Source organism: Mobula birostris, chromosome 4, assembly GCF_030028105.1.
Source record: "Mobula birostris isolate sMobBir1 chromosome 4, sMobBir1.hap1, whole genome shotgun sequence".
Taxonomy (NCBI): domain Eukaryota; kingdom Metazoa; phylum Chordata; class Chondrichthyes; order Myliobatiformes; family Myliobatidae; genus Mobula; species Mobula birostris.
In genome coordinates, this window is record NC_092373.1 from 207496772 (window position 1) to 208073487 (window position 576716).

Here is a 576716-nt window from a genome sequence, read left to right on the forward strand (position 1 = left end):
AAGAGTGACATGGGTAGATATAGGACCAACTGAAAATGATGCTGGAGAAATTATAATGCATAACAAAGAGATGGCAGAGGAATTAAATGAGTATTTTGCATCAGTCTTCACAGTGGAAGACATTAGCAACATACCTGATAGCCAGAGGTCTCGGGGAATAGAATTGGGTACAGTCAAGATTACTGGAGAGAAAGTGCTTGGGAAGCTAAATGGACTAAGGATAGATACGTTTCCCGGACCGGATGAGGTGCACCCATGGGTTCTGAAGGAGGTGGCTTTGGAGATTGTGGAGGCATTGGAAATGATCTTCCAGGAATCAATAGACTCTGGCATGGTTCCAGAGGACTGGAAGGTCGCAAATGTAGTTCCGCTGTTTAAGAAAGGAGGGAGGCAGCAAAAAGAAAATTACAGACCTATTAGTCTGACATCGGTAGTTGGAAAGTTATTGAAGTCAATCCTCAAGGACGAGGTTATGAAATACCGCAAGGTGCATGACAACATAGGCCCAAGCCAGCATGGTTTCATGAAGGGAAGATCCTGCCTCACCAACCTATTGGAATTTTTTGAGTAATCTCAAATAAGATTGACAGGGGAGACTCTATGGATGTTATGTATTTGGATTTTCAAAAGGCCTTCAATAAGGTGCCACATAAGAGGCTGCTTAATAAGATGAGAGCCCATGGAATTACAGGAAGGATATTGGAATGGGTGGAGCATTGGCTGATAGGCAGAAGGCAAAGGGTGGGAATAAAGGGATCCTATTCTGATTGGTTGCCGGTTGCTAGTGGTGTTCCATAGGGGTCGGTGTTGGGGCCGCTTCTTTTTACAATGTATATCAATGATTTAGTTTATGGATTAAGTGGTTTTGTGGCTAAGTTTGCGGATGATACCAAGATAGGTGGAGGAGCAGGAAGTGTTGAAGAAATGGAAAGGTTGCAGAGAGACTTAGTCAGTTTAGGAGAGTGGGCAAAGAAATGGTAGATGAAATACAATGTTGAAAATGTACGGTTGTACATTTTGGCAGAAGAAATAATCGGGTAGATTATTATTTAGATGGGGAGAAAATTCAAAAATTGGAAGTGCAAAGGGACTTGGGGGTCCTCGTGCAGGATACCCTAAAGGTTAACCACCAGGTTGGATCGGTAGTAAGGAAAGCGAATGCTATGTTGGCATTCATTTCAAGAGGAATAGTGTATAAGAGTAAGGAGGTGTTGATGAGGCTCTATGGGGCACTGGTGAGACCTCATTTGGAATACTGTGTGCAGTTTTGGGCCCCCTACCTTAGAAGGTTGTACTGATGTTGGAGAGAGTTCAGAGAAGATTTACGAGGATGATTCCTGGAATGCAGGGGCTAACATATGATGAGCGTTTGTCCGGTCTTGGACTGTATTCATTAGAGTGTAGAAGAATGAGAGGGGATCTCATAGAAACATTTTGAATGTTGAAAGGGTTGGACAGAGTAGATGTAGAAAGGCTGTTTCCCTTGGTGGGTGAGTTCAGGACAAGAGGCCACAGTCTTAGAATTAGAGGTTACCCATTTAAAACAGAGATGAGGAAAATTTTTTTAGCCAGAGGGTCGTGGATTTATGGAATTCATTGCCACATACAGCTGTGGAGGACCGATCATTGAGAGTGTTGAAGGAGGAGATTGATAGGTATGTAATTAGTCAGGGTATCAAGGGATATGGGGAAAAAGCCGGAAATTGGAACTAGATGGGAGAATGGTTTAGCTCATGGTGGAGTGGCGGAGCAGACTCAATAGGCCGAATAAAATACTCCTGCACCTTTGTCTTGTGATCTTATGAATGAATGTTCCAGCTATGTCAGGCTCCGCCTGGTTTTTGGGATAAAGGGGCGGAGCGGATTTCTCAGTTGTTAGATGAGTGGCAGTGCTCGGTTGAGGAAGAGCGACGGGGATTGGTTGAAAGTTTGAGTAGGCGGGCTGTTGACGTTGTCAGAGCTGTCAGGTCCAATCACCCCATAGTGACAACTGCAAGTTATCTGAAAGCGGGGGAAAATGCGTTTGGTTCGACTGGAAGTAAAATGCAGCACCGGGGGGGGGGGGGGACTTTCCATACCTGTGTCAGGAGATTGGGGAAAAGCTTTCAGTGCGTCTTCTCCGGCCAGGAGGGCAGCTGAACTGCTTGCGGTGCCAGGGGGATCATTTCAGGAGATCAGTCCCTCCCTCAGTTGTTCAGCTGATCAGAGAGGAGTCGGGAATCTAGGTGGAGGCCCAGTGGGTGAACGGCTTGGGGTCTCTAGGGGAGCATGTTCCCAGCAATGTACCAAGGAACTCCCGAAAGGAAAAGACCCTATTCCTGAAGGCTTAGTGGGACCACGCTCCCGTGTGTCGTTGCGGATAGATGGAAGCCATGCTAAGGCCATCCTCGACACCGGGGCGCAGGTCAAGTTGCTGTACAGTTCGTTTTACAACCGGTGTCTGAAGCATTTGCCCTTGACAACATTCAGGGCACTGGAGATTCGGGGTACCAGTGCCGGTGATTATCCAGACAATGGTTATTGGTCAGTGAAACTGGAGTTCTTGGAGGCCAATGTGTGGGGGTCAGAGGGTCGTGAATCATTAATGCTGATGTGTCCGGACCCTGGTGCGACAGGCAGCGTTTCGATCCTGGAGGGGACCAACACCCCGCTGGTGAGGAGGTGCATGGGGGCCTGCCAGGAGGAGGCGGGTAAGAGCTGTTTCGGGGCATCGTCTGTGCACACAGTGTTTCGAGCTGCTTGTGAGGACATGTGTAGCAGCACTGGGGCGGTACGGAATTTAAACAAGAGTCGATGGTGGTATGGCCTGGGGGAAGTACCTGAGGGTGAGACCCTCTTCGTAGACGCTCTGAAATACCACGAGGGAGGGGAGTTGACCGCTGAAGACACCTCGGTGAGAGAGAGGTCGCGGCAACTAGCCCCTGTAGCCGTGGAAGACATAGGCAGCGTGTGTGCGGATTATGGGACTCTGAACAGGCGCACTGTCATTGACCAGAATACGGTCCCGAGGGCTGAAGACGCGATGGTCTGTCTGAGTGGTGCGACGTGGTTTAATGTGCGGGATCTGAGGAGTGACTGTTGACAGATCCTGATGAGTAAGGCTGACGAGGAGAAGACGGCCGTTATAGGTCCCCTCGGATTTTTCCGGTCCGAAAAGATGCCACAGGGCATAGCCGATCCCCTGCAGCCTTCTCCATGGGAAGACCATGGGGGATGTGGACTTGTGTGGAGTTTTGGTGTGTTTGGATGATGTCCTAGCATTGGGATTCGCCTTGGAAGACTATGAAGCGAGACGAGTGAGGAATCCCGGGCGACTAGGGGTTAACGAAGTAAAACTTCCTTTGGACAAGTGCCAGGTCTGGAGAACGGCGCAGCTCCTGCGTGTGTGGTTGAGAGAGGAGATTTGCACCGCTGAACTGAACGCTCAGAAATGCAGGCTGGAGATGGAGTGCTGCAATTTTGGGACAACCATTGAAGAATTGGAGTCCACGCTCGTGAAAGTGGAGACGGAGAAATGGAATTCCGAGCCGAAACTGCGGTCACGTACTGATGAATTAATCCAGAGAGACGAAACAATGACCAACCTTCGAAAGGATCAGCAGAAACTCAAGACATCGATCCAGAACAGATTGGAAGAAGCTGGTGGTGTAATTGCGTCCCGGGTGGAGATGGACATGAAGCGTGGGTCAGAACTGCTGAGACTGGGGCGAGAGTTGGAAGAGTCAGAGAGGAAGCTGACGTCTTGACTGCAGGAGGCTGAAGAGGCTGCAGAGGCAGCCCAGGCTAAGTACTTCCATTTGGAGAAAATCAAACAGCAGCTACCGATTGAGGGAATGAGGAAGAATACGGATTAGAAGGATGATGTGCTGGATGTGTGGTACATGCTGCCTTTCGCTAACTTCCCCTTCATTGAGGAAGAGACTTTTGGCCCTTCACCCACTGAGTCAGGGGTAGTGGGAAGGGCTAGCTGTGGGCAGCCTCGGTTACAGCAGGATCAGGAAGGAAAAGAAGCGGGGCCCTGGATACGGGACAGGGGGCTTCGAGTTGCAGTGGGAGCATGAGTGAGAGATTGAGAGAGGAGTTTGCAAGCAGACCCAAGGTATCTCCAGTAGTGTCTGAGCCTTAAGGGTTTAGGTGAGGGGATACGGAGATCTCAGAGGATTGGGAAACTCCCAGACAGGTTGGCCTGTGTAGCGCCTGAGGAACAGGGCGTAAGGTCTACTGTTTGGGGAGCAATGTCACTGTTTGTACCTGGATTGGGGTTTTTGTGTCTGCAGGAAGGGTTGGCGTGTTATTTAGAAGTCATGAGGACAGGACTAAATTTGGTGGGGGGAGAGTGTAAGGGGTTTCTTCTTTTATGTTACTGCTAAGGCTAATAAAATGGCTTCTCTGTAATGTTAACTGCTGAGTTAACGGTAACAGCTTATTTGGGTTATAATTACTGATAATGGGAATTGTGTTCATTTGCTAACCAATTGGGATAAATGTTATTCTTTCTTGTGTGTCTGTAAGCTATTGTCTTCGCGGGCTTTGGTCAGAAGGCGTGATGGGGACAGAGGGAGGAGACGTGATGAAAGAGATGCTGTAAACTGGGTGAGGATCGGACCCAAGAGGGAGTCCGAGTCCCAGGGCTTTTCAGGAGAACCAAAGAGGAATGGTGAAAAGAAGACCCCATTCATTGAGTTCCAACGGTTGTGCACGAAGTGGTTGAACTCTGATAAGTTTGGCGCCTTTTACTTTCCTTTTATATTGTATCTTAGTTCCGGTAAGATCTATAAAGTGTAATCTGTAAATCGTACATTGTGTATTGTCTGTTATTTGGCGTGGTGGGGTACATCACACAGCATCCACACAAACTTGATTACCCAGTTTGGCGAGGCCGAAGGCTGCTCCCCCTAGACGAAAGCGAGCTGAGTGAGCCTGAGGCTGACCAGGGGGCTACACACTATTACCCAGAAGTGACAGAGGACAGTGGTTACACTATTACCCATAGATGACAAAGGACAGTGGTTACACTATTACCCACGGACGACAGAGGACAGTGGTTCCACTATTACCCACGGACGACAGAGGACAGTGGTTCCACTATTACCCACGGACGACAGAGGACAGTGGTTACACTATTACCCACGGACGACAGAGGACAGTGGTTACACCATTACCCACGGACGACAGAGGACAGTGGTTACACTATTACCCACGGACGACAGAGGACAGTGGTTACACTATTACCCACGGACGACAGAGGACAGTGGTTACACTATTACCCACGGACGACAGAGGACAGTGGTTACACCATTACCCACGGACGACAGAGGACAGTGGTTACACTATTACCCACGGACGACAGAGGACAGTGGTTACACAATTACCCATAGATGACAAAGGACAGTGGTTACACTATTACCCACGGATGACAGAGGACAGTGGTTACACTATTACCCACGGACGACAGAGGACAGTGGTTACACCATTACCCACGGACGACAGAGGACAGTGGTTACACCATTACCCACGGACGACAGAGGACAGTGGTTACACTATTACCCACGGACGACAGAGGACAGTGGTTCCACCATTACCCACGGACGACAGAGGACAGTGGTTCCACCATTACCCATAGATGACAGAGGACAGTGGCTACACTATTACCCATAGATGACAGAGGACAGTGGTTAAACTATTACCCATAGACAACAGAGGACAGTGGTTACACTATTATCCGTAAACGACAGAGGACAGTGGTTACACCATTACCCACGGATGACAGAGGACAGTGGTTACACTATTACCCACGGACAACAGAGGACAGTGGTTACACTATTACCCACGGACGACAGAGGACAGTGGTTACACAATTACCCACGGACGACAGAGGACAGTGGTTACACAATTACCCATAGATGACAAAGGACAGTGGTTACACTATTACCCACGGATGACAGAGGACAGTGGTTACACTATTACCCACGGACGACAGAGGACAGTGGTTACACCATTACCCACGGACGACAGAGGACAGTGGTTACACCATTACCCACGGACGACAGAGGACAGTGGTTACACTATTACCCACGGACGACAGAGGACAGTGGTTCCACCATTACCCACGGACGACAGAGGACAGTGGTTCCACCATTACCCATAGATGACAGAGGACAGTGGCTACACTATTACCCATAGATGACAGAGGACAGTGGTTAAACTATTACCCATAGACAACAGAGGACAGTGGTTACACTATTATCCGTAAACGACAGAGGACAGTGGTTACACCATTACCCACGGATGACAGAGGACAGTGGTTACACTATTACCCACGGACAACAGAGGACAGTGGTTACACTATTACCCATAGACGACAGAGAACAGCGGTTACACTATTACCAACAGACTACAGAAGGCAGTGTAACCTATAGACGGCAGAGGACAGTGCTTGAAGTGTTGGAGAGCATGGAAACAAGAGGAAGGTGATGTGCAACACACAAAAGTGCTGGAGGAACTCAGCAGACCTTTCGGAAACGTCGACTGTAGATGCTGCCTGGCCTGCTGAGTTCCTCCAGCATTTTGTGTGCGCTGCTTGGATTTCCAGCATCTGCACATTTTCTCTTGTGAAGGTGATGGGCAGGTGGGGGAGGGAGGATGAAGTAAGAAGATAGGAGGTGAGAGGAGGAAGAGGTGAAAGGCTAGAGAGGAGGGGAACCAGACAGAGGAGATGGGTAGGTGAGGAAAGAAGGTGGGATATGAACAAGACTGGGGATTGGAAAAAGAGGGGGGGGGAGTAGAAATTACTAGAAGTTGGAGAAATCGACGCTCATGCCTTCTGGTTAGAGGCTACCTAGTCGGTGTTACTTCTCCATCCCAAGTTTGGCTCCATTGTGGTAGAAGAGTGGCCATGGACAGCTATGTCAGAATTGGAATGGGAAGCTGAATTGAAATGGCTGGCCGTTGGGAAATCCTGGTTGTCGCAGAAATCGAATACTTCCTTTTGGAGTCGTATGAAGAACACGGGCTTTTCTCAGCGTGAGAGGAGTTCACGATGATCAGAGGCAAAGATTGAGGATGGGTGGAGACTGCCTCCCAGGGTGAAAATGGCTAATATGAGGGGGGCATCATTTTGAATTTGGAGGGATGTATGGGGGTGGGATGTCAGAGGTGTTTGCTTTACACAAGGAGTGGCAGATGCGTAGAGGCAGATACATTTGGGACAATTATAAGTCTCTTAGGCACATGGATGGCAGAAAAATGTAGGACAATGTAGGAGAGGTTAGATTGATCTTAGAGTAGGTTAAAAAGTTGCCATAACATTGTGCATGCCATCAGGTTGGAGGGTACCGAGACGGAATATGAGGTGTTGCTCCTCCACCCCGAGTGTGGCAGAAGAGGAGGCCATGGACTGACGTGTCGGAACAGGAATGGGGATAGGAGTAAAATGATTGGTCATTTCTGTCACTTGCAGGGATAAGTGCCAGGAGGGAGATCAGCTGTTACAGTGAGTGAAGGAAGCAACCCAAGTGCAGGACACAGGCACGGAGATACAGTTTGGATGCTTACACGGGCGTAAACGCCGAACAGCAAACAGGAGGGATCTTGACACGCAGCCCTGATATAGAGCCTTGACTCAGAGAGACGGAGTCTCATAGGTAAACCTTGAAACTGGGGCTAAACTTAGAACAAACGGTTCTAAGCGGTTGGGAAATGTAGCTATCTCACAGGAAAAAGACCAACGAACTGGTGACTAGTGGTTGTGACACCGGGGTTCTTATCCTGCAGGTGTGCTGTCATCAAAGCGAATTAGAAATAATTGGGAAATAAACAGTCGGAACTGTGGCACAATCAACGGAAGTTAGGAGCAAGGTAGGGAATAAACGATTGGGTAAACAGTAACTCCCCCACGTGGGAGCCTCCAGGTGAACCACCAGGCTTGTCAATAGACAATAGGTGCAGGAGTAGGCCATTTGGCCCTTCAAGCCAGCACCTCCATTCACTGTGATCATGGCTGATCATCCACAATCAGTATCCAATTCCTGCCTTATCCCCATAACCTTTGATTCCGCTATCTTTAAGAGCTCTATCCGACTCTTTCTTGAAAGCATCCAGAGACTTGGCCTCCACAGCCTTCTGGGACAGAGCATTCCACAGATCCACAACTCTCTGGCTGAAAAAGGATTTCCTCAACTCCCTTCTAAATGGCCTACCCCTTATTCTTAAACTGTGGCCTCTGGTTCTGGACTCACCCATCAGCGGGAACATGCTTCCTGCCTCTAGCGTGTCCAATCCTTTAATAATCTTATGTTTCAATCAGATCCCCTCTCATTCTTCTAAATTCCAGTGTATACAAGCCCAGTCGCTCCAATCTTTCAACATATGACAGTCCCGCCATCCCTGGAATTAACCTTGTGAACCTACACTGCACTCCCTCAATAGCAAGAATGTCCTTCCTCAAATTTGGAGACCAAAACTGCACACAATACTCCAGTAGTAGTCTCACCAGGGCCCTGTACAGCTGCAGAAGGATCTCTTTGCTCCTATACTCAACTCCCCTTGTTATGAAGGCCAGCATGCCATTAGCTTTCTTCACTGTCTGCTGTACTTGCATGTTTACTTTCAGTGATTGATGTACAAGAACACCTAGATCTCATTGTACTTCCCTTTTTCCTAACTAAAATGACCTCATATAGCGCTCTTTAGAGCAGCACAGTTCTTAGCCTATTCAGCCAAGAGGGTGAGAAACCTTTACCAGAATTGCCAGGATTTTATGGAGGGTCCAAAGAGAGCATGCTCTGGGTGGTGCCGGTCGCTGATGATGGATGCTACTTTCCTGTGACAGTGCTTCATCTAGACGTGCTCAATGTCAGGGAGGGCTTTACCTGTGATGGACTGGGCTCTATCCACTACTTTTGGTACAAGTTTCCATTCAAGGGCACTGGTGTTTCCATACCTGGCTCTGATGCAGCCAGTCAATATACTCTCCACTGCACATCTATAGAAGTGTGTCAAAGTTTTAAATGTCATGCCAAATCTTCACAAACCTCTAAGGAAGTAGAGACACTGACACACTCATGCACACAATAACACTGATAAAGACACTGAGACACTCACAGTGAGACAGACACACACACAGTGAGGCAGACTGACACACAATAACACTGATAAAGACACTGAGACACTCACAGTGAGACAGACACTGACACAGTGAGGCAGACTGACACACTCATGCACACAATAACACTGATAAAGACACTGAGACACTCACAGTGAGACAGACACTGACACAGTGAGGCAGACTGACACACTCATGCACACAATAACACTGATAAAGACACTGAGACACTCACAGTGAGACAGACACTGACACAGTGAGGCAGACTGACACACAATAACACTGATAAAGACACTGAGACACTCACAGTGAGACAGACACTGACACAGTGAGGCAGACTGACACACTCATGCACACAATAACACTGATAAAGACACTGAGACACTCACAGTGAGACAGACACTGACACAGTGAGGCAGACTGACACACTCATGCACACAATAACACTGATAAAGACACTGAGACACTCACAGTGAGACAGACACTGACACAGTGAGGCAGACTGACACACAATAACACTGATAAAGACACTGAGACACTCACAGTGAGACAGACACACACACAGTGAGGCAGACTGACACACAATAACACTGATAAAGACACTGAGACACTCACAGTGAGACAGACACTGACACAGTGAGGCAGACTGACACACTCATGCACACAATAACACTGATAAAGACACTGAGACACTCACAGTGAGACAGACACTGACACAGTGAGGCAGACTGACACACAATAACACTGATAAAGACACTGAGACACTCACAGTGAGACAGACACACACACAGTGAGGCAGACTGACACACAATAACACTGATAAAGACACTGAGACACTCACAGTGAGACCGACACTGACACAGTGAGGCAGACTGACACACTCATGCACACAATAACACTGATAAAGACACTCACAGTGAGCCAGACACTATCACGCTCATACAGACACACAGTCACAGAGACACACACTGACACATATAAACACACACGCACCAGTCAGCGAGGCGCGGCCACGTAGCGCCGGAAGTCGAGCGCGGAGCGACCCGGAAGTGTTCACCCGGAGCCGGGCGAAGTTCAGTCGGAGCGGCCGCAGTTGAGGTGAGGTCCTGGAGTGAGGGGGAGGAGGTACCGGCTGACCGCAGCAGTCAGAGGCAGAAGGAGGAGGAGGGGTAGGAGGGGTAGGAGGTAGGCAGGGGAGGGAGGAGTTTGGGGAAGGGGAAGGATGGGCAGCGTTGCGGATTGGGGGAGGGGAGGAGGGTAGGTGAGCGAGCGGGGAGGTTGGGGTGAGGGAGGGGAGGGACTGGGGGTATCTGGCAGCGGTAGGGTGGGGAGATTGAGGAGTGGGGCTGGGAGGGTGACTGAGGGGTGGAGGGCAGGGAAAGGAAGGATTGAGAGCGGGGAGGAGAGGTGATTGAGAGGGGCAGGAGGGGCCATTGACCGACCGATGGAGGGAGGGAGAAGAGAATAAGGGTGGCCTGGATTACGGGGAGTATAAAGCAGTGATGGAGCTGAGGATGGAGAGGACAAGGTGACAGAGGAAACCAGGCCCATGGCAACCTCCCTGTTAATCCACGGCCCTCCCAGAGCCTCAGATTTGGCAATCGTATCAGCTCCTCATTACCCTCCGTGTAAAGAAGTTACCTGTCTGGTATATCTTAATGTATTTGTTTCTTGTAGCTTTGGACTCTCCAAGACTATGGTCTCCATAGACACATAAGACATGAGAGCAGAATAAGGCCATTCAGCCCATCGAGTCTGCTCCACCATTCCATCAGAGCTGATTCCAGATCCCACTCAACCCCATACACCTGCCTTTCGTCATGTCCTTTGATGCCCTGACCGATCAGGAAACTATCAACTTCTACCTTGAATACACACAGACTTGGTCTCAATGCAGTCTCTGGCAGAGCGTTCCATAGATTTACCAGCGCCCAGACCGGACACTCCCCACTCGTACACTCCCACCGCCCAGACCGGACACTCCCCACCGCCCAGACCGGACACACCCACCACCCAGACCGGACACACCCACCGCCCAGACCGGACACTCCCCACCGCCCAGACCGGACACACCCACCGCCCAGACCGGACACACCCACCGCCCAGACCGGACACTCCCCACCGCCCAGACCGGACACTCCCCACCGCCCAGACCGGACACTCCCCACCGCCCAGACCGGACACACCCACTGCCCAGACCGGACACACCCACCACCCAGACCGGACACACCCACCGCCCAGACCAGACAGTCCCACCGCACAGACCAGACAGTCCCACCGCACAGACCGGGCACACCCCAGCACCCAGACCGGACACACCCACCGCCCAGACCGGACACTCTCCACCGCCCAGACCGGACACACCCACCGCCCAGACCGGACACACCCACCGCCCAGACCGGACACTCCCCACCGCCCAGACCGGACACACCCACCGCCCAGACCGGACACTCCCCACCGCCCAGACCGGACACACCCACCGCCCAGACCGGACACACCCACCACCCAGACCGGACACACCCACCGCCCAGACCAGACAGTCCCACCGCACAGACCGGGCACACCCCAGCACCCAGACCGGACACACCCACTGCCCAGACCGTACACTCCCCACTGCCCAGACCGGACACACCCACCGCCCAGACCGGACACTCCCCACCGCCCAGACCGGACACACCCACCGCCCAGACCGGACACACCCACCGCCCAGACCGGACACACCCACCGCCCAGACCGGACACACCCACCGCCCAGACCGGACACACCCACCGCCCAGACCGGACACTCCCCACCGCCCAGACCGGACACACCCACCGCCCAGACCGGACACACCCACCGCCCAGACCGGACACACCCACCGCCCAGACCGGACACACCCACCGCCCAGACCGGACACTCCCCACCGCCCAGACCGGACACTCCCCACCGCCCAGACCGGACACTCCCCACCGCCCAGACCGGACACACCCACCGCTCAGACCGGACACTCCCCACCGCCCAGACCGGACACTCCCCACCGCCCAGACCGGACACACCCACTGCCCAGACCGGACACACCCACCACCCAGACCGGACACACCCACCGCCCAGACCGGACACTCCCCACCGCCCAGACCAGACACACCCACCGCCCAGACCGGACACTCCCCACCGCCCAGACCGGACACACCCACTGCCCAGACCGGACACACCCACCACCCAGACTGGACACACCCACCGCCCAGACCAGACAGTCCCACCGCACAGACCGGGCACACCCCAGCACCCAGACCGGACACACCCACCGCCCAGACCGTACACTCCCCACTGCCCAGACCGGACACACCCATCGCCCAGACCGGACACACCCACTGCCGAGACCGGACACACCCACCGCCCAGACCGTACACTCCCCACCGCCCATACCAGACACCCAGACCAGACACCCAGACCAGACAGTCCCACCACCCAGACCGGACACACCCACTGCCCAGACCGGACACACCCAGCGCCCAGACCAGACACACCCACCACCCAGACCGGACACACCCACCGCCCAGACCGGACACACCCACTGCCCAGACCGGACACACCCACCACCCAGACCGGACACACCCACCGCCCAGACCAGACAGTCCCACCGCACAGACCGGGCACACCCCAGCACCCAGACCGGACACACCCACCGCCCAGACCGTACACTCCCCACTGCCCAGACCGGACACTCCCCACCGCCCAGACCGGACACACCCACCGCCCAGACCGGACACACCCACCGCCCAGACCGTACACTCCCCACCGCCCATACCAGACACCCAGACCAGACAGTCCCACCACCCAGACCGGACACACCCACTGCCCAGACCGGACACGCCCAGCGCCCAGACCAGACAGTCCCACCGCACAGACCGGACACACCGTACCGCCCAGACCGGACACTCCCCACCGCCCAGACCGGACACTCCCCACCGCCCAGACCGGACAGTCCCACCGCCCAGACCGGACACTCCCCACCGCCCAGACCGGACACTCCCCACCGCCCGGACCGGACAGGTCCCACCGCCCGGACCGGACACACCCCAGCACCCGGACCGGACACTCCCCACCGCCCGGACCGGACACTCCCCACCGCCCGGACCGGACACCCCTACCGCCCGGACTGCACAGTCCCAGCGCCCAGACTGGAAACTCCCACTGCCCAGATTGGACACCCCCACCACCCAGACCGGACACTCCCACCACCCAGACCGGACACCCCCACCGCCCAGACCGGACACTCCCACCGCCCGGACCGGACACCCAGACCGGACACTCCCACCGCCCGGACCGGACACTCCCCACCGCCCAGACCGGACAGTCCCACCGCCCGGACCGGACACCCAGACCGGACACCCGCACCGCCCAGACCGGACACCCCCAGCGCATGGACCGTACACCCAGACTGGACACCCCCACCGCCCGGACTGGACACCCCCACCGCCCAGACCGGACACCGCCACCGCACGGACCGGACACCCCCACCGCCCGGACCGTACACCCAGACCGGACACACCCACCGCCCAGACCAGACAGTCCCACCGCACAGACCGGGCACACCCCAGCACCCAGACCGGACACACCCACCGCCCAGACCAGACAGTCCCACCGCACAGACCGGGCACACCCCAGCACCCAGACCGGACACACCCCAGCACCCAGACCGGACACACCCACCGCCCAGACTGTACACTCCCCACCGCCCAGACCGGACACTCCCCACCGCCCAGACCGGACACACCCACCGCCCAGACCGTACACTCCCCACCGCCCAGACCGTACACTCCCCACCGCCCATACCGGACACCCAGACCAGACAGTCCCACCACCCAGACCGGACACACCCAGCGCCCAGACCAGACAGTCCCACCGCACAGACCGGACACACCGTACCGCCCGGACCGGACACTCCCCACCGCCCGGACCGGACACTCCCCACCGCCCGGACCGGACACCCCCACCGCCCGGACCGCACAGTCCCAGCGCCCAGACTGGAAACTCCCACTGCCCAGATTGGACACTCCCACCACCCAGACCGGACACCCCCACCGCCCAGACCGGACACCCCCACCACCCGGACCGGACACTCCCACCACCCGGACCGGACACCCAGACCGGACACTCCCACCGCCCGGACCGGACACTCCCCACCGCCCAGACCGGACAGTCCCACTGCCCGGACTGGTCACCCAGACCGGACACCCGCACCGCCCAGACCGGACACCCCCAGCGCCCGGACCGTACACCCAGACCGGACACCGCCACCGCACGGACCGGACACCCCCACCGCCCGGACCGTACACCCAGACCGGACACTCCCACCGCCCGGACCGGACACTCCCACCGCCCGGACCGGACACCCCCACCGCCCGGACCGTACACCTAGACCGGACCCTCCCACCGCCCGGACTGGACACTCCCACTGCCCGGACCAGACACTCCCACTGCACGGACCGGACACCCCCACCGCCCGGACCGTACACCCAGACCGGACACCCCTACCGCACGGACTGGACACCCCCACCACCCAGACCGGACACCCAGACTGGACACCCCCACCGCCCGGACTGTACACTCAGACCGGACACACCAGCACCCAGACCGGGCACCCCCACCGCCCGGACTGGACACCCCCACCGCCCGGACCGTACAGCCAGACCGGACGCTCGCACGGCCCAGACCGGACACTTCCACTGCCCAGACCGCACGATCACACCACGCAGACTGTGCACCCAGACCGCACCCTCCCATGGCCCGGACCGGAGGCTCCCACCGCCCAGACCGGACGCTCCCCACCCGGACCAGACACACGCACCACCCAGACCGGACAATCCCACCACCTGGAACTCCCACTCAGACAGCATACTCACACTACTCAGATGTCCGCACACTTAACAACAGCCAGACACACTATCTCAGTGAACATGACACTCATTTTGATTGGATTCCACCCCAATCAGCTGAGTTACAACTTCTCCCACCGACCATCGCTTTCCCTCCTCCCCGTAACCATCTCTGTCTCTCCCACTGCCATATTTCTGACATCAGTCTCTACCTACCTCCCCGACACCCAACATCCATAACCCTCCCGTCCCATCCCTCCGACATCAGTCTCTATCAGACCCTCCCAAACCCGTCACCTCAATCCCTCCCTCACCATCCTTCCGACATCAGTCTCTATCAAACCCTCCCAAACCCGTCAGCTCAAACCCTCCCTCACCATCCTTCCGACATCAGTCTCTATCACACCCTCCCAAACCCGTCACCTCAATCCCTCCCTCACCATCCTTCCGACATCAGTCTCTATCAAACCCTCCCAAATCCATCAGCTCAATCCCTCCCACCCCATCCGTCCGACATCAGTCTCTATCAAACACTCGCAAACCCGTCACCTCAATCCCTCCCTCACCATCCTTCCGACATCAGTCTCTATCAAACCCTCCCAAACCCGTCACCTCAATCCCTCCCTCACCATCCTTCCGACATCAGTCTCTATCAAACCCTCCCAAACCCGTCACCTCAATCCCTCACATCCCATCCTCCCAACATCAGTCTCTATCAAACCGTCCCAAACCCGTCACCTCAATCCGTCCTTCCCCATCCTTCTGACATCAGATCTATCAAACCCTAGCAAACCCGTCACCTCAATCCCTCCCTCACCATCCACCCGACATCCGTCTCTATCAAACCCTCCCAAACCCATCACCTCAATGCCTCCCTCACCATCCTTCCGACATCAGTGTCAGTCAAACCCTCCTAAACCCGTCACCTCAATCCCTTCTTCACCATGCTTACCACATCAGTCTCTATCAAACCCTCCCAAACCCGTCACCCCAATCCCTCCCACCCCATCCTTCCGACATCAGTCTCCATCAAGCCCTACCAAACCCGTCACCTCAATCCCTCACCATCCTTCCGACATCAGTCTCTATCAAACTGTCCCAAACCCGTCACCTCAATCCCTTCCTCACCATCCTTCCGACATCAGTCTCTATCAAACCCTCCCAAACCCGTCACCTCAATCCCTCCCACCCCATTCTTCCAACATCAGTCTCTATCAAACCTTCCCAAACCCGTCACCTCAATCCCTCACCATCCTTCCGACATCAGTCTCTCTCAAACCCTCCCAAACCCGTCACCTCAATCCCTCACACCCCATCCTTCCGACATCAGTCTCTATCAAACCCTACCAAGCCCGTCACCTCAATCCCTCCCTCACCATCCTTCCGACATCAGTCTCTATCAAACCCTCCCAAACCCGTCACCTCAATCCCTCACATCCCATCCTCCCAACATCAGTCTCTATCAAACCGTCCCAAACCCGTCACCTCAATCCGTCCTTCCCCATCCTTCTGACATCAGATCTATCAAACCCTAGCAAACCCGTCACCTCAATCCCTCCCTCACCATCCACCCGACATCCGTCTCTATCAAACCCTCCCAAACCCATCACCTCAATGCCTCCCTCACCATCCTTCCGACATCAGTGTCAGTCAAACCCTCCTAAACCCGTCACCTCAATCCCTTCTTCACCATGCTTACCACATCAGTCTCTATCAAACCCTCCCAAACCCGTCACCCCAATCCCTCCCACCCCATCCTTCCGACATCAGTCTCCATCAAGCCCTACCAAACCCGTCACCTCAATCCCTTCCTCACCATCCTTCCGACATCAGTCTCTATCAAACCCTCCCAAACCCGTCACCTCAATCCCTCCCACCCCATTCTTCCAACATCAGTCTCTATCAAACCTTCCCAAACCCGTCACCTCAATCCCTCACCATCCTTCCAACATCAGTCTCTCTCAAACCCTCCCAAACCCGTCATCTCAATCCCTCACACCCCATCCTTCCGACATCAGTCTCTCTCAAACCCTCCCAAACCCGTCACCTCAATCCCTCACACCCCATCCTCCCAACATCAGTCTCTATCAAACCGTCCCAAACCCATCACCTCAATCCCTTCCTCACCATCCTTCCGATATCAGTCTCTATCATACCCTCCCAAACCCGTCACCTCAATCCATCCCTCACCATCCTTCCGACATCAGTCTCTATCAAACCCATGCAAACCTGTCACCTCAATCCCACCCGCACCATCCTTCCGACATCAGTCTATGTCAAACCCTCCCAAACCCGTCACCTCAATCCCTTCTTTACCATGCTTACGACATCAGTCTCTATCAAACCCTCCCAAACCCGTCACCTCAATCCCTCCTTCCTCATCCTTCTGACATCAGATCTATCAAACCCTAGCAAATCCGTCACCTCAATCCCTCCCTCACCATCCACCCGACATCCGTCTCTATCAAACCCTCCCAAACCCTTCACCTCAATGCCTCCCTCACCATCCTTCCGACATCTGTCTCTGTCAAACCCTCCCAATCCAGTCACCCCAATCCCCTCCCACCCCATCCTTCCGACTTCATTCTCTATCAAATCCTCCCAAACCCGTCGCCTCAATCCCTCCCAACCCATCCTTCCGACATCAGTCTCTATGAAACCCACCCAAACCCGTCACCTCAATCGCTCCCTCACCATCCTTCCGACATCAGTCTCTATCAAACCCTGCCAAACCCGTCACCTCAATCTCTCCCTCATCATCCTTCTGACATCAGTCTCTATCAAACCCTCCCAAACCCGTCACCTCAATCCGTCCTTCCCCATCCTTCTGACATCAGATCTATCAAACCCTAGCAAACCCGTCACCTCAATCCCTCCCTAACCATCCACCCGACATCTGTCTCTATCAAACCCTCCCAAACCCGTCACCTCAATGCCTCCCTCACCATCCTTCCGACATCAGTCTCTGTCAAACCCTCCCAAACCCGTCACCTCAAACCCTTCTTCACCATGCTTACGACATCAGTCTCTATCAAGCTCTTCCAAACCCGTCACCTCAATCCCTCACACCCCATCCTTCCGACATCAGTCTCTATCAAACCCAAGCAAACCCGTCACCTCAATCCCTCCCTCACCATCCACCCGACATCCGTCTCTATCAAACCCTCCCAAACCCGTCACCTCAATCCCTTCTTCACCATGCTTACCACATCAGTCTCTATCAAACCCTCCCAAACCCGTCACCCCAATCCCTCCCACCCCATCCTTCCGACATCAGTCTCCATCAAGCCCTACCAAACCCGTCACCTCAATCCCTCACCATCCTTCCGACATCAGTCTCTCTCAAACCCTCCCAAACCCGTCATCTCAATCCCTCACACCCCATCCTTCCGACATCAGTCTCTCTCAAACCCTCCCAAACCCGTCACCTCAATCCCTCACACCCCATCCTCCCAACATCAGTCTCTATCAAACCGTCCCAAACCCATCACCTCAATCCCTTCCTCACCATCCTTCCGACATCAGTCTCTATCAAACCCTCCAAAACCCGTCACCTCAATCCCTCCCACCCCATCTTTCCGACATCAGTCTCTATCATTCCCTCCCAAACCCGTCACCTCAATCCATCCCTCACCATCCTTCCGACATCAGTCTCTATCAAACCCATGCAAACCTGTCACCTCAATCCCACCCTCACCATCCTTCCGACATCAGTCTATGTCAAACCCTCCCAAACCCGTCACCTCAATCCCTTCTTTACCATGCTTACGACATCAGTCTCTATCAAACCCTCCCAAACCCGTCACCTCAATCCCTCCTTCCTCATCCTTCTGACATCAGATCTATCAAACCCTAGCAAACCCGTCGCCTCAATCCCTCCCTAACCATCCACCCGACATCTGTCTCTATCAAACCCTCCCAAACCCGTCACCTCAATGCCTCCCTCACCATCCTTCCGACATCAGTCTCTGTCAAACCCTCCCAAACCCGTCACCTCAAACCCTTCTTCACCATGCTTACGACATCAGTCTCTATCAAGCTCTTCCAAACCCGTCACCTCAATCCCTCACACCCCATCCTTCCGACATCAGTCTCTATCAAACCCAAGCAAACCCGTCACCTCAATCCCTCCCTCACCATCCACCCGACATCCGTCTCTATCAAACCCTCCCAAACCCGTCACCTCAATCCCTTCTTCACCATGCTTAGCACATCAGTCTCTATCAAACCCTCCCAAACCTGTCACCCCAATCCCTCCCACCCCATCCTTCCGACATCAGTCTCTATCAAGCCCTACCAAACCCGTCACTTCAATCCCTCACCATCCTTCCGACGTCATACTCTGTCAAAACTTCCCAAACCCGTCACCTCAATCCCTTCACCATCCTTACGACATCAGTCTCTATCAAACCGTCCCAAATCCGTCACCCCAATCCCTCCCACCCCATCCTTCCGACATCAGTCTGTATCAAACCCTCCCAAACCCGTTAACTCAATCCCTCCCTTACCATCGTTCCGACATCAGTCACTATCAAACCCGCCCAAACATGTCACCTCAATCCCTGCCTCACCATCCTTCCGACATTAGTCTCTATCAAACCCACCCAATCCCATCACCCCAAACCCTCAGAACCCATCCTTCCGACATCAGTCTCTATCAAACCCACCCGAACCCGTCACCCCAATCCCTCACACCCCGTCCTTCCGACATCAGTCTCTATCAAACCCTCCCAAACCCGTTACCTCAATCCCTCCCTTACCATCGTTCCGAGATCAGTCACTATCAAACCCGCCCAAACACGTCACCTCAATCCCTCCCTCACCATCCTTCCGACATTAGTCTCTATCAAACCCACCCAATCCCATCACCCCAAACCCTCAGAACCCATCCTTCCGACAGCAGTCTCTATCAAACCCTCCCAAATCCATCAGCTCAATCCCTCCCTCATCATCCTTCCGACATCAGTCTCCATCACACCCTCTCAAACCCGTCACCTCAATCCCTCCCTCACCATCCTTCTGACATCAGTCTCCATCAAACCCTCCCAAACCCGTCACCTCAATCCCTTCCTCACCATCCACCCGACATCAGTTTCTATCAAACCCTCCGAAACCCGTCACCTCAATCCCTCCCAACCCATCCTTCCGACATCAGTCTCTATCAAACCCACCCAAACCCGTCACCCCAATCCCTCACACCCCATCCTTCCGACATCAGTCTCTATCAAACCCACCCAACCCGTCACCCCAATCCCTCCCGCACTATCCTTCCGACATCATTCTCTATCAAACCCTCCCAAACCCTTCACCTCGAACCCTCACCCCCCACCATTCCGACATCAGTCTCTATGAAACCCACCCAAACCCGTCACCTCAATCGCTCCCTCACCATCCTTCCGACATCAGTCTCTATCAAACCCTGCCAAACCCGTCACCTCAATCTCTCCCCCATCATCCTTCTGACATCAGTCTCTATCAAACCCTCCCAAACCCGTCACCTCAATCCGTCCTTCCCCATCCTTATGACATCAGATCTATCAAACCCTAGGAAACCCGTCACCTCAATCCCTCCCTAACCATCCACCCGACATCTGTCTCTATCAAACCCTCCCAAACCCGTCACCTCAATGCCTCCCTCACCATCCTTCCGACATCAGTCTCTGTCAACCCCTCTCAAACCCGTCACCTCAAACCCTTCTTCACCATGCTTACGACATCAGTCTCTATCAAGCTCTTCCAAACCCGTCACCTCAATCCCTCACACCCCATCCTTCCGACATCCGTCTCTATCAAACCCTCCCAAACCCGTCACCTCAATCCCTTCTTCACCATGCTTAGCACATCAGTCTCTATCAAACCCTCCCAAACCTGTCACCCCAATCCCTCCCACCCCATCCTTCCGACATCAGTCTCTATCAAGCCCTACCAAACCCGTCACCTCAATCCCTCACCATCCTTCCGACGTCATACTCTGTCAAAACTTCCCAAACCCGTCACCTCAATCCCTTCACCATCCTTACGACATCAGTCTCTATCAAACCGTCCCAAATCCGTCACCCCAATCCCTCCCACCCCATCCTTCCGACATCAGTCTCTATCAAACCCACCCGAACCCGTCACCCCAATCCCTCACACCCCGTCCTTCCGACATCAGTCTCTATCAAACCCTCCCAAACCCGTTACCTCAATCCCTCCCTTACCATCGTTCCGACATCAGTCACTGTCAAACCCGCCCAAACACTTCAACTCAATCCCTCCCTCACCATCCTTCCGACATTAGTCTCTATCAAACCCACCCAATCCCATCACCCCAAACCCTCAGAACCCATCCTTCCAACATCAGTCTCTATCAAACCCTCCCAAACCCGTTACCTCAATCCCTCCCTTACCATCGTTCCGACATCAGTCACTATCAAACCCGCCCAAACACGTCACCTCAATCCCTCCCTCACCATCCTTCCGACATTAGTCTCTATCAAACCCACCCAATCCCATCACCCCAAACCCTCAGAACCCATCCTTCCGACAGCAGTCTCTATCAAACCCTCCCAAATCCATCAGCTCAATCCCTCCCTCATCATCCTTCCGACATCAGTCTCTATCACACCCTCTCAAACCCGTCACCTCAATCCCTCCCTCACCATCCTTCCGACATCAGTCTCCATCAAACCCTCCCAAACCCGTCACCTCAATCCCTTCCTCACCATCCACCCGACATCAGTTTCTATCAAACCCTCCGAAACCCGTCATCTCAATCTCTCCCTCATCATCCTTCCGACATCAGTCTCTGTTAAACCCTCCCAAACCCGTCACCTCAATCCCTCCCTCCCCATCCTTCCGACATCAGTCTGTATCAAACTCTCCCAAACCCGTCACATCAATCGCTCCCTCACCATCCTTCCGACATCCGTTTCTATGAAACCCTCCCAAACCCGTCACCTCAATCCCTCACACCCCATCCTCCCGACATCAGTCTCTATCAAACCCTCCCAAACCCGTCACCTCAATCCCTCACACCCCATCCTCCCGACATCAGTCTCTATCAAACCCTCCCAAACCCGTCACCTCAATGACTCCCTCACCATCCTTCTGACATCAGTCTTTATCAAACCCACCCAAGCCCGTCACCTCAATCCATCCCACCCCATCCTTCCGACATCAGTCTCTGTTAAACACTCCCAAACCCGTCACCCGAATCCCTGACACCCCATCCTTCCAACATCAGTCTCTATCAAACCCTCCCAAGCCCGTCACCTCAATCCCTCACCATCCTTCCGACATCAGTCTCTAGCAAACCCACCCAAACCCGTCACCTCAATACCTCCCATCCTATCCTTCCGATATCAGTCACTATGAAACACACCCATACCCGTCACCTCACTCCCTCCTGTCACCTTCCTTCTGACATCAGTCTCTATCAAACCCTCCCAAACCCGTCACCTGAATCCCTCCCTCACCATCGTTCCGACATCTGTCTCTATCAAACCCACGCAGACCCGTCACCTCAAGCCTTCCCTCCCCATCCTTCCGACATCAGTCTGTATCAAACTCTCCCAAACCCGTTACAGCAATCGCTCCCTCACCATCCTTCCGACATCCGTTTCTATGAAACCCTCCCAAACCCGTCCCCTCAATCCCTCACACCCCATCCTCCCGACATCAGTCTCTATCAAACCCTCCCAAACCCGTCACTTCAATGACTCCCTCACCATCCTTCCGACATCAGTCTCTATCAAACTCACCCAAACCCGTCACCTCAATCCATCCCACCCCATCCTTCCGACATCAGTCTCTGTTAAACACTCCCAAACCCGTCACCCGAATCCCTGACACCCCATCCTTCCAACATTAGTCTCTATCAAACCCTCGCAAGCCTGTCACCTCAATCCCTCACCATCCTTCCGACATCAGTCTCCAGCAAACCCGCCCAAACCTGTCACCTCAATCCCTCCCATCCCATCCCATCCTTCGGATATCAGTCACTATCAAACACACCCATACCCGTCACCTCACTCCCTCCTGTCCCCTTCCTTCCGACATCAGTCTCTATCAAACCCTCCCAAACCCGTCACCTCAATCCCTCCCTCACCGTCCTCCGACATCAGTCTCTATCAAACCCTTCCAAATCCATCACCTCAATCCCTCCCTCATCATCCTTCCGACATCAGTCTCTACCAAACCCTACCAAACCCGTCACCTCAATCCCTCCCTCACCATCCTTCCGACATCAGTCTCTATCAAACCCTCCCAAACCCGTCACCTCAATCCCTCACATCCCATCCTCCCAACATCAGTCTCTATCAAACCGTCCCAAACCCGTCACCTCAATCCGTCCTTCCCCATCCTTCTGACATCAGACCTATCAAACCCTAGCAAACCCGTCACCTCAATCCCTCCCTCACCATCCACCCGACATCCGTCTCTATCAAACCCTCCCAAACCCATCACCTCAATGCCTCCCTCACCATCCTTCCGACATCAGTGTCAGTCAAACCCTCCTAAACCCGTCACCTCAATCCCTTCTTCACCATGCTTACCACATCAGTCTCTATCAAACCCTCCCAAACCCGTCACCCCAATCCCTCCCACCCCATCCTTCCGACATCAGTTTCCATCAAGCCCTACCAAACCCGTCACCTCAATCCCTCCCACCCCATTCTTCCAACATCAGTCTCTATCAAACCTTCCCAAACCCGTCGCCTCAATCCCTCACCATCCTTCCGACATCAGTCTCTCTCAAACCCTCCCAAACCCGTCATCTCAATCCCTCACACCCCATCCTTCCGACATCAGTCTCTCTCAAACCCTCACAAACCCGTCACCTCAATCCCTCACACCCCATCCTCCCAACAGCAGTCTCTATCAAACCGTCCCAAACCCATCACCTCAATCCCTTCCTCACCATCCTTCCGACATCAGTCTCTATCAAACCCTCCAAAACCCGTCACCTCAATCCCTCCCACCCCATCCTTCCGACATCAGTCTCTATCAAACCCTCCCATACCCGTCACCTCACTCCCTCCTGTCCCATCCTTCCGACATCAGTCTCTATCATACCCTCCCAAACCCGTCACCTCAACGACTCCCTCACCATCCTTCCGACATCAGTCTCTATCAAACCCACCCAAGCCCGTCACCTCAATCCATCCCACCCCATCCTTCCGACATCAGTCTCTGTTAAACACTCCCAAACCCGTCACCCGAATCCCTGACACCCCATCCTTCCAACATCAGTCTCTATCAAACCCTCCCAAGCCCGTCACCTCAATCCCTCACCATCCTTCCAACATCAGTCTCTAGCAAACCCACCCAAACCCGTCACCTCAATCCCTCCCATCCTATCCTTCCGATATCAGTCACTATCAAACACACCCATACCCGTCACCTCACTCCCTCCTGTCCCCTTCCTTCTGACATCAGTCTCTATCAAACCCTCTCAAACCCGTCACCTGAATCCCTCCTTCACCATTGTTCCGACATCTGTCTCTATCAAACCCACGCAAACCCGTCACCTCAAGCCTTCCCTCCCCATTCTTCTGACATCAGTCTCTATCAAACCCTCCCAAACCCGTCACCTCAATCCCTCCTTCCCTATTCTTCTGACATCAGATCTATCAAACCCTCCCAAACCAGTCAACTCAATCCCTTCCTCACCATCCTTCCGACATCAGTCTGTATCAAACCCACCCAAACCCGTCACCTCAATCCCTCCTCCCCAATCCTTCTGACATCATATCTATCAAACCCTACCAAAACCGTGACCTCAATCCCTCCCTGACCATCCTCCCGACACCAGTCTCTATCAAACCCTCCCAAACCCGTCACCTCAATGCCTCCCTCACCATCCTTCCGACATCAGTCTCTGTCAAACCTTTCCAACCCCATCACCTCAATCCCTTCACCATCCATATGACATTAGTCTCTATCAAACCCTCCCAAACCCGTCACCCCAATCCCTCCCACCCCATCCTTCCGACATCAGTCTCTATCAAACCCACCCGAACCCGTCACCCCAATCCCTCACACCCCGTCCTTCCGACATCAGTCTGTATCAAACCCTCCCAAACCCGTCACCTCAATCCCTCCCTCACCATCCTTCCGACATCAGTCTCTATCAAACCCTCCCAAACCCGTCACCTCAATCCCTCCCTCACCGTCCTCCGACATCAGTCTCTATCAAACCCTTCCAAATCCATCACCTCAATCCCTCCCTCATCATCCTTCCGATATCAGTCTCTACCAAACCCTCCCAAACCCATCAACTCAATCCCTCCCTCACCATCCTTCCGACATCAGTCTCTATGAAACCCTCCTAAGCCCATCAACTCAATCCCTCCCACCCCATCCTTCCGACATCAGTCTCTATCAAACCCTCCCAAACCCGTCACCTCAATCCCTCCTTCCCTATTCTTCTGACATCAGATCTATCAAACCTTCCCAAACCCGTCAACTCAATCCCTTCCTCACCATCCTTCCGACATCAGTCTGTATCAAACCCACCCAAACCCGTCACCTCAATCCCTCCCTCACCATCCTCCCGACATCAGTCTCTATCAAACCCTCCCAAACCCGTCACCTCAATCCCTCTTCCCCAAACCCTGTGACATCAGATCTATCAAACCCTACCAAACCCGTGACCTCAATCCCTCCCTCACCATCCTCCCGACACCAGTCTCTATCAAACCCTCCCAAACCCATCAACTGAATCCCTCCCACCCTATCCTTCCGACATCAGTCTCTATCAAACCCTCCCAATACCGTCACCTCAATCCCTCCCACCCCATCTTTCCGATATCAGTCTCTGTCAAACCCTCCCAAACCTGTCACCTCAATCCCTCCCACCCTATCCCTCTGACATCAGTCTCTATCAAACACTCGCAAACCCGTCACCTGAATCCCTCCCTCCCCATCCTTCCGACATCAGTCTCTATCAACCCTCCCAAACCCGTTACCTCAATCCCTCCCTCACCATCGTTCCGACATCAGTCACTATGAAACCCGCCCAAACCCGTCACCTCAATCCCTCCCTCACCATCCTTCCGACATTAGTCTCTATCAAACCCACCCAAACCCATCACCCCAATCCCTCACAACCCATCCTTCCGATATCAGTCTCTATCAAACCCTCCCAAATCCATCAGCTCAATCCCTCCCACCCCATCCTTCCGACATCAGTCTCTATCACACCCTCTCAAACCCGTCACCTCAATCCCTCCCTCACCATCCTTCCGACATGAGTCTCCATCAAACCCTCCCAAACCCGTCACCTCAATCTCTCCCTCATCATCCTTCCGACATCAGTCTCTGTTAAACCCTCCCAAGCCCGTCACCTCAATCCCTCCCTCCCCATCCTTCCGACATCAGTCTGTATCAAACTCTCCGAAACATCAATCGCTCCCTCACCATCCTTGCGACATCCGTTTCTATGAAACCCTCCCAAACCCGTCACCTCAATCCCTCATACCCCATCCTCCCGACATCAGTCTCTATCAAACCCTCCCAAACCCGTCACCTCAATGACTCCCTCACCATCCTTCCGACATCAGTCTTTATCAAACCCACCCAAACCCGTCACCTCAATCCATCCCACCCCATCCTTCCGACATCAGTCTCTATGAAACCCTCCCAAACCCGTCACCTCAATGACTCCCTCACCATCCTTCCGACATCAGTCTCTATCAAACCCACCCAAACCCGTCACCTCAATCCATCCCATCCCATCCTTCCGACATCAGTCTCTGTTAAACACTCCCAAACCCGTCACCCGCATCCCTGACACCCATCCTTCCAACATCAGTCTCTATCAAACCCTCCCAAACCCGTCACCTGAATCCCTCCCTCACCATCGTTCCGACATCTGTCTCTATCAAACCCTCCCAAACCCGTCACCTCAATCCCTCCTTCCCTATTCTTCTGACATCAGATCTATCAAACCCTCCCAAGCCCGTCAACTCAATCCCTTCCTCACCATCCTTCCGACATCAGTCTGTATCAAACCCACCCAAACCCGTCACCTCAATCCCTCCTCCCCAATCCTTCTGACATCAGATCTATCAAACCCTACCAAACCCGTGACCTCAATCCCTCCCTCACCATCCTCCCGACACCAGTCTCTATCAAACCCTCCCAAACCCGTCACGTCAATGCCTCCCTCACCATCCTTCCGACATCAGTCTCTGTCAAACCTTCCCAACCCCGTCACCTCAATCCCTTCACCATCCTTATGACATTAGTCTCTATCATACCCGCCCAAACCCGTCACCCCAATCCCTCCCACCCCATCCTTCTGGCATCAGTCTCTATCAAACCCTACCAAACCCGTCACCCCAATCCCTCACACGCATCCTTCCGACATCAGTCTCTATCAAACCCACCCGAACCCGTCACCCCAATCCCTCACACCCCGTCCTTCCGACATCAGTCTGTATCAAACCCTCCCAAACCCGTCACCTCAATCCCTCCCTTACCATCGTTCAGACATCAGTCACTATCAAACCCGCCCAAACCCGTCACCTCAATCCCTCCCTCAACATCCTTCCGACATTAGTCTCTATCAAACCCACCCAACCCGTCACCCCAATTCCTCACACCCCATCCTCCCGACACCAGTCTCTATCAAACCCTCCCAAACCCATCAACTCAATCCCTCCCACCCTATCCTTCCGACATCAGTCTCTATCAAACCCTCCCAAACCCGTCACCTCAATCCCTCCTCCCCAATCCTTCTGACATCAGATCTATCAAACCCTACCAAACCCGTGACCTCAATCCCTCCCTCACCATCCTCCCGACACCAGTCTCTATCAAACCCTCCCAAACCCGTCACGTCAATGCCTCCCTCACCATCCTTCCGACATCAGTCTCTGTCAAACCTTCCCAACCCCGTCACCTCAATCCCTTCACCATCCTTATGACATTAGTCTCTATCAAACCCGCCCAAACCCGTCACCCCAATCCCTCCCACCCCATGCTTCCGACATCAGTCTCTATCAAACCCACCCGAACCCGTCACCCCAATCCCTCACACCCCGTCCTTCCGACATCAGTCTGTATCAAACCCTCCCAAACCCGTCACCTCAATCCCTCCCTCACCATCCTTCCGACATCAGTCTCTATCAAACCCTCCCAAACCCGTCACCTCAATCCCTCCCTCACTGTCGTCCGACATCAGTCTCTATCAAACCCTTCCAAATCCATCACCTCAATCCCTCCCTCATCATCCTTCCGACATCAGTCTCTACCAAACCCTCCCAAACCCATCAACTCAATCCCTCCCTCACCATCCTTCCGACATCAGTCTCTATGAAACCCTCCTAAGCCCATCAACTCAATCCCTCCCACCCCATCCTTCCGACATCAGTCTCTATCAAACCCTCCCAAACCCGTCACCTCAATCCCTCCTTCCCTATTCTTCTGACATCAGATCTATCAAACCTTCCCAAACCCGTCAACTCAATCCCTTCCTCACCATCCTTCCGACATCAGTCTGTATCAAACCCACCCAAACCCGTCACCTCAATCCCTCCCTCACCATCCTCCCGACATCAGTCTCTATCAAACCCTCCCAAACCCGTCACCTCAATCCCTCTTCCCCAAACCCTGTGACATCAGATCTATCAAACCCTACCAAACCCGTGACCTCAATCCCTCCCTCACCATCCTCCCGACACCAGTCTCTATCAAACCCTCCCAAACCCATCAACTGAATCCCTCCCACCCTATCCTTCCGACATCAGTCTCTATCAAACCCTCCCAATACCGTCACCTCAACCCTCCCACCCCATCTTTCCGATATCAGTGTCTGTCAAACCCTCCCAAACCTGTCACCTCAATCCCTCCCACCCTATCCCTCTGACATCAGTCTCTATCAAACACTCGCAAACCCGTCACCTGAATCCCTCCCTCCCCATCCTTCCGACATCAGTCTCTATCAACCCTCCCAAACCCGTTACCTCAATCCCTCCCTCACCATCGTTCCGACATCAGTCACTATGAAACCCGCCCAAACCCGTCACCTCAATCCCTCCCTCACCATCCTTCCGACATTAGTCTCTATCAAACCCACCCAAACCCATCACCCCAATCCCTCACAACCCATCCTTCCGATATCAGTCTCTATCAAACCCTCCCAAATCCATAAGCTCAATCCCTCCCACCCCATCCTTCCGACATCAGTCTCTATCACACCCTCTCAAACCCGTCACCTCAATCCCTCCCTCACCATCCTTCCGACATGAGTCTCCATCAAACCCTCCCAAACCCGTCACCTCAATCTCTCCCTCATCATCCTTCCGACATCAGTCTCTGTTAAACCCTCCCAAGCCCGTCACCTCAATCCCTCCCTCCCCATCCTTCCGACATCAGTCTGTATCAAACTCTCCGAAACATCAATCGCTCCCTCACCATCCTTGCGACATCCGTTTCTATGAAACCCTCCCAAACCCGTCACCTCAATCCCTCATACCCCATCCTCCCGACATCAGTCTCTATCAAACCCTCCCAAACCCGTCACCTCAATGACTCCCTCACCATCCTTCCGACATCAGTCTTTATCAAACCCACCCAAACCCGTCACCTCAATCCATCCCACCCCATCCTTCCGACATCTGTCTCTATGAAACCCTCCCAAACCCGTCACCTCAATGACTCCCTCACCATCCTTCCGACATCAGTCTCTATCAAACCCACCCAAACCCGTCACCTCAATCCATCCCATCCCATCCTTCCGACATCAGTCTCTGTTAAACACTCCCAAACCCGTCACCCGCATCCCTGACACCCATCCTTCCAACATCAGTCTCTATCAAACCCTCCCAAGCCCGTCACCTCAATCCCTCACCATCCTTCTGACATCAGTCTCTAGCAAACCCACCCAAACCCGTCACCTGAATCCCTCCCATCCCATCCTTCCGATATCAGTCACTATCAAAGACACCCATACCCGTCACCTCACTCCCTCCTGTCCCCTTCCTTCTGACATCAGTCTCTATCAAACCCTCCCAAACCCGTCACCTGAATCCCTCCCTCACCATCGTTCCGACATCTGTCTCTATCAAACCCTCCCAAACCCATCACCTCAATCCCTCCTTCCCTATTCTTCTGACATCAGATCTATCAAACCCTCCCAAACCCGTCAACTCAATCCCTTCCTCACCATCCTTCCGACATCAGTCTGTATCAAACCCACCCAAACCCGTCACCTCAATCCCTCCTCCCCAATCCTTCTGACATCAGATCTATCAAACCCTACCAAACCCGTGACCTCAATCCCTCCCTCACCATCCTCCCGACACCAGTCTCTATCAAACCCTCCCAAACCCGTCACGTCAATGCCTCCCTCACCATCCTTCCGACATCAGTCTCTGTCAAACCTTCCCAACCCCGTCACCTCAATCCCTTCACCATCCTTATGACATTAGTCTCTATCATACCCGCCCAAACCCGTCACCCCAATCCCTCCCACCCCATCCTTCTGGCATCAGTCTCTATCAAACCCTACCAAACCCGTCACCCCAATCCCTCACACGCATCCTTCCGACATCAGTCTCTATCAAACCCACCCGAACCCGTCACCCCAATCCCTCACACCCCGTCCTTCCGACATCAGTCTGTATCAAACCCTCCCAAACCCGTCACCTCAATCCCTCCCTTACCATCGTTCAGACATCAGTCACTATCAAACCCGCCCAAACCCGTCACCTCAATCCCTCCCTCAACATCCTTCCGACATTAGTCTCTATCAAACCCACCCAACCCGTCACCCCAATTCCTCACACCCCATCCTCCCGACACCAGTCTCTATCAAACCCTCCCAAACCCATCAACTCAATCCCTCCCACCCTATCCTTCCGACATCAGTCTCTATCAAACCCTCCCAAACCCGTCACCTCAATCCCTCCTCCCCAATCCTTCTGACATCAGATCTATCAAACCCTCCCAAACCCGTCACCCCAATCCCTCCCACCCCATCCATCCGACATCAGTCTCTATCAAACCCTACCAAACCCGTCACCCCAATCCCTCACACCCCATCCTTCCGACATCAGTCTGTATCAAACCCTCCCAAACCCGTCACCTCAATCCCTCCCTTACCATCGTTCCGACACCAGTCTCTATCAAACCCTCCCAAACCCATCAACTCAATCCCTCCCACCCTATCCTTCCGACATCAGTCTCTATCAAACCCTCCCAAACCCGTCACCTCAATCCCTCCTCCCCAATCCTTCTGACATCAGATCTATCAAACCCTACCAAACCCGTGACCTCAATCCCTCCCTCACCATCCTCCCGACACCAGTCTCTATCAAACCCTCCCAAACCCGTCACGTCAATGCCTCCCTCACCATCCTTCCGACATCAGTCTCTGTCAAACCTTCCCAACCCCGTCACCTCAATCCCTTCACCATCCTTATGACATTAGTCTCTATCAAACCCGCCCAAACCCGTCACCCCAATCCCTCCCACCCCATCCTTCCGACATCAGTCTCTATCAAACCCACCCGAACCCGTCACCCCAATCCCTCACACCCCGTCCTTCCGACATCAGTCTGTATCAAACCCTCCCAAACCCGTCACCTCAATCCCTCCCTCACCATCCTTCCGACATCAGTCTCTATCAAACCCTCCCAAACCCGTCACCTCAATCCCTCCCTCACTGTCCTCCGACATCAGTCTCTATCAAACCCTTCCAAATCCATCACCTCAATCCCTCCCTCATCATCCTTCCGACATCAGTCTCTACCAAACCCTCCCAAACCCATCAACTCAATCCCTCCCTCACCATCCTTCCGACATCAGTCTCTATGAAACCCTCCTAAGCCCATCAACTCAATCCCTCCCACCCCATCCTTCCGACATCAGTCTCTATCAAACCCTCCCAAACCCGTCACCTCAATCCCTCCTTCCCTATTCTTCTGACATCAGATCTATCAAACCTTCCCAAACCCGTCAACTCAATCCCTTCCTCACCATCCTTCCGACATCAGTCTGTATCAAACCCACCCAAAGCCGTCACCTCAATCCCTCCCTCACCATCCTCCCGACATCAGTCTCTATCAAACCCTCCCAAACCCGTCACCTCAATCCCTCTTCCCCAAACCCTGTGACATCAGATCTATCAAACCCTACCAAACCCGTGACCTCAATCCCTCCCTCACCATCCTCCCGACACCAGTCTCTATCAAACCCTCCCAAACCCATCAACTGAATCCCTCCCACCCTATCCTTCCGACATCAGTCTCTATCAAACCCTCCCAATACCGTCACCTCAATCCCTCCCACCCCATCTTTCCGATATCAGTCTCTGTCAAACCCTCCCAAACCTGTCACCTCAATCCCTCCCACCCTATCCCTCTGACATCAGTCTCTATCAAACACTCGCAAACCCGTCACCTGAATCCCTCCCTCCCCATCCTTCCGACATCAGTCTCTATCAACCCTCCCAAACCCGTTACCTCAATCCCTCCCTCACCATCGTTCCGACATCAGTCACTATGAAACCCGCCCAAACCCGTCACCTCAATCCTTCCCTCACCATCCTTCCGACATTAGTCTCTATCAAACCCACCCAAACCCATCACCCCAATCCCTCACAACCCATCCTTCCGATATCAGTCTCTATCAAACCCTCCCAAATCCATCAGCTCAATCCCTCCCACCCCATCCTTCCAACATCAGTCTCTATCACACCCTCTCAAACCCGTCACCTCAATCCCTCCCTCACCATCCTTCCGACATGAGTCTCCATCAAACCCTCCCAAACCCGTCACCTCAATCTCTCCCTCATCATCCTTCCGACATCAGTCTCTGTTAAACCCTCCCAAGCCCGTCACCTCAATCCCTCCCTCCCCATCCTTCCGACATCAGTCTGTATCAAACTCTCCGAAACATCAATCGCTCCCTCACCATCCTTGCGACATCCGTTTCTATGAAACCCTCCCAAACCCGTCACCTCAATCCCTCATACCCCATCCTCCCGACATCAGTCTCTATCAAACCCTCCCAAACCCGTCACCTCAATGACTCCCTCACCATCCTTCCGACATCAGTCTTTATCAAACCCACCCAAACCCGTCACCTCAATCCATCCCACCCCATCCTTCCGACATCAGTCTCTATGAAACCCTCCCAAACCCGTCACCTCAATGACTCCCTCACCATCCTTCCGACATCAGTCTCTATCAAACCCACCCAAACCCGTCACCTCAATCCATCCCATCCCATCCTTCCGACATCAGTCTCTGTTAAACACTCCCAAACCCGTCACCCGCATCCCTGACACCCATCCTTCCAACATCAGTCTCTATCAAACCCTCCCAAGCCCGTCACCTCAATCCCTCACCATCCTTCTGACATCAGTCTCTAGCAAACCCACCCAAACCCGTCACCTGAATCCCTCCCATCCCATCCTTCCGATATCAGTCACTATCAAAGACACCCATACCCGTCACCTCACTCCCTCCTGTCCCCTTCCTTCTGACATCAGTCTCTATCAAACCCTCCCAAACCCGTCACCTGAATCCCTCCCTCACCATCGTTCCGACATCTGTCTCTATCAAACCCTCCCAAACCCGTCACCTCAATCCCTCCTTCCCTATTCTTCTGACATCAGATCTATCAAACCCTCCCAAACCCGTCAACTCAATCCCTTCCTCACCATCCTTCCGACATCAGTCTGTATCAAACCCACCCAAACCCGTCACCTCAATCCCTCCTCCCCAATCCTTCTGACATCAGATCTATCAAACCCTACCAAACCCGTGAACTCAATCCCTCCCTCACCATCCTCCCGACACCAGTCTCTATCAAACCCTCCCAAACCCGTCACGTCAATGCCTCCCTCACCATCCTTCCGACATCAGTCTCTGTCAAACCTTCCCAACCCCGTCACCTCAATCCCTTCACCATCCTTATGACATTAGTCTCTATCATACCCGCCCAAACCCGTCACCCCAATCCCTCCCACCCCATCCTTCTGGCATCAGTCTCTATCAAACCCTACCAAACCCGTCACCCCAATCCCTCACACGCATCCTTCCGACATCAGTCTCTATCAAACCCACCCGAACCCGTCACCCCAATCCCTCACACCCCGTCCTTCCGACATCAGTCTGTATCAAACCCTCCCAAACCCGTCACCTCAATCCCTCCCTTACCATCGTTCAGACATCAGTCACTATCAAACCCGCCCAAACCCGTCACCTCAATCCCTCCCTCAACATCCTTCCGACATTAGTCTCTATCAAACCCACCCAACCGGTCACCCCAATTCCTCACACCCCATCCTCCCGACACCAGTCTCTATCAAACCCTCCCAAACCCATCAACTCAATCCCTCCCACCCTATCCTTCCGACATCAGTCTCTATCAAACCCTCCCAAACCCGTCACCTCAATCCCTCCTCCCCAATCCTTCTGACATCAGATCTATCAAACCCTACCAAACCCGTGACCTCAATCCCTCCCTCACCATCCTCCCGACACCAGTCTCTATCAAACCCTCCCAAACCCGTCACGTCAATGCCTCCCTCACCATCCTTCCGACATCAGTCTCTGTCAAACCTTCCCAACCCCGTCACCTCAATCCCTTCACCATCCTTATGACATTAGTCTGTATCAAACCCGCCCAAACCCGTCACCCCAATCCCTCCCACCCCATCCTTCTGGCATCAGTCTCTATCAAACCCTACCAAACCCGTCACCCCAATCCCTCACACGCATCCTTCCGACATCAGTCTCTATCAAACCCACCCGAACCCGTCACCCCAATCCCTCACACCCCGTCCTTCCGACATCAGTCTGTATCAAACCCTCCCAAACCCGTCACCTCAATCCCTCCCTTACCATCGTTCAGACATCAGTCACTATCAAACCCGCCCAAACCCGTCACCTCAATCCCTCCCTCAACATCCTTCCGACATTAGTCTCTATCAAACCCACCCAACCCGTCACCCCAATTCCTCACACCCCATCCTCCCGACACCAGTCTCTATCAAACCCTCCCAAACCCATCAACTCAATCCCTCCCACCCTATCCTTCCGACATCAGTCTCTATCAAACCCTCCCAAACCCGTCACCTCAATCCCTCCATCACCATCGTCCTGAGCTCAGTCTGCATCAAACCCTCCCAAACCCGTCACCTCAATCCCTCCCACCCCATCCTTCCGATATCAGTTCCTGTCAAACCGTCCCAAACCTGTCACCTCAATCCCTCCCACCCTATCCCTCTGACATCAGTCTCTGTCAAACACTCGCAAACCCGTCACCTGAATCCCTCCCTCCCCATCCTTCCGACATCAGTCTCTATCAACCCTCCCAAACCCGTTACCTCAATCCCTCCCACCCCATCCTTCCGATATCAGTTCCTGTCAAACCGTCCCAAACCTGTCACCTCAATCCCTCCCACCCTATCCCTCTGACATCAGTCACTATCAAACCCGCCCAAACCCGTCACCTCAATCCCTCCCTCACCATCCTTCCGACATTAGTCTCTATCAAACCCACCCAAACCCATCACCCCAATCCCTCACAACCCATCCTTCCGATATCAGTCTCTATCAAACCCTCCCAAATCCATCAGCTCAATCCCTCCCTCACCATCCTTCCGACATCAGTCTCTATCAAACCCTCCCAAACCCGTCACCTCAATCCCTCACACCCCATCCTCCCGACATCAGTCTCTATCAAACCGTCCCAAACCCGTTACCTCAATCCTTCCTTCCCCATCGTTCTGACATCAGATCTATCAAACCCTAGCAAACCCGTCACCTCAATCCCTCCCTCAACATCCACCCGACATCCGTCTCTATCAAACCCTCCCAAATCCGTCACCTCAATGCCTCCCTCACCATCCTTCCAACATCAGTCTCTGTCAAACTCTCCCAAACCCGTCACCTCAATCCCTTCTTCACCATCCTTCCGACATCAGTCTCTGTCAAACCCTCCCAAACCCGTCACCCCAATCCCTCCCACCCCATCATTCCGACATCAGTCTCTATCAAACCTTCCCAAACCCGTCACCTCAATCCCTCACACCCCATCCTCCCGACATCAGTCTCTATCAAATCGTCCCAAACCCGTCACCTCAATCCCTCCCTCACCATCCTTCCGACATCAGTCTCTATCAAACCTTCCCAAACCCATCACCTCAATCCCTTCTTCACCATGCTTACCACATCAGTCTCTATCAAACCCTCCCAAACCCATCACCTCAATGCCTCCCTCACCATCCTTCCGACATCCGTCTCTATCAAACCCTCCCAAACCCATCACCTCAATGCCTCCCTCACCATCCTTCCGACATCAGTGTCAGTCAAACCCTCCTAAACCCGTCACCTCAATCCCTTCTTCACCATGCTTACCACATCAGTCTCTATCAAACCCTCCCAAACCCGTCACCCCAATCCCTCCCACCCCATCCTTCCGACATCAGTCTCCATCAAGCCCTACCAAACCCGTCACCTCAATCCCTCACCATCCTTCCGACATCAGTCTCTATCAAACTGTCCCAAACCCGTCACCTCAATCCCTTCCTCACCATCCTTCCGACATCAGTCTCTATCAAACCCTCCCAAACCCGTCACCTCAATCCCTCCCACCCCATTCTTCCAACATCAGTCTCTATCAAACCTTCCCAAACCCGTCACCTCAATCCCTCACCATCCTTCCGACATCAGTCTCTCTCAAACCCTCCCAAACCCGTCATCTCAATCCCTCACACCCCATCCTTCTGACATCAGTCTCTCTCAAACCCTCCCAAACCCGTCACCTCAATCCCTCACACCCCATCCTCCCAACATCAGTCTCTATCAAACCGTCCCAAACCCATCACCTCAATCCCTTCCTCACCATCCTTCCGACATCAGTCTCTATCAAACCCTCCAAAACCCGTCACCTCAATCCCTCCCACCCCATCCTTCCGACATCAGTCTCTATCAAACCCTCCCATACCCGTCACCTCACTCCCTCCTGTCCCATCCTTCCGACATCAGTCTCCATCATACCCTCCCAAACCCGTCACCTCAATCCATCCCTCACCATCCTTCCGACATCAGTCTCTATCAAACCCATGCAAACCCGTCACCTCAATCCCACCCTCACCATCCTTCCGACATCAGTCTATGTCAAACCCTCCCAAACCCGTCACCTCAATCCCTTCTTTACCATGCTTACGACATCAGTCTCTATCAAACTCTCCCAAACCCGTCACCTCAATCCCTCACCATCCTTCCGACATCAGTCTCTATCAAACCCTCCCAAACCCGTCACCTCAATCCCTCCTTCCTCATCCTTCTGACATCAGATCTATCAAACCCTAGCAAATCCGTCACCTCAATCCCTCCCTCACCATCCACCCGACATCCGTCTCTATCAAACCCTCCCAAACCCTTCACCTCAATGCCTCCCTCACCATCCTTCCGACATCTGTCTCTGTCAAACCCTCCCAATCCAGTCACCCCAATCCCCTCCCACCCCATCCTTCCGACATCAGTCTCTATCAACCCCACCCAACCCGTCACCCCAATCCCTCCCTCACTATCCTTCCGACATCATTCTCTATCAAACCCTCCCAAACCCTTCACCTCGAACCCTCACCCCCCACCATTCCGACATCAGTCTCTATGAAACCCACCCAAAACCGTCACCTCAATCGCTCCCTCACCATCCTTCCGACATCAGTCTCTATCAAACCCTGCCAAACCCGTCACCTCAATCTCTCCCTCATCATCCTTCTGACATCAGTCTCTATCAAACCCTCCCAAACCCGTCACCTCAATCCGTCCTTCCCCATCCTTCTGACATCAGATCTATCAAACCCTAGCAAACCCGTCACCTCAATCCCTCCCTAACCATCCACCCGACATCTGTCTCTATCAAACCCTCCCAAACCCGTCACCTCAATGCCTCCCTCACCATCCTTCCGACATCAGTCTCTGTCAAACCCTCCCAAACCCGTCACCTCAAACCCTTCTTCACCATGCTTACGACATCAGTCTCTATCAAGCTCTTCCAAACCCGTCACCTCAATCCCTCACACCCCATCCTTCCGACATCAGTCTCTATCAAACCCAAGCAAACCCGTCACCTCAATCCTTCCCTCACCATCCACCCGACATCCGTCTCTATCAAACCCTCCCAAACCCGTCACCTCAATCCCTTCTTCACCATGCTTAGCACATCAGTCTCTATCAAACCCTCCCAAACCTGTCACCCCAATCCCTCCCACCCCATCCTTCCGACATCAGTCTCTATCAAGCCCTACCAAACCCGTCACCTCAATCCCTCACCATCCTTCCGACGTCAGTCTCTGTCAAAACTTCCCAAACCCGTCACCTCAATCCCTTCACCATCCTTACGACATCAGTCTCTATCAAACCGTCCCAAATCCGTCACCCCAATCCCTCCCACCCCATCCTTCCGACATCAGTCTCTATCAAACCCACCCGAACCCGTCACCCCAATCCCTCACACCCCGTCCTTCCGACATCAGTCTGTATCAAACCCTCCCAAACCCGTCACCTCAATCCCTCCCTTACCATCGTTCAGACATCAGTCACTATCAAACCCGCCCAAACCCGTCACCTCAATCCCTCCCTCAACATCCTTCCGACATTAGTCTCTATCAAACCCACCCAACCCGTCACCCCAATTCCTCACACCCCATCCTCCCGACACCAGTCTCTATCAAACCCTCCCAAACCCATCAACTCAATCCCTCCCACCCTATCCTTCCGACATCAGTCTCTATCAAACCCTCCCAAACCCGTCACCTCAATCCCTCCTCCCCAATCCTTCTGACATCAGATCTATCAAACCCTACCAAACCCGTGACCTCAATCCCTCCCTCACCATCCTCCCGACACCAGTCTCTATCAAACCCTCCCAAACCCGTCACGTCAATGCCTCCCTCACCATCCTTCCGACATCAGTCTCTGTCAAACCTTCCCAACCCCGTCACCTCAATCCCTTCACCATCCTTATGACATTAGTCTCTATCAAACCCGCCCAAACCCGTCACCCCAATCCCTGCCACCCCATCCTTCTCGCATCAGTCTCTATCGAACCCTACCAAACCCGTCACCACAATCCCTCACACGCATCCTTCCGACATCAGTCTCTATCAAACCCACCCGAACCCGTCACCCCAATCCCTCACACCCCGTCCTTCCGACATCAGTCTGTATCAAACCCTCCCAAACCCGTCACCTCAATCCCTCCCTTACCATCGTTCAGACATCAGTCACTATCAAACCCGCCCAAACCCGTCACCTCAATCCCTCCCTCAACATCCTTCCGACATTAGTCTCTATCAAACCCACCCAACCCGTCACCCCAATTCCTCACACCCCATCCTCCCGACACCAGTCTCTATCAAACCCTCCCAAACCCATCAACTCAATCCCTCCCACCCTATCCTTCCGACATCAGTCTCTATCAAACCCTCCCAAACCCGTCACCTCAATCCCTCCATCACCATCGTCCTGAGCTCAGTCTGCATCAAACCCTCCCAAACCCGTCACCTCAATCCCTCCCACCCCATCCTTCCGATATCAGTTCCTGTCAAACCGTCCCAAACCTGTCACCTCAATCCCTCCCACCCTATCCCTCTGACATCAGTCTCTGTCAAACCTTCCCAACCCCGTCACCTCAATCCCTTCACCATCCTTATGACATTAGTCTCTATCAAACCCGCCCAAACCCGTCACCCCAATCCCTCCCACCCCATCCTTCTCGCATCAGTCTCTATCAAACCCTACCAAACCCGTCACCACAATCCCTCACACGCATCCTTCCGACATCAGTCTCTATCAAACCCACCCGAACCCGTCACCCCAATCCCTCACACCCCGTCCTTCCGACATCAGTCTGTATCAAACCCTCCCAAACCCGTCACCTCAATCCCTCCCTTACCATCGTTCAGACATCAGTCACTATCAAACCCGCCCAAACCCGTCACCTCAATCCCTCCCTCAACATCCTTCCGACATTAGTCTCTATCAAACCCACCCAACCCGTCACCCCAATTCCTCACACCCCATCCTCCCGACACCAGTCTCTATCAAACCCTCCCAAACCCATCAACTCAATCCCTCCCACCCTATCCTTCCGACACCAGTCTCTATCAAACCCTCCCAAACCCATCAACTCAATCCCTCCCACCCTATCCTTCCGACACCAGTCTCTATCAACCCCACCCAATCCCATCACCCCAAACCCTCAGAACCCATCCTTCCGACAGCAGTCTCTATCAAACCCTCCCAAATCCATCAGCTCAATCCCTCCCTCATCATCCTTCCGACATCAGTCTCTATCACACCCTCTCAAACCCGTCACCTCAATCCCTCCCTCACCATCCTTCCGACATCAGTCTCCATCAAACCCTCCCAAACCCGTCACCTCAATCCCTTCCTCACCATCCACCCGACATCAGTTTCTATCAAACCCTCCGAAACCCGTCACCTCAATCCCTCCCTCCCCATCCTTCCGACATCAGTCTGTATCAAACTCTCCCAAACCCGTCACATCAATCGCTCCCTCACCATCCTTCCGACATCCGTTTCTATGAAACCCTCCCAAACCCGTCACCTCAATCCCTCACACCCCATCCTCCTGACATCAGTCTCTATCAAACCCTCCCAAACCCGTCACCTCAATCCCTCACACCCCATCCTCCCGACATCAGTCTTTATCAAACCCACCCAAACGCGTCACCTCAATCCATCCCACCCCATCCTTCCGACATCAGTCTCTATGAAACCCTCCCAAACCCATCACCTCAATGACTCCCTCACCATCCTTCCGACATCAGTCTCTATCAAACCCACCCAAGCCCGTCACCTCAATCCATCCCACCCCATCCTTCCGACATCAGTCTCTGTTAAACACTCCCAAACCCGTCACCCGAATCCCTGACACCCCATCCTTCCAACATCAGTCTCTATCAAACCCTCCCAAGCCCGTCACCTCAATCCCTCACCATCCTTCCGACATCAGTCTCTAGCAAACCCACCCAAACCCATCACCTCAATCCCTCCCATCCTATCCTTCCGATATCAGTCACTATCAAACACACCCATACCCGTCAGCTCACTCCCTCCTGTCCCCTTCCTTCTGACATCAGTCTCTATCAAACCCTCCCAAACCCGTCACCTGAATCCCTCCCTCACCATCGTTCCGACATCTGTCTCTATCAAACCCACGCAAACCCGTCACCTCAAGCCTTCCCTCCCCATCCTTCCGACATCAGTCTGTATCAAACTCTCCCAAACCCGTTACAGCAATCGCTCCCTCACCATCCTTCCGACATCCGTTTCTATGAAACCCTCCCAAACCCGTCACCTCAATCCCTCACACCCCATCCTCCCGACATCAGTCTCTATCAAACCCTCCCAAACCCGTCACTTCAATGACTCCCTCACCATCCTTCCGACATCAGTCTCTATCAAACTCACCCAAACCCGTCACCTCAATCCATCCCACCCCATCCTTCCGACATCAGTCTCTGTTAAACACTCCCAAACCCGTCACCCGAATCCCTGACACCCCATCCTTCCAACATTAGTCTCTATCAAACCCTCGCAAGCCTGTCACCTCAATCCCTCACCATCCTTCCGACATCACTCTCCAGCAAACCCGCCCAAACCTGTCACCTCAATCCCTCCCATCCCATCCCATCCTTCGGATATCAGTCACTATCAAACACACCCATACCCGTCACCTCACTCCCTCCTGTCCCCTTCCTTCCGACATCAGTCTCTATCAAACCCTCCCAAACCCGTCACCTGAATCCCTCCGTCCCCATCCTTCCGACATCAGTCTCTATCAACCCTCCCAAACCCGTCACCTCAATCCCTCCCTCACCATCGTTCCGACATCTGTCTCTATCAAACCCACGCAAACCCGTCACCTCAAGCCCTCCCTCCCATCCTTCCGACATCAGTCTCTATCAAACCCTCCCAAACCCGTCACCTCAATCCCTCCTTCCCTATTCTTCTGACATCAGATCTATCAAACCCTCCCAAACCCGTCAACTCAATCCCTTCCTCACTATCCTTCCGACATCAGTCTGTATCAAACCCACCCAAACCCGTCACCTCAATCCCTCCTCCCCAATCCTTCTGACATCAGATCTATCAAACCCTCCCAAACCCGTCACCCCAATCCCTCCCACCCCATCCATCCGACATCAGTCTCTATCAAACCCTACCAAACCCGTCACCCCAATTCCTCACACCCTGTCCTTCCGACATCAGTCTGTATGAAACCCTCCCAAACCCGTCACCTCAATCCCTCCCTTACCATCGTTCCGACATCAGTCACTATCAAACCCGCCCAAACCCGTCACCTCAATCCCTCCCTCACCATCCTTCCGACATTAGTCTCTATCAAACCCACCCAACCCGTCACCCCAATCCCTGACACCCCATCCTTCCGACATCAGTCTCTATCAAACCCGCCCGAACCCGTCACCTCAATGCCTCCCTCACCACCCTTCTGACATCAGTGTCTATCAAACCCTCCCAAACCCGTCAGCTCAATCCCTCCGTCACCGTCCTCCGACATCAGTCTCTATCAAACCGTCCCAAACCCGTCACCTCAATCCCTCCTTCCCCATCGTTCTGACATCAGATCTATCAAACCCTAGCAAACCCGTCACCTCAATCCCTCCCTCACCACCCACCCGATATCCGTCTCTATCAAACCCTCCCAAACCCGTCACCTCAACGCCTCCCTCACCATTCTTCCGACATCAGTCTCTGTCAAACCCTCCCAAACCCGTCACCTCAATCCGTTCTTCACCATCCTTCCGACATCAGTCTCTGTCAAACCCTCCCAAACGCGTCATCTCAATCTCTCCCTCATCATCGTTCCGACATCAGTCTCTGTTAAACCATCCCAAACCCGTCACCTCAATCCCTCACTGACCATCCTTCCGACATCAGTCTCTATCAAACCCTCCTAAACCAATCACCTCAATCCCTCCCACCGCATCCTTCTGACATCAGTCTCTCTCAATCCCTCCCAAACCCGTCACCTCAATCCCTCCTCCCCAATCCTTCTGACATCAGATCTATCAAACCCTCCCAAACCCGTCACCCCAATCCCTCCCACCCCATCCATCCGACATCAGTCTCTATCAAACCCTACCAAACCCGTCACCCCAATCCCTCACACCCCATCCTTCCGACATCAGTCTGTATCAAACCCTCCCAAACCCGTCACCTCAATGCCTCCCTCACCACCCTTCTGACATCGGTGTCTATCAAACCCTCCCAAACCCGTCAGCTCAATCCCTCCCTCACCGTCCTCCGACATCAGTCTCTATCAAACCGTCCCAAACCCGTCACCTCAATCCCTCCTTCCCCATCGTTCTGACATCAGATCTATCAAACCCTAGCAAACCTGTCACCTCAATCCCTCCCTCACCATCCACCCGATATCCGTCTCTATCAAACCCTCCCAAACCCGTCACCTCAACGCCTCCCTCACCATTCTTCCGACATCAGTCTCTGTCAAACCCTCCCAAACCCGTCACCTCAATCTCTCCCTCATCATCGTTCCGACATCAGTCTCTGTTAAACCATCCCAAACCCGTCACCTCAATCCCTCACTGACCATCCTTCCGACATCAGTCTCTATCAAACCCTCCTAAACCAATCACCTCAATCCCTCCCACCGCATCCTTCTGACATCAGTCTCTATCAATCCCTCCCAAACCCGTCACCTCAATCCCTGCATCACCATCCTCCTGAACTCGGTCTGTATCAAACACTCGCAAACCTGTCACCTCAATCCCTCCCTGACCATCCTTCCGACATCAGTCTCTATCAAACCCACCCAAACCCATCACCTGAATCCATCCCACCCCATCCTTCCAACATCAGTCTCTATCAAACCCTCCCAAACCCGTCACCTCAATCCCTCCTTCACCATCCTTCCGACATCAGTCTCTGTCAAACACTCCCAAACCGGTCACCCGAATCCCTGACACCCCATCCTTCCGACAAAAGTCTCAATCAAACCCTCCCAACCCATCACCTCAATCCCTCACCAACCTTCCGACATCAGTCTCCATCAAACCCACCGAAACCCCTCACCTCAATCCCTCCCATCCCATCCTTCCGATTTCAGTCACTATCAAACCCACCCATACCAGTCACCTCACTCCCTCCTGTCCCATCCTTCCGACATCAGTCTCTATCAAACCCTCCCAAACCCGTCACCTCAATCCCTCCCTCATCATCCTTCCGACATCAGTCTCTACCAAACCCACGCAAACCCGTCACCTCAATCCCTCCCTCCCCATCCTTCTGACATCAGTCTATGTCAAACCCTCCCAAACCCGTCACCTCAATCCCTCACCATCCTTCCGACATCAGTCTCTATCAAACCCTACCAAACCCGTCACCTCAATCCCTCCTTCCCCATCCTTCTGACATCAGATCTATCAAACCCTAGGAAATCCGTCACCTCAATCCCTCACACCCCATCCTTCCGACATCAGTCTCTATCAAACCCTACCAAACCCGTCACCTCTATCCTCCCTCACCATCCTTCCGACATCAGTCTCTATCAAACCCTCCCAAACCTGTCAACTCAATCCCTCACACCCCATTCTCCCGACATCAGTCTCTATCAAACCGTCCCAAACCCCTCACCTCAATCCCTCCTTCCCCATCCTTCTGACATCAGATCTATCATACCCAGGCAAACCCGTCACCTCAATCCCTCCCTCACCATCCACCGACATCAGTCTCTATCAAACCCACCCAAACCCGTCACCTCAATGCCTCCCTCACCATCCTTCCGACATCAGTCTCTATCAAACCCTCCCAAACCCGTCACCTCAATCCCTTCTTCACCATGCTTACCACATCAGTCTCTATCAAACCCTCCCAAACCCGTCACCCCAATCCCTCCCACCCCATTCTTCCGACATCAGTCTCTATCAAACCTTCCCAAACCCGTCACCTCAATCCCTCACCATCCTTCCGACATCAGTCTCTCTCAAACCCTCCCAAACCCGTCATCTCAATCCCTTCCTCACCATCCTTCCGACATCAGTCCCTATCAAACCCTCCAAAACCCGTCACCTCAATCCCTCACACCCCATCATTCCGACATCAGTCTCTGTCAAATCCTCCCAAACCTGTCACCTCAATCCCTCCCCCCCTATCCCTCCAACATCAGTCTCTATCAAACACTCGCAAACCCGTCATCTCAATCCCTCCCTCACCGTCCTCCGACATCAGTCTCTATCAAACCGTCCCAAACCCGTCACCTCAATCCCTCCTTCCCCATCGTTCTGACATCAGATCTATCAAACCCTAGCAAACCCGTCACCTCAATCCCTCCCTCACCATCCACCCGATATCCGTCTCTATCAAACCCTCCCAAACCCGTCACCTCAACGCCTCCCTCACCATTCTTCCGACATCAGTCTCTGTCAAACCCTCCCAAACCCGTCACCTCAATCCGTTCTTCACCATCCTTCCGACATCAGTCTCTGTCAAACCCTCCCAAACGCGTCATCTCAATCTCTCCCTCATCATCGTTCCGACATCAGTCTCTGTTAAACCATCCCAAACCCGTCACCTCAATCCCTCACTGACCATCCTTCCGACATCAGTCTCTATCAAACCCTCCTAAACCAATCACCTCAATCCCTCCCACCGCATCCTTCTGACATCAGTCTCTATCAATCCCTCCCAAACCCGTCACCTCAATCCCTCCTCCCCAATCCTTCTGACATCAGATCTATCAAACCCTCCCAAACCCGTCACCCCAATCCCTCCCACCCCATCCATCCGACATCAGTCTCTATCAAACCCTACCAAACCCGTCACCCCAATCCCTCACACCCCATCCTTCCGACATCAGTCTGTATCAAACCCTCCCAAACCCGTCACATCAATCCCTCCCTTACCATCGTTCCGACATCAGTCACTATCAAACCCGCGCAAACCCGTCACCTCAATCCCTCCCTCACCATCCTTCCGACATTAGTCTCTATCAAACCCACCCAACCCGTCACCCCAATCCCTGACACCCCATCCTTCCGACATCAGTCTCTATCAAACCCGCCCGAACCCGTCACCTCAATGCCTCCCTCACCACCCTTCTGACATCAGTGTCTATCAAACCCTCCCAAACCCGTCAGCTCAATCCCTCCCTCACCGTCCTCCGACATCAGTCTCTATCAAACCGTCCCAAACCCGTCACCTCAATCCCTCCTTCCCCATCATTCTGACATCAGATCTATCAAACCCTAGCAAACCTGTCACCTCAATCCCTCCCTCACCATCCACCCGATATCCGTCTCTATCAAACCCTCCCAAACCCGTCACCTCAACGCCTCCCTCACCATTCTTCCGACATCAGTCTCTGTCAAACCCTCCCAAACCCGTCACCTCAATCCGTTCTTCACCATCCTTCCGACATCAGTCTCTGTCAAACCCTCCCAAACCCGTCATCTCAATCTCTCCCTCATCATCGTTCCGACATCAGTCTCTGTTAAACCATCCCAAACCCGTCACCTCAATCCCTCACTGACCATCCTTCCGACATCAGTCTCTATCAAACCCTCCTAAACCAATCACCTCAATCCCTCCCACCGCATCCTTCTGACATCAGTCTCTATCAATCCCTCCCAAACCCGTCACCTCAATCCCTGCATCACCATCCTCCTGAACTCGGTCTGTATCAAACACTCGCAAACCTGTCACCTCAATCCCTCCCTGACCATCCTTCCGACATCAGTCTCTATCAAACCCACCCAAACCCATCACCTGAATCCATCCCACCCCATCCTTCCAACATCAGTCTCTATCAAACCCTCCCAAACCCGTCACCTCAATCCCTCCTTCACCATCCTTCCGACATCAGTCTCTGTCAAACACTCCCAAACCGGTCACCCGAATCCCTGACACCCCATCCTTCCGACAAAAGTCTCAATCAAACCCTCCCAACCCATCACCTCAATCCCTCACCAACCTTCCGACATCAGTCTCTATCAAACCCACCGAAACCCCTCACCTCAATCCCTCCCATCCCATCCTTCCGATTTCAGTCACTATCAAACCCACCCATACCAGTCACCTCACTCCCTCCTGTCCCATACTTCCGACATCAGTCTCTATCAAACCCTCCCAAACCCGTCACCTCAATCCCTCCCTCATCATCCTTCCGACATCAGTCTCTACCAAACCCACGCAAACCCGTCACCTCAATCCCTCCCTCCCCATCCTTCTGACATCAGTCTATGTCAAACCCTCCCAAACCCGTCACCTCAATCCCTTCTTTACCATGCTTACGACATCAGTCTCTATCAAACCCTCCCAAACCCGTCACCTCAATCCCTCACCATCCTTCCGACATCAGTCTCTATCAAACCCTACCAAACCCGTCACCTCAATCCCTCCTTCCCCATCCTTCTGACATCAGATCTATCAAACCCTAGGAAATCCGTCACCTCAATCCCTCACACCCCATCCTTCCGACATCAGTCTCTATCAAACCCTACCAAACCCGTCACCTCTATCCTCCCTCACCATCCTTCCGACATCAGTCTCTATTAAACCCTCCCAAACCTGTCAACTCAATCCCTCACACCCCATTCTCCCGACATCAGTCTCTATCAAACCGTCCCAAACCCCTCACCTCAATCCCTCCTTCCCCATCCTTCTGACATCAGATCTATCATACCCAGGCAAACCCGTCACCTCAATCCCTCCCTCACCATCCACCGACATCAGTCTCTATCAAACCCACCCAAACCCGTCACCTCAATGCCTCCCTCACCATCCTTCCGACATCAGTCTCTATCAAACCCTCCCAAACCCGTCACCTCAATCCCTTCTTCACCATGCTTACCACATCAGTCTCTATCAAACCCTCCCAAACCCGTCACCCCAATCCCTCCCACCCCATTCTTCCGACATCAGTCTCTATCAAACCTTCCCAAACCCGTCACCTCAATCCCTCACCATCCTTCCGACATCAGTCTCTCTCAAACCCTCCCAAACCCGTCATCTCAATCCCTTCCTCACCATCCTTCCGACATCAGTCCCTATCAAACCCTCCAAAACCCGTCACCTCAATCCCTCACACCCCATCATTCCGACATCAGTCTCTGTCAAACCCTCCCAAACCTGTCACCTCAATCCCTCCCCCCCTATCCCTCCAACATCAGTCTCTATCAAACACTCGCAAACCCGTAACCTCAATCCCACCCTCACCATCCTTCCGACATCAGTCTCTATCAAACCCTCCCAAACCCGTCACTTCAATGACTCCCTCACCATCCTTCCGACATCAGTCTCTATCAAACTCACCCAAACCCGTCACCTCAATCCATCCCACCCCATCCTTCCGACATCAGTCGCTGTTAAACACTCCCAAACCCGTCACCCGAATCCCTGACACCCCATCCTTCCAACATTAGTCTCTATCAAACCCTCGCAAGCCTGTCACCTCAATCCCTCACCATCCTTCCGACATCACTCTCCAGCAAACCCGCCCAAACCTGTCACCTCAATCCCTCCCATCCCATCCCATCCTTCGGATATCAGTCACTATCAAACACACCCATACCCGTCACCTCACTCCCTCCTGTCCCCTTCCTTCCGACATCAGTCTCTATCAAACCCTCCCAAACCCGTCACCTGAATCCCTCCGTCCCCATCCTTCCGACATCAGTCTCCATCAACCCTCCCAAACCCGTCACCTCAATCCCTCCCTCACCATCGTTCCGACATCTGTCTCTATCAAACCCACGCAAACCCGTCACCTCAAGCCCTCCCTCCCATCCTTCCGACATCAGTCTCTATCAAACCCTCCCAAACCCGTCACCTCAATCCCTCCTTCCCTATTCTTCTGACATCAGATCTATCAAACCCTCCCAAACCCGTCAACTCAATCCCTTCCTCACTATCCTTCCGACATCAGTCTGTATCAAACCCACCCAAACCCGTCACCTCAATCCCTCCTCCCCAATCCTTCTGACATCAGATCTATCAAACCCTCCCAAACCCGTCACCCCAATCCCTCCCACCCCATCCATCCGACATCAGTCTCTATCAAACCCTACCAAACCCGTCACCCCAATCCCTCACACCCCGTCCTTCCGACATCAGTCTGTATCAAACCCTCCCAAACCCGTCACCTCAATCCCTCCCTTACCATCGTTCCGACATCAGTCACTATCAAACCCGCCCAAACCCGTCACCTCAATCCCTCCCACACCATCCTTCCGACATTAGTCTCTATCAAACCCACCCAACCCGTCACCCCAATCCCTGACACCCCATCCTTCCGACATTAGTCTCTATCAAACCCGCCCGAACCCGTCACCTCAATGCCTCCCTCACCACCCTTCTGACATCAGTGTCTATCAAACCCTCCCAAACCCGTCAGCTCAATCCCTCCCTCACCGTCCTCCGACATCAGTCTCTATCAAACCGTCCCAAACCCGTCACCTCAATCCCTCCTACCCCATCGTTCTGACATCAGATCTATCAAACCCTAGCAAACCCGTCACCTCAATCCCTCCCTCACCAGCCACCCGATATCCGTCTCTATCAAACCCTCCCAAACCCGTCACCTCAACGCCTCCCTCACCATTCTTCCGACATCAGTCTCTGTCAAACCCTCCCAAACCCGTCACCTCAATCCGTTCTTCACCATCCTTCCGATATCAGTCTCTGTCAAACCCTCCCAAACCCGTCATCTCAATCTCTCCCTCATCATCGTTCCGACATCAGTCTCTGTTAAACCATCCCAAACCCGTCACCTCAATCGCTCACTGACCATCCTTCCGACATCAGTCTCTATCAAACCCTCCTAAACCAATCACCTCAATCCCTCCCACCGCATCCTTCTGACATCAGTCTCTATCAATCCCTCCCAAACCCGTCACCTCAATCCCTCCTCCCCAATCCTTCTGACATCAGATCTATCAAACCCTCCCAAACCCGTCACCCCAATCCCTGACACCCCATCCTTCCGACATCAGTCTCTATCAAACCCGCCCGAACCCGTCACTTCAATGCCTCCCTCACCACCCTTCTGACATCAGTGTCTATCAAACCCTCCCAAACCCGTCAGCTCAATCCCTCCCTCACCGTCCTCCGACATCAGTCTCTATCAAACCGTCCCAAACCCGTCACCTCAATCCCTCCTTCCCCATCGTTCTGACATCAGATCTATCAAACCCTAGCAAACCCGTCACCTCAATCCCTCCCTCACCATCCACCCGATATCCGTCTCTATCAAACCCTCCCAAACCCGTCACCTCAACGCCTCCCTCACCATTCTTCTGACATCAGTCTCTGTCAAACCCTCCCAAACCCGTCATCTCAATCCGTTCTTCACCATCCTTCCGACATCAGTCTCTGTCAAACCCTCCCAAACCCGTCATCTCAATCTCTCCCTCACCATCCTTCCGACATCAGTCTCTATCAAACCCTACCAAACCCGTCACCTCAATCCCTCCTTCCCCATCCTTCTGACATCAGATCTATCATACCCAGGCAAACCCGTCACCTCAATCCCTCCCTCACCATCCACCGACATCAGTCTCTATCAAACCCACCCAAACCCGTCACCTCAATGCCTCCCTCACCATCCTTCCGACATCAGTCTCTATCAAACCCTCCCAAACCCGTCACCTCAATCCCTTCTTCACCATGCTTACCACATCAGTCTCTATCAAACCCTCCCAAACCCGTCACCCCAATCCCTCCCACCCCATTCTTCCGACATCAGTCTCTATCAAACCTTCCCAAACCCGTCACCTCAATCCCTCACCATCCTTCCGACATCAGTCTCTCTCAAACCCTCCCAAACCCGTCATCTCAATCCCTTCCTCACCATCCTTCCGACATCAGTCCCTATCAAACCCTCCAAAACCCGTCACCTCAATCCCTCACACCCCATCATTCCGACATCAGTCTCTGTCAAACCCTCCCAAACCTGTCACCTCAATCTCTCCCCCCCTATCCCTCCGACATCAGTCTCTATCAAACACTCGCAAACCCGTCACCTCAATCCCTCCCTGACCATCCTTCCGACATCAGTCTCTATCAAACCCTCCCAAACCCGTCACCTCAATCCTTCCCTCACCATCCTTCCGACATCAGTCTCTATCAAACCCACCCATACCCGTCACCTCAATCCCTCACACCCCATCCTCCCGACATCAGTCTCTATCAAACTGTCCCAAACCCATCACCTCAATCCCTTCCTCACCATCCTTCCGACATCAGTCCCTATCAAACCCTCCCAAACCCGTCACCTCAATCCCTCACACCCCATCCTCCCGACATCAGTCTCTATCAAACCCTCCCAAACCCGTCACCTCAATGACTCCCTCACCATCCTTCTGACATCAGTTTTTATCAAACCCACCCAAACCCGTCACCTCAATCCATCCCACCCCATCCTTCCGACATCAGTCTCTATGAAACCCTCCCAAACCCGTCACCTCAATGACTCCCTCACCATCCTTCCGACATCAGTCTCTATCAAACCCACCCAAGCCCGTCACCTGAATCCATCCCACCCCATCCTTCCGACATCAGTCTCTGTTAAACACTCCCAAACCCGTCACCCGAATCCCTGACACCCCATCCTTCCAACATCAGTCTCTATCAAACCCTCCCAAGCCCGTCACCTCAATCCCTCACCATCCTTCCGACATCAGTCTCTAGCAAACCCACCCAAACCCGTCACCTCAATCCCTCCCATCCTATCCTTCCGATATCAGTCACTATCAAACACACCCATACCCGTCACCTCACTCCCTCCTGTCCCGTTCCTTCTGACATCAGTCTCTATCAAACCCTCAGAAACCCGTCATCTGAATCCCTCCCTCACCATCGTTCCGACATCTGTCTCTATCAAACCCACGCAAACCCGTCACCTCAAGCCTTCCCTCCCCATCCTTCCGACATCAGTCTGTATCAAACTCTCCCAAACCCGTTACAGCAATCGCTCCCTCACCATCCTTCCGACATCCGTTTCTATGAAACCCTCCCAAACCCGTCACCTCAATCCCTCACACCCCATCCTCCCGACATCAGTCTCTATCAAACCCTCCCAAACCCATCACTTCAATGACTCCCTCACCATCCTTCCGACATCAGTCTCTATCAAACTCACCCAAACCCGTCACCTCAATCCATCCCACCCCATCCTTCCGACATCAGTCTCTGTTAAACACTCCCAAACCCGTCACCCGAATCCCTGACACCCCATCCTTCCAACATTAGTCTCTATCAAACCCTCGCAAGCCTGTCACCTCAATCCCTCACCATCCTTCCGACATCAGTCTCCAGCAAACCCGCCCAAACCTGTCACCTCAATCCCTCCCATCCCATCCCATCCTTCGGATATCAGTCACTATCAAACACACCCATACCCGTCACCTCACTCCCTCCTGTCCCCATCCTTCCGACATCAGTCTCTATCAACCCTCCCAAACCTGTCACCTCAATCCCTCCCTCACCATCGTTCCGACATCTGTCTCTATCAAACCCACGCAAACCCGTCACCTCAAGCCCTCCCTCCCATCCTTCCGACATCAGTCTCTATCAAACCCTCCCAAACCCGTCACCTCAATCCCTCCTTCCCTATTCTTCTGACATCAGATCTATCAAACCCTCCCAAACCCGTCAACTCAATCCTTTCCTCACCATCCTTCCGACATCAGTCTGTATCAAACCCACCCAAACCCGTCACCTCAATCCCTCCTCCCCAATCCTTCTGACATCAGATCTATCAAACCCTCCCAAACCCGTCACCCCAATCCCTCCCACCCCATCCATCCGACATCAGTCTCTATCAAACCCTACCAAACCCGTCACCCCAATCCCTCACACCCCGTCCTTCCGACATCAGTCTGTATCAAACCCTCCCAAACCCGTCACCTCAATCCCTTCCTCACCATCCCTCCGACATCAGTCTCTATCAAACACTCGCAAACCCGTCACCTCAATCCCTCCCTGACCATCCTTCCGACATCAGTCTCTATCAAACCCTCCCAAACCCGTCACCTCAATCCTTCCCTCACCATCCTTCCGACATCAGTCTCTATCAAACCCACCCAAACCCATCACCTCAATCCATCCCACCCCATCCTTCCAACATCAGTCTCTATCAAACCCTCCCAAACCCGTCACCTCAATCCCTCCTTCACCATCCTTCTGACATCAGTCTCTGTCAAACACTCCCAAACCGGTCACCCGAATCCCTGACACCCCATCCTTCCGACATCAGTCTCTATCAAACCCTCCTAAACCCATCACCTCAATCCCTCCCACCCCATCCTTCTGACATCAGTCTCTATCAAACCCTCCCAAACCCGTCACCTCAATCTCTCCATCACCATCGTCCTGAGCTCAGTCTGTATCAAACCCTCCCAAACCCGTCACCTCAATCCCTCCCACCACATCCGTCCGACATCAGTATCTATGAAACACTCGCAATCCCGTCACCTCAATCCCTCCCTCACCATCCTTACGACATCAGTTTCTATCAAACCCTCCCAAACCCGTCATCTCAATCTCTCCCTCATCATCCTTCCAACATCAGTCTCTGTTAAACCCTCCCAAACCCGTCACCTCAATCCCTCCCTCCCCATCCTTCCGACATCAGTCTCTATCAAACTCTCCCAAACCCGTCACCCAAATCCCTCACCCCCCATCATTCCGACATTAGTCTCTATCAAACCCTCCCAAACCCTTCACCTCAATCCCTCACCCCCCCACCATTCCGACATCAGTCTCTATCACACCCTCTCAAACCCGTCACCTCAATCCCTCCCTCACCATCCTTCCGACATCAGTCTCCATCAAACCCTCCCAAACCCGTCACCTCAACCCCTTCCTCACCATCCACCCGACATCAGTTTCTATCAAACCCTCCCAAACCCGTCATCTCAATCTCTCCCTCATCATCCTTCCGACATCTGTTTCTATGAAACCCTCCCAAACCCGTCACCTCAATCCCTCACACCCCATCCTCCCGACATCAGTCTCTATCAAACCCTCCCAAACCCGTCACTTCAATGACTCCCTCACCATCCTTCCGACATCAGTCTTTATCAAACCCACCCAAACCCGTCACCTCAATCCATCCCACCCCATCCTTCCGACATCAGTCTCTGTTAAACACTCCCAAACCCGTCACCCAAATCCCTGACACCCCATCCTTCCAACATCAGTCTCCAGCAAACCCACCCAAACCCGTCACCTCAATCCCTCCCATCCCATCCCATCCTTCCGATATCAGTCACTATCAAACACACCCATACCCGTCACCTCACTCTCTCCCTCACCATCATTCTGACATCTGTCTCTATCAAACCCACGCAAACCCGTCACCTCAAGCCCTCCCTCCCATCCTTCCGACATCAGTCTCTATCAAACCCTCCCAAACCCGTCACCTCAATCCCTCCTTCCCTATTCTTCTGACATCAGATCTATCAAACCCTCCCAAACCCGTCAACTCAATCCCTTCCTTACCATCCTTCCGACATCAGTCTGTATCAAACCCACCCAAACCCGTCACCTCAATCCCTCCTCCCCAATCCTTCTGACATCAGATCTATTAAACCCTCCCAAACCCGTCACCCCAATCCCTCCCTTACCATCGTTCCGACATCAGTCACTATCAAACCCGCCCAAACCCGTCACCTCAATCCCTCCTCCCCAATCCTTCTGACATCAGATCTATTAAACCCTCCCAAACCCGTCACCTCAATCCCTCCCTTACCATCGTTCCGACATCAGTCACTATCAAACCCGCCCAAACCCGTCACCTCAATCCCTCCCTCACCATCCTTCTGACATTAGTCTCTATCAAACCCACCCAACCCGTCACCCCAATCCCTCACACCCCATCCTTCCGACATCAGTCTCTATCAAACCCGCCCGAACCCGTCACCTCAATGCCTCCCTCACCACCGTTCTGACATCAGTGTTGATCAAACCCTCCCCAACCCGTCACCTCAATCCCTCCCTCACCATCCTTCCGACATAAGTGTCTATCAAACCCTGCCAAACCCGTCACCTCAATCCCTCCCTCACCGTCCTCCGACATCAGTCTCTATCAAACCATCCCAAACCCGTCACCTCAATCCCTCCTTCCCCATCGTTCTGACATCAGATCTATCAAACCCTAGCAAACCCGACACCTCAATCCCTCCCTCACCATCCACCCGATATCCGTCTCTCTCAAACCCTCCCAAACCCGTCACCTCAACGCCTCCGTCACCATTCTTCCGACATCAGTCTCTGTCTAACCCTCCCAAACCCGTCACCTCAATCCGTTCTTCACCATCCTTCCGACATCAGTCTCTGTCAAACCCTCCCAAACCCGTCACCTCAATCCCTTCTTCACCATGCTTACCACATCAGTCTCTATGAAACCCTCCCAAACCCGTCACCCCAATCCCTCCCACCCCATCCTTCCGACATCAGTCTCTGTCAAACCCTCCCAAACCTGTCACCTCAATCCCTCCCACCCTATCCCTCCGACATCAGTCTCTATCAAACACTCGCAAACCCGTCACCTCAATCCCTCCCTCACCATCCTTCCGACATGAGTCTCTATCAAACCCTCCCAAACCCGTCATCGCCATCTCTCCCTCATCATCCTTCCGACGTCAGTCTCTATCAAACCCTCCCAAACCCGTAACCTCAATCCCACCCTCACCATCCTTCCGACATCAGTCTATGTGAAACCCTCCCAAACTCGTCACCTCAATCCCTTCTTTACCATGCTTACGACATCAGTCTCTCTCAAACCCACCCATACCTGTCACCTCAATCCCTCACACCCCATCCTCCCGACATCAGTCTCTATCAAACTGTCCCAAACCCATCACCTCAATCCCTTCCTCACCATCCTTCCGACATCAGTCCCTATCAAACCCTCCCAAACTCGTCACCTCAATCCCTCACACCCCATCCTCCCGACATCAGTCTCTATCAAACCCTCCCAAAGCCGTCACCTCAATGACTCCCTCACCATCCTTCTGACATCAGTCTTTATCAAACCGACCCAAACCCGTCACCTCAATCCATCCCACCCCATCCTTCCGACATCAGTCTCTATGAAACCCTCCCAAACCCGTCACCTCAATGTCTCCCTCACCATCCTTCCGACATCAGTCTCTATCAAACCCACCCAAGCCCGTCACCTCAATCCATCCCACCCCATCCTTCCGACATCAGTCTCTGTTAAACACTCCCAAACCCGTCACCCGAATCCCTGACACCCCATCCTTCCAACATCAGTCTCTATCAAACCCTCCCAAGCCCGTCACCTCAATCCCTCACCATCCTTCCGACATCAGTGTCTAGCAAACCCACCCAAACCCGTCACCTCAATCCCTCCCATCCTATCCTTCCGATATCAGTCACTATCAAACACACCCATACCCATCACCTCACTCCCTCCTGTCCCCTTCCTTCTGACATCAGTCTCTATCAAACCCTCCCAAACCCGTCACCTGAATCCCTCCCTCACCATCGTTCCGACATCTGTCTCTATCAAACCCACGCAAACCCGTCACCTCAAGCCTTCCCTCCCCATCCTTCCGACATCAGTCTGTATCAAACTCTCCCAAACCCGTTACAGCATTCGCTCCCTCACCATCCTTCCGACATCCGTTTCTATGAAACCCTCCCAAACCCGTCACCTCAATCCCTCACACCCCATCCTCCCGACATCAGTCTCTATCAAACCCTCCCAAACCCATCACTTCAATGACTCCCTCACCATCCTTCCGACATCAGTCTCTATCAAACTCACCCAAACCCGTCACCTCAATCCATCCCACCCCATCCTTCCGACATCAGTCTCTGTTAAACACTCCCAAACCCGTCACCCGAATCCCTGACACCCCATCCTTCCAACATTAGTCTCTATCAAACCCTCGCAAGCCTGTCACCTCAATCCCTCACCATCCTTCCGACATCAGTCTCCAGCAAACCCGCCCAAACCTGTAACCTCAATCCCTCCCATCCCATCCCATCCTTCGGATATCAGTCACTATCAAACACACCCATACCCGTCACCTCACTCCCTCCTGTCCCCTTCCTTCCGACATCAGTCTCTATCAAACCCACGCAAACCCGTCACCTCAAGCCCTCCCTCCCATTCTTCCGACATCAGTCTCTATCAAACCCTCCCAAACCCGTCACCTCATTCCCTCCTTCCCTATTCTTCTGACATCAGATCTATCAAACCCTCCCAAACCCGTCAACTCAATCCCTTCCTCACCATCCTTCCGACATCAGTCTGTATCAAACCCACCCAAACCCGTCACCTCAATCCCTCCTCCCCAATCCTTCTGACATCAGATCTATCAAACCCTCCCAAACCCGTCACCCCAATCCCTCCCACCCCATCCATCCGACATCAGTCTCTATCAAACCCTACCAAACCCGTCACTCCAATCCTTCACACCCCGTCCTTCCGACATCAGTCTGTATCAAACCCTCCCAAACCCGTCACCTCAATCCCTCCCTTACCATCGTTCCGACATCAGTCACTATCAAACCCGCCCAAACCCGTCACCTCAATCCCTCCCTCACCATCCTTCTGACATTCGTCTCTATCAAACCCAGCCAACCCGTCACCCCAATCCCTGACACCCCATCCTTCTGACATCAGTCTCTATCAAACCCGCCCGAACCCGTCACCTCAATGCCTCCCTCACCACCCTTCTGACATCAGTGTCTATCAAACCCTCCCAAACCCGTCAGCTCAATCCCTCCCTCACCGTCCTCCGACATCAGTCTCTATCAAACCGTCCCAAACCCGTCACCTCAATCCCTCCTTCCACATCGTTCTGACATCAGATCTATCAAACCCTAGCAAACCCGTCACCTCAATCCCTCCCTCACCATCCACCCGATATCCGTCTCTATCAAACCCTCCCAAACCCGTCACCTCAACGCCTCCCTCACCATTCTTCCGACATCAGTCTCTGTCAAATCCTCCCAAACCCGTCACCTCAATCCGTTCTTCACCATCCTTCCGACATCAGTCTCTGTCAAACCCTCCCAAACCCGTCATCTCAATCTCTCCCTCATCATCGTTCCGACATCAGTCTCTGTTAAACCATCCCAAACCCGTCACCTCAATCCCTCACTGACCATCCTTCCGACATCAGTCTCTATCAAACCCTCCTAAACCAATCACCTCAATCCCTCCCACCGCATCCTTCTGACATCAGTCTCTATCAATCCCTCCCAAACCCGTCACCACAATCCCTGCATCACCATCCTCCTGAACTCAGTCTGTATCAAACACTCGCAAACCTGTCACCTCAATCCCTCCCTGACCATCCTTCCGACATCAGTCTCTATCAAACCCACCCAAACCCATCACCTGAATCCATCCCACCCCATCCTTCCAACATCAGTCTCTATCAAACCCTCCCAAACCCGTCACCTCAATCCCTCCTTCACCATCCTTCCGACATCAGTCTCTGTCAAACACTCCCAAACCTGTCAACTCAATCCCTCACACCCCATTCTCCCGACATCAGTCTCTATCAAACCGTCCCAAACCCCTCACCTCAATCCCTCCTTCCCCATCCTTCTGACATCAGATCTATCATACCCAGGCAAACCCGTCACCTCAATCCCTCCCTCACCATCCACCGACATCAGTCTCTATCAAACCCACCCAAACCCATCACCTCAATGCCTCCCTCACCATCCTTCCGACATCAGTCTCTATCAAACCCTCCCAAACCCGTCACCTCAATCCCTTCTTCACCATGCTTACCACATCAGTCTCTATCAAACCCTCCCAAACCCGTCACCCCAATCCCTCCCACCCCATTCTTCCAACATCAGTCTCTATCAAACCTTCCCAAACCCGTCACCTCAATCCCTCACCATCCTTCCGACATCAGTCTCTCTCAAACCCTCCCAAACCCGTCATCTCAATCCCTTCCTCACCATCCCTCCGACATCAGTCTCTATCAAACACTCGCAAACCCGTCACCTCAATCCCTCCCTGACCATCCTTCCGACATCAGTCTCTATCAAACCCTCCCAAACCCGTCACCTCAATCCTTCCCTCACCATCCTTCCGACATCAGTCTCTATCAAACCCACCCAAACCCATCACCTCAATCCATCCCACCCCATCCTTCCAACATCAGTCTCTATCAAACCCTCCCAAACCCGTCACCTCAATCCCTCCTTCACCATCCTTCTGACATCAGTCTCTGTCAAACACTCCCAAACCGGTCACCCGAATCCCTGACACCCCATCCTTCCGACATCAGTCTCTATCAAACCCTCCTAAACCCATCACCTCAATCCCTCCCACCCCATCCTTCTGACATCAGTCTCTATCAAACCCTCCCAAACCCGTCACCTCAATCTCTCCATCACCATCGTCCTGAGCTCAGTCTGTATCAAACCCTCCCAAACCCGTCACCTCAATCCCTCCCACCACATCCGTCCGACATCAGTATCTATGAAACACTCGCAATCCCGTCACCTCAATCCCTCCCTCACCATCCTTACGACATCAGTCTCTATCAAACCCTCCCAAACCCGTCATCTCAATCTCTCCCTCATCATCCTTCCAACATCAGTCTCTGTTAAACCCTCCCAAACCCGTCACCTCAATCCCTCCCTCCCCATCCTTCCGACATCAGTCTCTATCAAACTCTCCCAAACCCGTCACCCAAATCCCTCACCCCCCATCATTCCGACATTAGTCTCTATCAAACCCTCCCAAACCCTTCACCTCAATCCCTCACCCCCCCACCATTCCGACATCAGTCTCTATCACACCCTCTCAAACCCGTCACCTCAATCCCTCCCTCACCATCCTTCCGACATCAGTCTCCATCAAACCCTCCCAAACCCGTCACCTCAACCCCTTCCTCACCATCCACCCGACATCAGTTTCTATCAAACCCTCCCAAACCCGTCATCTCAATCTCTCCCTCATCATCCTTCCGACATCTGTTTCTATGAAACCCTCCCAAACCCGTCACCTCAATCCCTCACACCCCATCCTCCCGACATCAGTCTCTATCAAACCCTCCCAAACCCGTCACTTCAATGACTCCCTCACCATCCTTCCGACATCAGTCTTTATCAAACCCACCCAAACCCGTCACCTCAATCCATCCCACCCCATCCTTCCGACATCAGTCTCTGTTAAACACTCCCAAACCCGTCACCCAAATCCCTGACACCCCATCCTTCCAACATCAGCCTCCAGCAAACCCACCCAAACCCGTCACCTCAATCCCTCCCATCCCATCCCATCCTTCCGATATCAGTCACTATCAAACACACCCATACCCGTCACCTCACTCTCTCCCTCACCATCATTCTGACATCTGTCTCTATCAAACCCACGCAAACCCGTCACCTCAAGCCCTCCCTCCCATCCTTCCGACATCAGTCTGTATCAAACCCACCCAAACCCGTCACCTCAATCCCTCCTCCCCAATCCTTCTGACATCAGATCTATTAAACCCTCCCAAACCCGTCACCCCAATCCCTCCCTTACCATCGTTCCGACATCAGTCACTATCAAACCCGCCCAAACCCGTCACCTCAATCCCTCCTCCCCAATCCTTCTGACATCAGATCTATTAAACCCTCCCAAACCCGTCACCTCAATCCCTCCCTTACCATCGTTCCGACATCAGTCACTATCAAACCCGCCCAAACCCGTCACCTCAATCCCTCCCTCACCATCCTTCTGACATTAGTCTCTATCAAACCCACCCAACCCGTCACCCCAATCCCTCACACCCCATCCTTCCGACATCAGTCTCTATCAAACCCGCCCGAACCCGTCACCTCAATGCCTCCCTCACCACCGTTCTGACATCAGTGTTGATCAAACCCTCCCCAACCCGTCACCTCAATCCCTCCCTCACCATCCTTCCGACATAAGTGTCTATCAAACCCTGCCAAACCCGTCACCTCAATCCCTCCCTCACCGTCCTCCGACATCAGTCTCTATCAAACCATCCCAAACCCGTCACCTCAATCCCTCCTTCCCCATCGTTCTGACATCAGATCTATCAAACCCTAGCAAACCCGACACCTCAATCCCTCCCTCACCATCCACCCGATATCCGTCTCTCTCAAACCCTCCCAAACCCGTCACCTCAACGCCTCCGTCACCATTCTTCCGACATCAGTCTCTGTCTAACCCTCCCAAACCCGTCACCTAAATCCGTTCTTCACCATCCTTCCGACATCAGTCTCTGTCAAACCCTCCCAAACCCGTCACCTCAATCCCTTCTTCACCATGCTTACCACATCAGTCTCTATGAAACCCTCCCAAACCCGTCACCCCAATCCCTCCCACCCCATCCTTCCGACATCAGTCTCTGTCAAACCCTCCCAAACCTGTCACCTCAATCCCTCCCACCCTATCCCTCCGACATCAGTCTCTATCAAACACTCGCAAACCCGTCACCTCAATCCCTCCCTCACCATCCTTCCGACATGAGTCTCTATCAAACCCTCCCAAACCCGTCATCGCCATCTCTCCCTCATCATCCTTCCGACGTCAGTCTCCATCAAACCCTCCCAAACCCGTAACCTCAATCCCACCCTCACCATCCTTCCGACATCAGTCTATGTGAAACCCTCCCAAACTCGTCACCTCAATCCCTTCTTTACCATGCTTACGACATCAGTCTCTCTCAAACCCACCCATACCTGTCACCTCAATCCCTCACACCCCATCCTCCCGACATCAGTCTCTATCAAACTGTCCCAAACCCATCACCTCAATCCCTTCCTCACCATCCTTCCGACATCAGTCCCTATCAAACCCTCCAAAACCCGTCACCTCAATCCCTCCCACCCCATCCTTCCGACATCAGTCTCTATCAAACCCTCCCATACCCGTCACCTCACTCCCTCCTGTCCCATCCTTCCGACATCAGTCTCCATCATACCCTCCCAAACCCGTCACCTCAATCCCTTCCTCACCATCCTTCCGACATCAGTCCCTATCAAACCCTCCCAAACTCGTCACCTCAATCCCTCACACCCCATCCTCCCGACATCAGTCTCTATCAAACCCTCCCAAAGCCGTCACCTCAATGACTCCCTCACCATCCTTCTGACATCAGTCTTTATCAAACCGACCCAAACCCGTCACCTCAATCCATCCCACCCCATCCTTCCGACATCAGTCTCTATGAAACCCTCCCAAACCCGTCACCTCAATGTCTCCCTCACCATCCTTCCGACATCAGTCTCTATCAAACCCACCCAAGCCCGTCACCTCAATCCATCCCACCCCATCCTTCCGACATCAGTCTCTGTTAAACACTCCCAAACCCGTCACCCGAATCCCTGACACCCCATCCTTCCAACATCAGTCTCTATCAAACCCTCCCAAGCCCGTCACCTCAATCCCTCACCATCCTTCCGACATCAGTGTCTAGCAAACCCACCCAAACCCGTCACCTCAATCCCTCCCATCCTATCCTTCCGATATCAGTCACTATCAAACACACCCATACCCATCACCTCACTCCCTCCTGTCCCCTTCCTTCTGACATCAGTCTCTATCAAACCCTCCCAAACCCGTCACCTGAATCCCTCCCTCACCATCGTTCCGACATCTGTCTCTATCAAACCCACGCAAACCCGTCACCTCAAGCCTTCCCTCCCCATCCTTCCGACATCAGTCTGTATCAAACTCTCCCAAACCCGTTACAGCATTCGCTCCCTCACCATCCTTCCGACATCCGTTTCTGTGAAACCCTCCCAAACCCGTCACCTCAATCCCTCACACCCCATCCTCCCGACATCAGTCTCTATCAAACCCTCCCAAACCCATCACTTCAATGACTCCCTCACCATCCTTCCGACATCAGTCTCTATCAAACTCACCCAAACCCGTCACCTCAATCCATCCCACCCCATCCTTCCGACATCAGTCTCTGTTAAACACTCCCAAACCCGTCACCCGAATCCCTGACACCCCATCCTTCCAACATTAGTCTCTATCAAACCCTCGCAAGCCTGTCACCTCAATCCCTCACCATCCTTCCGACATCAGTCTCCAGCAAACCCGCCCAAACCTGTAACCTCAATCCCTCCCATCCCATCCCATCCTTCGGATATCAGTCACTATCAAACACACCCATACCCGTCACCTCACTCCCTCCTGTCCCCTTCCTTCTGACATCAGTCTCTATCAAACCCACGCAAACCCGTCACCTCAAGCCCTCCCTCCCATTCTTCCGACATCAGTCTCTATCAAACCCTCCCAAACCCGTCACCTCATTCCCTCCTTCCCTATTCTTCTGACATCAGATCTATCAAACCCTCCCAAACCCGTCAACTCAATCCCTTCCTCACCATCCTTCCGACATCAGTCTGTATCAAACCCACCCAAACCCGTCACCTCAATCCCTCCTCCCCAATCCTTCTGACATCAGATCTATCAAACCCTCCCAAACCCGTCACCCCAATCCCTCCCACCCCATCCATCCGACATCAGTCTCTATCAAACCCTACCAAACCCGTCACTCCAATCCTTCACACCCCGTCCTTCCGACATCAGTCTGTATCAAACCCTCCCAAACCCGTCACCTCAATCCCTCCCTTACCATCGTTCCGACATCAGTCACTATCAAACCCGCCCAAACCCGTCACCTCAATCCCTCCCTCACCATCCTTCTGACATTAGTCTCTATCAAACCCAGCCAACCCGTCACCCCAATCCCTGACACCCCATCCTTCTGACATCAGTCTCTATCAAACCCGCCCGAACCCGTCACCTCAATGCCTCCCTCACCACCCTTCTGACATCAGTGTCTATCAAACCCTCCCAAACCCGTCAGCTCAATCCCTCCCTCACCGTCCTCCGACATCAGTCTCCATCAAACCGTCCCAAACCCGTCACCTCAATCCCTCCTTCCACATCGTTCTGACATCAGATCTATCAAACCCTAGCAAACCCGTCACCTCAATCCCTCCCTCACCATCCACCCGATATCCGTCTCTATCAAACCCTCCCAAACCCGTCACCTCAACGCCTCCCTCACCATTCTTCCGACATCAGTCTCTGTCAAACCCTCCCAAACCCGTCACCTCAATCTGTTCTTCACCATCCTTCCGACATCAGTCTCTGTCAAACCCTCCCAAACCCGTCATCTCAATCTCTCCCTCATCATCGTTCCGACATCAGTCTCTGTTAAACCATCCCAAACCCGTCACCTCAATCCCTCACTGACCATCCTTCCGACATCAGTCTCTATCAAACCCTCCTAAACCAATCACCTCAATCCCTCCCACCGCATCCTTCTGACATCAGTCTCTATCAATCCCTCCCAAACCCGTCACCACAATCCCTGCATCACCATCCTCCTGAACTCAGTCTGTATCAAACACTCGGAAACCTGTCACCTCAATCCCTCCCTGACCATCCTTCCGACATCAGTCTCTATCAAACCCACCCAAACCCATCACCTGAATCCATCCCACCCCATCCTTCCAACATCAGTCTCTATCAAACCCTCCCAAACCCGTCACCTCAATCCCTCCTTCACCATCCTTCCAACATCAGTCTCTGTCAAACACTCCCAAACCGGTCACCCGAATCCCTGACACCCCATCCTTCCGACAAAAGTCTCAATCAAACCCTCCCAACCCATCACCTCAATCCCTCACCATCCTTCCGACATCAGTCTCTATCAAACCCACCGAAACCCCTCACCTCAATCCCTCCCATCCCATCCTTCCGATTTCAGTCACTATCAAACCCACCCATACCAGTCACCTCACTCCCTCCTGTCCCATCCTTCCGACATCAGTCTCTATCAAACCCTCCCAAACCCGTCACCTCAATCCCTCCCTCATCATCCTTCCGACATCAGTCTCTACCAAACCCACGCAAACCCGTCACCTCAATCCCTCCCTCCCCATCCTTCCGACATCAGTCTATGTCAAACCCTCCCAACCCGTCACCTCAATCCCTTCTTTACCATGCTTACGACATCAGTCTCTATCAAACCCTCTCAAACCCGTCACCTCAATCCCTCACCATCCTTCCGACATCAGTCTCTATCAAACCCTACCAAACCCGTCACCTCAATCCCTCCTTCCCCATCCTTCTGACATCAGATCTATCAAACCCTAGGAAATCCGTTACCTCAATCCCTCACACCCCATCCTTCCGATATCAGTCTCTATCAAACCCTACCAAACCCGTCACCTCTATCCTCCCTCACCATCCTTCCGACATCAGTCTCTATCAAACCCTCCCAAACCTGTCACCTCAATCCTTCACACCCCATTCTCCCGACATCAGTCTCTATCAAACCGTCCCAAACCCCTCACCTCAATCCCTCCTTCCCCATCCTTCTGACATCAGATCTATCATACCCAGGCAAACCCGTCACCTCAATCCCTCCCTCACCATCCACCGACATCAGTCTCTATCAAACCCACCCAAACCCGTCACCTCAATGCCTCCCTCACCATCCTTCCGACATCAGTCTCTATCAAACCCTCCCAAACCCGTCACCTCAATCCCTTCTTCACCATGCTTACCACATCAGTCTCTATCAAACCCTCCCAAACCCGTCACCTCAATCCCTTCTTCACCATGCTTACCACATCAGTCTCTATCAAACCTTCCCAAACCCGTCACCTCAATCCCTCACCATCCTTCCGACATCAGTCTCTCTCAAACCCTCCCAAACCCGTCATCTCAATCCCTTCCTCACCATCCTTCCGACATCAGTCCCTATCAAACCCTCCAAAACCCGTCACCTCAATCCCTCACTCCCCATCATTCCGACATCAGTCTCTGTCAAACCCTCCCAAACCTGTCACCTCAATCCCTCCCCCCCTATCCCTCCGACATCAGTCTCTATCAAACACTCGCAAACCCGTCACCTCAATCCCTCCCTGACCATCCTTCCGAAATCAGTCTCTATCAAACCCTCCCAAACCCGTCATCTCAATCCTTCCCTCACCATCCTTCCGACATCAGTCTCTATCAAACCCTCCCAAACCCGTCACCTCAATCCTTCCCTCACCATCCTTCCGACACCAGTCTCTATCAAACCCACCCAAACCCATCACCTCAATCCATCCCACCCCATCCTTCCAACATCAGTCTCTATCAAACCCTCCCAAACCCGTCACCTCAATCCCTCCTTCACCATCCTTCTGACATCAGTCTCTGTCAAACACTCCCAAACCGGTCACCCGAATCCCTGACACCCCATCCTTCCGACAAAAGTCTCTATCAAACCCTCCCAACCCATCACCTCAATCCCTCACCATCCTTCCGACATCAGTCTCTATCAAACCCACCGAAACCCCTCACCTCAATCCCTCCCATCCCATCCTTCCGATTTCAGTCACTATCAAACCCACCCATACCCGTCACCTCACTCCCTCCTGTCCCATCATTCCGACATCAGTCTCTATCAAACCCTCCCAAACCCGTCACCTCAATCCCTCCCTCACCATCCACCGACATCAGTCTGTATCAAACCCACCCAAACCCGTCACCTTAATGCCTCCCTCACCATCCTTCCGATATCAGTCTCTATCAAACCCTCCCATACCCGTCACCTCAATCCCTTCTTCACCATGCTTACCACATCAGTCTCTATCAAACCCTCCCAAACCCGTCACCCCAATCCCTCCCACCCCATTCTTCCGACACCAGTCTCTATCAAACCTTCCCAAACCCGTCACCTCAATCCCTCACCATCCTTCCGACATCAGTCTCTCTCAAACTCTCCCAAACCCGTCATCTCAATCCCTGACACCCCATCCTTCCGACATCAGTCTCTCTCAAACCCACCCATACCCGTCACCTCAATCCCTCACACGCCATCCTCCCGACATCAGTCCCTATCAAACTGTCCCAAACCCGTCACCTCAATCCCTTCCTCACCATCCTTCCGACATCAGTCCCTATCAAACCCTCCAAAACCCGTCACCTCAATCCCTCACACCGCATCCTTCCGACATCAGTCTCTATCAAACCCTCCCAAACCCGTCACATCAATCCCTCCCTGACCATCCTTCCGACATCAGTCTCTATCAAACCCTCCCAAACCCGTCACCTCAATGACTCCCTCACCATCCTTCCGACATCAGTCTCTATCAAACCCACCCAAACCCGTCACCTCAATCCATCCCGCCCCATCCTTCCGACATCAGTCTCTGTTAAACACTCCCAAACCCGTCACCCGAATCCCTGACACCCCATCCTTCCAACATCAGTCTCCAGCAAACCCACCCAAACCCGTCACCTCAATCCCTCCCATCCCATCCCATCCTTCCGATATCAGTCACTATCAAACACACCCATACCCGTCACCTCACTCCCTCCCTCACCATCGTTCCGACATCTGTCTCTATCAAACCCACGCAAACCCGTCACCTCAAGCCCTCCCTCCCGCCCTTCCGACATCAGTCTCTATCAAACCCTCCCAAACCCGTCACCTCAATCCCTCCTTCCCTATTCTTCTGACATCAGATCTATCAAACCCTCCCAAACCCGTCAACTCAATCCCTTCCTTACCATCATTCCGACATCAGTCTGTATCAAACCCACCCAAACCCGTCACCTCAATCCCTCCTCCCCAATCCTTCTGACATCAGATCTATTAAACCCTCCCAAACCCGTCACCCCAATCCCTCCCTTACCATCGTTCCGACATCAGTCACTATCAAACCCGCCCAAACCCGTCACCTCAATCCCTCCTCCCCAATCCTTCTGACATCAGATCTATTAAACCCTCCCAAACCCGTCACCTCAATCCCTCCCTCACCGTCCTCCGACATCAGTCTCTATCAAACCATCCCAAACCCGTCACCTCAATCCCTCCTTCCCCATCGTTCTGACATCAGATCTATCAAACCCTAGCAAACCCGACACCTCAATCCCTCCCTCACCATCCACCCGATATCCGTCTCTCTCAAACCCTCCCAAACCCGTCACCTCAACGCCTCCGTCAACATTCTTCCGACATCAGTCTCTGTCTAACCCTCCCAAACCTGTCACCTCACTCCCTCCCTCACGATCGTTCCGACATCTGTCTCTATCAAACCCACGCAAACCCGTCACCTCAAGCCCTCCCTCCCATCCTTCCGACATCAGTCTCTATCTAATCCTCCCAAACCCGTCACCTCAATCCCTCCTTCCCTATTCTTCTGACATCAGATCTATTAAACCCTCCCAAACCCGTCAACTGAATCCCTTCCTCACCATCCTTCCGACATCAGTCTGTATCAAACCCACCCAAACCCGTCACCTCAATCCCTCCTCCCCAATCCTTCTGACATCAGATCTATTAAACCCTCCCAAACCCGTCACCCCAATCCCTCCCACCCCATCCATCCGACATCAGTCTCTATCAAACCCTACCAAACCCGTCACCCCAATCCCTCACACCCCGTCCTTCCGACATCAGTCTCTATCAAACCCTCCCAAACCCGTCACCTCAATCCCTCCCTTACCATCGTTCCGACATCAGTCACTATCAAACCCTCCCAAACCCGTCACCTCAATCCCTCCGTCACCATCCTTCCGACATCAGTCTCTATCAAACCCTCCCAAACCCGTCACCTCAATCCCTCCTTCCCTATTCTTCTGACATCAGATCTATCAAACCCTCCCAAACCCGTCAACTCAATCCCTTCCTTACCATCCTTCCGACATCAGTCTGTATCAAACCCACCCAAAACCGTCACCTCAATCCCTCCTCCCCAATCCTTCTGACATCAGATCTATTAAACCCTCCCAAACCCGTCACCCCAATCCCTCCCTTACCATCGTTCCGACATCAGTCACTATCAAACCTGCCCAAACCCGTCACCTCAATCCCTCCTCCCCAAACCTTCTGACATCAGATCTATTAAACCCTCCCAAACCCGTCACCTCAATCCCTCCCTTACCATCGTTCCGACATCAGTCTCCAGCAAACCCACCCAAACCCGTCACCTCAATCCCTCCCATCCCATCCCATCCTTCCGATATCAGTCACTATCAAACACACCCATACCCGTCACCTCACTCCCTGTCTCACCATCGTTCCGACATCTGTCTCTATCAAACCCACGCAAACCCGTCACCTCAAGCCCTCCCTCCCATCCTTCCGACATCAGTCTGTATCAAACCCACCCAAACCCGTCACCTCAATCCCTCCTCCCCAATCCTTCTGACATCAGATCTATTAAACCCTCCCAAACCCGTCACCCCAATCCCTCCCACCCCATCCATCCGACATCAGTCTCTATCAAACCCTACCAAACCCGTCACCCCAATCCCTCACACCTGGTCCTTCCGACATCAGTCTCTATCAAACCCTCCCAAACCCGTCACCTCAATCCCTCCCTTACCATCGTTCCGACATCAGTCACTATCAAACCCTCCCAAACCCGTCACCTCAATCCCTCCGTCACCATCCTTCCGACATCAGTCTCTGTCAAACCTTCCCAAACCTGTCACCTCAATCCCTCCCACCCTATCCCTCCGACATCAGTCTCTATCAAACACTCGCAAACCCGTCACCTCAATCCCTCCCTCACCATCCTTCCGACATCAGTCTCTATCAAACCCTCCCAAACCCGTCATCTCAATCTCTCCCTCATCATCCTTCCGACATCAGTCTCTGTTAAACCCTCCCAAACCCGTCACCTGAATCCCTCCCTGACCTTCCTTCCGACATCAGTCTCTATCAAACCCTCCCAAACCCGTAACTTCAATCCCACCCTCACCATCCTTCCGACATCAGTCTATGTCAAACCCTCCCAAACCCGTCACCTCAATCTCTTCTTTACCATGCTTACGACATCAGTCTCTATCAAACCCTCCCAAACCCGTCACCTCAATTCCTCACCATCCTTCCGACATCAGTCTCTATCAAACCCTCCCAAACCTGTCACCTCAATCCCGCACACCCCATCCTCCCGACATCAGTCTCTATCAAACCGTCCCAAACCCGTCACCTCAATCCCTCCTTCCCCATCCTTCTGACATCAGATCTATCAAACCCTAGCAAACCCGTCACCTCAATCGCTCCCTCACCATCCACCGACATCAGTCTCTATCAAACCCTCCCAAACCCGTCACCTCAATGCCTCCCTCACCATCCTTCCGACATCAGTCTCTATCAAACCCTCCCAAACCCGTCACCTCAATCCCTTCTTCACCATGCTTACCACAACAGTCTCTATCAAACCCTCCCAAACCCGTCACCTCAATCCCTCCATCACCATCGTCCTGAGCTCAGTCTGTATCAAACCCTCCCAAACCCGTCACCTCAATCCCTCCCACCACATCCGTCCGACATCAGTATCTATCAAACACTCGCAATCCCGTCACCTCAATCCCTCCCTCACCATCCTTACGACATCAGTCTCTATCAAACCCTCCCAAACCCGTCATCTCAATCTCTCCCTCATCATCCTTCCAACATCAGTCTCTGTTAAACCCTCCCAAACCCGTCACCTCAATCCCTCCCTCCCCATCCTTCCGACATCAGTCTCTATCAAACTCTCCCAAACCCGTCACCCAAATCCCTCACCCCCCATCATTCCGACATTAGTCTCTATCAAACCCTCCCAAGCCCGTCACCTCAATCCCTCACCATCCTTCCGACATCAGTCTCCAGCAAACCCACCCAAACCCGTCACCTCACTCCCTCCCTCACCATCGTTCCGACATCTGTCTCTATCAAACCCACGCAAACCCGTCACCTCAAGCCCTCCCTCCCATCCTTCCGACATCAGTCTCTATCAAACCCTCCCAAACCTGTCACCTCAATCCCTCCTTCCCTATTCTTCTGACATCAGATCTATCAAACCCTCCCAAACCCGTCAACTCAATCCCTTCCTTACCATCCTTCCGACATCAGTCTGTATCAAACCCACCTAAAACCGTCACCTCAATCCCTCCTCCCCAATCCTTCTGACATCAGATCTATTAAACCCTCCCAAACCCGTCACCCCAATCCCTCCCTTACCATCGTTCCGACATCAGTCACTATCAAACCTGCCCAAACCCGTCACCTCAATCCCTCCTCCCCAAACCTTCTGACATCAGATCTATTAAACCCTCCCAAACCCGTCACCTCAATCCCTCCCTTACCATCGTTCCGACATCAGTCACTATCAAACCCGCCCAAACCCGTCACCTCAATCCCTCCCTCACCATCCTTCCGACATTAGTCTCTATCAAACCCACCCAACCCGTCACCCCAATCCCTCACACCCCATCCTTCCGACATCAGTCTCTATCAAACCCGCCCGAACCCGTCACCTCAATCCCTCCCTCACCATCCTTCCGACATCAGTGTCTATCAAACCCTCCCAAACCCGTCACCTCAATCCCTCCTTCCCCATTGTTCTGACATCAGATCTATCAAACCCTAGCAAACCCGACACCTCAATCCCTCCCTCACCATCCACCCGCTATCCGTCTCTATCAAACCCTCCCAAACCCGTCACCTCAACGCCTCCCTCACCATTCTTCCGACATCAGTCTCTGTCAAACCCTCCCAAACCCGTCACCTCAATCCCTTCTTCACCATGCTTACCACATCAGTCTCTATGAAACCCTCCCAAACCTGTCACCCCAATCCCTCCCACCCCATCCTTCCGACATCAGTCTCTGTCAAACCCTCCCAAACCTGTCACCTCAATCCCTCCCACCCTATCCCTCCCACCCTATCCCTCCGACATCAGTCTCTATCAAACACTTGCAAACCCGTCACCTCAATCCCTCCCTCACCATCCTTCCGACATCAGTCTCTGTTAAACCCTCCCAAACCCGTCACCTCAATCCCTCCCTGACCATCCTTCCGACATCAGTCTCTATCAAACCCTCCCAAACCCGTAACCTCAATCCCACCCTCACCTTCCTTCCGACATCAGTCTATGTCAAACCCTCCCAAACCCGTCACCTCAATCCCTTCTTTACCATGCTTACAACATCAGTCTCTCTCAAACCCACCCATGCCCGTCACCTCAATCCCTCACACCCCATCCTCCCGACTGTCCCAAACTGTCTATCAAACTGTCCCAAACCCGTCACCTCAATCCCTTCCTCACCATCCTTCCGACATCAGTCCCTATCAAACCCTCCAAAACCCGTCACCTCAATCCCTCACACCGCATCCTTCCGACATCAGTCTCTATCAAACCCTCCCAAACCCGTCACATCAATCCCTCCCTGACCATCCTTCCGACATCAGTCTCTATCAAACCCTCCTAAACCCATCACCTCAATCCCTCCCACCCCATCCTTCCGACATCAGTCTCTATCAAACCCTCCCAAACCCGTCACCTCAATCCCTCCATCACCATCGTCCTGAGCTCAGTCTGTATCAAACCCTCCCAAACCCGTCACCTCAATCCCTCCCACCACATCCGTCCGACATCAGTATCTATCAAACACTCGCAATCCTGTCACCTCAATCCCTCCCTCACCATCCTTACGACATCAGTCTCTATCAAACCCTCCCAAACCCGTCATCCCAATCTCTCCCTCATCATCCTTCCAACATCAGTCTCAGTTAAACCCTCCCAAACCCGTCACCTCAATCCCTCCCTCCCCATCCTTCCGACATCAGTCTCTATCAAACTCTCCCAAACCCGTCACCCAAATCCCTCACCCCCCATCATTCCGACATTAGTCTCTATCAAACCCTCCCAAACCCTTCACCTCAATCCCTCACCCCCCCACCATTCCGACATCAGTCTCTATCACACCCTCTCAAACCCGTCACCTCAATCCCTCCCTCACCATCCTTCCGACATCAGTCTCCATCAAACCCTCCCAAACCCGTCACTTCAATGACTCCCTCACCATCCTTCCGACATCAGTCTCTATCAAACCCACCCAAACCCGTCACCTCAATCCATCCCACCCCATCCTTCCTACATCAGTCTCTATCAAACCCACCCAAACCCGTCACCTCAATCCATCCCACCCCATCCTTCCGACATCAGTCTCTATGAAACCCTCCCAAACCCGTCACCTCAATGACTCCCTCACCATCCTTCCGACATCAGTCTCTATCAAACCCCACCCAAACCCGTCACCTCAATCCATCCCACCCCATCCTTCCGACATCAGTCTCTGTTAAACACTCCCAAACCCGTCACCCGAATCCCTGACACCCCATCCTTCCAACATCAGTCTCTATCAAACCCTCCCAAGCCCGTCACCTCAATCCCTCACCATCCTGCCGACATCAGTCTCCAGCAAACCCACCCAAACCCGTCACCTCAATCCCTCCCATCTCATCCCATCCTTCCGATATCAGTCACTATCAAACACACCCATACCCGTCACCTTACTCCCTCCCTCACCATCGTTCCGACATCTGTCTCTATCAAACCCACGCAAACCCGTCACCTCAAGCCCTCCCACCCATCCTTCCGACATCAGTCTCTATCAAACCCTCCCAAACCCGTCACCTCAATCCCTCCTCCCCAATCCTTCTGACATCTGATCTATTAAACCCTCCCAAACCCGTCACCCCAATCCCTCCCACCCCATCCATCCGACATCAGTCTCTATCAAACCCTACCAAACCCGTCACCCCAATCCCTCACACCCCGTCCTTCCGACATCAGTCTGTATCAAACCCTCCCAAACCCGTCATCTCAATCTCTCCCTCATCATCCTTCCGACATCAGTCTCTATCAAACCCTCCCAAACCCGTCATCTCAATCTCTCCCTCATCATCCTTCCGACATCAGTCTCTGTTAAACCCTCCCAAACCCGTCACCTCAATTCCTCACCATCCTTCCAACATCAGTCTCTATCAAACCCTACCTAACCCGTCACCTCAATCCCTCCTTCCCCATCCTTCTGACATCTGATCTATCAAACCCTAGGAAATCCGTCACCTCAATCCCTCACACCCCATCCTTCCGACATCAGTCTCTATCAAACCCTACCAAACCCGTCACCTCTATCCCTCCCTCACCATCGTTCCGACATCTGTCTCTATCAAACCCACGCAAACCCGTCACCTCAAGCCCTCCCACCCATCCTTCCGACATCAGTCTCTATCAAACCCTCCCAAACCCGTCACCTCAATCCCTCCTCCCCAATCCTTCTGACATCAGATCTATTAAACCCTCCCAAACCCGTCACCCCAATCCCTCCCACCTCATCCATCCGACATCAGTCTCTATCAAACCCTACCAAACCCGTCACCCCAATCCCTCACACCCCGTCCTTCCGACATCAGTCTGTATCAAACCCTCCCAAACCCGTCACCTCAATCCCTCCCTTACCATCGTTCCGACATCAGTCACTATCAAACCCGCCCAAACCCGTCACCTCAATCCCTCCGTCACCATCCTTCCGACATTAGTCTCTATCAAACCCACCCAACTCGTCACCCCAATCCCTCACACCCCATCCTTCCGACATCAGTCTCTATCAAACCTGCCCGAACCCGTCACCACAATGCCTCCCTCACCACCGTTCTGACATCAGTGTTTATCAAACCCTGCCCAACCCGTCACCTCAATCCCTCCCTCACCATCCTTCCGACATCAGTGTCTATCAAACCCTCCCAAACCCGTCACCTCAATCCCTCCCTCACCGTCCTCCGACATCAGTCTCTATCAAACCGTCCCAAACCCGTCTCCTCAATCCCTCCTTCCCCATCGTTCTGACATCAGATCTATCAAACCCTAGCAAACCCGACACCTCAATCCCTCCCTCACCATCCACCCGATATCCGTCTCTATCAAACCCTCCCAAACCCGTCACCTCAACGCCTCCCTCACCATTCTTCCGACATCAGTCTCTGTCAAACCGTCCCAAACCCGTCACCTCAATCCGTTCTTCACCATCCTTCCGACATCAGTCTCTGTCAAACCCTCCCAAACCCGTCACCTCAATCCCTTCTTCACCATGCTTACCACATCAGTCTCTATGAAACCCTCCCAAACCCGTCACCCCAATCCCTCCCACCCCATCCTTCCAACATCAGTCTCTGTCAAACCCTCCCAAACCTGTCACCTCAATCCCTCCCACCCTATCCCTCCGACATCAGTCTCTGTCAAACACTCGCAAACCCGTCACCTCAATCCCTCCCTCACCATCCTTCCGACATCAGTCTCTATCAAACCCTCCCAAACCCGTCATCTCAATCTCTCCCTCATCATCCTTCCGACATCAGTCTCTGTTAAACCCTCCCAAACCCGTCACCTCAATCCCTCCCTGACCATCCTTCCGACATCAGTCTCTATCAAACCCTCCCAAACCCGTAACCTCAATCCCACCCTCACCATCCTTCCGACATGAGTCTACGTCAAACCCTCCCAAACCCGTCACCTCAATTCCTCACCATCCTTCCAACATCAGTCTCTATCAAACCCTACCTAACCTGTCACCTCAATCCCTCCTTCCCCATCCTTCTGACATCTGATCTATCAAACCCTAGGAAATCCGTCACCTCAATCCCTCACACCCCATCCTTCCGACATCAGTCTCTATCAAACCCTACCAAACCCGTCACCTCTATCCCTCCCTCACCATCCTTCCGACATCAGTCTCTATCAAACCCTCCCAAACCTGTCACCTCAATCCCTCACACCCCATCCTCCCGACATCAGTCTCTATCAAACCGTCCCAAACCTGTCACCCCAATCCCTCCCACCCCATTCTTCCGACATCAGTCTCTATCAAACCCTCCCAAACCCGTCACATCAGTCCCTCCCTGACCATCCTTCCGACATCAGTCTCTATCAAACCCTCCTAAACCCATCACCTCAATCCCTCCCACCCCATCCTACTGACATCAGTCTCTATCAAACCTGTCACCTCAATCCCTCCCTCAGCATCCTTCCGACACCAGTCTCTATCAAACCCTGCCAAACCCGTCACCTCAATCTCTCCCTCATCATCCTTCCGACATCTGTCTCTATCAAACCCTCCCAAACCCGTCACCTCTATCCCTCCCTCACCATTCTTCCGACATCAGTCTCTATCAAACCCTCCCAAACCTGTCACCTCAATCCCTCACACCCCATCCTCCCGACATCAGTCTCCATCAAACCGTCCCAAACCCGTCACCTCAATCCCTCCTTCTCCATCCTTCTGACATCAGATCTATCAAACCCTAGCAAACCCGTCACCTCAATCCCTCCCTCACTATCCACCGACATCCGTCTCTATCAAACCCTCCCAAACCCGTCACCTCAATGCCTCCCTCACCATCCTTCCGACATCAGTCTCTATCAAACCCTCCCAAACCCGTCACCTCAATCCCTTCTTCACCATGCTTACCACATCAGTATCTATCAAACCCTCCCAAACCCGTCACCCCAATCCCTCCCACCCCATTCTTCCGACATTAGTCTCTATGAAACCCTCCCAAACCCGTCACCCCAATCCCTCCCACCCCATCCTTCCAACATCAGTCTCTGTCAAACCCTCCCAAAGCTGTCACCTCAATCCCTCCCACCCTATCCCTCCGACATCAGTCTCTGTCAAACACTCGCAAACCCGTCACCTCAATCCCTCCCTCACCATCCTTCCGACATCAGTCTCTATCAAACCCTCCCAAACCCGTCATCTCAATCTCTCCCTCATCATCCTTCCGACATCAGTCTCTGTTAAACCCTCCCAAACCCGTCACCTCAATCCCTCCCTGACCATCCTTCCGACATCAGTCTCTATCAAACCCTCCCAAACCCGTAACCTCAATCCCACCCTCACCATCCTTCCGACATGAGTCTATGTCAAACCCTCCCAAACCCGTCACCTCAATTCCTCACCATCCTTCCAACATCAGTCTCTATCAAACCCTACCTAACCCGTCACCTCAATCCCTCCTTCCCCATCCTTCTGACATCTGATCTATCAAACCCTAGGAAATCCGTCACCTCAATCCCTCACACCCCATCCTTCCGACATCAGTCTCTATCAAACCCTACCAAACCCGTCACCTCTATCCCTCCCTCACCATCCTTCCGACATCAGTCTCTATCAAACCCTCCCAAACCTGTCACCTCAATCCCTCACACCCCATCCTCCCGACATCAGTCTCTATCAAACCGTCCCAAACCCGTCACCTCAATCCCTCCTTCCGCATCCTTCTGACATCAGATCTATCAAACCCTAGCAAACCCGTCACCTCAATCCCTCCCTCACCATCCACCGACATCAGTCTCTATCAAACCCTCCCAAACCCGTCACCTCAATGCCTCCCTCACCATCCTTCCGACATCAGTCTCTATCAAACCCTCCCAAGCCCGTCACCTCCATCCCTTCTTCACCATGCTTACCACAACAGTCTCTAGCAAACCCTCGCAAACCCGTCACCCCAATCCCTCCCACCCCATTCTTCCGACATCAGTCTCTATCAAACCCTCCCAAACCCGTCACATCAGTCCCTCCCTGACCATCCTTCCGACATCAGTCTCTATCAAACCCTCCTAAACCCATCACCTCAATCCCTCCCACCCCATCCTTCTGACATCAGTCTCTATCAAACCTGTCACCTCAATCCCTCCCTCAGCATCCTTCCGACACCAGTCTCTATCAAACCCTGCCAAACCCGTCACCTCAATCTCTCCCTCATCATCCTTCCGACATCTGTCTCTATCAAACCCTCCCAAACCCGTCACCTCTATCCCTCCCTCACCATTCTTCCGACATCAGTCTCTATCAAACCCTCCCAAACCTGTCACCTCAATCCCTCACACCCCATCCTCCCGACATCAGTCTCCATCAAACCGTCCCAAACCCGTCACCTCAATCCCTCCTTCTCCATCCTTCTGACATCAGATCTATCAAACCCTAGCAAACCCGTCACCTCAATCCCTCCCTCACTATCCACCGACATCCCTCTATCAAACCCTCCCAAACCCGTCACCTCAATGCCTCCCTCACCATCCTTCCGACATCAGTCTCTATCAAACCCTCCCAAACCCGTCACCTCAATCCCTTCTTCACCATGCTTACCACATCAGTATCTATCAAACCCTCCCAAACCCGTCACCCCAATCCCTCCCACCCCATTCTTCCGACATTAGTCTCTATGAAACCCTCCCAAACCCGTCACCTCAATCCCTCCCTCACTATCCACCGACATCCGTCTCTATCAAACCCTCCCAAACCCGTCACCTCAATGCCTCCCTCACCATCCTTCCGACATCAGTCTCTATCAAACCCTCCCAAACCCGTCACCTCAATCCCTTCTTCACCATGCTTACCACATCAGTATCTATCAAACCCTCCCAAACCCGTCACCCCAATCCCTCACACTCCGTCCTTCCGACATCAGTCTGTATCAAACCCTCCCAAACCCGTCACCTCAATCCCTCCGTCACCATCCTTCCGACATCAGTCTCTGTCAAACCCTCCCAAACCTGTCACCTCAATCCCTCCCACCCTATCCCTCCCACATCAGTCTCTATCAAACACTCGCAAACCCGTCACCTCAATCCCTCCCTCACCATCCTTCCGACATCAGTCTCCAGCAAACCCACCCAAACCCGTCACCTCAATCCCTCCCATCCCATCCCATCCTTCCGATATCAGTCACTATCAAACACACCCATACCCGTCACCTCACTCCCTCCCTCACCATCGTTCCGACATCTGTCTCTATCAAACCCACGCAAACCCGTCACCTCAAGCCCTCCCTCCCATCCTTCCGACATCAGTCTCTATCAAATCCTCCCAAACCCGTCACCTCAATCCCTCCCTCACCATCCTTCCGACATCAGTCTCTATCAAACCCTCCCAAACCCGTCACCTCAATCCCTCCCTCACCATCCTTCCGACATCAGTCTCTATCAAACCCTCCCAAACCCGTCATCTCAATCTCTCCCTCATCATCCTTCCGACATCAGTCTCTGTTAAACCCTCCCAAACCCGTCACCTCAATCCCTCCCTGACCATCCTTCCGACATCAGTCTCTATCAAACCCTCCCAAACCCGTAACCTCAATCCCACCCTCACCATCCTTCCGACATGAGTCTATGTCAAACCCTCCCAAACCCGTCACCTCAATTCCTCACCATCCTTCCAACATCAGTCTCTATCAAACCCTACCTAACCCGTCACCTCAATCCCTCCTTCCCCATCCTTCTGACATCTGATCTATCAAACCCTAGGAAATCCGTCACCTCAATCCCTCACACCCCATCCTTCCGACATCAGTCTCTATCAAACCCTACCAAACCCGTCACCTCTATCCCTCCCTCACCATCCTTCCGACATCAGTCTCTATCAAACCCTCCCAAACCTGTCACCTCAATCCCTCACACCCCATCCTCCCGACATCAGTCTCTATCAAACCGTCCCAAACCCGTCACCTCAATCCCTCCTTCCGCATCCTTCTGACATCAGATCTATCAAACCCTAGCAAACCCGTCACCTCAATCCCTCCCTCACCATCCACCGACATCAGTCTCTATCAAACCCTCCCAAACCCGTCACCTCAATGCCTCCCTCACCATCCTTCCGACATCAGTCTCTATCAAACCCTCCCAAGCCCGTCACCTCCATCCCTTCTTCACCATGCTTACCACAACAGTCTCTAGCAAACCCTCGCAAACCCGTCACCCCAATCCCTCCCACCCCATTCTTCCGACATCAGTCTCTATCAAACCCTCCCAAACCCGTCACATCAGTCCCTCCCTGACCATCCTTCCGACATCAGTCTCTATCAAACCCTCCTAAACCCATCACCTCAATCCCTCCCACCCCATCCTTCTGACATCAGTCTCTATCAAACCTGTCACCTCAATCCCTCCCTCAGCATCCTTCCGACACCAGTCTCTATCAAACCCTGCCAAACCCGTCACCTCAATCTCTCCCTCATCATCCTTCCGACATCTGTCTCTATCAAACCCTCCCAAACCCGTCACCTCTATCCCTCCCTCACCATTCTTCCGACATCAGTCTCTATCAAACCCTCCCAAACCTGTCACCTCAATCCCTCACACCCCATCCTCCCGACATCAGTCTCCATCAAACCGTCCCAAACCCGTCACCTCAATCCCTCCTTCTCCATCCTTCTGACATCAGATCTATCAAACCCTAGCAAACCCGTCACCTCAATCCCTCCCTCACTATCCACCGACATCCCTCTATCAAACCCTCCCAAACCCGTCACCTCAATGCCTCCCTCACCATCCTTCCGACATCAGTCTCTATCAAACCCTCCCAAACCCGTCACCTCAATCCCTTCTTCACCATGCTTACCACATCAGTATCTATCAAACCCTCCCAAACCCGTCACCCCAATCCCTCCCACCCCATTCTTCCGACATTAGTCTCTATGAAACCCTCCCAAACCCGTCACCTCAATCCCTCCCTCACTATCCACCGACATCCGTCTCTATCAAACCCTCCCAAACCCGTCACCTCAATGCCTCCCTCACCATCCTTCCGACATCAGTCTCTATCAAACCCTCCCAAACCCGTCACCTCAATCCCTTCTTCACCATGCTTACCACATCAGTATCTATCAAACCCTCCCAAACCCGTCACCCCAATCCCTCACACTCCGTCCTTCCGACATCAGTCTGTATCAAACCCTCCCAAACCCGTCACCTCAATCCCTCCGTCACCATCCTTCCGACATCAGTCTCTGTCAAACCCTCCCAAACCTGTCACCTCAATCCCTCCCACCCTATCCCTCCCACATCAGTCTCTATCAAACACTCGCAAACCCGTCACCTCAATCCCTCCCTCACCATCCTTCCGACATCAGTCTCCAGCAAACCCACCCAAACCCGTCACCTCAATCCCTCCCATCCCATCCCATCCTTCCGATATCAGTCACTATCAAACACACCCATACCCGTCACCTCACTCCCTCCCTCACCATCGTTCCGACATCTGTCTCTATCAAACCCACGCAAACCCGTCACCTCAAGCCCTCCCTCCCATCCTTCCGACATCAGTCTCTATCAAATCCTCCCAAACCCGTCACCTCAATCCCTCCTTCCCTATTCTTCTGACATCAGATCTATCAAACCCTCCCAAACCCGTCAACTGAATCCCTTCCTCACCATCCTTCCGACATCAGTCTGTATCAAACCCACCCAAACCTGTCACCTCAATCCCTCCGTCACCATCCTTCCGACATCAGTCTCTGTCAAACCCTCCCAAACCTGTCACCTCAATCCCTCCCACCCTATCCCTCCGACATCAGTCTCTATCAAACACTCGCAAACCCGTCACCTCAATCCCTCCCTCACCATCCTTCCGACATCAGTCTCTATCAAACCCTCCCAAACCCGTCATCTCAATCTCTCCCTCATCATCCTTCCGCATCAGTCTCTGTTAAACCCTCCCAAACCCGTCACCTGAATCCCTCCCTGACCATCCTTCCGACATCAGTCTCTATCAAACCCTCCCAAACCCGTAACCTCAATCCCACCCTCACCATCCTTCCGACATCAGTCTATGTCAAACCCTCCCAAACCCATCACCTGAATCTCTTCTTTACCATGCTTACGACATCAGTCTCTATCAAACCCTCCCAAACCCGTCACCTCAATTCCTTACCATTCTTCCGACATCAGTCTCTATCAAACCCTACCAAACCCGTCACCTCTATCCCTCCCTCACCATCCTTCCGACATCAGTCTCTATCAAACCCTCCGAAACCTGTCACCTCAATCCCTCACACCCCATCCACCCGACATCAGTCTCTATCAAACCCTCCCAAACCCGTCACCTCAATCCCTCCATCACCACCGTCCTGAGCTCAGTCTGTATCAAACCCTCCCAAACCCGTCACCTCAATCCCTCCCACCACATCCGTCCGACATCAGTATCTATCAAACACTCGCAATCCCGTCACCTCAATCCCTTCCTCACCATCCTTACGACATCAGTCTCTATCAAACCCTCCCAAAACGTCATCTCAATCTCTCCCTCATCATCCTTCCAACATCAGTCTCTGTTAAACCCTCGCAAACCCGTCACCTCAATCCCTCCCTCCCCATCCTTCCGACATCAGTCTCTATCAAACTCTCCCAAACCCGTCACCCAAATCCCTCACCCCCCATCATTCCGACATTAGTCTCTATCAAACCCTCCCAAACCCTTCACCTCAATCCCTCACCCCGCCACCATTCCGACATCAGTCTCTATCAAACCCGCCCGAACCCGTCACCTCAATGCCTCCCTCACCACCGTTCTGACATCAGTGTTGATCAAACCCTCCCCAACCCGTCACCTCAATCCCTCCCTCACCATCCTTCCGACATAAGTGTCTATCAAACCCTGCCAAACCCATCACCTCAATCCCTCCCTCACCGTCCTCCGACATCAGTCTCTATCAAACCATCCCAAACCCGTCACCTCAATCCCTCCTTCCCCATCGTTCTGACATCAGATCTATCAAACCCTAGCAAACCCGACACCTCAATCCCTCCCTCACCATCCACCCGATATCCGTCTCTCTCAAACCCTCCCAAACCCGTCACCTCAACGCCTCCGTCACCATTCTTCCGACATCAGTCTCTGTCTAACCCTCCCAAACCCGTCACCTCAATCCGTTCTTCACCATCCTTCCGACATCAGTCTCTGTCAAACCCTCCCAAACCCGTCACCTCAATCCCTTCTTCACCATGCTTACCACATCAGTCTCTATGAAACCCTCCCAAACCCGTCACCCCAATCCCTCCCACCCCATCCTTCCGACATCAGTCTCTGTCAAACCCTCCCAAACCTGTCACCTCAATCCCTCCCACCCTATCCCTCCGACATCAGTCTCTATCAAACCCTCCCAAACCTGTCACCTCAATCCCTCACACCCCATCCTCCCGACATCAGTCTCTATCAAACCCTCCCAAACCCGTCACCTCAATCCCTCCTTCCCCATCGTTCTGACATCAGATCTATCAAACCCTAGCAAACCCGACACCTCAATCCCTCCTTCACCATCCACCCGATATCCGTCTCTCTCAAACCCTCCCAAACCCGTCACCTCAACGCCTCCGTCACCATTCTTCCGACATCAGTCTCTGTCTAACCCTCCCAAACCCGTCACCTCAATCCGTTCTTCACCATCCTTCCGACATCAGTCTCTGTCAAACCCTCCCAAACCCGTCACCTCAATCCCTTCTTCACCATGCTTACCACATCAGTCTCTATGAAACCCTCCCAAACCCGTCACCCCAATCCCTCCCACCCCATCCTTCCGACATCAGTCTCTGTCAAACCCTCCCAAACCTGTCACCTCAATCCCTCCCACCCTATCCCTCCGACATCAGTCTCTATCAAACCCTCCCAAACCTGTCACCTCAATCCCTCACACCCCATCCTCCCGACATCAGTCTCTATCAAACACTCGCAATCCCGTCACCTCAATCCCTTCCTCACCATCCTTACGACATCAGTCTCTATCAAACCCTCCCAAACCCGTCATCTCAATCTCTCCCTCATCATCCTTCCAACATCAGTCTCTGTTAAACCCTCCCAAACCCGTCACCTCAATCCCTCCCTCCCCATCCTTCCGACATCAGTCTCTATCAAACTCTCCCAAACCCGTCACCCAAATCCCTCACCCCCCATCATTCCGACATTAGTCTCTATCAAACCCTCCCAAACCCGTCATCGCAATCTCTCCCTCATCATCCTTCCGACATCAGTCTCTATCAAACCCTCCCAAACCCGTAACCTCAATCCCACCCTCACCATCCTTCCGACATCAGTCTATGTCAAACCCTCCCAAACCCGTCACCTCAATCCCTTCTTTACCATGCTTACGACATCAGTCTCTCTCAAACCCACCCATACCCGTCACCTCAATCCCTCACACCCCATCCTCCCGACATCAGTCCCTAGCAAACTGTCCCAAACCCATCACCTCAATCCCTTCCTCACCATCCTTCCGACATCAGTCCCTATCAAACCCTCCAAAACCCGTCACCTCAATCCCTCACACCGCATTCTTCCGACATCAGTCTCTATCAAACCCTCCCAAACCCGTCACATCAATCCCTCCCTGACCATCCTTCCGACATCAGTCTCTATCAAACCCTCCTAAACCCATCACCTCAATCCCTCCCACCCCATCCTTCCGACATCAGTCTCTATCAAACCCTCCCAAACCCGTCACCTCAATCCCTCCATCACCATCGTCCTGAGCTCAGTCTGTATCAAACCCTCCCAAACCCGTCACCTCAATCCCTCCCACCACATCCGTCCGACATCAGTATCTATCAAACACTCGCAATCCTGTCACCTCAATCCCTCCCTCACCATCCTTACGACATCAGTCTCTATCAAACCCTCCCAAACCCGTCATCTCAATCTCTCCCTCATCATCCTTCCAACATCAGTCTCTGTTAAACCCTCCCAAACCCGTCACCTCAATCCCTCCCTCCCCATCCTTCCGACATCAGTCTCTGTTAAACACTCCCAAACCCGTTACCCGAATCCCTGACACCCCATCCTTCCAACATCAGTCTCTATCAAACCCTCCCAAGCCCGTCACCTCAATCCCTCACCATCCTTCCGACATCAGTCTCCAGCAAACCCACCCAAACCCGTCACCTCAATCCCTCCCATCCCATCCCATCCTTCCGATATCAGTCACTATCAAACACACCCATACCCGTCACCTCACTCCCTCCCTCACCATCGTTCCGACATCTGTCTCTATCAAACCCACACAAACCCGTCACCTCAAGCCCTCCCTCCCATCCTTCCGACATCAGTCTCTATCAAATCCTCCCAAACCCGTCACCTCAATCCCTCCTTCCCTATTCTTCTGACATCAGATCTATTAAACCCTCCCAAACCCGTCAACTGAATCCCTTCCTCACCATCCTTCCGACATCAGTCTGTATCAAACCCACCCAAACCCGTCACCTCAATCCCTCCTCCCCAATCCTTCTGACATCAGATCTATTAAACCCTCCCAAACCTGTCACCCCAATCCCTCCCACCCCATCCATCCGACATCAGTCTCTATCAAACCCTACCAAACCCGTCACCCCAATCCCTCACACCCCGTCCTTCCGACATCAGTCTCTATCAAACCCTCCCAAACCCGTCACCTCAATCCCTCCCTTACCATCGTTCCGACATCAGTCACTATCAAACCCTCCCAAACCCGTCACCTCAATCCCTCCGTCACCATCCTTCCGACATCAGTCTCTGTCAAACCCTCCCAAACCTGTCACCTCAATCCCTCCCACCCTATCCCTCCGACATCAGTCTCTATCAAACACTCGCAAACCCGTCACCTCAATCCCTCCCTCACCTTCCTTCCGACATCAGTCTCTATCAAACCCTCCCAAACCCGTAACTTCAATCCCACCCTCACCATCCTTCCGACATCAGTCTATGTCAAACCCTCCCAAACCCGTCACCTCAATCTCTTCTTTACCATGCTTACGACATCAGTCTCTATCAAACCCTCCCAAACCCGTCACCTCAATTCCTCACCATCCTTCCGACATCAGTCTCTATCAAACCCTCCCAAACCTGTCACCTCAATCCCGCACACTCCATCCTCCCGACATCAGTCTCTATCAAACCGTCCCAAACCCGTCACCTCAATCCCTCCTTCCCCATCCTTCTGACATCAGATCTATCAAACCCTAGCAAACCCGTCACCTCAATCCCTCCCTCACCATCCACCGACATCAGTCTCTATCAAACCCTCCCAAACCCGTCACCTCAATCCCTTCTTCACCATGCTTACCACAACAGTCTCTATCAAACCCTCCCAAACCCGTCACCTCAATCCCTCCATCACCATCGTCCTGAGCTCAGTCTGTATCAAACCCTCCCAAACCCGTCACCTCAATCCCTCCCACCACATCCGTCCGACATCAGTATCTATCAAACACTCGCAATCCCGTCACCTCAATCCCTCCCTCACCATCCTTACGACATCAGTCTCTATCAAACCCTCCCAAACCCGTCATCTCAATCTCTCCCTCATCATCCTTCCAACATCAATCTCTGTTAAACCCTCCCAAACCCGTCACCTCAATCCCTCCCTCCCCATCCTTCCGACATCAGTCTCTATCAAACTCTCCCAAACCCGTCACCCAAATCCCTCACCCCCCATCATTCCGACATTAGTCTCTATCAAACCCTCCCAAGCCCGTCACCTCAATCCCTCACCATCCTTCCGACATCAGTCTCCAGCAAACCCACCCAAACCCGTCACCTCACTCCCTCCCTCACCATCGTTCCGACATCTGTCTCTATCAAACCCACGCAAACCCGTCACCTCAAGCCCTCCCTCCCATCCTTCCGACATCAGTCTCTATCAAACCCTCCCAAACCCGTCACCTCAATCCCTCCTTCCCTATTCTTCTGACATCAGATCTATCAAACCCTCCCAAACCCGTCAACTCAATCCCTTCCTTACCATCCTTCCGACATCAGTCTGTATCAAACCCACCCAAAACCGTCACCTCAATCCCTCCTCCCCAATCCTTCTGACATCAGATCTATTAAACCCTCCCAAACCCGTCACCCCAATCCCTCCCTTACCATCGTTCCGACATCAGTCACTATCAAACCTGCCCAAACCCGTCACCTCAATCCCTCCTCCCCAAACCTTCTGACATCAGATCTATTAAACCCTCCCAAACCCGTCACCTCAATCCCTCCCTTACCATCGTTCCGACATCAGTCACTATCAAACCCTCCCAAACCCGTCACCTCAATGCCTCCCTCACCACCGTTCTGACATCAGTGTTTATCAAACCCTCCCCAACCCGTCACCTCAATCCCTCCCTCACCATCCTTCCGACATCAGTGTCTATCAAACCCTCCCAAACCCGTCACCTCAATCCCTCCTTCCCCATTGTTCTGACATCAGATCTATCAAACCCTAGCAAACCCGACACCTCAATCCCTCCCTCACCATCCACCCGCTATCCGTCTCTATCAAACCCTCCCAAACCCGTCACCTCAACGCCTCCCTCACCATTCTTCCGACATCAGTCTCTGTCAAACCCTCCCAAACCCGTCACCTCAATCCCTTCTTCACCATGCTTACCACATCAGTCTCTATGAAACCCTCCCAAACCTGTCACCCCAATCCCTCCCACCCCATCCTTCCGACATCAGTCTCTGTCAAACCCTCCCAAACCTGTCACCTCAATCCCTCCCACCCTATCCCTCCGACATCAGTCTCTATCAAACACTTGCAAACCCGTCACCTCAATCCCTCCCTCACCATCCTTCCGACATCAGTCTCCATCAAACCCTCCCAAACCCGTCATCTCAATCTCTCCCTCATCATCCTTCCGACATCAGTCTCTGTTAAACCCTCCCAAACCCGTCACCTCAATCCCTCCCTGACCATCCTTCCGACATCAGTCTCTATCAAACCCTCCCAAACCCGTAACCTCAATCCCACCCTCACCTTCCTTCCGACATCAGTCTATGTCAAACCCTCCCAAACCCGTCACCTCAATCCCTTCTTTACCATGCTTACAACATCAGTCTCTCTCAAACCCACCCATGCCCGTCACCTCAATCCCTCACACCCCATCCTCCCGACTGTCCCAAACTGTCTATCAAACTGTCCCAAACCCATCACCTCAATCCCTTCCTCACCATCCTTCCGACATCAGTCCCTATCAAACCCTCCAAAACCCGTCACCTCAATCCCTCACACCGCATCCTTCCGACATCAGTCTCTATCAAACCCTCCCAAACCCGTCACATCAATCCCTCCCTGACCATCCTTCCGACATCAGTCTCTATCAAACCCTCCTAAACCCATCACCTCAATCCCTCCCACCCCATCCTTCTGACATCAGTCTCTATCAAACCCTCCCAAACCCGTCACCTCAATCCCTCCATCACCATCGTCCTGAGCTCAGTCTGTATCAAACCCTCCCAAACCCGTCACCTCAATCCCTCCCACCACATCCGTCCGACATCAGTATCTATCAAACACTCGCAATCCTGTCACCTCAATCCCTCCCTCACCATCCTTACGACATCAGTCTCTATCAAACCCTCCCAAACCCGTCATCCCAATCTCTCCCTCATCATCCTTCCAACATCAGTCTCAGTTAAACTCTCCCAAACCCGTCACCCAAATCCCTCACCCCCAATCATTCCGACATTTGTCTCTATCAAACCCTCCCAAACCCTTCACCTCAATCCCTCACCCCCCCACCATTCCGACATCAGTCTCTATCACACCCTCTCAAACCCGTCACCTCAATCCCTCCCTCACCATCCTTCCGACATCAGTCTCCATCAAACCCTCCCAAACCCGTCACCTCAATCCCTTCCTCACCATCCACCCGACATCAGTTTCTATCATCCCTCCCAAACCCGCCATCTCAATCTCGCCCTCATCATCCTTCCGACATCCGTTTCTATGAAACCCTCCCAAACCCGTCACCTCAATCCCTCACACCCCATCCTCCCGACATGAGTCTCTATCAAACCCTCCCAAACCCGTCACTTCAATGACTCCCTCACCATCCTTCCGACATCAGTCTTTATCAAACCCACCCAAACCCGTCACCTCAATCCATCCCACCCCATCCTTCCGACATCAGTCTCTATCAAACCCACCCAAACCCGTCACTTCAATGACTCCCTCACCATCCTTCCGACATCAGTCTCTATCAAACTCACCCAAACCTGTCACCTCAATCCATCCCACCCCATCCTTCCGACATCAGTCTCTGTTAAACACTCCCAAACCCGTCACCCGAATCCCTGACACCCCATCCTTCCAACATCAGTCTCTATCAAACCCTCCCAAGCCCGTCACCTCAATCCCTCACCATCCTTCCGACATCAGTCTCCAGCAAACCCACCCAAACCCGTCACCTCAATCCCTCCCATCCCATCCCATCCTTCCGATATCAGTCACTATCAAACACACCCATACCCGTCACCTTACTCCCTCCCTCACCATCGTTCCGACATCTGTCTCTATCAAACCCACGCAAACCCGTCACCTCAAGCCCTCCCACCCATCCTTCCGACATCAGTCTCTATCAAACCCTCCCAAACCCGTCACCTCAATCCCTCCTCCCCAATCCTTCTGACATCAGATCTATTAAACCCTCCCAAACCCGTCACCCCAATCCCTCCCACCCCATCCATCCGACATCAGTCTCTATCAAACCCTACCAAACCCGTCACCCCAATCCCTCACACCCCGTCCTTCCGACATCAGTCTGTATCAAACCCTCCCAAACCCGTCACCTCAATCCCTCCCTTACCATCGTTCCGACATCAGTCACTATCAAACCCGCCCAAACCCGTCACCTCAATCCCTCCGTCACCATCCTTCTGACATTAGTCTCTATCAAACCCACCCAACTCGTCACCCCAATCCCTCACACCCCATCCTTCCGACATCAGTCTCTATCAAACCTGCCCGAACCCGTCACCTCAATGCCTCCCTCACCACCGTTCTGACATCAGTGTTTATCAAACCCTGCCCAACCCGTCACCTCAATCCCTCCCTCACCATCCTTCCGACATCAGTGTCTATCAAACCCTCCCAAACCCGTCACCTCAATCCCTCCCTCACCGTCCTCCGACATCAGTCTCTATCAAACCGTCCCAAACCTGTCTCCTCAATCCCTCCTTCCCCATCGTTCTGACATCAGATCTATCAAACCCTAGCAAACCCGACACCTCAATCCCTCCCTCACCATCCACCCGATATCCGTCTCTATCAAACCCTCCCAAACCCGTCACCTCAACGCCTCCCTCACCATTCTTCCGACATCAGTCTCTGTCAAACCGTCCCAAACCCGTCACCTCAATCCGTTCTTCACCATCCTTCCGACATCAGTCTCTGTCAAACCCTCCCAAACCCGTCACCTCAATCCCTTCTTCACCATGCTTACCACATCAGTCTCTATGAAACCCTCCCAAACCCGTCACCCCAATCCCTCCCACCCCATCCTTCCAACATCAGTCTCTGTCAAACCCTCCCAAACCTGTCACCTCAATCCCTCCCACCCTATCCTTCCGACATCAGTCTCTATCAAACCCTCCCAAACCCGTCACATCAATCCCTCCCTGACCATCCTTCCGACATCAGTCTCTATCAAATCCTCCCAAACCCGTCACCTCAATCCCTCCTTCCCTATTCTTCTGACATCAGATCTATTAAACCCTCCCAAACCCGTCAACTGAATCCCTTCCTCACCATCCTTCCGACATCAGTCTGTATCAAACCCACCCAAACCCGTCACCTCAATCCCTCCTCCCCAATCCTTCTGACATCAGATCTATTAAACCCTCCCAAACCCGTCACCCCAATCCCTCCCACCCCATCCATCCGACATCAGTCTCTATCAAACCCTACCAAACCCGTCACCCCAATCCCTCACACCCCGTCCTTCCGACATCAGTCTCTATCAAACCCTCCCAAACCCGTCACCTCAATCCCTCCCTTACCATCGTTCCGACATCAGTCACTATCAAACCCTCCCAAACCCGTCACCTCAATCCCTCCGTCACCATCCTTCCGACATCAGTCTCTGTCAAACCCTCCCAAACCTGTCACCTCAATCCCTCCCACCCTATCCCTCCGACATCAGTCTCTATCAAACACTCGCAAACCCGTCACCTCAATCCCTCCCTCACCTTCCTTCCGACATCAGTCTCTATCAAACCCTCCCAAACCCGTAACTTCAATCCCACCCTCACCATCCTTCCGACATCAGTCTATGTCAAACCCTCCCAAACCCGTCACCTCAATCTCTTCTTTACCATGCTTACGACATCAGTCTCTATCAAACCCTCCCAAACCCGTCACCTCAATTCCTCACCATCCTTCCGACATCAGTCTCTATCAAACCCTCCCAAACCTGTCACCTCAATCCCGCACACTCCATCCTCCCGACATCAGTCTCTATCAAACCGTCCCAAACCCGTCACCTCAATCCCTCCTTCCCCATCCTTCTGACATCAGATCTATCAAACCCTAGCAAACCCGTCACCTCAATCCCTCCCTCACCATCCACCGACATCAGTCTCTATCAAACCCTCCCAAACCCGTCACCTCAATCCCTTCTTCACCATGCTTACCACAACAGTCTCTATCAAACCCTCCCAAACCCGTCACCTCAATCCCTCCATCACCATCGTCCTGAGCTCAGTCTGTATCAAACCCTCCCAAACCCGTCACCTCAATCCCTCCCACCACATCCGTCCGACATCAGTATCTATCAAACACTCGCAATCCCGTCACCTCAATCCCTCCCTCACCATCCTTACGACATCAGTCTCTATCAAACCCTCCCAAACCCGTCATCTCAATCTCTCCCTCATCATCCTTCCAACATCAATCTCTGTTAAACCCTCCCAAACCCGTCACCTCAATCCCTCCCTCCCCATCCTTCCGACATCAGTCTCTATCAAACTCTCCCAAACCCGTCACCCAAATCCCTCACCCCCCATCATTCCGACATTAGTCTCTATCAAACCCTCCCAAGCCCGTCACCTCAATCCCTCACCATCCTTCCGACATCAGTCTCCATCAAACCCACCCAAACCCGTCACCTCACTCCCTCCCTCACCATCGTTCCGACATCTGTCTCTATCAAACCCACGCAAACCCGTCACCTCAAGCCCTCCCTCCCATCCTTCCGACATCAGTCTCTATCAAACCCTCCCAAACCCGTCACCTCAATCCCTCCTTCCCTATTCTTCTGACATCAGATCTATCAAACCCTCCCAAACCCGTCAACTCAATCCCTTCCTTACCATCCTTCCGACATCAGTCTGTATCAAACCCACCCAAAACCGTCACCTCAATCCCTCCTCCCCAATCCTTCTGACATCAGATCTATTAAACCCTCCCAAACCCGTCACCCCAATCCCTCCCTTACCATCGTTCCGACATCAGTCACTATCAAACCTGCCCAAACCCGTCACCTCAATCCCTCCTCCCCAAACCTTCTGACATCAGATCTATTAAACCCTCCCAAACCCGTCACCTCAATCCCTCCCTTACCATCGTTCCGACATCAGTCACTATCAAACCCTCCCAAACCCGTCACCTCAATGCCTCCCTCACCACCGTTCTGACATCAGTGTTTATCAAACCCTCCCCAACCCGTCACCTCAATCCCTCCCTCACCATCCTTCCGACATCAGTGTCTATCAAACCCTCCCAAACCCGTCACCTCAATCCCTCCTTCCCCATTGTTCTGACATCAGATCTATCAAACCCTAGCAAACCCGACACCTCAATCCCTCCCTCACCATCCACCCGCTATCCGTCTCTATCAAACCCTCCCAAACCCGTCACCTCAACGCCTCCCTCACCATTCTTCCGACATCAGTCTCTGTCAAACCCTCCCAAACCCGTCACCTCAATCCCTTCTTCACCATGCTTACCACATCAGTCTCTATGAAACCCTCCCAAACCTGTCACCCCAATCCCTCCCACCCCATCCTTCCGACATCAGTCTCTGTCAAACCCTCCCAAACCTGTCACCTCAATCCCTCCCACCCTATCCCTCCGACATCAGTCTCTATCAAACACTTGCAAACCCGTCACCTCAATCCCTCCCTCACCATCCTTCCGACATCAGTCTCCATCAAACCCTCCCAAACCCGTCATCTCAATCTCTCCCTCATCATCCTTCCGACATCAGTCTCTGTTAAACCCTCCCAAACCCGTCACCTCAATCCCTCCCTGACCATCCTTCCGACATCAGTCTCTATCAAACCCTCCCAAACCCGTAACCTCAATCCCACCCTCACCTTCCTTCCGACATCAGTCTATGTCAAACCCTCCCAAACCCGTCACCTCAATCCCTTCTTTACCATGCTTACAACATCAGTCTCTCTCAAACCCACCCATGCCCGTCACCTCAATCCCTCACACCCCATCCTCCCGACTGTCCCAAACTGTCTATCAAACTGTCCCAAACCCATCACCTCAATCCCTTCCTCACCATCCTTCCGACATCAGTCCCTATCAAACCCTCCAAAACCCGTCACCTCAATCCCTCACACCGCATCCTTCCGACATCAGTCTCTATCAAACCCTCCCAAACCCGTCACATCAATCCCTCCCTGACCATCCTTCCGACATCAGTCTCTATCAAACCCTCCTAAACCCATCACCTCAATCCCTCCCACCCCATCCTTCTGACATCAGTCTCTATCAAACCCTCCCAAACCCGTCACCTCAATCCCTCCATCACCATCGTCCTGAGCTCAGTCTGTATCAAACCCTCCCAAACCCGTCACCTCAATCCCTCCCACCACATCCGTCCGACATCAGTATCTATCAAACACTCGCAATCCTGTCACCTCAATCCCTCCCTCACCATCCTTACGACATCAGTCTCTATCAAACCCTCCCAAACCCGTCATCCCAATCTCTCCCTCATCATCCTTCCAACATCAGTCTCAGTTAAACTCTCCCAAACCCGTCACCCAAATCCCTCACCCCCAATCATTCCGACATTTGTCTCTATCAAACCCTCCCAAACCCTTCACCTCAATCCCTCACCCCCCCACCATTCCGACATCAGTCTCTATCACACCCTCTCAAACCCGTCACCTCAATCCCTCCCTCACCATCCTTCCGACATCAGTCTCCATCAAACCCTCCCAAACCCGTCACCTCAATCCCTTCCTCACCATCCACCCGACATCAGTTTCTATCATCCCTCCCAAACCCGCCATCTCAATCTCGCCCTCATCATCCTTCCGACATCCGTTTCTATGAAACCCTCCCAAACCCGTCACCTCAATCCCTCACACCCCATCCTCCCGACATGAGTCTCTATCAAACCCTCCCAAACCCGTCACTTCAATGACTCCCTCACCATCCTTCCGACATCAGTCTTTATCAAACCCACCCAAACCCGTCACCTCAATCCATCCCACCCCATCCTTCCGACATCAGTCTCTATCAAACCCACCCAAACCCGTCACTTCAATGACTCCCTCACCATCCTTCCGACATCAGTCTCTATCAAACTCACCCAAACCTGTCACCTCAATCCATCCCACCCCATCCTTCCGACATCAGTCTCTGTTAAACACTCCCAAACCCGTCACCCGAATCCCTGACACCCCATCCTTCCAACATCAGTCTCTATCAAACCCTCCCAAGCCCGTCACCTCAATCCCTCACCATCCTTCCGACATCAGTCTCCAGCAAACCCACCCAAACCCGTCACCTCAATCCCTCCCATCCCATCCCATCCTTCCGATATCAGTCACTATCAAACACACCCATACCCGTCACCTTACTCCCTCCCTCACCATCGTTCCGACATCTGTCTCTATCAAACCCACGCAAACCCGTCACCTCAAGCCCTCCCACCCATCCTTCCGACATCAGTCTCTATCAAACCCTCCCAAACCCGTCACCTCAATCCCTCCTCCCCAATCCTTCTGACATCAGATCTATTAAACCCTCCCAAACCCGTCACCCCAATCCCTCCCACCCCATCCATCCGACATCAGTCTCTATCAAACCCTACCAAACCCGTCACCCCAATCCCTCACACCCCGTCCTTCCGACATCAGTCTGTATCAAACCCTCCCAAACCCGTCACCTCAATCCCTCCCTTACCATCGTTCCGACATCAGTCACTATCAAACCCGCCCAAACCCGTCACCTCAATCCCTCCGTCACCATCCTTCTGACATTAGTCTCTATCAAACCCACCCAACTCGTCACCCCAATCCCTCACACCCCATCCTTCCGACATCAGTCTCTATCAAACCTGCCCGAACCCGTCACCTCAATGCCTCCCTCACCACCGTTCTGACATCAGTGTTTATCAAACCCTGCCCAACCCGTCACCTCAATCCCTCCCTCACCATCCTTCCGACATCAGTGTCTATCAAACCCTCCCAAACCCGTCACCTCAATCCCTCCCTCACCGTCCTCCGACATCAGTCTCTATCAAACCGTCCCAAACCTGTCTCCTCAATCCCTCCTTCCCCATCGTTCTGACATCAGATCTATCAAACCCTAGCAAACCCGACACCTCAATCCCTCCCTCACCATCCACCCGATATCCGTCTCTATCAAACCCTCCCAAACCCGTCACCTCAACGCCTCCCTCACCATTCTTCCGACATCAGTCTCTGTCAAACCGTCCCAAACCCGTCACCTCAATCCGTTCTTCACCATCCTTCCGACATCAGTCTCTGTCAAACCCTCCCAAACCCGTCACCTCAATCCCTTCTTCACCATGCTTACCACATCAGTCTCTATGAAACCCTCCCAAACCCGTCACCCCAATCCCTCCCACCCCATCCTTCCAACATCAGTCTCTGTCAAACCCTCCCAAACCTGTCACCTCAATCCCTCCCACCCTATCCTTCCGACATCAGTCTCTATCAAACCCTCCCAAACCCGTCATCTCAATCTCTCCCTCATCATCCTTCCGACATCAGTCTCTGTTAAACCCTCCCAAACCCGTCACCTCAATCCCTCCCTGACCATCCTTCCGACATCAGTCTCTATCAAACCCTCCCAAACCCGTAACCTCAATCCCACCCTCACCATCCTTCCGACATGAGTCTATGTCAAACCCTCCCAAACCCGTCACCTCAATTCCTCACCATCCTTCCAACATCAGTCTCTATCAAACCCTACCTAACCCGTCACCTCAATCCCTCCTTCCCCATCCTTCTGACATCTGATCTATCAAACCCTAGGAAATCCGTAACCTCAATCCCTCACACCCCATCCTTCCGACATCAGTCTCTATCAAACCCTACCAAACCCGTCACCTCTATCCCTACCTCACCATCCTTCCGACATCAGTCTCTATCAAACCCTCCCAAACCTGTCACCTCAATCCCTCACACCCCATCCTCCCGACATCAGTCTCTATCAAACCGTCCCAAACCCGTCACCTCAATCCCTCCTTCCCCATCCTTCTGACATCAGATCTATCAAACCCTAGCAAACCCGTCACCTCAATCCCTCCCTCACCATCCACCGACATCAGTCTCTATCAAACCCTCCCAAACCCGTCACCTCAATGCCTCCCTCACCATCCTTCCGACATCAGTCTCTATCAAACCCTCCCAAGCCCGTCACCTCCATCCCTTCTTCACCATGCTTACCACAACAGTCTCTAGCAAACCCTCGCAAACCCGTCACCCCAATCCCTCCCACCCCATTCTTCCGACATCAGTCTCTATCAAACCCTCCCAAACCCGTCACATCAGTCCCTCCCTGACCATCCTTCCGACATCAGTCTCTATCAAACCCTCCTAAACCCATCACCTCAATCCCTCCCACCCCATCCTTCTGACATCAGTCTCTATCAAACCTGTCACCTCAATCCCTCCCTCAGCATCCTTCCGACACCAGTCTCTATCAAACCCTGCCAAACCCGTCACCTCAATCTCTCCCTCATCATCCTTCCGACATCTGTCTCTATCAAACCCTCCCAAACCCGTCACCTCTATCCCTCCCTCACCATTCTTCCGACATCAGTCTCTATCAAACCCTCCCAAACCTGTCACCTCAATCCCTCACACCCCATCCTCCCGACATCAGTCTCCATCAAACCGTCCCAAACCCGTCACCTCAATCCCTCCTTCTCCATCCTTCTGACATCAGATCTATCAAACCCTAGCAAACCCGTCACCTCAATCCCTCCTTCACTATCCACCGACATCCGTCTCTATCAAACCCTCCCAAACCCGTCACCTCAATGCCTCCCTCACCATCCTTCCGACATCAGTCTCTATCAAACCCTCCCAAACCCGTCACCTCAATCCCTTCTTCACCATGTTTACCACATCAGTATCTATGAAACCCTCCCAAACCCGTCACCCCAATCCCTCCCACCCCATTCTTCCGACATTAGTCTCTATCAAACCTTCCCAAACCCGTCACCTCAATCCCTCACCATGCTTCCGACATCAGTCTCTCTCAAACCCTCCGAAACACGTCATCTCAATCCCTCACAGCCCATCCTTCCGACATCAGTCTCTCTCAAACCCACCCATACACGTCACCTCAATCCCTCACACCCCATCCTCCCGACATCAGTCTCTATCAAACCGTCCCAAACCCGTCAGCTCAATCCCTTCCTCACCATCCTTCTGACATCAGTCCCTATCAAACCCTCCCAAACCCGTCACCTTAATCCTTCCCTCACCATCCTTCCGACATCAGTCTCTATCAAACCCACCCAAACCCATCACCTCAATCCATCCCACCCCATCCTTCCGACATCAGTCTCTATCAAACCCTCCCAAACCCGTCACATCAATCCCTCCTTCACCATCCTTCCGACATCAGTCTCTGTCAAACACTCCCAAACCCGTCACCCGAATCCCTGACACCCCATCCTTCTGACATTAGTCTCTATCAAACCCACCGAACCCATCACCCCAATCCCTCACACCCCATCCTTCCGACATCAGTCTCTATCAAACCCGCCCGAACCCGTCACCTCAATGCCTCCCTCACCACCGTTCTGACATTAGTGTTCATCAAACCCTCCCCAACCCGTCACCTCAATCCCTCCCTCACCATCCTTCCGACATCAGTGTCTATCAAACCCTCCCAAACCCGTCACCTCAATCCCTCCCTCACCGTCCTCCGACATCAGTCTCTATCAAACCGTCCCAAACCCGTCACCTCAATCCCTCCTTCCCCATCGTTCTGACATCAGATCTATCAAACGCTAGCAAACCCGACACCTCAATCCCTCCCTCACCATCCACCCGATATCCGTCTCTATCAAATCCTCCCAAACCCGTCACCTCAATCCGTTCTTCACCATCCTTCCGACATCAGTCTCTATCAAACCCTCCCAAACCTGTCACCTCAATCCCTCCCACCCTATCCCTCCGACATCAGTCTCTATCAAACACTCGCAAACCCGTCACCTCAATCCCTCCCTCACCATCCTTCCGACATCAGTCTCTATCAAACCCTCCCAAACCTGTCATCGCATTCTCTCCCTCATCATCCTTCCGACATCAGTCTCTGTTAAACCCTCCCAAACCTGTCACCTCAATCCCTCACACCCCATCCTCCCGACATCAGTCTCCATCAAACCGTCCCAAACCCGTCACCTCAATCGCTCCTTCCCCATCCTTCTGACATCAGATCTATCAAACCCTAGCAAACCCGTCACCTCAATCTCTCCCTCACCATTCTTCCGACATCAGTCTCTATCAAACCCTCCCAAACCTGTCACCTCAATCCCTCACACCCCATCCTCCCGACATCAGTCTCTATCAAACCGTCCCAAACCCGTCACCTCAATCCCTCCTTCCCCATCCTTCTGACATCCGTCTCTATCAAACCCTCCCAAACCCGTCACCTCAATGCCTCCCTCACCATCCTTCCGACATCAGTCTCTATCAAACCCTCCCAAACCCGTCACCTCAATCCCTTCTTCACCATGCTTACCACATCAGTGTCTATCAAACCCTCCCAAACCCGTCACCCCAATCCCTCCCACCCCATTCTTCCGACATTAGTCTCTATCAAACCCACCGAACCCATCACCCCAATCCCTCACACCCCATCCTTCTGACATCAGTCTCTATCAAACCCGCCCGAACCCGTCACCTCAATGCCTCCCTCACCACCGTTCTGACATCAGTGTTTATCAAACCCTCCCCAACCCGTCACCTCAATCCCTCCCTCACCATCCTTCCGACATCAGTGCCTATCAAACCCTCCCAAACCCGTCACCTCAATCCCTCCCTCACCGTCCTCCGACATCAGTCTCTATCAAACCGTCCCAAACCCGTCACCTCAATCCCTCCTTCCCCATCGTTCTGACATCAGATCTATCAAACGCTAGCAAACCCGACACCTCAATCCCTCCCTCACCATCCACCCGATATCCGTCTCTATCAAACCCTCCCAAACCTGTCACCTCAACGCCTCCCTCACCATTCTTCCGACATCAGTCTCTGTCAAACCCTCCCAAACCCGTCACCTCAATCCGTTCTTCACCATCCTTCCGACATCAGTCTCTGTCAAACCCTCCCAAACCTGTCACCTCAATCCCTCCCACCCTATCCCTCCGACATCAGTCTCTATCAAACACTCGCAAACCCGTCACCTCAATCCCTCCCTCACCATCCTTCCGACATCAGTCTCTATCAAACCCTCCCAAACCCGTCATCGCATTCTCTCCCTCATCATCCTTCCGACATCAGTCTATGTCAAACCCTCCCAAACCCGTCACCTCAATCCCTTCTTTACCATGCTTACGACATCAGTCTCTATCAAACCCTCCCAAACCCGTCACCTCAATCCCTCACCATCCTTCCGACATCAGTCTCTATCAAACCCTACCTAACCCGTCACCTCAATCCCTCCTTCCCCATCCTTCTGACATCAGATCTATCAAACCCTAGGAAATCCGTCACCTCAATCCCTCACACCCCATCCTTCCGACATCAGTCTCTATCAAACCCTACCAAACCCGTCACCTCTATCCCTCCCTCACCATCCTTCCGACATCAGTCTCTATCAAACCCTCCCAAACCTGTCACCTCAATCCCTCACACCCCATCCTCCCGACATCAGTCTCTATCAAACCGTCCCAAACCCGTCACCTCAATCGCTCCTTCCCCATCCTTCTGCCATCCGTCTCTATCAAACCCTAGCAAACCCGTCACCTCAACCTGTCCCTCATCATCCTTCCGACATCTGTCTCTATCAAACCCTCCCAAACCCGTCACCTCTATCCCTCCCTCACCATTCTTCCGACATCAGTCTCTGTCAAACCCTCCCAAACCTGTCACCTCAATCCCTCACACCCCATCCTCCCGACATCAGTCTCTATCAAACCGTCCCAAACCCGTCACCTTAATCCCTCCTTCCCCATCCTTCTGACATCCGTCTCTATCAAACCCTCCCAAACCCGTCACCTCAATGCCTCCCTCACCATCCTTCCGACGTCAGTCTCTATCAAACCCTCCCAAACCCGTCACCTCAATCCCTTCTTCACCATGCTTACCACATCAGTCTCTATCAAACCCTCCCAAACCCGTCACCCCAATCCCTCCCACCCCATTCTTCCGACATTAGTCTCTATCAAACCTTCCCAAACCCGTCACCTCAATCCCTCACCATCCTTCCGACAGCAGTCTCTCTCAAACCCTCCCAAACCCGTCATCTCAATCCCTCACAGCCCATCCTTCCGACATCAGTCTCTCTCAAACCCACCCATACCCGGCACCTCAATCCCTCACACCCCATCCTCCCGACATCAGTCTCTATCAAACCGTCCCAAACCCGTCACCTCAATCCATCCCACCCCATCCTTCCGACATCAGTCTCTATCAAACCCTCCCAAACCCGTCACATCAATCCCTCCTTCACCATCCTTCCGACATCAGTCTCTGTCAAACACTCCCAAATCCGTCACCCGAATCCCTGACACCCCATCCTTCCGACATTAGTCTCTATCAAACCCACCGAACCCATCACCCCAATCCCTCACACCCAATCCTTCCGACATCAGTCTCTATCAAACCCGCCCGAACCCGTCACCTCAATGCCTCCCTCACCACCGTTCTGACATCAGTGTTTATCAAACCCTCCCCAACCCGTCACCTCAATCCCTCCCTCACCATCCTTCCGACATCAGTGTCTATCAAACCCTCCCAAACCCGTCACCTCAATCCCTCCCTCACCGTCCTGCGACATCAGTCTCTATCAAACCGTCCCAAACCCGTCACCTCAATCCCTCCTTCCCCATCGTTCTGACATCAGATCTATCAAACCCTAGCAAACCCGACACCTCAATCCCTCCCTCACCATCCACCCGATATCCGTCTCTATCAAACCCTCCCAAACCCGTCACCTCAATCCGTTCTTCACCATCCTTCCGACATCAGTCTCTGTCAAACCCTCCCAAACCTGTCACCTCAATCCCTCCCACCCTATCCCTCCGACATCAGTCTCTATCAAACACTCGCAAACCCGTCACCTCAATCCCTCCTTCCCCATCATTCTGACATCAGATCTATCAAACCTTAGCAAACCCGACACCTCAATCCCTCCCTCACCATCCACCCGATATCCGTCTCTATCAAACCTTCCCAAACCCGTCACCTCAACGCCTCCCTCACCATTCTTCCGACATCAGTCTCTGTCAAGCCCTCCCAAACCTGTCACCTCAATCCCTCCCACCCTATCCCTCCGACATCAGTCTCTATCAAACACTCGCAAACCCGTCACCTCAATCCCTCCCTCACCATCCTTCCGACATCAGTCTCTATCAAACCCTCCCAAACCCGTCAGCTCATTCTCTCCCTCATCATCCTTCCGACATCAGTCTCTGTTAAACCCTCCCAAACCCGTCACCTCAATCCCTCCCTGACCATCCTTCCGACATCAGTCTCTATCAAACCCTCCCAAACCCGTAACCTCAATCCCACCCTCACCATCCTTCCGACATCAGTCTATGTCAAACCCTCCCAAACCCGTCACCTCAATCCCTTCCTTACCATGCTTACGACATCAGTCTCTATCAAACCCTCCCAAACCCGTCACCTCAATCCCTCACACCCCATCCTCCCGACATCAGTCTCTATCAAACCGTCCCAAACCCGTCACCTCAATCGCTCCTTCCCCATCCTTCTGACATCAGATCTATCAAACCCTAGCAAACCCGTCACCTCAATCCCTCCCTCACCATCCACCGACATCAGTCTCTATCAAACCCTCCCAAACCCATCACCTCAATGCCTCCCTCACCATCCTTCCGACATCAGTCTCTATCAAACCCACCCAAACCCATCACCTCAATCCATCCCACCCCATCCTTCTGACATCAGTCTCTATCAAACCCTCCCAAACCCGTCACCTCAATTCCTCCTTCACCATCCTTCCGACATCAGTCTCTGTCAAACACTCCCAAACCCGTCACCCGAATGCCGGACACCCCATCCTTCCGACATCAGTCTCTATCAAACCCACCGAAACCCGTCACCTCAATCCCTCCCATCCCATCCGTCCGATATCAGTCACTATCAAACCCACCCATACCCGTCACCTCACTCCCTCCTATCCCATCCTTCCGACATCAGTCTCTATCAAACCCTCCCAAACCCGTCACCTCAATCCATCCCTCACCATCCTTCCGACATCAGTCTCTATCAAACCCACGCAAACCCGTCACCTCAATCCCTCCCTCCCCATCCTTCCGAAATCAGTCTCTATCAAACTGTCCCAAACCCGTAACCTCAATCCCACCCTCACCATCCTTCCGACATCAGTCTATGTCAAACCCTCCCAAACCCGTCACCTCAATCCCTTCTTTACCATGGTTACGACATCAGTCTCTATCAAACTCTCCCAAACCCGTCACCTCAATCCCTCACCATCCTTCCGACATCAGTCTCTATCAAACCCTCCCAAACCCGTCACCTCAATCCCTCCTTCCTCATCCTTCTGACATCAGATCTATCAAACCCTAGCAAATCCGTCACCTCAATCCCTCCTTCACCATCCTTCCGACATCAGTCTCTGTCAAACACTCCCAAACCGGTCACCCGAATCCCTGACACCCCATCCTTCCAACATCAGTCTCTATCAAACCCTCCCAACCCATCACCTCAATCCCTCACCATCCTTCCGACATCAGTCTCTATCAAACCCACCGAAACCCCTCACCTCAATCCCTCCCATCCCATCCTTCCGATTTCAGTCACTATCAAACCCACCCATACCCGTCACCTCACTCCCTCCCTCATCATCCTTCCGACATCAGTCTATGTCAAACCCTCCCAAACCCGTCACCTCAATCCCTTCGTTACCATGCTTACGACATCAGTCTCTATCAAACCCTCCCAAACCCGTCACCTCAATCCCTCACACCCCATCCTTCCGACATCAGTCTCGATCAAACCCTACCAAACCCGTTGCCTCTATCCCTCACACCCCATCCTCCCGACATCAGTCTCTATCAAACCGTCCCAAACCCGTCACCTCAATCCCTCCTTCCCCATCCTTCTGATATCAGATTTATCAAACCCAGGCAAACCCGTCACCTCAATCCCTCCCTCACCATCCACCGACATCAGTCTGTATCAAACCCACCCAAACCCGTCACCTTAATGCCTCCCTCACCATCCTTCCGACATCAGTCTCTATCAAACCCTCCCAAACCCGTCACCTCAATCCCTTCTTCACCATGCTTACCACATCAGTCTCTATCAAACCCTCCCTAACCCGTCACCCCAATCCCTCCCACCCCATTCTTCCGACATCAGTCTCTATCAAACACTCGCAAACCCGTCACCTCAATCCCTCCCTCATCATCCTTCCGACATCAGTCTCTGTTAAACCCTCCCAAACCCGTCACCTGAATCCCTCCCACCCTATCCCTCCGACATCAGTCTCTATCAAACACTCGCAAACCCGTCACCTCAATCCCTCCCTCACCATCCTTCCGACATCAGTCTCTATCAAACCCTCCCAAACCCGTCATCTCAATCTCTCCCTCATCATCCTTCCGACATCAGTCTCTGTTAAACCCTCCCAAACCCGTCACCTCAATCCCTCCCTGACCATCCTTCCTACATCAGTCTCTATCAAACCCTCCCAAACCCGTAACCTCAATCCCACCCTCACCATCCTTCCGACATCAGTCTATGTCAAACCCTCCGAAACCCGTCACCTCAATTCCTCACCATCCTTCCAACATCAGTCTCTATCAAACCCTACCTAACCCGTCACCTCAATCCCTCCTTCCCCATCCTTCTGACATCAGATCTATCAAACCCTAGGATATCCGTCACCTCAATCCCTCACACCCCATCCTTCTGACATCAGTCTCTATCAAACCCTACCAAACCCGTCACCTCTATCCCTCCCTCACCATCCTTCCGACATCAGTCTATATCAAACCCTCCCAAACCTGTCACCTCAATCCCTCACACCCCATCCTCCCGACATCAGTCTCTATCAAACCGTCCCAAACCCGTCACCTCAATCCCTCCTTCCCCATCCTTCTGACATCAGATCTATCAAACCCTAGCAAACCCGTCACCTCAATCCCTCCCTCACCATCCACCGACATCAGTCTCTATCAAACCCTCCCAAACCCGTCACCTCAATACCTCCCTCACCATCCTTCCGACATCAGTCTCTATTAAACCCTCCCAAACCCGTCACCTCAATCCCTTCTTCACCATGCTTACCACAACAGTCTCTATCAAACCCTCGCAAACCCGTCACCCCAATCCCTCCCACCCCATTCTTCCGACATCAGTCTCTTTCAAACCTTCCCAAACCCGTCACCTTAATCCCTCACCATCCTTCCGATATCAGTCTCTCTCAAACCCTCCCAAACCCGTCATCTCAATCCCTCACACCCCATCCTTCCGACATCAGTCTCTCTCAAACCCACCCATACCCGTCACCTCAATCCCTCACACCCCATCCTCCCGACATCAGTCTCTATCAAACTGTCCCAAACCCGTCACCTCAATCCCTTCCTCACCATCCTTCCGACATCAGTCCCTATCAAACCCTCCCAAATCTGTCACCTCAATCCCTACGTCACCATACTTCCGACATCAGTCTCTATCAAACCCACCCTATGCCTCCCCATGCCACTGACATTCCCCGTCTCGCTCCCTATCCCACTGACGTTCCCCGTCTCCCTCCCCATCCCGCCCACCTTCCCAGTCTCCCTCCCCATCCTACCCACGTTCCCCGTCTCCCTCCCTATCCCACCGGCATTCCCCTTCTCCCTCCCCATCCCACCGGCAGTCCCCGTCTCCCTCCCCATCCTACCGACATTCCCTGTCTCCCTCCCTACCCCACCGACATTCCCCCTCACCCTTCCCATCCCACTGACATCCCTCCCTCTCCATCCCACTTTCGTTCCCTGTCTCCCCCATCCCACTGTCATTCCCCATCTTCCCCCATCCCACTGACATTCCCCATCTCACATCTCACTGACATTCCCTGTCTCCCTCCCCATCCCACTGACATTCCCTGTCTCCCATCTCACTGACATTCCCTGTCTCCCTCCCCATCCCACTGTCATTCCGTCTCCCCATCCCACTGTCATTCCGTCTCCCCATCCCACTGACATTCCCTGTCTCCCATCTGACTGACATTCCCCGTCACCCTCCCCACCCACTGACCTTCCCTGTCTCCTCCAATCCCACTGACATTCCCTGTCGCCCACCCCTCCATTCATTGACCTTCCCTGTCTCCCCATCCCACTGACATTCCCTGTCATCTCCATCCCAGTGACATTCCCAGTCTCCCCCATCCCACTGACATTCCCTGTCTCCCCATCCCACTGACATTGCCCATCTCCTTCCCCATCCCACTGACCTTCCCTGTCATATCCATCCCACTGACATTCCCTGTCTCCCCCATCCCACTGACATTCCGTCTCCCCCATCTCACTGACATTCCCCGTCACCCTCCCCATCCCACTGACCTTCCCTGTCTCCTCCAATCCCACTGACATTCCCTGTCGCCCACCCTCCATTCACCGACCTTCCCTGTCTCCCCATCCCACTGACATTCCCTGTCATCTCCATCCCACTGACATTCCCTGTCATCTCCATCCCACTGACATTGTCCGTCTCCTTTCCCATCCCACTGACCTTCCCTGTCATCTCCATCCCACTGACATTCCCTGTCTCCCCCATCCCACTGACATTCCCTGTCATCTCCATCCCACCTGCATTCCCTGTTGCCCACCCCCCATCCTACAGATATTCCCTGTCCTCCCCCATCCCATTGACATTTCCGTCTCTCCCCCCATCCCATTGACATTTCCGTCTCTCCCCCCATCCCACTGACATTCCCTGTCTCCCCCATCCCACTGACATTCCCTGCCTCCCCCAGCCTTTCGGCAGCTCACTGTCCCGGTGCTCCGTCCGCCTGACGAGTCCGGTTGGTACCAGTGATCCGGGTTTTCCGTTGGCATGGAGACTGTGTCTGCTCCTGCGGTTGCTGCAGGATTGGGTTGTCTGTGTCGGTGTGCAGCTTCACCGCAGGGTCCTAATGCCCACGGCTGATTAATGCAGTGTTTCACTCTTTGTGTATCATGGTTACTCCCACCCAGCTCACTCAGAGATCGTCAGGAGCAACGTAACAATTCCAGTCCACAAAGCCACACAACTTCCCACCCAGCTTCCTCTGAATGCTGCATTCCACGCTTGAATTGTGCACTCCTGTTTCCAGTGCCCAGTGCTGTCTGTTTGCTCCTGTTTCCAGTGACTGATGTTGATTAGTTTGCTCTGGATCCTGTGTGTTGTACACTTGGATTTCTTGTGTGTGTTGCATACACCAACCACGCCCTGCGTGGGAACAGTCTTTCCCTTCATTTGCCTGCTCTGACTCTGGTTTGGTTCCCTCCGCCACTTCTCTATTTCCCATTCCTTCCCTCCATGACGAAGAGGTCACTGGGGAAGTGATAATTAGACATGTTTTTTTTAAATATGGCCTTGAATAATGCTTTGGACAGGGTCCCACAGTGTGGGTGGTCCGTGAGAGGGTCCCGCAGTGTGGGTGGTCCGTGAGAGGGCCCCGCAGTGTGGGTGGTCCGTGAGAGGGTCCCGCAGTGTGGGTGGTCCGTGAGAGGGTCCCGCAGTGTGGGTGGTCCGTGAGAGGGCCCCGCAGTGTGGGTGGTCCGTGAGAGGGTCCCGCAGTGTGGGTGGTCCGTGAGAGGGTCCCGCAGTGTGGGTGGTCCATGAGAGAGTCCCACAGTGTAGGTGGTCTGTGAGGGGGTCCCACAGACAGTGTGGGTGGTCCGTGAGGGGGTCCCGCAGTGTGGGTGGTCCATGAGGGGGTCCCGCAGTGTGGGTGGTCCATGAGAGAGTCCCACAGTGTGGGTGGTCCGTGAGGGGGTCCCACAGTGTGGGTGGTCCGTGAGAGAGTCCCACAGTGTGGGGGGTTGGGTGGTCCGTGAAAGGGTCCCGCAGTGTGCGTGGTCCTTGAGAGAGTCCCGCGGTGTGCGTGGCCCTTGAGAGAGTCCCGCAGTGTGGGTGGTCCGTGAGGGGGCCCCGCAGTGTGGGTGGTCCTTGAGAGGGCCCCGCAGTGTGGGTGGTCCGTGAGGGGGTCCCACAGTGTGGGTGGTCCGTGAGGGGGTCCCGCAGTGTGGGTGGTCCGTGAGGGGGCCCCGCAGTGTGGGTGGTCCGTGAGGGGGTCCCGCAGTGTGGGTGGTCCATGAGAGAGTCCCACAGTGTGGGTGGTCCGTGAGGGGGTCCCGCAGTGTGGGTGGTCCGTGAGATAAAACTACATTGATTCAGAGTTGTGTTGACGAACTGGCTTGGTAGTGGGAGCTGGGATTAGTTGTGGGATGCCATGCTTTTCTGACTCTGGTCTGCCGGGAATGGAGCTGTGCATGAGAATGTGAGTAGTCTGATAAGTAACAACGTAACAGTGAAGATGGGGGCTGTGGGACGTACCTTAGCAGAAGTTGAACAATGGCAGATGCAATTCAGTCCAGACAAGTGTCAAAGTTCAAAGTAAATGTATTATCAAAGTACATATATGTCAATAGACAATAGGTGCAGGAGTAGGCCATTCAGCCCTTCGAGCCAGCACCACCATTCACTGTGATCATGGCTGATCATCCGCAATCAGTATCCAGTTCCTGCTTTCTCCCCATATCCCTTCACTCTGCTATCTTTAAGAGCTCTATCTAACTCTTTCTTGAAAGAATCCAGAGAACTGGCCTCCACTGCCTTCTGAGGCAGAGCATTCCACAGATCCACAACCCTCTGTGTGAAAAAGTTTTTCCTCAACTCCGTTCTAAATTGTCTACCTCTTATTATTAAACTGTGGCCTCTGGTTCTGGACTCCCCCAACATCGGAAACATGTTTCCTGCCTCTAGCGTGTCCAATCCATTAATAATCTTATATGTTTCAATCAGATCCCCTCTCATCCTTCTAAATTCCAGTGTATACAAGCCCAGTCGCTCCAATCTTTCAACATATGACATTCCTGCCATCCCTGGAATTAACCCAGTGAACCTGCGCTGCACTCCCTCAATAGCAAGAATGTCCTTCCTCAAATTTGGAGACCGAAACTGCACACAATACTCCAGGTGTAGTCTCACCAGGGCCCTGTACAACTGCAGAAGGACCTCTTTGCTTCTATACTCAATTCCCCTTGTTATGAAGGCCAGCATGCCATTAGCTTTCTTCACTGCCTGCTGTACCTGCATGCTTATTTTCAGTGACTGATGTACAAGAACACCTAGATCTCGTTGTACTTCCCCTTTTCCTCACTTGACACCATTCAGGTAGTAATCTACCTTCCTGTTCTTGCCACCAAAGTGGATAACCTCACATTTATCCACATTAAACTGCATCTGCCATGCATCTGCCCACTCACCCAACCTGTCCAAGTCACCCTGTATTCTCATAACATCCTCCTCACATTTCACACTGCCACCCAGCTTTGTGTCATCTGCAAATTTGCTAATGTTACTTTTAATCCCTTTATCTAAATCAGTAATGTATATTGTAAACAGCTCCGGTCCCAGCACCGAGCCTTGCGGTATCCTATACTGTCCTGTTTCACTTTCCTGCAGGCAATCAGAGTGAATACAAAGAAAACCAAAATAATAATAATATATAAGTAATAGACCACCAGTGAGTCTTATTTCAGTGGTTGGTAAGTTGATGGAGAAGATCCCTAGAGGCAGGATTTATGAACATTTGGAGAGGTATAGTATGATTAGGAATAGTCAGCATGGCTTTGTCAAGGGCAGGTTGTGCCTTACGAGTCTGATTGAATTTTTTGAGGATGTGACTAAACACATTGATGAAGGAAGAGCAGTAGATGTAGTGTATATGGATTTCAGCAAGGCATTTGACAAGGTACCCCATGCAAGGCTTATTGAGACAGTAAGGAGGCATGGGATCCAAGTGGACCTTGCTTTGTGGATCCAGAACTGGCTTCCCACAGAAGGCAAAGAGTGGTTGTAGACGGGTCATATTCTGCATGGAGGTCGGTCACCAGTGGTGTGCCTCAGGGATCTGTTCTGGGACCCTTACTCTTCGTGATTTTTATAAATGACCTGGATGAGGAAGTGGAGGGATGGGTTAGTAAATTTGCTGATGACACAAAGGTTGGAGGTATTGTGGATAGTGTGGAGGGCTGTCAGATGTTACAGCGGGACATTGATAGGATGCAAAACTGGGCTGAGAAGTGACAGAGGGAGTTCAACCCAGATAAGTGAAGTGTTTCATTTTGGTAGGTCAAATATGATGGCAGAATATAGTATTAATGGTAAGACTCTTGGCAGTGTGGAGGATCAGAGGGATCTTGGGGTCAGAGTCCATAGGACACTCAAAGCTGCTGTGCAGATTGATTCTGTGGTTAAGGAGGCGTACGGTGTATTGGCCTTCATCAATCATGGGATTGAGTTTAGGAGCTGAGAGGTAATGTTGCAGTTATATAGGACCCTGGTCAGACCCCACTTGGAGTACTGTGCTCAGTTCTGTTCACCTCACTACAGGAAGGATGTGGAAGCCATAGAAAGGGTGCAGAGGAGATTTACAAGGATGTTGCCTGGATTGGGGAGCATGCCTAATGAAAACAGGTTGTGTGAACTCAGCTTTTTCTCCTTGGAGTGATGGAGGATGAGAGGTGACCTGATAGAGGTGTATAAGATGATGAGAGGCATTGATCAAGTGGATAGTCAGAGGCTTTTTCCCAGGGCTGAAATGGCTGCCACAAGAGGGCACAGTTTTAAGGTGCTTGGAAGTAGGTACAGAGGAGATGTCAGGGGTAAGTTTTTTACACAGAGAGTGGTGAGTGTGTGGAATGGGTTGTTGGCAGCGGTGGTGGAGGCGGAAACGATAGGGTCTTTTAAGAGACTCCTGGATGGCTACATGGAGCTTAGAAAAATATAGGGCTGTGGGTAACCCTATGTAATTTCTAAGGTAGGGACATGTTCGGCACAGCTTTGTGGGCGGAAGGGCCTGTATTGTGCTGTAGGTTTTCTGTGTTTCTATAAATGTGGAGAACATGAGATGATGTGTTGTTGGGAGTGAGATTTGGGAACATTTCAGAGATAGGGGTGAGTCACGTTATCCCCACTGGTTTAGGAGCCTGATGGTCGAGGGGTAATTGTTCCTGAACCTGGTGGTGTGGATCCCGAGTACCTCCTTGCTAATGGCAGGGGCGAGAAAAGAGCATGGCCTGGATAGTGGGCGGGCTCTGATGCTGGAATCTGTTTTCCTGTGACAGCATTCCCTGCAAATGTGCTCCATGGCGGGGCGGACTTTACCTGTGATGGACTGGCGTGTGTGCACCACTCTCTGTAGGCTTTTCATTGGTGTTTCCGTATCAGCTAGTCAGGTACATTCTACTGCACATCTATAGAGTCTGTCAGAGTTTTACATCCATGCTGAATCTTCGCAAAATCCCAGTCAAGTAGAGGCACTCCTGTGCTTTCTTCATAATTGCACATATCCTGGACCCGGGAGAGACCCTCTGAAAGAATAACCCCGAGGAATTTGACGGAATCCACCTCTGATCCTCCAATGAGGACTGGCTCATGGACCTCTGCTTCCTTCCTCTTGAAGTCAGTAATGAACTCCTTGTTTTTGCTGACATTGTGAGAGGTTGTTGTTATGACATCACTCAGCCAGGTTTTCAGTATTCCTCCTATATGGATCAGGTATTGCATCCCTTCATGCCCTGATCAATCAGGATAGGGAGGGGAAGGCAGGAGATTGGGGCTGAGAGGAAAATTGGATCAGCCATGATGAAATGGCGGAGCAGACTCAATGGGCCAAATGCCCTAATTGTTCTCCTCAAACAACAGGAATTCTGCAGATGCTGGAAATTCAAGCAACACACATCAAAGTTGCTGGTGAACGCAGCAGGCCAGGCAGCATCTCTAGGAAGAGGTCGACGTTTCAGGCCGAGACCCTTCGTCAGGACTAACTGAAGGAAGAGTGAGTAAGGGATTTGAAAGTTGGAGGGGGAGGGGGGGATCCAAAATGATAGGAGAAGACAGGAGGGGGAGGGATAGAGCCAAGAGCTGGACAGGTGATAAGCAAAAGGGGATACGAGAGGATCATGGGACAGGAGGTCCGGGAAGAAAGACGGGGGGGGGGGGGTTACCCAGAGGAATGGGCAAGAGGACAGAGCGTAGACGTAGGTGCTCCCGATGTGGCCTTTTATATAGTGGTGAGACCCGACGCAGACTGGGAGACCGCTTTGCTGAACATCTACGCTCTGTCTGCCAGAGAAAGCAGGATCTCCCAGTGGCCACACATTTTAATTCCACATCCCATTCCCATTCTGACATGTCCATCCACGGCCTCCTCTACTGTAAAGATGACGCCACACTCAGGTTGGAGGAACAACACCTTATATTCCGTCTGGGTAGCCTCCAACCTGATGGCATGAACATCGACTTCTCTAACTTCCGCTAAGGCCCCACCTCCCCCTCGTACCCCATCTGTTACTCATTTTTATGCACACATTCTTTCTCTCACTCTCCTTTTTCTCCCTCTGTCCCTCTGAATATACCTCTTGCCCATCCTCTGGGTCCCCCCCCCCCCCCCCTTGTCTTTCTTCCCGGACCTCCTGTCCCATGATCCTCTCGTATCCCCTTTTGCCTATCACCTGTCCAGCTCTTGGCTCTATCCCTCCCCCTCCTGTCTTCTCCTATCATTTTGGATCTCCCCCTCCCCCTTCAACTTTCAAATCCCTTACTCACTCTTCCTTCAGTTAGTCCTGACGAAGGACCTCGGCCTGAAACGTCGACTGCACCTCTTCCTACAGATGCTGCCTGGCCTGCTGCGTTCACCAGCAACTTTGATGTGTGTTAATTGTTCTCCTCTTTCTTTTGGTCGTATGGTTTATCAGGACCTGTCTTTCTCTCATTGTAAAGATTGGATCCTGTATGCTGTTGCACCTCTAGAACGGGAACGAGCTCTGCTACCTCCCCTCTGTCTGTCTCCGATGATTTTATGTGCCTCGATATCATGTCACATTTGGGCCTCCTTCACGGCAGTGAAAACACTCCCTGCTTCTTTGCTTGACTCAAGTGCATATTCTAGAGAATCTGTCTTGTATCCTCTAGCTTTGTCAAATCCTTCCCAAGTTGTGACCAGAAGTGAACACAGTACTCCACGTGTGGCCTCACGAGCTCTCAACTCCTCTACTCAGTGTCCTGGCTAATGAAGGCCAGCGTGCCGTTTAGACTACAAGGCCAAGTTCAATTTCAAGTTTATTTTCGTCTGACTGTACATAAATACAACCAAATGAAACAACTTTCTTGCAGACAGCACACAGCATGTGAACTTGACGGAATAATGTACTGTACCCCAGGTCTCTCTGTTGTACAGTAGTCCTATGGGCTCTGCCATTCACTGCACTAGTGATGGTTTGACTTCTCAAAGAACCTCGGTTTGTGTTAGAAGTTCAAGTTCATTGCCATCTGATTCTGCATATATACAACCAAACGAAACAAAGTTCCTCTGGACCACAGTGCACCACAATACATATATCCCACATGACACACAAACCAAAATATTACCGCAGACAAGTTAATAAAATCAAATTCAAACCGCAGGTAGTAGAGTGCAGCACAAGTTAACAGTACTCTGTACACAGCTTGTCTTCCTGGTGACGAGATCTCGGTGGTGGCAGAGTATTCATTAGTCTCACAGACTGGGGGAAGATGATGTTACCCAGGCTGACAGTCATAGTCCTGATGCTCTTCCACCTCCTTCCTGATGGTAGTGGGTCAGGGACCGACTTCATCTGCCACCTGCCATTCCTTGGGAAATTTGCCATTTGATTAGAGCCTATGTTTGTGTTCTCTGGGATGCAGGAGAGTGAGGTAACTAAATAAATGGAGGGAATAGTTAGGGTGGATGGTTAGAATAGTTTTCCCAAAGGGTGGAGATATGAGGTAGATTACAGTCATAGTGCACTACAGCACAGAAACAGGCCCTTTGGCTCATCTAGTTTGTGCCAAACCAGTAATGTGCCCAGTTCCATCAGCCTGCACTGGATCCATAGCCCGTTCAAACCCCTTGCATCAGTGTAACTGTCCAAATTTTCCTTCAATGTTGAAATCGAACCACTTCTGTGGGCAGCTCATTCCACACTCTCACCACCCCCTTAAACATTATACCTTTCACCCTTAGCCCATGACCTCTCGTAATCCCATCCAACCCAGCTTGCATGTACCCTGTCTATACCTCTCATAATTTTGTATATCTTTATCAAATCTCAACTCAATCTTCTATTTCCTAGGGAATAAAGTTCTAACATATTCAATCTTTCCCTATAACTCAGGTTCTGAAGTCCTGGCAACATCCTTGTAAATTTTCACGGATCAATACTTCACAAGGGGAGCAGGAAACTTCTACAAGGTAGGAATGCCTTGAAGATACTGACGATGTCGTCCCTCTTTCATTGCAGTCCAAATGAACGGTCTTCATTTATGTGCTCTTCTGGTAATGACCCCCCCCCCCACCATTCCCGTTTCTGGTGCTCTACGCTTTTCTTTCTTCCATGGCCTTCTGTTGTCTCTCCTTTCTCCAGACCTGTATCTCTTTCATCAATCAACTTCCCAGCACTTTACTTCACCCCTCCCGGTTTCACCTATCACCTTGTGGTTCTTCCTCCCATACCTCACTTTCTTACACTCACTCCTCATCATTTCCCAGTCCTGATGAAGGGTCTCGGCCCAAAAGGTCGACTGTACTCTTCGCCATGGATGCTGCGTGTCCTGCTCAGATCCTTCAGCATTTTGTGTGTGTTGCTCGGATTTCCAGCATCTGCAGATTCTCTCTTGTTAGCAATTTAACATCACTTACTGTTACAACTTTATTGGCTGATCAATATTGAAACACCAGTGAATGTGGTCATAGTTTTCTCATTACTCAGTTTTGTCTATACAGCCTCAGGAAATGAGCCCTGCTGTCTGTCCTGATGGAACGCTACCTGTCCGTTTCCCTCTGTGACCCCTGCCTGTCCGTTTCCCTCTGTGACCCCTGCCTGTCCGTTTTCCTCTGTGACCCTGTCTGTCCGTTTCCCTCTGTGACCCCTGTCTGTCCGTTTCCCTCTGTGACCCCTGCCTGTCCGTTTCCCTCTGTGACCCTGTCTGTCCGTTTCCCTCTGTGGACGCTGCCTGTCCGTTTCCCTCTGTGACCCCTGCCTGTCCGTTTCCCTCTGTGACCCCTGTCTGTCCGTTTCCCTCTGTGACCCTGTCTGTCCGTTTCCCTCTGTGACCCCTGCCTGTCCGTTTCCCTCTGTGACCCTGCCTGTTTGTTTTCCTCTGTGACCCCTGTCTGTCCGTTTCCCTCTGTGGATGCTGTCTGTCCTCAGGCAGGAAAGATACTGGCATGGATAGTGGACTGGCTGACAGGCAGGAGGCAGCGAGTGGGAATAAAAGTGTCCATTTCTGGTTGGCTGCCAGTGACTAGTGCTGTTCCTCAGGGGTCGGTATTGGGGCTAATACTTGTTACATTGTTTGTCAGTGATTTGGATAATGGAGTTGATGGCTTTGTGGCAAAGTTTGTAGATGATATGGAGATAGGTGGAGGGGTAGGTAGATCTAAGGAAGCGATTCGATTGGAGGACTTAGACAAATTGGGAGAATGGGCAAAAAAGTGGCAGATGGAATACAGTATTTTATGTAGTGTGTGAGAGTGGGGTGATTGCTGTGTGCAAGTGAGTGGTAATTCTGCAGTGTATGAGCGTGGTGTGATTGTCCAGTGTGTGAGTGTGGGCTGATTGATTGTACGGTGTGCGAGTGTGGTGATGGATTGTGCAGTATTTGAGTGTAGTGTGCAAGAGCAGGGTGATTGTGCGCAAGAGCAGGGTGATTGTGCAGTGAGAGTCTGGTTAGTTTGTGTAGTGTGTGAGTGTGATGTGTTTGATTGTGTCCTGTGCGAGTATGGTGTGATTGTGCAGTGTTGAGTGTGGTGTGATTGTGTAGTGTGCGAGTGTGGTATGATTGTGCAGTTTGAGAGTGTGGTGTGACTGTGTAGTGTGTGAGTGTGATGTGATTGATTGTACCATGTGTGAGCATGGGTGATTGTGCAGAGTGTGAGTGTGCTGTGATTGATTGAGTGTGGGGTGATTGTGAGGTGTGCAAGTGTGGGCTGATAGTGCAGTGTGTAAGTGTAGGTGATTGTGCAGTGTGCAAGTGTGGTGTGATAAATTGTGCAATATGTGAGTGTGGTGTGACAGTGTAGTGTGCAAGTGGGGTGATTGTGCAGTGAATGTCTGGTTTGATTGTGTAGTGTGTGAGTGTGATGTGTATGATTGTGCTCTGCTAGTATAGTGCGATTGTGCAGTATGTGAGTGTGGTGCGATTGTGCAATGATTGTTAATGCAGTATCGAGTTGTGGGGTGATTGTGCAGTGTGCGAATGTGGTGTGATCATCCAGTGTGCGTGTGTGGTGTGGATGTGCGAGTGTGGGGTTATTGTGCAGTGCAAGTGTGGGGTGATCTTGCAGTGTGCGAGAGTGCTAGGTGATTGTGCATTGTGCAAGTCTGAGGGTGGTGTGATTGATTATGCACTGTACGAATGTGCTGTGATTGATTGTGTGAGTGAGGTGATTGTACAGTGTGCGAGTGTGGTATTAATAACTGCCTTGTGAGAATGTGCTGTGATTGATTGTGTGAGTGAGGTGATTGTACAGTGTGCGAGTGTGGTATTAATAACTGTGCCTTGTGAGAATGTGCTGTGATTGATTGTGTGAGTGAGGTGATTGTACAGTGTGCGAGTGTGGTATTAATAACTGTGCCTTGTGAGAATGTGCGGTGATTGATTGTGCGGTGTGCAAGTGTGGGGTGATTGATTGTGCAGTGTGAGTATGGTGTGACTGTGCAGTCGTGATTGGTGTGATTGATTGTACAGTGTGGAAGTGTGTGGTGATTGTACGGTGTGCGAGTGCGGTGATGGATTGTGCGGTGTGCGAGTTTGATGTGATTCTACAGTGTGTGAGTGTGGGGGTTGATGGATTGTGTGGTGTGAGTGTGGGGTGATGGATTGTGGTGTGTGAGTGGGGTGATGGATTGTGGTGTGTGAGTGTGGGGTGATGGATTGTGTGGTGTGTGTGAGTGTGGGGTGATGGATTGTGGTGTGTGTGAGTGTGAGGTGATGGATTGTGTGGTGTGTGTGAGTGTGGGGTGTTGGATTGTGGTGTGTGTGAGTGTGGGGTGATGGATTGTGTGGTGTGTGAGTGGGGTGATGGATTGTGGTGTGTGAGTGTGGGGTGATGGATTGTGGTGTGTGAGTGTGGGGTGATGGATGGTGGTGTGCGGGTGTGTGGTGATGGATTGTGGTGTGTGTGAGTGTGGGGTGATGGACTATTTGGTGTGTGTGACTGTGGGGTGATGGATTGTGGTGTGTGTGAGTGTGGGGTGATGGATTGTGGTGTGTGTGAGTGTGGGGTGATGGATTGTGGTGTGTGAGTGTGGGGTGATTGATTCTGGTGTGTGGGTGTGGGGTGATGGATTGTGGTGTGTGTGAGTGTTGGGTGACGCATTGTGGTATGTATGAGTGTGGGGTGATGGATTGTGGCGTGTCAGTGTGGGGTGATGGATTGTGTGGTGTGTATGAGTGTGTGGTGATGGATTGTGTGGTGTGTATGAGTGTGGGGTGATGGATTGTGGTGTGTCAGTGTGGGGTGATGGATTGTGTGGTGTGTGTGAGTGTGGGGTGATGGATTGTGGTGTGTATGAGTGTAGGGTGATGGATTGTGGTGTTTGTGAGTGTGGGGTGATGGATTGTGTGGTGTACATGAGTGTGGGGTGATGGATTGTGGTGTGTGTGAGTGTGGGGTGATGGATTGTAGTGTGTGTGACTGTGGGGTGATGGATTGTGGTGTGTGTGAGTGTGGGGTGATGGATTGTGGTGTGTGAGTGTGGGGTGATGGATTGTGGTGTGTGTGAGTGTGGGGTGATGGATTGTGGGGTGTGTGAGTGTGGAGTGATGGATTGTGTGGTGTGTGTGAGTGTGGGCTGATGGATTGTGTGGTGTGTGTCAGTGTGGGGTGATGGATTGTGTGGTGTGTGCAGGTGTGGGCTGATGGATTGTGTGGTGTGTGCAGGTGTGGGCTGATGGATTGTGGTGTGAGTGTGGGGTGATGGGTTGTGGTGTGTGCGGGTGTGGGGTGATGGATTGTGTGGTGTGTGAGTGTCGGGTGATGGATTGTCGTGTGTGTGAGTACGGGTGATGGATTGTGGTGTGTGTGAGTACGGGTGATGGATTGTGGTGTGTGAGTGTGGGGTGATGGATTGTGGTGAGTGAGTGTGGGGTGATGGATTGTGTGGTGTCTGAGTGTGGGGTGTTGGATTGTGGTGTGTGCGGGTGTGGGGTGATGGATTGTGTGTGAGTGTTAGGTGATGGATTGTGTGTGAGTGTTAGGGAATGGATTATGTGTGTGGGTGTGGCGTGATGCATTGTGTGGTGTGTGCGAGTGTGGGGTGATGGATTGTGTGGCGTGTGAGTGTGGGGTGATGGATTGTGGTGTGTGTGAGTGTGGGTTGTTGGATTGTGTGGTGTGTGCGGGTGTGAGGTGATGGATTGTGGTGTTTGTGAGTGTGGGGTGATGAATTGTGGTGTGTGAGTGTGGGGTGATGGATTGTGTGGTGTGTGAGTGTGGAGAGATGGACTGTGTGGTGTGAAAGTGTGGGGTGATGGATTGTGTGGTGGGTGTGGGGTGATGGATTGTGGTGTGTGTGAGTGTGGGGTGATGGGTTGTGGTGTGTGTGAGTGTGGGGTGATGGGTTGTGTGTGCGGGTGTGGGGTGATGGATTGTATGGTGTGTGAGTGTGGGGTGATGGATTGTGGTGTGTGTGAGTGTGGGGTGATGGATTGTGTGGTGTTTGTGAGTGTGGGGTGATGGATTGTGGTGTGTGAGTGTGGGGTGATGGATTGTGTGGTGTGTGTGAGTGTGGGGTGATGGATTGTGGTATGTGAGTGTGGGGTGGTGGATTGTGTGGTGTGTGTGAGTGTGGGGTGATGGATTGTGTGGTGTGTGTGAGTGTGGGGTGATGAATTGTGGTGTGTGCGAGTGTGAGGTGATGGATTGTGTGGTGTGTGTGAGTGTGGGGTGTTGGATTGTGGTGTGTGTGAGTGTGGGGTGATGGATTGTGTGGTGTGTGAGTGTGGGGTGATGGATTGTGGTGTGTGAGTGTGGGGTGATGGATTGTGGTGTGCGGGTGTGTGGTGATGGATTGTGGTGTGTGTGAGTGTGGGGTGATGGACTATTTGGTGTGTGTGACTGTGGGGTGATGGATTGTGTGGTGTGTGAGTGTGGGGTGATGGATTGTGGTGTGTGAGAGTGTGGGGTGATGGATTGTGTGGTGTTTGTGAGTGTGGGGTGATGGATTGTGTGGTGTGTGTGAGTGTGGGGTGATGGATTGTGGTGTGTGCGAGTGTGAGGTGATGGATTGTGTGGTGTGTGTGAGTGTGGGGTGTTGGATTGTGGTGTGTGTGAGTGTGGGGTGATGGATTGTGGTGTGTGTGAGTGTGGGGTGATGGATTGTGGTGTGTGAGTGTGGGGTGATGGATTGTGGTGTTTGTGAGTGTGGGGTGATGGATTGTGGTGTGTGTGAGTGTGGGGTGATGGATTGTGTGGTGTTTGTGAGTGTGGGGTGATGGATTGTGGTGTGTGAGTGTGGGGTGATGGATTGTGTGGTGTGTGTGAGTGTGGGGTGATGGATTGTGGTGAGTGTGAGTGTGTGGTGATGGATTGTGGTGTGTGTGAGTGTGGGATGATGGATTGTGGTGTTTGTGAGTGTGGGGTGATGGATTGTGTGGTGTGTGTGAGTGTGGGGTGATGGATTGTGGTGTGTGTGAGTGTGGGGTGATGGATTGTGGTGTGTGTGAGTGTGGGATGATGGATTGTGGTGTTTGTGAGTGTGGGGTGATGGATTGTGTTGTGTGTGCGGGCGTGGGGTGATGGATTGTGGTGTGTGTGTATGGGGGGGTGATGGATTGTGGTGTGTGTGCGGGTGTCGGGTGCTGGATTGTGGTGTGTGAGTGTGGGGTGATGGATTGTGGTGTGTGTGGGTGTGGGGTGATGGATTGTGGTGTGTGTGGGTGTGGGGTGATGGATTGTTGTCTGTGTGGGTGTGGGGTGATGGATTGTGTGGTGTGTGCGGGTGTAGGGTGATGCATTGTGGTGTGTGTGACTGTTGGGTGATGGATTGTGGTGTGTGTGAGTGTGGGGTGATGGATTGTGTGTGTGAGTGTGGGGTGATGGATTGTGTGGGGTGATGGATTGTGTGGTGTGTGAGTGGGGTGCTTGATTGTGGTGTGTGGGTGAGGGGTGCTGGATTGTGGTGTGTGGGTGTGGGGTGATGGATTGTGGTGTGTGAGTGTGGGGTGCTAGATTGTGGTGTGTGAGTGTTGGGTGATGGATTGTGGTGTGTATGAGTGTGGGGTGATGGATTGTGGTGTGTGAGTGTTGAGTGATGGATTGTGGGGTGTGTGAGTGTGGGGTGATGGATTGTGTGGTGTGTGAGTGTGGGGTGATGGATTGTGGTGTGTGGGTGTGGGGTGATGGATTGTGGTGTGTGTGAGTGTGGGGTGTAGGATTGTGTGGTGTGTGAGTTTGTGGTGATGGATTGTGGGGTGTGTGAGTGTGGGGTGATGGATTGTGGTGTGTGGGTGTGGGGTGATGGATTGTGGTGTGTGCGAGTGTGGGGTGATAGATTGTGTGGTGTGTGAGTGTGAGGTGATGGATTGTGGTGTGTGTGTGGGTGTGGGGTGATGGAGTGTGGTGTGATGGATTGTGGTGTGTGTGAGTGTGGTGTGATGGATTGTGGTGTGTGTGAGTGTGGGGTGATGGATTGTCGTGTGTGTGAGTGTGGGGTGATGGATTGTCGTGTGTGTGAGTGTGGGGTGATGGATTGTGTGGTGTGTTTGGGTGTGTGGTGATGGATTGTGGTGTGTGTGAGTGTGGAGTGATGGATTGTGTGATGTGTGTGAGTGTGGGGTGATGGATTATGTGGTGTGTTTTGAGTGTGGGGTGATGGATTGTGTGTGTGAGTGTGGGGTGTTGGACTGTGTGGTGTGTGCGGGTGTGGGGTGATGGATTGTGGTGTGTGAGTGTGGGGTGATGGATTGTGTGTGTGAGTGTGAGGTGATGGGCTGTTTGCTGTCTGTGAGTGTGGGGTGATGGATTGTTGTGTCTGTGAGTGTGGGGTGATGGATTGTGTGGTGTGTTTGAGTGTGGGGTGATTGATTGTGGTGAGTGTGGGGTGATGGATTGTGTGGTGTGTGTGAGTGTGGGGTGATGGATTGTTGTGTCTGTGAGTGTGGGATGATGGATTGTGTGGTGTGTTTGAGTGTGGGATGATTGATTGTGGTGAGTGTGGGGTGATGGATTGTGTGGTGTGTGAGTGTGGGGTGATGGATTGTTGTGTCTGTGAGTGTGGGGTGATGGATTGCGTGGTGTGTTTGAGTGTGGGGTGATGGATTGTGGTGAGTGTGGGGTGATGGATTGTTGTGTGTGTGAGTGTGGGATAATGGATTGTGTGGTGTGTGTGAGTGTGGGGTGATGGATTGTGGTGTGTATGAGTGTGGGGTGATGGATTGTGGTGTGTATGAGTGTGGGGTGATGGATTGTGTTTGTGAGTGTGGGGTGATGGATTGTGTGTGTGAGTGTGGGGTGATGGATTGTGTGGTGTGTGTGATTGTGGGGTGATGGATTGTGGTGTGTGTCAGTGTGGGGTGATGGATTACGGTGTTTGTGAGTGTGGGCTGATGGATTGTGTGGGGTGATGGATTGTGTGGTGTGTGAGTGTGGGGTGCTGGATTGTGGTGTGTGGGTGTGGGGTGATGGATTGTGGTGTGTGTGAGTGTGGGGTGATGGATTGTGGTGTGTGAGTGTGGGGTGCTAGATTGTGGTGTGTGGGTGTGGGGTGATGGATTGTGGTATGTGTGAGTGTGGGGTGATGGATTGTGGTGTGTGAGTGTGGGGTGATGGATTGTGTGGTGTGTGTGAGTGTGGGGTGATGGATTGTGTGGTGTGTGTGAGTGTGGGGTGATGGATTGTGGTGTTTGTGACTGTGGGGTGATGGATTGTGGGGTGTGTGAGTGTGTGGTGTAGGATTGTGTGGTGTGTGAGTTTGTGGTGATGGATTGTGGGGTGTGTGAGTGTGGGGTGATGGATTGTGTGGTGTGTGAGTGTGGGGTGATGGATTGTGGTGTGTGGGTGTGGGGTGATGGATTGTGTGGTGTGTGAGTGTGGGGTGATGGATTGTGGGGTGTGTGAATGTGGGGTGCTGGATTGTGTGGTGTGCGAGTGTGAGGTGATGGATTGTGGTGTGTGTGGGTGTGGGGTGATGGAGTGTGTGATGGATTGTGGTGTGTGTGAGTGTGGGGTGATGGATTGTGGTGTGTGTGAGTGTGGGGTGATGGATTGTGGTGTGTGTGAGTGTGGAGTGATGGATTGTGTGGTGTGTGTGAGTGTGGGATGATGGATTGTGTGGTGTGTGAGTGTGGGGTGATGGATTGTGTGTGTGAGTGTGGGGTGATGGGTTGTTTGCTGTCTGTGAGTGTGGGGTGATGGATTGTGGTGTGTGTGAGTGTGGGGTGATGGATTGTGTGTGTGAGTGTGGGGTGAGATATTGTGTGTTGTGTGTCAGTGTGGGGTGATGGATTGTTGTGTCTGTGAGTGTGGGGTGATGGATTGTGTGTGTGAGTGTGGGGTGTTGGATTGTGTGGTGTTTGCGGGTGTGGGGTGATGGATTGTGGTGTGTGAGTGTGGGGTGATGGACTGTGTGATGTGTGTGAGTGTGGGGTGATGGACTGTGTGGTGTGTGTGAGTGTGCGGTGATGGACTGTGGTGTGTGTTTGGGGTGATGGATTGCGGTGTTTATGAGTGTGGGGTGATGGATTGCGGTGTTAGTGTGGGGTGATGGATTGTGGTGTGTGTGGGAGTGTGGTGATGGATTGTGGTGTGTGTGAGTGTGTGGTGTTTGTGAGTATGGGGTGACGGATTATGGTGTTTGTGAGTGTGGGGTGATGGATTGTCGTGTGTGTGAGTGTGGGGTGCTGGATTGTGTGGTGTGTTTGGGTGTGTGGTGATGGATTGTGTGTGTGAGTGTGGAGTGATGGATTGTGTGATGTGTGTGAGTGTGGGGTGATGGATTGTGTGGTGTGTTTTGAGTGTAGGGTGATGGATTGTGTGTGTGAGTGTGGGGTGTTGGACTGTGTGGTGTGTGCGGGTGTGGGGTGATGGATAGTGGTTTGTGAGTGTGGGGTGATGGATTGTGTGTGTGAGTGTGAGGTGATGGGCTGTTTGCTGTCTGTGAGTGTGGGGTGATGGATTGTGTGTGTGAGTGTGGGGTCAGATATTGTGTGGTGTGTGTCAGTGTGGGGTGATGGATTGTTGTGTCTGTGAGTGTGGGGTGATGGATTGCGTAGTGTGTTTGAGTGTGGGGTGATGGATTGTGGTGAGTGGAGTGATGGATTGTGTGGTGTGTGTGAGTGTGGGGTGATGGATTGTGTGTGTGAGTGTGGGGTGTTGGATTGTGTGGTGTTTGCGGGTGTGGGATGATGGATTGTGGTGTGTGAGTGTGGGGTGATGGACTGTGTGATGTGTGTGAGTGTGGGGTGATGGACTGTGTGGTGTGTGTGAGTGTGCGGTGATGGACTGTGGTGTGTGTTTGGGGTGATGGATTGCGGTGTTTATGAGTGTGGGGTGATGGATTGCGGTGTTTGTGAGTGTGGGGTGATGGATTGTGGTGTGTGTGGGAGTGTGGTGATGGATTGTGGTGTGTGTGAGTGTGTGGTGTGTTTGAGTGTGTGGTGATGGATTGTGGTGTGTGTGAGTGTGTGGAGTGTTTGAGTGTGGGGTGATGGATTGTGTGGCGTTTGTGAGTGTGGCGTGATGAATTGTGTGGTGTTTGTGAGTATGGGGTGACGGATTATGGTGTGTGTGAGTGTGGGGTGATGGATTGTGTGGTGTGTGAGTGGGTTGATGGATTGTGGTGTGTGAGTGGGGTGATGGATTGTGTGTGTGTGTATGAGTGTGGGGTGATGGATTGTGGTGTGTGTGAGTGTGGGGTGATGGATTGTGGTGTGTGAGTGTGGGGTGATGGATTGTGGTGTGTGAGTGTGGGGTGATGGATTGTTGTGTGTGTGAGTGTGGGATAATGGATTGTGTGGTGTGTGTGAGTGTGGGGTGATGGATTGTGTGTGTGAGTGTGGGGTGATGGATTGTGTGGTGTGTGTGATTGTGGGGTGATGGATTGTGGTGTGTGTGAGTGTGGGGTGATGGATTGTGTGGGGTGATGGATTGTGTGGTGTGTGATTGTGGGGTGCTGGATTGTGGTGTGTGGGTGTGGGGTGATGGATTGTGGTGTGTGTGAGTGTGGGGTGATGGATTGTGGTGTGTGAGTGTGGGGTGCTAGATTGTGGTGTGTGGGTGTGGGGTGATGGATTGTGGTATGTGTGAGTGTGGGGTGATGGATTGTGGTGTGTGAGTGTGGGGTGATGGATTGTGTGGTGTGTATGAGTGTGGGGTGATGGATTGTGTGTGTGAGTGTGGGGTGATGGATTGTGGTGTGTATGAGTGTGGGGTGATGGATTGTGGTGTGTATGAGTGTGGGGTGATGGATTGTGTTTGTGAGTGTGGGGTGATGGATTGTGTGTGTGAGTGTGGGGTGATGGATTGTGTGGTGTGTGTGATTGTGGGGTGATGGATTGTGGTGTGTGTCAGTGTGGGGTGATGGATTACGGTGTTTGTGAGTGTGGGCTGATGGATTGTGTGGGGTGATGGATTGTGTGGTGTGTGAGTGTGGGGTGCTGGATTGTGGTGTGTGGGTGTGGGGTGATGGATTGTGGTGTGTGTGAGTGTGGGGTGATGGATTGTGGTGTGTGAGTGTGGGGTGCTAGATTGTGGTGTGTGGGTGTGGGGTGATGGATTGTGGTATGTGTGAGTGTGGGGTGATGGATTGTGGTGTGTGAGTGTGGGGTGATGGATTGTGTGGTGTGTGTGAGTGTGGGGTGATGGATTGTGTGGTGTGTGTGAGTGTGGGGTGATGGATTGTGGTGTTTGTGACTGTGGGGTGATGGATTGTGGGGTGTGTGAGTGTGTGGTGTAGGATTGTGTGGTGTGTGAGTTTGTGGTGATGGATTGTGGGGTGTGTGAGTGTGGGGTGATGGATTGTGTGGTGTGTGAGTGTGGGGTGATGGATTGTGGTGTGTGGGTGTGGGGTGATGGATTGTGTGGTGTGTGAGTGTGGGGTGATGGATTGTGGGGTGTGTGAATGTGGGGTGCTGGATTGTGTGGTGTGCGAGTGTGAGGTGATGGATTGTGGTGTGTGTGGGTGTGGGGTGATGGAGTGTGTGATGGATTGTGGTGTGTGTGAGTGTGGGGTGATGGATTGTGGTGTGTGTGAGTGTGGGGTGATGGATTGTGGTGTGTGTGAGTGTGGAGTGATGGATTGTGTGGTGTGTGTGAGTGTGGGATGATGGATTGTGTGGTGTGTGAGTGTGGGGTGATGGATTGTGTGTGTGAGTGTGGGGTGATGGGTTGTTTGCTGTCTGTGAGTGTGGGGTGATGGATTGTGGTGTGTGTGAGTGTGGGGTGATGGATTGTGTGTGTGAGTGTGGGGTGAGATATTGTGTGTTGTGTGTCAGTGTGGGGTGATGGATTGTTGTGTCTGTGAGTGTGGGGTGATGGATTGTGTGTGTGAGTGTGGGGTGTTGGATTGTGTGGTGTTTGCGGGTGTGGGGTGATGGATTGTGGTGTGTGAGTGTGGGGTGATGGACTGTGTGATGTGTGTGAGTGTGGGGTGATGGACTGTGTGGTGTGTGTGAGTGTGCGGTGATGGACTGTGGTGTGTGTTTGGGGTGATGGATTGCGGTGTTTATGAGTGTGGGGTGATGGATTGCGGTGTTAGTGTGGGGTGATGGATTGTGGTGTGTGTGGGAGTGTGGTGATGGATTGTGGTGTGTGTGAGTGTGTGGTGTTTGTGAGTATGGGGTGACGGATTATGGTGTTTGTGAGTGTGGGGTGATGGATTGTCGTGTGTGTGAGTGTGGGGTGCTGGATTGTGTGGTGTGTTTGGGTGTGTGGTGATGGATTGTGTGTGTGAGTGTGGAGTGATGGATTGTGTGATGTGTGTGAGTGTGGGGTGATGGATTGTGTGGTGTGTTTTGAGTGTAGGGTGATGGATTGTGTGTGTGAGTGTGGGGTGTTGGACTGTGTGGTGTGTGCGGGTGTGGGGTGATGGATAGTGGTTTGTGAGTGTGGGGTGATGGATTGTGTGTGTGAGTGTGAGGTGATGGGCTGTTTGCTGTCTGTGAGTGTGGGGTGATGGATTGTGTGTGTGAGTGTGGGGTCAGATATTGTGTGGTGTGTGTCAGTGTGGGGTGATGGATTGTTGTGTCTGTGAGTGTGGGGTGATGGATTGCGTAGTGTGTTTGAGTGTGGGGTGATGGATTGTGGTGAGTGGAGTGATGGATTGTGTGGTGTGTGTGAGTGTGGGGTGATGGATTGTGTGTGTGAGTGTGGGGTGTTGGATTGTGTGGTGTTTGCGGGTGTGGGATGATGGATTGTGGTGTGTGAGTGTGGGGTGATGGACTGTGTGATGTGTGTGAGTGTGGGGTGATGGACTGTGTGGTGTGTGTGAGTGTGCGGTGATGGACTGTGGTGTGTGTTTGGGGTGATGGATTGCGGTGTTTATGAGTGTGGGGTGATGGATTGCGGTGTTTGTGAGTGTGGGGTGATGGATTGTGGTGTGTGTGGGAGTGTGGTGATGGATTGTGGTGTGTGTGAGTGTGTGGTGTGTTTGAGTGTGTGGTGATGGATTGTGGTGTGTGTGAGTGTGTGGAGTGTTTGAGTGTGGGGTGATGGATTGTGTGGCGTTTGTGAGTGTGGCGTGATGAATTGTGTGGTGTTTGTGAGTATGGGGTGACGGATTATGGTGTGTGTGAGTGTGGGGTGATGGATTGTGTGGTGTGTGAGTGGGTTGATGGATTGTGGTGTGTGAGTGGGGTGATGGATTGTGTGTGTGTGTATGAGTGTGGGGTGATGGATTGTGGTGTGTGTGAGTGTGGGGTGATGGATTGTGGTGTGTGAGTGTGGGGTGATGGATTGTGGTGTGTGAGTGTGGGGTGATGGATTGTTGTGTGTGTGAGTGTGGGATAATGGATTGTGTGGTGTGTGTGAGTGTGGGGTGATGGATTGTGTGTGTGAGTGTGGGGTGATGGATTGTGTGGTGTGTGTGATTGTGGGGTGATGGATTGTGGTGTGTGTGAGTGTGGGGTGATGGATTGTGTGGGGTGATGGATTGTGTGGTGTGTGATTGTGGGGTGCTGGATTGTGGTGTGTGGGTGTGGGGTGATGGATTGTGGTGTGTGTGAGTGTGGGGTGATGGATTGTGGTGTGTGAGTGTGGGGTGCTAGATTGTGGTGTGTGGGTGTGGGGTGATGGATTGTGGTATGTGTGAGTGTGGGGTGATGGATTGTGGTGTGTGAGTGTGGGGTGATGGATTGTGTGGTGTGTATGAGTGTGGGGTGATGGATTGTGTGTGTGAGTGTGGGGTGATGGATTGTGTGGTGTGTGTGAGTGTGGGGTGATGGATTGTGGTGTTTGTGACTGTGGGGTGATGGATTGTGGGGTGTGTGAGTGTGTGGTGTAGGATTGTGGGGTGTGTGAGTTTGTGGTGATGGATTGTGGGGTGTGTGAGTGTGGGGTGATGGATTGTGTGGTGTGTGAGTGTGGGGTGATGGATTGTGGTGTGTGGGTGTGGGGTGATGGATTGTGTGGTGTGTGAGTGTGGGGTGATGGATTGTGGGGTGTGTGAGTGTGGGGTGCTGGATTGTGTGGTGTGTGAGTTTGTGGTGATGGATTGTGGTGTGTGCGGGTGTGGTGTGATAGATTGTGTGGTGTGCGAGTGTGAGGTGATGGATTGTGGTCTGTGTGTGTGGTGTGTGCGGGTGTGGGGTGATGGAGTGTGCGATGGATTGTGGTGTGTGTGAGTGTGGGGTGATAGATTGTGGTGTGTGTGAGTGTGGGGTGATGGATTGTGTGGTGTGTGAGTGTGGGGTGATGGATTGTGTGTGTGAGTGTGGGGTGATGGGTTGTTTGCTGTCTGTGAGTGTGGGGTGATGGATTGTGGTGTGTTGTGAGTGTGGGGTGATGGATTGTGTGTGTGAGTGTGGGGTGAGATATTGTGTGGTGTGTGTCAGTGTGGGGTGATGGATTGTTGTGTCTGTGAGTGTGGGGTGATGGATTGTGTGTGTGAGTGTGGGGTGTTGGATTGTGTGGTGTTTGCGGGTGTGGGGTGATGGATTGTGGTGTGTGAGTGTGGGGTGATGGACTGTGTGATGTGTGTGAGTGTGGGGTGATGGACTGTGTGGTGTGTGTGAGTGTGCGGTGATGGACTGTGGTGTGTGTGTGGGGTGATGGATTGCGGTGTTTATGAGTGTGGGGTGATGGATTGCGGTGTTTGTGAGTGTGGGGTGATGGATTGTGGTGTGTGTGGGAGTGTGGTGATGGATTGTGGTGTGTGTGAGTGTGTGGTGTGTTTGAGTGTGGGGTGATGGATTGTGTGGCGTTTGTGAGTGTGGCGTGATGGATTGTGTGGTTTTTGTGAGTATGGGGTGACGGATTATGGTGTGTGTGAGTGTGGGGTGATGGATTGTGGTGTGCGAGGGTGTGGGGTGATGGATTGTGGTGTGTGTGAGTGTGGTTGATGGATAGTGTTGTGTGTGCGGGCGTGGGGTGATGGATTGTGGTGTGTGTGTTTGGAGGTGGTGATGGCTTGTGGTGTGTGTGCGGGTGTCGAGTGATGGATTGTGTGGTGTGTGTGAGTGTGGGGTGATGGATTGTGTGTGTGTGTATGAGTGTTGGCTGATGGATTGTGGTGTGTGTGAGTGTGGCGTGATGGATTGTGGTGTGTGAGTGTGGGTTGATGGATTGTGGTGTGTGTGAGTGTGGGGTGATGGATTGTGTGGTGTATGAGTGTGGTGTGATGGATTGTGGTGCGTGAGTGTGGGGTGATGGATTGTGGTGTGTGAGTGTGGGGTGATGGATTGTGGTGTGTGTGGGTGTGGGGTGATGGATTGTTGTGTGTGTGGGTGTGGGGTGATGAATTGTGTGGTGTGTGCGGGTGTAGGGTGATGGATTGTGTGGTGTGTGTGAGTGTGGGGTGATGGATTGTGTGTGTGTGTATATGAGTGTGGGGTGATGGATTGTGGTGTGTGTGAGTGTGGCGTGATGGATTGTGGTGTGTGAGTGTGGGTTGATGGATTGTGGTGTGTGTGAGTGTGGGGTGATGGATTGTGTGGTGTATGAGTGTGGTGTGATGGATTGTGGTGTGTGGGTGTGGAGTGATGGATTGTGGTGTGTGTGAGTGTGGGGTGATGGATTGTGGTGTGTGAGTGTGGGGTGCTAGATTGTGGTGTGTGGGTGTGGGGTGATGGATTGTGGTATGTGTGAGTGTGGGGTGATGGATTGTGGTGTGTGAGTGTGGGGTGATGGATTGTGGTGTGTGAGTGTGGGGTGATGGATTGTGTGGTGTGTGTCAGTGTGGGGTGATGGATTGTTGTGTCTGTGAGTGTGGGGTGATGGATTGTGTGTGTGAGTGTGGGGTGTTGGATTGTGTGGTGTTTGCGGGTGTGGGGTGATGGATTGTGGTGTGTGAGTGTGGGGTGATGGACTGTGTGATGTGTGTGAGTGTGGGGTGATGGACTGTGTGGTGTGTGTGAGTGTGCGGTGATGGACTGTGGTGTGTGTGTGGGGTGATGGATTGCGGTGTTTATGAGTGTGGGGTGATGGATTGCGGTGTTTGTGAGTGTGGGGTGATGGATTGTGGTGTGTGTGGGAGTGTGGTGATGGATTGTGGTGTGTGTGAGTGTGTGGTGTGTTTGAGTGTGGGGTGATGGATTGTGTGGCGTTTGTGAGTGTGGCGTGATGGATTGTGTGGTTTTTGTGAGTATGGGGTGACGGATTATGGTGTGTGTGAGTGTGGGGTGATGGATTGTGGTGTGCGAGGGTGTGGGGTGATGGATTGTGGTGTGTGTGAGTGTGGTTGATGGATAGTGTTGTGTGTGCGGGCGTGGGGTGATGGATTGTGGTGTGTGTGTTTGGAGGTGGTGATGGCTTGTGGTGTGTGTGCGGGTGTCGAGTGATGGATTGTGTGGTGTGTGTGAGTGTGGGGTGATGGATTGTGTGTGTGTGTATGAGTGTGGGCTGATGGATTGTGGTGTGTGTGAGTGTGGCGTGATGGATTGTGGTGTGTGAGTGTGGGTTGATGGATTGTGGTGTGTGTGAGTGTGGGGTGATGGATTGTGTGGTGTATGAGTGTGGTGTGATGGATTGTGGTGCGTGAGTGTGGGGTGATGGATTGTGGTGTGTGAGTGTGGGGTGATGGATTGTGGTGTGTGTGGGTGTGGGGTGATGGATTGTTGTGTGTGTGGGTGTGGGGTGATGAATTGTGTGGTGTGTGCGGGTGTAGGGTGATGGATTGTGTGGTGTGTGTGAGTGTGGGGTGATGGATTGTGTGTGTGTGTATATGAGTGTGGGGTGATGGATTGTGGTGTGTGTGAGTGTGGCGTGATGGATTGTGGTGTGTGAGTGTGGGTTGATGGATTGTGGTGTGTGTGAGTGTGGGGTGATGGATTGTGTGGTGTATGAGTGTGGTGTGATGGATTGTGGTGTGTGGGTGTGGAGTGATGGATTGTGGTGTGTGTGAGTGTGGGGTGATGGATTGTGGTGTGTGAGTGTGGGGTGCTAGATTGTGGTGTGTGGGTGTGGGGTGATGGATTGTGGTATGTGTGAGTGTGGGGTGATGGATTGTGGTGTGTGAGTGTGGGGTGATGGATTGTGGTGTGTGAGTGTGGGGTGATGGATTGTGTGGTGTGTGTGAGTGTGGGGTGATGGATTGTGTGGTGTGTGTGAGTGTGGGGTGATGGATTGTGGTGTTTGTGACTGTGGGGTGATGGATTGTGGGGTGTGTGAGTGTGGGGTGTAGGATTGTGTGGTGTGTGAGTTTGTGGTGATGGATTGTGGGGTGTGTGAGTGTGGGGTGATGGATTGTGTGGTGTGTGAGTGTGGGGTGATGGATTGTGGTGTGTGGGTGTGGGGTGATGGATTGTGTGGTGTGTGAGTGTGGGGTGATGGATTGTGGGGTGTGTGGGTGTGGGGTGCTGGATTGTGTGGTGTGTGAGTTTGTGGTGATGGATTGTGGTGTGTGCGGGTGTGGGGTGATAGATTGTGTGGTGTGCGAATGTGAGGTGATGGATTGTGGTGTGTGTGTGTGGTGTGTGCGGGTGTGGGGTGATGGAGTGTGGTGTGATGGATTGTGGTGTGTGTGAGTGTGGGGTGATGGATTGTGGTGTGTGTGAGTGTGGGGTGATGGATTGTCGTGTGTGTGAGTGTGGGGTGATGGATTGTCGTGTGTGTGAGTGTGGGGTGATGGATTGTGTGGTGTGTGTGAGTGTGGGATGATGGATTGTGTGGTGTGTGAGTGTGGGGTGATGGATTGTGTGTGTGAATGTGGGGTGATGGGCTGTTTGCTGTCTGTGAGTGTGGGGTGATGGATTGTGTGTGTGAGTGTGGGGTGAGATATTGTGTGGTGTGTGTCAGTGTGGGGTGATGGATTGTTGTGTCTGTGAGTGTGGGGTGATGGATTGCGTGGTGTGTTTGAGTGTGGGGTGATGGATTGTGGTGAGTGTGGAGTGATAGATTGTGTGGTGTGTGTGAGTGTGGGGTGATGGATTGTGTGTGTGAGTGTGGGGTGATGGATTGTGTGTGTGAGTGTGGGGTGTTGGATTGTGTGGTATTTGCGGGTGTGGGGTGATGGATTGTGGTGTGTGAGTGTGGGGTGATGGACTGTGTGTTGTGTGTGAGTGTGGGGTGATGGACTGTGGTGTGTGTGTGGGGTGATGGATTGCTGTGTTTATGAGTGTGGGGTGATGGATTGCGGTGTTTGTGAGTGTGGGGTGATGGATTGTGGTGTGTGTGGGAGTGTGGTGATGGATTGTGGTGTGTGTGAGTGTGTGGTGTGTTTGAGTGTGGTGTGATGGATTGTGTGGCGGTTGTTGGTGTGGCGTGATGGATTGTGTGGTGTTTGTGAGTATGGGGTGACGGATTATGGTGTGTGTGAGTGTGGGGTGATGGATTGTGGTGTGTGCGGGCGTGGGGTGATGGATTGTGGTGTGTGTGTTTGGGTGTGGTGATGGCTTGTGGTGTGTGTGCGGGTGTCGAGTGATGGATTGTGTGGTGTGTGTGAGTGTGGGGTGATGGATTGTGTGTGTGCGTATGAGTGTGGGGTGATGGATTGTGGTGTGTGTGAGTGTGGCGTGATGGATTGTGGTGTGTGAGTGTGGGTTGATGGATTGTGGTGTGTGTGAGTGTGGGGTGATGGATTGTGTGGTGTATGAGTGTGGTGTGATGGATTGTGGTGTGTGAGTGTGGGGTGATGGATTGTGGTGTGTGGGTGTGGGGTGATGGATTGTTGTGGGTGTGGGGTGATGAATTGTGTGGTGTGTGCGGGTGTAGGGTGATGGATTGTGTGGTGTGTGTGAGTGTGGGGTGATGGATTCTGTGTGTGTATATGAGTGTGGGGTGATGGATTGTGGTGTGTGTGAGTGTGGCGTGATGGATTGTGGTGTGTGAGTGTGGGTTAATGGATTGTGGTGTGTGAGTGTGGGGTGATGGATTGTAGTGTGTGTGAGTGTGGGATGATGGATTGTGTGGTGTTTGCGGGTGTGGGGTGATGGATTGTGGTGTGTGAGTGTGGGGTGATGGACTGTGTAATGTGTGTGAGTGTGGGGTGATGGACTGTGTAATGTGTGTGAGTGTGGGGTGATGGACTGTGTGGTGTGTGTGAGTGTGCGGTGATGGACTGTGGTGTGTGTTTGGAGTGATGGATTGCGGTGTTTATGAGTGTGGGGTGATGGATTGCGGTGTTTGTGAGTGTGGGGTGATGGATTGTGGTGTGTGTGGGAGTGTGGTGATGGATTGTGGTGTGTGTGAGTGTGTGGTGTGTTTGAGTGTGGGGTGATGGATTGTGTGGCGTTTGTGAGTGTGGCGTGATGAATTGTGTGGTGTTTGTGAGTATGGGGTGACGGATTATGGTGTGTGTGAGTGTGGGGTGATGGATTGTGTGGTGTGTTTGGGTGTGTGGTGATGGATTGTGGTGTGTGTGAGTGTGGAGTGATGGATTGTGTGATGTGTGTGAGTGTGGGGTGATGGATTGTGTGGTGTGTTTTGAGTGTGGGGTGATGGATTGTGTGTGTGAGTGTGGGGTGTTGGACTGTGTGGTGTGTGCGGGTGTGGGGTGATGGATTGTGGTGTGTGAGTGTGGGGTGATGGATTGTGTGTGTGAGTGTGAGGTGATAGGCTGTTTGCTGTTTGTGAGTGTGGGGTGATGGATTGTGTGTGTGAGTGTGGGGTGAGATATTGTGTGGTGTGTGTCAGTGTGGGGTGATGGATTGTTGTGTCTGTGAGTGTGGGGTGATGGATTGTGTGGTGTGTTTGAGTGTGGGGTGATTGATTGTGGTGAGTGTGGGGTGATGGATTGTGGTGTGTGTGAGTGTGGGGTGATGGATTGTCGTGTGTGTGAGTGTGGGGTGATGGATTGTGGTGTGTGTGAGTGTGGAGTGATGGATTGTGTGGTGTGTGTGAGTGTGGGATGATGGATTGTGTGGTGGTGAGTGTGGGGTGATGGATTGTGTGTGTGAGTGTGGGGTGATGGGCTGTTTGCTGTCTGTGAGTGTGGGGTGATGGATTGTGGTGTGTTGTGAGTGTGGGGTGATGGATTGTGTGTGTGAGTGTGGGGTGAGATATTGTGTGGTGTGTGTCAGTGTGGGGTGATGGATTGTTGTGTCTGTGAGTGTGGGGTGATGGATTGCGTGGTGTGTTTGAGTGTGGGGTGATGGATTGTGGTGAGTGTGGAGTGATGGATTGTGTGGTGTGTGTGAGTGTGGGGTGATGGATTGTGTGTATGAGTGTGGGGTGTTGGATTGTGTGGTGTTTGCGGGTGTGGGGGTGATGGATTGTGGTGTGTGAGTGTGGGGTGATGGACTGTGTGATGTGTGTGAGTGTGGGGTGATGGACTGTGGTGTGTGTTTGGAGTGATGGATTGCGGTGTTTATGAGTGTGGGGTGATGGATTGCGGTGTTTGTGAGTGTGGGGTGATGGATTGTGGTGTGTGTGGGAGTGTGGTGATGGATTGTGGTGTGTGTGAGTGTGTGGTGTGTTTGAGTGTGGTGTGATGGATTGTGTGGCGGTTGTTGGTGTGGCGTGATGGATTGTGTGGTGTTTGTGAGTATGGGGTGACGGATTATGGTGTGTGTGAGTGTGGGGTGATGGATTGTGGTGTGTGCGGGCGTGGGGTGATGGATTGTGGTGTGTGTGTTTGGGTGTGGTGATGGCTTGTGGTGTGTGTGCGGGTGTCGAGTGATGGATTGTGTGGTGCGTATGAGTGTGGGGTGATGGATTGTGGTGTGTGTGAGTGTGGCGTGATGGATTGTGGTGTGTGAGTGTGGGTTGATGGATTGTGGTGTGTGTGAGTGTGGGGTGATGGATTGTGTGGTGTATGAGTGTGGTGTGATGGATTGTGGTGTGTGAGTGTGGGGTGATGGATTGTGGTGTGTGTGGGTGTGGGGTGATGGATTGTTGTGGGTGTGGGGTGATGAATTGTGTGGTGTGTGCGGGTGTAGGGTGATGGATTGTGTGGTGTGTGTGAGTGTGGGGTGATGGATTCTGTGTGTGTATATGAGTGTGGGGTGATGGATTGTGGTGTGTGAGTGTGGGTTAATGGATTGTGGTGTGTGAGTGTGGGGTGATGGATTGTAGTGTGTGTGAGTGTGGGATGATGGATTGTGTGGTGTGTGTGAGTGTTGGGTGATGGATTGTGGTGTGTGTGGGTGTGGGGTGATGGATTGTGTGGTGTGTGTGAGTGTGGGGTGATGGATTGTGTGTGTGTGTATGAGTGTGGGGTGATGGATTGTGGGGTGATGGATTGTGGTGTGTGTGAGTGTGGCGTGATGGATTGTGGTGTGTGAGTGTGGGGTGATGGATTGTGTGGTGTATGAGTGTGGTGTGATGGATTGTGGTTTGTGAATGTGGGGTGATGGATTGTGGTGGGTGTGGGCTGATGGATTGTTGTGTGTGTGGGTGTGGGGTGATGGATTGTGTGGTGTGTGCGGGTGTAGGGTGATGGATTGTGTGGTGTGTGTGAGTGTGGGGTGATGGATTGTGTGTGTGTGTATGATTGTGGGGTGATGGATTGTGGTGTGTGTGAGTGTGGCGTGATGGATTGTGGTGTGTGAGTGTGGGTTGATGCATTGTGGTGTGTGAGTGTGTGGTGATGGATTGTGGTGTGTGAGTGTTGGGTGATGGATTGTGGTGTGTGTGAGTGTTGGGTGATGGATTGTGGTGTGTGTGAGTGTGGGGTGATGGATTGTGTGTGTGAGTGTGGGGTGATGGATTGTGTGGTATGTGTGAGTGTGGGGTGATGGATTGTGGTGTGTGTGGGTGTGGGGTGATGGATTGTGTGGTGTGTGTGAGTGTGGGGTGATGGATTGTGTGTGTGTGTATATGAGTGTGGGGTGATGGATTGTGGTGTGTGTGAGTGTGGCGTGATGGATTGTGGTGTGTGAGTGTGGGTTGATGGATTGTGGTGTGTGTGAGTGTGGGGTGATGGATTGTGTGGTGTATGAGTGTGGTGTGATGGATTGTGGTGTGTGAGTGTGGGTTATTGGATTGTGGTGTGTGAGTGTGTGGTGACGGATTGTGGTGTGTGAGTGTGGGGTGATGGATTGTGTGGGGTGTGTGAGTGTTGGGTGATGGATTGTGGTGTGTGTGGGGGTGGGGTGATGGATTGTGTGGTGTGTGTGAGTGTGGGGTGATGGATTGTGTGTGTGTGTGTATATGAGTGTGGGGTGATGGATTGTGGTGTGTGTGAGTGTGGCGTGATGGATTGTGGTGTGTGAGTGTGGGTTGATGGATTGTGGTGTGTGTGAGTGTGGGGTGATGGATTGTGTGGTGTATGAGTGTGGTGTGATGGATTGTGGTGTGTGGGTGTGGGGTGATGGATTGTGGTGTGTGTGAGTGTGGGGTGATGGATTGTGGTGTGTGAGTGTGGGGTGCTAGATTGTGGTGTGTGGGTGTGGGGTGATGGATTGTGGTATGTGTGAGTGTGGGGTGATGGATTGTGGTGTGTGAGTGTGGGGTGATGGATTGTGGTGTGTGAGTGTGGGGTGATGGATTGTGTGGTGTGTGTGAGTGTGGGGTGATGGATTGTGTGGTGTGTGTGAGTGTGGGGTGATGGATTGTGGTGTTTGTGACTGTGGGGTAATGGATTGTGGGGTGTGTGAGTGTGGGGTGTAGGATTGTGTGGTGTGTGAGTTTGTGGTGATGGATTGTGGGGTCTGTGAGTGTGGGGTGATGGATTGTGTGGTGTGTTTGAGTGTGGGGTGATGGATTGTGTGGCGTATGTGAGTGTGGCGTGATGGATTGTGTGGTGTTTGTGAGTATGGGGTGACGGATTATGGTGTGTGTGAGTGTGGGGTGATGGATTGTGGTGTGTGAGGGTGTGGGGTGATGGATTGTGGTGTGTGTGAGTGTGGCGTGATGGATTGTGGTGTGTGAGTGTGGGTTATTGGATTGTGGTGTGTGTGTGTGATGACGGATTGTGGTGTGTGAGTGTGGGGTGATGGATTGTGTGGGGTGTGTGAGTGTTGGGTGATGGATTGTGGTGTGTGTGGGTGTGGGGTGATGGATTGTGTGGTGTGTGTGAGTGTGGGGTGATGGATTGTGTGTGTGTGTGTATATGAGTGTGGGGTGATGGATTGTGGTGTGTGTGAGTGTGGCGTGATGGATTGTGGTGTGTGAGTGTGGGTTGATGGATTGTGGTGTGTGTGAGTGTGGGGTGATGGATTGTGTGGTGTATGAGTGTGGTGTGATGGATTGTGGTGTGTGGGTGTGGGGTGATGGATTGTGGTGTGTGTGAGTGTGGGGTGATGGATTGTGGTGTGTGAGTGTGGGGTGCTAGATTGTGGTGTGTGGGTGTGGGGTGATGGATTGTGGTATGTGTGAGTGTGGGGTGATGGATTGTGGTGTGTGAGTGTGGGGTGATGGATTCTGGTGTGTGAGTGTGGGGTGATGGATTGTGTGGTGTGTGTGAGTGTGGGGTGATGGATTGTGTGGTGTGTGTGAGTGTGGGGTGATGGATTGTGGTGTTTGTGACTGTGGGGTAATGAATTGTGGGGTGTGTGAGTGTGGGGTGTAGGATTGTGTGGTGTGTGAGTTTGTGGTGATGGATTGTGGGGTGTGTGAGTGTGGGGTGATGGATTGTGTGGTGTGTGAGTGTGGGGTGATGGATTGTGGTGTGTGTGTGTGGGGTGATGGATTTTGTGTGTGAGTGTGGGGTGATGGATTGTGGTGTGTCTGAGTGTGGGGTGATGGATTGTGTGGTGTGTGTGATTGTGGGGTGATGGATTGTGGTGTATGTCAGTGTGGGGTGATGGATTGTGTGGTGTGTGTGAGTGTGGGGTGATGCATTGTGTGCGTGAGTGTGGGGTGATGGATCGTGCGGTGTGTGTGAGTGGGGGTGATGGATTGCGGTGTTTGTGAGTGTGGGCTGATGGATTGTGTGGGGTGGTGGATTGTGTGGTGTGTGAGTGGGGTGCTGGATTGTGGTGTGTGGGTGTGGGGTGCTGGATTGTGATGTGTGAGTGTTGGGTGATGGATTGTGTGGTGTGTGAATGTGGGGTGATGGATTGTGTGGTGTGTGAGTGTGGGGTGATGGATTGTGGTGTGTGGGTGTGGGGTGATGGATTGTGGTGTGTCTGAGTGTGGGGTGATGGATTGTGTGGTGTGTGTGATTGTGGGGTGATGGATTGTGGTGTATGTCAGTGTGGGGTGATGGATTGTGTGGTGTGTGTGAGTGTGGGGTGATGCATTGTGGTGTGCGTGAGTGTGGGGTGATGGATCGTGCGGTGTGTGTGAGTGGGGGTGATGGATTGCGGTGTTTGTGAGTGTGGGCTGATGGATTGTGTGGGGTGATGGATTGTGTGGTGTGTGAGTGGGGTGCTGGATTGTGGTGTGTGGGTGTGGGGTGCTGGATTGTGATGTGTGAGTGTTGGGTGATGGATTGTGTGGTGTGTGAGTGTGGGGTGATGGATTGTGTGGTGTGTGAGTGTGGGGTGATGGATTGTGGTGTGTGGGTGTGGGGTGATGGATTGTGGTGTGTGTGAGTGTGGGGTGTAGGATTGTGTGGTGTGTGAGTTTGTGGTGATGGATTGTGGGGTGTGTGAGTGTGGGGTGATGGATTGTGGTGTGTGGGTGTGGGGTGATGGATTGTGTGGTGTGTGAGTGTGGGGTGATGGATTGTGGTGTGTGTGAGTGTGGGGTGCTGGATTGTGTGGTGTGTGAGTTTGTGGTGATGGATTGTGGTGTGTGCAGGTGTGGGGTGATAGATTGTGTGGTGTGCGAGTGTGAGGTGATGGATTGTGGTGTGTGTGCGGGTGTGGGGTGATGGAGTGTGGTGTGATGGATTGTGGTGTGTGTGAGTGTGGGGTGATGGATTGTGGTGTGTGTGAGTGTGGGGTGATGGATTGTCGTGTGTGTGAGTGTGGGGTGATGGATTGTGTGGTGTGTTTGGGTGTGTGGTGATGGATTGTGGTGTGTGTGAGTGTGGAGTGATGGATTGTGTGATGTGTGTGAGTGTGGGGTGATGGATTGTGTGGTGTGTTTTGAGTGTGGGGTGATGGATTGTGTGTGTGAGTGTGGGGTGTTGGACTGTGTGGTGTGTGCGGGTGTGGGGTGATGGATTGTGGTGTGTGAGTGTGGGGTGATGGATTGTGTGTGTGAGTGTGAGGTGATGGGCTGTTTGCTGTCTGTGAGTGTGGGGTGATTAATTGTGTGTGTGAGTGTGGGGTGAGATATTGTGTGGTGTGTGTCAGTGTGGGGTGATGGATTGTTGTGTCTGTGAGTGTGGGGTGATGGATTGTGTGGTGTGTTTGAGTGTGGGGTGATTGATTGTGGTGAGTGTGGGGTGATGGATTGTGTGGTGTGTGTGAGTGTGGGGTGATGGATTGTGTGGTGTGTGTGAGTGTGGGGTGATGCTTTGTGTGTGAGTGTGGGGTGTTGGATTGTGGTGTGTGAGTGTGGGGTGATGGATTGTGTGGTGTGTGTGAGTGTGGGGTGATGGATTGTGTGGTGTGTGTGAGTGTGGGGTGATGGATTGTGTGGTGTGTTTTGAGTGTGGGGTGATGCTTTGTGTGTGTGAGTGTGCGGTGTTGGATTGTGGTGTGTGAGTGTGGGGTGATGGATTGTGGTGTGTGAGTGTGGGTGATGGATTGTAGTGTGTGTGAGTTTGGGATGATGGAATGTGCGGTGTGTGTGAGTGTGGGGTGATGGATTGTGTGGTGTGTGAGTGTGGGTTGATGGATTGTGGTGTGTGTGAGTTTGGGATGATGGATTGTGTGGTGTGTATGAGCGTGTGGTGATGGATTGTGTGGTGTGTATGAGTGTGTGGTGATGGATTGTGGTTTGTGAGTGTGGGGTGATGGATTGTGGTGTGTGAGTGTGGGGTGATGGATTGTAGTGTGTGAGTGTGGGGTGATGGATTGTGGTGTGTGAGTGTGGGGTGATGGATTGTGGTGTGTGAGTGTGGGGTGATGGATTGTGTGGTGTGTTTGGGTGTGTGGTGATGGATTGTGGTGTGTGTGAGTGTGGAGTGATGGATTGTGTGATGTGTGTGAGTGTGGGGTGATGGATTGTGTGGTGTGTTTTGAGTGTGGGGTGATGGATTGTGTGTGTGAGTGTGGGGTGTTGGACTGTGTGGTGTGTGCGGGTGTGGGGTGATGGATTGTGGTGTGTGAGTGTGGGGTGATGGATTGTGTGTGTGAGTGTGAGGTGATGGGCTGTTTGCTGTCTGTGAGTGTGGGGTGATTAATTGTGTGTGTGAGTGTGGGGTGAGATATTGTGTGGTGTGTGTCAGTGTGGGGTGATGGATTGTTGTGTCTGTGAGTGTGGGGTGATGGATTGTGTGGTGTGTTTGAGTGTGGGGTGATTGATTGTGGTGAGTGTGGGGTGATGGATTGTGTGGTGTGTGTGAGTGTGGGGTGATGGATTGTGTGGTGTGTGTGAGTGTGGGGTGATGGATTGTGTGTGTTTTGAGTGTGGGGTGATGCTTTGTGTGTGTGAGTGTGGGGTGTTGGATTGTGGTGTGTGAGTGTGGGGTGATGGATTGTGTGGTGTGTGTGAGTGTGGGGTGATGGATTGTGTGGTGTGTTTTGAGTGTGGGGTGATGCTTTGTGTGTGTGACTGTGCGGTGTTGGATTGTGGTGTGTGAGTGTGGGGTGATGGATTGTGGTGTGTGAGTGTGGGTGATGGATTGTGTGGTGTGTTTTGAGTGTGGGGTGATGCTTTGTGTGTGTGAGTGTGGGGTGTTGGATTGTGGTGTGTGAGTGTGGGGTGATGGATTGTGTGGTGTGTGTGAGTGTGGGGTGATGGATTGTGTGGTGTGTGTGAGTGTGGGGTGATGGATTGTGTGGTGTGTTTTGAGTGTGGGGTGATGCTTTGTGTGTGTGAGTGTGCGGTGTTGGATTGTGGTGTGTGAGTGTGGGGTGATGGATTGTGGTGTGTGAGTGTGGGTGATGGATTGTAGTGTGTGTGAGTTTGGGATGATGGAATGTGCGGTGTGTGTGAGTGTGGGGTGATGGATTGTGGTGTGTGAGTGTGGGTTGATGGATTGTGGTGTGTGAGTGTGGGATGATGGATTGTGTGGTGTGTGAGTGTGGGGTGATGGATTGTGGTGTGTGTGAGTTTGGGATGATGGATTGTGTGGTGTGTATGAGCGTGTGGTGATGGATTGTGTGGTGTGTATGAGCGTGTGGTGATGGATTGTGGTGTGTGAGTGTGGGGTGATGGATTGTAGTGTGTGAGTGTGGGGTGATGGATTGTGGTGTGTGAGTGTGGGGTGATGGATTGTGGTGTGTGAGTGTGGGGTGATGGATTGTAGTGTGTGTGAGTGTGGGGTGATGGATTGTGGTGTGTGAGTGTGGGGTGATGGATTGTGGTGTGTGAGTGTGGGGTGATGGATTGTAGTGTGTGTGAGTGTGGGATGATGGATTGTAGTGTGTGTGAGTGTGGGATGATGGATTGTGTGGTGTGTGCGGGTGTAGGGTGATGGACTGTGTGGTGTGTGTGAGTGTGGGGTGATGGATTGTGTGTGTGTGTATGAGTGTGGGGTGATGGATTGTGGTGTGATAGATTGTGGTGTGTGTGAGTGTGGCGTGATAGATTGTGGTGTGTGTGAGTGTGGCGTGATGGATTGTGGTGTGTGAGTGTGGGTTGATGGATTGTGGTGTGTGAGTGTGGGGTGATGGATTGCGGTGTGTGTGAATGTGGGGTGATGGATTGCGGTGTGTGTGAATGTGGGGTGATGGATTGTGCGGTGTGTGTGAGTGTGGGGTGATGGATTGCGGTGTTTGTGAGTGTGCGGTGATGGATTGCGGTGTTTGTGAGTGTGGGGTGATGCATTGTGCTGTGTGTGAGTGTGGGGTGATGGATTGTGTGGTGTGTGTGAGTGTGGGTTGATGTATTGTGGTGTGTGTGAGTGTGGGGTGATGTATTGTGGTGTGTGTGAGTGTGGGGTGATGGATTGTGTGGTGTGTATGAGTGTGGGGTGATGGATTGTGGGGTGTGTGAGTGTGGGGTGATGGATTGTGGTGTGTGAGTGTGGGTTGATGGATTGTGGTGTGTGAGTGTGGGGTGATGGATTATAGTGTGTGTGAGTGTGGGGTGATGGATTGTGGTGTGTGTGAGTGTGGGTTGATGGATTGTGGTGTGTGTGAGTGTGGGGTGATGGATTGTGTGGTGCGTGTGAGTGTGGGGTGATGGATTGTGTGGTGCGTGTGAGTGTGGGGTGATGGATTGTGGTGTGTGTGAGTGTGGGGTGATGGATTGTGGTGTTTGTGAGTGTGTGGTGATGGATTGTGTGGTAAGTGTGAGTGTGGGGTGATGGATTGTGGTCTGTGTGAGTGTGGGGTGATGGATTGTGGTGTGTGTGAGTGTGGGGTGATGGATTGTGTGGTGTGTGTGAGTGTGGGGTGATGGATTGTGGTGTGTGTGAGTGTGGGGTGATGGATTGTGGTGTGTGTGCGGGTGTAGGGTGATGGACTGTGTGGTGTGTGTGAGTGTGGGGTGATGGATTGTGTGTGTGTGAGTGTGGGGTGATGGATTGTGTGGTGATAGATTGTGATGTGTGTGAGTGTGGCGTGATGGATTGTGGTGTGTGAGGTGATGGATTGTGGTGTGTGAGTGTGGGGTGATGGATTATAGTGTGTGTGAGTGTTGGATGATTTATTGTGCGGTGTGTGTGAGTGTGGGGTTATGGATTGTGGTGTGTGTGAGTGTGGGGTGATGGATTGTGTGTGTGAGTGTGGGGTGATGGATTGTGTGGTATGTGTGAGTGTGGGGTGATGGATTGTGTCGTGTGTGAGTGTGGGGTGATGGATTGCGGTGTGTGTGAATGTGGGGTGATGGATTGCGGTGTGTGTGAATGTGGGGTGATGGATTGTGTGGTGTGTGTGAGTGTGGGGTGATGGATTGTGGTGTGTCTGAGTGTGGGGTGATGGATTGCGGTGTTTGTGAGTGTGGGGTGATGGATTGCGGTGTTTTGAGTGTGGGGTGATGCATTGTGGCGTGTGTGAGTGTGGGTTGATGTATTGTGGCGTGTGTGAGTGTGGGGTGATGTATTGTGGCGTATATGAGTGTGGGGTGATGGATTGTGGGGTGTGTGAGTGTGGGGTGATGGATTGTGGTGTGTGAGTGTGGGTTGATGGATTGTGGTGTGTGAGTGTGGGTTGATGGATTGTAGTGTGTGTGAGTGTGGGGTGATGGATTGTGGTGTGTGTGAGTGTGGGGTGATGGATTGTGGTGTGTGTGAGTGTGGGGTGATGGATTGTGTGGTGTGTGTGAGTGTGGGTTGATGGATTGTGGTGTGTGTGAGTGTGGGGTGATGGATTGCGGTGTGTGAGTGTGGGGTGATGGATTGTCGTGTGTGTGAGTGTGGGGTGATGGATTGTGTGGTGTGTGTGAGTGTGGGTTGATGGATTGTGGTGTGTGTGAGTGTGGGGTGATGGATTATGGTGTTTGTGAGTGTGGGGTGATGGATTGTGGTGTGTCTGAGTGTGGGGTGATGGATTGCGGTGTTTGTGAGTGTGGGGTGATGGATTGCGGTGTTTTGAGTGTGGGGTGATGCATTGTGGCGTGTGTGAGTGTGGGTTGATGTATTGTGGCGTGTGTGAGTGTGGGGTGATGTATTGTGGCGTATATGAGTGTGGGGTGATGGATTGTGGGGTGTGTGAGTGTGGGGTGATGGATTGTGGTGTGTGAGTGTGGGTTGATGGATTGTGGTGTGTGAGTGTGGGGTGATGGATTGTGTGGTGTGTGAGTGTGGGGTGATGGATTGTGGTGTGTGGGTGTGGGGTGATGGATTGTGTGGTGTGTGAGTGTGGGGTGATGGATTGTGGTGTGTGTGAGTGTGGGGTGCTGGATTGTGTGGTGTGTGAGTTTGTGGTGATGGATTGTGGTGTGTGCAGGTGTGGGGTGATAGATTGTGTGGTGTGCGAGTGTGAGGTGATGGATTGTGGTGTGTGTGCGGGTGTGGGGTGATGGAGTGTGGTGTGATGGATTGTGGTGTGTGTGAGTGTGGGGTGATGGATTGTGGTGTGTGTGAGTGTGGGGTGATGGATTGTCGTGTGTGTGAGTGTGGGGTGATGGATTGTGTGGTGTGTTTGGGTGTGTGGTGATGGATTGTGGTGTGTGTGAGTGTGGAGTGATGGATTGTGTGATGTGTGTGAGTGTGGGGTGATGGATTGTGTGGTGTGTTTTGAGTGTGGGGTGATGGATTGTGTGTGTGAGTGTGGGGTGTTGGACTGTGTGGTGTGTGCGGGTGTGGGGTGATGGATTGTGGTGTGTGAGTGTGGGGTGATGGATTGTGTGTGTGAGTGTGAGGTGATGGGCTGTTTGCTGTCTGTGAGTGTGGGGTGATTAATTGTGTGTGTGAGTGTGGGGTGAGATATTGTGTGGTGTGTGTCAGTGTGGGGTGATGGATTGTTGTGTCTGTGAGTGTGGGGTGATGGATTGCGTGGTGTGTTTGAGTGTGGGGTGATTGATTGTGGTGAGTGTGGGGTGATGGATTGTGTGGTGTGTGTGAGTGTGGGGTGATGGATTGTGTGGTGTGTGTGAGTGTGGGGTGATGGATTGTGTGGTGTGTTTTGAGTGTGGGGTGATGCTTTGTGTGTGTGAGTGTGGGGTGTTGGATTGTGGTGTGTGAGTGTGGGGTGATGGATTGTGTGGTGTGTGTGAGTGTGGGGTGATGGATTGTGTGGTGTTTGTGAGTATGGGGTGACGGATTATGGTGTGTGTGAGTGTGGGGTGATGGATTGTGTGTGTGCGTATGAGTGTGGGGTGATGGATTGTGGTGTGTGTGAGTGTGGCGTGATGGATTGTGGTGTGTGAGTGTGGGTTGATGGATTGTGGTGTGTGTGAGTGTGGGGTGATGGATTGTGTGGTGTATGAGTGTGGTGTGATGGATTGTGGTGTGTGAGTGTGGGGTGATGGATTGTGGTGTGTGGGTGTGGGGTGATGGATTGTTGTGTGTGTGGGTGTGGGGTGATGAATTGTGTGGTGTGTGCGGGTGTAGGGTGATGGATTGTGTGGTGTGTGTGAGTGTGGGGTGATGGATTCTGTGTGTGTATATGAGTGTGGGGTGATGGATTGTGGTGTGTGTGAGTGTGGCGTGATGGATTGTGGTGTGTGAGTGTGGGTTAATGGATTGTGGTGTGTGAGTGTGGGGTGATGGATTGTAGTGTGTGTGAGTGTGGGATGATGGATTGTGTGGTGTTTGCGGGTGTGGGGTGATGGATTGTGGTGTGTGAGTGTGGGGTGATGGACTGTGTAATGTGTGTGAGTGTGGGGTGATGGACTGTGTAATGTGTGTGAGTGTGGGGTGATGGACTGTGTGGTGTGTGTGAGTGTGCGGTGATGGACTGTGGTGTGTGTTTGGAGTGATGGATTGCGGTGTTTATGAGTGTGGGGTGATGGATTGCGGTGTTTGTGAGTGTGGGGTGATGGATTGTGGTGTGTGTGGGAGTGTGGTGATGGATTGTGGTGTGTGTGAGTGTGTGGTGTGTTTGAGTGTGGGGTGATGGATTGTGTGGCGTTTGTGAGTGTGGCGTGATGAATTGTGTGGTATTTGTGAGTATGGGGTGACGGATTATGGTGTGTGTGAGTGTGGGGTGATGGATTGTGTGGTGTGTTTGGGTGTGTGGTGATGGATTGTGGTGTGTGTGAGTGTGGAGTGATGGATTGTGTGATGTGTGTGAGTGTGGGGTGATGGATTGTGTGGTGTGTTTTGAGTGTGGGGTGATGGATTGTGTGTGTGAGTGTGGGGTGTTGGACTGTGTGGTGTGTGCGGGTGTGGGGTGATGGATTGTGGTGTGTGAGTGTGGGGTGATGGATTGTGTGTGTGAGTGTGAGGTGATAGGCTGTTTGCTGTTTGTGAGTGTGGGGTGATGGATTGTGTGTGTGAGTGTGGGGTGAGATATTGTGTGGTGTGTGTCAGTGTGGGGTGATGGATTGTTGTGTCTGTGAGTGTGGGGTGATGGATTGTGTGGTGTGTTTGAGTGTGGGGTGATTGATTGTGGTGAGTGTGGGGTGATGGATTGTGGTGTGTGTGAGTGTGGGGTGATGGATTGTCGTGTGTGTGAGTGTGGGGTGATGGATTGTGGTGTGTGTGAGTGTGGAGTGATGGATTGTGTGGTGTGTGTGAGTGTGGGATGATGGATTGTGCGGTGGTGAGTGTGGGGTGATGGATTGTGTGTGTGAGTGTGGGGTGATGGGCTGTTTGCTGTCTGTGAGTGTGGGGTGATGGATTGTGGTGTGTTGTGAGTGTGGGGTGATGGATTGTGTGTGTGAGTGTGGGGTGAGATATTGTGTGGTGTGTGTCAGTGTGGGGTGATGGATTGTTGTGTCTGTGAGTGTGGGGTGATGGATTGCGTGGTGTGTTTGAGTGTGGGGTGATGGATTGTGGTGAGTGTGGAGTGATGGATTGTGTGGTGTGTGTGAGTGTGGGGTGATGGATTGTGTGTATGAGTGTGGGGTGTTGGATTGTGTGGTGTTTGCGGGTGTGGGGGTGATGGATTGTGGTGTGTGAGTGTGGGGTGATGGACTGTGTGATGTGTGTGAGTGTGGGGTGATGGACTGTGGTGTGTGTTTGGAGTGATGGATTGCGGTGTTTATGAGTGTGGGGTGATGGATTGCGGTGTTTGTGAGTGTGGGGTGATGGATTGTGGTGTGTGTGGGAGTGTGGTGATGGATTGTGGTGTGTGTGAGTGTGTGGTGTGTTTGAGTGTGGTGTGATGGATTGTGTGGCGGTTGTTGGTGTGGCGTGATGGATTGTGTGGTGTTTGTGAGTATGGGGTGACGGATTATGGTGTGTGTGAGTGTGGGGTGATGGATTGTGGTGTGTGCGGGCGTGGGGTGATGGATTGTGGTGTGTGTGTTTGGGTGTGGTGATGGCTTGTGGTGTGTGTGCGGGTGTCGAGTGATGGATTGTGTGGTGCGTATGAGTGTGGGGTGATGGATTGTGGTGTGTGTGAGTGTGGCGTGATGGATTGTGGTGTGTGAGTGTGGGTTGATGGATTGTGGTGTGTGTGAGTGTGGGGTGATGGATTGTGTGGTGTATGAGTGTGGTGTGATGGATTGTGGTGTGTGAGTGTGGGGTGATGGATTGTGGTGTGTGTGGGTGTGGGGTGATGGATTGTTGTGGGTGTGGGGTGATGAATTGTGTGGTGTGTGCGGGTGTAGGGTGATGGATTGTGTGGTGTGTGTGAGTGTGGGGTGATGGATTCTGTGTGTGTATATGAGTGTGGGGTGATGGATTGTGGTGTGTGAGTGTGGGTTAATGGATTGTGGTGTGTGAGTGTGGGGTGATGGATTGTAGTGTGTGTGAGTGTGGGATGATGGATTGTGTGGTGTGTGTGAGTGTTGGGTGATGGATTGTGGTGTGTGTGGGTGTGGGGTGATGGATTGTGTGGTGTGTGTGAGTGTGGGGTGATGGATTGTGTGTGTGTGTATGAGTGTGGGGTGATGGATTGTGGGGTGATGGATTGTGGTGTGTGTGAGTGTGGCGTGATGGATTGTGGTGTGTGAGTGTGGGGTGATGGATTGTGTGGTGTATGAGTGTGGTGTGATGGATTGTGGTTTGTGAATGTGGGGTGATGGATTGTGGTGGGTGTGGGCTGATGGATTGTTGTGTGTGTGGGTGTGGGGTGATGGATTGTGTGGTGTGTGCGGGTGTAGGGTGATGGATTGTGTGGTGTGTGTGAGTGTGGGGTGATGGATTGTGTGTGTGTGTATGATTGTGGGGCGATGGATTGTGGTGTGTGTGAGTGTGGCGTGATGGATTGTGGTGTGTGAGTGTGGGTTGATGCATTGTGGTGTGTGAGTGTGTGGTGATGGATTGTGGTGTGTGAGTGTTGGGTGATGGATTGTGGTGTGTGTGAGTGTTGGGTGATGGATTGTGGTGTGTGTGAGTGTGGGGTGATGGATTGTGTGTGTGAGTGTGGGGTGATGGATTGTGTGGTATGTGTGAGTGTGGGGTGATGGATTGTGGTGTGTGTGGGTGTGGGGTGATGGATTGTGTGGTGTGTGTGAGTGTGGGGTGATGGATTGTGTGTGTGTGTATATGAGTGTGGGGTGATGGATTGTGGTGTGTGTGAGTGTGGCGTGATGGATTGTGGTGTGTGAGTGTGGGTTGATGGATTGTGGTGTGTGTGAGTGTGGGGTGATGGATTGTGTGGTGTATGAGTGTGGTGTGATGGATTGTGGTGTGTGAGTGTGGGTTATTGGATTGTGGTGTGTGAGTGTGTGGTGACGGATTGTGGTGTGTGAGTGTGGGGTGATGGATTGTGTGGGGTGTGTGAGTGTTGGGTGATGGATTGTGGTGTGTGTGGGGGTGGGGTGATGGATTGTGTGGTGTGTGTGAGTGTGGGGTGATGGATTGTGTGTGTGTGTGTGTATATGAGTGTGGGGTGATGGATTGTGGTGTGTGTGAGTGTGGCGTGATGGATTGTGGTGTGTGAGTGTGGGTTGATGGATTGTGGTGTGTGTGAGTGTGGGGTGATGGATTGTGTGGTGTATGAGTGTGGTGTGATGGATTGTGGTGTGTGGGTGTGGGGTGATGGATTGTGGTGTGTGTGAGTGTGGGGTGATGGATTGTGGTGTGTGAGTGTGGGGTGCTAGATTGTGGTGTGTGGGTGTGGGGTGATGGATTGTGGTATGTGTGAGTGTGGGGTGATGGATTGTGGTGTGTGAGTGTGGGGTGATGGATTGTGGTGTGTGAGTGTGGGGTGATGGATTGTGTGGTGTGTGTGAGTGTGGGGTGATGGATTGTGTGGTGTGTGTGAGTGTGGGGTGATGGATTGTGGTGTTTGTGACTGTGGGGTAATGGATTGTGGGGTGTGTGAGTGTGGGGTGTAGGATTGTGTGGTGTGTGAGTTTGTGGTGATGGATTGTGGGGTCTGTGAGTGTGGGGTGATGGATTGTGTGGTGTGTTTGAGTGTGGGGTGATGGATTGTGTGGCGTATGTGAGTGTGGCGTGATGGATTGTGTGGTGTTTGTGAGTATGGGGTGACGGATTATGGTGTGTGTGAGTGTGGGGTGATGGATTGTGGTGTGTGAGGGTGTGGGGTGATGGATTGTGGTGTGTGTGAGTGTGGTTGATGGATACTGTTGTGTGTGCGGGCGTGGGGTGATGGATTGTGGTGTGTTTGTTTGGGGGTGGTGATGGCTTGTGGTGTGTGTGCGGGTGTCGAGTGATGGATTGTGTGGTGTGTGTGAGTGTGGGGTGATGGATTGTGTGTGTGTGTATGAGTGTGGTGTGATGGATTGTGGTGTGTGTGAGTGTGGCGTGATGGATTGTGGTGTGTGAGTGTGGGTTATTGGATTGTGGTGTGTGTGTGTGATGACGGATTGTGGTGTGTGAGTGTGGGGTGATGGATTGTGTGGGGTGTGTGAGTGTTGGGTGATGGATTGTGGTGTGTGTGGGTGTGGGGTGATGGATTGTGTGGTGTGTGTGAGTGTGGGGTGATGGATTGTGTGTGTGTGTGTATATGAGTGTGGGGTGATGGATTGTGGTGTGTGTGAGTGTGGCGTGATGGATTGTGGTGTGTGAGTGTGGGTTGATGGATTGTGGTGTGTGTGAGTGTGGGGTGATGGATTGTGTGGTGTATGAGTGTGGTGTGATGGATTGTGGTGTGTGGGTGTGGGGTGATGGATTGTGGTGTGTGTGAGTGTGGGGTGATGGATTGTGGTGTGTGAGTGTGGGGTGCTAGATTGTGGTGTGTGGGTGTGGGGTGATGGATTGTGGTATGTGTGAGTGTGGGGTGATGGATTGTGGTGTGTGAGTGTGGGGTGATGGATTCTGGTGTGTGAGTGTGGGGTGATGGATTGTGTGGTGTGTGTGAGTGTGGGGTGATGGATTGTGTGGTGTGTGTGAGTGTGGGGTGATGGATTGTGGTGTTTGTGACTGTGGGGTAATGAATTGTGGGGTGTGTGAGTGTGGGGTGTAGGATTGTGTGGTGTGTGAGTTTGTGGTGATGGATTGTGGGGTGTGTGAGTGTGGGGTGATGGATTGTGTGGTGTGTGAGTGTGGGGTGATGGATTGTGGTGTGTGTGTGTGGGGTGATGGATTTTGTGTGTGAGTGTGGGGTGATGGATTGTGGTGTATGTCAGTGTGGGGTGATGGATTGTGTGGTGTGTGTGAGTGTGGGGTGATGCATTGTGTGCGTGAGTGTGGGGTGATGGATCGTGCGGTGTGTGTGAGTGGGGGTGATGGATTGCGGTGTTTGTGAGTGTGGGCTGATGGATTGTGTGGGGTGGTGGATTGTGTGGTGTGTGAGTGGGGTGCTGGATTGTGGTGTGTGGGTGTGGGGTGCTGGATTGTGATGTGTGAGTGTTGGGTGATGGATTGTGTGGTGTGTGAGTGTGGGGTGATGGATTGTGTGGTGTGTGAGTGTGGGGTGATGGATTGTGGTGTGTGGGTGTGGGGTGATGGATTGTGGTGTGTCTGAGTGTGGGGTGATGGATTGTGTGGTGTGTGTGATTGTGGGGTGATGGATTGTGGTGTATGTCAGTGTGGGGTGATGGATTGTGTGGTGTGTGTGAGTGTGGGGTGATGCATTGTGGTGTGCGTGAGTGTGGGGTGATGGATCGTGCGGTGTGTGTGAGTGGGGGTGATGGATTGCGGTGTTTGTGAGTGTGGGCTGATGGATTGTGTGGGGTGATGGATTGTGTGGTGTGTGAGTGGGGTGCTGGATTGTGGTGTGTGGGTGTGGGGTGCTGGATTGTGATGTGTGAGTGTTGGGTGATGGATTGTGTGGTGTGTGAGTGTGGGGTGATGGATTGTGTGGTGTGTGAGTGTGGGGTGATGGATTGTGGTGTGTGGGTGTGGGGTGATGGATTGTGGTGTGTGTGAGTGTGGGGTGTAGGATTGTGTGGTGTGTGAGTTTGTGGTGATGGATTGTGGGGTGTGTGAGTGTGGGGTGATGGATTGTGGTGTGTGGGTGTGGGGTGATGGATTGTGTGAGTGTGGGGTGATGGATTGTGGTGTGTGTGAGTGTGGGGTGCTGGATTGTGTGGTGTGTGAGTTTGTGGTGATGGATTGTGGTGTGTGCAGGTGTGGGGTGATAGATTGTGTGGTGTGCGAGTGTGAGGTGATGGATTGTGGTGTGTGTGCGGGTGTGGGGTGATGGAGTGTGGTGTGATGGATTGTGGTGTGTGTGAGTGTGGGGTGATGGATTGTGGTGTGTGTGAGTGTGGGGTGATGGATTGTCGTGTGTGTGAGTGTGGGGTGATGGATTGTGTGGTGTGTTTGGGTGTGTGGTGATGGATTGTGGTGTGTGTGAGTGTGGAGTGATGGATTGTGTGATGTGTGTGAGTGTGGGGTGATGGATTGTGTGGTGTGTTTTGAGTGTGGGGTGATGGATTGTGTGTGTGAGTGTGGGGTGTTGGACTGTGTGGTGTGTGCGGGTGTGGGGTGATGGATTGTGGTGTGTGAGTGTGGGGTGATGGATTGTGTGTGTGAGTGTGAGGTGATGGGCTGTTTGCTGTCTGTGAGTGTGGGGTGATTAATTGTGTGTGTGAGTGTGGGGTGAGATATTGTGTGGTGTGTGTCAGTGTGGGGTGATGGATTGTTGTGTCTGTGAGTGTGGGGTGATGGATTGTGTGGTGTGTTTGAGTGTGGGGTGATTGATTGTGGTGAGTGTGGGGTGATGGATTGTGTGGTGTGTGTGAGTGTGGGGTGATGGATTGTGTGGTGTGTGTGAGTGTGGGGTGATGCTTTGTGTGTGAGTGTGGGGTGTTGGATTGTGGTGTGTGAGTGTGGGGTGATGGATTGTGTGGTGTGTGTGAGTGTGGGGTGATGGATTGTGTGGTGTGTGTGAGTGTGGGGTGATGGATTGTGTGGTGTGTTTTGAGTGTGGGGTGATGCTTTGTGTGTGTGAGTGTGCGGTGTTGGATTGTGGTGTGTGAGTGTGGGGTGATGGATTGTGGTGTGTGAGTGTGGGTGATGGATTGTAGTGTGTGTGAGTTTGGGATGATGGAATGTGCGGTGTGTGTGAGTGTGGGGTGATGGATTGTGTGGTGTGTGAGTGTGGGTTGATGGATTGTGGTGTGTGTGAGTTTGGGATGATGGATTGTGTGGTGTGTATGAGCGTGTGGTGATGGATTGTGTGGTGTGTATGAGTGTGTGGTGATGGATTGTGGTTTGTGAGTGTGGGGTGATGGATTGTGGTGTGTGAGTGTGGGGTGATGGATTGTAGTGTGTGAGTGTGGGGTGATGGATTGTGGTGTGTGAGTGTGGGGTGATGGATTGTGGTGTGTGAGTGTGGGGTGATGGATTGTGTGGTGTGTTTGGGTGTGTGGTGATGGATTGTGGTGTGTGTGAGTGTGGAGTGATGGATTGTGTGATGTGTGTGAGTGTGGGGTGATGGATTGTGTGGTGTGTTTTGAGTGTGGGGTGATGGATTGTGTGTGTGAGTGTGGGGTGTTGGACTGTGTGGTGTGTGCGGGTGTGGGGTGATGGATTGTGGTGTGTGAGTGTGGGGTGATGGATTGTGTGTGTGAGTGTGAGGTGATGGGCTGTTTGCTGTCTGTGAGTGTGGGGTGATTAATTGTGTGTGTGAGTGTGGGGTGAGATATTGTGTGGTGTGTGTCAGTGTGGGGTGATGGATTGTTGTGTCTGTGAGTGTGGGGTGATGGATTGTGTGGTGTGTTTGAGTGTGGGGTGATTGATTGTGGTGAGTGTGGGGTGATGGATTGTGTGGTGTGTGTGAGTGTGGGGTGATGGATTGTGTGGTGTGTGTGAGTGTGGGGTGATGGATTGTGTGGTGTGTTTTGAGTGTGGGGTGATGCTTTGTGTGTGTGAGTGTGGGGTGTTGGATTGTGGTGTGTGAGTGTGGGGTGATGGATTGTGTGGTGTGTGTGAGTGTGGGGTGATGGATTGTGTGGTGTGTGTGAGTGTGGGGTGATGGATTGTGTGGTGTGTTTTGAGTGTGGGGTGATGCTTTGTGTGTGTGACTGTGCGGTGTTGGATTGTGGTGTGTGAGTGTGGGGTGATGGATTGTGGTGTGTGAGTGTGGGTGATGGATTGTGTGGTGTGTTTTGAGTGTGGGGTGATGCTTTGTGTGTGTGAGTGTGGGGTGTTGGATTGTGGTGTGTGAGTGTGGGGTGATGGATTGTGTGGTGTGTGTGAGTGTGGGGTGATGGATTGTGTGGTGTGTGTGAGTGTGGGTTGATGGATTGTGGTGTGTGTGAGTGTGGGGTGATGGATTGTGTGGTGTATGAGTGTGGTGTGATGGATTGTGGTGCGTGAGTGTGGGGTGATGGATTGTGGTGTGTGAGTGTGGGGTGATGGATTGTGGTGTGTGTGGGTGTGGGGTGATGGATTGTTGTGTGTGTGGGTGTGGGGTGATGAATTGTGTGGTGTGTGCGGGTGTAGGGTGATGGATTGTGTGGTGTGTGTGAGTGTGGGGTGATGGATTGTGTGTGTGTGTATATGAGTGTGGGGTGATGGATTGTGGTGTGTGTGAGTGTGGCGTGATGGATTGTGGTGTGTGAGTGTGGGTTGATGGATTGTGGTGTGTGTGAGTGTGGGGTGATGGATTGTGTGGTGTATGAGTGTGGTGTGATGGATTGTGGTGTGTGGGTGTGGAGTGATGGATTGTGGTGTGTGTGAGTGTGGGGTGATGGATTGTGGTGTGTGAGTGTGGGGTGCTAGATTGTGGTGTGTGGGTGTGGGGTGATGGATTGTGGTATGTGTGAGTGTGGGGTGATGGATTGTGGTGTGTGAGTGTGGGGTGATGGATTGTGGTGTGTGAGTGTGGGGTGATGGATTGTGTGGTGTGTGTCAGTGTGGGGTGATGGATTGTTGTGTCTGTGAGTGTGGGGTGATGGATTGTGTGTGTGAGTGTGGGGTGTTGGATTGTGTGGTGTTTGCGGGTGTGGGGTGATGGATTGTGGTGTGTGAGTGTGGGGTGATGGACTGTGTGATGTGTGTGAGTGTGGGGTGATGGACTGTGTGGTGTGTGTGAGTGTGCGGTGATGGACTGTGGTGTGTGTGTGGGGTGATGGATTGCGGTGTTTATGAGTGTGGGGTGATGGATTGCGGTGTTTGTGAGTGTGGGGTGATGGATTGTGGTGTGTGTGGGAGTGTGGTGATGGATTGTGGTGTGTGTGAGTGTGTGGTGTGTTTGAGTGTGGGGTGATGGATTGTGTGGCGTTTGTGAGTGTGGCGTGATGGATTGTGTGGTTTTTGTGAGTATGGGGTGACGGATTATGGTGTGTGTGAGTGTGGGGTGATGGATTGTGGTGTGCGAGGGTGTGGGGTGATGGATTGTGGTGTGTGTGAGTGTGGTTGATGGATAGTGTTGTGTGTGCGGGCGTGGGGTGATGGATTGTGGTGTGTGTGTTTGGAGGTGGTGATGGCTTGTGGTGTGTGTGCGGGTGTCGAGTGATGGATTGTGTGGTGTGTGTGAGTGTGGGGTGATGGATTGTGTGTGTGTGTATGAGTGTGGGCTGATGGATTGTGGTGTGTGTGAGTGTGGCGTGATGGATTGTGGTGTGTGAGTGTGGGTTGATGGATTGTGGTGTGTGTGAGTGTGGGGTGATGGATTGTGTGGTGTATGAGTGTGGTGTGATGGATTGTGGTGCGTGAGTGTGGGGTGATGGATTGTGGTGTGTGAGTGTGGGGTGATGGATTGTGGTGTGTGTGGGTGTGGGGTGATGGATTGTTGTGTGTGTGGGTGTGGGGTGATGAATTGTGTGGTGTGTGCGGGTGTAGGGTGATGGATTGTGTGGTGTGTGTGAGTGTGGGGTGATGGATTGTGTGTGTGTGTATATGAGTGTGGGGTGATGGATTGTGGTGTGTGTGAGTGTGGCGTGATGGATTGTGGTGTGTGAGTGTGGGTTGATGGATTGTGGTGTGTGTGAGTGTGGGGTGATGGATTGTGTGGTGTATGAGTGTGGTGTGATGGATTGTGGTGTGTGGGTGTGGAGTGATGGATTGTGGTGTGTGTGAGTGTGGGGTGATGGATTGTGGTGTGTGAGTGTGGGGTGCTAGATTGTGGTGTGTGGGTGTGGGGTGATGGATTGTGGTATGTGTGAGTGTGGGGTGATGGATTGTGGTGTGTGAGTGTGGGGTGATGGATTGTGGTGTGTGAGTGTGGGGTGATGGATTGTGTGGTGTGTGTGAGTGTGGGGTGATGGATTGTGTGGTGTGTGTGAGTGTGGGGTGATGGATTGTGGTGTTTGTGACTGTGGGGTGATGGATTGTGGGGTGTGTGAGTGTGGGGTGTAGGATTGTGTGGTGTGTGAGTTTGTGGTGATGGATTGTGGGGTGTGTGAGTGTGGGGTGATGGATTGTGTGGTGTGTGAGTGTGGGGTGATGGATTGTGGTGTGTGGGTGTGGGGTGATGGATTGTGTGGTGTGTGAGTGTGGGGTGATGGATTGTGGGGTGTGTGGGTGTGGGGTGCTGGATTGTGTGGTGTGTGAGTTTGTGGTGATGGATTGTGGTGTGTGCGGGTGTGGGGTGATAGATTGTGTGGTGTGCGAATGTGAGGTGATGGATTGTGGTGTGTGTGTGTGGTGTGTGCGGGTGTGGGGTGATGGAGTGTGGTGTGATGGATTGTGGTGTGTGTGAGTGTGGGGTGATGGATTGTGGTGTGTGTGAGTGTGGGGTGATGGATTGTCGTGTGTGTGAGTGTGGGGTGATGGATTGTCGTGTGTGTGAGTGTGGGGTGATGGATTGTGTGGTGTGTGTGAGTGTGGGATGATGGATTGTGTGGTGTGTGAGTGTGGGGTGATGGATTGTGTGTGTGAATGTGGGGTGATGGGCTGTTTGCTGTCTGTGAGTGTGGGGTGATGGATTGTGGTGTGTTGTGAGTGTGGGGTGATGGATTGTGTGTGTGAGTGTGGGGTGAGATATTGTGTGGTGTGTGTCAGTGTGGGGTGATGGATTGTTGTGTCTGTGAGTGTGGGGTGATGGATTGCGTGGTGTGTTTGAGTGTGGGGTGATGGATTGTGGTGAGTGTGGAGTGATAGATTGTGTGGTGTGTGTGAGTGTGGGGTGATGGATTGTGTGTGTGAGTGTGGGGTGATGGATTGTGTGTGTGAGTGTGGGGTGTTGGATTGTGTGGTATTTGCGGGTGTGGGGTGATGGATTGTGGTGTGTGAGTGTGGGGTGATGGACTGTGTGTTGTGTGTGAGTGTGGGGTGATGGACTGTGGTGTGTGTGTGGGGTGATGGATTGCTGTGTTTATGAGTGTGGGGTGATGGATTGCGGTGTTTGTGAGTGTGGGGTGATGGATTGTGGTGTGTGTGGGAGTGTGGTGATGGATTGTGGTGTGTGTGAGTGTGTGGTGTGTTTGAGTGTGGTGTGATGGATTGTGTGGCGGTTGTTGGTGTGGCGTGATGGATTGTGTGGTGTTTGTGAGTATGGGGTGACGGATTATGGTGTGTGTGAGTGTGGGGTGATGGATTGTGGTGTGTGCGGGCGTGGGGTGATGGATTGTGGTGTGTGTGTTTGGGTGTGGTGATGGCTTGTGGTGTGTGTGCGGGTGTCGAGTGATGGATTGTGTGGTGTGTGTGAGTGTGGGGTGATGGATTGTGTGTGTGCGTATGAGTGTGGGGTGATGGATTGTGGTGTGTGTGAGTGTGGCGTGATGGATTGTGGTGTGTGAGTGTGGGTTGATGGATTGTGGTGTGTGTGAGTGTGGGGTGATGGATTGTGTGGTGTATGAGTGTGGTGTGATGGATTGTGGTGTGTGAGTGTGGGGTGATGGATTGTGGTGTGTGGGTGTGGGGTGATGGATTGTTGTGGGTGTGGGGTGATGAATTGTGTGGTGTGTGCGGGTGTAGGGTGATGGATTGTGTGGTGTGTGTGAGTGTGGGGTGATGGATTCTGTGTGTGTATATGAGTGTGGGGTGATGGATTGTGGTGTGTGTGAGTGTGGCGTGATGGATTGTGGTGTGTGAGTGTGGGTTAATGGATTGTGGTGTGTGAGTGTGGGGTGATGGATTGTAGTGTGTGTGAGTGTGGGATGATGGATTGTGTGGTGTTTGCGGGTGTGGGGTGATGGATTGTGGTGTGTGAGTGTGGGGTGATGGACTGTGTAATGTGTGTGAGTGTGGGGTGATGGACTGTGTAATGTGTGTGAGTGTGGGGTGATGGACTGTGTGGTGTGTGTGAGTGTGCGGTGATGGACTGTGGTGTGTGTTTGGAGTGATGGATTGCGGTGTTTATGAGTGTGGGGTGATGGATTGCGGTGTTTGTGAGTGTGGGGTGATGGATTGTGGTGTGTGTGGGAGTGTGGTGATGGATTGTGGTGTGTGTGAGTGTGTGGTGTGTTTGAGTGTGGGGTGATGGATTGTGTGGCGTTTGTGAGTGTGGCGTGATGAATTGTGTGGTGTTTGTGAGTATGGGGTGACGGATTATGGTGTGTGTGAGTGTGGGGTGATGGATTGTGTGGTGTGTTTGGGTGTGTGGTGATGGATTGTGGTGTGTGTGAGTGTGGAGTGATGGATTGTGTGATGTGTGTGAGTGTGGGGTGATGGATTGTGTGGTGTGTTTTGAGTGTGGGGTGATGGATTGTGTGTGTGAGTGTGGGGTGTTGGACTGTGTGGTGTGTGCGGGTGTGGGGTGATGGATTGTGGTGTGTGAGTGTGGGGTGATGGATTGTGTGTGTGAGTGTGAGGTGATAGGCTGTTTGCTGTTTGTGAGTGTGGGGTGATGGATTGTGTGTGTGAGTGTGGGGTGAGATATTGTGTGGTGTGTGTCAGTGTGGGGTGATGGATTGTTGTGTCTGTGAGTGTGGGGTGATGGATTGTGTGGTGTGTTTGAGTGTGGGGTGATTGATTGTGGTGAGTGTGGGGTGATGGATTGTGGTGTGTGTGAGTGTGGGGTGATGGATTGTCGTGTGTGTGAGTGTGGGGTGATGGATTGTGGTGTGTGTGAGTGTGGAGTGATGGATTGTGTGGTGTGTGTGAGTGTGGGATGATGGATTGTGTGGTGGTGAGTGTGGGGTGATGGATTGTGTGTGTGAGTGTGGGGTGATGGGCTGTTTGCTGTCTGTGAGTGTGGGGTGATGGATTGTGGTGTGTTGTGAGTGTGGGGTGATGGATTGTGTGTGTGAGTGTGGGGTGAGATATTGTGTGGTGTGTGTCAGTGTGGGGTGATGGATTGTTGTGTCTGTGAGTGTGGGGTGATGGATTGCGTGGTGTGTTTGAGTGTGGGGTGATGGATTGTGGTGAGTGTGGAGTGATGGATTGTGTGGTGTGTGTGAGTGTGGGGTGATGGATTGTGTGTATGAGTGTGGGGTGTTGGATTGTGTGGTGTTTGCGGGTGTGGGGGTGATGGATTGTGGTGTGTGAGTGTGGGGTGATGGACTGTGTGATGTGTGTGAGTGTGGGGTGATGGACTGTGGTGTGTGTTTGGAGTGATGGATTGCGGTGTTTATGAGTGTGGGGTGATGGATTGCGGTGTTTGTGAGTGTGGGGTGATGGATTGTGGTGTGTGTGGGAGTGTGGTGATGGATTGTGGTGTGTGTGAGTGTGTGGTGTGTTTGAGTGTGGTGTGATGGATTGTGTGGCGGTTGTTGGTGTGGCGTGATGGATTGTGTGGTGTTTGTGAGTATGGGGTGACGGATTATGGTGTGTGTGAGTGTGGGGTGATGGATTGTGGTGTGTGCGGGCGTGGGGTGATGGATTGTGGTGTGTGTGTTTGGGTGTGGTGATGGCTTGTGGTGTGTGTGCGGGTGTCGAGTGATGGATTGTGTGGTGCGTATGAGTGTGGGGTGATGGATTGTGGTGTGTGTGAGTGTGGCGTGATGGATTGTGGTGTGTGAGTGTGGGTTGATGGATTGTGGTGTGTGTGAGTGTGGGGTGATGGATTGTGTGGTGTATGAGTGTGGTGTGATGGATTGTGGTGTGTGAGTGTGGGGTGATGGATTGTGGTGTGTGTGGGTGTGGGGTGATGGATTGTTGTGGGTGTGGGGTGATGAATTGTGTGGTGTGTGCGGGTGTAGGGTGATGGATTGTGTGGTGTGTGTGAGTGTGGGGTGATGGATTCTGTGTGTGTATATGAGTGTGGGGTGATGGATTGTGGTGTGTGAGTGTGGGTTAATGGATTGTGGTGTGTGAGTGTGGGGTGATGGATTGTAGTGTGTGTGAGTGTGGGATGATGGATTGTGTGGTGTGTGTGAGTGTTGGGTGATGGATTGTGGTGTGTGTGGGTGTGGGGTGATGGATTGTGTGGTGTGTGTGAGTGTGGGGTGATGGATTGTGTGTGTGTGTATGAGTGTGGGGTGATGGATTGTGGGGTGATGGATTGTGTGTGTGTGTATGATTGTGGGGTGATGGATTGTGGTGTGTGTGAGTGTGGCGTGATGGATTGTGGTGTGTGAGTGTGGGTTGATGCATTGTGGTGTGTGAGTGTGTGGTGATGGATTGTGGTGTGTGAGTGTTGGGTGATGGATTGTGGTGTGTGTGAGTGTTGGGTGATGGATTGTGGTGTGTGTGAGTGTGGGGTGATGGATTGTGTGTGTGAGTGTGGGGTGATGGATTGTGTGGTATGTGTGAGTGTGGGGTGATGGATTGTGGTGTGTGTGGGTGTGGGGTGATGGATTGTGTGGTGTGTGTGAGTGTGGGGTGATGGATTGTGTGTGTGTGTATATGAGTGTGGGGTGATGGATTGTGGTGTGTGTGAGTGTGGCGTGATGGATTGTGGTGTGTGAGTGTGGGTTGATGGATTGTGGTGTGTGTGAGTGTGGGGTGATGGATTGTGTGGTGTATGAGTGTGGTGTGATGGATTGTGGTGTGTGAGTGTGGGTTATTGGATTGTGGTGTGTGAGTGTGTGGTGACGGATTGTGGTGTGTGAGTGTGGGGTGATGGATTGTGTGGGGTGTGTGAGTGTTGGGTGATGGATTGTGGTGTTTGTGGGGGTGGGGTGATGGATTGTGTGGTGTGTGTGAGTGTGGGGTGATGATTTGTGTGTGTGTGTGTGTATATGAGTGTGGGGTGATGGATTGTGGTGTGTGTGAGTGTGGCGTGATGGATTGTGGTGTGTGAGTGTGGGTTGATGGATTGTGGTGTGTGTGAGTGTGGGGTGATGGATTGTGTGGTGTATGAGTGTGGTGTGATGGATTGTGGTGTGTGGGTGTGGGGTGATGGATTGTGGTGTGTGTGAGTGTGGGGTGATGGATTGTGGTGTGTGAGTGTGGGGTGCTAGATTGTGGTGTGTGGGTGTGGGGTGATGGATTGTGGTATGTGTGAGTGTGGGGTGATGGATTGTGGTGTGTGAGTGTGGGGTGATGGATTGTGGTGTGTGAGTGTGGGGTGATGGATTGTGTGGTGTGTGTGAGTGTGGGGTGATGGATTGTGTGGTGTGTGTGAGTGTGGGGTGATGGATTGTGGTGTTTGTGACTGTGGGGTAATGGATTGTGGGGTGTGTGAGTGTGGGGTGTAGGATTGTGTGGTGTGTGAGTTTGTGGTGATGGATTGTGGGGTCTGTGAGTGTGGGGTGATGGATTGTGTGGTGTGTTTGAGTGTGGGGTGATGGATTGTGTGGCGTATGTGAGTGTGGCGTGATGGATTGTGTGGTGTTTGTGAGTATGGGGTGACGGATTATGGTGTGTGTGAGTGTGGGGTGATGGATTGTGGTGTGTGAGGGTGTGGGGTGATGGATTGTGGTGTGTGTGAGTGTGGTTGATGGATACTGTTGTGTGTGCGGGCGTGGGGTGATGGATTGTGGTGTGTTTGTTTGGGGGTGGTGATGGCTTGTGGTGTGTGTGCGGGTGTCGAGTGATGGATTGTGTGGTGTGTGTGAGTGTGGGGTGATGGATTGTGTGTGTGTGTATGAGTGTGGTGTGATGGATTGTGGTGTGTGTGAGTGTGGCGTGATGGATTGTGGTGTGTGAGTGTGGGTTATTGGATTGTGGTGTGTGTGTGTGATGACGGATTGTGGTGTGTGAGTGTGGGGTGATGGATTGTGTGGGGTGTGTGAGTGTTGGGTGATGGATTGTGGTGTGTGTCGGTGTGGGGTGATGGATTGTGTGGTGTGTGTGAGTGTGGGGTGATGGATTGTGTGTGTGTGTGTATATGAGTGTGGGGTGATGGATTGTGGTGTGTGTGAGTGTGGCGTGATGGATTGTGGTGTGTGGGTGTGGGGTGATGGATTGTGGTGTGTGTGAGTGTGGGGTGATGGATTGTGGTGTGTGAGTGTGGGGTGCTAGATTGTGGTGTGTGGGTGTGGGGTGATGGATTGTGGTATGTGTGAGTGTGGGGTGATGGATTGTGGTGTGTGAGTGTGGGGTGATGGATTCTGGTGTGTGAGTGTGGGGTGATGGATTGTGTGGTGTGTGTGAGTGTGGGGTGATGGATTGTGTGGTGTGTGTGAGTGTGGGGTGATGGATTGTGGTGTTTGTGACTGTGGGGTAATGAATTGTGGGGTGTGTGAGTGTGGGGTGTAGGATTGTGTGGTGTGTGAGTTTGTGGTGATGGATTGTGGGGTGTGTGAGTGTGGGGTGATGGATTGTGTGGTGTGTGAGTGTGGGGTGATGGATTGTGGTGTGTGTGTGTGGGGTGATGGATTTTGTGTGTGAGTGTGGGGTGATGGATTGTGGTGTGTCTGAGTGTGGGGTGATGGATTGTGTGGTGTGTGTGATTGTGGGGTGATGGATTGTGGTGTATGTCAGTGTGGGGTGATGGATTGTGTGGTGTGTGTGAGTGTGGGGTGATGCATTGTGTGCGTGAGTGTGGGGTGATGGATCGTGCGGTGTGTGTGAGTGGGGGTGATGGATTGCGGTGTTTGTGAGTGTGGGCTGATGGATTGTGTGGGGTGGTGGATTGTGTGGTGTGTGAGTGGGGTGCTGGATTGTGGTGTGTGGGTGTGGGGTGCTGGATTGTGATGTGTGAGTGTTGGGTGATGGATTGTGTGGTGTGTGAGTGTGGGGTGATGGATTGTGTGGTGTGTGAGTGTGGGGTGATGGATTGTGGTGTGTGGGTGTGGGGTGATGGATTGTGGTGTGTCTGAGTGTGGGGTGATGGATTGTGTGGTGTGTGTGATTGTGGGGTGATGGATTGTGGTGTATGTCAGTGTGGGGTGATGGATTGTGTGGTGTGTGTGAGTGTGGGGTGATGCATTGTGGTGTGCGTGAGTGTGGGGTGATGGATCGTGCGGTGTGTGTGAGTGGGGGTGATGGATTGCGGTGTTTGTGAGTGTGGGCTGATGGATTGTGTGGGGTGATGGATTGTGTGGTGTGTGAGTGGGGTGCTGGATTGTGGTGTGTGGGTGTGGGGTGCTGGATTGTGATGTGTGAGTGTTGGGTGATGGATTGTGTGGTGTGTGAGTGTGGGGTGATGGATTGTGTGGTGTGTGAGTGTGGGGTGATGGATTGTGGTGTGTGGGTGTGGGGTGATGGATTGTGGTGTGTGTGAGTGTGGGGTGTAGGATTGTGTGGTGTGTGAGTTTGTGGTGATGGATTGTGGGGTGTGTGAGTGTGGGGTGATGGATTGTGGTGTGTGGGTGTGGGGTGATGGATTGTGTGGTGTGTGAGTGTGGGGTGATGGATTGTGGTGTGTGTGAGTGTGGGGTGCTGGATTGTGTGGTGTGTGAGTTTGTGGTGATGGATTGTGGTGTGTGCAGGTGTGGGGTGATAGATTGTGTGGTGTGCGAGTGTGAGGTGATGGATTGTGGTGTGTGTGCGGGTGTGGGGTGATGGAGTGTGGTGTGATGGATTGTGGTGTGTGTGAGTGTGGGGTGATGGATTGTGGTGTGTGTGAGTGTGGGGTGATGGATTGTCGTGTGTGTGAGTGTGGGGTGATGGATTGTGTGGTGTGTTTGGGTGTGTGGTGATGGATTGTGGTGTGTGTGAGTGTGGAGTGATGGATTGTGTGATGTGTGTGAGTGTGGGGTGATGGATTGTGTGGTGTGTTTTGAGTGTGGGGTGATGGATTGTGTGTGTGAGTGTGGGGTGTTGGACTGTGTGGTGTGTGCGGGTGTGGGGTGATGGATTGTGGTGTGTGAGTGTGGGGTGATGGATTGTGTGTGTGAGTGTGAGGTGATGGGCTGTTTGCTGTCTGTGAGTGTGGGGTGATTAATTGTGTGTGTGAGTGTGGGGTGAGATATTGTGTGGTGTGTGTCAGTGTGGGGTGATGGATTGTTGTGTCTGTGAGTGTGGGGTGATGGATTGTGTGGTGTGTTTGAGTGTGGGGTGATTGATTGTGGTGAGTGTGGGGTGATGGATTGTGTGGTGTGTGTGAGTGTGGGGTGATGGATTGTGTGGTGTGTGTGAGTGTGGGGTGATGCTTTGTGTGTGAGTGTGGGGTGTTGGATTGTGGTGTGTGAGTGTGGGGTGATGGATTGTGTGGTGTGTGTGAGTGTGGGGTGATGGATTGTGTGGTGTGTGTGAGTGTGGGGTGATGGATTGTGTGGTGTGTTTTGAGTGTGGGGTGATGCTTTGTGTGTGTGAGTGTGCGGTGTTGGATTGTGGTGTGTGAGTGTGGGGTGATGGATTGTGGTGTGTGAGTGTGGGTGATGGATTGTAGTGTGTGTGAGTTTGGGATGATGGAATGTGCGGTGTGTGTGAGTGTGGGGTGATGGATTGTGTGGTGTGTGAGTGTGGGTTGATGGATTGTGGTGTGTGTGAGTTTGGGATGATGGATTGTGTGGTGTGTATGAGCGTGTGGTGATGGATTGTGTGGTGTGTATGAGTGTGTGGTGATGGATTGTGGTTTGTGAGTGTGGGGTGATGGATTGTGGTGTGTGAGTGTGGGGTGATGGATTGTAGTGTGTGAGTGTGGGGTGATGGATTGTGGTGTGTGAGTGTGGGGTGATGGATTGTGGTGTGTGAGTGTGGGGTGATGGATTGTGTGGTGTGTTTGGGTGTGTGGTGATGGATTGTGGTGTGTGTGAGTGTGGAGTGATGGATTGTGTGATGTGTGTGAGTGTGGGGTGATGGATTGTGTGGTGTGTTTTGAGTGTGGGGTGATGGATTGTGTGTGTGAGTGTGGGGTGTTGGACTGTGTGGTGTGTGCGGGTGTGGGGTGATGGATTGTGGTGTGTGAGTGTGGGGTGATGGATTGTGTGTGTGAGTGTGAGGTGATGGGCTGTTTGCTGTCTGTGAGTGTGGGGTGATTAATTGTGTGTGTGAGTGTGGGGTGAGATATTGTGTGGTGTGTGTCAGTGTGGGGTGATGGATTGTTGTGTCTGTGAGTGTGGGGTGATGGATTGTGTGGTGTGTTTGAGTGTGGGGTGATTGATTGTGGTGAGTGTGGGGTGATGGATTGTGTGGTGTGTGTGAGTGTGGGGTGATGGATTGTGTGGTGTGTGTGAGTGTGGGGTGATGGATTGTGTGGTGTGTTTTGAGTGTGGGGTGATGCTTTGTGTGTGTGAGTGTGGGGTGTTGGATTGTGGTGTGTGAGTGTGGGGTGATGGATTGTGTGGTGTGTGTGAGTGTGGGGTGATGGATTGTGTGGTGTGTGTGAGTGTGGGGTGATGGATTGTGTGGTGTGTTTTGAGTGTGGGGTGATGCTTTGTGTGTGTGACTGTGCGGTGTTGGATTGTGGTGTGTGAGTGTGGGGTGATGGATTGTGGTGTGTGAGTGTGGGTGATGGATTGTGTGGTGTGTTTTGAGTGTGGGGTGATGCTTTGTGTGTGTGAGTGTGGGGTGTTGGATTGTGGTGTGTGAGTGTGGGGTGATGGATTGTGTGGTGTGTGTGAGTGTGGGGTGATGGATTGTGTGGTGTGTGTGAGTGTGCGGTGTTGGATTGTGGTGTGTGAGTGTGGGGTGATGGATTGTGGTGTGTGAGTGTGGGTGATGGATTGTAGTGTGTGTGAGTTTGGGATGATGGAATGTGCGGTGTGTGTGAGTGTGGGGTGATGGATTGTGGTGTGTGAGTGTGGGTTGATGGATTGTGGTGTGTGAGTGTGGGATGATGGATTGTGTGGTGTGTGAGTGTGGGGTGATGGATTGTGGTGTGTGTGAGTTTGGGATGATGGATTGTGTGGTGTGTATGAGCGTGTGGTGATGGATTGTGTGGTGTGTATGAGCGTGTGGTGATGGATTGTGGTGTGTGAGTGTGGGGTGATGGATTGTAGTGTGTGAGTGTGGGGTGATGGATTGTGGTGTGTGAGTGTGGGGTGATGGATTGTGGTGTGTGAGTGTGGGGTGATGGATTGTAGTGTGTGTGAGTGTGGGGTGATGGATTGTGGTGTGTGAGTGTGGGGTGATGGATTGTGGTGTGTGAGTGTGGGGTGATGGATTGTAGTGTGTGTGAGTGTGGGATGATGGATTGTAGTGTGTGTGAGTGTGGGATGATGGATTGTGTGGTGTGTGCGGGTGTAGGGTGATGGACTGTGTGGTGTGTGTGAGTGTGGGGTGATGGATTGTGTGTGTGTGTGTGTATGAGTGTGGGGTGATGGATTGTGGTGTGATAGATTGTGGTGTGTGTGAGTGTGGCGTGATAGATTGTGGTGTGTGTGAGTGTGGCGTGATGGATTGTGGTGTGTGAGTGTGGGTTGATGGATTGTGGTGTGTGAGTGTGGGGTGATGGATTGCGGTGTGTGTGAATGTGGGGTGATGGATTGCGGTGTGTGTGAATGTGGGGTGATGGATTGTGCGGTGTGTGTGAGTGTGGGGTGATGGATTGCGGTGTTTGTGAGTGTGCGGTGATGGATTGCGGTGTTTGTGAGTGTGGGGTGATGCATTGTGCTGTGTGTGAGTGTGGGGTGATGGATTGTGTGGTGTGTGTGAGTGTGGGTTGATGTATTGTGGTGTGTGTGAGTGTGGGGTGATGTATTGTGGTGTGTGTGAGTGTGGGTGATGGATTGTGTGGTGTGTATGAGTGTGGGGTGATGGATTGTGGGGTGTGTGAGTGTGGGGTGATGGATTGTGGTGTGTGAGTGTGGGTTGATGGATTGTGGTGTGTGAGTGTGGGGTGATGGATTATAGTGTGTGTGAGTGTGGGGTGATGGATTGTGGTGTGTGTGAGTGTGGGTTGATGGATTGTGTGTGTGAGTGTGGGGTGATGGATTGTGTGGTGCGTGTGAGTGTGGGGTGATGGATTGTGTGGTGCGTGTGAGTGTGGGGTGATGGATTGTGGTGTGTGTGAGTGTGGGGTGATGGATTGTGGTGTTTGTGAGTGTGTGGTGATGGATTGTGTGGTAAGTGTGAGTGTGGGGTGATGGATTGTGGTCTGTGTGAGTGTGGGGTGATGGATTGTGGTGTGTGTGAGTGTGGGGTGATGGATTGTGTGGTGTGTGTGAGTGTGGGGTGATGGATTGTATGGTGTGTGAGTGTGGGGTGATGGATTGTTGTGTGTGTGAGTGTGGGGTGATGGATTGTGGTGTGTGTGAGTGTGGGGTGATGGATTGTGGTGTGTGTGCGGGTGTAGGGTGATGGACTGTGTGGTGTGTGTGAGTGTGGGGTGATGGATTGTGTGTGTGTGAGTGTGGGGTGATGGATTGTGTGGTGATAGATTGTGATGTGTGTGAGTGTGGCGTGATGGATTGTGGTGTGTGAGGTGATGGATTGTGGTGTGTGAGTGTGGGGTGATGGATTATAGTGTGTGTGAGTGTTGGATGATTTATTGTGCGGTGTGTGTGAGTGTGGGGTTATGGATTGTGGTGTGTGTGAGTGTGGGGTGATGGATTGTGTGTGTGAGTGTGGGGTGATGGATTGTGTGGTATGTGTGAGTGTGGGGTGATGGATTGTGTCGTGTGTGAGTGTGGGGTGATGGATTGCGGTGTGTGTGAATGTGGGGTGATGGATTGCGGTGTGTGTGAATGTGGGGTGATGGATTGTGTGGTGTGTGTGAGTGTGGGGTGATGGATTGTGGTGTGTCTGAGTGTGGGGTGATGGATTGCGGTGTTTGTGAGTGTGGGGTGATGGATTGCGGTGTTTTGAGTGTGGGGTGATGCATTGTGGCGTGTGTGAGTGTGGGTTGATGTATTGTGGCGTGTGTGAGTGTGGGGTGATGTATTGTGGCGTATATGAGTGTGGGGTGATGGATTGTGGGGTGTGTGAGTGTGGGGTGATGGATTGTGGTGTGTGAGTGTGGGTTGATGGATTGTGGTGTGTGAGTGTGGGTTGATGGATTGTAGTGTGTGTGAGTGTGGGGTGATGGATTGTGGTGTGTGTGAGTGTGGGGTGATGGATTGTGGTGTGTGTGAGTGTGGGGTGATGGATTGTGTGGTGTGTGTGAGTGTGGGTTGATGGATTGTGGTGTGTGTGAGTGTGGGGTGATGGATTGCGGTGTGTGAGTGTGGGGTGATGGATTGTCGTGTGTGTGAGTGTGGGGTGATGGATTGTGTGGTGTGTGTGAGTGTGGGTTGATGGATTGTGGTGTGTGTGAGTGTGGGGTGATGGATTATGGTGTTTGTGAGTGTGGGGTGATGGATTGCGGTGTGTCTGAGTGTGGGGTGATGGATTGCGGTGTTTGTGAGTGTGGGGTGATGGATTGCGGTGTTTTGAGTGTGGGGTGATGCATTGTGGCGTGTGTGAGTGTGGGTTGATGTATTGTGGCGTGTGTGAGTGTGGGGTGATGTATTGTGGCGTATATGAGTGTGGGGTGATGGATTGTGGGGTGTGTGAGTGTGGGGTGATGGATTGTGGTGTGTGAGTGTGGGTTGATGGATTGTGGTGTGTGAGTGTGGGGTGATGGATTGTGTGGTGTGTGAGTGTGGGGTGATGGATTGTGGTGTGTGGGTGTGGGGTGATGGATTGTGGTGTGTGTGAGTGTGGGGTGTAGGATTGTGTGGTGTGTGAGTTTGTGGTGATGGATTGTGGGGTGTGTGAGTGTGGGGTGATGGATTGTGGTGTGTGGGTGTGGGGTGATGGATTGTGTGGTGTGTGAGTGTGGGGTGATGGATTGTGGTGTGTGTGAGTGTGGGGTGCTGGATTGTGTGGTGTGTGAGTTTGTGGTGATGGATTGTGGTGTGTGCAGGTGTGGGGTGATAGATTGTGTGGTGTGCGAGTGTGAGGTGATGGATTGTGGTGTGTGTGCGGGTGTGGGGTGATGGAGTGTGGTGTGATGGATTGTGGTGTGTGTGAGTGTGGGGTGATGGATTGTGGTGTGTGTGAGTGTGGGGTGATGGATTGTCGTGTGTGTGAGTGTGGGGTGATGGATTGTGTGGTGTGTTTGGGTGTGTGGTGATGGATTGTGGTGTGTGTGAGTGTGGAGTGATGGATTGTGTGATGTGTGTGAGTGTGGGGTGATGGATTGTGTGGTGTGTTTTGAGTGTGGGGTGATGGATTGTGTGTGTGAGTGTGGGGTGTTGGACTGTGTGGTGTGTGCGGGTGTGGGGTGATGGATTGTGGTGTGTGAGTGTGGGGTGATGGATTGTGTGTGTGAGTGTGAGGTGATGGGCTGTTTGCTGTCTGTGAGTGTGGGGTGATTAATTGTGTGTGTGAGTGTGGGGTGAGATATTGTGTGGTGTGTGTCAGTGTGGGGTGATGGATTGTTGTGTCTGTGAGTGTGGGGTGATGGATTGTGTGGTGTGTTTGAGTGTGGGGTGATTGATTGTGGTGAGTGTGGGGTGATGGATTGTGTGGTGTGTGTGAGTGTGGGGTGATGGATTGTGTGGTGTGTGTGAGTGTGGGGTGATGGATTGTGTGGTGTGTTTTGAGTGTGGGGTGATGCTTTGTGTGTGTGAGTGTGGGGTGTTGGATTGTGGTGTGTGAGTGTGGGGTGATGGATTGTGTGGTGTGTGTGAGTGTGGGGTGATGGATTGTGTGGTGTGTGTGAGTGTGGGGTGATGGATTGTGTGGTGTGTTTTGAGTGTGGGGTGATGCTTTGTGTGTGTGAGTGTGCGGTGTTGGATTGTGGTGTGTGAGTGTGGGGTGATGGATTGTGGTGTGTGAGTGTGGGTGATGGATTGTAGTGTGTGTGAGTTTGGGATGATGGAATGTGCGGTGTGTGTGAGTGTGGGGTGATGGATTGTGTGGTGTGTGAGTGTGGGTTGATGGATTGTGGTGTGTGTGAGTTTGGGATGATGGATTGTGTGGTGTGTATGAGCGTGTGGTGATGGATTGTGTGGTGTGTATGAGTGTGTGGTGATGGATTGTGGTTTGTGAGTGTGGGGTGATGGATTGTGGTGTGTGAGTGTGGGGTGATGGATTGTAGTGTGTGAGTGTGGGGTGATGGATTGTGGTGTGTGAGTGTGGGGTGATGGATTGTGGTGTGTGAGTGTGGGGTGATGGATTGTGTGGTGTGTTTGGGTGTGTGGTGATGGATTGTGGTGTGTGTGAGTGTGGAGTGATGGATTGTGTGATGTGTGTGAGTGTGGGGTGATGGATTGTGTGGTGTGTTTTGAGTGTGGGGTGATGGATTGTGTGTGTGAGTGTGGGGTGTTGGACTGTGTGGTGTGTGCGGGTGTGGGGTGATGGATTGTGGTGTGTGAGTGTGGGGTGATGGATTGTGTGTGTGAGTGTGAGGTGATGGGCTGTTTGCTGTCTGTGAGTGTGGGGTGATTAATTGTGTGTGTGAGTGTGGGGTGAGATATTGTGTGGTGTGTGTCAGTGTGGGGTGATGGATTGTTGTGTCTGTGAGTGTGGGGTGATGGATTGTGTGGTGTGTTTGAGTGTGGGGTGATTGTGGTGAGTGTGGGGTGATGGATTGTGTGGTGTGTGTGAGTGTGGGGTGATGGATTGTGTGGTGTGTGTGAGTGTGGGGTGATGGATTGTGTGGTGTGTTTTGAGTGTGGGGTGATGCTTTGTGTGTGTGAGTGTGGGGTGTTGGATTGTGGTGTGTGAGTGTGGGGTGATGGATTGTGTGGTGTGTGTGAGTGTGGGGTGATGGATTGTGTGGTGTGTGTGAGTGTGGGGTGATGGATTGTGTGGTGTGTTTTGAGTGTGGGGTGATGCTTTGTGTGTGTGAGTGTGCGGTGTTGGATTGTGGTGTGTGAGTGTGGGGTGATGGATTGTGGTGTGTGAGTGTGGGTGATGGATTGTAGTGTGTGTGAGTTTGGGATGATGGAATGTGCGGTGTGTGTGAGTGTGGGGTGATGGATTGTGGTGTGTGAGTGTGGGTTGATGGATTGTGGTGTGTGAGTGTGGGATGATGGATTGTGTGGTGTGTGAGTGTGGGGTGATGGATTGTGGTGTGTGTGAGTTTGAGATGATGGATTGTGTGGTGTGTATGAGCGTGTGGTGATGGATTGTGTGGTGTGTATGAGTGTGGGGTGATGGATTGTGGTGTGTGAGTGTGGGGTGATGGATTGTGGTGTGTGAGTGTGGGGTGATGGATTGTAGTGTGTGTGAGTGTGGGGTGATGGATTGTGGTGTGTGAGTGTGGGGTGATGGATTGTGGTGTGTGAGTGTGGGGTGATGGATTGTAGTGTGTTTGAGTGTGGGATGATGGATTGTAGTGTGTGTGAGTGTGGGATGATGGATTGTGTGGTGTGTGCGGGTGTAGGGTGATGGACTGTGTGGTGTGTGTGAGTGTGGGGTGATGGATTGTGTGTGTGTGTGTGTATGAGTGTGGGGTGATGGATTGTGGTGTGATAGATTGTGGTGTGTGTGAGTGTGGCGTGATAGATTGTGGTGTGTGTGAGTGTGGCGTGATGGATTGTGGTGTGTGAGTGTGGGTTGATGGATTGTGGTGTGTGAGTGTGGGGTGATGGATTGCGGTGTGTGTGAATGTGGGGTGATGGATTGTGCGGTGTGTGTGAGTGTGGGGTGATGGATTGCGGTGTTTGTGAGTGTGCGGTGATGGATTGCGGTGTTTGTGAGTGTGGGGTGATGCATTGTGCTGTGTGTGAGTGTGGGGTGATGGATTGTGTGGTGTGTGTGAGTGTGGGTTGATGTATTGTGGTGTGTGTGAGTGTGGGGTGATGTATTGTGGTGTGTGTGAGTGTGGGGTGATGGATTGTGTGGTGTGTATGAGTGTGGGGTGATGGATTGTGGGGTGTGTGAGTGTGGGGTGATGGATTGTGGTGTGTGAGTGTGGGTTGTTGGATTGTGGTGTGTGAGTGTGGGGTGATGGATTATAGTGTGTGTGAGTGTGGGGTGATGGATTGTGGTGTGTGTGAGTGTGGGTTGATGGATTGTGGTGTGTGTGAGTGTGGGGTGATGGATTGTGTGGTGCGTGTGAGTGTGGGGTGATGGATTGTGTGGTGCGTGTGAGTGTGGGGTGATGGATTGTGGTGTGTGTGAGTGTGGGGTGATGGATTGTGGTGTTTGTGATGTGTGTGGTGATGGATTGTGTGGTAAGTGTGAGTGTTGGGTGATGGATTGTGGTCTGTGTGAGTGTGGGGTGATGGATTGTGGTGTGTGTGAGTGTGGGGTGATGGATTGTGTGGTGTGTGTGAGTGTGGGGTGATGGATTGTATGGTGTGTGAGTGTGGGGTGATGGATTGTTGTGTGTGTGAGTGTGGGGTGATGGATTGTGGTGTGTGTGAGTGTGGGGTGATGGATTGTGGTGTGTGTGCGGGTGTAGGGTGATGGACTGTGTGGTGTGTGTGAGTGTGGGGTGATGGATTGTGTGTGTGTGAGTGTGGGGTGATGGATTGTGTGGTGATAGATTGTGATGTGTGTGAGTGTGGCGTGATGGATTGTGGTGTGTGAGGTGATGGATTGTGGTGTGTGAGTGTGGGGTGATGGATTATAGTGTGTGTTAGTGTTGGATGATTTATTGTGCGGTGTGTGTGAGTGTGGGGTTATGGATTGTGGTGTGTGTGAGTGTGGGGTGATGGATTGTGTGTGTGAGTGTGGGGTGATGGATTGTGTGGTATGTGTGAGTGTGGGGTGATGGATTGTGTCGTGTGTGAGTGTGGGGTGATGGATTGCGGTGTGTGTGAATGTGGGGTGATGGATTGCGGTGTGTGTGAATGTGGGGTGATGGATTGTGTGGTGTGTGTGAGTGTGGGGTGATGGATTGTGGTGTGTCTGAGTGTGGGGTGATGGATTGCGGTGGCGTGTGTGAGTGTGGGTTGATGTATTGTGGCGTGTGTGAGTGTGGGGTGATGTATTGTGGCGTATATGAGTGTGGGGTGATGGATTGTGGGGTGTGTGAGTGTGGGGTGATGGATTGTGGTGTGTGAGTGTGGGTTGATGGATTGTGGTGTGTGAGTGTGGGTTGATGGATTGTAGTGTGTGTGAGTGTGGGGTGATGGATTGTGGTGTGTGTGAGTGTGGGGTGATGGATTGTGTGGTGTGTGTGAGTGTGGGTTGATGGATTGTGGTGTGTGTGAGTGTGGGGTGATGGATTGCGGTGTGTGAGTGTGGGGTGATGGATTGTGGTGTGTGTGAGTGTGGGGTGATGGATTGTGTGGTGTGTGTGAGTGTGGGTTGATGGATTGTGGTGTGTGAGTGTGGGGTGATGGATTGTGGTGTTTGTGAGTGTGGGGTGATGGATTGTGGTGTGTCTGAGTGTGGGGTGATGGATTGCGGTGTTTGTGAGTGTGGGGTGATGGATTGCGGTGTTTTGAGTGTGGGGTGATGCATTGTGGCGTGTGTGAGTGTGGGTTGATGTATTGTGGCGTGTGTGAGTGTGGGGTGATGTATTGTGGCGTATATGAGTGTGGGGTGATGGATTGTGGGGTGTGTGAGTGTGGGGTGATGGATTGTGGTGTGTGAGTGTGGGTTGATGGATTGTGGTGTGTGAGTGTGGGGTGATGGATTGTGTGGTGTGTGAGTGTGGGGTGATGGATTGTGGTGTGTGGGTGTGGGGTGATGGATTGTGGTGTGTGTGAGTGTGGGGTGTAGGATTGTGTGGTGTGTGAGTTTGTGGTGATGGATTGTGGGGTGTGTGAGTGTGGGGTGATGGATTGTGGTGTGTGGGTGTGGGGTGATGGATTGTGTGGTGTGTGAGTGTGGGGTGATGGATTGTGGTGTGTGTGAGTGTGGGGTGCTGGATTGTGTGGTGTGTGAGTTTGTGGTGATGGATTGTGGTGTGTGCAGGTGTGGGGTGATAGATTGTGTGGTGTGCGAGTGTGAGGTGATGGATTGTGGTGTGTGTGCGGGTGTGGGGTGATGGAGTGTGGTGTGATGGATTGTGGTGTGTGTGAGTGTGGGGTGATGGAGTGTGGTGTGTGTGAGTGTGGGGTGATGGATTGTCGTGTGTGTGAGTGTGGGGTGATGGATTGTGTGGTGTGTTTGGGTGTGTGGTGATGGATTGTGGTGTGTGTGAGTGTGGAGTGATGGATTGTGTGATGTGTGTGAGTGTGGGGTGATGGATTGTGTGGTGTGTTTTGAGTGTGGGGTGATGGATTGTGTGTGTGAGTGTGGGGTGTTGGACTGTGTGGTGTGTGCGGGTGTGGGGTGATGGATTGTGGTGTGTGAGTGTGGGGTGATGGATTGTGTGTGTGAGTGTGAGGTGATGGGCTGTTTGCTGTCTGTGAGTGTGGGGTGATTAATTGTGTGTGTGAGTGTGGGGTGAGATATTGTGTGGTGTGTGTCAGTGTGGGGTGATGGATTGTTGTGTCTGTGAGTGTGGGGTGATGGATTGTGTGGTGTGTTTGAGTGTGGGGTGATTGATTGTGGTGAGTGTGGGGTGATGGATTGTGTGGTGTGTGTGAGTGTGGGGTGATGGATTGTGTGGTGTGTGTGAGTGTGGGGTGATGGATTGTGTGGTGTGTTTTGAGTGTGGGGTGATGCTTTGTGTGTGTGAGTGTGGGGTGTTGGATTGTGGTGTGTGAGTGTGGGGTGATGGATTGTGTGGTGTGTGTGAGTGTGGGGTGATGGATTGTGTGGTGTGTGTGAGTGTGGGGTGATGGATTGTGTGGTGTGTTTTGAGTGTGGGGTGATGCTTTGTGTGTGTGAGTGTGCGGTGTTGGATTGTGGTGTGTGAGTGTGGGGTGATGGATTGTGGTGTGTGAGTGTGGGTGATGGATTGTAGTGTGTGTGAGTTTGGGATGATGGAATGTGCGGTGTGTGTGAGTGTGGGGTGATGGATTGTGTGGTGTGTGAGTGTGGGTTGATGGATTGTGGTGTGTGTGAGTTTGGGATGATGGATTGTGTGGTGTGTATGAGCGTGTGGTGATGGATTGTGTGGTGTGTATGAGTGTGTGGTGATGGATTGTGGTTTGTGAGTGTGGGGTGATGGATTGTGGTGTGTGAGTGTGGGGTGATGGATTGTAGTGTGTGAGTGTGGGGTGATGGATTGTGGTGTGTGAGTGTGGGGTGATGGATTGTGGTGTGTGAGTGTGGGGATGATGGATTGTGTGGTGTGTTTGGGTGTGTGGTGATGGATTGTGGTGTGTGTGAGTGTGGAGTGATGGATTGTGTGATGTGTGTGAGTGTGGGGTGATGGATTGTGTGGTGTGTTTTGAGTGTGGGGTGATGGATTGTGTGTGTGAGTGTGGGGTGTTGGACTGTGTGGTGTGTGCGGGTGTGGGGTGATGGATTGTGGTGTGTGAGTGTGGGGTGATGGATTGTGTGTGTGAGTGTGAGGTGATGGGCTGTTTGCTGTCTGTGAGTGTGGGGTGATTAATTGTGTGTGTGAGTGTGGGGTGAGATATTGTGTGGTGTGTGTCAGTGTGGGGTGATGGATTGTTGTGTCTGTGAGTGTGGGGTGATGGATTGTGTGGTGTGTTTGAGTGTGGGGTGATTGATTGTGGTGAGTGTGGGGTGATGGATTGTGTGGTGTGTGTGAGTGTGGGGTGATGGATTGTGTGGTGTGTGTGAGTGTGGGGTGATGGATTGTGTGGTGTGTTTTGAGTGTGGGGTGATGCTTTGTGTGTGTGAGTGTGGGGTGTTGGATTGTGGTGTGTGAGTGTGGGGTGATGGATTGTGTGGTGTGTGTGAGTGTGGGGTGATGGATTGTGTGGTGTGTTTTGAGTGTGGGGTGATGCTTTGTGTGTGTGAGTGTGCGGTGTTGGATTGTGGTGTGTGAGTGTGGGGTGATGGATTGTAGTGTGTGAGTGTGGGTGATGGATTGTAGTGTGTGTGAGTTTGGGATGATGGAATGTGCGGTGTGTGTGAGTGTGGGGTGATGGATTGTGGTGTGTGAGTGTGAGTTGATGGATTGTGGTGTGTGAGTGTGGGATGATGGATTGTGTGGTGTGTGAGTGTGGGGTGATGGATTGTGGTGTGTGTGAGTTTGGGATGATGGATTGTGTGGTGTGTATGAGCGTGTGGTGATGGATTGTGTGGTGTGTATGAGTGTGTGGTGATGGATTGTGGTTTGTGAGTGTGGGGTGATGGATTGTGGTGTGTGAGTGTGGGGTGATGGATTGTAGTGTGTGAGTGTGGGGTGATGGATTGTGGTGTGTGAGTGTGGGGTGATGGATTGTGGTGTGTGAGTGTGGGGTGATGGATTGTAGTGTGTGTGAGTGTGGGGTGATGGATTGTGGTGTGTGAGTGTGGGGTGATGGATTGTAGTGTGTGTGAGTGTGGGATGATGGATTGTAGTGTGTGTGAGTGTGGGGTGATGGATTGTGTGTGTGTGTGTGTATGAGTGTGGGGTGATGGATTGTGGTGTGATAGATTGTGGTGTGTGTGAGTGTGGCGTGATAGATTGTGGTGTGTGTGAGTGTGGCGTGATGGATTGTGGTGTGTGAGTGTGGGTTGATGGATTGTGGTGTGTGAGTGTGGGGTGATGGATTGCGGTGTGTGTGAATGTGGGGTGATGGATTGCGGTGTGTGTGAATGTGGGGTGATGGATTGTGCGGTGTGTGTGAGTGTGGGGTGATGGATTGCGGTGTTTGTGAGTGTGCGGTGATGGATTGCGGTGTTTGTGAGTGTGGGGTGATGCATTGTGCTGTGTGTGAGTGTGGGGTGATGGATTGTGTGGTGTGTGTGAGTGTGGGTTGATGTATTGTGGTGTGTGTGAGTGTGGGGTGATGTATTGTGGTGTGTGTGAGTGTGGGGTGATGGATTGTGTGGTGTGTATGAGTGTGGGGTGATGGATTGTGGGGTGTGTGAGTGTGGGGTGATGGATTGTGGTGTGTGAGTGTGGGTTGATGGATTGTGGTGTGTGAGTGTGGGGTGATGGATTATAGTGTGTGTGAGTGTGGGGTGATGGATTGTGGTGTGTGTGAGTGTGGGTTGATGGATTGTGGTGCGTGTGAGTGTGGGGTGATGGATTGTGTGGTGCGTGTGAGTGTGGGGTGATGGATTGTGTGGTGCGTGTGAGTGTGGGGTGATGGATTGTGTGGTGCGTGTGAGTGTGGGGTGATGGATTGTGGTGTGTGTGAGTGTGGGGTGATGGATTGTGGTGTTTGTGAGTGTGTGGTGATGGATTGTGTGGTAAGTGTGAGTGTGGGGTGATGGATTGTGGTCTGTGTGAGTGTGGGGTGATGGATTGTGGTGTGTGTGAGTGTGGGGTGATGGATTGTGTGGTGTGTGTGAGTGTGGGGTGATGGATTGTATGGTGTGTGAGTGTGGGGTGATGGATTGTTGTGTGTGTGAGTGTGGGGTGATGGATTGTGGTGTGTGTGAGTGTGGGGTGATGGATTGTGGTGTGTGTGCGGGTGTAGGGTGATGGACTGTGTGGTGTGTGTGAGTGTGGGGTGATGGATTGTGTGGTGATAGATTGTGATGTGTGTGAGTGTGGCGTGATGGATTGTGGTGTGTGAGGTGATGGATTGTGGTGTGTGAGTGTGGGGTGATGGATTATAGTGTGTGTGAGTGTTGGATGATTTATTGTGCGGTGTGTGTGAGTGTGGGGTTATGGATTGTGGTGTGTGTGAGTGTGGGGTGATGGATTGTGTGTGTGAGTGTGGGGTGATGGATTGTGTGGTATGTGTGAGTGTGGGGTGATGGATTGTGTCGTGTGTGAGTGTGGGGTGATGGATTGCGGTGTGTGTGAATGTGGGGTGATGGATTGCGGTGTGTGTGAATGTGGGGTGATGGATTGTGTGGTGTGTGTGAGTGTGGGGTGATGGATTGTGGTGTGTCTGAGTGTGGGGTGATGGATTGCGGTGTTTGTGAGTGTGGGGTGATGGATTGCGGTGTTTTGAGTGTGGGGTGATGCATTGTGGCGTGTGTGAGTGTGGGTTGATGTATTGTGGCGTGTGTGAGTGTGGGGTGATGTATTGTGGCGTATATGAGTGTGGGGTGATGGATTGTGGGGTGTGTGAGTGTGGGGTGATGGATTGTGGTGTGTGAGTGTGGGTTGATGGATTGTGGTGTGTGAGTGTGGGTTCATGGATTGTAGTGTGTGTGAGTGTGGGTTGATGGATTGTGGTGTGTGTGAGTGTGGGGTGATGGATTGTGGTGTGTGTGAGTGTGGGGTGATGGATTGTGTGGTGTGTGTGAGTGTGGGTTGATGGATTGTGGTGTGTGTGAGTGTGGGGTGATGGATTGCGGTGTGTGAGTGTGGGGTGATGGATTGTGGTGTGTGTGAGTGTGGGGTGATGGATTGTGTGGTGTGTGTGAGTGTGGGTTGATGGATTGTGGTGTGTGTGAGTGTGGGGTGATGGATTGTGGTGTTTGTGAGTGTGGGGTGATGGATTGTGGTGTGTCTGAGTGTGGGGTGATGGATTGCGGTGTTTGTGAGTGTGGGGTGATGGATTGCGGTGTTTTGAGTGTGGGGTGATGCATTGTGGCGTGTGTGAGTGTGGGTTGATGTATTGTGGCGTGTGTGAGTGTGGGGTGTTGTATTGTGGCGTATATGAGTGTGGGGTGATGGATTGTGGGGTGTGTGAGTGTGGGGTGATGGATTGTGGTGTGTGAGTGTGGGTTGATGGATTGTGGTGTGTGAGTGTGGGTTGATGGATTGTAGTGTGTGTGAGTGTGGGGGTGATGGATTGTGGTGTGTGTGAGTGTGGGGTGATGGATTGTGGTGTGTGTGAGTGTGGGGTGATGGATTGTGTGGTGTGTGTGAGTGTGGGTTGATGGATTGTGGTGTGTGTGAGTGTGGGGTGATGGATTGCGGTGTGTGAGTGTGGGGTGATGGATTGTGGTGTGTGTGAGTGTGGGGTGATGGATTGTGTGGTGTGTGTGAGTGTGGGTTGATGGATTGTGGTGTGTGTGAGTGTGGGGTGATGGATTGTGGTGTTTGTGAGTGTGGGGTGATGGATTGTGGTGTGTGTTAGTGTGGGGTGATGGATTGTGGTGTGTGTGAGTGTGGGGTGATGGATTGTGGTGTGTGTGAGTGTGGGGTGATGGATTGTGTGGTGTGTGTGAGTGTGGGGTGATGGATTGTGGTGTGTGAGTGTGGGGTGATGGATTGCGGTGTGTGAGTGTGGGGTGATGGATTGTGGTGTGTGTGAGTGTGGGGTGATGGATTGTGGTGTGTGAGTGTGGGATGATGGATTGTGGTGTGTGTGAGTGTGGGGTGATGGATTGTGGTGTTTGTGAGTGTGGGGTGATGGATTGTGGTGTGTGTGAGTGTGGGGTGATGGATTGTGGTGTGTGTGAGTGTGGGGTGATGGATTGTGGTGTGTGCGCAGCTCACTGTGCTCACTCTGAATGGACATTGTGCGACGCAGACTCTGTGATCCCGATTTTTTCAATGTAATGTCGTGAGCGCTAGGACCCAGCGGCCGCACTGACGCAGCATCTGCGCCTTCATCAGCTGCTGGTGTGTGGAGACCGGCGCCGGCAGCGGCAGCGGGGCCGAGCCCGAGTCCGGACACCGGCAGTGGGGCCGAGTACCGTATTTCGTTGCCGGGTACAACACAGCTGACCCGGGCGCCGGGACTGGGCCAGAATAGTAGCCAGACAGCGGACACCGGAGTTGGGCTGAGCACCGGAGACCGACCTCCGGCATGAGACCGGCTCTGAGCCCGGTGGCGCCCCCAGGCCCAATTTCTCGGGGCGTCAGCAAACGGCAGCAGCGGGTATGAAACTGGGGCTGTGCGGCGGTACTGAGAGTCTCCGTGTTGGAGGGGCAGTGAGTGAGAGTCACTGTGGGGTGGGGACGGGACTGAGGGTGGGACCTTTGAGTGGAACCCTACTGAGGGTCCGTCTCTGGGAGGGGCGGGACTGAGTGTCCGTCCCTGTTGGAGGGGTGGGACTGAGGGTCCGTCCCTGTTGGAGGGGTGGGACTGAGGGTCTGTCCCTGTTGGAGGGGTGGGACTGAGGGTCCGTCCCTGTTGGAGGGGTGGGACTGAGGGTCCGTCCCTGTTGGAGGGGTGGGACTGAGGGTCCGTCCCTGTTGGAGGGGTGGGACTGAGGGTCTGTCCCTGTTGGAGGGGTGGGACTGAGGGTCCGTCCCTGTTGGAGGGGTGGGACTGAGGGTCCGTCCCTGTTGGAGGGGTGGGACTGAGGGTCCGTCCCTGTTGGAGGGGTGGGACTGAGGGTCCGTCCCTGTTGGAGGGGTGGGACTGAGGGTCCGTCCCTGTTGGAGGGGTGGGACTGAGGATCCGTCCCTGTTGGAGGGGTGGGACTGAGGATCCGTCCCTGTTGGAGGGGTGGGACTGAGGGTCCGTCCCTGTTGGAGGGGTGGGACTGAAGGACCGTCCCGGTGGGGGGAGGGTCGGGACTGAGGGAACGTCCCGGTAGTGGTGGGGAATATCAAACTGGAAGGGACAGTACTGAGGGAGCACCACTGTGTGGCTGTTGACGCACTAAGACCATAAGGCTATAAGATCTGGAAGCAGAATTTGGCTATTTGGCCCATCGAGTCTGCTCTGCCATTTCATCTTGGCTGATCCAATTTTCCTCTCAGCCCCAATCTCCTGCCTTCTCCCCCTAACTCTTCATGTCTTGACCAATCTGTCAACCTCTGCCTTCAATATACAGAAAGGCTTGGCCTCCATGTCTGTCTGTGGCAAAGGATTCCGCATATTCACCGCTCTCTGACGGAAGCAATGGCTCCTCACCTCAGTTCTAAAAACACACACATCTATTCTGACGCCGTGTATTCTGGTCCCAGCAAAGGAGATATCCTCTCCACATCCACTCTATGAAGACCTTTCACCATTAGATAGGTTTCAGTGAGGTCACCCCTCATTCTTCTGAAAACAAGCTCAGAGCTATCAAACATTCTTCGTATGACAAACCATTGAATCCTAGAATCACTTTTGTGAACCTCCTTTGAACCCTCTCCAGTTTCAGCGTATCTTTCTAAGAGGCATTTGATAGGGTCCCACACATGAGGCTGCTAAACAAGATGATATAACGGGAAAGATACTGGTATGGATAGAGGAATGGCTGACAGGCAGGAGGCAGTGAGTGGGAATAAAGGGGGCCTTTGGTTGACTGCCAGTGACCAGTGGTGTTCGTCAGTGGTCAGTACTTTTCACATTGTCTGTCAATAATTTGTATAATGGAATTGATGGTTTTGTGGCAAAGTCTGTGGATGATACGAAGTTAGGTGAAGTAGTAAGTTGTGCTGAGGAAGCAATGCAATTGCAGCAGGACTTAGACAAATTGGAAGAATGGGCAAAAGAGTGGCAAATGGAAGTAAATGGGAACGTATGGTAATGCATTTTGGTAAAAGGAACAATAGTGCAGACTATTATCTAAATGGGGAAAAGGTTCAAACATCAGAGATGCAGAGGGACTGGGGACTCCTCGTGCAAGACTCACAGAATGTTAATTTACAGGTCGAGTCTGTGGTAAAGAAGGCAAATGCAAAGTTAGCATTTATTTCAAGGGGAATAGAATATAAAAACAAGGAGATAATGCTGAGCCTTTATAAGACACTAGTTAGGCCACACTTGGAGTATTGTCAACCGTTTAGATTTTTTATTTAGATTATGAAGACACAAAATCCTCTTTTATTGTCATTTAGTAATGCATGCATTAAGAAATGATACAATATTTCCTCCGGTGTGATATCACAAAACACAGGACAGACCAAGACTGAAAAAAAACTGACAAAACCACATAATTATAACATATAGTTACAACAGTGCAACAATACCATAACTTGATGAAGAAGTCCATGAGCACAGTAAAAAGTTCAAAGTCTCTCAAATGTCCCACATCTCATGCAGACGGGAGAAGGAAGAAAAACTCTCCCTGCCATACCCGACCGCAGTCCGACTCTGAGTCATGCGAAAACCTCGAGCTCTGATCAGCTCTCCGACACCGAGTACTGAGTGCCATCTCTGTCCGAACCATTCGACCTCAACATCGGTCGCCAACAACAGGCAAAGCCAGGGATTTTGAGGCCTTCCCTCCGAAAGATTCCCGATCACGCAGTAACAACAGCAGCAAGCTGGCATTTCAGAAGTTTTCCCAGATGTTCCTTTGTGTTTTCACGTCCGACTCCATCATTATGGGTTTGGGCCCCGTATCTCAGAAAAGATATGTTGTCAGTGGAGAGAGTTCAGAGGAGGTTTACGAGGATGATTCTGGGAATGAAGGGGTTAACATATGAGGAGCGTTTGACAGGAGGAGCTTTGGGCCTGTACTCACTGGAACTTAGAAGAATGCGTTGGGATCTCATTGAAACCTATTGAATGTTGAAAGGACCAGATAGGGTGGATGTGGAGAGATGTTTCCTATGGTGGGGGTATCCAGAACTAGAGGGCACAGCCTCAGAATTGAGGGATGACCTTTTGGAACAGAGGTAAGGTGAAATTTCTTTAGCCAGAGACTATACTGAATCTGTGGAATGCTCTGTCACGGTGGAGGCCAAGTCTGTGAGTGTATTTCAGGCAGAAATTGATAGTTTCCTGATCAGTCAGGGCACCAAAGGATATGGTGAATTTGATCACTTACCCCGAAGGGTTCTTTTACCTTAAGCTCCCTAATCAATTCTGGTTCATTGAACAACACCCAATCCTCTTTCTAATGATTTGATTTTTTTCACCAACAGAGCAACACCACCCCCTCTGCCTTCCTGCCTGTCCTTTCTATACAATGTGTATCCTTGGACATTAAGCTCCCAGCTATAATCTTTCAGCCATGATTCAGTGATGCCTACAATATCATACATGCCGATCTGCAACTATGCTGCAAGTTCATCTGCCTTATTCTGTACACTGCATGCATTCAGATGACACCTTCAGTCATATTCCTGTATTCCCCTTTTGATTTTGTCCACTTTTTACTTTGCAACTCGTCCTGTTGACTGCAGTTTCATCCTATCAACAGCCTTTCCTCACAACTCAGCCAGCTACCTCAGCTTCAGCATTATCATTCACCTTTCCCACAATACGTCTTGCATTGACATGTTGTTGTTGTTGTTGTTCGTCCTTCGTAGTCGAAGATGACCATGGCTTCCAAGTCAAATGGGAGATTGGTGGCAGTGGGTCCGGAGGTGACTGATGAGGCCAATCCGGGCCCTGAAGGCTCGCCCACATGTGGGACACAAGTGGGTGGGTGCTGTCGTGGCAGTGGATGCTGCTCAGGCCTTGCGCACAGCACGCTTTTGTTGCGCCTCGATGATGCGCCTGACTTCAGCTGCACGGGCTCCTGTGGTGATCTCGCTGTGCCAAGCTGGACGGTCGAGGGCAAGCGTCTCCCACGTGTTGATGTCGACGCCCAGGCCTTTGACATTGACATATATGCAGCTCAGCACACTAGTTGCACCATGTTCAACATTTTGATTCGTTACTTTGTCTGAGGTCTTACCAACATCTGCCTCCACAACCTCTCCACTAACTCCACTGTTCTGGCACGCTGGTTCCCATCCCCCTGCAACTCTGGTTTAAATATCAATATGAATTGAATTTACTTTATTTCTTACATCCTTCACATACACGAGGAGTAAAAATCTTTATAGTAATTTGTAATAACTAGTATGTATATCAGGACAATTCATTTAGCATAACAATTGTATCAGTGTGAATTAATCAGTCTGATGGCCTGGTGGAAGAAGCTGTCCCAGAGCTTGTTGGTACTGGCTTTTATGCTGCGGTACTGTTTCCCAGATGGAACAGTTTGTGGTTGGGATGACTAGGGTCCCCAATGATCTTCGGGCCCTTTTTACGCACCTGTCTCTAAATGTCCTGAATAGTGGGAAGTTCACATCTACAGATGTGCTGGGCTGTCCGCACCACTCTCAGCAGAGTCCTGCGATTGAGGGAAGTACAGTTCCCACACCAGGCAGTGATGCAGCCAGTCAGGATGCTCTCAATTGTGCCCCTGTAGAAAGTCCTTAGGATTTGGGGATTCATGCCAAACTTCTTCCACCATCTGAGGTGAAAGAGACGCAGTTGTGCTTTCTTCACCACACAGCCAGTATGTGCAGTCCACGTGAGATCCTCGGGGATGTGTATGCTGAGGAACTTAAAGCTGTTCACCCTCTCAATCCCACCTTGTATACTTCTTGGGTAGCCCCAATGTGATGGCATGTACATCGGTTTCTTGAACTTCTGGTAATGCCCCCCCATCCCTCTGCTTCACGATTTCCTATCCCTTTTCCCCCTCTCACTGCCCACCCATCAGGTCCCGCTGGCACTGCTCCCCCTGTTCTTTTTTCCACGGCCTTCTGTCTCTTCCTCCGATCAACTTCCCAGCTCTTTGCTTCATCCCCTCCTCCTTCAGGTTTCACCTCTCACCTGATTTTTCTCTTCCCGTCCCTCACCTTTTAAATCTGCTGCTCAGCTTTTTTTTCTCCTGTCCTGCCGACTGTACTCTTTTCCTAGATGCTGCCTGGCCTGCTGAGTTCCTCCAGCATTTTGTGTGTGTTGGTCCTTCCTTTAACGTAGCATCTAACTCCCTGAACTCCCTGTGTAGAATCTTGTCAGCTGTCCTACCCGTGTCACTGGTACCTACATGGACCATGGTTTCTGGCTGTTCACTTAAGAATGCTAAGGACTCGATCAGAGATGTACCAGACTCTGGCTCCTGGGAGGCAATATTCCATCCGGGAATCTTGTTCTTGCCCACAGAACCTCCCGTACGTTCCCCTAACTAATGAATCCCCCATCTGTGCCAGAGACTCAACCACTGTGAAGTTCCTCTGTTGGGTCACCTCCCCCACCGCCCCCCACCCCGACAATATCCAAAGCAATACACCTCTGCACTGGCTGCTTAACTTCTTTCCCCTTCCTGACGGTTACCCAATTTCCTGTGTCCCATATCTTGGGTGTAACTACCTCTCTGTGTCCTATCTCTCACCCCCGCAGCCTCCCGAGTGATCCGGGCTTTATCCAGTTCCAACTCCAGCTCCTTCATACAGTTTGTTAGAATCTACAACTGGATGCACTTGGCGCAGCTGTAGTCGTGAGGGACTGGAGGCCTCCCTGCCTTCCCACATCCTGCAGGAGGAGCATTCAACTATTCTGTCTGTCCTAGCTGAGCAGATATAAAGAGAAGGAAAGAAATGTGAGCATTTGTGAGGCAACTGCAGGAAACATAAAGTTGTGGTGGTAGGGGATTTTAATTTTCCATTTATTGATTGGGTCTCCCATACTGTTAGGGGTCTAGATGGTGTAGAGTTTGTAAAATATGTTCAGGGAAGTTTTCTAAATCAATATATAGAGGGACCAACTAGAGGGGATGCAATATTGGATCTCCTGTTAGGAAATGAGTTAGGACAAGTGACAGAAGTCTGTGTAGGGGAGCACTTTGGTTCCAGTGATCATAACACCATTAGTTTCAACTTGATCATGGACAAGGATAGATCTGGTCCTAGGGTTGAGGTTCTTAACTGGAAGAAGGCCAAATTTGAAGAAATGAGAAAGGATCTAAAAAGCGTGGATTGGGACAGGTTGTTCTCTGGCATGGATGTGATCGGTAGGTGGGAAGCCTTCAAAGCAGAAATTTTAGAGTGCAGAATTTGTATGTTCCTGTCAAGATTAAAGGCAAAGTGAATAGGAATAAGGAACCTTGGTTCTCAAGGGATATTGCAACTCTGATAAAGAAGAAGAGGGAGTTGTATGACGTGTATAGGAAGCAGGGAGTAAATAAGGTGCTTGAGGAGTATAAGAAGTGCAAGAAAATACTTAAGAAAGAAATCAGGAGTGCTAAAAGAAGACATGAGGTTGCCTTGGCAGTCAAAGTGAAGGATAATCCAAAGAGCTTTTACAGGTATATTAAGAGCAAAAGGATTGTAAGGGATAGAATTGGTCCTCTTGAAGATCAGAGTGGTCGGCTATGTGCGGAACCAAAGGAAATGGGGGAGATCTTAAATAGGTTTTTTGCGTCTGTGTTTACTAAGGAAACTGGCATGAAGTCTATGGAATTAAGGGAAACAAGTAGTGAGATCATGGAAACTGTACAGATTGAAAAGGAGGAGGTCTTTGCTGTCTTGAGGAAAATTAAAGTGGATAAATCCCCGGGACCTGACAGGGTGTTCCCTCGGACCTTGAAGGAGACTAGTGTTGAAATTGTAGGGGCCCTGGCTGAAATATTTAAAATGTCGCTGTCTGCAGGTGAGGTGCCGGAGGATTGGAGAGTGGCTCATGTTGTTCCGTTGTTTAAAAAAGGATCAAAAAGTAATCCGGGAAATTATAGGCCAGTAAGTTTAACGTCGGTAGTAGGTAAGTTATTGGAGGGAGTACTAAGAGACAGAATCTACAAGCATTTGGATAGACTGGGACTTATTAGGGAGAGTCAACATGGCTTTGTGCGTGGTAGGTCATGTTTGACCAATCTATTGGAGCTTTTCGAGGAGGTTACCAGGAAAGTGGATGAAGGGAAGGCAGTGGATATTGTCTGCATGGACTTCAGTAAGGCCTTTGACAAGGTCCCGCATGGGAGGTTAGTTAGGAAAATTCAGTCGCTAGGTATGCATGGAGAGGTGGTAAATTGGATTAGACATTGGCTCAATGGAAGAAGCCAGAGAGTGGTGGTAGAGAATTGCTTCTCTGAGTGGAGGCCTGTGACTAGTGGTGTGCCACAGGGATCAGTGCTGGGTCCATTGTTATTTGTCATCTATATCAATGATCTGGATGATAATGTGGTAAATTGGATCAGCAAGTTTGCTGATGATACAAAGATTGGAGGTGTAGTAGACAGTGAGGAAGGTTTTCAGAGCCTGCAGAGGGACTTGGACCAGCTGGAAAAATGGGCTAAAAAAATGGCAGATGGAGTTTAATACTGACAAGCGTGAGGTATTGCACGTTGGAAGGACAAACCCCAACGTAGAACATACAGGGTTAATGGTAAGGCACTGAGGAGTGCAGTGGAACAGAGGGATCTGGGAACACAGATACAAAATTCCCTAAAAGTGGCGTCACAGGTAGATAGGGTCGTAAAGAGAGCTGTTGGTACACTGGCCTTTATTAATCAAAGTATTGAGTATAAGAGCTGGAATGTTATGATGAGGTTGTATAAGGCATTGGTGAGGCCAAATCTGGAGTATTGTGTTCAGTTTTGGTCACCAAATTACCGGAAGGATATAAATAAGGTTGAAAGAGTCAGAGAAGGTTTACAAGGATGTTGCCGGGACTTGAGAAACTCAGTTACAGAGAAAGGTTGAATAGGTTGGGACTTTATTCCCTGGAGCGTAGAAGAATGAGGGGAGATTTGATAGAGGTATATAAAATTATGATGGATATAGATAGAGTGAATGCAAGCAGGCTTTTTCCACTGAGGCAAGGGGAGAAAAAAACCAGAGGACATGGGTTAAGGGTGAGGGGAGAAAAGTTTAAAGGGAACATTAGGGGGGGCTTCTTCACACAGAGAGTGGTGGGAGTATGGAATGAGCTGCCAGACGAGGTCGTAAATGCGGGTTCTTTTTTTAACATTTAAGAATAAATTGGGCAGATACATGGATGGGAGGTGTACGGAGGGATATGGTCCATGTGCAGGTCAGTGGGACTAGGCAGAAAATGGTTCGGCACAGCCAAGAAGGGCCAAAAGGCCTGTTTCTGTGCTGTAGTTTGTATGGTTTCTATGGTTTCTTTCTTTTGCTTTCTCTGACTGAAGCCTCTCTTTGCTGAAACCTTGAAGAGCTAAAGCCTCAAGTCTCTGTCTGCTCAGACAATGGCCGCTGCCCTTGCCCTGCCTTTCTTTAATTTGCCCTTGCTAATCAATCCCAAACGCTGATTGGTCGCTGGTCAAAGCACTTTTGTGCTGTACTGACCCGCTGCTACCTTTTATCCTCGGATAGTGGACCTGATTGAGGTCACCTCTTGATGTTCAGATTGGCTACTGGTCAAAACTGTGACTGGTGTTCCACACGGATCTGGACTGGGGTCTCCGCAGTTGTGATATTACTCTGACTGGTGGTGTTCCACACGGATCTGGACTGGGGTCTCTGCTCTTTGTGATATTACTCTGACTGGAGAACTCTGACTGGTGGTGTTCCACATGGATCTGGACTGGGGTCTCCACAGTTGTGATATTACTCTGACTGGTGGTGTTCCACACGGATTTGGACTGGGGTCTCTGCTCTCTGTGATATTACTGTGACTGGTGGTGTTCCACACAGATCTGTACTGGGATCTCTGATTTGGATGAAAATTAGGTGAGGTGGTTGAGTAAATTGGCAGTATTGGTGGCTTTGAGGATTGTACAAAGACTACCAAAGGATACAGCATGGTATCTGTAGATGAGTTGCAGGTATGGGTGGAGAATGACAGATGGAGTTTAATCCAGGCAACTGTGATGTGCTACACTTCAGGAGGTCAAACATAAAGGAAGAGTACACAGTTAATGTCAGGATCCTGAATAGAGGCATCATGTGTCCAGGTACGTGGCTCCATAAAAGTGGCTGCTCAGGGTGACAGGGTGGTAAAGAAGGAAAATCACCATAAGATACAGGAGCAGAATTAGGCCTGTCAACTCTGCTCTGCCATTTCATCATGGCTGATCCGATTTTCCCTTCTTAGTCCCAGTGTCCTGCCTTCTCCCCATATACCTTCATGTCATAATCAACATCTGCCCCAACTATACCCAATAACTTGACTTTCACAGCCACTGTGGCAACAGATTCTACAGATACACCACTCCCTGGCTGGAGAAATTCTTCCTCATCTCCATTCTAAGTGGATGCCCCACTGTTCTGAGGCTGTGTCCTCTGGACCTAGACTTCCCCACTACAGGAACCATCCTCTCCATATCCACTCTTTCGAGGCCTTTCAGCATTTGGTATGTCTCAATGAGATCCTCCCCTCATTCTTCTGAATTCCGGTAAGTGTGGGCCCAGAGTCGTCAAGCACCGCTCAGATGACTAGCCTTTCAATCCTGGAAACATTTCCTTGAGCTTCCTTTGAATCCTCTCCAGTGTCAGCACTTCCTTTCTGAGATGAGGGGCCCAAAGCTGCTCACACTACTCCAAGTGAGGCCTCACCAGTGCTTCACAAAGTCTCAACATTACTTCCTTGCTTTTATATTCTATTCCTCTTGAATTGAATGCTAACATCATATTTACCTCCTTCACCAGAGACTCAACGTACAAATTAACCCTTAAGGGAATCCTGCCCAAGGACTCCCAAGTTCATTTGCACCAAAGATTTTTGAATTTTCTTTTCATTTAGAAACAAGTCCATACTTTCATTTCTTCTACCAAAGTGCATGTCCGTATACTTATTTCTTCAAAGAATTCCAGCAGATTTGTCAGGCATGATTTTCCCTTGAGGAAACCATGCTGAATATGGCTTATTTGGTCACGTGCCTCCAAGTGTCCTGAAACAATTGGGTCTGACATTTTCCCATCCACTGAGGTCAGACAAACGAGCCTGTAGATTCCTTTATTCCTCCTCTCCCCCTTCTTCGAGAGTGGAGTGACATTTGCAATTTTCCAGTCCCCCGGAACATTCCAGATACCATTGATTCTTGAAAGATCATTACTAATGCCTTTACAATCCCATCAGCCGCCTCTTTCATAACCGTGTGAGTAAACTATTTGGGCCAGGTGACTCATCTATCTTCAAACCCTTCAGTTTCCCAAGTCCATTCTCCCAAGTAATAGTGACTTCAGTTACTTCTTCAAGCCCCGACAGACTGGAACTTCTGGAATACTACTAGTGTCTTCAATATGAAGACGGCAGCAAAATACTTATTCAGTTCGTTCAACCTGAGGGGTTTTCAGTACAGAGAGCGCGGACTGAGGGTCCGTTCACACAGAGAGCGTGGACCGAAGGTCCGCTCGGTACGGAGCACGCGGACCGAGGGTCTGTTCGGTAGGGAGAGCGCGGTCCGAGGGTCTGTTCGGTAGGGAGCGCGCGGACCGAGGGTCCGTTCGGTACAGAGAGCGCGGTCCGAGGGTCCGTTCGGTACGGAGAGCGCGGTCTGAGGGTCCGTTCGGTAGGGAGCGCGTGGACCGAGGGTCCGTTCGGTACGGAGAGCGCGGTCCGAGGGTCCGTTCGGTACGGAGAGCGCGGACCGAGGGTCTGTTCTGTGCTCCGTTGTACCATTGGTGTTGCGTTAGGGTTACTTTACAGGACTAGAACCCATGTCCATATCGAAGTGTTTGCTGGTGCTGACGGAGTGAGTGAGCATCAGTAAGAACGGCAGGGAGAGGGAGAGCCGGGAATGGAAAATCGGGAATGTCAGTGGGATGGGTATGGAGGAGTGGGAAATAGAAAATTGCAGGCAGAGGGAGACGGAGCAGTGGGAAATGGAGAATATCAGTAGGAGGGAGACTTGGTTGTTAGAAATTGAGAATGACAGGTAGAAGAAGATGGAGGAGGGAGAAATTGGGAATATTGGGGTGGGAGGAGGTGTGGGAAATGGAGAACGGCAGCAGGAGGGAGACAGTGGGAAATTGAGAAGAGCAGACAGGAGTGGGAAATCAAGAATTGCAGGGAGAGGGAGACAGGAGTGGGAAATGGAGAATTGCAGGAAGAGGGAGACAGGAGTGGGAAATGGAGAATTGCAGGGAGAGGGAGACAGGAGTGGGAAATGGAGAATTGCAGGGAGAGGGAGACAGGAGTGGGAAATGGAGAATTGCAGGGAGAGGGAGATGAAATGGGTAATTGATAAAGGCAGGGAAGGAAGACTGGAGTGGGAAATGGAAAATGGCGGAGGAGGGAGAGGAAATGGGTAATTGATAAAGGCAGGGAAGGAGACAGGAATGGGAAATTGATAAAGGCAGAGATGGGGATGGAGGAATGGGAAATCAAGAATGGCAGAGGAGGGAGAGGGTGTGCCTCAGGGATCTCTACTGGGTCCAATGTTGTTTGTCATATACATTAATGATCTGGATGATGGGGTGGTAAATTGGATTAGTAAGTATGCAGATGATACTAAGATAGGTGGTGGTATTGTGGATGATGAGGTAGGTTTTCAACGCTTGCAGAGAGATTCAGGACAGTTAGAAGAGTAGGCTGAAAGATGGCAGATGGAGCTTAATGCTGATAAATGTGAGATGCTACATTTTGGTAGGACTGATCAAAATAGGATATACATGGTAAATGGTAGGGCATTGAAGAATGCTGTAGAACAGAGGGATGTAGGAATAATGGTACATAGTTCCCTGAAGGTGGAATCTCATGTGGATAGGGTGGTGAAGAAAGCTTTTGGTATGCTGACCTTTATAAATCAGAGCATTGAGTATAGGAGTTGGGATGTAATGTTGAAATTGTATAAGGCATTGGTAAGGCCAAATTTGGAGTATTGCGTACAGTTCTGGTCACCGAATTATAGGAAAAATGTCAATAAAATAGAGAGAGTACAGAGAAGGTTTACTAAAATGTTGCCTGGGTTTCATCTCCTAAGTTACAGAGAAAGGTTGAACAAGTTAGGTCTTTATTCTTTGGAGCGTAGAAGGTTGAGGGGGGGACGAGGTGTTTAAAATTATGAGGTCTATCGAGGTGTTTAAAATTATGAGGAGGATAGATAGAGTTGATGTGGATAGGCTTTTTCCATTGAGAATGGGGGAGATTCAAACAAGAGGACATGAGTTGAGAGTTAAAGGGCAAAAGTTTAGGGGTAACATGAGGGGGAACTTCTTTACTCAGAGAGTGGTAGCTGTGTGGAACGAGCTTCCAGCAGAAGTGGTTGAGGCAGGTTCGATGTTGTCATTTACAGTAAAATTGGACAGCTATATGGACGGGAAAGGAATGAAGGGTTATGGGCTGAGTGCAGGTCGGTGGGACTAGGTGAGACTAAGAGTTTGGCACGGACCAGAAGGGCCGAGATGGCCTGCTTCCGTGCTGTAATTGTTATATGTTATATGGTTATAAGAGTGGCAGGATGATGGTGACAGAGAAGTGGGAGATTGAGAATTTCAGTGGGAGGGAGATGGAGTAGAAAATCGAAAATCGCTGCGGAAGGGGATCAAGTGGGAAATCGAGAATGGCAGCAGGAGGGAGACGGAGTGGGAAATGTGGAGGGAAGGATGATGGAAAAGGAGAAAGGAAAATTGTAAGGCTGAGAAAAGGTGGGCTGAATGCAGGCAGTGCTTGGAGCTGCGGAGTGAGTCATGCCAAACGGACAAGTCTAAAAGCATCAATACATTTGCATTAAGCTGCAGAGATTAAAAGTAGGAAGACATAAATGGTGTGATGTTATTGGTGCTATGGAACTGGCTGCAGAATGGTCGAAGTGTGCATGGGGCAGGGCAATACTTTGAATGAGTGGAAAGGAGAAAGGGGGAAGAATCTCTTTGTAAAGGAGCAATCACTGCTATTGTAATGGTGGGTGGGCATTATTTTGAGAAATCTGTGGGTGGTCAATGATAGTACAACACAGAAAACGTGGAGTTTAAGAATTATCCCTGGACAGCAGAGGTGATGTGTGGCATGGAATTAAATTGGGAATTCGAGTAGGCTACAACTACAATCTTGAGAGACTTTATCCCTACAAGATTGACCAAACAAATAGTCATAGTCATACTTTATTGATCCCGGGGGAAATTGGTTTTCGTTACAGTTGCACCATAAATAATTAAATAGTAATAAAACTATAATTAAATAGTAATATGTAAATTATGCCAGGAAATAAGTCCAGGACCAGCCTATTGGCTCAGGGTATCTGACCCTCCAAGAGAGGAGTTGTAAAGTTTGATGGCCACAGGCAGGAATGACTTCCTATGATGCTCTGTGTTGCATCTCGGTGGAATGAGTCTCTGGCTGAATGTACTCCTGTGCCCACCCAGTACATTATGTATGGGGCACATTGTCCAAGATGGCATGCAACTTAGACAGCATCCTCTTTTCAGACACCACCGTCAGAGAGAGTCCAGTTCCATCCCCACAACATCACTGGCCTTACGAATGAGTTTGTTGATTCTGCTGGTGTCTGCTACCCTCAGCCTGCTGCCCCAGCACACAACAGCAAACATGATAGCACTGGCCACCACAGACTCGTAGAACATCCTCAGCATCGTCCAGCAGATGTTAAAGGACCTCAGTCTCCTCAGGAAATAGAGGCGGCTCTGACCCTTCTTGTAGACAGCCTCAGTGTTCTTTGACCAGTCCAGTTTATTGTCAATTCGTATCCCCAGGTATTTGTAATCCTCCACCAAGTCCACACTGACCCCCTGGATGGAAACGGGTCACCGGTACCTTAGCTCTCCTGAGGTCTACCACAGCTCCTTAGTCTTTTTCACATTAAGCTGCAGATAATTCTGCTCACACCATGTGACAAAGTTTCCTACCGTAGCCCTGTACTCAGCCTCATCTCCCTTGCTGATGCATCCAAGTGAGCGCATGTACTGTGGAAGGAGGGTCACTGGGCTCTACACCGTGATTCTTTTGACCATTCTGCTGAGCAACTGACTGGAGATGGGGTTTGCATGGTGGTAACGGAACGTGTTTAACAGTCTTGGTGATGGTGGTCCTTCCAGGACAATCAGCAACAACGTGATAGAACTCTTCAGCTGATCAAGTTAGATAAAATCAGGTTTATCATCGCTATCTAATGATGTCAGACGTGTTTTCTCACAGCAGGACAATGAGAAGATAAAACATCACTATAAATGGCAAAATAAGTAATGCATTAAAAAAGGAATACTGGATTACTTCATGAACTGTTCAGAAATCTGATGGTGGAAGGGAAGAAGCTGTTTCTGAATAACTGAGCGAGGGTCACACTAGTTTTGTGCTCACCCGCCCTCTGCATGCCATTTTCCCTCCCACCCCCGGCACTGTTGCCTTTCTCAGTCTTTTTCCCTGGGAGCAGCCGTAGATCAGGCAGTTCTCTATTATGGGCAAACTTCAACAGTAAATCTTGTATTCTTCTCCAGATCTCCCTCTGCCAACACAAATTCCACAGGGAGGTGGGTGATCGCCGGTCTGATCCCAGGGCAGTGAGACTCTGGACAGGAGTAGGAGGTCTGATGAAGAAGACGCCTCACTGCAGACAAGCGGAGTGAGTGGTTGCTGCAGGGAGGCTGTTTGCACGGCATGTGTGAACATCGCTTTGGAGATTGTGGGAGGGCAGTTAACAGACATCAGGCCAGAGGCAGCTGACAGTGAATCAGCAGAACTGATGGCTGTGTCAGTGCAGACACGCAGCGCCTTTGTACTGACTGTGGGGCAGGGACAGGGACAGCAATCCCAAGAGCATGCTGTGTCTGGGCACAAGTGGGTAGAGAGAGGGGAACAAGCAGAATTCATGGACAGCAGGGCAGGAGAGCGGGACAGTTATGTACCCCGGTGTTATACAGTGACAGACCCGTCCCCACCGGTACCGTACCCTGGTGTTATACAGTGACAGACCCGTCCCCACCGGTACCGTACCCCGGCCTGTCCCCTGGTGTTATACAGTGACAGACCTATCCCCACTGGTACCGTACCCCGGCCTGTCCCCTGGTGTTATACAGTGACAGACCTGTCCCCACTGGTGTTTTTTGTGAAGGACCGAGTGGAGAGGAAAGCACATGAACGTTTGCACTCATGGAGGTTATGGTGCAATTTCCTGCATGCTGGGTGAGCCTCCCGGATAGAGTTGTGTACAGCTGTGGTTTCCCCTCTCCTGGAAGGATGTGGTAACACTGCAGAAGTGCAGTACCTGAGGGAGGGGCAGAGAAAATAATTTTTCCAGCCTGGTGGTGCCAGAATCACAGTGCAGGGGTTTAGTTGGAAGATTTGAATGGTTGGACGATTGTTAACATGGAGAATGTTCGGGATCCAGAATGCAGTGCCTGAGGAATGGTGGAGGCTGAGACTACACCTTCAGGAAGCATTCGAACTGGCAGTTGAAGGACTGTGACATTGGAGACAGCATGGTTTTGTGGGGAAATGTGTTTACAATTGAAAGTACAGCGCAATGATGGGCTGAATGGCCTGGTTTGCAGCCACAAAACTCTCAGCACGGAGATGACGGGCCACAGGGCCTCTTTCAGTGTCACAGAAACAGGCACTTGTGCCACTCATTCTGCAGCTTCTGGACGTCATTACCGTAGTGCAGAAACAGGCCTTTCGGCCCATCCTGTCTATTCTGACCGGATCTGCCAAAGTCCTGCTTCTGAAAGTAAATATTGGGTTCTGAGGGGATTGGTTAATCTGTAGACTGGAGAGCCTGTACTGTGTTGTAGTGTTCTATGTTCAAGTACTACACCCAGACCATATCCCTCCAAAGTTGTCTGAAATGTTGAAATCGAACCCATGTCCACCATTTCTGTTGGCAGCTTGTTCCAACCTCTCAACACCCTCTGGCAAAAATTCCCCTCATGTTCTCGTTAAATATTTCAGATGCAGTGCCCTTTTAGTATTATAAATGTATCTGCCTCTACCACCTTGTCTGGCAACTCGCTCAATGTCCTCAACACCCCTGCATGATGAACTTTCTTCTGTTTGCTTAGAATAAACCCAGCCTGTAACTGCAGCATCCTGAAGAATCTATTCTTTGCTTGGTTCTACCACATTGTTCCAACTAAACTGCAAAAAGAGGGCATAATAAGTTCTGAGGCTGTGTACATGGGTTCATTGTCGAATCGGAAAGATGATGGTGGAGGGGAAGAAGCTGTTCCTGAAACTGAGTGTGTGCTCAGGATCCTGTACTGTGCCTCCTCTTTGACGGCAGCAGTGAAAGCTGAAAGTGGAGTCTATGATCAGAGTGTGGGCAGTGAGAGCAGGCTGAGTGGCCTTGCACTGTTCTCTCTGCAGTGGGGTACAATCAGAGGTGCAGAAGATGAAGAGAGGCAAAGATCGAGTGGACTGCCGGAGACTTTTCCCCAGGATGGAAATGGCTAGTACAAGGGGGCGTAAGTTTAAGGTGATTGCAGGCAAGTGCAAGGGGAATGTCAGAGGTGGGTTTTTCACCCTGCCGAGGGTGGGGGCAAAGACTGATACAGCAGAGACTCTCAGATTGTTGATAGAAAAACAGAGTTCTGTTGGCTGTGTTGGAGGGAATGTTGAGATTGATTGGGAGTAGGTCTGTTGAGACCGAAGAGCCTGTTCTCATCATCTGATCTGACTCATCAGCTGTAGCAGGAGCTGTGGACTGGGAAGGATTTGTCAATGTTTTGGGTGAAACCCTGCCTCCATGTTCAGTCCTCTTCCATCCTGGCTGACACACTTGGGGAGCTGTGGACTTGTATGTCAGCCTCCTGAGTTCTGTGCCATGACTGTTAGAGCTGGATTGGAACAGGTTCAGACTGAGATGGCAGGCTGGCAGGGATGCCTAAACTTCTCCTTCTCATTCTCACTGAGTCTGAAACAGACACCTTGCCCAGTTGCTGACCATTCCGTTCCAGTCCTGATGAAGGGTCACAGCCTGAAATTTCTGTGTGAAGTTTGCATGTTTCTCCTTTACACTGTATGGGTTTCCATCCACATCCCAAGAGCTTGCAGGCTGCTTATGGTATGTGATTTTTTTTTTCAGGTCCTGATAAAAGTTTCGGCCTGAAATGTTGACTGTTTATCCCCTCCATGGCTGCTGAGCTCCTGCAGCAGTTTGAGTGTGTTGTCCGTTGGTGTTGTCTCTACTTCCATAGAAACGTAAAAAACCTACAGCACAATACAGGCCCTTTGGCCCACAAATCTGTGCCGAACATGTCCCTACCTTAGAACTACCTAGGCTTTACCCATAGCCCTTTTTTTCCAAGCTCCATGTAGCCATCCAGGAGCCTTTTAAAAGACCCTATCACTTCCGCCTCCACCGCCACCGCCGGCAGCCTGTTCCACCCACTCACCACTCTCTGCATTAAAAAAAACTTCCCCCAACATCTCCTCTGTACCTACTTCCAATCACCTTAAAACTGTGCCCTCTCGTGCTAACCATTTCAGCCCTGAGGAAAAGCCTCTGACTATCCACATGATCAATGCCTCTCATCATCTTTTACACCTCTATCAAGTCACCTCTCATCCTCCGTCACTCTAAGGAGAAAAGGCCGAGTTCACTCAACCTATTCTCATAAGGCATGCTCCCCAATCCAGGCAACATCCTTGTAAATCTCCTCTGCACCCTTTCTGTAGTTTCCACATCCTTCCTGTAGAGGTGACCAGAACTGAGCACAGTACTCCAAGTGCGGTCTGACCAGGGTCTTGTATAGCTGCAGAATTACCTCTCGGCTCTTGAACTCAGTCCCACAGTTGATGAAGGCCAACACACCATATGCCTTCTTAACACCACTGTCAACCTGCACAGCAGTTTTAAATGTCCTACGGACTCTGACCCCAAGATCCCTCTGATCCTCCACACTGCCAATAGTCTTACCATTAGTACTACATTCTGCCATTATATTTGACCTACCAAAATGAACCACCTCACACTTCTCTGGGTTGAACACCATCTGCCACTTCTCAGCTCTGTTTTGCATCCTATCAATGTCCCGTTGTAACCTCTGACAGCCCTCCACACTATCCACAACACCCCCAAGCTTTGTGTCAACAGCAAATTTTCTAACCCATCCCTTCACTTCCTCATCCAGGTCATTTATAAAAATCACGAAGAGTAGGGGTCCCAGAACAGATCCCTGAGGCACACCACTGGTCACCGGCCTCCATGCAGAATATGACCCATCAACAACCACTCTGCCTTCTGTGGGCAAGTCAGTTCTGGATCCACAAAGTAATGTCCCCTCGGATCCCATGCTTCCTTACTTTCTCAATAAGCCTTGCATGGGGTACCTTGTCAAATGCCTTGCTAAAATCCATATACACTACATCTATGGCTCTATCTTCATCAATGTGTTTGGTCACATCCTCAAAAAATTCAATCATGCTCGTAAGGCACAACCTGCTTTTGACAAAGCCATGCTGACTATTCCTAATCATATTATACCTCTCCAAATGTTCATAAATCCTGCCTCTCAGGATCTTCTCCATCAACTTACCAACCACTGAAGTAAGACTCACTGGTCTATAATTTCCTGGGCTATCCCTACTCCCTTTCTTGAATAAGGGAACAACATCTGCAACCCTCCAATCCTCTGGAACCTCTCCCGTCCTCATTGATGATGCAAAGATCATTGCCAGAGGCTCAGCAATCTCCTCCCTTGCTTCCCACAGTAGCCTGGGGTACATCCCGTCCGGTCCTGGTGACTTAGCCAACTTGATGCTTTCCAAAAGCTCCAGCAGATCCTCTTTCTTAATATCTGCATTCTCAAGCTTTTCAGTCCACTGTAAGTCATCCCTACAATCGCCAAGATCCTTTACTGTAGTGAATACTGAAGCAACATATTCATTAAGTACCTCTGCTGTTTCCTTCTGGTTCTATACACACTTTTGCACTGTCACACTTGATTGGTCCCATTCTGTGATGTCTTATTCTCTTGCTCTTCACATACTTGTAGAATGCCTTGGGGTTTTCCTTAATCCTGTCTGCCAAGGCCTTCTCATGGCCCCTTCTGGCTCTCCTAATTTCATTCTTAAGCTCCTTCCTGCTAGCCTTATAATCTTCTAGATTCATATCGTTACCCAGTTTTATGAGCCTTACGTAAGTCTCCTTTTCTTCTTGACTAGATTTACAACAGCCTTTGTGCACCACGGATCTTGTACCCTACCATCCTTTCCATGTGTCATTGGAACATACCTACTCAGAACCTCACGCAAATATCCCCTGAACATTTTCCATATTTCTTCGGTACGTTTCCCTGAGAACATCTGTTTCCAGTTTATGAAACATCGAAACATAGAAAACCTACAGCACAATGCCAAACATGTCCCTACCTTAGAAATTACCAGGGTTACCCACAGTCCTCCATTTTTCTAAGCTCCATGTACCTATCCAAAAGTCTCTTAAAAGACTCTATCATATACGCCTCCACCACCGTTGCCGGCAGCCCATTCCATGCACTCACCACTCCCTGAGTAAAAAACTTACCCCTGACATCTCCTCTGTACCTACTCCCCAGCGCCTTAAACCTATGTCCTCTTTTGGCAACCATTTCAGCCCTGGGGAAAAAGCCTCTGACTATCCACATGATCAATGCCTCTCATCATCTTATACACCTCTATCAGGTCACCTCACATCCTCCGTCGCTCCACGGAGAAAAGGCCGAGTTCACTCAACCTGTTTTCATAAGGCATGCTCCCCAATCCAGGCAACATCCTTGTAAATCTCCTCTGCACCCTTTCTATGGTTTCACATCCTTTGTGTAGCGAGGCGAGCAGAACTGAGCACAGTACTCCAAGTGGGGTCTGACCAGGGTCCTATATAGCTGCAACATTACCTCTCGGCTCCTAAGTTCAATTCCACGATTGATGAAGGCCAATACACCATATGCCTTCTTAACCACAGAGTCAACCTGCACAGCAGCTTTGAGCGTGTTATGGACTTGAACCCCAATATACCTCTGATCCTCCACACTGCCGAGAATCTTACTATTAATACTATATTCTGCCATTATATTTGACCTACCAAAATCAACCACTTCACACTTATCTGGGTTGAACGCTATCTGCCACTTCTCAGCCCAGTTTTGCATCCTATCAATGTCCCGCTGTAACGTCTGACAGCCCACCAAACTATCCACAATACCCCCAAACTTGTGTCATCAGCAAACTTACTAACCCATCCCTCCACTTCCTCATCCAGGTCATTTATAAAAATCACGTAGAGTCGGGGTCCCAGAACAGATCCCTGAGGCACACCACTGGTCACTGACCTCTGTGTAGGATATGACCTGTCTGCAACCTCTCTTTGTCTTCTGTGGGCAAGCCAGTTCTGAATCCGCTAAGCAATGTCCCCTTAGATCCAATGCCTCCTTACTTTCTCAATAAGCCTTGCATGGGGTACCTCCCTCACCTCCCACAGTAACCTGGGGTAAATCTCCTCCGGTCCCGGCAACTTATCCAACTTGATGCTTTCCAAAAGCTCCAGCACATCCTCTTTCTTAATACCTACATGCTGAAGCTTTTCAGTTCACTGCAAGTCATCACTACAATCACCAAGATCCTTTTCCACAGTGAATACTGAAGTAAAGTATTCATTAAGTACTTCTGCTATTTCCTCCGGTTCCATACACACTTTCCCACTGTCACACTTGATAGGTCCTATTCTTTCACATCTTATCCTCTTGCTCTTCACATACTTGTAGAATGCCTTGGGGTTTTCCTTAATCCTGTCAGCCGAGGCCTTCTCATCGCTCCTTCTGGCTCTCCTAATTTCCTTTTTAAGCTCCTTCCTGATAGCCTGATAGCCTCATAATTCCCCTTACTCCAATTAAACTCTTTTCTAACTTGTCTGTTCCTATCTCTCCCCAATGCTATTGTAAAGGAGATAGAATTATGATCACTATCTCCGAAATGCTCTCCCACTGAGAGATCTGACACCTGACCAGGTTCATTTCCCAATACCAAATCAAGTACAGTCTCTCCTCTTGTAGGGTTATCTACATATTCTGTCAAGAAACCTTCCTGAACACACCGAACAAACTCTACCCCATCTAAACCCCTTGCTGTAGGGAGATGCCAGTCGATATTTGGGAAATTAAAATCTCCGACCACATCACCTCTTATTATTACACCTTTCCAGGATCTGTTTCCCTATCTGCTCCTCGATATCCATGTTACTATTGGGCGGCCTATAAAAAACACCCAGTGGAGTTATTGACCCCTTCCTGTTCCTGAACTTCACCCACAGAGACTCCGTAGACAATCCCTCCATGGCGTCCACCTTTTCTGCAGCCCTGACACTATCTCTGATCAACAGTGCCTCGCCCCCACCTCTTTTGCCTCCCTCCCTGTCCTTTCTGAAACATCTAAAACCCGGCACTTGAAGTTACCATTCCTGTCCGTGAGCCATCCAAGTCTCTGTAATGGCCACAACATCATAGCTCCAAGTACTGATCCACGCTCTAAGCTCATCTGCATTATTCATGATACTCCTCGCATTAAAATAGACACATCTCAAACCATCGGACTGAGGCTACCTCCCAACTATGCCAGATAATTTTGAAAACGAAGCTTTTTCTCTTCATTTTGACCCTCCATCCACACTAAAGCAGCATTTTCATCCCCTGAAAATGGAGATTTTCAGAAACGGTCTCCAGAGTGAATAAATCTGAAAACGCCTAATATCTGGTGCAGTGTCTACAGGGTAAACGGAGAGATTTAAAAACGCTGTCTTGGCAACACCAGAACAACAATGCTTCTTCTGCTTCTGCTTGGTACTGCGCAAGCACTGCCGTACGGTTGTTATAATGCGCAGTCGGTATGACCGACTGAGAGTTAAATTGTAAAATGAGCTCTTTTGACTATTTAAAAATGCTGTCATGACGTGCCGGAACAGATGACCGCAGCATGGCATTTTGTTGTTTTCTTGAACGCAACTCCCCACACAACCTAACAATTTCAGAACAGACGGCAACGAGACTGAAGCCAGAAGAGTTAGAAATGTACTCACCAAATACTTTGACTCATAGCTTACTGAATAAATAAGTATCCTCACTTTGTCCTGTTTTCTGTCCTTGCTTGTATGAAGGTGGTTTACCTTATGCAAGTACTTCTCTGACAATAGATGTGTAACAGCCTAATGTAACATTGTATGGAAATACAAGATAACGCTGATGCAGACATGTTTTATACATTTAACAAGGTGCTTTATTAACGCAACGGAGTTAGTCAGTTTTTCAATGTTCATCATTAGCCGGGTCATACTGTCTGTGAACTCCCTGTCGGTTGCCTCCATAAGCTCCAGTATTTGTTTTTTTTTTAGTTTTTAAGTCCTCCTGCGTGAGAGCTAAGGGCAATTCCTTTGAAGTTTTTCTACTCTGTAACTGGACAAACGCGCATTAAGTATACCGTTTCCTCTTCGCTTGTTTTCTGTGTGTCCTGCACGTGCCCAGTAGAGGAGATTCGCCCAAATATCCGTGTTAGTGTGGACAGAGATATTTTGAAAAACGCTTAGAGTGTACGCCTGTCGTTTTTACTCGAAACCGGCGTTTTCAAAATTATCTGGTGTAGTGTGGACGTAGCCTGAGTGCATCCCTTCTCTATCACTTGCCTATACTCCCTTTTGCACTGTCTCCAAACTCTTTATTTGTGAGTCAACCACCCTTATCTCCGTCACTTCATTTCGGTTCCCTGCTGTGTTTCCTGCTCGTTGGTCTGTTCTTCCCTGATGTGTTTCCCATCGGTGTTGTCACTGCTTCCCTGATGCGTTTCCCATTGGTGTTGTCTCTACTTCCCTGCTGTGTTTCCTGCTCGTTGGTCTGTTCTTCCCTGATGTGTTTCCCATCGGTGTTGTCCCTACTTCCCTGATGTGTTTCCCATCGGTGTTGTCACTGCTTCCCTGATGTGTTTCCTATCGGTGTTGTCTCTGCTTCCCTGATGTGTTTCCCATTGGTGTTGTCTCTACTTCCCTGATGTGTTTCCCATCGGTGTTGTCTCACTTCCCTGATGTGTTTCCCATCGGTGTTGTCACTGCTTCCTGAAGTGTTTCCCATTGGTGTTGTCTCTACTTCCCTGATGTGTTTCCCATCTGTGTTGTCAGTGCTTCCTGAAGTGTTTCCCATCGGTGTTGTCACTGCTTCCCTGATGTGTTTCCCATCGGTGTTGTCTCTACTTCCCTGATATGTTTCCCATCGGTGTTGTCAGTGCTTCCTGAAGTGTTTCCCATCGGTGTTGTCTCTACTTCCCTGATGTGTTTCCCATCGGTGTTGTCTCTACTTCCCTGATGTGTTTCCCATCGGTGTTGTCACTGCTTCCCTGATGAGTTTCCCATCGGTGTTGTCTCTACTTCCCTGATGTGTTTCCCATCGGTGTTGTCACTGCTTCCTGAAGTGTTTCCCATTGGTGTTGTCTCTGCTTCCCTGATGTGTTTCCCATCGGTGTTGTCTCTACTTCCCTGATGTGTTTCCCATTGGTGTTGTCTCTACTTCCCTGATGTGTTTCCCATCGGTGTTGTCTCTACTTACCTGATGTGTTTCCCATTGGTGTTGTCTCTACTTCCCTGATGTGTTTCCCATCGGTGTTGTCTCTACTTCCCTGATGTGTTTCCCATTGGTCTTTTCTCCACTTCCCTGATGTGTTTCCCATTGGTGTTGTCTCTACTTCCCTGATGTGTTTCCCATTGGTCTTTTCTCCACTTCCCTGATGTGTTTGTCATCGGTGTTTGTTCTTCCCCGGAATTGGCCTGCACCGTTACCTCTGAACATTTGTTTGCAGACCTCACACCCCAGCAGCGGCAGGATGAGTGGGGAAGGGGGTAGTACTAAGCCCCTGAAGGTGGGCTCCCGAGTGGAGGTAATCGGCAAAGGGCATCGCGGCACAGTGGCTTACGTGGGTGCCACCATGTTTGCCTCCGGGAAGTGGGTCGGAGTGATCCTGGACGACGCCAAGGGCAAAAACGATGGCACTGTGCAGGGCAAGCGCTACTTCACATGTGAGGACAACCGGGGCATCTTTGTACGGCAGTCACAGGTATCGTAGCAACTCCCTGGCCTGGCGAATCCCTGGGGGTTGGTTTGGTGGGGTGAGGCTGTGGGTGATTGCAAGGAAAACCAGGGCAGCAGAAACAGGTACCACCTCCATCCCTGGACTGGGGTGGGTTTGACCCAGGGGTTTCAGCAGGTATGGGGTGGGGAGAGTCTCTGTACCGGTCGGGGAGGCGGGGTACCAATCTGCAGGCATGCCGGCAACAGGGCATGTAGAGTATTGGGCTGTGAAGTATTGGCATGTTAGTTAGTAAATGGGTTGGATTTTGCGGGTGTGTGAGATGTACTTGAGGGGTGGTGGGGGAATATGGATTTAACTGGGAGTGGTGGAATACTGCCGTGTGGGGCCTGGCCTGTTGCAGTGGAGGAGTGGGGGGGAGTGTGGTTTCTGGATGGCAAAGTGGATGTAAACCTGGAGAATGTTGGTAAATTTTCAGGGTGTGGTGGAGTTGTGTGGCGGGTTTAGAGTGTGGGCAAGGTGGAAACTGGTACTGGTAGGTGGGCGATTGGGAGGGGTGACTGGCGGGTGGGTGAGTGATAGTGGGTGACTGGGATAGTTGGGTGTTTGTGGGGTGACTGGTGGTTGGGTGATTGGGATGGGTGACTGGTGGGCGGATGTTTGTGGGGGTGACTGGCGGGCGGATGTTTGTGGGGGTGACTGGCGGGCGAGTGTGGGGGTGACTGGACGGGCGGGTGTTTGTCGGGGGTGACTAGCGAGTGGGTGTCTGTCGGGGGTGACTGGCGGGCGGGTGTCTGTCGGGGGTGACTGGCGGGCGGGTGTCTGTGGGGGTGACTGTGGGCGGGCGGGTGTCTGTGGGGGGTGACTGGCGGGCGGGTGTCTGTGGGGGGGTGACGGGCGGGTGGGTGTCTGTGGGGGTGACTGGCGGGCGGGTGTCTGTGTGGGGTGACTGGTGGGCAGGTGTCTGTCGGGGGTGACTGGCGGGCGGGTGTCTGTGGGGGTGACTGTGGACGGGCGGGCGGGTGTCTGTGGGGGTGACTGGCGGGTGGGTGTCTGTCGGGGGTGGCGGACGGGTGTCTGTGGGGGGTGACTGGCGGGCGGGTGTCTGTGGGGGTGGTGACTGCGGATGGGCGGGTGTCTGTCGGGGGTGACTGGCGGGCGGGTATCTGGGGTGACTGTGGACGGGCGGGGGGGTGTCTGTGGGGGTGATTTGCGGGCAGGTGTCTGTCAGGGGTGACTGGTGGGCGGGTATCTGTCAGGTGTGACTGGTGGGCGGGTGCCTGTCGGGGCTGACTGGCGGGCGGGTGTCTGTCGGGGCTGACTGGCGGGCGGGTGTCTGTGGGGGGTGACTGGCGGGCGGGTGTCTGTGGGGGGTGACTGGCGGGCGGGTGTCTGTGGGGGGTGACTGGCGGGCGGGTGTCTGGGGTGACTGTGGACGGGCGGGGGGTGTCTGTGGGGGTGACTGGCAGGCAGGTGTTTGTCAGGGGTGATTGGTGGGCGGGTATCTGTCGGGTGTGACTGGCGGGCGGGTATCTGTCGGGTGTGACTGGCGGGCGGGTGTCTGTGGGGGGTGACTAGCGGGCGGGTGTCTGTGGGGGGTGACTGGCGGGCGGGTGTCTGGGGTGACTGTGGACGGGCGGGGGGTGTCTGTGGGGGTGACTGGCAGGCAGGTGTTTGTCAGGGGTGATTGGTGGGCGGGTATCTGTCGGGTGTGACTGGCGGGCGGGTATCTGTCGGGTGTGACTGGCGGGCGGGTGTCTTTGGGGGTGACTGGCGGGCAGGTGTTTGTCAGGGGTGACTGACGGGCGGGTGTCTGTCGGGGGTGACTGGCGGGCGGGTGTCTGTGGCGGTGGTGGGCGGGTAGCTGTTTGTGAGGGGTGACTGGGGTGGGTGGGTATTTTGAGGCCGGATTTCTGGTCTCACACTGGAGTTGGGTTGATGGTGTTCTCTCCCCACAGATCCAGGTTGTGGAGGATGACACCACCTCACCTGACACTCCCCAGGAGCCATCTGCTTCCAAGGTTCCCAAGCGAGGTAGGTAGCCTTTTCTGTCATCTGCAGTCAGCTGCCTTCATCTGTCTGTCTGAGATGGAATAAACAGCGTCTGAGACGGGGAACACCAGACCCTGGGGGATAAGCAGCTGATGGGACAGTGGGCTACTGTTCTGGAATCGCCGACCGTGTTGGGGGTTGTACTTTGCACCGAAAGGACAGGCAGGAATACATAGGCAGTGGTGTGATTCTGTTGGTAAGAGATGGAATTACATCTTTAGAAAAAGCTGACATAGGGTCAGAGAATGTTGAATCTTTGTGGATGGAGTTAAGAAACTGCAAGGGTTTAAAAAAAAACTATGGGAATCATATATAGGCCTCCAAATAGTACCAAGATACAGCATTGAGATTGCAAAGGGATTTGGAAAAGGCATGTCATAAGGGTAATGTCACAATTGTAATGGGGGACTTCAATACGCAAGGGGATTGGGAAAATCGAGCTGGTGTTGGATTGTCTACTCTGGGGAAAGGATATCTTAGATTGGGTGCTGTGTAATAATACAGATTTTATTGGGGAGATTAATGTGAAGGGACCATTATGAGGCATAATATGATTGAATTCATACTGCACTTTGAGAGGGAGAGGTATAAGTCACATATTACACTGGAATAAAGGGAATTACAGAGGCATGAGAGAGGAACTTGTCCAAGTGGATTGGAGGAGGATACTGGTGGGGATGACGGCAGAGCAGAGATGGCTGAAGTTTCTGGGAATAGTTCACGAGGTGCAGGATAGATATGTCCCACAGAAGAAGTTCTTTTCATATGGTAGGGGTAGGCAACCGTGGCTGATAAGGGAAGTTAAGGATTGCATAAAAGCCAAGGAAAGAGTATATAAGGTAGCATAAGTGAGTGGGAAGTTGGAAGTTTGGGAAGCTTTTAAAATTCAACAAAAGGCATCTAAAAAAAGCTATAAGAAGGGAAAAGATGAAGTATGAAGGCAAACTAGCCAATAATATAAAGCAGGATACTGAAAGCTTTTTCATTTATATAAGGAGTAAAAGGGAGGTGAGAGTTGATATAGGACCACTGGAAAATGATGCTGGTGAGGTAGTAATGGGGGACAAAGAAATGGCAGATGAACTTACTGGCTACGTTGCATCAGTCTTCACTGTGGAAGACACTAGCAGTGTGCCAGAGGTTTGTGAGTGTCAGGGAGTAGGAGTGAGTGCCATTGTTTTTACAAAGGAAAAAGTGCAGGCAGACTCAAAGGTCTAAGGTGAATAAGTCACCTGGACCAGATGGACTCCATCCCAGAGTCTTGAGAGAGGATGCTGAAGAGGTAACGGATGCATTGGTCATGATCTTTGAAGAATCATTTGGTTCTGGCATGGTCCCGGAGGATTGGAAGATTGCAAATGTCACTCCACTCTTTAAGAAGGTAGGAAGGCTAAAGAAAGGAAATTATAGGCCAGTTAGCCTAACCTCAGTGGTTGGGAATCTGCTGGAGTCTATCTTTAAGGATGAGGTTTCACTGTACTTGGAGACTAATGATAAAATAAGTCAAAGTCAGCATGGTTTCTGAAAAGAGAAATCTTGCCTGACAAATCTGTTAGAGTTCTTCGAGGAAGTATCAAGCAGGGTGGACAAAGGAGAGGCAGTGGATGTCATTTACTTGGATTTTCAGAAGATGTTTGATAAGGTGCTACACATGAGGTTGCTTAACAAGATAAAATCCTATGGTGTTACAGGAAGGATACTGGCATGGCTTGAGGAACGGCTGACAGGCAGGAGGCAGCGGGTAGAAATGAAGGGCCTTTTCTGGTTGGCTGTCAGTGACTAGTGGTGTTCCTCAGGGGCCAGTTTTGGGACTGCTACTTTTAACGTTGTTAATGATTTGTATAATGGAATTGATGGCTTTGTGGCAAAGTTTGCGGATGATGCAAAGATAGGTGGAGGGGTAGGTAGTGCTGAGGAAGCAATGTGATTGCAGCAGGACAAAAGTGGCAGATGGAATACAGTGCTGGAAAACGTATGATGCATTTTGGTAAAAGAAACAATAGTGTGGACTATTATCTAAATGGGGAGAAGGTTCAAACATCAGACATGTGGAGGGACTTGGGAGTCCTGATGTAAGACTCCTAGATGGTTCAGTTACAGGTTGAGTCCGTGGTAAAGAAGGCAAATGCAATGTTGACATTTATTTCAAGGGAAATAGAATATAAAAGTGAGGAAATAATGCTGAGGCTTTGTAAAACATGAGTCATGCCACATTTGGAGTATTGTCAACTGTTTTCGGCCCCATATCTCAGAAAGGATGTGTTGTCATTGGAGACAGTGCAGAGGAAGTTCACGGGAATGAAGGGGTTAACATAGAAGGAACATTTGGCAGCTTTGGGCCTGTACCCACTGAATGTTGAAAGGGCTAGATAGGGTGGATGTGGAGAGATGTTTCCTCTGGTGGGGGTATCCAGAACTAGAGGGCACAGCCTTAACATTGAGGGTTGAGCTTTTGGAACTGAGGTAAGGAGGAATTATTTTTAGCCAGAGTGTGACAAATCTATGGAATGCTCTGCCGCAGACTGGTGGAGGCCAAGTCTGTGGGTATATTTAAGGCCGAAGTTGATTGTTTCCTAATCGGTCAAGGCATCATAGGATATGGTGAGAAGGCAGGCATGTGGGGTTGAGTGGATCCAGGATCAGCCATGATAGAATGGTGGAGCAAACTTGATGGGCTGACTGTCCTATTTCTGCTATGTCTTATGATCGTATTGGTCTTAAGGATAAGCAGGTGGTGCGACAGTGGTCAGGCTGCTGTTCGAGGTGTTACTAGTGTGATGGAACTGACACTGAGCTGCCAGTTCTGATGCAATCTCCTTCTTACCTCAGTCTGTCCTTTTGGTTGAACGTGTTCCCGCAGTGTAGCTGTGGAAGGTGTTTCAGTGTGTACGCCCAGTGATGGTGAAGGGCCAGTGGTATGTTTTCACCTCAGGGAAACCTTCAGGTGGTGGTGTTCCCCTGCATTCACTACCTTTGTCCCTGGTGTGAGTGCTGCTCGGCTTGGGAGGTGTTTCAGAGTGCCTGTAATAAGTCCTGGAGATGGAGATGCAACTTCTCATGTAGATGACAGAGATAATGAGCATGTTAGGTGGTGGGTGGGTAAACCGCCCCAGGGTTGAGAATCTGAGAGTGTAGGCCCAGAGGTGTCTCTCTGTATGTGTGTGGGAGGCGGGGGAGGGTGGCAAAGGGACTTGAGACCACAGGACTGTAAGATACAGGAGTAGAATTAGGCGGTTAGCCCCTTGAGTCTGCACAGACATTTCATCATGGCTGATTCATTATTCCTCTCAGCCACAATCATCTGCCCTCCCCCCTCCCCCCCTCCCCCCTCCCCACATCTGTTCATGCCCTGACTAATCGAGAATCTATCAACTTTTGCTCTAAGTGATGATTTGATCTCCGCAGCTGCCTGTGGCAACGAATTCCACAGATTCTTCACTCTCTGGCTAAAGCAGTTGCTCCTCAGCTCCGTTCTAAATGGGCGTTCCTCTGTTTTGAGACTGTGCCCTCTGGTCCTAGACTCCCCCATAACAGGAAACATCCTCTCCACCATAAAAATATATACATCGGTGCACTTCAACAATAAAAAATGATACTCAATGGTCATTTGGTTTCATATGCCCATTCACCCAGCTTTTGGAAAATCAGATCGCTCTTCGATCCTGCTTCTGTTGACGTACAAGCAGAGGCTGAAAGAAGAGACGGCCATTGTTAAAACTGTCCACTGTTGGTTCGTCCAATTAGCCTCCATGCTGCAGGACTGCTTTGATGACGTCGACGTTCCATGATGAGGATGTCTCCAAGTTCACTGATGGAGTTATGTGCTTCATCCGGAAGTGCATTGATGACATTGTCCCCCAGAACTCGGTCAGGGTCTTCTCAAACCAGAAACCTTGGATCAATAGTTCTGTGCGAGTAGCACTTAACTGCGCGACACCGAGCTTACATCGCTGACGGTCAACTAGAGCTCAAGAAATGCAGCTATGATCTGCGCAAAGCTATCAAGGCTGCGAAACAACAATATAGGGAGAAGATTGAGTCAAGATTCACAACGAAGAACACACGTGACTTGTGGCGAGTGCTGCGTACCATCGCAGACTTCAAAGCCAAACGTTGTGGTGCCGCCAACATCGCAGCCTCTCTCCCAGATGAGCTGAATTGCTGTTATGCTCGGTTCGATGTTGCTAACTCAGAGCCTCCGAGGAAAGCCACCGCTACAACCTGCAACCTGGTCATCTCTGAGGCTGAGGTATGCAGATGTTTCCAACGAGTGGACAGTCACAAGGCTGTGGGACCGGACGGCGTCCCAGGGCCAGTACTCAGGATGTGCGCAGACAGACAGTTCTAATCTCTCCCTCTCTCAGTGCAGAGTGCTCTCCTGCTTCAAATTATCCCAGTATCAAAAAAGACCAAGGTTACATGCCTGAACGACTGGCAACCTGTCACACTCACCTCAATAATATGCAAATGCTTTGAGAGGCTGGACAAGGATTACATTTGCAGCTTGCTACCACCTAAACTAGACCCCCTACAATTCGCCTGCTGACAAAACCGATCGACAGATGACTCAATAACTACAGCTCTGCATACCGTCCTTACACATCTGCAGAAGAGGGATGCTTATGTGAGAATGCTGTTCTTGGACTACAATTCAGCATTCAACACCATAATTCCATCCAGGCTCGACAGGAAGCTCAGAGACCTCGGCCTTGACCCTGCCTTGTGCAGCTGGATCCTGGACTTCCTGTCAGATTGCCAGCCATTTGTAAGAGTGGGCTCCCTCACCTCCAGCCCTCTGACTCTCAACACAGGAGCTCCTCAGGTCTGCGTACTGAGTCCCCTCCTTTACTCCCTATATACCCATAACTGTCGCCACTCACAGCTCTAATATGCTAATTAAATTTGCCGACAACGCTACGTTGGCCTTCTCTCAAACGATAACGAGGTGGCCTACAGGGAAGAAGTCATCTCTCTGACACAGTGGGGTCAAGAAAACAACCTCTCCCTCAATGTAGCAAAAACAAAGGAGCTGGTTCTGGATTACAGGAGGAATGGAGACGGGCTAACCCCTATTGACATCAATGGATCTGGGGTTGAGAGGGTAAAGAGCTTTAAGTTCCTCAGCATTCACATCACCGAGGACCTCACGTGGTCTGTACACACCAGCTGTGTGGTGAAAAACACACAACAGCGCCTCTTTCACCTCAGACGGTTGAGGAAGTTTGGTGTGTGCCCCCAAATCTTAAGAACTTTTTACAGGGGCACAGTTGAGAGCATCCTGACTGGCTGCATCACTGCCTGGTATGGGAACTGTACTTCCCTCAATCACAGGACTCTACAGAGAGTGGTGCAGACAGCCCAGCGCATCTGTAGTTGTGAACTTCCCATGATTCAGGACATTTACAAGGACAGGTGTGTAAAAAGGGCCCGTAGGATCATTGTGGACCTAAACCATCCTGACCACAATCTATCCCAGCTGCTACCATCCGGGAAATGGTACCGCAGCATAAACCAGAACCAACAGGCTCAGGGACAGCTTCTTCCACCAGGCCATCAGACTGATGAACTCATGCTGACTTGAGTGTACTCTATATTACTTTGACTGTTCTATTTATTATAAATTACTCTGATTGCACATTACACATTTAGACGGAGACGTAACGTAAAGATTGTTACTCATGTATGTGAAGGATGTAAGAAATAAAGTCAATTCAATTCATATGTGGCCCCAAGTACACGTCCATATCCATTCTATCAAGGCCTTTCAACATTTGATAGGTTTAGAGTCATAGAAAAGTACAGCACAGAAACAGGCCTTTCAGCCCATCTAGTCTGTGCTGATCCATTTAAACTGCCTACTCCCATCAACCTGCACATGGACCATAACCCTCCATATCCAAACTTTGCTTAAACTTTGAAATCTTGCTTGCATGCACCACCTGTGCTGGCAGCTCGTTCCACACTCTCGTGACCCTTTGAGAGAAGAAGTATCCCCTCATTTTCTTCTTTAACCTCTTGGCTTTCACCGAGAGGTTCATGACCTCTAGTTGTAGTCCCACCCAGCCTCAGTGGAAAAAGCCCACATGCACTTACCCTATCTATAACCCTCATAATTTTATATACCTCTGTCAAATCTCCCCTTAATCTCCATGTTCCAAAGGATAAAGTCCCAATCTATTCAATCATTCCATATAACTCAGGTCCTCCAGAACTGGTGATACCCTTGTAAATTTTTTCTTTACTCTTTCAACCTTATTTACATCCTTGCTGTATTTAGGTAACCAAAACTGCACACAGTACTCCAAATTAGGCCTCACCAGTGTCTTATCCAACTTCAACATAACATCCCATCTCCTGTACTCACTACTTTGATTTATGAAGGCCAATATGCCAAAAGATTTCTTTATGACCCTATCTACCTTAGATGCCACTTACAATGAATTATGTACCTGTATTCCCAGATCCCTTTGTTCTGTCACACTCCTCAGTGCCCTACAGTTCACTGTGTAAGACCTACCCTGGTTGGTCCTACTGAAGTGCAAAACTTCACACTTGACTGCCATTTTTCAGCCCATTTTTCCAGCTGGTCAAGCCATGACAGCCTTTCCTCACTATCCGCTATATCCCCAACCTTGGTGTCATCTGCAAATTTGCTGATCCAGTTAACTACATTATCATCCAGATCATTGATATAGATAAGCCCTTAACGCCATGAGATATAGGAACATAATTTGGCCATTTGGTCCATTGATTCATGGTTGATCCATTTTTCCTCTCAGCCCCAATTTCTTGCCTTCTTCCCGTATCCCTTCAAGCCCTGACCAATCAAGAATCTATCAATCTCTGGCTTAAATATACAGAAAGTCTTGGCCTCCACCACTGCTGTGGCAAAGAATTCCACATTCACCACTCTCTGGCTGAAGAAATTACTCATCTCTGTTCCAAAAGGACGCCGCTATATTCTGAGGTTGTGTTCTCTGGTCCTTGACAATCTTGCCATAGAAAACATCCTCTCTGCATCCACTCTATCAAGGCCTTTCAATGGGTTTTAATTAAGTCACCCCTCATTCTTTTGAATTCTAGTGAATAGAGACCCAGAGTCATCAAATGCTCTTCATATGACAACCTGTTCAATCCTAGAATCATTTTTGTGAACTCTGCCACAAAGGCATCAAATTCATCATCCAAAGCATTGCCATATACCATACAAAGAATTGGTCCCAACACAGACGCCTGTGGAGCACCACTAGTCACTGGCAGCCAACCAGAAAAGGCTCCCTTTATTCATCTCTTTGCCTTCTGCCAATCAGCCGCTGCTCTATGCATACTTGTATCTTTCCTGTAATAGCATTGTCTCTTAACTTGTTAAGCAGTCTTAAGTGTGGCATCTTGTCAAAGGCCTTCTGAAAATCCAAGTACACAGCATCCGCAGATTCTCCTTTGTCCATCCTGTTTGTTATTTCTTCAAAGAGTTCCAACAGATTTGTCAGGCAAGATTTTCCCTTGAGGAAAGCATGAAGGGTAGTATCTGTGGTCTTGAGTAAGGTAGAGGGTAGTTATGGTCTGTGTGGTCTTCAGTAAGGTAGAGGGTAGTTGTGGTCTGTGTGGTCTTCAGTAAGGTAGAGGGTAGTATCTGTGGTCTATACGGTCTTCAGTAAGATATAGCATCGGATCTTTTGTATCTATAGGCTTTGGTAAGGCCTTTGGGGAACGTGTGGACTCATCTGGAGCGTTTAGGAGGTCAGGTTTGAACTTGGATCCTGGGAATTGTGAGGAAGCTGCTCCCACCACTGTTCAGCCCTTTAGAGTACAACAAGCTTTTAGAGCCATAGAGCACCCCAGAAGAGAGACAAGCACTTTGGCCCAATCAGTCCATGCCAACCAGCTGGTCCCAATTTCCTGTGTACAGCCCATATCACTCTGTTCCTTGGGCTCTAAGCTAATTCATCTTGTAGTCAGAGGTTAGACCTCTCTCTGTGTTGGTCCTCAGTGCCAATATTGTACTTAAATCCTTGCCATTGTCTGTCCATTGTTGGGCTTTTAATGTCAACTTCCACAGACAACCTGTTTCCTCCCCACGTATCAAAGTTCCTTTGTTTCGTTTAAAAAACCCATTTCATGCTGTTGGATTCTGATATTTTAGCTGAAGCTTCTTTTGGAAGTCAGGAAAGAGACATAAGCGATTGTGAATCAACAAGTGTTATTAAGTGTGAATAGAACAATGGGTTTTGGAAATGGGAAATAGTGAGAGGCTATAAATGAAGAGGAAAGGAAGGTAAAGAGTAAAGAAAGATATCGGGCCAGCATGTTCAGCTGTTTTTATAAACAGATGATATCTTGTTATCTTCCATTCCCATTTGTAGATAAGAGTTAACCAATCAGTTGCCTCCTATTCTCATAATGCAATACCAAAGAAGCTTCTAGAGAGAGACAGAGAACTGTAACCACTAGGGGACACTGAATAATTGCATATACATGGGCTTTGTGGAGAATGGTGGAGTTTAAGGCTGAGCCCCTTTCCCAGGTGTGGGGGCTAGGGCTGGAGTCCTGGTGTTGCACCGTGCTACTGGCTGTATGTGGCCTATCAGCAGCGCCAACACAGCTCTACCAAGAGGGATTTCTCACAGGCCGGTGGCAGTTATTTAAAAAGGGGAGCTTTCAGGGTGTTTGTCCATTGTGCGTGGCCTATCAGCAGTGTCAACAGAATTCTACGAACTAAATGACGGTACAGAGGGATAAGGGGACCATTGTCAGGAGTAGGGCAGTCGCAAGAGTAGAAGCGACAGACTTTGGCTCAAAGGAGGCTTCAGCTTGGAAGATGCGTCGGCTCTGTGTAAAGTGTCTGTTAGGTTTCTTTTTTGTTTTTTTTTCCCCTCTCTTACTGAAACGTTTCTGTGGTGTGCTCTTCGTGCCGGATGTTGGAGAACTGGGAGACCCAGAGTCTTCCGGGCAACTACATCTGCTTGGAGTGCACCCGGCTGCAGCTCCTCGAAGACTGTGTTAGGGATCTGGAGCAGCAACTGGATGATCTTCGGCTTGTACGGGAAAGTGAGGAAATAATTGATCAGAGTTACAGGGACATGGTCACCCGGAAGTTGCAGGAGGCGAGTAGCTGGGTGACCGTCAGGAGAAATATAAATAGACAGTTAGAGCAGAGCACCCTGTGGCCATTCCTCTCGAAGGATACTGTTGTGGAGGATGACCTCCTGGGAGAAGTCATTCCTGCCTGTGGTCATCAAACTTTGCAACTCCTCCCTTGGAGGGTCAGACACCCTGTGCCGATTGGCTGGTCCTGGATTTATTTCATAATTTACTGGCATAATTTACATATTACTATTTAACTATTTATGGTTCTATTACTATTTATTATTTATGGTGCAACTGTAACTAAAACCAATTTCCCCCTGGGATCAATAAAGTATGAGTATGATTATGAATGCCACGGCGGCTGGGTTACAGGCACTGAGCACGGGTCTGAGGTGCAGAAGGGAAAGAGGGAGAAGAAGGGAGCGGTAGTGATAGAGAGGGGAACAGACAGGAGAGTCTGTGGACGTGAACGGGACACCAGGGTGATAAGTTACCTCCCAGGTGCCAGGATCAGTGATGTCTCAGATTGTGTCCACAACATTTTGGAGAGGGAGGGGAAGCAGCCAGATGTCTTGGTACATACTGGTTCCAATGGCATAGGAAGGAAAAGCAATGAGGTCCTGAAAAGAGAATTTAGAGAGCTGGGTAGAAAGCTGAGAAGCAGGGCCTCTCAGGTAGTGATTTCTGAATTGCTGCCTGTGCCACATGCCAGTGAGGGTAGAAACAGGATGACCTGGCAGATAGATGTGTGGCTGAGAAGCTGGTGAGGGGAAAGGCTTCAGGTTCTTGGATCATTGGGATCTTTTCTGGGGAAGGTATAACCTGTTCAAAAGTGACGGGTTGCACCTGAACCCAAGGGCAAGCAATATTCTCGTGGGCAGGTATGTTAGAGCTGTTGGAGAGGGTTTAAACTAACTTGGCAGGGGAGTGGGAACCAGAGTGAAGGAACTCAGGAAAGGATGGATGGTAAAAAAAAAATAAAGATAGCATGCAATCAGATTGCCAGAAAGGACAGGCAAGTGATGGGATTTAGTTGCAGCCAACAGGGTGAGTATCAAATTATTAGGGATGCAGAGTCAGAAAGAACAGCAAATACGATACTCAAAGGTGTTGTATCTAAATGTGCGTAATATAAGGAATAAGGTGGATGATCTTGTTGCAATATTACAGATTACCAGGTATGATGTTGTGGCCATCACTGAATCATGGCTGAAGGATGGTTGTAGTTGGGAGCTGAATGTTCAAGGTTACACATTGTATCGGAGGGATAGGAAGGTAGGCAGAGGGGGTGGTACTGGTAAAGAATGACGTTGATGGCAGTCATATACAGGCCTCCCAACGGTGGCTGGGAGGTGGACCACAGATTACAACAGGAAATAGAAAAGATGTCAAAAGGGCAATGTTATAGTAGTTATGGGAGATCTTAACATGCAGGTCTTTTGGGAAAATCGGGTTGGTAATGGATTTCAAGAGAGTGAGTTTTTTGAATGCTAAGAGATAGCTTTTTAGAGCAGTTTGTCGCTGAGCCTACAAGTGGATCAGCTATACTGGATTAGGTATTATGTAATGAACCTGAGGTGCTTAGGGAGTTTAAGGTAAAAGAACCCTTAGGAACCAGTGATCACAATATGATTGTGTTCAACTTGGAATTTGATAGGGAGAAAGTAAAGTCAGATGTAGCAGTATTTCAGTGGAGTAAGGGAAATTACAGTGGTATGAGAGAGGAGTTGGCCAAAGTAAATTGGAAAGAACTACTGGCAGGGATGTTTCTGGGAAAATGAGGAAGGTGCAGAACATGTATTACAAAACTGAAGAAATATTCAAATGGTGAAGTACAAACGTAGTACATCTGTGACTGACGAGAGGTCAAAGCTATTGTAAAAGCAGAAGAAAGGGCATACCACAAAGCAAAAATTAGTGGGAAGGTAGAGGATTGGGGAGATTTTAAAAACCTACAGAGAGCAACTAAAAAAATCATTAGAAGGGACAAGATGAAATATGAAAGCAAGCTAGCAAATAATATCAAAGTGGATAGTAAAATTTTTTTCGAGTTGTTAAATTAAAAGAGAGATGAGAGTGGATATTGGACCGCTAGAAAATGAGCCAGGCGAAATTATAACGGGGCACAAGGAGATGGCAGATGAACTAAATGAGTATTTTGCGTCAGTTTTCACTGTGGAAGACACAAGCAGTGTGCCTGATGTTGTAGTGTGTGAAGGAGGAGAAGTGGATGCAGTTACTGTTACAAGAGCGAAGATGCTTGAAAAGCTGAAAGACCTAAAGGTACACAAGTCACCCTGACCAGAGGAACTGCACCCTAGGGTTCTGAAAGAGGTAGCGTTTGAGATTGTGGTGACATTAGAAATAATCTTTCAGAAATCATTGCACTCTGGCATAGTGCCAGAGGACTGGAAAATTGCAAATGCTACTCCACTCTTTAAGAAAGGAGGAAGGCAACAGAAAGGAAATTACAGACCAGTTAGCCTGACCTCAGTGGTTGGGAGGATGTTAGAGTCAATTGTTAAGGATGAGGTGATGGAGCACTTGGTGACACAGGACAAGATAGTACAAAGTCAGCATGGTTTCCTGAAGGGGAAATCCTGCCTGACAAACCTGTTGGAGTTCATTGAGGAGATTACAAGTAAGATAGATAAAGAGGGTGCAGTGAATGTTGTATATTTGGACTTTCAGAAGGCCTTTGATAAGGTGCCACACATGAGGCTGCTTACCAAGTTCAGAGCCCATGGTATTACAGGAAAGTTCCTAACATGGTTAGAGCATTGGCTGATTGGTAGGAGGCAGTGAGTGGGAATAAAAGGATCCATTTCTGTTTGACTGCCAGTGACTAGTGGTGTTCCGCGGTGGTTGATGTTGGGACCACTTCTTTTTATGCTGTATATAAATGATTTAGATGATGGAATAGATGGCTTTGCTGCCAAGTTTACAGATGATACGAAGATTGATGGAAGGGCAGGTAGTATTGAGGAAACAGGTAGGATGCAGAAGGACTTAGATTAGGAGAATGGGCAAGAAAGTGGTAAATGAAATACAATGTTGGAAAATGCATGGTAATGCACTTTGGTAGTGGAATTAAATGTGTGGACTATTTTCTAAATGGGGAGAAAATCCAGAAATCTGAGATGCAGAGGGACTTGGGAGTCCTTGTGAAGAACACCCCAAAGGTTAACTTGCAGGTTGAGTCAGTGGTGAGGAAGGCAAATGCCATGTTAGCATTCATTTCAAGAGGTCTAGAATACAAGAGCAGGGATGTGATGCTGAGGCTTTATAAGGCACTGGTGAGGCCTCACCTTGACTATTGTGAACAGTTTTGGGCCCCTTGTCTTAGAAAAGATGTGCTGGCATTGGAGAGGGTCCAGAGGAGGTTCACAAAAATGATTCCAGGAATGAGAGGATTATCATATAAGGAACGTTTGATGGCTCTGGGTCTGTACTCGCTGGAATTCAGAAGGATGAGGGGGATCTCAATGAAACCTTTCAAATATTGAAAGGCCTAGGCAGAGTAGATGTGGAAAGGATGTTTTCCATGGTGGGGGAGTCTAGGATAAGAAGGCACAGCCTTCAGCCTCAAGATAGAGGGGCGTCCTTTCAAAACAGAGATGCGGAGAAATTTCTTTAGCCAAAAAAGTAGTGAATTTGTTGAGTTTGTTGCCACATGCAGCAGTGGAGGCCAGATTGTTGGGTGTATTTAAGTCAGAGATTGATAGGACATGGCATCAAAGGTTACGGGGAGAAGGCCGGGAACTGGGGTTTGAGGAGGAGATAGAAATAAAGGATCAGCCATGATTGAATGGCGGAGCAGACTCGATGGGCCAAATGGCCTAATTCTGCTCCTATGTCTTATGGTCTTATGGCTGGGCTATTGGGGACATCCAGCTCAGGGTCTGGTGAAGGGTCCATCCAGCTCAGGGTCTGGTGAGGGTCCATCCAGCTCAGGGTCTGGTGAGGGGTCCATCCAGCTCAGGGTCTGGTGAGGGGTCCATCCAGCTCAGGGTCTGGTGAGGCGCCCATCCAGCTCAGGGTCTGGTGAGGGTCTATCCAGCTCAGGGTCTGGTGAGGGTCCATCCAGCTCAGTGTCTGGTGAGGGTCCATCCAGCTCAGGGTCTGGTGAGGGGTCTAACCAGCTCAAGGTCTGGTGAGGGGTCCATCCAGCTCAGGGCTCAGGGTCTGGTGAGGGGTCCATCCATCTCAGTGCTCAGGGTCTGGTGAGGGTCCATCCAGCTCAGGGTCTGGTGAGGGGTCCATCCATCTCAGGGTCTGGTGAGGGTCTGGTCAGGGTCCATCCAGCTCAGGGCCCGGTGAGGGTCCATCCAGCTCAGGGTCTGGTGAGAATCCATCCATCTCAGGGTCCGGTGAGGGTCCATCCATCTCAGGGCCTGGTGAGGGGTCCATCCATCTCAGGGTCTGGTGAGGGTCCATCCATCTCAGGGTCTGCTGAGGGTCCATCCAGCTCAGGGTCTGGTGAGGGGTCCAGCCAGCTCAGGGCTCAGGGTCTGGTGAGGGTCCATCCATCTCAGGGTCTAGTGAGGGGTCCATCCAGCTCAGGGTCTGGTGAGGGTCCATCCATCTCAGGGTCTGGTGAGGGTCCATCCAGCTCAGGGTCTGGTGAGGGTCCATCCAGCTCAGGGTCTGGTGAGGGTCCATCCATCTCAGGGTCTGGTGAGGGGTCCATCCAGCTCAGGGCTCAGGGTCTGGTGAGGGGTCCATCCAGCTCAGGGTCTGGTGAGGGTCCATCCATCTCAGGGTCTGGTGAGGGTCCATCCAGCTCAGGGTCTGGTGAGGGTCCATCCAGCTCAGGGTCTGGTGAGGGGTCCATCCAGCTCAGGGTCTGGTGAGGGGTCCATCCAGCTCAGGGTCTGGTGAGGGGTCCACCCAGCTCAGGGTCTGGTGAGGGGTCCACCCAGCTCAGGGTCTGGTGAGGGGTCCACCCAGCTCAGGGCTCAGGGTCTGGTGAGGGGTCCATCCATCTCAAGGTCTGGTGAGGGGTCCATCCAGCTCAGGGTCTGGTGAGGGTCCATCCAGCTCAGGGTCTGGTGAGGGTCCATCCATCTCAGGGTCTGGTGAGGGGTCCATCCAGCTCAGGGCTCAGGGTCTGGTGAGGGGTCCATCCAGCTCAGGGTCTGGTGAGGGGTCCATCCAGCTCAGGGTCTGGTGAGGGTCCATCCATCTCAGGGTCTGGTGAGGGGTACATCCAGCTCAGGGTCTGGTGAGGGGTCCACCCAGCTCAGGGTCTGGTGAGGGGTCCATCTAGCTCAGGGCTCAGGGTCTGGTGAGGGGTCCATCCAGCTCAGGGCTCAGGGTCTGGTGAGGGGTCCATCCAGCTCAGGGCTCAGGGTCTGGTGAGGGGTCCATCCAGCTCAGGGCTCAGGGTCTGGTGAGGGGTCCATCCAGCTCAGGGTCTGGTGAGGGGTCCATCCAGCTCAGGGCTCAGGGTCTGGTGAGGGGTCCATCCAGCTCAGGGTCTGGTGAGGGGTCCATCCAGCTCAGGGTCTGGTGAGGGGTCCATCCAGCTCAGGGTCTGGTGAGGGGTCCATCCAGCTTAGGGTCTGGTGAGGGGCCCATCCAGCTCAGGGTCTGGTGAGGGGTCCAGCCAGCTCGATGCCAGCAAGGTCTGGTGCATGGTCTACCCATCTTTGTGCTGGCGGAGCTGACGGTAGCTCATGGCAAACAGGGTGAGTGCTCTCTCTGTTCAGCATCACCACACTCACCTCTCTCCCTTCTCTTTTGCAGAGATTGCTGAGACACCTAAGAGCACAAAACTGGTGAGTAGTGGGCTCTGACGGTCAATGGGCAGCGAGCAGGCCTGCTTTTAATTTCCACAGGACTCGCTCGGACTGTAGGCGAGGGTTTGTGCATGTTCCCCTGTTGTCTGTGTAACCTCTGTCCTGCTGGTAGTCTGTCCGGGAGATGGGACGACAGACCAGAAACCAGGATTGTATCCCACTGGGGTAACCAAGCAACGTAACTAATAATATTGTTAGAAACCTCCCGGTGACTAGAATGGTTGGCCACAAAACCACTGGATGTTGTGTGGTTCTACCTTGGGGAGAGGGTCTCTAGCCCCATGACCCGACTGCACAGTGTGGCTGACTCAGAGGTGAGGGGGTTGTCGGAATGGTGTAGGGGCTCTGAGCTGGGCGTGACATTGCCAGCAGGATCTGAACCAATGCCCTCCCCCCACCCACTCACATCTGCTCTGAGACTCCCTCAAGCCCACCTCCTCATCTCAGCCCCCTGCTGGCTGATTGTGCAGAGTGCCGTTGCAGTCTGCTGACATATGGTCCTTGCCAAGTGACCCACGGCTCCTGGGTGGTGGGGTGAGGCTCCAGAGTGCTGGCTGTCTCACCGGTGGGCTGGCACATACTAACCTTTTGCCTATACCATTCCCTTCATGCAGCGTGGAGCAAAGCCGAAAAAGGTGGTGCATGACTGCCCCCCTGTCTGTGCTTCAGTCGCAGTCTGCCTGTACAGTTTCTGGGCATGTACATCAATCCCATCACTGCCTGTACACAGTTCCTGTGCATCACACCCCATTGCTGCTTGAATAGGTTCCCTCTGTCAGTGAGACAATTACATCTCATCACTAACTGTAAAAGTATCTGCTCTCAGTGTGACAACCACACCGCATCACTGCCTGTACGCATCCCCTATGCATGTGCATCACACCCCATCACTGCTTGATTACATTCTCCCAGTCAGTGTGACAATTGCACCGCATCAGTGCCTGTACACTGTTCCTGGGCATGTGCATTATACCCCATCACTGCTTGTACACGGTCCCTATCCATCACACTCCATTACTGCCTGTACACAGTTCCTAGGCATGTGCATCACACCCCATTACTGCCTGTTCACAGTCCCTGGCTATGTGGATGAACCCCCTCACTGCTCCTCCAAAGTCCTCTTTGTCGGTGTGGCAACTACACCCCATCACTGCATGTACACAGTGGGCATGTGCATCACACCCCATCAATGACTATACACAGTGCCATCTGTCAGTGACCGTCGCACCCCATCACCGATTGTATACAGTCCCCTCTGTCAATGTGACCGTCACACCCCATCACCGACTGTATACAGTCTCCTTTGTCAGTGTGACTATCACACCCCATCACCGACTGTACACAGTGCTGCTGTCAGTGTGACTATCACACCCCATCACCGACTGTACACAGTGCCGCCTGTCAGTGTGACCGTCACACCCCATCACCGACTGTACACAGTCTCCTTTGTCAGTGTGACTATTGCACCCCATCACCCACTGTACACAGTCCCCTGTCAGAGTGACCGTCGCACCCCATCACCGATTGTATACAGTCCCCTCTGTCAGTGTGACGTCACACCCCATCACTGACTGTACACAGTCTCCTGTCAGTGTGACCGTCGCACCCCATCACTGACTGTACACAGTGCCCTCTGTCAGTGTGATCATTGCACCCCATCACAGACTGTACACGGTCCCCTGTCAGTGTGATCATTGCACCCCGTCACTGACTGTACACAGTGCCCTGTCAGTGTGACGTCACACCCTATCACTGACTGTACACAGTGCCCTCTGTCAGTGTGATCATTGCACCCCATCACCGACTGTACAGTCCCCTGTCAGTGACCGTCACACCCCATCACTGATTGTATACAGTCCCCTCTGTCAGTGTGACGTCACACCCCATCACTGATTGTATACAGTCCCCTCTGTCAGTGTGACGTCACACCCCATCACTGACTGTACACAGTCTCCTGTCAGTGTGACCGTCGCACCCCATCACTGACTGTACACAGTGCCCTCTGTCAGTGTGATCATTGCACCCTGTCACTGACTGTACACAGTCCCCTGTCAGTGTGACCGTGGCACCCCATCACTGACTGTACACAGTCCCCTGTCAGTGTGACCATGGCACCCCATCACTGACTGTACACAGTCCCCTGTCAGTGTGATCATTGCACCCTGTCACTGACTGTACACAGTCCCCTGTCAGTGTGACCGTTGCACCCCATCACCGATTGTATACAGTCCCCTCTGTCAGTGTGACGTCACACCCCATCACTGACTATACACAGTGCCCTCTGTCAGTGTGATCATTGCACCCCGTCACTGACTGTACACAACACCCCATCACTGACTATACACAGTGCCCTCTGTCAGTGTGATCATTGCACCCCGTCACTGACTGTACACAACACCCCATCACTGACTATACACAGTGCCCTCTGTCAGTGTGATCATTGCACCCCGTCACTGACTGTACACAGTGCCCTCTGTCAGTGTGATGTTACACTGTTTATGAAGGGCATAAACCAGGATGTGATGTTGAATTTGTCTAAGATGTTGGTAAAACAAAACATGGAGTATGGTGTGCAGTTCTCTCACCTACCTACAGGAAAGATGTCAGGAAGAGTCCGAGAGTGCAGGGAAAATTTACAAGAATGTTGCTGGGACTTGATGTCGTGAGTTATTGGAAAAGTTTGAGCAAGTTAGGACTTTATTCTCCAAAACGTCTAAAAGGAGGGAAGATTTGATAGTGGTATACAAAACTGAGGGGTATAGATAGGGTAAATGCAAGCAGGCTTTTTACCCTGAGTTTGGCTGAGACTAGATGGGTTAAGAGTCAATGGTGAAATGTTTAAGAGGAACATGAGGGGGAGCTTCACTCAGCGGGCTGTGAGCAGAAGTGGTGGATATGGATTTGATTTCAATATTTAAGGGAAATTTGGATAGGTACATGGATGAGAGGGCTATGGCGGGCCATGGACTGGGTTCAGGTCAATGGGCCTGGGCAGGTTATTGGTTCAGCACAGTTTAGATGGGCCAAAGGGCTTTTTCTGGCTCATGTCAGAGGGGGTGGTGGAAGCAGAGCCTTGCAGATCATTAAGAACTATCTGATAAAGCACTTGAATAAGGCATGGTAGGCCATAGGCCAGTTGCTGTTGAATCGGATCAGTGTAGGGTGGTACTTTGGTCATTTGTTATTCTCACCAAGACACAATGAAAAGCATGTCGACACGGATCAGTACATTAGAACACTGCAGTGAGCTGGGACAGAGGAAAACAATAGAGTTAATTATACAGAGCTAACTTGTGAGCGGAGGAGAACACAGCAGAGATGTCAGAGGGAGGTTCGTTACCCGGAGTGGTCAGTGTGTGGAATGCCCTGTCAGGGCTGTTGGTCGACGCAGGTAGGTTAGAGACTTCTAGGTAGGCACATAGATGGTAGAAAGATTTAGGGCTATGTGGAAGGGAAGGATTCAGATTGATCTCAGAGTAGGTTAGAAGGCCAGCACTACATCATGGGCCAAATGTTTTATGTCCGTAATGTTTGATGTTTGTAAAGTGTAACATTTCAGAGAAAGTGCATGTGGGTGGATAATATGGTGCAAGGTAGATGGGCAGGTCGTTTTGTAATGGCAGACTTTTCAGAAGTCTTATGAGAGTGGAATAGAAGCTGTTATTGAACCTGGTGGTATGTGCTTTCAGGACTTTTGCATCTCCCTGATGAGAGAAGGGAGAACAGAATATATTCAGTGTGGGTGAGATAATTGATTTTGCTGGCTTCTTTACTGAGACAGTGAGACGTGTAGACAGAGTCTATGGAGGGAAGGCTGTTTTCTCTGCAGTTTCTTGTGGACATAGTTAGAAACATAGAAACCCTACAGCAAAATACAGGCCCTTCGGCCCACAAAGCTGTGCCAAACATGTTCTTACATTAGAAATTACCTAGGGTTACCATAGCCCTCTATTTTTCTGAGCTCCATGTACCTGTCGAAGAGTCTCTGAAAAGACCCTATCGTATCAGTCTCCACCACTGCCGCTGGCAGCCCATCCCATGCACTCACTGCTCTCTGTGTTTATATATAAAAAAAAATCTTACCCCTGACTTCCCCTCTGTACCTGCTTCCAGCACCTTAAACCTGTGCCCTCTCGTGCTTGCCACTTCGACCCTGGGAAAGAGCCTCTGACTATCCACATGATCAATGCCTCTCCTCATCTTATAGAGCAGTTGTACCAAGCTGTGATGTTCTCTATGGTGCATCAATAAATATTGGTCAAGGTCAAACTGGACCCATTGAATTTCTTCAACCTTCTGCGAAAGTAGAGGCACTGGTGAGCCTTCTTGCCTGTGACATCAGTGTAGTTGGACCAGGACCAGGTCAGGCTATCAGTATGTTCACACGTAGGAACATGAAGCTGTCAACCTTCTCAACCTCAGCATGTGCATTGCCCCCCCCCCCCCCCCTTTCAACAACCAGCTTTTTTGTTTTGCTGACATTGAGAGCAAGGTTATTATAGCATCTTGTCACTAAGCTCTCGATCTCCTGTCTGTACTCCGACTCACGGTTGAGATCCTGACCATTACAGCCCACCATCTGCAAACTTATAGATGGAGTTAGAGCAGAAATCTGGCGTCGCAGTTATGAGTGTATAGGGAGTAAAGTAGGGGCTGCAGACACAGCCTTGTGGAGGACCAGTGTTGAGGATAACTGTGGGAGAGGTTTGCTGCCTATCCTTGGTGATGTCGGTCTGTTGGTCAGAAAGTCACAGAGGGAGATGTTGACCGCCAGGTCTCAGAGTTTGGTGATGAGTTTGCTTGGAATTATAGTATTGAAAGTGGATCGTCGTTAATAAGCAATAATCTATTACAAGTGTCTTTACTGTCTAGATACTGCAGAAGTGAATGTAGGGCCGGGGAGACGGTGTCTGCTGTAGTAGACAAATTGCCGTGGGTTGGGCTTGTCTGAGAGTTGATGCATGCCATGACCATTCTCTTGAAGCACTTCATGATGGTAGATATCAGGGCCACTGGGCGGTAATTGTTGAGGCCTGTTGTCTTGTTTTCCTTGGGTAGCAGGGTGATGGTGTGCTTTGAAGCAAGGAGACGTTAAAAATGTCTAAGTATCTCATCAGCTGACCTGCAGAGAATCTAAGAACGTGAGCAGGGACATTGACTGTGGGTTCACTCTCTGGAAGAGTTTTCTTTCATACTTCCGTACTTGGTGCTGCCATGCAGATGGTGGGCCAGAGGGTCTGTGTCTGTGCTGTCTGGTTCTTCAGGACGCCCTGGCCTTGCAGGTCTTACACCAGAGAGCAGCATCCCAGCATGAGTGTGGAGAACATGCAAAACACCCACAGAATGGAAAAATAACTCCACAGTACTCTGGGTATTTCCTCACCACCACAGTAAAGAATTCATTCCTGTATTCGGTCTCTGAACAGAAACAGTCTTGGTCCCAGAAACAGGTTTAATGTTACTGACATGTTTTGTGAAATTTGTAGTTTTGCAGCAGCAGTACATAAAAAAATATATAAATTGCACTGTGTAATAAGTGTGTATGTTACACACATATGCATATACACATGTATATGAGTGTACATATATGTATGGATATAATTATATTTTTTTTCATTAGTCGGCAGCTGTAGGTGTCTGGTGGGCTCAGTGACTTATAACATCATCACCATCCAGCCCCTCATGTGAACAACTAGTCTGTAGGAGTCTGTTTCCTCCTTCAGGTTTCTCCACAGTGTCTGCTGTCACCTTGCTTATCTTATCCACAGTCCCGTCACCTCAATAATACTTTGTAAATATCTTGGTATGAAATCGTATTCCAGCTATCTGCCAGTGTAACAGGTTGGCAGTTCACTCCATGATGAGGTTCTTCCACATCTCTGGAACAGTCTGCTGGGCCTCAAGGCAGCCTAAAAGGGCAATAAAAGCTGCCTCAAAGGATCAATGGTTTAATTTAATGTCAGAGAAATGTATACAATATACATCCTGAAATGCTTTTTCTTCGCAAACATCCACGAAGACAGAGAAGTGCCCCAAAGAATGAACGACAGTTAAATGTGAGAACCCCAAAGTCCCCCCAGTCCTCCCTCCCGCGCATAAGTATCAACGTGGCAACGATATCCCCCCCGGCAAGAAAAACACACCCACTACCAAGCACGAGCGTGAGCCAGGCGATAGCAAAGACACAGACCTTGCAGTTTCCCCAAAGACTATCGCATTTCATCCAGCATTCGACAAACCACAGGTTTTCACTCCCTCCCTGGTAAGGAAGAGGGAGGTGTCCCCCATTTTCACAGTGAGTGGGAGACATAACAACAACTCGCTGGTTTGCGATGTTAAAAAGTCTGTTTCATCGGTTTTTACGAGCTCTATGCCTGAAGATCGCAAAGATCTCAGGTCTTCGGGCCCACAGCGAAAGATTTTCTGGCCTCCCTGAGGACACACGAGTCTCCTGCTGTGACACTGACCCTCGATCTGCCTGTCTCCAGAGCCCCGAGATCTTAGGCTTCCAAACACAAGGCCGCCTCTCAGGCCGAACCCTTGGCGCACTGAACAATGGCTGGTCCTGAAACCCCGAGAACGGGTCCCATTCCAGCAAAGAACCAAAGTCTGTGTGTAACTCCAGGTCACGGTCTTCAAAAGAACCCTGAAAGGGAAATAAAGGCATCCGTTAGTCTTGCGAGACCATGGATCTGCGCCTGGAAAGTCTTCACTCTCCAGGGCGCGCAGGCCTGGGCAAGGTTGTATGGAAGACCAGCAGTTGCCCATGCTGCAAGTCTCCCCTCTCCACGACACCAATGTTGTCCAAGGGAAGGGCATTAGGACCCATACAGCTTGGCACCAGTGTCGTCGCAGAGCAATGTGTGATTAAGTGCCTTGCTCAAGGACACAACACGTTCCCTCGGCTGGGGCTCGAACTAGCGACCTTCAGATCGCTAGTCCAATGCCTTAACCACTTGGCCACATGCCCACACCCAAATGGGAAAAATAAAGATATATTAAAGACGGAAATAAAACTGTTTACAAAGATGCAAGCAAAGGAGTTGCCGTCTAGTGCCATCTTAACCCTCCTTCCGCCCCACCTTAACTCCGCCAACGACTACCATCCGGTGGCATAGTGCTACTTTGAGCAGCTGGATATGGATGGCATTAAATCCCAACTTCCTGCTACATTAGACCCTTTCCAATTTGCTTATCACTCGGATTGGTCCATAGCCTCTGCACTCCATTCCGCCCTGTCTCACCTGGAAAATGGTGCTTCATACACCAGGATGCTGTTTAGCCACTTCGGGTTGGCGTTTGATACAATCATTCCTCAGAAGCCTTGGGTAAACTGTCTTATTATGATTATGAGAACACGCAGTCCCCTTTTATTGTCATTTAGTAATGCATGCATTAAGAAATAATAAAAATGTTTTTCCAGAATGGTATCACGAAAACACATGACAAACCGACTTAAAAACAAACAAAAACCACATAATTATAACACATGGTTACAACAGTGCAAAGTAATACCATAATTTGATAAAGAACAGACCATGGCACAGTAAAAGTCTCAGAGTCCCATCATCTCACACAGACAGTAAACCCTCAGCACCGCCATCTTGCCGATGCGGCATCCCGGAGGCATCCGATCACAGTCCGACTCTGAGTCCGTCTGAAAAACTCCAAGCCTCTGACCACCTACTCGACTCCGAGCACCAAATCTGCCGAGCGTTTCGACCCCGGTCCCGGCAACAGGCAATACGCAAAGCCAAGGATTTGGGGCCTTCGTCTCCGGAGATTCTCGATCGTACAGTAGCAGCAGCAGCGAAGTAGGCATTTCAGATGTTCCTTCAGATGTTCCTCTGTGCTCTCACAACTGTCCCCATCAAATCCGGATTGATGCACGGCACCCCTAGTTACGCATATCGATATTCATTTGGAATGGCCGCGCATGTGCTGTGTCGTGCCGCCATCTTCTCCCTCCCTCCCTTGACCTCAGTTGGACCTCTTCGTTGGACCTCAGCACCTCTCTCTGTAACTGGATCTTGGACTTCTTGACAGAAATGCCATCGTCAATCCATGTGGTCAGCAGTATCTCCCACCCCATCACACTGAGCATCAATGCTTCCCAGGGCTGCAGGACTGTACTGTTAGATCCAGCTCAAACCAAATCATCAAGTTCACTGATGACACAGCAACAGTTGGCCTCATCATCAACATGACAGTGTACAGAGAGGAGGTACAGAGATTGGTAAAATGGTGTGAGAATAACGGCCTCAGTATCAATGTGGACAAAATCAAAGAGATGATTGTGGACTTTAGGAAGGTCCAGGCTGACCACTCCTCACTGCACATACACAGCTCTCTCTGTGAAGAGTGTTTCCGGGAGTGCACATAATGGGCGATCTCACCTGGTCCCTCGACACCAGTTCTTTAATGAAGAAAGCACAGCAGCATCTTCATTTATTGAGGAGATTGAGATGAACGAGACCTGGTTTGACACCCCTGTCCTTGTGTTTTTGTGCGTAGGTGAATCTATTGGCTTTGTTTTTGCTTCGAAGGAATGGCTTTATAGTTCTTCCATGAGGACCATTTCTGACAAGACTTCTCTGGACTTGTAGAGGGGTGTACTTGGGTTCCAGTCGTTTCTTTAAGTTAATAGCAGTACTGGACGACTTCCGATTTAGAAGGGACCTTAGTTAGATGAGTCTCTTGTCTGTTTTACTCAGTGGCCGTGGCCGACCACTGCGTTTCTGCTCCTCGACCTCGTCTTTCTTTGTGCTTCTTCACAAGAGCTTGGACAGCTCATCATGAAACACCTATCTGCCATGAAATTTCTGCTTGGGGGAGACCTTGCTGATATAGGACTGCCTTGTGTCTTGTTGCTATGCTCAACTCTTGCCATGGTGCAAGAATTGATGATTTGAAGGTTAAACTGTCACATTTCCCATACCCTCACCTTTTAGGTGGGTTAAACTTGGCCCAGTTTGATTCCTTCTACATCGTTTCTGCTCAGTTACTCAGTTTAGCTCACTCAACCCATTATATCATTGATCATTAGCACCTGGTTGTTATCTTTGTTTAATCATGCATGGGCTACATATCTACAATGTAATCAAGTTTTTATTGGAAAAGTTGATTACTTACTATGTTTCTTTAACATTAAATTTTTTGAAAAATGAATGTTTGAAAATCTAAAAATTGCTCTTTTCTACTAACACACTAATGCAGAAGACTAAAAATATTAAAACAAAATTGATATCAAGTATCTAGGGTGTCTAAGATTTTTGTACAGTACTGTATATAAGTAAACAAAATAATATTCCTCCAGACCATGGGGCACTCACAAAACATATATCATACACAGCACATAAAACAAAATATTACAAATAAATTAACAAAATATTCAAATGGCATGTAGTAAAGCACAGTCCAGGTAAACAGCTCACTGTCCTAGTGACAAGGCCTTGGTGTGGCAGGGTACTCATTAGCCTCATGGGCTGGGAGAAGAAGCTGAGTCCCGATGCTCCTGTTCCTCCCTCCTGAAGCTCAACTTGAACTTAAACTTGAAGTAATGAATGCACAGTTGCTCCTCGACAGTCCCCAGAGCAGTTGCAGAATCTCTGAAGAGTTTGGACAGTGCTGACACTCTCTGGAACCAGCTCATGCAGCGCTGTGGGATTGGGAACATCACGTTCTCAGGACTTTTCACTTTTCTCTTCATATGACCTCCTTTGCTTTGGACCTCGGTTCTCCAGATTTTCCAGGATTTGCCATGCAAACAGTATTCGGAGCAGATAATGGGTCTTGTGATGAAAAATTGATTGTTTCCTTCTTCCCTTTTTGTTCTTTTGCACTACTTATTTAATTTATTTAAATATTATATTATTGTACTTTATAGGTTTTTATCTATTGCAATGTACTGCTGCTACAAAATGATAACTTTTGTGACATTTGTCAGTGGTATTAAAACTGTTTGTGATTCTTCAGAAGCTGCCTGAGCTGCTGGGGTTCTCCTGCAGTTTGTTAGTTCCTCCATCTGCTATCCCTTGTTTCTCACTAAATACACCTCCAGCTTCTCTGCCAGGCTATTCTCCGTTATTCAAGCTAGCACATAATATCAAAGTGGATAGTAAAAGTTTTCTTCAAGTATGTTAAAAATAAAAGAGAAATAAGAGTGGATATAGGACCGCTAGAAAATGAGACAGGAAAAATAATGGAGGATAAGGAGATGGCTGATGGACTAAATGAGTATTTTGCATCAGTCTTCACTGTGGAAGACACGAGCAGTATGCCTGATGTTGTAATGTGTGGAAGAAGGGAAGTGGGTGCAGTTACTGTTACAAGAGAGGAAGTGCTCAAAAATCTGAAAGACCTAAAGGTACATAGGTCACCCAGACCAGATGAACTACACCTTAGGGTTCTGAAAGAGGAAGTGTTAGAGATTGTGGTAGCATTAGAAATGATCTTTCAAAAATCATTGGACTCTGGCATAGTGCCAGAGGACTGGAAAATTGCAAATGCTACTCCACTCTTTAAGAAAGGAGGAAGACAGCAGAAAGGAAATTATAGACCAGTTAGCCTGACCTCAGAGGTTGAGAAGATGTTAGAGTCAATTGTTAAGGATGAGGTGATGGAGTACTTGGTGACACAGGACAAGATAGTACAAAGTCAGCAGGGTTTCCTTCAGGGAAAATCCTGCCTCAAGAACCTGTTGGAATTCTTTGAGGAGATTACATGTAGGATAGATAAAGGGGATGCAGTGGATGTTGTATATTTGGACTTTCAGAAAGCCTTTGACAAGGTGCCACACATGAGGCTGCTTACCAAGTTCAGAGCCCATGGTATCACAGGAAAGTTCCTAACATGGTTAGAGCATTGGCTGATTGGTAGGAGGTAGTGAGTGGGAATAAAAGGATCCATTTCTGTTTGGCTGCCAGGACTAGTGGTGTTCTGCAGGGGTTGGTGTTGGGACCACTTCCTTTTATGCTGTATGTAAATGATTTAGATGATGAAGTAGATGGCTTTGTTGCCAAGTTTACAGATGATACAAAGATTGGTGGAGAGGCAGGTAGTATTGACGAAACAGGTAGGATGCAGAAGGACTTAGACAGATTAGGAGAATTGGTAAGAGAGTGGCAAATGAAATACAATGCTGGAAAATGCATGGTCTTGCACCTTGGTAGTTAAATACATGTGGGGACTATTTTCTAAATGGGGAGAAAATCCAGGAATCTGAGATGCAGAGTGACTTGGGAGTCCTCGTGCAGAACACCCTGAAAGTTAACTTGCAGGTTGAGTCGGTGGTGAGGAAGGCAAATGCCGTGTTAGCATTCATTTCAAGAGGTCTAGAATACAAGAGCAAGGATGTGAAGCTGAGACTTTAAAAGGCACTGGTGAGGCCTCACCTTGAGTATTGTGAACAGTTTTGGGCTCATCATCTTAGAAAAGATGTGGTGGCAGTGGAGAGGGTCCAGAGGAGGTTCACAAGGATGATTTCAGGAATGAAAGGGTTATCATATGAGGAGCGTTTGATGGCTCTGGGTCTGTACTCACTGGAATTCAGAAGGATGAGGGGGGATCTAATTGAAACCTTTTGAATGTTGAAAGGCCTAGACAGACTAGATGTGGAAAGGATGTTTCCCATGGTGGGAGAGTCTAGGACAAGAGGGAACAGCCTCAGGATAGAGGGGTGCCCTTTCAAAACAGAGATGCAGAGAAATTTCTTTAGCCAAAGGCTGGCGAATTTGTGGAATTTGTTGCCACAGGCAGCTGTGGAGGCCAGGTTGTTGGGTGTATTTAAGTAAGAGATTGATAGGTTCTTGATTGGACATGGCAACAAAGGTTATGGGGAGAAGGCCGGGAACTGGGGTTGAGGAGGAGATTTAAAAAAAAGATCGGCCATTATTGAATGGTGGGGCAGACTGGATGGGCCAGATGGCCTAATTCTGCTCCTATGTCTTTTGGTTTTCAGGTTATAAATCTCCCATCTCACTGAAGACCTCACTGGTTGTTTTCTTTGACTGTTTCTCACAGTTTGCTCTCGTTCTCTCTTTCATCAGTGGTCTGACTTTTAAGACCAATCTGCAGAATCTCACTGCTTTTTGTAGAAAGTGTAATTTCTCCTCTAATCCTACAGTGGGACGCTCTTCCTGTTACGTGAGTGTATCTGAAAGAGATGTGTCTGTTTCAGGTTGAACTATTCTCTTAGATCATGCCACTGCCTGCCCACTTTGGATAAGTGTCGTTCTCAGTCTACGAAAGGCTGCCTGTCCCCTCGACTTTACACAAAGTTCAGAACCCTGCCTCTAGTCTGAACGACGTTATGTTCAGGCTTCCTGGTAAATTCTGTAATAATGTGGTCTCCTGGGATGACCACATTATATGGGTGTAAATTAACCTTTAGCATACTGCTCTAGAAATGCACGGATTCCTGGGAAGTAGATGAGATGGAGTCATAGAGTAATGCAACATGCAGAGAGGCCATTTGGCCCAACCAGTCCATGCTGACCATGGTGCCTTCTCAGGTAGCCTCAATTTCCTGCGTTCAGCCCATATCCTTCCAAGCCCATCCGTCCAAGTGCTTCTCAAATGATATTTCTCAGTCCACGTTTCCAGCTGGTCAGTATCTTGCAGAATCCTTTGACAATGTTGTCAGTTTCCACATGTCCACCATTTTTTTTGTGTCGTCGGCAAACTTGCTAATCAGCTGTCTTTCTGTATCACAAACAGCAAAGATCCCAGTACACATCCGTCCGGAACCCCACCAGTCACTGACCTCAGCCAGGTCAGAGATCACAAACAGCAGCAATCTAGTATGAATCCATGGGGAGCACCACCTGTCAGAGTATTATCAGAAGTAGCAGTGACCCCAGTACAGATCCTGGTGGAACACCACCAGTCAGAGATCTCCAATCACAGTAATATCACAAACAGCAGAGATCTAGTATGAATCCGTGGGGAGCACCACCTGTCAGAGATCTCCAGTCAGAGTAAGAGTCCACCATCACTGGCCTCTGTCTCCTGTTCCCAAGCCTTTCAACCTGGTCTCTCACGTCTGTTGGAAGTTAACAAACTAAGGTTTTACAGAGCTGCAACGTTAGCTCCTGGCTCTTGAACTCAGGCCCCTGACTAATGAAGACCATCATTCAACATATCTCTTTAACCACCATGTCAGCCTGTGCCAATTCCTCTTACCTTTGATGAAAAGAGCTGTGAAGACTTTAAGTAAGGCTGACATTTTTAGGGAACGTTGGCTCTAGTGGGATATTTAGACCCTGGTTAAGAAAAGGAAGGAGCTGCACGGCAGGTCGGAGTGAATGAGCTACTTGAGGAAAATCAGGAGGGCTAAATGAAGGCTGAAGGTTGCTGTAGCAGACAAGGTGAAAGAGAATCCTTTTAAATCAATCGGTTTAAATTAATCTAAAAACTAATAGAAGGCAACTAAAAAGCCAAAAGGAAAGAAAAGATGAAATATAAAGGTAGCTAGCCAGCAATATTCAACAGGTTATCAAAAGTATTTTCACATATATAAAGAGTAAAAGAGAGCTGAGAATCGATATCAGACTGCTAGAAAATGATGAAAAAGTAGTAATGGGAGATAGATAAATGGTGGACGAACAGAATAAGTGTTTTGCATCAGTCTTCGCTGTGGAAGACACTCGGTATGGAGAAGGTGAATTATCTGAAGGTAGATAAGTCACCAGGAGTAGACGGTGTACACTCCAAGGTCCTGAAAGAGGTGGCTGAAGAGATTGCAGAAACGTTAGTAATAATCTTTCAAGAATCAATAGATTCTGGAGTGTTTCCAGAAGACTGTAAAATTGCAAATGGCACTCCACTCTTGAAGAGTGAGGTAGAAAAAAGGAAATTATAGACTAATTAGTCTGACTTCAGTGGCTGGAAAGATGTTGGAGTCCATTTTTAATGAGGTTTTGGGGTACTTAGAGGCACATGATAAGAGAGCTCAAGGTAAAAGGATCTTTAGGGGCAAGTGATCATAATATAGAATTAAACCTGAAATTTAAGAGAAGGAAAGTCAAATGTATCAGTATTACAGTAGAGTAAAGAGAATTACAGAGGCATGAGAGAGGAGCTGGCCAGAATTAAGAAGGTAAAGATAGAAAGTAAGCTAGACAATAATATTAAAGAGGATACCAAAAGTCTTTTCAGATACATAAATTGTAAAAGAGAGGAGAGAGTGGATATTGGATGATGGGAAAACGATGCTGGAGAGGTAATAATGGGTAACAAGGAAATGGTGGAGGAACTGAAGAAGTATTGTGTATCAGTTTTCACTGTGCAAAACACTAGCAATATGTGGAAGTGCCAGGTGTCAGGGGTCATGACGTGTGTGAAGTTACCATTACTAGGGAGAAGGTTCTTGGGAAGCTGAAAGGTCTGAAGGTAGGTAAGTGAGCTGGACCAGATGGTGTACACACCAGGGTTCTGAAAGGGGTGGCTGAAGAGATGGTGGAGGCGTTAGTAATGGTCTTTCAAGAATCACTGGATCCTGGAATGGTTCCAGAAGATTGGAAATTTGCAAATGTCACTCCACTCTTGAAGAATGGAGGGAGGCAGAAGATAGGAAATTATAGGCCAGTTAGTCAGACCTCAGTGGTTGGGAATATGTTGGAGTCAATTGTTAGTGGTTTTGGGGTACTTGGAGGCACATGATAAAATAGGCTGTAGTCAGCATGGGAAATCTTACCTGGCAAATCTGTAGGAACTCCTTGAAGAAATAATAAGCAGGATAGACAAAGGAGAATTGGATGATGTTGTGTACTTGGATTTTCAGAGAGGCAATGACAAGGTGCCATACACGAGTCTGCTTAAGATACAAGCCCATGATATTACAGAAAAGACTCTAGCATATCAAGCAGTGGCTGATTAGCAGGAAGCAAGGAGTGGGAATAAAGGGAGCCTGGCTGCTGGTGTTTAGTGGTGTTGCACAGGGGTCTGTGGTGGGACCAGTTGTCATTGATTTGGATGATGGAATTGATGGCTTTTTTGCAAGTTTGCAGAAGATAGGTGGAGGAGCAGGTAGTTTTGAGGAAACAGAGAGACTATGGAAGGACTTAGACAGATTAGGACAGTGGTCCCCAGCCACCGGGCCGCAAAGCATGTGCTACCGGGCCGTGAGGAAACGATATGAGTCAGTTGCACCTTTCCTCATTCCCTGTCACGCACTGTTGAACTTTAACATGGGGTTGCCAACTGTCCCGTATTTGCCCAAAAAATAACCTACCAAATCATACCAAACACATAAAACCTAAAATAACACTAACATATAGTAAAAGCAGGAATGATATGATAAGTACACAGCCTATATAAAGTAGAAATAATGTATGTACAGTGTAATCGGGAAGATTAAGCCAAAACCGATTTGTGGGAAAAAATCGGCACATACGCACATGCGCACATCACATGCACACGTCACATATGTGCACACAGGTGCCCGTGCAAGGCTTCATGATCATGGTAGTCTTACAGGGTAAACACAGGTGTCCCGTATTTGACTGCTACTTTTTGTCTTTTGAAAGTTGGCAACCCTAACTGTAAAAGACATATTAAGGTGAGTTTAACCGTACTTGAACCCTCCCCCCCCCCCCCCCCCCGGTCAGCTGGTCCACAAGAATATTGTCAATATTAAACCAGTCTGCGGTGCAAAAAAGGTTGAGGAACCCTGGATTAGAAACATAGAATAGTACAGCACAGTACCGGCCCTTCGGCCCACAATGTTGTGCTGACCCTCAAACACTGCCTCCCATATAAGCCCCCACCTTAAATTCCTCCATATACCTGTCTAGTAGTCTCTTAAACTTCACTAGTGTATCTGCCTCCACCACTGACTCAGGCAGTGCATTCCACGCACCAACCACTCTCTGAGTAAAAAACCTTCCTCTAATATCCCCTTTGAACTTCCCACCCCTTACCTTAAAGCCATGTCCTCTTGTATTGAGCAGTGGTGCCCTGGGGAAGAGGCGCTGGCTATCCACTCTATCTATTCCTCTTAATATCTTGTACACCTTTATTAGGAGAATGGGCAAAGAAGTGGCAGATGGAATGTTGGGAAGTGTATGGTCATGCACTTGGGTAGAAGAAATAAAAGCGTAGACTATTTTCTAAGTGGTGCAAAACAACAAAAATCTGAGGCGCAAAGGCATTTGGGAGTCTTTGTGCAGGATTCCATAAAAGTTAATTTGTGGGTTGAGTCTATGGTGAGGAAGGTAACTGCAATGTTAGCATTCAATTCAGGAGTACTAGACTATAAAAGCAAGGGTGTAATGCTGAGAAATTATAAAGCACTGGTGAGGCCTCACTTGGAGTATTGTGGGCAGTTTTAGGCCCCTTATCGTAGAAAGGATGTGCTGAAACTGGCGAGGGTTCAGAGGAGGATCACGAAGATGATGCTGGGATTAAACGGCTTGTCACGTGAAGAGCGTCTGATAGCTCTGGCCCTGTATTCACTGAAATTCAGAAGAATGAGGGGTGACATGGTGAAAGGCCTTGATAGACTTCCCTGTGGTGGGGGAACCTAGACAAGCGGACACAGTCTCAGAATAGAGGAGTGTCCTGTTAGAACGGAGATGAGGAGGAATTCATCTCTTATCTGTGGAATTCTCTACTCAATGAAGTAGTGAAGGCTACCTCAGTAAATATATTTAAGACAAAGTTGGATAGATTTTTGCATAGTAGGGGAAATAAGGGTTATGGGGAAAAGACAGGTAAGTGGAGATGAGTCCATGGCCAGATCAGCCATGATCGTATTGAATGCAGAGCAGGCTCGACGGGTCAGATGGCCGACTCCTGCTCCTATTTATTTATGTTCTTTTGTAATTTCTTTGGTGAATCTGTGGAGATCTTTGCCACAGGCAGCTGTGGATGTCAAGTCTTTATGTATATTTAAGGCAGAGGTTGATAGATCCTTGATTGGCCAGGGCATGAAGGGATATGTGGAGAAGGCAGGAGATTGGGGCTGAGAGGAAAAATGGATTAGCCATAAGATATAGGAGCATAATTAGGCCACTATCAATTCTATCAATTTTTGCCTTAATTGTACCGAAAAACTTGGCCTCCACAATGTTTGTGGCAACGAATTCCGCAAATTCACCACTCTCTGACTAAAGAGATTCCTCCTGATCTCTGTTCTAAAAGGATGCCCCTCTATTCTGAGGCAGTGTCCTCCGGCCTGAGATTCTCCCACCATAGGAAACATCCTCTCCACATCCACTGTATCAAGGCCTTTCACCATTCGATAGGTTTCAATGAGGTTACCCCTCATTCTTCTGAATTTTTGTGGGTAAAGGCCCAGAGCCATCAGATGCTCCTCACATGACAAGCCTTTCAATCCCAGAATAATTTTATGAACCTCCTTTGAAACCTCTCCAATGTTAGCACATCCTTTCTTAGATAAGGGACCCAAAACTGCTCACAGTACTGCAAGTAGGACTTACCATTGCTTTATAAAGCTTCAACAAAAAGCTTCATCCTTGCTTTTATATTTTAGTCCTCTTGAAATGAATGCTAACATTGTATTTGCCTTCCTCACCACAGACTCACCTGCAAATTAACTTTCAGGGAATCCTGCACAAGGACTCCCAACTCCCATTATGCCTCAGATTTTTGGCTTTTATATCTTTTACCAAAGTGTTTGACCACACACTTTCCAAAATTCCATCTGCCACTTTTTTGCCCACCAACCGTACATGGTGTGACAGCCACACCACAATCCCCTCTGTCTGTGTAACCATTAGACCCCATCATAGACTGCACAGTCCCCTCTGTCAGTGTTTCTATCACACCACATCAGTGCCTGTGCATATCCCTTCTGTCAGTATGACCATTACACCCCATGGCGGACTGTACACAGTACCCTTTGTTAGTGTGACAATCGCATCCTCTGTCAGTGTGACCGTTGCACCCCATCACTGACTGTACACAGCTCCCTCTGTCAGTGTGACCGTCGCACCCCATCACTGACTGTACACAGCTCCCTGTCAGTGTGACCGTCGCACCCCATCACTGACTGTACACAGCTCCCTGTCAGTGTGACCGTCGCACCCCATCACTGACTGTACACAGCTCCCTGTCAGTGTGACCGTCGCACCCCATCACTGACTGTACACAGCTCCCTGTCAGTGTGACCGTCGCACCCCATCACTGACTGTACACAGCTCCCTGTCAGTGTGACCGTCGCACCCCATCACTGACTGTACACAGCTCCCTGTCAGTGTGACCGTCGCACCCCATCACTGACTGTACACAGCTCCCTGTCAGTGTGACCGTCGCACCCCATCACTGACTGTACACAGCTCCCTGTCAGTGTGACCGTCGCACCCCATCACTGACTGTACACAGCTCCCTGTCAGTGTGACCGTCGCACCCCATCACTGACTGTACACAGCTCCCTGTCAGTGTGACCGTCGCACCCCATCACTGACTGTACACAGCTCCCTGTCAGTGTGACCGTCGCACCCCATCACTGACTGTACACAGCTCCCTGTCAGTGTGACCGTCGCACCCCATCACTGACTGTACACAGCTCCCTGTCAGTGTGACCGTCGCACCCCATCACTGACTGTACACAGCTCCCTGTCAGTGTGACCGTCGCACCCCATCACTGACTGTACACAGCTCCCTGTCAGTGTGACCGTCGCACCCCATCACTGACTGTACACAGCTCCCTGTCAGTGTGACCGTCGCACCCCATCACTGACTGTACACAGCTCCCTGTCAGTGTGACCGTCGCACCCCATCACTGACTGTACACAGCTCCCTGTCAGTGTGACCGTCGCACCCCATCACTGACTGTACACAGCTCCCTGTCAGTGTGACCGTCGCACCCCATCACTGACTGTACACAGCTCCCTGTCAGTGTGACCGTCGCACCCCATCACTGACTGTACACAGCTCCCTGTCAGTGTGACCGTCGCACCCCATCACTGACTGTACACAGCTCCCTGTCAGTGTGACCGTCGCACCCCATCACTGACTGTACACAGCTCCCTGTCAGTGTGACCGTCGCACCCCATCACTGACTGTACACAGCTCCCTGTCAGTGTGACCGTCGCACCCCATCACTGACTGTACACAGCTCCCTGTCAGTGTGACCGTCGCACCCCATCACTGACTGTACACAGCTCCCTGTCAGTGTGACCGTCGCACCCCATCACTGACTGTACACAGCTCCCTGTCAGTGTGACCGTCGCACCCCATCACTGACTGTACACAGCCCCCTGTCAGTGTGACCGTCGCACCCCATCACTGACTGTACACAGCTCCCTCTGTCAGTGTGACTGTCACAATCACTCTCTTGACTGTACACAGTTCTCTCTGTCATTGTAATTGTCACACCCCATCACCGACTGTACATAGTCCCTGCTGTCAGTGTGACCATCGCTCCCATTCTCTGACTGTACACTGGGAGAACGTGGTAGGATTGTGTAGAGGGTGCTTCAGTGTGTTGCAGATGTGATGGGATGGTGTGGAGGGAGTTTCACTCTGTGTCCGACCCCAGGAGAGTGTGTTGGGATGGTGTAGATAGAGCCCCACTGTGTCTGACCTTCAGAGTGCATCATATGATGCTGTGGAGGGAGCTTCACTCTGTGTCTGACCCTGGGAATGTGTGATGGGACCGTGAGGAGGGAACTTCACCCTGCGTCTGACCCCAGGATTATGTGATGCGACGGTGTGGAGGGAGCTTCACTCCGTGTCTGAACCCAGGAGTGTGTGATGGAGTTGTGTAGTCAGAGCTTCACTCTGTTTCTGACCCCGGGTGTGTTTGATGAGACTGTGTGGAGGGTGATTCACCCTGTGCCTGACCCAGGGAGTGTGTGATGGGATGGTGTGGAGGGAGCTTCCCTCTGTGCCTGACCCTGGGACAGTGAGGAGGTAGTTTCACTTTGTGTCTGATCCTGTATGAGGGCAGTGGTGGGTGATGTGGGGTTCCAGTCTGGGATGGGTGTGGGTGTGGATGAGAGTGACGGGGACGTTCCGGAGGGGGAGGGTTGTGCCTGTGCTGTGGTAGAGTCCTGGGGTCAGGCTGACGGATGTTACAGACTGCAGTGCAATGTAAGCCCTCTGGATGTGGCCCATTGTTGAGACGAGGGGGTGGGGCAGCGAGCAGACAGCCTGCCTCTCTGCTGCCATGCAGTGTTGCTAGGTTACAGCAGCACGGTGCTGGCCCCCTGGGGGAGTGAGCGGTGAAGAGGGTGGGGAGGTGCCCCAGCTGCCATGCGTCGGTAGGGAGAGAGGGCTGACGTCAGCATCCGTGGAGGGGTGTGGGCAGCGGAGGGTAAGAGCGGGGAGCGCTGTTCGCTGGTGTGGAGACTGTATTCTGCATGTCTGCAGTGGCTGTCCCTTCTCCATTGCTGCACCCACTGTGTGTGGCTGTGTGCAGGTAACAGCTGTCGCAGCCCCTCGCATTCAACTGACAACATCTCTCTGTCTTTTGCATAATGATGAGGCAGACTCCGGCCGCGAGAAAGGTACTGACAGAGCCTCCTTCCCTGTCTCTGCATGCTTCGCTCCCTGACACTGTTTATCCTGTGATCCCCTACCTCAGTTCCAGAGATTCCCAGTTCCTTTTCCCCCCTTTCCCGAGGTTAAATGATAAATACAGTTAGTGATACTGTGTTTGTGAAGCGCTTTCTTCCTGTGTGTAGCTCACGGTTGTTGTGAGGATGTCTGGGTCAGTACTGGTCTTGGCTTCTCTGTGTTACGTCTGCCTCTGCCAGGAGTGAGTGAGTGAGTGTGTGTGTGTGTGTGAGAGAGAGTGAGAGAGAAAGATTCATTCCCCAGTGAAGGTGTGTGTGAGCGTGTCCTTGTGCAGTGCACGTGAGTCTGCCCTCCCTGTGCCTGGGTTGACTGTGGCCGTCTGAGCTGTGTGTGTGCGGGCGAGTGCGCAGTTTGTCCGTGCCCCGCAGTGCAATCCTGTGCTGCGTTTGTGGGCACATCCGGGGCTCCGGGGCACAGCGGCGCAGGGGGATGGAAGTTCAAATGGCCGTTGATGACAGGTGTAGGTATCCGATAGAAGCAGGGATGAGCCCGTCGTGTAAGCATCTGAGAGTGCCGGTCAGCAACAGCAGCAGCACAGAGAGGTTCGCTCATCAGCTCAGCTCAGCTCAGCTCAGGGCAGGGCAGGGCAGGATTGCTGTGGCAAGGGAATACCGCGTCTGTCCCAGCTGGGCGTGAATGACAAGCTGTTCCCGGCTGAGCAGACAGCTAAATGGGGAAGAGCTGAAAGCTGTGAGATGGGAACTTGGAGGGTTTGGTGGGCTGAGGGTGTGGGAGTCATTTGGTGGGCTGAACCCTGGCCTGGATGAGACTGCTCTTTGAGATGAAGTTAGACTGTGTTAACACCGTGAAACATTGAACAGTACAGGCCCTTCAGCCCATCATGTTGTGCTGACCCTTTAACCTACTGCTAGATCAATCTAACCCTTCCCTCCTGCATCACCCTTGATTTCTCTACCATTCAGATACAGTGGAGTCAGGCCCTTACGGCCCTTTGAGCCTTGCCTCACAGCAACCCACTGATTTTACCCGAAGCTAATCACAGGACAATGTACATTAACTTATTCACCGGTATGTCTTCGAACTGCAGGCACTAACTGGAGCAGCCAGGGGAAACCCTTGCACTCTCAAGAAGAACATACAAACTTCTTATAGAGAATGCTGAAATTGAACTCCAAGCTGTGAAGCCCTGAGCTGTAATGAGAATCAGAAATCTGGTGTATTATCGCCGGTGTTTGTCGTGAAATTTGTTAACTAGCAGCAGCAGCTGCCTCATCCATGAGCCTCTTAAATATCCCTGGTGTGAACACTGGGACAAAGTATGCATTGAGCTCCCGTTCCCCATTAGTATTTTCCCAAAGCTGCCCAATATCCACTCTTCCCTCTCTTTGTATATCTAGACCATAGAACACAACAGCACAGTACATGTACTTCAGCCCATGATAGAATGGCGGAGCAGACTTGATAGGCTGAATGGCCGAATTGTCTTCTGGTTTTATTGGGAATTGGTCATGCAATCTGCTCTCGGTTCACAGAACAGTATTGATTATCAGGCGGAGTTTAATCCTGATATCCGTGAACTGATGTACTTTGGAAGGTTGCAGTTAATGGGTGGCTCTGGGGATCACTAACATCAGAGGGAGATATCAATTACATGATAATCATGAAATATTGAATCAAAATCAGGGCTATTATCGCTGACATTTTGTGAAATTAGTTTTGTAGTAGAAGTACAGTCAGTAGAGTACAATGCATCAGATATACCGTTTATAAATAATACAAAAAGGAGCAATGAAATAGTGAGATAATGCAACACAAAGTGCTGGAGGAACTTGGCAGGCCAGGCGGCATCTTTGGAGAAGATTTCAGGCTGAGACGTCAATGATACTCTTTTCCATAGATGCTGCCTGGCTGACTGAATTCCTCCAGCAGTTTGTGTGTGTGTTGCTTGGATTTCCAGCATCTGCAGATTTTCTTTTGTTTTTGAGTGAGAGAGTGTTCATGGGTTTATTGTCCATTCAGAAATTTGGCGGTGTAGGGGAAGAGGCTGTTCCTCAAACTTAGAGTGGGTGTTGTCAGGCTCCTGTACCTCCTCAACGATGGACACCACTTTTTTGATGATCATGCAAGCAGATAGATCATGCAAGATGATCGCAGTACATATGTAGAAATTTGGTAGTCTGGTGACAGAGCAAATATCAAAGTCCTAATGAAATACAGGCACAGTCTTGGCCTCTTCATACTGGCCACAACATTTTGGGCCCAGGGTAAACCTTGAAAGGTGTTGCCACCCAGGGACTTGAAATGACCCACTGTTACAAGTGATGATCCCTCAATAAGGACTTGACGTTGTAGGTTTGGTGTTTCTGCTGCTGTTTGGTGAGGAGGCGATGGTTGTTTCTGGAGTTGTTAGTGTTTCAGGTGGGGTGTTTTGAGGAGGGCTGTGCATTTGGGAAAGATTCCTAGAGGTTCTTTCTATTGGGTGGATGTGTACTATTGGGGTGGGACATATGTGTGGTTTGAGTGTTATGTGACTGGGTGTGCAACCTCTTTGTGTGTCTGTGTGTATGTTGACTGACTAGGGTGTGTGACTGGAGGGTGTTCTGTGACTGGGGTGTGTTGTGTTGGAATACCATGGGCTCTTAACTTGGTAAGCAGCCTCATGTGTGGCACCTTGTCAAAGGCCTTCTGAAAGTCCACATATGCAACATCCACAGCATCCCCTTTATCTATCCTACTTGTAATCTCCTCAAAGAATTACAACAGGATCGTCAAGCAGGATTTTCCCTTAATCTTGTTCTATGTCACCAAGTACTCCATTACCTCATGCTTAACAATTGATTCATAACATCTTCCTAACCACTGAGGTCAGGCCAACTGGTCTATAATTTGCTTTCTGCTGCCTTCCTACTTTCTTAAAGAGTGGAGTGACATTTGCAATTTTCCAGTCCTCTGGCACTTTGCCAGAGTCCAATGATTTTTGAAAGATCATTTCTAATGCTACCACAATCTCTAACGCTAATTCTTTCAGAACCCAAGGGTGCAGTTCATCTGGTCCGGGTGACTTGTGTACCTTTTAGGTCTTTCAAGTTTTTGAGCACCTTCTCTCTTGTAACAATAACTGCAGCCACTTTGCTGGAAGAAATAAACGGGCAGATTATTATTTAGATGGAGAGAGAATTCAAGATGCAGAGGTGCAAAGGGACTTGGGAGTCCTTGTGCAGGATACCCTAAAAGTTAACCTCCAGGTTGAGTTGGTTGTGAAAAAGGCGAATGCAATGTTGGCATTCATTTCTAGATGAATAGAATATAAGAGCAGGGATGTGATGTTGAGGCTCTATAAGGCACTCATGAGACCACACTTGGAGAATTGTGTGCAGTTTTGGGCTCCTTATTTTAGAAAGGATATACTGACATTGGAGAGTAGATTATCACGAGAATAATTCCAGGAATGAGAGGGTTACCCTATGAGGAACGTCTGGCAGCTCTTGGGCTGTATTCCCTGGAGTTCAGGAGAATAGGGGGGATCTTATAGAAACATTCCAAATGTTAAAAGGCCTGAACAGATTAGACATGGCAAAGTTATTTGCCATGGCAGGGGATTGTAGGACAAGAGGGCACGACTTCAGGATTGAAGGACGTCCTTTTAGAACAGAGATGAGGAGAAATTACTTCAGTCAGACGTTGGTAAATCTGTGGAATCTGTTGCCACGAGCGGCTGTGGAGGCCAAGTCATTGGGTGCATTTAAGGCAGAGATAGATAGGTTTTTGATTAGCCAGGGCATTAAAGGGTAAGGGGGGGCAAGCAGGGGAGTGGGTATGACTGGATGAAGTGGATCATCCCATGATTGAATGGCGGAGCAGACTCAATGGGCTGAATGGTCTACCTCTGCTCCTAAATCTTATGGTCACTTCTATTCCTTCACACACGACAACATCAGACATACTGCTAATGTCTTCCATAGTGAAGATTGGTGCAAAATACTCATTTAGTTCATCAGCCATCTCCTTGTCCCCTGTTATTATTTCTCCTGCCTCATTTTCTAGCGGTCCTATATCCACTCTCATTTCTCTTTTAATTTCAACATACTTGAAAAATCTTTTACTATCTACTTTGATATTATTTTGGTAGCTTGCTTTCATATTTCATCGTTTCCCTTCTAGTGAAATTTTTGGTTGGTCTCTGTAAGTTTTTAAAAACTTCCCAATATCTGTCTTCCCACTAATTTTTATGTTGTTGTATGCCCTCTCTTTTGCTTTTACAATAGCTTTGACTTCCCGTGTCAGCTACCGTTATACTATTTTACCATTTGAGTATTCCTTCATTTTTGGAATACACATGTCCTGCATCTTCCTCATTTTTCCCAGAAACTCACACCATTGCTACTCGGCTGACATCCCTGCCAGCAGCTCCTTCCAATTTACTTCGGCCAACTCCTCTCTCATACCTCTGTAATTTCCCTTACCCCACTGAAATACTGCTACATCAGACTTTACTTTCTCCCTATCAAATTTCAAGTTGAACACAATCATATTGTGATCACTGGTTCCTAAGGGTTCTTTTACCTTAAACTCCCTAATCGTCTCAGGTTCATTACATAATACCTAATCCAGTATAGCTGATCCACTTGTAGGCTCAGCGACAAACTGCTCTAAAAAGCCACCTCTTAGGCATTCAACAAACTCACTCTCTTGAGATCCATTACCAACCTGATTTTTACCAATGGACCTGCATGTTGAAATCTCCCATAACTACCATAAGATTACCATTTTGCCTCGCCCTTTGTATTTCCTGTTGTGTGTTGTGTGACTGGGGTGTGTTGAGTGACTGGGCTGTGTGTGTGAGTGTGTGAGAGAGAGAAACTGGGTGTGTGTGTGTGTTTGTGAGAGAGAGAAACTGGGTGTGTGTGTGTGTTTGTGAGAGAGAGAAACTGGGTGTGTGTGTGTGTTTGTGAGAGAGAAACTGGGTGTGTGTGTGTGAGAGAGAGAGAGAAAAACTGGGTGTGTGTACTGATATACACAGTTGACTTGTCCCAGTGTGAGCTGTGAGTGCTGTGTGGAGTGGTGTGGCCAGGTTGTCCCTCACTGTTAGATCCTTCACTGCTGTCTGCTGTCTGACCCTGTATACTGACATGCAACTCCACACTAACCTATGATGCTGTTCTCTCTCTGTTTCTGCTCCCGTTCTGTTTGGCCGATGCTACTGCTGCTTGTGTCTTCTCTCGCCTCCTCTGCTCCCTCTGGCTGTGATGCAGCAACCCGTTCGACGCACTAAGGTGAGCCGTGGTCACAGCGTGCGGGATCGGGATCTCCACTGTACCCACAGCACCCAGCAATCCACGACCATCCCCATCCCAGCAGACACAGTGACCCATCCCATCCCAGCATATGCAACCTGTCCCAGAATGCACCGTGATTCATCTCTGTCCCAGCACGTAACCTGTCCCCATCCCAGCACCCACAGCCACCTGTCCCCATCCCCATCCCAGCACGCACAACCACCTGTCCCCGTCTCAGCACGCACAGCTACCCGTCTCCGTCTCAGCACGCACAGCCACCCGTCTCCGTCCCAGCGCGCACAGCTACCCGTCTCCGTCCCAGCACGCACAGCCAGCCGTCCCTGTCCCCGTCCCAGCACACACAGTGTGACTCATCCCCATTCATTCCAGAAGAGCCCAGAGCCCTTTGCACTCCTGGGACAATCCATCTTTTCCAGGCACATCCGAGTGGATGCTCCCAGACTGACACGACTGATGGAGCCTCTCCCAGGCACTGGAGGGCTGATTCTCCCTGTAAAGACTGTCTGCTGTAACTTTCGGATCATGTGAGAGGGATTAGTGTTCTTCAGTATCAATACTGTGCGTTGAAGGTTGTGGTGCTGTGGTGTACTGTTGTAATAGTACCCAGACCCTTCCCCTTTCAATCAGTGCCTTGTTTCTTGGTTATGTCCACCAGAGTAGACGACCTGGGTTCTTTGCCTATCTGAACAGCTGTCCTCATTGATTCTGTGCCCATCTGCTCTCCATACCCTCACGCTCCCTCCAGCTTTGGTTGTTGATGGCGAGTTCTCCCAAGTTTGAATTGAGAACTGGGGTTGTTTTCCATGGAAGAAGGAAGATTCGGTGGGTGTTTGGTGGTGGACAGGATCGGGGAGCTGTCCCATGAGTGTGATCCCAGGACTGTGGCCCTGATTTAGAATTGGGGTTAAAGATCAGGGGTCATTATGAGGGCAGCTGCCCAGAGGAGTGTTGACCAGTTGAAGGGAGAATGCCAGTGTGAGGATAGGGAGCTACATTTGTGGTCTAGGTCACTAAACACAGGAATTCTGTAGTTGTTGGAAATCTAGAGCAACACACACAAGGTGCTGGAGGAACTCAGCAGGTCAGGCAGCATCTATGGAAATGAATAAACACAAGAGATTCTGCAGATGCTGGGAATCCAAAACAACATACAGAAATTGTTGGAGGAACTCAGCAGGTCAGACAGTATCTGTGGAGGAGAGTGAGTAATAATTTGTTCATTATTCTGTGCTCAGAGTTTTAAATAGTATGTCTAAAGTAGGAAAGGGCTGTGCTCTGTCATTTAACGATTAACCATTGTTAATGACCACTCAACTCATTGTGATCACAGTTTGATGCTAATGTGTGTTTAAAAAGATGTTGGTGAGATTCCTTACCGTGTCCAGGAAGAGTTGCTTGCCACACCTTGCCGTGCCTCGGGGTGAGGGGGAGAGTTGCTTCGTTAGCTATGCCGGGGATGAGGGGGTGTGATCTTTCTTACTGTGCCCGGGATGAGGGGGTGTGATCTGCCTTTCTGTGCCCGGGATGAGGGGGTGTGATCTGCCTTTCTGTGCCCGGGATGAGGGGGTGTGATCTCCTTTAGCTGTGCCCGGGATGAGGGGGTGTGATCTCCCATACTGTGCCCGGGATGAGGGGGTGTGAGCTCCCTTAACTGTTACCGGGATGAGGGGGTGAGATCTGCCTTACTGTGCCCGGGATGAGGGGGTGAGATCTCCCTTACTGTGCCCGGGATGAGGGGGTGTGATCTCCCTCAGCTGTGCCCGGGATGAGGGGGTCTGATCTCCCATACTGTGCCCGGGATGAGGGGGTGTGAGCTCCCTTGCTGTGTATGGGATGAGGGGGTGTGAGCTCCCTTAACTGTGCCCGGGATGAGGGGGTGAGATCTCCCTTACTGTGCCCGGGATGAGGGGGTGTGATCTCCCTTACTGTGCCCGGGATGAGGGGGTGTGATCTCCCTCAGCTGTGCCCGGGATGAGGGGGTCTGATCTCCCTTACTGTGCCCGGAATGAGGGGGTGTGAGCTCCCTTACTGTGCCCGGGACAAGGGGTGTGATCTTCCTCAGCTGTGCCCGGGATGAGGCAGTGTGATCTCCCTTACTGTGCCCGGGATGAGGGGGTGTGAGCTCCCTTACTGTGCCCGGGATGAGGGGGTGTGAGCTCCCTCAACTGTGCCCAGGATGAGGGGGTGTGATCTCCCTCAGCTGTGCCCGGGATGAGGGGGTGTGATCTCCCTCAGCTGTGCCCGGGATGAGGCAGTGGGATCTCCCTTACTGTGCCCGGGATGAGGGGGTGTGAGCTCCCTCAACTGTGCCCAGAATGAGGGGGTGTGATCTCCCTCAGCTGTGCCCGGGATGAGGGGGTGTGATCTCCCTCAGCTGTGTCCAGGATGAGGCAGTGTGATCTCCCTTACTGTGCCCGGGATGAGGGGGTGTGATCTCCCCCAGCTGTGCCCGGGATGAGGGGGTGTGATCTCCCTCAGCTGTGCCTGGGATGAGGGGGTGGGATCTCCCTTACTGTACCCCAGATGAGGGCTGTGTTCTCCCTTACTGTACCTGGGATGAGGGGGGTGTGATCTCCCTCAGCTGTGCCCGGGATGAGGGGGTGTGATCTCCCTCAGCTGTGCCCGGGATGAGGGGGTGTGAGCTCCCTCAGCTGTGCCCGGGATGAGGGGTGTGTTCTCCCTTACTGTGCCCGGGATGAGGGGGTGTGAGCTCCCTCAGCTGTGCCCAGGATGAGGGTGGTGTGATCTCCCTCAGCTGTGCCCGGGATGAGGGGGTGTGAGCTCCCTCAGCTGTGCCCGGGATGAGGGGGTGTGATCTCCCTCAGCTGTGCCCGGGATGAGGGGGTGTGAGCTCCCTCAGCTGTGCCCGGGATGAGGGGGTGTGAGCTCCCTCAGCTGTGCCCAGGATGAGGGTGGTGTGATCTCCCTCAGCTGTGCCCGTGATGAGGGGGTGTGAGCTCCCTCAGCTGTGCCCGGGATGAGGGGGTGCGATGTCCCTTACTGTGCCCGGGATGAGGGGGTGCGATGTCCCTTACTGTGCCCGGGATGAGGGGGTGCGATGTCCCTTACTGTGCCCGGGATGAGGGGGTGCGATGTCCCTTACTGTGCCCGGGATGAGGGGGTGTGAGCTCCCGCAGCTGTGCCCGGGATGAGGGAGTGTGATCTCCCTTACTGTGCCCGGGATGAGGGGGTGTGAGCTCCCTCAACTGTGCCCAGGATGAGGGGGTGTGATCTCCCTCAGCTGTGCCCGGGATGAGGGGGTGAGATCTTCCTTACTGTGCCCGGGACGAGGGGGTGAGATCTCCCATACTGTGCCCGGGATGAGGCAGTGTGAGCTCCCTCAACTGTGCCCGGGATGAGGGGGTGTGAGCTCCCTCAGCTGTGCCCAGGATGAGGGGGTGTGATCTCCCTCAGCTGTGCCCGGGATGAGGGGGTGAGATCTTCCTTACTGTGCCCAGGACGAGGGGGTGAGATCTCCCATACTGTGCCCGGGATGAGGCAGTGTGAGCTCCCTCAACTGTGCCCAGGATGAGGGGGTGTGATCTCCCTCAGCTGTGCCCGGGATGAGGGGGTGAGATCTTCCTTACTGTGCCCGGGACGAGGGGGTGAGATCTCCCATACTGTGCCCGGGATGAGGCAGTGTGAGCTCCCTCAACTGTGCCCGGGATGAGGGGGTGTGAGCTCCCTCAGCTGTGCCCAGGATGAGGGGGTGTGATCTCCCTCAGCTGTGCCCGGGATGAGGGGGTGAGATCTTCCTTACTGTGCCCAGGACGAGGGGGTGAGATCTCCCATACTGTGCCCGGGATGAGGCAGTGTGAGCTCCCTCAACTGTGCCCAGGATGAGGGGGTGTGATCTCCCTCAACTGTGCCCAGGATGAGGGGGTGTGAGCTCCCTCAACTGTGCCCGGGATGAGGGGGTGAGATCTCCCTTACTGTGCCCGGGATGAGGGGGTGAGATCTCCCTTACTGTGCCCGGGACGAGGGGGTGAGATCTCCCTCAGCTGTGCCCGGGATGAGGCAGTGTGATCTCCCTTACTGTGCCCGGGATGAGGCAGTGTGATCTCCCTTACTGTGCCCGGGATGAGGGGGTGTGAGCTCCCCTAACCGTGCCCAGGGTGGGGGGGAACGCGATGTGCATTCCCTCGCTCTGTCCGGGAATGAGGATGTTTGGGGTGCCGAGGACTGGTAGCGTCTATGGGGAGTGAATTGTTCTCCCTTAGAATCAGGGCTATCACCGGCATATGTTGTGAAATTTGTTGTTTTGCAACAGCAGTATATTGTGATACATAATGGTAAAAACTATAACTTACAATAAGAAATAGAAATGTAAAGTTCAGTAAGTAGTGCTAAAAGAGAAGCGTAACAGTACGGGTTCATTGTCCGTTCAGAAATCTGATGGCGAAGGGGTAGAAGCTGCTCCTGAAACATTGAGTGTGTGTCTTCAGGCTCGTGTACCTCCTCCTGCTAGTAACAATGAGAACAGGGCATGTCCCAGGCGATGAGGGTCCATAATGATGGGTGCTGTCTTTTTGAGGCATTGCCTTTGAAGTCGTCCTCGATTCTGGGGAGGCTGGTGCCCGCGATGCAGCTGGCTCAGTTTACAGTTTTCCGATTTTGTGCTGTGGCCTCTCCATACCAGGCAGTGATGGAACCAGTTAGTGTACTCTCTCAGCTGGGGAGGGTGAGGGGTTCGGAGTCTGAGAGGGCAAGCTGGGTTTAAGCACCCCAGGTGGTGGGTTGGCCAGTCTAGCGAGGGGAGAAGGGCTGATGGGCTCACGCTGGACAGAGTGGCAGTCTGGGACAGTCATGGGGGCTGCATCTCCTCCACTGACTGCTGCCCTTTTCTCACAGTCTACATGCAATGTGGATGTCCCCTGGCAGGGTGGGCTGTAGGCCAGTGGGTGGAGGACCTGGCTCACCCAGCCTCTAAACAGTGCCCCTCTCTCCACAGCCTACACGCAATGCAAGCTCGGCGGCCTCCAGTGTGGGCACAGCCTCGTCTGCCACCCCGTCACCGTCAGCCGGAGAGATGAGCAGCAGTGATCCAGGAACACCGGCACAGACCCCGCTGGCTGCCCCCGTCATGCCCACTCCTGCCGGTCTGGTGTCCCCCGTCGCTCCCCCGCTGCTCTCTCCCAAGGTGAGTGAGGGGACTGTAGGGTGGAGGGGGCTCCCTTTGCAGAGGATTGACCCTCACCTCTGGCTGTACGGGGTCACTCACCACATCCCATTGTGCAAACAGACACCCCCCGACACCTGATGGGTGTACATGATTGTTATACCGGACATGGGTGTGCGCACAGATATTGAAGGGCGTGAGGGAACAGAAGTCAGTGCAGTTAGTATTACAAGGGAAAAAGCCGAAAGACCGAAGGGTACATCAGTCACCCAGACCCTAGGGTTCTGAAAGAGTTAGTGGTAGGCATTGTTTAGGCATTAGTAATGATCTTTCAAAAATCATTGCACTCTGGCACAGTGCCAGAGGACTGGAAAATTGTAAATGTCACTCCACTCTTTAAGAAAGGAGGAAGGCAGCAGAAAGGAAATTATAGAGCAGTTAGCCTGACCTCAGTGGTTGGGAAGATGTTAGAGTCAATTGTTAAGGGTGAGGTTATGGAGTACTTGGTGACACAGGACAAGATAGGACAAAGTCAGCATGGTTTCCTTAAGGGAAAATCTTGTCTGATGAACCTGTTGGAATTCTTGGTAGAGATTACAAGTAGGATAGATAAAGGGGATGAAGTGCATGTTGTATATTTGGACTTTCAGAAGGCCTTTGACAAGGTGCCACACATGAGGCTGCTTGTCAAGTTCAGAGCCCATGGTATCACAGGAAAGTTACTGGCATGGTTAGAGCATTGGCTGATTGGTAGGAGGCAGCGAGTGGGAATAAAAGGATCCTTTTCTGGTTGGCTGTCAGTGACTAGTGGTGTTCAGCAGGGGTCGATGTTGGGACCACTTCTTTTTATGCTGTATATAAATGATTTAGATGATGGAATAGATGGCTTTGTTGCCAAGTTTACAGATGATATGAAGATTGATGGAGGGGCAGGTAGTGTTGAGGAAACAGGTAGGATGCAGAAGGACTTAGGCAGATTAGGAGAATGGGCAAGAAACTGGCAAATGAAATACAATGTTGGAAAATGCATGGACATGCACCTTGGTAGTAGAAATAAATGCGCAGAATATTTTCTAAATGGGGAGAAAATCCAAAAATCTGAGATGCAAGGGGACTTGGGAGTCCTTGTGCAGAACACAAGGTAAGCTTGTAAGTAGAGTGGTGGTGAGGAAGGCAAATGCCATGTTTGCATTCATTTCAAGATGTCTAGAATACAAGAGCAGGGATGTGATGCTGAGGCTTTATAAGGCACTGGTGAGACCTCACCTTGAGTGTTGTGAACAGTTTTGAGCTCCTCATCTTAGAAAAGATGTGGTGGCATTGGAGAGGGTCCAGAGGAGGTTCACAAGGATGATTATTGGAATGAAAGTGTTATCATAGGAGGAACGTTTGGCTCTGTGTCTGTACTCGCTGGAATTTAGAAGCTGCAGGGGGATGCCATTGAAACCTTTTGAATGTTGAAAGGCCTGGATAGAGTAAAAGTAAAAAGGATATTTCCCATAGTAGGAGAATCTAGGACAAGAGGGCACAGCCTCAGGATATTGGGCATCCATTTAAAACAGAGATGCGGATAAATTTCTTTATCCAGAGAGATCATAAGACCATAAGATACAGGAGCAGAAGTAGACCATTCAGCCCATCGAGTCTGCTCCTCCATTCAGTCGTGGGCAGATCCAATTCTTCCAGTCGTCCCTGCTCTCTTGCCTTCTCCACATACCTTTTGATGCCCTGGCTAATCAAGAACCCATCTATCTCTGCCTTAAATGCACCCAATGACTTGGTCTCCACAGCCACTCGTGGCAACAAATTCTACAGATTTACCACCCTCTGACTAAAGTAATTTCTCCGCATCTCTGTTCTAAATGGACGTCCTTCAGTCATGAAGACATGCCCTCTTGTCCTAGACTTCCCCACCATGGGAAATAGCTTTGCTGTATCTAATCTGTTCAGGCCTTTTAACATTTGGAATGTTTCTATGAGATCCCCCCCTCATTCTCCTGAACTCCAGGGAATACAGCCCAAGAGCTGCCAGACACTCCTCATATGATAACTCTTTCATTCCTGGAATCATTCTTGTGAATCTTCTCTGGACCCTCACCAATGTCAGTGTATCGTTTCTAAAGTAAGGAGCCCAAAACTGCACAGAATTCTCACGAGTGCCTTATAGAGCCTCAACATCACCTCCCTGCTGTTATATTCTATAACTCTAGAAATGATTGCCAACATTGCATTCGCCTTCTTCACATCCAACTCAACCTGGAGGTTAACCTTAGGGTATCCTGCACAAGGACTCCCAAGTCCCTTTGCATCTCTGCATCTTGAATTCTCTCCCCATCTAAATAATAGTCTGCCTGTTTATTTCTTCCATCAAAGTGCATGATCGTACACTTTCCAACATTGTATTTCATTTGCCACTTATTTGCCCATTCACCTAAACTAAGTCTACCTGCAAGCTCCCTGTTTCCTCAACCCTACCCGCTCATCCACCTATCTTTGTATCATCGGCAAATTTAGCCACAAATCCATTAACTCCATAGTCCAAATCTTTGACGTACTTTGTAAAAAGCAGCGGTCACAACACCGACCCCTGTGGAACTCCACTGGTAACCGGCAGTCAGCCAGAATAGGATCCCTTTATTCCCACTCTCTATTTTCTGCCGACCAGCCAATGCTCCACCCATGTTAGTAACTTCCCTGTAATTCCATGGGCTCTTAGCTTGCCAAGCAGCCTCATGTACAGTACCTTGTCAAAGGCCTTCTGAAAATCCAAGTACAGCACACCTACTGCATCTCCTTTTTCTACCCTGCTTGTAATTTCCTCAAAGAATTGCAGTAGGTTAGTCAGGCAGGATCTTCCTTTCAAGAAACCATGCTGGTTTTGGCCTATCTTGTCATGTGCCTCCAGGTATTCCGTAATCTCATCCCTAACAAAGGTGGTAAATTTGTGGAATTTATTACCCCAGGCAGCTGTTAAGGCCAGGTCGTTGGGTATCTAAGGCAGAGATTGATAGGTACTTGATTGGCCACGGCATCAAATGTTACGGGGAGAAAACTAGGGAGTGGGACTAAGGAAGGGAAACGAGGATCAGCCATAATTGATCGGTGGAGCAGACTCAATGGGCCAAATGGACTGATTCTGCTCCTATGTGTTCTGGTCTGATGTTGGACCTGATCCAACATCTGGTCTGGGCTGAGTTGCCCTCACACTGCTGAGAGCTGATGTGCTCTGTGGGAAGGGGGTGGGGTAAGTGATCCAACTTTACAGGAGGAAGAGGGTCTCCGGGGTGGTGGGGATGGGAGCCAGTGCCTGGGCCCAGGTGGTGTGGATGGAGAGTAATTGGCCATGTTGGTGTTACAGGAGGAAGAGGGTCCCCGGGATGGTGGGGATGGGAGCCAGTGCCTGGGCCCAGGCAGTGTGGTTGGAGAGTAATTGGCCATGTTGGTGTTACAGGAGGAAGAGGGTCTCCAGGGTGGTGGGGATGGGAGCCAGTGCCTGGGCCCAGGCAGTGTGGATGGAGAGTAATTGGCCATGTTGGTGTTACAGGAGGAAGAGGGTCTCCGGGCGCAGGTCAGAGACCTGGAGGAGAAGCTGGAGACACTGAGGATGAAACGGAACGAGGACCGGGCCAAGTTGAAGGAATTGGAGAAGAGCCGTATCCAACTGGAACAGCTGCAGGAGTGGAAGCACAAGATGCAGGAACAGCAGGCTGAGCTGCAGCGGCAGCTCAAGGAGGCTAAGAAGGTCGACACCCACGCAGGGCACAGGGGAGGGAGAGGGGCTGTGTGTGACGAGTGGACAGTGCATACGAAAGACACCAGGCAGTAGTCATTAAGGCACATTAGCTTGTTTTTCTGAAGTACCATGAAAATAATAGAGGACTTGAACATTTCCTGAATTGCCTTCCTCAATTTTCCTTGTTACCTCTCATACATTCCTCCTAAACTGCCCTCCCAATTCACTCGTTACCTCCAATTAATTCCTCCTAAACTGCCCTCTCAATTCACTTGTTACCTCTAATAAATTCCTCCTGTGCTGCCCTCTCAATTCACTCGTTACCTGCAAAGGCAGTGTCCTCTCTGATAACAGAGTGATCCCACCAGTGATCACAAGACAGTGTCCTCTCTCTGATAACAGAGTGATCCCACCAGTGATCAAAAGGCAGTGTCCTCTCTGTCTGATAACTGAGCGATCCCACCAGTGATCAAAAGGCAGTGTCCTCTCACTGAGACAGACTGATCCCACCAGTGATCAAAAGACAGTGTCCTCTCTCTGACAACAGAGTGATCCCACCAGTGATCACAAGGCAGTGTCCTCTCTCGCATAGAGCGATCCCACCAGTGATCAAAAGGCAGTGTCCTCTCTCTCTGATAACAGAGCGATCCCACCAGTCATCAAAAGGCAGTGTCCTCTCTCTCATAGAGCGATTCCACCAGTGATCAAAAGGCAGTGTCCTCTCTCTGATAACAGAGCGATCCCACCAGTGATCAAAAGGCAGTGTCCTCTCTCTGATAACAGAGCGATCCCACCAGTGATCACAAGGCAGTGTCCTCTCTCTCTGATAACAGAGCGATCCCACCAGTGATCAAAAGGCAGGGTCCTCTCTCTCATAGAGCAATCCCACCAGTGATCAAAAGGCAGTCCTGTCTCTCTGATAACAGAGTGATCCCACCAGTGATCAAAAGGCAGTGTCCTCTCTCTGATAACAGAGCATCTCATAGAGTGATCCCACCAGTGATCAAAAGGCAGTGTCCTCTCTCTGATAACAGAGTGATCCCACCAGTGATCAAAAGGCAGTGTCCTCTCTATGAGAACAGAGTGATCCCACCAGTGATCAAAAGGCAGTGTCCTCTCTCTGATAACAGAGCGATCCCACCAGTGATCCAAAGGCAGTGTCCTCTCTCTCATAGAGCAATCCCACCAGTGATCAAAAGGCAGTGCCCTCTCTCTCTGATAACAGAGTGATCCCACCAGTGATCAAAAGGCAGTGTCCTCTCTATGAGAACAGAGTGATCCCACCAGTGATCAAAAGGCAGTGTCCTCTCTCTGATAACAGAGCGATCCCACCAGTGATCAAAAGGCAGTGTCCTCTCTCTCATAGAGCAATCCCACCAGTGATCAAAAGGCAGTGCCCTCTCTCTCTGATAACAGAGTGATCCCACTAGTGATCAAAAGGCAGTGTCCTCTCTGATACCAGAGCGATCCCACCAGTGATCACAAGGCAGTGTCCTCTCCCTCATAGAGCGATCCCACCAGTGATCACAAGGCAGTGTCCTCTCCCTCATAGAGCGATCCCACCAGTGATCAAAAGGCAGTGTCCACTCTCTCATAGAGCGATCCCAGCAGTGATCAAAAGGCAGTGTCCTCTGTCTCTGATAACAGAGTGATCCCACCAGTGATCAAAAGGCAGTGTCCTGTCTGATAACAGAGCGATCCCACCAGTGATCAAAAGGTAGTGTCCTCTCTCTCTGATAACAGAGCGATCCCACCAGTGATCAAAAGGCAGTGTCCTCTTTCTCTGATAACAGAGTGATCCCACCAGTGATCAAAAGGCAGTGTCCTCTCTCTGATAACAGAGCCATCCCACCAGTGATCAAAAGGCAGTGTCCTCTGTCTGATAACAGAGTGATCCCACCAGTGATCAAAAGGTAGTGTCCTCTCTCTCTGATAACAGAGTGATCCCACCAGTGATCAAAAGGCAGTGTCCTCTTTCTCATAGAGCGACCCCACCAGCGATCAAAAGGCAGTGTCCTCTCTCTCTGATAACAGAGTGATCCCACCAGTGATCAAAAGGCACTGTCCTCTCTCTCATAGAGCGATCCCACCAGTGATCAAAAGGCAGTGTCCTCTCTCTCTGATAACAGAGTGATCCCACCAGTGATCAAAAGCCTGTGTCCTCTCTCTGATAACAGAGCGATCCCACCAGTGATCAAAAGGCAGTGTCCTCTCTCTCTGATAACAGAGTGATCCCACCAGTGATCAAAATGCAGTGTCCTCTCTCTCATAGAGCGATCCCACCAGTGATCAAAAGGCAGTGTCCTCTCTCTGATAACAGAGTGATCCCACCAGTGATCAAAAGGCAGTGTCCTCTCTCTGATAACAGAGTGATCCCACCAGTGATCAAAAGGCAGTGTCCTCTCTCTGATAACGGAGCGATCCCACCAGTGATCACAAGGCAGTGTTCTCTCTCTCTGATAACAGAGTGATCCCACCAGTGATCACAAGGCAGTGTCCTCTCTCTCATAGAGCAATCCCACCAGTGATCAAAAGGCAGTGTCCTCTCTCTCTGATAACAGAGTGATCCCACCAGTGATCAAAAGGCACTGTCCTCTCTCTCATAGAGCGATCCCACCAGTGATCAAAAGGCAGTGTCCTCTCTCTCTGATAACAGAGTGATCCCACCAGTGATCAAAAGGCAGTGTCCTCTCTCTCATAGAGCAATCCCACCAGTGATCAAAAGGCAGTGCCCTCTCTCTCTGATAACAGAGTGATCCCACTAGTGATCAAAAGGCAGTGTCCTCTCTGATACCAGAGCGATCCCACCAGTGATCACAAGGCAGTGTCCTCTCCCTCATAGAGCGATCCCACCAGTGATCAAAAGGCAGTGTCCACTCTCTCATAGAGCGATCCCAGCAGTGATCAAAAGGCAGTGTCCTCTGTCTCTGATAACAGAGTGATCCCACCAGTGATCAAAAGGCAGTGTCCTGTCTGATAACAGAGCGATCCCACCAGTGATCAAAAGGTAGTGTCCTCTCTCTCTGATAACAGAGCGATCCCACCAGTGATCAAAAGGCAGTGTCCTCTTTCTCTGATAACAGAGTGATCCCACCAGTGATCAAAAGGCAGTGTCCTCTCTCTGATAACAGAGCCATCCCACCAGTGATCAAAAGGCAGTGTCCTCTGTCTGATAACAGAGTGATCCCACCAGTGATCAAAAGGTAGTGTCCTCTCTCTCTGATAACAGAGTGATCCCACCAGTGATCAAAAGGCACTGTCCTCTCTCTCATAGAGCGATCCCACCAGTGATCAAAAGGCAGTGTCCTCTCTCTCTGATAACAGAGTGATCCCACCAGTGATCAAAAGCCTGTGTCCTCTCTCTGATAACAGAGCGATCCCACCAGTGATCAAAAGGCAGTGTCCTCTCTCTCTGATAACAGAGTGATCCCACCAGTGATCAAAATGCAGTGTCCTCTCTCTCATAGAGCGATCCCACCAGTGATCAAAAGGCAGTGTCCTCTCTCTGATAACAGAGTGATCCCACCAGTGATCAAAAGGCAGTGTCCTCTCTCTGATAACGGAGCGATCCCACCAGTGATCACAAGGCAGTGTTCTCTCTCTCTGATAACAGAGTGATCCCACCAGTGATCACAAGGCAGTGTCCTCTCTCTCATAGAGCAATCCCACCAGTGATCAAAAGGCAGTGTCCTCTCTCTCTGATAACAGAGTGATCCCACCAGTGATCAAAAGGCACTGTCCTCTCTCTCATAGAGCGATCCCACCAGTGATCAAAAGGCAGTGTCCTCTCTCTCTGATAACAGAGTGATCCCACCAGTGATCAAAAGCCTGTGTCCTCTCTCTGATAACAGAGCGATCCCACCAGTGATCAAAAGGCAGTGTCCTCTCTCTCTGATAACAGAGTGATCCCACCAGTGATCAAAATGCAGTGTCCTCTCTCTCATAGAGCGATCCCACCAGTGATCAAAAGGCAGTGTCCTCTCTCTGATAACAGAGTGATCCCACCAGTGATCAAAAGGCAGTGTCCTCTCTCTGATAACAGAGTGATCCCACCAGTGATCAAAAGGCAGTGTCCTCTCTCTCATAGAGCAATCCCACCAGTGATCAAAAGGCAGTGTCCTCTCTCTGATAACAGAGTGATCCCACCAGTGATCACAAGGCAGTGTCCTCTCTCTCATAGAGTGATCCCACCAGTGATCAAAAGGCAGTGTCCCCTCTGATAGCAGAGCGATCCCACCAGTGATCACAAGGAAGTGTCCTCTCTCTCTGATAACAGAGTGATCCCACCAGTGATCAAAAGGCAGTGTCCTCTCTGTCTGATAACTGAGCGATCCCACCAGTGATCAAAAGGCAGTGTCCTCTCACTGAGACAGACTGATCCCACCAGTGATCAAAAGACAGTGTCCTCTCTCTGACAACAGAGTGATCCCACCAGTGATCACAAGGCAGTGTCCTCTCTCGCATAGAGCGATCCCACCAGTGATCAAAAGGCAGTGTCCTCTCTCTCTGATAACAGAGCGATCCCACCAGTCATCAAAAGGCAGTGTCCTCTCTCTCATAGAGCGATTCCACCAGTGATCAAAAGGCAGTGTCCTCTCTCTGATAACAGAGCGATCCCACCAGTGATCAAAAGGCAGTGTCCTCTCTCTGATAACAGAGCGATCCCACCAGTGATCACAAGGCAGTGTCCTCTCTCTCTGATAACAGAGCGATCCCACCAGTGATCAAAAGGCAGGGTCCTCTCTCTCATAGAGCAATCCCACCAGTGATCAAAAGGCAGTCCTGTCTCTCTGATAACAGAGTGATCCCACCAGTGATCAAAAGGCAGTGTCCTCTCTCTGATAACAGAGCATCTCATAGAGTGATCCCACCAGTGATCAAAAGGCAGTGTCCTCTCTCTGATAACAGAGTGATCCCACCAGTGATCAAAAGGCAGTGTCCTCTCTATGAGAACAGAGTGATCCCACCAGTGATCAAAAGGCAGTGTCCTCTCTCTGATAACAGTGCGATCCCACCAGTGATCCAAAGGCAGTGTCCTCTCTCTCATAGAGCAATCCCACCAGTGATCAAAAGGCAGTGCCCTCTCTCTCTGATAACAGAGTGATCCCACCAGTGATCAAAAGGCAGTGTCCTCTCTATGAGAACAGAGTGATCCCACCAGTGATCAAAAGGCAGTGTCCTCTCTCTGATAACAGAGCGATCCCACCAGTGATCAAAAGGCAGTGTCCTCTCTCTCATAGAGCAATCCCACCAGTGATCAAAAGGCAGTGCCCTCTCTCTCTGATAACAGAGTGATCCCACTAGTGATCAAAAGGCAGTGTCCTCTCTGATACCAGAGCGATCCCACCAGTGATCACAAGGCAGTGTCCTCTCCCTCATAGAGCGATCCCACCAGTGATCACAAGGCAGTGTCCTCTCCCTCATAGAGCGATCCCACCAGTGATCAAAAGGCAGTGTCCACTCTCTCATAGAGCGATCCCAGCAGTGATCAAAAGGCAGTGTCCTCTGTCTCTGATAACAGAGTGATCCCACCAGTGATCAAAAGGCAGTGTCCTGTCTGATAACAGAGCGATCCCACCAGTGATCAAAAGGTAGTGTCCTCTCTCTCTGATAACAGAGCGATCCCACCAGTGATCAAAAGGCAGTGTCCTCTTTCTCTGATAACAGAGTGATCCCACCAGTGATCAAAAGGCAGTGTCCTCTCTCTGATAACAGAGCCATCCCACCAGTGATCAAAAGGCAGTGTCCTCTGTCTGATAACAGAGTGATCCCACCAGTGATCAAAAGGTAGTGTCCTCTCTCTCTGATAACAGAGTGATCCCACCAGTGATCAAAAGGCAGTGTCCTCTTTCTCATAGAGCGACCCCACCAGCGATCAAAAGGCAGTGTCCTCTCTCTCTGATAACAGAGTGATCCCACCAGTGATCAAAAGGCACTGTCCTCTCTCTCATAGAGCGATCCCACCAGTGATCAAAAGGCAGTGTCCTCTCTCTCTGATAACAGAGTGATCCCACCAGTGATCAAAAGCCTGTGTCCTCTCTCTGATAACAGAGCGATCCCACCAGTGATCAAAAGGCAGTGTCCTCTCTCTCTGATAACAGAGTGATCCCACCAGTGATCAAAATGCAGTGTCCTCTCTCTCATAGAGCGATCCCACCAGTGATCAAAAGGCAGTGTCCTCTCTCTGATAACAGAGTGATCCCACCAGTGATCAAAAGGCAGTGTCCTCTCTCTGATAACAGAGTGATCCCACCAGTGATCAAAAGGCAGTGTCCTCTCTCTGATAACGGAGCGATCCCACCAGTGATCACAAGGCAGTGTCCTCTCTCTCTGATAACAGAGTGATCCCACCAGTGATCAAAAGGCACTGTCCTCTCTCTCATAGAGCGATTCCACCAGTGATCAAAAGGCAGTGTCCTCTCTCTCTGATAACAGAGTGATCCCAGCAGTGATCAAAAGCCTGTGTCCTCTCTCTGATAACAGAGCGATCCCACCAGTGATCAAAAGGCAGTGTCCTCTCTCTCTGATAACAGAGTGATCCCACCAGTGATCAAAATGCAGTGTCCTCTCTCTCATAGAGCGATCCCACCAGTGATCAAAAGGCAGTGTCCTCTCTCTGATAACAGAGTGATCCCACCAGTGATCAAAAGGCAGTGTCCTCTCTCTGATAACAGAGTGATCCCACCAGTGATCAAAAGGCAGTGTCCTCTCTCTCATAGAGCAATCCCACCAGTGATCAAAAGGCAGTGTCCTCTCTCTGATAACAGAGTGATCCCACCAGTGATCACAAGGCAGTGTCCTCTCTCTCATAGAGTGATCCCACCAGTGATCAAAAGGCAGTGTCCCCTCTGATAGCAGAGCGATCCCACCAGTGATCACAAGGAAGTGTCCTCTCTCTCTGATAACAGAGTGATCCCATCAGTGATCACAAGGCAGTGTCCTGTCTCTCATAGAGCGATCCCACCAGTGATCAAAAGGCAGTGTCCTCTCTCTCTGATAACAGAGTGATCCCACCAGTGATCAAAAGGCAGTGTCCCCTCTCTGATAACAGAGCCATCCCACCAGTGATCAAAAGGCAGTGTCCTCTGTCTGATAACAGAGTGATCCCACCAGTGATCAAAAGGTAGTGTCCTCTCTCTCTGATAACAGAGTGATCCCACCAGTGATCAAAAGGCAGTGTCCTCTTTCTCATAGAGTGATCCCACCAGTGATCAAAAGCCTGTATCCTCTCTGATAACAGAGCGATCCCACCAGTGATCAAAAGGCAGTGTCCTCTCTCTGATAACAGAGCGATCCCACTAGTGATCAAAAGGCAGTGCCCTCTCTCTCTGATAACAGAGCGATCCCACCAGTGATCACAAGGCAGTTTCCTCTCTCTCTGGTAACAGAGTGATCCCACCAGTGATCACAAGGCAGTGTCCTCTCTATGAGAACAGAGTGATCCCACCAGTGATCAAAAGGCAGTGTCCTCTCTATGAGAACAGACTGATCCCACCAGTGATCACAAGGCAGTGTCCTGTCTCTCATAGAGCGATCCCACCAGTGATCAAAAGGCAGTGTCCTCTCTCTCTGATAACAGAGCGATCCCACCAGTGATCAAAAGGCAGTGTTCTCTCTCTGATAACAGAGTGATCCCACCAGTGATCAAAAGGTAGTGTCCTCTCTCTCATAGAGCGATCCCACCAGTGATCACAAGGCACTGTCCTCTCTCTCATAGAGCAATCCCACCAGTGATCAAAAGGCAGTGTCCTCTCTCTGATAACAGAGTGATCCCACCAGTGATCAAAAGGCAGTGTCCTCTCTCTCTCATAACAGAGTGATCCCACCAGTCATCAAAAGGCAGTGTCCTCTGTCTCTGATAACAGAGTGATCGCACCACTGATCAAAAGGCAGTGTCCTCTCTAATAACAGAGTGATCCCACCAGTGATCAAAAGGCACTGTCCTCTCTCTCATAGAGCGATCCCACCAGTGATCAAAAGGCAGTGTCCTCTCTAATAACAGAGTGATCCCACCAGTGATCAAAAGGCACTGTCCTCTCTATGAGAACAGAGTGATCCCACCAGTGATCACAAGGCAGTGTCCTCTCTCTGATAACAGAGTGATCCCACCAGTGATCAAAAGGCAGTGTCCTCTCTGATAGCAGAGCGATCCCACCAGTGATCAAAAGGCAGTGTCCTCTCTCTCACATAGAGCAATCCCACCAGTGATCAAAAGGCAGTGTCCTCTCTCTCTGATAACAGAGCGATCCCACCAGTGATCAAAATGCAGTGTCCTCTCTCTCATAGAGCAATCCCACCAGTGAACAAAAGGCAGTTTCCCCTCTCTCTGATAACAGAGTGATCCCACCAGTGATCACAAGGAAGTGTCCTCTCTCTCTGATAACGGAGCGATCTCACCAGTGATCACAAGGCAGTTTCCCCTCTCTCTGATAACAGAGTGATCCCACCAGTGATCACAAGGCAGTGTCCTGTCTCTCATAGAGCGATCCCACCAGTGATCAAAAGGCAGTGTCCTTTCTCTCTGATAACAGAGTGATCCCACCAGTCATCAAAAGGCAGTGTCCTCTCTCTCATAGAGCGATTCCACCAGTGATCAAAAGGCAGTGTCCTCTCTCTGATAACAGAGCGATCCCACCAGTGATCAAAAGGCAGTGTCCTCTCTCTGATAACAGAGCGATCCCACCAGTGATCACAAGGCAGTGTCCTCTCTCTCTGATAACAGAGCGATCCCACCAGTGATCAAAAGGCAGTCCTGTCTCTCTGATAACAGAGTGATCTCACCAGTGATCAAAAGGCAGTGTCCTCTCTCTGATAACAGAGCATCTCATAGAGCGATCCCACCAGTGATCAAAAGGCAGTGTCCTCTCTCTGATAACAGTGATCCCACCAGTGATCAAAAGGCAGTGTCCTCTCTATGAGAACAGAGTGATCCCACCAGTGATCAAAAGGCAGTGTCCTCTCTCTGATAACAGAGCGATCCCACCAGTGATCCAAAGGCAGTGTCCTCTCTCTCATAGAGCAATCCCACCAGTGATCAAAAGGCAGTGCCCTCTCTCTCTGATAACAGAGTGATCCCACCAGTGATCAAAAGGCAGTGTCCTCTCTATGAGAACAGAGTGATCCCACCAGTGATCAAAAGGCAGTGTCCTCTCTCTGATAACAGAGCGATCCCACCAGTGATCAAAAGGCAGTGTCCTCTCTCTCATAGAGCAATCCCACCAGTGATCAAAAGGCAGTGCCCTCTCTCTCTGATAACAGAGTGATCCCACTAGTGATCAAAAGGCAGTGTCCTCTCTGATACCAGAGCGATTCCACCAGTGATCAAAAGGCAGTGTCCTCTCTCTGATAACAGAGCGATCCCACCAGTGATCACAAGGCAGTGTCCTCTCTCTCTGATAACAGAGCGATCCCACCAGTGATCAAAAGGCAGTCCTGTCTCTCTGATAACAGAGTGATCTCACCAGTGATCAAAAGGCAGTGTCCTCTCTCTGATAACAGAGCATCTCATAGAGCGATCCCACCAGTGATCAAAAGGCAGTGTCCTCTCTCTGATAACAGAGTGATCCCACCAGTGATCAAAAGGCAGTGTCCTCTCTATGAGAACAGAGTGATCCCACCAGTGATCAAAAGGCAGTGTCCTCTCTCTGATAACAGAGCGATCCCACCAGTGATCCAAAGGCAGTGTCCTCTCTCTCATAGAGCAATCCCACCAGTGATCAAAAGGCAGTGCCCTCTCTCTCTGATAACAGAGTGATCCCACCAGTGATCAAAAGGCAGTGTCCTCTCTATGAGAACAGAGTGATCCCACCAGTGATCAAAAGGCAGTGTCCTCTCTCTGATAACAGAGCGATCCCACCAGTGATCAAAAGGCAGTGTCCTCTCTCTCATAGAGCAATCCCACCAGTGATCAAAAGGCAGTGCCCTCTCTCTCTGATAACAGAGTGATCCCACTAGTGATCAAAAGGCAGTGTCCTCTCTGATACCAGAGCGATCCCACCAGTGATCACAAGGCAGTGTCCTCTCCCTCATAGAGCGATCCCACCAGTGATCACAAGGCAGTGTCCTCTCCCTCATAGAGCGATCCCACCAGTGATCAAAAGGCAGTGTCCACTCTCTCATAGAGCGATCCCAGCAGTGATCAAAAGGCAGTGTCCTCTGTCTCTGATAACAGAGTGATCCCACCAGTGATCAAAAGGCAGTGTCCTGTCTGATAACAGAGCGATCCCACCAGTGATCAAAAGGTAGTGTCCTCTCTCTCTGATAACAGAGCGATCCCACCAGTGATCAAAAGGCAGTGTCCTCTCTCTCATAGAGCGATTCCACCAGTGATCAAAAGGCAGTGTCCTCTCTCGCTCATAACAGAGTGATCCCACCAGTGATCAAAAGGCAGTGTCCTCTGTCTCTGATAACAGAGTGATCCCACCAGTGATCAAAAGGCAGTGTCCTCTCTCTGATAACAGAGTGATCCCACCAGTGATCAAAAGGCAGTGTCCTCTCTGATAACGGAGCGATCCCACCAGTGATCACAAGGCAGTGTCCTCTCTCTCATAGAGTGATCCCACCAGTGATCAAAAGGCAGTGTCCCCTCTGATAGCAGAGCGATCCCACCAGTGATCACAAGGAAGTGTCCTCTCTCTCTGATAACAGAGTGATCCCACCAGTGATCACAAGGCAGTTTCCTCTCTCTCTGATAACAGAGTGATCCCATCAGTGATCACAAGGCAGTGTCCTGTCTCTCATAGAGCGATCCCACCAGTGATCAAAAGGCAGTGTCCTCTCTCTCTGATAACAGAGTGATCCCACCAGTGATCAAAAGGCAGTGTCCTCTCTCTGATAACAGAGCCATCCCACCAGTGATCAAAAGGCAGTGTCCTCTGTCTGATAACAGAGTGATCCCACCAGTGATCAAAAGGTAGTGTCCTCCCTCTCTGATAACAGAGTGATCCCACCAGTGATCAAAAGGCAGTGTCCTCTTTCTCATAGAGCGACCCCACCAGTGATCAAAAGGCAGTGTCCTCTCTCTCTGATAACAGAGTGATCCCACCAGTGATCAAAAGGCACTGTCCTCTCTCTCATAGAGCGATCCCACCAGTGATCAAAAGGCAGTGTCCTCTCTCTCTGATAATAGAGTGATCCCACCAGTGATCAAAAGCCTGTGTCCTCTCTCTGATAACAGAGCGATCCCACCAGTGATGAAAAGGCAGTGTCCTCTCTCTCTGATAACAGAGTGATCCCACCAGTGATCAAAATGCAGTGTCCTCTCTCTCATAGAGCGATCCCACCAGTGATCAAAAGGCAGTGTCCTCTCTCTGATAACAGAGTGATCCCACCAGTGATCACAAGGAAGTGTCCTCTCTGATAGCAGAGCGATCCCACCAGTGATCACAAGGAAGTGTCCTCTCTCTGATAACACAGTGATCCCACCAGTGATCAAAAGGCAGTGTCCTCTCTGATAACAGAGCGATTCCACCAGTGATCAAAAGGCAGTGTCCTCTCTCTGATAACAGAGCGATCCCACTAGTGATCAAAAGGCAGTGCCCTCTCTCTCTGATAACAGAGCGATCCCACCAGTGATCACAAGGCAGTTTCCTCTCTCTCTGGTAACAGAGTGATCCCACCAGTGATCACAAGGCAGTGTCCTCTCTATGAGAACAGAGTGATCCCACCAGTGATCAAAAGGCAGTGTCCTCTCTATGAGAACAGACTGATCCCACCAGTGATCACAAGGCAGTGTCCTGTCTCTCATAGAGCGATCCCACCAGTGATCAAAAGGCAGTGTCCTCTCTCTCTGATAACAGAGCGATCCCACCAGTGATCAAAAGGCAGTGTTCTCTCTCTGATAACAGAGTGATCCCACCAGTGATCAAAAGGTAGTGTCCTCTCTCTCATAGAGCGATCCCACCAGTGATCACAAGGCACTGTCCTCTCTCTCATAGAGCAATCCCACCAGTGATCAAAAGGCAGTGTCCTCTCTCTGATAACAGAGTGATCCCACCAGTGATCAAAAGGCAGTGTCCTCTCTCTCTCATAACAGAGTGATCCCACCAGTCATCAAAAGGCAGTGTCCTCTGTCTCTGATAACAGAGTGATCGCACCACTGATCAAAAGGCAGTGTCCTCTCTAATAACAGAGTGATCCCACCAGTGATCAAAAGGCACTGTCCTCTCTCTCATAGAGCGATCCCACCAGTGATCAAAAGGCAGTGTCCTCTCTAATAACAGAGTGATCCCACCAGTGATCAAAAGGCACTGTCCTCTCTATGAGAACAGAGTGATCCCACCAGTGATCACAAGGCAGTGTCCTCTCTCTGATAACAGAGTGATCCCACCAGTGATCAAAAGGCAGTGTCCTCTCTGATAGCAGAGCGATCCCACCAGTGATCAAAAGGCAGTGTCCTCTCTCTCACATAGAGCAATCCCACCAGTGATCAAAAGGCAGTGTCCTCTCTCTCTGATAACAGAGCGATCCCACCAGTGATCAAAATGCAGTGTCCTCTCTCTCATAGAGCAATCCCACCAGTGAACAAAAGGCAGTTTCCCCTCTCTCTGATAACAGAGTGATCCCACCAGTGATCACAAGGAAGTGTCCTCTCTCTCTGATAACGGAGCGATCTCACCAGTGATCACAAGGCAGTTTCCCCTCTCTCTGATAACAGAGTGATCCCACCAGTGATCACAAGGCAGTGTCCTGTCTCTCATAGAGCGATCCCACCAGTGATCAAAAGGCAGTGTCCTCTCTCTCTGATAACAGAGTGATCCCACCAGTCATCAAAAGGCAGTGTCCTCTCTCTCATAGAGCGATTCCACCAGTGATCAAAAGGCAGTGTCCTCTCTCTGATAACAGAGCGATCCCACCAGTGATCAAAAGGCAGTGTCCTCTCTCTGATAACAGAGCGATCCCACCAGTGATCACAAGGCAGTGTCCTCTCTCTCTGATAACAGAGCGATCCCACCAGTGATCAAAAGGCAGTCCTGTCTCTCTGATAACAGAGTGATCTCACCAGTGATCAAAAGGCAGTGTCCTCTCTCTGATAACAGAGCATCTCATAGAGCGATCCCACCAGTGATCAAAAGGCAGTGTCCTCTCTCTGATAACAGAGTGATCCCACCAGTGATCAAAAGGCAGTGTCCTCTCTATGAGAACAGAGTGATCCCACCAGTGATCAAAAGGCAGTGTCCTCTCTCTGATAACAGAGCGATCCCACCAGTGATCCAAAGGCAGTGTCCTCTCTCTCATAGAGCAATCCCACCAGTGATCAAAAGGCAGTGCCCTCTCTCTCTGATAACAGAGTGATCCCACCAGTGATCAAAAGGCAGTGTCCTCTCTATGAGAACAGAGTGATCCCACCAGTGATCAAAAGGCAGTGTCCTCTCTCTGATAACAGAGCGATCCCACCAGTGATCAAAAGGCAGTGTCCTCTCTCTCATAGAGCAATCCCACCAGTGATCAAAAGGCAGTGCCCTCTCTCTCTGATAACAGAGTGATCCCACTAGTGATCAAAAGGCAGTGTCCTCTCTGATACCAGAGCGATTCCACCAGTGATCAAAAGGCAGTGTCCTCTCTCTGATAACAGAGCGATCCCACCAGTGATCAAAAGGCAGTGTCCTCTCTCTGATAACAGAGCGATCCCACCAGTGATCACAAGGCAGTGTCCTCTCTCTCTGATAACAGAGCGATCCCACCAGTGATCAAAAGGCAGTCCTGTCTCTCTGATAACAGAGTGATCTCACCAGTGATCAAAAGGCAGTGTCCTCTCTCTGATAACAGAGCATCTCATAGAGCGATCCCACCAGTGATCAAAAGGCAGTGTCCTCTCTCTGATAACAGAGTGATCCCACCAGTGATCAAAAGGCAGTGTCCTCTCTATGAGAACAGAGTGATCCCACCAGTGATCAAAAGGCAGTGTCCTCTCTCTGATAACAGAGCGATCCCACCAGTGATCCAAAGGCAGTGTCCTCTCTCTCATAGAGCAATCCCACCAGTGATCAAAAGGCAGTGCCCTCTCTCTCTGATAACAGAGTGATCCCACCAGTGATCAAAAGGCAGTGTCCTCTCTATGAGAACAGAGTGATCCCACCAGTGATCAAAAGGCAGTGTCCTCTCTCTGATAACAGAGCGATCCCACCAGTGATCAAAAGGCAGTGTCCTCTCTCTCATAGAGCGATCCCACCAGTGATCAAAAGGCAGTGTCCTCTCTCTCATAGAGCAATCCGACCAGTGATCAAAAGGCAGTGTCCTCTCTATGAGAACAGAGTGATCCCACCAGTGATCAAAAGGCAGTGTCCTCTCTCTGATAACAGAGCGATCCCACCAGTGATCCAAAGGCAGTGTCCTCTCTCTCATAGAGCAATCCCACCAGTGATCAAAAGGCAGTGCCCTCTCTCTCTGATAACAGAGTGATCCCACCAGTGATCAAAAGGCAGTGTCCTCTCTATGAGAACAGAGTGATCCCACCAGTGATCAAAAGGCAGTGTCCTCTCTCTGATAACAGAGCGATCCCACCAGTGATCAAAAGGCAGTGTCCTCTCTCTCATAGAGCAATCCCACCAGTGATCAAAAGGCAGTGCCCTCTCTCTCTGATAACAGAGTGATCCCACTAGTGATCAAAAGGCAGTGTCCTCTCTGATACCAGAGCGATTCCACCAGTGATCAAAAGGCAGTGTCCTCTCTCTGATAACAGAGCGATCCCACCAGTGATCAAAAGGCAGTGTCCTCTCTCTGATAACAGAGCGATCCCACCAGTGATCACAAGGCAGTGTCCTCTCTCTCTGATAACAGAGCGATCCCACCAGTGATCAAAAGGCAGTCCTGTCTCTCTGATAACAGAGTGATCTCACCAGTGATCAAAAGGCAGTGTCCTCTCTCTGATAACAGAGCATCTCATAGAGCGATCCCACCAGTGATCAAAAGGCAGTGTCCTCTCTCTGATAACAGAGTGATCCCACCAGTGATCAAAAGGCAGTGTCCTCTCTATGAGAACAGAGTGATCCCACCAGTGATCAAAAGGCAGTGTCCTCTCTCTGATAACAGAGCGATCCCACCAGTGATCCAAAGGCAGTGTCCTCTCTCTCATAGAGCAATCCCACCAGTGATCAAAAGGCAGTGCCCTCTCTCTCTGATAACAGAGTGATCCCACCAGTGATCAAAAGGCAGTGTCCTCTCTATGAGAACAGAGTGATCCCACCAGTGATCAAAAGGCAGTGTCCTCTCTCTGATAACAGAGCGATCCCACCAGTGATCAAAAGGCAGTGTCCTCTCTCTCATAGAGCAATCCCACCAGTGATCAAAAGGCAGTGCCCTCTCTCTCTGATAACAGAGTGATCCCACTAGTGATCAAAAGGCAGTGTCCTCTCTGATACCAGAGCGATCCCACCAGTGATCACAAGGCAGTGTCCTCTCCCTCATAGAGCGATCCCACCAGTGATCACAAGGCAGTGTCCTCTCCCTCATAGAGCGATCCCACCAGTGATCAAAAGGCAGTGTCCACTCTCTCATAGAGCGATCCCAGCAGTGATCAAAAGGCAGTGTCCTCTGTCTCTGATAACAGAGTGATCCCACCAGTGATCAAAAGGCAGTGTCCTGTCTGATAACAGAGCGATCCCACCAGTGATCAAAAGGTAGTGTCCTCTCTCTCTGATAACAGAGCGATCCCACCAGTGATCAAAAGGCAGTGTCCTCTCTCTCATAGAGCGATTCCACCAGTGATCAAAAGGCAGTGTCCTCTCTCGCTCATAACAGAGTGATCCCACCAGTGATCAAAAGGCAGTGTCCTCTGTCTCTGATAACAGAGTGATCCCACCAGTGATCAAAAGGCAGTGTCCTCTCTCTGATAACAGAGTGATCCCACCAGTGATCAAAAGGCAGTGTCCTCTCTGATAACGGAGCGATCCCACCAGTGATCACAAGGCAGTGTCCTCTCTCTCATAGAGTGATCCCACCAGTGATCAAAAGGCAGTGTCCCCTCTGATAGCAGAGCGATCCCACCAGTGATCACAAGGAAGTGTCCTCTCTCTCTGATAACAGAGTGATCCCACCAGTGATCACAAGGCAGTTTCCTCTCTCTCTGATAACAGAGTGATCCCATCAGTGATCACAAGGCAGTGTCCTGTCTCTCATAGAGCGATCCCACCAGTGATCAAAAGGCAGTGTCCTCTCTCTCTGATAACAGAGTGATCCCACCAGTGATCAAAAGGCAGTGTCCTCTCTCTGATAACAGAGCCATCCCACCAGTGATCAAAAGGCAGTGTCCTCTGTCTGATAACAGAGTGATCCCACCAGTGATCAAAAGGTAGTGTCCTCTCTCTCTGATAACAGAGTGATCCCACCAGTGATCAAAAGGCAGTGTCCTCTTTCTCATAGAGCGACCCCACCAGTGATCAAAAGGCAGTGTCCTCTCTCTCTGATAACAGAGTGATCCCACCAGTGATCAAAAGGCACTGTCCTCTCTCTCATAGAGCGATCCCACCAGTGATCAAAAGGCAGTGTCCTCTCTCTCTGATAATAGAGTGATCCCACCAGTGATCAAAAGCCTGTGTCCTCTCTCTGATAACAGAGCGATCCCACCAGTGATGAAAAGGCAGTGTCTTCTCTCTCTGATAACAGAGTGATCCCACCAGTGATCAAAATGCAGTGTCCTCTCTCTCTGATAACAGAGTGATCCCACTAGTGATCAAAAGGCAGTGTCCTCTCTGATACCAGAGCGATTCCACCAGTGATCAAAAGGCAGTGTCCTCTCTCTGATAACAGAGTGATCCCACCAGTGATCAAAAGGCAGTGTCCTCTCTCTCTGATAACAGAGCGATCCCACCAGTGATCAAAAGGCAGTCCTGTCTCTCTGATAACAGAGTGATCTCACCAGTGATCAAAAGGCAGTGTCCTCTCTCTGATAACAGAGCATCTCATAGAGCGATCCCACCAGTGATCAAAAGGCAGTGTCCTCTCTCTGATAACAGAGTGATCCCACCAGTGATCAAAAGGCAGTGTCCTCTCTATGAGAACAGAGTGATCCCACCAGTGATCAAAAGGCAGTGTCCTCTCTCTGATAACAGAGCGATCCCACCAGTGATCCAAAGGCAGTGTCCTCTCTCTCATAGAGCAATCCCACCAGTGATCAAAAGGCAGTGCCCTCTCTCTCTGATAACAGAGTGATCCCACCAGTGATCAAAAGGCAGTGTCCTCTCTATGAGAACAGAGTGATCCCACCAGTGATCAAAAGGCAGTGTCCTCTCTCTGATAACAGAGCGATCCCACCAGTGATCAAAAGGCAGTGTCCTCTCTCTCATAGAGCGATCCCACCAGTGATCAAAAGGCAGTGTCCTCTCTCTCATAGAGCAATCCGACCAGTGATCAAAAGGCAGTGTCCTCTCTATGAGAACAGAGTGATCCCACCAGTGATCAAAAGGCAGTGTCCTCTCTCTGATAACAGAGCGATCCCACCAGTGATCCAAAGGCAGTGTCCTCTCTCTCATAGAGCAATCCCACCAGTGATCAAAAGGCAGTGCCCTCTCTCTCTGATAACAGAGTGATCCCACCAGTGATCAAAAGGCAGTGTCCTCTCTATGAGAACAGAGTGATCCCACCAGTGATCAAAAGGCAGTGTCCTCTCTCTGATAACAGAGCGATCCCACCAGTGATCAAAAGGCAGTGTCCTCTCTCTCATAGAGCAATCCCACCAGTGATCAAAAGGCAGTGCCCTCTCTCTCTGATAACAGAGTGATCCCACTAGTGATCAAAAGGCAGTGTCCTCTCTGATACCAGAGCGATTCCACCAGTGATCAAAAGGCAGTGTCCTCTCTCTGATAACAGAGCGATCCCACCAGTGATCAAAAGGCAGTGTCCTCTCTCTGATAACAGAGCGATCCCACCAGTGATCACAAGGCAGTGTCCTCTCTCTCTGATAACAGAGCGATCCCACCAGTGATCAAAAGGCAGTCCTGTCTCTCTGATAACAGAGTGATCTCACCAGTGATCAAAAGGCAGTGTCCTCTCTCTGATAACAGAGCATCTCATAGAGCGATCCCACCAGTGATCAAAAGGCAGTGTCCTCTCTCTGATAACAGAGTGATCCCACCAGTGATCAAAAGGCAGTGTCCTCTCTATGAGAACAGAGTGATCCCACCAGTGATCAAAAGGCAGTGTCCTCTCTCTGATAACAGAGCGATCCCACCAGTGATCCAAAGGCAGTGTCCTCTCTCTCATAGAGCAATCCCACCAGTGATCAAAAGGCAGTGCCCTCTCTCTCTGATAACAGAGTGATCCCACCAGTGATCAAAAGGCAGTGTCCTCTCTATGAGAACAGAGTGATCCCACCAGTGATCAAAAGGCAGTGTCCTCTCTCTGATAACAGAGCGATCCCACCAGTGATCAAAAGGCAGTGTCCTCTCTCTCATAGAGCAATCCCACCAGTGATCAAAAGGCAGTGCCCTCTCTCTCTGATAACAGAGTGATCCCACTAGTGATCAAAAGGCAGTGTCCTCTCTGATACCAGAGCGATCCCACCAGTGATCACAAGGCAGTGTCCTCTCCCTCATAGAGCGATCCCACCAGTGATCACAAGGCAGTGTCCTCTCCCTCATAGAGCGATCCCACCAGTGATCAAAAGGCAGTGTCCACTCTCTCATAGAGCGATCCCAGCAGTGATCAAAAGGCAGTGTCCTCTGTCTCTGATAACAGAGTGATCCCACCAGTGATCAAAAGGCAGTGTCCTGTCTGATAACAGAGCGATCCCACCAGTGATCAAAAGGTAGTGTCCTCTCTCTCTGATAACAGAGCGATCCCACCAGTGATCAAAAGGCAGTGTCCTCTCTCTCATAGAGCGATTCCACCAGTGATCAAAAGGCAGTGTCCTCTCTCGCTCATAACAGAGTGATCCCACCAGTGATCAAAAGGCAGTGTCCTCTGTCTCTGATAACAGAGTGATCCCACCAGTGATCAAAAGGCAGTGTCCTCTCTCTGATAACAGAGTGATCCCACCAGTGATCAAAAGGCAGTGTCCTCTCTGATAACGGAGCGATCCCACCAGTGATCACAAGGCAGTGTCCTCTCTCTCATAGAGTGATCCCACCAGTGATCAAAAGGCAGTGTCCCCTCTGATAGCAGAGCGATCCCACCAGTGATCACAAGGAAGTGTCCTCTCTCTCTGATAACAGAGTGATCCCACCAGTGATCACAAGGCAGTTTCCTCTCTCTCTGATAACAGAGTGATCCCATCAGTGATCACAAGGCAGTGTCCTGTCTCTCATAGAGCGATCCCACCAGTGATCAAAAGGCAGTGTCCTCTCTCTCTGATAACAGAGTGATCCCACCAGTGATCAAAAGGCAGTGTCCTCTCTCTGATAACAGAGCCATCCCACCAGTGATCAAAAGGCAGTGTCCTCTGTCTGATAACAGAGTGATCCCACCAGTGATCAAAAGGTAGTGTCCTCTCTCTCTGATAACAGAGTGATCCCACCAGTGATCAAAAGGCAGTGTCCTCTTTCTCATAGAGCGACCCCACCAGTGATCAAAAGGCAGTGTCCTCTCTCTCTGATAACAGAGTGATCCCACCAGTGATCAAAAGGCACTGTCCTCTCTCTCATAGAGCGATCCCACCAGTGATCAAAAGGCAGTGTCCTCTCTCTCTGATAATAGAGTGATCCCACCAGTGATCAAAAGCCTGTGTCCTCTCTCTGATAACAGAGCGATCCCACCAGTGATGAAAAGGCAGTGTCCTCTCTCTCTGATAACAGAGTGATCCCACCAGTGATCAAAATGCAGTGTCCTCTCTCTCATAGAGCGATCCCACCAGTGATCAAAAGGCAGTGTCCTCTCTCTGATAACAGAGTGATCCCACCAGTGATCAAAAGGCAGTGTCCTCTCTCTGATAACAGAGTGATCCCACCAGTGATCAAAAGGCAGTGTCCTCTCTCTGATAACGGAGCGATCCCACCAGTGATCACAAGGCAGTGTTCTCTCTCTCTGGTAACAGAGTGATCCCACCAGTGATCACAAGGCAGTGTCCTCTCTCTCATAGAGCAATCCCACCAGTGATCAAAAGGCAGTGTCCTCTCTCTCTGATAACAGAGCGATCCCACCAGTGATCAAAAGGCAGTGTCCTCTCTCTGATAACAGAGTGATCCCACCAGTGATCACAAGGCAGTGTCCTCTCTCTCATAGAGTGATCCCACCAGTGATCAAAAGGCAGTGTCCTCTCTCTGATAACAGAGTGATCCCACCAGTGATCAAAAGGCAGTGTCCTCTCTCTGATAACAGAGTGATCCCACCAGTGATCAAAAGGCAGTGTCCTCTCTGATAACGGAGCGATCCCACCAGTGATCACAAGGCAGTGTTCTCTCTCTCTGATAACAGAGTGATCCCACCAGTGATCACAAGGCAGTGTCCTCTCTCTCATAGAGCAAACCCACCAGTGATCAAAAGGCAGTGTCCTCTCTCTCTGATAACAGAGCGATCCCACCAGTGATCAAAAGGCAGTGTCCTTTCTCTGATAACAGAGTGATCCCACCAGTGATCACAAGGCAGTGTCCTGTCTCTCATAGAGCGATCCCACCAGTGATCAAAAGGCAGTGTCCTCTCTCTCTGATAACGGAGCGATCCCACCAGTGATCACAAGGCAGTGTCCTCTCTCTCATAGAGTGATCCCACCAGTGATCAAAAGGCAGTGTCCTCTCTCTCTGATAACAGAGTGATCCCACCAGTGATCACAAGGAAGTGTCCTCTCTCTCTGATAACAGAGCGATCCCACCAGTGATCAAAAGGCAGTGTCCTCTCTCTCTGATAACAGAGTGATCCCACGGCAGTGTCCTCTCTCTCATAGAGTGATCCCACCAGTGATCAAAAGGCAGTGTCCTCTCTCTCTGATAACAGAGTGATCCCACCAGTGATCACAAGGCAGTGTCCTCTCTCTGTGATAACAGAGTGATCCCACCAGTGATCAAAAGGCAGTGTCCTCTCTGATACCGGAGCGATCCCACCAGTGATCACAAGGCAGTGTCCTCTCTCTCATAGAGTGATCCCACCAGTGATCAAAAGGCAGTGTCCCCTCTGATAGCAGAGCGATCCCACCAGTGATCACAAGGAAGTGACCTCTCTCTCTGATAACAGAGTGATCCCATCAGTGATCACAAGGCAGTGTCCTGTCTCTCATAGAGCGATCCCACCAGTGATCAAAAGGCAGTGTCCTCTCTCTCTGATAACAGAGTGATCCCACCAGTGATCAAAAGGCAGTGTCCTCTCTCTGATAACAGAGCCATCCCACCAGTGATCAAAAGGCATTGTCCTCTGTCTGATAACAGAGTGATCCCACCAGTGATCAAAAGGTAGTGTCCTCTCTCTCTGATAACAGAGTGATCCCACCAGTGATCAAAAGGCAGTGTCCTCTTTCTCATAGAGTGATCCCACCAGTGATCAAAAGCCTGTATCCTCTCTCTGATAACAGAGCGATCCCACCAGTGATCAAAAGGCAGTGTCCTCTCTCTCTGATAACAGAGTGATCCCACCAGTGATCAAAATGCAGTGTCGTCTCTCTCATAGAGCGATCCCACCAGTGATCAAAAGGCAGTGTCCTCTCTCTGATAACAGAGTGATCCCACCAGTGATCAAAAGGCAGTGTCCTCTCTCTGATAACAGAGTGATCCCACCAGTGATCAAAAGGCAGTGTCCTCTCTCTGATAACGGAGCGATCCCACCAGTGATCACAAGGCAGTGTTCTCTCTCTCTGATAACAGAGTGATCCCACCAGTGATCACAAGGCAGTGTCCTCTCTCTCATAGAGCAATCCCACCAGTGATCAAAAGGCAGTGTCCTCTCTCTCTGATAACAGAGCGATCCCACCAGTGATCAAAAGGCAGTGTCCTCTCTCTGATAACAGAGTGATCCCACCAGTGATCACAAGGCAGTGTCCTGTCTCTCATAGAGCGATCCCACCAGTGATCACAATGCAGTGTTCTCTCTCTCTGATAACAGAGTGATCCCACCAGTGATCACAAGGCAGTGTCCTCTCTCTCATAGAGTAATCCCACCAGTGATCAAAAGGCAGTGTCCTCTCTCTCTGATAACAGAGCAATCCCACCAGTGATCAAAAGGCAGTGTCCTCTCTCTGATAACAGAGTGATCCCACCAGTGATCACAAGGCAGTGTCCTCTCTCTCATAGAGCGATCCCACCAGTGATCAAAAGACAGTGTCCTCTCTCTGATAACAGAGTGATCCCACCAGTGATCAAAAGGCAGTGTCCTCTCTGATAACGGAGCGATCCCACCAGTGATCACAAGGCAGTGTTCTCTCTCTCTGATAACAGAGTGATCCCACCAGTGATCACAAGGCAGTGTCCTCTCTCTCATAGAGCAATCCCACCAGTGATCAAAAGGCAGTGTCCTCTCTCTCTGATAACAGAGCGATCCCACCAGTGATCAAAAGGCAGTGTCCTCTCTCTGATAACAGAGTGATCCCACCAGTGATCACAAGACAGTGTCCTGTCTCTCATAGAGCGATCCCACCAGTGATCAAAAGGCAGTGTCCTCTCTCTCTGATAACGGAGCGATCCCACCAGTGATCACAAGGCAGTGTCCTCTCTCTCATAGAGTGATCCCACCAGTGATCAAAAGGCAGTGTTCGCTCTCTCTGATAACAGAGCGATCCCACCAGTGATCAAAAGGCAGTGTCCTCTGTCTCTGATAACAGAGCGATCCCACCAGTGATCAAAAGGCAGGCTCTCACCTTTGGCACCGGCCTCTATGTTTTGTCCTCCCTCATCTCTTTAATCAGCGGATAATAGAAGCTTTAATCGGTGAAATGGACTTGAACATTGGCTCATAACCCGTCTTGTAGCCTTCTCGCCACGAAGTTTGTGCACAGTGCCTCTGTCTTCCGGAATCCTCTTGGGGAGTGCAGAGTGCTGAAGCACTCCAAAGTGCAAATCATAGGCTCCAACAGTTCCAGAATCACATTCATGAGGAAAAAGAAACATACAAGACATAAAAGAAGTGAAATATATGGTTTCATGGTCTATATAGAAGGATTTATACGTAGTTACCATCTTGACCGGAGGCTCTTTGCTTGTGACTCATTGCTTTGCTAAACTTAAAGAAAGGTGCTAACATGGATAGAGGATTGGCTGATTGGCAGGAGGCAAAGAGGAGGATTCTAGGGGGCTTTTCTGGTTGGCTGCTGGTGTGTCACAGGGGTCTGTGTTGGCACTGATTGTTTTCACGTTGTACGTCAACGATTTGGAAATGATGAATTTGTGGCTAGTTTTGTGGACAGTATAGTGAAGGTGCAGGTAGTGTTGAGGAAAAAGGGAGGGAGCCTTAAACAGATTGGGAGAATGGAAAGAAGTGGAAGATGTATCGTTAGGGAAGTATGTTCATGCACTTTGGAGGAAGAAATAAAGGCATGAACTATTTTATAAATGGGGAGAAAATTGAGAAATCAGAGGTGCAAAGGGAAATGGGAGTCCTCAGTTGGAGTATTATGAGCTGTTTTGGGCCCCTTATCTATAAAGGATGTGCTGGTATTGGAGGAGCATTTGAGGTCTGTCTTCGAGTTTAGAAGAATTACTGGGTATCTCATTGAAACCTATCGAAACCCATTGAAACCCTCAGTAGAGTGGATGTGGAGAAGGTGTTTCCCACAGTGGGGGAATCTTGGACCAGAAGGGACAACCTCAGAATAGAGGGGTGTCCATTTAGAACAAAGATGAGGAAAAATTGGTGAATCAGTGGAATTCATTGCCAGGGGTGTCTGTGGAGGCCAAATCATTGGGTATGTTTAAGGCGGAGGCTAGTAGGTTCTTGATTAGTCAGGGTGTCGAAGGTTACCAGGAGAAAGCAGGAGAGTGGCGTTGAGAGAGTTAATAACTCAGCCATAACAGAATAGCAGAGAAGACTCGATGGGCTGAATGGCAGAATTCTGCTGCTACGTCTTATAAATGAGTAGCATCACAACAAAAATATACAGATTTTCTGCAAGGCAATACAATTAGGACTAAAAGCAGTCATGGTGTGTTGAACTATACTGACCAGGCTGTGCCCATTGTTTCAAGTAGGGAATGGTTGAAGGGAGGTAGCTATGGTCAGCAGGGACAGATTGGGCCGAAGGGCCTGTATCTGTGCTGTATTGCTCTGTCGCTGTCTCACTGTTTTGGTTGCCTCGTGGTAGTAGAAGCAATCCCGAGAATCTGGCCTTTGAGGTTCGGTTCCGTTCTTTAAACAGCTACCGAGCTCCCGAAACTCATGGAGGAAGACCTCATTGATCTGCCAACCCAAGTAGTTGAGTTTGTGGAGTCTGGAGCCAGTGGGGGGATTTCTGTGGTGGTGTTCACAGGCTCTGGGCTGTGTTTGGGGATCTGGGAGTGATAGGAATGTTCTGGTGTTCAGGGTTGGGGTTGACGGTGTGTGTACAGCACTGATGATGTCTATTGGTAGTCACAGATACTCACAGGTACTCATTGGTAAACATGGGACTGATGTGTAGTGGTACTGATGGGGATAGGAACAATTGACATGGGATATTTCTGACAGTGTGTTCGTACTGATGGGGTCATGCAGGACTGATGTATGACTGATCTCACTGCTTATGTTGGTACCAGCAGGACATGCGAGACTGACGGGTCACCCATAACTGACGGCGTGTGCTTTACTGCCGGAGGCACCCAAAACTGACAGGTGCACGTGGGACTGTCATGTGTGTTTGATTGCGACACGGGACTGACACTTCGTTTGACCAATACGGGACTGACGGCTGCAGAAGTGATTGCAGTGTGCGTTTGATGGGGCATGCGGGATGGGTTGGTGCACGGGGACTGACACTGTGAGTTTGACTGACGGGGAATGTGGCACTGAATGTACACCTCACTGATAAGCCATGCCGTGCCGTGCACAGGAGGCGAAGGAGGCTCTGGAGGCTCGGGACCACTACATGGAGGAGATGGCAGACACAGCGGATGCCATTGAGATGGCAACGCTGGACAAGGAGATGGCGGAGGAGCGGGCGGAGTCCCTGCAGCAGGAAGTGGATGGGCTGAAGGAGCGGGTGGATGAGCTCAGCACCGACCTGGAGATCCTCAAGCACGAGATCGAGGAAAAGGGTAGGGGTGCTGAGTGCCGTGCTGCTGGAGGCTTCCTCCCACTGCGGGATGTGCGACCCACTGCGCACCGCGTTATCATCCCAACCCATCCCAACCAAGGTTCCAACCTCGCCAATGAGCATGTGACCCCCTTACCCCATGAGATTTGTGTGTGGGGGAGCTGAGGTATCGTGTGTGGGGTTGTGGAATGGAGTACCCTGGGGGTGGGTAATGTCTGGAATGAGAGGATTGTGGAATGGGTGGGGGTGTGGAATGGAGTACCCTGGGGGTGGGTAATGTCTGGAATGAGAGGATTGTGGAATGAGTGGGGGTGTGGAATGGAGTACCCTGGGGGTGGGTAATGTCCGGAATGTGAAGAGTGTGGAATGGGTGGGGGTGTGGAATGGAGTACCCTGGGGGTGGGTAATGTCCGGAATGTGGGGAGGGTGGAATGGGTGGGGAGTGTCGAATGGAGTACCCTGAGGGTGGATAATGTCCGGAATGTGAGGAGAGTCGATACGGTGGGGGGTGTGGATTGGGATGTTTAAATAGTTAGGATGGATTAAATAGGCTGACTGGTCTGCAATTTTTTAATGACCTTTAAGTTACCGGGAGAATTGATGAAGGCAAGGCAGTGAATCTTTGTCTTCGGAGACTTTAGCAAGGCCTTTGACAAGTTCCTGCTTGGGAGATTGGTCAAGAAAGTTCAGTCGCTTGGTATTTGGTTTAGGACAGTAAATTGGATTAGATATTAGCTTCCTGGGAGAAGCCAGGCAGTAGAAGGTTGCCTGTCTGACTGGAGGCCTGCGACCAGTGGTGTGCCACAGGGATCTGTGCTGGGTCCATTGTTTCCCAGTATTTGCAGTCCCGGACGACTTCCACATCTGTTCCTGTGATGGAGATGGGAATGCAGGGTGTTTTCACCTTCCTAAAGTCCACCATCAGCTCCCTTGCCATAGTGATGTTGAGCTGCAGGTGATCCAGCCGGCACCACTCAACAGTTGTTCACCACTCTTCTGTACTCAGCCTCAATTGTGAGTCATCCAATAACCCCTGCAGGTGGCAGGACTCCCAGTTGTATCTGAAGTCTGAGGTGTAGATAGTGACAGGAACGGGGACAGGACAGTCCCCTGGGCTGCTAACCCCAGTATCTGATACACAGCTCTGCAATCTCTCATACTGTGGCTGTCTGACCAGGTAGTCTGTAATCCAGGACGCCACAGGAACATCCACCTGCATCTCTGTGAGCTTATTCCCTAGTAAAGCAGGTCATATGGTGCTTAAAGCAGTGCAGGAATCAAAGAACATGATTTTCACAGTGCTGCCTGGTTCATCCAGATGGGTGTAAGCTCGTAGAAGCAGGGAGATAATGGCACCCTCAACTCCAGTAGGTGGTTGGTCAGCAAACTGCAGGGCATCCTGTGATGGATTTACGATAATCCGGAGATGTGTCAGGGCTAGTCTTTCTGATGATTTCATAACATGTGAGGACAGTGCTACTGGTCTCTAGTCACTCGGCGTGGTGGGACATGTCTTCTTGGGTCGTGGAACTAGGCAGGATGCTTTGCACAGCACAGGGACCCTGTCCAAGCTCAGGCTCAAATTAAAGATGTGTTGAAAGACTGCACACACCTTGAGTACCCTTGGGCTGATGCTGTCCAGGCCCATAGCCTAGCCTAGGTGAAGTCTGCTGAACTCTCTTGTTACGCGCTCAGTAGTGACAGCCCATGTGTCTGTGGTCATGGGCTCTCCAGTGTCCTTGAAAAGAGACGGAGGGTAAAGGTTGAGAGGGGAGAGACTGGGATGGATGGGTTGAGAGGGGAGAGACTGGGGTGAATGGACCGTAGAGGGGAGAGACTGGGGTGGATGGGTTGAGAGGGGAGAGACTGGGGTGGATGGAGTGTAGAGGGAAGGGACTGGGGTGGATGGGTTGAGAGGGGAGAGACTGGGGTGGATGGGTTGAGAGGGGAGAGACTGGGGTGGATGGGTTGTAGAGGGGAGAGACTGGGGTGGATGGGTTGTAGAGGGGAGAGACTGGGGTGGATAGGTTGAGAGGGGAGAGACTGGGGTGGATGGGTTGAGACGGGAGAAGCTGGGGTGGATGGATTGAGACGGGAGAAGCTGGGGTGGATGGGTTGTAGAGGGGAGAGACTGGGGTGGATGGGTTGAGGGGAGAGACTGGGGTGGATGGGTTGAGACGGGAGAAGCTGGGGTGGATGGGTTGTAGAGGGGAGAGACTGGGGTGGATGGGTTGAGAGGGGAGAGACTGGGGTGGATGGGTTGAGAGGGGAGAGACTGGGGTGGATGGGTTGTAGAGGGGAGAGACTAGGGTGGATGGGTTGAGAGGGGAGAGACTGGGATGGATGGGTTGAGAGGGGAGAGACTGGGGTGGATGGGTTGAGAGGGGAGAGACGGGTGGATGGGTTGAGAGGGGAGAGACTGGGGTGGATGGACTGTAGAGGGGAGAGACTGGGGTGGATGGGTTGAGACAGGAGAAGCTGGGGTGGATGGGTTGAGAGGGGAGAGACTGGGGTGGATGGGTTGAGACGGGAGAAGCTGTACATAGAATAGTAGAGCACAGTACAGGCCCTTCGGGCCACAATGTTGTGCTGACCCTTAAACCCTGCATCCCATATAACCCCCCGCCTTAAATTCCTCCATATACCTGCCCTGTAGTCTCTTAAACTTCACTAGGGTATCTGCCTCCACCACTGGCTCAGGCAGTACATTCCATGCACCAACCACTCTCTGAGTAAAAAACCTTCCTCTAATATCCCCCTTTGAACTTCCCACCCCTTACCTTAAATCCATGTCCTTTTGTATTGAGCAGTGGTGCCCTGGTGAAGAGGCGCTGGCTATCCACTCTATATTCCTCTTAACCATTTATTTCATCATCTAAATCACCCAAAACCAACCTCTGCAGAACACAGCGAGTCACTGTCAGCCAACTGGACAAGGATCTTTTTATTTCTACTCCTGCCTTTTTCCAATCAGCCAATACTCTAATCATGTTAATAATTTTCCTGTAATACCATGGGCGCTGAACTTGGTAAGCAGCCTCGTGTGTTGCGCCTTATTAAAGGCCTTCTGAAAGTCCAAATATACAACATTCACTGCATGCCTTTTATCTATCCTACTTGTAATCTCCTCAAAGAATTCCGACAGGTTCTTCAGACAGGATTTTCCCTGAAGGAAACCATGCTGACTTTGTACTTTCTTGTCCTGTGTCACCCTGTTCTTAACAATTGACTCTAACATCTTCCCAACCACTGAGGTCAGGTTAACTGGTCTATAATTTCCTTTCTGCTGCCTTCATCTTTTCTTAGGGTGGAGTGACATTTTGCCTAGTGGACTTGGCCTCCACCGAGTCTGTAGGAGAGTATTCCACAGATTTACTACTCTGGTTTAAAAAAAATTCCTCCTTACCTCTGTTCTAAAGGGTCATCCTTCAATTCTGAGGCTGTGCCCTCTAGTTCTGGATATCCCACCATGGGAAACATCCTCTCCACATCCACCACATCTAGTCCTTTCAACATTCTGTAGGTTTCAATGAGATCTCCCCGCATTCTTCTAAATTCCAGTGACTACAGGCCCAAAGCTGCCAAACATTCCTCACATGTTAACCCCTTCATTCCCATGAATCATCCTTGTCATTGGAGAGAGTCCAGAGGAGGTTCACATCCTTTCTGAGATATGGATAGGGCCCAAAACTGTTGACAATACTCCAAGTGCAGCCTGACTAGAATCTTATAAAGGCCGAGCATTGTCGCCTTGCTTTTACATTCTCTTCCCCCTGAAATAAAAACCAACATTGCATTTGCCTTCTTTACCACAGACTCAACCTGTAAATTAACCTTGTGGGAGTCTTGCACGAGGTCTGCTAAGTACCTCTGCATCTCTGATGTTTGAACCTTCTCCCCATTTAGATAGTAGTCTGCACTATTGTTCCTTTTCCCAAAATCCATTATCGTACATTTCCCTTTACAGAAACGATGTTGACTTTGACTTATTTTATCATTAATCTCCAAGTACCTCAAAACTTTGTCCTTAATAATAGACTGCAACACTTTCCAACCACTGAGGTTAGGTTAACTGGCTTCTAATTTCCTTTTTTTGCCTTCCTCCCTTCTTAAACAGTGGAGTGACATTTGCAATCATCCAGTCCTCTGGGACATGCCAGAAACAAGTGATTCTTGAAAGACCATAACCATTGCATCTGTTATCTCTTCAGCAACCTCTCTCAGGACTCTGGGATGTAGTCCATCTGGTCCAGGTGACCTATCCACCTTAAGACCTTTGAGTTTGCCTAGCACTTTTTCCTTTGTTGTAGCAACGGCACTCACTCCTGCCCCCTGACACTCATAGACTTCTGCCATACTGCTTGTGTTTTCCACAGTGAAGAAGGATGTGAAGTACCCATTAAGTGCATAAGAACATAACAAATAGGAGCAGGAGTTGGCCATCTATCCCATCGAGCCTGCCCCGCCATTCAATAAGATCATGGCTGATCTGTCCTTAAACTCAGTTCCATCTACCTGCCTTTTCCCTATAACCCTTAATTCCCCTACTGTGTAAAAAGTCTATCTAACTGTTTCTTAAATATATTCAGTGAAGAAGCCTCAACTGCTTCCCTGGGCAGAAAATTCCACAGATTCACCACTCTCTGGGAGAAACAGTTTCTCCTCATTTTCATCCTAAATCTTCTCCCCTGAATCTTGAGGCAATGTCCCCTAGTTTTAGTCTCACCTACCAATGGAAACAACTTTCCTACTTCTATCTAATCTATCCCTTTTAAAAATTTGTATATTTCTATAAGATCCCCTCTCATTCTTCTGAATTCCAGAGAGTATAGTCCCAGGCGACTCAATCTCTCCTCATAGGTTAACCCCTTCATCTCTGAAATCAACCTTGTGAACCTCTTCTGCACTGTCTCCAAAGCTAGTATATCCTTCCCCAAGTATGGAGATCAGAACTGCACACAGTACTCCAGGTGCGGCCTCACCAGTACCCTATATAGTTGCAGCATGATCTCCCTGCTCTTGAATTCAATCCCTCTAGTAATGAAGGCCAACATTCCGTTAGCCTTCTTAATAACCTGTTGTACCTGCAAGCCAACTCTTTGCGATTCATGAACAAGCACTCCCAAGTCCCTCTGCACAACAGCATGCTGCAATCTTTAAATAATAATCTGCTCTTCTATTATTCCTTCCAAAGTGGATGATCTTGCATTTACTGTTTGCCATTTCTCTGCCCCCCCGCCCCCATTACTACCTCACCAGCATCATTTTCCAGTGATCCAATATCAACTCTCACCTCCCTTTTACTTTTTATACAACTGAAAAAGCTTTTGGTATCCTGCTTTATATTATTGGCTAGTCTGCCCTCATATTACATCTTTTCCCTCATTATAGCTTTTTTAGTTGCCTTTTGTTGGATTTTAAAAACTTCCCAATCATCCAACTTCCCATTCACTTCTATTACCTTGTATGCTCTTTCCTTGGCTTTTATACAGTCCTTAACTTTCCTTGTCAGCCATGGTTGCTTACCTCTGCCATTTGAGAACAACTTCTTCTGTGGGTTATAACCATCCTGTGCCTTGTGAACTATTCCCAGAAACTTCAGCCATCTCTGCTCTGCCGTCATCCCTGCCAGTATCCTCCTCCAATCCACCTGGGCAAGCTCCTCTCTCATGCCTCTGTAATTCCCTTTATTCCATTGCGATACTGATACATGTGACTTATGCTTCTCCTTCTGAAATTGTATATTATCATCACTGCCTCCTGTGGGTTCCTTTACATTAAGCTCCCTAATAAGATCTGGGTTATCACACAACACTCAATCTAAGATAGCCTTTCCCCGAGTAGGCTGAAGCACAGGCTGTTCTAGCATTCAATAAATTCCCTCTCTTGCATTCTGACACCAACCTGATTTTCCCAATCTGCTTGTATATTGAAGTCCCCCATCATTACATTTATTACATGTCGTTTCCAGCTCCCTTTGCAATCTCAACCCCACACCTTGGCTATTATTTGGAGGCCTATATATGATTCCCAAAATGTTTCTTTACCCTTGTAATTTCTTAACTCCGCTCGCAGAGATTCAACATTCTCTGACCCTGTGTCACCTCTTTCTAAAGATGTAATTCCATCTCTTACCAACTGACCTACACCACCACCTTTGCCTTTCTGCCTGTCATTTCGATACAAAGTATAGCCTTTGATGTTAAGCTCCCAACTACAGTCTTCTTTCAGCCACAGCTCAGTGATGCCCACAATGTCGTACCGACCACCTTTAATTGCGCCACAAGTTCGTCCACCTTATTCCAAATGCTACACGCATTTAACTACAGCACCTTCAGTCCTGTCTTCTTCACAGATTTGAATTTTGTATCTGGTACAATTTAACTCTTTGCACTGTTTACATTTGCATCCAGACATTGGCTTGTCCTTCCTTAAATTCTTGTTACACCCACCGTCTGCTTGTAAACCTGCTGGATCATACTGGTTCCTATCCCTCGTCCCAATCCACACTTGCCAGATCCTTTCTGATTCCTTCAAAGTTTAGAATCTCAATCTGCCTATCTTTTTCCTTATTTACTTTGAAACTAATGGCATTGTGGTCACTACACAAGCTTCTATTACCTGCCTTGTCTCGTTCCCTAATAGGAGACCTAGTATCGCACATGGTCATATCTTGCTTATTCCTCAGTTCCACCCATAACGCCTCACTAGTTGTGTTGTCCTGACGGAGCACTGCCACGACATCTTCCCTGACCAGTAACGCAACTTGTCCCACTTCAATGCCTCACACTCTATCACTTTAAAATCCCTACAACAGTCCTGTCCCTCCTGCAATCAAGTCTCAATGCTACAATATCATAATTCATAGTCATAGTCATACTTTATTGATCTCGGGGGAAATTGGTTTTCGTTACAGTTGCTCCATAAATAATAAATAGTAATAGAACCATAAATAGTTAAATAGTAATATGTAAATTATGCCAGTAAATTATGAAATTAGTCCAGGACCAGCCTATCGGCTCAGGATGTCTGACCCTCCAAGGGAGGAGTTGTAAAGTTTGATGGCCACAGGCAGGAATGACTTCCTATGACGCTCTGTGTTGCATCTCGGTGGAATGAGTCTCTGGCTGAATGTACTCCTGTGCCCAACCAGTACATTATGTAGTGGATGGGAGACATTGACCAAGATGGCATGCAACTTAGACAGCATCCTCTTTTCAGACACCGCCGTGAGACAGTCCAGTTCCATTCCCACAACATCACTGGCCTTACGAATGAGTTTGTTGATTCTGTTGGTGTCTGCCACCTTCAGCCTGCTGCCCCAGCACACAGCAGCAAACATGATAGCACTGGCCACCACAGACTCATAGAATATCCTCAGCATCATCCGGCAGATGTTAAACATAGAAACATAGAAAATAGGTGCAGGAGTAGGCCATTTGGCCCTTCGAGCCTGCATCACCATTTATTATGATCATGGCTGATCATCCAACTCAGAACCCCGCCCCAGCCTTCCCTCCATACCCCCTGACCCCCGTAGCCACAAGGGCCATATCTAACTCCCTCTTAAATATAGCCAATGAACTGGCCTCAACTGTTTCCTGTGGCAGAGAATTCCACAGATTCACCACTCTGTGTAAAGAAGTTTTTCCTAATCTCGGTCCTAAAAGGCTTCCCCTCTATCCTCAAACTGTGACCCCTCGTTCTGGACTTCCCCAACATCGGGAACAATCTTCCTGCATCTAGCCTGTCCAATCCCTTTAGGATCTTATACGTTTCAATCAGATCCCCCCTCAATCTTCTAAATTCCAACGAGTACAAGCCCAGTTTATCCAGTCTTTCTTCATATGAAAGTCCTGCCATCCCAGGAATCAATCTGGTGAACCTTCTCTGTACTCCCTCTATGGCAAGGATGTCTTTCCTCAGATTAGGGGACCAAAACTGCACACAATACTCCAGGTGTGGTCTCACCAAGGCCTTGTACAACTGCAGTAGTACCTCCCTGCTCCTGTACTCGAATCCTCTCGCTATAAATGCCAGCATACCATTCGCCTTTTTCACCGCCTGCTGTACCTGCATGCCCACTTTCAATGACTGGTGTATAATGACACCCAGGTCTCGTTGCACCTCCCCTTTAACTAATCGGCCACCATTCAGATAATAATCTGTTTTCCTATTTTTGCCACCAAAGTGGATAACTTCACATTTATCCACATTAAATTGCATCTGCCATGAATTTGCCCACTCACCCAACCTATCCAAGTCACCCTGCATCCTCTTAGCATCCTCCTCACAGCTAACACTGCCACCCAGCTTCGTGTCATCCGCAAACTTGGAGATGCTGCATTTAATTCCCTCATCCAAGTCATTAATATATATTGTAAACAACTGGGATCCCAGCACTGAGCCTTGCGGTACCCCACTAGTCACCGCCTGCCATTCTGAAAAGGTCCCGTTTATTCCCACTCTTGGCTTCCTGTCTGCTAACCAACTCTCCACCCACACCAATACCTTACCCCCAATACCGTGTGCTTTAAGTTTGCACACTAATCTCCTGTGTGGGACCTTGTCAAAAGCCTTCTGAAAATCCAAATATACCACATCTACTGGTTCTCCCCTATCCACTCTACTAGTTACATCCTCAAAAAATTCTATGAGATTCGTCAGACATGATTTTCCTTTCACAAATCCATGCTGACTTTGTCCGATCATTTCACCTCTTTCCAAATGTGCTGTTATCACATCCTTGATAACTGACTCCAGCAGTTTCCCCACCACCGACGTTAGGCTAACCGGTCTATAATTCCCCGGTTTCTCTCTCCCTCCTTTTTTAAAAAGTGGAGTTACATTCGCCACCCTCCAATCCTCAGGAACTAGTCCAGAATCTAACGAGTTTTGAAAAATTATCACTAATGCATCCACTATTTCTTGGGCTACTTCCTTAAGCACCCTGGGATGCAGACCATCTGGCCCTGGGGATTTAACTGCCTTCAATCCCTTCAATTTACCTAACACCACTTCCCTACTAACATGTATTTCGTTCAGTTCCTCCATCTCACTGGACCCTCTGCCCCCTACTATTTCTGGAAGATTATTTATGTCCTCCTTAGTGAAGACAGAACCAAAGTAATTATTCAGTTGGTCTGCCATGTCCTTGCTCCCCATAATCAATTCACCTGTTTCTGTCTGCAGGGGACCTACATTTGTTTTTATCAGTCTTTTCCTTTTTACATATCTATAAAAGCTTTTACAGTCCGTTTTTATGTTGCCTGCCAGTTTTCTCTCATAATCTTTTTTCCCCTTCCTAATTAAGCCCTTTGTCCTCCTCTGCTGAACTCTGAATTTCTCCCAGTCCTCAGGTGAGCCACTTTCTCTGGCTAATTTGTATGCTTCTTCTTTGGAATTGATACTATCCCTAATTTCTCTTGTCAGCCACAGGTGCACTACCTTCCTTGATTTATTCTTTTGCCAAACTGGGATGAACATTTGTTGCAGTTCATCCATGCAACCTTTAAATGCTTGCCATTGCATATCCACCGTCAATCCTTTAAGTGTCATTTGCCAGTCTATCTTAGCTAATTCACGTCTCATACCTTCAAAGTTACCCCTCTTTAAGTTCAGAACCTTTGTTTCTGAATTAACTATGTCACTCTCCATCTTAATGAAGAATTCCACCATATTATGGTCACTCTTACCCAAGGGACCTCTCACGACAAGTTTGCTAATTAACCCTTCCTCATTGCTCAAAACCCAGTCCAGAATAGCCTGCTCTCTAGTCGGTTCCTCGACATGTTGGTTCAAAAAACCATCCCGCATACATTCCAAGAAATCCTCTTCCTCAGCACCTTTACCAATTTGGTTCACCCAATCTACATGTAGATTGAAGTCACCCATTATAACTGCTGTTCCACATTTCTAATTTCCTGTTTAATACCATCTCCGACCTCACTACTACTGTTAGGTGGCCTGTACACAACTCCCACCAGCGTCTTCTTCCCCTTAGTGTTACGCAGCTCTACCCATATCGATTCCACATCTTCCCCGCTCATGTCCTTCCTTTCTATTGCGTTAATCTCTTCTTTGACCAGCAACGCCACCCCACCTCCCCTTCCTTCATGTCTATCCCTCCTGAATATTGAATATCCCTGAACGTTGAGCTCCCATCCCTGGTCACCCTGGAGCCATGTCTCTGTGATCCCAACTATATCATAATCATTAATAACAATCTGCACTTTCAATTCATCCACCTTATTACGAATGCTCCTTGCATTGACACACAAAGCCTTCAGGCGCTCTTTTACAACTCTCTTAGCCCTTATACAATTATGCTGAAAAGTGGCCCTTTTTAATGCTTGCCCTGGATTTGTCAGCCTGCCACTTTTACTTTTCTCCACAGTACTTTTTGTTTCTACCCTCACTTTACACCCCTCTGCCTCTCTGCACTGGTTCCCATCCCCCTGTAGTGAACTAACCTCCTCACGCCTAGCCTCTTTAATTTGATTTAAAGGACCTCAGTCTCAGGAAATAGGCACGGCTCTGACCCTTCTTGTAGACAGCCTCAGTATTCTTTGACCATTCCAGTTTATTGTCAATTCGTATCCCCAGGTATTTGTAATCCTCCACCATGTCCACACTGACCCCCTGGATGGAAACAGGGGTCACTGGTGCCTTAGCTCTCCTCAGGTCTACCACCAGCTCGTTAGTCTTTTTCACATTAAGCTGCAGATAATTCTGCTCACACCATGTGACAAAGTTTCCTACTGTAGCCGTAGGTGTTGATCCATGCCTTGAGATCATCTGCCTTTCCTATGATACTTCTTGCATTGAAGTATATGCAGCTCAGGACACTAGTCACACCATGTTCAATCTTTTGATTCCTGACTTTGTCTGAGGTCTTACCAACATCTGTCTCCATAACTGCTCCACTAGCTGTTCTGGCACTCTGGTTCCCATCTCCCTGCAACTCTAGTTTAAACCCCACCATGCAGCACCAGCAAACCTCTCCACTGGTGTATTAAGCCTGTTCCAGTTCAGACATAAACCATCCCTTCCGTACTGGTCTCACCTTCCCTGGAAGAGAGCCCAATGATCCAAAAAATCTTATGCCCTCCCTCATATACCAACTCCTTAGTCACATATTAAAATGTATAATCTTTCTATTTGTGGTCTCACTAGTACATGGCACGGGTAGCAAACCCCTGTCCTTTAACTTAGCACTAAACTCCCTGAACTCACTTTGCAGGACCTCATCACCCTTCCTGCTAATGTCGCTGGTAACAATGTGGACCATGACCTCTGCTTGCACACTCTCCCACTTCAGAATGCTGTTGGCTCGATCTCAGATGTTGCTTACCCTTGCACCTGGGAGGCAATAAACCACCTGGGAATCTTGTTCTCGTCCACAGGATCTCCTGTCTGTTCCCCTAACTGATGAATCCCCTATCACTACAGCTCACCAAAGTGATATACCTGTTGTTGAGGGGGATGGACACAGGGGTACTCTGCACTGGCTGCCTATCCCCTTTCCCCTTCCTGACTGTCACCCAGTTTCCTGTGTCCTGTACCTTGGGTAGAACCACCTCTCTATATGTCCTATCTATCATCCATGCATGGAGGTCAGTGACCAGTGGTGTGCCTCAGGGATCTGTTCTGGAACCCCTTCTCTTTGTGATTTTTATAAATGGCCTGGATGAGGAAGTGGAGGGATGGGTTAGTACATTTGCTGATGACACAAAGGTTGGAGGTGTTGTGGATAGTGTGGAGGGCTGTCGGAGGTTACAGTGGTCATTGATAGGATGCAAAACTGGGCTGAGAAGTGGCAGATGGAGTTCAACCCATATATGGTTCATTTTGGTAGGTCAAATATGATGGCAGAATATAGTATTAATGGTAAGACTCTTAGCAGTGTGGAGGATCAGAGGTATCTTGGGGTCTGAGTCCATAGGACACTCAAAGCTGCTACACAGGTTGACTGTGTGGTTGAGAAGGTGTACGGTGCATTGGCCTTGATCAACCATGGGACTGAGTTTAAGAGCCAAGAGGTAATGCTACAGCTATATTGAACCTTGGTCAGACCCCACTTGGAGTACTGTGCTCAGTTCTGGCCACCTCACTACAGGAAGGATGTGGAAACTATAGGGAGGGTGCAGAGGAGATTTACAAGGATGTTGCCTGGATTGGGGAGCATGCCTTATGAGAATAGGTTGAGTGAACTCGGCCTTTTCTCCTTGGAGTGATGGAGGATGAGAGGTGACCTGATAGAGGTGTATAAGATATGAGAGGAATTGATCGTGTGGATATTCACAGGCTTTTTCCCGTGGTTGAAAAGGCTAGCATGAGAGGGCATAGTTTTAAGATGCTTGGAAGTAGGTACAGAGGAGATGTCAGGAGTAAGTTTTTTACGCAGAGAGTGGTGAGTGCGTGGAATGGGCTGCCGACGACGGTGGTGGAGGCGAATATGATATGGTCTTTTCAGAGACTCCTGGATGGGTACATGGAGCTTAGAAAAATAGTGGGCTATGGGGAACCCAAGGTAAGTTCTAAAGTAAGAACATGTTCAGCACAGCGCTGTGAACCGAAGGGCCTGTATTGTGCTGCAGATTTTCTATCTTTCTATCCTTTCAGCCTCCCGAATGATCCAGAGTTCACCGTGGATTGTTGGAAGCTGCAGCTGGATGCACTCCTTGCAGTTGTAGTCGTTAGGGACAGTGGATCTGCTGCAAAAGGAGAGACGAGGGGTGAAGGGGAGGGTGGGGAATACAGGCGGGGGTCCATGACCCACACTGACAAAGTGTTCCACAGGTACAGATGGAGCCGCCTCCAGTTATCAACTGAAACAGCTGGAGGAGCAGAACAGTCGGCTGAAAGAAGCTCTGGTCAGGTCAGTGTCCCAAAAAGCAAACACTCACAATCGCACTTCCCTCCACCCTTTCCTGGGCTCCCCACCCCCCAACCACCCTTTCTTGGGCTTTTCCCCACCTGAAACTCTTCCCCACTCTCTCTGCCCCTCTGCCCCCCCCCCCCCCACCCCAGCCCTCTCACCCTCTGACTCTGACTCTGTGTGCCGGGTAGGATGCGGGACCTGTCAGCTTCGGAGAAGCAGGAACACAGCAAGCTGCAGAAGGCGATGGAGCGCAAAGCGTCGGAGCTGGAGAGCCTGAGGGTGCAGCGGGACAGACTGGAGGAGGAGCTGCGACAGGCTGAGAGCACCATCGACGAGCTGAAGGAGCAGGTGTGTCCGGGCTGGGCTGGGGCTGCTGTCCACGTGCCGCACAGCCTTTCACAGGGCGGTGTGGGGCTGGGCATTGGTTGAGGGACTGCAGTGGAGTGGAGTGTCTGGGGGAGTGGGATTGAGACTGAGAGTGAGGAGTACTGTGCTGACCTGACACTCTGTGCCAGGTGGATGCCGCGCTGGGGGCCGAGGAGATGGTGGAGACCCTGACCGACAGGAACCTGGACCTCGAGGAGAAAGTGCGGGAACTGAGAGAGACAGTCAGCGACTTGGTGAGTTCAAACGCCTGTTCCCGGGTCACCACAGGGTCAGGGGTCATGTTTGACAGTGAAGGCAGTCATCAAGAATCAGAGATATCTGAACCTGAGGGACAACTTTTACACCCAGGAAGGGGTCGGGGTCAGTGTATTGAATGAGTTGTGGTCGGGGTCAGGGCTGTGACCCAGTGGTCGGGGTCAGTGTATTGAATGAGTTGTGGTCGGGGTCAGGGCTGTGACCCAGGAAGGGGTCGGGGTCAGTGTATCGAATGAGTTGTGGTCGGGGTCAGGGCTGTGACCCAGTGGGAGGGGTCAGTGTATTGAATGAGTTGTGGTTGGGGTCAGGGCTGTGACCCAGGAAGGGGTCGGGGTCAGTGTATTGAATGAGTTGTGGTCGGGGTCAGGGCTGTGACCCAGGAAGGGGTCGGGGTCAGTGTATTGAATGAGTTGTGGTCGGGGTCAGGGCTGTGACCCAGTGGTCGGGGTCAGTGTATTGAATGAGTTGTGGTCGGGGTCAGGGCTGTGACCCAGTGGGACAGGGTTCGAGGTTGTGTCAGGACATCAGTGGAAGGAGGGGCGCGGGATAGTCGATGCTGAATCGGGAACAACATCGGGGTCGGGCCGTGCTCCAGTATGAATCTGCCGTCCCCTACATGCCCGGGGAGGAATTCTGACATGGCTGTGGTTACGGTACAGGGATAGGGGTTGGGGATTATTAGGAATGCCGGTCAAGTGCCAGTGCTGTGACCCAGTTGCTGCCATCCCACCCACTCCACCTCCCCTTTGTAGGAGGCCATTAACGAAATGAATGACGAGCTGCAAGAAAATGCGCGTGAGACGGAACTGGAGCTGCGTGAGCAGCTGGACATGGGGGCTGCGCGTGTGCGTGAGGCGCAGAGACGTGCAGAGGCTGCACAGGAGACAGTGGCTGACTACCAACAGACCATCCACAAGTACCGCCAGCTCACCTCACACCTGCAGGTAAAGTCCTCAAACACACTCTCTACACCCCGGCACGTTCCCTTCTCCCCACACTCTCTACACCCCGGCACGTTCCCCTCTCCCCACACTCTACACCCCGGCACGTTCCCCTCTCCCCACACTCTCTACACCCCGGCACGTTTCCCTCTCCCCACACTCTCTACACCCCGGCACGTTCCCTTCTCCCCACACTCTCTACACCCCGGCACGTTCCCTTCTCCCCACACTCTACACCCCGGCACGTTCCCCTCTCCCCACACTCTCTACACCCCGGCACGTTCCCCTCTCCCCACACTCTACACCCCGGCACGTTCCCCTCTCCCCACACTCTCTACACCCCGGCACGTTTCCCTCTCCCCACACTCTCTACACCCCGGCACGTTCCCTTCTCCCCACACTCTACACCCCGGCACGTTCCCCTCTCCCCACACTCTCTACACCCCGGCACGTTCCCCTCTCCCCACACTCTACACCCCGGCACGTTCCCCTCTCCCCACACTCTCTACACCCCGGCACGTTTCCCTCTCCCCACACTCTCTACACCCCGGCACGTTCCCTTCTCCCCACACTCTACACCCCGGCACGTTCCCCTCTCCCCACACTCTCTACACCCCGGCACGTTTCCCTCTCCCCACACACTCTACACCCCGGCATGTTCTCCTCTCCCCACACTCTACACCCTGGCACGTTCCCTTCTCCCCACACACTCTACACCCCAGCACGTTCCCCTCTCCCCACACACTACACCCCGGCATGTTCCCTTCTCCCCACACTCTCTACACCCCAGCACGTTCCCCTCTCCCCACACTCTACACCCCGGCACATTCCCCTCTCCCCACACTCTCTACACCCCGGCACGTTCCCCTCTCCCCACACTCTACACCCCGGCACGTTCCCCTCTCCCCACACTCTACACGCAGCACGTTCCCCTCTCCCCACACTCTCTACACCCCGGCACGTTCCCCTCTCCCCACACTCTCTACACCCCGGCACGTTTCCCTCTCCCCACACTCTCTACACCCCGGCACGTTCCCTTCTCCCCACACTCTACACCCCGGCACGTTCCCCTCTCCCCACACTCTCTACACCCCGGCACGTTTCCCTCTCCCCACACACTCTACACCCCGGCATGTTCTCCTCTCCCCACACTCTACACCCTGGCACGTTCCCTTCTCCCCACACACTCTACACCCCAGCACGTTCCCCTCTCCCCACACACTACACCCCGGCACGTTCCCTTCTCCCCACACTCTCTACACCCCAGCACGTTCCCCTCTCCCCACACTCTACACCCCGGCACATTCCCCTCTCCCCACACTCTACACCCCGGCACGTTCCCCTCTCCCCACACTCTACACCCCGGCACGTTCCCCTCTCCCCACACTCTACACGCAGCACGTTCCCCTCTCCCCACACTCTCTACACCCCGGCACGTTCCCTTCTCCCCACACTCTACACCCCGGCACGTTCCCCTCTCCCCACACTCTCTACACCCCGGCACGTTCCCCTCTCCCCACACTCTACACCCCGGCACGTTCCCCTCTCCCCACACTCTCTACACCCCGGCACGTTTCCCTCTCCCCACACTCTCTACACCCCGGCACGTTTCCCTCTCCCCACACTCTCTACACCCCGGCACGTTCCCTTCTCCCCACACTCTACACCCCGGCACGTTTCCCTCTCCCCACACTCTCTACACCCCGGCACGTTCCCCTCTCCCCACACTCTACACCCCGGCACGTTCCCCTCTCCCCACACTCTCTACACCCCGGCACGTTTCCCTCTCCCCACACTCTCTACACCCCGGCACGTTCCCTTCTCCCCACACTCTACACCCCGGCACGTTCCCCTCTCCCCACACTCTCTACACCCCGGCACGTTTCCCTCTCCCCACACACTCTACACCCCGGCATGTTCTCCTCTCCCCACACTCTACACCCTGGCACGTTCCCTTCTCCCCACACACTCTACACCCCAGCACGTTCCCCTCTCCCCACACACTACACCCCGGCATGTTCCCTTCTCCCCACACTCTCTACACCCCAGCACGTTCCCCTCTCCCCACACTCTACGCCCCGGCACATTCCCCTCTCCCCACACTCTCTACACCCCGGCACGTTCCCCTCTCCCCACACTCTACACCCCGGCACGTTCCCCTCTCCCCACACTCTACACGCAGCACGTTCCCCTCTCCCCACACTCTCTACACCCCGGCACGTTCCCCTCTCCCCACACTCTCTACACCCCGGCACGTTTCCCTCTCCCCACACTCTCTACACCCCGGCACGTTCCCTTCTCCCCACACTCTACACCCCGGCACGTTCCCCTCTCCCCACACTCTCTACACCCCGGCACGTTTCCCTCTCCCCACACACTCTACACCCCGGCATGTTCTCCTCTCCCCACACTCTACACCCTGGCACGTTCCCTTCTCCCCACACACTCTACACCCCAGCACGTTCCCCTCTCCCCACACACTACACCCCGGCACGTTCCCTTCTCCCCACACTCTCTACACCCCAGCACGTTCCCCTCTCCCCACACTCTACACCCCGGCACATTCCCCTCTCCCCACACTCTACACCCCGGCACGTTCCCCTCTCCCCACACTCTACACCCCGGCACGTTCCCCTCTCCCCACACTCTACACGCAGCACGTTCCCCTCTCCCCACACTCTCTACACCCCGGCACGTTCCCTTCTCCCCACACTCTACACCCCGGCACGTTCCCCTCTCCCCACACTCTCTACACCCCGGCACGTTTCCCTCTCCCCACACACTCTACACCCCGGCATGTTCTCCTCTCCCCACACTCTACACCCTGGCACGTTCCCTTCTCCCCACACACTCTACACCCCAGCACGTTCCCCTCTCCCCACACACTACACCCCGGCACGTTCCCTTCTCCCCACACTCTACACCCCGGCACGTTCCCCTCTCCCCACACTCTCTACACCCCGGCACGTTTCCCTCTCCCCACACACTCTACACCCCGGCATGTTCTCCTCTCCCCACACTCTACACCCTGGCACGTTCCCTTCTCCCCACACACTCTACACCCCAGCACGTTCCCCTCTCCCCACACACTACACCCCGGCACGTTCCCTTCTCCCCACACTCTCTACACCCCAGCACGTTCCCCTCTCCCCACACTCTACACCCCGGCACATTCCCCTCTCCCCACACTCTACACCCCGGCACGTTCCCCTCTCCCCACACTCTACACCCCGGCACGTTCCCCTCTCCCCACACTCTACACGCAGCACGTTCCCCTCTCCCCACACTCTACACCCCGGCACGTTCCCCTCTCTCCACACTCTACACCCCGGCACGTTCCCCTCTCCCCACACTCTCTACACCCCGGCACGTCCCCCTCTCCCCACACTCTCTACACCCCGGCACGTTCCCTTCTCCCCACACTCTCTACACCCCGGCACGTTCCCCTCTCCCCACACTCTACACCCTGGCACGTTCCCCTCTCCCCACACTCTACACCACGGCACGTTCCCCTCTCCCCACACTCTACACCCCGGCACGTTCCCCTCTCCCCACACTCTACACCCCGGCACGTTCCCCTCTCCCCACACTCCACACCCCGGCACGTTCCCCTCTCCCCACACACTCTACGCCCCGGCACGTTCCCCTCTCCCCACACACTCTACGCCCCGGCACGTTGCCCTCTCCCCACACACTCTACGCCCCGGCACGTTGCCCTCTCCCCACACACTCTACGCCCCGGCACGTTGCCCTCTCCCCACACACTCTACGCCCCGGCACGTTGCCCTCTCCCCACACACTCTACGCCCCGGCACGTTCCCCTCTCCCCACACACTCTACGCCCCGGCACGTTCCCCTCTCCCCACACACTCTACGCCCCGGCACGTTCCCCTCTCCCCACACACTCTACGCCCCGGCACGTTCCCCTCTCCCCACACACTCTACACCCCAGCACGTTCCCCTCTCTCCTCCCCTCCGGTACCCGGCAAGTTCCCCTCCCCCCTCCGGTTCCCGGTACGTTTCCCTCCCCCCTCCAGTACCCGACACGTTCCCCTCTTTCCTCCCCTCTGGTACCCGGCACGTTCATCTCTCTCCTCCCCTCTGGTACCTGGCATGTTCCCCTCTCTCCTCCCCTCCGGTACCCAGCACGTTCCCCTCTCTCCCCTCCGGGACCCGACACGTTCCCCTCTCTCCTCCCCTCCGGTACCCAGCACGTTCCCCTCTCTCCTCCCCTCCGGTACCCGGCACGTTCCCCTCCCCCCTCCGGTACCCGGCACGTTTCCCTCTCTACCCCGCGATACCCAGCACGTTCCCCTCCCCCCTCCGGTACCCGGCAAGTTCCCCTCTTTCCTCCCCTCTGGTACCCGGCACGTCCCCCTCCCTCCTCCCCTCCGGTACCCGGCACGTTCCCCTCCCCCCTCCAGTACCCAGCACGTTCCCCTCTTTCCTCCCCTCCGGTACCCGGCATGTTCCCCTCTCGCCTCCCCTCCGGTACCCGGCACGTTCCCCTCTCTCCTCCCCTCCGGTACCCGGCACGTTCCCCTCTCTCCTCCCCTCCGGTACCCGGCACGTTCCCCTCTCTCCTCCCCTCTGGTACCCGGCACGTTCCCCCCTCCCCTCCCACTGTGCTGTGTGTCGTGTGTTGACCAGACGCCCTGCCCCTGTCCCACTGTGCAGAGTGCCATTTGTTGACCTGCTGCACCTTGCCCCTGTCCCAGGAGGTGAACCGTGAGCTGATGAGCCAGCAGGAAGCCTCGGCTGAGCGGGAACAGCAGCCTGCCCCCGACATCATCGACTTCAAGATCAAGTTTGCTGAGACCAAGGCTCATGCCAAGGTAAGGTGACGTCTGCTCTCCCGCCAGTCGACTCTACTTCTAGCACTCGCCATATCCCCACCCCTCCTACACATCTCATCGCCCTGTGTATGAGATTGGAACCAGCCCACCAATCCCTCCTTGAGCTGAAATATTCCATCCCAGGCAGTGTCCTGGTGAATCCACTCTACACCCTCTCCAGGGCTCTCAGATACTTGGTGACCAAAACTGTACACAGTTTGCCAGCTGAGGTCTGACCAGGATTTTGTAACCTCCCTGCTCCTGTACTCAGTACCACACCAATGCAGATTAGTATCCCATTTGCCTTTTAACCAGGTTATCTGCCTGAACTGCCACTTTCAACGACCTTTAGATTTGCAAACCAAGGGCCCTCCCCTCGTCAAGCAACCCCCTCTCCGGTGTTGAGCTCCCTCACTCCCGGCTCTGTGTGTGATGTGGTCCCTGTGTGGAGCTCCCTCACTCCCGGCTCTGTGTGTGATGTGGTCCCTGTGTGGAGCTCCCTCACTCCCGGCTCTGTGTGTGATGTGGTCCCTGTGTGGAGCTCCCTCTCTCCCTGGTCTGTGTGTAACGTGGCTCCATGCAATAAGGTGCCTCACACGAGGCTGCTTAACAAAATAAAATCCCATGACATTACAGGAAAGATACTGGCATGGATGGAGCAATGGCTGACAGGCGAGGCAGCGAGTACGAATAAAAGGGGCCTTTTCTGGTGGCTTGCCGGTGACCAGTTGTGTTCCTTGGGGGTTGGGACCGCTACTTTTCACATTGTTTGTCAGTGATTTAGATAATGAAATCGATGGCTTTTTGGCAAAGTTTGTGGATGATACGAAGATAGGTGGAGGGGTAGGTAGTGCTGAGGAAGCAATGTGATTGCAGCAGGACTTAGACAAATTGGAAGAATGGGCAAAAAGTGGCAGATGGAATGCAGTGTTGGGAAATGTATGATGATGCATTTTGGTAAAAGGAACAATAGTGCAGACTGTTATCTAAATGGGGAGAAGGTTCAAACATCAGACGTGCAGAGGGACTGGGGAGTCCTCGTGCAAGACTCCCAGAAGGTTAATTTGCTGGTTGAGTCTGTGGTAAAGAAGGCAAATGCAATGTTGGCATTTATTTAAAAGCAAGGAAATAATGTTCAGCTTTTATAAGATGCTAGTCAGGCTGCACAGAGTATTGTGAACAGTTTTGGGTCCTATCTGAGAAAGGATGTGTTGTCGTTGGAGAGACTCCAGAGGAAGTTCACAAGGCTGATTCTGGGAATGAAGGGGTTAACCTGTGAGGAGCATTTGGAAGTTTTGGGTCTGTACTCACTGGAATTTAGAAGAATGTGTGGGATCTCATTGAAATCTACAGAATGTTGAAAAGACTAGATAGGGTGGATGTGGAGAGACTCCCTTTCCCCCTGGACTGTGTGTAACTTGACCCCAGTGTGTGTCTCCCTCTCCCCTGGACTGTGTGTAACTTGACCCCAGTGTGTGTCTCCCTCTTCCCTGGACTGTGTGTAACTTGACCCCAGTGTGTGTCTCCCTCTCCCCTGGACTGTGTGTAACTTGACCCCAGTGTGTGTCTCCCTCTCCCCTGGACTGTGTGTAACTTGACCCCAGTGTGTGTCTCCCTCTCCCCTGGAGTGTGTGTAACTTGACCCCAGTGTGTGTCTCCCTCTCCCCTGATCGATGTGTAACTTGACCCCAGTGTGTGTCTCCCTCTCCCCTGGACTGTGTGTAATTTGACCCCAGTGTGTGTCTCCCTCTCCCCTGCACTGTGTGTAACTTGACCCCAGTGTGTGTCTCCCACTCCCCTGGAGTGTGTGTAACTTGACCCCAGTGTGTGTCTCCCTCTCCCCTGGACTGTGTGTAATTTGACCCCAGTGTGTGTCTCCCTCTCCCCTGCACTGTGTGTAACTTGACCCCAGTGTGTGTCTCCCTCTCCCCTGGAGTGTGTGTAAATTGACCCCAGTGTGTGTCTCCCTCTCCCCTGATCGATGTGTAACTTGACCCCAGTGTGTGTCTCCCTCTCTCCTGATCGATGTGTAACTTGACCCCAGTGTGTGTCTCCCTCTCCCCTGGACTGTGTGTAACTTGACCCCAGTGTGTGTCTCCCTCTCCCCTGGACTGTGTGTTACTTGACCCCAATGTGTGTCTCCCTCTCGCCTGGACTGTGTGTAACTTGACCCCAATGTGTGTCTCCCTCTCCCCTGGACTGTGTGTAACTTGACCCCAGTGTGTCTCCCCCTCTCCCCTGGAGTGTGTGTAATTTGACCCCAGTGTGTGTCTCCCTCTCCCCTGGACTGTGTGTAACTTGACCCCAGTGTGTGTCTCTCTCTCCCCCGCACTGTGTGTGACATTCTGGATCTGAACCCTGTCTCTCGGCAGGCAATCGAAATGGAGCTGCGCCAGATGGAAGTCCAGCAGGCGAACCGTCATGTCTCACTGCTAACCTCCTTCATGCCCGATTTCTTCCTGCGTCACGGTGGGGACCACGACTCCATCCTCGTCCTGCTGCTCATCCCACGGCTCATCTGCAAGGTGGGTGAGGCTCATGGGGATGTAGACTGTGGAGGCTGGGACAGGGAGGCAGTGGGACGGAGGGGAAGTGTGAGGTGGGATGAGTTGTGCATGTGGGGTGAAGGTGATTGGGAGGGGATGGATGTAGAGCCGGAGAGAGATGTGGTTGGGAGGGGAAGGGAGGGGAAAGGAGGAGGAGTGGGCTGTGGGGATGGGAAGGGAGGAATGTGAGGCAGAGTGATGATGATGGTATGGATGGGACGAGAAAGTATGAGGTGTGGGGAGGAGGGAGATGGGGGGAGGTTGTGGTGGCAGGGAGCAGCTGGGCTAACTGCTTTGTGTGTCTCAAGGCTGAGCTGATCAGCAGGCAGGCTCAGGAGCGTTTCGAGCTGAACGAAGATTACAGCCAGCGTCCCGGACTGCGGGGGGCTACGGGCGAACAGCTGAGCTTTGGGGCCGGGCTCGTCTATTCCCTCACTCTGCTGCAGGCTACGCTGCATAAATACCAGCAGTGAGTACCTCGCCCCTCGTACGCAAGTCTTAGCCCCGTAACACAGTCCAGGCTGTTGTTCAGAGTTCATGGCCAGGGTGACGGGTTAAAGGTCCTGTTGGCCCTTCCCTCACAACCCGGCCAAATGTGAGGTGTTGTACGTTGGTTGGTGAAATGTAAAGCGACGGTACACTGTGATGAACAGTGGGAAGTTGCTACACAGGTTGAGGGGGTTAGGAATGCATATGCCATACTTGCCTTTATTCGCCAAGAAATTGAGTTCAAGAGACCATAAGACATAGGAGCAGAAATAGGCCATTCGGCCCATCGAGTCTGCTCCGTCATTTCATCGTGGCTGATTTATTATCCCTCTCAAGTCCTCCCTTCTTCCCAAAACCTTTGACACCCTGACTAATCAAAAACCTATCAACATGTGCTTTAAATAAACCTCCAGAGTGGTGATGAATTACACAGATCCAGCACCCGCTGTCTTAAGTCTTCCTCATCTCTGTTCTAAATAAATGACCCTCCATTCTGAGGCTGTGCTCCCCCACCATTGGAAATGTCCTCTCCACATCCACTCCATCATTGGAAACATCCTCTCCACATCCACTCCACCATTGGAAACGTCCTCTCCACATCCACTCCACCATTGGAAATATCCTCTCCACATCCAGTCCACCATTGGAAACGTCCTCTCCACATCCACTCCACCATTGGAAACGTCCTCTCCACATCCACTCCACCATTGGAAACATCCTCTCCACATCCACTCCACCATTGGAAATATCCTCTCCACATCCACTCCACCATTGGAAACGTCCAACTCCACCATTGGAAATATCCTCTCCACATCCACTCCACCATTGGGAACATCCTCTCCACATCCACTCCACCGTTGGGAACATCCTCTCCACATCCACTCCACCATTGGGAACGTCCTCTCCACATCCACTCCACCATTGGAAATGTCCTCTCCACATCCACTCCATCATTGGAAATATCCTCTCCACATCCACTCCATCATTGGAAATATCCTCTCCACATCCACTCCACCATTGGAAACGTCCTCTCCACATCCACTCCATCATTGGAAACGTCCTCTCCACTTCCACTCCATCATTGGAAACATCCTCTCCACATCCACTCCACCATTGGAAACGTCCTCTCCACATCCACTCCATCATTGGAAATGTCCTCTCCACATCCACTCCATCATTGGAAATGTCCTCTCCACTTCCACTCCATCATTGGAAATATCCTCTCCACATCCACTCCACCATTGGAAATATCCTCTCCACATCCACTCCATCCAGGCCTTTCAATGGGATCCTCCTTCATTCTTCTAAACTCCAGCGAGTACAGGCCCAGAGCCATTAAGCACTACTCATATGTTAACCCTATTATTCACGTGAACCTCTTCTGGATCTTCTCAACAAGTTTTGTTGCAACTTTATAAAGCTCTAGTTAGGCTACATCTAGAGTATTGCATACAATTTTGGTTCCCCCCATTATATGAAGGATGTTGAGGCTTTGGAGAGGGTGCAGAAGAGATTTAGCAGAATGCTGCCTGTATTAGAGGGCGGGTGATATAATGATGGGTTTGGACAAACTTGGGTTGCTTTCTCAGTAACAGTGGATGCTGAGATATTGATAAATGTTGATAAGATTATGAAAGGCACGTATAGCATAGACCAGGGGTCCCCAACCTTTTTTGCACTGTGGATCAGTTTAATATTGACAATATTCTTGCGGACCGGTCAACGGGCTGGGGGTGGTGTTCAAGTAGGGTTAAACTCAGCTCAACATGTCTTTTACAGTTAGGGTTGCCAACTTTCTCACTCCCAAATAAGGGACAAAAGTAGCAGTCAAATCCCGGGACACTTTACCCCAGGAAAGACTACCATGACCATGAAGCCTTGCGCGGGCACCTGTGTGTGCATGCGTGACGTGCGCGTGCACCTACATGCCGATTTTTTTTCCCCACAAATCGGTTTTGCCTTCATCTTCCCGATTATACTGTACATACATTATTTCTACTTTATATAGGCTGCATTTGTCATATAATTCTTGCTTTTACTATATGTTAATGTTATTTATTTTCAGTTTTATGTGTTATTTGGTATGATTTGTTAGGTTATTTTTTGGATCTGGGAACGCTCAAAATTTTTCCCATATGGTAATTGTTTTTTCACTTCACGCCATTTCGGCACGTAAGGTTTCATAGGAATGCTCTACCTTTGCGGGGGAAATACGGGACAAACCAATTTTGCCCAATATACAGGATGTCCTGGCAAATACGGGACAGTTGGCAACTCTATGTTCAAGTTCAACAGAGGGCGTGACAGGGAATGAGGAAAGGTGCAGCTGACTCGTATCGTTTCCTCGCGGCCCGGTAGCACATGCATTGCGGCCCGCTGGTTGGGGACCGCTGGAGTAGACGGATCGTATCTTTCTCCCAGGGTTGAAATGTCTAGTACATGAGGACATGCATTTAAGGTGAGGGGGGGTAATTTCAAGGGAGACGTGAAAGGGCAAGTTTTTTACACAGAGGAAGGTGGCTGTTTGGAATGCATCGGCTGGGTGGTGGTAGAGACAGATTGGTTATGGACTTTGTAGGGACCTTTAGATAGGCACATGAATGTGAGGAAAATGGAAGGATATGGACACTGTGTAAGTAGAAGGGATTAGTTTAGCTTAGTTGGCCTCTAATTTATTTGGTTCAGCAAAACATTATGGGTCAAGGGTCAGGGGCTGTTCCTCTGCTATACTGTTCCACAGTACAGTTGGCCCATCTTATCCACAAGTTCCGCATGCGCGAATTCAACCAACCGCGAGTCGAGAAAACCCGGAAGTGCTCTTCCAGCACTTGCTGTTCAAACATGTACAGACTTTTTTTTCTTGTCATTATTCCCTAAACAATGCAGTATAACAGCTACTTTACATAGCATTTACATTGTATTAGGTATTATAAGTAATCTAGAGATGATTTAAAGTATACGGGAGGATGTGCGTAGGTGATCGTGGATTGGGATCGAAAAAAAAGCTGGAAGTTCTCTTAGTAAGTAAGTCGGAACAGGTACATCCGGTATTATTTAGCATCAGTTAGTCAAACGTTTGTCTTAGTATATAGCATATATTTTACCTTTCTATGCATATAAAACACTTATGAAATGTATGTTTCAGTGCTGGGCTCGGGAACGGAAATTTCCGAGTTCGATCCAGTGACAGATCGCTCCCAAGCGCACTCTCCATCCGTGCCAGGTTGATGTGGAGGAACAAAACCCCAAAACCCAATAATTAAACCCCTGCGTTGCTTAGTAATAATTGTAGCTTTCATGGGGCAGGGCTTTTCTCACTTTATCCTTTAAAATTGTTCCGATCATTGACTGACTGTAGCCTAACGCTTTTCCAACGACCGATGGCGTTTCACCTCTTTCCAATCGCTTTATTATTTCCACTTTTTTTAAAATCGCGATCGTGATTATTTTTGTGAACAGAAACACTGCGGATTCAGAGCTCCGCCGCCGGGTCCTAATGCCCACTGCACTGTGACAGGTTAAATAAGGTTCGGGGTTCTGCTGGGTCCTAAGGTCCACCGCATTTAGGCAGGTTGAATAAGTGACTTAAGCATCTGCATTTTTTAGTATCCGTGAGGGATCCCGGAACCAGTCCCTCGCGGATAAGGAGGGCTGAATGTATGTTCCAAATATGGGTCAAGGATCAGAGGTCCAGGATCGGGAGTTTACAGGGATAGGTGTTGGGGATCAGAGGTGCCCAGGGTCAGGGCTCGAAGATTGTGTCTGCTGATTGTTTGCTGTTTCCAGGGCCCTGGAACAGTGCAGTGTGGATGTTTATAAACGGATTGGCGGCCTTTATGCAGAGATGAGTGTGCATGAGAGGTCACTCGATTCCCTGATCGAGCTGCTGCACCGAGACCAGCTCGACGAGACAGTCAACGTGGAGCCTCTGACCAAGGCCATCAAATACTACCAGGTACTGCCAGCAATCACTGTCAGCCCCTTCCCTGTCACCCACTTCCATGTCACTGCATACCCTTTCAGCCATCCCCCCATCTACCTTTTAACCGACTGAAACACTGCCTTCCACTCCTTTTAAGCCTACCAGGACCCCATTTCCCAGTCCCTTTAAACCTACCGGGACCCCATTTCCCACTCCATTTAAACCTTCCGGGACCCCATTTCCCACTCCATTTAAACCTTCCGGGACCCCATTTCCCACTCTGTTTAAACCTACCAGGACCCCATTTCCCAGTCCCTTTAAACCTTCCGGGACCCCATTTCCCACTCCATTTAAACCTTCTGGGACCCCATTTCCCACTCCCTTTAAACATACTGGGACCCCATTTCCCAGTCCCATCTAAACATACCGGGACCCCATTTGCCACTCCCTTTAAACCTACCGGGACCCCATTTCCCACTCCATTTAAACCTTCCGGGACCCCATTTCCCACTCCATTTAAACCTTCCGGGACCCCATTTCCCACTCCCTTTAAACATACTGGGACCCCATTTCCCACTCTGTTTAAAGCTACCAGGACCCCATTTGCCACTCCCTTTAAACCTACCGGGACCCCATTTCCCAGTCCCATCTAAACATACCGGGACCACATTTGCCACTCCCTTTAAACCTACCGGGACCCCATTCCACACTTCATTTAAGTATACTGGGACCCCATTCCCCCCTCCCATTGGATCCAGGGGACCTCATTTCTCTCTCCCTCCGCCACCCCCAGTAGAACCCACCAGGGCCCTGTTCGCCCCTCCCGTTGAACCCACTGGGACTTCACCTCCCACTCCCAGCTCGCATCATACTCCCCTTTCACTGCTGCACGCCCCATTGCCTTTTACCTACAGTCCCTGATCCCCACCCTCACCACCTACCCTCGTCTGTGAGTTCAGTCACTGACTCCCTCTGGAGACTGTGTGCCACAATGTCCCCCTACCCTCTACCGCATAAACGCCCACGTCACAATGTGACTGGGTGAGGTGGTGGGGGGGGGGGGGGTCAGTCTGTGTACCACAGTGTCCCACTACCCACCCCCCCAATAAACCCTCATATTGTTGTGTGACCGACATGGCGGTGGGACACAAACCGACCCACACGTCCACACACCACACCCCCCAGGTAAATGCCAATGTCACAGTATGTCTGACGGGTGCTGAGGAGGGGGTCAGTCTGTGTCCCACAGCGTCGCCCTGCCCCAGGGTAAACATGTTGCATTCAGCATCTCTGGGCCTGGAGGGGATGGGTGAGTGATGGTCTCTCTCCTCTCACAGCACCTGTACAGCATCCACCTGACAGATCAGACTGAGGACTGCACCCTGCAGCTGGCCGACCACATCAAGGTGAGAGCCTCTTCGGCACTGCTCCTCCATGCATAAATTCTCCCTCCTTCCCTCTGTTGACCCTAGCTCGTTCCACACTGCCTCTCCCTCCCTTCTCCTGCCCCTCCCTCCCTCAAGACGTTGCAGGAGCGTGATCAACGTTTCAACCATGCTTCAGTAGCTCCACAGGTCATTGTGTTACCCACAGCAGGGAACGGGAAGCTGAACGGTCTGTCTTGACTGGTCTTTATACACAGGAAACGGGAAGCTGAATGGTTTGTGTTGACTGGTGTTTATACACAGGGAAAGTGAAGCTGAACGGTTTGTGTTGTCTGGTGTTTATACACAGGGAACGTGAAGCTGAACGGTTTGTGTTGACTGTGGTGTTTATACACGGTGAACGGGAAACTGAATGGTTTGTGATGACTGTGGTGTTTATACACAGGGAACGGGAAGCTGAACGGTTTGTGTTGACTGTGGTGTTTATACACAGGGAACGGGAAGCTGAACGGTTTGTGTTGACTGTGGTGTTTATACACAGGAAACGGGAAGCTGAACGATTTGTGTTGTCTGGTGTTTATACACAGGAAACGGGAAGCTGAATGGTTTGTGTTTTATACACAGGGAACGTGAAGCTGAACGGTTTGTGTTGACTGGTGTTTATACACGGAACGGGAAGCTGAACACTTTGTGTTGACTGTGGTGTTTATGCACAGGAAACGTGAAGCTAAACGGTTTGTGTTGACTGGTGTTTTATACACAGGGAACGTGAAGCTGAACGGTTTGTGTTGACTGTGGTGTTTATACACGGTGAACGGGAAACTGAACGGTTTGTGATGACTGTGGTGTTTATACACAGGGAACGGGAAGCTGAACGGTTTGTGTTGACTGTGGTGTTTATACACAGGGAATGGGAAGCAGAACGGTTTGTGTTGACTGGTGTTTATACACAGGGAACGGGAACCTGAACGATTTGTGTTGACTGGTGTTTATACACAGGGAACGGGAACCTGAACGGTTTGTGTTGACTGGTGTTTATACACAGGAAATGTGAAGCTGAACGGTTTGTGTTGACTGTGGTGTTTATACACAGGGAACGGGAAGCTGAGCGGTTTGTGTTGACTGTGGTGTTGATACACAGGAAACGGGAAGCTGAACGGTTTGTGTTGACTGGTGTTTATACACAGGGAACGTGAAGCTGAACGGTTTGTGTTGTCTGGTGTTTATACACAGGAAAAATGAAGCTGAATGGTTTGTGTTTTATACACGGAACGTGAAGCTGAAGGGTTTGTGTTCACTGGTGTTTATACACAGGAAAAGTGAAGCTGAACATTTGTGTTGACTGGTGTTTATACACAGGAAACGGGAAGCTGAGCAGTTTGTGTTGACTGGTGTTTATACACAGGGAACGTGAAGCTGAACGGTTTGTGTTAACTTGTGTTTATACACAGGGAACGTGAATCTCTACGGTTTGTGTTGACTGGTGTTTATACACAAGAAAGCTGAACGGTTTGCGTTTTATACACAGGGAACGTGAAGCTGAACGGTTTGTGTTGACTGGTGTTTATACACAGGAAACGGGAAGCTGAACGGTTTGTGTTGACTGTGGTGTTTATATACAGGGAATGGGAAGTTGAACAGTTTGTGTTGACTGGTGTTTATAGATAGGGAACGTGAAGCTGAACCGTTTGTGTTGACTGTGGTGTTTATAGACAGGAAATGTGAAGCTGAATGGTTTGTGTTGACTGGTGTTTATAGACAGGAAATGTGAAGCTGAACGGTTTGTGTTGACTGGTGTTTCCACACAGGAAACGGGAGGCTGAACGTTTTGTGTTGACTGGTGTTTATACACAGGGAACGTAAAGCTGAACGGTTTGCGTTGACAGGTGTTTATACACAGGGAACTTTAAGCTGAACGGTTTGTGTTGACTGTGGTGTTTATATACAGGGAATGGGAAGTTTAACAGTTTGTGTTGACTGGTGTTTATAGATAGGGAACGTGAAGCTGAACCGTTTGTGTTGACTGTGGTGTTTATAGACAGGAAATGTGAAGCTGAATGGTTTGTGTTGACTGGTGTTTATAGACAGGAAATGTGAAGCTGAACGGTTTGTGTTGACTGGTGTTTCCACACAGGAAACGGGAGGCTGAACGTTTTGTGTTGACTGGTGTTTATACACAGGGAACGTGAAGCTGAATGGTTTGTGTTTTATACGCAGGGAACGTGAAGCTGAACGGTTTGTGTTGACTGTGTTGTTTATACACAGGGAAGGTGAAGCTGAACGGTTTGTGTTGACTGGTGTTTATACACAGGAAACGGGAAGCTGAACGGTTTGTGTTGACTGGTGTTTATACACAGGAAACGGGAAGCTGAACAGTTTGTGTTGACTGGTGTTTATACACAGGAAACGGGAAGATGAACGGTTTGTTTTGACTGGTGTTTATACACAGGAAACGGGAGGATGAACGTTTTGTGTTGACTGGTGTTTATACACAGGGAACGTGAAGCTGAACGGTTTGTGTTAACTGGTGTTTATACACAGGGAACGTGAAGCTCTATGGTTTGTTTTGACTGGCATTATACACAGGAAACCTGAAGCTGAATGGTTTGTGTTTTATACACAGGGAACGTGAAGCTGAACGGTTTGTGTTGACTGGTGTTTATACACAGGGAACGTGAAGCTGAATGGTTTGTGTTGACTGTGGTGTTTATACACAGGGAACGTGAAGCTGAACGGTTTGTGTTGACTGGTGTTTATACACAGGGAACGTGAATCTCTACGGTTTGTGTTGACTGGTGTTTATACAGAGGAAACGGGAAGCTGAACGGTTTGTGTTGTCTGTGGTGTTTATACATAGGAAACGGGAAGCTGAATGGTTTGTGTTTTATACGCAGGGAACGTGAAGCTGAACGGTTTGTGTTGACTGGTCTTTATACACAGGAAACAGGAAGATGAACGGTTTGTGTTGACTGGTGTTTATACACAGGAAACGGGAGGATGAACGTTTTGTGTTAACTGGTGTTCATACACAGGGAACGTGAAGCTCTATGGTTTGTTTTGACTGGCATTATACACAGGAAACCTGAAGCTGAATGGTTTGTGTTTTATACACAGGGAACGTGAAGCTGAACGGTTTGTGTTGACTGGTGTTTATACACAGGAAACGGGAAGCTGAACGGTTTGTGTTGACTGTGGTGTTTATATACAGGGAATGGGAAGTTGAACAGTTTGTGTTGACTGGTGTTTATACACAGGGAACGTAAAGCTGAACGGTTTGCGTTGACAGGTGTTTATACACAGGGAACTTTAAGCTGAACGGTTTGTGTTGACTGTGGTGTTTATATACAGGGAATGGGAAGTTTAACAGTTTGTGTTGACTGGTGTTTATAGATAGGGAACGTGAAGCTGAACCGTTTGTGTTGACTGTGGTGTTTATAGACAGGAAATGTGAAGCTGAATGGTTTGTGTTGACTGGTGTTTATAGACAGGAAATGTGAAGCTGAACGGTTTGTGTTGACTGGTGTTTCCACACAGGAAACGGGAGGCTGAACGTTTTGTGTTGACTGGTGTTTATACACAGGGAACGTGAAGCTGAATGGTTTGTGTTTTATACGCAGGGAACGTGAAGCTGAACGGTTTGTGTTGACTGTGTTGTTTATACACAGGGAAGGTGAAGCTGAACGGTTTGTGTTGACTGGTGTTTATACACAGGAAACGGGAAGCTGAACGGTTTGTGTTGACTGGTGTTTATACACAGGAAACGGGAAGCTGAACAGTTTGTGTTGACTGGTGTTTATACACAGGAAACGGGAAGATGAACGGTTTGTTTTGACTGGTGTTTATACACAGGAAACGGGAGGATGAACGTTTTGTGTTGACTGGTGTTTATACACAGGGAACGTGAAGCTGAACGGTTTGTGTTAACTGGTGTTTATACACAGGGAACGTGAAGCTCTATGGTTTGTTTTGACTGGCATTATACACAGGAAACCTGAAGCTGAATGGTTTGTGTTTTATACACAGGGAACGTGAAGCTGAACGGTTTGTGTTGACTGGTGTTTATACACAGGGAACGTGAAGCTGAATGGTTTGTGTTGACTGTGGTGTTTATACACAGGGAACGTGAAGCTGAACGGTTTGTGTTGACTGGTGTTTATACACAGGGAACGTGAATCTCTACGGTTTGTGTTGACTGGTGTTTATACAGAGGAAACGGGAAGCTGAACGGTTTGTGTTGTCTGTGGTGTTTATACATAGGAAACGGGAAGCTGAATGGTTTGTGTTTTATACGCAGGGAACGTGAAGCTGAACGGTTTGTGTTGACTGGTCTTTATACACAGGAAACAGGAAGATGAACGGTTTGTGTTGACTGGTGTTTATACACAGGAAACGGGAGGATGAACGTTTTGTGTTAACTGGTGTTCATACACAGGGAACGTGAAGCTCTATGGTTTGTTTTGACTGGCATTATACACAGGAAACCTGAAGCTGAATGGTTTGTGTTTTATACACAGGGAACGTGAAGCTGAACGGTTTGTGTTGACTGGTGTTTATACATCGGGAACGTGAAGCTGAACGGTTTGTGTTGACTGTGGTGTTTATACACAGGGAAGGTGAAGCTGAACGGTTTGTGTTGACTGGTGTTTATACACAGGAAACAGGAAGCTGAACGGTTTGTGTTGACTGGTGTTTATACATCGGGAACGTAAAGCTGAATGGTTTGTGTTGACTGTGGTGTTTATACACAGGGAATGTGAAGCTGAGCCGTTTGTGTTGACTGGTGTTTATACAGAGTGAACATGAAGCTGAATGGTTTGTGTTGACTGGTGTTTATACACGGAACGTGAAGCTGAATGGTTTGTGTTGACTGTGGTGTTTATACACAGGGAACGGGAAGCTGAACGGTTTGTGTTGACTGTGGTGTTTATACACAGGGAATGTGAAGCTGAACGGTTTGTGTTGACTGGTGTTTATACACAGGGAACGTGAAGCTGAATGGTTTGTGTTGACTGTGGTGTTTATACACAGGGAACGTGAAGCTGAACGGTTTGTGTTGACTGGTGTTTATACACAGGGACCGTGAAGCTCTACGGTTTGTTGACTGTGGTGTTTATACACAGGAAACGGGAAGCTGAACGGTTTGTGTTGACTGGTCTTTATACACAGGAAACGGGAGGATGAACGTTTTGTGTTAACTGGTGTTCATACACAGGGAACGTGAAGCTCTATGGTTTTTTTTTTACTGGCATTATACACAGGAAACCTGAAGCTGAATGTTTTGTGTTTTATACACAGGGAACGTGAAGCTGAACGGTTTGTGTTGACTGGTGTTTATACATCGGGAACGTGAAGCTGAACGGTTTGTGTTGACTGGTGTTTATACACAGGAAACAGGAAGCTGAACGGTTTGTGTTGACTGGTGTTTATACATCGGGAACGTAAAGCTGAATGGTTTGTGTTGACTGTGGTGTTTGTACACAGGGAATGTGAAGCTGAGCCGTTTGTGTTGACTGGTGTTTATACAGAGTGAACATGAAGCTGAATGGTTTGTGTTGACTGGTGTTTATACACGGAACGTGAAGCTGAATGGTTTGTGTTGACTGTGGTGTTTATACACAGGGAATGGGAAACTGAGCGGTTTGTGTTGACTGGTGTTTATACACAGTGAACGGGAAGCTGAGCGGTTTGTGTTGACTGGTGTTTACACACAGGAAACGGGAAGTTGAACAGTTTGTGTTGACTGGTGTTTATACACAGGGTACGGGAAGCTGAACGGTTTGTGTTGACTGGTGTTTATACACAGGGAATGGGAAGCTGAACGGTTTGTGTTGACCGTGGTGTTTATGCACAGGAAACGGGAAGTTGTACAGTTTGTGTTGACTGGTGTTTATACACAGGGAACGTGAAGCTAAACGGTTTGTGTTGACTGTGGTGTTTATACACAGGGAACGTAAAGCTGAACGGTTTGTGTTGACTGGTGTTTATACACAGTGAACATGAAGCTGAATGGTTTGTGTTGACTGGTGTTTATACACAGGGAACGTGCAGCTGAACAGTTTGTGTTGACTGGTGTTTATACACAAGAAACGGGAAGCTGAACGGTTTGTGTTGACTGTGGTGTATATATACAGGGAACGGGAAGCTGAACGGTTTGTGTTGACTGGTGTTTATACACAGGGACCGTGAAGCTCTACGGTTTGTTGACTGTGGTGTTTATACACAGGGAACAGGAAGCTGAGCGGTTTGTGTTGACTGGTGTTTATACACAGGGAACGGGAAGCTGAGCGGTTTGTGTTGACTGTGGTGTTTATACACAGGGAACAGGAAGCTGAACGGTTTGTGTTGACTGGTGTTTATACACAGGAAACAGGAAGCTGAATGGTTTGTGTTGACTGGTGTTGATACACAGGGAACGTGCAGCTGAACAGTTTGTGTTGACTGGTGTTTATACACAAGAAACGGGAAGCTGAACAGTTTGTGTTGATTGTGGTGTGTATATACAGGGAACGGGAAGCTGAACGGTTTGTGTTGACTGGTGTTTATACACAGGGACCGTGAAGCTCTACGGTTTGTTGACTGTGGTGTTTATACACAGGGAACGTGAAGCTGAACGGTTTGTGTTGACTGGTCTTTATACACAGGAAACGGGAGGATGAACGTTTTGTGTTAACTGGTGTTCATACACAGGGAACGTGAAGCTCTGTGGTTTGTTTTGACTGGCATTATACACAGGACACCTGAAGCTGAATGTTTTGTGTTTTATACACAGGGAACGTGAAGCTGAACGGTTTGTGTTGACTGGTGTTTATACATCGGGAACGTGAAGCTGAACGGTTTGTGTTGACTGGTGTTTATACACAGCAAACAGGAAGCTGAACGGTTTGTGTTGACTGGTGTTTATACATCGGGAACGTAAAGCTGAATGGTTTGTGTTGACTGTGGTGTTTATACACAGGGAATGTGAAGCTGAGCCGTTTGTGTTGACTGGTGTTTATACAGAGTGAACATGAAGCTGAATGGTTTGTGTTGACTGGTGTTTATACACGGAACGTGAAGCTGAATGGTTTGTGTTGACTGTGGTGTTTATACACAGGGAATGGGAAACTGAGCGGTTTGTGTTGACTGGTGTTTATACACAGTGAACGTGAAGCTGAACGGTTTGTGTTGACTGGTGTTTATACACAGTGAACGGGATGCTGAGCGGTTTGTGTTGACTGGTGTTTACACACAGGAAACGGGAAGTTGAACAGTTTGTGTTGACCGTGGTGTTTATGCACAGGAAACGGGAAGTTGTACAGTTTGTGTTGACTGGTGTTTATACACAGGGAACGTGAAGCTAAACGGTTTGTGTTGACTGTGGTGTTTATACACAGGGAACGTAAAGCTGAACGGTTTGTGTTGACTGGTGTTTATACACAGTGAACATGAAGCTGAATGGTTTGTGTTGACTGGTGTTTATACACAGGGAACGTGCAGCTGAACAGTTTGTGTTGAATGGTGTTTATACACAAGAAACGGGAAGCTGAACGGTTTGTGTTGACTGTGGTGTGTATATACAGGGAACGGGAAGCTGAACGGTTTGTGTTGACTGGTGTTTATACACAGGGACCGTGAAGCTCTACGGTTTGTTGACTGTGGTGTTTATACACAGGGAACGGGAAGCTGAGCGGTTTGTGTTGACTGTGGTGTTTCTACACAGGGAACGGGAAGCTGAGCGATTTGTGTTGACTGGTGTTTATACACAGGAAACGTGAAGCTGAGCGGTTTGTGTTGACTCTGGTGTTTAAACACAGGGAACAGGAAGCTGAACGGTTTGTGTTGACTGGTGTTTATACACAGGAAACAGGAAGCTGAACGGTTTATGTTGACTGGTGTTTATACATCGGGAACGTAAAGCTGAATGGTTTGTGTTGACTTTGGTGTTTATACAGAGTGAACATGAAGCTGAATGGTTTGTGTTGACTGGTGTTTATACACGGAATGTGAAGCTGAACGGTTTGTGTTGACCGTGGTGTTTATGCACAGGAAACGGGAAGTTGTACAGTTTGTGTTGATTGGTGTTTATACACAGGGAACGTGAAGCTAAACGGTTTGTGTTGACTGTGGTGTTTATACACAGGGAACGTAAAGCTGAACGGTTTGTGTTGACTGGTGTTTATACACAGTGAACATGAAGCTGAATGGTTTGTGTTGACTGGTGTTTATACACAGGGAACGTGCAGCTGAACAGTTTGTGTTGACTGGTGTTTATACACAAGAAACGGGAAGCTGAACGGTTTGTGTTGACTGTGGTGTGTATATACAGGAAACGTGAAGCTGAACGGTTTGTGTTGACTGTGGTGTTTATACACGGGGAACAGGAAGCTGAACGGTTTGTGTTGACTGGTGTTTATACACAGGGAACGTGAAGCTGAATGGTTTGTGTTTTATACACAGGGAACGGGAAGCTGAATGGTTTGTGTTTTATACACAGGGAACGTGAAGCTGAAGGGTTTGTGTTCACTGTTGTTTATACACAGGAAAAGTGAAGCTGAACGTTTGTGTTGACTGGTGTTTATACACAGGAAACGGGAAGCTGAGCAGTTTGTGTTGACTGGTGTTCATACACAGGAAAGCTGAACAGTTTGCGTTTTATACACAGGGAACGTGAAGCTGAACGGTTTGTGTTGTCTGGTGTTTATACACAGGGAACGGGAAGTTGAACGGTTTGTGTTGACTGTGGTGTTTATATACAGGGAATGGGAAGTTTAACAGTTTGTGTTGACTGGTGTTTATACACAGGGAACGGGAAGCTGAACAGTTTGTGTTGACTGTGGTGTTTATGCACAGGAAACGTGAAGCTAAACGGTTTGTGTTGTCCGTGGTGTTTATACATAGGAAACGGGAAGCTGAACGGTTTGTGTTGACTGGTGTTTATACATCGGGAACGTAAAGCTGAATGGTTTGTGTTGACTGTGGTGTTTATACACAGGGAATGTGAAGCTGAGCCGTTTGTGTTGACTGGTGTTTATACAGAGTGAACATGAAGCTGAATGGTTTGTGTTGACTGGTGTTTATACACGGAACGTGAAGCTGAATGGTTTGTGTTGACTGTGGTGTTTATACACAGGGAATGGGAAACTGAGCGGTTTGTGTTGACTGGTGTTTATACACAGTGAACGTGAAGCTGAACGGTTTGTGTTGACTGGTGTTTATACACAGTGAACGGGATGCTGAGCGGTTTGTGTTGACTGGTGTTTACACACAGGAAACGGGAAGTTGAACAGTTTGTGTTGACCGTGGTGTTTATGCACAGGAAACGGGAAGTTGTACAGTTTGTGTTGACTGGTGTTTATACACAGGGAACGTGAAGCTAAACGGTTTGTGTTGACTGTGGTGTTTATACACAGGGAACGTAAAGCTGAACGGTTTGTGTTGACTGGTGTTTATACACAGTGAACATGAAGCTGAATGGTTTGTGTTGACTGGTGTTTATACACAGGGAACGTGCAGCTGAACAGTTTGTGTTGAATGGTGTTTATACACAAGAAACGGGAAGCTGAACGGTTTGTGTTGACTGTGGTGTGTATATACAGGGAACGGGAAGCTGAACGGTTTGTGTTGACTGGTGTTTATACACAGGGACCGTGAAGCTCTACGGTTTGTTGACTGTGGTGTTTATACACAGGGAACGGGAAGCTGAGCGGTTTGTGTTGACTGTGGTGTTTCTACACAGGGAACGGGAAGCTGAGCGATTTGTGTTGACTGGTGTTTATACACAGGAAACGTGAAGCTGAGCGGTTTGTGTTGACTCTGGTGTTTAAACACAGGGAACAGGAAGCTGAACGGTTTGTGTTGACTGGTGTTTATACACAGGAAACAGGAAGCTGAACGGTTTATGTTGACTGGTGTTTATACATCGGGAACGTAAAGCTGAATGGTTTGTGTTGACTTTGGTGTTTATACAGAGTGAACATGAAGCTGAATGGTTTGTGTTGACTGGTGTTTATACACGGAATGTGAAGCTGAACGGTTTGTGTTGACCGTGGTGTTTATGCACAGGAAACGGGAAGTTGTACAGTTTGTGTTGATTGGTGTTTATACACAGGGAACGTGAAGCTAAACGGTTTGTGTTGACTGTGGTGTTTATACACAGGGAACGTAAAGCTGAACGGTTTGTGTTGACTGGTGTTTATACACAGTGAACATGAAGCTGAATGGTTTGTGTTGACTGGTGTTTATACACAGGGAACGTGCAGCTGAACAGTTTGTGTTGACTGGTGTTTATACACAAGAAACGGGAAGCTGAACGGTTTGTGTTGACTGTGGTGTGTATATACAGGAAACGTGAAGCTGAACGGTTTGTGTTGACTGTGGTGTTTATACACGGGGAACAGGAAGCTGAACGGTTTGTGTTGACTGGTGTTTATACACAGGGAACGTGAAGCTGAATGGTTTGTGTTTTATACACAGGGAACGGGAAGCTGAATGGTTTGTGTTTTATACACAGGGAACGTGAAGCTGAAGGGTTTGTGTTCACTGTTGTTTATACACAGGAAAAGTGAAGCTGAACGTTTGTGTTGACTGGTGTTTATACACAGGAAACGGGAAGCTGAGCAGTTTGTGTTGACTGGTGTTCATACACAGGAAAGCTGAACAGTTTGCGTTTTATACACAGGGAACGTGAAGCTGAACGGTTTGTGTTGTCTGGTGTTTATACACAGGGAACGGGAAGTTGAACGGTTTGTGTTGACTGTGGTGTTTATATACAGGGAATGGGAAGTTTAACAGTTTGTGTTGACTGGTGTTTATACACAGGGAACGGGAAGCTGAACAGTTTGTGTTGACTGTGGTGTTTATGCACAGGAAACGTGAAGCTAAACGGTTTGTGTTGTCCGTGGTGTTTATACATAGGAAACGGGAAGCTGAACGGTTTGTGTTGACTGGTGTTTATACGCAGGGAACGTGAAGATGAACGGTTTGTGTTGACTGTGTTGTTTATACACAGGGAAGGTGAAGCTAAACGGTTTGTGTTGACTGGTCTTTATACACAGGGAACGTGAAGCTGAACGGTTTGTGTTAACTGGTGTTTATACACAGGGAACGTGAAGCTCTATGGTTTGTTTTGACTGGCATTATACACAGGAAACCTGAAGCTGAACGGTTTGTGTTTTATACACAGGGAACGTGAAGCTGAACGGTTTGTGTTGACTGGTGTTTATACACAGGGAACGTGAATCTCTACGGTTTGTGTTGACTGGTGTTTATACACATGGAACGGGAAGCTGAACAGTTTGTGTTGACTGTGGTGTTTATGCACAGGAAACGTGAAGCTAAACGGTTTGTGTTGACTGTGGTGTTTATACATAGGAAACGGGAAGCTGAATGGTTTGTGTTTTATACGCAGGGAACGTGAAGCTGAATGGTTTGTGTTGACTGTGTTGTTTATACACAGGGAAGGTGAAGCTGAACGGCTTGTGTTGACTGGTGTTTATACACAGGAAACAGGAAGATGAATGGTTTGTGTTGACTGGTGTTTATACATCGGGAACGTAAAGCTGAATGGTTTGTGTTGACTGTGGTGTTTATACACAGGAATGTGAAGCTGAGCCGTTTGTGTTGACTGGTGTTTATACAGAGTGAACATGAAGCTGAATGGTTTGTGTTGACTGGTGTTTATGCACGGAACGTGAAGCTGAATGGTTTGTGTTGACTGTGGTGTTTATACACAGGGAATGGGAAACTGAGCGGTTTGTGTTGACTGGTGTTTATACACAGTGAACGGGAAGCTGAGCGGTTTGTGTTGACTGGTGTTTACACACGGGAAACGGGAGGATGAACGTTTTGTGTTAACTGGTGTTCATACATAGGGAACGTGAAGCTCTATGGTTTGTTTTGACTGGCATTATACACAGGAAACCTGAAGCTGAATGTTTTGTGTTTTATACACAGGGAACGTGAATCTGAACGGTTTGTGTTGACTGGTGTTTATACATCGGGAACGTGAAGCTGAACGGTTTGTGTTGACTGGTGTTTATACACAGGAAACAGGAAGCTGAACGGTTTGTGTTGACTGGTGTTTATACATCGGGAACGTAAAGCTGAATGGTTTGTGTTGACTGTGGTGTTTATACACAGGGAATGTGAAGCTGAGCCGTTTGTGTTGACTGGTGTTTATACAGAGTGAACATGAAGCTGAATGGTTTGTGTTGACTGGTGTTTATACACGGAACGTGAAGCTGAATGGTTTGTGTTGACTGTGGTGTTTATACACAGGGAATGGGAAACTGAGCGGTTTGTGTTGACTGGTGTTTATACACAGTGAACGTGAAGCTGAACGGTTTGTGTTGACTGGTGTTTATACACAGTGAACGGGAAGTTGAGCGGTTTGTGTTGACTGGTGTTTACACACAGGAAACGGGAAGTTGAACAGTTTGTGTTGACCGTGGTGTTTATGCACAGGAAACGGGAAGTTGTACAGTTTGTGTTGACTGGTGTTTATACACAGGGAACGTGAAGCTAAACGGTTTGTGTTGACTGGTGTTTATACACAGGGAACGTGAAGCTAAACGGTTTGTGTTGACTGTGCTGTTTATACACAGGGAACGTAAAGCTGAACGGTTTGTGTTGACTGGTGTTTATACACAGTGAACATGAAGCTGAATGGTTTGTGTTGACTGGTGTTTATACACAGGGAATGTGCAGCTGAACAGTTTGTGTTGACTGGTGTTTATACACAAGAAACGGGAAGCTGAACGGTTTGTGTTGACTGTGGTGTGTATATACAGGGAACGGGAAGCTGAACGGTTTGTGTTGACTGGTGTTTATACACAGGGACCGTGAAGCTCTACGGTTTGTTGACTGTGGTGTTTATACACAGGGAACGGGAAGCTGAGCGGTTTGTGTTGACTGGTGTTTATACACAGGGAACGGGAAGCTGAGCGGTTTGTGTTGACTGTGGTGTTTCTACACAGGGAACGGGAAGCTGAGCGATTTGTGTTGACTGGTGTTTATACACAGGAAACGTGAAGCTGAGCGGTTTCTGTTGACTCTGGTGTTTAAACACAGGGAACAGGAAGCTGAACGGTTTGTGTTGACTGGTGTTTATACATCGGGAACGTAAAGCTGAATGGTTTGTGTTGACTTTGGTGTTTATACACAGGGAATGTGAAGCTGAGCCGTTTGTGTTGACTGGTGTTTATACAGAGTGAACATGAAGCTGAATGGTTTGTGTTGACTGGTGTTTATACACGGAATGTGAAGCTGAATGGTTTGTGTTGACTGGTGTTTATACACAGGGACCGTGAAGCTGTACGGTTTGTTGACTGTGGTGTGTATATACAGGGAACGGGAAGCTGAACAGTTTGTGTTGACTGGTGTTTATACACAGGGACCGTGAAGCTCTACGGTTTGTTGACTGTGGTGTTTATACACAGGGAACGGGAAGCTGAGCGGTTTGTGTTGACTGTTGTTTATACACAGGGAACGTGAAGCTGAGCGGTTTGTGTTGACTGTGGTGTTTATACACAGGGAACGGGAAGCTGAGCGGTTTGTGTTGACTGGTGTTTATACACAGGAAACGTGAAGCTGAACGGTTTGTGTTGACTGTGGTGTTTATACACGGGGAACAGGAAGCTGAACGGTTTGTGTTGTCTGGTGTTTATACACAGGGAACGTGAAGCTGAGCGGTTTGTGTTGACTGGTGTTTATACACAGGAAACGTGAAGCTGAACGGTTTGTGTTGACTGTGGTGTTTATACACGGGGAACAGGAAGCTGAACGGTTTGTGTTGACTGGTGTTTATACACAGGGAACGTGAAGCTGAATGGTTTGTGTTTTATACACAGGGAACGGGAAGCTGAATGGTTTGTTTTATACACAGGGAACGTGAAGCTGAAGGGTTTGTGTTCACTGTTGTTTATACACAGGAAAAGTGAAGCTGAACGTTTGTGTTGACTGGTGTTTATACACAGGAAACGGGAAGCTGAGCAGTTTGCGTTGACTGGTGTTCATACACAGGAAAGCTGAACAGTTTGCGTTTTATACACAGGGAACGTGAAGCTGAACGGTTTGTGTTGTCCGGTGTTTATACACAGGGAACGGGAAGCTGAACGGTTTGTGTTGACTGTGGTGTTTATATACAGGGAATGGGAAGTTGAACAGTTTGTGTTGATTGGTGTTTATACATAGGGAACGTGAAGCTGAATGGTTTGCGTTGACAGGTGTTTATACACAGGGAACTTTAAGCTGAACGGTTTGTGTTGATTGTGGTGTTTATATACAGGGAATGGGAAGTTTAACAGTTTGTGTTGACTGGTGTTTATACACAGGGAACGGGAAGCTGAACAGTTTGTGTTGACTGTGGTGTTTATGCACAGGAAACGTGAAGCTAAACGGTTTGTGTTGTCTGTGGTGTTTATACATAGGAAACGGGAAGCTGAACGGTTTGTGTTGACTGGTGTTTATACACAGGGAACGTGAAGATGAACGGTTTGTGTTGACTGTGTTGTTTATACACAGGGAAGGTGAAGCTAAACGGTTTGTGTTGACTGGTCTTTATACACAGGGAACATGAAGCTGAATGGTTTGTGTTAACTGGTGTTTATACACAGGGAACGTGAAGCTCTATGGTTTGTTTTGACTGGCATTATACACAGGAAACGTGAAGCTGAACGGTTTGTGTTTTATACACAGGGAACGTGAAGCTGAACGGTTTGTGTTGACTGGTGTTTATACACATGGAACGGGAAGCTGAACAGTTTGTGTTGACTGTGGTGTTTATGCACAGGAAACGTGAAGCTAAACGGTTTGTGTTGACTGTGGTGTTTATACATAGGAAACGGGAAGCTGAATGGTTTGTGTTTTATACGCAGGGAACGTGAAGCTGAACGGTTTGTGTTGACTGTGTTGTTTATACACAGGGAAGGTGAAGCTGAACGGCTTGTGTTGACTGGTGTTTATACACAGGAAACAGGAAGATGAACGGTTTGTGTTGACTGGTGTTTATACATCGGGAACGTAAAGCTGAATGGTTTGTGTTGACTGTGGTGTTTATACACAGGGAATGGGAAGCTGAACGGTTTGTGTTGACTGGTGCTTATACAGAGTGAACATGAAGCTGAATGGTTTGTGTTGACTGGTGTTTATACACGGAACGTGAAGCTGAATGGTTTGTGTTGACTGTGGTGTTTATACACAGGGAATGGGAAACTGAGCGGTTTGTGTTGACTGGTGTTTACACACAGGAAACGGGAAGTTGAACAGTTTGTGTTGACTGGTGTTTATGCACAGGGAACGGGAAGCTGAACGGTTTGTGTTGACTGGTGTTTATACACAGGGAACGGGAAGCTGAACGGTTTGTGTTGACTGGTGTTTATACACAGGGAATGGGAAGCTGAACGGTTTGTTGACTGTGGTGTTTATACACAGGGAATGGGAAGCTGAGCGGTTTGTGTTGACTGGTGTTTATACACAGGGAACGTGAAGCTGAGCGGTTTGTGTTGACTGGTGTTTATACACAGGGAACGGGAAGCTGAGCGGTTTGTGTTGACTGTGGTGTTTATACACAGGGAACGGGGAGCTGAGCGGTTTGTGTTGACTGTGGTGTTTATACACAGGGAACAAGAAGCTGAACGGTTTGTGTTTTATACACAGGGAACGTGAAGCTGAAGGGTTTGTGTTCACTGGTGTTTATACACAGGAAAAGTGAAGCTGAATGTTTGTGTTGACTGGTGTTTATACACAGGAAACGGGAAGCTGAGCAGTTTGTGTTGACTGGTGTTCATACACAGGAAAGCTGAACGGTTTGCGTTTTATTCACAGGGAACGTGAAGTTGAACGGTTTGTGTTGACTGGTGTTTATACACAGGGAACGGGAAGCTGAACGGTTTGTGTTGACTGTGGTGTTTATATACAGGGAATGGGAACTTGAACAGTTTGTGTTGACTGGTGTTTATACATAGGGAACGTGAAGCTGAATGGTTTGTGTTGACAGGTGTTTATACACAGGGAACTTTAAGCTGAACGGTTTGTGTTGATTGTGGTGTTTATATACAGGGAATGGGAAGCTGAACGGTTTGTGTTGACTGGTGTTTATACGCAGGGAACGTGAAGATGAACGGTTTGTGTTGACTGTGTTGTTTATACACAGGGAAGGTGAAGCTAAACGGTTTGTGTTGACTGGTGTTTATACACAGGAAACGGGAAGCTGAACGGTTTGTGTTGACTGGTGTTTATACATAGGGAACGTGAAGCCGAACGGTTTGTGTTGACTGGTGTTTATACACAGGGAACGTAAAGCTGAATGGTTTGTGTTGACTGTGGTGTTTATACACAGGGAATGGGAAGCTGAGCGGTTTGTGTTGACTGGTGTTTATACACAGGGAACGGGAAGCTGAACGGTTTGTGTTGACTGGTGTTTATACACAGGAAACGGGAAGTTGTACAGTTTGTGTTGACTGGTGTTTATACACAGGGAACGTAAAGCTGAACGGTTTGTGTTGACTGGTGTTTATACAGAGTGAACATGAAGCTGAATGGTTTGTGTTGACTGGTGTTTATACACGGAATGTGAAGCTGAATGGTTTGTGTTGACTGGTGTTTATACACAGGGACCGTGAAGCTGTACGGTTTGTTGACTGTGGTGTGTATGTACAGGGAACGGGAAGCTGAACAGTTTGTGTTGACTGGTGTTTATACACGGACCGTGAAGCTCTACGGTTTGTTGACTGTGGTGTTTATACACAGGGAACGGGAAGCTGAGCGGTTTGTGTTGACTGTTGTTTATACACAGGGAACGTGAAGCTGAGCGGTTTGTGTTGACTGTGGTGTTTATACACAGGGAACGGGAAGCTGAGCGGTTTGTGTTGACTGGTGTTTATACACAGGAAACGTGAAGCTGAACGGTTTGTGTTGACTGTGGTGTTTATACACGGGGAACAGGAAGCTGAACGGTTTGTGTTGACTGGTGTTTATACACAGGGAACGTGAAGCTGAATGGTTTGTGTTTTATACACAGGGAACGGGAAGCTGAATGGTTTGTGTTTTATACACAGGGAACGTGAAGCTGAAGGGTTTGTGTTCACTGTTGTATATACACAGGAAAAGTGAAGCTGAACGTTTGTGTTGACTGGTGTTTATACACGGGGACCGTGAAGCTCTACGGTTTGTTGACTGTGGTGTTTATACACAGGGAACGGGAAGCTGAGCTGTTTGTGTTGACTGGTGTTTATACACAGGGAACGGGAAGCTGAGCGGTTTGTGTTGACTGTGGTGTTTATACACAGCTAACGGGAAGCTGAGCGGTTTGTGTTGACTGGTGTTTATACACAGGGAACGTGAAGCTGAATGGTTTGTGTTTTATACACAGGGAACGGGAAGCTGAATGGTTTGTGTTTTATACACAGGGAACGTGAAGCTGAAGGGTTTGTGTTCACTGTTGTTTATACACAGGAAAAGTGAAGCTGAACGTTTGTGTTGACTGGTGTTTATACACAGGAAACGGGAAGCTGAGCAGTTTGTGTTGACTGGTGTTCATACACAGGAAAGCTGAACAGTTTGCGTTTTATACACAGGGAACGTGAAGCTGAACGGTTTGTGTTGTCTGGTGTTTATACACAGGGAACGGGAAGCTGAACGGTTTGTGTTGACTGTGGTGTTTATATACAGGGAATGGGAAGTTGAACAGTTTGTGTTGATTGGTGTTTATACATAGGGAACATGAAGCTGAATGGTTTGTGTTGACAGGTGTTTATACACAGGGAACTTTAAGCTGAACGGTTTGTGTTGATTGTGTTTATATACAGGGAATGGGAAGTTTAACAGTTTGTGTTGACTGGTGTTTATACACAGGGAACGGGAAGCTGAACAGTTTGTGTTGACTGTGGTGTTTATGCACAGGAAACGTGAAGCTAAACGGTTTGTGTTGTCTGTGGTGTTTATACATAGGAAACGGGAAGCTGAACGGTTTGTGTTGACTGGTGTTTATACGCAGGGAACGTGAAGATGAACGGTTTGTGTTGACTGTGTTGTTTAAACACAGGGAAGGTGAAGCTAAACGGTTTGTGTTGACTGGTGTTTATACACAGGGAACGTGAAGCTCTATGGTTTGTTTTGACTGGCATTATACACAGGAAACCTGAAGCTGAACGGTTTGTGTTTTATACACAGGGAACGTGAAGCTGAACGGTTTGTGTTGACTGGTGTTTATACACAGGGAACGTGAATCTCTACGGTTTGTGTTGACTGGTGTTTATACACATGGAACGGGAAGCTGAACAGTTTGTGTTGACTGTGGTGTTTATGCACAGGAAACGTGAAGCTAAACGGTTTGTGTTGACTGTGGTGTTTATACATAGGAAACGGGAAGCTGAATGGTTTGTGTTTTATACGCAGGGAACGTGAAGCTGAACGGTTTGTGTTGACTGTGTTGTTTATACACAGGGAAGGTGAAGCTGAACGGCTTGTGTTGACTGGTGTTTATACACAGGAAACAGGAAGATGAACGGTTTGTGTTGACTGGTGTTTATACATCGGGAACGTAAAGCTGAATGGTTTGTGTTGACTGTGGTGTTTATACACAGGAATGTGAAGCTGAGCCGTTTGTGTTGACTGGTGCTTATACAGAGTGAACATGAAGCTGAATGGTTTGTGTTGACTGGTGTTTATACACGGAACGTGAAGCTGAATGGTTTGTGTTGACTGTGGTGTTTATACACAGGGAATGGGAAACTGAGCGGTTTGTGTTGACTGGTGTTTATACACAGTGAACGGGAAGCTGAGCGGTTTGTGTTGACTGGTGTTTACACACAGGAAACGGGAAGCTGAGCGGTTTGTGTTGACTGTGGTGTTTATACACAGGGAACGGGGAGCTGAGCAGTTTGTGTTGACTGTGGTGTTTATACACAGGGAACAGGAAGCTGAACGGTTTGTGTTGACTGGTGTTTATACACAGGGAACGTGAAGCTGAATGGTTTGTGTTTTATACACAGGGAACGGGAAGCTGAATGGTTTGTGTTTTATACACAGGGAACGTGAAGCTGAATGGTTTGTGTTTTATACACAGGGAACGGGAAGCTGAATGGTTTGTGGTTTATGCACAGGGAACGTGAAGCTGAAGGGTTTGTGTTCACTGGTGTTTATACACAGGAAAAGTGAAGCTGAATGTTTGTGTTGACTGGTGTTTATACACAGGAAACGGGAAGCTGAGCAGTTTGTGTTGACTGGTGTTCATACACAGGAAAGCTGAACGGTTTGCGTTTTATACACAGGGAACGTGAAGCTGAACGGTTTGTGTTGACTGGTGTTTATACACAGGGAACGGGAAGCTGAACGGTTTGTGTTGATTGTGGTGTTTATATACAGGGAATGGGAAGTTTAACAGTTTGTGTTGACTGGTGTTTATACACAGGGAACGGGAAGCTGAACAGTTTGTGTTGACTGTGGTGTTTATGCACAGGAAACGTGAAGCTAAACGGTTTGTGTTGTCTGTGGTGTTTATACATAGGGAACGTGAAGCCGAACGGTTTGTGTTGACTGGTGTTTATACACAGGGAACGTAAAGCTGAATGGTTTGTGTTGACTGTGGTGTTTATACACAGGGAATGGGAAGCTGAGCCGTTTGTGTTGACTGGTGTTTATACAGAGTGAACATGAAGCTGAATGGTTTGTGTTGACTGGTGTTTATACACGGAACGTGAAGCTGAATGGTTTGTGTTGACTGTGGTGTTTATACACAGGGAATGGGAAGCTGAGCGGTTTGTGTTGACTGGTGTTTATACACAGGGAACGGGGAGCTGAGCGGTTTGTGTTGACTGTGGTGTTTATACACAGGGAACAAGAAGCTGAACGGTTTGTGTTGACTGGTGTTTATACACAGGGAACGTGAAGCTGAATGGTTTGTGTTTTATACACAGTGAACGGGAAGCTGAATGGTTTGTGTTTTATACACAGGGAACGTGAAGCTGAAGGGTTTGTGTTCACTGGTGTTTATACACAGGAAAAGTGAAGCTGAATGTTTGTGTTGACTGGTGTTTATACACAGGAAACGGGAAGCTGAGCAGTTTGTGTTGACTGGTGTTCATACACAGGAAAGCTGAACGGTTTGCGTTTTATACACAGGGAACGTGAAGTTGAACGGTTTGTGTTGACTGGTGTTTATACACAGGGAACGGGAAGCTGAACGGTTTGTGTTGACTGTGGTGTTTATATACAGGGAATGGGAACTTGAACAGTTTGTGTTGACTGGTGTTTATACATAGGGAACGTGAAGCTGAATGGTTTGTGTTGACAGGTGTTTATACACAGGGAACTTTAAGCTGAACGGTTTGTGTTGACTGGTGTTTATACGCAGGGAACGTGAAGATGAACGGTTTGTGTTGACTGTGTTGTTTATACACAGGGAAGGTGAAGCTAAACGGTTTGTGTTGACTGGTGTTTATACACAGGAAACGGGAAGCTGAACGGTTTGTGTTGACTGGTGTTTATACATAGGGAACGTGAAGCCGAACGGTTTGTGTTGACTGGTGTTTATACACAGGGAACGTAAAGCTGAATGGTTTGTGTTGACTGTGGTGTTTATACACAGGGAATGGGAAGCTGAGCGGTTTGTGTTGACTGGTGTTTATACACAGGGAACGGGAAGCTGAACGGTTTGTGTTGACTGGTGTTTATACACAGGAAACGGGAAGTTGTACAGTTTGTGTTGACTGGTGTTTATACACAGGGAACGTAAAGCTGAACGGTTTGTGTTGACTGGTGTTTATACAGAGTGAACATGAAGCTGAATGGTTTGTGTTGACTGGTGTTTATACACGGAATGTGAAGCTGAATGGTTTGTGTTGACTGGTGTTTATACACAGGGACCGTGAAGCTGTACGGTTTGTTGACTGTGGTGTGTATGTACAGGGAACGGGAAGCTGAACAGTTTGTGTTGACTGGTGTTTATACACAGGGACCGTGAAGCTCTACGGTTTGTTGACTGTGGTGTTTATACACAGGGAACGGGAAGCTGAGCGGTTTGTGTTGACTGTTGTTTATACACAGGGAACGTGAAGCTGAGCGGTTTGTGTTGACTGTTGTTTATACACAGGGAACGTGAAGTTGAACGGTTTGTGTTGACTGGTGTTTATACACAGGGAACGGGAAGCTGAACGGTTTGTGTTGACTGTGGTGTTTATATACAGGGAATGGGAACTTGAACAGTTTGTGTTGACTGGTGTTTATACATAGGGAACGTGAAGCTGAATGGTTTGTGTTGACAGGTGTTTATACACAGGGAACTTTAAGCTGAACGGTTTGTGTTGATTGTGGTGTTTATATACAGGGAATGGGAAGCTGAACGGTTTGTGTTGACTGGTGTTTATACGCAGGGAACGTGAAGATGAACGGTTTGTGTTGACTGTGTTGTTTATACACAGGGAAGGTGAAGCTAAACGGTTTGTGTTGACTGGTGTTTATACACAGGAAACGGGAAGCTGAACGGTTTGTGTTGACTGGTGTTTATACATAGGGAACGTGAAGCCGAACGGTTTGTGTTGACTGGTGTTTATACACAGGGAACGTAAAGCTGAATGGTTTGTGTTGACTGTGGTGTTTATACACAGGGAATGGGAAGCTGAGCGGTTTGTGTTGACTGGTGTTTATACACAGGGAACGGGAAGCTGAACGGTTTGTGTTGACTGGTGTTTATACACAGGAAACGGGAAGTTGTACAGTTTGTGTTGACTGGTGTTTATACACAGGGAACGTAAAGCTGAACGGTTTGTGTTGACTGGTGTTTATACAGAGTGAACATGAAGCTGAATGGTTTGTGTTGACTGGTGTTTATACACGGAATGTGAAGCTGAATGGTTTGTGTTGACTGGTGTTTATACACAGGGACCGTGAAGCTGTACGGTTTGTTGACTGTGGTGTGTATGTACAGGGAACGGGAAGCTGAACAGTTTGTGTTGACTGGTGTTTATACACAGGGACCGTGAAGCTCTACGGTTTGTTGACTGTGGTGTTTATACACAGGGAACGGGAAGCTGAGCGGTTTGTGTTGACTGTTGTTTATACACAGGGAACGTGAAGCTGAGCGGTTTGTGTTGACTGTGGTGTTTATACACAGGGAACGGGAAGCTGAGCGGTTTGTGTTGACTGGTGTTTATACACAGGAAACGTGAAGCTGAACGGTTTGTGTTGACTGTGGTGTTTATACACGGGGAACAGGAAGCTGAACGGTTTGTGTTGACTGGTGTTTATACACAGGGAACGTGAAGCTGAATGGTTTGTGTTTTATACACAGGGAACGGGAAGCTGAATGGTTTGTGTTTTATACACAGGGAACGTGAAGCTGAAGGGTTTGTGTTCACTGTTGTTTATACACAGGAAAAGTGAAGCTGAACGTTTGTGTTGACTGGTGTTTATACACAGGAAACGGGAAGCTGAGCAGTTTGTGTTGACTGTGGTGTGTATATACAGGGAACGGGAAGCTGAACAGTTTGTGTTGACTGGTGTTTATACACAGGGACCGTGAAGCTCTACGGTTTGTTGACTGTGGTGTTTATACACAGGGAACGGGAAGCTGAGCGGTTTGTGTTGACTGGTGTTTATACACAGGAAACGTGAAGCTGAACGGTTTGTGTTGACTGTGGTGTTTATACACGGGGAACAGGAAGCTGAACGGTTTGTGTTGACTGGTGTTTATACACAGGGAACGTGAAGCTGAATGGTTTGTGTTTTATACACAGGGAACGGGAAGCTGAATGGTTTGTGTTTTATACACAGGGAACGTGAAGCTGAAGGGTTTGTGTTCACTGTTGTTTATACACAGGAAAAGTGAAGCTGAACGTTTGTGTTGACTGGTGTTTATACACGGGGACCGTGAAGCTCTACGGTTTGTTGACTGTGGTGTTTATACACAGGGAACGGGAAGCTGAGCGGTTTGTGTTGACTGGTGTTTATACACAGGGAACGGGAAGCTGAGCGGTTTGTGTTGACTGTGGTGTTTATACACAGCTAACGGGAAGCTGAGCGGTTTGTGTTGACTGGTGTTTATACACAGGGAACGTGAAGCTGAATGGTTTGTGTTTTATACACAGGGAACGGGAAGCTGAATGGTTTGTGTTTTATACACAGGGAACGTGAAGCTGAAGGGTTTGTGTTCACTGTTGTTTATACACAGGAAAAGTGAAGCTGAACGTTTGTGTTGACTGGTGTTTATACACAGGAAACGGGAAGCTGAGCAGTTTGTGTTGACTGGTGTTCATACACAGGAAAGCTGAACAGTTTGCGTTTTATACACAGGGAACGTGAAGCTGAACGGTTTGTGTTGTCTGGTGTTTATACACAGGGAACGGGAAGCTGAACGGTTTGTGTTGACTGTGGTGTTTATATACAGGGAATGGGAAGTTGAACAGTTTGTGTTGATTGGTGTTTATACATAGGGAACATGAAGCTGAATGGTTTGTGTTGACAGGTGTTTATACACAGGGAACTTTAAGCTGAACGGTTTGTGTTGATTGTGGTGTTTATATACAGGGAATGGGAAGTTTAACAGTTTGTGTTGACTGGTGTTTATACACAGGGAACGGGAAGCTGAACAGTTTGTGTTGACTGTGGTGTTTATGCACAGGAAACGTGAAGCTAAACGGTTTGTGTTGTCTGTGTTGTTTATACATAGGAAACGGGAAGCTGAACGGTTTGTGTTGACTGGTGTTTATACGCAGGGAACGTGAAGATGAACGGTTTGTGTTGACTGTGTTGTTTATACACAGGGAAGGTGAAGCTAAACGGTTTGTGTTGACTGGTGTTTATACACAGGGAACGTGAAGCTCTATGGTTTGTTTTGACTGGCATTATACACAGGAAACCTGAAGCTGAACGGTTTGTGTTTTATACACAGGGAACGTGAAGCTGAACGGTTTGTGTTGACTGGTGTTTATACACAGGGAACGTGAATCTCTACGGTTTGTGTTGACTGGTGTTTATACACATGGAACGGGAAGCTGAACAGTTTGTGTTGACTGTGGTGTTTATGCACAGGAAACGTGAAGCTAAACGGTTTGTGTTGACTGTGGTGTTTATACATAGGAAACGGGAAGCTGAATGGTTTGTGTTTTATACGCAGGGAACGTGAAGCTGAACGGTTTGTGTTGACTGTGTTGTTTATACACAGGGAAGGTGAAGCTGAACGGCTTGTGTTGACTGGTGTTTATACACAGGAAACAGGAAGATGAATGGTTTGTGTTGACTGGTGTTTATACATCGGGAACGTAAAGCTGAATGGTTTGTGTTGACTGTGGTGTTTATACACAGGAATGTGAAGCTGAGCCGTTTGTGTTGACTGGTGCTTATACAGAGTGAACATGAAGCTGAATGGTTTGTGTTGACTGGTGTTTATACACGGAACGTGAAGCTGAATGGTTTGTGTTGACTGTGGTGTTTATACACAGGGAATGGGAAACTGAGCGGTTTGTGTTGACTGGTGTTTATACACAGTGAACGGGAAGCTGAGCGGTTTGTGTTGACTGTGGTGTTTATACACAGGGAACGGGGAGCTGAGCGGTTTGTGTTGACTGTGGTGTTTATACACAGGGAACAGGAAGCTGAACGGTTTGTGTTGACTGGTGTTTATACACAGGGAACGTGAAGCTGAATGGTTTGTGTTTTATACACAGGGAACGGGAAGCTGAATGGTTTGTGTTTTATACACAGGGAACGTGAAGCTGAATGGTTTGTGTTTTATACACAGGGAACGGGAAGCTGAATGGTTTGTGGTTTATGCACAGGGAACGTGAAGCTGAAGGGTTTGTGTTCACTGGTGTTTATACACAGGAAAAGTGAAGCTGAATGTTTGTGTTGACTGGTGTTTATACACAGGAAACGGGAAGCTGAGCAGTTTGTGTTGACTGGTGTTCATACACAGGAAAGCTGAACGGTTTGCGTTTTATACACAGGGAACGTGAAGCTGAACGGTTTGTGTTGACTGGTGTTTATACACAGGGAACGGGAAGCTGAACGGTTTGTGTTGACTGTGGTGTTTATATACAGGGAATGGGAACTTGAACAGTTTGTGTTGACTGGTGTTTATACATAGGGAACGTGAAGCTGAATGGTTTGTGTTGACAGGTGTTTATACACAGGGAACTTTAAGCTGAACGGTTTGTGTTGATTGTGGTGTTTATATACAGGGAATGGGAAGTTTAACAGTTTGTGTTGACTGGTGTTTATACACAGGGAACGGGAAGCTGAACAGTTTGTGTTGACTGTGGTGTTTATGCACAGGAAACGTGAAGCTAAACGGTTTGTGTTGTCTGTGGTGTTTATACATAGGGAACTTGAAGCCGAACGGTTTGTGTTGACTGGTGTTTATACACAGGGAACGTAAAGCTGAATGGTTTGTGTTGACTGTGGTGTTTATACACAGGGAATGGGAAGCTGAGCCGTTTGTGTTGACTGGTGTTTATACAGAGTGAACATGAAGCTGAATGGTTTGTGTTGACTGGTGTTTATACACGGAACGTGAAGCTGAATGGTTTGTGTTGACTGTGGTGTTTATACACAGGGAATGGGAAGCTGAGCGGTTTGTGTTGACTGGTGTTTATACACAGGGAACGGGAAGCTGAACGGTTTGTGTTGACTGGTGTTTATACACAGGAAACGGGAAGTTGTACAGTTTGTGTTGACTGGTGTTTATACACAAGAAACGGGAAGCTGAACGGTTTGTGTTGATTGTGGTGTGTATATACAGGGAACGGGAAGCTGAACGGTTTTTGTTGACTGGTGTTTATACACAGGGACCGTGAAGCTCTACGGTTTGTTGACTGTGGTGTTTATATACAGGGAACAGGAAGCTGAATGGTTTGTGTTGACTGGTGTTTATACACAGCGAACGTGAAGCTGAACGGTTTGTGTTGACTGGTGTTTATGCACAGGGAACGTAAAGCTGAACGGTTTGTGTTGACTGGTGTTTATACACAGGAAACAGGAAGCTGAACAGTTTCTGTTGACTGGTGTTTATACTCGGGAAAAGGGAAGTTGAACGGTTTGTGTTGACTGGTGTTTATACACAGGAAACCGGAAGCTGAATGTTTTGTGTTTTATACGCAGGGAACGTGAAGCTGAACGGTTTGTGTTGACTGTGGTGTTTATACACAGGAAACGGGAACCTGAACGGTTTGCTTTTTATACACAGGGAACGGGAAGCTGAGCGGTTTGTGTTGACTGGTGTTTATACACAACGGGGACCTGGGACTGGCCTTCAGTCTTCTTTGGATTGTGCAGAATGGTTGTACGTTCACACTGGGCCATTTCAGTATTCGGACGGCAGGGCATGGCCCTGTCAGAGTAAACAGCGACCCAGATTCTTTGCACTTCCATCTGCCCGCCCCACCATCCTCTGTCGGTCTGTGTAAGCAACATCTTTGGAACGGTTCACTTGCACTAGGTTCGGGTTGTCATGGGTCTTGTTGGTAGTTAGGATAAGCTCCCACTGCCTGTTCGGGGCTCCCTGTGACTTGTGTCATATGAATAGCCTCTGACAACCGAGTCCGGCTCCTGGGTTTCACTCCTGGCTTAGCCGCTGAGCCTGGCAGACTCATTTCTATTGAGAGAAGGGGCTGAGGCAGGCTGTTGTACTTGTTCCTATTCACCCCTGTGCGCATCGTGGCATTTTTGCCATTTCCCTAGCTTTTGGCTGTGTACAAGGCTGTGTTGCTGGCTCGACATTCATCCCAGCAAGGATGGAAAATGTGCTTCTGTCACTACCCCAGTAGCCGGCTACAAAGGCAGGCTTCTGCTCGCTTCGGGCAGACGGGGCTTGTCAGCTCCTCAAGAAGGAGAGCTCTGACTTCAAACCGCCGTTGCCTTGCGACTGTACTCACTCATGGGAAAGGCTCTGGGAGTAATCCCTGAGGAAATCTCTGGAGCTGGAGTCCTGAAGACAGGCCTGTGTTCAACACTGACTTGCAATTCCTGCAACGCCACTGGTGCCCGACTGGATCGGCCTCTGCCGTTCCTTTGGATCCATCAGCTGCATGGAGGTGGGTGTAGCCTGCTGCACAGGCAACAGTATGCTCACCATTTCATACCACTCTTGCACATCATTAGCAGTAGACAGCTAGGACGCAACACACCATCAGCCGCACTTAACCACAATGTACCTGAACATTTCTATCGGAATAAATCCTGCAAAAAATTTCTTCAAATCATTAAAAACACTAAAACCCATATCACATCAAAAACAATTAATATTCTTGCTAGGAGGCATCACAATACAACAGTCCCGTGGGTCAACATTCGTCCATGTCCCTCTACACTAGAGGTTCCCAACCTGTTTTTATGCCATGGAGCCTTACCATTAACTGAGCGGTCTGTGGACCTCAGCTTCGGAAAACCTAATTTAACCCATTCTTGACAAAGTATCTCTCCGAGTATGGTTTAAAACATGGGTCATGTCTCTGTGATGTTGTGAGACTACTGATCTGCTGTGTGATTGTAGTTTCAATATTAGAAGGGATAAGTTTGGTACAAGTGAGAACTAGAAAAGAATGCAGAATAGAGTAATGCACTCAATGTGAAACATAGAAAACCTACAGCACAGTACAGGCCCTTCGGCCCTCAATGCTGTTGCAAACATGAACTTACTTTGGAAGTTACCTGGGGTTACCCATAGCCCTCTATTTTTCTAAGCTCCATGTACCTATCTCAAGGCATCCATTAGTCTTGCGAGACCATGGATCTGCACCTGGAAAGTCTTCACTCTCCAGGGCACAGGCCTGGGCAAGGTTGTACAGAAGACCAGCAGTTGCCCATGCTGCAAGTCTCCCCTCTCCACGACACCGATGTTGTCCAAGGGAAGGGCATTAGGACCCATACAGCTTGGCACCACTGTTGTTGCAGAGCAATGTGTGGTTAAGTGCCTTGCTCAAGGACACAACATGTTGCCTCGGCTGAGGCTCGAACTCACGACCTTCAGGTAGCTAGTCCAATGCCTTAACCACTTGGCCATGTGCCCACACTACCTATCTAGGAGTCTCTTAAAAAGTCTCCACTACCGTCGCCGGCAGCCCATTCCATGCACTCACCACTCTCTGCATAAAAAAACTTACCCCTGTTATCTCCCCTCTTGTGCTAGCTATTCCAGCCCTGAGAAAAAGCCTCTGACCATCCACACGATCAATGCCTCTGATTATCTTGTACACCTCTATCAGGTCACCTCTCATCCTCCATCCAAGGAGAAAAAGCCGAGTTCACTCAACCTATCTCATAGGGCTTGCTCCCCAAGCCAGGCAACATCCTTTTGTAACGCTTGGCTTGATCGGCTCCCGTTCGTCGAGGAGAAACTGCCATCTGCCCACCAAACTGCGTCTCCCGTTTGCGTAGATGCTGTGTAATGCACCCCGGTACAAACCCACAGCGTAAAACAGCAGACAGTACACAATATGCGATTTAAATGATTACACTTTATATCTCTTATTTTGTGATGTGGTTAGTAGAAAAGCAAAATAGTAAAGAAAAGGGTGCCATTTTAGTTGATTTTAACCAGGCCGTGCACAAGTAAATTCGTTGGAGCTCACGGAACCAGGTCTCCTTTCCACCAACCGATCTCCTCTGAACTCCGTCGACTGTCAGCTGGGACCAGACCTGGTGGTCTACCAGAGCGATCCACACGCGTCCGTCCTCTTCTCTTCTCCTCGACGAAAGCCGGCACAGTAACTCCAGCTCCCACGCATACAAAATAGAATAACGTGACTTCCATTGGTTAATTCCCTGTTATAAGCTACAGAGAAGCATTACCTCATCAGTTAACATTACAGAGAAGCTATTTCATTATAACACCACAGAAAAGCTATTTTATTATTAGCCTTTAACATCACTGAGAACCCCCCCCCCCCGCCACCACACTTGTAAATCTCTTCTGCACTCTTTCTATGGTTTCCACATCCTTCCTGTAGTGAGGTGACCAGAACTGAGCACAAAACTCCAAGTGGGGTCTGACCAGGGTGCTATAATAGCTGCAACATTACTTCTCGGCTTCTAAACTCAATCCCACAATTGGCGAAGGCCAATGTTCTGTATGCCTTCTTAACCACAGAGTCAACCTGCGCAGCTGCTTTGAGTGTCCTATGGAGTCGGACCCCAAAATCCCTCTGATCTTCCACACTGCCAAGTGTCTTACCATTAATACTATATTCTGCCATCATATTTGACCTACCAAAATGAACCACTTCACCCTTACCTGCGTTGACTTCCATCTGCCACTTCTCAGCCCAGTTTTGCATCCTATTGATGTTCTGCTGTAACCTCTGACAGCCCTCCATCAGCAAATTTACTAACCCATCCCTCCACTTCCTGATCCAGGTCATTTATAAAAATCACGAAGAGTAGGGGTCCCAGAACAGATCTCTGAGGCACACCACTGGTCACCGACCTCCATGCAGAATATGACCTGTCTACAACCACTGTTTGCCTTCTGTGGGCAAACCTGTTCTGGATCCACAAAGCAATGTTCCCTTGGATCCCATGCCTCCTTACTATCCCTTGCCACACGAGGCTTACGAGCTCATAGTATCACAGAAAAGATTCTAGTATGGATAGAGCTGTGGCTGATTGAAAAGGAAGCAATGAGTGGGAATAAAGGGAGCCTTTTCTGATTGGATGCCGAGAATGAGTGGTATTCCACAGGGATCTGGGTTGGGAACGATTCTTTTTATGTTATATGTCAATGATTTGGATGATGGAATTGATGGCTTTGTGCCCAAGTTTGCAGATGGTATGAATATAGGTAGAGGGGCAGGTAGTGTTGAGGAAGCAGGGAGACCAAGAGACTACAGAAAGATTAGACGGATGGTCATTTAGGACAGAGCTGGAGATATTTGTTTAGCCAGAGAGTGGTGAATCTGTTACCACAGAGGATGCAGAGGGGAATCACAAAGTCGAGGAAAGAGGACCGGGTCGAGACAACAGAGACTTATGGAGAAGAGGAGTTCGGTGGGTAATAAAATGGACGAGTTGACGGTGCTAGCCAGGCATCAGAGAACATTTCGGCAGTGCAGTGTTATGTGTTTCACTGGAACAGGGCTGCATGAGGACATACCCGATCAAAACTTTTCCACGGACGGCTTCCAGACCGTTCGGGCTGACCGGAATTGCACTGGGAGCGGTATGCGTAAAGGAGTTGGGGGCTTACTGTTCTGATTAACAACAGATGGTGCAATCCGGGTCATATTACGATTGAGGAACGTGTTCGTAGACTGGATATTGAACTTTTTACTGTTGGACTCCGGCCACATTTCACTGAGATACAATACTGGGCGTCATGGGAGGTCGTTCCTGCCTGTGGCCATCGAACTTGCAGCTCCTCCCGTGGAGGGTCAGACACCCTGAGCCAATAGACTGGTCCTGGACTTACTTCCATCTGGCATAGTTTGCATTTTGTTGTTTGATTATTTGTGGTTTTTGTATTGCTATATTTATGCTCTATTCTTGGTTGGTGCAGCTGTAAGGAAACCCAATTTCCCGCGGGATCAATAAAGTAGATCTATCTTTCTATCTATCTATAAATCATTGGGTATATTTAAAGCTGAGTTTATTGGGATCTTGATTAGTTAGGGTGTCAAAGGTTATGGGGAGAAGGCAGGAGAGTAGGGTTGAGAAGGATAACATCATGGTGGAGCAAACTCAATGACTGAATGGTCTAATTCTGCTTCTTTGTCTTGTGCTGTTATGGGTTGGAGGGGATGGAGAGGCTTGGGGTGGAGGATGGGATGGGATAGTGGATGATCGATTGGGGCAGAGCGACCTCAGCGAACATCCACCAATCCAGGTGAGGAGAAGATAGTGTACATGAAATAGACTTTGTCTGCAAGAGACAGCAACACCGGGGTGGGGTAACAGGAATGCTGGGGCGGGAGACAGGAACATCGGGATGGGATAACAAGAATGCTGGGGCGGGAGACAGGAACATCAGGATGGGGTAACAGAAATGCTGGGGCGGGAGACAGGAACATCAGGATGGGGTAGCAGGAATGCTGGGGCGGGAGACAGGAACATCAAGATGGGGTAACAGGAATGCTGGGGCGGGAGACAGGAACGTTGGAACATGGGTGAATGGGACGGGAGATCGGAGCAGGGGACAGAAATGCTGGAGATGGAAGTGTTGGAGCAGGAGATTCAGGGCGGGAATGCTGGGAAGGGAGAAAGGAACATCGGCAGTGGGAGCATTAGGAATGCTTAGATAGGAAATGGGAACATCAGGACAGGGACATGGACTGGAACGCTGGTGGCAGGAGACGTGAACATTGGGGTTAGGAGTGTCGGGGAACATTGGCTCATCCTTGACCTCAGTACCCCACACCCCTCCCCTCCCCTCCCATGGGATAAGAGCAGGCTTGTGCCGAGGGAGAGGACCAGCATGGGATGGGATGGGATGGGCAGGGTCGGAGTCAGTGGTTGGGGAGGTGACCTTCTAACATGCTGTGTGTGTCCTGCAGTTTACCCAGAGTGCCCTGGACTGTATGGCGGTGGAGGTGGGGCGGCTGCGCGCACTGCTACAGGTCAGTCTGTCATACACATCTACCCTGTCCTGCATCCGTGCCCCGTGACCGACTCTCTCAACACCCTGACCCACCCAGCCCAGCCCCTAGTGACAGCTCTCTCCCCACAGGCGGGGCAGGAGGCTGCCGATCTGCCCCTGCTGCTGCGCGACCTGGACACCTCGTGCAGTGATGTGCGCCAGTTCTGTAAGAAGGTGCGGAGACGCATGCCCGGCACTGGGGCCCCCGGGACCCCCACCGCTCTCACCTTTGGCTCGCAGGTACGGGGTGTGGGAGGGGCATTGTGTGTGCGTGTGGGACCCCCACCGCTCTCACCTTTGGCTCGCAGGTACGGGGTGTGGGAGGGGCATTGTGTGTGCGTGTGGGACCCCCACCGCTCTCACCTTTGGCTCGCAGGTACGGGGTGTGGGAGGGGCATTGTGTGTGCGTGTGGGACCCCCACCGCTCTCACCTTTGGCTCGCAGGTACGGGGTGTGGGAGGGGCATTGTGTGTGCGTGTGGGACCCCCACCGCTCTCACCTTTGGCTCGCAGGTACGGGGTGTGGGAGGGGCATTGTGTGTGTGTGGGCGGTGGTGACGGATCATTGGGGGGATGGTGGGATTGTGGGGTCAAAGTTGCAGTGCTGTGTCGGGGGTCAGGGAGACAGCTCTGTGACAGCTAGTATACAAAGCACTGCAGATTCCGGAGCTGGGTGGTGTTAGGGTCAGGGTGACAGTGACGCTGTTGGTTCTGTGTGACAGGTATACGACGCGTTGCTGGACTGCCGCAGACATCTGACTCGGGTGGTAGCTGTGCTACAAGAGGTGGCAGCCGCTGGGGTCCAGCTCATCGCCCCCCTTCCTGACAATGAAGGTCTGCCCCCCCAGCAGCTGGAGGAGCTGGCCATCAAAGCAACACAGCAGGTGTGTGAATGGGGAGGGTGTGGACAGGCGGCAGGGAAGGGTGGGTGGAGTTTGGGAGCGGGTGAGAGGTGGGGGAGGGGGGATGGAGCTGGGACGGTGTGTCTGTGTCCCAGGTGTGTGGGGAGGGGTTGGTTATGGGTGGGACGGGGAGAGATCGGGGTGGAGGTGTTGGGAAGGGAGGAGGGAGGAGCGGGGAGCGGGGCCAGTTCTGGGCAGCCTCTGACAGTCTCCGCTGTGTCCCAGGTGTATGGGGAGGGGGTGGTTATGGGTGGGACGGGAGAGATCGGGGTGGAGGTGTTGGGAAATGGGGAGCGGGGCCAGTTCTGGGCAGCCTCTGGCAGTCTCCGCTGTGTCCCAGGTGTATGGGGAGGGGGTGGTTATGGGTGGGACGGGAGAGATCGGGGTGGAGGTGTTGGGAAATGGGGAGCGGGGCCAGTTCTGGGCAGCCTCTGACAGTCTCTGCTGTGTTCCAGGTGTATGGGGAGGGGGTGGTTATGGGTGGGACGGGAGAGATCGGGGTGGAGGTGTTGGGAAGTGGGGAGCGGGGCCAGTTCTGGGCAGCCTCTGACAGTCTCCGCTGTGTTCCAGGTGTATGGGGCAGGGGTGGCCAGCCCCCACGAGAGTCTCCGTCAGTCCTGCACCCTGGTGATTGTCACCATGAACAAAATGGCCACCGCTATGCAGGAGGGCGAGTTTGACTCGGAGAGTGCCATCAGCAAGGTGAGAAACATAGAACATCACAACACAGTACAAGCCCTTTGGCCTGTGATATTGTGCTAACCCCTTTAACCTACTCTGAGATCAATCTAACCCTTCCCTTCTCCATTTTTCCATCATTCACATCCCTATCTAAGAGTCTCTTAAACGTCCCTGATGCACCTGCCTCTATCACCATCAACGGCAGGGCGTTCCAGCACCCGACACGCTATGTGTAAACAGAACGTAACCGGTGAAGTAGCTAACACAGAAACATAGAAAACCTACAGCACAATACAGGCCCTTCGGCCCTCAAAGTTGTGCCGAACATGTCCCTACCTTAGAAATTACTAGGCTTACCCATAACCCTCTATTTTTCTAAGCTCTGTGTACCTGTCCAAAAGTCTCTAAAAAGACCCTATTGTATCCGCCTCCACCAGAGGTTGTGGAGGCATTAACAATGATCTTTCAAGAATCGATAGATTCTGGCATTGTATTGTGTGACTGGAAAATTGCAAATGTTACTCTGCTATTTAAGAAGGGTGCGAGGCAGCAGAAAGGAAGCTATAGACCTGTTAGACTGGCATCAGTGGTTGGGAAGTTATTGGAATCAATTGTTAGGGATGAGATTATGGAGTACCGGGAGGCACATGACAAGATAGGCCAAAGCCAGCATGGTTCCTGAAAGGAAAATCCTGCCTGACTAACCTACTGCAATATTTAGAGGAAATTACAAGCAGGTTAGACAAAGGAGATGCAGTAGATGTGGTGTACTTGGATTTTCAGAAGGCCTTTGACAAGGTACTGCACATGAGGCTGCTTGGCAAGCTAAGAGCCCATGGAATTACAGCGAAGTTACTAGCATGAGTGGAGCATGGGCTGATCGGCAGAAAACAGAGAGTGGGAATAAAGGGATCCTATTCTGGCTGGCTGCCAGTTACCAGTGGAGTTCCACAGGGGTCGGTGTTGGGACTGCTGCTTTTTACGATGTATGTCAATGATTTGGACTATGGAATTAATGGATTTGTGGCTAAATTTGCCAATGATACAAAGATAGGTGGAGGAGCAGGTAGTATTGAGGAAACAGAGAGCCCGCAGAGAGATGTAGATAGTTTAGGGTAGTGGTCACCAACCTTTTTAAGCCCAAGATCCCCTACCTCGACCTCAGTGAAAGGCAAGATCTACCTACTAAATCGTTTAGAGATAAAATAGCTCAGATTGTACTTCCAATTTGAGGCCTTTTATTTGGGCGAATTGTATTTGAATTACACAAAATACTTTTGTCAGACTTTCAAATTAATTCAAAGAAGAAAACACTGTAGCATATCAAACAGGCCATAGCTGTCTTTCTTTAAGAATATTACAATACTTCACACCTTTAATTCTAAGTTTCATTATTTAATTTTATTTCAACATAAAAAATAAATGAATAAAAATTGACTGTTGCACTCAGTGTGATGACTGGGGCTGAATACTTTCTGCTAGCTGGCTCATAACTACAGACAGCCAGTCTGAGACAGTCTGTGAGGTGTACGGTTGCCATATTCTCCCCGCTAAGGTAGAAGGTTCCTATGAAACCTTTCATGCCGAAATGCTTTATGCCGAAGAAGCAATTATCGTTAATTTATATGGAAAAAAATTTTGAGTGTTCCCAGACCCAAAAAAATAACTTACCAAATCATTCCAAATAACACTTAAAATAACACTAACATATAGTAAAAGCAGGAATGAGATGATAAATACAAAGCCTATATAAAGTAGAAATAATGAAGATTAAGCTAAAACCAATTCGTGGGGTTAAAAAATCGGCACGCATGTGCACACAGGTGCCCGCGCAAGGCTTCATGGTCATGGTAGTCTTTCTCGGGGTGAACACAGATGTCCGGGGATTTGATTGCTTCTTTTGTCCGTTATTTGGGAGTGAGAAAGTTGGCAACCCTAGTGAGGCGTCTGTCAGTAAGTCAGCTCCTGTACTTAGATTTAATAATTTTCATCTGTGAAAATGCAATTTCACACAGATAAGTTGGCCCGAAGTAGGCACTGACTTTTAGTGCTTTAAAACCAACGCGCACACCGCGCATTGCTCGGCCCCGTCAGTAGTAATTGCCACCAGTTTATGAATGGGGATGTCACTTTCACGGACATGTTTTTTAAACTCATTGTAAATATCCTCACCTCTCATTCTCTCCTTTAATTGCAAAAGAGTGAGGAAGTCCTCCTTTGTTGTAAATTCCTGGAAAGCCATTCTGACAAATACAATAAGCTGAGCTGTTTGCATTACATCCAGGGATTCATCGAATTGTAGTGAAAAATACCCACGTCCTCTGACAGTGACTCTACCCTCCTTGTCACTGTTGCAGGGCCAAGCGGTACATTATGTATTGCGACTGTGATGCCGTTTTTGTTTTTAAAGTCATTAAAAACAGTCTCTGCGGTAATGGCCATTGCTTCCTTGAATAAGTCACCATCTGTAAAAGGCTTCTTGTGTTTAACCAAAAAGTGACTTACACGAGATGATGCTTCAATAGCAGCCTTATTTTGAGCAGCATGTTTTGTGTAAAACGATTGCTGAGCCTTCAACCCCGATTTCAGCTCCTCAACTTTCCAGGCACGAATTGCACTCTTTGGGGGGTAGGTGTCTTTAAATTTCTGGTGGTTGGTGTTGCGGTGCCGCTCCAGATTCCCTCTTTTAGTTAGTGCTTGTGTTTGGTGGCACAACTTACATACATACTTGTCTTTCACCATGGTAAGTAGAAATTCCTCTTCCCATTCTGGATGGAATTTGTTTGTTTTCGCCTTCTTTCTGGAGCCTCCGCCACGCTATCAGGGTATCACGAGCGATTGCCGATTGCGTTGCCTCTGATCTGGGCCGACATTTACGTGCTAGGCAGCAGTTAATTAATTAGCTTGTTTATTTCGGCTTTTTTTCTTAAAAGTGTGCTGTGTGCATCCCGACTACCGCTGCACCGCTGCCTGCTTTGCAGCCCGGGGGTTGGGGACACTGCCATATATTGATGTTTGCGACAGTCAGTACTCTGATCTAACCTGATTGGTCACTTTGATGCAGCACAGGCTACGCTGAAAATGCGGTGCATGGCTCGTTACAGTAGAGGAGGCTTTCTCTGCCGGACAGAGCGTAGGTGTTCAGCGAAACGATCTCCCAGTCTGCGTTGGGTCTCGCCAATATACAGCCGTCTGCCAGAGAAAGCAGGATCTCCCAGTGGCCACACATTTTAATTCCACGTCCCATTCCCATTCTGACATGTCTATCCACGGCCTCCTCTACTGTAAAGATGAAGTCACACTCAGGTTGGAGGAACAACACCTTATATTCCGTCTGGGTAGTCTCCAACCTGATGGCATGAACATAGACTTCTCTAACTTCCGCTAATGCCCCACCTCCCCCTCGTACCCCATCCGTTATTTATTTTTATACACACATTCTTTCTCTCTCTCCTTTTTGCCCCTCTGACTATACCCCTTGCCCATCCGCTGGGCTTTTTCCCCCACCCACCCCCTTTTTCTTCTCCCTGGGCCTCCTGCCCCATGATCCTCTCATATCCCCTTTGCCAATCACCTGTCCAGCTCTTGGCTCCATCCCTCCCCCTCCTGTCTTCTCCTGTCATTTTGGATCTCCCCCCTCCCCCTCTCACTTTCAAATCCCTTACTCACTCTTCCTTCAGTTAGTCCTGACGAAGGGTCTCAGCCTGAAACGTCGACTGTACCTCTTCCTACAGATGCTGCCTGGCCTGCTGCGTTCACCAGCAACTCTGATGTGTGTTGCTAGTAGAGTTATTGACCCCTTCTTGTTGCTAGCTTCACCCACAGAGACTCCGTAGACAATCCCTCCATGACGTCCTCCTTTTCTGCAGCCGTCACACTATCTCCAATCAGCAGTGCCACCCCCCCACCTCTTTTGCCTCCCTCCCTGTCTTTCTGAAACTTCTAAAGCCTGGCACTTGAAGTAACCATTCATGCCCCTGAGGCATCCCAGTCTCTGTAATGACCACAACATCATAGCTCTAAGTACTGATCCACACTCTAAGCTTATTTGCTTTGTTCACAATACTCCTTGCATTAAAATGGGCACATGTCTTTGGACTAAGCGTGTCCCTTCTCTATCACCTGTCTATCCTCCCTCTTGCACTGTCTCCAAGCTTTCTCTATTTGTGAGCCAATCTCCTCTTCCCCAATCTCTTCAGTTTGGTTCCCACCCCCCCCCCCACCAGCAATTCTAGTTTAAACTCTCCCTGATAGCCTTAACAAACCTCCCTGCCAAGATATTGGTCCCCCTGAGATTCAAGTGCAACCCGTCCTTTTTGTACATGTCACACCTGCCCCAAAGGAGGTCCCAATTATTCAGAAATCTGAATCCCTGCCCCCGCTCCAATCCCTCAGCCACGCATTTATCCTCCACCTCATTCTATTCCTATATTCACTGTCACGTGACACAGGCAGTAATCCTGAGATTACTACCTTTGAGGTCCTGCTTCTCAACTTCCTTCCTAACTCCCTGTAGTCTGCTTTCAGAACCTCCTCCCTTTTCCTACCTGTGTCGTTGGTACCAATATATACCACTTCAGGATATTGTGGATGCGATCAGAAACATCCCAGATCCTGGGAGGCAAACTACCATCTGCAAACACGAGGAATTCTGCAGATGCTGGAAATTCAAGGAACACACATCAAAGTTGCTGGTGAACGCAGCAGGCCAGGCAGCATCTCTAGGAAGAGGTACAGTTGACGTTTCAGGTCGAGACCCTTTGTCAGGACTAACTGAAGGAAGAGTTAGTAAGAAATTTGAAAGGGGGAGGGCGAGATCCAAAATGATAGGAGACGACAGGAGGGGGTCCAACATATTATTCTGTGTAACTTCCGCCACCTCTAACGGGATCCCACAACTAAGCACGTCTTTCCCTCCCCCCCCCCCTGCTTTCCGCAGGGATCGCTCCCTACGCGACTCCTTTGTCCATTCGTCCCCCCATCCCTCCCCACTGATCTCCCTCCTGGCACTTATCCTTGTAAGCTGAACAAGTGCTACACATGCCCTTACACTTCCTCCCTTACCACCATTCAGGGCCCCAGACAGTCCTTCCAGGTGAGGCAACACTTCACCTGTGAGTGGGCTGGGGTGATATACTGCGTCCGGTGCTCCCGATGTGGCCTTTTATATATTGGCGAGACCCGACACGGACTGGGAGACCGTTTTGCTGAACACCTACGCTCTGTCCGCCAGAGAAAGCAGGATCTCCCAGTGGCCACACAGTTTAATTCCACATCCCATTCCCATTCTGACATGTCTATCCACGGCCTCCTCTACTGTAAAAATGAAGCCACACTCAGGTTGGAGGAACAACACCTTATATTCTGTCTGGGTAGCCTCCAACCTGATGGCATGAACATCGACTTCTCTAACTTCCGCTAGGCCCCACCTCCCCCTCGTATCCCATCTGTTACTTATTTTTATACACACATTCTTTCTCTCACTCTCTCTCTCCTTTTTCTCCCTCTGTCCTTCTGACTATACCCCTTGCCCATCCACTGGGCTTTTTCCCCCCCACCCCCTTTTCCTTCTCCCTGGGCCTCTTGTCCCATGATCCTCTTGTATCCCCTTTGCCAATCACCTGTCCAGCTCTTGGCTCCATCCCTCCCCCTCCTGTCTTCTCCTATCATTTTGGATCTCCCCCTCCCCCTCCCACTTTCAAATCTTTTACTAGCTCTTCCTTCAGTCCTGACGAAGGGTCTCGGCCTGAAACGTCGACTGTACCTCTTCCTAGAGATGCTGCCTGGCCTGCTGCGTTCACCAGCAACTTTGATGTGTGTTGCTTAAACTACCATCCGTGTTTCTTTTGTGCATCCACAGAATCGCCTTTCTGACCCCCTACCTATAGTGTCCCGTATCAGTGCTGCCATCCTCTTCCTTTCCCTACCCTTCTGAGCCGCAGGGCCAGACTCTGTGCCAGAGGCATGACCACTGTTGCTTCCTCCAGACAGGCCCCCCCCCCCAACAAGAGTACAGCCACAGTGTACTCTCTAGCAACTGACTCCTATCCTTCCCTCTCCTGTTACTCACTTATCTGTCTCCTGAGGCCCTGGTGTGACTACCTGCCTATAGCTCCTGCTGAAGACGCCGCGCCCCAGCGGCCTCAATGACTACAGACCGGTGGCATTGACCTCCCACATCATGAAGACCCTGGAGAGACTTGTTCTGGAGCTGCTTCGGCCTATGGTCAGGCCACACTTAGATCCCCTCCAGTTCACCTACCAGCTCCGACTAGGAGTTGAGGATGCCATCATCTACCTGCCGAACCGTGTCTACGCCCACCTGGACAAGCCAGCAAGCACTGTGAAGGTCATGTTTTTTGACTTCTCCAGTACGTTCAACACCATCCGCCCTGCTCTGCTGGGGGAGAAGCTGACAGCGAAGCAGGTGGATGCTTCCCTGGTGTCATGGATTCTTGATTACCTGACTGGCAGACCACAGTACGTGTGCTTGCAACACTGTGTGTCCGACAGAGTGATCAGCAGCACTGGGGCTCCACAGGGGACTGTCTTGTCTCCCTTTCTCTTCACCATTTACACCTCGGACTTCAACTTCTGCACAGAGTCTTGTCAACTTCAGAAGTTTTCGGATGACTCTGCCATAGTTGGATGCATCAGCAAGGGAGATGAGGCTGAGTACAGGGCTACGGTAGGAAACTTTGTCACATGGTGTGAGCAGAATTATCTGCGGCTTAATGTGAAAAAGACTAAGGAGCTGGTGGTAGACCTGAGGAGAGCTAAGGTACCGGTGACCCCTGTTTCCATCCAGGGGGTCAGTGTGGACATGGTGGAGGATTACAAATGCCTGGGGATACGAATTGACAATAAACTGGACTGGTCAAAGAGCACTGAGGCTGTCTACAAGAAGGGTCAGAGCTGTCTGTATTTCCTGAGGAGAGTGAGGTCCCTTAACATCTGCCGGACGATGCTGAGGATGTTCTACGAGTCTGTGGTGGCCAGTGCTATCATGTTTGCTGTTGTGTGCTGGGGCAGCAGGCTGAGGGTAGCAGACACCAACAGAATCAACAAACTCATTCGTAAGGCCAGTGATGTTGTGGGGATGGAACTGGACTCTCTCACGGCGGTGTCTGAAAAGAGGATGCTGTCTAAGTTGCATGCCATCTTGGTCAATGTCTCCCATCCACTACATAATGTACTGGGTGGGCACAGGAGTACATTCAGCCAGAGACTCATTCCACCGAGATGCAACACAGAGCGTCATAAGAAGTCATTCCTGCCTGTGGCCATCAAACTTTACAACTCCTCCCTTGGAGGGTCAGACACCCTGAGCCAACAGGCTGGTCCTGGACTTATTTCATAATTTACTGGCATAATTTACATATTACTATTTAACTATTTATGGTTCTATAACTATTTATTATTTATGGTGCAACTGTAACGAAAACCAATTTCCCCCTGGGATCAATAAAGTATGACTATGATTCACTTTCCCTGACCAGATGAAGGTCATCGAGCTGCATCTCCAGTTCCCTAACCCGGTCTCTAAGGAGCTACAGCTTGACGCACCTGGCACAGATGTTGCTGTTCAGGAGGCTGGGTGTCTCCAGGACCTCCCACATCTGACACCCGGTGCAGAACACCAGCCTCACACACATACTTCCTGTTCCTATTCTTCACAAGTAACTTACCTCGCCACGACCTGTTTTCACTGAAGCCCTGTTGAGTCAAAACCCTTCTACTCTGTCTCCCTCTACTCTGCGCCAGCTCCTCTGATGCCCGCTCCTTTAACACCTGCCCTATAAAGCTGTCTCCTTTTAATCTCTTCCCGCTGGTCTAACTGGCTGACGTCCACGTGCCTGCGCAGTCGTACCTCAGTCAATCTACAAATATTGGTAAACATTTGTGGATAGAGTACTGTGCACCGTTGCTATATATATATGTGCCCGAGACTTTTGCACAGTATTGTATGACCTCTCGTATTAGCCATTTGTGCTGTGTTGAAAGTCCCTGGCAGGCCACTCTATCTATGCCTCTTATTGTCTGTGCACCTTGATCAAATTGCCTTTCATCTCCTTCGCTCCGAAGAGAAAAGCTGTAGTTGCACAACCTGTCCTGATAAGACATGCTCTCTAATCCAGGCAGCTTCATGGTAAATCTCTTCTACATCCCCTCTAAAGCTTCCACGTCCTTCCTAAAATGAGGCGACCAGAACTGAACACAATACTCCAAGTGGTCTGACCAGCAACTTACAGAGCTGTAACATAACCTTGTTGCTTTTGAAGTCAGTGCCCCAACTACTGAAGGCTAACATACCTTCTGCCTTCTCATTCACTCTATGGACTAGCACTGCAACTTTCAGGGATCTATAGATGCGGACCCTCCGACTCTTTGTTCCTCCACACTGATAAGAATCCTATTATTAACCTTGCCTCTGCCTTCAAGTTCAACTTTCCAAAGTGAATTATTTCACATTTTTCAGGTTGAACTCTTTCTCAGCCCAGTCTGAATCTTGTCTATTATAATTTATGACAGCTTTCTATACTGCCCACAACTCTATCATCTGCAAACGTACTAACCCACCTTTCAACTTCCTCATCTAAGTCATCTATAAAATGCAGAGGTCCTTGCAGAACACCACTGGTCGCTGATACCCAGGCAGGATACAATCCATCTACAACCACGTTCTGCCATCTGAAGGGAAGCCAATTCCACACAGCCAAGTTTCCCTGGATCCATGTCTCCTGACTTCTTGAATGAGCCTACCATGGGGAATCTTATCAAACGACTTACTAAAATCAACAGACACCACATCCACTGCTTCGCGTTCAGTGTGCTTTGTCAGATCCTCAAAGTGTTCAATCAGGCTTGTGAGGCAAGAGCTGCTCCTCATAAAGCCATCTTGACTGTCCCGAATCAGACTATGCTTGTTCAAATACCTGTAAATTCTCTCTCAAAGGATCTTCTCCAATAGTTGTCCCACCCTGAAGTAAGACTCTCTGGTCTATAATTAACAGGGTTATCCATACTGTCTTTCTTCAAGAAAGGAATAACATTTGCCACCCAATCATTTGGTACTACCTCTGTGGCCAGTGAGGATGTAAAGATCATCACCGAAGGCACAGCAATCTCTTCCTCTGCTTCCCGTAGTAACCAGGGGTATATCCCTTCTGGCTCTGTGGATCTAACTATGCTAATGTTTTTCAAGTATACCAGCTCATCCACTTTCTTAATGTCGACATGTTCCAGCACATCAGCCTGTTTTACGCTGATCAAAAATTCATCATGGGATGGTGGGGGAGGTGGGAGATTAGGGAGGGGTTTGAGGGCAGTGGAGGGGTGGTTACACCCCTGACCCTGCAGTGAAATATATCTGACTTCTTCCCCTGACCCGGCAGCCATCTCCCCCAGTGGAACTACGTGCAGCGGCACTGCGAGCTGAGATGACCGACGCAGAGGGACTGGGCCTGAAGCTGGAGGATCGAGAGACAGTCATCAAAGAGCTGAAGAAATCCCTGAAGATCAAGGTGGGAGCTTGTGAGGAGGGATTAAAAAGTGGGGCAGGCTTTGGCTGGGTTTTCAAGCACAGAGAGCACGGTGCATTGAGTGGCAGAGCGATATTATTAAACCACACCATTGACCAGTAGCGTGTTGGGGTGAGAAGTTGACGGGGAGAGGCGCATTGGGGTGTGATGTTGATGGGGAGAGGCACAGTGGGGTGTGACTTTGTTGGGGAGAGGCACATTGGGGTGAGACATTGATGGGGAGAGGCACAGTGGGGTGTGACGTTGACGGGGAAAGGCGTGTTGGGATGTGACATTGACGGGGAAAGGCGTGTTGGGATGTAACATTGACGGGGAAAGGCGTGTTGGGATGTAACATTGACGGGGAAAGGTGTGTTGGGATGTGACATTGACGGCGAGTAGCGTCTTTGGTACAACAGGGACAGGAGTAGTGTGTTGGGATGTGACATTGATGGGGAACGGCGTGTTGGGTGGGACAATGACAGGGCTCAGCGTATTGGAGTGTGGTGTTGACAGGGAGCAGTATATGGTGGCACAGCGTTGACAGTGAGCAGTTTTGGTGGGGAGCCCCATATTGGGGCATGACGTTGACGGGGGGCTGTGTGTTGAGGTGCGGTTTGACAAAGGGCTGTGTGTCGGGGTGCGGTTTGATGGGGCTGTGTGTCGGGGAGTGGTTTGACAGGGAGCTGTGTGTCGGGGTGCAGTTTGACGGGGCTGTGTGTCGGGGTGCGGTTTGACGGGGCTGTGTGTCGGGGAGCGGTTTGACAGGGAGCTGTGTGTCGGGGTGTGGTTTGACGGGGCTGTGTGTCGGGGTGCGGTTTGACAGGGGGCTGTGTGTCGGGGAGCGGTTTGACGGGGCTGTGTGTCGGGGTGCAGTTTGACGGGGCTGTGTGTCGGGGTGCGGTTTGACAGAAGGCTGTGTGTCGGGGTGCGGTTTGACGGGGCTGTGTGTCGGGGAGCGGTTTGACGGGGCTGTGTGTCGGGGTGCGGTTTGACGGGGCTGTGTGTCGGGGTGCGGTTTGACAGGGGGCTGTGTGTCGGGGTGCGGTTTGACGGGGCTGTGTGTAGGGGTGCGGTTTGACGGGGGGCTGTGTGTCGGGGTGCGGTTTGACGGGGGGCTGTGTGTCGGGGAGCGGTTTGACGGGGCTGTGTGTCGGGGTGCGGTTTGACGGGGCTGTGTGTCGGGGTGCGGTTTGACGGGGCTGTGTGTCGGGGAGCGGTTTGACGGGGCTGTGTGTCGGGGTGCAGTTTGACGGGGCTGTGTGTCGGGGTGCGGTTTGACGGGGCTGTGTGTCGGGGAGCGGTTTGACGGGGCTGTGTGTCGGGGAGCGGTTTGACGGGGCTGTGTGTCGGGGTGCGGTTTGACAGAGGGCTGTGTGTCGGGGTGCGGTTTGACGGGGTTGTGTGTCGGGGTGCGGTTTGACGGGGCTGTGTGTCGGGGTGCGGTTTGACAGAGGGCTGTGTGTCGGGGTGCGGTTTGACAGAGGGCTGTGTGTCGGGGTGCGGTTTGACGGGGCTGTGTGTCGGGGTGCGGTTTGACGGGGCTGTGTGTCGGGGAGCGGTTTGACAGGGGGCTGTGTGTCGGGGTGCGGTTTGACGGGGCTGTGTGTCGGGGTGCGGTTTGTTTTTTTAATACAAAATTCTTTATTACAAATGTCGGTGCTATACAATATTTACAAAACCAGTGACTAACATATTTACTACACTACAAACAGACAATACATGTTAAACCAATATATTGCCATCCTCATCAATGATGGCATTTACACCCCGCGGAGCCCAACGGTCCCGGAACATCTCTACGGTCGCCGTGGACTGTGCGTATTCCTTTTCAATATTCACCCGGGCACGAACATACCCCCTAAACATAGCCAGGCAGTCCGCCCGGGGAGAACCTCCTGCCACCCTTTTCCAGGAGCCACGGATGGCAATTTTCGCCAGCCCCAGGAGCAAGTTGACAAGGACATCCTCATCCCTCTGTGCCCCCCTCCTTACTGGATGACCATATATGAATAGGGTGGGACTGAAATGCAACCAGAAGGCGAGAAGCAGCCCATGCAAATACGCGAAAAGGGGCTGCAGCCTCACACACTCCACGTACATATGGTACACGGTCTCCTCCAGCCCGCAGAAGTGACACGCGGCTGGAAGATCCGTGTACAGACTAAAGAACTTATTGCAGGGCACCGCTTTATGCAGCACCCTCCAGCCGAGATCTCCAAGGTGCATGGGAAGGACTCCCTTGTAGAGGGACTTCCATTGGGGACCCCCCTCACCTCCAGGTGGAAAGACCGACCTCCATGGCGTGTCGGGATGGTGGACAAATGCTAGGAAGTGGAGGGTGTGGAGCAGCAGCCCATAAAGGTACCTCCTGCCTGCATCCCTGAATGGGATTGTGGGTGTCGATGAAAGACGGCTCAAGTTGTGTGGATTCGTCTCTCGGGTAAGGCTGCGGGGCCTGGGCCCGACGAGCAGCTCAGCCCGAGTCGTTCCACACACCTGAGCCACACTGACATCCGTTGAGACGGGGCAAGGGTCGGCCAGGATCCCGCCCTCTGCCAGAGGAGGGGATTCCCGGCCTGAGGCAACCATGTTCCAGACTCTCAGTAGGTCCTGATAGAAGCCGGGCAGCCTCTGCAGAGCAGCACGGCTGACGCCCGCCGGTGGTAGCTGCATATCTTCGGCAAGACAGCAGCCCCTCCGGAGGAAGAAAGTCGCCAACACGTGCCACCTGGGAGGGTGCTCGGCGTACAGGAATCTCTGCAGCGTCCTGAGGCGGAGAGCCGCCAGTCGTGTGCGTACACACACCAGCGACTGTCCGCCCTCTCCTTCTGGGAGACTCAGAACTGCTGCAGAGACCCAGTGCTTCCTGTTTCCCCAGAAGAAGTCCACTAGCTTCCTCTGCATTCTTGCGACAAAAGGGGCAGGGGGGGGCCAAGGTGACCATCCGGTACCACAAGATGGAGGCCACCAGCTGGTTTATGACCACCACCCTGCCTTGATAGGAAAGCACCCTGAGAAGGCCTGACCAGCGCCCTAGCCGGGCCATGACCTTTGTCTCCAGGTCCTGCCAGTTCGCCAGCCAGGTCTCCCCAGAAGGTCTCAGGTAGACTCCCAGATAGAGAAGACATCTGGTGCTCCACTCAAAAGCTCTCATCTCCTCCGGCAGGGAGCCCACCTGCCACTGGCCTACTAAGAGTCCGGAACATTTCGCCCAGTTGATCCTGGCGGAGGATGCCGCCGAGAAAACATCTTGGCACTCGCGCATCCTCCGCAGGTCACGGGGGTCTGTCATCATGAGGAGTACGTCATCGGCGTAGGCCGAGAGGACGACCCCCATGTCCGGTTCGCGCAGAACCAGACCTGTCAGCCTTCGCCGAAGAAGGCCGAGGAATGGCTTGACACAGATCGCATACAGTTGACCGGACATGGGGCACCCTTGATGCACTCCTCTTCGGAAGTGGATAGGTCCTGTTAATGATCCGTTAATCTTAACTAGGCACTCTGCGGCAGAGTACAGGAGCTGAACTCGGGCCACAAAGTGTGGTCCGAGCCCAAAAGCCTGCAGGGTGCCCACCAGGAAACTGTGGTCCACCCGGTCAAAAGCCTTCTCCTGGTCAAGAGAAAGAAACACTGCCGGGGTCCCAGTCTCCTGGGGTAGGTGGATCAGGTCCCGTACTAGGTGGACATTGTCCTGGATGGAGCGGCCCGGTACTGTGTAAGATTGGTCAGGATGGACCACCTGTCCAATTACCGAACCCAGACGGTTGGCCATTGCCCGGGCGAAGATCTTGTAGTCTGCGCACAAGAGGGAGACCGGCCGCCAGTTCTTTAGCAGGCGGAGGTCTCCCTTCTTGGGCAGTAGGACCACAACAGCTCTTCGCCATGAGAGGGGCATTTCTCCGGTGGCTAGGCTCTCCCCTAGGACAAGGCTGTAATCATCCCTCAGGACATCCCAAAAAGCCTGATAAAACTCAACACTCAGTCCATCCAAACCAGGGGACTTGCCCCTCCGGAGTTGCCGAAGGGCAGTGGACAGCTCCTCCCGAGTCAGGGGGGCATCCAGACGCACTGCGTCCTCTGGGCTGACCTTAGGCAAATCCTTCCAGACCTCATTACATGCCTCCGCATTTGACGGATCAGGCGAGAATAAGGACCGATAGAATGAACGGACCTCGTTGTTAATTCCATCAGGGTCCGTGATAGAGGAGCCATCGGCAGCCAGCAGCTCCACTAGCTGCTTTTGAACTCCCCGCCACCTTTCCAACGAGTAGAAGAAGGGTGAGCCACGGTCCAAATCCTGCAGCATTTGGATCCGTGACCTCACGTACGCACCTCGGGACTGCTGAAGCTGCAGGTTCCTTAGTGCGTCCTTCTTCTCCTGGTATTCCTGCCACAGCTGCTGGTCTCCATCGGTCGGACCGAGGCGGGGCTCCAGGTCAAGCAACGCTCTCTCAAGCCGCTCAACCTCAGAGCTCCGCCTCTTTGTCGACCCCCCAGTGTACTCCCGACATAAAAACCGGATGTGGGCTTTGCCCACATCCCACCATAGCCGTAGGGAGCAGAACTCTCTCCGCCTCTCCTTCCAGGAGACCCAGAAAGCTCGGAACGAATCCCGGAATCGGCTGTCCTCCAGCAGCCGGTAGTTAAAATGCCAATACCCGGATCCCACCCGAGGGTGTAGTGGAATAAATTCCATCCACACAAGGTGATGATCTGAGCACGACACCGGCCGCATGGAGGACGCCGACACGCGGGAGACGTAGGCCCGAGAGATGTAAATGCGGTCTATCCTGGAACCTCCTTCTCTAGACCTTCTCGAGAAGGCGCCAGAGTTGGGGTGAAGATTCCGCCAGCTGTCCACCAAGTCAAAGGAGCCGACTAGCTCCTTTAACTTTTTTGCCGATACTGGGTCGCGTTGGAGGCCCGAACGGTCCTCCGCCTTGAGGGTACAATTGAAATCTCCCCCGAGGATGACGCAATCCCCAGGATCGATGGAGCTCAGCAGAGTGGACAGCTGGCAGAATAGGCGCGTCTGCATCACACCGCGCCTGGGAGCATACACATTGATAAAATGCAATGGTACGCCATCCAGGCGCACAACCAGGTGGAGCAGACGGCCGGGCACAACGTCCTGGACTCTTTCAATTACTGGCTGGAAGGTCGGGGCCAACAGGATCACCACCCCGCTAGAAATGGAGCTGAGGAGGCTCATGTGGACCCCGCCCTGCCACTCCAGGAGCTAAGCAGACTCGTCCCCAGGGATGGTATGGGTTTCCTGCAGGAAACTCACCGTATACCGCCCATCCCTGAGGGCTGAGAGATTGTTATGCCTGCGAAGAGGACCCCTGCTGCTGTTTACATTGAGACTAGCTATGGTAAGCTTCATGGTGGGAGCACACTAGGGCTCAGCAGCTGTGCCCATTTCGGTGAGAGCGGAGGCGCCCTCCACCATACTGTCCGGAAAGAAAGCAAGGTTACTTTTTGCCTTCCGGGCTCGAGCGGTACCAGCGACACCCTGTGACCCACCATCCCCCGTAGGAGCGAGGCTGCTTCTCCCTCTAATGTCCCTTACTAGGTCATCTAGGAAAGATTTTAGTTGCCGTCTGTCATTCCCCGCCACTTCATTCCTCTTTCCCTTTCCCTTTCGTCCGAGGATGACTCGCAGGGACCTCACCAGCCTCGGCATGCTGGGCCAGCGTAGCGAGGCTAGTTGAGGCTGGTGCTTGGCACCCTCAGAGGTGAGAATAAAATGCTTAATTTCCTCTACGGGTATCAATAGGGACTTCTCAGGAGGGGTGAGGATGTCCATTATTTCACTATCGAAAGGGTCCCCCTCCAACCCGTCACTGCAGACAGAATCCCCATCGGCCTCCCCGCATGTTCCAATAGATGGCTGCGCTTGTGACCCATACCGCGCAGCGGGCACCTCGCTCTTACCTGCCTGCTCCACCGTCGCATCAGCCTCATCCACATTTGCGACAGTGGAGGGACAATCCCTAGGCACTCCCCACAAGTCATTAATTGCTGGGGTCGACGTGCACAGAAAAACGCCCTCCCCAGGGGGCAGGCATAGAGGGGAACCCGGCACCTTTGGTCCAAGGGATTCACAAGCAGCCTGGTGCTGAGAATGAGAGAGCTTTGTCTCGTCTCCTCTTACATTATTCGGTACACTGGCCTCCAAAGAGGCGCTGACTTGTAGGTCCTGGGTGGAGGCCTCCAGGGCTGCCTCATTTGTGCAAACAGGGCTATCACAAGCTTTTTGCACAACCACACCATCTACCCCAGGACTGGTGGCTACATCTGGGGACTCAGGTTTAGAACCAACCCCTACCCGGATTCCCACCCCTTCCTGGGACTCCCCAGCATCTACATCCCCTGCCCTCTTGCGGGAACGTTCCCTTCTCCTCTTCACGCTGGAGGAGCACACAGGTGCAGGCTTCACTGATGGGGCGGCGCTTTCTGTTTCCATCGCCCTGTCTGCTTGCGCACCTCCCCGAGCCCCACGCTCCACTTCAGGCGAAATGGGCGTGAGCTCTGCGGCCTCAAAGGCGCGCTTCTTACGGTGTTTGGATTTCCCCTTTGCCTTCTTACTCCGCACAGACTCCACCCCGTCCCCCACCTGAACCACAGGGAGAGGAGCAGGGACCGACCCAACCGTAGGAGTAGGGACAGGGGTAGGGGTAGGGGCAGGGTGAGGGGCTGGGGCAGGATCACGGGCGGGGGCAGGGTCAGATGCAGGCGCAGACGCACGCGCAGGAGTAGGATCAGGGGCAGAGGTAGCTGGGGCACTGGTGCCCGAAATGGGCTCCCTCGGGTTCCGGGCGGCAGGATAGTCCCTCCGAAAGTGCCCCACCCCCCTGCACGCATGGCACCGCGGGCGCTCGGAGCTCCAGTACACCTGATAATCCACTCCCTCGTGCCGGACAGTAAACCGGCCCTCAACATCGTCCTCCCTTTCCAGCTGCATGAATACCTGACGCCGGAAAGAGATCACGGTGCGGAGGGTGCGTCTCTTAAATTTGTGTCGGATGGCAGTGATCTCCGACCTTACTTGCCCTAAACGGGCCAGTGGGGGAAGCAAGTCCTCATTTGGAATGAAAGGCTTAACATGCCCAAGCACGATACGTTGCGTGGGGGCCGTCACCAGCTCCATAGGTAAAAAGATGTCTACCGTGACTCCCCTGCTTAGGGCCCGGTGCACTAGCTCTTCATTCGCCAGATAAAACACTGCCTTTCCGAACTCCTTCTCGGTGGCCAGAATACCACCTTTCCCAACAAGGTCCTCCATTGCCTCCGTACACTTTTCTAGTGTCATTCCAGGGCGCAAAATACATTGCACCCCACGTTCCACCTTCACCGACCGAAACAGTGCGTTGTCCAAGACCGGGGAGGCAGCCGCCCTTGCGTAACTCCCCGAAGGCCCGCGACTCCCTGGAGACCGGTCCGGCATGCTGGCGCTCTTTCCAGTCCGAGAATCCTACAGCGGTGCCGGTTTGAAGTCCTGGAACGAGTTGAATAACTGGCCGGGAAAGTTTGCAGTTGACAGTTCCTCGCTGGCTCGACGCCAGGAAAGGCTCCGTCGGACTTGCAGAGACCCAGGCCAGGAGAGGCCGAAACGTCCTTCCAGATGCTCCGGCACCAACACCGGACGAAAATCAGGAAAACAATGGAGGAGGAACGTTGCCCCGATGTCAATGGGGGGGAACGACGGCGTTTGCCTCCGGTTTTGGAGCGAACCGGCTTCCTGGCGAGTTGCCAGCGGCCGCAGCTGGGAGCTACGCAGTTAGCAGCCGCCAACAAACCCAGCCCAAACCGGCAGTAAAACTGCACACCGAGTTTCCACACCAGCGCCGTCACTCACTCGGTTGTCCAAGAGACTTTTAGAGCCACCTCCAAAGTATTCCACAAACTTTATCCAGTAGTTTTGCCTCGATTGCCTTTGTTGGGGCTGTGTGTCGGGGTGCGGTTCGACGGGGCTGTGTGTCGGGGTGCGGTTTGACAGGGAGCTGTGTGTCGGGGAGCGGTTTGACAGGGAGCTGTGTGTCGGGGAGCGGTTTGACGGGGCTGTGTGTCGGGGAGCGGTTTGACGGGGCTGTGTGTCGGGGTGCGGTTTGACGGGGCTGTGTGTCGGGGTGCGGTTTGACGGGGCTGTGTGTCGGGGAGCGGTTTGACGGGGCTGTGTGTCGGGGTGCGGTTTGACAGGGGGCTGTGTGTCGGGGTGCGGTTTGACAGGGGGCTGTGTGTCGGGGTGCGGTTTGACGGGGCTGTGTGTCGGGGAGCGGTTTGACGGGGCTGTGTGTCGGGGTGCGGTTTGACAGGGAGCTGTGTGTCGGGGAGCGGTTTGACAGGGAGCTGTGTCGGGGTGCGGTTTGACGGGGCTGTGTGTCGGGGTGCGGTTTGACAGGGGGCTGTGTGTCGGGGAGCGGTTTGACGGGGCTGTGTGTCGGGGAGCGGTTTGACAGGGGGCTGTGTGTCGGGGAGCGGTTTGACAGGGGGCTGTGTGTCGGGGTGCGGTTTGACGGGGCTGTGTGTCGGGGAGCGGTTTGACGGGGCTGTGTGTCGGGGAGCGGTTTGACAGGGGGCTGTGTGTCGGGGTGCGGTTTGACGGGGCTGTGTGTCGGGGTGCGGTTTGACGGGGCTGTGTGTCGGGGAGCGGTTTGACAGGGGGCTGTGTGTCGGGGAGCGGTTTGACGGGGCTGTGTGTCGGGGTGCGGTTTGACGGGGCTGTGTGTCGGGGTGCGGTTTGACGGGGCTGTGTGTCGGGGTGCGGTTTGACGGGGCTGTGTGTCGGGGAGCGGTTTGACGGGGCTGTGTGTCGGGGAGCGGTTTGACGGGGCTGTGTGTCGGGGTGCGGTTTGACGGGGCTGTGTGTCGGGGAGCGGTTTGACAGGGGGCTGTGTGTCGGGGAGCGGTTTGACAGGGAGCTGTGTGTCGGGGTGCGGTTTGACGGGGCTGTGTGTCGAGGAGCGGTTTGATAGAGGGCTGTGTGTCGGGGTGCGGTTTGACGGGGCTGTGTGTCGGGGAGCGGTTTGACGGGGCTGTGTGTAGGGGTGCGGTTTGACGGGGCTGTGTGTCGGGGAGCGGTTTGACGGAGCTGTGTGTCGGGGAGCGGTTTGACAGGGGGCTGTGTGTCGGGGAGCGGTTTGATAGAGGGCTGTGTGTCGGGGTGCGGTTTGACGGGGCTGTGTGTCGGGGAGCGGTTTGACAGGGGGCTGTGTGTCAGGGAGCAGTTTGACGGGGCTGTGTGTCGGGGTGTGGTTTGACGGGGCTGTGTGTCGGGGTGCGGTTTGACGGGGCTGTGTGTAGGGGTGCGGTTTGATCGAGGGCTGAGTGTCGGGGTGCAGTTTGACGGGGCTGTGTGTCGGGGTGTGGCTTGATGGAGCAGTGTTATTGAGACCTGTGTTCCCCAGGGCGAGGAGCTGAGTGAGGCCAGCGTGCGTCTGAGCCTGCTGGAGAAGAAGCTGGACTCTGCATCAAGAGAGGCCGACGAGAGGGTGGACAAAATCCAGGGCAAACTCGATGAGGTGCAGAACTTGCTGAAGAAAAAAGAGAAGTGAGTGGAGATGAGCTGCAGCTGGTCACTGTGGGAATTTTGTGTAGTTATCCAGCCTTCTGTACGACTGCAGACCAGTTACTCGCAGAGAACCAGTAACCATTACCTGTCCACTGTATTGTGCTACTGAACGATTACCAACTAGTTACTGAACTCCACAGGGAACTACTGACAGGTTACTGACACACATGATTGGGGGAACTGCAGACTAGTTACTCGCAGAGAACCATTAACCATTACCTGTCCACTGTACCCTATTGATTTTGTACCTTTCTTTAATCTGCCTGCATATCTGTTCCTTGATTTCCTGGTGGTTATTGGGTGTCAGAGTGATTGGACATGCCCTGTTCCTGAGTTCTACCCATGTACACTCAGTAGACAAGCCCTCTATTCCCTCTCCTCGGAGTGCAGCTGTGATACTGTCCCTGATAGTAGTGAAACTCTCCCACCTCTTTTACCTCCCCCTCTATCTTTTGTAAAATCATAAGTATTTTATTGATTCTAAGCAGGAAATCATTTAAAACATAGAAATCCTGGGACATTAAATGCCTATTCCTGGTCTTCTCTCAACCAAGTCTCAGTCACGGCCATAATATCATAGTTCCATGTACTGTGTTCATCACTTTTACCCATAAGACTCCTGGCATTAAAATACACAGACTTCAAGCTATCCGTCCTATCATATCTGTTACTTTGCTCCTGCCTACTTTTACTGGCCTTAACATCTACCTTCCTCTCCATCTGTCCACGTTCAGGCCTGACGCTCTGGTTGCCAGTCCCCTGCCAAACTAGTTTAAATCCTCCTGAGTAGCACCAGTGAACCTGCCAGCCTGGATACTGTTTCCCATCCCTCTTGTACAGGTCACTCCTGCCCCAGAGGAGATCCCAGTGATCCAGGAACCTGAAACCCTGCCCTTGCACCAGTTCCTTGGCCACTCATTCATCTGTACTGTTATCCTAGTCCTGCCCTGACTAGCACGTAGCACTGGGAGTAACCTAGAATTTGCTACATTGGATGTCCTGTTCTTCAGTCTCTCCTCTGACTCTCCGTACTCACTGCACAGGACTGCTTCCCCCTTTCTACCAATGTGCGCCACCATATCTGGCTGCTCACCCTCCCTCTTGAGCATATTCCGCAGCCACCCTGAGACCTCCTTGACCCCACTACCTAGGAGGCAGCACCCCATCCTGGAACCATTTTCACGGCAACAGAATCTCATGTCCATCCCGCATCCCCCTCTCTACCTACATCATTAATACAGATGTGCACCATGATCTCTGACTGCTCACCCTCCCTCTTGAGAATATTCCGCAGCCACCCTGAGACCTCCTTGACCCCGGCAGCTGGGAGGCAGCACCCCATCCTGGCATCTTTTTCATGGCCACAGGATCTCCTGTCTGTCCCATTAACTACCTGGCTGTACCCTTACCCGGTGATGCTCAGAGCCAGCCGCGTGCCACTGGCCTGGCTGCTGCCGCTGTTCCCTGACAGGTCGTCCATCACACCCCCAGCCGTATCCAAAGGGTTGTACTTGTGAGGGGAAAGGTCACACGGGAACCCAGCACTGACTGATAACTCCCTTCACTTCTCCTGGTGGTCACCCATCTTCTACCTGAAGCCCGCACTCTGGGTGTGACCACCTCAGAAAAAGTCTCATCTCTGAGGCTTTCAGCTTCCTGGATAGCCCTGAATACATCCAGCTCTAGTTCCTTGCCCTGGTTAGTCAGGAGCTGAAGCTGGGTGCAATTTCTGCAGATGTAGTTGTCAGGGAGACCAGTAGGTACCCTTAAATCGCACATCTTACAGGAGGGTCGTTCCACTGCCTACACTTGTTATAACTCCAACTTCTCAATCTTTAAGTTCTAGCCTTCACCTGTTCTCAACGAAACCAGTTGAGCTTGCCCACTCTTAACACTGGCCCACTCCCACAGTGGCCACTCTTCTTACACTTCCCTTCTTTCAAACGGCCCCTGCCAAGTGCCTAAGAGATCATTATGATTGCAGCCCGCCAAAATGTTCCGAAAGGCCCTGAGCTCTTCTTAAACCTCACGCAACCTGACCAGTGAATGACTTCTCACAGTGATTGTGGCCCGCCTCCTCTAACCACCTCCAACTTTCCTCTTCTATTCACGATCAGCCCGACCCTCGGTCTAGTCATCCTGTGTAATGAGCTGCCAGGGTACCTAGTTACAAGAACCACATTTTAAAGGTATTTGCACAGGGTAGGAAGATTTAGAGGGACATGGTCCGAGCTTGGGCAAGCAGATGGGAATGTTGGTCAGCCGAACGTCCTGTTGCTCTGCTGACCGACTGTGTCATTGCAGCCCGAGAGAGTTTGAAGAGTAGATGAGGTGGGGTAACAGAGCGAAGCGTCCTGCAGGTAACAAGTAAAGATCAGCTGTGGGAGCTGGAGCAGGAGCTGGGTACGGCAGGGTGGCTCGTCCCCTCCCTCTGCATGGAGTTTCAGGAGATGATGGACAACGTGTCTCTCCCCCACTCCCATTGAGTATCTCTTCACGCATGGAGTTTGAATGGTGGATGGGGAGGGAAGGTGATTTTTGGAGGGGGAGGCAGAAGTGGGTTGTGTCTCTCCTCCCCATGTTGACGATCTCTACCCCCCATGTTGACGATCTCTACCCCACAGGGAGTTTGAGGAGACGATGGATGCCCTCCAGGCCGACATCGACCAGCTGGAGTCGGAGAAATTGGAGCTGAAACAGCGGCTTGGCTCCCAGAACAAGAGAACTGTAGAGGGATTGCGGGGGTCTCCCGGCTCTGGGACCCCCAGCCTTCAAGGCAGCATCACAGGTATGGGGGGGCAGGGTGTGAGGAGGGATTGGGGAGGGGAGAAGGGAAGGAAGGGGGAGAGACGTGGGGGTGCGGAAAGGTGATCAGACACCCTGTCACAGTCCCTTTTAGCGGACTTCACCCTGAACATCTCCATCCCCTCCACTCGTGTCTCCCATGTGTGCACAGCCCCTCACGCCCCCACCCATGCATTCCATCCCCTTCTCTAAACCACTCTCTCCCTCTCCTCCTGCTTCCCCTTCACCCCTCCCTCCCACTCCTTCCCCGCACCCCTCCCCCCGCACCCCTCTCCCCCTGCATTTCCCCCCCGCGCCTCTCTCCCCCGCACCTCTCTCCCCCGCACCTCTCTCCCCCGCACCCCTCTCCCCCGCACCCCTCTCCCCCGCACCCCTCTCCCCCGCACCCCTCTCCCCCGCACCCCTCTCCCCCGCACCCCTCTCCCCCCGCATTTCCCCCCGCACCCCTCTCCCCCCGCATTTCCCCCCCACACCCCTCTCCCCCGCGCCCCTCTCCCCCCGCATTTCCCCCCGCGCCCCTCTCCCCTGCGCCCCTCTCCCCCGCGCCCCTCTCCCCCGCGCCCCTCTCCCCCCACACCCCTCTCCCCCCGCATTTCCCCCCACGCGCCTCTCTCCCCCGCACCCCTCTCCCTCCACGCCTCCCCCTTCACCCCTCCCTCCCACTCCTTCCCCGCACCTCTCTCCCCCCGCATTTCCCCCCCGCACCTCTCTCCCCCCGCACCTCTCTCCCCCCGCACCTCTCTCCCCCCGCACCTCTCTCCCCCCGCACCTCTCTCCCCCCGCACCTCTCTCCCCCCGCACCTCTCTCCCCCGCACCTCTCTCCCCCGCACCTCTCTCCCCCGCACCTCTCTCCCCCGCACCTCTCTCCCCCGCACCCCTCTCCCCCCGCATTTCCCCCCCGCACCTCTCTCCCCCGCACCTCTCTCCCCCGCACCTCTCTCCCCCGCACCCCTCTCCCCCGCATTTCCCCCCGCGCCTCTCTCCCCCGCACCCCTCTCCCTCCACGCCTCCCCCTTCACCCCTCCCTCCCACTCCTTCCCCGCACCTCTCTCCCCCCGCATTCCCCCCCGCACCTCTCCCCCTCCGCACCCCTTCCCCTCTGTCCTGACCCCGGCCTCACTGACTCCGCATCTTTCCGCAGCTCCGGTCTCGGGGGGCTCAGGCCCCGTCCAGGTGAAGGACTCGCCCCTGCTGCTACAGCATATTGATGCCCTTCGTCTCTCTCTCCGACAGCTCAGGACCGACAACACCCACCTGAAGGTATGGTACACGCTCCCCCTCGTCCTCCCGAGTCCGTCTGACTTCCCATCTGTCCACTTACCTACGCAATCTCACTTGTTCCCTCTGACAGGGCAAAGCAGATGAAGGATTTTGCCTTCAGAGTTGCTTTTGATGATTGCATTCTCCAAATTGTCATTTTCATTTTAACTTTCATATGATAGTTAAAACCTCCAGCTTCTTTGTAGTTCCTAACTTAATGAAGTAGTGAAATCGTTTCATTTTCGCTCCTGATCTTTTTTGGCATCTCCAAGTCCCAATGCTGTGAAACTGCAGTGAGCAAAATAGTTCTGGATTATAGAAACATAGAAAACCTACAGCACAATACAGGCCCTTCGGCCCTCAAAGTTGTGCCGAACATGTCCCCCACCTTAGAAATTACTAGGCTTACACATAGCCCTCTATTTTTCTAAGCTCCATGTACCTATCCAAAAGTCTCTTAAAAGACCCTATCGTATTCTCCTCCACCACCGTTTCCCGTAGCCCATTCCACGCACTCACCACTCTCTGCGTAAAAATCAGACCCCTGACATCTCCTCTGTACCTACTTCCAAGCACCTTAAACCTGCGTCCTCTTGTGGCAACCGTTTCAGCTCTGGGGAAAAGCCTCTGACTATCCACACGATCAATGTCTCTGATTATCTTGTACACATCTATCAGGTCACCTCTCATCCTCTGTCACTTCAAGGAGAAAAGGCCAAGTTCACTCAACCTGTTTTCATAAGGAATGCTCCCCAATCCAGGCAACATCCTTGTAAATCTCCTCTGCACGCTTTCTATAGTTTCCACATCCTTCCTGTAGTGAGGCAACCAGAACTGAGCACAGTACTCCAAGTGGAGTCTGACCAGAGTCCTATATGGCTGCAACATTACCTCTCGGCTCTAAAATTCAATTCCATGGTTAATGAAGGCCAATACACCGTATGCCTTCTTAACCACAGAGTGAACCTGCACAGCAGCTTTGAGTGTCCTATGGACTCGGACCCCAAGATCCCTCTGATCTTCCACACTGCCAAGAGTCTTACCATTAATACTATATTCTGCCATCATATTTGACCTACCAAAATCAACCACATTACACTTATCTGGGTTGAACTCCATCTGTCACTTCTCAGCCCAGTTTTGCATCCTATCAATGTCCGGCTGTAACCTCTGACAGCCCTCCACACTATCCACAACACCTCCAACCTTTGTGTTATCAGCAAACTTACTAACCAATCCCTCCACTTCCTCAGGTCATTTATAAAAATCACGAAGAGTCCCGGAACAGATCCCTGAGGCACACCACTGGTCTCCGACCTCCATGCAGAATATGACCCGTCTACAACCACTCTTTTCCTTCTGTGGGCAAGCCAGTTCTGGATCCACAAAGCAATGTCACCTTGGATCCCATGCCTCCTTACTTTCTCAATAAGCCTGGCATGGGGTACCTTATCAAATGCCTTGCTGAAATCCATATACACTACATCTACTGCTCTTCCTTCATAAATGTGTTTAGTCACATCCTCAAAAAATTCAATCAGGCTTGTAAAGCATGACCTGTCTTTGACAAAGCCATGCTGACTATTCCTGATCATATTATACCTCTCCAAATGTTCATAAATCCTGCCTCTCAGGATCTTCTCCATCAATTTACCAACCACTGAAGGAAGACTCACTGGCCTATAATTTCCTGGGCTATCTCTACTCCCTTTCTTGAATAAAGGAACAACATCCGCAACCCTACAATCCTCTGGAACCTTTCCTGTCCCCTTTCATGATTCAAATATCATCGCCAGAGGCTCAGCAATCTCCTCCCTCGCCTCCCACAGTAGCCTGGGGTATAACTCATCCGGTCCTGGCGACTTATCCAACTTGATGCTTTCCAAAAGCTCCAGCACATCCTCTTTCTTGATATCTACATGCTCAAGGTTTTCGGTCTGCTGCAAGTCATCACTACAATCACCAAGATCCTTTTCCATAGTGAATACTGAAGTAAAGTATTCATTAAGTAACTCCACAATCTCCTCTGGTTCTATACACATTTTTCCACTGTCACACTGGATAGGTCCTATTCTTTCATGTCTTATCCTCTTGCTCTTCACATACTTGTCGAATGCCTTGGGGTTTTCCTTAATCTTGCCCACCAAGGCCTTCTCATGGCTCCTTCTGGCTCTCCTAATTTCCTTTTTAAGCTCCTTCCTGTTAGCCTTATAAACTTCTAGATCTCTAACATTACCTAGCTCTCTGAACCTTTTGTAAACTTTTCTTTTCTTCTTGACTAGATTTATTACAGCCTTTGTACACCACGGTTCCTGTACCCTACCATAACTTCCCTGTCTCATTGGAACATACCTATGCAGAACTCCACACAAATATCCCCTGAACGTTTGCCACATTTCTTCTGTACTTTTCCCTGAGAACATCTGTTCCCAATTTAAGCTTCCAATTTCCTGCCTGATCGCCTCATAATTCCCCTTATTCCAATTAAATGCTTTTCTAACTTGTCTGTTCCTATCTCTTGCCAGTGGTATTGTAGATTATCATACTGCTTATTTCTTGCCAACTATCATTGACAAAAATTATTGCTTTTTGACCAGGAGCACATGCAACAGATGCTGTTTAAAACTGCTCACTTTAAGCACAAGTGCAAGTGACTGATGCTGGTGAGAAACTTTTCAAAAACAACCTCTCATCCTAAATGAAGGAAGGGAATCCCGGCTATTTTCTTGATTCGTTTCTGTTCTTTAAGTGTTGACTCCAGTAAGCACTGGCCCAATGAGGTGGAGTCCACTGTACACAATTACCCATCGGCCTCCTACACTCCGGGGGAAAGAAATCTCACAGCCTGTCCAGTCTCTCCTCATACCCGAAGTCCTCCAGCCCCGGTAATGTCCGTGTGAAACTCCGGACTTTTTCCCAGTGTAACGTTATCCTTCTGACTAGAATACGTGTCCTGACCTACACACAACCCTACAACATGTTCAGCTCAGTGCCCTGACCGATGAAGGCCAGCGTGTGAAACGCCTTCTTCACTACCTTGTGTCACCTCTTTCAGGGAGCCCGTCTCCAGACTTGTACAATCTCCTCCCTCTAATGCAGATGGTTTCCAAAGCCTCAACATCCTTCCTCTCGTGGGGCAACCACAACTATACTCAGTTTTCTTCATGCAGCCAACCAGGGATTTATCAAGCTGAAATGGAACAACTTGACTTTTGAACTCGATGCCTTTGGCAAATAAAAGGGAGCATGCCATACGTCTTCTTAACAGCCACGTTGAGGAACCTGTGAACCAAGGTCCCTCTGCTCACCAACAAGGATGAGGATCTTGCCCTCAACAGTGCACCGTCTCTGTACGGTGCCCGACCAATGTGCAACCTTTCATATGTGGCTGGGTTAAACTCCATCTGCCAGGGAGTGACGGAGGGTGGTTAGTGATCCTAGACAGAGATCTGATCACATCTGGGGAGTGACAGAAGGGTGATCGAAGATGGGGAGTGACAGAGGGGTGATCGGTGACAGGGAGTGACGAAGGGGTGATCGGAGACAGGGAGTGACGGAGGGGTGATCGGAGACGGGGAGTGACGGAGGGGTGATTGGTGACGGGGAGTGACGGAGGGGTGATCGGAGACGGAAGGGTGATAGGTGATGGGGAGTGACGGAGGGGTGATCGGTGACGGGGAGTGACGGAGGGGTGATCGGAGACGGGGAGTGACGGAAGGGTGATCGGTGATGGGGGGTAACGGAGGGGTGATCGGAGACGGGGTGTGACGGAGGGGTGATCGGTAACGGGGAGTGACGGAGGGGTTGATAGGTGACAGGGAGTGACGGAGGGGTGATCGGTGACGGGGAGTGACGGAGGAGTGATCGGTGACGGGGAGTGACGGAGGGGTGATCGGAGACGGGGTGTGACGGAGGGGTGATCGGTGACGGGGAGTGACGGAGGGGTTGATAGGTGACAGGGAGTGACGGAGGGGTGATCGGTGACGGGGAGTGACGGAGGAGTGATCGGTGACGGGGAGTGACGGAGGGGTGATCGGAGACGGGGAGTGACGGAGGGGTGATCGGAGACGGGGAGTAACGGTGGGGTGATCGGTGATCAGTGATGGAGTGGTGATCGGTGACGGGGAGTGACGGAGGGGTGATCGGTGATCAGTGACAGAGGGGTGATTGGAGACGGAGAGTGACGGAGGGGTTATCTGTGACGGGGAGTGATGGAGGGGTGATCGGAGACGGGGAGTGACGGAGGGGTGATCAGTGACAGAGGGGTGATCGGAGACGGGGAGTGACCGAGGGGTGATCAGTGACGGGGAGTGACGGAAGGGTGATCGGTGACGGGGAGTGACGGAGGGGTGACCGGAGACGGGGAGTGACGGAGGGGTGATCGGTGACAGGGAGTGACGGAGGGGTGACCGGAGATGGGGAGTGATGGAGGGGTCATCGGAGACGGGGAGTGACGGAGGGGTGATCGGTGACGGGGAGTGACGGAGGGGTGATCGGTGATCAGTGACAGAGGAGTGATCGGTGACGGGGAATGATGGAGGGGTGATCGGTTACGGGGAGTGACGGAGGGGTGACCGGAGACGGGGAGTGACGGAGGGGTGATTGGAGACGGGGAGTGACGGAGGGGTTATCTGTGACGGGGAGTGATGGAGGGGTGATCGGAGAAGGGGGGTGACAGAGGGGTGATCGGTGATCAGTGACAGAGGGGTGATCGGTGATCAGTGACAGAGGGGTGATCGGAGATGGGGAGTGATGGAGGGGTGATCGGTGACGGGGAGTGATGGAGGGGTGATCAGAGACGGGGAGTGACAGAGGGGTGATCGGTGACGGGGGGTAACGGAGGGGTGATCGGAGATGGGGAATGACGGAGGGGTGATCGGTGACGGGGAGTGATGGAGGGGTTGATAGGTGACGGAGTGACGGAGGGGTGATCGGAGACGGGGAGTGATGGAGGGGTGATCAGAGACGGGGAGTGACAGAGGGGTGATCGGTGATGAGTGACGGAAGGGTGATCGGTGACGGGGAGTGACGGAGGGGTGATCGGTGATCAGTGACGGATGGGTGATCGGAGACGGGGAGTGACGGAGGGGTGATCGGTGACGGGGAGCGACGGAGGGGTGATCGGTGACGGGGAGCGATGGAGGGGTGATCGGAGATGGGGAGTGATCAGTGACAGAGGGGTGATCGGTGACGGGGAGTGACAGAAGGGTGATCGGTGACGGGGAGTGACGGAAGGGTGATCGGTGATCAGTGACGGATGGGTGATCGGTGACGGGGAGTGACGGAGGGGTGATCGGAGACGGGGAGTGACAGAGGGGTGATCGGAGACGGGGAGTGACGGAGGGGTGATCAGTGACGGGGGGTAACGGAGGGGTGATCGGAGACGGGGAGTGACGGAGGGGTGATCGGTGAAGGGGAGTGATCAGTGACAGAGGGGTGATCGGAGACGGAGAGTGATGGAGGGGTGATCGGTGACGGGGAGTGACGGAGGGGTGATCGGAGACGGGGAGCGATGGAGGGGTGATCGGAGATGGGGAGTGATCAGTGACAGAGGGGTGATCGGAGATGGGGAGTGACGGAGGGGTGATCGGAGATGGGGAGTGACGGAGGGGTGATCAGAGACAGGGAGTAACGGAGGAGTGATCGGAGATGGGGAGTGATCAGTGACAGAGCGGTGATCGGAGACGGAGAGTGACGGAGGGGTGATCGGTGACGGGGAGTGACGGGCGGTGATCGGTGATCAGTGACAGAGGGGTGATTGGAGATGGGGAGTGACGGAGGGGTGATCGGGAATGGGGAGTGACGGAGGGGTGATCGGAGATGGGGAGTGACGGAGGGGTGATCGGTGACGGGGAGTGATGGAGGGGTTGATAGGTGACAGGGAGTGACGGAGGGGTGATCGAAGATGGGGAGTGACGGAGGGGTGATCGGAGACGGGGAGTGACGGAAGGGTGATCGGAGACGGGGAGTGACGGTGGGGTGATCAATGATGGAGTGGTGATTGGTGACGGGGAGTGACGGAGGGGTGATCGGTGATCAGTGACAGAGGGGTGATTGGAGACGGGGAGTGACGGAGGGGTGATTGGAGAAGTGGGGTGACAGAGGGGTGATCAGTGACGGATGGGTGATCGGAGACGGGGAATGACAGAGGGGTGATTGGTGACGGGGAGTGACGGAAGGGTGATCGAAGATGGGGAGTGACGGAGGGGTGACTGGAGATGGGGAGTGACGGAGGGGTGATTGGAGACGGGGAGTGACGGAGGGGTGATCGGAGACGGGGAGTGACGGAGGGGTGATCGGTGACGAGGAGTGACGGAGGGGTAATCGGTGATCAGTGACAGAGGGGTGATCGGTGTCGGGGAGTGACGGAGGGGGTGATCGGAGAAGGGGAGTGACGGAGGGGTGATCGGAGACGGGGAGTGACGGAGGGGTGATCGGAGACGGGGAGTGACGGAGGGGTGATCGGAGACGAGGAGTGATCGGAGACGGGGGAGTGACGGAGGGGTGATCGGTGACGGGGAGTGACGGAAGGGTGATCGGTGACGGGGAGTGACGGAGGGGTGATCGGAGACGGGGAGTGACGGAGGGGTGATCGGTGAAGGGGAGTGATCAGTGACAGAGGGGTGATTGGAGACGGGGAGTGATGGAGGGGTGATCGGTGACGGGGAGTGACGGAGGGGTGATCGGAGACGGGGAGCGATGGAGGGGTGATCGGAGATGGGGAGTGACGGGCGGTGATCGGTGATCAGTGACAGAGGGGTGATTGGAGACGGGGAGTGACGGAGGGGTGATCGGGAATGGGGAGTGACGGAGGGGTGATCGGAGATGAGGAGTGACGGAGGGGTGATCGGTGACGGGGAGTGATGGAGGGGTGATTGGAGAAGGGGGGTGACAGAGGGGTGATCGGTGATCAGTGACAGAGGGGTGATCGGAGATGGGGAGTGACGGAGGGGTGGTCGGAGATGGGGAGTGACGGAGGGGTGGTCGGAGACGGGGAGTGACGGAGGGGTGGTCGATGACGGGGAGTGACGGAGGGGTGATCGGAGACGGGGAGTGACGGAGGTGTGATCGGAGAAGGGGAGTGACGGAGGGGTGATCGGAGACGAGGAGTGATCGGAGACGGGGGAGTGACGGAAGGGTGATCGGTGACGGGGAGTGACGGATGGGTGATTGGTGACGGGGAGTGACGGAGGGGTGATCGGTGACGGGGAGTGACGGAGGTGTGATCGGAGACGGGGAGTGACGGAGGGTTGATCGGAGACGGGGAGTGATGGAGGGGTGATCGGTGACGGGGAGTGACGGAGGTGTGATCGGAGAAGGGGAGTGACGGAGGGGTGATCGGAGACGAGGAGTGATCGGAGACGGGGGAGTGACGGAAGGGTGATCGGTGACGGGGAGTGACGGATGGGTGATTGGTGACGGGGAGTGACGGAGGGGTGATCGGTGACGGGGAGTGACGGAGGTGTGATCGGAGACGGGGAGTGACGGAGGGGTGATCGGTGACGGAGGGTTGATCGGAGACGGGGAGTGATGGAGGGGTGATCGGTGACGGGGAGTGACGGAGGGGTGATCGGAGACGGGGAGTGACGGAGGGGTGATTGGAGAAGGGGGGTGACAGAGGGGTGATCGGTGACGGGGAGTGACGGAGGGGTGATCGGAGACGGGGAGTGACGGTGGGGTGATCAGTGATGGAGTGGTGATCGGTGACGGGGAGTGATGGAGGGGTGACCGGAGATGGGGAGTGACGGAGAGTGACGGAGGGGTGATCGGAGACGGGGAGTGACGGAAGGGTGATCGGTGATCAGTGACGGATGGGTGATCGGAGACGGGGAGTGACGGAGGGGTGATCGGTGAAGGGGAGTGATCAGTGACAGAGGGGTGATCAGAGACGGAGAGTGATGGAGGGGTGATCGGTGACGGGGAGTGACGGAGGGGTGATCGGAGACGGGGAGTGACGGAGGGGTGATCGGAGACGGGGAGTGACGGAGGGGTGATCGGAGACGGGGAGTGACGGAGGGGTGATTGGTGGCGGGGAGTGACGGAGGGGTGATCGGAGACGGAAGGGTGATCGGTGACGGGGAGTGACGGAGGGGTGATCGGAGACGGGGAGTGACGGAAGGGTGATCGGTGACGGGGAGTGACGGAAGGGTGATCGGTGACGGGGAGTGACGGAGGGGTGATCGGTGACGGGGAGTGACGGAGGGGTGACCGGAGATGGATAGTGACGGAGGGGTGACCGGAGATGGATAGTGACGGAGGGGTGATCAGAGACGGGGAGTGACGGAGGGGTGATTTGAGATGGTGGGTGATGGTATGGTGATTGCAGACGGAGGACACAGGACTGTGTTGGCTCCATTTGCCCAGCAGCGGAGGTGATTAACACCAGGGGGATAAACCAGTTCCTTGGCCTCTGTCCTTATAGCATAAGTGCACAGGATATGCCGGCATGGGTTGTCATAATGATCCGGTTTGTGCTCTCGGGGTGTCTGACAAGGTGGGGTTGAGTACTCAGTGTTTCTGGTGTCTCTGTCTGGCCACAGGCTGCCCAGATGAATGCCCAGTTGGCTGCACTTCCTCCACTCAACGTCCCGAAGCTGTCAGTGATCCAGGAGGGAAAGGCAGAAGATGCAGCCATTGGTGCCCTGAACAGGAAGACCAGCCAGTTACTGCAGAACCTGCAGCAAATCAGTGCACGAATCCGTGTGGTGGACATCTCCCACCGAGCCCCAGGTCAGAACTACAGCTGCGATGTGGACTACAATTTCCAGTTGCAGCTGGAAATAGAAAAAGCGTGTCAGAGGAAAATGTCAAGATAATTATGGGGGATTTTAATATGAAAGTGGATTGGGAAAGTCAGGAAGGTACTGGATCTCAGGAGAGGGAGTTTGTAGAATGCCTACGGGATGGCTTTTTGGAGCAGCTTGTCCGGAAGCCCAGCAGGGGACCGGCTGTTTTGGATTGGGTGTTGTCTAATGAACCTGAGGCGATTAGGGAGCTGGAGGTAATGGAACCCCTTGGAAGTAGTGATCATTACATGATTGAGTTCAGTTTCAAATTTGAAAAAGAGAAGCTGGTATCAGGTGTATCAATATTTCAGTGGAACAGGGGAAATTACAGTGGTATGAGAGGGGAACCTGCCCAAGTCGATTGGAAAAGTAAGCTGAATGGAGGGACGTAGAGCAGAATATGATGAAATTCCTGCAAGAAATAAGGAAAGTGCAGGAAATATATATTCCAAGAAAAAAGAAAACCATAAATGGAAAAATGGGACAAATGTTTCTAACGTGAGAGGCTAAGGCAAAAATAAAAGCAAAAGAGACGCCTACAAGGAAACAAAAATAATGGGAAAACTGAAGACTGGACGACTTTTAAAAACGTACAGAAGGAAATTAAGAAAGTCATTAGGAAAGAAAAGAAGAATTATGAAAGGAAGCTGGCAATTAGAATGAAAAAGGATACTAAGAGTTTTTTACAAAATATCTGAGGAGTAAAAGAATGATATGGGACCGATTGAAAATGATGCTGGAGAAATTATAATGCATAACAAAGAGATGGCAGAGGAATTAAATGAGTATTTTGCATCAGTCTTCACAGTGGAAGACATTAGTAACATACCTGATAGCCAGAGGTCTCAGGGAATAGAATTAGATACAGTCAAGATTACTGAAGAGAAAGTGCTTGGGAAGCTAAGTGGACTAAGAATAGATAAGTCTCCCGAACCAGATGAGGTGCACCCACAGGTTCTGAAGGAGGTGGCTTTGGAGATTGTGGAGGTATTGGAAATGATCTTCCAGGAATCAATAGACTCTGGCATGGTTCTGGAGGACTGGAAGGTTGCAAATGTAGTTCTGCTGTTTAAGAAAGGAGGGAGCCAGCTAAAAGAAAATTACAGACCTATTAGTCTGACATTGGTAGTTGGAAAGTTATTGGAGTTGATTCTCAAGGACGAGGTTATGAAATACCTCGAGGTGCATGACAAGATAGGCCCAAGCCAGCATGGTTTCATGAAGGGAAGATCCTGCCTCACCAACCTATTGGAGTTTTTTGAGGTAATCTCAAATAAGATTGACAAGGGAGAGGCTGTGGATGTTGTGTATTTTGATTTTCAAAAGGCCTTCGATATGGTGCCGCATAAGAGGCTGCTTAATAAGCTGAGAGCCCATGGAATTACAGGAAGGATATTGGAACGGGTGGAGCATTGGCTGATAGGCAGAAAGCAAAGGGTGGGAATAAAGGGATCCTATTCTGATTGGTTGCCGGTTACTAGTGGTGTTCCGCAGGGGTCGGTGTTGGGGCCGCTTCTTTTTACAATGTATATCGATGATTTAGTTTATGGATTAAATGGTTTTGTGGCTAAGTTTGCGGATGACACCAAGATAGGTGGAGGAGCAGGAAGTGTTGAAGAAACGGAAAGGTTGCAGAGAGACTTGGTCAGTTTAGGAGAGTGGGCAAAGAAATGGCAGATGAGATACAACGTTGACAAATGTACTGTTGTACATTTTGGAAGAAGAAATAATCGGGCAGATTATTATTTATATGGGGAGAAAATTCAAAAATCGGAAGTGCGAAGGGACTTGGGGGTCCTCGTGCAGGATACCCTAAAGGTTAACCACCAGGTTGGATCGGCAGTAAGGAAAGCGAATGCTATGTTGTCATTCATTTCAAGAGGAATAGTGTATAGGAGTAAGGAGGTGTTGATGAGGCTCTATGGGGCATTGGTGAGACCTCATTTGGAATACTGTGTGCAGTTTTGGGCCCCCTATCTTAGAAGGGTTGTACTGATGTTGGAGAGAGTTCAGAGAAGATTTACGAGGATGATTCCTGGAATGCAGGGGCTAACATATGAGGAGCGTTTGTCGGCTCTTGGACTGTATTCATTGGAGTATAGAAGAATGAGAGGGGATCTCATAGAAACATTTTAAATGTTGAAAGGACTGGACAGAGTAGATGTGGAAAGGCTGTTTCCCTTGGTGGGTGAGTCCAGGACAAGAAGCCACAGTCTTAGAATTAGAGGTGAGAGGGGAACAGAGGTGAGAAATTTTTTTAGCCAGAGGGTCGTGGATTTATGGAATTTGTTGCCACATACAGCTGTGGAGGACCGATCATTGAGAGTGTTTAAGGAGGAGATTGATAGGTATGTAATTAGTCAGGGTATCAAGGGATATGGGGAAAAAGCCGGAAATTGGAACTAGATGGGAGAATAGTTTAGCTCATGATGAAGTGGTGGAGCAGACTTGATGGGCCGAATGGCCTACTTCTGCTCCTTTGCCTTGTGATCTTGTGAGTACGTCGCTCTCCCCATGTCACCGGGCGGGTACGTCGCTCTCCCTGTGTCACACGTTGGGTATGTCACTCTCCCCGTGTCACCAGGCGGGTACGTTGCTCTCCCGGCGTCACCAGGCGGGCACGTTGCTCTCCCTGTGTCACACATTGGGTACGTCGCTCTCCCCGTGTCACCGGGCGGGTACGTCACTCTCCCCGTGTCACTGGGTGTGTACGTCACTCTCCCCGTGTCACACATTGGGTACGTCGCTCTCCCCGCGTTACTGGGTGTGTACGTCACTCTCCCCGCGTCACTGGGTGTGTACGTCACTCTCCCGGCGTCACCGGGCGGGTACGTTGCTCTCCCTGTGTCACACATTGGGTATGTCGCTCTCCCCGCGTCACTGGGCAGGTACGTTGCTCTCCCCGCGTCACCGGGCGGGTACGTCGCTCTCCCCGTGTCACCGGGCGGGTACGTCGCTCTCCCCGTGTCACCGGGCGGGTACGTTGCTCTCCCTGTGTCACACATTGGGTATGTCGCTCTCCCCGCGTCACTGGGCAGGTACGTTGCTCTCCCCGCGTCACCGGGCGGGTACGTCGCTCTCCCCGTGTCACCGGGCGGGTACGTCGCTCTCCCCGTGTCACCGGGCGGGTACGTCGCTCTCCCCGTGTCACCGGGCGGGTACGTCGCTCTCCCCGCGTCACCGGGCGGGTACGTCGCTCTCCCCGCGTCACCGGGCGGGTACGTCTCTCTCCCCGTGTCACCGGGCGGGTACGTCTCTCTCCCCGTGTCACCCGTTGGGTATGACACTCTCCCCGCGTCACCGGGCGGGTTCGTCGCTCTCCCCGCGTCACCGGGCGGGTACGTCTCTCTCCCCGTGTCACCGGGCGGGTACGTCTCTCTCCCCGTGTCACCCGTTGGGTATGACACTCTCCCCGCGTCACCGGGCGGGTTCGTCGCTCTCCCTGTATCACACGTTGGGTACGTCACTCTCCCCGTGTCACCGGGCGGGTACGTCGCTCTCCCCGCGTCACTGGGTGTGTACGTCGCTCTCCCCGTGTCACCGGGCGGGTACGTCTCTCTCCCCGTGTCACCGGGCGGGTACGTCTCTCTCCCCGTGTCACCCGTTGGGTATGACACTCTCCCCGCGTCACCGGGCGGGTTCGTCGCTCTCCCCGTGTCACCGGGTGGGTACGTCGCTCTCCCTGTATCACACGTTGGGTATGTCACTCTCCCCGTGTCACCGGGCGGGTACATCGCTCTCCCCGCGTCACCGGGCGGATCTCCGTGTGATTGCAGCAGGACTGAGACAAACTGGAAGAATGGGCAAAAAATTGGCAGATGGAATACAGTGTTGGGAAATGTATGATAATGCATCTTGGTAAAAGGAACAATAGTGTGGACTATTATCTAAGTGGGGAGAAGGTTCAACAGTAGAAGTGCAGAGAGACTGAGAAGTCTTCGTGCAAGACTCCCAGAAGGTTAATTTACAGGTTGAGTCTGTGGTAAAGGCAAATACAATATTGGCATTTATTTCAAGGGGAATAGAATGTAAAAGCAAGGTGGTAAGACACTAGTCAGGCTGCACTCAGACCCCACTTGGAGTACTGTGCTCAGTTCTGGTCATCTCACTACAGGAAAGATGTGGAAACCATAGAAAGGGTGCAAAGGAGATTTACAAGGATGCTGCCTGGATTGGGGAGCATGCCTTACGAGAATAGGTTGAGTGAACAGAGCAACGGAGGATGAAAGGTGTATAAGATGATGAGAGGCATTGATTGTGTGGATAGTCAGAGGCTTTTTCCCAGGGCTGAATTGGCTGCCACAGAAGGGCTTAGGTTTAAGGTGCTTGGAAGTAGGTACAGAGCAGAAGTCAGGGGCAAACACGAGGAAATCTGCAGATGCTGGAATTTCAAGCAACACACAAAAAATTGCTGGTGAACGCAGCAGGCCAGGTAGCATCTATAGGAAGAGGTACAGTTGATGTTTCGGGCCGAGACCCTTCGTCAGGACTAACTGAAGGAAGAGTGAGTAAGGGATTTGAAAGTGGGAGGGGGAGGGGGAGATCCGAAATGATAGGAGAAGACAGGAGGGGGAGGGATGGAGCCAAGAGCTGGACAGGTGATAGGCAAAAGGGATATGAGAGAATCATGGGACAGGAGGCCCAGGGAGAAAGAAAATGGGGAGGGGTTATGGGGAGGGGGGAAACCCAGAGGATGGGCAAGGGTATGGTGAGAGGGACAGAGGGAGAAAAAGGAGAGAGAGAAAAAAATAATAATAAATAAATAAATAAGTAACGGATGGGGTACAAAGGGGAGGTGGGGCATTAGCGGAAGTTAGAGAAGTCGATGTTCATGGCATCAGGTTGGAGGCTACCCAGACGGAATATAAGGTGCTGTTCCTCCAACCTGAGTGTGGCTTCATCTTTACAGTAGAGGAGGCCGTGGATAGACATCTCAGGATGGGAATGGGATGTGGAATTAAAATGTGTGGCCACTGGGAGATCCTGCTTTCTCAGGCAGACAGAGCATAGGTGTTCAGCGAAACAGTCTCCCAGCCTGTGTCGGCTTCCTCTACTGTCAAGATGAAGCTACACGTCCGGGATTGTCTGGGTCTGTGTTGGGACGTCCCAGGTTGTCTGGGTCTGAGGTGGGACGTCCCGGGATTGTCCGGGTCTGAGGTGGGACGTCCCGGGGTTGTCCGGGTCTGAGGTGGGACGTCCGGGATTGTCCGGGTCTGAGGTGGGACATCCCGGAATTGTCCGGGTCTGAGGTGGGACGTTTGGGATTGTCCGGGTCTGAGGTGGGACGTCCAGGATTGTCTGGGTCTGAAGTGGGACGTCCGGGATTGTCGGGGTCTGAGGTGGGAAGTCCCGGGGTTATCTGGGTCTGAGGTGGGATGTCCCGGGGTTATCCGGTCTGAGGTGGGACGTCCGGGATGGTCCGGGTCTGAGGTGGGACGTCCCGGGTTGGGTGCGATTTGGGGGTAAAGGAGCCTACAGGCGGCAGACCCCTACGAGACCCCCAGCTCAGCCAGGTCTCTGGGGAAACGCCATCTCACTGTGTATCCAGTCACCGTAGATTCGCAGGCTCCGCTGGGGCACACGTGCAGCCCCCTGAGTAATACAGACTTGTGTTGCAGGTTCTGCAGTGGCTGAGAGGAGGGTGAGCCCAGCCACACAGCTCCTCGAGCAGACTACCCGTCTGCAACAGCTGAACCAGAGCGTTGAGCGCATCAAGGTAAAGCTCTGTGCCGTTGTGGGGGGAGGGTGAACCGGAGTGCCGGGGGTGGGGTGGGGGGGGTGAACCGGAGTGCCGGGGGGGGGGGGGGGGCTTGCTGTTAACATTGCTGACCTTCTCTTTCTCCACAGGATGAGGTGAGCCGTGTGTCCGTTCAGCGACCTGGAGCTCGTGCCCCATCTGACTTCGCACTGTTCCCCACCACTGCCTTCACTAAGGTCAGTGTCCTCTGTTCTCTAACCACTCCCTCCCCTCCTCTGATCATCCCATCCCATTTACCTCCCCCTCTTCTCTGACAACCCCCTTCCCCTACCGCTCAACTTTCCCTCCCCCCTTCTCTGATCAGCCATCCTCTCTTCCTCCTTTCCCCTTTCCCTCTCCATATTGATATTGTGCTGGACGGTTGCCACATTTTCTGTCTGGGATCAGTGGTGACCTTGGGCTCGGCGGAAAGCATGAGCAGACACGGTACAGGTCGGGGATGGAGTTGAAGATGGTCACACGACCTGCCGAGAGCGAGCTGGATCTCGAGCTTGGCTGACCAGGGCTGTAACCCAGCTCGCTCTGTGTTAGACACAGCATCTGGTCATTGCCCTGGGGAAGATGGTGACTGAAGGTCACTCTCCACTGTCGTCTCACAGTACGGCCCAGGACAGGCCATCCAGCCCGATGTTGTGTGAACTAATTAATGGAACACCTATCTGAACGAATCCCGTCTGCCCACGTAATGTCCATATCTTTACAGTTGTCCTGTCTGAGCACCTCGATCAAATCCACTTCCACCACCAGCCCAGGCAGTGCGTTCCAGGCACTCACCACTCCCTGTGTTAAATAAACCTGTCCCACACATCTCCTTCACCCTCTCTTACCTTAAACCTGTGCCTTTAATATTAGACATTTCCATTCTGGGGAAAATGATGCTGGCTGTCTGTCCTGCCTATACCTCATAACCTTATAACCGCTAACAGATCTCGCCTGGGCCCCCACCCCTCCAAAGAAAACAGCCACATTTGTCCAACCTCTCCTAATATTCTCCAAACCAGACAGCTTCCGGGTAAATCCCTGCACCCTTTCCAAAATCTCCACGGCCTGCCTATTCTGAGGCAATCAGACAGGACGGTTGGTGGAGTGGTGGATAGTGTGGAAGGCTGTTGAAGGTTACAATGGGACATTGACAGGATGCAGGGTTGGGCTGACAAGTGGCAGATGGAGTTTAATCCAGGTAAATGTGAAGTGATTTACTTTGGAAGATCGAACTCAAAGGCAGAATACAGTGATGATAGCAGGATTCTTAGCAGCGTGGAGGGACCGAGAGATCTTGGTGTCCACGCCACAGATCCCTCAAAGTGCCACACAATTGATAGGGGAGGTAGGAAGGGGGATGGCGTGTCAGTCAGGGGATTGACTGCAGCTTTATGAAACCCTGGTTAGACCTCACTTGGAATACTGTGTTCAGTTTTGGTCACCTCATTACACACAGGTTGTGGAAGCTTTAGAAATTTGCCAGGATGCTGCCTGGACTGCGGGGCATTTGTTATGAGACTTCTGTCTTTGCAGTGAAGGAGGATGAGAGATGTACAGGATGATAAGAGACATAAATTGAGTAGATAACCAGAGACTTTTCTCCCCAGGACAGAAATGGCTGATGTGAAGGGCCATAATTTTAAGATGACTGGAGGAAAGTGTGGGGGTGGGGGTGTCAGAGGTAGGTATTTTACACAGAGAGTGGTGAGTGCAGGGAACACGCTGCCGGGGGTGGGGTGGGGGGTGAATGAGCGAAATACATTAGAGACATTTAACAAACTCTTAGACCCAGAAAGATGGGGGGCTGTGGAGGAGGGGAGGTCCTGACCAAAGCTCTTGGCCCAAAACATCAACTGTTCATTCTTTTCCTTAGGTGCTGCCTGGCCTGCTAAGTTCCTCCAGTATTTTGTGTGTGTTGCTTGGATTTCCAGCACCTGCAGATTTTCTCTAAAGGATGGCTGTTTTGATCTTAGAGTAGGTTAAAAGTTTGGCACGACATCCTAGGCCTAAGGAGTTCTACTGAGAAGTGTTCTATGCAGCCTAACTAGAGTTTTATAAAGCTGTAACATAACCTCCTGACTCTTGAACTCATTTCTTTGCCTACTACAGACAAGTAGGCTATTTGCCTTCTTAACCATCCTATCAACCCATGAACCCACTCTCATGGAGCTATGAACTTGGACCCCAAGGTCCCTCTGCTCATCAACACTGTTAAGGATCTTGCTTTTAACAGTGTGCTAGCTCTTTACATTTGCATTTCCAAGGAGCAACACTTCGCATTTGGCCGATTAACCTCCATTTTCCATTTCTTGCCCATATCTGCAACTGATTAATTTCCCGCTTTATTCTTTACCAGCTGGAGTTTAGAAGAATGATGGAGGATCTCATTGAAACCTATCGAATATTGAAAGGCCTAGAGTGGATGTGGATAGAATGTTTCCGATGGCGGGGTAATCTAGGACCAGAGGGCACAGACCTAGAATAGAGGTGATGCCCATTTAGGACAGAGATGAAAAGGAATTTCTTTAGCCAAAGTTTAATGAAACTATGGAATTCATTGCTGTGGATGCCTGTAGAAGCCTAGTCACTGGGTATATTTAAAGCAGAGATTGATAAGTTCTTGAACAGTCAGGGTGTCAAAGGTTACAGGGAGAAGACAGGAGAATGGGGTTGAGAGGGTTAATAATTCCACTATGATGGAATGGTAGAGCAGATTTGATGGACCAAGTGGCTTAATTCTGCTCCTATGTTTGAAAGAAACATAGAAAACCTACAGCACAATACAGGCCCTTCAGCCCACAAAACTGTGCCGAACATGTCCCTACCTTAGAAATTACCTAAGGTTACCCATAGCACTTGTTTTTCTAAACTCCTTGTACCTATCCAGGAGTCTCTTAAAAGACCCTATCTATTTTGCCTCCACTACTGTCGCCAGCAGCCCATTCCACGCAGTCACCACTCTCTGCGTAAAAACTTACCCCGACATCTCCTCTGTATCCACTTCCATGCACCTTAAAACTGTGCCCTCTCGTGCTAGCCATTTCAGCCCTGGGAAAAAGCCTCTGGCTATCCACACGATCGATGCCTCTCATCATCTTCTATCAGGTCTCCTCTCATCCTCCGTCGCTCCAAGGAGAAAAGAACGAGTTCACTCAACCTATTCTCATAAGGCATGCTCCCCAATTCAGGCAACATCCTTGTAAATCTCCTCTGCACCCTTTCTATGGTTTCCACATCCTTCCTGTAGTGAGGTGACCAGAACTGAGCACAGTACTCCAAGTGGGGTCTGACCAGGGTCCTATATAGCTGTAACATTACCTCTCGGCTCTTGAAATCAATCCCACAATTGATGAAGGCCAATACACCGTATGCCTTCTTAACCGCAGAGTCAATCTGCACAGCTGCTTTGAGCGTCCTATGGACTCAGACCCCAAGATCCCTCTGATTCTCCACACTGCCAAGAGTCTTACCATTAATACTATATTCTCCCATCATATTTAACCTACCAAAATTAACCACCTCACACTTACCTGGGCTGAACTCCATTTGCCACTTCTCAGCCCAGTTTTGCATCCTATCACTATCCCTCTGTAACCTCTGACAGCCCTCCACACTATCCACAACACCCCCAACCTTTGTGTCATCAGCAAATTTACTAACCCATCCCTCCACTTCGTCATCCAGGTCATTTATGAAAATCACGAAGAGTAAGGGTCCCAGAACAGATCCCTGAGGCATCCCACTGGTCACCAGCCTCCATGCAGAATATGACCTGTCTACAAACATATATAACCATATAACAATTACAGCATGGAAACAGGCCATCTCGGCCATTCTAGTCTGTGCCGAATACTTACTCTCACCTAGTCCCACCGACCTGCACTCAGCCCATAACCCTCCATTCCCTTCCTGTCCATATGGCTATCCAAATTTATCTTCAAATGACAATATCGAACCTGCTTCCACCACTTCTGCTGGAAGCTCGTTCCACACAGCTACCACTCTCTGAGTAAAGAAGTTCCCCCTCGTGTTGCCCCTAAACTTTTGCCCTTTAACTCTCAACTCATGTCCTTTTGTTCGAATCTCCCCCACTCTCAATGGAAAAAGCCTATCCACATCAACTCTATCTATCCCACTCATAATTTTAAATACCTCTATTAAGTCCCCCCCCTCAACCTTCTACGCTCCAAAGAAAAAAGACTCAACTTGTTCAACCTTTCTCTGTAACTTAAGAGATGAAACCCAGATAACATTCTAGTAAGTCTTCTCTGTACTCTCTCAATTTTGTTGACATCTTTCCTATAATTCGGTGACCAGAACTGTACACAATACTCCAAATTTGGCCTTACCAATGCCTTGTACAATTTCAACATTACATCTCAACTCCTATACTCAATGCTCTGATTTATAAAGGCCAGCATACCAAAAGCTTTCTTCACCACCCTATCCACGTGAGATTCCACCTTCAGGGAACTATGCACCATTATTCCTAGATCCCTCTGCCCTACCATTTACCATGTATGGCCTATTTTGATTAGTCCTACCAAAATGTAGCACCTCACATTTATCAGCATTAAACTCCATCTGCCATCTTTCCGCCCACTCTTCTAACTGGCCTAAATCTCTCTGCAAGCTTTGAAAACCTACTTCATTATCCACAACGCCACCTATCTTAGTATCATCTGCATACTTACTAATCCAATTTACCACTCCATCATCCAGATCATTAATATATATGACAAACAACATTGGACCCAGTACAGATCCCTGAGGCACACCACTGATCACTGGCCTCCAATCTGACACACAGTTATCCACCACTACTCTCTGGCGTCTCCCATCCAACCACTGCTGAATCCATTTTACTACTTCAATATTAATACCTAATGATCGAAACTTCCTAACTAACCTTCCATGTGGAACCTTGTCAAAGGCCTTACTGAAGTCCATATAGACAACATCCACCACTTTACCCTCGTCAACTTTCCTAGTAAACTTTTCAAAAAATTCAATAAGATTTGTCAAACATGACTTTCCACGCACAAATCCATGTTGACTGTTCCTAATCAGACCCTGTCTATCCAGATAATTATATATACCATCTCTAAGAATACTTTCCATCTATTTACCCACCACTGACATCAAACTCACAGAACCCTTTTTAAACAATGGAACAACATGAGCAATATGCTAATCCTCCGGCACCATCCCCATTTCTAATGACATCTGAAATATTTCTGTCAGAGCCCCTGCTATTTCTATACTAACTTCCCTCAAGGTCCTAGGGAATATCCTGTCAGGACCCGGAGACTTATCCACTTTTATATTCCTTAAAAGCGCCAGTACTTCCTTTTCTTTAATCATCATAGTTTCCAAAACTTCCCTACCTGTTTCCCGTACCTTACACAATTCAATATCCTTCTCCTTAGTGAACACCGAAGAAAAGAAATTGTTCAAAATCTCCCCCATCTCTTTTGGTTCCACGCATTGCTGTACACTCTGATTTTCTAAGGGACCAATTTTATCCCTCACTATCCTTTTGCTATTAATATAACTGTAGAAATCCTTTGGATTTATTTTCACCTTACTTGCCAAAGCAACCTCACATCTTCTTTTAGCTTTTCTAATTTCTTGCTTAAGATTCTTTTTACATTCTTTATATTCCTCGAGCACCTCATTTACTCCATGCTGCCTATATTTATTGTAGATATCTCTCTTTTTCCGAACCAAGTTTCCAATATCCCTTGAAAACCATGGCTCTCTCAAACTTTTAACCTTTCCTTTCAACCTAACAGGAACATAAAAGATTCTGTACCCTCAAAATTTCACCTTTAAATGACCTCCATTTCTCTATTACATCTTTCTCATAAAATAATTTGTCCCAATCCATTCCTTATGAATCGTTTTGCATCTCCTCAAGGTTAGCCTTTCTCCAATCAAAAATCTCAACCCTGGGTCCAGTCCTATCCTTCTCCGTAATTATATTGAAACTAATGGCATTGTGATCTGGAACCGAACCGAAGTGCTCCCCAACACATACCTCCGTCAGCTGTCCTATCTCATTCCCTAACAGGATATCCAACGCTGCCTCTTCTCTAGTTGGTACCTCTATGTATTGCTACAAAAAACTATCCTGCACACATTTTACAATCTCCAGACCATCCAGCCCTTTTACAGTATGGGCTTCCCAATCTATGTGTGGAAAATTAAAATCTCCCACAATCACAACCTTGTGCTTACTACAAGTATCTGCTATCTCCTTACAAATTTGCTCCTCCCCTTCTCGCTCCCCATTAGGTGGTCTATAATACACCCCCATAAGTGTTACTACGCCTTTCCCATTCCTCAATTCCACCCAAATAGCTTCCTCTCATCTATCCTTTGCCTTCTGTGGACAAGCCAGTTCTGGATCCACAAAGCAAGGTCCCCATGGATCCCATGCCTCCTTACTTTCTCAATAAGTCTTGCATGGGGTACCTTATCAGATGCCTTGCTGAAATCCATATACACTACATCTACTGCTCTTCCTTCATCAATGTGTTTAGTCACATCCTCAGAAAATTCAATCAGGCTCGTATGGCATGAGTTACCTTTGACAAAGCCATGCTGAAGATTCCTAATCATATCATGTCTCTTCAAATGCTCATAAATCCTGTCTCTCAGGATCTTCCCCATCAGTTTACCAACCACTGAAGTAAGACTCACTGGTCTATAATTTCCTGGGCTATCTCTACTCCCTTTCTTGAATGAGGGAACAATATCTGCAACCCTCCAATCCTCCAGAACCTCTCCCGTCCCCATTGATGATGCAAAAGTCATTGCCAGAGGCTCTAATATACCATCCACAACAGCACCAATCGTCATAGTTTATGCACCTTGCTATCCAGGTCATCTATATCTATCTATATACAGCATGCAAAAGTTTGGGCACTCCTGGTCAAAATTTCTGTTACTGTGAATAGCTAAGCGAGTGAAAGACGACTTAATTTCCAAAAGGCATAAAATTAGAGATGACACATTTCTTTAATATTTTAAGCAAGATTACTTTTTTATTTCCATCTTTTACAGTTTCAAAATAACAAAAAAGGAAAAGGGCCCGAAGCAAAATTTGGGCACCCTGCATGGTCAGTACTTAGTAACACCCCCTTTGGCAAGTATCACAGCTTGTAAACACTTTCTGTAGCCAGCGAAGTCCTTCAGTTTTTGTTTGGGGGATTTTTGCCCATTCTTCCTTGCAAAAGGCTTCTAGTTCTGTGAGATTCTTGGGCCGTCTTGCATGCACTGCTCTTTTGAGGTCTATCCACAGATGTTCGATGTTTAGGTTGGGAGACTGTGAGGGCCATGGCAAAACCTTCAAGCTTGCACATCTTGAGGTAGTCCATTGTGGATCTTGAGGTGTGTTTAGGATCATTATCCTGTTGCAGAAGCCATCCTCTTTTCATCTTTAGCTTTTTTACAGACGGTGTGATGTTTGCTTCCAGAATTTGTAGGTATTTAATGGAATTCATTCTTCCCTCTACCAGTGAAATGTTCCCCGTGCCACTGGCTGTAACAGAAGCCCGAAGCATCATCGATCCACCCCCGTGCTTAACAGTTGGAGAGGTGTTCTTTTCATGAAATTCTGCACCCTTTTTTCTCCAAATATACCTTTGTTCATTGTGGCCAGAAAGTTCTATTTTAACTTCATCAGTCCACAGGACTTGTTTCCAAAATGCATCAGGCTTGTTTAGATGTTCCTCTGCAAACTTCTGATGCTGAATTTTGTGGTGAGGACGCAGGAAAGCTTTTCTTCTGATGACTCTTCCATGAAGGTCATATTTGTGCAGGTGTCGTTGCACAGTAGAACAGTGCACCACCACTCCAGAGTCTGCTAAATTTTCCTGAAGGTCTTTTGCAGTTAAATGGGGCTTTTGATTTGCCTTTCTAGCAATCCTATGAACAGTTCTCTCGGAAAGTTTTCATGGTCTTCCAGACCTCAACTTGACCACCACCGTTCCTGTTAACTGACATTTCTTAATTACATTACGAACTGAGGAAATGGCTACCTGAAAATGCTTTGCTATCTTCTTATAGCCTTCTCCTGCTTTGTGGGCATCGTTTATTTTAATTTTCAGAGTGCTAGGCAGCTGCTTAGAGGAGCCCATGGTTGCTGATTGTTGGGACAAGGTTTGAGGAGTCGGGGTATTTATAAAGCGTTGAAATTTGCATCACCTTGCCTTTCCTAGCGATGACTGTAAACAAGCCATAGCCCTAACAAGCTAACTGAGGTCTGAGACCTTGATAAAAGTTACCTGAGAGCTCAAATCTCCTGGGGTGCCCAACCTTTTGCATGGTGCTCCTTTCCTTTTTTTCACTCTAAAATTGTACAAAACAAAAATAATTCACTACACAAAATATTCTGCAGATGCTGTGGTCTAAGCAACACACACAACCCGCTGGAGGAACTCAGCAGGTCGGGCAGCATCCGTGGAAACGATCAGTCGATGTTTCAGACCGAGACCCTTCGTCAGGACTGAAGAGGGAGGGGACAGAGGCCCTATAAAGAAGGTGGGGGGGGCCACTTCAGCCCTCACCCCATCCTCCCGTCACCACAATAGGGACAGAGTTCCCTGTGTCCTCACCTACCACCCCACCAGCCTCCGGATCCAGCACATTATCCTCCGCAACTTCTGCCACCTTCAACAGGATCCCACCACTAAGCAAATCTTTCACTCTCCACCCCACTCCGCTTTCCACAGGGATTGGTCCCTCCCCACGGATCTCCCACCCGGCACTTATCCCTGTAAGCATAAGTGCTACAGCTGTCCCTACACCTCCTCTCTTGCCACCATTCAGGGCCCCAAACAGTCCTTCCAGGTGAGGCAACACTTCACTTGTGAGTCTGTTGGGGTCATCTATTGCATCCGGTGCTCCCGGTGCGGCCTCCTGTACATCGGTGAAACCCGACGCAGATTGGGGGACTGCTTCGTCGAGCACCTCCGCTCCGTCCACCACAACAGACAGGATCTCCTGGTAGCCACCCACTTCAACTCTGCTTCCCACTCCCATTCAGATATGTCCATACATGGCCTCCTCTACTGCCATGATGAGGTTAAACTCAGGTTGGAGGAGCAACACCTCATACACCATCTAGGTAGTCTCCAGCCCATTGGTATGAACATAGAATTCTCCAACTTCTGGTAATTCTCTCCCCCTCCCTTCCCCTATCCCTATTTCACTCTGCCCCCTCCCTCAGCTGCCTACCTCCTCCCTCATGGTTCCGCCTCCTTCTACTACTCACTGTGTTTTCCCCTATTCTTTCTTCACCTTTCCTGCCTATCCCCTCCCTGCTTCCCCCCCCCCACCCCCACCCCCACCCCCACCCCCACCCCTTTATCTTTCCCCTTACTGGTTTTTCACCTGGAACCTACCAGCCTTCTTCCCACCCTCCCCCATCTTTTTTATAGGGCCTCTGCCCATTCCCTCTACAGTCCTGATGAAGTGTTCCGGCCCGAAACGTTGACTGATCGTTTCCAAAAATAATACACTAATCTTGCTTAAACTGTTGAAAAGAATGTTTCATCTATACCTTTATGACTTTATCAGTTCACCTGCTACTCATTTAACTATTCACAGTAACAAAAATTTTGTTCAGGGGTGCCCAAACTTTTGCATGCCACTGTATACCGATATTTAATATGTATATAAACATCTCAAATTCAATTGTCACTCAATATATTACCACATGGGTGGTTGGTTGTTGTAAATGCCATTTTGGGGCTCTGTTGACAGTGGACTAATGGGAACTTTCCTGCTGTCTGCATACAGCATACATAGGGAAAATGTTCACACAGCTGGCTAGATGCCCACTTTTTAAATTACAAAGTTTCTTTACAAAAATTCACATTTTTAAATGAATCTTTTATAGTTCAGGTGTAGGATGAGCTGGTGGAAGTTCTTGTCTGGAATACTTTTTTCCAGTACGATAGCTGGTACCTCCATTGCTCCCAGTATTGACTTGTTGCAGTTACTTCTTGACATCAGTGAACGAGTCAGTTATCTCCCAGCCTGCATGCTTTCGTGGCCACTTGCAGCCAAAGATCCATCAGTACTCTTAAGGCCCCGCCCTTAACCGTCTACTGTCCCTTTACACTTGATCTATCAAAGTGCAACACTTCACGTGTGGCAGAGTTAAACTCCGTTTGCCAGTGCTCCACACCACCCACACCACCACCTTCCGCAAACTTCTCGGGCTTCTGGCCGACTACAGGTATCAATTATAACTGACGTTTCGATGACCAACTCTGCCATCATCTCCAGGGACAATGACTGGGCATGTCTAGGCGGGTGGTATTTATACCCCTGTATTCCATCCCTTTGATTGGTTAGTCCTCATCCAATCAGGTTTCCGCTGACCCACCTTGTTTACAATCAAATTCCAGTTCTTACTTAGAGCGAGACCTTCGTCTTTGTTAAAATTCTTTCTCTCTCGTTTTATTTACCAAGCCATTGGCACGGTAGTTTTGTGCCATTGAAGTTAAGCCTATGGCCTTTGCAAATGCGGTGTTCTGCTACCGCCGATTTCTCCAGGTAACCCGGATGGATACACCTCCTTGATGTGCATTTCCACTGTGCATCTTGTCTGCTGATAAACACCGCTCTGCATTCACTGGGAACAGAACTACTGTAGTGGGAACAGGAGGAGCAGATATATTGCAGTTGGGTGTAAATATAATAGGGTAGCATCAGAGTGAGATTTTATCTTCCCTGATATAGACTGGGTCAGCCATGGTGTAAAAGGTTTGGACTGAGCAGAATTTGTGAAATGTGTCCGAGAGCTGCTTTTCTGAGTACGATGAGTAATGCTGAGTGATAGAGAGCAGGGAGTCTGCAGAAGGACTTAGATTGGGAGAATGGGCAAAGATGTGGCAGATGGTATATACTCTAGGGAAGTGAATGGTCATGCACTTTGGTAGAAGGAATAAAGTCAGACTATTTTCTAAATGGAGAAAATTCAAAAATCGGTGATGCAAAGTCCTTGTGCAGGATTCCCTAAAGGTTAATTTGCAGGTTGACTTGGTGGTGAGGAAGGCACATGTGATGTTAGCATACGTTTTAAGAGGAGCAGAATATAAAAGCAAGGTTATAATGAGGCTTTATAAACACTGGTCAGACCAGACTGGAGTATTATGAGCAGTTTTGGGCCCTTTATCTAGGAAAAGATTGTTCTGGCATTGGAGAGAGCCGAAAGGAGGTTTACAGGATTGATAGGGTTAACATAAGAGGATCACTCAGGGCCTGTGTTCACTGGAGTTTAGAAGAATGCAGGGGTATCTCATTGAAACCTATCGAATATTGAAAGGCCTTGAGAGAATGTATGTGGAGAGTCTTGGACCAGAGGGCACAGCCTCAGAATAGAGGGGTGTCCATTTAGAACAGAGATGAGGAATTTCTTTAGCCAGAGGGTGGTTAATCAGTGGAATACATTGCCAAAGATGGCTGTGGAGGCCAAGTCATTATATTTAAAAAGAGGTTATTAGGTTCTTTATTAGTCATAGTGTCAAAGATTATGCTGAGAAGGTAGGGGAATGGGGTTGAGAGGGGTAATCAATCAGCTATGATAAACTGGTGAAGCAGAGTCAATGGCTTAATTCTGCTTCTATATCTCAGGGTAAAATGAGATTCTTCAAGTCCAGAACACACACAATTTTGGAGGAATCCAGCAGGTCACGCAGGGTCTACAGAGGGGAATAAACAATCAGCATTTTGGGCTGTGAACCTTCATCAGGATTTTGCCTGAGCTGCAGCAGAATTTTGTGTGTGTTACTCTCTATCAATATATAGATGGGGTACAGGACTGAATCTTCTGGGGCATGAGGTGCAAGTTGGGTCCAGTGACCATAGTTCTATTAGTTTTAAAACAGTTATGGGAAAGTCCTGAAGCAGGACAGAACAAACTTCGGGGCCATTAGGTGGTGTCTTGCAGAGGTCGAATGGGTGAGACTGCAGGGAAATGAGCCTCTGACAGAGTGATGTCAGGGTCTGCATGTTCCTGTTGAGAACCCTGGCTGAGGACATTTACTGAGACTCTGGTGCAGACAATGTGGAGGCAGCCACTGCACAAGAAATGCAGGTGATTTCAGAGGGAAGTTAGAAAGGCAAAAAGATTTCGAACCTGGCTGAAGCAGAATCTCATGATACTGTAGAGAAATATTAAGATTATTATGGTGGCTAGGGAGAGAACACCATGGCTGTCTGAGTGAAGAAGCAAAGGAAAAGGGTGAGATTTTTAATTGGTTTATTATTGCCCTGTACTGAGATAGTGAAAAGCTGGTCTTGCCTACTGTCCATACAGATCAGATCATTACCCAAACCTTACATTAAAACAACAATACAGAATAAAGTGTCACAGTTACAGAGACTGCAGTGCAGGCAATAAGGTGCAAGAACATAATGTCAATTCAAGTCACTGTACTCAGTAGATCTATGACAGGGTCGAAGCCATTCTTGAGCCTTGTGGCAGGGACGGTTTCAGGCTTTTTGTATCTCCTGCCCCATGGGAGGGGTCTTTGACGAAGCTGGCTGTGGGAAGTGTGGATAGGGTCCATGGAGGGGAGGCTGGTTCCACAGGCAGAGCAGTTATCATACTAGGCCACGATGCACCCAAATCTGGCATCAATGGGGGTGTGCCAGATTGCTTTAGCCTCCTGAGGAAGGACGGGTGTCCATGAAAATTTTAATGAATATTTATCGTGTAGTGGGGAAAACAATGGTTAAGCAGATGGCAAAAATTTGTGGTGATGGCTTGGACAACATACAAGTTTTGCAGGGAGAAGATAGTGGAGGTTTAAAATAGCCTGGAAGAGGATCAGGGCTGGATAGGGAAGGCCAGAGATTCGTGCTTCATTTCTGGACTGGAGGGTGGATAATGTAGAACTACTGTGCCACTACAGGCCAGTGTGGGTGAGTTCCCATTTCTTTCACTGGCGGGCTGCACTGTCCTTGCCCATTCAGACAGCAGGATAGTAATGAATGGTTGGGGCATGGGAGTGTTGTCGCTGTCCTCTATCACACCTTCCTGCCTGTGAGGTGTGCTGATAATGAACCTATCTCACTGGTTTGTGTTACAGGCTCAGGAGGAACAGCGGTCAGACGCCGTGTGTGTGGGCAAGGTGGTCCTCCCCTGTGCACCGGGTGAGGGTCAGTGTCACCGTGTGGTGATGCAGCAGGAACAACTGTACCAGTTACACAGCCGCCTCATCTCATAGAAACACCACCCTCCCATGGCCTCAATCTCCTAGACCCCTCACCCTTCCTCTCCAAAAGCCCCCACACAACACCCTGCAAGTACAAACAGCCAGGCGTAGAGCTGACATGAACTAGATCCCCTTATACCTGAATACACACTCACTCCCCAAAAACATTGCAGCATCACAGCCCAATCCCTCACCAGCGGCAGGACAACGCTTCTACAGGAACTGGACAGACAGACAGAATGTTTCCGATGACTGATGTCCTCATGGGGCTGGGGTTCTGAATCTGCTGGTTGGAGCTGTTCATGAATAAAATGAAATGCTAAACTGCTGGGTGTGGTGTCTGTCCTTTGGGGTGGGAAAGGGCGTCTTCTAACCACTGCCTACTGCGCTCAGAAAGTAACATTGGGCTTGATGGAAGCAAGCACAATGGCCACAATTAAAATTTTTTTTGGGGGGGGGGAGAGTATCCCACCCCTGAGGGAGAAAGGAAGTAGCTACAGCAGCTGTAACACTGCAAAGGGTGGGCGGGGGTCTGATCAGTGGCTGCATTCCACAACAGAAGCCAGCTTTTTTTTTTGGTCCTGAAAATGGCTCTCTTTCTCCACCCCCCCCCACAGCCAACAATTCCTCCTCACATAGGACATGTCCAAGGGTGTCAGTGGGAGAAGCCCCTGCGGCCCGAGCATACTGTCCGACCGCGATGAGCCAAGCTGTATGGCTCCTGCGCCCGTCCCTGGTTCACTCGTCGCCTCATCACGCGCCTGTTGCCCGCCAGTCGCCAGGGGCCATTCAGGCGCTGAGGGTCGCCCATGGCAGAAGCCCTGTCAGCAGCAGCTCCTGCAAAATGAAAAAGGGTGTGAGCAAAAGGGCAAGTTCTGTCATGGGGCATGACAGGTTCACAGCACGTCATCTCTCTGCATGTGCTTCCCCTCACTGTTCATGTAGCACAAGACACCCTCTCCACCACCATCTCAAGCTGCATATTCCAGTAACTTCACTTCCACTATTCCCATTTCCCTTCTTGAATCATGGACCAGGGCATTTATTTCAAGGTGATTGGGATAGATTTAACAGGAGTTAATTGGGAACAGCGGTTTTCAGGCAAGTCCACATCTGGCAGATGCTGGTAAGGCCTCAGACAAAGTCAGGAATCAAAAGGTTGCTCAGGGCATGGATCAACACCTGGAATTATGATATTGTAGCCATTAGTGAGACTGGGTCGCCGGAGGGACAGGACTTGCGGCTCAATATTCCAGGGTTCCGTTGTTTTAGACGTGACAGAGTGGGAGGGATGGCATTGGGGCAATGCTCAGCCAGAACAGAATGGAGAACTTGTCTAGTGAGCATTACAGGTGGAACTGAGAAATTAAAAAAGAATTACCATGTTAAAGGGACTATATTACGGACCACCTAACAGCCTTAGGGATTTAGACAAACAACTTTGTAGAGAGATTGCAGACTGTTGGAAGAAACACAAGGTTATTACAGTAGGTGATGTTAACCTTCCGCATACTGACTGGGAATCCCATATGGTCAAAGGACTAGATGGGATAGAGTTTGTCACCGTGTTCATGAGAATTTCCTTCATCAGGTGTAAAAGTCCCAATGAGAGAATGTGCAATACTTGATCTGCTATTAGGAAATGAGACAGGGCAGGTTTGTGTAAAGGAACACTTTGCATCTAGTCATCAGAATGCTATTAAGCAAATATGCAAAAAAGATAGGTCTGATCTCCAGGTTGAGATTCTAAATGGGAGAAAGGCCAGTTTTGCTGGCAAAAGTGTACTTTCAAAAAGAGAGATTTTGAGTCCAAAGCTGGTATGTGCCTGTCAGAATAAAGGTGTAGGGCATCTTGGTTTTCAAGAGATGTTGAGGCCCTGGTTAAAAGGAAAAAAAGAGAAGCACAGTAGATATAGGCAGGTTTGAACAAATGAGGTGCTTACGGAGTCCAAGAAATCCAAGGCAACATTTAAAAAAGATAGAAAAAACAAACGTAAAAGACATAAAAGCTGCAGCAGCCAGATCTCTGGCACTGAGTCTGGCTCTGCAGTGCAGAAGGGAGGTGGAAAAAGAGGAGAGCGGTAGTGATAGGGGACTCGATAGTTAGAGGTGCAGACAGGAGGTTCTGTGGTCGTGCCAGAGAATCCAGGATGGTGTGTTGCCTCCCGGGTGCCAGGGTCAAGGATGTCTCTGATCGATTGCATGACATTCTGAAGTGGGAGGGTGACCAGCCAGAAGTCGTGGTGCACATCGGTACCAATGACATAGCAAGGAAGAGTGAGGAGGTCCTGGACAGTGAGTATAGAGAGCTTGGTAGGAAGTTAAAAAGCAGGACCTCAAGGGTGGTAATCTCAGGATTGCTACCTGTGCCACGTGCCAGTGAGGGTAGGAATAGGATGCTCTGGAGGATGAACGTGGCTGAGGAACTGGTGTAGGGAGCAGGGTTTCAGATTTCAGGATCATTGGGACCTCTTCTGGGGTAGGTGGGACCTGTACAAGAGAGACGGGTTACACTTGAACTACAAGGGGACCAATATCCTTTCAGGGAGGTTTGTTAGTGCTATTGGGGGGGGCTTTAAACTAGATTTGCAGAGGGATGGGAACCAGAGTGCCAGAGCTGACAGTGGGGCTGGGGTGAAAAATGAACTTTTAACATAATTTAAGCAAAGCCGCAAATAGAAAGGTTGTGAGTGGTGGTAAAAATCTTCTGAGGTGTATATATTTCAATGCTAGGAGTATTGCGGGGAAGGCGGACGAGTTGAAGGCGTGGATTGACACGTGGAATTATGACGTTATAGCAATTAGTGAAACTTGGCTACAGGAGGGGCAGGACTGGCAGCTTAATATTCCAGGGTTCCGATGTTTCAGATGTGATCGAAGCAGAGGAATGAAAGGTGGGGGAGTAGCATTGCTTGTCAGGGAAAATATTACAGCAGTGCTCAGGCAGGACAGATTAGAGGGCTTGTCTACTGAGTCCTTATGGGTGGAGCTGAGAAACAGGAATGGTATGGCCACATTAGTGGGGTTGTATTATAGACCACCCAATAGTCAGCGAGAATTGGAGGAGCAAATCTGCAGAGAGATAGCAGACAACTACAGGAAACATAAAGTTGTGGTGGTAGGGGATTTTAATTTTCCACATATTGATTGGGACTCCCATACTGTTACGGGTCTAGATGGTTTAGAGTTTGTAAAATGTGTTCAGGAAAGTTTTCTAAATCAATATATAGAGGTACCAACTAGAGGGGATGCGATATTAGATCTCCTATTAGGGAACAAGTTAGGACAAGTGACGGAAGTGTGTGTAGGAGAGCACAAAGGGAACATTGGGGGGGCTTCTTCACACAGAGCACAGTGATCATAACACCATGTCCACTCTCTCAACTTGTCCAAGTCCTCCTACAGACTCCCTGCATCTGCAACATTACATGTTCCTCTACCTATCTTGGTATTACCTGCAAACTTGGTGACAATGTCATCAGTTTCTTGATCCAGATCAATAACACTTGATCATGGACAAGGATAGATCTGGTCCTAGGGCTGAGGTTCTAAACTGGAAGAAGGCCAAATTTGAAGAAATGAGAAAGGATTTAAAAAGCGTGGATTGGGACAGGTTGTTCTCTGGCAAAGATGTGATTGGTAGGTGGGAAGCCTTCAAAGGAGAAATTTTGAGAGTGCAGAATTTGTATGTTCCTGTCAGGATTGAAGGCAAAGTGAATAGGAATAAGGAACCTTGGTTCTCAAGGGATATTGCAACTCTGATTAAGAAGAAGAGGGAGTTGTATGACATGTATAGGAAACAGGGAGTAAATAAGGTGCTTGAGGAGTATAAAAAGTGCAAGAAAGTACTTAAGAAGGAAATTAGGAGGCTAAAGAAAGAAATTAGGAAGGCTAAAAGAAGACATGAGGTTGCCTTGGCAGTCAAAGTGAAGGATAATCCAAAAAGCTTTTACAGGTATACTAAGAGTAAAAGGGTTGTAAGGGATAAAAGAGAGGCTTTGAGGAAAGAGAAGCAGAATAAACGGTGTAAAGGTAGTAAGGTAGAAGCGCTGAAATGTGTGTACCTCAATGCAAGAAGCATTAGGAACAAAGGTGATGAACTGAGAGCTTGAATACATACATGGAATTATGATGTAGTGGCCATTACAGAGACTTGGCTGGCACCAGGGCAGGAATGGATTCTCAATATTCCTGGATTTCAGTGCTTTAAAAGGGATAGAGAGGGCGGAAAAAGGGGAGGAGGGGTGGCATTACTGGTCAGAGATACTATTACAGCTACAGAAAGGGTGGGTAATGTAGCAGGATCCTCTTTTGAGTCAATATGGGTGGAAGTCAGGAACAGGAAGAGAGCAGTTACTCTACTGGGGATATTCTATAGGCCCCCTGGTAGCAGCAGAGATACAGAGGAGCAGATTGGGAGGCAGATTTTGGAAAGGTGCAAAAATAACAGGGTTGTTATCATGGGTGACTTTAACTTCCCTAATATTCATTGGCACCTGATTAGTTCCAAGGGTTCAGATGGGGCAGAATTTGTTAAGTGTGTCCAGGATGGATTCCTGTCACAGTATGTGGACAGGCCGACCGGGGGAAAGCCATACTAGATCTAGTTCTAGGTAATGAACCGGGTCAGGTCACAGATCTCTCAGTGGGTGAGCATCTGGGGGACAGTGACCACCGCTCCCTGGCCTTTATAATTATCATGGAAAAGGATAGAATCAAAGAGGACAGGAAAATTTTGAATTGGGGAAAGGCAAATTATGAGGCTATAAGGCTAGAACTTGCGGGTGTGAATTGGGATGATGTTTTTGCAGGGAAATGTACTATGGACATGTGGTCGATGTTTAGAGATCTCTTGCTGGATGTAAGGGATAAATTTGTCCCAGTGAGGAAGATAAAGAATGGTAGGGTGAAGGAACCATGGGTGACAAGTGAGGTGGAAAATCTAGTCAGGTGGAAGAAGGCAGCATACATGAGGTCTAGGAAGCAAGGATCAGATGGGTCTATTGAGGAATATAGGGAAGCAAGAAAGGAGCTTAAGAAGGGGCTGAGAAGAGCAAGAAGGGGGCATAAGAAGGCCTTGGCGAGTAGGGTAAAGGAAAACCCCAAGGCATTCTTCAATTATGTGAAGAAAAAAAGGATGACAGGAGTGAAGGTAGGACCGATTAGAGATAAAGGTGGGAGGATGTGCTTGGAGGCTGTGGAAGTGAGCGAGGTCCTCATTGAATACTTCTCTTTGGTATTCACCAATGAGAGGGAACTTGATGATGGTGAGGACAATATGAGTGAGGTTGATGTTCTGGAGCATGCTGATATTAAGGGAGAGGAGGTGTTGGAGTTGTTAAAATACATTAGGACAGATAAGTCCCCGGGGCCTGACGGAATATTCCCCAGGCTGCTCCACGAGGCGAGAGAAGAGATTGCTGAGCCTCTGGCTAGGATCTTTATGTCCTCATTGTCCACTGGAATGGTACCGGAGGATTGGAGGAAGGCGAATGTTGTTCCCTTGTTCAAAAAAGGTAGTAGGGATAGTCCGGATAATTATAGACCAGTGAGCCTTACGTCTTTGATGGGAAAGCTGTTGGAAAAGATTCTTAGAGATAGGATCTATAGGCATTTAGAGAATCATGGTCTGATCAGGGACAGTCAGCATGGCTTTGTGAAGGGCAGATCGTGTCTAACAAGCCTGATAGAGTTCTTTCAGGAGGTGACCAGGCATATAGATGAGGGTAGTGCAGTGGATGTGATCTATATGGTTTTTAGTAAGGCATTTGACAAGGTTCCACACGGTAGGCTTATTCAGAAAGTTAGAAGGCATGGGATCCAGGGAAGCTTGGCCAGGTGGATTCAGAATTGGCTTGCCTGCAGAAGGCAGAGGGTGGTGGTGGAGGGAGTACATTCAGATTGGAGGATTGTGACTAGTGGTCTCCCATAAGGATCTGTTCTGGGACCTCTACTTTTCGTGATTTTTATTAACAACCTGCATGTGGGGGTAGAAGGGTGGGTTGGCAAGTTTGCAGACGACACAAAGGTTGGTGGTGTTGTAGGTAGTGTAGAGGATTGTCAAAGATTGCAGAGAGACATTGATAGGATGCAGAAGTGGGCTGAGAAGTGGCAGATGGAGTTCAACCCAGAGAAGTGTGAGTGGTACACTTTGGAAGGACAAACTCCAAGGCAGAGTACAAAGTAAATGGCAGGATACTTGGTAGTGTGGAGGAGCAGAGGGATCTCGGGGTACATGTCCACAGATCCCTGAAAGTTGCCTCACAGGTGGATAGGGTAGTTAAGAAAGCTTATGGGGTGTTAGCTTTCATAAGTCGAGGGATAAAGTTTAAGAGTCACGATGTAATGATGCAGCTCTATAAAACTCTGGTTAGGCCACACTTGGAGTATTCTGTCCAGTTCTGGTCACCTCACTATAGGAAGGATGTGGAAGCATTGGAAAGGGTTCAGAGGAGATTTACCAGGATGCTGCCTGGTTTAGAAAGTATGCATTATGATCAGAGATTAAGGGAGCTAGGGCTTTACTCTTTGGAGAGAAGGAGGATGACAGGAGACATGATAGAGGTGTACAAGATAATAAGAGGAATAGATAGAGTGGATAGCCAGCGCCTCTTCCCCAGGGCACCTCTGCTCAATACAAGAGGACATGGCTTTAAGGTAAGGGGTGGGAAGTTCAAGGGGGATATTAGAGAAAGGTTTTTTACTCAGAGAGTGGTTGGTGCGTGGAATGCACTGCCTGAGTCAGTGGTGGAGGCAGATACACTAGTGAAGTTTAAGAGACTACTAGACAGGTAATACGGAGGAATCTAAGGTGGGGGCTTATGTGGGAGGCAGGGTTTGAGGGTTGGCACAATATTGTAGGCCGAAGGGCCTGTACTGTGCTGTACTATTCTATGTTCTATGTAAAATTGGCCCTCTTGAAGATCAGGGTGGTCAGCTATGTGCGGAACCAAAAGAAATGGGGGAGATCTTAAATGGGTTTTTTGCATCTGTATTTACTAAGGAAACTGGCATGAAGTCTATGGAATTAAGGGAAACAAGTAGTGAGATCATGGAAACTGTACAGATTGAAAAAGAGGAGGTGCTTGCTATCTTGAGGCAAATTAAAGTGGATAAATCCCCAGGACCTGACAGGGTATTCTCTCGGACCTTGAAGGAGACAAGTGTTGAAATTGCAGGGGCCTTGGCAGATATATTTAAAATGTCGCTGTCTACAGGCGAGGTGCCAGAGGATTGGAGAATGGCTCATATTGTTCCGTTGTTTAAAAAAAGATCGAAAAATAATCCGGGACATTATAGGCTGGTAAGTTTGATGTCGGTAGTGGGTAAGTTATTGGAGGGAGTACTAAGAGACAGAATCTACAAGCATTTGGATAGACAGGGACTTATTAGGGAGAGTCAACATGGCTTTGTGCGTGGTAGGTCATGTTTGACCAATCTATTGGAGTTTTTCGAGGAGGTTACCAAGAAAGTGGATGTTGTCTACATGGATTTCAGTAAGGTCTTTGACAAGGTCCCGCATGGGAGGTTGGTTAGAAAAATTTAGTCGCTAGGTATACATGGAGAGGTAGTAAATTGGATTAGACATTGGCTCAGTGGAAGAAGCCAAAGAGTGGTAGTAGAGGATTGTTTCTCAAAGTAGAGGCCTGTAACTAGTGGTGTGCCACAGGGATCAGTGCTGGGTCCATTGTTATTTGTCATCTATATCAATGATCTGGATGATAGTGTGGTAAATTGGATCAGCAAATTTGCTGATGATACAAAGATTGGAGGTGTAGTGGACAGTGAGGAAGGTTTTCAAAGTTTGCAGAGGGATTTGGACCAGCTGGAAAAATGGGCTGAAAAATGGCAGATGGAGTTTAATACAGACAAGTGTGAGGTATTGCACTTTGGAAGGACAAACCAAGGTAGAATATACAGGGTTAATGGTAAGGCACTGAGGAGTGCAGTGGAACAGAGGGATCTGGGAATACAGATACAAAATTCCCTAAAAGTGTCATCACAGGTAGATAGGGTCGTACAGAGAGCTTTTGGTACATTGGCCTTTAATAATCAAAGTATTGAGTATAAGAGCTGGAATGTTATGATGAGGTTGTATAAGGCACTGGTGAGGCCGAATCTGGAGTATTGTGTTCAGTTTTGGTCACCAAATTACAGGAAGGATATAAATAAGGTTGAAAGAGTGCAGAGAAGGTTTACAAGGACGTTGCCGGGACTTGAGAAACTCAGTTACAGAGAAAGGTTGAATAGGTTAGGACTTTATTCCCTGTAGCGTAGAAGAATGAGGGGAGATTTGATAGAGGTATATAAAATTATTACGGGTATAGATAGAGTGAATGCAAGCAGGCTTTTTCCACTGAGGCAAGGGGAGAAAAAAAACAGAGGATATGGGTTAAGGGTGAGGGGAGAAAAGTTTAAAGGGAACATTAGGGGGGGGATTCTTCACACAGAGAGTGGTGGGAGTATGGAAAGAGCTGCCAGACGAGGTGGTAAATGCGGGTTCTTTTTTAACATTTAAGAATAAATTGGACAGATACATGGATGGGAGGTGTACGGAGGGATATGGTCTGTGTGCAGGTCAGTGGGACTAGGCAGAAAATGGTTCGGCACAGCCAAGAAGGGCCAAAAGGCCTGTTTCTGTGCTGTAGTTTTTCTATGGTTTTATGATCTATCCAAAAAATATCGACCAAAGGAGCATTGTACAGAGGCGCCATCTTGACTGAACCTCATGGTGAACAGGCTGATGGATGGGGTGTGAGCTGACTTCAACTCCATTTCACCAGTTAAAGCAACGAAGGAGACTGAAGCGTCAAGGAGATTGCGGAAGGTGAGCACTAGCTGCCTGCCTTTTGACCGCTGGGGATCACGGCTACCGGAGCGGGACCCGGGGAGGCAGATTTCGGGGACATGGGCCTGTTCTGTTTTTGCGCTGGGGAGGCAGATTTCGGGGGGATGGGCCTGTTCTGTTTTTGTGCTTGGGAGGCAGATCTCGGGGACATGGGCCTGTTCTGTTTTTGTGCTGGGGAGGCAGATTTCGGGGACATGGGCCTGTTCTGTTTTTGTGTGGGGAGGAGAGATTTCAGGGTTGATGGTGCTCCCTTTCTTGGTTTCAGGGCTACTTGGAGAAGAATTTCAGAGTTGCATACATTGATAATAAATGAACCTTTCAACCCTTTTTTTCGTCTGATTCTTTGGGAGGGGATTTCTGAGCACTTGGAAAACCATGGTCTAATTGGGGAGAGCTTTAGAGTTACAGAGAACTACAGCACAGAAACAGGCCCTTCAGCCCCTCTAGTCCATACCAAAACCATTTAAACTGGCTACTCCCGGCGACCTGCACTGGGACCATAGACCTCTATACTGGCAGCTCATTGCACGCTCTCACAAGCTCAAAGTGAGGAAGTTTCCCCTCATGTTCCCCTTAAACTTCTCACCTTTCACCCTTAACCTATGGTCTCTGGTTGGAGACACACCCAACCTCAGTGGAAAAAGCCTGCTTGTATTTATCTATACCCCTCATAATTTAGTATACCCCTATCAATTCTTCTCTCAGTCTTCTACATTCTAAGGAATACAGTCCTAACCTACTCAATCTTTCCTTATAACACATGTCCTCCAGACAACATCCTTGTAAAGTTTCTGTATACTTTTTCAACCTTGTGTACATTTTTTCCTGTAGGTAACCAAAACTGCACATAATACTCCAAGCAACATACAAAATGCTGGAGGATCTCAGCAGGTCTGAAATGTCGAATGTACTCTTTTCCATGGATGCTGCCTGGCCTGCTGAGTTCCTCCATGGTGTGTGTGTTGCTCTGATTTCAAGCATCTGCAGATTTTCTTCCAAATCAGGCCTCACCAAGGTCTTATAGAACTTCAACGTAACATCCCATCTCCTGTACTTAATATATTGATTTATGAAGGCCGATGTGCCAAAAGCTTTCTTTATGACCCTATTGAACACTTTCAACGAATTATGGACGTGTATTCCCAGATCTCTTTGTTCTACCACACTGCCAAACTGTTCACTCTGTAAGACCTACTGAAATGCAAAGCCTAGCACTAGCTGCATTAAATTCCATCCGATATTTTTCAGCCCATTTTCCCAGCTGATGCAGATCCCGCTGTAAGACACGTTCGCCTTCCTCACTGTCCACTACACCCCCTATCGTGGTGTCATCCACAAATTTGTTGATTCAGTTAACCACATTTTTATCCAGATCATTGATATAGATGACAAACAACAATGGACCCAGCACCGATCCCTGAGGCACACCACTAGTCACAGGCCTCCTGTCAAAGAGGCAAGCATCTACTCCCACTCTCTGGTTTCTCCCACAAAGCTGATATCTAATCCAATTTACTACCTCATCTTGAATGCTGAGTGCCTGAACCTTCCTGATTAGCCTCCCATGCGGGACCTTGTCAAATGTCTTACTGAAGTCTATGTAGACATCTACTGGCCTGCCTTCATCAACTTTCCTGGTAATTTCCTCTAAAAACTCCATAAGATCGGTTAGACACAACATACCACACACGAAGCCATGCTGACTATCCATAATCAGTCCATGTCTATCCAAATACTTATATTTCTGATCCCTTAGAATACCTTCCAATAACTTTCCCACAACTGATGTCAGTCACCAGCCTATAATTTCCTGGTTTATGCTTAGACCTTTCTTTAAACAGCAGAACAATATTGGCTATCCTCCAATCCTCTGGTACTTGTCCTGTCACGATCGATGCATTTAAATATCTGCTAGGGCCCCAGAAATTGCCTCCCGTAGGGTCCGAGGGAACACCCTGTCAGGCCCCAAGGATTTATCTACCCTGAGTTCCCTCGAGGTAGCAAACACCACCTCCTCTGTAATCTGTACAGGTTCCATGAAACCAATGCTGCTTGGCCTCTCTTCTATAGACTCTGTGTCCGTCTCCTGAGTAAATACAGATGCAAAAATTTTTCATATTTTGTGCGGAGCAAGTCATTTTTTATTAACGACTTTTTTGATGAGGTGATGAGTGTGATCGCTGTGGATGTTGTCTACATGGATTTCAGCAAGGCCTTTGACAAGGTCCCTCATGGGAAGCTCATCAAGAAGATGAAGATGCATGGGATCCATGGTGAATTGCTGACCTACAGAGAGTAGTGTTCGAAGAGACCTATTCTAACTGGAGATCTGTGATTACTGGTGTTCCACACGGATCTGCAGAATGGAGTTACAGAACAGTACAGCTCAGAAACCAGCCCTTCACTCTGTGAAGTGGTAGGTCAAATGTAAAGAGACAGTACATTGTCAAGGGCAAGATCCTTAACCGTGTTGATGAGCAGAAGGGTTTTGAAGTTCAAGTTCATAGCTCACAGGAAGTGGTTACGAAGGTTGATCGGGTGGTTGATAAGGCTTGTAGCATACTTGAGTTTGTTAGTCAAGGCACTAAGTTCAATAGTAAGTTATGGTGCAGCTTTATAAAACTCAAGTTAGGCCACATCTGGAGTTTTGCATACAGCTCTGGTCAGCCCATTACAAGAAGAATGTCGAGGCTTTGGAGAAGGTGTTGAAGAGGTGCCTAGATTAGAGGGCGTGTGCCATAGCAAAAGGTTGGGCAAAGTTGTGTTGTTTCCTCTGGAGCCACAGAGACTGAGAGCAGATCTGAAAGAGGTTTTCTAACATTATGAGAGGCGCAGATAGAGTAGGCAGACAGTATCTTTTTCCAAGGCTTGAAATGTCTAGTACCAGAGGGCATGCACTTAGGGTGAGAGGGGGTAGGTTCAAAGGAAATATGAAGGGATGCTTTTTTTTAAATCACAGAATAGTGGGTGTCTAGAATGTCCTGACTGGGCCAGTGGTAAAGGCAGATACGTTAGAGATTTTTAAGAGACATTTAGATAGGCACATGAATGTGAGGGATATGGACATTGTGCAGGCACAAGAGATCAGTTTAGTTGGCCATTATTAATTTATTGTGGGCCATGGTGTCTGTTCCTGTCCTGTTCTACTGTACGTTCCTATAATGAGGGGACCATAACTAAGCAGAATACTGCGAGTGGTCTCCCCAGGATTCTATAGAGCTGCAACATTACCTCACGGCTCCTGTTGTCAATCCCCTGACTAATGAAGGCCAACACACCTGGCAACTATCAGGAACCTATGGATGTGGATGACAGGATCTGCAAGTTCCTCCACACTACTAAGAATCCTTACATTAACCCAGTATTCTGCCTTCAAATTCAACTTTCCAAAATGAATCACCACATTTTTCCGGGTTAAGCTCCATCTGTCACTTCTCAGCCCAGCTCTGCGACCTGTCAGTGTGCTGTTCTAACTCACGACAACCTTCTACACTATCAATGTGTCATCGGCCTTCATGTCATCTGCAAACTTACTTCTGCCCTGCAGTTTTAGTCCCGACACAGTGCCAATCACACGGACACAGAGACACGCAACTTACTGTCAGGGCCAGGGGCGTCCCTGAATCTCACAGGTGGTGGACAAGGCCCCGGCAGGTCAGGTCTGAGGTAGTTCCGGTTGTGAGGAGCAGGTCCTCGGGCACCAACTTCCCACGGCACCGGGACTGGAAAACAAAGCAGCATACGCAAGCTTAAGCACAGCCCAGCACGGGGACTTAAACGCACACACACATGGGGTTAAATATGAGCAGATGATCATCCCAGCCACACATGTAGCTAAATAAAAGGTGAAAGCAGGGGAGTGAGGATGACTGGATGAAGTGGATCAGCCCATGATTGAATGGCAGAGCAGACTCGATGGGCCGAATGGCCTACTTCTGCTCCTAAATCTTATGGTCTTACGAGGAGATTAAGCTATTGCAGAAGCGTCTAGGGTTTGAGTGGGGAAGGAAGCTCGATAGCTTTGCCTCGAAAGGATTCAGCCATGAGAGGTGGAGCCTGAAGTAGACCAAGCAAGTTTCTTTCTCAGGGTAGTGGGAATGCTAGGCAGGATAGTGGAATGATGAGGAAGGCAAATGTGATACTATCGTTCATTTCAAGAGGACTAGAATATAAAAGCAAGAATGTAATGTTGAGACTTTATAAAGCAAAGGAGTGGCCTCGATTGGAGTATTCTGAGCAGTTTTTGGGCCCCTTGTCTTGAAAAGGATGTGTTGAAACTGGAGTGTTCAAAGGAGGTTCACAAAAATGTTTCCAGGTTTAAATGGCTTTTGATGACTAGATACTAGACACTAGACACTAGACCATAAGACAAAGGAGCAGAAGTCGGCCATTCGGCCCATCGAGTCTGCTCAACCATTCCATCATGAGCTGACACTAGACACTAGAACACCACAGCACAGTACAGGCCCTTCGGCCCTCGATGTTGTGCCCACCCATATACTCCTAAAAAAAAATACTAAACCCACACTACCCCGTAGGCCTCCATTTTTCTTTTATCCATGTGCCTGTCCAAGAGGCTCTTAAGTACCCCTAATGTATTAAGAAATTAAGAAGCTGGTGGCATGGTGCGAAGACAATAACCTATCCCTGAATGTCCGCAAGACGAAGGAATTGGTTGTTGACTTCAGAAGGAATAGCAGACTGCACGATCCAATTTACATCGGTGGTGCGCAAGTGGAACAGGTCAAAAGCTTTAAGTTCCTCGGGGTCAATATCACAATTGACCTGACTTGGTCCAACCAAGCAGAGTTCACTGCCAAGAAGGCCCACCAGCACCTTTACTTCCTCAGAAAACTAAAGAAATTTGGCCTGTCCCCGAAAACCCTCACTAATTTTTATAGATGCACCATAGAAAGCATTCTTCTAGGGTGCATCACAACCTGGTATGGAAGTTGTCCTGTCCAAGACCGGAAGAAGCTGCAGAAAATCCTGAACATGGCGCAGCACATCACACAAACCAATCTTCCATCCTTGGACTCACTTTACACCGCACACTGTCAGAGCAGTGCTGCCAGGATAATCAAGGACACGACCCACCCAGCCAACACACTTTTCGTCCCTCTTCCCTCCGGGAGAAGGCTCAGGAGCTTGAAGACTCGTACGGCCAGATTTGGGAACAGCTTCTTTCCAACTGTGATAAGACTGCTGAACGGATCCTGACCCGGATCTGGGCTGTAGCCTCCAAATATCCGGACCTGCCTCTCGGTTTTTTTTGCACTATCTTACTTCCCATTTTTCTATTTTCTATTTATGATTTATAATTTAAATTTTTAATATTTACTAATTTTAACTATTTTTATTATTTAATGTTTGTAATCCAGGGAGTGTGAAGCGCAGAATCAAATATCGCTGTGATGATTGTACGTTCTAGTACCAATTGTTTGGCGACAATAAAGTATAAAGTATCAGCCTCCACCACCATCCCTGGCAAGTCATTCCAGGTACCCACAACCCGCTGTGTAAAAACCTTACCCCTGATGTCTCCCCTAAACTTCCCTCCCTTAACTTTGTACATATGCCCTCTGGTGTTTGCTATTCATGTCCTGGGAAACAGGTACCGGCTATGCACCCTACCTATGCCTCTCATAATCTTGTAGACCTCTATCAAGTCCCCTCTCATCCTTCTATGCTCCAAAGAGAAAAGTCCCAGCTCTGCTAACCTTGCCTCAGAAGACTTCTTTTCCAATCCAGGCAACATCCCGGTAATCTCCTCTGCACCCTCTCCATAGCTTCCACATCCTTCCTATAATGAGGTGACCAGAACTGAACACAATATTCTAAATGTGGTCTCACCAGAGATTTGTAGAGTTGCAACATGACCTCTCTACTCTTGAAATCAATCCCCCTATTAATGAAGCCTAGCATCCCATAGGCCTTCTTAACTACCCTATCAACCTGTGCAGCGACCTTGAGGGATGTATGGATTTGAACCCCATGGCCCCTCTGTTCATCCACACTCTTAAGTAACCGACCATTAACCCTGTACTCAGCCTTCTGGTTTGTCCTTCCAAACTGTATCACCTCACACTTATCCGGTTTGAACTCCATCTGCCACTTTTCTGCCCAACTCTGCATCCTGTCTATATCCTCTTGTAACCTTCGACAACCTACAGCTCCATCCACAACTCCTCCAATTTTCGTGTCATCTGCAAACTTACTCCACCATCCTTCCACCTCTTCATCCAGGTACCTTATAAAAATCACAAAGAGCAGGGGTCCAGGACAGATCCTGACAAATTGAGTTCATTGAGCAGGTTGAAGATGTCACACAGATAAGCGAGTTTTGCTATCCACTCCTCGTCACTGAAGTGTGCTGCCAGTGGTGACTTTTTTTCCTGAAAGAAATCTCTGTAGCTGCTCTCTTAACTCAAAAACCCTGGCCAGGGCTCTCGCCCTTGATAGCCACCTGACTTCAGTGTGTAAGAGAAGGCGTTTGTGCTCTGCATCCATTTCCTCGCAAAGCTGCTCAAACAGATGTGAGTTAAGGGCCCTTGCTTTGATGTATTGATAAATTCAACAACGTCACTCAATACGCTGTTAAGATCAGGCGACATTTTTCAGCTAGCCAGCATTTCCCTGTGTATGCCAGTGCCAGTACCAGTATGTAGACTGGCATTCAGGAGCAACCTCTGACTCGGGTAGTGAAACCAGACAGCCATCCAGTCATAGCTGCAGCCCGTCTGTGCATATTCCAACACAGAATGACCAGTCCAGTTTGCCTGACATGTAGTCATTCAAAGACTTGAATAGTTCTGCCCCAGTTGTGTTAGTTGGCAGCGGCAGTGCACACAACACATCCTCCTGCACATCGTCTTGAAATATATACCGCAGATTAACCAGCAGCATTGCCTTGTTGTCGACATCGGTAGACTCGTCGACATGGATAATATACCATGGTGACTCGTTCAGCTGTTCCAATAGCTGTGCTTCGATGTCCTCCGCTATTTCATCGATTCTCCTTGAAACTGTGGTAGCTGAAAGAGAAACCTGTGCCATCTTGTTAGCTGCAGCTTCTCCCAACAGTTCACGGCACATGTCCTTGGCAGCAGGCAGAATCAATTCTTCACCAACAGTGAAAGGCTCCTTAGCCTTAGCAATACGGCTAGCCACTAAGTAGACGCTCTCAGAGCAGCAGCATTTGTGGAGGTGGTGGCTCTCCACACTTGCTTCTGTCCCGCTTGCTCACGTTTTTTCCGCTCAAAAAACTCAGCGAGTTTGGCTTTAGTGCAGGGTGCTTGGACAAGGTTCCGAAGCAGTTTTGAGGGCTTCATTGCCTCATTAGACAGCTTGTCTCCACGTATCACACACGGGGGGCTTGGAGCATGCGAGTCACTGGTCGCAATAAAGCCATATTTTATGTACGACTCGTCGTATTTTCTGTTGCAGGAAGCTTTCTTTATTTTTGCAGTCTCGGCCTCAGCTGGCTCTGCATTATCATCATCGTTAGGCCTTTTATGTCCCCTACCATCTCTTCCAAAGAGACTCTCAAGCGACGTTTGTTTTTTTACTCATCATATCGCCAAATCATATCGTTCCCTCGCGGCCCGGTAGGAGCTTTGCGGACCACTGTTGAAAGACCCTATTGTATCTGCTTCTACCACCATCGCTGGCAGTGCATTCAACGCAACCACCACTCTGTGTGAAAAACTTACCCCTGACATCCCCCTAAACCTACTTCCAAACACCTTAAAACCATGGGCCCTTGTGTTAGCCATTTCAGCCCTGGGAAAAAGCCTCTGGCTGTCCACATGATCTGATCATCTTTTGAAACCACTGCAAATCTTTCCCTTTATTGATGCTTTGCTGCACACTTGAATGCTCGGTGGAGGGTCCTGATGCTTTTTTGCTAGTGGGGGGGGGGGTTCATAGCCTCGCTGCGTGGGAGGAGGGGTTGGTGGAGGAAGTTTGGGGTTCTAACATTTTAACTGTCATTCATTCTTTGGGGCACTCTTCTGTTTTCGTAGACGTCTGTGAAGAAGAATTTCTGGGTGTATATTGTACACATTTCTATTGACATTAAATGCACCCATTGAAACTTAATGTCTCTAAAGTCTCTATTGCTACCTATTGCAGAACTCTAGGGTGCAGTTCATCTTGGCTTGGTGACCTTCTCCCTTGTAACAGTTACTGCACTCACTTCTCTAAGTCAGAAACGGTACCGCAGCATAAAAGCCAGGACCAACAGGCTCCAGGACAGCTTCTTCCACCAGGCCATCAGACTGATGAACTCACACTGATCTGAGTGTACTCTGTTACATTGTCTCTCCTATTATTATAAATTACTATGATTGCACATTGCACATCTAAGTGGAGATGTATTGTAAAAATTTTTTACTCCTCATATACATGAAGGATGTAAGAAATAAAGTCAATTCAATTCTTCTCTCACACTCTTCAACATCTGGCACACTGCCGATGCCCTCCACAGTGAAGATGATGCAAAATACTCATTTAGTTCATCTGCCATCTCCTTGTCTTCTGCTATTATTTCTCTGGCCTCATTTTCTAGCAGTCCTATAACCACTCTCCTCTCTCCCTTACTTTTTATGTACTTGAAAAAGCTTTTACTATCCACTTTGATATTATTTGCTAGCTTGCTTTCATATTTCATCTTTTCCCTCCTAGTGACTCTTTTAGCTGCTCTCTAGGGTATAAAATCTTCCCAATCCTCTATCTTCCCACTAATTTTTGCGTTGTTATATGCCATCTTTTGCTTATAGATTAGATCTGACTTCCCTTGACAGCCACAGTTGTCATTTGGATACTTCTTTGTTTTTGCAATACATCTATCCTGCACCTTCCCTATTTTTTCCAGAAGCTCACGCCATTGCTGCTCTGCTGACATCCCTGCTAGGATCTTCTTCCAGTTTACTTTGGCCAACTCCTCTCTCATACCACTGTAATTTCCCTTACTCCACTGAAATACTGCTACATCAGACTTTACTTTCTCCCTATCAAATTCCAAGTTGAACACAATCATATTGTGATCATGGGCTCCTAAGGGTTCTTTTACCTTAAGCTCCTTACCTTAAGATAGTCTCAGGTTCATTACATAACACCCAATCCAGTATAGCTGATCCTCTGGTTGGCTCAATGACAAACTGCTCTAAAAAGCCATCTCATAGCCATTCAGCAAACTCTCTCTCTTGACATCCATTACCAACTTGATTTTTCCAATTGACCTGCATGTTAAAATCTCCCATAACTACCATAACATTGTCCTTTTGATACGCCTTTTCTATTTCCTGTTGTAATCTGTGGTCCACCTCCCAGGCACTGTTGGGAGGCCTGTATATAACTGCCCTCGACGTCTCTTTACCCTTGCAGTTTAACTTAACTCACAAAGATCCAATATCTTCCAAACCTATGTCACATCTTTCTACTGATTTGGTGCCATTCTTTACCAGTGGAGCCACACCACCCCCTCTGCCTACCTTCCTATCCCTCCGATATAATGTGTAACCTTGGACATTTAGGTCCCAACTCCAACCATCCTTCAGCCACGATTCAGTAATAGCCACAGCATCCCCGACAATCTGTAAAAGTGCATCAAGATCATCCACCTTACTTCTTGTGCTCTGTGCATTGTGCACTTTGAATACTGTATTTGCTCCCCTTTGGAATGATTCTGCATCCCTAATGCACAGATACTCACCCTGCTGGCTGCAGTTATGTCCTATTCTCTGCCCACCCTTCCTGAGAGTCTGACTGCATGCTATCTTTGCTTTTTTACCATCCATCCTTTCCTGAGCCCCTTCACTCTAGTTCCCACCCCCCTACCAAGTTAGTTTAAATCCTCCCCAACAGCTCTAACAAATCTGCCTATGAGAATATTGGTCCCCTCATGTTCAGGTGCAACCCGTCACTTTCGAACAGGTCATACCTCCCCCAGAAGAGATCCCAATGATCCAAGAACCTGAAGCCCTGCCCCCTGCACCAGTTTCTCAGCCACACATTTATCTGCCAAATCATCCTGTTTCTACCCTCACTGGTGCGTGGCACAGGCAGCAATCCAGAAATTACTACCTGAGAGGTCCTGCTTCTCAGCTTTCTACCCAGCTCTCTAAATTCTCTCTTCAGGACCTCATTGCTTTTCCTTCCTATGCCATTGGTACCAATATGTACCAAGACATCTGGCTGCTTCCCCTCCCTCTCCAAAATGTTGTGGACGCGATCTGAGACATCACTGATCCTGGCACCTGGGAGGTAACATATCACCCTGGTGTCTCGCTCACGTCCACAGAATCTCCTGTCTGTTCTCCTCACTATTGAGTTCCCTATCAGCACCGCTCCCAACTTCTCTTTCTTTCCCTTCTGCACCACGGACCCATGCTCAGTGCCTGTAACCCAGCCGCCGTGGCATTCCTCCGGGAGGTCATCCCCCACAAAAGTATCCAAAGCGGTATACTCATTTTTGAGAGGAATGGCCACAGGGTGCTCTGCTCTAATTGTCTATTTCCTTTTCTCCTGACGGTCACCCAGCTACTCGCCTCCTGCAACTTCACAGTGACTACCTCCCTGTAACTCTGATCCATTATTTCCTTGCTCTCCTGTATAAGCTGAAGGTCATCCAGCTGCTGCTCCAGATCCCTAACACGGTCTTCAAGGAGCTGCAGCCGGATGCACTTTGCGGAGAATAGGACAAAATCAGCATGGTTTCCTTTAGGAAAAGTCTTCCCTGATGAACCTCTTGGAACTCTGAGGAGATTACAAGTAGAATTGATTAAGGGGATGCAGTAGGTATTTGGATTTTCAGAAGGCCTTTGACAAGGTGCCACAGAAGAGGCCGTTTATCAAGTTAAGATCCTATGGTATTACAGGAAAGTTACTAACATGGTTAGAGCATTGGCTGATTGGTAGGAGGCAGCCAGTGGGAATAAAAGGATCCTTTGTCTGGTTGGCTTCCAGTGACTAGTGGTGTCCTGCAGGGGTCGGTGATGGGACCACTTCTTTTTATGCTGTATATGAATGACTTAGATGATGGAATAGATGGCTTTGTTGCCAAGTTTACAGATGATATGAAGATTGGTGGAGAGGCAGGTAGTATTGAGGAAACAGGTAGGATGCAAAAGGACTTGGACAGATTTGGAGAATGGGCAATAGGGTGGCAAATTAAATACAATGTGGAAAATGCATGGTTATGCACTTTGATAGTAGAAATAAATGAGCAGACTATTTTCTAAACGGGAAGAAAATCCAAAAATCTGAGACGTAAAGGGACTTTGGAGTCCTTGTGCAGAACACCCTAAAGGTTAACTTGCAGGTCGAGTTTGTGGTGAGGAAGGCAAATGCAATATTAGTATTCATTTCAAGAGGTCTAGAATACAAGAGTAAGGATGTGATGCTGAGACTTTATAAGGCACTGGTGAGGCCTCACCTTGAGTATTGTGAACAGTTTTGGGCCCCTCATCTTAGAAAAGATGTACTGGCATTGGAGAGGGTCCAGAGGAGGTTCACAAGGACGATTCCAGGAATGAAAGGGTTATCATACAAGGATTGTTTGATAGTTCTGGGTCTGTACTCGCTGGAATTTAGAGGAGGAGAGGGTGTCTTACTCTTTCAAATGTTAAAAGGCCAAGACAGAGTAGATGTGTAAAGAATGTTTCCCATGATGGGGGAGTCTAGGACAAGAGGGTACAGCCTCAAGATAGAGGGGCATCCATTTACAAGAGAGATGCAGAGAAATTCCTTCAGCCCGAGAGGGGTGAAGTTGTGGAAGTTATTACCACAGGCAGCTGTGGAGGCCAGGTCGTTCGGTGTATTAAAGGCAGAGGTTGATAGGTTCTTGATTGGACATGGCAACAAAGGTTACGGGGAGAAAGCTGGGGACTGGGGCTGAGGAGGGAAAAAGGGATCAGCCAGGATTGAATGGCTGAGCAGACTCGATGGACCAAATGGCCTATCGGGTCAGCTCATGTCTTGTGGTCTTATAAGGTGGTTAACTGGAGCAGCAAATCTGCGATGGCGCCAAGGTTGGGGTTGTAGTGGACAAAGGGATCTGCATCGTGGATAAATGGGCTGAAAATGGCAGATGGAATTTAATGCAGAGAAGTGCAAAGTGTTGACATTCAGTAGGACAAACCACAGTGCACTGTGGAGTGTGGTAGAACAGACAGATCTGGAAATACAGGTCTATAAGTCACTGAAAGGTAGATCGGGTTGTAAAGAAAGCTTTTGGCACATTGGCCTTCATAAATCAATGCATTGAGCACAGAAGATGGGATGTTATGTTGAAGTTGTATAAGATGTTGGCGAGGCCTAATTTGGAGTATTGTGTGCAGTTTTGGTCACCTAATTACAGCAAGGTGTAAACAAGGTTGAAAGAGTGCAGAGAAAATTTACAAGGATGTTTCTGGGTCTGGTGGACCTGAGGCTACGTCCACACTAGACCGGATAATTTTGAAAATGCCAGTTTCACATAAAAACGACAGGCGTCCACACTAGGCTTTTTAAAAAATACCTCTGTCCACATTGAAACGGATATTTGGGCGAATCTCCTCCTACTGGGCATGCGCAGGACACACAGAAAACAAGCGAAGAGGAAACTGTATACTTGGTGCGCGTTTGTCCAGTTACAGACTAGAAAAACTTCAAAGGAAATTGCCAAACGAAAGACTTGGTGCGCGTTTGTCCAGAAACATTTCCTGCAGCCATAGTCTCTTCACCGATGAAAGGGACAACAGCTACAACTAAATACAATAAGGCTTGTTACTGGGCAAAAGTGAAATTTGCTGTTACCTCATTTGTTTGCCTTTACTTTTGCCATGTCTTTGTGTATTATTTTGCTGTATTTAACATATGCAATAAAACGAGTTACTGGGCAAAAGTGACAATTGCATCTATTGAATGTTTGTACAAGCAATACATTAATAAAGCACCTTGTTAAATGTATAAAACATGTCTGCATCGGTGTTATCTTGTATTTCCATACAATGTTACATTAGGCTGCTACACATCTGTTGTCAGATATTGTTGTGCTGTTGCAGGTTGCGTTCAAGAAAACAATGAAATACCACGCTGCCACCACCGTTTGTTCCGGCACGTCACGACAGCGGTTTTAAAATTAGCCGGTTACCACGTACTCACTATGCCAGATATTAGGTGTTTTCAGATTTATTCACTCTAGAGAGCGTTTCTGAAAATCTCAGTTTTCGGGAGAGGAAAATGCAGTTTCAGTGTGGACGGAGGGTCAAAACGAAGAGAAAAAGCTTCGGTTACAAATTTATTCGGTCTAGTGTGGATGTAGCCTGAGTTATAGGGTAAGGTTGAATCAGTTAAAACTGTATTCTTTGGAATGTAGAAGATTGAAAGGAGATTTGATAGAGGTATTCAAAGTTATGAGGGGTATAAATGCAAGCACACTTTTTCCACTGAGTTTGGGTGGGACTACAACCAGAGGTCATGGGTTAATGGTGAAAGGTGAATGGGGAACATGAAGAGAAATTTCTTCACTCAAGAGTCGCGAGAGTGTGGAACGAGCTGCCAGCACAAGTGGTGCATGTGAGCTCAATTTCAGCGTTTAAGTGAATTCTGCAGAAAGAAATAGATAAATTCAGTGAGTGGGCAAGGTCTGGCATTGAGTATTATGTTGGTAAATGTGAGATCATTCACTTTGGGAGGAAAAATAAAAGAGCAGATTATTAATTAAATGGTAATAAATTGCAGCATGCTGCTGTGCAGAGGGACTTGGAGGTGCTTGTACATGAGTCACTAAAGGTTGGTTTGCAGGTGCAGCAGGCTATCAAGAAGGCAAATGGGACGTTGACCTTCACAGCCAGAGGGATCGAATTTAAGAGCAGGGAGGTTATGCTGCAACTGTACAGGGTACTGGTGAGGCTTCACCTGGAGTACTGCGTGCAGGTCTGGTCCCTTACTTGAGGAAGGATATACTGGCTTTGGAGGCGGTGCAGAGGAGGTTCACCAGGTTGATTCCAGAGATGAGGAGAGATTGAGTCGCCTGGACTTAAGAATGAGAGGTGATATTATAGAAACATACAAAAATTACGAAAGGGATAGACAAGATAGAGGCAGGAAAATTATTTCCACTAGTAGGTGAGACTAGAAGTAGGGGACATAGCCTCAAGATTCGGGGGAGTAGGTTTAGGACGGAGATGAGGAGGAACTGCTTTTCCCAGAGAGTGGTGAATCTGTGGAATTCTCTGCCCAGGGAAGCAGTCGAGACTACAGGTGCCCCCCACTTTTTGAACGTTCGTTTTACGAAATCTCGCTGTTACGAAAGACCTACATTAGTTACCTGTTTTCGCTAACAGAAGGTGTTTTCACTGTTACAAAAAAAGGCAGCACGCGCCCCGAGCAGCCAAGCTTCCCCCCCCCCCCCCGGAACTGCATTCTCACCGGCATTGCTTAAACACGTGCCTGTGAGCAGCCGTTAGCAAGATGAGTTCTAAGGTATCAGAAAAGCCTAAAAGAGCTCATACTTATCGTAAAACTAGACATAATTAAGCATTTCAATCATGGTGAACGAAGTAAGTACGAAGTGAGTTTGGCTTGTGGAAGTTGACGAAGATGATGTTGAAGAGGTTTTGGCATCCGATGACCAAGAACTGATAGATGAAGAGCTGATGCAATTGGAAGAAGAAAGGATAACAATCGAAACCGAATGCAATAGCGAACGGACCGAAAGTGAAGTCGTCCAGGAACTGAACGTGAAGCAACTGCGTGAGATTTTCGCTGCAATTGACAACAATGATTGCAGAAAAGTACGACTTTAATTTTGAAAGGATTCGTAGCTCCAGGGTATACATGCAGGATGGTTTGAGTGCTTACAAAGAACTGTTTGATAGAAAAATGCGCGAGGCTAGGTAGTCAAGCATACTGTCGTTTTTCAAGCCTTCCACATCAGCCACAGCAGACGACGAACCTCAACCTTCGACATCGAGGCAGGCAGACATAGAAGATGACCTGCCTGCCCTGATGGAAACAGACGACAATGAGATGACACCCCAGTGTCCCACCACCCCAACCCGCGGGCCGCGAACCAATACATTGCCGCGGAGAATGCTTCAATAGCCAGGGAGCACCCTACACATCTTTAAGAAAAAAGCTGAAATAAACAAGCTAATTAATTAGGTGCCACAACTGGCAACCTAATCGGCAATCACCTCTGATCTGGGCCGACATTTACGTGCCAGGCGGCACCTAATTAATTAGCCTGTTTATTTCGGCTTTTTTCTTAAAGATGTGCTGGGTGCGTCCCGGCTACCGCTGCATTCTCTGCAGATCAGTATCGGTTCACTGCCCGGAGGGTGAGGACCACTGCACCACCCTAACCTCCGACGACTCAGCCTAACACCATCATCAGTGTGCTCGGCGCTGACTTCCCGATTCCGGTAAGTGATACTACATTGTACATATATTATTTCTAGTTTATATAGGCCGTGTATTTTTATGCGTTATTTAGCTTAAAGGTTACTGGAGAGAGTGTTCTTGCCAACAGCACTTACGTTGTGTTTCTGCCGAGAGCACTTGGGTGAGATTTTCGCTACGGAGAACAGTGCGGCAATGATTATAGAAAAGTTTTTCTACTTTATATAGGCTGTGTATTTATCATATCATTCCTGCTTTTACTATATGTTATTGTTATTTTAGGTTTTATGTGTTATTTGGCATGACTTGGTAGGTTATTTTTTGGGTCTACAAATGCTCACAAATTTTTCCCATATAAGTGAATGGTAATTGCTTCTTCGCTTTATGACATTCTGGCTTACGAACCATTTCATAGGAATGCTCTACCTTCAGATGGCGGGGAAACCTGTCCCTCAGTAAATATATTTAAGGCAGTTGGATAGGATTTTGCACAGTAGGGTAATTAAGGATTATGGGGAAAAGGCAGGTAGGTGGAGGTGAACCCATGGCCAGATCAGCCATGATCTTATTGAATGGCGGGGCAGACTCGATGGGCCAGATGGCCGACTCCTGCTCCTATTTCTTATGCTCTGATATTTGGGTAGGTACCTGGATAGTAGCAAAATAGAGGGCTGTGGTACCCCTGCAGGCTGAAGGGAGTATGCAGATTAAATGGTTTTGGCATGGACGAGAAGGGCTGAGGATCTTTTTCTCTGTTGTACTTCTCTATGAGTATGACTCTACATATTCCGTAAGACACAGGAGCAGAACTAGGCTGCTCAGCCATCGAGTCTGCTCCGCTATTACATCATCGCCGGTCCCAGATCCCACTCAAACTCATACACCTGCCTTCTCACCATAACCTTTCATCCCCTAACCTATCAGGAAACAATCGACTTCTGCCTTAAATATACCCATGGTCCACAGCATTCTATAGATTCACTACTCTCTGGCTAAAAAAAATCCTTACCTCTGTTCTAAAGGGTCACCTCTCAACTTTAAGGATACCCCACCATAGGAACCATCCCCTCCACATCCACCTTATCTAGTCCTTTCAACATTTGGTGGGTTTTAATGAGATCTCCCCCGCCCCAGGCCCGCATTCTTCTAAGCTTCAGTAGGTGCAGACCCAAAGCTTCCAAACGCTCCTCATATGTTAACCCCATCATTCCCAGAATCATCCTTGTGAACCTCCTCTGGACTCTCTCCAATGACAACACATCTTTGAGAAATGCGACTGAAAACTGTTGACAACACTCCAAGCGCAGCCTGACTAGTGTCTTATAAATGCTCAGCGTTACCTCCTTGCTTTTATATTCTATTCCCCTTGAAATAAATAACAACACTGCATTTGCTTTCTTTCCCACAGACTCAAGCTGTAAATTAACCTTCTGGGACTCCTGGTTGAGGACACCCAAGTCCCTCTGTACCTCTGATGTTTGAACCTTCTCCCCATTTAGATAGTAGTCTGCACTATTGTTCCTTTTACCAAAATGCATCATACATTTTCCAGCACTGTTTTATCTGCCACATTTTGCCTATTTTTCCAATTTGTCTAAGTCCTGCTGCAATCTCATTGCTTCCTCAGCACTACCTACCCCTCCACCTATCTTCCCATCATCCACAAACTTTGCCACAAATTCCAAACAATGTGAAAAGCTACAGTCCCAACACTGACCCCTAAAGAACACCACTATCTCCAGCAGCCAACCAGAAAAGGGCCCTTTTATTCCCACTCATTGCCTTCTGCCTGTCAGCCATCTTTCCTGCTATGCTACAGGATTTTATCTTGATAAGCAGCCTCATGTGTGGCACCCTATCAAACACCTTCCGAAAATCCAAGTAAATGATCTTAACTGCCTCTCTTTTGTCCACCCTGCTGATTACTTCCTCGAAGAACTCTAACAGATTTGTCAGGCAAGATTCCCTTTACAGAAACCATGCTAACTTTGACTTATTCTATCATTAGCCTCCAAATACCTCAAAACTTTATCCATAATAACAGACTCCAATGCATTCCCAACCGCAGAGGTTAGGCTACCTGGCCTATAATTACCTTTCTTTTGCCTTCCTCCCTTCTTAAAGGTGGAAAGACATTCGCAATCTTTCAGTCCTCCGGGACCATGCCAGAATCAAGTGAAAATATAAATTCATAACTAATGCATCCATTATCTCTTCAGCAACCTCACTCAGGACTCTGGGGTGTATTCCATCTGGTCCAGGTGACTTATTCACCTTAGACCTTTGACTTTGCCCAGCATGTTTTCCTTTATAATAGCAATGGCACTCACTTCTGCTCCCTGACACTCACGGATCTCTGGCACACTGCTAGTGTCTTCCACAGCGAAGACAGATGCAAAGTACTCATTAGGTTCATCTGCCATTTCTTTGTCCCTCATTACTACCTCACCTTCATTTTCCAGTGATCCAATATCAACTCTCACCTCCCTTTTACTTTTCATACAACTATGAAAAACTTTTAGTATCCTATTTTATATTATTGGCTAGTTTGCTCCCATATTTCATCTTATCCATCTTATAGCTATTTTGGTTGCCTTTTATTGGATTTTAAAAGCTTACCAATCATCCAACTTCTCACTCACTTATGCTACCTTACATGCCCTTTCCTCGGGTTTTATGCAGTCCTTAACTTCCTTTGTCAGCCACGGTTGCCTACCCCTGCCATTTGAGAACTTCTTCCTCTGTGGGACATATCTATCCTGTGCCTTGTGAACTATTCCCAGAAACTGCAGCCATCTCTGCTCTGCCACCATCCTCCTCCAACCCATCTGGAGAAGTTCCTCTCTCATGCCTCTATAATTCCCTTTATTCCATTGTGATACTGATACATCTGATTTATGCTTCTCCCTCTCAAATTGCAGTACGAATTCAACCTAAGGGTTTCTTTACATTAAGCTCCCTAGTAAGATCTGGGTTATTACACAACACCCAATCTGAGATAGCCTTTCCCCGAGTAGGCTGAAGCACAAGCTGCTCTAAAAATCCATCTCATTAGCAGTCAACCAATTCCCTCTCTTGCGATTCAGCACCAAACTAATATTTCCAATCCCCTTGCACACTGAAGTCCCCCATTACAATTGTGTCATTACCTATATTACTTGCCCTTTCCAGCTCCCTTTGCAATCTCAATCTCACATCTTGGCTACTACTTGGAGGCCTTTAAATGATTCCCACAATGTTTTATTAACCATGCAATTTCTTAACTCCGCCCACAAAGACTGAACATTCTCTGACCCTGTGTCACCTCTTTCTAAATGTGTAATTCCATCTCTTACCAACTGAGCCACACCACCGCGTACACTTTCCTGCCTGACCTTTCGATACAAAGTATATCCCTTGACGTTAAGCTCCCAACAACGGCCTTCTTTCAGCCATGACTCAGTGATGCCCACAACATCATACCGACCAATCTCTAATTGTTCATCCACCTTATTCTGAATGCCACACACATATAAATACAGCACCTTCAGTCCTGCATTCTTTGCCATTTTGAATTTTGCCTCTGTGGCACAATCTCACAAATGCAGACAGAGCAAAGAGTTTCAATCATTGGCTTGTCCTTCCTTACACTCATCATCTACTTGTAAACCTGCTGGCTCATCCTCAGCTCCATCATCCTGGTTCCCAACCCACTGCCATATTAGTTTAAACCACTCCCAACAGCTCTAGTAAATCTGCCCGGAAGAATATTGATCCCCCTCGGATTCAAGTGCAAACTGTGCCTTTTGTACAGGTCACACCTGCCCCAGAAGAGGTCCCAATTATCCAGAAATCTGAATCCCTGTCCCCTGCTCCAATCCTTCAGCCACACATTTATATGTCACCTCACTCTATTCCTATCCTCACTGTCGCGTGGCACAAACAGCAGTCCCGAGATTTCTACCCTTGAGGTTCTGCTTCTCAGCTTCCTTCCTAACTCCCTGTATATTCTTTTTTCAGGAACTCCTCCCTTTTTCTTCCTATGTTATTGTAAGCTTCTTGCTGCTTACCCTCTCTTTTCAGGATATTGTGAATGTGTCCAGAAACATCTTTGACCCTGGCACCTGGGAGGCAAACTACTATCCATGTTTCCTTTCTGCATCTACAGAATTACCTATCTGTCGCCTGACTATAGAGTTCCCCATTACCATTGCCATCCTCTGCAGTTCCCTACCCTTCTGAGCCACAGGGCCAGACCCAGTGCCAGAGGCACAGCTACCTTCCCCCAGCTAGGTCTCCCCCCCACCCACAACAGTATTCAAAATGGAGTACTTATTGTTGAGGGGGACAGCCACAGGTGTGCTCTCCACTATCTGACATTCTCTCTTCCCTCTCCTGACAGCCACCCATTTATCTGTCTCCTGTAGCCTTGTGGTGACTACCTCCCTTAGCTCCTGTCTATCACTACCTCACTCTCCCTAACAAGCTGTGGGTCATCGAGCTGCAGCTCCAGTTCCCTAACTCGGTCTCTAAGGAGCTGCAGCTTGATGCACCTGGTGCAGATGTGGCTAATGGAGAGGCTGGGAGTCTCCTGGAATTCCCACATCCGACACCCGGATCAGAACACTGGCTCTGTCGATATAAACCCTATTCTCTCTAGAGTTGAATAAGAAATAAGGAATGAACTTACCTAGACTCTGCCTGTTCTTGCCAAAGCCCCGTTTGAGCCAAAGACTTCCTACTGTGCCTTAGATTACTCCAATGACGACCACTCCACTACAGGATACCCCTCTTTTAGAGAGACTGGGTTTCTCATCGAAAATCTTCGTCGGACCTGGGCAGGAATGCTCCTGTTGTGTGTGTGTGTGTGGTCTCCAAACAGTGACTCCCATTGAAAAACTTTCTGCTTTTCAAGCTCTTTGTCAGACCTGTGCAGGAACACTCGTGTTGCGACAGCGCAGTACTCCAATCAACAACTCTGCTGAATCATCCCATTATCATCCTCACTGGTGTGTGGCACAGGCAGCAATCCAGAGATCACAACCCTGGAGGTCCTGCTTTTTATCTTTCTACGTAGCTCCCTAAAATCTCTTTTCAAGACCTTCCCACCCTTCCTATTTACATCACTGGTGCCAATAAATACTAGGACTTCTGGCTGCTCCCCCTACCGCTTTAGAATGCTGTGAACTCGATCCGAGACAACCCTGAACCTGGCGCCAGGGAGGCAACATACCATCCGGGAGTCACAGGATCTCGTTCCTATTCCTCTATGGAATCTCCTATCACTACTGCAGTGCTCTTCATCTGATCCACAGAGCCAGACTTTATTCAGAAGCATCTGATCCACAGTGTGGGAACTCAGTGCACCTGACGCAGATGTAGTTATTTGAGAGGCTGGAGGTCTCCCAGATTTCCCACATCAAAGAACATAACCCAGCCCCTGGAGTCAGTCTCTCTGCAATAACTGTGTCCCAACAGACCAGGAATAAAGAATAAAGAAGAAACTTCCCTACATCGTTGTCGTTGACATGAATCCTGACCCCTGGCTGCTCACCTTCCACTTTAGAACACTTAACATCCTTGCAGCCTCCCGAATAATCGGGAATTCAGCCAGTTCCAGCTCCAGCTGGATGCACTTCTTGCAAGTGAAGTCGTCAGGGAAACGGGAGGCCTCCCTGCCATAACTGCAAACTAACCTTGGGGAATCCTGCACATGGACTCCCAAGTCCCTTTGCGCCTCAGCTTTTTTTGTATTTATAGTCAAGCCTTTCATTTCTTCAACCAACGTGTATGAACAACACTGTATTCCATCTGCCACTTTGCCTGTTCTCCTAATCTGTCTGAATTCCTTCTGCAGCCTCTCTGCTTCCTCAAAACTACCTGCCCCTCCACCTATCTTCAATATTGTCTGCACACTTTGCAACAAAGCCATCAATTCCATTATCCTAATCACTGACATATAACTTGAAAAGAATCAATCCCAACACAGCGCGGGAAGGAGATCAACTCCTCCAGCTTGCAAATGGCGGCAGGCTGAAAAGTATGTTTGACATAACATCTCTGCCGGCATTCTGGATCAAAGTCAAGGCTAAATATCCTGAGATAGCCATGGAAGCACTGAAAACGTTGCTTCCATTTCCAACATATCTCTGCAATGAATGCAATGAAAATGAAAACTAAATTGCGGAATAGACTGGACATGAGGAACCCCCTTCGAGTATCGCTGTCTCCCATCACCCCTCGATGGGACCGTCTTGTTGCAGGAAAACAAGCCCAGGGCTCCCACTTATTCAGCGATATTGGTGTGTCGCAATGATTTTATATGTTCATATGGGGAAAATATGTGCTGTGTGTTTAATATCCAAATGTTACTTAAAATGTTATGATGCTATTGACTTATAAGTGAGTTATCATTATATCCATGCGAGGAAAATATGCGCTGTGTGTTTAATATTAAATTCATTAGATAAACCCTTTTAGAAACAAAATTGAGTGTATTAGCCACTTATCACCTATATTCCGGTTGTGACTAACACCCCCTCTCCTGAACAGAATCGCCAAAAATGATTTGTAGAAAAAAAAATCGGCACGTACACGCATGCCCAAGTCACGCAGGCGCACTGGTGCCCGCGCATGGCTTCATGGTCATCGTAGTCTTCTTGGGGTAAACATAACGTATTTGACTGCTACTCTTATCCGTTGGCAACTCTACCCCCCCGCCCACCCCGGGTCGGCCGGTCCGCAAGGATATTGTCAATAATAAACCGGTCCGCGTTGCAAAAAAGGTTGCGGACCCCTGTCACAAGGTACGCTCCCCAATCCAGGCAACATCATTGTAGATCTCCTCTGCACCCTTTCTATCGTTTCCACATCCTTCTTGTAGTGAGGCGAACAGAACTGAGCACAGTACTCCAAGTGGGGTCTGACCAGGATCCTATATAGCTGCAACATTACCTCTCGACTCCTAAACTCAATTCCATGATTGATCAAGGCCAATGAACCGTACACCTTCTTAACCACAGAGTCAACCTGCGCAGCAGCTTTGAGTGTCCTATGGACTCAGACCCCAAGATCCCTCTGATCCTCCACACTGCCAAGAGTCTTACCATTAATACTATATTCTGCCATCATATTTGACCTACCAAAATGAACCACCTCACACTTATCTGGGTTGAACTCCATCTGCCACTTCTCAGCCCAGTTTTGCATCCTATCAATGTCCTGCTGTAACCTCTGACAGCCCTCCACACTATTCGCGACACCCTAACCTTTGTGTCATCAGCAAATTTACTAACATGGATTTGTGAAAGGAAAATCATGTCTGACGAATCTCAGAATTTTTTGAGGATGTAACTAGTAGAGTGGATAGGGGAGAACCAGTGGATGTGGTATATTTGGATATTCAAAAAGCTTTTGACAAGGTCCCACACAGGAGAATAGTGTGCAAACTTAAAGCACACAGTATTGGGGGTATGGTATTGAAGTGGATAGAGAATTGGTTGGCAGACAGGAAGCAAAGAATGGGAATAAACGGGAATAACAGGAATTCTGCAGATGCTGGAAATTCAAGCAACACACAGCAGACCAGGCAGCATCTCTAGGAAGAGGTACAGTCGACGTTTCAGGCCGAGACCCTTCGTCAGGATTCAATAAACGGGACCTTTTCAGAATGGCCAGCAGTGACTAGTGGGGTACCACAAGGCTCAGTGCTGGGACCCCAGTTGCTTACAATATATATTAATGACTTAAATGAGGGAATTAAATGCAGCATCTCCAAGTTTGCAGATGACATGAAGCTGGGCGGCAGTGTTAGCTGTGAGGAGGATGCTAAGAGGATGCAGGGTGACTTGGATAGGTTAGGTGAGTGGGCAAATTCATGGCAGATGCAATTTAATGTGGATAAACGTGAGGTTATCCACCTTGGTGGCAAGAACAGGAAAACAGATTATCTGAATGGTGGCCGATTAGGAAAAGGGGAGGTGCAACGAGACCTGGGTGTCATTGTACATCAGTCATTGAAAGTGGGCATGCAGGTACAGCAGGCGGTGAAAAAGGCGAATGGTATGCTGGCATTTATAGCAAGAGGATTAGAGTACAGGAGCAGGGAGGTACTACTGCAGTTGTACGAGGCCTTGGTGAGACCACACCTGGAGTATTGGGTGCAGTTTTGGTCCCCTAATCTGAGGAAAGACATTCTTGCCATAGAGGGAGTACAAAGAAGGTTCACCAGATCGATTCCTGGGATGGCAGGACTTTCATATGATGAAAGACTGGATCGACTAGGCTTATACTCTCTGGAATTTAGAAGATTGAGGGGGGATCTGATTGAAACGTATAAAATTCTAAAGGGATTGGACAGGCTAGATGCAGGAAGATTGTTCCCGATGTTGGGGAAGTCCAGAACGAGGGGTCATGGTTTGAGGATAAAGGGGAAGCCTTTTTGGACCAAGATGAGGAAAAACTTCTTCACACAGAGAGTGGTGAATCTGTGGAATTCTCTGCCACAGGAAACAGTTGAGGCCAGTTCATTGGCTATATTTAAGAGGGAGTTAGATATGGCCCTTGTGGCTAAAAGGGATCAGGGGTATAGAGAGAAGACAGGTACAGGGTTCTGAGTTGGATGATCAGCCACAATCGTACTGAATGGCGGTACAGGCTCGAAGGGCCGAATGGCCTACTCTTGCACCTATTTTCTATGTTTCTATGTTAACCCATCCCTCCATTTCTTCATCCAGGTCATTTATAAAAATCACAAAGAGTAAGGGTCCCAGAACAGATCACTGAGGCACACCACTGGTCACCAACCTCCATGCAGAATATGACCAATCTACAGTCACTCTTTGCCTTCTGTGGGCAAGTCAGTTCTGGATCCACAAAGCAATGTCCCCTTGGGTCCCATGCCTCCTTACTTTCTCAATAAGCCTTGCATGGGGTACCTTGTCAAATGCCTTTCTGAAATCCATATACACTATACCTGCAGCTCTACCTTCATCAATGTGTTTAGTCACATCCTCAAAAAAAATTCAATCAGCTCATAAGGCACGACCTGCCTTTGGCAAAGCCAAGATTCTTTCTCGTAGTGAATACTGAAGCAAAGCATTCATTAAGTACCTCTGCCATCTCCTCTGGTTCCATACACATTTTTCCACTGTCACACTTGATTGGTCCTATTCTCTCACATCTTATCCTCTTGCTCTTCACATACTCGTAGAATGCCTTGGGGTTTTCCTAAATCCTGTCCACCAAGGCCTTTTCACGGTCCCTTCTGGCTCTCCTAATTTCATACTTAAACTCCTTCCTGCTAGCCTTATAATTTTCTGGATCTCTATCATTACCTAGTTTTCTTGAACCTTTTGTAAGCTCTTTTCTTCTTGACTAGAGTTACAACAGCCTTTGTACACTAATTACATTACTAAAGTCTCCACAATGTCTTCAGCCACCTCCTTCAGAACCCTCCAATCCAGGTGACTTATCTACCTTCAGACCTTTCAGTTTCCCAAGAAACTTCTCTCTAATTATGGTAACCACACACTTCATGACCCCCGACACCTGGGACTTTCACCATACTGCTAGTGTCTTCCACAGTGAAGACTGATACAAAATACTTATTCAGTTCATCCAGCATTTCCTTGTCCCCCCCCCATTACCTTTCCAACATCATTTTCCAGCAGTCCAATATCCACACTCACCTTTCTTTTACACTTTATATATCTGAAGAAACTTATGGTACCCTCTAATATTATTGGCTAGCTTACTTTCGTATTCCACCTTCTTAATAATTTGTTTAGCTGCCTTCTGTTGGCTTTTTAAGCTTCCCAAACCTCTAACTTTGCACTAATTTTAGCTTTCTTTGGCTTTTATGTTGGCTTTGACTGCTCTTGTTTGCCACAGCTGTGTCATCTGTGAAATTTGTGCAGTGAAAATTATGACTGAGAAGGTGCTCAGGAAGCTTAATGGTCTGAGAGTGGATAAATCTCCTGGACTTGATGGGATACACCCTCAGGTTCTAAAGGAAGTAGCTGGAGAGATTGCAGAGGCATTAATGGTGATCTTTCAAGAATTGATAGATTCTGGCATTGTACCGGATGACTAGAAAATTGCAAATGTTACTCCGCTATTTAAGAAGGGTGGGAGGCAGCAGAAAGGAAACTGTAGACCTGTTAGCCTGACATCAGTGGTTGGGAAGTTGTTGGAATCTATTGTTAGGGATGAAATTTGGGAGTACCTGGAGGCACATGACAAGATAGGCCAAAGCCAGCATGGTTTCCTGAAACCATGTAGTGTTCAGGAAACAGAGAGCCTGCAGAGAGACTTGTGTAGTTTAGGGGAATGGGCAAAGTGGCAAATGAAATGCGATGTTGGAAAGTGCATGGTCATGCACTTTGGTGGAAGAAATAAACAGGCAGACTATCATTTAAATGAGGAGAGAATTCAAAATACAGAGATGCAAAGGTACTTGAGAGTCATTATGCAGGATACCCTAAAGGTTAACCTCCAGGTTGAGTTGGTGGTGCAGAAGGCGAAAGCAACGTTGGCATTCATTTCTAGAGGTACAGAATATAAGAGCTGAAGTTCCCACCTGCTTCAAAAAGGCAACAATTTTCCAGTACGCAACTCCCTTGTCCATTCGTCCCCCCCATCCCTCCCTACTGATCTCCCTCCTGGCACTCATCCGTGTAAGCGGAACAAGTGCTACACATGCCCTTACACTTCCTCCCTTACCACCATTCAGGGCCCCAAACAGTCCTTCCAGGTGAGGCAACACTTCACCTGTGAGTCGGCTGGGGTGATATACTGCGTCCGGTGCTCCCGATGTGGTCTTCTATGTATTGGCGAGACCCGACGCAGACTGGGAGACCGCTTTGCTGAACATCTACGCTCTGTCCGCCAGAGAAAGCAGGATCTCCCAGTGGCCACACATTTTAATTCCACATCCCATTCCCATTCTGACATGTCTATCCACGGCCTCCTCTACTGTAAAGATGAAGCCACACTCAGGTTGGAGGAACAACACCTTATATTCTGTCTGGGTAGCCTCCAACCTGATGGCATGAACATCGACTTCTCTAGCTTCCGCTAATGCCCCACCTCCCCCTCGTACCCCATCTCTTACTTATTTTTATACACACATTCTTTCTCTCACTCTCCTTTTTCTCCCTCTGAATATACCCCTTGCCCATCCTCTGGGTTCTCGCCCCCCCCCCCCGCTCCTTGTCTTTCTTCCCGGACCTCCTGTCCCATGATCCTCTTGTATCCCTTTTGCCTATCACCTGTCCAGCTCTTGGCTCCATCCCTCCTCCTCCTGTCTTCTCCTATCATTTTGGATCTCCCCCTCCAACTTTCAAATTCCTTACTCACTCTTCCTTCAGTTAGTCCTGACGAAGGGTCTCAGCCTGAAACGTTGACTGCACCTCTTCTTAGAGATGCTGCCTGGCCTGCTGCGTTCACCAGCAACTTTTATGTGTGGTGCAAGAATAATGTGAGCTGCCTTAATGACTATCGCCCGGTAGCACTCACATCTAAATGGTTTGAGAGGTTGGTCATGAATAGAATGAATTCCTGCCTCAGCAAGGGTCTGGACCCATTGCAATTTGCCTACCAGAATAGGTCAAAGGCATATGCAATTGCAATGGCTCTTCACACAGCTTTAGACCACCTCAACAACACAAGCACCTATGTCAGGACTATAGCTCAGCATTTAATACCATCATTCCCACAATCCTGATTGAGAAGTTGCAGAACCTGGACCTCTGTACCTCCCTCTGTAATTGGGGGGGGGGGGAGGAGGGGGGCTACTGCACAGGACCGAAAGCTGCAGAGGGTTGTAAAATTAATCATTCCATTTTGGGTAGTAGCCTACAAAGTACCCAGGACGTCTTCAAGGAGCAGTGTCTCGGAAAGGCAGCATCCTTTATTAAGGACCTGCAGCACCCAGGGCATGCCCTTTTCTCACTGTTACCATCAGGTAGGCGGTACAGAAGCCTGAAGGCACACACTCAGCGATTCAGGAACAGCTTCTTCCCCTCTGCCATCCGATTTCCAAATGGACACTACCTTACTTATTTTTTAAAAAAAATATACAGTATTTCAACAAATACACTCAAAAACTTCTATAGATGTGCCGCGGAGAGCATTCTGACAGGCTGTCTGGCATTGGGGGGGGGGGGGGTGAAACCGCACAGAACCGAAAGCTGCAGAGGATTGTAAATTTAGCCCCAAAGAGACAGGCAACCTACCTACAGGTCCAGGTCCATCCCTGAAACTCATGTACCCCGGGAAGGACTCAGGCTGGTCAGATGTGAAGTGGTTTTCCACAGCAACGTTCCTTCTGAGAGGGCCTGATCCTCTGGGACCAACTTCCCATGATACCGGAACTGGAAAACAAACCAGCGTGCACTGCGTTAAATACAAGCAGGTAACACAAAACATTCCCAGCCACACGTCCAAGCTGCTCATATCTCCCAAGACCAATCCTCTCCACAGATCCTTCTGCAGCAGCCACACCGAGGGGAGGTGGAGGGGCTGTTAAAGTGTTGGGAGGGGGAGGTTAGCAGATCAATCCTCACCCTCACCCCCAGAGGATCCTGGGTGGGAATAGAAACATAGAAAACCTACAGCACAATACAGGCCCTTCCGCCCACAATGCTGTGCCGAACATGTACTTACTTTAGAAATTACCTTAGAAATAGCTCTCTATTTTTCTAAGTTCCATGTACCTATTCAGGAGTCTCTTTAAAAGACCCTATCGTATCCACCTCCACTACCGTCACCAGCAGCCCATTCCACACACTCACTACTCTGTGTAAAAGATCTACCCCAATATTTCCTCTGTACCTACTTCCAAGCACCTTAAAACTGTGCCTTCTCATGTTAGCCATTTCAGCCCTGGGAAAAAGCCTCTGACTATCCACACGATCAATGCTTCCCATTATCTTATACACCTTTATCAGGTCACCTCTCATCCTCCATCACTCCAAGGAGAAAAGGCCGAGTTCACTCAACCTATTCTCAAAGGCATGCTCTCCAATCCAAGCAACATCCTTGTAAATCTCCTCTGCACCCTTTCTATGGTTTCCACATCTTTCCTGTAGTGAGGTGACCAGAAGTGAGCACTGTCCAAGTGGGGTCTGACCAGGGTCCATTATAGCTGTAACATTACCTCTCGGCTCTTGAACTCAATCCCACAGTTGATACACCGTACACCTTCTTAACCACAGAGTCAACCTGCACAGCAGCTTCGAGTGTCCTTTGGACTTGGACCCCAAGATCCCTCTGATCCTCCACACTGCCAAGAGTCTTACCATTAATACTATATTCTGCCATCATATTTGACCTACCAAAATGAACCACCTCACACCTGTCTGGGTTGAACTCCATCTGCCACTTTTCAGCCCAGTTTTGCATCCTATCAATGTCCTGTTGTAACCTCTGACAGCACTCCACACTATCCACAACACCCCCAACCTTTGTGTCATCAGCAAACTTACTGACCCATCTCTCCACTTCCTCATGCAGGTCATTTATAAAAATCACAAAGAGTAAGGGTCCCAGAACAGATCCCTGAGGCACACCACTGGTCACTGACCTCCATGCAGAATATGACCCGTCTACAACCACACTTTGCCTTCTGTGGGCAAGCCAGTTCTGGATCCACAGAGCAATGTCCCCTTGGATCCCATGCCTCCTTACTTTCTCAATAAGTCTTGCATGGGGTACCTTATCAAATGCCTTGCTGAAATCCATAAACACGACATCTCTGTGGACACAAAAAAGAAGCAACGATGGTAGTTTGCCTCCTAGGTGCCAGGGTTCGTGATGTTTCTGAGCATGTCCACAATATCCTGAAATGGGAGGGTGAGCAGCCAGAGGTTGTGGTACATATTGGTACCAATGACATAGGAGGGAAAAAGGTGGCAGTCCTGAAAGCAGAATACAGGGAGTTAGGAAGGAAGCTGAGAAGCAGGACCTCAAAGGTAGTAATCTCAGGTCTGCTGCCTGTGCCATGCAACAGCGAGTATAGGAATAGAATGATTCCTATACTGGTTCTTTTCAGATTTGTTGCCAGTGACGAGTGGTAATCCACAGAGGTCAGTGTTGGGACCACTTCTTTTTATGCTTTATATAAATGATTTAGATGATGGAATAGATGGCTTTGTTGCCAAGTTTGCAGATGACACAAAGTTTGGTGGTGTTGAGGAAACAGGTAGGAAGCTCACGAGGATGATTCCAGAAATGAAAGGGTTATCATACGAGGAACGTCAGATGATGGAGGGGCAGGTGGTGTTGAGGAAACAGGTAGGCTGTAGAAGGACAGACAGATTAGGAGAATGGGCAAGAAAGTGACAAATGAAATACAATGTTGGAAAATGCATGGTCATGTACTTTGGAAGTAGAAATAAAGGTGCTGACTCTTTTCTAAATGGGGAAAAATTCCAGGAATCTGAGGTGCAGAGGGACTTGGGAGTCCTTGTGCAGAACACCCTGAAAGTTAACCTGCAGGTTGAGTCGGTGATGAGAAAGGCAAATGTCACATTAGCATTCATTTCGAAAGGTCTAGAATACAAGAGCAAGGATGTGATGCAGAAGCCACTGGTGAGGCCTCACCTTGAATATTGTGAACAGTTTTGGGCTCCTCATCTTAGAAAAGATGTGCTGGCTTTGAGAGGGTTCAGAGGAGATTCACAAGGATGATTCCAGGAATGAAAGGGTTATCATAGAAGGAACGTTTGATGGCTCTGGGTCTGTACTCGCTGTAATTTAGAAAGGTGAGCAGGGAATCTGATTGAAACCTTTTGAATATTGAAAGGCCAAGAAAGAGTAAATGTGGAAAGGATGTTTCCCATGGTGGGAGAGTCTAGGACAAGAGGGCATAGCCTCAGGATAGAGGGGCACCCTTTCAAAACAGAGATGTGGAGAAATTTCTTTAGCCAGAGGGTGATGAATTTGAGGAATTTGTTGCCACATGCAGCTGTGGAGGCCAGATTGTTGGGTGTATTTAATGCAGAGATTGATAGGTTCTTGATTGGACATGGCATCAAAGGTTACGGGGAGAAGGCCGGGAACTGGGGTTGAGGAGGAGATAGAAATAGAGTATCAACCATAATTGAATGGCGGAGCAGACTCGATGGGCCAGATGGCCTAATTCTGCTTCTATGTCCTATGGTCTAATGAAGTGGAGGATAAATGTGTGGCTGAAGGATCGGAACAGGGATCAGGGATTCAGATTTTTGGATTGTTGGGACCTAGTCTGCGGCAGGTGTGATCTGTACAAAAAGGACGGGTTGCACTTGAATCCCAGGGAGACCAATAACCTGGCGGGGAGGTTTGCTAAGGCTATTGCGGAGAGTTTAAACTAGATTTACGGGGGTGGGAACCGAAGGGAAGAGGCAGAGGACGGGGAGGTTGGAGCACAAGTAGAGACAGCTTGTAGGGAGTTTGTGAGGAAGGAGAGGCAGTTGTTAGAGCAAAGATGCATTCAGCCTGATGGTTTGAGATGTGTCTATTTTAATGCAAGGAGTATCGCAAGCAAGGCAGATGAACTTGGAGCATGCATCAATACGTGGGACTGTGACGTTCTGGCCATTACAGAGACTTGGATGTCACAGGAGCAGGAATGGCTGCAGAGTGTGCCAGGCTTTAGATGTTTCAAAAAGAACAGAGAGGGAGGCAAAGGAGGTGAGGGTGTGGCATTGCTAATTAGGGATAGTGTCACAGTTGCAGAAAAGGTGGAAGTCATGGAGGGATCGTCTGAGTCATTGTGAGTGGAAGTCAGAAACAGGAAGGGGGCAATAACTCTACTGGGTACTTTTTTATAGACCACCTCCAATAGTAACAGAGATAGAAGAGCACATAGGGAGGCAAATTCTGGAACGGTGCAATAACAATTGGGTTGTTGTGATGGGAAATTTTAATATTGATTGGCATCTCCTTAGTGCAAGGCATTTAAATGGGGTGAAATTTGTTTTGTGTGTTCAGGAAGGTTTCCTGACGCAATATGAAGATAAGCCTACAAGAGGAGAGGCTGTACTTGACCTGCTATGGGGAAATGAACCTGGTCAGGTGTCAGATCTTTCAGTGGGAGAACACTTTGCCAGTAGTGATCACAACTCTATCTCCTCTACCTTAGCGCTGGAGAGGGATAAGAGCAGACGATTTGGGAATAATTGGGGTAGGGGGAAATATGATGCTATTAAGCAGGAACTTGGGAGCTTAAATTGGGAGCAGATGTTCTCAGGGAAATGCACAGCAGAAATGTGGCAATTGTTCAGGGAACATGGAGTTCTGCATAGGTATATTTCATTGAGGCAGAGAAAGGACGGTAGGGTAAAAGAACCGGGGTGTACAAGGTATGTAGAAAATCTAGTTAAGAAGAAAAGAAAAGCTTATGAAAGGTTCAAGAAACTAGGTACTGTTAGAGCTCCAGAAAATTACAAGGTTGCTAGGAAGGAGTTTATGAATGGAATTAGGAGAGCCAGAAGGGGCCATGAGAAGGCCTTACTAAGCAGGATTAAGTAAAACCCCAAGACATTCTGCAAGTAATTAAAGAGGAAGAGGATGAGCCGTGTGAGAATAGGACCAATCAGGAGCGAGGGAGGAAACGTGTACATGGAATCAGAGGAGGTAGTGGAGGTAATTAATGAATACTTTGCTTCAGTATTCACCAGGGAAAAAGACCTTGGCACTTGTGGGGATGACTTACAGTGGACTGAAACACTTGAGCAAATAGTCATTAAGAAACAGGATGTGCTGGAGCTTTTGAAAAGCATTGAGTTAGATAAGTCACCGGGACCAGACGAGATATACCCCAGGCTACTGTGGGAAGCGAGGGAGGAGATTGCTGAGTCTCTTGCGATGATAAGTGAAGGCTGATTTATACTTGTGCGTCAACTTGACGCCGTAGGTACAGCGTCGCCGCAAACCCTACGCAGAGCCTACGAGGATCCCTACGCCGTAGCCTGACGCGCACCTCTGCCAAAATGTAACTACGCGTCGCAGCAACGCAGACCACAACAACTGAGATTGGTCCTCCTGGCCGCATCGCATTTCCTCCTGTGCTACAATAGCTTCCCATTGGGCGACTGAAGGGCAGGGAAGGAACTCTGGCTGCAGTGCTTTCCATAAAGCTTTACAGGCCTCCGAAATTATGGAGGACACATTTCGCTTTTACGAAAAAGGACGCTCGCTTTAAACTTGTTTACCCCGAAAAAGACTACCATGAAGCCTTGTGCGGGCAGGTGTGTATGCATGCGCGACGTGTGCGAATTGCAGAGCAACGCAGACACACCAACGCACAAGTATAAATGCTGACAACGCGTGTAGGTTACAGCATCAAGTTGACACACAAGTATAAATCAGCCTTTACCTATCAGCCTTTAATTTTCAGGCTGTTATGCGCAAGGACTCCCAAGTCCCTTTGCATCTCAGATTTTTGGATTTTCTCCCTGTTTAGAAAATAGTCCGCACATTTATTTCTAGAAGCAAAGTGCATGACCATGCATTTTCCAACATTATATTTCATTTGTCACTTTCTTGCCCATTCCCCTAATCTGTCTAAGCCCTTCTGCATCCTACCTGTTTCCTCAACACTACCTGCCCCTCCTCCATCTGACATTCCTCATATGATAACCCTTTCATTTCTGGAATCATCCTCGTGAGCCTCCTTTGGACCCTCTCCAATGCCAGCACATCTTTTCTGAGATATGGGGCCCCAAACTGTTGATAATACTCAAAGTGCAGCCCAACTAGTGCCTTATAAAGCCTCAGCATTATTTCCTTGTTTTTATATTCTATTCCCATTGAAATGAATGCCAACATTGCATTTGCCTTCTTTACCACAGACTCAACCTGTAAATTAACCTTCTGGGAGTCTTGCATGAGGACTTCTGTCCCTCTGCACCTCTGATGTTTGAACCTTCTCCCCATTTAGATAATAGTCCACACTATCGTTCCTTTTTCCAAAGTGCATTATCATACATTTCCCAACACTGTATTCCATCTGTCACATTTTGCCTATTCTTCCAATTTGTCCAAGTCCTGCTGCAATCGCATTGTTTCTTCAGCACTATCTACCCCCTCCAATTATCTTTGAATCATCTGCATACTTTGCCACAGAGCCATCAATTCCATTATCTGAATCACTGACAAACAACGTGAAAAGTAGTTGTCCCAATACTGACCCCCGAGGACCATCAGTAGTCACCGGTCGGTCAGTCAGTCAGTGGGTGCCGTCCCGAATCCGGGTTTGGCAGCTATGCACCTCCATCTTCTTCGATCTTGCGACAGCACCGAGTACAGCCTCTCCTCCAGTTTGTTCTCGCTGGCCACCTTGGCACTGCCTGCCGCCGCCTCCGCTGAACTCGAGCCCGAGGCCATGTCGGCCTCCAGCCGCGGCCGCTTCTTCGAGCTCGGCCCTTCCTTAGGCGGAGGCCTTGGACAGGTCCAGTGCCCAAGTTCATCATGTCTCTTCTAACTGGGTGCATAGCATACGATTCGTAGACACGTGGTGAGGCTTTAATCTCTTCCGCGGAAGATGGCCGTTGGCTCACAAGGAGCTCATCCGCCCTTTGTCAGGTCTTGTTTTTTTCAGTCCTGCTGGGTGTCCTCACACCATCCTCACCAGACTAAGTCCGGTGGAGGAGCTGGCCAAGTTGCCGACCACTCGATCATGGCCCCCGGGCGGGCGCCCGCCCCCACCGAATCTCTCCAAGCTCCCAGTGCCCAACCGAAAACCATGGTCGAGCGGCCAGCAACCAAACTGGAAGTCCTATCTGCTTCAAAAAATTGAAGTCATTGGCAGCCAATCAAAAAAGCCCTTTTTATTCCCACTCCCTGCCTCCTGCCTGTCAGCTATTCTGCTATTCTTGCCAGTATCTTTCCTGTAACACCATAGGATTTTATCTTGTTAAGCAGCCTCATGTGTGGCACCTTATCAAATGCCTTCTGAAAATCAAAGTAAATGTCTACCCTGCTTGTATCTTCCTCGAAGGACTCTAACGGATTTGTCAGGCAAGATTTCCCTTGACAGAAACCATGCTGACTTTGACTTATTTTATCATTAGTCTCCTAGTACCTCAAAACCTCACCTTTGATAATAGACTCCAACACTTTCCCAACCACTGAGGTTAGGCCAACTGACCTATAATTTCCTTTCTTTTGCCTTCCTCCCTTCTTGAAGAGTGGAGTGACATTTGCAATCTTCCAATCCTCCGGGACTATGCCAGAATCAAGTGATTGTTGAAAGATCATGACCAATGCATCCGTTATCTCTTCAGCAACCTCTCTCAGGGCTCTGGTCCAGGTGACCTTTCCACCTCACGACCTTCGAGTTTGCCAAGCACTTTTTCCTTTGTAATAGCAATGGCACTCACTCCTGCTCCCTGACACTCATGGACCTCTGGCACACTGCTAGTGTCTTCCACAGTGAAGTCAGATGCAAAGTACCCATCAAATTCATCCAGACTTACAGGACACGAAAGGTGACACTTTGCTTCAGTGGGCGACGTTACACATGAGTCTTCGTCCTGGCTTAAGTGGCTAGACTTCTGTTTGGCACAGATTTCCTGTGTGCCAAGGACTGTTGGTTGATCTTAAGAACTGCCAGCTTGTGGATGTCAAGGACTTTGGGTTGTTAAATTGCTCCACAATATGTTCCCCACAACAACTCTGTCAAGTGCATGTACCACCTCATGGGAGTTCACTCGACTGCTGGGCGAATTCCCAAATCTCACCAAGCCCACATTCTCAACTAGTCACAAAACATGGCGTCAATCACCCCATTTCCACAAGCGACCTGCGCGTAGACCGGACCCAGAAAAGCTGGCAACTGCAAAGCTGGGCTTGCCAATGTGGAAAGACTTGGCATTGTATGCCAATCAAGTGCCATGGTGGCTGCTGCCCATGGCGATTACCAATGCCTTAACAAGGTTACCACCTCCTGATCGTTATCCAGTTTTACTACACTGCTTCTCAGCTTTATGTCAGGCATCATGATGACAGACAACCCAACAAACCCTATACTTCCAGAGTCAAGAGTGCTCAGGAAATCTGTGGAACGCCCAGACCCTGGCCGAGACAGGCAGTATGAAGATGCAACCTCAAACCCCATGGGGAGGGTGGAGTCCGACAAGGGGGCCGAGCGAACTGCGCCTCTTTTGCGCTGTAAGGTAAAAACGGTCATCTCAACCTTCAACACAAACACCATCCGCCTCTTGCCTCGATGCACAGAGTTGGCATCACAGGCAAGCAGCTACGAGATCTCCTTCCTGGGGATCCAAGAACACCGTCATGTACACCCTGACAAAGAGATAAGTTCACAGTGCTAGAGGGGATGCACCGGCGACCTCTGTCATCTGTTACTCCCCGCACAACTGCAGCGAAGAGGAGGAGTTGGAGGCCTTCTACAGTGAACTTCACCAAGCTGTCACTTCAATACCGGCACATAACTTCCTGGCTGTGCTCGGCGATTTTAATGCCCAGGTCAGTCTGGAAGATGTTCCATACTCATACCAAGACTTTACTAACAGAAATGGACAATATCTAGTTGATTTCATCCAGGAACACAGTCTCATTGCTGCCAACACACAATTCAAGAAGCGAGCTGGTAAACTGTGGACATATAAAAACAGAGTCTCCATCTACAGGAAACAGCTAGATTACATCCTCGTAAGAACAAAATGTTGTAATTGTGTGATCAACGCAGAAGCCTACAGCACCTTCAACTTGGTCAGTTCTGACCACATAGTGTCAATGCAAGTGAGACTGAGCCTGCGGCAACCCACAGGTCCCAAGGAGAAGGTATTCTCCTCACAACCTATTCTTCAAGCCCAGTACACAGTGGAGGTGAGAAATTGCTTCGGCCCACTGGAAAGGGGGAGGAAGAGACTGCCACCGACCGCTATCAATGGCTCATAGACGCAAACACTGATGCAACAAAGAGTTTGCCTCCTGTGAAGCGAATCAAGAAGAGCTGGATCTCGAAACTTCCTGACGTCGTCGCAGCAAGAAGTGTGGTCAATGCTTGTCATGCCGAACGAAACAGGAGAGCTAAGAGACAAGTTCAAGACAGCAAAGATCTTTGCCACCTACGACCGACTGAAGAAAGAGGAACTAGCTGAGAGGATTAGAGAGGTAGAGGCTGCTAATGAAGACAAGCAGCATGGAGAAGCATGGCACCTGGTCAACGAGATCAGCAGACGGAAGAAGACCTCATCAGGTCAAATAAGTGGTAAAACAGCAGAGGACCATGTCCAGACATGGTTTACCCACTTTAAGAACCTGCTGGGAAGCCCTCCAACAATCTCGGAAGAGGACATACCCGTGATACTAACGCAAGTCGACATCGATGATGGCCCATTCACCATTGAGGAACTGAAGGAGGCCAAATATGCACTCAAACAGGGCAGGAGTGCTGAACCAGGTGGGATACCACCAGGTGTCCTGAAGAACTGCGACCTGGACAACATCTTGCTGGACATATGTAATACGGCACTGATGAAAGGTGACAAACCAGAACAGTGGTCACTCTCAAACATTATCCCAGTCCCCAAGTCCGGATCCCTCATAAAGACAGATAACTACTGCAGTATCAGCTTGACCTGCATCTTAGCAGTTATACAATCGGATGATCTTGAACAGGATTCGCACCACTATTGACCCTAAGCTAAGATTCAATCAGAATGGTTTTCGGCAGAAGCGCACAACAGTAATGCAAATACTTGCTCTCCGAAGGATCATTGAGGAAGTCAAGAAGAACAACCTACCAGCCGTGCTTACTTTCATCGATTTTCACAAAGCTTTTGACTCCATTCAGCGGGGTAAAATGCTGAGGATCCTGAAAGCTTACGGAGTTTCAGACCATCTACTGAGAGCAATAGAGTCCAGCTATACCAAAACCATGGCGAAAGTTGTATCACCAGATGGAGAAACAGCAGTGTTCGAGCTCCTAGCTGGGGTGCTGCAAGGAGACACTCTGGCACCCTACATCTTTATAATCGTCCTTGATTACGCTCTGCGTCAAGCTACCAAAGATCGTGACAAGCTTGGTTTTAACATAAAACCAGGAGGAACCAAAAGGGTCAGACCAGTTATGCTCACAGATCTCGATTTTGCAGATGACATAGTCCTGCTCTGACCAGATGAAGGAAGCACAGCAGCTACTGACAAAAGTGGAAACTGAGTGCAATAAAGTTGGACTTCACCTAAACGCTAAAAAGAGAGTACATGGCGTTTAACTGCGATGAAGGTACTCTCAAGACCGTAGAGAATGATACCATTAAGAAAGTCTTTGACTACAAGTACCTTGGGTCAAGAATGATGAGTTCGGAGAAGGACATAAAGATACGGAAGGCGCTGGCGTGGAGGGCTATGAATGACATGAAGGAAACCTGCAAGTCGAACCTGACCAGAGAGCTTCAAAAGAGGATTTTCATGGCAGTCATAGAGTCTATTTTCATGCACGGATGCGAGACGTGGACACTCACCAAGACGATGCGGAATTCTCTAGATGGTTGCTATACATGAATGCTCCAGATGGCTCTTGACATGAGTTGGCAACAGCACATGACAAACCTGGAGCTCTATAACGACCTACCGATGCTCTCCACTAAAATTGAGGTGAGAAGACAGCAACTAACAGGGCACTGTCTACGCCACCGCGAGCTACCTGCCAGCCTAGTCATCATATGGGAGACCAAGCATGGGAGGATGAACCCTGGGCGCCCTCCCAAGACTATGGTCAACACGCTCCTAGAAGACAGTGGCGCAGCTGATGTGGATGAACTGAACACACTGATGAGGGAAAGGGAGAAGTGGAGAGTCCATCATCGTGCCTGACGCCGGCCCTCTAGGCCTGAGTCGACGTAGTAGTTCTCAGCTTACTGCCTAGCTCTCGAAATTCTGTCTTTAGGACCTTTTTGCTTTTCCTTCCTATGTCGTTGCTACCAATTTGTACCAAGACATCAGGCTGCTCTCCCTCCCTCTCCAAGATGCTGTGGACATGATCTGAGACGTCCCTGATCCTGGCACCTGGGAGGCAACACACCATCCGGGCGTCCCATTCACGACCACAGAATCTCCTGTCTGTTCTCCTCTCTATCGAGTCCCCTATCACTACCGCTCCCTTCTACACTCTCTCTTTCCCTTCTGCACCACGGACCCATGCTCAGTGCCTGTAACCAGGTCGCTGTGGCATTCCTCTGGGAGGTCATCCCCCACAACAGTATCCAAAGTGGTATACTCATATTTGAGAGGAATGGCCACAGGGTGCTCTGCTCTAACTGCCTATTTCCATTCTCCTGACGGTCACCCAGCTACCCGCCTCCTGCAGATACTTCCCTGTAGCTTTGATCAATTACCTCATTATTATAATTTTCTTTTATATTTGCAGACTGGTTATATGACTGTCCTTCCATAGTGAAGACCGACGCAAAATACTTATGAAGTTCGTCCACCATTCCTTTGTCGCCCACTGCTACCTCTCCAGTGTCATTTTCCAGCGGTCCGATATCCACTGTCATCTCTTTCACTATTTATATATCTGAAAAGCCTATCTATCTATTCTAATATTTTTAAAAGCTGTAGCGATGTGGTGTCAGGAGAGTTGGGGGGCTTACCTGGACCTCTGTGCCAGGGCAGGTGCACGCTCTAGGTCTGGACGATGGGGGTGTGGGCTGGAGCTGAGGGAGGATGGGAATCGGGGGGAGGGGAGAGGATGGGAATCGGGGAGTAGAGATGGGGGGTGTTACCTGGAGCCTCATGCCAGGGCAGGTGCACGCTCTAGGTCTGGACGATGGGGGTGTGGGCTGGAGCTGAGGGAGGATGGGAATTGGGGGGAGGGGAGAGGATGGGAATCGGGGAGTAGAGATGGGGGGTGTTACCTGGAGCCTCATGCCAGGGCAGGTGCACGCTCTAGGTCTGGACGATGTGGATGTGGGTTGGAGTTGGGGGAGAGAAGAGGAGAGGATGGGAACTGGGGAGTAGAAATGGGGGGTGTTACCTGAAGCCTTGTGCGGGGGCAGGTGGATGTGCCACGCCTCTGCGATATGGTGCAGGAGTAGCTGGGTAATGGTGCGGTGAGCCCTCTGGTCCCAGTGGATCCCGTCTGCCGCTCGCTGACTCAGCTCGTGCCGGAACCTGAAGTGCAGGTCCAGCACGTCAAGGTTGTAAGCTGCAGCCAGCTTTGCCACGTGGAAATTCACCTCCACCACATCTTTGCGCAGGTTTGGATACCGCTTTTGCGGCTGTGAGAAAGCAAGGGAGGGACGTTAAAGAGCAGTGCTTATTCCCTCCTACCGACCGCATCATTTCTCACACCGTCTTTAACCCAACCCTCCCTCAGTGCGGCTGTGAGACGGAAACCACCCGCCCCACCACCGATCCACCCACACCAGCCCTGACCCCCACCCTCCCACAGTGCAGCTGCATCACCACCCCTGAATCCTGTTCCCTTCCCACTTGTGCCCCCAAACTCCACCTCCCCCCACACTGCTTGCATCTCCCCGTGAGATCTATGTCCCAACAGGAACCGTCTCCCTCACCCCGTCTCAACCCCACAGACATCACATCCGCCTGCAGGCACTGAGCTGACTTCACCCCCAGCTCTGTCTTCCCCCTGCATTACAACTGCCAGTCCTACCTCAGAGGACAGGAATCCCCCCTTGGGCTGGGAGCCAAGGGGCATGGCCAGGCTCCAGATGACCAAGCAGTCAGCTGGCAGGACCTCCCTCAGCCGGATGAACAGACGCTCAAGGTTCCTCCAGTACTCCGTCTTGGAGTCTTCACCGTACCTGCAACACACCACAGTGTCACACAACACGGGTGAAACACATCACCCACTAGTGTCACATGCCATGCCTGTGACATGTCACAGCATCACCTAACATGCCTGTGACACAGTATCATATGACACACCTGCAATATGCACAGCATCACACATGCCAGTGACACACCACAGCTATCACATACATCACCTCCATTACAAATAGCACATTTGCAACAGCTGACCCACACACTCTGGTGAGTGCGGCCACTCGAACTGGGATGTCAGAGTGGGTAGGGGGAGAGGCCGTGGCTGGATGGGGGTTAGTGGGCAGGAGGCGGGGCGGGAGCGGGAGCAGAGACGGGTAAGAGGAAGACAACACTGCCTTGATGGCAGCCATCCCTGTGGGTGGGTTATTCGCAGACCCTCCCGCAGTGCCATCTGGAGCACCCAGACCTGCCTGACATACCTGGAGATGTCCCAGACGCAGGAGTTAATGATGAGGATATCTGGCAGGGGTTCAGCCAGGAATCCCTTCAGGATCTCCTCCACATAGTCATTGTAGACGCGAGTCAGGAAGTGGAAACGCAGCAGGTGGAAGGGATGGCAGAACTGGCGAGACTCGCGGAACTCCGGGCCATTGGTCTGCTCGCTGGCCTCCAGCCGACAGTCCCCCTCGAAACTCAGCTCAGACTGCAGGAACACCCGGAATCAGACAGGGTTAACAGTCACCAGACCCTCCCCAGACGCCTACTGCGCCTCACCAACACTCCACTCAAAGATAAAATGAAGACAGGCAGCGATATCAATCACCACCACCGAACCATTCTGTATCCACCACTCCACAATCCCCTCCCCATACACATCCCCACCACTCCACAATCCCCTCCCCACCACCCATCGGGGTCACATGGCATCAGACAAGAACAGTAGCCAATAACTCCTGCCAAACCACCTCATCCACATTCATCAGCATCTCCCACACCAGCCACAGTCCCCTCAACATCCCAAAACAGCTCCACTTCCCTCCCACACCAAACCCAATCCCTTCAACATCCCAAAACCTCTCCATCTCACACCAAACCCAGTCCCTCTCAAGATCACGAAACCTCTCCATCTCCCCTCCCACAAACTCAGTCCCATCAACATCGCGAAACCTTTCCATCTCCCCTCCCACACCAAACCCAGTAGCTTCAACATCCCAAAACCTCTCCATCTCGCCTCGCACACAAGTCAGTTTCACTCAACATCCCAATATCTCTCCATCTCCCCTCCCAAATGAAACCCATTCACGACAACATCCCAAACCTCTCCATCCACCTCTCAATCAACCTCAGACCCCTCAACATCCCAAAACCTCCCCATTTTTGTCCCACATCAACCTCAGTCCCCTTCAACATCCCAAAACAACTACATCTCCCCTCCCAAACCAAACCCAATCCCCTCAACATCCCAAAACCACTCCATTTTCGTCCCACACCAGCCCCACTCCCCCTCAACATCGCAAGACCTCTCCATCTCCCCTCCCACACCAGCCCCAGTCCCCATCAACATCCCATAACCTCACCATCTCCCCTCCCACACCAAACTCAGGCCACACATCTCAAAACCTCTCCATCCTCCTTTCACATCAACCTCAGTCCACTCCACATCCCACAACCTCACCATCTCCCTGCCCACACCAAACCCAGTCCCTCCAACATCCCAACACCTCTCTGCCCCCCTTCCACATCAACATCCCAATATCTCTCCATCTCCCTCCCACACCAACCTCAGTCCCCTCAACATCCCAAAACCTTTCCATCTCCCTTCCACACCAAACCCAGCCCTCAAAATCCTATCTTCATCCCCCCCTCGCACATCAACCCCAGTCCCATCAACATCCTAAAACTCTCCATATCCCTCCCACAACTTCAGTACCTTCAACATCCCAAAACCTCTCCATCTCCCTCCCACATCAAACTGTCCCCTCAACATCCCAGAACCTCTCCTTTCCCCCCCATACCAAACCCAGTCCCAACATCCCAGAACCTCTCCTTTCCCCCCATACCAAACCCAGTCCCCTCAACATCCCAGAACCTCTCCTTTCCCCTCCCACATCCAACTGTCCCCTCAACATCCCAGAATCTCTCCTTTCCCCCCCATACCAAACCCAGTCCCCTCAACATCCCAGAACCTCTCCTTTCCCCCCATACCAAACTCAGTCCCCTCAACATCTCAGAACCTCTCCTTTCCCCTCCCACATCCAACTGTCCCCTCAACATCCCAGAACCTCTCCTTTCCCCTCCCATACCAAACCCAGTCCCCTCAACATCCTGAAATTTCCAATTAACCAATTTCCCACCGGGATCAATAAAGTATGACTATGAAACCTCTATGTCCCCTCCCACACCAACTCTAGTCACGTCTGCATCCCAAAACCTCTCCATCTCCTACCCACACCAAACCTACTCCCCTCAACATCTCCAAACCTCTCTATCCCCCTCCCACATCAACCTCAGTCCCCTCAAAATCCCAATACCTCTCAATCTATTACACCAAACGCAGTCCCTTCAACACCCCAAAACCTCATCTTCCTCCCACACCAACCCCAGTCATCAATGTCCCGAAATCCCTCCATTCCCTTCTGATACCAGCCCATCCCCTCAACATCCCAAAACCTCTCCATCCCCCTACTACACTAACCTCAGTCTCCCCAACATCCCAAAACCTCTGCGTTCCCCTCCCACACATGCCCCATACCCAGCACAGGCTGAAACCTGCCCACGTCCCATCCCTCCCTGTACCTTAGCACGCAGCTGGTCAGCAGTCAGGTGGTCTGACTTCTGCAGGAACAGAACCAGGTCCTTATAGACAGCCCGCTGGACTGCAGGGATGTTTGGGGGGGGGGGGGGGGGGAGAGAACAGAAGAAGGGTGTTAAACTATACTTGCTCTCAGAATTCACACACCAGACAGAAAGAAGCCTCCTAACTGCTCGTAACATGCTCCCGCCAGAGACAGGAGATGGAGAGTAAGTTTGCAACACCCTCCCCTCTGGATGGCATGTTGTTCCTTAGACTCCCTCTACATACTTTAAGCCTGTACCCTCTAGTTTTAGCCATGAAGAAACACTTCCTTTGGTCTACCAGCATAATTTTGATCTCACAAGGAAGTGGAAAGATCTTGTCTTCTGCTCATACATCAAAGCAGATTACAGAATATTACATCACAGTACAGGCCTTTCAGACCTCAACGTTGTGGAAACCTTTTAACCTACTCTAAGATCAGTTAAACTCTTCCCTTCCACATGGCCCTTATGGCTATTTCTACCCTGGCGGTCCATTCAATCGATACCTCGTCATTTTGTACACCTCAAACAAGTCATCTCTCACCTCCTTTACCCCAAGAAAAGCTTAAGCTCACAAAACCTGTCCACATCAGACATGCTCTCTAATCCAGACAGCATCCTGGTAACTCTTCTCTGCACCCCCTCCAAATACTCCACATCCTCCAATGAGGTAACCAAAACTGAACACAGTTTCTGAGTGTGGTCTAACCCAGCTTTTATATAACTGCAGCTTTAACTCATGGCTCTTGAACTCAATCCTCCAACCAATGAAGGCCAACTCACCATATGCCTTCTTGACAACCCTATCAACTTGCACGGCAACTTTGAGGGATGTATGGACTTGGATACCAAGGGCCTTCTATTCCTTCGCACTGCCATTAACCCTATACTCTTCATTCAGGTCCGGCCTTCCCGAGTGTATCTCATTGTGCAGTCTGTGACCAGCCACGGTTGTGCATCTGTACAGGCTGTGGTCATGGGAAAGTACAGAACAGAAACAGGAACTTCTGCTAATCTTGTCCATGCCAAGCCATTTAAACTGCCACCAGGACCATAGCCCTACTATTTGTGTATCTAGCCAAACTTCTCTGAAACATTAAAACGAGCTTGTGCTACCAGCTCATTCCTCACTCTCACGGGCCTCAGTGAAATTTCCCCTCATGTTCCCCTTGAACTTTTCACCTTTCACCCTTAACGCATGATCTCTGGTTGCAGTCCCAGCAACCTCAGTGGAAAAAGCCTGCTTGCATTTACGCTAACTATACCCCTCATAATTCTGCATACCTCTATCAACTCTCCTCTCAATTTTCTATATTCCAAGGAATAAATTCCAAACCTACTCAATTTTTCTATATAATTCAGATTGATTTATGAAAGTCAATGTGCCAAAAGCTTTCTTTAGGATCCTATCTGTGGCACCACTTTCAATGAATTATGGACCTGTATTCCCAGATCCCTTTGTTCTACCACACTCCTTGTACCCTACCATTCCCTGTGTAAGACCTAACCTAGTTGGTCCTACCAAAGTGCTAAGCCTCGTATTTGTCTGCATTAAACTCCACCCGCCATTTTTCAGCCCATCTTTCGAGAAGATGCAGATCCCTTTGCCAGCGATGATAATCTTCCTCACTGTCCATTACACTCCCAATCTTGGTGTCATCCACAACTTTGCTGATCCAGTTAGCCACATTATCAGCCAGATCATTGATATAAATAACAAACAACAAAGCACCCAACACCATTCCCTTGCAGCACACCACTCATCACAGGCTTCCAGTCAGTGGCTACTACCACTAGCTGGATTCTCCCACAAAGCCAATTTCTAATCCAATTTACTACCTCATCTTGAACGCTGAGCAACTGAACCTTCCTGATTAACATCCCATCTGAGACCTTGTCAGAGACCTTGTCAAATGCCTTGCTAAAGTCCATGTAGACAACATCCACTGCCTTGCCTTCATCCAGTTTCCCAGTAACTACCTCAAAAACACCAAGACTGAGAGACATGACATACTACACACAAAACCATGCTGACTATCCTTAATCAATCTATGTCTATCCAATTACACATATATCTGGGTCACTTAAAATATCTTCCAATCACTTTCCCATTTCTTACCCATTCTCCTAATCTGTCTAAATCCTTCTGCAGCCTTCCTGTTTCCTCAACACCACCTACTCCTCCACCAATCTTCGTATAATCTGTAAACTTGGCAACAAAGCCATCCATTGTATCATCTAAATCATTTATATACAGCATAAAAAGAAGTGGTCCCAAAACCGACTCCTGTGGAACATTAGTCACTGGCAGCCAACCAGAAAAATTGTTTTACTCCCACTCACTGACTCCTACCAATCAGCCAATGCTCTAACCATGTTAGCAACTTTCCTGTAACACCATGGGCTCTTAACTTGGTAAGCAGCCTCATGTGAGGAACCTTGTCAAAGCCCTTCTGAAAGTCCAAACATACAACATCTGCTGCATTACAATGTACCTAAGAGATTGATATCATTTTAAAGGCAAGGGTGGTCATAGAAACAGAAATCTGCAGCACATTACAGGCCCATTGGCCCACAATGTCCTGCCGACCATGTAACCTACTCTAAAAGCTGCCTAGAATTTCCCTACCGCATAGTCCTCTATTTTTCTAAGCTCCATGCATCTAAGAGTCTCTTAAAAGACCCTATTGTATCCACATTTACCACCATCACTGGCAGTGCATTCCATGCACCCACCACTCTGTGTGAAAAACTTACCTCTGACATCCCGCTTGTACCTACTTCCAAGCACCTTAAAACTATGCCCCCTCATGTTAGACATTTCAGCCCCGAAGGCTATCCACACGATCAATGCCCCTCATCATCTTATACACCTCTGTCAGGTCACCTCTCATCCTCTGTCGCTCCAAGGATAAAAGGCCAAACTCACTGAATTTATTCTTATAAGGCATGCTCTCCAATCCAGACAAAATCCTTGTAAATCTCCTCTGCACTCTCTCTATAGTATCCCCATCCTTCCTGTAGTGAGGTGACCAGAACTGAACACACTACTCCAAGTGGGGTCTAACTAAGGTCTTATATAGCTGTAACATTACCTCACGGCTCTTGAACTCAATCTCACAGTTCACGAAGGCCAACACACAACATGCCCTCTTAACAACACCATGAGAACAACGCATCAGCTTTGAGAGTCCTGTGGACACTAGCCCCAAGATCTCACTGATCCTCCAAAGTGCCAAAGGTCTTACTGTTAATATTATATTGTCTTCAAATTTGACCTACCAAAATGAACTACTTCACAATTATCTGGGTTGAACTCCATCTGCCACTTCTCAGCCCAGTTCCTGATCCTTACAATGTCCCGCTGTAACCTCTGACAACCCTCCAGACTATCCACAAAACCCTCAACTTTTGTGCCATCAGCAAACTTACTAACCCACCCTTCTACTTCCTCATCCAGGTCATTTCTAAAAATCACAAAGTGGTGGGGTCCCAGAGAAGATCTCTGTGGAACACCACTGGTCACCATCTTTCATGCAGAATATGAGCCATCTACAACTACCTTTTGCCTTCTGTGGGCAAGCCAATTCTGGATCCAAAAATCAAGGTCCTTGAATCCCATGCCTCCTTACTTCCTGAATGAGCCTTGCATGGGAAACCTTATCAAATGCCTTACTGTAATCCATATACAGTGGCATGCAAAAGTATGGGCACACCGGTCAAAATTTCTGTTACTGTGTATAGCTAAATGAGTAAAAGCTTACCTGATTTCCAAAAGGCATAAAGTTAAAGATGACACATTTCTTTAATATCTTAAGCAAGAAAACTTTATTTCCATCTTTTACAGTTTCAAAATAAGGCATCTGTTATCCTTGCGAGACCATGGATCTGTGCCTGGAAAGTCTTCGCTCTCCAGGGCACAGGCCTGGGCAAGGTTGTATGGAAGACCGGCAGTTGCCCATGCTGCAAGTCTCCCCTCTCCACGACACCGATGTTGTCCAAGGGAAGGGCATTAGGACCCATACTGCTTGGCACCAGTGTCGTCGCAGAGCACTGTGTGATTAAGTGCCTTGCTCAAGGACACAACACACTGCCTCAGCTGGGGCTCGAACTCACAATCGCTAGTCGAACGCCTTAACCACTTGGTCACGTGCCCACAGATTCAAAATAACAAAAAACGAAAAGGGCTCAAAGCAAAAGTTTGGGCATGGCAGTACTTAGTAACACCCCCATTGGCAAGTATCACAGCTTGTAAACGCTTCCTGTAGCCAGCTAGGAGTCTTTCAATTCTTGTTTGGGGGATTTTCACCCATTCTTCCTGGCAAAAGGCTTCTAGTTCTCTGAGATTCTTGGGCCAACTTGCACACGCTGCTCTTTTGAGGTCTATCCACAGATTCTCGATGATGTTTAGGTCAGGGGACTGTGAGGGCCATGGCAAAACCTTTAGCTTGAGCCTCGAGGTAGTCCATTGTGGATTTTGAGGTGTGTTTAGGTTCATTATCCTGTTGTTGTAGAAGCCATCCTCTTTTCATCTTTAGCTTTTTTTTAAATTAACAGACAGTGTGATGTTTGCTTCCAGAATTTGCTGGTATTTAATTGAATTCATTCTTCCCTCTACCAGTAAATGTTCCCCATGCCACTGGCTGCAACACAAGCCCAAAGCATAATCGATCCACCCCCGTGCTTAATAGTTGGAGAGGTGTTCTTTTCATGAAATTTTGTATCCTTTTTTCTCCAAACATACCTTTGCTCATTGCGGCCAAAAAGTTCTATTTTAACTTCATCAGTCCACAGGACTTGTTTCCAAAATGCATCAGGCTTGTTTAGATGTTCCTTTGAACCTTTTGAATAGAACTTTTTGGCCGCAATGAGCTTTCTAAGGGTATTTCACACTTATAAATGTCTTGTAGGGCATTGTGTATACCATTCCAATAGTCTTTGATAACAGGGCAATCCCAGAAAATATGATAATGGTTTGCATTTTGATTTCCACAATTTCTCCGGCAAACAGGGAGGTTACTATCATAATGGGATTTCTGAGAGGGTGTAATAAAATATCTTATCAAGTTTTTCCATCGAAGCTCCCTCCATTTCTGTGAACTGGTACACTTCCATTGATACTTCCATATTATTGTCCATTCTTCCTCAGATATAATTATCCCTCCTCCCATTTTGTTTTAATGTATGAAGTCAAATGTGTTTTAAGATTTGACAAACACTTATACACGCTTAAAATAATTCTACTACCATTATCTGAATTATATGCTTTTCTAAATAGCTCTATCAAACATGTACTTGCCTTGGTTACATTTTTAACCCTCCTATTAAGATACTGTCGCATCTGTAGATACCGATAAAAGTCTTGTTTTTCTAATGTGCTTCTTTTCAAGCATTACAAAACCTAACAGCGTTCCTTCTTTCATTATATTGCAAAGAACTGTTATTCTTTTAGCTGTCCAGTCCTTAAATCTAGCATACAGTTTATTCGGCGTAAAACCCGAGTCATGCACACCATTTAAGAATTGCAATATCTCCCTCTAGTTTATATTCTTTTATAATAGTTTTCCATATTTTAAGAGTCCATTTTACCCATGGATTATCAATAGTATTTATGTACCTTTGTAGGTTGCTATCAGCCAAAATTGCCTGTATGGGGATGGGAAATATCCCCTCTTCAATGTTTGTCCATTGAGCGTCATATGATGGGTTGCACCAACAGATCACAGCTCTCAACTGTGCTGCAAAATAGTAATCTCTAAGAGAAGGTAGGGCCCATCCCCCCGTTTTCTTAACTAATTGCAAAGTTTTGAGACGAACTCTAGGCCTTTTACCTTGCCATATATATCTTGATAACATTTTGTTCCATTCATTGAATTGATTTTGAATAATCTCTGTTGGGAGGGTCTGAAAGAGATATAGTAGTCGGGGCAGTAAATTCATTTTAATAGATTCAATCCTTGAACTGAGACTAAAAAAAGGAATTAGGTTCCATCTTGTTATATCTTCCTTAATTTTCTTATATATAGGCTGTATCCTTTAATGTATCCTGTGCCAAATTCAATTTGTGTTTTTTTCCTAGTTCCTTCAGCCTATTTTGTAATGCCTCTAATGTTTTATTCCTTATTTTCTTATATGAAGATATCGCTATAATTTTCCCTCTTAAGACAGCCTTCAGAGTATCCCATAGAATGGGGGGTGAAACTTCTCCATTATCATTGAATTCTAAGTAAAGACCAATTTCTTTTTTAATTTGTTCCTTAAAGTAGGGATCACTGAGTAGACTTGAATTTAGTTTCCAAATAGTATTCTTTGGTTGTCGGTCAAAATCAACAGATAAATATATAGGTGCATGGTCACTTACATCTATTGTCCCAGTTCCACAGGTGTTTATTTTGTCTTTGTCTTTTCCAAATGTTATGAAATAGTCTATTCTTGTATATACGGAATGGGGGGCAGAATAATGAGTGTAATCCCTTCTGTCGGGGAAAAGGTCCCTCCATTTATCAATTAGACCAACATCCTCAAAAAGTGTATTAACTCTGTTATGTTAGGATTTTGTTTCATAGGTTTTTCTATTGGAAGAGTCTAACTTTGGTTGTAATTGTAAATTTAAGTCTCCCCCACATATCAGGAGACCTTCTGTTTCCGTTACCATAATATTAGTAATTTTCTGAAAGAAACCAATATCACTTCCTGGGGGTGCATATATATTCAATAGAGTAACTGAATTTCCGTCTATATTCCCCTTACCAGAATATATCGGCCCTCCGTATCTCCCATTTCAAATACTTTTTCAAAATTTAGTTTGCTTGAGATAAGAATAGCAAATCCTCTCCTATGTCCTGATTTATATGAGGAGAAAAACAAATTAGTGAAGCCCATTCTCTTTAGTTTTCCATGCTCGTTATCATTGAAGCCAGTTTCCTGTAAATATACTACATTGGCTTGTTCTTTTTTCATTTTGGATAGAATATTACTGCATTTGATTAGATTTAACAGCCCACTGTCATTAAAGGAAATGAATTTTACTTTGTCCTGAGCCATGTGTATTTATCTGTCAATATATCATTGAAATTAGCAGAATAAAACCTAATCGATCTACTACCTGAACAAATAAGAACCAAGAAACGCGAATAATTTAAAAAAAGTCAATGAAGGTGTGATTCCAAGGCCGAGGTCTCCAGTAGATGACCGTGGGTTGAGTTAGAGGAAACGTCTAGCCGTGGGGGATAGCACCTCCTTCCTGTGAGTTGGGGGCCCCCATTACAGTACCCATAAAAATAAGTGAAGAAGTCTATGTCCATTACACAGAAAAGATTTCCCTGTATATTCCTCCCATATATATTCTCATTTAGGAGGGGAAAAAGGAGTGAATGAATAAAAAAAAAATTGAGTAATATAAAAACCACATTATAATAAGTATTTCTTGAGATAGGTATAGCACCATTTCTTTTTGCTTCCGTTTATCTTATCAACACTTTTAAAGTTAGCCAAACCTTATGGCTCTTCTGGAGGGGGTGAGGGCTGTCTTTGGGAAAACTCACAGTCTCTTCCTGATATTCTCTCGCCCTCCTCCCATCCCCTGCTTTCTCAGTTCTCTTACTATTTCCCAAGCAGATCGGGATAACTGCTCAGCCAGGCTTTCCCTCGGTTTGATCATGCTGACGGGCCGCCCTCTGTTCCTCATGTCTGCAGTCACCTCTTCCACTGTCTGATACAGTTGCATACCATCTTCATAAAACACCCGCAGATTAGCAGGGTACGGAGCTTGGAATCTCATCTTTCCTTGCTTTAATATTTGCTTTACTGCAGAGTATTCTTTACATTTCTGCAGGACCACCGGGGGGGGGGGGGGTAACCTTGATCGAAATATATCAATTTCCCGTCCAAAAACACCCTCTTCTTACCCCAGGCCCTTGGTAGAATCTCTGCCTTGGTACTGTATCAAAGGAATCCAATTACTATTGAGCGAGGCTTACCGTCTCTTTCTCCAGTAGGCCTCGGGACAGACGCACGATGCGCCCTCTCAATTTCAAGCTCCATAGTGGAGGGAATCTCTAGTGCGTCCTGCAGCAACTTTCCTACAAACTCCATCATAGACAAACCCTCCGCTCCTTCGGGAACATTGTATATCCTGATATTTTTCCGTCGTGATCTTCCCTCCTGGTCAAGCAATTTACTTGCCCTTTGATTTAATATTTTTATTGTCTTACTTAGTATCTGTTCCACGTTTAGCACGTGATCTTCCACCTTCTCAATTTGAGTTTCTGCCACCGCTATTTTCTGATTGACGTTGGCGAGCTCCGACTTTATATCATTGAGTTTCTGTTTTATAGCTTTTCGGAATCCCTGTATCTCTTCCAGAATCTTTATCATACTTGCCACTTCGCCTGAACGAGGCCCCGTGTCAGCCTCGCCACCACGCGCACGTGTAAGAGAGCCACACGTTGCACTTCTCTCGTCCATAGACTCCGCAGTGGTGTTTTTTTATCTCCATTCTTGGCCCCCCCTTATCAATTCAGGTATTTTCGAAAGATCTTATACTTGATGGATTAATGGGGCAATATATGCGTTTTTCCGGAGGAGCTATTGATTTAAGCTGCCATTCTGGACGATGACGTCACCGGAACCCCACATGATTTTTCTTAATGTCTATATACTCAAGTGTTTCAGTCTGCTTTAAGTCATCCCCATAATTGCCAAAGTCCTTTTCACTGGTGAATACTGAAGCAATGGGGATAATTTCACTTAGCTTCACTTGTCCCATGATTGAAATGTTCCCTGAACCTATGGACCCCCTTTCAAAGATACTTCATCTCATGTTCGCGATATCTATTGCTTATTTTATTATTTATTTAGGTAGCTGCAGTTTGTTGTCTTTTGCACACTGGTTGTACACCCATTGATTCTATTATGGTTGTTGGATTTACTGAGTGCACCCACAAGGAAATGAATTTCAGGGTTTACATGGTGACGTAAATTTACTTTGATCTCTGAGGAACACCGCTAATCTCAGGTCTGCAGTCTGAGAAACAACCTCCCACCATCTCCCCTCTGTCTTCTCTTAAAAGGCCAATTGTGCATCCAATTAACCAGACCCGAGGCGCACAGACTTCCCTGAGTCAAACCACTAGTTCCAGGTCTCCACTCTGAGAAACAACCTCCCACTATTCCCCTCTGCTTTCTCTCATCAAGCCAATCGTGTATCCACAATTCCTTCTTCTCCAACCCTTTATTTTCCCCACCCGCCTGACTTCGGCCGGTAGCACTCACATCGACAGCGATGATGTTGGTCATGACTAGACTGAACTCCTGCTTCAGCAAGGACCTGGACCCATTGCAATTTGCCTATCATCACAATAGGTCAACGGCAAACACAATCTCAATGACTCTCCGCACAGCTTTAGACCATGTGGACAACAAACACCTACGTCAGGATGCTGTTCATCGACTATAGCTCAGCATTCCCACAATCCTGATTGAGGAGTTGCAGAACCTGGGCCTCTGTATCTCCCTCTGCGATTGGATCCTCAGCTTCCTAACTGGAAGACCACAATCTGTGCGGATTGGCGATAACATATCCTCCTCGCTGACAATCAACACTGGTGCACCTCTAAGGTGTGTGCTTAGCCCTACTGCTCTACTCTCTGTATACACATGACTGTTGCCTAGGCATAGCTCAAATACCATCTATAAATTTGCTGATGATACAACCATTGTTGGTAGAATCTCAGGTGGTGACGAGAGGGCATACAGGAGTGAGATATGCCAACTAGTGGAATGGTGCCGCAGAAACAACCTGGCACTCAACATCAGTAAGATGAAAGAGTCAGGAAGGGTGAGATGAAGGAACACATACCAATCCTCAGAGGGATCAGAAGTGGAGACAATGAGCAGTTTCAAGTTCCTGGGTGTCAAGATCTGTGAGATCCAACCTGGTCCCAACATATTGATGTAGTTATAAAGAAGGCAAGCAGCGGCTATACTTCATTAGGAGTTTAAAGAGATTTGGCATGTCAACAAATACACTCAAAAACTTCTATAGTTGTACCGTAGAGAGCATTCTGACAGGCTGCATCACCGTCTGGAATGGAGGGGCTACTGCACAGAACCAAAAGAAGCTGCAGAAGGCTCTATCTTGGGCACTAGCCTACAAAGTACCCAGGATATCTTCAGGGAGCGGTGTCTCAGAAAGACAGCGACCATTATTAAGGACCTCCAGCACCCAGGGCATGCCCTTTTCTCACTGTTACCATCAGGTAGGAGATACAGATGCCTGAAGACACACACTCAGCGATTCAGGAACAGCTTCTTCCCCTCTGCCATCCGATTCCTAAATGGACACAATCTTTGGACACGACTCACTTTTTAAAAAAAATATATAGTATTTCTGTTTTTGCACTTTTTAAAAAATCTATTCAATATACACAACTGATTTACTTATTTATTATTATGTTTTATTATTTTTTTTTCTCTCTGCTAGATTATGTATTACATTGAACTGCTGCTAAGTTAACAAACTTCAAGTCACAAGGCGGTGATAATAAACCTGATTCTGATTCACCTTTCACCTTCTTGTTCGTCTTCCTTCCCCTCCCACCAAAATATTCTGGTGTCCAATCGCTTCCTTTCTAGTCCTGACTAAGGGTCTTGAACTGAAATATTGACCATTCATTCATTTTCATAGATACCGCCTGACCTGCTGAGTTCCTCTGATGGAATGAAGGGATAGGTAAATAGGGGGAAAAAAGAGAGGACAATGATTAACTTATAATCAATCACCTTGTAAGCGCCTTAGCTTACTGCTTTGGACAATTTTGGACTAGTCAGACAGAAGCTTCACTCTGCAACGGGTGACATACTGGCCATTATTGTCTAAAGATAGGCATAGGGTTAAATAAGGAACTAACTGATCCTGCAGAAGCATCTCAAGGTATAGCTAAACATGGGAGGGATGAGGTAACAGCTAGAATGTTCTTGAGAAAAGGGGAAGGGGTCCGAATGGGGAACTGATGGGCTAGCTTTGGCTCAAAATAATTATAACTAACTGACCAATGATTATCTTACATCTAATTGTATCTTAGCATGTGATTGAAATGATTCTAATATTATCTAAACTTGTAATGGTAAGATTTCCTGCTACCTGATCAATGTTATAAATTGTAGAGAATTGTGTAATTCGGGGGCAGTGTCTGGACTGGCTCCTTTGGGAGATCAGTCTGTAACTTCCCCCATAGCATTCTATGAGTAGAGAATAAAGGTTTGAAAAGAATTACATGTGTCAGTGTATTTGTGGTACAATTGCTCTTGCATCGGGTCCGATCGAGTACGACACCTCCAGCACTTTGTGTGCTGTTGTTGAGCATCTACTCAGTCGCTCTTCCTGAATTCCACATGATCTAACCTTCGTGACGCGATCTTGTCAAAAGCTTTGCTAAAGTCCAACGTCCACTGACCATAAGATACAGCAGCAGAATTAGGTCTTTCGAACCGAGTCTGCTCCACTATTTCATTATGGCTGATCCATTTTTCCTCTCAGCCCCATTCTCCTACCTTCAGAGGTGACGAGGGAGTTTAAGATAAAAGAACCCTTAGGAACCAGTGATCACAATGGGAGGATGAGGAGATTATAGATAGTAGCTACAGGGAGGTAGTTACGCCAAAGGAGCAGAGGACAGGAAATTGGGTCACTGTCAGGCGAGGGAAGAGGAAAGGGCAGGCAGAGCAGGGTTCCCCTGTGGCCATTCCCCTCAACAACAAGTATACCACATTGGATACTGTTGGGGGGGGGATGACTTACCTGGGACAAGCTACAGTAGCCGGATCTCTGGCACTGAGTCTGGCTCTGCAGTGCAGAAGGGAGGGTGGAAAAAGAGCAGAGCGGTAGTGATAGGGGATTCGATAGTTAGAGGTACAGATAGAAGGTTCTCTGGTCGTGACAGAGAATCCAGGATGGTTTGTTGCCCCTGGGTGCCAGGGTCAAGGATGTCTCTGATCGATTGCATGACATTCTGAAGTGGGAGGGCGACCAGCCAGATGTCGTGGTGCATGTCGGTACCAATGACATAGCAAGGAAGAGTGAGGAGGTCCTGGACAGTGAGTATAGAGAGCTTGGTAGGAAGTTGAAAAGCAGGACCTCCAGGGTGGTAATCTCAGGATTGCTACCTGTGCTACATGCCAGTGAGGGTACGAGTAGGAAGCTCTGGAGGATGAACAAGTGGCTGAGGAACTGGCGTAGGGGGCAGGGTTTCAGATTTCAGGATCATTGGGACCTCTTCTGGGGCAGGTGGGACCTGTACAAGAGAGACGGGTTACACTTGAACTACAGGGGGACCAATATCCTTTCAGGGAGGTTTGTTAATGCTATTGGGGGGGCTTTAAACTAGATTTGCAGGGGGATGGGAACCAGAGTGCCAGAGCTGACAGTGTGGCTGGGGTGAAAATAAATGATGTTAAAAGTTCAAGCAAATCCGCTAATAGAAAGGTTGTGAGTGGTGGTAAAAATCTTCTGAGGTGTATATATCTCAATGCTAGGAGTATTGCGGGGAAGGCGGATGAGTTGAGGGTGTGGATTGACACGTGGAATTATGACATTGTAGCAATTAGTGAAACTTGGCTACAGGAGGGGCAGGACTGGCAGCTTAATATTCCAGGGTTCCGATGTTTCAGATATGATCGAGGCAGAGGAATGAGTGGCATTGCTTGTTAGGGAAAATATTACAGCAGTGCTCAGGCAGGACAGATTAGAGGGCTTGTCTACTGAGTCCTTATGGGTGGAGCTGAGAAACAGGAAAGGTATGGCCACATTAGTGGGATTGTATTACAGACCACCCGATAGTCAACGAGACTTGTTAGAGCAAATCTGCAGAGAGATAGCAGGCAACTGCAGAAAACATAAAGTTGTGGTGGTAGGGGATTTTAATTTTCCATACATTGATTGGGACTCCCATACTGTTAGGGGTCTAGATGAATTAGAGTTTGTGAAATGTGTTCAGGAAAGTTTTCTGAATCAATATATAGAGGGACCAACTAGAGGGGATGCAATATTGGATCTCCTGTTAGGTAACGAATTAGGGCAAGTGACAGAAGTCTGTGTAGGGGAGCACTTTGGTTTCAGTGATCATAACACCATTAGTTTCAATTTGATCATGGACAAGGATAGATCTGGTCCTAGGGTTGAGGTTCTGAACTGGAAGAAGGCCAAATTTGAAGAAATGAGAAAGGATCTAAAAAGTGTGGATTGGGACAGGTTGTTCTCTGGCAAAGATGTGATTGGTAGGTGGGAAGCCTTCAAAGGGGAAATTTTGAGAGTGCAGAGTTTGTATGTTCCTGTCAGGATTAAAGGCAAATTGAATAGGAATAAGAAACCTTGGTTCTCAAGGGATATTGCAACTCTGATAAAGAAGAAGAGGGAGTTGTATGAAATGTATAGGAAACAGGGGGTAAATCAGGTGCTTGAGGAGTATAAGAAGTGCAAGAAAATACTTAAGAAATAAATCAGGAGGGCTAAAAGAAGACATGAGGTTGCCTTGGCAGTCAAAGTTAAGGATAATCCAAAGAGCTTTTACAGGTGTATTAAGAGCAAAAGGATTGTGAGGGATAAAATTGGTCCTCTTGAAGATCAGAGTGGTCGGCTTTGTGCGAAACCAAAGGAAATGGGGGAGATCTTAAATAGGTTTTCTGCATCTGTATTTACTAAGGAAGCTGGCATGAAATCCATGGAATTGAGGGAATCAAGTAGTGAGACCATGGAAACTGTACAGATTGAAAAGGAGGAGGTGCTTGCTGTCTTGAGGAAGATTAAAGTGGATAAATCCCCAGGACCTGACAGAGTGTTCCCTCGGACCTTGAAGGAGACTAGTGTTGAAATTGCGGGGGCCCTGGCAGAAATATTTAAAATGTCACTGTCTACGGGTGAGGTGCCGGAGGATTGGAGAGTGGCTCAGGTTGTTCCGTTGTTTAAAAAGGGATCGAAAAGTAATCCGGGAAATTATAGGCCGGTGAGTTTAACGTCAGTAGTAGGTAAGTTATTGGAGGGAGTACTAAGAGACAGAATCTACAAGCATTTGGATAGACAGGGGCTTATTAGGGAGAGTCAACATGGCTTTGTGCGTGGTAGGGCATGTTTGACCAATCTGTTGGAGTTTTTCGAGGAGGTTACCAGGAAAGTGGATGAAGGGAAGGCAGTGGATATTGTCTACATGGACTTCAGGAAGGCCTTTGACAAGGTCCCGCATGGGAGGTTAGTTAGGAAAATTCAGTCGCTAGGTATACATGGAGAGGTGGTAAATTGGATTAGACATTGGCTCGATGGAAGAAGCCAGAGAGTGGTGGTAGAGAATTGCTTCTCTGAGTGGAGGCCTGTGACTAGTGGTGTGCCACAGGGATCAGTGCTGGGTCCATTGTTATTTGTCATCTATATCAATGATCTGGATGATAATGTGGTAAATTGGATCAGCAAGTTTGCTGATGATACAAAGATTGGAGGTGTAGTAGACAGTGAGGAAGGTTTTCAGAGCCTGCAGAGGGACTTGGACCAGATGGAAAAATGGCAGATGGAGTTTAATACTGACAAGTGTGAGGTATTGCACGTTGGAAGGACAAACCAATGTAGAACATACAGGGTTAATGGTAAGGCACTGAGGAGTGCAGTGGAACAGAGTGATCTGGGAATACAGATACAAAATTCCCTAAAAGTGGCGTCACAGGTAGATAGGTTCGTAAAGAGAGCTTTTGGTACATTGGCCTTTATTAATCGAAGTATTGAGTGTAAGAGCTGGAATGTTATGATGAGGTTGTACAAGGCATTGGTGAGGCCGAATCTGGAGTATTTTGTTCAGTTTTGGTCACCAAATTACAGGAAGGATATAAATAAGGTTGAAAGAGTGCAGAGAAGGTTTACAAGGATGTTGCCGGGACTTGAGAAACTCAGTTACAGAGAAAGGTTGAATAGGTTAGGACTTTATTCCCTGGAGCGTAGAAGAATGAGGGGAGATTTGATAGAGGTATATAAAATTATGATGGGTATAGATAGAGTGAATGCAAGCAGGCTTTTTCCACTGAGGCAAGGGGAGAAAAAAACCAGAGGACATGGGTTAAGGGTGAGGGGGGGAAAAGTTTAAAGGGAACATTAGGGGGGCTTCTTCACACAGAGAGTGGTGGGAGTATGGAATGAGCTGCCAGACGAGGTGGTAAATGCGGGTTCTTTTTTAACATTTAAGAATAAATTGGACAGATACATGGATGGGAGGTGTATGGAGGGATATGGTCCGTGTGCAGGTCAGTGGGACTAGGCAGAAAATGGTTCGGCACAGCTAAGAAGGGCCAAAAGGCCTGTTTCTGTGCCATAGTTTCTATGGTCATACTTTATTGATTCCGGGGGAAATTGGTTTTCGTTACAGTTGCACCATAAATAATAAATAGTAATAGAACCATAAATAGTTAAATAGTAATATGTAAATTATGCCAGTAAATTATGAAATAAGTCCAGGACCAGCCTATTGGCTCAGAGTGTCTGACTCTCCAAGGCAGGGGTTGTAAAGTTTGATGGCCACAGGCAGGAATGACTTCCTATGACGCTCTGTGTTGCATCTCGGTGGAATGAGCCTCTGGCTGAATGTACTCCTGTGCCCACCCAGTACATTATGTAGTGGATGGGAGACATTGACCAAGATGGCATGCAACTTAGACAGCATCCTCTTTTCAGACACCACCGTGAGAGAGTCCAGTTCCATCCCCACAACATCACTGGCCTTACGAATGAGTTTGTTGATTCTGTTGGTGTCTGCCACCCTCAGCCTGCTGCTTCAGCGCACAACAGCAAACATGATAGCACTGGCCACCACAGACTCGTAGAACATCCTCAGCATCGTCCGGCAGATGTTAAAGGACCTTAGTCTCCTCAGGAAATGGAGACCCTTAGGCTTCAATTGCTGCTCATATGATAACCCTTCCATTCCCGGAATCATTCTCGTGAAACTCCTCTGCACCCTCTCCAACGTCAGCATATCCTTTCTAAGCGAAGGGGCTCAAAACTGCTAATACTCCAAGTCAAGCCTCACCAGTGCCCTATACAGCCTCAGCATTAACTTTACATTCCAGTCCTCTTGAAATGAATGCTGACATCACATTTGCCTTCCTCACCACCAATTCACCCTGCAGATTATGGGATTTTCCCTATGCAGGCAGATTGGGAAAATCAGGTTGGTGCTGGATTCCAGGAGAGAGAATTTCTAGAGTACCTACGAGATGGCTTTTAGAGCAGCTTATGGTTGAGCACACTAGGAGATCAGCGATTCTGGATTGGTTGTGTAATTTATTAAAGATTTTTAGGTAAAAGAACACTGGCAGGAATGAAGGCAAAGCAGCGATGGCTGGTGAGGGTCTACAGGCTTCACTACGCCCACCTGACTCTTATGTTGTCCCCATATCTCCGGGTCCACTTGAAGAATATCGTCATGTTGACTCAGTGGAGGGTCGGGTGTTCGGGGAGGGTGGGGGTGGGGTGGGGGTATGGTGTGGGGCTCAGTCTGTGAACCTCAGATCTAACTTGTGACGGAATTAATATCACTCCAGTATCAGGTCCGTAATAAGTCATCCCTCTTTGGTGAGGCGGCTCTTGGTTCACAAATACCTGCCTCACCATAGGTCCTAGGTCTTCTGGTTTAAAGGGAGGTTTAATTGCTGAAGATTCATGGGGTAGTGAGTACAGTCAGCTTTTTCGGTTGTAAATCAATTTTCCGCGGAAATACCCTCCATCCAAAGAATACCCACCCTGTTAATGAAATTAGCTCTTCCTGTCCCTCAACAATTCACGCTATGTCTATACCTATCATCACGATCTGGGTCTCTAAGGGTAGCAGTACGATGCAGCGCAGTTATTACATTACATGTGCTATTTAAATAATCCAAAAATCTCCCATCATCTGCATATTTCCACTGCTGTAGTTATTTACAAATATCTTTCAATATTTACCAGTTATAAAGAGCTGCTTGATGTATTGTGTGGTCTGTTTTGGAGCACTATAGTGCATATCACAGGCAGTCTATTCTTGGTTATTGTATCGACGGCTAGAGGACCAGTTTGCACATTGAGCGGAATTCCTGCACTAAATTCCCAGGTAGCCTTGATTTGCCGCATGCGCCGGTCGTGCATGCAGCCTGTTACAGCCGTTCCGATCAGTATTCTTACTTTTTTCTTCTTACTTTTTAACTTACGTTATTTTTTGTATTTTTTTTCACGGTAACACGTCGAAGCTGCACCCTCTCTAACATGCTGGTAGAGAGAGTTTTATTTGGGTTTTTAGTGCTGGAAATAGCTACTATTCGACAGGTCTCATTAGCGTGGCAGCAATATGGTCGCATTGTTTATTCCAGGGACCAGCTGATTGAGCTAATGTCGGCCGGTTTAGCGAACAGAGCGGCGGACACCCCGGCTGAAATCTGGAGGAAAACACACAGAGGATGCAGAGGGGGATTACAAAGTCGAGGAAAGAGGACCGGGTCGAGACAACAGATACTTATGGAGAAGAGGAGTTCGGTGGGTAATAAAATGGACGAGTTGATGGCGCTAGCCAGGCGTCAGAGAACATTTCGGGAGTGCAGTGTTATGTGTTTCACTGGAACGGGGCTGCACGAGGACATACCCGATCAAAACGTTTCCAGGGACTGCTTCCAGAACGTTCGGGCTGACCGGAAGTACACTGAGAGCGGTAAGCGTAAAGGAGTTGGGTGCTTACTGTTCTGATTAACAACAGATGGTGCAATCCGGGTCATATTACGATCGAGGAACGTGTTTGTAGACCAGATATTGAACTTTTTACTGTTGAACTTCGGCCATATTCCACCGAGATACAACACTGGGCGGCACGGGAGGTCGTTCCTGCCTGTGGCCATCGAACGTGCAGCTCCTCCCGTGGAGGGTCAGACACCTTGAGCCAATAGACTGGTCCTGGACTTATTTTCCATCTGGCATAGTTTGAATTTTGTTGTTTGATTGTTTGTGGTTTTTGTATTGCTATACTTATGCTCTATTCTTGGTTGGTGCAGCTGTAACGAAACCCAATTTCCCTCGGGATCAATAAAGTATATCTATCTATCTTAACAGAAGTCCAAGCCAACATAAAAGTCAAAAAGAGGGCATGTAATGCAGCAAAAGTTAGTGTGAAGTTAGAGGATTGGGAAGCTTTTAAAAAACAACAGAAGACAATTAAAAAAGACATCAAGAAGGTAGAGATGGAATATGAAAGTAAGCTGGCCAATAACATTAAAGAGGATACCAAAAGTTTCTTCAGATACATGAAGTGTAAAAGAGAGGCAAGAGTGAATATCAGACCACTGGAAGATGATGCTGGAGAGGAAGTAATGGGGGAAAACGAAATGGTGGACAAACTGAATAAGTATTTTGCATCAATCTTCACTGTGGAAGAAACCAACAGTATGCTAGAAGCTGCAGGTGTTAGGGGGGAAGGGGGGAATGAGGAGTGTGAAGTTACCATAACTAGAGAGGTGGTGTTTGGGAAACTGAAAGGTCTGAAGGTAGATAAGTGGCCTGGAACAGATGGTGTACGCCCCAGGGATCTGAAAGAGGCGGTTGAAGAGATTATGGAAGCATTAGTAATTATCTTTCAAGAATCACTAGATTCTGGAATGGTTCCAGAAGACTGGAAAATTGCACATGTCATTCCACTCTTCAAGAAGGGAGAGAGGCAGAAGAACGGAAACTATTGACCAGCTAGTCTGACTTCAGTGGTTGGGAAGATATTGGAGTCAATTATCAAGGATGAGTTCTCAGGGTACTTAGAGGCACATGATAAAATAGGTCGTGGTCAGCATGCTTTCCTCAAGGGAAAATCTTGCCTGACAAATCTGTTGGAACTCTTTGAAGAAACAACAAGCAGGATAGACGAAGGAGAATTGGTTGATGCTGTGTACTTGGATTTGCAGAAGGCGTTTGAAAAGCAGCCACACATGAGGCTGCTTATGAGCCCATGGAATTACAGGAAAGATTCTATCTTGGATAAAGCAGTGGCTGATCGGCAGGAGGCAAACACTGGGAATAAGGGGAGCCTTTTCTGGTTGGCTGTCTGTGACTAGTGGTGTTACACACGGGTCTGTGTTGGGACCGAATCTACGTCATTTGGTGGCTTTGATGCAAAGTTTACAGACGATATGAAGATAAGTGGAGGGGCAGGTAGTTTTGAGGAAGTAGAGAGGCTACCGAAGGACTTAGACAGATTAGGAGAATGGGCAAAAAAGGCAGCTGGAATACAGGAAGTGTATGGTCATGCACTTTGCTAAAAGAAATGAAAGGGTTGACTATTTTCTAAATGAAGAGAAAATACAAAAAATACTGAGGCACAAGGGGTCTTTGGAGTCCTTGTAAGGATTCCTTAAGGTTAATTTGCATGTCGAGTCTGTGGTGAGGAAGGTAAATGCAATATAATACAAAAGTAAGGATGTAATGCTGAGGCTTCACTTGGACTACTGTGAGTAGTTTTGGGCCCCTTATCCAAGAAAGGATGTGCTAACATTGGAGAGGGTTCAAAGGTTCACAAAAATGATTCTGGGATTGAACAGTTTGTCATATGAAAAGCATTTGGTGGCTATGGGGCCTGTATTCACTGGAATTCTGAAGAATGTGGGGTGACCTAATTGAAACCTACTGAATGTTGAAAGGTCTCAGTAGAGTGGATATGGGGAGGATGTTTTCTATGGCGGGAGTGTCTAGGACCAGAGGACTCTGCTTCAGAATAGAGGGTTGTCCTTTTAGAATGGGGATGAGGAGGAATTTCTTTAGTCTGACAGAAGCTAATCTGAGGAATTTGTTGCCAGAGGCAAGTATGGAGGCCAAGTCTTGACATAAATTTAAGGCAGCGGCTGATAGATTCTCGATTACTCATGGCAAGAAAGGATATGGGGAGAAGGCAGAGATTGGGGCTGAGAAGGAACATGGACCAGCCATGAAGTGGGGGAGCAGACTCGATGGGTTGAATGGCCTAATTCTGCTCCAATGTCTTATCTTATGGTCATTAATGACTACTGCACGACGGGTTTGTTATCTACCATCTATACACACACACTCAATTCCAGCCTTCCAGACAATGTCAACCCACTGCAAATAGTCTACTACGGTGGACACAGTCTCCCAGGCCCTACGTTCATCTCTCAAGTATCTGGACAGTAAACGCACTTATATCAGACAATCACAATACCAACTATTACAACTATCTGTCTATTGTTTACTAACTACAGCTCCACTTTCAATACTATAATTCCAAGCAAACTCAGTCGGAGTACAGACAGGAGATCGAGAGCTTAGTGACTAGGTGCTATAACAACCTTAGTCTCAATGTCAGCTAAACAAAAGAGCTGGTCATTGACTTCATAAATGGGGGGGGGGGGGGGCTTAGCGGTGCACACACTCCTGCATATTTCAGTGTGTGGAGATTGAGAAGGTTGAGAGTTTCAAGTTCCTAGGAGTGAACATCACCACTAGCTGGTCCTGGTCTAACCACAATGACACCCTGGCCAAGAAAGCTCAATAACACCTCCCCCCACCATTCAAATCTACTCCAGGTTTTTTTATCCTCAGAATCAGGCTTATTATCACCAGCATGTCGTGAAATTTGTTAACTTAGCAGCAGCAAGTCAATGCAACACATAATATAGAAGAGGAAAAATAAATAAATCAATTACAGTATATGTATAGATTAAAAATCATGCAAAAACAAAAGTATAAATTTCAAAAAGTGAGGTAGTGTTCACGGGTTCAATGTCTATTTAGGAATCGGATGGCAGAGGGGAAGAAGCTGTTCCTGAATCACTGTGTGTGCCTTCAGGCTTCTGTATCTCCTACCTGAAGGTAACAGTGAGAAAAGGGCATGCCCTGGGTGCTGGGGGCCCTTAATAATGGACTCTGCCTTTTTGAGACACCGCTCCGTGAAGATGTCCTGGGTACTTTGTAGGCTAGTATCCAAGATGGAGCCAACTAAATTTACAACCCTCTGCAGCTTCTTTCGGTCCTGTGCAGTAGCCACCCTCACCCACCACACTAGTGCTCAGAGGATGTGCAGACCAGCTGGCAGATGTTCTCACTGACATCTTCAACATCTCCTTGAGCAGTGTCGTCGTTCCTACGTGCTTCAAGGTCACCACCATCGTCCCCGTGCCGAAGAAGTCTTTAGTGTCCTGCCTCAATGACTACCGTCCCGTCGCACTCACATCCATCATCATGAAGTGTTTTGAGAGGCTCGTCATGAGGCACATCAAGACCCTGCTGCCCCCCCCCTCACTGGACCCCCTGCAGTTCGCGTATCATCCCAACTGTTCAACAGATGACGCCATTGCCATCACCCTCCACCTGGCCCTCACTCACCTGGACAAAAAAGACACGTACATTCTAATGCTGTTCATAGACTTCAGCTCAGCATTCAACACAATCATTCCTCAGCACCTGATTGGAAAGCTGAAACTGCTGGGCCTGAACACCTCCCTCTGCAACTGGATCTGAGACTTCCTGACTGGGAGACCTCAGTCAGTCCGGATTGGAAGCAACATCTCCAACACCATCACACTGAGCACGGGGGCCCCGCAGGGCTGTGTGCTCAGTCCACTGCTGTTCACTCTGCTGACCCACAACTGTGCTGCAACACACAGCTCGAATCACATCATCAAGTTCGCCGATGACACGACGGTGGTGGGTCTCATCAGAAAGAATGATAACTCAGCATACAGAGAGGAGGTGCAGCGGCTAACGGACTGGTGCAGAGCCAACAACCTGTCTCTGAATGTGAACAAAACAAAAGAGGTGGTTGCTGACTTCAGGAGGACACAGAGCGACCACTCTCTGCTGAACATCGACGGCTCCTCCATTGAGATCGTTAAGAACACCAAATTTCTTGGTGTTCCCCGGTGGAGAATCTCACCTGGTCCATCAACACCAGCTCCATAGCCAAGAAAGCCCAGCAGCGTCTTTACTTTCTGCGAAGGCTGAGAAATGTCCATCTCCCACCCCCCCCATCCTCACTACATTCTACAGAGGTTGTATTGAGAGCATCCTGAGCAGCTGCATCACTGCCTGGTTCGGAAATTGCACCGTCTCGGATCGCGAGACCCTGCAGCGGATAGTGAGGTCAACTGAAAAGATCATCGGGGTCTCTCTTCCTGCCATTACAGACACTTACACCACATGCTGCATCCGTAAAGCCAACAGCATTCTGAAGGACCCCAGGCACCCCTCATACAAACTCTTCTCCCTCCTGCCATCTGGCAAAAGATACCGAAACATTCGGGCTCTCACCACCAGACTGTGCAACAGTTTCTTCCCCCAAGCCATTAGACTCCTCAATTCCCAGAGTCCAGTTTGACACCACGCACACACACACACTCAACTGAACACCACTCCACTCCCTTTGCAATTTTTGCTCATTTCTTTCTCAATTCCTGCTAAAGCATTGTTTACATTTACATCATTTATTATATTGTAATTTGTCCTTTACTGTGCCTATTGTCTTGTTTATTCATTATTGTACTATCTTGCACTGTTTTGTGCACTTTATGTAGTCCCGTTTAAGTCTGAAGTCTAAAGTAGGTTTCTGTTGTTTCAGGTAGTCTAGTGTAGTTTTGTGTTGTTTCATGTAGTTCAGTGTAGTTTTGTGTTGTTTCATGTAGTTTAGTGTAGTTTTGTGTTGTTTCATGTAGTCTAGTGTAGTTTTGTGTTGTTTCATGTAGCACCATGGTCCTGGAGGATCGTTGTTTCATTTTTACTGTGTACTGCACCAGCAGTTGTGGTTGACGTGAAAGTGGCAAATAAAATACAAAGCTGGAAAATGCATAGTCATGCACTTTGGTAGTAGAAATAAATGTGCAGACTATTTTCTAAACAGGGAGAAAACCCAAAATTCTGAGATGCAGAGGGACTTGGGAGCCCTTGTGCAGAACATTCTAAAGGTTAACTTGCAGGTTGAGTCGGTGGTGAGGAAGGCAAATGCAATGTTCGCATTCATTTCAAGAGGTCTAGAATACAAGAGCAGGGATGTGATGCTGAGGCTTTATAAGGCACTGGTGAGGCCTCACCTTGAGTATTGTGAACAGTTTTGGGCCCCTCATCTTAGAAAAGATGTGCTGGCATTGGAGAGGGTCCAGAGGAGGTTCACAAGGATGATCCCAGGAATGAAAGAGTTACACACGAGAAACGTTTGATAATTCTGGATCTGTACTCACTGGAATTCAGAAGGATGAGGGGGATCTAATTCAAACCTTTCGAATGTTGAAAGGCCTGGACAGAGTAGATGTGGAAAGGATGTTTCCCGTGGTGAGAGAGTCGAGGACAAGAGGGCACTGCCTCAGGATAGAGGAGTGTCCATTTAAAACAGATGCAAAGAAACTTCTTTAGTCAGAGGGTGGTGAATTTGTGGAATCTATTTCCATAGGCACTGGAGAAGTGTGAGGTGGTACACTTTGGAAGCACAAACTCCAAGACAGAGTACGAAGTAAATGGCAGGATACTTGGTAGTGTGGAGGAGCAGGAGGATCTGTGGGTACATGTCCACAGATCCCTGAAAGTTGCCTCACAGTTAGATAGGGTAGTTAAGAAAGCCTCTTGCTTTCATAAGTCGAGCGATAGAGTTTAAGAGTCATGAGGTACTGATGCAGCTCTATAAAACTCTGGTTAGGCCACACTCGGAGTACTGTGTCCAGTTCTGGTCGCCTCACTATTGGAAAGGATACAGAGGAGATTTACCAGGATGCTGCCTGGTTTAGAGAGTGTGGATTATGATCAGAAATTAAGGGAGCTAGAGCTTTACTCTTTGGAGAGAAGGAGGATGAGGGGAGACATGATAGAGGAATACAAGATATTAAGAGGAATAGATAGAGTGGATAGCCAGCGCCTCTTCCCCAGGGTACCACTGCTCAAAACAAGGTACATGGTTTTAAGGTAAGGGGTGGGAAGTTCAAGGGGGATATTAGAGGAAGGTTTTTTTCACTCAGAGAGTGGTTGGTGCGTGGAATACACTGCCTGGGCAGTGGCGGAGGCAGATACACTAGTGAAATTTAAGAGACTACTAGACAGGCATATGGAGGAATTTAGGGTGGGAGGTTATATGGGAGGCAGGGTTTGAGGGTCAGCACAACATTGTGGGCCAAAGAGCCTGTCCTGTGCTGTACTATTCTATGTTCTATGAAGGACAGGTTGCTGACTGTACTTAAGGCAGAGATTGATAGGTTCTTCATTGGACATGGCATCAAAGGTTACGGGGAGAAGGCCAGGAACTGGGGTTGAGGACGATCAGCCACGACTGAATGGCAGAGCAGACTCGAAGGGCCAAATGGCCTAGTTCTGCTGTGTCCTTTGGTCTTATTGTCTAATCCTATCAGGCACAAGATACAAAATCCTGAAAGCACGTACAAGGACAGCTTCTATCCACTGTTAGAAGACTATTGAATGATCTCCTAGTATGAGAGATAGACTCCTGTCTTCACAAGCTAACTTGTTAAAATCTTTCACCGTAGAGCAGGCAGGCAATTTTTCTGTAGCTGGTACACTTTATTCTATATTGTTATTGTGTTCCCTTATGCTATCTCAATGTAAAGGAATAGATATGTCCCACAGAAGAAATAGCTCTCAAATAGCGGGGGTAAGTAACCATGGCTGACAAGGGAAGCTCTGCATAAAAGCCAAGGAAAGGGCATATAAGGTAGCAAAAGTGAGTGGGAAGTTGGTCGATTGTGAAGCTTTTAAAATTTAACAAAAGGAAACTAAAAAAGCTATAAGAAGGGAAAAGATGAAATATGAGGGCAAACCAGCTAATAATGTGAAGCAGTATATTGAAAGTTTTTTCAGTTATATAAAAAGTAAACGGGAGGTGAGAGTTGATATTGGACCACTGGGAAATAATGCTGGTGAGGTAGTAATGAGGGACAAAGAAATGGGAGATGAAATTAATGAGTACTTTGCATTAGTCTTCACTGTGGAAGATACTAGCAGTGCGCCAGAGGTCCGTGAGTGTCAGGGAGAAGGACTGAGTGCAATTTCTATTATAAAGGAAAAAGTGTTAGGCAAATTCAAAGGTCTTAAGGTGATTAAGTCACCAGGGCCAAATGGACTACATCCCAGAGTCCTGAGAGATAATGGATGCATTGGTCATGATCTTTCAAGAATCACCTGATTCTGGCATGGTCCCAGAGGACGAGAAGATTACAAATGTCACCCACTCTTTAAAAAGAAAGGAAATTATAGGCCAGTTAGCCTAACCTCAGGTGTTGGGAAAGTGTTGGGGTCTATTATTAAGGATGAGGTTTCGAGGTACTTGGAGGCTAATGATAAAATAACTCAAAGTCAACATGGTGTCTGTGAAGGGAAATCTTGCCTGGTAAATCTGTTCGAGTTCTTTGAGGAAGTAACCAGCAGGGTGGACAAAGGAGAGGTAGTGGATGCCATTTACTTGAACTTTCAGAAGGCATTTGATAAGGTGCCACACGAGGCTGCTTAACAGATAAAGTTCTATGGCATTGCAGGAAAGATACTGGCATGGATAGAGGAACGGCTGACAGGCAGGAGGCAGCGAGTGGGAATAAAAGGAGCCTTTTCTGGTTGGCTGCCGGCAACTAGTGGTGATCCTCAGGGTCAGTATTGGGACTGCTTCTTTTCACATACCTAGATAATGGAATTGATGGCTTTGTGGCAAAGTTTGTGGATGATACAAAAATAGACGTAGGAGTAGGTTGAGCTGAGGAAGCAATGCGATTAGACTCAGACAAATTGGAAGAACGGGCAAAAAAGTGGCAGAGTGAATACAGTGTTGGGAAATGTATAATGCATTTTCTTAAAAGGAACAATAGTACAGACAATTATCTAAACAAGGAGAAAATTCAAACATCAGAGGTGCAGAGGAACCTCGAAGTCCTCGTGCAAGGCTCCCAGAAGGTTAATTTACAGATTGAGTCTGTGGTAAAAAAGGCATATGTGATATTGGCATTTATTTCAAGGGGAATGGAATATCAAAGCAAGGAGCTAATACTGACCCTTTAGAGACACTAGTCAGGCCACACTTGCAGTATTGTCAACAGTTTTGGGCCCCATATCTCAGAAAGGATGTGTTGTCATTGGAGAGAGTCCAGAGGAGGCTCACAAGGACAATTCCGGAAATGAAGGGGTTAACATATGAGGAGTGTTTGGCAGCTTTGGGCCTGTACTCACTGGAACTTAGAAGAATGCAGGGCTGGGGGAAGGATCTCATTGAAACGTACCAAAAGTTGAAAGGAGTAGATAGAGTGGATGTGGAGAGGATGTTTCCTATGGAGGGGAATCTCGAATTAGAGGGCACAGCCTCAAAATTGAGGGGTGACTCTTTAGAACAGAGATAAGAAGGACTTTTTAGCCAGAGAGTAGTGAATCTGTGGAATGCTCTGCTACAGACTGCGGTGGAGGCCAAGTCCATGCGTATATTTAAGGCAGAAGTTGATAGTTTCCTGATCAGTCAGGGCATCAAAGGGTATGGCGAGAAGGCAGGTGTATGGGGTTGAGTGGGATCTGGGTCCAGGATCAACCATGATGGAATGGGGGAGCAGACTCGATGGGCTGCTCCTGTGCCTTATGGTCTAATACATTGGATTGAAATGACCATATGGACCATATGATTTTCACTGTGCCCTGGAACATGTGACAATAATAAACCAATTTCATTTCATTTAGATTAGATTCAACTTTATCGTCATTGTGCCGAGTACAGATACAAAGCCAATGAAATGCAGTTAGCATCTAACCAGAAATGCAAAGAATAGTGTTATTTACAAAATAACAGCGAATAAAAACTGCTACAGCACACGAATATGAAAGTACTGAGACAATACAATATGGATGCAATACTGCTTAGCGCTGTGATGTGAGGTTCAGCAGAGTCACAGCCTCAGGGAAGAAGCTCTTCCTGTGCCTGCTGGTGCGGGAGCGGAGGCTCCTGTAGCGCCTACCGGATGGGAGGAGAGTAAAAAGTACCATTCTGACATTTACAGGAACACCCTTCTCTCCCATAATATACCTGTAGAATCCCCTGAAATTTTCCGTAAGCTACCAAACCCATCCCACACCACCTCTAGACTGCCAATTTCTCTCGTGCTTCTTCTGCACAGACTGATCTGTTTGACCCTGATGCTGTGTCCTTACTCTTCCTGACCACAGCCGCAATGTCTTGCGTAGGGCCAGGGTTCCCTCACCTTGCCAGCCTTCCCTTCACCCCACCAGGAATACCCGCTATCATTCAGAGGCCACAACAGCCAGCATACTTACTGGGGTGAGGTAAGCAGTTCCAGGAATGCCCGAGTCACCGCTGTGCCCATAAAACCAGAAAAAAATAAGAGCAGAATTGTCCCTTCGTGCCTGCTCCACCATTCCACCAGGACTAATTTAAGATCCCTCAGCCCCATTCTGCTGCCTTAGCCCTTTAACCTTTGACACCCTGACTATTCAAGAACTGACCAATCTCCGCTTTAAATATACCCAATCACTTGGCCTCCACAGCTGTCTGTAGCAATGGGTTTCACAGATTCACCACTAAAGAAATTCTTCCTTATCTCAGATCTAAATAGATCTCTGTTCTGAAGCTCTCCCCACTGGTCCTTGACTCAACCGCTGTAGCAAACATCCAACACTCCAACACAAATTCAACAAAGCAAACTTACTGGAGTCTCCCAGAACCACCACAAACTTATTACGCAGCAGAAAGCTGGCCCCTCTGGAGGTGAAGCTCATCGTGGAACAGGACAGAGACAGCTGCAGGGGCAAACCAAAGGCAGGGTCACCAGCAGCAAACCCCAAGCTCTCCACATACACAACTAGCTTGAAATGCCCCATCCTGATAACACCTAAACCCTGCTCCTGTCCTCTCCCTGTCATCACAGCCAGCCTGCCGCAGAGAACAGACCTCCCACACTAAACTCAGAGCTTGCGGGCAGTGACACACACACCCCTCCTCAGGGCTGTTCCTGAGAGGGTGCTGCAGCAACAGGTTGAGGAGGTGGTGTGGAGAGGACCGGGGGGTGGGGGGAGGTTTGGAGGGGAGGGGATTGAGCAACAGGATGGGGGGGGAAGGTTTGGAGGGCAATGCAGGGGACAGGGCGACAGAACAGGGGAGCAACTAAAAAAGTCATAAGGTAAAGATAGAATACGCAAGTAAGCTAGCCGATAATATTTTAAAGGATATCAAATGTTTCTTCAGATACATTGTAAAAGAGAGGCAAGAGAGGATATTTAACAACTGGAAAATGATGCTGGAGAGGAAGTAATAGGGACAACAAAATAGCAGACAAACTGAATAAGTATTTTGCATTGGTCTTCACTGTGGAAGGTATTAGCTGTACGGTGGAAATTCCAGGTGTCAGGGGGCATGAAGTGTGTGAAGTTATCATTACCAGAGAGGTGGCTTTTGGGGAAACTGAAAGGTCCAAAGGTATATAAGTCACGTGGACCAGATGGTGTACACCCCAACGTTCTAAAGAGGTGGCTGAAGAGATTGTGGAGGCATTAGTAATGACCCTTCAAGAATCATTAGGTTCTGGAATGCATCTGGAAGACTGGATAATTGCAAATGTCAATCGACTCTTCAAGAAGGGAGAGAGGCAGCAGAAAGGAAACTATCAGCCAGTTAGTCTGACCTCAGTGGCTGGGAAGATGGAACAAATGGTCCAATTCTGCTCCTTTTTCTATGATCTCATGAATGAAGAGAACGGTGAGGGGGGGGGGGGTGGAAGAGGGGATTAGAGGGAGAGAATCGTGCATCCGCTAGCCCCTTTGCTGACAGATCCCCACCCTCTGCCAGCAGCCAATCTTGGTTCCAAACCACCCCACCCTTGGGATCCCCACAGTCTCTGCCCACCTCACCCCTCCTTCCACCCCCATCTTCACCCCTACCACACCATCTCCCTCTCAACCTCTCTGTCCATTCCCTCACCATCTCCCCCTCTCCCACCTTCCCACCTCCTTCCACCTTCCCCTCCCTCTCTCCCACCTACCCCCTCCCTCACTCCCTCCCACCTACCCCCCTCCCTCACTCTTCCCCCACCTCCCCCCACCTACGCCCTCCCTCCACCTTCTCCCCCTCCCTGCCCTCCACCTACCTTCCCCCCCACCTTCCCCCCTCCCTTCCCTCCACTACCTTCCCCCCTCCCTTCCCACCTTCCCCCCTCCCCTCCCACCTTCCCCTCACTCCTTCCCACCTACCCCCTCCCCTCTTCCCTCACTCCCTCCCACCTACCCCCCTCCCTCACTCTTCCCCCACCTCCACCCTCCCTCCACCTTCTCCCCCTCCCTGCCCTCCACCTCCACGCCCTCCACCTACCTTCCCCCCCACCTTCCCTCCTTCCCTCCCACCTTCCCCTCACTCCTTCCCACCTACCCCCTCCCCTCTCCGTCATCCACCCCAAGCCCCTCTCCCTCCAGCCCAACTTCCTTCTCTCTCCACCTCCCCACACTCTCTCCCTCTATACCCCTCCCCACCCCTGTGCCCCACACCTTACCCCCTCCCCTTCTCTCCACTCCCTTCCCCCTCTCTCACCCTCCCCCTCCACCCCTCACCCCCACATCCCTGCTTCGTCCACCTCTCCTGCCCCCTCCCCCCACCTGTATGCCTTTATTCGTGTTCCTGCAGCCCGAAACAAATCCCATCCCTGCGTCCCTCCCCATCCAACGTCCTCATTCCCCATCCAACGTCCTCCTTCCCATCCCCTCACATCCTCCTCCCTGCCCCCTCCCCTCTCCCCCGCTCACCCTCCACCCCCTCCCCTCACCTCCTCCCTGCCCCCTCCCTCTCCCTCCACCCCCTCCCCTCACCCTCACCTCCCCTCACTCTCCACCTCTCCCTCCACCCCCTCCCCTCACCCTCCACCTCTCCCTCCACCTCCTCCCTCACCCTCCACCCCTCCCCTCACCTCCCCCTCCACCCCCTCCCCTCACCTCCCCCTCCACCCCCTCCCCTCCCCCACACCCTCCACCCCCTCCCCTCACCCTCCACCCCCTCCCCTCCCCCTCACCCTCCACCCCCTCCCCTCCCCCTCACCCTCCACCCCCTCCCCTCCCCCTCACCCTCCACCCCTCCCCTCCCCCTCACCCTCCACCCCCTCCCCTCCCCCTCACCCTCCACCCCCTCCCCTCCCCCTCACCCTCCACCCCCTCCCCTCCCCCTCACCCTCACCCTCCACCCCCTCCCCTCCCCCTCACCCTCCACCCCCTCCCCTCCCCCTCACCCTCCACCTTCACCCGAATTCATTCCCTTCTCGCACCCATTTACTCACACGCACGCACTCACTTACTGTCTTACTGTGTGTGTGTGTGTGTGTCTGTGTCTCTGTCTCTGTCTCTCTCTCTCTCTCTCTTTTCTTTTCTTTCTTTCTTTCTGTTTCTTTTTCGTTCTCTCGGTTTGTTTTCCGATTTCGCTGAGTTCCCGCCCAAATTCTCACCTTTAATTCTGTGACGTCACCCTCTCTGCTCCAATCAGGCGGAAGAGCGGTTTTCATTACCACGTGGCGGTGGCAGCCAATCAGGATGCAGATCGGAGCCTCGCCCACTGGCCGTCGGGGCTCAGGCAGGGTGGGAGGAACAGGCCGTTCGGCCCTTCGGGTCTGCGCCGACCCGCTCAATGGCGTCAGGGCTGAATGCGTTGCGGTTTTTCCTTAATTCCACAATAGATTTAGACGTTGGGAGGGAAGATTAGGGGGAGGTGGAAGGCAGATTTTTTCATACAGAGATTAGTGTAGTACTGTACTGCCTCGGCTGACGGTGGAAACAGTTACATGAAGGATATTTAAGCGACTCATGGACATGGATGAAAGCAACAAGGATGCTATGGAAGGGAAGAGTTAGGCTGGTACATCAGAATGAGGAGCGTCAAACAGAAAGTGCTGCAGGAAGTCAGCAGGCCAGGCAGCATCGATGGGAAAAAGTACAATCAATGTTTCGGGCCGAGACCTTTCTGTAGGACTGGGAAAAAAAGAGTAAATTTTAAAGGTGTGCAAATCTCCCACATTTTAAATCTACTTCTCATCTTTCGACTGTAGACCAGTGAGTCTTCAGTGGTGGGCAAGTTGATGGAGACATTCTGAGAGGCAGTATTTTGAGCATTTGAAGAGACATCGTCTGATTAGGGATCATCAGCATGGCCTTGTCAAGGGCAGGTCGTGCCTCATGAGCCTGAGTGAGTTCTTTGAGGATGTAACACAACACATTGATGACACCATTATCTTGTTTTGCACACCACTGTCTCTTCATTGTCCTGTGAAATGTACAGTTATTTTGTGTTGGCTATGAAGCTGCTGTAAGTTTTTTGTTGTTGCCTGTACAAGTATGGTGAGGTACGATTACAAGTGTGCCACGGTAGCATAGTGGTTAACAGTCCAGGTGACTGGAAGAAAATTGTGAATATAGGGTTAAAAGAGCTGTGTATGGTGCTACAACTTTGTGACCTTGTGTTTTCCAATTAAGTTGCAAATCCACATAACAAACATGATTTGAGCTAGGCACAAATACTATTGCTTACAGAACTGCCCAGCAACACATCTATTTAAACCTAGTCTATAACAGGACAACTTACAAAGCCCAAACAGGAGGAGATCTGCAGATGCTGGAAATTCATGTCTGTGGCCATTGAACTTTGCAGCTCCTCCCGTGGAGGGTCAGACACCCTGAGCCAATAAGCTGGTCCTGGACTTATTTCCATCTGGCATAGTTTGCATATTGTTGTTTGATTGTTTGTGGTTTTGTATTGCTATATTTACGCTCTATTCTTGGTTGGTGCAGCTGTAACGAAACCAAATTTCCCTTGGGATCAATAAAGTACATCTATCTATCACACACAAAAAAATGCTGGTGAACGCAGCAGGCCAGGCAGCATCTCTAGGAAGAGGTACAGTCGACGTTTCGGGCCGAGACCCTTCGTCAGGACTAACTGAAAGAAGAGATAGTAAGAGATTTGAAAGAGGGAGGGGGAGATCCAAAGTGATAGGAGAAGACAGGAGGGGGAGGGATGGAGCCAAGAGCTGGAAAGTTGATTGGCAAAAGGGATATGGGGCTGGAGAAGGGAGAGGATCATGGAATGGGAGGCCTAGGGAGAAAGAAAGGGGGAGGGGGGAACCCAGAGGATGGGCAAGGAGTTATAGTGAGAGGGACAGAGGGAGAAAAAAAGGGAAAGGAAAAAATAACTAAATAAACAAGGGATGGGGTAGGAAGGGGAGGTGGGGCATTAACAGAAGTTAGAGAAGTCAGTGTTCATGCCATCAGGTTGGAGGCTACCCAGACGGAATATAAGGTGTTCCTCCAACCTGAGTGTGGCTTCATCTTTACCCCATTTTTTAATCTCTTTTTTTCTCCCTCTGTCCCTCTCATTATACCTCTTGCCCATCCTCTGGGCTTCCCCCTCCCCCTTTTCTTTCTCCCTGGGCCTGCTGTCCCATGATCCTCTCATATCCCTTTGCCAATCACCTGTCCAGCTCTTGGCTCCATCCCTCCCCCTCCTGTCTTCTCCTATCATTTCGGATCTCCCCCTCCCCCTCCCACTTTCAAATCTCTTACTAACTCTTCTTTCAGTTAGTCCTGACGAAGGGTCTCCGCCTGAAACGTCGACTGTACCTCTTCCTGTAGATGCTGCCTGGCCTGCTGCGTTCACCAGCATTTTGTGTGTGTGTAACTTACAAAGCCCATTGACTAATGTGTGCGCCTTTGGACTGAGGGAGGAAACCAGAGCACCCAGAAAAACCCGTGCATTCACGGGGAGGATGTGCAAACTTCATACAGACAGTGACAGAATTGAACTCCGAAATCCAGTGTCCTGGGTTGTAAGAGAGTCACGCTAGCCTCCGTGCTACTGTGGTATAGCATCAAATGGATGGTCCATTCAAAGGTGTCAAGCTCAAAACCCTGGAGCTCCCCCTTCCAGCAGAACCGGAGAATCTTCCCCACACAGACACTGGTGGATCAAGGCACTCACCACCCCTTCTCTAACTCTTCATAGGTGATCACCAAATGTTGGCCTCATCAGCAATGAGAAGATCACAATAGTTGGTGCATGCATTCATTACAGCCTGAGCATCACCATCCTGCTGCGTCTTTACAGGATGTTGGTGAGACCACAACTCGTGTACTGATGTACTCAGAGTACTGTACCCAACCTGGTAGCTGGAATACTGTTGTACCTGGTGTTCTGTACCTGACCTGGTGACATGGTGAGACTATAGATGGAGTGCTGTTGTACCTGGTGTTCTGTACCTGACCTGGTGACATGGTGAGACTGTAGATGGAGTAGTACTGTACCTGGGATATTTTACTCTAACCTGGTGACATGGTGAGACTATAGATGGAGTGCTGTTGTACCTGGGATACTGTACTTGACCTGGTGACATGGTGACACTGTAGATGGAGTACAGTTGTACCTGGGATACTGTACTTGACATGGTGACATGGTGAGACTATAGATGGAGTGCTGTTGTACCTGACCTGGTGACATGGTGACACTGTAGATGGAGTACTGTTGTACCTGGGATACTCTATGCAACCTGGTGACACCGTGAGACTGTAGATTGAGTACTGTTGTACCTGACCTGGTGACATGGTAAGACTGTTGATGGAATACTGTTGTACCTGGGATACTGTACTTGACCTGGTGACACCGTGAGACTGTAGATTGAGTACTGTTGTACTTGACCTGGTGACATGGTAAGACTGTTGATGGAGTACTGTTGTACCTGGGATACTGTAGTATTCGACCTGGTGACACGGTGAGACTGTTGATGGAGCACTGTTGTACCTGGGATACTGTACTCAACCTGGTGACATGGTGAGACTGGGATGCTTGGGAGACTTCCAGCCCTGACGACCACATCTGTGCCAGGTGCATTGCGTGCAGCTCCTTAGAGATGGAGTTAGGTAACTGGAGCTGCAGCTCGATGACCCACAGCTTGTTAGGGAGAGTGAGGCGGTGATAGGTAGTCACCCTGGGGCCACAGGAGACAGATAAGTGGGTGACCGCCAGGAGAGGGAAGGGAGGGTGTCAGGTAGTCGAGAGCACCCCCGTGTCCGTCCTCCTTAACAATAAGTACTCCATTTTAAGTGCTGTTGGAAGGGATTACCTACCTGGGGGAAGCAACAGTGGCTGTGACTCTGGCACTGAGTCTGGTCCTGTGGCTCAGAAGGGTAGGAAACTGAAAAGGATGGCAGCAGTAATTGGAGAATCTATAACTGGGGAACAGATAAGCAATTCTGTGGGCACAAGAAAGAAACACGGATGATAGTTTGATCCCAGGTGCCAGGGTCAGAGATGTTTCTGGATGCATTCGCAATAACCTGAAAAGAGAGACGGAGTAGCCAGAAGTCATGGTACATATTGGTACCAATGCTCCACAGGTAAAAAAATAGAAGAGGTCTATTCTATTCCAATGACCTGGATGAAAGCAGAAAACAGGGAGTTGTGAAGGTAGTTGAGAAGCAGGACCTCAAGGGTGGTCATCTCGGGATTGCTCCCTGTACCATGCGACAGTGAGAATAGGAATAGAATGAGGTGGAAGATAAATACGTGGCTGAGGGATTGGAGCAGGGGGCAGGGATTCAGATTTTTGCATCGTTGGGACCCCGTCTGGGACAGGTGTGACCTGTACAGAAAGGACGGGTTACACTAGAATCCGAGGGGGACCAATATCCTGGCGGGAAAGATTGCTACAGCTACTGGGGAGAGTTTAAACTAGATTTGCAGGGGGATGGGAACCGAAGTGAAGAGGCAGAGGATGGGGAGGTTGAAGCACAAGTAGAGACAGCTTGTAGGGAGTTTGTGAGGAAGGAGAGGCAGATGTTAGAGCAAAAACACACTCAGATTTGGGAAACGTGATCAGGGTGGGGGAAATAGGATGCTATTAGGCGAGAACTTGGGAGCAAATGCTCTCAGGAAATGCACGGCAGAAATGTTTTAGGGAAGACTTGCATGGCGTTCTGCATAGGTATGTTCCATTGAGACAGGGAAAGAATGGTAGGGTAAAAAAACCATGGCATACAAAGAATGTGGAAAATCTAGTTAAGAAGAAAAGCTTATGAAAGGTTCAAGAAACTAGGTACTGATAGGTTTCTAGAAGATTAGAAGGCTGCCAGGAAGGAGCTGAAGAATGGAATTAGGAGAGCGAGAGGGGGTCATGAGAAGGCCTTGGCGATCAAGATTAAGGAAAACCCCAAACATGTGAAGAGCAATAGGATGAGCCGTGTGAGAATAGGACCAATCAGGAATGATATTGAAAATATGCATGGAGTCAGAGGAGGTAGCGGAGGTACTTAATGAATACTTTGCTTCAGTATTCACCAGGGAAAAGGACCTTGGCAATTGTGGGGATGACTCACAGTGGACTGAAACGCTTGAGCATACAGGCATTAAGAAAGAAGATGTGCTGGAGCTTTTGAAAAGCATTAAGTTAGATAAGTGCCGGGACTGGACGGGATGTACCCCAGGCTACTGTGGGAAGTGGGGGAGGAGATGATCACCAATAGGGATGGGAGAGGTTCCGGAGGACGGGAGGGTTGCAGACATTGCTCCCTTGTTCAAGAAAGGAAATAGAATTAACCCAGGAAATTATAGACCAGTGAGTGGTGGGCAAGTTGTTGGAGAATATCCTGAGATGCAGGATTTGTGAACGTTTGGAGAGACATAATCTGTTTAGGATAGTCAGAGTGGCTTTGTCAAGGGCAGGTCGTGCGTTACAAACCTGGTTGAATTATTTGAGGATGTAACAAAACACATTGATGAAGGAAGAGCAGTAGATGTAGTGTATATGGATTTCAGCAAGGCATCTGATAAGGTTCCCTGTGCAAGGCTCATTCAGAAAGTAATGAGGCATGGGATCCAAGGAGACCTTGCTTTGTGGATCCAGAATTAGCTTGCCCACAGAAGGCAAAGGGTGGTTGTAGATGTTCATATTCTGCATGGAGGTCGGTGACCAGTGGTGTTCCACAGGGATCTGCTCTGGGATGCCTCCTCTTTGTGATTTTTATAAATGACCTGGATGAAGAAGTAGAAGGGTGGGTTAGTAAGTTTGCTGATGACACAAAGGTTGGGGGTGTTGTGAATAGTCTGGAGGGTTGTCAGAGGTTACAGTGGGACATCAATAGGATGAAGGACTGGGTTGAGAAATGGCAGATGGACTTCAACCAGGTAAGTGTGAAGTGGTTCATTTTGGTAGGTCCAATTTGAAGGCAGAATATAATATAAATTGTAAGACTCTTGGCAGTGTAGAGGATCTGAGAGATCTTGGGGTCGTGTCGATAGGACACTCAAAGCTGCTGCACAGGTTGACAGTGTTGTTAAGAAGGTGTATGGTGTGTTGGCCTTCATCAACCGTGGGGTTGAGTTCAAGAGCCGCGAGGTAATGTTACAGCTATATTAGACCTTGATCAGATCCCACTACAGGAAGGAAGTGGATACTATAGAGAGAGTGCAGAGGAGATGTTGCCTGGATTGGAGAGTGTGCTTTATGAAAATAGGTTGAGTGAATTTGGCCTTTTCTCCGTGGAGCGACGGAGGATGAGAGGTGACCTGATAGAGGTGTATAAAATGATGAGAGGCATTGATTGTGTGGATAGTCAGAGGCATTTTTCCCAGGGCTGAAATAACTAACACGAGGGGGCACAGTTTTAAGGTATTTTGAAGTAGGTACAGAGGGGATGTCAGGGGTACGTTTTTCACAGAGAGTGGTGAGTGCGCGGAATGGGCTGCCAGCGACAGTGGTGGAGGTGGATACGATAGGGTCTTTAAAGAGACTCTTATATAGGTATGTGGAGCTTAGAAAAAGCAGTAGGGAACTGGTTGACTTTATTAACTTTGCCTCCAACTTTCACCCTGCCCTCAAGTTTACCTGGTCCATTTCCGACACCTCCCTCCCCTTTCTAGATCTTTCTGTCTCTGTCTCTGGAGACAGCTTATCCACTGATGTCTACTATAAGCCTACTGACTCTCACAGCAATCTGGACTATTCCTCTTCTCACCCTGTCTCTTGCAAAAACGCCATCCCCTTCTCGCAATTCCTCCATCTACGCCGCATCTGCTCTCAGGATGAGGCTTTTCATTCTAGGACGAGGGAGATGTCTTCATTTTTTAAAGAAAGGGGCTTCCCTTCCTCCACTATCAACTCTGCTCTTAAACGCATCTCCCCCATTTCACGTACATCTGCTCTCACTCCATCCTCCCGCCACCCCACTAGGAATAGGGTTCCCCTGGTCCTCACCTACCACCCTACCAGTCTCCGGGTCCAACATATTATTCTCTGTAACTTCCGCCACCTCCAACGGGATCCCACCACTAAACACATCTTTCCCTCCCCCCCCCCTCTGCATTCCGCAGGGATCGCTCCCTACGCAACTCCCTTGTCCATTCGTTCCCCCCATCCTTCCCCACTGATCTCGCTCCTGGCACTTATCCGTGTAAGCGGAACAAGTGCTACACATGCCCTTACACTTCCTCCCTTACCACCATTCAGGGCCCCAAACAGTCCTTCCAGGTGAGGCAACACTTCACCTGTGAGTCGACTGGGGTGATATACTGCGTCTGGTGCTCCCGATGTGGCCTTTTATATATTGGCGAGACCCGACGCAGACTGGGAGACCGCTTTGCTGAACATCTACGCTCTGTCCGCCAGAGAAAGCAGGATATCCCAGTGGCCACACAGTTTAATTCCACGTTCCATTCCCATTCTGACATGTCTATCCACGGCCTCCTCTACTGTAAAGATGAAGCCACACTCAGGTTGGAGGAACAACACCTTATATTCCGTCTGGGTAGCCTCCAACCTGATGGCATGAACATCGACTTCTCTAACTTCCGCTAGGCCCCACCTCCACCTCGTACCCCATCTGTTACTTATTTTTATGCACACATTCTTTCTCTCACTCTCCTTTTTCTCTCTCTGTCCCTCTGAATATACCTCTTGCCCAACCTCTGGGTCCCCCCCTCCTTGTCTTTCTTCCCGGACCTCCTGTCCCATGATCCTCTCGTATCCCCTTTTGCCTATCACCAGTCCAGCTCTTGGCTCTATCCCTCCCCCTCCTGTCTTCTCCTATCATTTTGGATCTCCCCCTCCCCCTCTAACTTTCAAATCCCTTACTCACTCTTCCTTCAGTTAGTCCTGACGAAGGGTCTCGGCCCGAAACGTCGACTGCACCTCTTCCTACAGATGCTGCCCGGCCTGCTGCGTTCACCAGCAACTTTTATGTGTGCTGCTTGAATTTCCAGCATCTGCAGAATTCCTGTTGTTTGAGGGAAATTCTAGGCAGTTTCTAGAGTGGGTTACATGGTTGGCACAGCATTGTGGGCTGAAGGGCCTGTAATATGCTGGAGATTTCAGTGATGTGTTCTCCTAGTGGGTGGGTGGAGATGCTGTTGTCTCTGTCTGTTGAGCAGTCAGTATGTCTTCAGCAACCATCTGGCTCTCTTAGACCATAAGATATAGGAGCAGAAGTAGACCATTTGGCCCATCGAGTCTGCTCCACCATTCAATCATGGGCTGATCCAATTCTTCCAGTCATCCCCACTCCCCTGCTTTCACCCCGTGCCCTTTGATGCCCTGGCTAATCAAGAACCTATCTATCTCTGCCTTAGAAACACCCAATGACTTGGTCTCCACAGCCACTCGTGGCAACAAATTCCACAGATTTACCACCCTCTGACTAAAGTAATTTCTCCGCATCTCAGTTCTAAAAGGACATCCTTCAATCCTGAAGTCGTGCCCTCTTGCCCTAGACTCCCCTACCATGGGAAATAACTTTGCCATATCTAATCTGTTCAGGCCTTTTAACATTCGGAATGTTTCCATGAGATCCCCCTCATTCTCCTGAACTCCAGGGAATACAGCCCAAGAGTTGCCAGACGTTCCTCATACAGTAACCCTTTCATTCCTAGAATCATTCTCGTGAATCTTCTCTGAACCCTCTCCAATGTCAGTATATCCTTTCTAAAATAAGGAGCCCAAAACCGCACACAATACACCAAGTGTGGTCTCACGAGTTCCTTGTAGAGCTTCAACATCACATCCCTGCTCTTATATTCTGTATCTCTAGAAATGAATGCCAACATTGCATTCGCCTTCTTCACAACCGATTCAACCTGGAGGTTAACTTTTAGGGTATCTTGCACAAGGACTCCCAAGTCCCTTTGCATCTCTGCATTTTGAATTCTCTCCCCATCTAAATAATAGTCTGCCTGTTTATTTTTTCCCACCAAAGTGCATGACCATACACTTTCCAACATTGTATTTCATTTGCCACTTCTTTGCCCATTCTCCTAAACTATCTAAGTCTATCTGCAGGCTCTCTGTTTCCTCAACACTACCTGCTCCTCCACCTATCTCTGTATCTTCGGCAAATTTAGCCACAAATCCATTAATACCATAGTCCAAATCATTGACATACATTGTAAGAAGCAGCGATCCCAACACCGACCCCTGTAGAACTCCACTAGTAACCGGCAGCCAGCTAGAATAGGATCCCTTTATTCCCACTCTCTGTTTTCTGCTGATCAGCCCATGCTCCACTCATGCTAGTAACTTCCCTGTAATTCCATGGGCTCTTATCTTGCTAAGCAGGCTCCTGTGCGGCACCTTGTCAAAGGCCTTTTGAAAATCCAAGTACACCACATCCACTGCATCTCCTTTGTCTACCCTGCTTGTAATTTCCTCAAAGAATTGCAGTAGGTTAGTCAGGCAGGATTTTCCTTTCAGGAAACCATGCTGGCTTTGGCCTATCTTGTCAGGTGCCTCCAGGTACTCCATAATCTCATCCCTAACAATCGATTCCAACAACTTCCCAACCACTGGTGTCAGACTAACAGGTCTACAGTTTTCTTTCTGCTGCCTCCCACCCTTCTTAAATAGTGGAGAAATATTTGCAATTTTCCAGTCATCCGGTACAATGCCAGAATCTATCGATTCTTGAAAGGTCATTGTTAATGCTTCCGCCGTCTCTCCAGCTATTTCCTTCAGAACCCAAGGATGCATTCCATCAGGTCCAGGAGATTTATCCACCCTCAGACCATAAAGCTTCCTGAGCACCTTCTCAGTTGTAATTTTCACTGCACAAACTTCTCTTCCCTGTCACTCTTGCATGTCCGGTGTACTGCAGACGTCTTCCACTGTGAAGACAGATGCAAAATACGCATTTAGTTCCTCTGCCATCTCTGCTTCTCTCATTACAATATCTCCAGCGTCATTTTCTATTGGTTCTATATCTACCCTCGACTCTCTTTTACCCTTTATATTCTTAAAAAAGCTTTTAATATCTTCTTTGATATTAGGCACTGGCTTCCTCTCATAATTTATCTTTTCCTTCCAAATGACCTTAGTTTCCTTTTACAAGTTTTTAAAAGCTTCCCAATCCTCTGTCTTCCCACTTGTTTTGGCTTCCTTGTATGCCCTCTCTTTTGCTTTTTACTTTGGCTCTGACTTCACTTGTCAGCCACGGTTATGTCCTTCTTCCCTTTGAAAATTTCTTCTTATTTGGAATATATCTGTCTTGCATTTCCCTCATTTTTTTGCAGAAACTCCAGCCATTGATGCTGTACTGTCCTTCCTGAAAATGTCCCTTTCCAGTCAACTTCGGCCAGTTCCCCTCTCATGCCATTGTCATTTCCTTTATTCCACTGAAATACCGGCACATTGGAATTTAGTTTCTCCTTCTCAAATTTCAAAATGAACTCAGACCTATTGGATCACTGTTCCTGAAGGGTTCCTTAATCTTAAACTCTATTATCACCTCAGGATCATTGCGCAACACCCAATCCAGCACAGTCAATTCCTGACACAAGGAATTCTGCAGATGCTGGAAATTTAAGCAACACACATCAAAGTTGCTGGTGACCGCAGCAGGCCAGGCAGCATCTCTAGGAAGAGGTACAATGATGAAGGGTCTCGGCCCGAAACATTGACTGTACCTCTTCCTAGAGATGCTGCCTGGCCTGCTGCGTTCACCAGTAACTTTGATGTGTGTTGCAGCCAATCCCTGAGTGGGTTTAACACCAAGCTGTTCTAAAAAGGCGTCCCTTAGACATTCTATAAATTCTCTCTCTTGAGGTCCAGTACTGGGCTGGTTTTCCCAATCCACTTTCATGTTAAAATCCCCAACGATTACCATGACATTGCCTTTCTGACACGCCTTTTCTATCTCCTGCTGGAATTTGTAATCCACATCCCGGCTGCTGTTTGGAGGCCTGTATACAACTGCCATTAGGGTCCTATTACCCTTGTCATTTCTTAACTCAACCCCTAGAGACTCTACACCTTCTGATCCTATGTCATCCCTTTCAAATGATTTAATATTATTTCTTATACACATAGCCACACCAGCCTACTAACCTATCTTTCCAATATACTGTATGTCCTTGGAGGTTCAGCTCCCAATGGCAGCCATCTTTTAGCAAAGTTACAGAGATGGCCACAACATCATATTTGCCAATCTGTAGTTGAATTTCAAGATCGTCCATTTTATTTCTTATGCTACGTGCATTCAAATACAACACTCTCAGTCCAGTATTTGTTGTTTTCTGTTTTAACAGCACTACACCTCTATTGCCCTGTAACTCATCCCACTGGCTGTAATTTATCCTCATCTCCTGCCTGTTCTTTCTGTCATCTCTGTGGCATGCTATCTTTGATTTATTTCTGTTTTCCCCTTCCTCAGCCTTATCACTCTGGTTCCCATCCCCCTGCCAAATTAGTTTAAACCCTCCCTAACAGCTCTGTTAAACCTGCCTGCTAGGATATTGGACCCCATTGGGTTCTGCAGTCACCCGTCCTTTTTGTACAGGTCGTACCTCCCCCAGAAGAGGCCTCAATGATCCAGGAACCTGAACCCCTGCCCCCTACACCAGTCTCTCAGCCACACAATAATATGGCTGATCGTAGTATTCTTGTACTCATTAGCACTTGCCACAGGCAGCAATCCTGAGATTACTACCCTAGAGGTCCTGCTTTTCAGCTTCTTACCAAACTGCCCGAATTCTCTCTTCAGGGCCTCCTCCCTTTTTCTACCTATATCATTGGTACCAACGTGTATCAGGACTTCTGGCTGTTCACCCCCTCCCTTCAGAATACTCTGCACCTGATCTGAGACAACCCGTACCCTGGTACCTGGGAGGCAAGACACCATGCGGGTATCTCAATCAGGCTGACGGAACCTCCTGTCTGTTACCCCCACTATGGAATCCCCTATGACTACTTCTACTCATCTTCCTCTTTCCCTTCTGCACCATGGAACCAGGCTCAGTGTCAGGGACCTGATCACCGTGGTTGTCCTCTGTCAGGTCGCCCCCCTCAACAGCATCCAAAACGGGATAACAACTATTGAGGGGGATGGCCACAGGGGTGCTCTCTACTATCTGAGCTCTTTCCCTCGCTTCCCCGACCATCACCCACTCCTGCAGCCCCGGGGTGACAAATTCCCTGTAGCTCCTCTTGTGTCTGCTCAGCATGGAGCTTCTGTTTGCTCTCTCCATCTTCCCTTTCAGCCAGATAGTGTTCCAGATTTTCAAATTCCACTGGCTAATGTTTGTCAGGTAATGCTGACAGTTTCTTTCTTCACACTTGCTGAGTGCTTCCAGTATTTGCTTTCATACTCTCTCTGACATTATTCAGTGTAACATTCAATATTCCTGCCAAGGCCACCCACTGCATTCTCAACAATGAATTAAATTGTATTTTTCTGAAAATATGCTCACACATCTGCATCAGGAGCTTGACCCTGGAGTCTGCACCTTTGTTTCATAAAACCGTTGTAAACTCAATTCCCAAGTTCAAAGTTCAATATTCAAAGTAAATTTATAATCAAAATACGTATATGTCACCATATACAATCCTGAGATTCATTTTCTTGTGGGCATACTCGGAACTTGAGGGACAACTATTTTACAGGAAGGGTGGTATCTCTGTGTAACAGAGGAAGTGTAAGAGGCAGGTACAATAACAACTTCTAAAAGGCACTTTTGGACAGATATGTGGATTGGAACGGTTTAAGAATCAGTGTTCCCAACGTTTTTTATGCTATGTACCCTCACCATTAAAGAAGTGGTCGTGTGAACTAGGGGTTGGCATTGGAAACCCCTGGTTTATAAGATTATGGGCCGTACAGAGGCAAACGGGACTATTGTGGATGGGAATTTTGTTCAGTATGAAGCTGTTGGACCAAAGGGTGTGTTCTGTTCCTGTGCTGTACACTGTACATCTCTTTCCAGCCCCCGTAGACCCTCCCACGTTACTTACCAATCATCTATAGCTGTCTTTAAAATATTTTTACATGCTGATTCTACTGTCTTTAGCCTAGAACCTCTAGTTCCAGTCTCACCCAACCTCAGAGGAAAAAACCTACTTGCAAAAACCCTATCTATACCCTTCATAATTTTGCATACCTCTATCAAATCTCTCTTCAATTTCCTCCACTTGAGGGAATAACGCTCTTTCCTTATTACTCAGGTCCTTAAGCCCTAACAATATCCTTGTAAATTTTCTCTGTGCTCTTTCAGCATTACTAATTTATTGCCTTGGGAAGGTGGCCCTGGCGAGTCACAGCGACACTTTGCAGACAGCTACCAGAACTACAAACAATTCTACTAAATATACTTTCTCGGAACTAGGGTAACTGCAACCGGCAGCCTGTAATCTCCTGCTGGGGTGTGTGCTTTTGAGCCATCCGTATGACCTGGCAATCTGAACTCTTGAGAATGCAGCTACGGCCATTACAACATCAGACATGGGCCAGACTGAAGTGGTGGGACCCAGAACCTGTGCCCAAGAGCAGGTAATGTTTGGCTGATTTAAACGCTGAGCCAGATTTAAAAGATTAAGGCGTCGAGGCTGAGGGCAAAAGACTAACCAGAGTTCAGCTAACTATTCCAGGAGGCTTTAGTCACCTCAGGACAGAACTTGTCTCCGTGGCCATGGCTGTGGCTTGCAGCCACCCGGCACAGAACCTGTCACTGTGGCTGCGGACTCCCTTTCGGGGACTCTGCGGTTCATGTTCTGTGGATTGTTTGTTCCCTTATTTTATTGTTTACACAATCTGCTCTTTCTTTTTTACACATTGAATGTATGTTTCAGTGGCGCGGGTCTGTTGTGTTTGTTTTGTGGCTGCAAGCAGGAAGATGAAACTCAAGCTTGTATATGGTCTACATACTTAGATAATAAATATACTTTGATATATTGTAGGTAGGTGACCAAAACTGCACACAATACCCGGCTCTTGTCTGCATTAAATTCCATCTGCCATTTTGCAGCCCATTTTTCCAGCTGATGCAAATCTCTCTGCAAGCCATGATAGTCTTCCTCACTGTCCACTGCATCCGCAATCTTGGCATCTTCCACAAATTTGCTGATCCAGTTAACCACATTATCATCCAGATCATTGATATAGATGACAGACAATAATGGATCCAGCACCAGTCGCCGTGGAACACCACTAGTCACAGACCACAACAAACAGCAGAGTTCAGAAATTACTAGATTCTAGAATGGTTCCAGAGGACTGGAAAATTCAAATATACAAAATATATTTACCATATATAATTCAGATGTATAAAGTGTAAAAGAGAGTGGGGGTGTGGATTACAAATTACAGGAGGAGATAGAAAAGGCTTGTCAGAAAGGCAATGTCATGATGATCGTTGGGGATTTTAACATGAAAGTGGATTGGGAAAACCAGGTCAGTATTGGACCTCAAGAGAGGGAATTTGTGGAATGTCTAAGGGATGGCTTTTTAGAACAGCTCATTGTTGAGCCCACTAGGGGATCAGCTGTGCTGGATTGGGTGTTGTGCAATGATCCGGAGATGATAACAGAGCTTAAGGTGAAGGAACCCTTAGGGGACAGTGATCACAATATGATTGAGTTCACTTTGAAATTTGAGAAGCAGAAACTGAATTCCAATGTGTCGGTATTTCAGTGGAATAAAGGAAATTAAATGGCATAAGACGAGAACTGGCCAAGGTTGACTGGAAAGAGACACTAGCAGGAAGGACAGCAGAGTAGCAATGGCTGGCGTTTCTATGAAAAATGAGGGAAGTGCAAGACAGATATATTCCAAATAAGAAGAAATTATCGATTCAAAGAAGGACACTACCATGGCTGACAAGTGAAGTCAGAGCCAAAGTAAAAGCAAAAAAGAGGGCATACAAGGAAACCAGAGCTAGTGGGAAGATAGAGGATTGAGAAGCTTTTAAAAACTTGCAGAAGGAAACTAAGAAGGTTATTAGGAAGGAAAAGGTAGATTATGAAAGGAAGCTGGCGACTAATATCAAAGAAGATAGTAAAAGCTTTTTGAAGTATATAAAGGGTAAAAAAGAGTTGAGGGTAGATAAAGGACGAATAGAAAATGATGCTGAAGTTATTGTAATGAGAGGTGCAGAGATGGCAGAAGAACGGAATGTGTATTTTGCATCAGTCTTCACAGTGGAAGACACCTGCAGTATACCAGACATTCAAGAGTGTCAGGAAAGTGAAGTATGTGCAGTGAAAATTATGACTGAGAAGGTGCTCAGGAAGCTTAATAAATCTTCTGGATCTGATGGAATGCACCCTTGGGTTCTGAAGGAAGTAGCTGGAAAGATTGCAGAGGCATTGACAACGATCTTTCAAGAATTGATAGATTCTGGCATTGTACCGGATGACTGGAAAATTGCAAATGCTACTACTGTCATGTACCCCGTGACAGGTTAAAGAACCAGCAGAAATGGAAAACACTTTGGAGTCCAGTATTGCTATGAAGTAATGATATTTATTAGTAACCACGCAATACAGTAATATAAATGCAGATAAATCAAGCAGGTTAGCAATGATTATACGTAAGCAAGTGTGGAAATATATGAAAACGAAGCTTCTTCAAGTCTGGGGTAAATAGATAGTCTTACGATGATGAGTAAAGTTCAGTTCAGTTCGTGGTGTTGAGTTGAGTAGTGATGGAGAGAGAGAGAGGGAGAGATTTGAGTCTTCAGGTGAGTTGACGCCGTCGATCTTCTTGTTGTCCTCCGAAATCCTTTAGAAGTCACCAACCGTGACCACAACAAAGGGGACCGTTCTTCTGTGGTGGAGCTATCAACCCAGGCGAGGGTTGGACACACAAATAACTCCTCGCTGGTCAACCTTCTCCACACAGCGAGAGCCATTGATTGATTGTCCAAAACCCACTTTTCTGTGGGCACAACAAAGCTCATTCAGTGTCCAAAATCACGTGGCTCAGGTCTATCATCTGACCTTCTATTTATCTCTCCGTGCTGAGTACCAACTGTCTCTCAGACAGCTCCTCCCTTCTCTGCCTGTGTAAGAATGTACAAGCAGGCAATGTCCTTGGGAAAGTATAAACAAACTGTGAGCAGTCCTCGTCTCTCTCTCTCTTTTATACTTGATGTTCATGTTAAATAACTCTCTCTCTTTTCAAAAGCACACTTCATAGGGGTAATTGAGCATAGTTTATAGGGGTAATTCAGGACCCCATCACACCCCCCTTCCTTCAGAAAAAAAATTCGATGAAGGTGAAATTTTTGGTTTAACTGGAAATTTCAGAGTTTGAAAAATACATATATAGTCATCAGATGACAGAGCAAAACAAGTACAATTTCCAACATCTGGATAAACAATCAGCTATAATATTGTCAGTACCTTTCACATGTTTGATTTTTAAGTCATACTCTTGCAATATCAGACTTCAATTTAATGACCTTCTATTCTTATCCTTCATCTTAGTTAGAAACACCAACAGATTATGATCCGTGTAAACCACAAGTGGTCAATGGGCAGGAAAAATATAGATTTCAAAATGTTGTAAGGCCAGAATAAGTGCTAACAATTTCTTTTCAACAGTTGAATAATTTTTCTGGTGCACATTAAATTTCTTTGAGAAATAGGCTACTGGATGCTCAATGTCATCCATTCCCTTCTGTAACAGTACTGCCCCAGCAGCTTCGTCACTAACACCGGTTGTTATAGAAAATGGCTTTGAAAAATCAAGTGCTTTGAGCACAGGATGATAACACAGGATGGTTTTCAGGCATTCAAATGCCTCCTGGCAAAAATCACTCCATATAAATATTTCACTCTTCCCTACAAGTTTTGTTAGAGGGAGAGCGATGTCAGTAAAGTTCTTACAAAACTTATGATAATACCCAACCATTCCCAAAAATCTTCTTAAAGCTTTCTTGTCGGTCGGAATAGGAACCTCAGCAGTAGCTTGAACCTTGAACTCTACAGGAGCCAGTTGGCCCTGGCCTACCACATTTCCCAGAAATGTAACGGTGGCATGGCCAAACTCACTTTTAGCGAGGTTCACAGTGAGATTGGCCTTGGAAAATCTGTCAAACAGTTTTGCTACAGCTGCAATATGCGATTCCCACGTGTCATTCCAGCCTACTAAATCATCGATATAAGCCCCTGTGTTTTCTAGACCTCTAATCACAGAATTGATCATTCTTTGAAATGTCCCTGGCGCATTTTTCATCCCAAAGGGAAAACATTATATTCATACAGCCCCGAAGGTGTGACAAACACTGAGATCTCTCTGGCCCTGTCGGTCAAAGGAACACACCAATATCCTTTTAACAGATCAATCTTTGTGAGGTACTTAACCTTTCCCACTTTATCAATACAGTCATCGGCTCTCGGGATAGGATAAGCATCTGACTTGGTTATTGCGTTAATTTTCCTGTGGTCAGTACAGAACCTCATGCTACCGTCTGGTTTTGGGACAAGGACACGGCGACACCCAGTCTGAGGTAGATTGTCTAATGGTACCGGTTGCCAGCGTGTAGCTAATTTCTTTTTCAACCCCTCTGCTTTTCTCAAAGTTTATTCTGTAAGGATGCTGTTTAATGGGCTGGGTTGAATTTATAATGATGTCATGCACTGCACCTGTGCACCATCTTGGAATGTCAGGAAACAAATCTTTATGCTTGCTAATTAGTTCCTGCAATTGCTCTCTCTGTGCAGGTTCTAGATAGCAAACCTTATCAGTAAGGTCTTTTAAAATAGTGGAATTCTCAAGTCTTGTTGATACAATATTCAGTTTGGGAAAATGACTTTGCCCCTCATTATCAAATTCCTCAGCCCCATTTGTTTTCATAACAGTACTTATTGGTACCGTCTCAGGATCATAATAGGGCTTCAGCATAGTTACGTGTGCCGGCTGGGTCGCCTTCCTTCTGTCGGGAGTTTCGATAACATAATTCAAAGAATCAATTTTCTTAATTATGTGGTATGGTCCATGGAATTGTGCTTGGAGGGAGGGGGTTGGTCACAAGAGGGAATAGCACCAGCACTTTATTTCCAACCTCAAACATCTGCCCCCTCACTCTCTTAGTGTTTCATTTTAATTTGGAAGTTTTTCAGATTCTTCTTGGCAAGGTCACAAGCCTCGTTAAGTCTTTCACGGAATTTTAAAATATAGTCTAACACACTGACACACACTTTTGGGTTAGACCATTGCTCGCTGAGCAGGGTCAAAGGTCCTTTGGGCCTATGGCCGAAAATGAGCTCAAACGGGCTGAACCCCAGGGACTTGAAGAGTGTCTCTCACGGCCAAAAGTAATAAGTGTATTCCTTCATCCCAGTCCCCATCATTCTCATAACAGTAGGTTTTAATCATGGTCTTTAAAGTGGAATGAAACCGCTCCAAAGCCCCATAAGACTCTGGGTGGTAGGCAGATGACACAATTTGTTTAACCCCCAGCTCAGACACTATTTGCTGGAATGTTCTTGAAGTAAAGTTACTACCCTGGTCAGATTGAATTTCTTTAGGCAAACCTACCAGTGCGAAAAACTTGCTGAGTGCCTTTACCACAGTCTTGGCCTGGGTGTTTCTGAGAGGCACGGCTTCAGGGAACCTAGATGCAGCACACATAATTGTTAACAAGACCTGATGACCAGCTGCAGTCTTTGGCAACGGGCCTACACAATCCACTATGACCCTAGAAAAAGGTTCACCAAATGCAGGTATTGGCCGAAGTGGTGCCTTTGGGATGGCCTGGTAAGGTGTTCACACCACCTGGCACATATGACACCCTCTGCAGTAATTGACAAAGTCTTTCCTCAAGTTAGGCCAATAATATTCCCTCATAATCCTGTGCACTGTCTTCTTTACTCCAAAGAGTCCCCCTAAAGGCATCTTGTGGGCCAGGTTTCAAATTTCAGCCCTGGAAACCTTTGGAACCACTACCTGATGCACGATAGCCCAATCCTCACTGGCAGGCACAGTGGCTGGTCTCCACTTCCTCATCAACACCCCATCTTTAAGGTAATATCCTACTGTCTGTTTCTGAATTTTCTCCTCGGAGAGAGCTGTCTCATATAAAACCACAATTTCAGGATCTTTATCCTGTTCCTCTACAAATTCCTTCCCCAATAAGGACAAGTATTTCCCTTCCTCCTTGTTCTCCTCAGCCTTACTACCCTCTAGATCCTGTTGGTACAGGGATGGTAGGAAACTCTCGGATAAATCAATATTAGCATCAGCAGCCTTTCTGGACATGCTTCGGGTCACTGCGCATGCGGGATACACATCAGCATCTATGGGTGAGTCCTCAGCAGCAGCAGGCTCACTTGTGAGCTGAACTGCTGGGTAAACATGCCCACCTGCAAGGTCATTACCGAGTAAGACATCATCATTGTCTATCGGCAGTTGAGATCGTACCCCTATTGTGACTGGTCTGGATACCAAGTCGCATTTCAAAACTATCTTATGCAAAGGCACGGCCTCAGTCCCCTTTCCAATACCTTTGATAATATTTAATTCACCAGTCTCCATCTCAGCACCAAATTCCAAAACACGCTTTAATATCAGTGACTGAAAAGCTCCAGTATCTCTCCAGATTCTCACTGGAACTGGGGTTGACCCCTCCTTCACAGACACAAACCCATTTGAAATAAATCTCTCGAGTCCCTCTTGAACTCGGTCAGACCCCGCTTCTTCAGCCGTGTTTTAACCGTCTGAATGCAGGCATTTGAGGGTTTCTCTTTCTCTTTTCCTCTTTCCCTTTTCATAGCAAAACAATTGGATGCCACATGACCAGGTTTCGCACAAATGTAACACTTGAAACTGGCAATTTTTCCCCCTGACTGTTTCCCTTCCTCCTTACGTTTGTCACTAGTCCCGGGTTTACTCTCTGGTTTAGCTGGTGGGTTATCTCTATTATGCTTTTGGTAACTCCTAGTGGGGGAAAAAACCCAACTTTATGAGTTAAGGCTTACACGTCTGCTCATCTAGCAGACTCTGACAGTGTCGCTGCCTCTTTCTCATCTAAATATGTCCTTATACCATCAGGAGCGCAACCTTTAAACTGTTCAATCAACATCAACTCCTTTGGTTGTCAATATCTTCACATGCGCCTTTCGAGGCACACCAGCGATCAAAGTACATCTGCATCTCACGGGCAAACTCTAAATACGTGCTGTCCCAAGGCTTCCTCAAATTTCGGAACCTTTGTCTGTATGCCTCCGGGACCAACTCGTAAACTTTAAGTACAGCACTTTCACTGTATCATAATCATTTGCGTCGACAACAGACAATGCAGAATACGCTCATTGAGCCTTCCCCTTAATCACACTCTGTAACAGGACATCCCACTGATCTCTCAGCCACTGCAGATTTATGGCCACTTTTTCAAAATGTAGGAAATACCTATCGACTTCTGTTTCCTCAAATGGAGGTACCAACTTAATTTCTTGGCTAACACTAAATGGTACAACCGGCTCCCTGCTCTGGCTTGGCACTGGAACCCCTTGCCGTGACATCTCCCTTTCAAACTCTCTCGTTTTCCTGCCTCAGCGACCTCGAGACATTTCATTTGCAACTCACGCTCCATCCTTACTTTTGCCACCTGAAGCTGAAACTCAGCTTCAGTAGGTTTACCTTCAGCTAACATTGTCAACACATCCTCAGTAAATTGCTTTGTCAAAACATAATATTCAACTACTTTTCTTTGAATTTCTACCTTAGTCAAACCCTTCTTTACCGTCGTAAGCTGTTATTCCTTAACAATGCCCCGCAACTCATACTTTCTAGCTTTCATCAAGGACACGGGGTTTGGCGATTCCAGAAATTCCACAACATCCATTTCTGCTGTTTTTCCACACAACCAAATCAAAAGGCATTTTCCCCAATCAAGTCAAACAGGCCCCCCCAACCAATTTGTTCATATTTCGGACGCAGGCCCCAATTTTGTCACGTTCCCTGCGGCGGGTTAAAGAACCAGCAGAAATGGAAAGCACTCTGGAGTCCAGTATTGCTACTAACTAATGATATTTATTAGTAACTACGCAATACAGTAACATAAATGCAGATAAATCAGACAGGTTAGCAATGACTATATAGAAGTAAGTGTGGGATATATATGAAAACCAAGCTTCTTCAAGTCTAGGGGTAAATGGATAGCCTTACGATGATGAGTAAAGTTCAGTTCAGTTCGTGGTGTTGAGTTGAGTAGTGATGGAGAGAGAGAGAGGAAGAGATTTGAGTCTTCAGGTGAGCTGATGCCATCAATCTTCTTGTTGTCCTCCAAAATCCTTTAGAACTCACCGACTGTGACCACAACAAAGGGGACTGTTCTTCTGTGGTGGAGCTATCAACCCAGGCGAGGATTGGACTCACAAATAACTCCCCACCGGTCAACTTTCTCCACACTGCGAGAGCCACTGATCGATCGTCCAAAACCCACTTTTTCTGTGGGCACAACAAAGCTCATTCAGTGTCCAAAATCACGTGGCTCAGGTCTATCATCTGACCTTCTATTTATCTCTCCGTGCTGAGTACCAACTGTCTCTCAAACAGCTCCTCCCTTCTCTCCCTGTGTAAGAATGTACAAGCAGGCAATGTCCTTAGGAAGTATAAACAAACTGTGAGCAGTCTTCATCTCTCTCTCTCTCTTTTAAACAAGGTGTTTGTGTTAAATAACTCTCTCTCTCTTTTCAAAAGCACAGTTCATAGGGGTAAACGAGCACAGTTTATAGGGGTAATTCAGGACCCCGTCACACTACACTATTTAACAAGGGTGGTAGGCAGCACCCATTAGCCTGACATCAGTGGTTGGAAAGTTGTTGGAATTGATAGTTAGGGATGAGATTACGGAGTACCTGGAGGCACATGACAAGATAGGCCAAAACCAGCATGGTTTCCTGAAAGGAAAATCCTGCCTGACTAACCTACTGCAATTTCTTTTGAGGAAATTACAAGCAGGGTAGACAAAGGAGATGCAGCAGATGCGCTGCACTTGGTTTTTCAGAAGGCCTTTGACAAGGTGCCACACATGAGGCTGCTTAGCAAGATAAGAGCCCATGGAATTACAGGAAATTTACTAGCATGGGTGGAGCATTGGCAGAAAACAGAGAGTGGGAATAAAGGGATCTTATTCTGGCTGGCTGCCAGTAACCAGTGGAGTTCCACAGGGGTCGGTGTTGGGACTGCTGCTTTTTACAATGTATGTCAATGATTTGGACTATGGGATTAATGGTTTTGTGGCTAAATTTGCCGATACAGAGATAGGTGGAAGACCGGGTAATGTTGAGGAAACAGAGAGACTTAGATAGTTTAGGGAAATGGGCAAAAAAGTGACAAATGAAATACAATGTTGGAAAGTGTATGGTCATGCACTTTGGTGGAAGAAATAAACGGGCAGACTATTATTTAGATGGAGAGAGAATTCAAAATGCAGAGATGCAAATGAACTTGAGAGTCCTTGTGTAGGATACCCTATTGGTTAACCTCCAGGTTGAGTCTGTGGTGAAGAAAGTGAATGCAATGTTGGCATTCATTTCTAGAGGTATAGAATATAAGAGCAGCGATGTGATGTTGAGGCTCTATAAGGCACTTGTGAGACCACACTTGGAGTGTTGTGTACAGTTTTGGGCTCCTTATTTTAGAAAGGATATACTGACATTGGAGAGGGTTCAGAGAAGGTTCACAAGAATGATTCCAGAAATGAAAGGGTTACCGTATGAGAAACATCTGGCAGCTCTTGGGCTGTATTCCCTGGAGTTCAAGAGAATGAGGGGGAATTCATAGAAACATTTCATTTGTTAAAAGGCCTGAACAGATATGACAAAGTTATTTCCCATGGTAGGGGAGTCTAGGACAAGAGGGCACGACTTCAGGATTGAAGGACATCCATTTAGAACAGAGATGCAGGGAAATTACTTTAGTTAGAGGTTGGTAAATCTGTGGAATTTGTTGCCACGAGTGGCTGTGGAGGCCAAGTCATTGGGTGCACTTAAGGCAGAGATAGATAGGTTCTTGATTAGCCAGGGCATAGAAGGGTATGGGGAGAAGGCAGGGGAGTGGGGATGCCTGGAAAAATTGGATGAGCCATGATTGAATGTCAGAACACACTCGATGGGCCGAATGGCCTACTTCTGCTCCTATATCTTATGGTATTAATAGGTATCGGACTGCTGGAAAATGTTGCTGGAGAGGTAGTAATGGGGGAAGGGGGAACAAAGAAATGACAGAGCAACTGAATAAGTGAAGGCACGGATGTTGTCTACCTGGACTCTTGCAAGGAATTTGACAAGGTCCCACAGGGAGGCTGGTCAGGAAGTTTCAGTTGCCCAGCATTTAGGTTGAGGTACTAAACCGGCTTGGGTATTGATTTTGTGGGAGAAGCCAGAGATTGGTAGTGGATGGTTGCCTCTCTGACTCGAGACCTGTAACTAGTGGTGTACCGCAGGGATTGGCGCTGGGTCCTTTGTTGTTTGTTATCTATATCAATGATTTGGATGATAATGTGGTTAAGTGGATCTGCAAATTTGCGGATGCCATCAAGATTGGGGAGTGGAGAAGGCTCTAATGGCTTGCAGAGGGATCTGTATCAGCTGGAAAAATGGGCTGAAAAATTCCAGATGGGATTTAATGCAGACAAGTGAGAGGCTTTGCACTTCGGCAGGACCAACCAGGGGAGGTCTCACAGAGTGAACAGTAGGGCACTGAGGAGTGTGGTAGAACAAAGGGATCTGGGAATACAGGTCCATGATTTATTGAAAGTGGCATCACAGTTTGATAAGGTCATAAAGAAAACTTGTGGTACATTGGCTTTCATAAATCAATGTATTGAGTACAGAAAATGGGATGTTATGTTGTTATGTTGAAGTTGTACAAGATGTTGGTGAGGCCTATTGTGTGCAGTTTTGGTCACCTACCTGCAGGAAATATGTAAATAAGGTTGAAAGAGTGCAGAGAAAATTTACAAAGACTTTGCTAGGTCTGGAGGACCTGTGTACAAGGAAAGAGTACACAGGTTAGGACTATATTCTTTAGAACTGTCACAATGGTGGGGGGGGGTGGAAACGGACCCAGATGCAAGACACAGACACTGAAGTACTAAGAACAGGACAAGGATGCAGGACCTAGGCTAGGACATGGACAAGAAATAGGGAAACTGGACAAGGAACTATGAACTAGGAGCCTGGGCTTGGACCCCGAGTCAGAGACTGGACAAGGGCCCAGAACCGGAGTCTTGCCTCGGCTCGGGCCCCAGAACCAGGCTAAGACATGACATGACTGCAGGACTGGAGGCTGGGGTCTAGAGGCTTGAGGCTTGGGTCTAGGGTACTACGAGGCTTGGGTATGGACTCCGAGCCAGAGACTCACAAGGACCCAGAACCTGGGACTTGACTCGGGCTCGGACTCCAGAACTAGGCTCAGACAAGACGAGGCTACAGGACCGGACACGGCTTGGGTGAGGAACTCCTGAGTAGGGCGAGACACAAGGACAGGTAAAGGCACATGGACAGGACTTGGATAGAACTGGACTAGGCACGGACTGGATGAGGGCCTTCAGGAGCACGGAGCCTTGGACTAGAAGAGACGGGAGTATGGAACACAGAGCCCGGACCGCTCCTTGGGAACAGGACGTAGGGCTGGGACTCGTACACAGAACACTGAGCATGAGACGGATCTCAACACAAGGTGGCAGCAAATGGCCGGACCCACCTAGTGAAGGCATAGACACAGAGACGGATCCCAACACTAGGTAGTGGCAAATGGCCGGACCCACCTAGCGAAGGCATACACACAGAGAGACAATTCCACACAATGAAAGACAGTTCCTTATCTTGACCTAACAAGGCTCCGGTCTTGCTCCAGCAGTAAAGATTCAGCGATACAGGCAGGGTATCCAGGCTAGGTGAGCAGGCAGAGAGTCAGGCGAGGGGGGAAAAGACAGGGAGGGGAACAGGACAGTCCAGCCAAGAATCCCTGGTTTGTGGAGATATTTATGTCTCAGCCCCAAAACTAGAATCATGTGCCCACAACAGAAACTGGGCAAAACCAGAAACCCCGGAATAAGGAACTATGGACTGGACCGTGAACCGGAATACAGACTTCACGGACCGGACCATGACAAGAACGTAGAAGATTGAGAAGAGATTTGATAGAGGCATATAAAATTGTGAGGGTAAATGCAAACAAGATTTTCCCTATGAGGATGGGTGAGATTACAACCATATGTCATGGGTTAAGGGTGAAAGGTGAGAAATTTAAGGGGAACATGAGGGGAAATTTCTTCACTCAGAGGGTTGTGTGGAATAAACTGCTAGCACAAGTGATGGATGCGATATTCATTTCGATGTTTAAGAGAAGTTTGGATAGGTACATGGATGGCAGAGGTTTGGAGGGCTATGGTCTTGTTGCAGGTTGTTGGGAATAGGTAGTTTAAATGATTTCAACAAGACTTGTTTCTGTGCTGCATGTCTCTATGACTCTGTAAGTATTTTGTGTCAGTCTTCACAGTGGAAGACACTAGCAGAATGCTAGAAATTCAACAGTGTCAGGGGGGGCAGAAGTGAGTGTTGTTGGTATTAGTCAGGAGAAGGTGCTAGGGAAATTGAAATGTCTGAAGGTAGATAAAGTCACTTGGACAATATGGACTACACTGTAGGGTTCTGGAAGAGGCAGCTAAAGATATTTTGGCGGCATTAATAATGATCTTTCAAGAATCACCAGATTCTGGAATGGTTCCTAAGAACTGGGCAATTGCAAATGTCACTCCACTCATTATGAAGGGAGAGAAGCAGAAAAAAAAAAGAGGATTATAGGCCAGTTAGTCTGACCTCTGTGGTGGTGAAGATATTGAGGTCCACTATTAAGGATGGGGTTTCAGGGTACTTGGAGGCACATGATAAAATAGGCCAAAATCAGCATAGTTTCCTCAACAGACAACCTTGCCTAAAAATTCTGTTGGAATTCTTTGAAGAAATAACAAGCAGGATAGACAAAGGAGAGTCAGTAAATGTTGTTTAATTGGATTATCACAAGGCCTTTGGCAAGGTACTGCACATGAGACTGCTGAACAAGATGGTATTACAAGAAAGGTACTAGTATGGATAGAAGATTTGGTGACTACCAGGAGGCATAGAATGGGAATAAAGCGGTGGGGGCTTTGCTGTTTTGCTATAGAATTCATTGCCACATACAACTATAGAGGCCAAGCAATTGGGTATATTTAAAGCAGATGTTAATAGCTTCTTGATTAATCAGGATGTCAAAGGGGCGCAGGCAGAGGGGATTCAATTTGATGCTCATACAACTAGCCTGGTGCAAGGTTGGATCACTCTGGGTGGCAAGCTGATTTGAAGAGCTTGAGCGAGTTTCAGGCTGGGCAACGGAATGAGTCATTGAGCATCACGGTCTCAGCCCAGGGCCCTTCGTAGCAGTGGTGCCTGGGTCCCAGGGCAAGGTATAATGTGTTTACACAATTTAAACGCTGGCCCGGATCAGCGGCGCGAGCTGGTTTCACAATCTTCACACCTCTCTCCAGAGCATGGAGCCCTTTGCTGGTCTGCTGTTTGGTCAATTTAAATGCCTACCCACATGGACTGAAACAACAGGGTGTCATTTGGGACAAGAGCTGATTTTGCTCGTTCTCAGGGATGGTCATCTCCATGGCATTAAGGCTACAAAGACAGCCCCAACTGCTGTGCTCCGGGCCTGCTAATAGATGAACTAATAAGCAAAGCTTTGGGCCTACTCTGGGCAGCAGATCTGGGGACTCAGTTGTGGTCCAGAATGCTGTTGTTCGCTTCTCTTGTTAACATGACGTACGTTTTTCTTTCTTTTTCACATAAGTGTTGGTCTTTTATTTTTACTTTTATTCTTTTTTTTCTTTAATTGAGCTCTTTTGGGTTTCTTGCTTTGTGGCCACCTGTGAGAAAGCAAATCTTAAGGTTGTATAATTCATGCATTCTTTGGTAATACTGCAATTGTATCTTGAAAGGTTACGGGGAGAAGGCAGGAAAATAGGGTTGAGGGGGATAATAAATCAGTCATGATGGAAAGGCAGAGCAGACTCGATGCCTTTATAGGGCCTCTGCCCCTTCCCGCTTCAGTCCTGATGAAGGGTTCCAGCCCGAAACATTGACTGATCGTTTCCACAGATGCTGCCCGACCTGCTGAGTTCCTCCAGCGTGTTGTGAGGGTTGCTTTGACTCCACATCTGCAGATTATTTTGTGTTTTACGATTGGCTACTCCGCTGGAAAGTCTCTTCAAGATATGCCTACCCTGAAGAAGTTTAAATCTTCCCTTCAACAGGAGTTCAGTGAGACCCTCTTTCGCTGCTCCCCCTCTGTGATCTCCACCTCTCCTACCAGCCTTCTCCTTCCCACCCTCCCTCCCACCTTCTTTATAGGGCCTCTGACCCTTCTCACGTCAGTCCTGACGAAGGGTTCCGGCCCGAAACATTGACTGATCGTTTCCACGGATGCTGCCCGACCTGCTGAGTTCCTCCAGCATGTTGTGAGTGTTGCTTTGACCCCAGCATCTGCAGAGTATTTTGTGCTTAAGACTCGATGGGTTGCTTTTGCTGCTACGCCTTATGGTCTTATTCTAAACACAGCCCAGTCTATCATGGGACTCTTCATCTCCCAATCTATCTCATCACTGCTCTTACACACTCTCTGTAATGTTATACACTGCACTTTGTAATATCACCATCTGTGCCTCCTCAGTGAACTTACATAAGGAATGATCTGTCTGGACAGCACTGAAACAAGACTTTTCACTGTATCTCGGTGCATGGCATTGAACACAGGAGCTGGTAACTACATACACCTGCTCAGACCTCCTGGAGAAATGCATGCAGTTCCCGTCACCACACTGTCAGAAGGATCGGTACTGGTTTATTATTGTGTCATGTACAGTGAAAAGCTGGTCTTGCAGACTGTTCATGCAGATCAGATTATTACACAGTGCACTGAGGTAGAACAGTAACAGAATGCAGAATGAAGTGTTACATAGAAAGCACACTGCAGGTAAACAATAAACAGCAAGATCGTAATGAGGTAGATTGTGAGGCCAAGAGTCCATCTTATCATACAAGAGCTCCTTTCAAAAGTCTGATAACAGTGGGATAGAAGCTGTGCTTGAACCCGACAGCGCAGAAAAGGATGTAGAAGAGATTTACCAGAATGCTGTCTGGGATGGAATGGTTCAGTTAGGAGAAGTGGTCCCCGAATGGAGCGTGTTGAGAGGGGACCTGACTGAGAAAACACGATGAGGAGGGGTACAGAGAGGACAGACCTCAGGAATCCTCTCTCAATATCAGGGGTGTATGAAACCGACGGACAAGGGACAAGGACAATCTGAGGGGGACCTTCTTCACCCAGAGGCACGTGAGGGCCTACGACAAACTGCCGGAGAGAGCGATGGAAGCAGAGATGCCGACGGTATCTGAGAGGTGCCCAGAGATGCCGATGGTGTGTGAGAGGTGCCCAGAGATGCTGGACACCATTCACCAGTTGCTGTGGGAACAGACACACTGACCAGCCGGTGAGGTTCACCGAGAGAACCAGCACACTGACCTGTTGGTGAGTGACACTGTGGGAACAGACAGACTGACCGGTCAGTCTGGTCACCGTGGGGACGGACACTCTGAACGATCGCTCTGGAAGACTGTGGAAATAGGCACACTGTTTGGTCAGTGTGGGTCACTGTGGGGACGGACACACTGACTGGTCACTGTGGGAAAGTACACACTGACCAGTCAGTGAGTCACTGTGGGGACAGACACACTGACTGGTCAGTGAGTCACTGTGGGGACGGACACACTGACCGGTCACTGTGAGCCACTGTGGGGACGGACACACTTACCGGTCACTGTGAGCCACTGTGGGGACAGACACACTGACTGGTCACTGTGAGCCACTGTGGGGACAGACACACTGACTGGTCACTGTGAGCCACTGTGGGGACGGACACACTGACCGGTCACTGTGAGCCACTGTGGGGACGGACACACTTACCGGTCACTGTGAGCCACTGTGGGGACAGACACACTGACTGGTCACTGTGAGCCACTGTGGGGACAGACACACTGACTGGTCACTGTGAGCCACTGTGGGGACGGACACACTGACCGGTCACTGTGAGCCACTGTGGGGACAGACACACTGACTGGTCACTGTGGGAAAGTACACACTGACCAGTCAGTGAGTCACTGTGGGGACAGACACACTGACTGGTCAGTGAGTCACTGTGGGGACGGACACACTGACCGGTCACTGTGGGGATGGACATATTGACTGGTCAGTGAGTCACCGTGGGGACGGACACACTGACCGGTCACTGTGGGAAAGTACACACTGACCAGTCAGTGAGTCACTGTGGGGACAGACACACTGACTGGTCAGTGAGTCACTGTGGGGACAGACACACTGACCGGTCAGTGTGAGCCACTGTGGGGACGGACACACTGACCGGTCACTGTGAACCACTGTGGGGACGGACACACTGACTGGTCACTGTGGGAAAGTACACACTGACTGGTCAGTGAGTCACTGTGGGGACAGACACACTGACCGGTCAGTGTGAGCCACTGTGGGGACGGACACACTGACCGGTCACTGTGAACCACTGTGGGGACGGACACACTGACTGGTCACTGTGGGAAAGTACACACTGACCGGTCAGTGAGTCACTGTGGGGACAGACACACTGACTGGTCAGTGAGTCACTGTGGGGACGGACACACTGACCGGTCACTGTGGGGATGGACACATTGACTGGTCAGTGAGTCACTGTGGGGACGGACACACTGACCAGTCACTGTGGGAAAGTACACACTGACCGGTCAGTGAGTCACTGTGGGGACGGACACACTGACTGGTCAGTGAGTCGCTGTGGGGACGGACACACTGACCGGTCACTGTGAGTCGCTGTGGGGACGGACACACTGACCGGTCACTGTGAGTCGCTGTGGGGACGGACACACTGACCGGTCACTGTGAGTCGCTGTGGGGACGGACACACTGACCGGTCACTGTGAGTCGCTGTGGGGACGGACACACTGACCGGTCACTGTGAGTCGCTGTGGGGACGGACACACTGACCGGTCACTGTGAGTCGCTGTGGGGACGGACACACTGACCGGTCACTGAGTCGCTATGGGGACCGACACACTGACCGGTCACTGTGGGGACGGACACACTGACCGGTCACTGTGAGTTACTGTGGGGACAGACACACTGATCGGTCCCTGTGGGGACGGACACACTGTCCGGTCACTGTGAGTCGCTGTGGGGACGGACACACTGACTGGTCAGTGAGTCACTGTGGAGACGGACACACTGACCAGTCACTGAGTTACTGTGGGGACAGACACACTGACTGGTCCCTGTGGGGATGGACACACTGACCGGTCACTGAGAGTCCTGTGGGGATGGACACACTGACCAGTCACTGTGGGGACGGACACACTGACCGGTCACTGTGAGTCACTGTGGGGACGGACACTGACCGGTCCCTGTGGGGACGGACACACTGACCGGTCACTGTGAGTCCTGTGGGGACGGACACACTGACCGGTCACTGTGGGGACGGACACACTGACCGGTCACTGTGAGTCACTGTGGGGACAGACACACTGACCGGTCACTGTGGGGACGGACACACTGACCGGTCACTGTGGGGACGGACACACTGACCGGTCACTGTGAGTCACTGTGGGGACAGACACACTGACCGGTCACTGTGAGCCACTGTGGGGACAGACACACTGATTGGTCAGTGAGTCACTGTGGGGACGGACACACTGACCGATCACTGTGGGGATGGACATATTGACTGGTCAGTGAGTCACTGTAGGGACAGACACACTGACTGGTCAGTGAGTCACTGTGGGGACAGACACACTGACCGGTCACTGTGAGCCACTGTGGGGACGGACACACTGACCGGTCACTGTGAGCCACTGTGGGGACGGACACACTGACCGGTCACTGTGGGGATGGACACATTGACTGGTCAGTGAGTCACTGTGGGGACGGACACACTGACCGGTCGCTGTGAGTCACTGTGGGGACGGACACACTGACCGGTCGCTGTGAGTCGCTGTGGGGACGGACACACTGACCGGTCACTGAGTCACTGTGGGGACGGACACACTGACCGGTCGCTGTGAGTCACTGTGGGGACGGACACACTGACCGGTCACTGTGGGGACGGACACACTGACCGGTCACTGTGGGGACGGACACACTGACCGGTCACTGTGAGTCGCTGTGGGGACGGACACACTGACTGGTCAGTGAGTCGCTGTGGAGACAGACACACTGACCGGTCACTGAGTTACTGTGGGGACAGACACACTGACTGGTCCCTGTGGGGATGGACACACTGACCGGTCACTGTGAGTCCTGTGGGGACGGACACACTGACCGGTCACTTTGAGTCACTGTGGGGACGGACACACTGACCGGTCCCTGTGGGGATGGACACACTGACCGATCACTGTGAGTCCTGTGGGGACGGACACACTGACCGGTCACTGAGAGTCCTGTGGGGACGGACACACTGACCGGTCACTGTGGGGACGGACACACTGACCGGTCACTGTGAGTCACTGTGGGGACAGACACACTGACCAGTCACTGTGGGGACGGACACACTGACCGGTCACTGTGGGGACGGACACACATTAATAACACTGAGCACTTCCTTCAGACATCAGCCAGATCACTGAAACACCTCGTCTCATTGAGGATGTTGCCCCTTCGTTTTCAGGAGTCCCCAGCGGTCAGACACTTCCAGAGGCTGCAGTACTGGTCTGGGAGCCTGGAGCTTTTCCTTGTGGGAACAACCTATCCGCACTCTGGTAGTGTCATGCAAACACAGGACAGAAGGGACTGTACCTCACGGTACCATTTATTGTGGTTCCAGTGGGCCGTCCAGACCCAGAACAGCCCTGTAGACACAATGCTGGAGGAGCTCGGCAGGCCAGCAGTATTAATGAACGGGAATGAACGGTCGATCTTTCAGCCCAGTGCTGCCTGAGCTTCTGAGTTCCTCTAGCATTTTGTGTACACTGTTTTGCAGTTCCAGTGTCTGCAGAATCTCCTGTATCACAGAACAGCCTTGTTCTCCCTGCGTAAACATGTTACCCTCTGGCAGTGCATCCAGGAACATCCCATCCACCCTGACCGGTATGAATCTGTCTCTCACATTCAAACAGTGACAGTGGTTCATTGAGATGAGACTATTTCACACTTAGCACTGCAGAGACCGAAGCTGGGTTAGGGTAGTTGTAGTCTTTGATGGGGTCAGAGGTGACCTAGCATCTGTGGGGTCAGGGGTCAGCAGGACGACCTGAACGTCTTTGGGGTTATGTGTGTGGTTAAGGGCTGAGAAATAGGAGAGGGAAGTAATTGGAGTTGCCCAGGATTAGTGGGGTGTGGGGGATGGGGCATCGGGGGCTGGATGTGATGTTAGTGTCTGGGGTGACCGTGTGCCAACATGGAGCAATACTAATCCCTGTGTCCAGAGCATGGGCTCCGGAGAGACCCGATACCCCGTGTCCAGAGCGCGGACAGACCCGACACCCCGTGTCCGGAGCGCGGACAGACCCGACACCCCGTGTCCGGAGCGCGGACAGACCCGACACCCCGTGTCCGGAGCGCGGACAGACACGACACCCCGTGTCCGGAGCGCGGACAGACCCGACACCCCGTGTCCGGAGCGCGGACAGACCCGACACCCCGTGTCCGGAGCGCGGACAGACCCGACACCCCGTGTCCGGAGCGCGGACAGACCCGACACCCCGTGTCCGGAGCGTGGAGTGGTCAGTGTCCCCACACTGAGCTGTAGCCTCTCCCTGTGTCTCCAGCTTGGAGCTGAACCACAGCCTGTGAACCCAGTTTGGAGCTCTCACCACACCCTCTGTCCGTGGTGAAGAGCTGCATGCACACCATGTCCCAGCAAGGAGTTGTGTCCCTTTGCTACAGTGGGGCTCCGCTGGGTAGCCAGTGAAGTCCATTCAGCCTGCTGATGGTGTCAGGAGGCTCTGACAGTAGATCCAAGCCACTTCAGTGCCTGATGTTTCCCTTCCCATGCCGGACATCTGGAGTGGTTCTGGAAGACAAGATGAATGGTCACTGTCCTGAATTGTGAGCTGGGAGACCCGCTGACAAGCGGGCAGCCAGACAAACCCGCTTCGCCCTCATGGTCGACAGGAGGCAGAACGGAGCTCTCTATTGTCTGGTTCGGAGCTCCAGCGTCTGATAGAGAGGTGGGGACTGTGCACCTGATACTGTCTGTGTGTGTGTTCAGTACCGCATACGTGATTGGTAGTGTGCATGTTCTAATTTCAAAGTAAAATTTATCAGAACACATACATGTCACCACATATAACCCTGAGATTCTTTCCCTGAGGGCATACCTTGCAAATCTTTAGAATAGTAATTGAAAACTGTAACCAAACTGTGTAAATGGAGATATAAATAAGCAGTAATAAATAATGAGTATGAAATAACAGTATAACAGAATCCTTAACTGAGTGCCATTATCCCCTTTCGTTCAGGAGCCTGTTGGTTGAGGGGTAGTAACTGTTCTTGAACCTGGTGGGGCGAGTCCTGAGGCTCCTGTACCTTCTACCTGCTGGCAGCAGTGAGAAAAGAGCGTGGCCTGGGTGGTGAGGATACCAGGCTGTAACACAGCCAGTCAGCACACCTTCCACCACACATCAACAGAAGTTTGCTAAGGTTTCTGATGACATGCTGAATCCCCACAGACCCCTGAGGAAGGAGAGGCGCTGTCGTGCTTTCTTCACAATAATATTTATATGATGGGTCCAGGACAGGTCCTCTGGGATAGTGACACCCAGGAATTTAAAGTTACTGACAATGTTTCCCTCTCCTGAAGTTTATAATCAATTCCTTGGTCTTACTGACATTGAGTGAAAGGTTGTTTTTGAACCAATAGACAATAGGAACAGGAGTAGGCCATTCGGCCCTTCGAGCCAGCACTGCCATTCACTGTGATCATGGGTGATCATCCACAATCAGTATCCAGTTCCTGCCTTATCCCCATAACCTTTGATTCCACTATCTTTAAGAGCTCTATCCATCTCTTTCTTGAAAGCATCCAGAGACTTGGCCTCCACAGCCTTCTGGGGCAGAGTATTCCATATATCCTCCACTCTCTGGGTGAAAAAGTTTTTCCTCAACTCCGTTCTAAATGGCCTACCCCTAATTCTTAAACCACTCAGCTAAGTTTTCGATCTCCCTCCTGTTTGCTGATTCATTACCCCCCTTGATACAGCCCACAACAGTGGTGCCATCAGCAAACTTGTATATGGTGTTGGAGCTGTACTTAGCCACACAGTCATAGGTGTAAAGTGAGTAGAGCAGGGGGGCTAAGTACAATTTCTGTGGTGCTCCTGTGCTGATGGAGATTGTGGAGGAGATGTTTTTGCCAATCCAAACTGACTGGGGTCTACAAGTGAGGAAATCCAAGATCCAATTGCACAAGGGAGTTGAAACTTACTGATTAGTTTTGAGGGGGTGATGGTGTTAAATGCTGAGCTGTGGGTTGTGTGAAGGGCCAGTGATATGGCATCAGCTGTAGACCGGTTGTATTGGTAGGCAAGTTGGAGTGGATCCAAATCACCACTCAGACATGAACTGATATGCTTCAACACTAGCCTCTCAAAACACTTCGTCATTGTGGATGCAAGTTCCACCGGGTGATAGTACTTAGACAGATTATCACGCCCTTCGCTGTTCTTGGGCACCGGTACAATTGAAGCCTGTTTGAAGCAGATGGGTACCTCACACTGCCAGAGCGGGAGGTTGAAGATATCCAGTGTCATTTGTGTGTGTCCAGTGTGCCTGGTATCGCATGCGTGCACATCTGGTACCGTGTGCATCTCCAGTACAGCATGTGCGTGTCCAGTATCGTGTCTGTGTGCACGTCCATCTCAGGTACAGCGTGTATGTGTGTCCGGTACAGCGTGCATGTGCGTGTGTGTCTGGTACTGTGCGTCTCTGGTACAATGTGTATGCGTGTCCAGTCCCGTGTCTGTGTGTCCAGTCCTGAAAGCTGTGACACACTGGGTGTGATACAGTACAGCGGCTCAGCACATGCACAGTACATGAAGAACCCAGACCTCCACCATTGGAGACACAGCTCCCTCTGTGGGCAGGACACGCAGTCAGGGGTGCACAGTGTTCAGGGTACGGGGGCAGGATTATGCAGGGTGGGGTACACGGGCGGGGAGTGTGGGGTGGTAGGTAAACAGGCAGGTACATTGCACATACCTGAGTACAGAGCGGGAGAAGGTGACAGCCACTGTGGGCAGAGCTGGGTATGGGGACACGGGGTCCTGTGCTGACACACCAGGGCTGGGTGTCACCCTCTGTCGCTGTTCCCTCTGAAACACAAACACAACGGCATAGCATCAGCGTCAGAGCCACACAGACAATCAGGAGCACAGAGCTTGGTTCAGAGCCACCGGTCCCATACACAGGCAATCAGGAGCACAGAGCTTGGTTCAGAGCCACCGGTCCCATACACAGACAATCAGGAGCACAGAGCTTGGTTCAGAGCCACCGGTCCCATACACAGACAATCAGGAGCACAGAGCTTGGTTCAGAGCCACCGGTCCCATACACAGACAATCAGGAGCACAGAGCTTGGTTCAGAGCCACCGGTCCCATACACAGGCAATCAGGAGCACAGAGCTCTTAATTGACATTTAGACCATACAACAGCACAGCCCAGCACAGTACAGGAGATGCCCTCCGCACCACAATGTTGGGTTAACCTGTACAAACCTAATCCACAATCAAACTAACTCTTCCCTCCTACTCAGCCCGTAAGCCTTCATTTTTCTTACACCCATCTAACAGCCTCTTCAATGTCCCTATTGTACCAGCCTGTGCCATCTCACCCAGGAGTGCTGCAAATGTCCCTATTGTACCAGCCTGTGCCATCTCACCCAGGAGTGCTGTAAATGTCCCTATTGTACCAGCCTGTGCCATCTCACCCAGGAGTGCTGTAAATGTTTCTATTGTACCAGCCTGTGCCATCTCACCTGGGAGTGCCTTTCAGACAACCATTAATCTCTGTGTAAAACAAATCCGATCTCTGGCATCCCTCCTAATCTTCTCTCCCCTCACCTTAAATGATATTCTCTGGTTTTGGGGAAAAAGCCTCTGGTTATCCTGTCTATGCCTCTCATCATCCTGTACATCTCTATCAAGTCATCTCTCAACTCTCAACTAGATATGGCATAGTTATTTCCCAGGGGATTCTAGGACAAGAGGAAACGACTTCAGGATTGAAGGACATCCATTTAGAACTGAGATGCGGAGAAATTACTTTAGTCAATCTGTGGAAGTTGTTGCCACGAGCGGCTGTGGAGGCCAAGTCATTGGGTGCATTTAAGGCAGAGATAGATAGGTTCTTGAGTAGCCTGGTCTTCAAAGGGTGTTGGGTGAAGGTAGGGGAGTGGGGATGACTGGAAGAATTGGATCAGCCCATGATTGAATGGTGGAGCAGACTCGATGAGCCGAATGGCCTACTTCTGCTCCTATATCTTATGATCTTATGGTCTAACTTACTTCACTTCAAAGTTCCAGCTCACTCAACCTTTCCTCAAAAGACGGCAGCCTGGTAAATCTCCTCTGCACCCTCTCTAAAACTTCCACATCCTTCCTGTAAAGAGGCAACCAGAACTGAACACAATATTCCAGTGCGTTCTAACCAAAGTCTTAAAAGAGCTACAACATTTCCTCATGGCTCTTGAACACAATCTCCTGATTAATGAAGGCCAACACACCATACACCTTCTTAACCACCCTGTCAACTTGTACTGCCACTTTGAGGGATCTACAGATGTGGGTGATGGGGGTGTTGGCATCACTACCAATGGAGGTGTAAGGTGGTCCTTCTCTCTGCCAGCTTGCAGGTCACCCTGGGCAAAGTGTAACACCTGTTTGTCCCCTCACCCTCACCCCACCTTGATCAGGATCCCGTGAAGCTGTGGGAGCAGGTGGTGGATGGTCGTATGAGCACCTGCTGTATATCACAAGTCCTAGTTACACAACCACTGACGCCAGGCAGACCATCTCTGAAGTACTGATAATGGCTAGGGTCACTGGTTTTGTAAAGACACTGCCCAGAAGGCGGCAATGGCAAACCACTTCTGTAGAAACATTTGCGGAGAACAATCACCGTCATGGATAGACCAAGATGGCCCATGTCATATAACACAGCAGATAACGATGATGATGACAATAGTGGTAAACCCAAAGATTCATTTGTTCCTCCACACTGGTAAGAATCTTGCTATTAACTGCTTTCAACTTTGACCTTCCAAAGTGAGTCACTTTACAATTTTCCAGGTTGAACTCCATGTGCCACTTCTTCCCCCAGGTCTGCATCCTGTCAGTGTCCTGTTATAACCGACAGTATGAGAATCGTCCACAGTAACTACAACTCCACCAGCGTCTGTGTTATCTGCAAACTTACTAACCCACTCTTCAATTTACCTCGTGAAAGTAATTTATCAAAATCACAAAGTGCAGGGGTCCCAGAACAGATCCCTGCAGAACCCCCCTGGCCACTAACTTCAGGCAGAATACATTCCATCTACAATCACCCTCAGCCTTCTATAGGAGGCCATTTCTTTTGGCGCACGCACACACACACACACACACACTCACACTCCCACCCAGAGCCACACACACACCACACACACCCAAACACCACACACACACAGAACCACACCCACACTCACACTTCCACCCAGAGCCACACAGACACACACACCTACAGCCACACCCACATGTGCACGCACGGACACAGACACACACCCATCCACACTCAGTCACACACAGACTCACACAGCCACACACACCCATACACAGACACACACACACACATTCAGACACACATGCACACACTGACACACACACTCATACAGACCTATACACACAGGGACACACAGACACACACACACTCATACAGACTCATGCACACAGAGACTCACTCAGACACACTCATACAGACACACACACACACAGAGGCACTCAGACACACACACACACACACACACACACACAGTCACACACGCATACACACACCCACACAGTCCTTTCAACATTCAGTAGGTTTCTGTAAAACCATAAAACATAGGAGCAGAATTAGGCCATCTGGCCAATCGAGTCTGCTCCGCCATTCAATCATGGCTGATCCTTTTTATTCTCCTCCTCAACCCCAGTTCCCGGCCTTTTCCCCGTAACCTTTGATGCCATGTCCAATCAAGAACCTATCAATCTCTGCCTTAAATACACCCAACGACCTGGCCTCCACAGCTGTACGTGGCAACAAATTCCTCAAATTCATCACCCTCTGGCTAAAGAAATTTCTCCGCATCTCTGTTTTGAAAGGACACCCCTCTATCCTGAAACTCTTGTCCTGGACTCCCCCACCATGGGAAACATCCTTTCCACATCTACTCTGTCTAGGCCTTTCAACATTCGAAAGGTTTCAGTGAGATCCCCCCTCATCCTTCTGAATTCCAGCGAGTACAGACTAGGGCCATCAAACGTTCCTCGTATGATAACCCTTTCATTCCTGGAATCATTCTTGTGAACCTCCTCTGGATCCTCTCCAATGCCAGCACATCTTTTCTAAGATGAGGGGCCCAAAAATGTTCACAATACTCAAGGTGAGACCTCACCAGGGCCTTATAAAGCCTCAGTATCACATCCTTGCTCTTGTATTCTAGACCTCTTGAAATGAATGCTAACATGGCATTTGCCTTCCTCACCACTGACTCAACCTGCAAGTTAACTTTCAGGGTGTTCTGCACAAGGACTCCCAAGATCCTCTGCATCTCAGATTCCTGGATTTTCTCCCTGTTTAGAAAATAGTCTGCACATTTATTTCTACTACCAAAGTGCATGTCCATGCATTTTCCAACATTGTATTTCATTTGCCACTTTCTTGCCTATTGCTCTAATCTGTCTAAGTCCTTCTGCATCCTACCTGTTTCCTCAACACTGCCTGCCCCTCCACCAATCTTCATATCATCTGCAAACTTGGCAACAAAGTCATCCATTCCATCATCCAAATCATTTATATCCAGCTTACAAAGAAGTGGTCCCAACACTGACCCCTGCGGAATACCACTAGTCACTGGCAGCCAACCAGAAAAGGATCCTTTTATTCCCACTCGCTGCCTTCTACGACTCAGCCAATGCTCTAACCAAGTTAGTAACTTTTCTGTAATACCATGGGCTCTTAACTTGGTAAGCAGCCTCATGTTTGGCACCTTGTCAAAAGTCTTCTGAAAGTGCAAATATACAACATCCACTGCATCCCCTTTATCTATCTTACTTGTAATCTCCTCAATGAACTCCAACAGGTTTGTCAGGCAGGATTTCCCCTTCAGGAAACCACGCTGACTTTGTCCTATCTTCTCCTGTGTCACCAAGTACTCCATCACCTCATCCTTAACAATTGACTCTAACATCCTCCCAACCACTGAGGTCAGGTTAACTTAATTTCCTTTCTGCTGCCTTCCTCCTTTCTTAAAGAGTGGAGACACACACTCCCACACTCAGACACACACACTCACAGAAGTGCAGGGCCCCACGTGGACACGCACTCACACACACGCAGGGACAGACAGACAGACACACACACACAGGGACACACACAGGGACACACACACACACACACACCATACACAGAGGCAGCCACACACTCACACAAATGCCGGGACACACACACACTCACACAGACACACACACTGACATGTACTGACACACACAGACACATAGTACACAGACTCACACAGACACACACACATTAGGAGTTGACTAATTTTACAATTACTGTAGCTCGTTTTGATCCTGTGCAATAGCAGTCCCCATCAGACACAGATGCAGCCTGTCAGAAGGCTTGTCAGAGTACATCTATAGAAGTTTTCAAATGTTTTACGTGACAAACCAAACTTCTTCAAACTCCAAATGAAATATAGCCACTAGCTTGCCTTCTTTATAGCTGCAATGATATGCTATGAAGAAACCAGGAAACTATAGGCACGTGTCGTCAACAACACCAGTGTCAAGCTGCATGGGTCCAAGTGCCCTTCCCTTGGACAACATCGGTGTCATGGGGAGGGGAGACTTGCAACATGGGCAACTGCCGGTCTTCCATTAAAACTTGCCCAGGCCTGCGCCCTGGAGAGTGAAGACTTTCCAGGTGCAGATCCATGGTCTCGCAAGACTAACAGATGCCTTTATAGGCCCGTGATCAATAGTGAAATAGTTATTGGATAGAACTTGAGGAGGAGCTTAGGAGAGACAATGGTGCCTAATGGCCACTCCTTTGCTTGCATCTTCAGAAACAGCTCTATTTCCATCTTCAATAGCTCTATTTTTCCCTTTCAAGGTTCTTTTGAAGACCCTGACCTGGAGTTGCACGCTGGCTTCGGTTCTTTGCTGGAATGGGACTCCCTCTCAGAGTCTCATGACTGGTTGTTCGATATACCAAGGACGCGGCCCAGAAGATTCGCTTGCCTTCGGAGTTTCGGGATTTCATGGCTCTGGAGGCAGGCGGATTTGAGCTCGGTGCCTCTACAGGAAATCGGTGTGTCGTGGGAGACCGAAGATCTCTGGCTGTGTGCCCAGAGACATGAGTTCTTTGGGCATAGAGCTCAGAAAGAGTGAGGCAATGGACTTTTAACATCGTAAACCAGCCAGTCATTTGTTCTGTATCCCCTCTCGCTGTGATTTGAAGACACCCCTTTTTCTCTTATGGGAGGGGAGGGGGAGGGGGGGGGAAGAGAGAGAGAGAGAGAGAGAGAGAGAGAGAGAGAGAGAGAGAGAGAGAGAGAGAGAGAGAGAGACACACAGAGACAGAGAGAGACAGAGAGAGAGAGAGAGAGAGAGAGAGAGCGCGCGCACACGCGCGCCTGTGGTATGTCGAATACCGTGTGAACAAGCAGTCTTGGGGTACTGCAAGTCTGTGTCTTCATTGTTGCTGCACGCTTGCGTGCTCGGTGGGGGGGTGGGCGCCGATGTTTTTTTTTGCTGGTGGGGAGGGGGATCGTTGCCTTGCTGCTGCTTATGCGTGGGTGGGGGGAGCCGTCATTCATTAAACATTACATTTAACTGTCATTCATTCTTTGGAGCACTCCTCTGTTTTCATGGATGGTTGTGAAGAAAAAGTACTTCAGGATGTCCATAGAAAAATATAGAAAACCTACAGCACAATACAGGTCCTTCGGCCCACAAAGCTGTGCTGAACATGTCCCTACCTTAGAAATTACTAGACCTCCCCATTTCCCTCTATTTTTCTATTTTTATATTGTATACATTTCTCTGACACTAGCTGTACCTTTGAAATTTTGAAACTTGAAGGAACTGGATAGGTGAGTATTTGGATAGATGTGGATTGATTACGGATAGTCAGCATGGCTTTGTGTGTGATAGGTCATGTCTATCCGGTCTTAGAGTTTCAAGGAAGTTCCCAAGATAGTTGATGAAGGCAAGGCAGTAGATGTTGTCTACATGGACTGTAACAAGACATGGGAGGTTGGTCAAGAAGCTTCAATTGTTCAGTATTTGAGAGTAATTTGGATCAGCCATTGCCTATGACACCAAGATTGGAATTGTTACAGACAGTGAGGAAGACTATCAAAGTTTACAGTGGGTTCTGGATCAGCTGGAAAAATGGGCTGAAAAGTGGCAGATGGAATTTAATGCAGACAAGTCCGAGGTGTTGCACTTTGGCAGGACCAACCAGGGCAGGTCTTACACAATGAACGCCCAGGCATTGAAGAGTACGGTAGAAATTAAGGGATCTGGGAATACATAACTTATTAAAACTGGTGTCACAGGGAGACGGGGTCGTAAAGAAAGCTTTGGCACATCGGCCCTCATAAATCAAAGGATTGAGTACAGGAGATGGGATGTTCTGTTGAAGTTATATAAGACATTGGTGGGCCTAATTTGGAGTATTGTGTGCAGTTTTGGTCATCTACCTACAGGAAGGATGTAAACAAGGTTGAAAGAGTACAGAGAAAATTTACAAGAATGTTGCAGGGTCTGGAGGACCTGAGTTATATGGAAAGAGTGAATAGGTTAGAACTTTATTCCTTGGAATAGACAAGATCAAAGGGAGATTTGACAGAGGCCTACAAAATTACGAGGGGTATTGATAGGGTAAATGCAAGCAGGCTTTTTCCTCTGTGGTTGGGTGAGACTACAACTACAGATTATTGGTAAAGGGTGAAAGGTGAAAAGCTTAAGGGGAACATGAGGGAAACTTCTTCACTCAGAGAGTCATGACAGACTGGAACGAGCTGCCAGTACAAGTGGTGCAGGTGAGTTCAATTTCAACGATTAAGAGAAGTTTGGACAGGTACGTCTAATATCCCAACGAATGATGTTATGGACAAAATGGGAGGTGAGGACCTCAGTAAAATCACTGTCACTAAAGAGATAGTGATGAACAAACTAGAAGGCCTGAAGGTAGATAAGTCCCCTGGTCCTGATGGGATGCATCCCAGGGTGCTGAGGGAATTGCGGGAGGATATAGTAGACGCGTTGGTAATCACTTACTAAAATTCTCTAGACTCTGGGCAGGTCTCGGCGGACTGGAAGACAGCAAATGTCACGCTGCTTTTTAAAAAAGGATGTAGGCGAAAGACGGGCAACTATAGGCCAGTTAGCTTAACATCTGTAGTCAGGAAAATGCTTGTAACTGTCATTAAGGAAGCGAAAACATTTAGAAAGGAGTGGTTCCATTAGACAGACGCAGCATAGATTCAGAAAGGGCAGGTCCTGTTTGACAAACTTACTGGAGTTCTTTGAGGACATAATGAGTGCAGTGGATAGAGGGGATCAGGTGGATGTCATATACTTGGATTTCCAGAAGGCGTTCGATAAGGTGTCGCACAAGAGACTTATAAATAAGATACGGATGCATGGAGTTGGAGGAAGTGTATTGGCATGGATAGTGGATTGGTTAACCAATAGAAGGCAGAGAGTTGGTATAAATGGGTGTTTCTCCGGTTGGCAGTCAGTGGGGTGCCGCAGGGGTCAGTGCTGGGCCCGCAGCTGTTTACCATTTACATTGGTGATTTGGAAGAGGGGACTGAGTGTAGCGTAGCAAAATTTGCTGATGACACAAAACTGAGTGGAAAAGCAAATTGTGCAGAGGATGTGGAGAGTCTGCAGAGGGATATAGATAGGTTAAGTGAGTGGGCCAAGGTCTGGCAGATGGGACGCAACGTTGGTAAATGCGAGATCATTCACTTTGGAAGGAATAATAGAAGAGCAGATTATTATTTAAATGGTGAAAGATTGCAGCATGCTGCTGTGCAGAGGGACTTGGGAGTGCTTGTTCATGAATCGCAAAAAGTTGGCTTGCAGATGCAACAGGTTATTAAGGCGGCAAATGGAATGTTGGCCTTCATTGCTTGAGGGATTGAGTTCAAGAGCAGGGAGGTCATGCTGCAACTATACAGGGAACTGGTGAGGCCGCACCTGGAGTACTGTGTGCAGTCTGGTCTCCATACTTGAGGAAGGGTATACTGGCTTTGGAGGCAGTGCAGAGGAGGTTCACCAGGTTGATTCCAGGGATGAAGGGGTTAACTTATGAGGAGAGATTGAGTCGCCCGGGACTGCACTCTCCGGAATTCAGAAGAATGAGAGGGGATCTTATAGAAACATACAAAATTTTGAAAGGGATTGATAAGATAGACGTAGGAAAGTTGTTTCCATTGGTAGGTGAGACTAGAACCAGGGGACATTGCCTCAAGATTCAGGGGAGAAGATTTAGGACGGAGATGGGGAGAAACTGGTAAGGGTACGGAGGGCTATAGTTTGGGTGCAGTTTGATGGGGGTAGGCAGCTTAAATGGCTCGACATGGACTAAATAGGCGGAAGGGCCTGTTACTATGCTGTACTTTTCTTTGACTTTACGACACTATACACAGAAAGGTGCCAGAAAAGGGTCAATAAAATCATGAAGGACCCCACCCACCCTGCTCATGGGCTGTTTGATCCATTTCCATCAGGGAGGAGGCTGCAAACATCCACACCAGGACCACCAGACTCAAAAACAGTTACTTTCCCCAAGCAGTAAGTCTGATCAACACCTCCACCCACTAACCCACCCCTCCACTACTTTATCATCTCCTGTCACAGTCACCTATGTACAGACACTGCTGTGCCGAGAAACATAGAAAACCCACAGCACAATATAGGCCCTTAGGCCCATAATGCTGTGCTGAACATGTACTTACTTTAGAAATTACCTTGGGTTACCCACAGCCCTCTATTTTTCTAAGCTGCATGTACCTATCCAGGAGTCTCTTAAAAAACCCTATCGTATCCACCTCCACCACCATTGCCGGCAGCCCGTTCCATGCACTCACCACTGTCTGAGTAAAAGACTTACCCCGGCATCTCCTCTGTACCTACTCCCAAGCACCTTAAAACCGTGACCTCTCGTGCTGGCCATTTCATCCCTGGGAAAAAGCCTCTGACTATCCACGCGATCAATGCCTCTCATCATCTTATACAACTTTCTCAGGTCGCCTCTCATCCTCCGTCACTCCAAGGAGAAAATGCCGAGTTCACTCAACCTATTCTCATAAGGCATGTTCACCAATCCAGGCAACATCCTTGTAAATCTCCTCTGCACCCTATCTATGGTTTCCACATCCTTCCTGTAGTGAGGTGACCAGAACTGAGCACAGTACTCCAAGTGGGGTCTGACCAGGGTCCTATATAGCTGCAACATTACCTCTCGGCTCTTGAACTCAATCCCATAGTTAAAGGAGGCCAATGCACTGTATGCCTTTTTATCAACACTGTCACCCTGCACAGCAGCTTTGAGTGTCCTATGGACTCGGGCTCCAAGATCCCTCTGATCCTCCACACTGCTGAGAGTCTTACCATTAATACTATATTCTGCCATCATATTTGACCTACCAAAATGAACTACCTCACACTTATCTGGGTTGAACTCCATCTGCAACTTCTCAGCCCAGTTTTGCATCCTATCAATATCCCGCTGCAACATCTGACAGCCCTCCACACTATCCATGATGCCCCCAACCTCTGTGTCATCAGCAAATTTACTAACCCATCCCTTCACTTCCTCATCCAGGCCATTTATAAAAATCACGAAGAGAGGAGGTCCCAGAACAGATCCCTGAGGCACACCACTGGTTACCGACCTCCATGTAGAATATAACCCGTCTACAACCACTCTTTGCCTTCTGTGGGCAAGCCAGTTCTGGATCCACAAAGCAAGGTCCCCTTGGATCCCATGCCTCCTTACTTTCTCAATAAGCCTTGCATGGGGTACCTTATCAAATGCCTTGCTCAAATCGATATACACAACATCTACTGCTCTTCCTTCATCAATGTGTTTAGCCACATCCTCAAAAAATTCAATCAGGCTCATAAGGCACGACCTGCCCTTGACAAAGCCATGCTGACTATTCGTAATCATATTATGCCTCTCCAAATGTTCATAAATCCTGCCTCTCAGGATCTTCTCCATCAATGACAGTGAGAATAGGAATAGAATGAGATGGAGGATAAATGCGTGGCTGAGGGATTGGAGCAGGGGCCAGGGATTCAGATTTCTGGATCATTGGGACCTCTTTTGGAGCAGGTGTGACCTGTACAAAAAGGACAGGATGCACTTGAATCCCAGGGGGACCAATACCTTGGATAATCAAGGACACGACCCACCCAGCCAACACACTTTTCGTCCCTCTTCCCTCCGGGAGAAGGTTCAGGAGCTTGAAGACTCGTACGGCCAGATTTGGGAACAGCTTCTTTCCAACTGTGATAAGACTGCTAAACAGATCCTAACCCAGATCTGGGCCGTACCCTCCAAATATCTGGACCTGCCTCTCGGTTTTTTGCACTACCTTACTTCCCATTTTTCTATTTTCTATTTATGATTTATAATTTAAATTTTTAATATTTACTATCGATTTGTACTCCAGGGAGCGGGAAGTGTGGAATCAAATATCGCTGTGATGATTGTACGTTCTAGTATCAATTGTTTGGCAACAATAAAGTATAAAGTATAATATCTCCTCCTCACTGATGATCAATATCTGCATGCTCAAGCTTTTCAGTCCACTGCAAGTCATCCCTACAATCACCAAGATCCTTTTCCATAGTGAATACTGAAGCAAAGTATTAAGTACCTCTGTTATCTCTTCTGGTTCCATACACACTTTTCCACTGTCACACTTCATTGTTCCTATTCTCTGACATCGTATCCTCTTGCTCTTCACATACTTGTAGAATGCCTTGGGGTTTTCCTTAATCCTTCTTGTCAAGGCCTTCTCATGGCCCTTTCTGGCTCTCCTAATTTCTTTCTTAAGCGAGCCTTATAATTTTCTAGATCTCTATCATTACCTAGGTTTTTGAATCTTTCGTAAGCTTTTCTTTTCTTCTTGACAAGATTTTCAACTGCCTTTGTACACCATGGTTCCTGTACCCTACCATCCTTTCCGTCTCGTTGGAACGTACCTATGCAGAACGCCACGCAAATATCCCCTGTACATTTGCCACATTTCTGCCGTACATTTCCCTGAGAACATCTGTTCCCAATTTATGTTTCCAAGTTCCTGCCTGATAGCTTCATATTTCCCCTTACTCCAATTAACCGTTTCCCTAAATTGTCTGTTCCTATTCCTCTCCAATGCTATGTTAAAGGAAATAGAATTGTGATGACTATCTCCAAAATGCTTTTCCACTGAGAGATCTGACACTTGACCAGGTTCATTTCCCAATACGAAACCAAGGACAGCCTCTCCTCTTGTAGGCTTATCTACATATTTTGTCAAGAAACCTTCCTGAACACACCGAACAAACTCCACCCCATCTAAACCCCTCACTCTAGGGAGATGCCAATCAATATTGGGGAAAATAAAATCCCCCACCACAACAACCCTGTTATTACTGCACCGTTCCAGAATCTCTTTTCCCATCTGCTCCTCGATGTCCCTGTTTCTACTGGGTGGTCTATAAAAAAACACTTAGTAGAGTTATTAACCCCTTCCTGTTCCTAACTTCCACCCACAGAGACTCCATAGACAATCCCTCCATGACCGTGCCTAGTATCACTTATGGATATACAATCAATCTGTGCAAATAAGCTACCTTATGTATTTATATTTATTGTGTTTTTTTTATTATTGTGTTCTCCATCTTACTGTACTTTTCTGTTGCATTGGATGGGGAATAACAATCTCCTTTACACTTGCGTACTGGAAATGACATCAACAATCTTGAATGTTGAATGCGGAGGGTGTAATGGCGACCCAGAGAAACAAATTAGGAGAGTAAAAAGGAAACACAGAAACTTACAGCACATTACAGGCCATTCAGCCCACAATGTTGTGCCGACCATCTAACCTACTCCAGAAACTGCCCAGAATTTCCCTAGCGCTCCAATCCAAACATCATCCTTGTAAATCTCCTCTGCACTCTCTCTATAGTACCCCAATCCTTCCTTTAGTGAGGTGAGCACAAATGAATATAAACAATGAAATATCCTCGACACGAGGAATTCTGCAGATGCTGGAAATTCAAGCAACACACAAAGTTGCTGGCGAATCTGATGGCATGAACATTGACCTCAAACTTCCGCTAATGCCCCACCTCCCCCTTGTACCCATCTGTTATTTATTTATATACACACATTCTTTTTTTTCCTCTCTCTCCTTTTTCTCCCTCTCACTATACACCTTGCCCATCCTCTGGGTTTTTCCCCCCTCCCCCTTTTCCTTCTCCCTGGGCCTCCTGTCCCATGATCCTCTCGTATCCCCTTTGCCAATCACCTGTCCAGCTCTTGGATCCATCCCTCCCCCTCCTGTCTTCTCCTATCATTTTGGATCTCCCCCTCCTCCTCCCACTTTCAAATCTCTTACCATCTCTTCTTTCAGTTAGTCCTGACAAAGGGTCTAGGCCCAAAACGTCAACTGTACCTCCTCCTAGAGATGCTGCCTGACCTGCTGCGTTCACCAGCAACTTTGACGTGTGTTGCTTAAATATCCTCGATAGGTAAGATTAGGGAGAATCCAAGCCATTCCATAAGTATATCAAGAATAAGGGGGTAGCCAGGGAAAGTCTTACTAACTACACCACAGCCTCCCAACTCCTGTACTCAGTGCCCTGACCGATGAAGGTCACTAAGCCAAAAGCCTTCTTCACCACCCTGTCTCCCTGTGACCCCCACTGCCAGTGAACCATATCCCTCTATTCTACAACATTCCACAATGTACTGCCATTCACAATGCAACTCCTACTCTGGCCTGATCAAAATGCAACTTCACAAAACTCTAGTTCGGCTGCTTCTGGAGCATTGCATACAGTTCTGGGCGCCCCATCGTAGGAAGGATGTTGAGACTTTGGAGGAAGTGCAGAAGGGAATGATCAGGACGTTGCCTGGAGGGCATGAGCGGTTGGACAGACTTGGGGGGGTTTTCTCTGGACCAGCGGAGGCTGAGCGGAGATCTGATAGATTATGAGAGACACAGATAGAGTAGACAGACAATATATATTCCCCAGGGTTGAAGTGTTTAATACCAGAGGACATGTGTTGAAGGTGAGAGGGGTTAGGTTCAAAGGCGATGTGAGGGACAACTTTTTTTTTAATATGAAAATGGAAGGCGCTGCCTGGGCTGCTGGTAGAGGCGGAAAAGTTAGAGACTTCTAAGAAATGCTTAGATAGGCATATAAACGTGAGAAAAATTGAGGGACACAAAGATTGTGTAGGCAGAAGAGATGAGTTTAGTTAGCCATTGGATTACTAATTTAATTGGTTCGGTCCCCCATCACCCAGGACATGCTGTCTTCTCATTGCTACGTCAAGCTGGTGGTACAGGAGCCCGAAGACTCACGCAGCTTCTTCCCCTCCTCCATGGGATTGCTGAATGAACACTGAACCCATGGAACTACCCCAGTATTGCTCTCTCCCTCTGTTTTCACACTACTGGTTTAATTTATTTTTTTTTAATATATGGGCCTCTTATTATAACTTGCAGTTTTTATTGTTATATATTGCGTTGTACTGCCCCTCCCCCACTCTCCGGTTAGCTGCCCACTCACCTTCCCAGCATCCACAGCCAGCCTCGGCCCGACCACACCGACCGGCTGTAACTGATGCAGACCGGGCTTCAGCAGGCGACACCTAGACGGAGGCGGCGGGCGAGACAGAGCTGGAGAACCAGACGGAGGTATCAGACGAGACGGAGCTGGAGAACCAGACGGAGGCGGAGGACGAGACGGAGCTGGAGAACCAGACGGAGGTATCAGACGAGACGGAGCTGGAGAACCAGACGGAGGCGGAGGACGAGACGGAGCTGGAGAACCAGACGGAGATATCAGACGAGACGGAGCTGGAGAACCAGACAGAGGCGGAGGGCGAGACGGAGCTGGAGAACCAGACGGAGCTATCAGACGAGACGGAGCTGGAGAATCAAACGGAGGCGGAGGGCGAGACGGAGCTGGAGAACCAGACGGAGGCGGAGGGCGAGACGGAGCTGGAGAACCAGACGGAGGCGGAGGGCGAGACGGAGCTGGAGAACCAGACGGAGGCGGAGGGCGAGACGGAGCTGGAGAACCAGACGGAGGCGGAGGGCGAGACGGAGCTGGAGAACCAGACGGAGGCGGAGGGCGAGACGGAGCTGGAGAACCAGACTGAGGTATCAGACAAGACGGAGCTGGAGAACCAGACGGAGGTATCAGACGAGACAGAGCTGGAGAACCAGACGGAGGCGGAGGGCGAGACGGAGCTGGAGAACCAGACGGAGCTGGAAGACGACATGACGCTGGCTGTGTGCAGAAACTAAACTTTAGAACACAGGAGTAGGCCATTCGAACCCTCAAACCTGACCCATCATGGAAGATCTGCCCAGGACACAATAATACTGAAGAAATACATATATCCTCTCACACTGCCAGAGTAAAGCAGCTGGTAAAATCTCAGACAGAACACACCCCAGACATTCTCTCTCGCTGCCTCGATAAAGCAGTCGGCATACAGGCAGTCGACGCTGCCTTTCTGAGACACCGCTCCTCGACAATGTCCTGGGTACTTTGTAGGCTAGTACCCGAGATGCAGCCGACTAGATTTACAACCCTCTGCAGCTTCTTTCAGTCCTGTGCAGTAGCCCCTCCATACCAGACACTGATGCAACCTGTCCGAATGCTCTCCACGGTACATCTATAGAAGTTTTTTGAGTGTATTTGTTGACATGTGCCTTTAAGTACCCCAAAACCACATTTTGACAATTCACCCCCAAGGGTTCCTTTACTTTAAGCTCTCTAGTCAATTCCAGTTCATTGCACAACACCCAATCCAGAATGGTTTCAACAGCGAGTTGCTCTAAAAATCAATCTTGGGCATTCTACAAATGCCATCTCTTGGTATCCAGCACCAACCTGATTTTTCCAATATACCTGCATATTGAAATTCCCCATGAGTATTGCCCTTTTGACCTGCATTGTCTCTCTCCTGCTGTACTCTGTAGCCCACATCCTGGCTACTGTTTGGAGGGCTGTATATAACTCCCACCAGGGTCTTCTCATCCTTGCAGTTTCTTAACTCTACCCCAGAGGATGCTACATCTTCTAATACTATGTCACCTCTTTCTAAGGATTGATTTCATTTTTCACCAACAGAGCCACACCACACCTTCTGCCTTACCCGCCTGTCCTTTTGATACAATGAGTATCCTCGGATGTTAAAATCACAGCTATAACCTTTCCTCAGCCACGACTCGGTGATGCCCATATCACCTCTGTAAATCTCTAACTGTGCTACAAGGTCATCTACCTTACTCTGCACACAGCACGAATCCAAATGTAACACCTTCAGTCCCGTGTTCCCCTTTTGCATTGCAACTCACCCTGTAGACTGCAGTTTTGCCCTGTTATCAACCACTCCTTGCTTACTGTCTCACTACACACTGCCTGTTTGTAAACCGACTACCTTATCCTCAGCACTGTCACTCCAGTTCCCATCCCCCTGCCAAATTAGCTTAAACCTTCAAAACAACTCTAGCAAACCTACCCGCAAAGATATTGGTCCCCCTCTGGTTCAGTCATAGCTTCCCTGGAAGTGGTTCAGAAGTCAAACCCGACAGACCCCTCCCACCCCACACAGTCTCTCCCACTCCCGGTAATGCAGTCTCCGTAATCTCAGACCCAGATAGTCTCTCTCACTCTCAGTAACGCAGCCTCCGTAATCTCAGACCCACTCAGTCTCTCTCACTCTCGGTAACGCAGTCTCCGTAATCTCAGACCCAGATAGTCTCTCTCACTCTCAGTAACGCAGCCTCCGTAATCTCAGACCCACTCAGTCTCTCTCACTCTCGGTAACGCAGTCTCCGTAATCTCAGACCCACACAGTCTCTCTCACTCTCGATAACGCAGTCTCCGTAATCTCAGACCCAGACAGTCCCTCTCACTCTCGGTAACGCAGCCTCCGTAATCTCAGACCCAGCCAGTCTCTCTCACTCTCGGTAACGCAGTTCCGTAATCTCACACCCCACACAGTCTCTCTCACTCTCGGTAACGCAGTCTCCGTAATCTCAGACCCAGACAGTCCCTCTCACTCTCGGTAACGCAGTCTCCATAATCTCAGACCCAGACAGTCCCTCTCACTCTCGGTAACGCAGTCTCCGTAATCTCAGACCCAGACAGTCCCTCTCACTCTCGGTAACGCAGTCTCCGTAATCTCAGACCCAGACAGTCCCTCTCACTCTCGGTAACGCAGTCTCCGTAATCTCAGACCCAGACAGTCCCTCTCACTCTCGGTAACGCAGTCTCCGTAATCTCAGACCCAGACAGTCCCTCTCACTCTCGGTAACGCAGTCTCCGTAATCTCAGACCCAGACAGTCCCTCTCACTCTCGGTAACGCAGTCTCCGTAATCTCAGACCCAGACAGTCTCTCTCACTCTCGGTAACGCAGTCTCCGTAATCTCAGACCCAGACAGTCCCTCTCACTCTCGGTAACGCAGTCTCCGTAATCTCAGACCCAGACAGTCTCTCTCACTCTCGGTAACGCAGTCTCCGTAATCTCAGACCCAGACAGTCTCTCTCACTCTCGGTAACGCAGTCTCCGTAATCTCAGACCCAGACAGTCCCTCTCACTCTCGGTAACACAGTCTCCGTAATCTCAGACCCAGACAGTCTCTCTTCTGTGCTCTCCCAATGGGCGGGGAATGCAAAAGTCTGAAAGCACGTCCCTCCAGGCTCAAGCTCAGCTTCTATCTCACTGTTACTGAACTGTTTCCTCATCCCATAAGGACTCTTGACCTCACAATCTACTCCGTGATGGAGTGGGGCGATGCCTGGGGAGGAGTGGTCACCTGCAGTTCATTGGTCAGTCAGGGCCACAGATTCGACCCCTCCCAACCTGCTTCTGTTGTGGAATCCACCTATGGGGAGGTTTCGGTCAAACCTGCCACGAATGACAACCCTTCATTAACAGCGGCCCCTTCTGGCCGGAGCACGGGGAGGTTTCCTACTCCTTCCCCCTACCACCACCCTTGGAAAGTTCTAGAAGGTTCGGATAGGGTTGGCAACCCTTGTTCCCTGTCAGAACAGCAGGCTCGCTCTCTGTACTCACCCTGCTTGGGGCTTTACTTGGCCGCAGTTCCCTCAGTGGAATGGTCGTGTGTTCGGGGGGAGGGGACCCTGCACCCCTGTACAGAGATAACAGAGTTACTGAGGGTATGGAATAGGAGGCAGTGCCGGGAAAGGATCAACAGCGACCGAGAGTCCTGTACAGAGATAACAGATTTACTGAGGGTATGGAATAGGAGGCAGTGCTGGGAAAGGGTCAACAGCGACAGAGAGTCAGGAGTCACTGAGAAGCGAGTGCAGAAATTGCAGGGGCCCTCACAGAGACATTTAAATCATCCCTAGAGACAGGTGAGGTGTCGGAGGGTCAGAGGATAGCCAATGTTGTTCCATTGTTTAAGAAAGGCACTAAAAGTAAATGAGGAAATTATAGACCGGTGAGCCTTACGTCAGCTGTGGGAAAGTTATTGGAAGGTATTCTAAGGGTCCGGATGTATGAGTATTTGGATGGATGTGGACAGATTAAAGATAGTCAGCATGGCTTCATGCACGGTTGGTCGCGTCCAACCAACCATATAGTTTTTCGAGGAAGTTACCAGGAAAGTGGATGAAGGTAAGGCATTTAATGCTGTCTACATGGACTTCAGCAAGACATTTGACAAGGTCTCGCGTGTGAGGCTGGTCAGGAAGGTTCAGTCTCTCAGCATTCAGGATGAGGTATTAAACAGGATTTGACGCTGGCTTTGTGGGAGAAGCCAGCGAGGCCTTGCAGATGGTTGCCTCTCTGCCTGTGCCTGATGAAGGGTCTTGGCCCAAAACGTTGAATGTTTACTCCTTTCCATAGACGTTGCCTGGCCTGCTGAGTTCCTCCAGCATTTTGTCTGCATTGCTATTGAGTACAGGAGTTGGGACAATTGGTGAGGCCTAATTTGGAGCATTGTGTGCAGTTTTGGTCACCTACCGACAGGAAAGACGTACACAAGGGTGAATGAGTGCAGAGAAAATTTACCAGGATGTTGCTGGGTCTGGGGTACCCGAGTTATAAGGAAAGGTTAAATAAGATAGGACTTTATTCCTCTGTCAAATCTCCCTTCAAACTTCTATTTTACATGGAATAAAGTCCAAATTTATTCGATCAAGACTGAGGGGAAATTCGATAGAGGTAGACAAAATTATGAGGGGTATTGATAGGGTAAATGCAAGCAGGCTTTTTCCTCTGAGGTTGGGTGGGACTGCAAGCAGAAGTCATGGGTTAAGGGTGAAAAGTGAAAAGTTTAAGGGAATCATGAGCAGAAACTTCTTCACAGAGAGCGGTGAGAGTGTAGAATGAGATGCCAGCACAAGCGGTAGAAAGGTAAAATGGGGAGGAGTGGGGACAGGAAGGGAGGGAGGATTGGGAAGGGAAGGGAGGGGATGGGTTGAGGGAGGAAGGGAGGTGGGAACAGAGAAGAAAGGGGAAGAGGGAATTGGAGGAGGAGGTAGATGGAGGAGGGGGGAGGGGGACGGAGAGGGAAGGGATACCTGCGTGTGAAAGGTGGGGTGATGCCGATCTGGGCACAGAGCCGCTCCTGGTGTTTCCGATAGCAGAGGGCAGCCATCACCAGAGCCGGGACAAGCAGGAAGGTCAGGAGTAATCCCAGCACCAGTAACCGGTAACCTGCAGGGCAAAGGGATGATGTCAGTCCTCAGCCCCACTGGACCCCAAAACCACCCCCACCCTGAAAACCTATCTCAGCATCCACATCCCACCCCCGACCACATGCACACTCCCCCCACCCACGCTTCTATCCTTTCGGCCCCAGGGGTGAAAGTGGAGATACACTCGCTAGATCTGACACAATACAACAGCCGTGGTCAGCCTGGTTTCCTGTTTCCGACACAATACAACAGGCCGTGGTCAGCGTGGTTTCCTGTATCTGGCACAATACAACAGGTCATGGTCAGCGTGGTTTTCCTGTATCTGACACAACAGGCCACAGTCAGCGTGGTTTCCTGTATCTGACACAATACAACAGGTCACAGTCAGCGTGATTTCCTGTATCTGACACAATACAACAGGCCGTGGTCAGCGTGGTTTCCTGTATCTGACACAATACAACAGGCCACAGTCAGCGTGGTTTCCTGTTTCCAACACAATACAACAGGCCACAGTCAGCGTGGTTTCCTGTATCTGTTACAATACAACAGGCCACAGTCAGCGTGGTTTCCTGTATCTGTTACAATACAACAGGCCACAATCAGCGTGATTTCCTGTATCTGACACAATACAACAGGCCGTGGTCAGCGTGGTTTCCTGTATCTGACACAATACAACAGGCCATGGTCAGCCTGGTTTCCTGTATCTGACACAATACAACAGGCCACAGTCAGCGTGGTTTCCTGTATCTGACACAACAGGCCACAGTCAGCGTGGTTTCCTGTATCTGACATAATACAACAGGCCACAGTCAGCGTGGTTTCCTGTATCTGACACAATACAACAGGCCATGGTCAGCGTGGTTTCATGTATCTGACACAATACAACAGGCCACACTCAGTGTGGTTTCTGAAGCCGACAAGAGAGAATCCCTCAGAAGCGTGAAACCACGGAAAGCCTCCAGCCCAGACAGGGTACCCGGCCAAGTATTAAAGTCCCATGCTGACCAACTTGCTGGAGTGTTCACTGATCTTACATCTCTTGCTTCAGCAGTGTGTGGTACTCATTTGCTTCAAGCAGGCTTGAATTATATAATTGCCTAAAAAGAGTATGGTGACTTGCCTCAGTGACCATTGTCCAGTAGCACTCACTGTACATCCACTGTGACCACGTGTTTGAGAGGCTGGTGGTGAAGCATATCAATTCCTGCCTCAGAAGTGACTTGGATCTGCTCCAATTTTCCAGCTGGAGCCACAGGTCCTCAGCAGATGCTACTTCCTTGGCTCTTCACTCAACCCTGGAACATCGGGACAGTGAAGATGCATACATCAGAATGCTCTTTTTTGACTCCAGCTCAGCCTTAAATACAATCATCCCCTCAAAAACTAATCAATAAGCTCCAAAACCTTGGCCTGAATTCTTCCTTGTGTAATTGTAACCTCAATTTCCTCACTTCTAGACTCCAATCAGGTTGTATTGGCAACAACATCTCCTCCACAATCCCCATCAGCACAGATGCCCATAAGGCTGTGTGCTTAGCCCCCTGCTCTGCTTGCTTTACACATGACCAGGTGGCGAAACAAAGCTCTAATGCCAATTTTAAGTTTGCTGCTGACACTACCGTCATAGGCTGAACCAAAGGTGGTGACGAATCAGCATATAGGAGGGAGAATCAAAATCTGGCTGAGGGGTGCCATAACAACCACCTCTTACTCAATGTCAGCAAGACCATATTGCTGATTGTAGACTTCAGGAGGGGGAAACCAGAGGTCCACGAGCCAGTCCTCATCGGAGTATCAGAGGTACTTTAAATTCTTTGGTGTTATCATCTCGCCTGCATGGTCCTGAACAGACTGCAGAAAATAGCTGAAAGGGTATATCCCGAGTCTCAGTGCAGTTTCAGGTCAGAACGCTCCACAATCGACATGTTCGTCTCACTTCAACAGCTACAAGAGAAATGCAGAGGGCAAAGACAACCACTCTACGTCACTTTCGTTGACCTTACGAAGGCCTTCGACCTCATGAGCAGAGACGGCCTGTTCAAAATCCTCATCAGGATTGGTTGTCCCCCGAGGCTCCTCAGTCATTCCACACAGACATGAGGGGCGTCGTTCAGTTCGACAACTCTTTTTTGGAGGCTTTCAACATCCGCAGCGGTGTGAAGCAGGGCTGTGTGCTTGCCCCCACCCTGTTCGGCATCTTCTTCGCAGTCATGCTGAAGCACGCCTTTGGAACAACAGCTGGTGGTGTCCACCTCCACACCAGATCAGACCGGAGGCTGTTCAGTCTGTCCCGGCTGAGGGCGAAAACCAAGGTTTGTGAAGTACTCATCAGGGACATGTTGTTTGCAGACGACGCGGCACTGGCAACACATTCTGGAGAGCAACTGCAACGCCTCATGGACAGCTTCTCAAGAGCCTGACAGGACTTCAGCTTGACCATCAGCCTGAAGAAGACCAATGTGTTGGGCCAACGCGTTGAGCAAGCCTCCTGCCATTACCATCAACAACTCTGAGCTGGAGGTAGTTCACGAGTTTACATACCTTGGCTCCACCATCACGGACAGCCTCTCCCTAGACCCCGAGATCAACAGACGGATCGGACGAGCAGCCTCAACATTCGCCAGGCTGACAAAGAGAGTCTGGGAGAACAGAAAGCTGATGACGCACACTGAAGTTGCAGTCTACAGGGCCTGCGTCCTCAGCACACTGCTTTACGGCAGTGAGACCTGGAGCCTCTACTACAGACAAGAGCGGCGACTCAACGCCTTCCACCTTCGCAGCCTGAGACGCATCCTGGACATCACGTGGACTGACCGAGTCACTAACAATGAGGTCCTGGCCCGTGCCCAGATACCCAGCCTCTTCACCCTGCTCCAACAACGCTGTCTCCGCTGGCTGGGCCACGTACACCGCAAGTCAGACGGGAGGACCCCGAAAGACCTGCTGTATGGGGAACTGGCCTGTGGCAAGACAGCACAAGGGCGGCCCCAACTTCGTTTCAAAGACATTTGCAAGAGAGACATGAGGTCACTGAACAGGAACGTCGAGAGGTGGGAGAACATCGCAAGCGACCGCTCTCACGGGAGGCTGGAACTACGCAGAGGTCTAAAAAGAGAAGAGAAGCTGAGGCTTGCTGCTGAAGAAAAGTGCACTCGTTGGAAAAACAGCACCAAGACAACACTGGAGGATGGTACCTTCAAGTGCAGTCACTGCAGCCAAGACTGTCACTCCCGTGTGGGCCTCTACAGCCACAACAGATGCTGCTCTTACACAGACTGAAGCAAGACTTTCCAGGCGCAGATCCGTGGTCTCACGGGACTAACGGATGCCACCATCACATCATCTCAGGGAATCTGATCTGGAGCCAGCACGCAAGTGCAATTGCGAAGAAAGTATGGCAGCGCCTCTACTTTCTTAGAGGTTTGCAAAGATTTGGCTTGTCATCTATAACTTTACCAAACTTCTATAGATGTGTAGTGGAGAGTATTTTGACTGGTTGCATCGTGACCTGGTATGGAAACAGCAACGGCCTTGAACGGAAAATTCTACAAAAATGAGTGGATAGGTCCCAGTCCATCGGGGTAAAGCCCACCCCTCCATTGAGCACTGTCACAGGAAAGGAGCATCCGTCAACAAAGACAACCAGCATCCAGGGCATGCTCTCTTCTCACTGCTGACGAAGGTACAGGACGATCTCATCCTTAACAACAGACTCTTAAAGAGTGGAGTAACACTTGCAATCTTCTAGTCTTTAGGGACTATGCCAGAATCAAGTGATTCTTGAAAGATCATGACCAATGCATCTGTTATCTCTTCAGCAACCTCTCTCAGGACTCTGGGATGTAGTCCATCTGGTCCAAGTGACTTATCCACCTTAAAACCGTTCAGTTCTCCTTGCACTTGTTCCTTTGCAATAGCAATGGCACTCAATCCCTGAATCACACGGACCTCTGGCACATTGCTAGTGCCTTCCACAGTGAAGACTGATGCAAAGTACTCATTAAGTTCATCTGCCGTTTCTTTGTCCCCCAATACTACCTCACCAGCGTCATTTTCCAGTGGTCCAATATTAACTCTCACCTCCCTTTTACTCTTTAAATAACTGAAAAACATTTAGCAATCCTGCTTTATATTAATGGCTCGTTTGCCCTCATATTTCACCTTTTCACTTCTTATAGCTTTTTTTACATAGAACATAGAAATTTACAGCACAATACAGGCCCTTTGACCCACAATGTTGTGCTAACCATGTAAACTGCTTTAGAAACTGCCTAGAATTTCCCTAGTGTATAGACTTCTACTTTTCTCACCTCCATCTAAGAGGTTCTTAAATGACCCTATTGTATCGACTTCCCACTCACTTTTGCTACCTTATATGCCCTTTCCTTGGATTTTATGCAATCCTTAACTTCCCTTGTCAGCCACAGTTGCCTATCCCTGTCATTTGAGAAAAACTTCTTCTGTGGGACATATCTATCCTATGAACTATTCCCAGAAATTTCAGCATCTCTGTTCTGCCATCATCCCCACCCATATCCCCCTCTAATCCACCAGGGCAAGCTCCTCTCTCATGCCTCTGTAGTTCTATTGTGACACTGATACATGTGACTTGTTTCTCCCTCTCAAATTGCAGTATGAATTCAATCATATTATGATCACTGCCTCCGAAGGGTTCCTTTACGTTAAGCTCCCTAATAAGACTTGAGTTGTTACACAACACCCACTCTAAGATAGTCTTTCTCTGAGTAGGCTCAAGCACAAGCTGCTATAAAAAGCCATCTCGTAGGCATTCAACAAATTCGCTCTCTTGAGATCCAACACCAACCTGATTTTCCCCAATCTCTTTGCATATTGAAGTCCCCTATTACAATCGTTTCATTACCTGTATTATATGCCTTTTCCAGCTTCCTTTGGAATCTCAATCCCACATCTTGGCTACTATTTGGAGACCAATATATGATTCCCATAATGGTTTTTTCTACCCTTGCAGTCTCTTAACTCCACCCACAAAGATTGAACAATCTCTGACCCCATGACACCTCTTTCTAAAGATGTAATTCCATCTCTTACCAACAGAGCCACACCACCGCCTTTGCCTTCCTGCCTGTCCTTTCGATACCAAGTATATCCTTTGATGTTAAGCTCCCAACTATGGCCTTCTTTCAGCCACAGCTCAGTGATGCCCACAATGTCAGTCACCAATCTGTACTTGTGCCACGAGTTCATCCACCTTATTCCAAAGGCTACCTACATTTTAACACAGCTCCTTCAGTCCTGCATTTTCATCTTTTGAATCTTGCCTCTGTGGTACAATCTAACTCTTTCCTTTGTCTGCATTTGTACCCAATCATTGGCTGGTCCATCCTTCCATTCATGTTACATCCATCATCTACTTGTATACCTGCTAGTTCCCATCCCCCTCTCTTGTTACAATAGTCATGGGGACTTCAATGTGCAGGTAGATTGGAAAAATCAGGTTGGTGCTCAATTACAGGACGGGGGATTTCTAGAGTGCCTACGAGATGGCTTTTTAGAGCAGCTCATGGTTGAGAACCTTAGGGGATCAGCTATTCTAGGCTAGGTGTTGCGCAATGAACCAGAATAGATTAGAGAGCTTAAGGTAAAAGAACCCTCAGGGGAAAGTGATCAGAAATAATTGAAATTTCAGAAGGAGAAGCTAGAGTCAGTGTATCAGCATTATAGTGGAGTAAAGGGAATTTCAGAGGCATGAGAGAGGTGTTGGCCAGAACTGAATGGAAAAGAACACTGGCAGGGAAGACGGCAGAGCACAATGGCTGGGATTTCTAGAAGCAAATTTGAAGGCACGGGATATATACATCCCAAATGAGGAAGAAGTATTCTAAAGGAAAGATAACAAGCATGGCTAACAAGAGAAGTCAAAGCCAACATAAAAGCAAAAGGGAGGGCATATAATAGAGCAAAGATTAGTGGGAAGTTAGAGGATTGGGAAGCTTTTAAAAACCAACAGAAGGCAATTAAAAACATCATTAAGGGTAAGGATGGAATACAAAAGTAAGCTCGCTAATAATATTAAAGAAGGTATCTTCAGATACATAAAATGTAAAAGAGAGGCGCGAGTAGATATCAGACTGCTGGAGAACAAAGCTGGAGAGGTAGTAATGGGGTACATGTAAATGGTGGATGAACTGAATAACAATTTTGCATCAGTCTTCACTGTGGAAGACTCAAGTTGTTTGGGAAAGCGAAAGGTCTGAAGGTAGATAAGTCACTTAGATCAGATGGTGTACAGCCCAGAGTTCTAAAAGAGGTGGCTGAAGAGATTGGGGAGGTATTTTTTTTTTTGATATTTCAAGAATCACTAGATTCTGGAATGGTTCTGGAAGACCGGAAATGTGTAAGTGTCACTCCACTCTTCGAGAAGGGAGAGGGGCAGAAGAAAGATGTTGGGAAGATGTTGGAGTTAATTATTAAGAATGAGATATGAGGGTACTTGAAGGCACTTGATAAAATAGGCTGTAGACAGCATGGGAAAATCCTCCCTGATGAATCTGTTGGAATTCTTTGAAGAAATAGCAAGCAGGATAGACAAAGGAGAATTGGTTGATGTTGTGTACTTGGGTTTTCACCAAGGCCTTTGACAAAGTGGCGTACATGAGGCAGTTGAACAAGCTACAGGCCCATGGGAAGATTCTAGCATGGATAAAGCAGTGGCTAATTGGCAGGAGGCAAAGAGTGGGAATAAGGGAGCCTTTTTTGGTTCGCTGCTAGGAACGAGTGGCATTCCACAGTTGGGAATGATCCTTTTTACATTATATGTCAATGACTAGAGGGACATCCTTTTAGAACGGAGGTGAGGAGGAATTTCTTTAGCTAGAAACTAGCGAATCTGTGGAATTCTTTGCCACAGGCAGCTGTGGAGGCCAAGTCTTTATGTATATTTAAGGCAGAGGTTGATAGATACTTGATTGAACAGGAGGAGAGGCTGGAGATTGGGGCTGAGAGAAAAATTGGATCGGAAATGATGAAATGGCGGAGCAGACCCGATGGACCAAATGGCCTAATTATGGTCTTATTCCTTTTCAGAGTGGACGGGGTTCTGTTGAAGATCCTGACCTTGATTTATGCTCAGACTTCTGTACTTTGCGGTAGTGGGACCCAATCCCGGAGTCTTGCTACCGGCTGCTTTTTGAAATCCCAAGAACACGACCTTGAGGATGAGCGCACCTTCGGGGTTCCAAGGTTCATGGCCCTGTGCACGGACTGACTCTATGCTGGAGCCACCAAATGAAGCCTCGCGGAAGAAAATGGAAGATCAGGAACATCAGGATCAGCTGTTGGAGGCTCTGTACTCGGCAAATTGCGTGTGCGTGCTCTCTCTCTCTCTCAGTGGTGGGAGAGAGTTTGTTGCTGATTCTCGTGTTGGAGAACTCAGGAAAAGTGACACAACAGGCTTTATCATCACAAATCAGTGAGTTAGGACCGTAAGACACAGGAGCAGAATTAGGCCATTTTCAGCCCATCGAGTCTGCTCCACCATTCCATCATGGCTGATCCTGGATCCCACTCAACCCCATACACCTGCCTTCTCACCAAATCCTTTGATGCCCTGACTGATCAGGAAACGATCAACTTCCACCTTAAATATATGCATGGACTTGGCCTCCACCGCAGTCTGTGGCAGAGCATTCCACAGATTCACCACTCTCTGGCTAAAAAAATTCCTCCTTACCTCTGTCCTAAAGGGTCACCCCTCAATTCTGAGGCTGTGCCCTCTAGTTCTGGATATCCCCACCACAGGAAACATCCTCTCCACATCCACCCTATCTCGTCCTTTCAACATTCGGTAAGTTTCATTCCCCTGAATCCCTCTAAATTCCAGTGAGTACAGGCCCAAAGCTCACAAACGCTCCCTCATATGTTAACCACTTCATTCCCAGAATCATCCTCGTGAGTCCTCTGGACTCTCTCCAATGACAACGCATCCTCTCTGAGATATGGGACCCGAAACTGTTGACAATACTCCAACTGTGGCCTGACTTGTGTCTTATAAAGCCTCAGCATGGTCTTCTTGCTTTTATCTTCAGTTATTTTTGTTGTGTCTCCCCTCTCGCTGTCCCTTTATTGGGAGAGAGAGCTCCTCTGGTATGTTGAATTGTCGGGTGAACAATTAGTTTTTGTTGTGCTGCAGATCACGGTCTTTCTTGGGGGCTTGCTATTGCTTGCTTGTTGTGCGGAGGGTGTTGATGCTTTTTTTGTGCAAGTGGGTGGATGGGGGGGGTCAGGGAGTATAATTTCTTTACTGCTGCTTGTGGCTTGTGTGGGAGGGGAAAGGGGTAGGGGTCTTTGAGTTCTAATGCTTTTACTGTCATTCATTCTTCTGTTTTTGTAGACGTGTGCAAAGAACAAGAATTTCCGGATACACATTCCTCTGATATTAAATGGAACTTCTCGCCCCATCACTGAACTCTTCCAACAACCTATGGACTCCTTTCAAGGACTCTTCATCTCACGTTCTCAAAATCTGTTGCTTGTTTATTTGTTATTTTTTCTTCCCTTGTTTTTGCAGAGTGTGTTTTCTTTTGCATATTGATCGTTTGTCCGTCCTGTTGGGTGTGGTCTTTCACTGATTCTGTTGTGTTCTATTGGGCATTCACTGGGAAGCCCCGTATGAATATGAATTCCAGGGTATTTATGTACTTTGGAAAGGAATCTACTTTGAACTTTGACTGGAAGGAGGCAAAGAGTGGGAATAGAGGAAGCCTTTCCAATTGGCTCCCGGTGACTGGTGGTGTTCCACGTGGGTCGGACCTGGGACTGCTTCTCTTCCAGTTTTATGTCACTGACGGATGACAGAATTGACAACCTTCTGGCCAAGTTTCTGGATGATATGAAGACAAACCATAAGACCATAAAACATAGGAGCAGGATTAGGCCATTTGGCCTGTCGAGTCTGCTCCAACGATTCATCGTGGCAGATTTATTGTCCCTCTCCATCCCATTCTCCTGCCTTCTCCCCGTAACCTCCGACACCCTAATTAATCAAGAGGCTATCAACCTCCACTTGAAATATACCCAATAACAGGGTGGAGGAGCAGGTGGTGTTGAAGATGCAGGGAGTTTGCAGAAGGAACTAGACAGATTGGGAGCATGGACAAAGAAATGGTGGATGGAACCCGGGGAGTGTAGATGCACGTCCATTTAGAATGGGGATGAGGAGGAATTTCTTTCGCCTGTGGGTGGTGAGCCTGTGGAATTAGTTGCCTCAGACAGCTGTGGAGGCTGAGTCAGTGAGTATATTTAAAGTGGAGGTTGACAGCTTCTTGACTGGTCAGCATGTCAAAGGTTATGGGGGTAAGGCAGGAGCATGGGGTTGAGAGGGATAAGAAGTCAGCCATGATGGAGAGGTAGGGCAGACACAATGGGCTGAATGGCCTCATTCTGCTCCAATGTTCATCAACAACATTGTAGGTTCCTGTAGACACCCCCGCAGTTCCTGCAGTGGCGGTGTGACTGTGAGACCACCCACCCACCAGTGGGGCCAGGGTCCGAGGGAACAAGTGGTCCTTACTGTCTGTGTGAACAGGTCCACTGTCGATGCTGCCTCCGAGGCCGGGTTTATCACAGAACGGTGGAGCCCAGTGCGGGTCGCAGTGGCAGTTCCCGTTGCTGTTACACACCTGACAAAGCATGGAGGTGGAGACGTCAACCCAGAGTTCAGACCAGCACCCTCGGTGTGACAGCATCACCCCTCCAAGACCACAACCCCACCTCTCCCCCTCCCTCGGTGTGACAGGGTTACCCACCTGATTCCCACGGTACCCCTTCGGGGTGCTGGAGGAGGGAGATGGAGGGGAGAGCAAAGAGGGTAATGGGGAGGGGACAGAAAGAGAGAGAGGAGGGCGAGAGAGGAGGGTAATAGGGAGGGATGAGAGAGAGAAGGGCGATGGGGAGGGGCATGAGGGTCTGGCGGGGCAGAGTCTTGGGGGCAGGGGTAGGAGGCAGATTCTCAGGAGGAGAGTGGTTAAAATTCGGGGGGGGGTTCATGGGGGTAGTTAGGGGTGGGGAGATCGTGGGGGAGAGTTTCGGGGGAGTGGGGTTTAGTGGGAGTTTGGGGAGGGAGTCTGGGGGGTTGCTTGGGGTGAGTTCGGGGGTGGAAGTCTGATGGGGAAAGTCCAGTGTGGGGGGGGCTGTGCTCGGGATGGGGGACTTCAGGGGGAAATTCAGTGGGAATGAACTCAAAGTGGAGGGGAATGAATTCAGGGTGGGGGACTGAATCCAGGGGCAGGGGCAGATTTGGGGGGGTTAGGGGGCAGAATTGGTGGGGGAAGTTCGGAGGGGCAGAGCCTGGGTGCAAGGGCAGTATTGGGGGGGGGTTGGGGGGCAGATTTGGTGGGGGGAGTCCGGGGGGGGGTGAGCCCTGGGGGAGGGGGAACAGCCCAGGGGGGGAGGGAGAGTACCATGGGGGGTGAATTTGGTGAGGTAGGGGGAATCTGGGGGAGTTGAGGGGGAGGGAGTCTAGGGGAGGATGGTGGAATTTGGCAGGCAAGGCTGGGGGCAACGTGAGGACTTACCCCATGGTGATGGCACTTCTCATCACAGGCAGCAAGGTGAGGGAAAGAGGCATTTCGACATCGGTTCTGCAGGCATACCTGATCCAGGGCAATGGCACTGGGTGACAATGAGCCCAACTCCTACACCATAACCAACCCACACTGTCCCCACACCCTTCTCCAGTCCAGAAACCCCCAACATCTCCTCCATCACCTGACTCATGACTTCGTCCCTCCACTGTCAAACCACATTACCCACACTTGATCATCTCCTCACACTCTCACCTACACATCAGCCCAAACCATCATCCACCATCACCCCAAACCATCAAAAACCGTCACCCACCATCACCCAAACCATCATCCACCATCACCCACCCATCACCCCAAACTATCATCCACCATCACCCCAAACCATCATCCACCATCACCCACCCATCACCCCAAACCATCATCCACCATCACTCACCCATCACCCCAAACCATCATCCACCATCACCCCAAACCATCATCCACCATCACCCACCCACCACCCCAAACCATCATCCACCATCACTCACCCATCACCCCAAACCATCATCCACCATCACTCACCCATCACCCCAAACCATCATCCACCATCACTCACCCATCACCCCAAACCATCATCCACCATCACTCACCCATCACCCCAAACCATCATCCACCATCACTCACCCATCACCCCAAACCATCATCCACCATCACTCACCCATCACCCCAAACCATCATCCATCACTCACCCATCACCCCAAACCATCATCCATCACTCACCCATCACCCCAAACCATCATCCATCACTCACCCATCACCCCAAACCATCATCCACCATCACTCACCCATCACCCCAAACCATCATCCACCATCACTCACCCATCACCCCAAACCATCATCCACCATCACTCACCCATCACCCCAAACCATCATCCACCATCACTCACCCATCACCCCAAACCATCACCAACATCACCCACCTATCATCCCTCCACCGTCACCCACTCATCATCCCACACTGTTACCCACCCATCAACCCAAACCATCAAAATCCGTCACTCACCCATCACCCCTCCACTCTCACCCACCCATCACCCCTCCACTCTCACCCACCCATCACCCCTCCACTCTCACCCACCCATCACCCCTCCACTCTCACCCACCCATCACCCCTCCACCCTCACCCACCCATCTGATAGAGATGTATAAGATGACGAGAGGCATTGATCGTGTGTATGGTCAGAGGCTTTTTCCCAGGGCTCAAATGGCTGCCACAAGAGGACACAGGTTTAAAGTGCTGGGGAGTAGGTACAGAGGAGATGTCAGGGGCAGGTTTTTTTTAAACGCAGAGAGTGATGAGTGCATGGTATGGGCTGTCGGCGATGGTGGCGGAGGCAGATACGATAGGGTCTTTTAAGAGACTCCTGGATAGGTACATGGAGTTAAGAAAAATAGAGGGATATTGTTAACTCTAGGTAATTTCTAAAGTAACTACAAGTTCGGCACAGCTTTGTGGGCCAAAGGGTCTGTATTGTGCTGTAGGTTTTCTATGTTTCTATGTTACATGTTATATCGGAGGGACAGGAAGGTAGGCAGAGGGGGTGCTGTGGCTCTACTAGTAAAGAATGGCATCAAATCAGTAGAAAGACGAGGATTGGAAGATGCTGAATCCTTGTGGGTTGATTAAAGAAACTGCAAGGGTAAAAGGACCCTGACAGCAGTTATATACAGGCCTCCCAACAGTGGCTGGGAGGTGGACCACAGATTACAACAGGAAATAGAAAAGGTGAGTCAAAAGGGCAATGTTATGGTAGTCAGTCATGGGAGATTTTAACATGCAGGTCGATTGGGAAAATCAGGTTGGTAATGAATCTCAAGAGAGCGAGTTTGTTTGATGCTAGGAGATGACTTTCTAGAGCAGTTTGTCATTCAGCCTACAAAGGGATCAGCTATACTGGATTGGGTATTATGTAATGAACCTGAGGCGATTAGGGAACCCTGAGAAACCAGTGATCACAATAGAAAGAAGTCTGATGCAGCAGTATTTCAGTGGAGTAAGGGAAATTACAGTGGTATGAGAGAGGAGTTGGCCAAAGTAAATTGGAAGGAGCTGCTGGCAGGGATGTCAGCAGAGCAGCAATGGTGTGTGTTTCTGGGAAAAATGAGGAAGGTGCAGGACATGTGTATTCCAAAAATGAAGAAACACTCAAATGGTAAAATAGTACAACTGTGGCTGATAAGAGAAGATTGGTGGAAGAGCAGGTAGTGCTGAGGAAACAGGAAGGATGCAGAAGGACTAAGACATGGAGAATGGGCAAGAAAGGGGCAAATGAAATACAATGTTGGAAAATGCATGGTCATGCACTTTGGTAGTAGAAATAAATGTGCAACTATTTTCTAAACAGGGAGAAAATCTAGGAATCTGCAATGCAGAGGGACTTGGGAGTCCTTGTGCAGAACACCCTGAAAGTTATCTTGCAGGTAGAGTCGGTGATGAGGAAGGCAAATGCCATGTTAGCATTTATTTCAGGAGGTCTAGAATACAGGAGCAGATATATGATGCTGAGGCTTTATAAGGCACTGGTGAGGACTCACCTTGAGTATAGTGAACAGTTTTGGGTCCCTCATCTCAGAAAAGATGTGCTGGCATTGGAGAGGGTTCAGAGGAGGTTCACAAGAATGATTCCAGGAATGAAAGTGTTATCATACAAGGAACGTTTGATGGCTCGGGTCTATGCTCACTGGAATTCAGAAGGATGAGGTGGGGGATCTCATTGAACCCCTTCGAATGTTGAAAGGCCTATACAGAGTAGATTTGGAAAGGATGTTTCCTTTGGTGGTAGATTCTTGGACAAGAAGGCACAGCCTCAGGATAGAGGGGTGCTCTTTCAAAACAGAGATGCGGAGAAATTTCTTTAGCTAGCAGGTGGTGAATTTGTGAAGTTTGTTACCACAGGCAGCTGTGGAGGCCAGGTTGTTGGGTGTATTTAAGGCAGAGATTGATAGGTTCTTGATTGGACATGGCATCAAAGGTTACGGGGAGAAGACCGGAAACTGGGGTTGAGGAGGAGATAGAAATAAAGGATCAGCCATGACTGAATGGCGGAGAGACTCAATAGGCCAGATGGCCTAATTCTGCTCCTGTGTCTCATGGTCTTATTATATACTTTGTATCAAAAGGACAGGCAGGAAGACACAGGCGGTGGTGTGGCTCTGTTGGTAAGAGATGGTATTACATCTTTAAAAAAAAAGTAATATAGGGTCAGAGAATGTTCAATCTTTGTAGATGGAATTAGGAATCTGCAAGGGTAAAAACACCATTATGGGAATCATGTATAGGCCTCCAAATAGTAGCCAAGATGTGGGGTTGAGACCGCAAAGGGAGCTGGAAAAGACATGTAATAAGGGTAAAGACACGATTGTAATGGGGGACATCAATCTGCAAAGGGTTTGGGAAAATTGGGTTGCTGTCAGATCGCAACAGAGGGAATTTGTTGAATGCGTACGAGATGGCTTCTTAGAGCAGTTTGTGCTTAAGCTGACTCGGGAAAAGGCTCTCTTATATTGGGTGTTGTGTAATAACGCAGTTATTATGAGGGAACTTAATGTAAAGGAACCCTTAGGAGGCAATGATCATAAGACCATAAGACCATACGACAAAGGAACAGAATTAGGCATTTGGCCATCAAGTCTGCTCAATCATTCAATCATGGCTGATCCTTTTTTTCCCTCCTCAGCTGCACTCTCCAGCCTTCTCCCCGTAACCTTTGCTGCTGTGTCCAATCAAGATCCTATCCAGTTCTGCCTTAAATGCATCCAGCGACCTGGCCTCTACGGCTGCCTGTGGTAATAAATTCCACAAATTCACCACCCTTTGGCTAAAGAAATTTCCTTGCATCTCTGTTTTAAGTTGACACTCCTCTGTCCTGAGGCTGTGCTCTCCTACCATGGGGAACATCATTGCCACATCTACTTTGTCTAGGTCTTTCAACATTCAAAAGGTTTTAATGAGGTTGCCCCTCATTCTTCTAAATTCCAGCAAGTACAGACAAGAGCTATCAAATGATCCTAATAGAACTCTTTCATTCCTGGAATCATCCTTGCGAATGATTTCTGAACCCTCTCCAATGCCAACACATCCCTTCTGACATAAGGATGCCAGAACTGTTCACAATACTCAAGATGAGGCCTCACCAGTGCCTTATAAAGCCTCAGCATTACATCCTTACTCTTGTATTCTAGACCTCTTGAAATGAATGCTAACATGGCATTTGCCTTCCTCACCACCGACTCAACCTGCAAGTTAACCTTCAGGGTGTTCTGCACAAGGACTCCCAAGCCCCTTTGCACCTCAGGTTTTTGAATTTTCTTCCCATTTAGAAAATAGTCCGAACATTTATTTCTTCTACTAAAGTGCGTGACCATGAATTTTCCAACATTGCATTTAATTTGCCCCTTTCTTGCCCATTTCCTAATCTGCCTAAGTTCGTCTGCATCCTACCTGTTTCCTTAATACTACCTGCCCCTCCACCATCTGCAGACTTGGCAACAAGCCCATTTCCCCGTGTGCCATGGCCTGAAGATCAAAGTGCGTCACATGTTGTCCTGAAGCCACGCTTCTGCATGAATAAGCACGCAGTTCTTCATCTCGTGTTGCGTCAGCCACGGACGGAGTCAATCCAGCTTGCTTTCCAGGGAGCAATCACTGTGGAGCCAGCCCCAACCCAGCACCGAGTGCAGCCCGCCTGTTCTCTCCTACGTAACCCCCGGTACCTCCTCCCCGGGGAAGCTGTACCAGGCGATGCCACAGAATGAGGCCCTCGTCCATGCAACATTTGCCACTATAGGAAAAAACCTCTCCATTAGTACAAGAGGGATGTCCCACCTCCTGACCTCCAGATCCTTCATTTTCCCTGCTTTTGCCTGATCCAGTTACCGCACTCTACCCCACTGATGCCTGACCTCCGTCGCCCTCCCTCCCTGGGCTCCCTCTCTTCTGGCAGCCTGAGGTGACAGGATCGTGACACACCCCTTAATCACATCTTCCTACTCACCCTGCCGTGACCACACTTGGTGCCCGTCCTCACCAGGCCAGGGTCAGCATCGTCCCCTCCGTCCTGGGCAGAGTACAGGTAGGTGCCCCGGCATCTCAGCTCCCTGCCGCGGTGGAGGATGGTGGTGTCGATGGGCACGGTGTTGCGCTCCCGGGGGTTTTCCGCCGGGCTCAGGCACTGGATTTTGCCGCACAGGGCGTCACTGTGGACACAGCACGACTCCAATAAAACCTAGGGAGGCCTGAGGCCACGCCAGGGTCACCTGTCCACAGTATACCCACCCTCACACTGATAGGAACAGGGCCAGCATACACAGGAGAGGGGTTGAGGGGACAGAGAGTGGAGGGGAGGAGGCGATAGGGTGGACGGGGTAATGGGGCAATGGGTTGACAGAGGGAGGGGTGAAGAATGAAGGGATGAGGGTGACGGAGTGTGGGCTGAGCGGAAAACGTGCCTGCTGATGGGAGCGGAAATCGTCAAGGATCACCCAGAGATGAAAGACTGGGGTGTCGCAGTTAATGGGACACTGTTACGCCTCGGGGCAATTCCAGCACTGTCTGCAAGAAGGTTGTACATTTTTCCGTGACCACGTGGGTTTCCGATGAGTGCCCTGCTTTCCTCCCGCGCCCCAAAGATGAAGCTAATTGGTTATGGTAAATTGTCCCGTGACTCGACTAGGGTTAAGTCAGTGGGTTGCTGGGTTGGAGGGGCCTGTTCCAAGATGTATGCCCGAATAAGTGAAATAAAGATTAGCTTTATTTGCCCCAAAGACATTGGAGCAGAATTAGGCATTCGGCCCATTGAATCTGTTCCTCCATTTGATCATAGCTGTTCCTTCCCTCTCTGTCCTATTCCCCTGCCTTCTCCCCATAAGCTTTCATGCCCTGTCCAATCAAGAACCTCTGCTTTATATACACTCAATGACTTGACCTCCACAGGCACCTGTGGCAACGAATTCCACAGATTTACCACCCTCTGGCAAAAGAAATTCCTCCTCATTTCAGAATCAGAATCAGAATTATTATCACTGGCATGTGTCAGTAAACTTCACATGCGGTCCCAGTGGACGTCCCTCTATTCTGAGGTTGTGCCCTCTGGTCCTGGACTCCCCACACTACAGGAAACATCCTCCTACATCCACTCTATCGTAGCCTTTCAAAATAAGACCGGAAGATATGGTAGCAGAATTAGGCAATTTGGCTCATCGAGTCTGCTCCACCATTTCATCATTTTCCTCTCAGCCTGAATCTACATATCTCTTCATGCCCTGTCCAATCAAGAATTATCAACATCTGCCTTAAATATACATACAGACTTGGCCTCCATAGCTGCCTGTGGCAAAAAATTCCACAGATTCACCAGTCTCTCCCTCCTCATCTCCGATCTTAAAGGATGCCCTACTGTTGTAAGGCTATGTCCTCTGGTCTTAGACCCTCTCACCATTGGAATCATCCTCTCCACATCCACTCTATCAAGGCTTTTCACCATTCGATAGGTTTCAATGAGGTCACCCCTCATTCTTCTGAATTGCGGTGAATACAGGTCCAGAGCCATCAAACGCTCTTCATATGACAACATCCAATCCTGGAATCATTTTCATGAACTTCCTTTGAATTTTCTCCAGTTTTAGCACATCCTTTCTAAAGGGCTCAAAACTGCGCACAATACTCCAAGTGAGGCCTCACCAGTGCCTTATAAAGTCTCAACATTACATCCTTGGTTTTATAGAACATAGAAATCTACAGCTCATTACAGGCCCACAACGTTGTGCCAACCATGTAACCTACTCTACAAACTGTCTAGAATTTCCCTAGTGCAAAGCCTCTATTTTTCTAAGCTCCATGTACCGATCTAAGAGGCTCTTAAAAGACCCTATTGTATCAGCTTCCACCACTGTCACTGGCAGTGCATTCCTCGCACCCACCACTCTCTGCGTGAAAAACTTAACACTGACATACCCTCGCTACCTATTTCCAAGCATCTTAAAACTGTGCCCTCTCGTGCTAGTCATTTCAGCCCTGGGAAAAAGCCTCTGGCTATCCACACGATCAATGCCTCTCATTATCTTATACATCTCTATCTGGTCACCTCATCCTCTGTCACTCCAAGGAGAAAAGGCCGAGTTCACTCAACCTATTCTCATAAGATATGTTCTCCAATCCAGGCAACATTGTGGTAAATCTCCTCTGCACTCTCTATAGTATCCACATCCTTCCTGTAGTGAGGTGACCAGAACTGAACACAGTACTCCAAGTGGGGTCTGACCAAGGTCTTATATAGCTGTAACATTACCTCACGGCTCTTAAATTCAATCCCACTGTTGATGAATGCCAACGCACCATATGCCTTCTTAACAATAGAGTCAACCTGCGCAGCAGGTTTGAGTGTCCTATCGACATGGACTCCAAGATCTCTTAGATCCTCCACACTGCCAAGAGTCTTACCATTAGTATCATATTCTGTCTTCAAATTGGACCTATCAAAATGAACCACCTCACACTTATCTGGGTTGAACTCCATCTGCCACTTTTCAGCCCAGTTCTGCATCCTATCGATGTCCCGCTGTAACCTCTGACAACCTTCCAGACTATCCACAACACCCCAAATTTTGTGTCCTCAGCAAACTTACTAACTCACCCTTCTACTTCTTCATCCAGGTCATTTATAAAAATCACAAAGAGGAGGGGTCCCAGAACAGATCCCTGTGGAACACCACTGGTCACCGACCTCCATGCAGAATAGGAACCATCTACAACCGCCCTTTGCCTTCTGTGGGCAAGCCAATTCTGGATCCACAAAGCAAGGTCTCCTTGGATCCCATGTCTCCTTAGTTTCTGAAGGAGCCTTGCATGGGGAATCTTATCAAGTGTCTTACTGAAATCCATATACACTACATCCACTGCTCTAACTTCATCAATGTGTTTAGTCACATCCCCAAAGAATTCAATCAGGCTCGTAAGGCACTACCTACCCTTGACAAAGCCATGCTGACTATTCCTAATCAGATTAAGTCTCTCGAAATAGAAACATAGAAACATAGAAAATAGGTGCAGGAGTAGGCCATTCGGCCCTTCGAGCCTGCACCGCCATTTATTATGATCATGGCTGATCATCCAACTCAGAACCCCGCCCCAGCCTTCCCTCCATACCCCCTGACCCCCATAGCCACAAGGGCCATATCTAACTCCCTCTTAAATATAGCCAATGAACTGGCCTCAACTGTTTCTTGTGGCAGAGAATTCCACAGATTCACCACTCTCTGTGTGAAGAAGTTTTTCCTAATCTCGGTCCTAAAAGGCTTCCCCTCTATCCTCAAACTGTGACCCCTCGTTCTGGACTTCCCCAACATCGGGAACAATCTTCCTGCATCTAGCCTGTCCAATCCCTTTAGGATCTTATACGTTTCAATCAGATCCCCCCTCAATCTTCTAAATTCCAATGAGTACAAGCCCAGTTCATCCAGTCTTTCTTCATATGAAAGTCCTGCCATCCCAGGAATCAATCTGGTGAACCTTCTTTGTACTCCCTCTATGGCAAGGATGTCTTTCCTCAGATTAGGGGACCAAAACTGCACACAATACTCCAGGTGTGGTCTCACCAAGGCCTTGTACAACTGCAGTAGTACCTCCCTGCTCCTGTACTCGAATCCTCTCGCTATAAATGCCAGCATACCATTCGCCTTTTTCACCGCCTGCTGTACCTGCATGCCCACTTTCAATGACTGGTGTATAATGACACCCAGGTCTCGTTGCACCTCCCCTTTTCCTAATCGGCCACCATTCAGATAATAATCTGTTTTCCTATTTTTGCCACCAAAGTGGATAACTTCACATTTATCCACATTAAATTGCATCTGCCATGAATTTGCCCACTCACCCAACCTATCCAAGTCACCCTGCATCCTCTTAGCATCCTCCTCACAGCTAACGCTGCCACCCAGCTTCGTGTCATCCGCAAACTTGGAGATGCTGCATTTAATTCCCTCATCCAAGTCATTAATATATATTGTAAACAACTGGGGTCCCAGCACTGAGCCTTGCGGTACCCCACTAGTCACCGCCTGCCATTCTGAAAAGGTCCCGTTTATTCCCACTCTTTGCTTCCTGTCTGCTAACCAACTCTCCATCCACACCAATACCATACCCCCAATACCGTGTGCTTTAAGTTTGCACACTAATCTCCTGTGTGGGACCTTGTCAAAAGCCTTCTGAAAATCCAAATATACCACATCCACTGGTTCTCCCCTATCCACTTGACTAGTTACATCCTCAAAAAATTCTATGAGATTCATCAGACATGATTTTCCTTTCACAAATCCATGCTGACTTTGTCCGATCATTTCACCGCTTTCCAAATGTGCTGTTATCACATCCTTGATAACTGACTCCAGCAGTTTCCCCACCACCGACGTTAGGCTAACCGGTCTATAATTCCCCGGTTTCTCTCTCCCTCCTTTTTTAAAAAGTGGAGTTACATTAGCCACCCTCCAATCCTCAGGAACTAGTCCAGAATCTAACGAGTTTTGAAAAATTATCACTAATGCATCCACTATTTCTTGGGCTACTTCCTTAAGCACCCTGGGATGCAGACCATCTGGCCCTGGGGATTTATCTGCCTTCAATCCCTTCAATTTACCTAACACCACTTCCCTACTAACATGTATTTCGCTCAGTTCCTCCATCTCACTGGACCCTCTGTCCCCTACTATTTCTGGAAGATTATTTATGTCCTCCTTAGTGAAGACAGAACCAAAGTAATTATTCAATTGGTCTGCCATGTCCTTGCTCCCCATAATCAATTCACCTGTTTCTGTCTGCAGGGGACCTACATTTGTCTTTACCAGTCTTTTCCTTTTTACATATCTATAAAAGCTTTTACATGCTCATAAATCTTGCCTCTTAGAATCTTCTCTGACAACTTGCCCACCATTTAAGTCAGACTCACTGGTCTGTAATTTCCTGGGTTATCTCTACTCCCTTTCTTGAACAAGGGAACAACATTTGTAACTTTCCAATCTTCTGGTACTTCTCCCATCCCTATTGGTGATGCAAAGATCATTACAAGAGGTTCAACAATCTCCTCCCTTACTTCTCACAATAGCCTGGGGTACATTTCATCCAGTCCTGGTGACTTATCTAACTTAATGCTTTTCAAAACCTCCAGCACATCCTCTTTCTTAATGTCTATATGCTCAAGTGTTTCAGTCCGCTGTAAGTCATCCCCACAACTCCTAATATGGTAACTTCAAACACTTCATGACCCCTGACGCCTGGAAATTGACGGTGTCTTCCACAGTGAAGAACGATGCAAAATACTTATTCAGTTCATCTGCCATTTCCTTGCACCCCATTACTACCTCTCCAGCATCGTTTTCTAATGGTACGATAACAACTCTCACCCCTCTTTTACACTTTATATATCTGAAGAAACTTCTGGTATCCACTTTAGTATTACTGGCTAGCTTACTTTCACATTCCATCTTTACCTTCTTAATGGCTTTTTAGTTGCCTTCTGTTTGTATTTAAAAACTTCCCAATCCTCTAACTTCCCACTAATTTTTGCTCCGTTATATGAGCTCTCTTTGGCTTTGACCTCCCTTATAAATACCCTATGCCTTCTGAATTGCTTCCAGAACCTCCAGCCATTGTGGTTCTGCTATCAACCCTGCTAGTGTTCTTTCCAATCAATTCTGGCCAACTCTTCTCTCATGCCTCTGTAATTCCCTGTAATACTGATATATCTGATACACCTAGCTTCTCCCTCTCAAATTTCAGGGTGAGTTTGATCATATTATGTTCCCTTCTCCCCTAAATGTTCTTTTACCTTGAGCTCTCTGATAAATTATAGTTCATTGCACAACACCCAATCCAGAATAGCTGATCCCCTAGTGGGCTCAACCACGAACTGCTCTAAAAAGCCATCTCGTAGGCATTCTAGAAATTCCCCCTCTTGGAATCCAATCTACCTGCATATTGAAGTTCCCCCCTTGACTACTGTAAAATTGCCCTATTGTAACATTTTCTATCTCCCGTTGTAATTTGTAGGCCACATCCATACTACTGTTTGGGGCTCTGTGTACAACTCCCATCAAGGTATTTTTACCCTTGCTGTAGGTTTCTATGTTTAAAACTGTGCCCTCTCATGCTAGTCATTTCAGCCCTGGGAAAAAACCTCTGACTATCCACATGATCAATGCCTCTCATTATCTTATACACCTCTATCAGGTCACCTCTCATCCTCCGTCGCTCCAAGGAGAAAAGGCCGAGTTCACTCAACCAATTCTCATAAGGCATGCTCCCCAATCCAGGCAACATCCTTGTAAATCTCCTCTGCACCCTTTCTATGGTTTCCAAATTCTTTCTGTAGTGAGATGACCAGAACTGAGCACAGTACCCCAAGTGGGGTCTGACCAGGGCCCTATATAGCTGCAACATTACCTCTCGGCTCTTGAACTCAATCCCACGATTGATGAAGGCCAATACACTGTATGCCTTCTTAACCACAGAGTCAACCTGCGTAGTAGCTTTGAGTGTCCTATGGTCTCGGACCCCAAGATCCCTCTGATCCTCCACACTGCCAACAGTCTTACTATTAATACTATATTCTGCCATCATATTTGACCTACCAAAATGAACCACTTCATACTTATCTGGGTTAAGTCCTTGGCTTTTACGCAGCCCTTTATTTCCCTTGTCAGCCACAGTTGCCTCACTCTGCCGTTTGAAAACAACTTCTGTGGGATTTCTTTATCCTGCGCCTTGTGAACTATTCCTGGAAACTTCAGCCCCTGTGTTCTGCCGTCATCCCCGCCAGTATCCCCCTCTGATCCACCTGAGCAAGCTCCTCTCTCAGGCCTCTGTAATTCCCTTTATTCCATTGCGATACTGATACAAACAACAGGAATTCTGCAGATGCTGGAAATTCAAGCAACACACATCAAAGTTGCTGGTGAACGCAGCAGGCCAGGCAGCATCTCTAGGAAGAGGTACAGTCGACGTTTCAGGCCGAGACCCTTTGTTCTGACGACCCTTCGACTGTACCTCTTCCTAGAGATGCTGCCTGGCCTGCTGCGTTTACCAGCAACTTTGATGTGTGTGGCGATACTGATACATGTGAGTTTTGCTTCTCCCTCTCAAATTGCAGTATGAATTATTAGGGAGAAAAAGCTGTCTTAGATTGGGTGTTGTGTAATAACCCAGATCTTATTAGGGAGCTTAACATAAAGGGACCCCCAGGAGGCAATGAAGATAATATGATTGAATTCATAGAAACATAGAAAATAGGTGCAGGCTCGAAGGGCTGAATGGCCTACTCCTGCACCTATTTTCTATGTTTCTATGTTTCTATGAATTCAATCATATTATCTTCACTGCCTCCTGAGGGCCCCTTTATGTTAAGCTCCCTAATAAGATCTGGGTTATTACACAACACCCAATCTAAGACAGCTTTTCCCCTGCTAGGCTTGAACACAAGCTGCTCCAAAAAGCCACCTCATAGATATTCTACAAATTCCCTCTCTTGCGATGCAACACCAACCTGATTTTCCCAATGCCCTTGCATAGTGAAGTCCCCCATTACAATTGTGACATTACCCTTATTACATGCCCTTTCCAGCTCCCTTTGCAATCTCAGCCCCACATCTTGGCTACTATTTGGAGGCCTATATATGATTCCAATAATGTTTTTTTTACCCTTGCAGTTTCTTAACTCCACCCGCAAAGATTCGACTTTCTCTGACCCCACGTCACCTCTTTCCAAAGATGTAATTCCATCTCTTACCAACAGAGCCACACCACCACTTATCAATTCGATACAATGTGTACCCTTGGACATTAAGCTCACAACTATAATTTTCTTTCAGCCATGATTCAGTGATGCCTGCAACACCATATCTGCCAATCTGCCACTGTGGTGCAAGTTCATCCACCTTATTCTGTGAACTATACAATACCTTCAGTCCTCTATTCACCCTTTTCGATTTTGTCACCTTTTTACATTTCAACTCATGCCACTGACTGCAATTTTGCCCTGTCAACAGCCTCTCCTCACTACACGTTGCCTCATCTTCAGCACTATTATCCGCCTTTCCTACGATACTCCTTGTATTGAAATATATGCAGTCGCACGAGTCACACCATGCTCAACCCTTTGATTCCTAACTTTGTTTGAGACCTTACCAACATCTGCCTCCACAACCTCCCCACTAACTGTTCTGGCACTCGGTTTCCCATCTCCTGCAACTCTAGTTTAAGCCCCACTGTGCAGCATTATCAAACCTTCCCGCTAGGATATTAGTCCCCTCCAGTACAGGTGCAAACTGCCCCTTCTGTACAGGTCCCAGATTCCCTGGAAAGGAGCCCAAAGATCCAAAAATCTTATGCCTTCCCTCCTACACCAACTCCTTAGCCACGTATTAAACTGTATAATCTTCCTAGTTCTGGCCTCACTAGCACGTGGCACAGGTAGCAATCCTGAGATCACAACCCTGGAGGTCCTGCCCTTTAACTTAGCACCCAACTCCCTGAACTCCCTACGCAGAACCTCGACACTCGTCCTACCCATGTCATTAGTACCTACGTAGACCACGACTTCTGGCTGTTCACCCTCCCAATTAAGAATGCTGAGGACTCAATCCGAGATATCCCAGACCCTGGCACTCGGGAGGCAACATAACATCCGGGAATCTCGTTCTCGTACACCGAGCAAATCCCCTATCTCCCCCCTTCTCTTCTGAGTCACAGAGCCAGACTCGGTCCCAGAGACCCGACCACTGTGACTTTCCTCTGTTAGGTCACCCCCACCCCGACACTATCCAGAGTGACAGACCTGTTGTTGAGAGGGGTGCCCACAACTTACTATGTCATACTGCCAGAAGAAACTGGAGCACCCGGAGGAAACCCACATGGTCATGGGCGAACATACAAACGTCGACAGCAGTGGGCTTGAACACGGATTGCTGGCATCATGGTAACCACTGTGCTCCGTCCCTGACTCCTGCTGTGATGCACGCCCTGCTGCTCTCTCTGAGGTGGGGTATTCATTGGGGAATGGAGCAGGAACTTGTGGGGGCTCGGTCGGGTGTAACAGAGGGAAAACCATTCCTGTCCCCCCTCTCCCCCACACTCACCCACTGGAACACTTAACAAAGGTCCCATCTCCGTGCTTGCCACAGTTGCCGTACTCATTGCCAGCAGCGTTAACAGCTTCGAAGCAGGCTGGTGGGGCAGGCTGGGCACCTGGAAAATGGAGACATTAAAACCAGACAGAGCAGACAGCCTCACACCCCTCGATGTACGTGCAAGGATGCAAAGGAGGAGACTGCTGTGACCTTGGCAGAGATTTTTATACACTTGCTGGGTACTGGGAGATCAGAAGGGTAATGTGGGTAACATTGTATCTTTATACGAGAAGGGCAGCAAAGACAAAGCAGGGAGCGACAGGCCAGTCAGTCTGACCTCATTCACTACAGTAGTGTGACAGGACGTACTGCAAACTCCTGTCCCTGCAGTGGGACAGTGATACCGCACACATCCCCGTGCGATGGAACACTATTATAGGCACAGGGTGATACAGCACAGGAGCAGGCCCATCTGTCCCTCTCATTCATGCTAGCCCAGTTGCCCCACTGAGTTAGTCCTACCTGTGACCTGTTCAATCTGCCGCTTCTTCTGGTATCTTGTTCTACATACCCCCACCAATGCTCCCCACAAGGTGTGTACATATCAGTTAATATTACAGCACAAAGGAATTTAAACACAGCCTTACAAGACTCTGGTTGGACCCCACTTGGAGTATTGTGTTCAGTTCTGGTCGCCTCACTACAGGAAGGATGGGGATACTATAGCGAGGGTGCAGAGGAGATTTACAAGGACGTTGCCTGGATTGGGGAGCATCCCTTATGAGAATAGATTGAGCGAACTCGGATTGGAGTGACGGAGGATGAGAGGTGACATGATAGAGGTGTACAAGATGATGAGAGGCGTACAAGATGATGAGAGGCATTGATCATGTGGATAGTCAGAGGCTTTTTTCCAAGACTGAAATGGCTAACGTGAGTGGGCATAGTTTTAAGGTGCTTGGAAGTAGGTACAGAGGAGATATCAGTGGAGGCAGATACAATAGGGTCTTTTAAGAGACTTTTAGATAGGTACATGGAGCTCAGAAATATAGAGGGCTATGCAGAAGGAAAATTCTAGAGTAGGTTACATCGTCAGCACCAGTATTGTGGGCCGAAGGGCCCGTAATGTGCTGTAAACGTCTGTTTTATGTTCTATGTACAAAAGGTTATCACCCTCTACCTCAACGCCATGTTAAGTATATTTCATGATCGTACACAACCACATTTCCTTTTCCGGTTTCTGATGCAGATGGTGTTGACAACATGGAGTTGGTGATGATTTGTTTGTAGATTCCAGAATTATGCTATTTTTATTGAAGAAATTAATCAGTGTGCACATGTTGTTGTTGCAGGGCAAAAAAATTGCACAGCACAAGATTTTTGCGCCCACTGGTCATTACAAATTAGAGGGAGCATTGCCCACCACCGTCCATGTGAAAAACCTGCCCCTTGTGCCCCTTTCTATCTGGCCTTCCTGGACACAGTCCTTGCCCTCTGACACTCTGCCTCTTCCACAGGACAGGAGCCATTTGAAAGCTGCAAATCTTTTTGGGAGTGAGTCATTTTTTGAAGCAACGAGTGTGAGAGTGACATATTACAAGGCAGGAGTCATTTCAAAAAAGCAAGTCTTGCTGGTGTGAGACTTTTTTCAGCCAATAAATAAAAGGGAAGTGTAAGCAAAGTGGCCATTTTGTGAGTGGGCCAGTGTTGACAGTGGTCAAGATTTGGCCTAAGCAACACCCCAAAATGCTGGAGAAACTCAGCAGGCCAAGCAGCATTTATGGAGAGGAGTACAGTTGACGTTTCGGGCTGAAACCCTTCGTCCTGCTCTTTTCCTAGATGCTGCCTGGCCTGCTGAGTTCCTCCAGCATTTTGTGTGTGTTGCTCAGATTTCCAGCATCTGCAGATTTTCTCTTGTTTGTGATAAGATTTAGCTCAACGGGCTTCGGCAAGAAAAGGCAGAGACTAAGGGGGCTAAGTGAGTCCATAAGACACAGGAGCAGAATTAGGCCATTCAGCCCATCGAGTATGCTCCACCATTCCATCATGGCTGATCCCAGATCCCACTCAACCCCATACACATGCCTTCTCACCATATCCTTTTGATGCTCTGACCGATCAGGAAATGATCAATTTTCACTTTATGTATACCTACAGACTTGGCCTTCACCGCAGTCTGTGGCACAGCATTCCACAGACTCATTACCCTCTGGCAAAAAAAATTCCTCCTTCCCTCTGTTATAAAAGGTCACCCCTCAATTTTGAGGCTGTGCCCTCTAGTTCAGGACACCCCTACCAGAGAAAACATCCTCTCCACATCCACCTTATCTAGTCCTTCCAACATTCGGTAGGTTTCAATGAGATCCCCCTGCATTCTTCTAAATTCCAATGAGTACAGGCCCACAGCTGCCAAACGCTCCTCATATGTTAACCCCTTCATTCCTGGAATTATCCTTGGGAACCTCTCCAATAACAACACATCTTTTCAGAGATAGAAGGCCCAAAACTATTGACAATACTCCAACTGCAACCTGACTAGTGCCTTATAAAGCCTCAGCATTATCTCCTTGCTTTTATATTCTACTCCGCTTGAAATTAATACATTCATTACATTTGCCTTCTTTACCACAGACTCAACCAGTAAATTAACCTTCTGGGAGTCTTGCACGAGGACTCCCAAGTCCCTCTGCACGTCTGATATTTGAACCTTCTCCCCATTTAGATAACAGTCTGCACTATTGTTCCTTTTACCAAAATGCATCATCATACATTTCCCAACACTGTATTCCATCTACCACTTTTTGCCCATTCTTCCAATTTGTCTAAGTCCTGCTGCAATCACATTGCTTTCTCAGCACTACCTACCCCTCCACCTATCTTCGCATCATCCGCAAACTTTGTAACAAAGCCATCAATTCCACTATCTAAATCAATGACAAACAATGTGAAAAGCAGCAGTCCCAATACTGACCCCTGAGGAACACCAGTAGCCACTGGAAGCCAATCACAAAAGGCCCCCTTTTATTCCCTCTCATTGCCTCCTGCCAGTCAACCATTCCTCTATCCATGCCAGTACCTTTCCTGTAACACCACAGGATTTCATCTTGTTAAGCAGCCTCATGTGTGGCACCTTATCAAATGCTTTCTGAAAAGCTAAGTAAATGACATTCACTGCCTCTCCTTTGTCCACCCTTGTTACTTTCTTGAAGAACTCTAACAGATTTGTCAGGCAAGATTTTCCTTTACAGAAACCATGCCAACTTTGACTTATTTTATCATTAGTCTTCAAGTGCCTCGATACCTCATCCTTAATAATAGATTCCAACACTTTCCCAACCACTGAGATTAGGCTAACTAGCCTATAATTTCCTTTCTTTTGTCTTTCTCCCTTCTTAAAGAGTGTCTACTGTCTTTGGATAGTGTTGGGGGCGATGACCAGAGGAAAGTCAGTGATTGGGTCTCTGGCACCGAGTCTGTCTCTGTGACCTAGAAGGGAAGAGGAACGCTGTGGAGATAGGGGATTCATCATTTAGGGATATGGACCACCAGAAACTGATGCTGGCAAAGTAGTTATGGGGGGGGGAGAAAGAAATGGCAGACGAACTTAATGGTACTTTGCATCAGTCTTCACTGTGGAAAGAACTAGCAGTGTGCCAGAGGTCTGAGGGTGTCAGGGAGCAGGAGTGAGTGCCATTGCTATTACAAAGGAAAAAGTGCTCGGCAAACTCAAAGGTCTTAAGGTGGATAAATCACCTGGACCAGATGGACTACATCCTGGAGTCCTGAGAGAGATTGCTGAAGTGGTAACTTATGCATTAGTCATGATCTTTCTAGAATTATTTGATTCTGGCATGGTCCTGGAGGACTGGAAAATTGCAAATGTCACTCCACTCTTTAAGAAGGGAGGAAGGCAAAAGAAAAGAAATTATAGGCAAGTTAGTCTAACCTCAGTGGCTGGGAAAATGTTAGGGTCTATTATTAAGGATGAGGTTCTGGGGTGCTTGGAGACTAATGATAAAATAAGTCAAAGTCAGGATGGCCTTTTAGAGCAGCTCATGGTTGAGCCCACTAGTGGATCAGTCATTCTGGATTGGATGTTGTGCAATGAACCAGAATTGATTATAGAGCTTAAGGTAAAAGAACCCGTAGAGGAAGTGATCATAATATGATCAAATTCACCCTGACATTTGAGAAGGAGAAGCTAAAGTCAGAAGTATCAGTATGATAGTGGAGTAAAGAGAGTAACAGAGGCATGAGAGAGGAGTTGATCAGAATTGATTGGAAAAGAACACTGGCAGGGATGATGGCAGAGCAGCAATGGCTGGAATTTCTGGAAGCATTTCGGAAGGCAGAGGGTATGTACATCCCAAACAGGAAGAACTATTCTGAAGGCAAGATGACACAACCATAGCTAATAAAAGATGTCAAAGCCAACATAAACGCCAAAGAGAGGTCTTGTATAATAGAGCAAAAATTAGAGGGAAGTTGTAGGATTGGGAAGCTTTTAAAAACCCATCAGAAAGAACTAAAAAGTCATTAAGGTAAAGATGGAAACAAAAGTAAGCTAGCCAATATTGAAGAGAATACCAAAAGCTTCTTCAGATACATAAAGTGTAAAAGAGAGATGAGAGTAGATATCAGACTGCTGGAAAATGACGCTGGAGAGGTAGTAATGGGGGACAACAAAATGGCAGAAGTATGAATAGGTATTTTGTATCTGTCTTCACTATGGAAGACACTAGCAGTATGGTGGAAGTGTATGAAGTTACCAGAGAGAAGATAAGTCACCTGGACCAGATGGTGTACAGCCCAGGGTTCTGAAAGAGATGGCTGAAGAGATCGTGAAGGCATTAATAATGATCTTTCAAGAATCACTAGATTCTGGAATGTTTCCAGAAGACTGGAAAATTGCAAATGTCACTCCACTCTTCAAGAAGGAGAGAGGCAGAAGAAAGGAAACTATAGGCCAGTTAGTCTGACCTCATGGTTGTAGTTAGCATGGTTTCCTCAAGGGAAAATATTGCCTGACAAATCTGTTGGAATTCTTTGAAGAAATAACAAGCAGGATAGACAATGAGAATCGGTTGATGTTGTGTACTTGGATTTTCAGAAGGCAAAGTGCCACACATGAGGCTGCTTAACAAGCTATGCGCTTATGGTGTTACGGAAAAGATTCCAGCATGGATACAACAGTGGCTGACTGGCCGGAGGCAAAGAGTGGGAATAAAGGGAGCCTTTTCTGGCTGGCTGCTGGTGACTAGTGGTGTTCCACAGGGGTTTGTGTTGGGACCGATTCTTTTCACATTGTGCAGGATTTCCTAAAGGTTAATTTGTAGGTTGAGTCTGTAGTGAGGAAGGCAAAAGCAATGGAATTCAAATGGGTGGCCAGTGGGAATGGGAAGTGGGATTCAAATGGGTGGCCAGTGGGAATGGGAAGTGGGATTCAAATGGGTGGCCAGTGGGAATGGGAAGTGGGATTCAAATGGGTGGCCAGTGGGAGTGGGAAGTGGGATTCAAATGGGTAGCCAGTGGGAATGGGAAGTGGGATTCAAATGGGTGGCCAGTGGGAATGGGAAGTGGGATTCAAATGGGTGGCCACTGGGAATGGGAAGTGGGATTCAAATGGGTGGCCAGTGGGAATGGGAAGTGGGATTCAAATGGGTGGCCAGTGGGAATGGGAAGTGGGATTCAAATGGGTGGCCAGTGGGAGTGGGAAGTGGGATTAAAATGGGGTTGAGAGAGGGATAATAAATCAGACATGATGTAATGGCGGAGCAGACCCAATGGGCCAGGTGGCTTAATTCTGTTCCTATCATGGTGCCAATGCGAAGACAGACTCCTGCAGTATGTCCTGTCACAATACCTGGCCGTGCCCAGACAGCCTTTGCCCTCTAACTGTGTGTCTCCCTCCTGCCTCTTCACACAGCCCACCTGAGCTGAGGGAAAAACTGATCTTGGTGATACAGATACTGCAGGGTCTTCTAGTCATAGTCATACTTTATTGATCCCGGGGAAAATTAGTTTTTGTTACAGTTGCACCATAAATAACTAAATAGTACTAGAACCATAAATAGTTAAATAGTAACATGTAAATTATGCCAGTAAATTATGAAATAAGTCCAGGACCAGCCTATCGGCTCAGGGTGTCTGACCCTCTAAGGGAGGAGTTGTAAAGTTTGATGGTCACAGGCAGGAATGACTTCCTATGACGCTCTGTGCTGCATCTGGGTGGAATGAGTCTCTGGCTGAATGTACTCCTGTACCCAACCAGTACATTATGTAGTGGATGGGAGACATTGTCCAAGATGGCATGCAACTTAGACAGCATCCTCTTTTCAGACACCACCGTGAGAGAGTCCAGTTCCATTCCCACAACATCACTGGCCTTACAAATGAGTTTAATAAGTAGTGCTTAGTATGAGGAAATTATAGCTTGGGGCATCGGAGTTCAAATACACCGCCTTCTTAAAGGAGTTTGTTTGTTCTCCTAAACACGAGGAACTCTGTAGATGCTGGAAATTCAAGCAACACACATCAAAGTTGCTGGTGAATGCAGCAGGCTAGGCAGCATCTCTAGGAAGAGGTACAGTCGACATTTCGGGCCGAGACTCTTCGTCGGGACTAACTGAAGGAAGAGTTAGTAAGAGATTTGAAAGTGGGAGGGGGAGGGGGAGATCCAAAATGATAGGAGAAGACAGGAGGGGGAGGGATGGAGCCAAGAGCTGGACAGGTGATTGGCAAAAGGGATACGAGAGGATCATGGGACAGGAGGCCCAGGGAGCAGGAAAAGGGGGAGGGGGTGAAAAAACCCTCCTGTCCCATGATCCTCTCATATCCCCTTTGCCAATCACCTGTCCAGCTCTTGGCTCCATCCCTCCCCCTCCTGTCTTCTCCTATCATTTTGGATCTCCCCCTCTCTCTCCCACTTTCAAATCTCTTACTAACTCTTCCTTCAGTTAGTCCCGACGAAGGGTCTCGGCCCAAAAACATCGACTGTACCTCTTCCTAGAGATGCTGCCTGGCCTGCTGCATTCACCAGCAACTTTGATGTGTGTTGTTTGTTCTCCTTGCGTGCGCATGGATTTCCTCTAGGTGCTCCTGTTTCCTCCCACAGTCCAAAGCCGTACCAGTTAGCAGATTAATTGGTCTTTGTAAATTGTCCCGTGATTAGGCTAGGTTTGCCGGGCAGCATGGCAGCAATGCCAGTTCCACACTGTACCTCTAAATAAGTAAAGACCTTGAATGGCCTTTTGTGATCCCCGTTCTGGCCCTGTGATTGGCCTCTGGTGATCCCTGTTCCAGCCCATTGAACAATTGCTAGTGACCACCGTTCTGAAGGCCTCTGGTGACCACCATTCTGAACCAGTGAATGGCTGCTGGTGACCACTGTTTGGACCCAGTGACCAACTTCTGATGACCACCTTTCTGAACCAGTGAACGGCCTCTGGTGACCACCATTCTGACCCGGTGTATAGTCGCTGGTGACCATGTTCCGGCCCAGTGTCCCATAATTGCAGGTTTTTTTCTGGAATTTCACATGTAATGCCTGTGTGCCCACACTGACTCTCCCCCACACATTCCTGGGATGACTGATGTGCCCTTGTGTTCACCACACCCCCACAGTAGATTCACCCTCCCTTCAGATCTGAATAGAACCCTTGTGATGAAAGGTCATAGAGGCAGTTTGAACTTGCAACCCTGCTCACCGATCTGCTGGAAGCCTTGGTATTCACTTCCCATGCCGGTCTGAGGGTGACTGATAGACTGGAAAGGGTTGGGTTGGGCGAAGGACATAATGGATACTGGCACGCGTATCAACATAGTCTCTGCTTTAGGAACGCGGCCGTGACCAAAACGTCAAGAGCTTCCCCCCCCCCGCCCAGAAGATACTGCTTGAGGTTCCCCAGCAGGGGGAGGGAGTCTGTGTGGGAGAGGAACAAGGGACTGCATGCCCTTTACTCTTTACCTGTGCTTCATCACTCAGGCACCTGGGATGTTATGTCTCAGTCGTACGGGACAGGCTGGTATGTCACAGTCGTACGGGACAGGCTGGTGAAGTGGCACATGGAGTGACGGGTAGGGTTTCGGTCACCCTGATAGGAAGAAAGTCAATAAGCTTGAAAACTTTCCAACTGTGATAAGACTGCTGAACGGATCCTGACCCGGATCTGGGCCATACCCTCCAAATATCCGGACCTGCCTCTCCGTTTTTTTTGCACTACCTTACTTTCCCTTTTCTATTTATGATTTATAATTTAAATTTTTTAATATTTACTATCGATTTGTACTCCAGGGAGTGCGAAGCACAGAATCAAATATTGCTGTGATGATTGTACGCCCTAGTATCAATTGTTTGGCGACAATAAAGTGAAGCGCAGAATCTTTTACGAGATTGTGTCAGGACTTGAGGGTTTACATTGTATTTCATATCTTGGATCAAAGGAAACTGAGAGGTAAACACAGAGACTTTATTCAATAACTGGGGAATCGAAAATTAGGGGTGACGGGTTTACACCCCCCATCCACACACAATCATTCCCCCCAATCCACTGACACATGATGGGCGGTGGGGGCCTGAGGGGAGCTGACAGATGGGCAGTTCCACCCCACCACACCTCAGAGACAGGCAGAATGGACCCAGACAGGGGGCAGAGTTGTTTGCACAGGGAGAACAGGAGTGTTGGTGCAGGGGAACAGTGTGAGGACGAGCCTCTGATGTGATTGTTACGGTGGGGGGGGGGTGATGGCGGGTGAGAACTGTGTGAGGACGAGTCCCTGATGTGATGGTTTACGGGGGTCCTGTCAAGCTGTCGATAACACGAGCCATAGCCCAATAAAGCCACCCGCTACATGGGGGCAGAGTCCTGTAACAGGTCACTCGTTTCGGTGTGTATTCGTTTGGAATTTTTTCCTATATCAATATCACACTGCACTGATAGAGTCCTGGGAATCCAGCTCACTGGACTGACCTGCCAAAACAGGCTCCAAAGACCGGAATCCTGACCAGTAACGGTGTTCCAATGTATGAAGGTACAGGCTGTCAGGTACGGTATTCTTTTTATTTAGATACAATACAGTAACAGGCCTTCCGGCCCAATCAACCTGCACTGCCCAGTTCCAACCGTGTGACCAATTAGCCTATAAACCGGTACGTCTTCGACTGTGGGAGGAAACCAGAGCACCTGGAGGAAACCCCCGCAGGAATGGACAGATTCCTTACAGACAGCAATGGGGATTGAATCCAGGGCACTGGGGCTGCAATAGCAGGACACTAACCGCAGCGCTCGCATGCCCCAATGCATTGGTGTGCTCCAGTAGTATTCAGTCTACCTGGCCAACGTACAGTGTTGTAAAGGAGAGAGCCCTACCTGAGCCCCACAGCATCTGGCACTGCTCCTGGTGGGACTGGCACATTCCGTTGTAACAGTAGGCGTGGCCGTTCTCGCAGCTGGAGCCGTCTGCTCGGTAAACGTTGGAAGGACAGAATGCCGAAGCTCCCGTGCAGTATTCGGGGAGGTCACATGATCCAGCAGCCCTGCGGCAAACCGTCCCCGCTGACTTTAACTGAAATATTTGATTAGAAGTTACTTCCAACGTTCCCCCTTAATCAACACATTATAACAGCAGAGAAATCTCACATCACAAGCCGCCATACAATTCCCTGCCCCACCCCGGGATCGTATCAGGGTAACGCAGTACAGTTCCCTGAAAATGCCATCACAAATGGGCAGAGCGACGTGGAAGCTGTTCGGCCTTCGTCAGTCAGCCTACTGAGTACAGAGACACACACAAAATGCTGGAGGAACTCAGCAGGCCAGGTCAGGTGTTGCATCTCGGTAGCACCAACCAGGGTAGGTCTTACACAGTGAACAGTAGGGCATTGAAGAGTGTGGTAGAACACAGGGATCTGGGAATACAGGTACATAATTCATTCTAAGTGGTGTCACAGGCAGAAAGGGTCGTAAGGAGAGCTTTTGGCACATTGGCCTTCATAAATCAATGTATTGACTACAGGAGATGTAATGTTATTTTGAAGTTGTATAAGACTTTTGGTGAGGCCTAATTTGGGGTATTGTGTGCAGTTTTGGTCATCTACCTACAGGGAAGATATAAACAAGGTTGAAAAAGTACAGAGAAACGTTTATAAGGATGTTGCCGGTCTGAAGGACCTGAGTTATATGGAAAGAATAAATAGGTTAGGACTTTATTCCTTGGAATATAGAAGATTGAGGGGAGATTTGACAGAGGTCTACAAAATTACGAGGGGTTAAGATGGGGTAAATGCAAGCAGGCTTTTTTAATTGAGGTTGAGAAGGCATGGATTAGACCATAAGGTATAGGAGCAGAATTAGGCGATTCTCACCATATCCTTTGATGCCCTAACCGATCAGGAAATGATCAACTTCCACCTTAAATGCACCCACAGACTTGGCATCCACAGCAGTCTGTGACAGATTCACCACTCTGTCTAACAAAAAATCCTCCTTACCTCTGTTCTAAAGGGTAGCCCCTCAATTTATGTAGATAAGCCTACAAGAGGACAGGCTGTACTTGATCTGGTATTGGGAAATGAACCTTGTCAGGTCTCTCAGTGGGAGAGCATTTTGGAGATAGTGGTCATAATTTATCTCCTTTACCACAGCACTGGAAAGGGATAGGAAGAGACAAGTTAAGGAAATGTTTAATTGGAGTAAGGGGAAATATGAGGCTATCAAGAATGAAGTTGGAAGCATAAATTGGAAACAGATGTTCTCAGGGAAACGTACAGAAGAAATGTGACAAATGTTCAGGGGATATTTGTGTGGGGTTCTGCATAGGTACATTCCAATGAGACAGGGAAAGGATGGTAGGGTACAGGAACCATGGTGTACAAAGGCTGTTGTAAATCTAGTCAAGAAGAAAAGAGGAGTTTACGAAAGGTTCAAAAAACTAGATAATAATAGAGATCTAGAAGATTATAAGGCTAGCAGGAAGGAGCTTGAGAATGAAATTAGGAGAGCCAAAAGGGGCCATGAGAAGGCCATGGTGGACAGGATTAAGGAAAACCACAAGGCATTCTACATGTATGTTAAGAACAAGAGGATAAGACATGAGAAAATAGGACCAATCAACTGTGACAGTGGAAAAGTGTGTATGGAACCGGAGGAGATAGCAGAGGTACTTAATGAATACTTTGCTTCAGTATTCACTAGGGAAAAGGATCTTGGTGATTGTAAGGATGACTTACAGCGGACTGAAAAGCTTGAGCATGTAGATATTAAGGAAGAGGATGTGCTGGAGCTTTTGGAAAGCATCAGGTTGGATAAGTCACCAGGACCGGATGGGATGTACCCCAGGCTACCGTGGGAAGCGAGGGAGGAGATTGCTGAGCCTCTGGCAATGATCTTTGCATCATCAATGGGGACGGGAGAGGTTCCAGAGGATTAGAGGGTTGTGGATGTTGTTCCCTTATTCAAGAAAGGGAGTAGAGATAGGCCAGGGAATTATAGGCCAGTGAGTCTTACTTCAGTGGTTGGTAAGTTGATGGAGAAGATCCTGAGAGGCAGGATTTATGAACATTTGGAGAGGCATAATATGATTAGGAATAGTCAACATGGCTTTGTCAAAGGCAGATCGTGCCTTACGAGCCTGACTAAATTTTTTGAGGATGTGACTAAACACATTGATGAAGGTAGACCAGTAGGTGTAGTGTATATGGATTTCAACACAGCATTTGATAAGGTACCCCAGGCAAGGATTATTGAGAAAGTAAAGAGGAATGGGATCCAAGGGGACCTTGCTTTGTGGATCCAGAACTTGCTTTATAAATGACCTGAATGAGGAAATGGAGGGATGGGTTAGTAAATTTGCTGATGACACAGAGGTTGGGGTGTTGTGGATAGTGTGGAGGGCTGTGGAAGGTTACAGCGGGACATTGATAGGATGCAAAACTGGGCTGAGAAGTGGCAGATGGAGTTCAACCCAGATAAGTGTGAGGTGGTTTATTTTGGTAAGTCAAATATAATGGCAGAATATAGTATTAATGGTCAGACTCTTGGCAGTGTGGAGGATCAGAGGGATCTTGGGGTCCGTCCATAGGACACTCAAAGCAACTATGCAGATAGACTCTGTGGTTAAGAAGACATACAGTGCATTGACCTTCACCAATCTTGGGATTGAGTTCAGGAGCCAAGAGGTAATGTTGCAGTTATATAGGGCCTGGTCAGATCCCACTTGGAGTACTGTGCTCAATTCTGGTCACCTCACCACAGGAAGGATGTGGAAACCATAGAAAGGGTGCAGAGGAGATTTCCAAGGATGTTGCCTGGATTGGAGAGCATGCCTTATGAGAATAGGTTGAGTGAACTCGGCCTTTTCTCCTTGGAGCGACGGAGGATGACAGGTGACCTGATGGAGGTGTATAAGATGATGAGAGGCATTGATCGTGTGGCTAGTCAGAGGCTTTTTCCCAGGGCTGAAATGGCTGCCACAAGCAGGCATAGTTTTAAGGTGCTTGGAAGTAGGTACAGAGGAGATATCAGGGGTAGTTTTTTTCCGCAGAGAGTGGTGAGTGCAAGGAATGGGCTGCCGGTGGCAGTGGTAGAGGCGGAAACGATAGGGTCTTTTAAGAGGCTCCTGGATAGGTACATGGAGCTTAGAAAAATAGAGGGTTATGGGTAAGCCTCAGTAATTTCTAAGGTAGGGACACATTCGGCACAGCTTTGTGGGCCGAAGGGCCTGTACAGTGCTGTACGTTTTTATATGTTTCTATTCAGCCCATCTCGTCTTCTCCGCCATTCCATCATGGCTGAATCCAGATTCCCACTCAACCCCACACACCTGCCTTCTCACCATATCCTTTGATGCCCTGACCAATCAGGAAACAATCAACTTACAACTTAAACATACCCATGGACTTGGCATCCACTGCAGTCTGTGACAGAGCAATCCACAGATTCACTACTCTCTGTCCAACAAAAACTCCTCCTTACCTCTGTTCTAAAGGGTTGCCCCTCAGCCTTGAGGCTGTGCCCTCCACTTCAGGATACCCCCACCATATGAAACATCCTCTCTACAACCATCTCATCTAGTTCTTTCAATATTCGGTAGGTTTTAATGAGGTCCCCCAGCATTCTTCTAAATTCCAGTGAGTACAGGCCCAAAGCCGCCAAACGCTCAAATGTTAACCCCTTCATTCCTGGAATCATTCTCATGAGCCACCTCTGAATGTTCTCCAATGACAGCACATTCTTTCTGAGATATGAGGCCCAAAACTGTCGACAATACTCCAAGAGCGACCTGACTAGTGTCTTATAAAATCCAGCATTATCTCCTTGATTTTACATTCTATTCCCTTTGAAATGAATGCCAACATTGCATTTGCCTTCTTTACCACAGACTCAACCTGTAAATTAACCTTCTGGGAGTCTTGCAGGAGGACTTCCAAGTCCATTTGCACCTCTGATGTTTGAAACCTCTCCCCATTTATATAATAGTCCGCACTATTGTTTTTACTAAAATGCATTATCGTACATTTCCCAACACTGTATTCCATCTGACACTTTTTTGCCCATTTCTCCAATTTGTCCAAGTCCTGCTGCAATCACATTGAGTCCTCAGCACTACCTACCCCTCCACCTATCTTCATATCATCTGCAAACTTTGCCACAAAACCATCAATTACATTATCTAAATCACTGAATTGAATTGACTTTATTTCTTACATCCTTCACATACATGGAGTAAAAATCTTTACGTTACGTCTCCGTCTAAATGTGCAATGTGCAATTATAGTAATTTGTAATAAATAGTATGTACAACAGGAGTCAATATAGCATAGAAATACAATTGTATCAGCATGTATTAATCAGTCTGGTGGCCTGGTGGAAGAAGCTGTCCCGGAGCCTGCTGGTTCTGGCTTTTATGCTGCGGTACCGTTTCCCGGATGGCAGCAGCTGGAATAGATTGTGGTTGGGACGGTTTGAGTCCCCAATGATCCTATGGGCCCTTTTTACACACCTGTCTTTGTAAATGTCCTGAATAGTGGAAAGTTCACATCTACAGATGTGCTGGGCTGTCTGCACCACTCTCTGCAGAGTCCTGCGACTGGGGGAAGTACAGTTCCCATACCAGGCAATGATGCAGCCAGTCAGGATGCTCTCAGTTGTGCCCCTGTAAAAAGTTCTTAGGATTTGGGGGCTCATACCAAACTTCACCACACAGCCGGTACGTACAGACAACGTGAGGTCCTCAGTGATGTGGATGCCGAGGAAACTAAAACTGTTCACCCTTTCAACCCCAGATCCATTGGTGTCAATAGGGGCTAGCCCATCTCCATTCCTCCTGTAGTCCACATCCAGCTCCTTTGTTTTTGCAACATTGAGGGAGAGGTTGTTTTGTTAACACCACTGTGTCAGAGAGATGACTTCTTCCCTGTAGGCCACCTCATTATTATTTGAGATTAGGCCAATCAATGTGAAAAACAATGACAAAGAATGTGATCCCAATAGTAGTGGTCCCAATACTGACCCCTGAGGAACACCACTAGTCACTGGCAGCCAACCAGAAAAGGCCCCTTTTATTTCCACTCAGCGCCTCCTACCTGTCAACCATTACACTATCCATGCCTGTATCTTTCCTGTAACACCATAGGATTTTATCTTGTTAAATGGCCTCACTTAGCACCCTATCAAATGCCTTCTGAAAATCCAAGTAAATGACATCCACTGCCTCTCCTTTGTCCACCCCGCTTGTTACTTCCTTGAAGAACTGTAAGACCATAGACCATAAGATATAGGAGCAGAAATAGGCCATTCGGCCCATTGAGTCTGCTCCTCCATTCAATCATGGCCTGATCCAATTCTTCCAGTCATCCCCACTCCCCTGCCTTCTCCCCATACCCCTTGATACCCTGGCTAATCAAGAACCTATCTATCTCTGCCTTAAATACATCCAATGACTTGGCCTCTACAGCCGCTCATGGCAACAAATGCCACAGATTTACCACCCTCTGACTAAAGTAATTTCTCCGCATCTCAGTTCTAAATGGACGTCCTTGAATCCCAAAGTCATACCCTCTTGTCCTAGACTCCCCTACCATGGGAAATAACTTCGCCATAAAGCAAAGGAGAGGGTATATAAGGAAGCAAAAATTAGTGGGAAGACAGAGGATTGGGAAGTTTTTAAAAGCTTACAAAAGGAAACTAAGAAGGTCATTAGGATGGAAACGATGAACTATGAAAGGAAGCTAGCAAATAATATCAAAGAGGATACTAAAAGCATTTTCAAGTATATAAAGAGTAAAAGACAGGTGAGAGTAGATATAGGACTGATAGAAAATGATGCTGGAGAAATTGTAATGGGAGATAAGAAGATGGCAGAGGAACTGAACGAGTATTTTGCATCGGTCTTCACAGAGGAAGACAACAGCAGTATACCGGACACTCAAGGGTGTCAGGGAAGAGAAGTGTGTGCAGTCACAATTATGACAGAGAAAGTACTCAGGAAGCTGAATAGTCTAAAGGTAGAGAAATCTCCTGGACCAGATGGAATGCACCCGCGTGTTCTGAAGGAAGTACCTGTTGGGATTGCGGAGGCATTAGTGATGATCTTTCAAAAGTCAATAAATTCTGGTATGGTTCCAGAGGACTGGAAGATTGCAAATGTCACTCCGCTATTTAAGAAGGGGGCAAGGAAGCAAAAAGGAAATTATGGACCTGTTAGCTTGACATCAGTGGTTGGGAAGTTGTTGGAGTCAATTGTCAAGGATGAGGTTACGGAGTACCTGGAGGCATAAGACAAGATAGACAGAACTCAGCATGGTTTCCTTAAAGGAAAATCCTGCCTTACAAACCCATTGCAATTTTTTGAGGAAATTACCAGTCGTCTAGACAAGGGAGATGCAGTGGATGTTGTATATTTGGATTTTCAGAAGGCCTTTGACAAGGTGCCATACATGAGGCTACTTAACAAGATAAGAGCCCATGGAATTACGGGAAAGTTACATACGTGGATAGAGCATTGGCTGATTGGCAGGAAACAGAGAGTGGGAATAAAGGGATCCTATTCTGGTTGGCTGCTGGTTACCAGTGGTATTCCACAGGGTCCGTGTTGGGACCGCTTCTTTTTATGTTGTACATCAACGATTTGGATTATGGAATAGATAGCTTTGTGGCTAAGTTTGCTGATGATACAAAGATAGGTGGAGGGGCCAGTAGTGCTGAGGAAACAGAGAGTCTACAGAGAGACTTGGATAGATTGGAAGAATGGGCAAAGAGGTAGCAAATTAAATACAATTTTGGAAAGTGTATGGTTATGCACTTTGGTAGAAGAAATAAACGGACAGACTATTATTTAAATGGGGAAAGAATTCAAAGTTCTGAGATGCAACGGGACTTGGGAGTCCTCATGCAGGATACCCTTAAGGTTAACCTCCAGGTTGAGTCGGTGGTGAAGAAGGCGAATGCAATGTTGACATTCATTTCTAGAGGAATACAGTATAGGATCAGGGATGTGATGTTGAGGCTCTATAAGGCATGGGTAAGACCCCACTTGGAGTACTCTGTGCAGTTTTGGGCTCCTTATTTAAGAATGGATGTGTTGACGTTGGAGAGGGTTCAGAGAAGATTCACTAGAATGATTCCGGGAATGAGAGGGTTAACATATGAGGAACGTTTGTCCGTTCTTGGACTGTATTCCTTGGAGTTTAGAAGAATGAGGGGAGACCTCATAGAAACATTTCAAATGTTGAAAGGCATGGACAGAGTGGATGTGGCAAAGTTGTTTCCCATGATGGGGGAGTCTAGTACGAGAGGGCATGACTTAAGGATTGAAGGGCGCCCATTCAGAACAGAGATGGAAAGAATTTTTTTAGCCAGAGGGTGGTGAATCTGTGGAATTTGTTGCCACAGGCGGCAGTGGAGGCCAAGTCATTGGGTGTATTTAAGGCAGAGATTGATAGGTATCTGAGTAGCCAGGGCATCAAAGGTTATGGTGAGAAGGCAGGGAAGTGGGACCAAATGGGAGAATGGATCAGCTCATGATAAAATGGCGGAGCAGACTCGATGGGCCAAATGGCCAACTTCTGCTCTTATGGTCTTATATCTAATCTGTTCAGGCTTTTTAACATTTGGAATGTTTCTATGAGATCCCCCTCATTCTCCTGAACTCCAGCCCTTCTTCATACAGTAACCCTTTCATTCCTGGAATCATTCTCGTGAATCTTCTCTGAACCCTCTCCAACATCAGTATATCCTTTCTAAGGAGCCCAAAACTGCACACAGTACCCCAAGTGTGGTCTCACGAGCGCTTTATGGAGCCTCAATATCACATCCCTGCTCTTATATCCTATACTTCTCGAAATGAATGTCAACGTTGCATTCGCCTTCTTCACAACCAATTCAACCTGGAGGTTAACCTTTAGGGTATCCTGCATAAGGACTACTAAGTCCCTTTGCATCTCTGCATTTTGAATTCTCTCCCCATCTAAGTAATAGTCTGCCTGTTTATTTCTTCCACCAAAGTGCATGACCATACACTTTCCAACATTGTATTTCATTTGCCACTTCTTTGTCCATTCCCCTAAACTATCTAAGTCTCTCTTCAGGCTCTCTGTTTCCTCAACACTACTCGCTCCTCCACCTATCTTTGTATCATCGGCAAATTTAGCCGCAAATCCATTAATCTCATAGTCCAAATCATTGACATACATCGTAAAAAGCAGTGGTCCCAACACCGACCCCTGTGGAACTCCACTGGTAACTCTAGGAAGTAACATTTTCATTCTCCAGTACCATTTTCCAGTGGTCCAATATCAACTCTCACTTCCCTTTTATTCTTTATACAAGTCATAAAAACCTTTCAGTATCCTGATTTATACTATTGGATTGTCTGCCCTCATATTGCATCTTACAGCTTTTTCAGTTGCCTTCTATTGGATTATGAAAGCTTCCCAATCATCCAACTTCCCACTCACTTTTGCTACCTTGTATGCCCTTTCCTTGGTTTTTATGCAGTCCTTAACTTCCCTTGTCAGCCATGGTCACCTAGCCCTGCCATTTGAGAACAATATTTTCTGTTCTGTGCCTTGTGTACTATTCAGTGGAACAGTGGACGACCTTCAGAGATGCTGTCTACACTACCACCCTCGAACATCTCGGACCAGCAAACCGAAGAAACCAAGACTGGCTCGATGAGAATGATGAAGAAATTCAGGCACTACTAATGGAGAAGCATCAACATTACAGAGCGCATCAGAACGACCCCACATCGCTAGCCAAGAAAGATGCCTTTACCAACACAAGAAGAAAGGTGCAGAAAAAACTTCGCGAGATGCAGGACAGCTGGTTCAGCAAGAAGGCTGATGAAATCCAGGGCTATGCAGACAGCCATGACATAAAGAGCTTCTACAATGCGCTTAAGGCTGTATACGGACCCCAGTCCTCCGGCTCCTCACCCCTCCTCAACGCAGATGAGATGCAGCTGCTGACAGAGAAGAAGCAGATTCTGGATCGGTGGGCTGAGCACATAGTCCACATCTACAAGAGGAAAGGCAACCGCCAGTCTTGCGACAACTACCGAGGCATCTCCCTCTTGTCCATTGCGGGGAAGATTCTGGCCCGCGTCCTGCTCAACCGCCTTCTCCAACATCTTGAGCAAGGTCTGCTCCCAGAAAGCCATTGCGGCTTCCGTGCTGAACGTGGGACTGCGGACATGATTTTTGCTGCGCGCCAACTCCAGGAAAAATGCCAGGAGCAACACAGCGACCTCTTCGTGACCTTTGTCGATCTAACCAAGGCTTTCGATACGGTCATCAGAGAAGGCTTGTGGAAGATCATGGAGAAGTTTGGCTGCCCCAGCAAGTTCATCACAATCGTCTGGCAGTTCCACGACGATATGATGGTGAAAGTTCTTGATGACGGCGACGAGTCGGAGGCCTTCCCAGTGACAAATGGCGTCAAACAAGGCTGCGTTCTTGCCCCGACTCTGTTCAGTACGGCATTCTCTGCCATGCTGACAGATGCCTTCCGTAACTACGAAGAAGGAATCCACGTCAGGTACAGGACTGACAGCAGGTTGTTCAACCTTAGGCGCCTGCAGGCAGTTACAAAGGTGCGAGAGACTGTCATCAGAGACTTGTTGTTTGCTGATGACTGCGCACTCAATGCCAGCACAGAGCAGGAGATGCAGCGTGAAATGGACTGCTTCTCACAAGCCTGCGACAACTTCGGTCTCACTATCAGCACCAAAAAGACCGAAGTTATGTACCAGCCTGCCCCAGGAAAGCCATACCAGGAGCCGCGCATCACGGTGAAGGGCCAGAACCTCCAGGCAGTCGACAACTTCACTTACCTGGGCAGCATACTCTCTCGCGCAGTGAACATAGACGCTGAGGTCAACAACAGGATTGCCAAAGCCAGCGCCGCCTTTGGGAGACTCCGTGAGAACTTCTGGGAGCAGAGAGGACTCAGCCTTACCACCAAGCTGAAGGTCTACTGTGCAGTGGTCCTCACCACCCTCCTTTACGCCAGCGAGACCTGGACTGTCTACAGCAGACACGCCAAACAGCTCAACCATTTTCACCTGAGCTGTCTCCGCAGACTCCTCCACATCAGGTGGCAGGACAAAGTCCCCAACATGGAAATCCCGGAACGAGCTGGGCTCTGCAGCGTCTACACCCTCCTGCTAAAAGCCCAAGCCAGGTGGGCTGGACATGTGGTCAGAATGCCAGGCAGCCAATTGCCTAAGCAGCTGCTTTACGGAGAACTGTGTCAGGGCAAGCGCTCAGTCAGGGGGCAGAAGAAACGTTACAAAGACTGCCTTAAACCGTCCCTCAAAGGCCTGGGTGTCGACATCAACACGTGGGAGATGCTTGCCCTCGACCATCCAGCTTGGCGCAGCAAGATCACCACAGGAGCCCGTGCAGCTGAAGTCAGGCGCATCATCGAGGCGCAACGAAAGCGTGCTGTGCGCAAGGCCCGAGCAACATCCACTGCCACGACAGCACCCACCCACTTGTGTCCCACATGTGGGCGAGCCTTCAGGGCCCAGATTGGCCTCATCAGTCACCTCCGGACCCACAACCACCAATCTCCCATTTGACTTTGAAGCCATGGTCATCTTCGACTACGAAGGACGAACAACAACATTCCCAGAAACTTCAGTCAGCTCCCCATCTGCCGTCATCCCCACCAGTATCCTTTTCCAATCCACCTGGACAGGCTCCTCTCCCATGCCTCTGTAATTCCCTTTATTCCATTGTGATACTGATACGTGTGAGTTTTGCTTCTCCTTCTCAAATTGCAGTAGGAATTCAATCATATTATGATCACTGTCTCCTAAGGGTTCCTTTACGTTAGGCTGACTAATCAGATCTGGGTTATTACACAACACCCAATCTGAGATAGCCTTTCCCCGAGTAGACTCAAGCACAAACTGCTCTAAAAATTCCCTCTCGTGATCCAACACCAAAATGATTTTCCCCATCCCCTTGCATATTGAAGTCCCCCATTTCAATTGTGCCATTACCCTTATCACATGCCTGTTCCAGCTCCCTTTCCAACATCAATGCTACATCTTGGCTACTATTTGGAGGCCTATATATGATTCCCGTAATGGTTTTTTTCCCCCCTACTCTTGCAGTTTCTTAACTCCACTCACAAAGATGCAACATTTTCTGACCCCACGTCACCTCTTTCCAAAGATGTAATTCCATCTCTTCCAACCCTGGAAGAAAGCCAAATGATCCAAAAATCTTTTGCCCTCCCTCCTACACCAACTCCTTAAACTATTATACTCTTACTATTTGCCATGTGTTAAACTATAATCCTCCTACTTCCAGCCTCACCAGCGTGTGGCACGGGCAGCAATCCTGATACCCCAACCCTGAAGGTCCTGCCCTTTCACTTAGCGTCGAACTCCCTGAACTCACAGGCTGTCCACCCACTTACTCAATAGGTTTCAATAGGAGGGTACTTCAGAATGCTCAGGACTTGATTCGAGGAATCCTGGACCCTGGCACCCGGAGGCAATATACCATCCAGGAATCTTGTTCTCGTTTACAGAACTTCCTTTCTGTTTCTCCAAGTAATGAATCTCCTATCACCACAGCGTACTTCTTCCCTCAACCCCCCACCACCCCCACCTCCCCTCTGAGTGCCAGAGACATGACCACACTGACCTCCTACTGGGTCATCTCCACGAACAGTCTCCAAAATGATATTCCTGTTGTTGAGGACGATGGCCCCAGGGGTTCCCTACACTGGCTCCTAACCCGTTTCCCCTTCATGAATGTTATCCAGTTTCCTGTGTCCTGCACCTTAGGTGTAACTATCTCTCTATATGTCCAATCTATCACCCCCCCAGACTCTGAATGATCCAGAGTTCATCCAGTTCCAGCTCCAACTCCTTAACGTGGATTGTTAGAAGTTGCAGCTGGATGCACTTCTCACAGTTGTAGTCATCACGGACAATGGAGGTCTCCCTGCCTTCCCACAAGAGGAGCATTCAACTATCTTGCCTGGCACCTCTACTGTCCTAGCTGAGCAGATATAAAGAAGGAAAACTAATAAACTGTGGGGGAAGCATAAAATCTACCTACAACTTTTTTACCTTCTCTGACCGAAGCCTCGCAGAGCTAAAGCCTCAACATCTGCACTCGGGACACTGACCACTCCAACAGTGGTCATCACGACAATGGCCGCTCTGCTTGCCCCTGCCTTACTTTAATTTGTTCTTGCCAATCAATCCTGAATGCTGATTGGGTGCTGCTCAAAGCTCCAAACTACCGCGAGTCACTGACTTTTCTATTCAATCAGCAAAGCTAAGCGAACTATGTCTTCACACACAAAGTGCTGGAGGAACTCAGCAGGCCAGGCAGCATCCATGTAGAAAAGTATGGTCAATGTTTCAGTCCGAAACTCTTCAGCAGGGTGGGAGGAAAAAGCTGAGTAGATTTAAAAGGTGGAGGGAGGGGGGAGAGAAACACCCCAGGAGATGGGTGAAATCTGAAGTGGGAGGGATGAAGTAAAGAGCTGGGAAGTAAAGTGGTGAAAGAGACAGATGGAAGAAAGAAAAAGGGGGAGGAGCACCAGAGGGAGGTGATGGGCAGGCAAGGAGATGAGGTGAGAGGGGGAAAGGGGATAGGAAATGGTGAAGGGGGGCATTACCGTAAGTTTGTTTATGCCATCAGGTTGGAGGCTCCTGGTGTGGCCTCCTGTACATAGGTGAGACTCAACATACATTGGGAGACCGCTTTGCCGAGCATCCATGCTCTGTTTGCCAGAACATTTTAATTCCACTTCCCATTCCCAAATGTCCATCCATGGCCTCCTGTCGTGATGAGGCCATGGAAGAACAACACCTTATATTTCATTTGGGCAGGCTCCAACCTGATGATATGAACATTGATTTCTCAAACCTCCAGTAATGAACCCACACTACCCCGCCCATCTTCACCACTTCACCAATCAACTTCCCATCTCTTTACTTTATCCCCCTCTCCAGGTTTCACCTATCCCCTGGTGTTTCTCTCTCCCCTCCCCAACCTACTCCTCAGCTATTCCCTCCAGTCTTGCCGAAGGGTTTCAGCCCAAAATGTCGACTTTACTCTTCTCCTAGATGCCCCATGGACTGCTCGATCCCTCCAACATTTTGTGTGCGCTGCTTAACTCACTGGCCTTCATAAATCAGTGTTTTCAGTACTATACTGGAGATTGGATGTTATCTTGAGGTTGTATAACAATTCTGAGGGGTATAAACAGGGTAAATACAAGCAGGCTTTTTCCACTGAGGTTAAGTGGGACTGCAACCGGAGGTCACGTGTTAAGGGTGAAAGTTGAAAAGTTTAAGGGGAGCATGAGGGGAAATTTCTCACTCAGAGGGTGGAGAGAGTGCAGAACAAGCTGCCAGCACAAGTGGTTGCATGTAAGCATGATTTCAATGTTTAAACAAAGTTTGGATACGCACGTGGATGGTAGGGGTAAGGACGGCCATGGTTGATGGGAGTAGGCAGTTTAAATGGTTCAGCATGGACTAGATGGGCCGAAGAGCCTGTTTCTGTGCTGTACTTTTCTGTGAATCTACGACTCTATAACTGGGGTAAAGTCAATTCTACAGAGCGAAGAAGTATTTCGGCAAGAGGGAGCTGCATGAAGGTGAATCTGTCTCATGATTGGGGAGGCAGTTAAAGTTGAGATAGAGACAGGCCAGGGGTTCAGTAAGGAAGGAAGGAAGCTGTTAACTCCCTCCCCGTGCATGCTGAACAAACAGGGAAGAGAAGTTTGAGACAGATATCCTGAAGAATAGCAGCGCAGGGGTTAAAGCGATGGTTAACGTGACTGTGGTAGCTGCAACGATGGCTGAGTCATGTGTAACAGGACATGGGGTGTCTGGATCCCATTAGACAAAACCACAGCTGAGGAGGAAGGATGGCCGAAGTTTCGAGTCACACTTGGGAGGAAGCCATTTGGCCCGCTGCCTTTTTCCCTGTGGCCCCAGTAATGTATGGATCTATTTCTTTTAGAGCAATGACCCCCTTTTAGTGCTACGTAAGAACCATAAGATCATAAAGCAAAGGAGCAGAATTAGGCCATTCAGCCCATCGAGTCTGCTGCTCTATTTGCTCATGGCTGATCCCAGATCCCGCTCAACCCCATACACCTGCCTTCTCACCATATCCTTTGTTGCCCTGACCGATCAGGAAATGATCAACCTGCCTTAAATATACCCATGGACTTCACCTACCCTGCAGTCTGTGGCAGAGCATTCCACAGATTCACTTCTCTCTGGCTAAAAAAATTCCTCCTTACCTCTGTCCAAAAGATCACCTTCTGTGGTTCATGCACAAGCTCTCCCAAGTCCCTCTGCACAGCAACATGCTGCAGTTTTTTACCATTTAAATAATAACCTGCTCTTTCATTTTTCCTTCTAAAGTGGATGACCTCACATTTACCAGCATTGTACTCCATCTGCCAGACCCTTGCTCACTCAACCTATCTATATCTCTCTGCAGACTCTCCGTATCTTCTGCACAACTTGCTTTTCCACTCAATTTAGTATCATCAGCAAACTTCGATACACTACACTCAGTCCCCTCTTCCAGATCATTAATGTATATCGTGAACAGTTGTGGGCCCAGCACTGACCCCTGTGGCACACTGCTCACCACTGATTGCCAACCAGAGTAACACCCATGTGTCCCAACTCTCTGCTTTATATTAATTAACCAATCCTCTGTCCATGCTAATACATCACCCCCAACTCTATGTACCCTTATCTAATGGATAGGTCTTTTATGCAACACCTTATCAAACGCTTTATGGAAATCCAAGTAAATAACGTCCATCTGTTCCCCTCTATCCACTACGCTCATTATATCCTCAAAGAACTCCAGTAAGTTTGTCAAACAGGACCTGCTTTGCTGAATCTATGCTGTGTCTGCCTGATGGATCCGTTTCTTTCCAGATGCCTCGCTATTTCTACTTTAATGATAGCTTCAAGCATTTTCCCAACTACAGATGTTAAATTAACTGGCCTATAGTCACCTGCCTTTTGCCTACAACCTTTTTTGAACAGTGGGATGACATTCGCCACCTTCCAGTCTGCCGGGACCTGCCCAGAATCCAGAATTTTGGTAAATCATCACCAAAGCCTCTACTGTAACTTCTGCCATTTCTTTCAGTAACCTGGGATACATTCCATCAGGACCTGGGGACTTTTCTATCTTCAGGCCCAGAAATTTGCTCAGCACTACCTCTTTAGTGATAGCTATCGTATCGAGGTCCTCACCTCCCATCACATCCATAACATCTCTCTTTGTTGTGCAGACAATAGTGCAGATTATTCAGATAATAGTCTGCAATATTGTTCCTTTTACCAAAGTGCATTAACATACATATCCCAACACTATATTCCATCTGCCACTTTTTTGCCCATTCTTCCAATTTGTCTAAGTCCTGCTGCAATCGCATTGCTTCCTCAGCACTACCTACTCCTCCACCTATCTTTGTATCATCTACAAATTTTGCCACAAAGCCAGCAATTCCCCTTGGATCCCATGCCTCCTTACTTTCTCAATAAGCCTTGCATGGGGTACCTTGTCAAGTGCCTTACTGAAATTCATATACACTGCACCTACTGCTCTACTATCATCAATGTGTTTAGTCACATCCTCAAAAAATTCAGTCAGGCTCGTAAGGCACGACCTGCCTTTGACAAAGCCATGCTGACTATTCCTAATCATATTATTCCTCTCTAAATGTTCATAAATCCTGCCTCTCAGGATCTTCTCCATCAACTTACCAACTTACTGGTCTATAATTTCCTGGGCTATCTCTACTCCCTTTCTTGAATAAAGGAGCAACATCCGCAACACTCCAATCCTCCGGAACCTCTCCCGTCCCCATTGATGATGCAAAGATCATCGCCAGAGGCTCAGCAATCTCCTCCCTCACCTCCCACAGCAGCCTAGAGTACATCTCATAAAAAGGTGGCCGACAGGGAAGAAGTCATCACCCTGACACAGTGGTGTCAAGAGAACAAAATCAAAGGAGCTGATTGTGGACTACATAAGGAACAGAGACAGGCTAACCCCTATTGACATCAATTGAGAAGATAAACAGCTTTAAGTTCCTCAGCATCCACCTCACGTGGTCTGTACACACCAGCTGTGTGGTGAGAAAGGCACAACAGCGCTTCTTTCACCTCAGACGGTTGAGGAAGTTTGGTATGGGCCCCCAAATCCTAAGAACTTTCTACAGGGGTACAATTAAGAACATCCTGACTGGCCACATCACTGCCTGATATGGGAACTGTACTTCCCTCAATCACAGGACTCTGCAGAGAGTGGTGTGGAAAGCCCAGCGCATCTGTAGTTGTGAACATCCCATAATTCAGGACACTTACAAGGACAGGTGTGTAAAAAGGGCCCGTAGCATCATTGGGGACTCAAGTCATCCCGACCACAATCTATTCCAGCTGCTACCATCTGGGAAGTGGTACCACAGCATAAAAGCCAGGACCAACAGGCTCCAGGACAGCTTCTTCCACCAGGCCATCAGACTGATGAACTCACGCTGACTTGAGTGTACTCTGTGTTACATAGACTGTTCTATTTATTATAAATTATTATAAATTACTATGATTGCATATGGCACATTTAGGTGGAAACATAAAGATTTTTACTCCTCATGTAAGCGAAGGTTGTAAGAAATAAAGTATATTCAATTATCCAACTTGATGCTTTCCAAAAGCTCCTGCACATCCTCTTTCTTAATATCTACATGCTCAAGCTTTTCAGTCCGCTGTAAGTCATCCCTACAATCGCCAAAATCCTTTTCTGCAGTGAATACTGAAGCAAAGCACACATTAACTACCTCTGCTATCTCCTCCGGTTCCATACACACTTCTCCACTGTCACACTTGATTGATCATATTCTCTCAGGTCTTATCCATTTGCTCTTAAAATACATGTAGA

General features: G+C 49.5%; 3 protein-coding genes across 7 annotated transcripts in view; 1 reads left to right on the forward strand and 2 right to left on the reverse strand.

The window, feature by feature from the left end:
• Positions 1–10115: 10115 nt before the first annotated feature.
• On the forward strand, positions 10116–389570 carry LOC140196914 (dynactin subunit 1-like). 3 transcript variants are annotated; one of them, XM_072256848.1, is made up of 29 exons: positions 10116–10201; positions 113208–113284; positions 200651–200905; positions 202837–202912; positions 217766–217797; positions 248572–248760; positions 252284–252481; positions 277347–277551; positions 290352–290430; positions 290622–290781; positions 290949–291053; positions 291828–292019; positions 296735–296851; positions 299224–299376; positions 299706–299866; positions 303673–303841; positions 305146–305214; positions 336648–336710; positions 336821–336970; positions 337452–337613; positions 338202–338333; positions 347708–347836; positions 357247–357389; positions 360035–360198; positions 361358–361476; positions 370017–370206; positions 375881–375978; positions 376110–376196; positions 389112–389570. In XM_072256848.1, the coding sequence occupies exons 3-29, from the start codon at positions 200675–200677 to the stop codon at positions 389247–389249; spliced, it is 3711 nt and encodes a 1236-aa protein (XP_072112949.1). In that variant the 5' UTR covers positions 10116–10201; positions 113208–113284; positions 200651–200674; the 3' UTR covers positions 389250–389570. The 3 variants fall into 3 exon arrangements, with proteins under 3 accessions (XP_072112949.1, XP_072112950.1, XP_072112948.1); XM_072256849.1 differs by lacking the exon at positions 10116–10201 and adding an exon at positions 110716–110848; XM_072256847.1 differs by lacking the exons at positions 10116–10201; positions 113208–113284 and adding an exon at positions 176926–177202.
• fam113 (family with sequence similarity 113) lies at positions 388030–471534 on the reverse strand. 3 transcript variants are annotated; one of them, XM_072256854.1, is made up of 9 exons: positions 471484–471534; positions 468712–468802; positions 440992–441071; positions 438675–438898; positions 438083–438233; positions 437444–437687; positions 425688–425825; positions 401685–401807; positions 388030–390074 (listed from the first exon to the last, which is right to left on the reverse strand). In XM_072256854.1, exons 2-9 carry the CDS (start codon positions 468779–468781, stop codon positions 389893–389895), a joined length of 1212 nt encoding a protein of 403 aa, XP_072112955.1. In that variant the 5' UTR covers positions 468782–468802; positions 471484–471534; the 3' UTR covers positions 388030–389892. The 3 variants fall into 3 exon arrangements, with proteins under 3 accessions (XP_072112955.1, XP_072112956.1, XP_072112954.1); XM_072256853.1 differs by lacking the exon at positions 471484–471534 and adding an exon at positions 471337–471465 and having other exon boundaries at positions 388031–390074; XM_072256855.1 differs by lacking the exons at positions 401685–401807; positions 471484–471534 and adding an exon at positions 471337–471465.
• Positions 471535–499155: 27621 nt separating this feature from the next.
• The window catches only part of LOC140196915 (disintegrin and metalloproteinase domain-containing protein 33-like), a 125454-nt gene continuing 47893 nt past the window's right edge, over positions 499156–576716 (reverse strand). Inside the window, exons 14-23 of the mRNA XM_072256851.1 lie at positions 559633–559828; positions 550274–550382; positions 541147–541348; positions 536102–536179; positions 535099–535207; positions 525432–525567; positions 523957–524032; positions 520430–521155; positions 506582–506694; positions 499156–504395 (exon numbers count right to left, since the gene is read on the reverse strand). Of these exons, the coding sequence (XP_072112952.1) occupies positions 504350–504395; positions 506582–506694; positions 520430–521155; positions 523957–524032; positions 525432–525567; positions 535099–535207; positions 536102–536179; positions 541147–541348; positions 550274–550382; positions 559633–559828 (1791 nt within the window). The 3' untranslated portion in view covers positions 499156–504349. The remainder of the gene's footprint in view (positions 504396–506581; positions 506695–520429; positions 521156–523956; positions 524033–525431; positions 525568–535098; positions 535208–536101; positions 536180–541146; positions 541349–550273; positions 550383–559632; positions 559829–576716) is intronic.

What these genes read in the sequence shown, in the direction of transcription:
- LOC140196914 (XM_072256847.1), top strand. Translation starts at nt 177,131, where the DNA reads ATGAGACCGGCTCTGAGCCCGGTGGCGCCCCCAGGCCCAATTTCTCGG. An exon ending in CACCTAAGAGCACAAAACTG is followed by an intron (nt 217,798 to 248,571) that starts GTGAGTAGTGGG and finishes CTCTCTCCACAG; the next exon opens with CCTACACGCAATGCAAGCTC. An exon ending in AGCTCACCTCACACCTGCAG is followed by an intron (nt 292,020 to 296,734) that starts GTAAAGTCCTCA and finishes CCCCTGTCCCAG; the next exon opens with GAGGTGAACCGTGAGCTGAT.
- fam113 (XM_072256854.1), bottom strand. Translation starts at nt 468,781, where the DNA reads ATGAGCTTCACCTCCAGAGGGGCCAGCTTTCTGCTGCGTAATAAGTTT. An exon ending in GGGGATTCCTGTCCTCTGAG is followed by an intron (nt 437,688 to 438,082) that starts GTAGGACTGGCA and finishes GCTTTCTCACAG; the next exon opens with CCGCAAAAGCGGTATCCAAA. An exon ending in GGATGGACCTGGACCTGTAG is followed by an intron (nt 401,808 to 425,687) that starts GTAGGTTGCCTG and finishes TTTGTTTTCCAG; the next exon opens with TCCCGGTGCCGTGGGAAGTT.